Raw genomic sequence first — 576716 nt, 5'->3', positions numbered from 1 at the left:
GAGAAGAAGGCCATAAGAGTGCTTAGAAATGAAGATAATGAAGAAATAACCGAAAAATCTCAAATAAACGGAATTGTACAAAGATTTTACCAGAACCTATATAAAAGACAAGAGATTGCACTTCAGACCCAGGAAGAGTTTATTAGTAAGCTTCGGATCAAGAGTATCTCAGAAGATCATTGTAAGGACCTGGAAAGTAACATTACAATGCATGAAATAACTGAGGCATTGAAAACGCAGAAACCTAATAAAGCTCCCGGACCAGATGGCTTACCCATTGAAGTTTTCAAAGCTTTTGAAGAGAATTTACTCGTTCCTTATAAATACTTGATAGAGGAGATCCAGGAATCTGCCAAACTTCCCTCCTCTTGGAATGAGGCTTTGATATCATTAATTTATAAGAAAGATTTGGACCCTATGGATATACGTAATTATAGGCCGATTTCGCTTTTGAATTCGGACTATAAGATCTTCGCAACAATCCTGGCTAACAGGCTGAAAAAGATTGTCCATACAGTTATTAATGAAGACCAGACGGGGTTCGTCCCTGACAGAGCAATACGGCAAAATACAAGATTTTTTATAGACATATTAGAATATTATCGATTACACCCAGGGAAGCAGTTTGCCGGAATTGCACTCGACGCAGAAAAAGCGTTTGATAACGTCAATTGGAATTTTATCGTAAAGTCCGCCCAGGCCATGGGATGTGGTCCGAATTTTATCAAACTAATCCGAGCTATTTATTCCAAACAAAGTGCTAGAATCAATATCAATGGAAACCTGTCAGAGCCGATCAAAATCGAACGGGGGACAAGGCAGGAGTGCCCACTGTCCCCCTTATTATTTATACTTACTCTGGAATTATTATTAATAAAAATAAGAGAGGAAGATGGAGTGCAAGGGGCCAACATCAAGGGAGAAAAGTACAAGGCACGGGCGTATGCAGATGATTTACTCCTTACACTTGAAGACCCAGTGACTTCAATTGATTATCTGATGAAAATCTTGGAAGAATATGGGAAAATCTCTGGCTTCAAGGTTAATTTTCAGAAATCGAAATTCCTGGCACAGAACATGACCAAAGAAGAGATAGAACTGTTGGAAAAGAAATCAGGATTTGGCTATGAGAAGAAAATTAAATATTTGGGGATCCACTTTTCTAATGACTTAAAAACTCTCCAAAGGGATAATTATGATAAGATCCTTACAGAAATTAGAATGGATTTAAGTAGATGGAAAGACCTACAGATCTCATTGCTTGGCAGAATAGCCACGATTAAAATGAATATCTTGCCAAAAGTCCTTTACCTGTTCCAAACGATACCGATCATTTTATCTCGATCCTTCTTCGTCCAACTGAATAAGCTCATTACCGCATATATATGGCAAAATAAAAAGCCCAGAATAAAATTAAAAATACTGCAAGATAGCGTCTCTAGGGGAGGGTTCGCTCTGCCCGACTGGAATTTATATTATAAGGCATGCTGCCTGATATGGATAGTAGATTGGTTCACATTGGAAAACAAGAGATTATTGATTTTAGAGGGCACCGGACTAAGCAGAGGTTGGCATCATTATTTGTGGTATTCCCCTCCCACCAGAGAGAATATATTTCATAGACACGAAATCAGGAAATCACTATATAAAGTCTGGATAGAGCTTAAAAGTATGATCTACTCTAGGACACCTCTATGGCTATCTCCAGTAGAGGCCTCCTGTCATCCAAACTTATATGATTGGGGCGTCAGTTCCAATTATAGAAATTTATTAGATGTGGACTGTAATTTGATTTTGAATGAAAATGTTAAACTGGACTGGTGGCTGAAAAATCAAATTAAATCGAAATTTGGGCAAGACAAAGAAAAGGGCTTTATTAAAACAAACCTGGAATTTGATAACATAATCGAGGGCAGACGAAAGCTTATCTCCAAATTATACAAATGGCTATTAGAAATTAAATTAATGGGAGAAGTTGTAAAGGAAAGCTGGATCAAGTGGTTACGAGATTTTGGGTATAGTGTTGAATTGGAATATTGGGAGAAAATCTGGACTCAAAATCTAAAGTTGACAAGATCTGCTCTCTTTAAAGAAAATATTTATAAGATGGCATATAGGTGGTATTTAACACCAGAAAGGCTAAGTAAGATATACCCCAATTATTCTAACTCCTGCTGGAAATGTAAAAAGGTGAAGGGATCTCTTTATCACATCTGGTGGAACTGCGAAATAGCCAAAAAATATTGGGCCTTAGTTAACACTTGGACACAGAAAATATTAAAAATTAATATTTGTCATACCCCTGAGATGTACCTACTAAATGTATGTAAAGGGAATCTAACTAAATATGACAAAAAACTTCTACTACATGTAATCACTACCACCAGAATTCTCTACGCCAAATATTGGAAAAACTCCCAAATACCAACCAGAAATGAATTTGTGCAGAGAATGCTAGAGGCTGCAGAAATGGATAACCTTACTGTTAGATTAAGAGGAGGCAATCTGCAAGAATCCAGAAAGACTTGGAATAAGTTATATCAATGGATAAATAAATTAGATAGTTAAAGAAATAAGTGCTGTTTTAGATATTACCTAGATGCTCCTTGGTGGAGGGGGGTGGAGGGGGATGTTGTGGTGGGGACAGGTTTTGTTTTTCGAATTATTTATGGAAAGTTCAATTTATGGAAAGTTCAATTGTAAATGGAATTATGAAATGTTCAATAAAACCTGCTTTTAGAGATAATTACAGTGGGGGAAGTGGCTCTAATTGGTTTTTTCTCACTATTGGGAACAGTGTTCCTTTTGGGGTGCCCACAGATAGGTGCAGTCTTTTGGGGCCAGGGGGGTTTCATGCTGGGGAGTCCCCTGAAGCTGCCCTGCAGTTTTGGGGCCTCTCCCTCAACCCCCCCTCTGGCCAGAGCCACTTTCCCCACAGCAATTATAGTGGAGGAAGTAGCTAATTGGGCTTTTCCCCATCATTGTTGGCAATGGGCCTTTTGGGGAGCCCAAAGACAGGGACCCCCTGGCCCAATCTTTTTGGGACTTGGGGGTTTTGTAGGGGAGAGTTCCCTGCGGGTTTCCTGCAGTTTTAGGGGCTCTTCCTCAAACCCCCTGCCCCCAAGTAGCCTCTGATTATGCCCTATGTTGTCATTGATTTCAATGGCCCATAGGGTATAATGGAGGGATAAGGGGCACCCAAAGAGGGAACCCCTGGAATGGGAACCCCTGGCCCAATCTTTTTGGAACTTGGGGGGTTCATAGGGGAGAGTCCCCTGCAGGTCCCCTGCATATTTTGGGGCTCTCCCTCAAACCCCCTCCCTTCCAGGCGGCTTCCAATATACCCTATTTTGCCATCGATTTCAGTGGCCCATAGGGTATAATGAGGCCGTATATTCGGAAATAGCCGTATAACTCATGTATATACAGCTATTTAGATTACCGGTATTCGGAAATATACGGTATTCTGAATATTTTGACCCTGTATATTTCCGAATCCAATTAATTTCGGAAAAAAATTTTTGCACACCCCTACTTACAACCTCTATTGGACAGTGTCACCTCTCTTTCAAAAGTACTGGAGGTAAACCTTTTTTTGCACACAGACAGCCCCCCAATCTCAAACAACTCCTCACCTCAACAATACAGCATCTCATCTGAACATGGACACCAGTACCAGAGCTTGCAATAAACCCAAGTGCCAACTTTGCTGCCACATACACCCAGACAGCATAATCACTGGACCTAACAGCATGAACTACACCATCTCAGGCTCATTCACTCGTTCATCTTCCAACATTATATATGCCATTAAATGCCAACAATGCCCTTCAGTTCTCTACATAGGGCAAACAGGACAAACCCTGTGCCAAAGGATAAATGGACACAAATCTGACATTAGGAGTTACAGAACTGAGAAATCTGTGGGAGAACACTTTAACCTTCCAAAGCATTCAATGGGCAACTTCAAGGTAGCTGTTTTACTGCAAAGGAACTTCAAGAACAGAATGGAGAGAATTGCTGAATTACAAATTATTATGAAACTTGGAACAAACACCTCCCCAGGACTGAACAAGGATATTGGGTTTTTAAAAATCTCATTACATATGCTAAACCCACTCTCAGTGAGTATAGCTATACATCCACAGTATTCCAATGTATTTCTCTTTTATAATAGTGTATCAGAATAATGTTTTACTGTATATTGACATACTCAAATAAGGGATATTGGCTATTCATCTCATTACATATACCTAACCCATTTTCATTTTATGTATTCTTGTTTTCTAAAGGCAGACTAGAATGATGTTTATAATGTATAGATTGATGCTGATAAGTAAATTAGGTAGCCTACAACTAGGAAATACATGTCCTTCTGTGATTTGCAAAAACACCAATTGGCAGGGAACTTTATTACCTTTTATGGCTATCCAGACCAAATGGCAAAGCCACACTTTTATCATGTGACCACAGCCAGTTTGCACTCTTAAACAACAAACTGCATGTATTTCAGCCCACAATATCTGATATCCTCATCTGATGAAGTGTGCTTAGAGAGCACACGAAAGCTTACGTTCTGAATAAAACTTGGTTGGTCTTAAGGGTGCAACTTGACTCCTGCTTTGTTTAATTGCTTCAGACCAACATGGTTGCCCTCTTGGATCTATTGCACCTTATGGTCTCTACTTAATGACAGCCACACAAAGAGGAATCACAACAGAAAATGATTTAACCAAAAACAAAAAGAACTGTGCTCCGGAGAGGGGGGGAGGGTTTGTAGCAGGAATTCCTTTGCATATGAGGCCACACACCCCTGATGTAGCCAATCCTCAAGAGCTTACAGGGCTCTTAATACAGTAAGCTCCAGGAGGATTGCTACATCAGGGGGTGTGGCCTAATATGCAAAGGAGTTCCTGCTACAAAAAAGCCCTGGTAATGCTTAACAATAATTTAAAAGGTAAAGGTAGTCCCCTGTGCAAGTACCAGTCGTTTTTGACTCATTGCTTTCACAATGTTTTCATGGCAGACTTTTTACGGCGTGGTTTGCCATTGCCTTCCCCAGTCATCTACACTTTCCCCCCAGCAAGCTGGGTACTCATTTTACCAACCTCAGAAGGATGGAAGGCTGAGTCAACCTGGAGCCGGCTACCTGAACCAGCTTTTGCTGGGATCGAACTCAGGTTTTGAGCAGAGGGCTCCAACTGCATTAATGCAGTTTTACCACTCTGTGCCACAGGGCTCCTTAACAATAATTAAGACTTTTAAATATTAAAATGTTTCTATATGGATGTTCCTTTTCTTTAGTTTCTTTAAAACTGAAATGTTCCTTTTCTTTATAACCCCAAGGGGTATTATATAGCATAATATCTTACATATAATATACAGTAAACCACAATTAAGTGTTACAGACCAGGGAGAGAGACAGACAGACAGACAGACACTCTAACATTTAAAAGATCCTACTGGATGTCCAAAAGAAGAAACTTTGGACTCTGGAATGTGATCTTTGTTTTGTATTGTCTCTTTCAATTATAAACTAGTATACAGTAATAGCACAGTCAATTTATAAAAATGAACATGCACATAATTGTTAACTATTTTGATTAATATTATTTCTCCTTAACAGCAACTATAAGAAAAAGTACCAACCTGTTATCAATACATATGAATTAATCTGGTTGATGTCACCTTTGCACACTTAGGTCTTGTTTCTTTCTCGTCTTAAATGCACTTTATTATTTACTGAGAAAATAAATAATATTAATTTTGTACAGCACCTGATTCTATGAATTCCTATTTATATCATTCAGAAATTGGTTTAATAAAACTCACCACATAAATTGTTTTTCCCTCAACTCCTAGTGGACTCAATCCTCATCTTTCAAAAATCAACTACATATCTTGAGAATATCTGACTGATAAAGAAACACTTCCTATTTCAGCTGCATGTTTAAATCCCATTTAAAGGTGCATCAACCCAAGAAGTTATTCTAAAGCAGGGGTGGCCAATCTTGCTTAATGTAAGAGCCACATAGAATAAATGTCGGGTGTTTGAGTGCCACAAGACAGAGGGAGGGAAGAAAGGAGGTGTGGAAAGAAAGCAACTTTAAATGCATTCTCCAAGCCACTGGCTGGTTTAGCTTGGAAAAGAGATGCATTCTCCAAGTCAACCATGGGGCAGTGGGGGCTTCAAGCAGTTTGGCCACCCCTGTTCATACAGGTATCATACAGGTAAAAAGCATGTATTAGAGGCTATTGCTTATTAAAAACAAGTAAACAAGAAAAGTCCTGAGTTTGATCTAAGCCATTAGGACTAAGGGTGTTTAGCTGGTGGATCCAAAATGACTCTTCATAATAAGGCTTTAATTATATCCACCCTATTGTATGATTGAGAGTTCCTGTTGATCTCTGAAGAAGTCCTCGGGTTCTCCACAAGGAAGAACAAGGACTGGTTTGACGAGAACAATCAAGAGATCCAAAGATTACTAGCGAAAAAGAGATCTGCCTACCAAGCACATCTTGCTCAGCCCTCCTGTCCCGGGAAAAAAGCAATCTTTCGCGCTGCATGTAGCAACCTCCAGCGCAAGCTTCGAGACATTCAGAACGAGTGGTGGACCAAGCTTGCAGAGAGAACCCAGCTGTGTGCAGACACTGGTGATTTAAGAGGGTTCTACGAAGCCCTGAAGGCAGTATATGGCCCATCATATCAGGCTCAGAGTCCCTTGCGTAGTGCAGACGGCCAAGTGCTCCTCACAGACAAGGCATCCATACTGAACCGGTGGTCGGAGTATTTTCAGGTTCTCTTCAGTGCCAACCGCGTAGTTCAAGATTCAGCAATCCACCTCACCCCACTTCAACCAGTGAAAACAGAGTTGGATGAGATCCCCACCCGGAAGCATGGGGGCACAGTACTACATAGCACACTTCACAAAGTACTTGTCACCTGCTGGGAACAAGGCAAACTACCACAGAACTTTCGCGATGCAATCATCATCAGTCTACACAAGAACAAAGGAGAAAAGTCAGACTGCTCCAACTACCGGGGGATAACCCTGCTCTCCATCGCAGGCAAAATCCTTGCCAGAATACTCCTGAACAGACTGGTGCCCACCATTGCAGAAGAACTCCTTCCAGAGAGCCAGTGCGGCTTCAGAGCTAACAGGAGCACCACCGACATGGTATTTGTTCTCAGGCAGCTCCAAGAGAAATGCAGGGAACAGAACAAGGGTCTATATGTGACTTTTGTCGACCTTACTAAAGCTTTCGATACCATTAGCAGGAAAGGCCTGTGGCAAATCTTGGAACGTTTAGGATGTCCCCCAAGGTTCCTCAGCATGATCATCCAGCTACATGAAGACCAGCGAGGCCAAGTCAGACACTGCAACGACCTCTCGGAGCCCTTCCCAATAGGCACAGGTGTAAAGCAAGGCTGCATTCTCGCGCCAACTCTCTTTACGATCTTCTTTAGCATGATGCTTCAAAGAGCCGCAGTAGATCTAGATGATGACGATGGTGTCTACATCCGCTATCGCACTGATGGCAGCCTGTTCAACCTGAGGCGACTAAAGGCTCACTCCAAGACAATGGAAAAACTTATCCGAGAGCTACTGTTTGCTGATGATACTGCACTTGTCTCCCACTCAGTATCAGCTCTGCAGCATATGACGTCCTGCTTTGCAGAGGCTGCCAAGCTATTCGGCCTAGAAGTTAGTCTGAAGAAGACAGAAGTTCTCCACCAGCCTGCACCCCAGGAAGATTATCACCCTCCCTGCATCACTGTGGGTGAATCAGTTCTGAAGACAGTCCAGCAGTTCAGCTACCTGGGGTGCATCATCTCCTCAGATGCCAAGATAGACAAGGAGATTGCCAACAGGCTGGCAAAGGCAAACCGTGCATTTGGCCGACTGCACAAAAGAGTGTGGAGCAACAAGCATCTGAAAAAAGGCACAAAGATCAATGTTTACAAAGCGGTTGTGATGACAACCCTCATCTACGGCTCCGAATCGTGGGTTTTATACCATCATCACCTGCGACTCCTTGAGCGCTTTCATCAGCGCTGCCTTCGCACCATCCTCAACATCCACTGGAGTGACTTTGTGACCAACACTGAAGTCCTCAAGAGGGCGGAGGTTACAAGCTTCGAGGCACTGCTGCTGAAGACGCAGCTGCGCTGGGCAGGGCATATTTCTAAGATGGAAAACCACCGCCTTCCCACGATTGCTCTGTATGGCGAACTTTCCACCGGCCATCGAAATAGAGGGGCACCAAAGAAGAGGTACAAGGACTCCTTGAAGAAATCCCTTGGCACCTGTCGCATCAGCCATCACCAGTGGTCTGACCTAGCCTCAGATCGCAAAGCATGGAGGCACACCATCCACCAGGCTGTCTCTTCCTTTGAGAACGCACGCATAGCTGGTCTTGAGGACAAAAGGAGATTGAGGAAGAATTGCACTGCTACAGCACCAACCCCAAATCAGACTTTTCCCTGCAGCCACTGTGGCCGGATCTGCCTGTCCCGCATTGGTCTTGTCAGCCACCAGCGAGCCTGCAGCAGACGTGGACTACTGCACCCTTCTTAAATCTTCGTTCGCGAAGTCAAGCCGAGAGAGAGAGAGATTGTATGATTGACTAGTAAAGGTTTCTAAAATCACAAATGTAAATTCATCGGGTTTACCATTTACCATTAATTTATCATCTAGAACTTTACCTGAAACTGAGACACATTAACAAATTTAGGATTAGGATATGTACCAACCCCAACATGGTGTGTTTTATTAAACCAATTTCTGAATTATACAAATAGGAATTCATAGAATCAGGTGCTGTACAAAATTAGTACTATTTATTTTCTCAGTAAAGACTACAGTAAAGTGCATTTAAATAGAGAAAGGAAGAAGACTTAAATTTGCAAATGTGGCATCAATCAGATTAACTCATATATATTGATTGCAGGTCGGTTCTTTTCCTTAAAGCTGCAGATAAGGAGCTTATAACTTGAATAAAACTTTGTTGATCTTAAAGGTGCTACTGGACTCTAACTGTATGCCATTAATCAAAATAGTTTTGATTGCAGAGGGCTCTGGAATAGAGCAGAGAAGCGTGAGGTTTGTGGCTTAGCAACTGGAGGAGTTGTTGAAAACTTTTGAGTTCCTGTGAAAGGCTGAAGGTGAAGGTGATTGAAGGTGATTGCTGCTGATTTCTGCTGATTGATTAGGAGTGGCTGTGTTCCCCACCCTCTTTGCATTATTAAGCTGCGCCTTGACAGAGAGCTAAAGGGCTCTTGGCTTGTGGCTCTTAGCCTGGGGGCTGAGTAAGGACCAGGAACCCAGATTTCTTGTGTTCCCAATAAGGTAAGTAGACTTTCCAGGTGGGGAGCCACATAAACAAACAGGGCTTAAAAGGGGACTGTATATTGTTAAAAAGCTATCATGAAGGTAGAATGCCAGCAGGGGGGTGGGGGCTTTCCAATGTTTTGCATTGAGTGTCACATGTATGACTATCTGCCCACAGAACAGAAGTCTTGGGTGTGTGCTCGATGCAAGGAGTTCCTGGTCCTCAGGGAACAAGTTCGTACCCTTGAGGCTGAGGTGACTGACCTGGAGAAGCAGAAACAGTCAGTTAGGCACTCGGAGAAGACTCTCAGGGATGTATTAGATGAGCCCCGCTCTGAACGTGGCAGCCCCATTGCTACCAGGGAGCATGAGGGTCGAGAGGGAACAGGGCACCAGGCTGAGGATAAGGGGAATGTGCCCTCAGAAGGGACCTCTTCTTCAGTAGGTGAGCAGAAATCCGTTCGTGCCAAGGAACCATCCCTAGGCAGGGAGAGAGGGGGGGTCTTGGTAGTTGGTGATTCGATCCTTAGGCAAGTAGACAGCTGGGTGGCAAAACCGCGTACTGACCGTATGGTGACTTGCCTGCCTGGTGCGTAGGTAGTGGACATTATGCATGTAGTAGATAGGCTGATAGACAGTGCATGGGGAGGAGCCAGTGGTCGGGGTGCATGTTGGCACCAACGATTGTGGAGAAATGCAGTCATGAGGTACTGGAGGAAAAATTTAGGCTGCTAGGAGAGAGACTTAAGGCCAGGACCTCCAAGGTAGCCTTTTCAGAAGTGCTACCTGTTCCATGTGCAGGGCTGGAGAGACAGGCACAAATTAGAAGTCTCGATGTGTGGATGAGATGATGGTGTAAGCAGGAAGGGTTCAAGTTTGTTAGGCACTGGGATGCTTTCTGGAACAAGCGGGAGCTGTAAAAAAAAGACAGTCTCCACTTGTCCCCAAATGGAACCAGGCTGCTGGCGCTTAAAATCAAAAAGGTGGCAGAGCAGTTTTTAAACTAAATCTTGGGGGAAAGCCGACAGGAGATGAAATGTCTCTGGTTCGGGAGGACTCATCTCAAAGAGATGAAGGGTTAGCTGTTCCTTTTCTACCGGGTAAAGGATCAGAGTTGTCCACTGAGATGGTGACAAACAGAATGGACTGCCTGCCAGAGTCTCGAGGCAGCAGGAGGAAGGTGGCGGGCCTAGCCTGGGAAATTATAGATGTTTGTATGCAAATGCTAGAAATCTTCAAAGTAAAATTGGTGAATTGGAATGTTTAGCGTTGGGAGAAAACATAGACATTGTGGGAATTTCAGAAACTTGGAGGAATGAGAAGAATCAGTGGGACACGGTGATTCCTGGATATAAGCTATATCGGAAGGATAGGGAGGGAAGGGTTGGAGGTGGGGTGGTTCTGTATGTCAGAGAGGGCATATGGTCCAATAAGACTGAGGTCAGAGGATTAGATTCCCTTCTAGAAATGCTTTGGGTTGAAATAGAGGGCCCAAAAGGAAATTTAACTATGGGAGTTTGTTATCGCCCACCAAATCAAAAGACAGAGGACGACTATAATATGATGGAAGGCTTAAAGATAATGGCTAGATGTAAAAACTGTGTCATCATAGGTGATTTTAACTACCCGCAGATTGATTGGGTGAATATGTGTTCTGGTCGAGAGAAAAAGATTGAGTTTCTAGATGCTCTCAATGACTGTGCTATGGAGCAGATGGTCTCTGAACCTAACAGGGGTGGGGCGATCCTGGATTTGGTCCTAAGTAATGCCCAAGACTTGGTGAGAGATGTAAAAGTGATCACACCGCTTGGGAGCAGTGACCATAATGTTATTGATTTCACCATTTGTATAAATAGAGAGTTGCTCCAAAAGACCAGCACAACCATGTTTAACTTTAAAAGGGGTAAATTCTCTGAGATGAGGAGGCATGTGAAGAGGAAACTGAAAGGAAAGGTAAATACGGTCAAAACGCTTGGGGAACCTTGGAGGCTATTTAAAACTACAATCCTAGAAGCTCAGATAAAATATACACCACAAGTTAGGAAAGGTACAAACAGGTATAAGAGAAGGCCTGCATGGTTAACAAGCAAAGTAATGGAGGCTGTAAAAGGTAAGAAGGACTCCTTTAAGTGGTGGAAAGCTAGTCCAAGTGAGATTAATAAAAGGGAACACTGCAGTGGCAAATCCAATGCAAGATTGTGATCAGGCAGGCAAAAAGGGACTATGAGGAGCAAATTGCAAAAAACCTAGAGACCAACAATAAAAATTTCTTCAAATATATTAGAAGCAGGAAACCAGCCAGGGAGGCAGTGGGGCCCTTGGATGAACAAGGGGTAAAAGGATTACTGAAGGAGGATAGAGAAATGGCTGAGAAGCTGAATGCATTTTTTTCCTCCGTCTTCACTGTGGAAGACGAGAAGAGTTTGCCTGCTCCAGAACCACTTATAGTGGAAGGGGTATTGAAAGACCTGAGCCAGATTGAGGTGACAAGAGAGGAGGTCCTACAACTGATAGACGAATTAAAAACTAATGTCACCAGGTCCGGATGGCATACATCCAAAAGTTCTGAAAGAACTCAAAGTTGAACTTGTGGATCTTCTGACAAAAATATGTAATCTTTCATTGAAATCTGCCTCCGTTCCTGAGGACTGGAAGGTAGCAAATGTCACCCCCATCTTTAAAAAGGGTTCCAGAGGATATCCGGGAAACTAAAGGCCAGTCAGTCTGACTTCAGTAAACCGGGAAAGTTGGTAGAAACCATTATCAAGGACAGAAGGAGTAGGCACATTGATGAACACAAGTTATTGAGGAATACTCAGTATGGGTTCTGTAAGGGAAGATCTTGCCTCACTAACCTGTTACATTTCTTTGAGGGGGTGAAGAAACTTGTGGACAAAGGAGACCCGATAGATATTGTTTACCTTGACTTCCAGAAAGCTTTTGATAAAGTTCCTCATTAAAACCTCTTTAGTAAGCTCGAGAATCATGGAGTAAAAGGACAGGTCCTCTTGTGGATCAAAAACTGGCTAATTAATAGGAAGCAGAGAGTGAGTATAAATGGGCAGTCTTCGTAGTGGAGGATGGTAAGCAGTGGAGTATCGCAGGGCTCAGTACTGGGTCCCATGCTCTTTAACTTGTTCATTTATTTATTTATTTATTTTATTCCGTAACTTATATCCCGCCCTTCCCACAAGTGGCTCAGGGCGGTTCATAAATGATTTGGAGTTGAGAGTAAGCAGTGAAGCAGCCAAGTTTACAGTTGACACTAAATTGTTCAAGGTGGGGAGAACCAGAGAGGATTGTGTGGCACTCCAAAGGGATCTGTTGAGGCTGGGTGAGTGGTCGTCAACGTGGCAGATGAGGTTCAATGTGGCCAAGTGCAAAGTAATGCACATTGGGGCCAAGAATCCCAGCTACAAATACAAGTTGATGGGGTGTGAACTAGTAGAGACTGACCAAGAGAGAGATCTTGGGGTCATGGTAGATAACTCACTGAAAATGTCAAGACAATATGCGATTGCAATTAAAAAAGCCAACGTCATGCTGGGAATAATTAGGAAGGGAATTGAAAACAAATCAGCTAGTATCATAATGCCCCTGTATAAATCGATGGTGCGGTCTCATTTGGAATGCTGTGTGCAGTTCTGGTCACCGCACCTCAAAAAGGATATTATAGCATTGAAAAAAGTGCAGAAAAGGGCAACTAGAATGATTAAAGGTTTGGAACACTTTCTGTATGAAGTACAGTACTGCAGTCCAAGCTTTCTGCTCACGACCTGAGTTTGATCCCAGCAGAAGCTGGGTTCAGTTGGCTGACTCAAGGTTGACTCAGCCTTCCATCCTTCCAAAATTGGTAAAATGAATGACTGGGGAAGGCAATGGCGAACCACCCTGTAAAAAGTCTGCCGAGAAAACATCATGATGTGAAGTCACCCCAGAGTCAGAAACGACTGGTGCTTGCAAAGGGGACTACTATATATATGTGGTGTGTATATATATACTACTTACTATATATATGTGTGTGTGTGTGTGTTTGTATGTATGTATGTATATATACATACATGCAACCCTCGGGTTTAGCAGGAGTTCATAGGAGCACAGCTCCTGAACCTTTCTGAGTGTTCCACCACCTCCTTCTGAGAGTTCCACCTAAACAACAGGCCTCGGTGTGGGGTGGAGAGAAGAACGTAAGAGAAGCCATGTTTAATCAGGTCAATGGTCTGTCCAGTCCAGCACTCTGTGTCACACAGTGGCAAAAAAAGGTGCCATCAGGAGGTCCACTAATGGGGCCACAACACTAGAAGCCCTCCCACTGTTGCCCCCCAAGCACCGTCTATGCATGTAGCTTCCACCACCTCCTGTGGCACTGAATTCCATGTGTAGATTACTCTTTGGGTGAAAAAGTACTTCATTTTATCCATTTTAACCCGACTGATTAGCAATTTCATTGAGCGTCCATGAGTTCTTGTATTCTGAGAAAGAGAGAATAGTACTTCTTTCTCTACCTTCTCTATTCCATGCATAATCTTGTAAACCTCTATCATGTCATCCCCTCAGTCGACATTTCTCCAAGCTAAAGAGCCCCAAGCATTTTAACCTTTCTTCGTAGGGAAAGTGTTCCAACCCTTAATCATTCTAGTTGCCCTTTTCTGGATTTTTTTCAATGCTATAATATCTTTTTGAGATGTTGTGACCAGAATTGTGCACAATACTCCAAATAAGGCTGCACCATCGATTTATACAAGGGCATTATAATACTGGCGGATTTGTTTTCAGTTCGCTTCCTAATAACCCCTGGCATAGCATTGGCCTTTTAATTGCAGTCACACACTGTCTCAGCATTTTCAGTGAGTTATCTACCATGACTCCAAGATCTCTCTCTTGGTCAGTCTCTGCCAGTTTGGACCCCAATAACTTGTATTTATAGTTAGGATTTTTGGCCTCAATTACTTTGCACTTCACCACGTTGAACCTCATTTGCCACATTGACGCCCACTCGCCCAGCTTTGACAGATCCCTTTGGAGTGCCTCACAATTCTCCCTGGTTCTCACCATTCTGAACAATTTAGTGTCATCCACAAACTTAGCCACTTTGCTGCTTACTCCCAACTCTAAATCATTAATGAACAAGTTAAAAAGCATCAGATCCAGTACTGAGCCCTGCAGTACACCACTCCTTACCACCCTCCATGTGAAAATTGCCCATTTATACTCAGTCTCTGTTTCCAATTAATTAGCCAGTTTTTGATCAACAAGAGGACTTGTCCTTTTACCCCATGATTCTTGAGCTTATTTAGGAGCTTTTGATGAGGAACTTTATCAAAAGCTTTCTGGAGGTCAAGGTAGACAACATCTATTGGGTCCCTTTTGTCTAAATGTTTGTTCACCCCCTCAAAGAATTCTAACAGATTAGTGAAACAAGATCATCCCTTACAGAAGCCGTGCTGAGTCTTCCTCAATAGCTTTTGTTCATCAATGTGCTACTAATTCTCTCTTTAATAATGGTTTCCACCAATTTGCCTGATATTGACATCAGACTGACCGGCTATAATTTCCTGGATCTCCTTTGGAACTCTTTTTAAAGATGGGGGTGACATTATCTATCTTCCAATCCTCAGGAATGGAGGCAGATTTCAATGAAAGATTACATATTTTTGTCAGGAGATCCACAAGTTCACCTTTGAGATCTTTCAGAACTCTTGGATGTATGCTATCTGGGCCTGGTGATTTATCAGTTTTTAAATTGTCTATTAGTTGTAGAACCTCCTCTTTTGTCACCTCAATCTGATTCAGGTCTTTCAACAACCCTCCCAAAATTAGCATTTTTGGAGTGGGCAAGCACTTTTCATCTTCCACAGTGAAGATGGAGGCGAAAAATGCATTCAGCTTCGCAGCCATTTCCCTATTGTCCTTCAGTAATCCTTTTACCCCTTTGTCATCCAAAGGCCCTACTGCCTCCTTTGCTGGTTTCCTACTTCTAATGTATTTGAAGAAATTTGTATTGTTGGTCTTTATGTTTTTTGCAATATGCTCCTCATAATCCCTTTATGCCTGCCTGATCACAAACTTGCATTTTATTTGTCACAGCCTATGTTCCCTTTTATTAATCTCACTTGGACTAGCTTTCCACCGCTTAAAGGAATCCTTCTTACCTTTTACAGCTTCCATTACTTTGTTTGTTAAACATGCAGGCCTTTTTCTATACCTATTTGTGCCTTTCCTAACCTGCATTATATATTTTATTTGATCTTCTAAGATTATTGCTTTAAATAGTCTCTAAGCTTCCCCAAGGGGTTTGACCCTTTTTACCTTTCCTTTCATTTTCTTCTTCACATGCCTCCTCATCTCAGAGAAGTTACCCCTTTTAAAGTTAAAAGTGGTTCTTTGGTCTTTTTGGCCAAATCAACAACATTATGGTCACTGTTCCCAAGCAGTGCAATCACTTTTACATCTCTCACCAGGTCTTGGGCATTGCTTAGGGGAGGGAAGGCAAGGCATGTTGAGAAGACAACTGTTTGGAACAGAAAGTTGGAAAATGTGGGGTAGGTTATCAGAGAAGGTGGGACAGATTGAGAAAGAAGGGATGGTGGGCAAAAGAGATGGGGTAGAGTGACAGATATGGGAAAAGGGAGAAAGAGAGGGAAGATTGATAGAGGAAGATGGAAGGACATGAAGCAGTGTATGGCAACATCCTTCCCTCTTCCTCTGAACTCTCCTGAACCCTTGACAGTCCACTCCTCCTCCTACCTTCATTGGCTTACCACCCACCCCCAGCTGTAGGTATTCAGTCACCCCCTGACAGTTTAGCAGTCTTTCCACCACCCCCAACCCTTGACTTTTGATCCCTCCATCCTTGCTGTGGTCCTAACCCCCCATGAACTTGTGGCATTTCTCTACCACCCTTGCTGTGTTTCCACCCACTGCCCAACTATTGGCATTCCCCCTCCCCACCCTAGGTATCTTGCCATTCCCCAAAATCTTGGCCTTTAAGACCCCCTATCCTTCTGCCTTTTCACCCCCCTAACCATTGGCATTAACCCCCTTATTGTCTTCCCACCCTCACCAGCTTTGGTATCTTCCAACCCCCAAGCCGTTGCCATTCAACCCCCCCCCCCAAAAAAAAACCCTTGCTGTCTCCTCTCCAGGGCCTAGCATTAACGCCGCCCCACCCTGTCTTTCCACACACCCCCAATCCTTGGCATTCTGTAATCCCCCCCCCCCAAAGTCCTCCTGTCTTCCAACCATCTCAACCCTTGGACTTCAACACCGCTCCACCCTCATTCTCCTCCCATCCATCCCACCCCTTGCAATTCATTCTCACCACACCCTTGGTTACCTGGTAGCCGCCACCACTAGATCCCTACAGTGGCCTCCAAGGCCTGCCAGAGCTCTCCCAAGGCCTCCGCAATGCTCCAGGAAGGGGCAGGAGGGCCCCAGTGGTGGTAGCAGCTCCCAGTGCGTTGGGAAGGCCTTGGGAAGGCCCTGGTAGGGTCCCAGTGGGGGTGGGGGCAGGACAGCAGCTCCTGGTGCTTCATGGAGGTGTCAGTAGGCTGTGGCAGGGTCCCATTGGCAGCTGTAGCTCCCAAAGTCTTGTGGAGGCCTCAGGAGGGCCCCAGTGTTGCCTGTGGCTTCAGGGGCCTTGCAGAGGCCACAGGATGCCCCCAGTAGTGGCTGAGGCTCCTGGGCCCTTGTGGAGATCTGGGGAGATTGTGGCAGGCCCCCCACAGAGGCAGAGGCACCTCTGCCAATTCTCCCAGCCTGGTGGTGAGCGCAGAGGCAGCCTGCCATGGCTCTCACTGCCCTGTCAGCTCTTGCTCTGTTTAACCTTCTGGAGAGAAGCGATTCTAGGCAGCAGTTCACTTCATGAGGGGGTGCAGCCATTGGGACAGGCAAATAGGACACAAAGGTGGGACTTGAATGGTGGTGGACAAGCCAATGGCTGATGCAGTGAGTCATCCCCAGTATGCCTGGGTTTTTTATTATGTAGAGAAACTATACTATACAATAGGCCTTGGGATTATAAAGAAAAGTTTCACTGTTGAATGACCATCAATATAGGAATGTTTTAACTTAAAGTGTCTTAATTATTGTTAAGCATTACAGGAATAGTTCTTGCAGTTTCTGATTTTATTTAATGACAGACATTTTACCAGTTGCTCAAGCACCAGCTACTCAACAGCCTTTCTAACTTTGCCTATGCTTAATTTCTTAAAATAATTCATCGCTTTATTACTCTGATCAATAGAAACATTTTATTGAGGTCAGAAGAAAAGAAGAAAACTAGTAAAAGTGGAACTAGAAATGGATTTGATTAAGACTTTTAAAGCATAAATATAAAGGGAAATGATTAAATTTATTATCTCTGGATTTTAATGTGGAGTTCTTGTGTCCCTTGTGATTAGTACCAGTCTTTACTGAGGCATTTTCCAGATTGCCTTATGTTTGATCTTCATTCCCTGATGTTACTGGTTTTTTCCCTTGTGTCCAGACAACTTTGTTAACATCCCCATGCTGTCCCAGTCTTTCCTCATCTCTTCCCCCCACCCCGTTTTTTCCCCATATTTTTTCCCCATTGCAAAATGGATTTATAAGATATCCTCTTGCTCAGAATCAGAACATTTTTCCCCCCGCCTTGTGGATTGCTGCCCAAAACCCAAAAGAAAGGACAGGTTTGGGTAGTGAAATTTTTTTTAACCTGAACAGCTGTAAGTCTTCACTTCAATACTTCCCTTGACCAGTTTTCCTTTCCTAATGAAAAATTTTTGCTTCATTATCTTACATTGGCTTGAGTAAAAAATAAATAAATCTCAGAGTCAAAATCAGTAGGGTTTTGTTTTGTTTTTGAGTGAGATGTTGTTCCATGCCACAGGTGCTTTTCTCTGCACAGAGAAAATGGTAAGTGGAGAGTGCCTATACTTCTGAGGCATGGTTCACTAATGGGCAGCTGGCAATGTCTTATATAAATATCTTATACAAATATAAAGTGTTCCTTCATACTGCAACTTTACCCCCATTTTTCTCTAGCCATATTTATTTAGCCAGAAGCCAGATTTCAGACAACATTTAAAATAAAGGAGAGAGGAAAAGGGAGTCAACCCTTTAAAGGAATGTACAACAAAAGTTTTCCAACATAGCCTTCAGAGGCAAAACAGCCACTTCACACCATTAATTTGTTGGTAAGAGATGAGGTCAGTAATGAGAGCTCACATTTGCAGAGGCAATGCCATATAAAGGAACAGTCTGAGCGGTCATCCAACAGATATATGGCATCAGAGAGAAATACCAGATCAAAGGTGGTTTGGAAAACCATGGGGGGAGGAGAGAGAGACAGAGAACACACAAAAGGCAAAAGGATTAAACAAGTTGTGTTTGAAAGGTACTAAAAACTCACTGCATTTTGGTATAGAAATCATGGTAAAAAAAGTGCCCTGAGTCAGACCGTTAATCTGTCATTATCAGTGTACTCTGACTGGTAGGAAATCTCTAGAACCTCATATAGAGGTCTTTCACCTAGTATCTGATCTTTTTATTTTTAGATTGCAGATGCCAGGAATTGACTGTGGGCTTCTACATATATCCCCAGAGTTGTTTTTTTTTAAGGATGTAACACTAGAATGGTTTTTCTGTGAAGAGGGTTTTTTTCATTTATATGTTTATTCCAAATTGTAGTTAGTGTATTTGTACAGAATATCAGCTATTTTTAAGAAGCTTTCTTTGTTTGCTTGTTTGTTTAAATACTCTGATGGTACATAGAGTATGCACCAGATGAACAAATTTATATGAATTCCATTGGTGCTGGTGACTTCAGTGAGCCCAATAAACTAGAATCTCAGAAAAGTTCTAAAAGCCACATGCTTAAAAGCATAAGAAAACAAGAGAACCCATGTTGGATGAAGCCATGTTGGATGAAGAGGGTCTGCAAAACTGCCCTCTTCCAGCTAGCTTTTTAAGACGGAACTCCTGATAATATCAATAACACCGAGCCATCTTATACATAATTTGATTGTACCATAATGTTATACTGTTTTATTGGTTTTACTGCTTAAATTATTAATTATATTATATACTGTTTTATTGTATCATGGTTTTACCATGTCTTGTTAGCCGCCCTGAGCCTGCCTAGGCGGGGAGGGCAGGATATAAATAAAAGTTTATTATTATTATGTCAATGGCCCATCAAGTCCAACACTCTGTGTCACACAGTGGCAACCCCCCCCCCCCAAAAAAAAACAGGTGCAATCAGGAGGTCCATCAGTGCGGCCAGGACACTAGAAGTCCTCACACTGTTGTCTTCCCAAGCACCAAGAATACAGAGCATCATTTGCCCCTGACAGAGTTCCAACAATACGCTGTGGCTAATAGCCACTGATGGACCTTTGCTACATATGTTTATCCAATCCCCTCTTGAAGCTTGCTATACTTGTAGCTGCCACCATCTCCTGTGGCAGTGAATTCCATGCAATAATCACCCTGTGGGTGAAGAAGTACTTCCTTTTATCCGTTCTAACCTGACGGCTCAGCGATTTCATTGAATGTCCACACGTTCTTGTATTGTGAGAAAGGGAGAAAAGTACTTATTTCTCTATCGTCTCTATCCTGTGCATAATCTTAAAAAACCTCTATCATGGTAAGGACACTAGAAGCCCTCCTACTATGCCCCCCCCCAAGCACCAAGAATAAAGAGCATCACTGCCCCAGGCAGAGAGTTCCAACAATACACTGTGGCTAATAGCCACTGATGGACCTCTGCTCCATATGTTTATCCAATCCCCTCTTGAAGCTGTCTATGCTGGCAGTCATCACCACCTCCTGTGGCAGTGCATTCCATGTGTTAATCAGCCTTTGAGTGAAGAAGTACTTCCTTTTATCAGTTCTAACCCGACTGCTCAGCAATTTCATTGAATGTGCACAAGTTCTCGTATTGTGAGAAAGGGAGAAAAATACTTCTTTCTTTCTCTTTCTAGGCACTATGTAGATGCAATGCAGTCTTCCAGCTATCTGCATTTTTAATTCCTGTTATGTATCTATTGTTTATTTCATTATTATGAGTGGGATTTACAACTAGTATACTGACATAAATCTACTGGCATCTGCAGAAGCTGTGATATTTCTCCAGCTCATTTTGTTAGCTTAGATGACAGGTTTTTGTCAGAAGGAAATGTTGACACAGATGTGGGCACACACTGGAATTTCCCTAAAAGGTAAGCTGTCAACTGTGATTTCTGACTGGGCTTCCTTATGGATTCTTACAAATTTAGATGCTCTCTCCTTCTTGTCTGAGAAGCCAGCATTCCTGTTAGATGTAACTTCAGACCCCATGGAACATGCAGAGTTAACCTGTGAAATCAAGATTTTCACTGTGCAACACAAGCTGTCACCCAGGAAAGCGGCATACAATACATCTGTGAAATGTATGAAAAGAAGTCCAGGAATCCAGTTAATTAACCACATCAGTTTCTTAACGTGATCAATTTTAATTAAACTGAATTTTAATAGAGATCTGTGTAGTCTGTAGAGAGCAATTGCTAATTCTACAAAGCATGTGCTGCTTTTCACTTCAGATTTGCTCCCATCTAATTAATATGGATAGGGCATTAAGCCTTTTTGGACTCTGGTGGTTTTCATTTCATGACTATTAATGATTTTAATGAACTGAACTAATTCAGTAGTTTTCATCCCAGCGTTTCAGAGCTTTGTTCATCACAAATTTCAAGTTTATAATTGGTTTCCAGGTCTTAACAGTGGTCATTGATCAGCTCCAGCAGTTCCTTTTACAACCCTGTAAGAACACAAGAAAAGCTTTTAACTCTTTGCTGGCACACGACTTCGTTAACACTTATGCAGCAACAGCAGTGTCAAGAACCAAATGAAAGGTTGAGCAGACATGAAAAATTGTCTGGATAATCTGTCTGGGAAAACAGCACTGTTAGAAAATTATTTGGAAAATACTTCAGAGACCTCATGATGTGAATGATCAAATAGTTTTTTTTTAAAAAAGAGACACCTATACAAAACACAAACAGCAAATCATATGTTTGTTTATAAGGAACCATAAAATCTGGATGCAATGTTGAAGCTTTAGTTTTAGCCACAACCAGTGTTCCCTCTAAACTGAGTTAGTGCGAGCTAGTTCACAGATTTTTACTCTCCAGCTCACACATTTTTGTCTTAGCTCAGGAAGGATGACCACAGAACATGCTAATTTATACAGTAGCTCACAGCTTTAATGCCTGTAGCTCACAAAGTAGAATTTTTGTTCACAAGACTCTGCAGTTTAGAGGGGAGATTGGTCACAACAGTATTTGCAGCCAGGTGTAGCCGCCCTGAGCCTGCTTTGGCGGGGAGGGCAGGGTATAAATAAAAACGTATTATTATTATTATTACTGAAGAAACATAGGTCATGACAATGCTTGCTTCTCAAAGTTGCCTTTATACCTGTTTTGTGTAAGACTGACCAGGTCCCTGAAACAGAACAAGGAAAAGGCTGTGAGGTGTCAAGTACATTCAGGATTCTCTAGAAATACTGCATCAGCTGGACTCTACCAGAACCACCAGGCTGCTGGTGAAATATGGGACTGGTCTTGGCAAATTCATCCCTCATAACACACAGTTCAGCTTACATCATGTCTTGGTGTGCCATTCTCTATGGAAAGGGCATGGATGAATAGCTGACATCTTGGCAGTAAGATATGAAGTAAGTTGACTTCCACATTAAGAAGGAGAAAAGAGGAACTTAGCCTCCCATTTTCAGTGTTTATGATAATGAGTTGGATACAGCAGAAGAGGATACAGAAGGAGTTGATGGAATAGATCCTAACCTACCTTTCCCAAGCAGTCTGCTGTTTATCTGGAAAATCCTCTCTGAGGGTTGGAAGAGTCTTGCAAACAAACTGTACTTTGGTATGAAGAGCTACAGTGTTGAGGGGACAAAATTGCCACTGTCTTCCTCCTCCGCTGACATAAGCTGCTAGAAGAGAAGCTGCCTGATCTCCCACCTTGTTGCTACAGGTTTTTTTGTTTGTTAGGCTCCTCCAGTCCTCAGAGAGGATTTGGTAAGAGAGTGGGGAATAAACAGCAAGCTACCTGGGGAAGGGGAAGGTGGGAAAAGATCCACTTCATCAGCTGCTTCTGTGAGCCATTCTGCCAAATCCAACCCAAATATAGCGCATCCACATTGGTCTGCTGTAAAATGGCTGGATTCAAGTCCAGTAGCACCTTAGAGATCAAGAAGATTTTCAAGGCATGAACTTACAAGAGTCATCAGACTTGAGGAGAAATGAAGTTCCTTTTATCTTCATTAGAAGGAGGGAGCCAGGCATTTTCCTGAGAAGGGGGGGGGGGTTTGAGCAGTAGATGGGCTATGCTGGCTGGGAGGGGAAGATTCGGAGTAGGGCTCCTTTATAACAACCACCCATGATGAGGAAGGCAGAGTGGGTGACCCCCCATTTCCTCCTGGATCTATCCCCATTTGATGGTGTAAAGTGCTGTCATAGTGGATCAGGCTCTCAATTGGGCAGTTTTAAGAGTAGGTGGGCTCTACACAACACTGATGTAGAGGCAATGCTGGATTTATGTATAGGCTAAGTAGGCTGAAGCCTAGAGCCTCTAAATCTAGGGAGCCTCCACAGCCCTACCCCCCCCCCCCGTGGGCAGTCTCCCCTCTCCCAAAATTGCAAACCCAACCTAGCAGGGCAACCTAGCAGCTATGAGACTCAGGGCCAGTCAGTGGGGCCCAATTTGAAACTCCGGGGCCCAGCTGAAAAATTTTTGTGGGGCCCCAGTTTACAGCCAAAGTCTGCAGAATCTTAGAGATATAAATAAAATCCATCTAGATTGCCCTAGTGCGGGGGCCTCCTTAGGTGCAGCCCGCAGGGCCCAATTTGGCCAAATTGCTCCAATTGCCTTACGGCCAGCCCTGATGAGACTGTGCAGGGGTTGGACTGACAAGTCCTGCCCTTCTAGGTCGATGGTGCCGCTAGGACTCCAGAGCCAGCAGCCCAGAGTCAACAACAACCAGCTGAACAGTCTTCCCCAGCTCAAGGGTCAGGTCAGTAGTGGTACATGCTGCACTTTAATCAGTGGGATTGTGTGAGTGGGGGGCTGGCTGGGGCAGATAGACCAGGCAGGCAAGCTCTCCCAAGTCTTTTCCATTCCTTCCCTCCTCCTTGGCTTGAACAGAGAAAGCACATGTGACTGGCACTGACCTCGCCCCTCCCAGGCAGGAAAATCTATCTTTCACACTTCACAGAGCCCTGTCAGTGCCTGCAGTGTGCACTTGCAACCCCTTTCTCAGAACTTCTTGGATATGAAAAGAAATATTGATGGTTTCAATTGTCATGCCAATAAATTCAAACAATACTGCTTCATACATTAATAGTAGATTAATTGTTTTAAAGCCATTGCAGAATCTAATCAAAGTTTTACATATTTATTTTATATAACATTTTTTGGCAGTTGGCTCTTTTAAACGGCTAGTATTAATTGTTGGATGGGAGCCTGGTGTTTGCTGCTGCTGGAATTATTAGGTGAAAAATCATAGTTAGTTATTAACCTATGTTTTTTAAAAAACTTACATTTTTATTATTATTATTACTCAAAATTTCAGCTTTGTCAACATACAAATAATATAAAATAGCAAATGAACAGATATTAAGTAATAATTTAGTAATACAGAAGGCATATCAACAAAATCTAAATAAAATAAACATATGAACCCAGATACAGTCTAGCATTAGCCAAAAGGATTAAGTCAATAGCTATACAAATGATGTTAATATAAGATAAAGTCCAAGTATTTTCTTGACATTCTATTCTGTTTTGAAGTTTTTTCATTGACGTGTTCAAAAAAAGTGAACCATTTTTCCAAAAATTTATCCCCTGCAGTCGGGTTTTCACTTAATAAAATTTGTGAAGCAATTTTATCCTGCATCACAATGTCCCATATTTTTGAAACCACAAAGTAAGGAAGGGAATTTTTACCGTTTTCCAGTGTTTAGCTGCTAAAATTAGTAGGGAGGTAAGTTCTGCTTTGAGAGGAGTATATTTGTTGTGTGGCCAAAAGTTTAAAATAATAGATTCTGGGGAGCGAGGGATAGAGTCATTTATTATAATCTCGATCTTGTGTGTTATTGAATTCTAAAAGGTTTAGATCTTCAGACAAGACCACGAACAATGTAAAAACGTTCCTGCTTCCCCACAACCCTTTCAGCAAAGAGGATTTGGACTTAACTTCACCCTATAGAGAGAGAATGGAGTTAAATACCAATGGGAAACAATTTTGTAGTGTTGTAGTTTTAAAATGGTAGATTTTGATTTAAACAGCGGTGAGACCCAAAGTCTAGACCACTGTTCTGTAAGCTGTAATGCGCAATCTTTTTGCCATGAGTTTTGCTGAGAAGTATCGTGTGACCACTCTTTCTGATTCAATAAACAATATATTATAGAAATTACCCCCCTCATGTTTGCATTTTCCTCTTTAATAAGTTTTTCAAACTTATTTATTGATTTGTCGCTGGTATCACAGGAATTGTTTTATTTGGAGTATCGTAAACTTGGTGATATTTGTACCATTGTATCTTAATTTTGAACTTGGATTCCAGTTGTTTATGTGAACATAAACGGCCTAGCGTACTGATGTCTGTAAGCCTGAGAATTTTATTTTGCCTCCATATTTTAAAATTAGAAGAAGGATGCTCAGGAGGAAACTATGGTTGACCTAAAAAGGCCATGGTTGGTGATGAAGGTTGCACCAGATGAGTCCGGAATTTGTCCCATAGTTCTAAAGAAAATTGTAAAAAAGGGTTATGTATAGGAACTTTTTTCCTATCAGATTTAATGTTCCATAGGAATTCATTTAGATGAGTTGGAAGGATGCTAGCTGCTTCTATTTGAACCCACGCTTTATGATTTTCTTTCCTGGCATAAAGAAGGATATTATGAAGCTGGCTGCTATGTAGTATTTTACTAAAATTGGAGCCCCCAGTCCGCCCTGTGAAGTTGGTCTGGAAAACATTTGAAAAGAAATCCTAGGTTTTTTATTTTGCCACAAGAAAGATATCAAGATATATCAAAGATATCAAAGATAACAAGATATATCAAAGATATAATGATTTCACCGTTTGTATAAATAGGGCGTTGTCCAAAAAGACCGCCACAACCACGTTTAACTTTAAAAGGGGTAAATACACTGAGATGAGGAGGCATGTGAGGAGGAAACTGAAAGGAAAGGTACATACGGTCAAAACCCTTGGGGAAGCTTGGATGCTATTTAAAACTATAAACCTAGAAGCTCAGATAAAATACATACCACAAGTTAGGAAAGGCACAAACAGGCATAAGAAAAGGCCTGTTTGGTTAACAAACAAAGTAATGGAAGCTGTAAAAGGTAAGAAGGACTCCTTTAAGCAGTGGAAAACCAGTCCAAGTGAGATTAGTAAAAGGGAACACAGGCTGTGGCAAATCAAATGCAAGACTGTGATCAGGCAGGCAAAAAGGGACTATGAGGAGCATATTGCAAAAAACATAAAGACCAACAATAAAAATTTCTTCAGATATATTAGAAGTAGGAAACCAGCCAGGGAGGCAGTGGGGCCCTTGGATGACCATGGGGTAAAAGGATTACTGAAGGAGGATAGGGAAATGGCTGAGAAGCTAAATGAATTTTGTGCCTCCGTCTTCACTGTGGAAGATGAGAACTTTTTGCCCGCCCCAGAACCACTAATTTTGGAAGGGGTGTTGAAAGACCTGAGTCAGATTGAGGTGAAAAAAGAGGAGGTCCTACAACTGATAGACAAATTAAAAACTAATAAGTCACCGGGTCTGGATGGCATACATCCGAGAGTTCTGAAAGAACTCAAAGTTGAACTTGTGGATCTTCTAACAAAAATCTGTAATCTTTCATTGAAATCTGCCTCCGTTCCTGAGGACTGGAAGGTAGCAAATGTCACCCCCATCTTTAAAAAAGGTTCCAGAGGAGACCCTGGAAATTACAGGCCAGTCAGTCTGACTTCAATACCAGGAAAGTTGGTAGAAACCATTATCAAGGACAGAATGAGTAGGCACATTGATGAACATGGGTTATTGAGGAAGACTCAGCATGGGTTCTGCAAGGGAAGATCTTGCCTCACTAACCTGTTACATTTCTTTGAGGGGGTGAACAAACATGTGGACAAAGGAGACCCATTAGATGTTGTTTACCTTGACTTCCAGAAAGCTTTTGATAAAGTTCCTCATCAAAGGCTCCTTAGAAAGCTTGAGAGTCATGGAGTAAAAGGACAGGTCCTCTTGTGGGTCAAAAACTGGCTGAGTAATAGGAAGCAGAGAGTGAGTATAAATGGGCAGTCTTCGCAGTGGAGGACGGTAAGCAGTGGGGTGCCGCAGGGCTCGGTACTGGGTCCCATGCTCTTTAACTTGTTCATAAATGATTTAGAGTTGGGAGTGAGCAGTGAAGTGGCCAAGTTTGCGGATGACACTAAATTGTTCAGGGTGGTGAGAACCAGAGAGGATTGTGAGGAACTCCAAAGGGATCTGTTGAGGCTGGGTGAGTGGGCGTCAACATGGCAGATGCGGTTCAATGTGGCCAAGTGCAAAGTAATGCACATTGGGGCCAAGAATCCCAGCTACAAATACAAGTTGATGGGGTGTGAACTGGCAGAGACTGACCAAGAGAGAGATCTTGGGGTCGTGGTAGATAACTCACTGAAAATGTCAAGACAGTGTGCGTTTGCAATAAAAAAGGCCAACGCCATGCTGGGAATTATTAGGAAGGGAATTGAAAACAAATCAGCCAGTATCATAATGCCCCTGTATAAATCGATGGTGCGGTCTCATTTGGAGTACTGTGTGCAGTTCTGGTCGCCGCATTGGAGAAAGTCCAGAGAAGGGCAACTAGAATGATTAAAGGGCTGGAGCACTTTCCCTATGAAGAAAGGTTGAAACGCTTGGGACTCTTTAGCTTGGAGAAACGTCGACTGCGGGGTGACATGATAGAGGTTTACAAGATAATGCATGGGATGGAGAAAGTAGAGAAAGAAGTACTTTTCTCCCTTTCTCACAAACAAGAACTCGTGGGCATTCGATGAAATTGCTGAGCAGACAGGTTAAAACGGATAAAAGGAAGTACTTCTTCACCCAAAGGGTGATTAACATGTGGAATTCACTGCCACAGGAGGTGGTGGCGGCCACAAGTATGGCCACCTGCAAGAGGGGTTTAGATAGAAATATGGAGCACAGGTCCATCGGTGGCTATTAGCCACAGTGTATGTATGTATATAAAATTTTTTGCCACTGTGTGACACAGAGTGTTGGACTTGATGGGCCGTTGGCCTGATCCAACATGGCTTCTCTTATGTTCTTAAGTTGCTTTGCCAAAGTTTCATTTCTCTGTCTGGAATTGGGATGAAAGATTTTAAAATAAAAAGAGAAATTTGGGTAGGATAAAAGTTTTTAGTAGATCAATCTTTTCTATCAGATTAAAATTTAATTTGAGCCATGAGGATAAATTGAGTTTGGTTGACTTAAAAATCTGTCTATAGTTAGAATCAAAGAGTGTAGACAGTTTTAGAGGAATTTGGACTCCCAAGTGGTGCCATGAATTTGTTACCCATTTGAATGGAAAGGCATGTTTAAGGTGTTGGTGGACATCAGGGAAAATTTCAATGGGATAAATTTCTGATCTGACCATATTTATTTTAAAACCAGAATATTTGCTGAAATTACTTGTGGTTTGCATTAATTTGCTCAATGAGTTAATGGGGTCGCCTAAATAGAAAACTGTGTCATCAGCAAAAAGGCAGATTTTGTGAATTGATCCAATTACTTTTAGCCCTTCAATTTCCGGATCGGAGCGAACTACATGGGCTAGGGTTTCTAGTGAAAGAGCAAATAATATAGGTGAGAGAGGACATCCCTGGCGAGTGCCTCTTGATAAAATTATGTCATCTGATCTGAAATTGTTGATGCTTAATTGGGCTTTGGGAGATTTATAAATAGCTGTTAAGGAGTTCAAAAAATTCAGACCAAAACTCATATATTTCAGAACTGCTTTAAGGTAGCTTATTTCAAGCATGTCGAATGCTTTTTCAGCATCTAAGGAAAGAATTAAGGATGTAGTGTGGGATGCTGTACCATGCTAAATTAAATTTAGGGTTTAGGGTTTAAATTTAGGGTTCTTCTAATGTTGTCTGTAATAGAGCAGCCAGGTATAAATCCTGCTTGGTCTGTATGAACGTAGGAACTAACAATTCTATTCAATCTCCTAGCCAAAACTGTCGAAAATATTTTAAAATCATGATTCAGGATGGAAATAGGCTATATGATTTGGGGTCTAACTTATCTTTCCCTTCTTTATGCAATACTATCATTCTGGAGTCCTTCCAGGAATCTGGAAGTATGCCATTCTCCATTACAAAGTTGCAGGTTTCTGAAAGGGGACCCAGCAGACTAGCTTTAATTTTTTTGTAAAAGTCAATGGGAAAACCATCTTTCCCCATCGGTTTATTATTTTTTATTGAAGCCAACGCCTCAGCTATTTCTGATTCAGTGAAGGGTTTTTACATAAATTCCATGTCATTTTTTGAAAGAAACTTATCAAATTTAGTTGATTTTAAATATCCCCTGGGGTTTAGGCTACTATCTAATGAAGATTTATATAACGAAGAGTAATAGTCATGAAATACTTCCATTATTTCTTTTGAGGATGTATGAGTATTATCTTGTGCAGAACAGATGGCATGAATCAATGAGTTGGCCTGCTTTTGCTGAATTCTGTATTTGTGTATTCGAAGAGATTTAGCAGTCTTTGTCACAAATTTTTGTCTTAAGTATAACAGGTTTTTTTGTATATCAGAAGTTTCGATAAGTGCTAATTTATTCCTTTCTATGGTAAGTCTTTTTCAGAGTTTTCTTGCCTCCAAATTTAATATGCCTCTGTTCTAATACCAGTATTTTAGCTTTCTGTTCTGAAATAGCTTCCTTTTTATTTTTATGGCAAACTGCTGCCAGTGAAATGAGATGGCGTCTGAGTACCGTCTTAAATGCATCCCATACCATATTCTGAGATACACCGCAGTCACTGTTATGTAGGAAGTAGTCTTGAATGTGCTTATTTATGTCCTCACAAATGAGTTCCTTTGATAGCAATAGTTCGTTAAGAGACCAGTTAGGTCCTTATGTTCTTGAATGACCAATTCACCTACCACCCATGAATGGTCCGAAATTGTTCTGGAGCCTATGGTTACATTCCTTACTGAATTTAGCAAAGCCGGGGAAGTTAGCACATAGTCTGTTCTGGAGCAGGTATTGTGAACATGTGAGAAATAAGTATACTTTCGGATTTAAAGATCTCCAGATGTCCACCAAATAAAAAAATTGCAAAAGATCTTGAAGCCCTGATATTTTGGAAGTTTGAGGTTTTACCTTACTTCGGATTGATTTGTCGTAGATTGGGTTGATTACAGAGTTGAAGTCTCCACCTATTATGACCTCTCCTTGTCTGGATTCCATCAGTGCAGCTAATGTCTCTTTCAAAAATTGCAACTGGCCACTATTAGGAGAGTAAATGGAAGCAATTGTTAGAGGAGAGTTGTTTAACATTCTTTTAATGAAGATATATCGACCCCTGGGGTCGGTTTTTGTGCCCTGTGAAATGAAAGGTGTTGATTTCGAAAAGAGTATTGCCACTCCTCTGGCCTTTGAGGATCCTGTGGCTTGAAAAATTTGATTGAACCAAGTAGTACGTAACAAAGGGAACGCCTTCTTTTGACATGTGTTTCTTGAAGGCATACCACATTGGGCCGTTCCTTTACTAAAACATTGGAAATACGGGTTCGTTTAATGGGTTTTTTAAAAACCCTGCAGTTCTAAGTAAGAACTTTAAGGATTTTGGACATTGTGAGTCAAGGTACTGATTTATATATAAAAAAGAGAAAAAAATTACCTTTGGTATAAGAGGCTAGACTGGACTGAAATATAAATTACAACTTTAATGTTGTTCCTTGAAAAAGAGGGGAAAAAGAGAAAAACAAATATTTAAACCAATTAAGCTAGAAAAAGCCAAAATCCAACACTAAAACCCTTGTTTAGGGTATAGTTTCAACAAGCTTCCTCCCAAGGAAGAAGCTAGGGAGAATACCTATAGGTCTCTATAACTGCATGCCTCGCGGTCTCACTGGATCGCTTCTATATGCAGCTTATGGCTACCCCAGCCCCTCTGCAGCCTCAGTTCTTCCTTTTAAATTTTACCTCACAACTATGAAACTCAAGGGGTGGGTGTAATATGGTTTTCTCAGTACTAGTCTCTTCAGGGTTTTTGTTTTGCTCTCAGATGGATATAGAACTCAATTTGTAGGTAGGGGACCACAGCAGCTTTGATAGCTTTCCCAATATACTGGCACCAGAGAACTTCAAAGTAAACCACAGAAATTTATTAATGTACACACACCGTCTTCAACTGGGGAATGGGAAATATATACATAGGCTATATTGTATCTCAAGCAGTTAACAGTTTCTTCGTAGTTCAGGCTTTATAATATCAAGTTCACTTAGGTCTTTCAGGTTTCACAGATCATACAGCTTTCACTCTCCAACACTATTCTGGGTTGGCCTCTTGGGTATAATGTGACAAGTCCCTTAAGTTGACTGGTGTCTCTTCTCCCAGCCCTTCAGACTTCTAGACCCACATCTTTCCCTCAACCACCTATTTAGCTCTTAAGAGAAATGTCTCTGTGTCTGTGACCTCTCAGGTCTTTTACTGTGACTCTCCTTTAGTCACACACAGCCCCTTGGCTGTCTTTATAGAGTGAACAGTGAGCTTTGCTTCTCTCAAAGACTCTCCTTAGCTCCTGTCTCAGCTCCTTCTCAGACCAACTGCTCTCTTCAGCAGTCTCCCTCAGACTCCGTCTGACACTAACTGCCCTCAGCCGTTAGCTGTCAATCACCTCTGAGAGTTCCGAGCACTCTGGCCCCCACCCTCAGGTCATCTGATGCAGGCTCTATGCGTCCTTAGTTTTCTTGTTAACCCATTCATTACCATCACAGTCTCCCTAACAAGAAACCAGTTCTCTCCACAAGGAGGGCTAAGGGTGAGAATAAACCAAGTGAAAAACTACCAAATCCAATCCCCCTCCCCATTGTAAACAGATTTACAGCAAACTCCAAAATGTGCAATTAAAAATAAAGCTTACAATATCTTTTTAAAACCTTATTTTCTTATATCTATTATTTTTCTTAAAAGTGTTTAAACTAACTGTAACTTGAGATATCTGAACCAGAATAAGAAATCAATTTTTTGACCATCTTTAGTTTAACAAAATAACCGCCATATTAGAATTTAACAAGACAGCTTTCTATAACCTTCACAAGCTTCCTTAAGAATTTCTACAAAATGCATAGCAAACCTTCCTGTTGTTTCTATGTTAACTCTTGGAACCTTGCACAGACTTAAATGGAGAGTTTCCTAGTACAGTTAACCTTATCAAAAATAAGCCTAATTAAAGACTTAAAAGGAGAATAGTTTGATACACATTAGTTAATCATCCATTATATTTATCCAAAATATCCATCTAGATGAATGTTTGGCTACCATCAGGAAAAGAACTCATTTTTCCAATTAGTTAAGAACTAGGCATGCTTGAGCTACTCAGAACTTATTCTAAACAGATGTAAAAAACTTGACAAAGAATATAAAGGTGCATTGAAATGTGGAGAAAAGTGAGCCTATTCTATTAAATTGCTAAATACATCACTAGTTGATATTATCCATAATCAATAGCTATTTATAGAAAAATATGACATGAAGATTTCCCCCTACTTGATCTTCTTTCACTAATTTTCAATTAATAAAAGTGAGACAGTGATGCACTTACAAAGGATGCTAAATATATAGAAATTTATTTATTTATTTAAATTTGGACTTATATCCCGCCCTTCTCACCGAAGTGTCTCAGGGCGGCTTACAACATTATAATTTACATAGATTTGGTTTAAAAACATTTACAAATAAGTTAAAACCATAATTGATAAAACAAAATAGGAATAAAATAGGAATAAAACCAGTGGTCTGTAGATGCATTTTTGTTCCATCCAAAAGACGTTCTCATTGTCAGTTAGATGTTATAGGCCTGCCGGAAGAGGGCTGTCTTACAGGCCCTGCGGAACTGCCCTAGGTTTCACAGGGCCCGCACCTCCTCCGGCAGCTGGTTCCACCAGTAAGGTGCTGTTATTGAGAAGGCCCGGTCCCTGGTGGCCTTTAGACGGGCCTCCTTTGGCCCGGGGATTACCAGCAGGTTTTGTGAACCCGATCGTAGTACTCTCTGGGGAACATGTGGGGAGAGACGGTCCCTAAGGTAGGCAGGTCTAGGCCATATAGGGCTTTAAAGGTAATGACCAACACCTTGTACTGGACTCGGAATATTACTGGCAGCCAGTGCAGGTCCCGGAGCCCCGACCGTATGTGCTCCCATTTTGGGAGCCCTAGTAGCAGCCGGGCAGCGGCGTTCTGCACTAACTGCAGTTTCCGGGTCCGGCACAAGGGTAGCCCCATGTAGAGGGCATTACAGTAGTCCAACCTCGAGGTGACCGTAGCATGAATCACTGTTGCTAGGTCGTCGTGTTCCAGGAAGGGGGCCAACTGCCTCGCCCGCCTAAGATGAAAAAATGCAGACTTGGCAGTGGCTGCTATCTGAGCCTCCATCATCAGCGAGGGCTCCAATAGTACCCCCAAGCTCTTGACCCTGCTCGCCGCTATCAACGGCACGCCGTCAAAAACTGGCAGGGGGATTTCCCTTCCCGGGCTGCAACGACCCAAGCAAAGGACCTCTGTCTTCGCCGGATTCAGCTTCAGCCCGCTCAGCCTAAGCCACCTAGCCACCGCCTGTATTCCTTAAGAGTTGTTATATAAAAAATTAATTAGTACCAGTTAAAAATTGCAGTAAGCTGATTAAAAAATTCATTAATAACTTAGGTAGTAAAAATCCAGAGTTTTTTTTAAAAATTCATTGCTAGTATTTCCAATCAGTTTTCTAAAATGAAGAAAGAAAGACACACACATACACATAAGCATACACTCCTAAATATACACACCCACACGTACTCATACACACTTACTCATACACCCCTCCATGCACCCCCATGTGAACAAAGAGCTACATCCTATACAAGCATACCTAAAGACAAAAAGAAAAAAAGAAAAAAAAGAAAAAAAAGAAAAGTAATGGGAAAACTGGCTTGAACAGTAGTTAACAAAGAGAGATATTGGACCACTAGATTTCAATAAATAAACTAAGAAGTGTTATCTTATGACTAATAGAACATTTTGTGATTTCTGAAGCCTTATCAATGCATTGTATAGCCATCTTCTTTTTTTTTAAATCCCCCCCCCCCCTTTATCTAATTTCACTAACTAATACAACTTGAACAAATGTACCAACTAACTGCCTAATAACTAAGAGTGGTCAATTTCAAAAGTTCTGTATTTGCGAAGCTATGCAGCTTAGACATCAGCCAACTCGTGGTCTTCTTGGGCTGGATTGCACTTTCGCAGCTCTTCCTCTTCGTCTACCGTTAGTTTTAAATTGAGTGTATTCATCAAAGCTATGCCGGAGTTCATATCAGAGGCTTTGTGTAATACACCATTCTTGAAGAGTAAAATGTCTGAAACCGGGCTCCACCGGAAACGCAGATTGGCTGCATGCAGTTTGGACGTGAAGATCTTTAATTTCTTTCACTTTTCCAATGTCTCTGGGGAGAGATCTAACAAGATTAAAATGCATTTCACATTGTAAGATAAATCTTTCTCTCTGCAAGATTTTTAGAGGATCATGTCTCTGATTTTGGCATTAGAAAATTGTATTAAAATGTCTTGTGGTTGGTTACAATGTGCCTGGGTTATTGGACCAAGTCTTAGGGCCCTCACAATGTCGGGTGCCATGTTGTCTTTGAGTGCCAATTTCATTTGTATTCATTTTGAAATAAACAATGGGAGGTCCCCTCTCTCTTCTACCCCCTCTTCAAACCCACAAAATTTAAGATTTAGGGCACGCCATTTGTTTTCCAGAGCAATAAGTCTATTCTGCACTTTGTCTTCTCTTTCATTTATTTGAGTTATTTCCCCTTTAAGAGCTAGTCCCAACCCTGCCGCCCGTTCTGCTATCTTTGCAGTGGTCGCTATGTCCTCTGACATGTCCTTGAGTTGAGAGTTTATAGGTCGGATATACTCTGCTATGGAGTCTTGGAAATATTTATGTATATCCAACCTAAGGAAATCCCGGTCTTTGTGAGTAATCGGGCCATCCTCTGCTTGCAGAGGGGAAGGAGATGTGGCAGGTTGGGAGTTGAAAGAGCTTGCCACCATTTTTGGAGAAGTAGGCAGTGGAGATCACGCAGTAGGGCCACAAACCTTTGAAAGACCGTCCTGAGTAAAAAAAGATTAAACTGAGACTTTTCTTTTCTGATTCTGACGCATTGTTTTTCCTCTTGTTTTGGGTGGCATTGGAGTCCACGAAGTCGAGAACAGAGATTAATGGGGAAGGAGGCTATTGGAGCTCTTTCAATTTGCATGCGCCATCTACATGTGACGCTCCCCCCTCCCTTAACCTATGTTTTTGCATCATTTTAAAGCCTCCTAATTGCATGTGTCCTGGAGAAAATTATTTTGAACCCTTTTGGCAATTTGGGGAGTTTATAAACTTTTGAAAATGTTTAGATTGGAAAATGATGTTGTGCTATAGGGTTGGCTTGTTGGATGTGACAGAATAGACTCCATCTTGTGTTTACTTTAGTTTAGGTTGTTTAGTTTAGTTAAAATGGCCACCCGGCATGGGAAGTAGGGCAAAATTCCAGGGTAGGCCTACAAATCCTGGATGCCTCTATGGTCAAAAAGTGAGGGAAAGCCAAGGGGCAGAGTCAGAAGATATAAATGCTCCAGCCAGCCTGGGAGGGGGGAGTCATCCTGCAACCCTCAGAGAGCCCAGGAGGCTCTTGCTGCAGATTGCCCACAGGCAGAACTCTAGAGGCATTGGGGATCAGGGAAGGCAGTAGTGGGAAGGGATCCTTGGAGGAATCCAAACTACCTGTAGAAGGCAGGAGGCCAGGCTGCAGATTGGTAACTGAACCTCATCCTGAGGGAAAATAAGTAAAGGGATCAGTTCAGGGACAGAGGAACTGTGTTTTGTCTTATTTTATTTGTGCCGGTGGTGTTTTCCTTTCTGTGTTTGATTTAAAGTGCCTTTTTGTATTTAAAATCCTCTTACTTGTAAATAGTCAATAGAATCTTTGTTCTTTGTTCAAAACCCCAGTCTGGTGCTCTGACCACGGAGTCTGCCCCGCTCTGCCCACTACCAGTGCCTTAAGAAGAAGCCTGGGAGGGAAAAAGCCCAAAATTGTGCAGGTGCCAACTCTCCAGGAGAAACCCAAAGTTAGGGGATTTTATCTCCAAACCCCAGGAGTCAGCCAGAGGGGTCTCAGTGCCCCTCAAGATCCATGTGTTTATCCAGTTGAAGATTAATTTTACTTTTTATTTTTAGATTCTAATCTGAGCATGAGTAAAAGATTTGAAAGTGGTGCTAGCAAGTGCAAGAGACGGAGACTTGAAAATACTATGGTAATGACATTAAGACCAATCACAGCTTTTGTGCATCAACCACTCATTGAAGCAACAAGAGCCAGTCATGACGCTATCCAGCCTGAGCCAACTACTAGCATGCAACCAGACAAAACCTTCCCTGAAAGAGAAACAGCGAAGCAGGATGTGGAACAGCAAGCTGATTATGAGGAAGCAGCCATGATGCTGGCTCAAACTGAAAATATAGAACAAATTCAAGAGTCACTTACTGGACAGAGAGAGGCTAAAGATCCACAAGAAAATAATGTAAATAGTCAGATTTTGCAGTTCACACCTGGTAAAATAGGCTAAGTCCAAGGTGTTCCAGATGCAGATAAAGATAATGCCAAGCATAGATCTACTGTAACAGTTGTTGGTTTGTGGTCAGAATTATCACATGAGAAAGTATCCTATTGGGTAGAGAGGGGTCCCTCTCAAGTTCTGCATCATTGTGGACCATTTTCAAATTCCAAGCAAGTGTACAAAAAGCAGTCCAGGTTTTGTGCAAAAGCTCTTTTTTAGTCAACAAAAGCAAATGGGGAAACATATAGCCAAGAGTGGCTTGTATATTCTCCCTCAAAAGGCCAGATTTATTGCTTTGTTTGTCAACTCTTTCCAAACCTTGCATCTTCTTCCACAGCTTTAGCTACTGAAGGGTATGATGACTGGCAAAACTCAGAGAAGCATAGGAATGCCATGTTCGCCTACCTAACAAGGAAGTGAAAGCAAATGTTAACTTCCGAACTAGAGGAACAAATAAAAGCAGAACAGCAGTAATGGCGGCACGTCATGGAGAGAATTATTGCTGTAATATGCGGTCTTGTAGAACGGGGCTTGCCATTCAGAGGAGATGATGAACACTTTGGATCTCCAAATAATGGCAATGATCTTGGTCTTTTAGAGCTGGTGGCAAAATTTGATCCAGTTTTACTTGCTCGTATCAATCGGTATGGACATTTTGGATCAGGCAATCCCTCTTATTTGTCAAAAACTATTTGTGAGAAAATTCAACTCATGGTGAAAAAGTTAAGGATGCAATTCTGGCTGATGTGAGAAAGGCTGGATATTTCAACTTTTCAGTAGATTCCACTCCTGACATTTCACATACTGATCAGTTGACTTTAATTATCAGCTATGTATCACCTGAAGATGGTTTGCCAACTGAGAGATTTTTAACTTTCCTTGAGCTAAAAGACCACTCAGGAGAAAGTATGGCTGATTTAGTGTTCAACTATTTCACTACTGAGCTTGAAATTGAGTTTAGAAAATGCCGCAGGCAGTCTTATGATAACATTGCCAACATGGCTGGTAAGTACAGCGGTATGCACAAAAAAATCATCAAAAAACCCCCCAATTTGCAAGATTTATTCCATGTGCAGGTCACTCTTTAAATCTGGTGGGCCGTTCAGCTGTGGATTGCTGCCTTGATACAATGAACTCTTTTGGCATTATCAATGAAATGTATACCTTCTTTTCATCCTCCATAAAGAGATGGGCAGTTCTAAAATCATTTTTGCCACCTCAGTCTAAAGTGCCTAAATATTTGTCAGACACTAGATGGGATGCACACACAAAAGCCACAGAAGCTGTTTTGGAAACTTACAGTGCTATCACTGATGACCTCAATCATTTGTACTCCGACATTAATAGGAAGGGGGAGACCAGGCTTCAAGCTAACAATCTTTTGCAGAAAATGGAGGAACTGGAATTTGTGTTTATGCTGCATTTTTGGACCCTTGTGATAGGTCATTTTCACAAGGTTAGCAAAGCCCTTCAGAAATCAGACTTGTTATTGAGTTCTTATGCAAATTTGTACAGTTCACTTCTAGATTTTTTAAGGACAATTAGAGAAGATTTTGATGAGCTTGTGAAACAAGCAAAAGCCACCTTGCCAAATGTTAACTACAAAACAAGGAGACAAAGAATAAGGAAATAGCAAAGAAATGACAGAAGTGCACCTGATGCCTTAGATGCACTTTCTTCAAGAGATAAGTTTAGGATAAAATCCTTTATTCCTATATTAGATGCACTTGAAGCCAATTTATAAAGAAGTACTGGATACAGTGATGTTGCACAATTATTTTCCATTCTTGCTAATCTGACAGCATCTAAGCAAGATATTCAGCAAGGTGTTGAACTGTTGATGGAAGCATATCCAGAAGATATTGACCTAAAACTTGTTGATGAACTTCTGCACTTTCACCTGAGCACTCTCTGTCTCATACAGACCTTTATCAAATTATATACAAGGAAAAAATTCAGATGGCCTTTCCTAATGTGAAAGCAATCTTATGGCTATTTCTTAGCTTCATGGTCACTAACTGCTCGGGAGAGAGGAGTTTTTCAAGATTCAAAAGAATTAAAAATGAATTAAGGGCTGCAATGCCTCAAGAGAGGTTGTCTACACTGAGCATTCTGTACATTGAAAGTGACAAACTTAAACAAATTTTGATGAAGTTTTGGATGATTTTCCTATGAGGAAGGCTGGAAAAAAACATTTTTAGCCTTACTGTATTTGATGGTTGCAATTTACTTCTTAATATGTATTTTAAAACTGACTGTTTAATGACAACATAAAGTAGATGCTAAAAGTGACACACTGTCAGGTAATCATGATCATATTATTTACACTTTCCAGGCAATATAATTTGTAAACTCAAGGGGTTTTTTTGTGAAGAATAACATTACAACTTCATTTTCCTAAAAATTAATGCTTATTCCACAAAAGGTTTACAAAGTTCAGTTATTGCAAAAGTTTTTCAGTGTTAATTTTAACATTTATGCATTTTTAATCACTATGGTATTTAACAATAACATCTTACATCCTTTAGAGAAGAAATTGTGAATTGCAGAATTTTAAATACCCATTGTCATCCTTGGCTTTATTCAATTTTGTTTATAACACTCTGTCACGGCTGGGGCCGGGTCAGGCAAAGTCCAGAGGCAGTCCGAGGTCTGTAGCCAGCAAGCAGGAGTGTCCAAGGTGCCAAGTCCAAATCGCTGTGCAAGTATCACAGGTCCGAGGTCCAGAAGCCGAGGTCAGGGAGTCCAGAAGTCAAAAGCCAAAGTCAGGGAGTCAGGAACCAAAGTCAAGCCGGAGTGGATGCTAGACCGTCAGGGAGATGACTAGTTGCTTCCACAAAGCCTCCTCCCAAAGCCCACAGCTATATACCCCTCTGCTGGCTGTTGCCTATTTGGGCTAATTGCTGGCTCTGGGAGGCAGCCAGGATCCTGTTACAACTCAAGCATCCTTTATCTTAGGAGGGCCAGAATCCTCTCAAAACTCAGGACTCAGGGAGCGTCTTGCTTGTGAGCGTGCTGCCCTCCTCCGATCCCTGAGGTCCTGACGGAGGCGGTCACGCACACGAGCCACCCGAGAGGGCGAGGCAGGGGGGCTGGGATCTTCTTCAGCAGGAGGCAGGGGTACTGGTGCAGGTGGCAGGGGTACAGTTTCCTCGGCAGACTCGTCTTCCTCTGCAGGGTCCCCAGCACCCATGACACACTCTTCCATTTTTTTTCTAGTCGTGAGGGTGAAGGACTGGGAGGGGCCTCAGAAGTGGAGTAGCCTAGGGCCTCTCTTCATCTAAATCCAGCCCTGCATAGAGGCCCGTCAGATACAAACATTCCACTAGCAGTAGTGAGAGCATTGCTGCCTGGTTAAGCCTTTCTTATTTGCCAGCCAGCAGAGCCTGTTCCACATTTTCAGTGCTCCTATTTTTCTGTGTGCAGCCTGCACTAAGCCTCTCTGGACTGCAGGTAAGAGAGTGAGAGTGGGGAAGGGGTTGGTCTTGTGGAAGTTGTTGTGGAGGTCACTATAGTTGTTTGGGCTTGTGGTGGGGCTTGCTGCAGTCTGGCCTGGTTCTTATTTGCTTCTGGCAGGCACCATATTGGCACATTTTCTGATGTTATGCTTTCCCCCCCCCTTTTATTGTTGGGGTGGGTGACTGAGGTAGCTTGGTGTTCTGCTGCTGGCTGCTGGCTGCTGCCTACCCCAGGATAGACCTTTCCCAGTCCTACTCCTGGTTTAATGCATTGCCTGGCCTGGTTCCTGTTTCAGCTCTGGGCTATCTGCAAGGACTTGGAAGCAGAAAGGACATTAAGGCCCTGTGTTTCTGGGAGGGATGGAATGATATTTTTTTTACTGATTCACACACCCCCTTCCTTGTTTTTCACTATGGTCTGGTCTGGGCCTTGTGGGGCCTATGTGGCATGGTTCCTGCTTCAGCTCTGGGCCATCTGTAGCAGGACTTGGGAGCAGAAAGAACATTAAGGTCCTATATTTCTGGGAGGGATGGGATGATTTTATTTACTGGCCCCCCTCCCTTGTGTTTCACTGTGGCCTGCTCTGGGTCATCTGTGGCAGAACTTGGAAGCAGAATGAACTCTAAGGCCCTATGTTTCTGGGATGGATGAAATGATTTTTTTACTGATACCCTCCCTCTTCTTTGAGAGCCCAGCCCCACCCACCTCACAGGGTGTGTGTTGTGGGGGAGGAAGGTAAAGGAGATTGTGAGCCGCTCTGAGTCTCTTCAGAGTGGAGGGCGGGATATAAATCCAATATCTTCTTCTGCTGCTGCTTATATGTGGTGGTGGGTATAACTAAAATTATGCATGGACTTTTTTAGCTCATCTTCAGCTATCGTTAGTTTGTGTATTTTATGTGCAGCCCAAGACAATTCTTCTTCTTCCAATGTAGCCCAGGGAAGCCAAAGGGTTGGACACCCCTGTTGTAAAGAATGCTTGTGAAGGATGTGTAAGTACAATGCACACTGTGATCAGCTTGTTCAGGGCTTTTTTTTTGTAGGAAAAGTCCAGCAGGAACTCATTTGCATATTAGACTACACTCCTGACACCAAGCCAGCAGGAACTGTGTTCCTGCTTTTAAAAAAAGTCCTGAGCTTGATTAGATCAGAGAGTGGGAGAAAATAAGCATATGTAGTGAGATACCAATTCTTATGTCCCTATGCATCCCAGGTGGGGAATGGGGGGTGCCATTATTCTGAACATGTTAATCAGCAATCTCGCATTATAATTTCCCTTTGAAATGCCTTTGTTTGAGGACTTCCACTTTTAAGTCAGCAATAGAATGACCTGGAAGATTTAAATATCCTCCTACTGCTTGTGGTTTTTAATGTTGTATTTATGTCCATTTATTCTTTGTGTAGGAACTGATCTGTTTGATGTAGAGAATGGAAGGGCACTGCTGACATTTGATAGCATGCATAATGCTGGAAGATGAACAAGCAAATGAATCGGAAGCAGCATGGTGTGTATTGTTAGGTCCTGTTACTGTGTTGTTAGAGTGGATATGAGGACAGAACTGGCATCTTGGTTTGTTGCAGACCCTGACCCCAGATACTTGTCCATGTTTGGAAGGGTATTGCTGTTGGTGAGAATGGCTGGCTCTGATGGAGCCAGTTCAGTGTAGTGGTTAAGAGCGGTGGACTCTAATCTGGAGAACTGGGGTTGATTCCTCACTCCACCACATGAAGTCAGCTAGGTGACCTTGAGTCAGTCACAGTTCCCTCAGAATTCTCTCAGCCCCACCTACCTGGAAACTGAGTTTGGTGTAGTGGTTAAGTGTGCGGACTCTAATCTGGGAGAAACAGCTTTAGAAGTGGCTCAGCTGCAGTAGAGGAAGGTGCTTGGAGCTAGAACAGAGCTGCTGGTAAGGTGTGTGAGAGTAGTTATGCTTTTCTAAAACTGCTGGGGAGCATTACCTAGGGTTGCTGTGGAAGGGAACTGTGTGAATGCTTGGTGCTTGCTGGAGAGGGGTTTCTGATTGCTTGTATATGTCTTTTGTGTAGCTGTTGCTGAGTGAGGAGAGCTTGTTTACCTGGGAGGTAGTTGCTGACCCCACCCTCTTCTGTTGCTCTGGCTGTTGAGTCAGAGGTGAATGGGGGCTTGAGTCTTTAATTTGCAAGACTCATCCTTGCCAGATGCTTGAGCCTTTGGCGCGAGCCGAAGGGCAAGAGTCAAAGGGCTCTTGCCCTTTGGACTCTTAGCCTGGGGGTCTAGTCTGGGGGTTCTGTAGAAAGGTAGGTAGTTACTCACAAGTAGTTTCAAGTGGCAGTTGGTAGTGGGATTTAAAGAGAAGTGAAGATAAAGAAAATTTTGAAATGGATTGCAGTAGTATGGCTGGTGAGGGAGCAGAGGCAGTGAAGTATAAAGACTGTGGGATGTTTGTATTTCTACTTGAGAGTAGCACGAATTACACTTGCAGCAAGGAGGAGAAGATACAGGGACTGGAGGCACCATTGTCCACACTGCAATGTATAAAGGAAGGTGAAACTTTTCTTGACAAAACACATGAGGCACTCTTGAAGGACAAGAAAAGGGAGAGGAAATGGTATCTCAGCAATTAGAAGAGAATCCCACACAGGAGGAGGGTTCCTGGAAAAATGTAACTCAAAGGAGAAAGAAAATCAGGAGATGTTCTGAGCCTTTGCTGCTCAGCAATAGGTTCCAGGATCTCCCCACAGTAACTGATTCTGTACCATTGGAACAAGGGCTACTTCCCCAGCCTCCATGAAGCTTGAAGAAAGTTTCTCAGGATCCTGTGGATAAGAAGCCTGGAGCTTCTGCACGCCAATATAGAGGAAGGTGGTGATGATTGGAGACTCCTTGCTCAGAGGGGTGGAGCCCAAAGTGTGTCGACCGGACTTGTCATCCCGAGAGGTCTGCTGTCTGCTGGGTGCATACATCCAGCATGTGACAGAAAAGATTGGAAGATTTATCAAGAACACGGATTACTATCCTTTCTTTCTGATCCATGAGGGAACAAATGATACTGTCCGTCATAGCCCTGAACGTATTAGAAAAGACAATGTGGCTCTGGGTCAGAAGGTGAAGGAGCTGGGCGCACAGGTTGTGTTCTCGTCAGTGCTTCCTGTTGAAGGTTGTGGCTTAGGACGAGAATACTTCAGATAAACGACTGAACTACATCAATGGTGTTGTCAGGAAAGATTCAGATTTCTGGACCATGGCTTATGCTTTTGAGATGGTGGTCTTCTATCAGGAGATGGTTTGCACCTTATGGTGGTGGAGGAAAGGGTGTTGGGTAACAGCCTTGCTAACCTAATAAGGAGGGCTTTAAACTAAATTGTATGGGGGAGCAAGACAATAATTCAAAGCCTCATATGATGCCAAAAACTGGGAATAAAAACATTAAAGTTTTGCAGAGAGTGGTGCATATGCTAGGTAATGTTAACTTGCAGGTATGTATGGAAACTAAACCCTCGAGATGCATAAAACATGGATTACAATGTCTCTACACTAATGCACAGAGTATGGGAAACAAACAGGAGGAACTGGAAGTCCTAATACGGGAAGGAGACTATGACATAATAGGCCTTAGTGAAACTTGGTGGGATGACACTCCCAACTGGAATATTAGGATTCAGGGTTACAATTTATTTAAAAGGGACAGGCAAATGAGAAAGAGTGGAGGCACAGCAGTATATGTGAAGGAGGTATATACTTGTGAGGAAATATATGAATCTGAGCATGGCAACTCAGTTGAGAGTCTCTGAGTAAGGAGTAAGAAATAACAGTGATATTGTGGGGGTCTGCTATAGACCACTGAAAGCGTCAGGCTTGGGTTTCCTCCAGAGATACTCAGCTCCAAAGTCCACACACACAAATCCAGCAGGTAAGGCAAATACATTTATTATCATCAATAAGGCAAAATAGTCAGGTTTAGCAACGAATAGGCAGGCTGATGAGCTTCAGCATCCTGTGAAGCATGAATTACAATAAAAACCAAGCAAAACTTACTCAGATTCAAAAGGCAGGGGAGTGCCCTGCCTCAAACAATGCATGCAATGATAAAACTTTTCCCCTCCTGGCTTTTATGAATGCCAAGCAATTAACAGGCTGCCCCCTCCCTCTCATCCAGACCAGCTGTTAATCAAGATGACTCAGCTATGCTGTGCTGGTCTTGGCAGAATGAAGGTCTGTTATCTCTTCCTTACACCCCCTCCACACAGAAAGAGAGTACACATCTATTTCACTTTCTGCGAAAAAAATCAAGGAAGAGATCAATTATCCTTCCCCCCGCTTTTTAGCCTGATTCAGATAATTATTTCATTCTGCCTCAGTGTAGCACCTTGAGAGGGAATCAGCTAGTACATTGTCTTTTCCTTTAATATGTTTGACTTCAAATGACAGATCTTGCGGAGATAATGTCTATCTCAGAATTCTAGCATTGCTTTCTTTCATCTTGTGGATGAAGACCAGTGGGCTATGATCTGTCCTAGCTGAATATGTACACCCCTCAGATATGTCTTGAGCCTATTCAATCCCCATACTACTCCTAGGGCTTCCTGCTCAATAACACTGCATTTCTGCTCTCTGGGCAGTAGTTTTTGACTCAGACATACTACTGGATGCATGTAATTGTCTTGCCCTTTCTGCAGCAAAACTACACCCAAGCCATAATGGCTTGCATCAGTACATACAATGAACTTTTGTGAATAGTCCAGCAGTATAAGGATTGGGACCTTTGCAAGCCTCTTCTTTAACATATCAAAGGCTTTCTGACATTCGGCTGTCCAGGACACTTTCCCCACTACCCTTTTCTCACATAAATTAGTAAGCGGTGCTGCATGATGTGAGAAATTGGGAATAAATCTCCTACAGAACCCGCATGCCCCTAGGAAACTCAGCATCTGTTTCTTGGTGATCGGAGTTGGCCAATTAATGATTGTGTCTACTTTTACCATGTGTGGAGCGATCTCCCCTCTCCCTATCTGATGGCCCAAATACACCACTGAGCTATTGGTGATCTGACACTTTGAAGGTTTAATGGTTAATCCCGCCTCTTTAATTCTCTGCAATACAATCTTCAGATGGTCTAAATGTTGTGACCACGATGAACTGATCACTGCAATGTCATCCTGATAACTCCCTGCAAAATCTAATCTCTGTAGCACCTTGTCCATTAATCTCTGGAACACCTTACTAGCGGAATTGATTCCAGAAGGGAGCACATTGAAATGAAATTGCCCCATAAAGCATGAAAAGGATGTCCTATCCTTAGTTCTTTCCATTAATGGTAACTGCCAAAACCCTGAGGTGAGGTCCAAGGTGGTGATATATTGGGCATTTGCAATCCTTTCCAGGACCTCCTCTATATTTGATGATGGATATTGATCAATTTTACACAGTTGATTAAACTTCCTATAGTCTACACATAGGCGGTATTCTGGGGGGTCTCCATCATGTAACTCCTTTTGGGGAACTATTGCAAGGTTGCTACTCCACTCAGAAGTGCTGGGCTCTATATCTCCCATCTCAAGCATTTTCTGCATCTCCTGCCTTACCACCTCCCTCATTGGCTCTCTGATGGGATATGGATCACACCTGATTGGCAGATGTTCCCCTGTATCTAAATCATGAACAATCAGATCAGTTCTCCCTGGATGATTTGTAAATAGAGCTGCAAAGTCCTGTAACACTTCCTTCAATTGCCTTTGCTGATCCCTTGTCAAAGATTCTTTCATAGAAATCTCTCCTAGTCCCTCCTTCTTCCCGGCCTCTGCCATTAGATTGGGGACATCAAAATCTTCCTCAGTCCAACTTTCTACTGACAATTGCTATACCTCATGCTCGACAAGCAGTTAATGTGAACCAACAAAGTCCCTCTTTCTGGATCCTCCAGTTGGTAGTTTCCATTTCCACAACTTCTTATTACCTTGAATGGTCCACTCCATCTCAGATCTAACTTCCCCACCCCTTCTGGTTTCAGTAACAAAGCCAGATCTCCCTCTTGTAGCTGCCTGGTCCTAGCTGATTTAGCAAAGTAGTATTTCTGCTTCTACCTTGCCTCTGCCATTGCCTCATGGGTACCCTGATCTGACGTCACTACTCTAGGAAACCCATATGCTGTACAAAATCCCAACACAGGTTTAGCAACCTTGAATATCAATTTGGATTTCAGAAAAGGGAGTTTGAACCACAGGAATTTCACCCAAGGGCACCCTTACATGATCAGAGGCATGGCCAACCTTCTGACAGATTTCATAGCTGGTAACATATTTTTTTTTTACATCCCTGTGTATGCCAGGCCAATAAAAGACCGAACTGACTTTAGCCAGTGTCTTTTAAACCCAAGATGACCCATCAATGGTAAGTCATGCCCCACTCTTAGAATGTCTACTCTGAATCTTTTGGGGACCACCAACTATCTCCTAGGCCCCAAATTAGAACTTTTTTCTTTAGGCACGTACTCCCTATACAATAATTAATTTACCCAAACAAACCTGGTGTCTCCTGGCTTGTTCAGTGCAGAATTTTCCTCCCCAACTACTTCTCTGCACTTTCAAAGGGAGGGGCATTCCTTTACTTCCCATTTATATGTTACTGGGTCTGCACTTACAAAAAAAATCTCCTCCCTTTGACTCAACTGCTCATCTTCCTTCTGCCTCTTCCCTTCTTCCTTGTCTCTTAGTTGTTCCACTGAACTCACTATCTGATGTACTTTGAAGTCAGGTTCAACTGCTTGTGTTTGTCTTCAAGTCATTACTGGCAGTTGTGATACTGTCTGTTTTGCTTTCCATACCTTATATCTAATATCCATGCCTACAAGAAACTGTGGATCCCATCCCTTGTGCACCAAAAGGGGAATGACACAACTCCAATCCCCCACTCCTACTTTGATAAATGTAACGGGCTGTTCTTTGGATCTGGAGTCATAAGATCGTATTTCTATTTTACCATTTGCCCTCAGCCCTAGCCCATGAAAAATATCCTCTGACACACTTGACATATCTGCCCCACTGTCCCATACTGCCTGAAGATCAATACAGTCCTGCAACCTTACCTGCATAGCTGTTTTTTGAGAACACCAATGTGCTTGCTCTGGGCTAATGTAGCAGGAAGTAAGTTTTTTGGGCAGGGCAGCCAGCTTAATATAGTTAATGCCTAACCGTTCCCCCTGATGTTGCTTATGGCCCTGAGGCCCTACCTGTCTTTGCTCTTGGATGCCCATTTCAGGCTGCTGTTCTGAAGAAAAGGTCAACGGTTTGGCACACCAGCCTTGGCCTGAATTCATCTATAGAATTAGAGGACAGCCTTTGGACTCTGAGTACTTTTCCCTTATGCAAGATTGCTGATGCGTGCAAAATGCTCTGTACCCTGTACCTTCTTCCTTGTATACGTGATAGTGGTTAAGCTAGACAAACATCGGTTTCCTTGTTCCACATGCTTCTGGTAAATGATTATGTAAGCAAAGACTATAACAATAAATGACCACCGTCTAGCAGACAGACTGGTGCGCAGAACCTCAACCCTGTTTTGTGATTCCTTCAAGTGGTGCCTGAACAGGGACCCCTCTCATCAATGCCTGGTATAGGCCCCTTGAGTGAACTCCGTCGTCTTCAGCGACCCCTTCATTGGTGAGTATGGGAGGACAGTTCTCACAAACCCAGCGTAAGCATTTAGAGGAACTTTGGTTCCTCATCTATAAGTCCGGCTCTATGGGGCAGGCGATTTTTCTGCAACTGACAGTTTTACCTACAGCCACTCTGCAGGTTTCCTCTGAATGTGCTTTTCGAGCTTTCCAACGGGTGCCCTTGTCAGGAAAGTCGATGCAAACCTTTTCCAGTATTCGTCAAAAAGCAACAGAGCCCTATGCGGATTTTATCAACTGTTTACAAGAGGCCCTTAAGTGCCAAATTGATAACCCTGATGCACAGAGTGAACTACTTATGAAACTTGCAAAAAAAAATGCTACTTCTGAATGCTGCAGGGCTATTGTGGGGTTAGGAAAAGACCCAGATTTGGCAGACATGCTTAAAGCTTGCCAAGATATAGGAACCCCTATTCATCAAGCCTCTCTGCTCGCCGCTGCTCTTAGACAAGGGGGAAGGCCATCAGGCGATTGTTTCAATTGCAGGAAACCAGGGCATTTTAGAGCTGAATGTAGAGCCCCAGGTGGAGGGGCCCAAAAAGGCATCAAAACTCAAAATGGTTCATCCAATCAGAACTGAGGAAAACCTCGAACTAAATGTCCAAAATATGGAAAAGGATTTTACTGGGCCAGTGAGTGCCGCTCGGGAAATTCTCGGGAGGGCCCGTCTCTGGCCCCGGTACAAACAGAGACAACCCTTGACCAAACCCCCCTACAACCGTGTTAAACACTCCAAGTGCCACTAAAGGGAGTGCTAGAATAGATTTGATTCTGCAACAGGATGTAGAATTTCAATTTCCTGGAGAAGTTCAAGTCACTCCATCACAAATGACAGGTCCTCTCCCTAAAGGCCATGTGGGGCTAATTTTGCCTCAGTTGTCTAGTGGGAAACAGGGCATATTTGTAGTTCCTGGGGTGATAGATGCCGACTATCAAGGGATCCTGCAATTGCAGCTTTGGACTAATCTTCCTCAAACTTTACTCAAAGGTATGGCCCCTGCTCAGCTGATTTTCATTCCCTACCTGTTACCTGCAGGAGGGGCAGATCGGAAGCGAGGAACTGGTGGCTTCGGATCTACCACTATTTCCAACTCCTTGGTGGGACTGACTTCTAAGGTAACTGAGAAACAGCCAACTCAGACCATTTTTATACAGGGTAAGAGCTTTACAGGTATTATTGACACTGGTGCTGATGTTACAGTGATAAGTCATCTCCAGTGGCCCCCAGAATGGCCTCTTGAAGGTTGTCCTAGTGTGTGGGGGGTGGGGGGGGTAAGCAAGGGGCTTGTCAGAGTAGCACATTTTTGTCTGCCTCTTTGCCAATTAGAATCATTGTGTTCACTTTCGGCCATATATTTTAAACATTGTATCATGGCTTGTACCATGTCTTGTAAGCTGCCCTGAGCCTGCCTCGGCAGGGAGGGTGGGGTATAAATAAAAATGTATTATTATTACTATTATTATTAACATTCATGTGAATGTTTGGGGGCGTGACCTCCTTGGTCAATTTGATACCACTTTTATTATTGAGGAACCATGCCCCTGACTTGGTTAACTGATGATCCAGTCTGGGTTGATCAATGGCCCTTGACTGGGGATAAGCTTCAGGCTTTACATTCTTTGGTACAGGAACAACTTCATGCTGGTCACATTGAACCAACCACGACTTCCAGGCTCCATCATCTTGCCAGCACAGGTGTCTGCAGATCACTCTCCTGTGACGCCTCTGATCCTAGCTGATGGAGGGGGGGTAACTGGAGTGACTCTCCCCCATAGGGAACCTTCAGCATGGGACTTTTGCACTGGAACTAGGAGTCCACCGGCAGTGGCTCCTATGTTCTTTGCACGTCCCGAGGCTCCGTGGCCATGGAAAGCTGGTGAAACACTAGTAGGAAAAGATGGACGCCTGATTGCTTCTTCACTTTCGCTTCTCTCAGTACCTCTTTGAAGAAGCGTCTTTCTACTCCTAATGTGGTAATTCTGCCTGACAAGTAAGTGATTCTTCACATCGCTGGCAATGGGTCATGTTTACATAAGAATGAGAGGCTGGCTCAAGAAGAGAGAGATGGCCTCATAAAGTTTTTGAGCAATCTTAAATGCTGATAATCATCGAAATTGGACTGAATACAAAGAATAAAAATGACCCGGATTATAATTGAACATTTGTTAAAAAGACTGTGATTAGTCTGCAATATGATCTGAACGTAAATGGGATGTATTTTGGAGAGATCTGTCTCCATCACCTATCTGCAATAGAAAGGAATTCATTTGAAATCAGAGCTGGAGCTGTTGTGAAATGTGGATTTAACAGAATCTTGAAGTTATTTTTCAACTGGGATTAAGAGACTGACTGTTTTCAGAGAAAATGGCACAGCTGACTGAAATATTTTACAAAGAAGATATCTTATCTTTCATCAGATCTTTGAAACAGGATTTAGTCTCACTAACACAACTCATTAGAGAACAAATGGGTTCTCTTATACTGGAAGAAGGCGTAATTACGAATCCACAGGAGGTGAGTCCTAAGACTTTGTTGATGTTGGTGGAACCAGAATGTAAAAGTGATATACTCCAAAACAAGCAAAAGAAAATCAAGATAGATCCTGGTGTCACACTAGAAATTCAAGGCCGGAAGTTAAGAGCCAGTGAAGTCAGGTCGAGTAACAAAAAGCGGCATTGAAGTCTTCATCATGATGTTGGGGGGGCGGATCACATTAAGAAGAGAAAGGGCACATCCTGACCAGCTAATTATGATCTGGAAAGCATTTAGGAAGAAGGATTTTGAATTTTCCTTTTTCGTGGAAGGTTGCATATGGAATCCGGATTAAGAAATGACATTTGACTTTAAAAAGCAATGTGTAAGGTCTGGACTGCATCAAGTGACTTGTCCCCAGTGTAATATGTGCACAGACAATGAAGCAATCTAGAAGTGTTTTTAAATTTTGACAAGAAGGATTGATAAATTTTGATTTTACTTTTGTTCAACTTGTGAGTAATTAAATATGTAATTACAAATAATGAATAGATATATGATTTAAAAAGAACAAGGGTGATTTTAAAGAAGGGGCTGGACTATTTGTTGAAAAAGTGGACACTATAATTGTTTGGGAATTTGGTAGAGTTATTTATTTTTTTAAAAAAATGTTATTTTGGAAAAACTGTTTAGGCCGATAGATAAATTACTAAGTGGTATTCTTGGTAATTTGTTTAAAACAAAAATATGAATGTTATGTATTTATTCCTGTACCTTAAATAGGGTTAAGATAAATTAGATAAAAATGGTGTTGAGATGGTTTTGAAATTTCATTTTCTAACTCTATATACTTATGGGTATTGAAGAAAATGTTTAGATTCATATTGCTGGTATCAGTTTACTAAAAAACCCTTTTCTTAGTAATGATAGGAAGGTTGGTGAAATATATGGAGATTTAATATTTGCAGGTAGAAGGATTTGGATTTTTTCTTAATAGGAGGTAGAACTATAATTGATATATATGTACTGTTTGCTGCTTTTTTTTTCTTTCTTCTTCCTCACTCTGTAATTGCCCCTCTCCTCTTTTATGTATTTCTGGCATTACTTTTCTCTTTGTAGTTAAAACCAATAAAAATTATAAAAAATTGAACCAACCACCAGCCCATGGAACACCCCGGTTTTTGTCATTAAAAAGAAAAGCGGGAAGTGGAGAATGCTACATGACCTTAGAGCTGTAAATGGCTGTATTCAACCCATGGGCCCCTCCAATGCGGAACTCCGAATCCAAATTTGGTGCCACATGATTTTCAATTATTTATAGTGGATCTTAAGGATTGTTTTTTCACAATCCCACTTAGTACTGCCGATCGTCAAAGATTTGCTTTTATTGTGCCAGTGATAAATCATCAAGCTCCTACACAGCATTATCACTGGAAGGTTTTACCTCAAGGTATGCTCAACAGCCCGACCCTTTGTCAGCATTTTGTAAATCAGGCCTTGCGGCCAATTATGAATAGACATCCTACAGCCATTGTTTATCATTATATAGATTGATATACCTTGTGGCTGCACCTCGGATTCCCCTGGAATGGCTTGGGAAATTGATTCAGTCTCTCCAGCCTTTCTGGCTTAGAGTAGCTCCTGAGAAGGTGCAAATAATGGAGCACTATCTTTATCTAGGCCATTGAATGCTGCACTCTTTTGCAGCCCCAGTGATCCCTCGCTTGCAGTTTCCCTCCCCGTTAACCTTGGTTGCTTTACACCAGCCCCTTTTCCCACTTAGGTAGAGAGTGAGTTTGCTGCCAGGAAGCCACCTTAAACTCATTTTGTTGTTCCTGTCTATGATGCTCAAAGAGAAGCATAGGTTTTCTCCCTGGCATCGCTCTCTCTCCTTGCTGCTTCAAAGCCAAGTAGTCCACTGCAGCAGTTTCATTCAGGACCATAGCCAACTCCTGGGTAGTGACAGGTTTTTGAGCACGTGCTAACATTGTATGCTCTGGTGGAATAACTTGGTAGATGTGCTCTTGTACCATCAGTTCTAATAAATCATACAATGTATACACTTGTGCTGATTCAGTCCAACACACACATGATCTCCATACTCTGCTGATGAACATGCTGTAAGATTCCTTTGGCTTAAGGGCTGCCTGACTATACATAACAGTTGCACTGTATCCACTGGTTGTCCTTCTAGTGGAGCCACGCCCACCTCTGCTGCCGTGTCTGTTTCTTTATCATACTGTACTTCTGTTAGCCAAACTTTCACATCTGTCTATGGTTGTGGCACCCTCTTCCTCACGGCAGCTTCTTTATCCTTATACTCCTCTAGAGTCAGTCTGGTATCAAATGCCTTCTCAGAGGAGTACTTTTGAAAGGGCTCCTCTCGATGAAAGGCTTCTCCTGATCTTGCAGAGGATAAAACTGAATCCATGTTATATAATGTCTCTTCCAAATGATTCATGGATCAACACTCCTTACTGGCAGCCTCCTCTCACCTTGTTGCCAGTTCGAATCTTGCAGAGCCAAGCCCACCTCCGCCACCATGTAAACTTCAGGCTTGGGTTTCCTCCAGAGATACTTAGTTCCAAAGTCCACACACACAAATCCAGCAGGTAAGGCAAAATACATTTATTATCATCAATAAGGCAAAATAGTCTGGTTTAGCAACAAATAGCCAGGCTGACGAGCTTCAGCATCCTGTGAAGCATGAATACAATAAAAACCAAGCAAAACTTACTCAAATTCAAAAGGCAGGGAAGTGCCCTGCCTCAAACAACATGCGCGATGATAAAACTTTTCCCCTCCTGGCTTTTATCCTTAATGCCAAGCAATTAACAGGCTGCCCCCTCCCTCTCATCCAGACCAGCTGTTAATCAAGATGACTCAGCTATGCTGTGCTGGTCTCAGCAGAATGAAGGTCAGTTATCTCTTCCTTACAATTCCCAAGCCAGGCAGAGGACCTGGATGAGATACTCCTACAACAGATTGCAAAGTTCTCCAAGAGAAGAGATGCAGTGATCATGGGAGATTTCAATTACCTGGACATCTCTTGGAAGTCCAACTCTGCTAAAAATGAAAAGTCAAATGAATTCCTGACTTGTCTTGCTGACAGCTTTCTTTTCCAGAAAGTGAAGAAGGAAACAAAGGGATCTGCTATCTTGGATTTGATTCTCACCAACAAGGAAGAATGGATTGAAGAAGTGGAAATAGTGTGCTCCATAGGCAGTAGTGACCATGTGATTTTGGAATTTACAGTCTTAGGGAAGGAAAAAGCTATACGTAGTCAGACTTATAGGTTGGACTTCATAAAGGCAAACTTTGATAAACTTAGAACTATGCTGGGTAAAATCTCATGGTCTGAAATACTTAGGAAGAAGGGGGTTCAGGAGGGGTGGGAGTTTCTTAAAAGCAAAATACTGAAAGTGCATCACAGACAATTCCTGAGAAGAAAAAATGGGAAAAGCCTAAAGAAGCCGAGTTGGCTCCATAAACAGATCTCTAAAGACTTGAGAAATAAAAAAGACTCCTTTAGGAATTGGAAGGAGGGCCTTATAACCAAGGATGAATATAAACAAATTACCAGTGTTTGTAGAGAAAAAGTTTGGAAAGCCAAAGCTCAGTATGAGCTTAGGCTGGCCAAAGATGCTAAAAACAACAAAAAAGGGTTCTTTTCTTATGTTCAGAGTAAGAAAAAGAGCAAGGACATGGTAGGCCCATTGCGAGGGCAAGAAAGTGAAATTGTAACAGGTAATGAAGAGAGGGCAGAACTGCTCAATTCCTACTTTTCCTCAGTCTCCTCTTCTGAAGAAAATGGTGCTCAACATGGCAAAAACAGAACATATAAGGAGGGTATGAAGTTGCAACCTGGGATCAACATAGGGGTAGTACATAAACACCTAGTTTCTTTAAATGAAACTAAGTCCTCAGGGGCAGATGAATTGTATCCAAGGGTTCTAAAAGAGCTTGCGGATGTAATTTCTGAGCTTCTGGCTATATTTTTGAGAATTCTTGGAGAACAAAAGAGGTGCCAGAAGATTGGAGGCAGGCGAATGTTGTCCCCTTCTTCAAGAAGGAGAAAAAAAACGATCTGGGTAACTACCGAACCATCAGCTTGACGTCTATACCTGGAAAAGTTTTAGAACAAATCATCAAACAGTTGGTTCTGGAACATTTAGAAAGAATGGATGTGATTACTAAGAGCCAGCATGGGTTTCTCAAGAACAAGTCATGTCAGACTAACCTGATCTCTTTTTTTGAGAAAGTGACTAGCTTGCTGGATCAGGGGAATGCTGTGGACATCGTTTATCTTGATTTCAGTAAGGCTTTTGATAAGGTTCCACATACTATCCTTGTTGACAAGTTGGTAAAATGTGGTTTGGATCCTGTTACCTTTAGGTGGATCTGTAACTGGTTGACAGATTGCACCCAAAGAGTGCTTGTGAATGGTTCCTCATCCTCTTGGAGAGGAGTGACAAGTGGAGTGCCTCAGGGATGTGTCCTGGGACTTGTTTTGTTCAACATCTTTACAAACGATTTGGATGAAGGAATAGAGGGAATGCTTATTAAATTTGCTGATGATACTGAACTGGGAGGGGTTGCAAATACAGAAGAAGACAGAAACAGGATACAGGATGATCTTGACAGGCTGGAAAAGTGAGCTAAAATCAATAAAATAAATTTTAACAGGAATAAATGTAAAGTTCTGCATTTAGGTAGGAAAAATCTAATGCATGGTTATAGGATGAGAGAGACTTGTCTTAGCAGTAGTATGTGCAAAAAGGATTTAGGGGTCTTAGTGGATCATAAGCTGAACATGAGTCAACAGTGCGATGCAGTGGCTAAAAAGGCAAATGCAATTTTGGGTTGTATTGACAGAAGTATAGTGTCCAGATCACATGAAGTGATGGTATCGCTTTACTCTGCTCTGGTAAGACCTCACCTGGAGTATTGTGTTCAGTTTTGGGCACCACATTTTAAGAGGATATAGACAAGTTGGAATGGGCCCAGAGGAGGGCGACGAAGATGGTGAGGGGTCTGGAGACCAAGTCCTATGAGGAAAGGTTGAAGGAGCTGGGGATGTTTAGCCTGGAGAGGAGGAGGTAGAGTGGTGATCACCATCTTCAAGTACTTGAAAGGCTGTCATGTAGAAGATGGTGTGGAATTGTTTTCTGTGGCCCCAGAAGGTAGGACCAGAACCAATGGGTTGAAATTAAATCAGAAGAGTTGCCGGCTCAACATTAGAAAGAACTTCCTGACCATTAGAGCAATTCCTCAGTGAAATAGGCTTCCTTGGGAGGTGGTGGGCTCTCCTCCCTTGGAGGTTTTTAAACAGAGGCTAGATGGCCATCTGATAGCAATGAAGATCCTGTGAATTTAGGGGGAGGTGTTTGTGAGTTTCCTGCATTGGTGCAGGGGGTTGGACTAGATGACCCTGGAGGTCCCTTCCAATTCTATGATTGATTCCCCACTCGTCCATCTGCACTTGCTGGTATGACTTTGGGTCAGTTATAACTCTCAGAGCTTTTCCCCTCAAGAGCAGTTATCAGAGAGTTGTCTCAGCTCCACCTATCTCATAGGGTGTCTGTTGTGGGGAGGGAAAGGAGATTGTAAATTACTCTGAATGAAGGGTGGGGTATGAATCCCACCTCCTCCTCCTCCTCACAGGGTGTCTTTTGTGGGAAGAAGAAGGGAAGATGATTGTAAGCCACTGTGAGACTCCTTCAGGTAGTGAAGGACAGGGTATATTTTTTTTGGTCACAGTATGACACAGAGTGTTGGACTGGATGGGCCATTGGCCTGATCCAACATGGCTTCTCTTATGTTCTTATGTTGGTTAGGGGCCCAATTCAGGGGGCCCTGCCTAGCAGTCAGGGGGCTGTGCCCCCACAGGCACTCTCATAGATACGGGCCTGTCCGGTAGAACTCATGTACAGCAGCTAGGGCTACAAGCACATAAAGAAGTATATGAAGTAGGAAACACACCAGTCAGGGATCTCTTTTGTGGGGGGCAGGGGGAAAGAGAGATTGATTCCAGGCTTCTACTACTGAACAGCTGATTGTTGCTTTTTTACAGGGTTTTGATTGGGTAGCCCACCTATTACATATGGTTGATGAATTGTGTGTGCAGCACCTGTCTGTTGATGTGATTCTCCATCATGTTGCAAGAGCCATGCGGAAGTTCTCATTTAGACACCCAAATCACTAGCTGGATATGTATATACATGTGCATGCGTGGGTGCACATGCCTATGAGTTTGGTGTGTATAAGATGGTCTGAGAACAGATGATATTGACTTGTAATGCTGTCATGTGACTCTTAGGCATGCTTACTAGCAAGACTTTCTCATTGCTTTCAGAGGTAATTGCTTCAAATTTGAACTGTGTCAGTTTTGAACTTGGCAAAGGTCAATCAGTCCAGAGGAGAGCTTCTTGTACTTCTCATTGCACTATTTGGGCCAAACTTGAAATGCTGGAAGAAATATCATCCAAAACAGCACAGGACCTCTTACATTTGATCAATGAGGTTGTGCCAGTCAATCCGGCCTTGTTAATTCCATGGTGTGTTGTCAGAACTAGCGAACATCAGCACAGATAAACAGAATTCCTTTGCGATTTCAGGTATCAGAGATGGTAAAACAGTGGTTTTGATACCCAAGAAATCCTGCATTTGGAAACACAGTATTAACTGTTCTTGATTTACAGTGCAATCTATGCCAAATCACTACAATCTGAAATCACTGCATTGCTAAGCAGCTGCTCAAATAATCTGATCTAAATAACCCAGACCTGGCATCAGTGCAGACACATCCTGTCTTTCTTAAAAACAGGCCCACCCCAAAGTGTTGCTGCCTCACTGTTTTTCTACTGCCTTTACTTAGCACCGTCCACACACAGCCTCTGCATTGTTCCAGAAAGAGTAAGGCAGAGCATCTACTTCCAGCATGGTATACCAGGGGCAAGAAACAGTTATACAAACCATGATGGAGACCAGTAAAAAGTGGCTTTGGATATATGGCACAAAGAGGAATGAGAATTTGTTGCGAAGTTCAGGCATAGACAGGTACTTCTGTTATATTGGTAGAGGCCACCATTTGCAATGGTGGAATTTACATAGATTCTATGTAGAATCTACATAGTCCCAAATGCTTATGTTATTTTATGTGATGATTTTAATGCAAGTATAGGGCCAGGTCACTTAGAGGTGAGGGGTGGTATAAACAAACAGATAGCATCTCATGCTTACCTCCTGGATCGTTCTTTGAAGGACCTAACTGTAAATAAGTTTGGTCTGAAATTGCTGGACCTTCTCTTGTTGACCAACCTGCATATTTTGCACGGCACCACATTTGATTTACCTTTACCTATGGGGCAACTTGTAGGGCTAGCACTGTAGATTATATTGTAGTATCTCCAGCTCTAATGAATTTTGTGACTAGGTTTGAGGTCTTAGATCTTAACTTGAGTGACCGCTGTCCTTTATGTTTGCTTCTGATTACTAGTGATAATGTATTATCAAAACCAGCCTAAGACTTTGCAGAGGATGTCATACTTGGTTGTAGGAGACATAAGTGTCAGAGAAGATACATAACACACTATCTCATACCTTGGCAAGTCCAGATATGAACAGCTTGAGGATATTTCTTCTGCAGAACAAACCAGACGTATTTAAAATATTTGATGACATTAATACCCTCCTTAAACCCATACTAACTAACAACAGGCATACAAATAAGATTTGGCATGCCCAGAACAGCTGGTATGACCATGAGTGCAAAGACCTTAAAAAAAACCTGCATTATACTATGAGACAAATTAGGAGACATGGAGAGGAGACGCAGATGTCAAACCTATTACAACTCAAGACAAAGTATAAAAACCTACTTAAACAAAAGAAATTTGAGCATGCCAAATTTCTTTGGAGCGAATTAGATCGGGCAGTTTCAAAGAAAAATGAGTCTTGTTTTTAGGACTTGGTTTCAAATAAAAAAGAGCCCTGTGGCACAGAGTGTTAAAGCTGCAGTACTGCAGTCCTAAGCTCTGCTCATGACCTGAGTTTGATCCCTGGTGGAAGCTGGGTTTTTAGGTAGCCGGCTCAAAGTTGACTCAGCCTTCCATCCTTCCAAGGTCGGTAAAATGAGTATCCAGCTTGCTGGGGGGGAAGTGTAGATGACTGGGGAAGGCAATGGCAAACCACCCCGTAAAAAGTCTGCCATGAAAACATTGTGAAAGCAATGTCACCCCAGAGTCAGAAATGAGTCGCGGGGACCTTTCCTTTTCCTCCTTCAAATAAAAGAGGAAATTCCTACTTTCAGATGGATGCATACATACCTGGTCATGTTTGGTTTTCTCATTTTAACAAGGTTTTTGGGCCTCATCTCTCCTTAATGGGAGAGAACAATAATTCTTCACTGGAGATCCCCCTAGATTGTAAGAATTTACCAACTTGGCCACCAGTTTCTGAATCAGAGGTAAGAGGGCTAATAGCCTCACTGGCCTCCGGAAAATCCCTCAAAGAGGACATGCTACCCCCTGAGTTATATAAGGCCTTTCATGACTGGTGGGCCCCAATTCTGGCCAGAGTCTTTCCCCAGATTAATACTACAGGGGCAATGGTGCCCATTCACAAAAAAAGCAATAAACTAGATCCCCAAAATTACAAACCTATAAGCTTACTTGATATTGCAGCAAAGCGTTATAGCAAACATCTGCTATCAAAACTGGATGACTGGGTACCCGAGGAGCAAATCCTTCATTCCACACAAGCAGGATTTAGAAAAGGCCTCAGAACTATCACCCACTGTGAAACTCTCTCCCAGCTGGCCTATTCAGGCATAAATGGGTCTACAAAGACACTATTTGTAGCATTCGTAGACCTAGCTGCAGAGTTTGATTCCATCAATAGGTCCCGCTTATGGTCTAAGCTTGCTAAATTGAACATCGGTAAGTGTCTATTATTCCTGCTCTGCGAACTTCACAGTAACACCTCTGCACAAATTAGGGTGGGTACTTACAGCTCTCTGACTAACAAAATTCCTATATGTAAGGGAGTCAAGCAGGAATGTGTGATGGCCTCCTTACTATTTAATCTATACATCAGGGGTGGCCAATGGTAGCTCTCCAGATGTTTTTTGCCTACAACTCCCATCAGCCCCAGCCAGCATGGCCAATGGCTGGGGCTGATGGGAGTTGTAGGAGCAGAGGTCCATGGAAGTTATGGAGAAGAAGAAGAAGAAGAAGATATTGGATTTATATCCCGCCCTCCACTCCAAGGAGTCTCAGAGCGGCTCACAATCTCCTTTACCTTCCTCCCCCACAACAGACACCCTGTGATGTGGGTGGGGCTGGAGAGGGCTCTCACTGCAGCTGCCCTTTCAAGGACAACTTCTGCCAGAGCTATGGCTGACCCAAGGCCATGCTAGCAGGTCAAGTGGAAGAGTGGGGAATCAAACCCAGTTCTCCCAGATAAGAGTCCGCACACTTAACCACTACACCAAACTGGAGCAGAGGTCCATCAGTGGCTATTAGCCACTGTGTGTGTGTGTGTGTATATTGGCCACTGTGTGATACAGAGTGTTGGACTGGATGGGCCATTGGCCTGATACAATATGGCTTCTCTTATGTTCTTACGTAGGCAAAAAACATCTGGAGAGCTACTGTTAGCCACCCTTGCTATACATAAATGACATAACAGAGAGCCTGTCAGGTTCCCATTTCACTCCTCCAACTTTAGGACAGCATAAAGTTTCAATCTTACTTTACACAGATGATATGGTCATAATATCCTTAACTGAAATAGCTCTGAGAAAGCTATTACAACATCTAGGGACATACTGTAATGACAAAGCCCTTAAGATCAACCATGCAAAGACTAAAGTCATGGTCTTCAGAAAAAAAGTAGGCAATCCAATCAACCAATGCAGATCCTTTAAATACCTGGGAGACACTGAATTAGAATGCCCACCTGGCATTGGTAAAATCCCCAGCACTGAGGATTGTTGGGTCAATTCTCCACTTTTTTTCATACAAAAGGTGGACGCTTGATAGATCTGGCACTAAAATTATTTAAAAGCAAGGTTCTACCACATCTTTTGTATGGTGTCGAAATATGGGGGTGGATTGAGAATGCTTTATCTAGTCTGGAGGTAATCCAGAATCAATTCCTAAAATGGATTCTTGCTCTTCCTAGGGGCTCTCCTGCTGCCCTGATGAGAGCTGAAACAGGACTCCCTTCCATAAGAGCATGGGTACACCTAGCTATAATAAAACATTGGGAAAAAAGTAAATCCTCTCATCGTACTTCCCTTAATTACCATTCATTTAATTTTTTACTATCAAAAGATCATAGGTGTTCTAGATACCTCAACAACATTATCCAGAGTTATTCTATTCCTGATGATCTCCTATGGGCCCAAAATGACAATTCTCAATTTAGGGATTGGATATATTTTTCAGATGCGTTGCAAGATTGTTCTCTAATCCTAAAATCTAAAGTAGCCCCCTGGTTCAGGCTAATCAAATCTGATCATCTGAGATCCCCATACCTGGTTAATATATCCAGATTTAACATCAGAACATCCTTCACAGCTCTCCACTTTCAGACTATACAAACAACTCTGTTAACTGGTTGATATTCCCACATCCCAACAGAACAATGTTTTTGCATTTGTGGTTCACCTATGATAGAGGGCCTCCCCCATTATATTCTATCCTGTCCACTCTACAATGCCCCCAGAATTAAATTTCTGTCTGGAGTACTAACCTCCTTAAAAGCACGTTAAGAAACTGAAAAGATTATATTTCTGTTATCTGACAATGGTGCTCATATGTCCTGTAGAGTCTCTTTGTTTGCCCTTGCAGCTAAGCAAGAGTAATATCAAATGCTGTAACTTCTTGAGGTTGACCTTTCTGGGGAACTTTTAAGGTGTTTATTGGAAATTGTTGTTCGGGTTCTGTTCTGTTTTGTAATGGCCAATGGCTATACACAATAAATTTTTGACTGATTGACTACATAGTCCACTCTTTTTCAAAAGTGTACGTCAAGTTGGACATTAGAAATTATTGGACAATAGAAATTATTGGAGTGAGACTACTGGAAGTTGGGACTGTATCTTATTGTGCTTTCATACATTGGATTGTGTTATATCTTTTGGTTCTAACCACAAACCAAACAAGACAGAGACTGGATTTTTCTATAGAATAAATTATCTAATGCTTTTAAGCTATGTGAGTTACATCTAGTGGTCATAGTCAGTGGTCCTTTTCATTTTTCATATCTGAACAAATTTACACCATCATCTTCTTTCATTTCCCCTGTTTTAAAACTTTCTCTCAACAATTATCCAACTATTTTGAATGAAGCATCTTGTTTTAGCTCTTATCACCAAGGTTCAGAGAGGGATTCCAAGAGGAAATAGTCAATTGTGTAATCCAGAAGGGTCATAACAGGGCTATTTCCCCTGGGGGAATGTGGTGGAATGGAGTTCCAGAACCACTTAGTACAGGGGTCCCCAACCCTCAGGCTGCGAACCAGTACTGGTCCATGGCCGGTTAGCAACCAGATCAAAGAGCAAAGCAGAGGTGCCACAGTGCCCCTTTCACCCATCCAGGATCCAGGCAGTTCAGAGTGGCAGTGCGGCCTCACTCTGAGGCTGCCTCCCCTTGCAGGGGAGGTAGCCTCGGAATGAGGCAGAGCAGCCCTGCCGCCCCTTCCATCAGCCTGGGACTTGGGCAAATGAAAGAGGCAGTGCAGCCTCTCTCCGAAGCACCACCTCTTTCATCTGCCTGGCTTCTGGGCAGGCGGAAGGGGCAGTGTGGCAATGACCTTCACCTACCCCTCATTTAAAGATCCCCATGGGGGGCAGGGATGGGGTGTGGATGAGGGGGGGCAGCATGGAGCTGCAAAAGCCCCAGCACCCCCTCACACACACACACACACACACACCAGTCCATAGAAAAATTGTCTTCCATGAAACTGGTCCCTGGTGCCAAAAAGGTTGAGAGTCACTGTGGAAACAAAATTCTCAAAAAATGTTTAAAAGTTCATGAGGGGCACCCATGGGTTTCTCCTTCATTTCCCTCTTGAGAGTTCTGGCATCTGTTTTTCAGGGGTGGGGGCCCTGTTCATAAAAATAAACAAAACTTCAAATGTTGCCTTTCAGAATCCAGGAGAGAAATGCTGAAAAGAAAAGGAAGAATGTTAAAGATCTGTCATTACTCAGAGAGGTTTAAAAAATGATGTGTGGATGGCTTTGCCTAGACGAAGATAGAGAAACCAGCTAATTGTATCATTATCATTTTGTCCTCAACAGGACTTTTTTTTTTTTTTGTAGAAAAAGGACATCGAAATTGGGCTTGTTATAAAGGGCAAGTCCTACTCTTTTGAATATGATAGTTGAATTGGAAATTGGTGAGGTCTAAATTTTTGCTGTTTTTTAAATGTCTGAACACAAGCAGCCTCGTACAAGGGCTACTTCATTGGATAAAATGCAGGACCAATTGGAGGCAATGGAGGCCAGAATGATGAAAGGGGTGAGAGAGATGATAAATAAATCAAAAAAAGAAATTATTGCAGAGATTAAAAAAGATATGGAAGATCTCAGAAAGGAAACTGAGGAAACATCTAAGAAAGTGCAGGAGGTAGAAGGCAGAATGAAAGTATATGATTCCACCTTGTTGAAAATGCAAGAAAAAGTGACAATCCATAACTGCAAATTGATGGAGACTCAGATATGTCTGAGAGGAGTACCTGAGAAGGAAAATGGTGATTTAAAAAAATATATAATAAAAATAATTGCAGAATTTTTAGAGGAAGACCCTGAAGAGTCTAAAAACATGTATAACTATATGTATAGAGTGAACTCACTTTATGCCAAGAAAAATAACTTACCAAGAGATGTTGTCATAAGATATATGACAAAGGAAATGGTGGAAAGGATCATGAACTTTGAAAAGACATTGATAGTGGGAGGCAGTAGAGTGAGAATCATGAAGGAGCTGCCAAGGCAAGTAATAAATGATAGAAGAACATATAAAAAATTGACAGAAAAATTGAGAGACAATGGAATGAGGATTAGATGGATAATATCTGAAGGCTTGAGCTTTGAACTCCAGGGGAAAAGAATCACAATTACAAATGCACAGGATATGCATAGATTATTTGAAAAAAATAAAGAATTTGCGCCATGATGGATTACAAATTATTGTCTTGGAATGTAAATGGACTAAATTCTCCACAAAAAAGAAGGGCAACATTTCATTGGATTAAGAAACAAAAATGTAATATAATTTGTTTGCAAGAAGTGCATATCAAACAAAAGGTTTATAAATTTTTATGGAACAAACAATTGGGAGTGGAATTTTTTTCATTGGCTGAACAGAAGAAAAGGGGAGTGGTCTTTAAATTAAACAAGAATTGGAGCCAAAATTAGTGTTTAAAGATAAAGATGGAAGATTTGTAGCAGTAGAGACAATATTAAATGGGAAAAAAAAACATTGTTATTGAATTGTATGCGCCTAATGGTGCAAAGGATGCTTTTTTTAAAAAAAAGACATTATACAACAGCTTGATGAATTGACCTATGACCAAGTTTTGATAATGGGAGATTTTAATGGAACAGTTAAGAACTCATTGGACAGGTCGGGAGGGGGGGGGAAACAATAGTAAAGAAGGAAAATTGCCAAAGTCTTTTTTTGAACAGGTTAAACAAGAAAATCTGGAAGATATATGGAGGAAATTTAACCCTGAAGTTCGGGACTATACTTTCTTTTCTGCAAGACACAAAACTTTTTCTAGAATTGACATGTTGTGGGGAACTAAATATTTAGGTCTTCTAACAAGGAAAATAGAGATTTTACCTAAAATTGGGACTGATCATAACCCAATAATGTGGATTACAAAATTGTCCAAGAAATTGAGAAGATGGAGATTGAATGAAGATTTGCTACAGAATAAAGAAACAGTGACATATCTAGAAAATGAAATTAAAGCTTTTTTCCAAGTGAATGACAAAGAGAATATTGACTTTCAGACGGTCTGGGATGCCTATAAAGCAGTAATGAGAGGAATGTTGATTACTTTGAATAATAAAGTTAAGAGAGTAAAAGAAAAACAGTTGTTGGACATTCAAGATGAAATTAAAAAAAAGGAAGGGGAGTTGAGAAAAAGACCAGGGAAAAAGAACATTTTAAGGGAAATTACAATATTACAAACTCAATTGAGACATTTGTTAAATAAAGAAGTGGAATGGAGTTTGAAAAGACTTCAGCAGAAATCCTTTGAGGGAGCAAATAAACTGGGAAAGTATTTGGCTTGGCAATTGAAGAAAAAGAGAGAAAATAGAATTATTAACAGAATTGTGGTAGATGGAAGAGAAGTGGTTACTCAAGAGGGGAAAAAAAAGAATTTTAAGTACTATGCCAAATTGTTTAAAGGTGTTAAAATAAAGAAAGAGAAGATGGATGAGTATTTACAAAAGATAAAAAGAGCCCTTAACTGAAAATATGCAAAAAGTTTTGAATGATCCAATTGAAAAAATAGAAATTGAAGCAGCAATTAACGCAATGAAGAATGGAAAAGCACCTGGGCCTGATAGATATACAGCTAAATATTTTAAAGCTTTTAAAGATGAGTTAATACCGAAACTACAGAAGTTGATGAATAGGATAATAAAAGGGAAAGTACCAAACACATGGAAAGAAGCTATTATTTCGTTGATACCTAAGGAAGATAGAGATGTCACAAATGGAAAAAATTACAGACCAATTTCGCTATTAAATAATGACTATAAAATATTTACAAGAATCTTGTCAGAACGGTTTAAACAACATTTGATAAACTTTATAAAGGAAGATCAAGCAGGGTTTCTTCCCAAAAGACAAATAAGAGACAATATTAGAATTGTTTTAAATATTGTAGAATATTATGAAAGACATCCAGAAAAAGAAGTAGCATTATTCTTTGCAGATGCAGAGAAAGCATTTGATAATTTAAATTGGGACTTTATGTTTGCAGTAACGGAAAAAATGGAGCTGGGTGAAAACTTTATAAGAATGATAAAATCAATATATTCTGAACAAAGTGCAAGGTTGTGTATAAACACAGATCTTACAGAAGATATGAAAATTAGCAAAGGTACTAGACAAGGCTGTCCGCTTTCACCATTGTTCTTTATAATGACTCTTGAAATATTATTGATGCAGATCCAAGAAGAAAAAGAAATAGAAGGATAAAGAATAAAAGGATTTACTTACAAATATAGAGCTTTTGATGATGATATAATGTTTTTAAATGAAAACCCCATACAAGTTACACCTTTGCTGCTAGCTAAAATACAAGGGTATGGGGAGTTGGTGGGACTTTGTATTAATAGAGAAAAATAAAAAATTCTGTGTAAAAATATGTGGATGAACAAGCAACAAGAATTACAGACTAACGGGCTGTGAAGTCACTTCTAAGGTAAAGTACCTAGGGGTAGAGATTACAATGAAGAATATTGATCTGTTTAAAAATAATTATGAGAAGTTATGGTGTAAAATGGATGAAGACATGTTAAAATGGAAAAAGCTTAATTTGTCATTGTTGAGTAGAATAGCTGCAATCAAAATGAATATCTTACCAAGAATAATGTATTTGTTTCAAACTATTCCGATTGTGAAGGATGGCAAACAATTTGATAAATGGTGAAGGAAAATCTCAGAATTTGTGTGGGCTGGGAAGAAACCAAGGATTAAAATGAAAATTTTGACGGATGCAAAAGAAAGAGGTGGGTTTCAACTGCCGAATTTAAAATTATATCAGGAAGCAGTTTGTTTAGTGTGGATTAAAGAATGGATAACGTTGTTAAACAAAAAAACTTTTAGTGTTAGAAGGTCACGGAAATAAATTTGGCTGGCACGCGTATTTGTATTATGGAAAAAAGAAGATGGATGTTTTTTTCTCTCACTATTATATAAGAAATAATTTGCTAAATACATGGATTAAATACAAGAAATATGGAGATGAGAGAAAACCGTTATGGATAGTGCCAGCTGAAGTAATAAAAATAACAGCTGAGATAGGCGAAGAAAAGTGGTTGTCATATAATCAACTATTAAAAATACAAAGTGGCAAAATAGAACTGAAAACTGCTGAAGAGTTGAATTATAAATATGATTGGTTTCAAATGCAACAAATAAAGAGCTTGGTGGAGAATGATATTAAAACTGAAGCAATAAGGAAAGAGCAAACAGAATTGGAAAAAGTTCTGCTTGGAGACAATGATAAATTAATTTCAAAAGCTTATAAACATGTAAAAGTATTAAAGAAAACTGTTTTAAGAAGATGTATAGACGGTATATGAGTCCTAAAAAAATTGGCAAAGATGAATAACAAGATGCCAGACGGATGTTGGAAATGCAAAAAGCATGAAGGTTCTTTCAACCATATGTGGTGGACTTGTGAAAAAGCTAAAATGTTTTGGCAGATGATTCAGCAAGAGATTTTTAAGAGCTTGGGATATTAGTTTAACAAAGTTGCAGAGAGTTTTCTGTTGGAACTACGAATGGAAAAATTTCCAAAAGAAGATAGAACTTTAATCTGGTACTTGCTCTCAGCCGCTAGTTGCGCAGTTGTGGAAGCAAGAAAAAATACCAGAGAAATGGGATTGGATTATAAAAGTTATGACACGGAGTGAAATGGACAAATTAACAAGAATATTAAGAGACTATGATTTAGAAGTTTTTAAGACGGAATGGAAAAAGTTTAGAAGATATGTAGAAAGAGTGGAAAATAAAAGAACATTGGACAATCTTTGATAATGATTAAGTTTTAAAAAGAAGAATATAAATTTTTGTTTTAATAGTTAAGGGTACCTTTAAATATTTGCATTTTAAGTAAATAACACCGGCGGGGGTCAAGTAACGGGGGGAGGGGTGGGTAGAAAGTAATATATGGGGTAGATAAAATAAGCTTTTTTAAAAGATGTAAGATATAGATTTATTACCATATGTTACCAATAAAATTGTTTTAAAAGCAGAATCAGCAGAGCAGTGACAGAAGTGGATGGCAGTGTTCCATGGATGGTGACTGTGTCCATGGCCTGTAGGTAGCCTTCTGACATGTGAGATCCTTTTTGGTTCCTTCTGCTGTCCTCAGTAGCTTTTATTTCCAGCTGATAGTTTTAGAATTTTAAACGTGAATTTTGTATTTTCCATTTGAGGCATATCTTCTATATGACTTGTTTTTGGGCTGGGGTCCAATTCCTTGGTCTCAACTATGCTTCACCAGATACTGACCCTAGCTCACATTAGTTGAACTTGCTAAATATCTCACACCTCAGGGAGCTTTGAAACAACAACTGGCTTCATAAATGTGTATCTATCTGCAACAATTGTTTTAATAATTGTGTATCTAATTGCCACACATTTATTGTGATGTCCAAGTATATCTTCCCACCATGGAGATGCATGGGCATCTAACCATGGAGAGGATAAGTAAAATCCCCTTTTATCTATTCCAACAGAAACTGTATAAAAGACGAACAAGTTCCTAAAATATCCAAATCTGTAAAAGCCAAACACTCATGCGACCACACAGACTAATAATGCAGTTTCAATTCACTGTCAATGTACTTTCCAACTGGATTTTGCTAATTCACACAGTAGAAAAAGCCCAGCAGGAACTCATTTGCATATTAGGCTACACTCCCTGATGCAGAGCCAGCTGGAACTGTGTTCCTGTGTGTTCCTGCTCAGAAAAAGCCCTGACCACATGTATTGCACTGCTTTAAATTGACTGTGCAAACGTATATGCTTCTGAACATGTATCCAAATCCACAATGTCTGGACTTTTTTTGCGCAGGAACACACAGGAATGCAGTTCTGGCTGGCTTGGTGTCAGCGGGTGTGGCTTAATATGCAAATAGGTTCCTGCTGGGCTTTCTCAACAAAAAAAGCCCTGTGTGAAAGAAGGGTGATGGGGGGGTCTAATATGCAAATGAGTTCCTGCTGGGCTTTTTCTACAATGGGATGCAGATTCCATTGACAGCAATGTCACGCAGATAGGCTTCAGCCACAAACATGTAGGGGCAATGCAATATAGATCCTAATCCCACTGCTTTCCTGCATGGCTCTCTTTATCTGGGTATGTTATCTGGGTGGGGGAAGGCAAATAGGGGAAAAATCATTTTTGGTCTGGCCCCTCTTATTTGGAAATAACAATATGAACAAAAATGCACAAACTGAGGTGTGTTCAAAACCATGAGTCTACCTTGGTATTTTCAGGCAATGTAACTTTTCCTGAAATAAAATGCTTTGCTTAATAGCTGCCATATTGAACTGCTGTTACTAACCATGAGAAAGACCTTGCATATCAAAGTAGAATGTTGTAGATTGTTGCCAGTGCTTGATGTGAACCTCTCACTCCCTAATACTAACAAAGGCAAGAATTCCCCTTTGAAGATAAAGTGCCTCCAGGGACGAGCCTCTTGGCCATCCCAGGAAGACAAACCGTAGGAATAAGATAAGAGAGAGGGACCGTGTGAACCTTCACACCTCAGCTCAGCAATGTTTAGAATTGTGGCTTTTGTTTAGAAATCTTTGATGTAGTCCTCTTAAGTATGCGTTGCACTGTGCGTTGCACTGTTACATGGGATCAGTCCCAATTTCTTCGTTCTAGTGCATATGGATTATCAAATAAAGCCTAACTTTGTATCAATTCAAGGTCTGGTTGCTTTGAAACCTTATTGCCTGACAGGTATAATCCAAATGAAAAACTAATGTCCAACACAGAGACACATTTTGTCTTTTTTAAAGTAGTGTATAGAGCTTCTGTTTTTGCCATAAATTCCTAAGTGTTATAATAGACCAAGGGGATGAAGGAGAATTATTTTAAGCTACATGTGAGCGAGTCAGCAGAGGCCAGGCTAGAGATTCAGATCAGCAACTGTTTTGGAAGCAGTCAATCAGCAACCAATGAGTTATTTGCTAGTGGAAATTGCAAAGTATGCACATCACTGAAAATATTTTTCAGAAAGGCAAGAGAGACATCACATTGTTATATCAAATACTGCATTTGACATTTGCACATCAATAATGTCATATTTATTAGATGCATTACATAAAAGTCGTGGTTCATGCAACATTTGCCTGTGCATACATAAATCATTATGAGTGCCATCTGGAAAGCCCAAGACAGTTCACATTTCACAAACAATTCTGCTTCTCTCCTTTGCATGTTTTTTTTTTTTTTTTTGCAAATTTGCCACTAGGTGGCAATGATGTAGCCAAATGCCCCTACGGAAGATCTTTTAAAGATGCTAATAGACTTGCCTTTTTTCCCAATAAAGAGAATCTCTGATGGTGCCACATGGTAGAAATACGAGCAGTGTTTCCTCTATTGCTGAATGCATTTTTTGCTTCAGCCACAAACATTTTTTGCCTCAGTCTTCACTGTGGAAGATGAGAAGTGTTTGCCCGCTCCAGAACCACTCATTTTGGAAGGGGTGTTGAAAGACCTGAATCAAATTGAGGGGACAAGAGAGGAGGTCCTTCAACTGATTGACGAATTAAAAACTAATAAGTCACCAGGTCTGGATGGCATATATCCAAGAGTTCTGAAAGAACTCAAAGTTGAACTTGTGGATCTCCTGACAAAAATATGAAATCTTTCATTGAAATCTGCCTCCGTTCCTGAGGACTGGAAATGTCATCCCCATCTTTAAAAAGGGTTCCAGAGATCCGGGAAATTACAGGCCAGTCAGTCTGACTTCAATACCGGGAAAGTTGGTAGAAAGCATTATCAAGGACAGAATAAGTAGGCACATTGATGAACACAAGTTATTGAGGAATACTCAGTATGGGTTCTGTAAGGGAAGATCTTGCCTCACTAACCTGTTACAGTTCTTTGAGGGGGTGAACAAACATGTGGACAAAGGGGACCCTATAGATGTTGTTTACCTTGACTTCCAGAAAGCTTTTGATAAAGTTCCTCATCAAAGGCTCCTTAGTAAGCTCGAGAGTCATGGAGTAAAAGGACAGGTCCTCTTGTGGATAAAAAACTGGCTAATTAATAGGAAGCAGAGAGTGAGTATACATGGGCAGTCTTCGCAGTGGAGGACGGTAAGCAGTGGGGTGCCACAGGGCATAGTACTGGGTCCCATGCTCTTTAACTTGTTCATTAATGATCTGGAGTTGGGAGTAAGTAGTGAAGTGGCCAAGTTTGCAGATGACACTAAATTGTTCAGGGTGGTGAGAACCAGAGAGGATTGTGAGGCACTCCAAAGGGATCTGTTGAGGCTGGATGAGTGGGCATCAGCGTGGCAGATGAGGTTCAATGTGGCCAAGTGCAAAGTAATGTACATTGAGGCCAAGAATCCCAGCTACAAATACAAGTTGATGGGTTGTGAATTGGCAGAGATTGACCAAAAGAGAGAGATCTTGGGGTCGTGTTAGATAACTCACTGAAAATGCCAAGACAGTGTGCAATAGCAATAAAAAGGCCAACAACATGCTGACTCACAATACAAGAACTCGTGGGCATTCAATGAAATCGCTGAGCTGTCAGGTTAAAATGGATAAAAGGAAGTACCTCTTCACCCAAAGGATGATTAACATGTGGAATTCACTGCCACAGGAGGTGGCGGCGGCTACAAGCATATCCAGCTTTAAGAGGGGATTGGATAAAAATATGGAGCTGAGGTCCATCAGTGGCTATTAGCCACAGTATATATATATATGTGTGTGTGTGTGTGCGCATATATATGTGTGTGTATATGTATGTATGCATATGTGTGTGTGTGTATTGGCCACTGTGTGACACAGAGTGTTGGACTGGATGGGCCATTGGCCTGATCCAACATGGCTTCTCTTATGTTCTTATTTTTTTTTTCCCTGTCTACTTTGAGTGTGTGTGAGAGAGAGAGAACTGGACCAGGGAATTAGTGCAATTGTATTGCTTTTTGGTTCTCTTGCAATATTGATATTGTTTGTCAATAAACTGGCAGTGGATTTTCTCCACTGAAAATCTACACATAAAACATCGGGCTTTCTAGAACTAATGATCATAATCCAGTTAAAATAGGTCACAATTATGTTCCCTTGAAACCAGTGCAACAAAGATAGCACAATTGTTCTTCCCATTATTTTCAATGAAACTTCATGATGAGTAACTTTATGTTGGATTTGAGCTAGAATGTATAAGACAGCCTTCATAGGCTGCCTAGTATGATGATCCATTGGAAACCGTGGTTTCTCATCTGGGATCCTGACTGCCATATTTCCCACAAAAATCTAGTGCAGAGTAGTGGTCATAACACCAGAGAAGGGATACTAAGTTTCAAATTCCCACTCTGTCATGAAGCTCCCTGAATGACCTTGGGCCTATCAGTCTCAATTTAATTTATCTCACAAGGTCCATTCCCACATGCGTTATTTGCCAGGGTTCAATGCTGTTGGGATGTGGGCTTTTTTCTTGCTTCACCACATTATCACGGTACATCGGTTTGTTCTCCAAAGATTTCACCAGCTTTTCTCTGATCTTCCCCAAATTTCCTTTGCTTTGGAAAGCCTAGGTGACTGCTGTGAGGGTTTTGGATTTTCCTGGTCCCTCATATATGGTAGCTATTCTCCCTGCCCCTGTACCTGCTGTGGCTCTCTCCTCTCCCTGCCACCAGGGTGCTTTCTTGCTTTTTTTTAAATAGGCAGTTGAATATTGTCATGTCATTATAACATTACAACTATGTCAGGTTCTCTGAATTCCCAGCATTCTTTTTAAAAACAAGTACATTTCTATACTCTTTCACTGCAGAGATATAAGGGGAAAGGTACATTATATCACCTCAGTAAAAGAGGCTAGAGACTTTTTTTAAAAGCTGGGAATTCAGAAAACTCTATAAACAGATTGTATATTGTTACAACAAAATAATGATTTTCAATTCCTGATTTAAAAGAACAGGAAAAAGTCAGTCTGTGGGGAGTGGCCACTGCTGGGAATCTGGGCAGCAAAAATCTATGAGAAGCCCAGGCCTTGAATTCAGCAAGAGCTCACAGGATTGCAGCTCTTGAATCTTTCTGAGGGTCCCCCCTCCTCCTACCCACCTACCTTATCCATTAAATAGTAAGTGCAGCTGCATAACAATTCCTGGATTAGGAGAACGGACAGCCAGCCAGCCACAAGGAGCTTTGCCATGCCCCCAGCAGCCCTCATTAACCCTTGGAGAAGCCCACACCACTCTTTCTCCACTTCCTATATGATTTTGGGTGATGGGTGGCTTGCTGACTTTTTGACTGTGGTGGGAGGGCAGCCAAGGAGAGACCCAAGTGAACGAGACCTGCTTGGGCTGGCTGGATCTCTAGACAGCCCAAGCAGGCCTCGCTCACCTGGGGCTCTCTTTTCTTGCATCGGGTTGCTTTTGGCTGGTGGGGGGCATATGATAATGAGTTATGCTAATGAGCTCCACCACCTATTTTTCTACAAAACGACACCTGGGAAGCCCCATTGCAACTGTGTTGTATTGGCAGTGACAGCAATGTCAGAGAAACTACAGAAGCCTATTCCTATTTGAAAAATAACAGGGTTCTTGGGAAGGTAAAATGACCAAAGAAAGTATCATGTAAGTCATTCTGATATTTTTGAATAAAGGGTAAAATAAACCTGGAATAGATAGGGGGGGGGTCTTTGTTATTTCTCATATTAAAGTGATAGTAAATTTAAAACTGATGCCTTTTGAAATTGCATGTTGACTGGCATGAAAACAGAAAAAGTATCAAAAAAGGAAGAGCAGGGCAAGAAGATGCAAGACAAAATTGCCACACTTGAGTGGATTTAAAATGTCTGTTGGTAACCCTAGTTAAAATGTCTAGCCTTGAAAAGACAAAGTAGTCTGACCTTCCTCTGTGTGACTCTGACCTGTATCATTCTGCACTGTCTATCTGTTTGCAGTTGCTTTGTTTGGGTGACCATGCAGACAAACAGAGACATAGATATGGATGAAAGAAGATAGAGAGCTACAGATATACATTTAAATATAGATCAAAGATACAGATACACATTTAAATATAGATCAAAGATGGAGTTGTCTCTCTGAAGTCTCTGTCTGAATTACAATGCACACAGACACAGGTAAAGATACGTATGAAAAAAGCCTATTATTCCATTTTAAAAGAAAAGTGTGTAACAAGCTCTTTTACTTTGTGGAAGAGATAACATAATTTGCTATTTTGCTTTCACGAAGTTTTGATACCAAAAGGTCTGGCCTGCAAATCCATGCAAGGAATGTTTTGCGGGTCTGATCAAAGCATATTGGGTCTTATGATGGAACTGCTAAAGCATCTGAATAGCCTTTAGGACATCACACAACAGACACCGCAGCATGTGACTCTGGCATGCTTTTTATAGACTTACCAAACTATGCAGCTTTAAAAAAAAAGTTTGCAACACAACGACACTAGCCAATGCAAAACACAACAGGCAGTCAGCTTAGAGTGAAACATACATTTTTGAGTGTGTAGGGAGGTGCTTTCTTCAGTGCCATCTGGTGTTAACAGAATATGTACAGTGCTAATATTTGTTGTATCCAGGTCTTTTTTTGAGCAGGAACGCATAGGAATGCAGTTCCGGCTGGCTTGGCACCAGGGGGTGTGGCCTAAAATGCAAATAAGTCCTTGCTGGGCTTTTTCTACAAAAGGCCCTGTGTAAAATCATGGTGATGTCAGGGGGTGTGGCCTAATATGCAAATGAGTTCCTGCTGGGCTTTTCCTACAAAGAAAGTCCTGGTTATATCTAAAGCCCCAAACTTGAAGACAAATGAGAGTTTAGAATTGGACAGTGATATTTTATTTTGTTGTTGATCTCTAGAAAAAGAACATACAGCCTACAATTAACAGTAACCCTCAACTAGGGAACAGTAATTATTAATCTGATTATTTCTTTAACTAATTAGGCTTGAAAAGATAGCTGAATATATAGTTTATGAATCAAAAATACACTGTGAAGTGCATACAGTGGCAAATGATTTAGAGATTATTGTTTCCTGTTTGTTAGTAATCAATACTAAGACCACTTTGTACCAAATGTAAGCCAACAGCTCTGTATACGTACATGTACATGTAACTTGTCTCTCTTGACCAGGGCTTTTTTTGTAAAAACGAGCCCAGCAGGACCTCATTTGTAAATTAGGCCACATCCCCTGACATCACCATTGTTTTACACAGGGCTTTTTTGTAGGAAAAAAACCAGCAGGACTTCATTTGCATATCAGGCCACACCCCTGATGCCAAGGCAACCGGAACTGCGTTCATGTGCATTCCTGCTCAAAAAAAACCCCTGCTCTTGACCATTCCAGAGCAGCGTTCTGCACAAAAGCACATTTTACAACCAATTAATTAATCAGCCATGTTACTAAAGGTACTTTAGCAAGAATATCATTTTAGCAACTTGATACTTCTAGTTTCTATTGAACTTCAGAGGTATTTTTTTTTCTAACTGAAAATGGGTGTAAGATAAATTTCAGACTAAACTGAATGCAACCATGTCGCTAAGTATTTTACTTCTTTGAATTAAAAGAAGTAACCAGCTTCCTTCTCTCCTGGGTGAATTTTTGCTCTTTTAGGTCCTATTTATGTGATGGTTTCAGGCTATGTTTTTCAGGCAAGTAGACTGCCTTACACTGTTGAAACTATTGATCCACCTATCTCTGTACTGTCTGCACTAACTGGCAGAAGACGTCTTCCAGGTCTATTGCTGTTCAGTATTGCTTCTCAGTATTGCTGTTCAAAATAATTTCAACTGGAGATTCCAGGAACTAACACAGAATCATGTTTTGTACCACTGAGCTGGAATTCAGTTTGGGCATTGCTAGCTCACATTTAGGTGGTCTGTGGTAGGGTGCCAAAGGCCAAATTTAGCACATTGAGTTGGCATGCACATAACTATTTTGCTATGTGCCAACAAGTGGGAGGGGCTGCAGCTCAGTGATAAAGCATGTGCTTTGTGAACAGAAAGTCCCACATACATTCCCCAGCATCTGAATTTAAAGAATTTCAGGTAACACTGCTATGAAAGATCGCTATCAGACGTGGGGTGGTAAAAACTAAATTTAGCATAACAAAGTTGGCATGTGTTCAACCATTTTGCTAAGAGCTGATAGAGAGGAGATGCCATCATTCAGTGACAGAAGGCAATGCTTGGCATACAGAAGGTCCCAGCTTCAATCCTTGGTGCCTCTAGTTCTAGGATCTCATGTGGCACTGCTGGGAAAGACCTCTGCCTGAGATGCCAGGCACTGTTGCTGGTCAGAGTAGCCAACGCTGAGTTAATTGGATCAGTTATTTTACTTCATATGAAATGTACCTGAGCTAGCTTTGCTCAAAATGGGGCTTGCAGTTGCCGATCACCCTGCTGAAATTGACTTTTGTCTAGTGCATGGAAAAGGATATTGGGCAGGGAGCTGTATTTATGCATGAGGTGCCCTGGCTCAGCTAAAATTCTTTGAGCTGTTGTGCTAGTTCTGTGGTGCCTCAGGGGATCTGGCCACCAGTAACTTGTGTCGCTTTTGTAGGTAACATTTGGCATGTACCAAAGGTGCTGCAGCTCGCTAGGCAATTACTTTCTAAGTTGTTCCAAAGGGCCATGTAGTTAAACACTTTTAAAATGCAGAGCTTAATTTTTTCCTGCTACATTGTAATTCATTGTTGGCCTTTTCCACAATGAATTGCTGGGATTAGCCAATAAATCAGCAGAAAAGACATGCCAATTTTCTCAACAGTTGACAAATTACAGTGCAAGCAAAGCACTATATATTCTATTTGTATTTTGAATTTACTTCATAGGGAAATTTAAGAGTCAGATGCTTCCCAAATGCTTTCTTGTTCCTTTTATGTGGTCACATCACATTTAGTTATGCACAGTTATCGCATTCCCCAGCAATGTTCAAAACCTTTTTGCTGTCAGCCATCACCAATAGGCAAGTAATATTTTCCTTCCTTTGATAATTTTTTTACTTCTATGAAAAAAATATTACTTTGGTGCAGAAGATTTCTAATTACATTGTCTGCCATGGCATAGCTTCATTTTTTGGTAGATACTGAATGTTACCAGTATAAGTGATTTCTATGATATCTAGAAATTCCACAGAAATCCTTTGTCAGCTTTACAGAAAATTTCCATGGACCGAGAAAAAAGAAGTACTTCTTTGATCAAGGGGTAATTGCCCCCCCCCCCCGGTCGGAATAATGAGACAGACACAGAAATGGATTAAAGGGCCACTTTATTAACTTAACGGCAAGGGCAAAACGTGCAGACAGATCAAGCCAGGGGTCAAGCCAGACCACCTCCTTGACCTGAAAATGGGCAACCCCCCAAAGCCCCGGGTATGAGCCAACCCAACGGCTCAAACCTGGCCGGCCCAGCAACATGATTGCCGCTCACAAAAGCTCCACCATGTCCAAAGCCGTACAGCCTGGGATGTGGACACTCTCCGTGTGACGGGATCCAACAGGCTCCCTGGAGCCAACCTTGGGCCGTACAGCTTAACGGTCCCCCAGGGAGGCCATCCACCAAAAATGGTGCGATGCTACGGGAGCTCACCAATCCCCAAAACATATTTCCAACCACAAACAGCCACTGACAGTGCCAAGCCTCTGCTTAGGCCACTGTACCCAAACCAACCCCTAAAACCTGAACCAGCCCGTGTTACAAGTCAGCCAAAAAGGCCTCGTTGCCCTTTACCAAAAGATGGACCCCATCTTCCCTGTACAATTTCGGAAGGCTAGACTGGATGGAAGGATGAGGCACATAAACTCCAAGCCCCCTGCCAAGGGCTTTTCACAAGGCCCTATTGGCCTTAATCCAAACCCGCTCCAACCCGCTGGGTCCCAAGCTGCCCACCAAACATGGCGCGGCAACATGGCCAACCACAGGATAAGGACGCCCGGCCACCTTTTGCCAATCACGGCAATATCAGCCTGGGCCTGAATCGAAAGAGCCTTCCCCTTCTTCAAGCCCAAGTCATTCTCTCCCAGATGTATCACCACAATCTGCGGAGGAGGGCCCCTCACACCCCCGAACAACAGTGGCAGGAGCCCTGACCACCTCATACCTTGGCGGCCCTGCCACTCAATGATGACTCTGTCATTCAGGCCCAGCTGCGAACCAACCGGCGTTCGTCGGGCCTGATGTGCCACCCAAAAAACAATACTATGGCCACATATAAGGATCCTTTTCCTTTCAACGCAAGCCACAGCATCTAGAAGAAAAAAGCCATTAAAACTATTGAACAACAAAATGAACAATAACCCAACAAACAAACGGTAAAGGGGGGGGCAGCTAACTTGGAGAGGTCCCGGCCTCAAGGCCATAGCAGCCAAATATAAGATTGATAGGCCTCAGACTTCCAACGTCCCACACGGCAAATGTCCTCTCCCCCTTAACCCAGCACTGCGGCTGTGGAAGCAGCCCTAATCCTAAAAGAATGGGTACTGAATCTTATCCCCCGAGACCCAGCAGAGCCAATGCTCGGCTCGTGATGGTCCAAAATTGATACTTAGTCAAAGGTGACATATCCGCGTGGCGGAAAAGAGGACCACCGCGTAATTCTATATAGTGCTTAAGTGTGGCGACAGGGCATAACTCCCTCTCTGAACAAGGCTCAATCGTGACCGTGTAGCCATGCTGCTTCTGGTCTGAACGACGGGCACGAAACGCCACCTGGTCACCGGATGATCTAAAATCCCTGAACTGCAGGGCCCTTGCAGAAGCATCGTTACAGGAGAGTGCTACCAACTCAGACACTCTGAAAGCCCCGAAAAAAGCCCTCAATGCGGCACCACGGAATAGCGCCTCCTCATAAACTGAGCCACAAACTAGAGCCTATGTGGCATGAAGCCCCATGAGGATTGATGGCGAAATAGGCTGTCTACTGTCAACCCGAGGACCTGTCTCTCGTGACCATCCCTCTAGCATTTTTTGTATGCGAAAATCCTTAGTCGTATCCAGATGTCTGTGCGCCTTACTCATGAAAGACAATGCCGCCATCTGACCCCTGATAGATTTTACTGAAAGACCCTGCTCCCTTTGCTGAACACAAAATTGCAACAGCTGGTCGACAGGAACAGGCCACACATCCAGTAACCCGGCCCCCTCCCTGAAGGCTAAAAACTGGCTAACTGCCTGGTCATACGACCTTTTAGTGCTGGGCGCTATGGCGAGGTGTATTGCCCGGCTAACTTCATCCCTTCAATCTGCCATAATTCCGCTGGGATGCGCACGGGAAACAGGTTGGCCTCTGGAGCTAACTGACAAAAACACTCCATCTGTTGGCGAGACAGGGCATCCGCCACACCATTACAAATACCATGCTTTGCCAAAAACAAGATATTTAATTTCAGACAGCGCAAAGCGAAAGCTCTGACCAACCTCATCACCGGAGGGGACTTAGATGTCAAACTGTTAACAACATGAACCACAGCCATGTTGTCGCACCAGAAGTGCACCGTGTGATTAGCAAGAACATCACCCCAAAGAAAAACGGCCAGGAAAAAATCCAAAAACGTTAAATTCCGACATAACTCGGAACCCACCCATTCATGTGGCCATTGCTCGGCGCACCAGTGCCCCCTAAAATAAACCCCGAAACTGGTGGAGCCCACGGTATCCAAGACGATCTGCAGCTCCGCTTCCAGCTGCATATCATTCCGTCAAGAGGAAATGCCATTGAACTCCTTCAAAAATGTCTCCCAAACCCCAAGGTCACTATGCATCTCCATAGTGACCCGGGTAAAATGATGTGGCAAACGCAGGTCGACCATCCCGTCACAAAATTGCCTTTAAAAAGCCCTACTGGGGGCCACGACTTTGCATACAAACTTCAAATGACCCACCAACTGCTGCAACTCAAGGAGGGTGACCTTATGCTTACTTCGTACAGATCTAACCCAGGCTAAGAGGTTCTCACGCTTATCCTCGGGCAACCTGGAAAACTGGCGCACAGTATCAAGCTCGATACCCAAAAAGGTCAAAACCGTAGTTGGGCCCTCTGTTTTTTCACAGGCCAGTGGCACACCTAATTCTTTGGTTAACCTCACAAAAGCCGTTAACAAAGAAAGGCACTGCCCAGAGCCCGCAGGGCCCAGAAAAAGAAAACCATCCAGATAATGCGCCATGTCCCGCACCCCAGCTGTAAAACGTAATGCCCATTCCAGAAATGTGCTAAACCGCTCGAAAGCAGCACATGAAACTGAACACCCCATCGGCAGCGCTCTGTCAACATAATAACTCCCCTCAAATGCAAAACCTAACAATTCAAAATCCCTCGGGTCCACAGGGAGCAAGCGGAATGCTGACTCCTCGAGACTGGATTACTGTAATGCCCTCTACATGGGGCTGCCTCTGTACCGAACCCGGAAGCTGCAGCTGGTGCAGAACGCGGCAGCTAGACTGCTGTTGGGGCTCCCTAAGTGGGAGCACATACAGCCTGGGCTACGCGAACTGCACTGGCTGCCAGTTGTATACCGGGTTCGTTACAAAGTGCTGGTCATTACCTTTAAAGCCCTATATGGTCGAGGACCTGCCTACCTTAGGGACTGTCTCTCCCCATATGAACCCCAGAGAGCACTGAGGTTAGCCGGGAAAAACCTGTTGACCATTCCCGGACCGAAAGAGGTGAAGCTGCAAAGCACCCGTAACCGGGCTTTCTCCTCTATGGCTCCAAGCCTATGGAACCAACTTCCAGAGGAAATGCGGGCCCTGCGGGCCCTTGAACAGTTCCGCAGGGCCTGCAAGACCATCCTCTTCCGATTGGCTTTCGCTGACGAAGAAGGAAATTGTTAAGAAAACCGCCATCATAAAAGTAAACATAGCACTAGCACATTTTATTAATTTTAAAAAATTAATCAGAATTTTAATTAAACTGTTAAATGTAGTTTTATTCAATTTTGTATAATCAATGTATGAATCATGTTGTTAGCCGCCCTGAGCCTGCTCCGGTGGGGAGGGCGGGATACAAATAAAAATTGTTGTTGTTGTTGATTTAATATCACACTTTGCCAACTCCCCACCCACTCCACACCGCCGGACAATCTGCACTGCTAGGTCAAAAGATGTGTATTTTACCAAACAAAGCTTGGCCGGGATCTCATCATTCACTGATCACCCCCTGGGATAAGAGAGGTGATGAATTAACTGAAATTCGCCAGCCGCTTTCTTAGGCACAACCCCCAAAGGGGACACCCACAGATTTGGCAGCGGAGGGGACGTAAAAGGGCCTAACACTCTACCCTCAGCACACTCCTTTCTAATCTTTGCCCTCACGATATGCTCCAAACCCCTAACCGAACACAAATTAGAACAAGAAAACAGGGTCCGTGGACCCTAATATGGGATTCTAAAACCATAGGAAAACCCCTCCAAAAGATAATGTGTGTCATCCAAACAAGGATAATCCCGCAACAAATCCCTAAGAACCCTCAGCTGAATGGGGCTGGGCCCCTTTTGCAGGATGCTGCCTCAGCCCGCCACCTGGTCGCTTGTTAGGTCTCCTTGGTTTAGACCTGTTACAGGCTGTGAAAGCATGAGGCCCTCCACAAAGTGGGCACTTGTGCTTGTACTTACAAGCCTTCCTGGCACATGCACCTTGGAAGGTAAACTCCCAGCAAAGCAGCTGTGGCTGAACCAACTGCCCTGCGATCGCACGGGAGCCAGTAGGAGTTGCTATCTTCTGGACAAGGTGGCCACTATCAGATCTCTCCCCTGCATTTGGCTTTGCGGGCTCCATGAGCTGCAGCCATAGCTGCTGGTTAATCTGGTCCCACGGGAGGCCAGGATTAACTGCCGCCCGCATGTGGAATTGCTCATCATACTGGAGCCAAGCCCCACCAGTAAAGTCATTATACGCCCTGTATATAATGTCACAATACTGGAAAAGGGGGGGCTGCCCACCACGGCTGGGCCCTGGCTATGAGCCCTGCATAAATAAGAAAACTCGGTAACCAATTCGATCATGTTCTATCCACTTTCCTCTGCTTCAGCTTCTCCTTATCTTTCTCATCGAGCTCATCCTTTGACTTCTTTTCCAGTTCCCTATACAAAAGGCTAAATACATCTACATATTCGTCTTTTAAAATCTTATCCCTGGTAGCAACAGTAAGATGATCACCCAGAGGCATGGCAGGGTCTCCAAACGGCAAAGTGTGAAAATCCACCATGCTGTAAGGGACTGGTGGGTGAGAAAGAAACCCCCAAATCCCGCTCTGTTGTGAGGACCAAGGTGACGACGTGGAGGGGGCCTGCTGCCAACCCCATGGTAAAACACCACTCGCTGTCGCATGTCCACTTGGCCCAAGGCCACTAACTTGACCTCCACCCACGGGGGCCAAATACCACAGTGCCCAAGTGCTCTCCAAAGCAGGGGTTATGGCAGAACTACATGCTTGTGGAGACGGGATACCTGAAACTGCTTGCCGCACCACAGGCGGCCCTGCCCCTAAATAGGTAGCCCCTATGACACTGAACTGGAACCCCAAGGACCCCATGGCCATACCGCCCCCTGCTGCCATGCAGGTAACTTACCTTCAACCTCGGGCGGCACTACCACCACTGCATCAGGCTCGTCCCTCTGCTCATCATCTTGTGGCACTACTCCCTTTGTGCCGCCACTGATTCCCTCGGCACCCTGCAAAACCGAAAGTTGAGCAAGCACCTCCTTTTGGAAGGATATGGTGGCCGCTCTCCCAGACCCCAAGAGCCCAGTGGCTCTCTGAGAAGGGCCACCAACCCCTCTTGCCTCCTCCATGGCAGCCAGCTGCTCCATAATGGCCTGCCTGGTCCATGCCTCCTCCCCATCATCCAGCGGGGGCTGGTCAGAGGGGGGCCTCTTAGGAGGCCTCTTTGCAGGCTGCTTACTTTTGGTATTACCCTGTCCCTTCTTAGGCCCCATACTAAAGGCAGCCGCACAACTAACACCCACACAAAATTGAAAGAGTTGTCCAGGAGAGGGCTCTCACACCCTAACTGCCACAAAGGCCCCGCTCCTCCCCTAGTAGGGGCAACAGGACACCTGCAGGGCACAAACAATGTCCCTAAAATCTCCCCGGGACCAAAAGCCCCCACCACCAGGGCCCCCGCCGCGGTACACGCCGCTATCAAACTCCCAAGGGTTCAACGCTCCCTCGGCGTGACTCCAGGAAAACAAACCATGTGGCCCTGATCACGCCGCCGCCTACCCGTCACGGGTGCAGCCACCCGCTTCAGCTAGCCGACTACCCGATGCCGCTTGCTCTTCCCGGGTGCAAAAACACCCGCGTCAACCAGGCAGTTCCCGATGCCGAGGCCCCGATACGCTCCAGAAACAGCAGGGCTACTCTGCTGACAGAGAGCGAATTTGAACTGCACATTCGGCGGCAGGGTCAGCCTTTTAAGGCCACGCCTCGCCCCCAACTGATGTAGGAAGAGTTCACTGCCTCAGATCTGTCCGGGGAGGAAATGGACGGCCCCCAGCCTCAGCGGTCGATAGACCGCTCAACTGGAAGGGGCTGAGTTAATTTGTGAAATTCAGTAGCTTTTGCCATCTGGAAAGGCCCAGATTAAACTATTTTAACTGCTGCCCTGCCACAGAAGTTCTGATTGTCTAATGCTACCACATGAATTGGCATTCTGTATACAGAGTAATTCACTATGAAATTAAGGCAAAGCAAAACATGAGAACCAAAATGACCTTCATTACAGGCAGGAATATCAAATAGGTTCATTTTTGGAGGGTAAAAAAAAATGGTAATGTTGTTTGGTATCCGGAAAAATAAGCATCCCATTTGATACACTAATACAGGAATACTTGAAACACGAACTTCCCTTTTTTCTCTGAATTGTGGCTTGATTAAAAGAAACAACTTTGACAGATGCAGCTGGGCACAATTGTGCTCAGCTTGATTGTGGAGCTGCATTCTTTGCAATTGCCAATGGTGTGGGTTTGCATGCAGATGACTCAGAAAATGACCATTTGGGTTCAGGAGTACTTGATTCATGCCAAGACTGCAAGAGCAGATTACAAGCAACAACATCCCATCCTAAGCATGTGGACCTTTGAGAAAGTTCCATTGATTCTATTAACATTTGCTATGCTAAATACATATGTTTAAGCTCACAGCTTGTATTCATAATTAAGCAAGGCTTCGGTTTTTTCAGAGACAGGCAAGAGTTAAAACAACTAAAGACAGGTGGTATTGCTGGATAGGCTTTGCTCGTTTTCCTGACAAATGTATTGTTGAAGGCAAGCTATTGGTAAGTGCTTTTAAGTGCCAGTTCCTGACCTTGGCTATGTACTTCACTTCCTGAAATTGTATTAGCCTTGTGCTGAATGAATGCATGAACAACCTTTAAGATCTGGGAGTCCTCAACACAATGGAAACTCCCCCGCCCCCACCACCCAATACTGAATAGACTTAATTCAGTGTTTCAGGCTGATGCACTAAAATGGATTGAAGAAGTTGCTGCATTTCACTGTACTTTAAAGCCTGTGGTTTCTTGTTCTGAATCTGATTCAGAACATATCTGACTCAAACAACAGTTTGAATTAGGAGTTACTGGAGCAAGCAAATGACTAAAATTATTATGGTACATATTTTCATAGATATGATCCCCCTCCACACAAATACCAATACCAAATACCAGAGCTTTTCTTAAAATCTTCCTGTATCAACTCCCAGGTACCCTAGGAGAGTGACACATGATATAAACCAGGTAGGTTTTCACGGATGTAATGTTGTTTACCAATGGTGGCTGTCCCATGTCCCTTCTTCCCAGGCTCTCGCCAGTTGCCAGCTACTACTCCCAGACCTGGAAAGGCAAGACACTCAATAAACTGATAGTGGCTAGCTCCTTTGGCAGTGACTATGCCACAACAAGCATTTTAAAGAGGGATCCAGCAATGGGAATACAGGACTTGCTCATAAATTACTTCTTCAGACTGTGGCTAATAAGAAAGGAAGGACAATGTCACTAAGAGGAGGTAGGGTCACCAAAGTCCAGGTAGGGCCTGAAGTTCTTCCAGGATTACAACTATAGAGATCAGTTACCCTGGAGGAAATGGGAGCTTTGGAGGGCAGACTCTATGACATCACATTCCTACTGAGCCTTGCCCCCCAAAAAAACCCCTCCATCCTACCCAGGCACTGCTCTCCACCCATCAGGAATTTCCCAATCCAGAGATAGTAACCCTAAGGCAAAGAGTCTAGTGGGTCAGATGGCAGCAGCATAGCTTGGGTACTTTACCACTTGTCTGTTTGCCCAGCACCATTAATTAACCAAGGTTAGTGGCATATTGCATAAATGATTTAAACTATTTAAAGTTACCAATTAATTGGCATCATGTGTATATGATAAGCTGAGAAAAGAAACAAATAAGAAGCATCATATTCAACAAGCTCAGGCCTCAGATTCAGTGGAAGCTCACAGGAGCACAGCTCCTGAACCTTTCTGAGAGTTCCACCTCCTCCTTCTGAGAGTTCCACCTCCTTGTTCATTGAATAGTATTGCAGCTGCATAACAATACCTGAATGAGCTCCACCACCTATTTTTCTATAAAATAACCCCTGAACAAGCTTATATCACTTAAGGAACAGTTTAATGCAAGTATTATCCAGACTGTGAAAGGAGGAGGGGGAGACACTTGACAAAGTAAAACATTAGATTCTATAATAATTGAGTTATATCTATGTTTATAAATGTAACTGAAGATAAATAATTGTAGGGAAGAGTCATTTATGAGTAATGATAATTTAAACAGGAATTAATTAAGCAGACAGGCTGAGAGCAGCAGACTAATATAATTGATATTATGCATTTTTATTCTCACAGTGTTCCTCTTTGTTTGTTACAGAAAGAGATAGTTTTCTACTGTTAATTCTGATGTAGCTTCTGTTGGCTTTTTTTCCCATCCAAGGAACCCCATCTTCCCCAGTGAAAGATTTCAGCATCAGGAAACTGAAAAGTAAGCCTTAACCAAATAAAAATAACAAATAGTGGTGGGAATTTATAAATTATTTTTAAAGGTATAAATTAGTTTATTGGTTAATAACTGGATTACATGAAATACATATTAAAGCAAAAATACAGCCATATAAATGCCTACTCTATACATAAAGAGAGTGCATTACAAAATAAATAATAAATCAAACTGATTGAGCGGATAAGACCATTTAAGCAATAAGAACAATTTTTTTTTTTACCAGGTTTCATTAGATACATTTTAGTCTAAGAGAGCATAAGACTAAAAATGAGAGGTATTCTTCATGGGTTAATTAGGGTGAGGCACAGGAGGGACTAAATTTCCAATTCAGGAAGAGCTCCCATTTTCTTAGTATCGTATCGATTTTCTTCTCCTGAGTTGCAAGGAAGAACTATGGGAACCCGCTACTTTGTCTAGGAGGAAAAACTCTCACAGTTTTGATGACCAAGTCTGTATGGATGGAAATTCAGTCACTTTCCATTTTAGTGCAATAGCATATTCCATAGCCATGAATATTCGAGAAAGGAGTTCCTACCATGAGGTAGAGACTTTGCATTCATCCCAAATATTTAAGAGGATTAATTAGTGAGAGAATGGTACTACCTGTCCAGCGCACCTTGTATTTTGAGATAGAACAGATTGCCAGAATGCAGCTATAATTGGGCAGAGCCACCAACTGTGGAAGTAAGATCCTACCACACCAGAGCCTTTCCAACAGTCTGTGGCGCCTCCAGAAGATACATGCGACAGGCAGACGGGTTAAATACTATCGTGAGGCTACCTTATATTCTTGAAATATAATATTTAGGGACTTAGGAATTTAGGGACTTAGGAAAACATTACTTTCACAACGTTTTCATGGCAGACTTTTTACAGGGTGGTTTGCCATTGCCTTCGCTAGTCATCTACACTTTCCCCCCAGCAAGTTGGGTACTCATTTGACTGACCTCGGAAGGATGGAAGGTTGAGTCAACCTCGAGCTGGCTACCTGAACCCAGCTTTCGTTGAGATCGAACTCAGGTCGTGAGCAGAGCCTAGGACTGTAGTACTGCAGTTTTACCACTCTGTGCCACAGGGCTCTTTATATATATATATATATATATATATATATATATATATATGAGACTTCTGAGATTCCTAATTATCCTGGAAAAAATAGGTTTTATTGGTATGGTCTAACCTGTTCAAAGGTTAAAAAGGTACTGTGGTCTGAACTCTCTGCTCATGACCTGAGTTCGTTTTTGGCAGAAGCTGGATTCAGGTAGCCGGCCCAAGGTTGACTCAGCCTTCCATCCTTCCAAGTTCAGTAAAATGAGTACCCAGCTTGCTGGGGGGGGGGGGGAAGTGTAAAAGACTGGGGAAGGCAATGGCAAACCACCCCGTAAAAAGTCTGCTGTGAAAACGTTGTGAAAGCAACATCATCCCAGAGTCAGAAACGACTGATGCTTGCACAGGGGACCTTTCCTTTTTCCTAATCTGTTCATGATTTAACTTTCACTCAAAATCCTCTATAAAACCTGATTAAGATTTTTGGGATTCCTTATCAGTTAGAGAGGCTTGGTACATGCAAAGTTCCCTGCTGCAGCTCTATTTTTGTCACTGAATGAATATGGTGGCAGGGAAAGAAACCCTATCATGCCTCAAAAGTGATGTGCATATACATTGTGTGTTCTTGTCCCTCGGACCCTTTCTTTCTTATCTAACAGGCAGACAGAAACGTCATCTTTTATATCTAAATTACACCTTGGGGTAGGCAGTACTCTGCAAATACAATATTAATCATGGAACTTTCTATGCTGAAGGTTCCCCATTTTAACACATTGAAGGGGTTTAAAATGTTCTTTTTTGGGTTTTATGAAAGAGTGATTAATATAGAAAGACTGAAACATCCAAGAAAAAACACTGAAACATCCAAGAAAAATGGGGAAAGAGAGATTATTGATGCAGAGGAGACCATAGAAGTAACCTTAATCTGCTATTTGCATTAATCTGTTTCTCAATATCGAAAGACATCTTCATCAAACTGGAGAGCCAGTTTGGTGTAGTGGTTAAGTGTGTGGACTCTCATCTGAGAGAACTGGGTTTGATTCCCCACTCCTCCACTTGCACCTGCTGGAATTGCCTTGGGTCAGCCATACCTCTGGCAGAGGTTGTCTTTGAATAGGCAGCTGCTGTGAGATCCCTCTCAGTCCCACCCACCTCACAGGGTGTCTGTTGTGGGGGAGGAAGATAAAGGAGATTGTAAACCATTCTGAGACTCTGAGATTTGGAGTGGAGGGTGAGATATAAATCCAATATCATCTTCTTCTTCATAAATGCCATGAATGCATTATGTGATCCCCCTCATACACTGTAAGATGAATTCATGGAACCTGAAAGGATCAAAATGCTATCAAATCCATGAAAAGTAATCTCCAACTGCAACAGGCAGTGAGACTTTGAGCAGGAGCAAGCCCTTGGTTTTCTAAAAAAATTCTGTGTAATCCACCATGAGTCCTAATGAGAAACACAGACTACAAATAAATAAATAAATTCTGGTGTTAATCCATAGCATTCACTCTCTTGCCTCCTTTTATAAGAACTCTGTGTTCAAGAATTGTCAGTTTGGTCTTACAGCCAAATGACACATTATGGAATCATAGAATCATAGAGGTGGAAGGGGCCATACAGACCATCTAGTCCAACCCCCTGCAGGATCAGTCTAAAGCATCTCTGACAAATAAAGCATTTTGAAGACTGCCAGTGAAGGGAAGCTCACCACCTTCCTAGGCAACTGGTTCCACCTCTGAACTACTCTGGCTACAAAATCCCCCCCCCCCCCATATATCCAATTTTTCCTCCTAATATCCAGTTGGTACCTTTCTGCTTGTAATTTGAGCCCATTGCTTCGGGTCCTATTAATATGCAGTGGAGGAACATACTTTGCTTGCTCCTTAGAATGCATGTGAATAAAAAGACCCTGAGAGGGTTACTGCCAATCAGTGTAGACAATAATTACCTTAATAGTCCAATAGTCTGACTAAGTATAAAGCAGCTTCATGTAATCAAGGTATGGGTGCAGCCTAGCAGTACCTGTTAGCATTGTGGGAAATATTGGAAGGTTCCAATTGAGCAAGAATAGCTAAGTAAATATGGTGAAACTTGGTAATGTATAAAAGGAGAATCATAGGGTGGACTTGTTGCTGTCTGATACATGAATGCCTATTATTAGGTGTATAAATTGTGATAATTAATACAGCAGGATATGTATTATTTAGAAATGACTGGATACATGCTTTCCCCCATTCCATGCTATTATCACAAATTATTTTCTTAGAGAATAGAACACTATTATGGTTGCTAACTAAGGAACCCAGGAAACAGTGGCCACACTACACAATATTGCTATTCATTAAATAGGTGAGCTGAAAATGCTTCTTTTTGTATCCTGTCAGTCTCATGAAAAATCTGCCATACAGTACTGGCTTATTTGTAGAAGCGGGTGTATTGGCATACATAGAAAGTTTTTGCTCTGACCTTACTTGGGAGCGACGTCTCTCTTCACTGCGCAGCGTCTGTGTGGATTTCGCACTAATTGCTCCGCAGAACCCGGAAGAGCCGCAAAGTCCCGCGGCTTTTGTGTCGCAAATGTAAACTGGCCAGTTTACATTTGCAACACAAAAGCCGCGGGACTTTGCGGCTCTTCCGGGTTCTGCGGAGCAATTAGTGCGAAATCCACACAGACGCTGCGGAGTGAACATTGCTCCCGAGTAAGGTCAGTGCGAAAACGCTCATAGTTTTCTGTGATACTTGCATCAAGGAGCATTTAAATGTTGTTTCTGACTACTTGTATTAGGAAGGGCTTTTGGGTGGCCTATGCACAGGCACTAGTATGTCTAAACTGGTCCTTAATACTAATTCACATGTATTGGCACCAAAGGGGGGCATTTTCATATAACTTCTTCTAATACCACTTAAAGTTTACATAGAGGAACCACATGGCCATTTCTTTCCATATGAATGTTGTCCATTTGGGACAGTGATATTTCCCAAGGAAAGGAATTATGCTTCTGACTCCATTTGAGTGGTTTCTTCATATGTGAATTACTGGGTTGGTAACATTAGATGCCACAGAGAAGCAATACTCAACATGCAGCCTGCAACTGTGAACTAGGGTTGCAAGGTGAAGTTACCCTGCTGGCAGGGTGGGTGGGAGGCAGCTTTCTAGGAGTGGGGTGAGTACATAAGAGAACATAAGAGAAGCCATGTTAGATCAGGTCAATGGCCCATCCAGTCCAACACTCTGTATCACACAGTGGCAAAAATTTATATACAAACACACACGCACACACACACACTGTGGCTAATAGCCACTGATGGACCTCTGCTCCATATTTTTATCTAAACCCCTCTTGAAGGTGGCTATGCTTGTGGCCGCCACCACCTCCGGTGGCAGTGAATTCCACATGTTAATCACCCTTTGGGTGAAGAAGTACTTCCTTTTATCCGTTTTAACCTGTCTGCTCAGCAATTTCATCAAATGCCCATGAGTTCTTGTATTGTGAGAAAGTGAGAAAAGTACTTCTTTCTCTACTTTCTCCATCCCATGCATTATCTTGTAAAACCTCTATCATGTAACCCCGCAGTCGACGTTTCTCCAAGCTAAAGAGTCCCAAGCGTTTCAACCTTTCTTCATAGGAAAAGTGTTCCAGCCCTTTAATAATTCTAGTTTTCCTTTTCTGGACTTTCTCCAATGCTTTAATATCCTTTTTGAGGTGCAGCGACCAGAACTGCACACAGTACTCCAAATGAGACCGCACCATCGATTTATACAGGGGCATTATGATACTGGCTGATTTGTTTTCAATTCCCTTCCTAATAATTCCCAGCATGGCGTTGGCCGTTTTTATTGCAAATGCACACTGTCTTGACATTTTCAGTGAGTTATCTACCATGACCCCAAGATCTCTCTCTTGGTCAGTCTCTGCCAGTTCACACCCCATCAACTTGTATTTATAGCTGGGATTCTTGGCCCCAATGTGCATTACTTTGCACTTGGCCACATTGAACCGCATCTGCCACGTTGACGCCCACTCACCCAGCCTCAACAGATCCCTTTGGAGTGCCTCACAATCCTCTCTGGTTCTCACCACCCTGAACAATTTAGTGTCATCCGCAAACTTGGCCACTTCACTGCTCACTCCCAACTCTAAATCATTTATGAAGAAGTTAAAGAGCATGGGACCCAGTACCGAGCCCTGCGGCACCCCACTGCTTACCGTCCTCCACTGCGAAGACTGCCCATTTATACTCACTCTCTGCTTCCTATTACTCAGCCAGTTTTTGATCCACAAGAGGACCTGTCCTTTTACTCCATGACTCTCAAGCTTACTAAGGAGCCTTTGATGAGGAACTTTATCAAAAGCTTTCTGGAAGTCAAGGTAAACAACATCTATCGGGTCTCCTTTGTCCACATGTTTTGTTCACCCCCTCAAAGAAATGTAACAGGTTAGTGAGGCAAGGTCTTCCCTTACAGAACCCATGCTGAGTCTTCCTCAATAACCCGTGTTCATCAATGTGCCTACTCATTCTGTTCTTGATAATGCTTTCTACCAACTTTCCCGGTATTGAAGTCAGACTGACTGGCCTGTAATTTCCCGGATCTCCTCTGGAACCCTTTTAAAAGATGGGGGTGACATTTGCTACCTTCCAGTCCTCAGGAACGGAGGCAGATTTCAATGAAAGATTACAGATTTTTGTTAGAAGATCCACAAGTTCAACTTTGAGTTCTTTCAGAACTCTCGGATTTATGCCATCCGGACCCGGTGACTTATTAGTTTTTAATTCATCCATCAGTTGTAGGACCACCTCTTTTGTTACCTCAATCTGACTCAGGTCTTTCAACACCCCTTCCAAAATTAGTGGTTCTGGGGCAGGCAAAAAGTTTTCATCTTCCACAGTGAAGACGGAGACAAAAAATTCATTCAGCTTCTCAGCCATTTCCCTATCCTCCTTCAGTAATCCTTTTACCCCATGGTCATTCAAGGGCCCCACTGCCTCCCTGGCTGAGCAGAGTGATGTCACTGCATGTGATGTCACCAACATGATGGTCTCATCATGCCAAAGATGTCACACTGTAACACTCTAGCATCCAGAGCAAATTTTACCCAAATTTTCCCAAAATGCTAGAGCGTCACCATGCAACATCCCCAGCATGATGACCTCATTTCCATGGGATGTCATTGTGTCAGTGACATTGCTACACAAGGAGGCTGTTCGGGGGTTTGCTGAAGCCCCCAAAACCTGGAACAGGCATCTGGCAACCCTACTGTTAACAGTGACTTCCTTTAGTGTGAGGCCTTCCAAACTCTGCTTTAAGATTTGTAGGATACCCATGAAGAGAACAAATTGCTAGTGATCACAGTGGTTTAATAAGATGTTATAAGCAGGGGGTAGTTATACAGCAATCCAGGACCCAAAAAAGATATGCTTACTATCTCTCTCTCGCTTTCAAAATGGGTGACCCCTGACAATCTCCTTGAGTCATCACTCTGTAGGACAAATTGCTGCTCACACACCTGTTTCGTTCTCCATTGGCCAGAGAGATAATGTCCTTGTAACCAGCTTAGCTTTTTAAAAACTGCTGCAGCCTAATTGTATTAGGGATATGAGGCCTCCTGCTACAGTAGGAGACCTCCTGGCATTCCAGTGCTTTGCCCACCGGCACCTCAGGCACCAGGGGAAGACACAGGGGAAGGTAAATGTAGCACAAGCAAGCATTGCAGCAGCATGCTAGTGGATGCTCAAGAATGTTTAATGACACCACTTCTGGTTTTTTAATGGAAATGATGTTGTGCCAGGCTCCACCCCCTTCAGTTTCTCCTGGGGACTGCTGACAGCAGTGTCGCAACCATAAATAGTATGCAGGCACCAGCAACCTGTTTGTGAGATGCTTTCTCACAGGGAAACTGTTTATCACCTTCAGGATTTTCTCTCATGATGCTCTAATCAGCTGGGAAATGGGCACTGTAGGCATCTAGCCTGGAAAAGAGTGAAATCGAGCAAATACAGGAAATTCATAGGGTTCTATAGAGATTCACTTTGTCTTACAGTTTTCTTCCATGTGTAAACCCATTACAAATAGTACTTCAGTTATGTATCAGTCCAGTTTAAATCAATAGTAGATATGTATCCTTGATCACAGTATAGCGGGCCTCTATTTGCTACCTTTTCTCCTTCATCAGCTGTCTTTTCTACCACTTTTGTCAATTCAATAGTCGATTGGCTGGCAATTCCTGCACACTCTTTATCTTTGAGAATGTTTTGATCACAAACTGTCAGCCATGTTAAATTTAGTGCATTGTTTTTTAGTATAATGTACAAAAAAAGAATGTCGACAAGTTATTTTCAACTCCCAAATTTCCCTATCTGCCAGCGATGGTATTTTTTTTTGTAATAGAGATATGATATTATGCCTCGTGTTACATCGAGCTCTAAAATATTATTGATGACATGGTAGGGAGGAATGAAAAGAAAGATTCCATCTTTTTCAATATCTTTGTTAATCATATTGGTATATTTATGTTTTTAATCTATCAATCACATTTTTATCACATTCTTTCTCCTCTGAACCTAGTCTTCCATTTTATACGTTATGAAGTAGGTTCCATTGAGAGAGTGATTGGCCCAAGGTCACTCAGTAAACTGTGTGTAAGAGTGTTTGAACCAAGGTCTTGTCAGTCAGATACTCTAACCATACTGTTCCTAAAAGCCTAAACAAAGCGATTAGAAATACACATTTGGATAGCACAAATAATTATATGCTATGTTAGAGTTTATGACCTCAAAAATCATGCCAAGCAAGTCATGACTTTTCATAAGGCATGTATTATAAGGACAAGGACAGTAGAGAAGCTAAGCTTCAAAAAGATATAACTGCTCTAACCTAGATATTAGGTTGGACCCTGCAGTTCATCAAACCAAACAATTCACTTTTGCTAATACATAGAATAAGCTTTCCTAGGGCACAGTCCTTGGTTTAACTTACTCAGAGCAAGATAAACAGACAAAAGATTGAATTCTTTAGCTTTAAGAAGGTTAGTAAAGTGGGATGTTATAACAAGAGTTTCTGTTCTGCTTATTTAATCTCATCGTTATTGGATACTTTCTTATCCCTGCAGCTGCTCTGCCAGCTTGGCTTCTCTTCTGAGCCATGCAATCATAATTTTTATGCATGGGTGACTTCTCAAAAAGTGGGATTTTGGTTCAATGAGGAGGAGGCATTCCCTCAGGAAAATATGCATTCCTGCAATAACAAAGCCCAGTATGTTTCTGCAGGTGCCATCTTTTGGCAGTCATCAGCAAGCCATTCCTCATTTTTAATTGCTGGCAATCAGTACAAGAGTTAGAAAGGATATGACCCCTAATGAGCAAGGCATCGGTCAACTTGGGCAGTCAACATCTGCCCTTGAAAAGTTCCACTTGGTTTTCAGAAGATCTTTCATTCCTGCCATACATAATTCAATAAAAAGAATGGCTTTCAGCCAGTTGGTGAAATTTAGAGTCATGTCCTACAAGCTGGAGACAAAAGCACCAGTAAAAATAGAAGAGTTAGTAAAAGGATTGCTTAGTAATGTGTACCAATTTGTGCTGTTATGCTGGCAATGTAAGTAACAGTCCAAGTACACTGCATTAGCAGTACAACCAAAGGGTTATATCAATAGGAGGAGAACAGTAGAATTTGAGATTGAGGGTAGGATGTCAAAGGAGCACCATGTGTGAAGACAAAGGGGTTGAGGGTTGTTGGAGAGGGAATGTATCATAGGATTATGGAATATAAACTGTCAAACCTATTTTAAAGTGCAACCCTAAGACTTAAACATGTAAATGGGGTTTAGAAGGGTGTAATTCTGGTTAGGATTGCATGTTAAACTATCTATTACATTTTTAATCCCACTCTTCTGAATGCATACACAGTTCTTGATTCTTCTTCTCTCTTTTTTTGGAACTCTGAGATAGAGCAAGCCGCCCTGAGCCACCTGGTGGGTAGGGCGGGATATAAATTACAAATAAATAAATAAATAAATAAATAAAAATATCTCCCCATGATGTCCATAGCAGAGCAGGGATATGAATCTGATAGTCTAACCAGTACCCCACTTTGGTTCTTCCCTAAACAAAATCTCCATGTTTGTAGGCAATATCCTTTTGTGTACAAGATGCTGGATAAAGAATCAAAGATGGCTTTAGTTTTCAAGCTCAGGTTGTGAAAATTTAGAGACATCTGAATGGCTGCTATAGGAGACAACATGGTAGGTCATGATCAGGCCCAGCTAGGCTAGATCTTATGTAACATTCTCCAAATGACTTATAAATAAAGCTGCCAGGGCAGGGCTGTCAAACTCATTTGTTATGAGGGCCAGATCTGACATGCATGAGATCTTGTCAGGCCGGGCCATGTGTGTCATAAAAAGTAATGCCTGGTAGCAGAGATATAAACTTTATAAAGGACACAGACAAACACAATTAAAGATTTGTTTAAAACTTAAAATAAAACATGCTTAAAAGATTAGCACTCTTGCAGTATTTTGTTTATTTAACAGTCCTTGATCACTGACACCTTTTGCTCTGAATTATTGCATCAACATCTGGAGACAATGTCTGTGCTGTAGCAATCTTTAGTATGCTATTTAGGTGTGCATCTGTAAGTTGCAAAACTACTTTTGATTTATTGAGATTCATTACAGAAATCTCATGGTCAATGCTTTGAGCCTAAGACCCAGAGGAAAACATGAAATGCCTGGACATTGTGATCTTTTGTACATAAATTGCTTCATGTGCTGGTCAGCCAATAGAGAAAATAGAGACTTTGCTCTGTAGCTTAACTGAGCAAGCCTGGCAAAGCAAGTTGTGACACAGAAAGAAGTAAGAGAGGGAGAAGGAAGCTCGCGGGCCTGATAGGAGCCCTCTGGGGGCCTGATCCGGCCCGCAGGCCACATGTTTGACACTCCTGTGTTAGGGAGTCATCAAAGACAGTGGAGGAACAGGGGCCATGCTGCTATGACAGACCCCCAGCACTCCACTATCTGGCAGATTTCCTGCCAAAAATTATTTCCCAACTGTGGCTGAGCAGCCCCACATGGTGTGGTTTTAGTTATGGTTTTAAAAGTCCATTTGTCTTTTAGCCCAGCCCAGGAATTTGATGGGATATGCAGGAACCCTCTTGTTTTTCTCTTTCAAATGCATTTGAGACAGTGTAACATTCAAACCGAAACAGTTTTATTTAACAGGCAGGGAATGAATAAGTGTAATCAGGGATTGGAAATGCTAGGTAAAATTGTTGTTAATACAGATTATAAGTCTTTTAACAATCAAAATAGTGTTGTTGAAGCTTATGTCCATATATTCTTGGATCTTAACAGTGAGAGGCATTTTACTGAGTATTTTAGTTTCAGTTACAATGTTTCTTCATATAGTTTCCTATGATTCTGCAGGTTTCCTGGAGACAGTCTTTTTATTTGTGTACATAAACTCTCCCCCTTTTGGAAACTACAGTTTATTTCAATATCTTGAGGTGTCTAAATCCTATTCCCTTCACGACACACCAGGGGTCTTTTTAGAGCAAAATGGTTTTGCTCTGAGGAGACTCATGGTCTGTCATGAAGGGAGTTGGATTTAGACACCTCGAGATATTGAAATAAACTGTAGTTTTCAAAAGGGGAAGAAGAATAATTCTTGCCCAGTTGTGCATGGGGTTTTTTGCCAAAAATCCATGTACAACTGGGCAAGAATTATTCTTCTTCTCCTTACAAGATACAATCCTTTTCTTTTGGCCTGAATGGAAATTTCAACATACTACCCAATCACCCTTGCCAAACTCTCAATCCCAGTTCTGGGGTCTATGTAAAACAGACTTCAGTTTAGACTGACTCTTAGACATTCAGTTCTGATACTGGAAATCTGCACTCAGTTGGGTGAATCTTTTCTTTTCACCTTTGCCTTTCACTTTCCTTCTTTCCTCAACTATTTGTAAAGCCTCATCAGACAGCCACTTTGCTTTCTTGTGTTTCTTTTTCTTTGGGATGGTGCTGGTTGCTGCCTTTTGTACAATGTCACGAACCTCTGTCCATAGTTCTTCAGGCACTCTATCTATCAAATCTAGTTCCTTAAACCTATTCTTCACCTCCACTGTATATTCATAAGGGATGTGATCAAGGTCAAACCTGAATGGCCTAATGGCTTCCCCAGTTTTCTTCAGTTTAAGCCTGAATTTTGCGATGAGTAGCTCATGATTTGAGTCTCAGTCAGCTCCAGGTCTTGTTTTTGCTGACTGAAGGAGCTTCTCCATCTTTGACTGCAGAGTATACAATCAATCTGATTTCTGTGTTGCCCATCAGGTGATGTCCATGTGTAGAGTTGCCTTTTAGGTTGTTGGAAGAGGGTGTTTGCTATGACCAGCTTGTTCTCTTGACAAAACTCTATTAGCCTTTGCCCGACTTCATTTTGTTCTTCAAGGCCAAACTTGTCAGTTGTTCCGGTCACCTTTTGACTTCCTGCTTTGGCATTCCAGTCCCCTATGATGAGGAGGACATTTTTTTTTTTATGTTAATTCTAGAAGGTGTTGTAGATCTTCATAGAACTGGTCCACTTCAGCCTCTTCTGCGTCAGGGGTTGGGGCATAGCCTTGGATTACTGTGATATTGCCTTGGATATGGACTGAGATCATTCTGTCATTTTTGAGATTGTATCCCATTACTGCCTTCCTCACTCTCTTGTTAACTATAAAGGCCACACCATTTCTTCAATGAGATTCTTGCCCACAATAATAGATGTAGTGATCCTCTGAGTTAAATTCACCCATTCCCATACATTTTAGTTCACTGATTCTCAAGGTGTCGATGTTCAGTCTTGCCATCTCTTGTTTGACCACATCTAGCTTACCTTGATTAATAGATCTTACATTCCACGTTCTGAAGTCAGCTAGAAGACCTCAGACATGGACATTATCAGAGAGGCTAAGAAAACTATGCCTCCCAGAGAGAAGCAATGGAGAAGACAGCTGTTGACCTTCCTACTGGAGAAAGGACTGGCTTTAAGAGAGGTGCTGGCAGAGGGCCTTCAAGGACTGTGGCATTTGTAAACAGAAAGGTAACTCTGGTGAGAGACTTGGGTGAACAAACAAGTCAAATAGTTTGCACCAGAGTCGCAGCAGAGGCTTATCTGATCCAGAAGAGACACTTTGTGGTGATAACACAGCGGGACTAAATAAAAAAGCACCTGATTTGCAGTGCTTGGGAGTTTTTGGCCTTTGTCACTTTCTGAAGAAGGGTGGGGTCTGTGTGAACTGCTGCAGTGGGCATTTGTATAGCTACATTATACAACTACTTGCTATGTTGATGTTCAAATATTGCCCCAAATCTCAGGCAGCATTGTCCAGAAAAGAGACACATGCAACTATGATCAGATGATGTTTTATTACATAAGCTCTGGAAAGTACTAAGATACTATAGCAGTCTACTTTGATAATAAACATTAGCACGTTACTGAACAATTTCCACAACATAGCCCTAGCACTTCATAGAAAAAAGGTGAACTTCTATTAAATCAACAGAGAAATGACTTTCCTTGCAATGTTTTCAGAGCAACTTGATTACATATTATGACAAAATGTATGTCACAGAGCCCTAGCAGCCTACTTTTTTTTTTTTTCAAGTAAAGCAAATTCTGGAGGGGGATCATTCATAATGGAGAACAAGCAGGTGAGAGATGTTTAATGTTTTCTATATCTAGGTTGGTAGCTGTGTTAGTTTGATGCAACACAATAAAGTTAGAGTCCAGTAGCACTTTAAGACGAACAAAGTTTTATTTAAGGTATGAGCTTTTGTGTGAAGTGTGCTTGCATGCAAAAGCTCATACCTTGAATAAAATGCTGTTGGTCTTAAAGGTGACTCTAACCTTTCTATATCTACAACTTTTCTGTAATAAATTACCCAGGCTGTATTCTTTCTACAAGTCCTAAACACATTAACTCTTGCAAGCATGCATTTGGAAACCAATGAGGGTGAATGACTGGGGAGAAGCAGCAAGAAAAGGCTTAAAACACCCCTCTCATGTCATTCCTCCAACACCCCTTCACATAGCTGCTGTTCTTCAAAAGTATGAATGGATAATCGGCTATGTGTGCAATCAAGAAGGCATCATAATTTTTCCCTTAAAAATTGTACTAATATTTGGCAAAGAGGAGGGAGGGACAGTGAACAGTAATTTCAGATACCCCTAGCAATGTGAAAGACATTGGCTAGCTGGTAATGAAATTGCATTTTGTCCTTTTTCCATGAAATAGAGAAGTCATTTTGCTCAGCAAAGTGCTATAATTATAAAGCCATTTGCCACCCCTAATGGGGGGAACTTTTATTTAATAAAATATTAACAAAATATAATATCAGTGCCATAGGTTAGGAATAGTCTTATTTCCTCCATAAAAAATCAATTTGTAACCACTGCAGAATGTCTTTCTCAAGATGACTGTATCTGGCTAACTGATCCTTTTATGTCAGGATTGCAATACAAGCATTAAATTAATCACAATGGATTTCTTACTTTTAAAGTTGCTATAAGAAAAAGAATTCTGTTGTGTTCATATTCAATTTAAAAGTTCCTATTATGTTACTGAAAGCATCCATCAATCTGACATAGCATTTGACTAGGAAATAAAATGTGTTTAAGAGAAAATTCATGTTCCAAAACAACCTCCTGTTTTCCCAATTTTACCACAAAAGAGCAGCTGTTCTCACTTCTGAAAGAGCTAGTCCCCCCTCATACTCCCACTCCCAATCTGATGGATTGGGAAGTTACAATAATAGTTAAGATTCTATTGGTTCATCTTATCATTCTGATTGAAGGGGGGATCACTTGGATTTAGGAAACACTGACTGCTGTTGGTAAGTTCTCAAGGCAGTGCTAACCATTGTTTCTTTTGCAAGAAAGCGTAATGGAAACATATGGTTTCTTTGTAATATTAGCTTTATTTACAAATATTTTAAGGAGAGCACAGGTGGAGGCAAGATGCACAGCTTCTCCTCATCTAGGTCTCCAAGGAGGCACCCAATGTCCTGAAGTGCTTTCACCTTCAACCAAATCACTGCACTGCCACTATGCATCTGTTTCTTCAACACTTATGTGGTTGTTGTTTTCCCATGTATTCATACATCTGCTCACCCTTCCTTCAGCTGGCAGGAGGAATATCACTTTCTCCAAACCTGATGGGTAAAACATTCAAACTGATCTCCTAACCCTCATATTTAAGTGCATAAGCTGCTTATAAAGCATATACTTGGGGGGAAGGTTCTAGCTCTAGTTATAGGTTATTTCCTTTCCAAGCCTGAAAAGGGAGGTGGCAAGAATTGATTTTAGGTAAGACCTCCATAAAAACTTCAGGCCATCTCTTGACTGGTTGGGGAAACTTTCAAAACTGTAAGAGAAACCCTCCCTTTCAGATTCTCCCAAGACCTTGATCCAGGCTATTTGGGGGCATCTTGGTCTGAGTAGAGGAATTCATCTTTGATGGTTTCAGAGAATAGGTGTGTTGGTCTGCAGTAAAACAGCTAGGTGCTACTGGAATCTAGCTGTTCCATCTTGGATGGTAATTCCAAATACCTTTAATGAGATTAATCCAAAGCAAAAGAGCCTTTTGCTAAGAAATGCTAATATGACAGTTTCTTTATGTGTCTACTAGAGGCATACAGTTGAATGAATGAGAGATCTTGATTAACTATCTGATGGCCAGAGACTGGGTACAGAAGGTTTCTTCCTGAGAAAGTATATTAAATTATAATTAGCATTATTGAATTAGGTACAGTCTTATTTACTCTCTGTCTTTTGTCTGAGATATGGCCAGAAATCATGTTTCTTGGTCTTAAGTGACAGGCAGGAAATTCTGGCATTAGTTGAAGGGAGCAGGGTTGCCAAATGCCCACTATGGGTATGGAAATTCTCGTTCCCACCCACCCGCACTGTGTGGGCTCACTATGATTGATGGTGGAGGGAAATGGAGAGGCTAAAATGGGTCAGTTAAAACTATAGAGTTTGGAGGAATACTAGAGGTAACAGTGTGGTAACATCTCTTCTAGTTATGCAGCTAGAAATAGCACTGTGAATCTTCTGAGAGTTTCCAGCTAAGGGCTGACAACCATATGTGGGGAGGGATGTGAATGAAAATGAAGGCTTATGGCTGCAATCTCACAACCAAAAGAAAAGGTGGAGATCAGGCCTGAAAATGCTTCTGAAGAAACAGAATGATAAGAGCAGCTGAGTATCAGTTACAAGAAAAAGGTGGAGGATAAATCTTTTTTTGTCAAACCCCTGAGAGTGTAGAGTGCTGTTGGGGGGTGGGGAGGGGAGAGAAAGATTTGGGGGATGCAATGATATTTCAAGTTGTTCTTCCCTCTCATGCATTTCAGCTTGGATTCCTAGCAAATTCCTCCTGTTAGTAAAGTGGATGAAAGAAAGTGGACAGGTCTGTTTAGGCTCTCTGGAGCAGGAAGAACCTGCTGAAATATGCAGGAAAATCTTGCCTTATATTTTAAAAAGAAGCCCAGCAATTTAACAGTGGGAACCAATAGCTGCACATGCATGCTGCCCTTGTATGGGCAACATTTTCTGGAATTATGACCTGGAATTCAGTGGGAAGGGAAGCAGCTGGCTGCTTGAGTCTAAAGGAGTGATACATTATGTTTGGAGAATGTGCACCTGCATTGTCTAAGCCTAATTTCCACACACACCCCTTCCTTTATATTGTGAGGAAATGTCCCCTTGTACTTTAAGAGACTATGGACAAACGGATAAGCATCCAAGACTGATACATTCTTAGATGCATTCTATTATATCAAAGTTATCCATAGAGACACCATTTACAGATATATTTGGCTATTAATCCAGTTAAGGCAGATCATTCCTAATCTATCAGCCATGGTATGCTGCTTCTGTGGGGATGTATCCTAGATGAATCTAGCAAGGATGGCCAGTAAAGGAGGGGAAAGGGAGAGAAAATATTTGCTTCTGCTGCTTCTTTGAAGGTGAAATGCAAAAATGAAAAAAAGAACACAGACATTTTGCAGACCTGTTCTTTATGTGTTTTTTAAAAATTACAGTCCACAACTTTCAGCTTGTAGGCTCCAAAGATAACTCCCAACCTTAACAATAAATAATAAAACAGCACAGCCAGCAATAAAACAATAAAAACAGCAGCCCTGATTAAACCTATCTCTTAAAATCCCATCAAAATAAAATCACTTTTAAAATAATACGGAAATTCTAATCAGATCAGTCAAAAAGGAAGAATGACCGGGGGGTGGGGGATCAAACAAATGCATGACACAACAGAAAAGTTGTTTCCTAGCATCTAAAGACAGACCAACTTGGCTCAGACAAATGACTGTGCGGATGGAGGTCCAGGGTGCCACTATAGTCAGTCAGTAAGTTTATTATGATCAAAGATCAGAAAATACATTGAGATATTACATATGAATTAACTACAAAACACAGCCAAGGGTGCCACTATAAAGATCTTAAGAAACAGACATGTTCATATGGGAACACACAGGCCCTTAAATATTCAGGTCTGAGACCATTTAGACTTTAGTGTTAATATCTACTAAAGACTGCTTTTAATGGCACGCAGAAGTCCAGTTAGAAATAATATTGGTGGTGGTATTTCGGCACCACCCAGCCGGGCGTCCAATCGGCCGCCTTAGGATGGGGGCCGTTCTTTGCCTCCCCTGCTGGAGAGGGAGACTTGGTTTGCCCTGACTGACTGGGGGGTGGGGCAGCCTTAAGTAGGCTGGCCTGTCTCCTCCCTGTGCAGTCGTTATTAACAGTGTAATAACTGCCTTCAAAGAGCAATTGTGTATAGAATCTGTTGGCTTTGATAGGGCACATCAGTTGCAATGAACTGTTGTAATGTACATGACATTCTTCTGAAGTGAAGTCCTCTGAATTGGTGGGCAGTGGTCATTATTAGGGTTGTACATAAATGTATTAACATAAGGATGAAAGGAATGAGCCCCTATTAGTAAATCTCATCAGATTTTTCTACTGTTTTCTGTCTTTTCCTCACTTTCTTATTTTTAGCAGCATTCTTGTCTGATCTGACTTTTTGTTATTTTGATTAGCTTCACATTTGGGAAAAAAGAATAGTCTTTCAGAGTTCTATGTTCTATGTAGCAATAAACAAATGAAATAAATTGAATGAACAGAACAAAGATTGTATCTTTTCAAATTCTTACTAGAATTGATAATCTGGAAGGTTTCCTGGTTTCTCTTAAAAATTGTCATTATTTGCACATATATAAGTAAGGTTCATAGGTGTGGGATCCCCTGCCTCCATGTTCTATTGCCTGCCACTGGAAGTGGTGGGGGGAAGAAAAATTAAAAGAAAATAAGGCTTCATCTACTTACAAGATGTTATTACCATAGAATTCCTGGCAATTCCTAGAGTTACCCAAGAATGTCAAAAGGTAGCTCTAGGAATCTCCAGAAACTGTGTTTCTGGCAGTTCCTAGCACTTCTTTTTGTCACTTTCGGGTAGTTCTGGGAACTACCAGGAACACTCTGGTAAGAACTTCCTGTAAGTAGATGAGGCCTTATTTTTCTTTTGATTTTTCTCCTTTGCTGTCCCCACACAACCCTCCTACAAATTGCAAGGCACTGCCTAGCAACCCTACATATGGCATACAAGATAGAGATTAAAAAATTACCATACATTTGCAGTTAGTTTTCAGTCCCACATCCCACTGTAAAAAGTAGCTTGAAAACATAAACTTCCTGATCAGCCAAATGACTTTTTATAGAAGATTAATATCCTCTTTGGCCAAAGTATCACATGACTGAACTGCAGCACCAACACCAGCTCTGCTCCTCTTTGCTACAGAGTAATTTAATTGTGTTAGTATAGTGATTCTTCATACTGGCCCAGCTCTCTGCCCTTACAAGCAGTGTTCTCTCTAAGCTGAGTTAGTGTGAGCTAGCTCACAGTTTTTCCACCTCCAGCTCACATATTTTTTCTTAGCTCAGGAAAAATGGCCCCAAAGCAAACTAATTTATGCAGTAGCTCACAAGTGTAATGCCAGTAGTTCACAAAGTAGAATTTTTGCTCACAAGACTCCACAGCTTAGAGGGAGTATAGTTTACAAGTTGTTGCTTCAGAATAAGGGCTTTTGCCAACATTATCCTGGAATTCTGTCTCAATATATTACCCCTCCTTTTAAGATTTACCCAGTCTAAAACTTACATTGTTTTTCTTGCTGCCCAACACAGACTTTAGAATTATACTTACAGGGAATCGAGGTGGTGAAACTTATTTATGCTGTGGATCATTCCTTTCTGATGAAGGTTATGAACAATATGCTTTCTTTTCTCTGTATAATAAAAGAAACCAATAGTTTGTCTTTGAGACACAGGGTGGCAAGAGGATCAACCATTGCTACATAGACTGGCTTTATCATAAATTAAAAGATGATCATCCATTGTGACTTTTGAAACGTTCTCTCCACAAATCTCTTTAAAAGCCTTGTAAGGGAACACTGAACTCTGAACAGCACTGATCCAATAAAAGGTATCATTTTATCTATTCTGAGCTTCTTTGAAGAGTCACAAAAACAATATTAGTGGAATGTTTTTAAACAATATTGAGAAAAGTAGTGGGGCGGGGGGAAATGAAGCAAACCAAAAGGTACAGATGCTCTGGTTTGTCTGTAAAATAATGAAATTATAATTAAACCACTTTGAAAGGAATGATAATGCCAGGGGTAAAAAATATTTCTCAGTTGTCAAACTGCTCAGAAAGTGTTAACATGGCTCATTCATTTTCAACAGCAATTGCAAGCTGAAAACATACTTTTGCTGGTCTGTGGCTGATTGATGTACATTACTCATATCAGGCTAATAGCGCTTTATTTTCCAACAGGAGCGAGTAATGAGTGACCTTGAGTGTATATTGTTCTGCTGAAAGGTTGTGTTGCTCCGCTTAGTCTATGGGCACCCCCAAGGAAATGAGGGTCCTGTATTGGGTGTTTTTCAGCAAACCTCATTTCTTTCATGGCTCTCTGTAAGAGAATTTGATACAGGGATAGAAGCTAACCTCAGTGAGTAAATGAAATATTGATCTGTGCTACTCTGGCCTTGCCTTCACCTTGTCCCAGGGCTGTGAGTTACTGACTTTTCTGTTTTGGCTGTAATAGGAATTATTACAACAGGCCTGTGCAAGTAATTACTTGGCATGGCAAAAAGGAGGGTCCATCATATATTTCTGTAGAGAGGTTCGTTTCCATCAGCCCAGCAGTCTGATTTTTTTGGTCCTGTCTTTCCGACTCTTGATTCAATTCTTTTAACCATCATTAATCAAGCTCCTTGTCAGTAGAAGTTTATCAAAAGTATTAAGTGAACAAGGTTGCTTGGCCTCCTTAACAGAGAGAGAGAGAGACCAACCCAGCCAGTGCATGGCAGTAAATTTCAAAATATGGAAGGCTGGTTTCGTGATATATAAGAGTGTCTCTTCAGCTAGAATGAGCAGTTTGTTTTAGTGATAGATACTGTAGTTTGAGCCATGATAGAATCCTTCTCAGGTTTCTCAGTTGCAGACTACTGCTTATAAGAGCCTGTGTGTTTCTAAATGGTGAAGGTCACAGCTGATGGCAAAAGTAAAAGCAGGGGTAATTCATTAAAAATGGTTAATAGGGCCTGCAGCTGACAGGGATAAATAGTGACACACTGCTATTCAACCCACAAGCAGTTAGTTGAGATGATGTTTCTTCTGTGGTTTGCACTGCCCTCCAATTGCCAGACAGCTGTGAACATACACACAGACATCAGCAAGATTGCTTCCATCCTCTTAATAATAGATGGAGGATGGGTTTCCCGAGTGAATGACACTGCTACTAGATGCACATTTTGTACCAGCAGCTCAAACAGATTGGCTATGCGCTTGCCTCTCTGTGATTTGTTTGCTAATAATCAGGTCAGTTTGTCATGCCATGTGCTTATGGGCAGGGAATACAGCTTTGAAATGCTCGATCTAGCAATACATTATCAAGGCCCCATCCCATCCTCTTGTTTAGTTTTATTTCCCATACTGTTCAGCCAAAAGTCAGGTGAACTTTTCTGTAGTAACAGTGCAATCAAAATAACACTTTCCTGGGATTAAATTCCATTCAATAGACCTGTTTAAGATTGCCCTCTTAAAACCACAATGATGAACTTTCAACTTTTAGAATGGAAAAAGTTCTAATGAGTCTCTGACCTTGCTCCAGAAAACTAGAAATGTAGCAGAAGGGTGAACAAGAAATGTCTCTTATAGCATTGTGAAGGAAGCTCAGGAAATGGGTTAACTGGACTTTTACTGAGCTAATCACCTCTCAGGAAAGCAAGGGGAACACAGCAACCCTAAGTACTCCCTTTCCCAGTCCCAGCACAGTTAGCAGATCATCGTTGCTGCAGTGCTTAACTAGAAATTCCTCAAAACGTTTTGGTGAGAAAGGGAGCATGATGTACAGGTCAGAATACTGGGCTTGGTGCAGGAGATTCAGGTTCAAATTGTTGCTTTTCCATGAAGCTCATTTGAAGACCTCAGGCCAATCACTCTCTGTTAGCTTAATCAACCTCACAGGGTTTTGGGGAGGATACAGTGGAGAAGGAAAGAATGATCCTTCAAGGAAGACTGGGATAAAAGAAATATTAAAATATAACAAAATTGGGTGATGGGAAGATTTCCAATAAGTGTTGGCTTGCTTTGGATATAGGGTTGCCAAGTCCAATTCAAGAAATATCCGGGAACTTTGGGGGTGGGGCCAGGAGACATTGGGGATGGAGTCATGAGCAAGTTGGAACAAGTACAATTGAACTCCAAAGGGAGTTCTGGCCATCACATTGAAAGGGACTGTACATCTTTTCATCGCCTTTCCTCCATTAGAAATAATGGATAGGGGCATCTTCTTTGGGGGCTCATAGCATTGGCCACCTTGGTCCAATCCTTTTGAAACTTGGAGGGTGTTTGAGGAAAGACATCAGATGCTATGCTGCAAATTTGGTGCCTCTACCTCAAAGAACACCCCTCCCGAACCCCAGATACTCGCGGATCAATTCCCCATTATTCCCTATGGGAATCATTCTCCATAGGGAATAAAAGAGTGTCCAGTAGACATTTCCTCCCCTCCCCACTAAAGCTTTCTAAAGTGGGGGAGGGCCTCTAAACCAGGGAATCCCCTGCCCCCTCCCTCCCTCCCTCTCTCTCTCTCTCTCACTCTCACACATACACACACACACACACTTACTGGGTCTGGTTCCTCCACAACTTTACTTGCTCTGAAAACAAAAGCAAAAGAAATGGAGGATCTGTGCTCTGACAAAACTGCTGCTGACCCTTCCTGATGAAGCACTTCCTGTTTCCTGCTCAACTTTAGAGGCACACATTTTAAAAACTGACCTGTTTACAGGTTTCTAAACCTGCTGGAGCTCTAGAGGTACATGGTGACTGTGGGGGTGGGGCTTCCCCCTGCTGGCCAGCTGGCTGGGGGTGCGGGGAAGCCTGTAAAACCGGGGGATCCCCCTCTGAGACCTGGGGATTGGGAAGCCTATTTGGATAGCTGTGATAGGGGTATAGGATAGGGGTATAGGCCAGATGTTTGACTCAGTGTTTTCCAGCACCAAATTAAAACAAGATCAAAAACAATTAAAACTAAACACATAAACTGGAGGTAGAGTCAATGAGAATGCGTGAGGGAATGCCAGACAAAACAGAAAAGTCTTCACCTACTGGTGAAAGGCAATGATAGACGAGAACAGCTTAATTTCCCTGGAGAGGAAATTCTATAATTTTGGTTCCATGACAAAGAAGGATGTACCTTGAGTTGCCATCTGTCTAGCCTCAGATGGTAGGACACACCAAGAAAAGCCTCTGAAGGTAATTATAGTGGTTAGCTAAGTTCATACAAGGGTATGTGATTCATAGGTTATGCTCAGCCAAAACTGTATAGAGCTTTAAAAATCAATACCAGCACCTTGATCCTCCTCCCCAAACTATCTGTGATTTTTAGGGTTTGTAGAATCTTTCGGGATCAAGTGCCGTGTTCTACTGGAGAAACTGAGGATGTTCTCCGCAGCTGAGAACGAAACATCTGGAAGAAAAACTTTCTCCAGTAGAACACGGCACTTGATCCCGAAAGATTCTACAAACCCTAATGATGTTACCAGCCGTAAAAACCTGAAATCTTTGATATCTGTGATTTCCTTCATTTCTTCACAGTCCAGGTGCATACACATGGCAACTGGTTGCAAGTGGATTTTGCTATTCCTACACATTAAAAATCCAGTTGTGAAGCTTGTTATTTAATGTGTGTGAATGCACCAGCTGTGTGAGGCTTCTTCCCATCTATCTTAATGTCTTTCTCACCTCCAGCTTTCCCTCTCACAGCCCCTCCAGCTTCTTCTTTTGCCATTATTCAGCCCCCATTTCTTCCTTCTTTGCTCCATTTTTCTTTCCTTGTCCCCTCTTTTCTAACTTCACACTCCTTCCTTTATGTCTTTTTTGTCTGGTGACTCCGCCTTTCTTCACTTTATGCATCTTCAGTTTCCAAAGTGTAACTGTGGCAGCCATTTTGGGTCATCTAGCAATCTGAAGTTGCCCAGGCAATCCAAAACAGGTGCAAAGATGTTGTGTGATAATCTCATGAGATCTTGACATTTAATTTTTTTTTTTGTTATAAAAATTCTTTGGCCCATTTCTTTTTCAATTTTTCAATTTTAAGATTTCCCCCCACCCTGGAAAACTGACTTCTCTGTCTGTTGCTGGTCCCATTGTTTGAATTATTTACTCACATTCTGGGGCCAAGTTCAGAATGACATGTAAACTGTATCATGTATTTATATATTATTATGGATATGACTTCTGATAACTATCTAACAAGCAACTGCAAATAAAGCAAATTCCACAAAAAAGTTATAACCACCAGTGTTCTCTCCTCTAAAGGAAACCAACTCATGTACGCACTGGGCATTCAAACTCCTCACCATTTAAGTGAACCTTGTGTAACAATATGAAAATTGTCTATGTAATAATTTTTTTAAAAAAATATTGCAGTTGAAAGCTTCTGTGTTCAATCTTGCAATGGTTTAAGGTGACAAGGTGAGAACACAGAGATTAACCAGCTACATGCCCATCACAAACAAACACTTGTTTGTTTGTGATCTCTGAACTGAGCCTGAGAAAAGAAATACAGTGATTTTAGGGGCTAAACAGGGTTTAAATTCAACCTAGCATGAAGAAGTGGTAAGAGGTTGTGTTTTTCTTCTCATTCTGTTCTTGCTAGGGACAAGGCAACAACTGTTCAGGCTGCTGTTTTCTCTGTGGTGGTAAAAAGCTGGGTATTCATGCTCTCTTCTCCATTTTTGGACAGAGCTCCTTAAGAGCATTGTGGCAGAGAGAAGAGGGAGAAAAAACACATTCAGCTGGTGTAGATTGAACAAGCCTGGAACGACAGCATTCTGGTCACAGCATTCTGTATTAACTGTAGCTTCTGGACAGTCTTCAAGGGCAGTTCCATATAGAGTACATTGCAGTGACCTAATCTAGATGTTACCAGGGCGTGCTTCACAGTAGCATGCCCTGGTAACATCTTGCTCCACAATAGCAAGATCTTTCTCACTAGGAAGGACCATGGCTGGTTCACTAGTTAGAGCTGATGAAAGGCACTCTTGGCCACCTCTGTTACCTGTTTATCCATCAGAAAGCCTTGGCCCAGCTGCATTCTCAGCTTACAAACCTGCTTCTTTAGGAAGAGTGCAACACCAATCAGAACAGATTTCAATTCTGGGTCAGACCTTTTCCTCACCAACAGCTTCTCCATTTTGTTGGGACTAAGTTTCATTTTGCTATTCCTCATCCATACCAAAACTGCCTCCAGGAACCTGTTTTTTTCCCCCAAGTATAACCAATTTTATTAAATCTTTACAATACTTCAATACTTCCAAATTGGCTGTCTGAATGATGATGCAGGATGAATACATCTTTACATCCTCAAACAGATGTAAATGTGCGTGGTACTGTCATATGCTGAGTGTCATCTCCATATTGGTGACTATGACTGAGAGAATCCAAATTCAAATACCTTCTCAGCCAAGAGTTTCATGGGATGACTTTAGGCCAATACTGGGGCTTTTATGAAGTTAAAAGTGGTAAGGATGCACTATGCATGCTGCCTTGAGCTCCTTGGAGGAAGGATGAGATAAAAATGTACAGAGCTGTAAAGGGATAAGACAATCTCTTTACCTTTCCGAGATCACCCAAAAAGCTTCCAAGACAGAGTAGGGTTTTGAACCTGGGTCTCTCATATCCTAATCCAGCACCCTAATCACTATGCCACACTGCCTTTCCATACTTAAGCATTCTCTGTTGTGTCTCCACCTCAGGAAATGGAATGCCTAGTGAGGTTACAGAGGCTCCCACACTTTTATTATTCTGCAGAATATATTAAATAGAATGGTTCCTTATAAAACAGAATTGTTCCTTATAAAGCAGGTGTGAAAATGTGAAAATTTTCAACAATTTTCATTGAACTGTATTGCATTGCTTATTGTATGTAGTAAATGGTTTTACTGCATTGTTTTAAATTTGAGAATCCAAGAATACTACATTGTTTATTGCATGTATTATACCATTATTTTTGCATTGTTCTCTGATTTAGTATTCTAGTTTTAATGCATTGCTTCTATTTATTATATCGTTTTATTGCATTGTTTTAAAAGTGTGTAATCCTCCTTGAGTATTAATGAGAAAAGCAGACTGTAAATGGCAGTAAGTAAATACATGCAGAGAATTGCATGCCAGTTTCCTTTTAGCCTTGTTTTTAATGCCTTGGTATTGATATAAATATTAGTGCACTTTTAAATATTTCTTATGGGGGATTCTACACTTTTAGTATGGAACAGTTTATCCTAGTGGAGCTGCACCACATGATTAAAAAAATAAAGGTAGTCCCCTGTACAAGCACCAGTCGTTTTCGACTCTGGGGTGACGTTGCTTTCACAACGTTTTCACGGCAGACTTTTGGGCTCATGTAATTTAACTCTCGGAGAAGACTTCAGGGTTTCAGATAACAGTACAAACACTGAACAGTCAGTTCCTTGGTTTTTCTTCCTAGAATTCCCCCTTCACTTTTGTCTACTAGAAAACTTGGGTGAACTACCTGTCATTATTATTTAGAATTGTTCTTTGAATCCTGTCAGTGAGCTTGTGTACCTTAATATACTTAAAACCAGAGAGCAAATGTTTGGGCTGGGGAGTCAAGATCTTTGATTCACACTGCACTTAGCTAAATCAAAGATCTAGTATTGGATTAGAATTGATATTGCAAAAATGACAAGGAATATTCTGTCATCCCTGTTATATTTCAAGGGGAACAGGTCATTAATGCTTAAGCAAGCCAATCCCATTAAGAAGCAATTTCTTTAAAAGATCAGAACTGAGGCTACAGTTTGCCTGTGATCCTTCCGACAATAAAAAGAGCATTTGGGAGCCGCCCATGTCTTCAGTGTCATATAACTATGTCTCTAAACAATAAAACCTTTAGTACTGAAATGTATCAGAACAAAGTTTGAGTCCAGAGGCTTCTTTAAGACCAACAAAGTCTTATTCAAGGTATAAGCTTTTGTGTGCTTTGTGCTTGTGCACAAAGGCTTATACCTTGAATAAGACTTTGCTGGTCTTAAAGATGCCGCTGGACTCAGATTTTGGTTACTGCTTCAGACCAGCATAGCTATCCACCTGAATCTACTGAAATGTATGTCATTGACAGAAAGATTTTTTTAAAAAAACACCTAGTACTGAGCTGAAAGAGGCAAGGTTTTGGGGGGAAATCCATGAAAATAATATTTTGTAATAATTTGGCAGGCCTATCAGTCTAATTTGGTGTGATATTTTACATGTGTATACTTACAGTTTACTCATAAGTATTGTGTCTATCTGGTTAGTTGTCTGTTACCATCTATTAGGAAACAAGGGGGCAAAGTGCCATTGCAGTTAGTATTGTCTTGGTGAAGTACATTTTCTTCTGCCACTGCCATCTTCCCTTCATTTACTTCTCCCCTCCCCCCACTACTGTGCTCAGCTTTGTGGGAGTGGGCTTAGTCAAGGAAGGAGGGGGCTGGAGAAAGAGGGAAGGGGAATGGGCTGCTTTTCTTGGCTTCCTCATAATATGGTGGGAGGCAGGAAAGGGAGGAAGACATATGTGCCAGTGATGGATGCACTTGCCAAAGTCATGTCAGTGACTACTGCCATCCTTCCATCGTCATTCTCCCTTTGCTGTGCTATGAAAAGGCCTTAAGGAAGACATACTGGTCACACTGGAGGCTTGGCACAATTTGTGCCTCTGTTTGCAATGGTTTAAATAATGGCAGGAAGTTTTGATCAGACATGCCACCCTGAAGTGGCTTCACTTCACACTTGCCTCATGGTCAATTGTTCAGATTGTTATGGGACTCTCTCTCTCTCTCTCTCTCTCTCAAACATGCACATAAGCATATATCTGAAGCTCTAGCTACTTTTTGAAGGCTCCACAGTCTCTCTGGCAAGTACTCCAGCCCCTCTCAGCCTCCTTTCCTTCACCACTCTTCCATGTAATACATGTAGGGAGAGGATAAAGTGCATATTTATATGAGAGAAGTCCCATTGTTTTCAGTGTATTTATTCTTGGACAGGGCATAGGAGCTTCTCAGAATCTGATGCAGAAACAGAACAGAGGGGGTTTTTTGGGGGGTGGGATTTGTCGCTCAAAAACAAGTCTCCTGAGGATTCCTGATCCAGAATGACTACTTGGACATGCTGACTGGCAATGCCAGAGGCAATTATGTGTTTTTACAAACATCACTAGCCATTAAAAACAAAAAGGAGGCTGAAATGGAAGGGAAGGTCAGACTTCCCAAATGTCTTGACTTCACAAGAGGACTGAGGAATGAGCTGCTTTTCTTGGCTTTTCAGGGAGAAGGAATTTCCAGTTCAGACAGCCGGAAATGCAGAATGCAATTGGTGGCATCCATAAATACCAAACTTTCCCCAGTGCCTGATTACTCTGCTTCCAAAGTAAGGCAAAGTGAGGTGCTGATGACGGGGGTATGGAAGGCAGATGTTGTTGTCTGATCATTCTCTTTAAAACCTCAAGGATAACACAACTATATGGCCATGAACTGCTTGTGTGACCACAGCCAACTCATCCTCCTTCCTTTTCTATTGTAAGTGAAGAACTGTTCAATGTCTCCTTGCCCCAAACACACCAGTTTTTCTGATGGGACACTAGAGCTGATAAGGTGAATAGATCCAATACCTCTGTATATCCTTCCTCTCATTGGCTCTTCTGTTCCTTTTTTACCCAGAATGGTAATCTCAGCAACTTCCTTCCTTCTGGCTGTCTCCTCTTCCTCGCGTTGTACTCTCTCACTCTCTTGCATGCACATACACACAAGATAACATCATGTGCTTTCAAAATCTCTCTTCATCCTATAGTTAGATAGAATGCATATATTGCCTTTTTTGTTAACAGCATGGGTTTGTTAATAATTAGGAACATCCTTTTTTTCCCCAAAAGCAACCGGCTTTTCCCCTAAAGCTGCCTCTCCCCACTTGCATGCTGAAACTCATGCTAACATTCCTTCCCTCTGCTTCCCCCCTCCCCAGCCCTTTCTTTTCTTGATTGATCACAGTCCAGCTGGCAGCAGTGTCCGGGCTGCTCACTCAGGGACAAGGAAGGAAAAAGGATCACAGAAGAATGACCATGGCAGCAGTGGTGGAGGCAGTGCCAGCAGCAGGAGCACTTCACCCATGACTCCTAACTGATGGTATGTTCCATGGCTACAAAAGGTCTAACAAGACTACACTTGTAAAATATCATGTCTAGTTAGGCTAGAAAGACCAGGTTTCCAGCTTCAAAGCCCTCTTCCCAAGCATCTGCTACTGTTCAGGGCTATTAGCCACAACGTATTGTTGGAACAGTTTGGTGGAAGAACAGTTTAGTGTAGTGGTTAAGTGCAAGGACTCCTATCTGGGAGAACTGGGTTTGATTCCCCACTCCTCCACTTGCAACTTCTGGAATGGCCTTGGGTTAGCCATAGCTCTCACAGAGTTGTCCTTGAAAGGGCAGCTTCTGGGAGAGCTCTCTCAGCCCCACCCACCTCACAGGGTGTCTGTTGTGGGGGAAGAAGATTAAGGAGATTGTAAGCCATTCTGAGACTCTCAGAGAGAAGGGCAGGGTATGAATCTGCAGTCTTCTTCTTCTCTGTCTGGGGCAAGTAATGCTCTGTATTCATGGTGCTTGGGAGGGGCAACAGGGTGAGGGCTTCTGGTGTCCTGGCTCCACTGATGGACCTCCTGATGACACCAGGGGTTTTTTGACCACTGTGTGACACAGATTGTTGGACTGGGTGGGCCATTGGCCTAATTCAACATGGCTTCTCTTATGTTGGAGAGCCAGTTTGGTGTAGTGGTTAAGTGTGCAGACTCTTATCTGGGAGAACCGGGTTTGATTCCCCACTCCTCCACTTGCACCTGCTAGCATGGCCTTGGGTCAGCCATAGCCCTGGCAGAGGTTGTCCTTGAAAGGGCAGCTGCTGTGAGAGCCCTCTCCAGCCCCACCCACCTCACAGGGTGTCTGTTGTGGGGGAGGAAGGTAAAGGAGATTGTGAGCCGCTCTGAGACTCTTCGGGGTGGAGGGCGGGATATAAATCCAATATCTTCTTCTTCATCTTCTTCTTCTTAGAGGGGCAGCAGGGGAACATTTTCTGAGGAAATGGGAGGGGGGCAACTGATGTCATGCCTACACCATGGCATCACTTCCAGTATGACAGAAGTGACATAATTGTGTCAGGTGATGCACCACACTTATGCCCTGGCATCACTTCACTCACTTACTTAGAGTGAAGAATTAAGAAAACAGCCAAAGCATATTTATGAATTAGCCAAAATATGGCACTAACAGAAAGCAAGTTTTCCTAATTATAACTGGAAAAAAAACCCCATCTGTTTCTGTGGTATGAGAAACCTGGGAAAAGTGAGCCCCAATGGACACATTAATTTTAAAGTCCATAGACATACAAGTGTCTTTCACTTCTGATAACAATGTTAAAGTTTTAAAGGCATTTGCTCTCAGTAAAACTTTACATTTGCAACAAATCTGAGGGAATTGAATATCTTTTTAGGCACTGTATATCTGGCAGCAGCTGCTGGAATTCCTAGGTTGGGATGATGAATGTTGCTATCATCATTCCCCTCTTTTTCTGCAGTTAAGAGTCACTATGGAGACCAAGAAACAGCAGTGGCCATGGCTAGTTTTGCAATCTTGAAGCACCCCCTCCCTCACTCATAACTGTCATCTACTGCCAGAACTTCTTCATGGCAAGTTCTGGGGTTAGATACTGGCAGTGGAGATGGATACCACCAGTTGGAAAATTCTTGAGTGCTAATAATATTATGGGTTTGATTACTTGTTGTGGGCTGCCTTTAACTATGGGATTCCTACAAACTGGTTCAGCTCTGGGCAGCCACTGCACCTTAAGCAATCAGTCTTTATTTATGAATGAAAAATGGGAAACAATCTTTTAAAAATAAAAAAAAATACCCTAAATACAGGCTGGTTACTAGAATTGCCAGGTCTGCTTGGGAAATACCTGGAGATTTGGAAAGGGTGGAACCTGGGGAGGACGGCGTTGGCTGGGAAGGTCCTCAGCATGGTATAATAATATTAGAGTCCAGCCTTCACAGCAGCGATTTTCTCCAGGGAAATTAATAATGGTCATCTGCAGATCAATTGTAATAGCGGGAGATCTTCTACTGGCAATGCTACTGGTTATACAAGTTGTTTTCAGACTGATTTATAATAATAATAATAATAACGTTATTTTTATATCCCGCCCTCCCCCGCCAAAGGCTTATGTTTATCATGGGCCAATATGGGGTAGAGTTTGAATCTGAATAGAGGAGAGGCTCACACTTTCAAATGCCTGAACCACATAAAGCTTACCAGTTGGTTTTGATTTACACTAGCACTCCTCTTTGTGTTGCTATGGTTCAGGTCTGGAACCTGTGAAGTAAAGACAATGATGATGACTATGTATCTGACCGTGCACAGAGTATATTTTCTTTCATGCTGATTCCACTATGCCGTGATATGTGAGGAAGGGAAGGGGAAGTAGTTTCAGAATGGAGATACTTGTTCTCTTGGATTTGTCAGTGGGAACCCTGACAAATTCACAACAGCGTGAATTTAAACCTACAATTACAAAGCTTTTGGAAAATAAAATTCATTTCCGTTGGCACTCTTCTTTGCAAATAGCAGTCCTCCACCAAGGCCAATGCTTGTTAGACTCAGACTCAGATTCAGGACAACGTCTTCTGACTGCTCTGAAACTTCTTCCACCTGATACTTCAGAAGCCAACCCTGACGACTCTCAGCCCTGACATTCCTCACCTATTTTCAGGTGGTCAAGACCCAAGCAATGTACCTTTCGCTAGTACAGTACTGTTGTTCTGGTTGATCATGTCTACCTTGATGGTTCTGTAATAGTGGCTATTTTAAGTATGTTTCTAATACAGAAGCTAGTTGCACTGTATAGTCTTAAAGTTGTCTAGCATTTTAAGGAGAAAGGATGAGGTTTCCATTTCTGTTTCTCCCCTAAATGGTTCCCTGTTCTTCTTGGTCAAAACAGATTTTCGTTCCCTTTATTGTTGGGAGGGGGTCTAAGGTGTGTTCTAATTGTTGGTTTAGGCTTTTTAGTTTTATAATTTTGTTTTTATTTCTTTACAAATTTCACTATCTAGAGATGCTTTGGTAACTGTTTACCTTGAGACTCTATTAAGAATCTTGGCTCTTGTTCAATATTTGCTTATAGCATGTTCTTAGTTACAGCAAGTAAGAAAACCAGGGGTATGGTTCCTTTTTCAATATCTCTATTCCAAGGTAGGCTCTTTATTTTAGAACATTGATACACGACACTGATACACAGACCATCAGTGCTACTGAGAATTTTTCTATTTTGATGTGCTTTGTTTTATTTTTTCAGGAGGTCTGATATGTTAAGTTTATGCGTTAACAATATTTTTAGCTACTGGAGTTTCTCCCCTGTAATATATATGTGCATTCTGGTATTTCAGCATGGTGAACAAACCATTGTTACTTTTTAAAATGTACTTTCAAGAAGTTCTTCACCAGACAAACTAACATGGAGTCATTGCAGGAATCAATTAGTAGTCACTGCACTTCTTTTCTTTTACCTTTTATTGTGGCATTATTTGATATCTTATCAATTTTTTAGCAACCTGGGTTTCTCCCCTGTAGGGTATATGCAATGTTTAAAAGTTAAACAGATTTGCAAAGGGCACATAAAATCCTTGTTTTATTTTTCATTTTATGGTTGACCTCCTAAAAGTTTTCTCACTCAATTGTAGAGGTCTAAATAACAAAATTAAGGCTAAAAAAGTTACATCAGCACTTCATAAGCTGCCCCCTGATGTACTATTTATGCAAGAAACTCACTTGAAGACTCAGAACCCACCAGTGCTAAAATCAAGAGGGTTTACAAAACAATATTCCACCCCTAGTAGCTATTTTATTTTCAAAAGACATTCAATTCAATCGTATGGTCACAGAAACCAACCCTACTGGTCACTATATATTATTTTAAACGGTACCATGTTTGGGGGAAATTACACTTTTGCATCACTCTACGCACCTGACGACCATCAATTCCAGTTTATTGAAAACACATTACGCAAAAATTACAGTCATTTCAGGAAGGGCACCTTATTATTGGGAGCAATTTTAACCTAATAATAAACCCTCAATGGGACAGATCACATCCACACTTTCTCAACTACATTCTCATAAGAATTCTAACATTCAGGAACTTTAACATCATTTCAATCTTTGCGATATTTGGAGACTCCAAAATGTAGGAGTCAAAGACTACACTTATTATTCCCGCAGGCATGACATCTTCACTCTCATAGACTACATTCTAACTTCCAATTCTCTCATTCCCCAAGTCAAACACACAGACATTGGTCTCTACTCTTTTGGATCATGCTTAGGTTGAATGTTTTTAAAAGTCATTCCACAGTCCACATAACACAGACACTGGTCCTTAAATAAGTCTATTTTATTTAATCCAGAAACCTGCCAAGAAATTGACAAAGAAATTCAAATTTTTTTCACTGATAACTTGTCTTTTGGGGTAGCACCAGAAATCATTTTGGATGCTATGAAAGCACTTATCCGTGGCAAATGCATTTCTCTCTCCTCAGCCTGCAATAAAAGAAAACAAGTAAGTTCAGACATTCTGGGAAAATCCATATGCTTGAAGCTAAGCACAAAGAGACGGGTTCCAATAAAGTTTACCAAAACCTTCTCCTTGAAAAAAAGAAATTGGACCTTCTAGAAACATCCAAAGTTTGAAAAAATCTTTTTATGAAACAAAAATACTGGTTTAACAACCCTAAATCCTTAAAATTAGCTGGAATCTGAGAAAAGAGGCTGCAGGGAGACAAATTAGCCTTATTAAAGATAAATCTGGTATTACCCAAGTAACTACATCTAAAATCATGGATATTTTTTTCCAGTTTTAATCAACTGTACTCTTCTTCCAACCCTGACACAGTTGAGATTCAGAATTACCTTAGGGATAATAACTTTTTGAGGAAGTTAGATCCTGCTCATAAGCAATTACTTGATTCTCCTATAACACCACAGGAAGTTTATGAAGCCGTAGCCCATGCTAAATCTAATAAAACCCCAGGGAGAGATGGTTTTCTGTCTGAATTTTACAAGAAGTTTGCTACAACTTTAACCCCCTACCTAACTGACACGTTTAACCAAGTTCTAGAAAATAAAAAACTTTCTGAATCTTGGACCCAGGCAAAAATAATCTTAGTCCCCAAAAAGGATAAAGATCTTCTAAATGTCAAATCTTATCACCCAATATTGAATGATGATTATAAGTTATTTACTTCAATTTTTACGGCCAGATTAAATCAGTTTATAGATAAATATATCCATATTAATCAATCAGGTTTCATCACGAATAAAGACATAATGGACAACATAAGAAAAACTCTCTATATAATACAATACTGTCATTTTCAACCTTCTGATTCTTGTATATTGGATCTTGACATTGCGAAATCATTCAATAGTGTCGAGTCTATCTTTTTACTCGCAGTCCTACGTGAAATGGCATTTGGCCCCAAATTTATTTGCATTATTAAAACAATGTATTCTTCCCCCTCAGCTATCCCGCATATCAATGATATGGACTCTTCCACATTTACTTTAAGTTGAGGCACCTGCCAAGGTTGCCCTCTCTCCCCATTACTTTTTGCCTTAGTTATAGAACCCCTCACCAATATGATTTGCAGAACCAATAAAATCCAGGGAATTACAATCTCCAAGGTCAATCAAAAATTGAGTTTGTTTACGGACAACATAATGATTTATTTAACCAACCCCTTAGAGTCAATACAAGAATTGACTCACATTCTTACTCTATTTGGAAAGTTATCAGGCCTTTTAATTAACCCCTCAAAAACTATTATACCCTATAAAATTATCTAATACTACAGGAAAGCAACTTAAAACTAACTTTGATTTCCAATGGATTAAATCGCACTGGACTTACCTTGGTATTAGAGTTCCATTGCAATTAAATCATTTGTTTAAATCCAATTACGATCTAACAATGAAGGAAATCAGTAAGTCACTCAAACACCGTGATTTACTCTAGCTTTCATGGATAGACAGAGTTCACACTGTCAAATCTATTGTATCTTTCCCCAAAACTATTGTATCTTTTTAGGGCTCTGCCACTTGATATTCCATAGTTAAGTATTCAGAAATGGTAAAAAAGATTTTGTATGGGCATATAAAAAACCACAGACTAACCAACACATTCTATGTAGACCAAAAAAATTAGGTGGACTTGCTTTGCCTAATCTAACAATGTACTACAATGCCAATATATTATGTGGACTCACCAAAATCCGTCCTAGACCCACACCAGTCCAGCTTTTGCCCGGGCCATGGAGTGGAGACAGTGCTGGTCGCCTTCGTGGATGATCTCCAGCAACAACTGGATCAAGGCGGGTCAGCAGTACTGTTGTTGTTGGACCTGTCAGTGGCGTTCGACATGGTCAACCACCAGTTGCTGGTTCACCACCTCACCAACGCGAGGATTCAGGGGTTGGCCTTGCAATGGCTTTCCTCTTTCCTCTATGGTCAAGGACAAAGGGTGGCGATCGGGGGACAATTGTCCCAAAGGCATCCGCTCAATTGTGGGGTGCCTCAGGGGGCCGTGCTCTCCCTGATGCTGTTTAATATCTATATGTGCCCCCTTGCCCAGATTGTCCAGAGATTTGGACTGGTTTGCCATCAGTACGCTGATGACACCCAGCTCTATCTGCTTATGGATGGCCGGCCCACCTTCCCCCAGAAAACCTGGCCCTAGTGCTACAAGCCATGGCAGGGTGGCTCAGGCTGAGTTGTCTGAAGCTGAATCCAACGAAGACAGAAGTCCTTTGTCTGAGCCACGGTGGCCTGGGAAGGGAAATCCCTCTACCAGCCTTTGATGGGGTGCCACTGATACTGGTGCCCAAAGTCAAAAGCTTGGGGGTGCTACTGGAGTCCACATTGGCTATAGAGGCCCAGAAAGCAGCCACTACGAGATCCGCCTTTTCCCACCTTAGGTGGGCATGACAGTTGGTCCCCTTCCTAGAGCACAGTGACTTAGCAACAGTGATTCATGCAACAGTCACCTCAAGACTAGACTACAGCAATGCCCTCTACATGGGGCTGCCCATGCCCCGAATCCAGAAACTGCAACTGGTGCAAAATGCAGCAGCCAGGCTGCTATTAGGCTTCCCTCTGCGAGACCATATACAGTCGGGGCTGTGGAGACTGCACTGGCTGCCAATAATATTCTGGATTTGCTACCTTTAAAGTCCTATATGGTCGAAGACCTGTCTACCGTAGGGACCGTCTGTCCCCATATATTCCCCAGAGGGTACTCAGATCTGGATCACAAAACCTACTAGCAATCCCCGGGCTGAGGGAGGCGAGATTGAAGGCTACTAGAGAAAGAGCCTTCTCTATTGCTGCCTCCCCACTGGTGGAACCAACTCCCAGAAGATGTGAGAGCCTTGTGTGACCTTGCCCAGTTCTGCAAGGCCTGCAAAACAACATTATTTCGAATAGCCTTCAACCAAAGTACATAGATGCCCAACACCACTGACTGTATGGCATTATTGTATTTATTTATTCTATGATTTGTATCCCGCCCTTCCCACAGATGGCTCAGGGCGGCATGAATTTTAGCACCATAACTACTGTTTTAAAATTTGTATTAATAATTTCAAATTGTTTAAACTGTTTTAACTTTTTAACTGAACTATTATTGTAATTGTTTTTATTGTTTATTGTTGCTATTATAATGTTATTAGCCGCCCTGAGCCTGCCTCAGCGGGGAGGGCAGAATATAAATATGAAAAATAAATAAATAAATAAATTTATAGTCGACTTACTCTGGAATGGGACCCTATTGAAGAGGTGCATTTTCTTCCCTGTAAATAGTATGAATATATTTGGTTAAAAAAGTCAAAAAGACCATGTTGGCAGATTACTAATTCATCTACCAAGGTTTTACTAAGAATTTGGGATACATTTAGGGTGCACCTGGCTTCTGATTTCCCCCCTATTGCTTCCTTTATTGGCCAACCCTGGTTTACCCCATGCAGACTTCCTGGATCTTTTACAACCTGGAGACAATCCTCACTAATTTATTTTTTTTTATATAGCCCCTAAAGATAAAATTCTGTCCAAGCAGGACCTGGAAAAAAAACATTGAAACCTTTACCTTGGTTTGAATTTCTCTAAGTGTCACATATTTTAAACATTCCTGAAATTCAAGCTGGTCTGAAAAGACCTCACACTACTTTTGAAAAGCTAATCTTACAATCCACATTCCCCTAAAAAGGTCTTATATCTATGTTCTACCAGATTATAATTTCATTATCTTTCAATAAATTGCCTTCATATTCTAAAGCCTGGCATAAAGATGGCCTTCAGAATCTTTCACCGGATCAATGGAATGCGATTTGGCTTTCTGAAGCAAATCAAACCAAATCTGTAAATATATTTCTACAGAATTTTAAAGTTCAAGTTAGATGGTACCTAACTCTGGTTAAGCTTCCATATATTGACTCTTCGTTATCCCCTCTGTGCTGGAGGGGTTGTGGTAACTTAGCAACTTACTTTCATTGTTGGTGGGACTGCCCTTACATTAAAGTTTTTTGGAAAAATGTACTGTTTCATATTCAGACTTTGATTGGTATAACCATTCCATTAGACCCACTGTTAATTTTACTTAATCATTGGCACTCTATTAAGATTCTCCACGTCTGGCAAGCTATAATCATTTTGCTCACAGATGCAAAGATAGTAATTGTGCATAGTTGGAAATCTTCAAAACTACTTACTATAGATTCGTGATTTTCTAAGGTTTGGGACCACATGGTCATGGACAAGATATCTTCTATGATAGATTCCTCCAATCCATATGAAGCACATCTGCAATTTGTAGCTAAGTGGTCTCCTATTTTGGGGGAAATAAATTCTGATATCCACTATAGCTGTACACACAACAATTTAGAGCTATACAAGGAGATATTGTATCAATAAGCTATGTTTTTACTATTAAGTTGTTTGTTTATAGTTTTAAACCAACACATCTTGGTAGGATGCTATGTCATGTTTAGTATTTTTAACTCTATGTTTGTTTACTTTGGAAAATTTTATGTATTGTCTACGGATTTTGTAACATAACTTGTATATCATCAATAAAGTTTATTGTTTATGAAAAAAAGAAAAGAATGGAGGGTGTTACTTTGTGTGCTGGGAAGTGCTATAGAATTTATTAATAATGGTGAACGGTTTCTTTCAGCTGACAGAAAATCCAAAGGACAAGCCAGTTTGCGGGTAAGACTTTGGGGGGCGTGGAGCAGAACTGAAGAAAAACCTGCATCCTGCTCCCTTGATATCTTTGCAGACTTCCAACTGAAGTTCCAAACAGAAGTTAATACTACTTAAAACACCTTCATCTCATGCTCTATAGCAAATCCACTTTCTGCACATACTCTCCCCTGGCAAATTCACTCAGAGTAAAAGACTGGGGATCACACACCACTTGAGACTAGGGATGGGCATGAACCAGGAAAATGGTGGTTCATTGGAGGTTCTGGGTTTTGGATGAACAGGTTCATGGTTTGGGAATTCATCCTCATTCCAAGTGAGCCCTGAAGCATTTAAATGCCTTTGGAGCTTACTTCCACGTCAGACCACTAGACTGGAAGTGAGTTCCCAAGGCACTTAAATGGCTTCAGAGCTGACCTCCAGGTCAGCCCAGTCCAACTGAGCTCCCAGAATTAGTTCTGAAGGCTGTTATAGGCCATATTTGCCTATAAAACACTTCAGAGCTCACTCTGAGAGCTCAGTTGAGTCAGGCCACCCAATTTGACTGAGCTCTAAGAGTGAGCTCTGAAGACCTTTGGAGCTCAGTCAGCCTTTGAAGCATTTAAATGCCTTTGGAGCTTGCTTGGGTTGGGCTATGGAGCTGGTGGTGGGCTCTGGTGGCATTTAAATGCTCTTCTGAGCTGATGGCATTTAAATGCTTTTCTGAGGCATTTAAATTCCTTTGAAGCCTGAATGAACCCTCCCTGAACCGAGGGTTTGTGGAAGGTACATTCTCTCAAATGGCTCGGTTTATGCTTGAACTTGGGTTCGTTTGTGGGTTCATGCCCATTCCTACTAGTTGATCTTATGCTACTCAAATAAGCAAGTGATTTTTGCAGAGTGACTGTAATTGCAAATAGCTCATATTTATTGCATAGGACATCAGCCTTTGTGAAATAGATCTTAGTGTGAAAGAATGAGAAGGAAGGGGCTGTTCTGCTCAGAGAACCCTAGCGGCTGGAAAGATTTACAAAAAATTTGGTTTCGGTCAGGTCAGGACTCTGGCTGGTGACTCCTGTTTGGCTTGCATTTTATGTGGGTCCAGCTGATCCAGTATGCAATGCTATTGGGAGTCATGTGTGAAGGCAGCTATACATAAAACTAATTATTGTGAGTTGGATAAGTGAACAAACTCCAGCTTACTTGGGTCATTTCTGCGATACTTAGTGGCAATATGATTGCAATCAACTGCCCCCAACTGGCCTGGAAATAGCAGGACAGTGTCTTTTTACTTCAGTCAGGATGACAGGCTGGGGAACTTTTTTCCTCATGTGATTCTGCCTTACATTATCAGTGGTTCATCTGAGCCCACTGCTATGAAGTTGGATAATAATTCAAAGAATCCTTCCAAGGTCTTGGGCAGGAGTGGGAAAATTGTCACTCAGGAGTCACATGCAACCTTTTCACACATATTGTGAGGCTCCTGGAGATCAAGGAGGAACTTAATGCAGGGATGTCAAACAGGCAGCCTGTGGGCTGAATCTGGTACCCGCAGGGCTCCAATCTGACCCATGAGGAACTGACACCCCCATGCCTCTCTGACTGTCGGAGAGGTGCAGGTCAGCTGGGCTTTCATCATGCTTCTGCAGCCACAGCTGCAAAAGCAGGAGGAAGATCTCTCCCCATGCACCTCCCAGACTGTCTTTTACAGCCTTGGCTGTAAAAGAAGGTGAAGATCCCGCTCCCCGTGCCTCCCAGACTATAAAAAAGGTGCAGGATGACTGGGGTTCCTCCTGTTTTTGCAACCTTCACTGCAAAAGCTGGGCAAAGCTCTCCCCTCCTACACACCTGGGGTGCGGGTCACACATCACATTAAAAGCGGGTGTGTACTGCTCAAATTTGAACCACTGAATATTGATTTGCTGCAGGGTTGTTCAGATGAGCATCCAAGAATGCGACTCATTCTTTTGTTGAGTGATCAGACATCTAATACTATCACGCTCATTTCTTGTAGCATGTGTGATCAGATGGTGATTTCTGGGAGGGGGGGGTCCATTGAACATGCACCCAACTGTTTGGAGGTGGGAAATCAAACGTTGCTTCAGAGGCAGGGGGGAAGGGGGGAAGTTTTCGGAATTAACGTTGCCGATTCAAATCAAGGAACTGCCAGGAATTACTTTCCTAGAAATTGGCAGTGGCAATGATATCTGGAAATCCTCCACATTGAAAAAAAAGATTTTTTTTTTCCTGTTCTGAATAGTGGGATAATGTCCCCCCCCCCCCTCCGATCCTGTGTTGACTGGAGAAGCAGAAACATCACCTCAGATTCCCGGATGATCTGGCAATGCGCATGTCTGCTGGGGCTTTTTTTTTTTTTTAAAAAAAAGTGGGAGGAGCGGTAAACATTCCAAGCGGCAGTATCGCGCGTGAGCTGTCCAAACAGGAAAAAGCCAATCTTGTGCTGCTTTTTTGAAAAAGGGCCAGACTTTCTGAGCTGTTGAATTAATGTGGCACTGATCCGCAGCAAGTCAGAATGACCCTGGATGACGCTCGATTGCCAGATGTGGATGTCTGGGCGAACATATTTAATCCGTCAGTGCGACGGAGCTGTGTTGCCACTAATGGTACGTGTGACGCACCCCTGGCATTACATTTGATGACACAAATGGCCCAGCCCGACAAGATCTCATTTATGTCAGATTCGGCCCCCATTAGAAATGAGTTTGACACCCCTGCTTTGAACTATAGACAATATGTTGTCTCTGGCTATTTATGAACATTTAAGAATATGTATTTTTAAAATTCTGTAATTCATGGGTCAGTCTTCCCCCATGTTCTAAGGCTGTGATCAGATGAGCTGTTTGATCCAGTGTCATTTCTCTTCCCAGCTGGATCTGAAATGCATGATCAGACAGCAACATCTGCTTCCCATACTCCATTGGTTGGCCTCTTGTACTCACCCCTTTTCTGGCAGGAATTCCTCAACTCCAGAAAAAGTCCGGGGTAAATGGATCTACCACACCTTTCCTGATGTCTGATCTTTCTGCTGTACAATCAAGCTGCAATGGAAGGGATGCTTTTCAGTGTCATTTTTTTCTCCTACTAGCAATATGTGCATAACCACATAAATGTCTTTTTTATTTCAATGTATGCCTGTGCCTTTGGGAGAGGATTGTAAACCCCTGAGGGGGCTTCAAGGGGTAAACTCCAAGAAAACTGCATTTTCTCTTGTTTATGTTGGTGGAACAGTTTTGAAAATAGTCCCTAGCCAGGCTTCCCTATTGGGGCCATGTTCCTCATCTGGAACCAGTGTTATGTGACAGTCTTCCTGTGGCAGGAAAATCTTAAAATGGTGGCCATTCATGGATGAAACCCTGGACTAGTGGTATAAGGTGAGAAGAAGGTCTAGGAGTCCCTCAGGCAGAGCCTGGTGAATTGCACACATGTTTATGTACATGCACAAGGGAGAAGGCATTAAAAAACCCTCGCTACAGCACACTCTGTGGATGGCATGTGCAAAATTATGGACAGTACATTACAGGGTGTATGCACAATGAGAAAGGTACTGGGGGATATCTGAACATTCCTCTATGGGACACTACAAGAACAGATCAAATTAGAGGCATGGGCAGAGCGTGGTGTGTATGTCATCTGACTGCAATAAAACAGAACTTCGGTCCACTTGTGCTAATAGTAATTGGAATGTTTTAAAGACTTAAGTATCAAGACTTCAGTCTTCATTAAGAAAATGATAAGGAAAGGTGCATGGTATCTTGAATGAAAAATTTATTCAGATAGCATGCTTAGAAACATTCAGGGTAATCTAGTCCAACCTCCTAAACAATGCAGGAAACTCACAAATACCTCTCCCCACAGTCCCCCACTGACACCTGCTCCACACCCAGAAGATGGCAAAAAACAAACAAACAAAACCCTCCAGATCCCTGACAAAACTAGCCTGGAGAAAAATTGCTGCTTGACCCCAAAGTGGTGAACAGCATATTTCCCTGAGAGTGCAAGAATGGGCCATGAGAACTAAGTACTGATGCAACCCTTCCTGCCACCTCCTCATGAGCTGCCTAAGTTCACAAAATCAGCATTGCTATCAGATGGTCATCTAGCTTCTGTTTTAAAACCTCCAAAGAAGGAGAGCCCACCACCTCCTGAGAAAACCTGTCCCACTGAGGAACCACTCTGTCAGGAAGCTCTTCCTAATGTTTAGTCAAAAACTCTTCTGGTTTAATTTCAACCTATTGGTTCTGGTCCAACCTTCTGGGGCAACATAAAACAACTCTGCACCATCATCTATATGACAGCCCTTCAAGTACTTTAAGATGGTTCTCATATCACCTCTCAGTCATTTTCTCTCCAGGCTAAACATACGCAACTCCTTCAGCCTTTCCTCATAGGACTTGGTCTCCATACCCCTCACCATCTTCGTTGATCTCCCTGGGCATGCTCCAGCTTGTCTACATCCTTCTTAAATTGTGGTGCCTAAAACTGAACACAATACTCTAGGTGAGGTCTGACCTGAGCAGAGTAAAGCGATACCATCACTTCATGTGAACTGGACACTATACTTCTGTTGATACAAAATTTCATTTGCCTTTTTAGCTACTGCATCACACTGCTGACTCATGCTCATTGTATGGCCACTAAGACCCTTAGATCCTTTTTGCACATACTACTGCCAAGACAAGTCTCTTGCATCCTATAATTAGGCATTGGATTTTTCCTACTTAAGTGCAGAACTTTACATTTATCCCCATTCAAATTCATTTAATTGTTTTAGTCCAGTTTTCCAGCCTATCAAGATCATCCTGTTTCCTGACTCCATCTTCTACTGCATTTGCTATCCATAGATTGTGAACTGCTAATGTTTTTTCTTCTGTTGCAGTGCATTGGAACCATGAAACAAATCTCCATGTCTTTCAGAGTTATCAGAACTACTACAAATAATATTAGTTGCTCAGAAGGGGATCCTATAAGCAAGCCTTACAAATTTAAGCATGCTTATTTAGGGATAAGCTTTATTGGACACAAAGAATATGTCTCTGTATATACGCACTGCAATGGGATGCACAGTACTCTAACTATTACACCATACTAGCTCATAAAAAGTTAAAAGCAGAGAAAATACAAACTTGGTTAATGGGGAGGCAATCTTACGCTAACTGTATTTTCTTTCCACAAAAATAGTAACAGCAGCAGCCCTGGCAGTTTCTTAAGGCTTTTCTTGTTCTTCTGTGCCCTTTATTTGATCATCTGCCAAGGCCCTTGAACAGTGCCAAATCAAACAGCAAAGCATCTCTATAAATTGGCTCTTGGGAGCCACAGAATTCAGCTGCTGGAGTGCAATGAAGGATGTAAAAGGTTCAATTATTCTAGCCTTCTTAGACTTTAGATTTATATGTGGAACTCCCAGTTTCAGGTAATTATGACAGAAGATTAAAAGCCAAACAATCTGGTTTGGCTTTTAATCTTCTGTCATAATTACCTGAAACTGGGAGTTCCACATATAAAGTCACCTGAGTACTTCATCAGACATAAATCTTAGGTTATGCAAATACTCAGGTTGGCAAGAACCTGTGGAAACCAGCCTTTCTTTCCTTTAAAATTCCACACGCAGAGGAAACAAAAAGTTCTGTGGAACTCCCAACACCAAGATCCTGTCATCACTTACATCCAATGAAGAGAGCCTATATGGTATTGTAAGCCCAAGCCCCCTCCTCCATCTTTACTCCATCAGTTGTTCACTATGACTTTGGTGCCAGTTGCCCTGGGCTCCTAGTTATTTATGGACTATGTATCCTCCTAAACACTTGTGGCCTGATCTATTGGACTCTCAGCCATACTTGAGTCCAATCAAAATACATGAGCACCAGCCCCTATGGACGTTCTACTCTGAGCTAGGCTGTATTACAAGCACTCCAACTAAGCTGAGGGAGACCTCCCCTGCCTGTTCCTGCCCTTGCTGTGACTGCGTGTTCCCCTTGCCCCCAAAAGGACTCCAGATCATGCTTCTCTAAGCTGTTCAGCCCTGCAGATCCTAACTGCGTTCATGTTCCTGGGAGCCATTAAGCAGTCTAGAAGCCATATGCCTGTGTTGTCCTGAAAACAACAGCGTCAAGCCTCTTTGGACGCCATGAGAGCCAAGTAGGAGCCCCACTAGCAGGATATGTCTTGGAGGTGCAAATGGGGGAAATCTAGGTGAACCATGAACTTGTGAATTCTGTCTTCTCACCTGGACAAAAGACTGTTATTACCAGATAGCCAAAGCAGTTATGTACACAACACAACTCCAGCCACAAAGATTATCCCTATTGCATTTAGCTTTGGTGTCACCATAGGTTGCAATTTGGCTCACTATTATCCCATCAGGTTTTGTTTAAGTAAGTTTCTCAACATTCCTAATTCCTTTTCCAAATATGACTGGGAGCTTCCCTCTATGTGATGTCAGGGACCACATGGAATAGTGTAATGGGTCATCTGACCGCTGTGTCATGCATCACCTGATATAATGGCCTGAGGATATGATTTGGGTTATAAAAAGCCATGTGCTTGACCACTCAGGCGTGTCTCTTACAGTACCCCTACTTTGCTGTCTGAGCCATCCCCAGTTACCTAAATTGGGCCCTATTATGGCTAGTGATGCTGGGAGCTAATGATGCTCCCTCCCCTTATTGTTTTCACTACTGGACCATTCCTTTTGCAATCTTCCAGATAGGTAAAGTATAAGCCCTATATGTCTTTCCCTTATATGTTTCTCTATGTAATTTTCATCTCTATTTTTCTTAGGAACTGTGTGATTGATGAGTGATTTTATTTTCTGGTATGTTTGAATAATTTTCTAATAAAACCAATTGTAGTTTACCAAAATTCTCCTCATTATTTAAAAGGGAAATTCTTGGGAGTCCACCTCCTGTATACACAGGTTTATGACCCCGCTTAAGTTGGCCATCTTTGCCCACCAGACTAATTCCCCAACCTCTTTTGATGGCAATTTGGCTTACAGTATGGTGGTGAGAATTCCCAAAATCAAGTAATGCACAAGTATGGTTGCCAACTCTGAGTTGGGAAATTCCTGGAAAGGGAAGTTAGTAAGGATATATTGTAGAGTCAACCTTCTGGAGCTTCCATTTTTTCCAGAGGAAAAATTAGGAGATCAGTTGTAGTTCTGAGAGATTTCCAAGCCCCCACCCTGGAGGCTGCTAACCCTAGAGGAGATCCAGACTCAAATCCTTACTCAGCCATGATTTTCCTAGGTAAGTTTGGAGCAGTCACTCTTTCTAAGCCTAACCTAACTGATGTGGTTTTTGTGAGGACAAAATGAAGGAGAGGAGACACAGAAATGCCATTCTTCTTGACAGAAACATAAAATAAAAATGTAATACCTTGCCCACCATCCTAGTTAAAGACAGTTCACACTGTTTTGGTTGAATGATGTCAGGCACATATCTGTGGAGTCACTCATATCCCTCTGGTTAACCAGAAAACTGGAAATAGACAGCAAAGTTCCAGAAATGGCATTTTCAATAATTTTGCAATCATTATTATAGACAAAATATTTATATTAAATGTATGATTTATATTTACTTGGCTAGTAATGGCTGGAGGCCTTCCAGTGATGCTCCCTATCCCTGGCCCTTGTTCAATAGAATGGCAGGTAGAAAAACAGCATGTGGAATTTACTTCCTGTTTCAGAACAAGCAATGACATCATGACACTCTAGGAAGCTCAAAATCTTTATGAGCTTTTTGGAGAGATTTTTGAAATTTGTAGAGTGTCATGAGATTTTTTCACATTTAAAAACCTCTTGGGGATTGCCTGCCAAGGATTAGCATCGCTTTTTGGAATAAAGGTTCATAAATGCTCATCCATATTCTTGCCTGTGAAAGCTGATTACACAGAGAGAGAGAGAGAGAGAGAGAGATGTGTATGATTGAGGAGTGATTTATTTTCTTGTATGTTTGAATAATTTTCTAATAAAACCAATTATAGTTTACCAAAATTCTCCTCATTATATATGTGAACTTCTCACATTTTATGCCACTTTTCTTGTAGTATCCCAGTACTTATCTCTGAATAAGAGCCCCATGGAGCAGAGTGGTAAACTGCAGTACTGCAGTCCAAGCTTTGCTCACAACCTGAGTTCAATCCCAGTGGAAGCTGGGTTCAGGTAGTCAGCTCATGGTTGATTCAACCTTCCATCCTTCCGAGGTCAGTAAAATGAGTACCCAGCTTGCTGGGGGTAAAGTTTAAATGACTGGAGAATGCAATGGCAAACTACCCCATAAAAAGTCTGCCATGAAAACGTAAAAGCAATGTTACCTCAGAGTCGGAAATAACTGCTGCTTGCACAGGGGACTACCTTTATCTCTGAATGTTTCCCGCACATACATGCTTCCTTCTCTGGTGACTAAGGGGTTTGGCTTTTAAAATATTTTTCTTACAAAAATGCTGTACTTACAGAATAATGGTCTCCATCAATTGACAAGTCTGCTGTATTAAATTTTGAGACACATATAGGATCCAAGAACTTGGAATGCAATGATGCTCATGGATACAGGCCATTCCCACTCATTCCCTCCTCCCTTAGCTATCTGAGACTCCCAAATGTTTGATGCCATGTAGTCACAGAAATAAAGATTTCTATTGCAACACAGATCCATTCTTTTCTTCCTATATAATATACTCCAAATGTTTCATCAAGCTTTCTGGTATGTACAATCTTGTACAAGGAACTGTGCATTAGAACTCACTGCCTCAAGAAGAACAAAATAATAGAAAAGCAAGCTTCTAATCAAGCTTGGTTTTTCCCCTTTATGGTGTGTTAGTGTTCAGTCTCAAATCATTTCTACAACAGATCAATACTGAGCTTGTTTGCATTTACAGGGCTAATGTTAGATTTGGTTTAGATGCTTCAATATATACAGAGGTCATTTCTGCAGGATATGCTTGGAGAGAAACAAATCTCTTTTACTTGTTTCTATTTGAGTCAAGGAACAAGTTCAATAATACGTATCAAATTCCACTTTTCTTGACTGGGACAGGCTTACTTTTAATTGAAGCAACCCTTTTAGTTAATGCATCCTTTGGGTTTGTAAGGACAGAAAGATAATCTTAGCTTTAATCTTAGTTTCACAAATAAACAGCTCCCTCTTTTTCTCTGGACATTTTATAAATGGTGGCTACATCTGACAGTGACCATGGCAGATATTTCTTACAAATACATCTGTAATTTTTGTCATCAGACAGCTGTATTTTATTCCCATAGGTGTATAAATAGAGAGTTATATCTAGAGGAGTATCATTGCAAAATATGTAACAAAAAATACACCTATATATATGATTTTACCCCAATTTTCTTTCACTTGAACATATATTGATGTGGTATCTAAAAATTAAACAAAAATCTTCACTTTATTTTAATCTTAGTCTATGCATTACATTTTGTAATTAACTGAAGAATCTAAGATCTCAACTGATCAGACACAGCTAAATTCCATGTCTGTTTTTCAGGGTTAGACTGGTTACAGTTTTGAAGGAGTGGCCACATTTGCCTGCTGCAACCAAAATGAATGTGTCTTGTGAAGACTATTTTTCCCCCAGAATAAACTTTTGTGGACTTGAGCTCCCTTCATCAGATGAGTTTTCTTTTGGAGACTTAAGCTGGGTACAAACAATTAATTTTGTAATGCAACTTTCCCTTCCATGTATCAGAGCATGAGTAACAAATCAAGCAAGCGGGGAAGGGAACTTTTGGGCTCATTATTTGAAAACTGTATTGCAACAGTTTGTTCTGATTCCACACCAACTGGTGGAATGACTAGGTCATCTCTTGTTTTATTCAACTTTCTATCTAATGTAAAACTTCGCTTTAAAAAAAAATGTTCTGCTGAATCAGACCAAGGGTCATCTAGTCCAGCATTCTGTTTCCAGCAATAGCCAACCAGATGCTTTCAGAAAGTTCATAGGTAAGGCAGGACAACAGCAGTTTTCCCCTGCTTTCCTCCAGTGGTTTCCTCTGAGCACAAAGGGCCAATATCTTTTTTCAGTTTTAAGAAGTAATAGTCCATCTGCTTCCCTAGCCAGTTTTCTGCTTCTGGTGTCGTTTACACCTGTCTTGTCCATATACATACTTCTATTTTCTTTCACATGGACAAGACTTCTGCTTTCCAAGGGCAGTCTTCATGCCATGCATTCATCTTTTCACACATGCATACTCTGTTCCACATTGCTATAGACTCAGACCGATTTCTCACTAGCCTTATGCCACTCTCACTCTCCTCTGTGGGAAATCTGTCTGATTTCACACTATCTGCCCCAGGGCTACATGGAACATGCAGCAAACAGGATTCTCTAAAAACCAGTTTCTGCTTGCTATGTGAAAAAGGTGAAGCTAGTTGCAGCGCCGGGGCAGAGAGTGTGAAATCCAATGGAAGCTTCGCGGAGAAGAGGAGCGTGAAAGCAGCATAAGGCTAGTGGGAAATCAGTCTCACGGTATTATTTGCCATTAGGCAGCAGGTAACTTCCAGACCCCACCAAAATGTACATCTCACTGATCACAACAGAACAGCTGTGGTCCTGTTTTGGCTTTTCTAAATGTCTGTGGGAACCTTTGAAACCAGTTTGGTCAGAGATTATGGCAGGAGGATATAAAAATGAATTCATATACCAAAATTAACAAGCTATTATTCTAGAAAGCCTAAAACCTCTCAGTTAATTTCGCATCAGAGATTCCAGCTTTGGCTTTGATTTCAAGTGAGTGTTTGCTAAACTTGCTTAGGACTCAGTTCTGCCCAGAGTAAATTATAATTCTGGCTCCCAGTTGCCAGGGCAAAGATACTCTATTGTGTTCAAGAGTTTTTTGCTCCTGTCTCTTTGCTATTTCTGTGGCCAACATTTTGATTAGAACTGGGTTAAGTGAGAAATCACCCAAAGCACAGTCCATGAAGACTGCATACTGCCTTGATGAGCAGCTAATGAGAAGCATATTCATGCCAGTATCCCCAGCAAAAGGCCAAGGCAATCATTACAGTGCAGATTTTCTCCAGCAGTGTTCACTGCAGTGCCATTGCTGTTTTCATTGTTTTCATTTGTGGCTTCTTGTCTCTGTGAAGCCCAAAGCACACAGTGTCTACTTGAATTAATGGGAAAGACAAACCATATATAAAATTGCTTCCCCGTCAGTAGAGTGCACTCTTTTCAAGACTGACATGCACAAACCACTTTAGAGCCTTCAGCAGTATCACATGATGGCTTAGAAAAAGAGCACAAGTGAAACAGCATAACTTTTTTTTCGTAAGGAAGGAGGTAGTAAGGCCCCAGTTCAGCCACTGACAAATGTATGTTTGACTTCACACAGTTGAAGAGACGTCTAGAATAAGGCTGGACAACTTCATTAATTAGTGACTGAGGAACATCAAGGATTTTGATGCACTTTCTCTATAGCAAATATGTTCAGCTGTATCCCCTCCTATGTTAAATGGTCTGTGGAATGGAGTACAGAGCACTCAGCAAATGGAGACACTTGAGCTCTAATTGCTCTGACTGAACTCCAGGCTAGTGGCTGGTCATGCATTGACCAGGGGGTCAGACTAGATGGACTGAATGGCCCCTTCCAACTCTGTGATTCCATGATCTTATGATTTTAGCCTTGTATAGCATCCCCCATTGCCCAGTCTGCTCTCCCATCCTTTTTTATAATGGGACCGACCCAGCTGAGTTTCCCACCTTAGCAGGTTGCATAAGCAAGATGCAAAACAGCTTTTCATTCAACCCTCTCCTTGGTTGATCCAAGGACTGTGGCACTGATGAAGGAGGACATCCTCAGGCTGGACAGTGACTTTGTGTCTACAATCCTCACACAGGTTATGCAAGATCACATATGTGGAAACTGCACTGATGTTCTCCTCTTGGACTGGCACCCTCTTCAGCTAGCTGGACCAGGTGAGCCCTGTCTAGGGAATGCCTGAGCAGATGGTTGTAGACTCTGGCTCTCCAGCTAGTGAAATAGCCTCACAGGAAAGTCACCCATCTTCTCCTGACATGTGTCAGCTCCTGGTGGTGATGCCACAATAGCACTATGCACAGACAAATTATTTTGATGGCTTCTGATAACAGCCATCAACTCAATCTCCATCGCTAGTCTAGATTCAAAAATGAGAGGAAAAAGGGAGTTCAACCTGAACTAATGAAATCAGAGTACTTGGTGGAAGGATTGGTAGCCCATCAAAATGGAGACTTAACTAGAATGCACCTTTTAGCATGTGTACAAGCAATAAAAACAAGAAGAGATTACTGGGCAGAGATTCAATATGCAGTTATGCACATGCACAAAACCCCCCACAAAAAGATTTAGTGCTTGCAGCCTGCAGCAAAGCTGCAGAAGCAGGCTTTGCCTCCCTATGAGGGAAGGGAGGAGAGTCAACCCGTTTAGGCACGCAATCTAGGGGGCAGGGCCAGGCCGTTGTAACGGCCAGACCTCCGCTCCCTGTGCAGTCCTTGTGGAGATCGGGCTCGAGCTTGGGTCTTGTGCGGGGTTTTGTGTGTGGGTCTAGGACTTTAGGTGTGAGTTGGGGGGGTAGTTGTGATTTGGCTGGGGAAATCACTTTGCTTCCCCGTTAGTGGTGTGGGGTGTCGGCCATTTTGGGCTTCCTTTTCTTCCTTGGGGTAGGCGGCCATTTTAGTGGGCTCTTGTTGGGTGGCCATTTTGTGGGTCCAATTTAGCTGACAAGGATGTCAGGTGGAAAAGGGTCCGGCAGGTCAAAAGGAAAAAAGCCAGCGCCCAAGGCCCTTAAGGCGCCTCCACCCCTGCTGTCATCATCTGATGAGGCAGTTAGTGATAATATTATGCAGAGGCTACGGGCGCTGGAACAGGTGTCTGGTATTTCTCCCTCTGAGGGGGGGAAGGGGTATGGCTTCCAAGAAGGAGCTCCATGCGAATGTATTAACCAGGTTGTCTATCCTTGAGGGCAGATCTGGTGCTTTCATTGCCCGCAGTGCCATGGGTCTTGGTGGTCCAGACACAGCATCAGGGTCGTCGTCAGGAGCTGCAGGACTTGGGTCGACGCTGGTGCCTGCTGGAAATGTTGGTAAGGCTGGGGACACTTCACAGGCATATGCTGGGCTGGCCTGGCCTTGGGGGCCTTTGTCACGAGCTGGGGCTGAGTCAGGCAAAGTCCAGGGGCAGTCCAAGGTCGGCAACTTGTGAGCAAGGAGGGTCCAAGGCGCCAAAACAGAATCGTAATCCAGGTATCACAGGTCAGAGGTTCAGAAGCCGAAGTCAGGGGGTCCAGAGGTCCAAGCCAAAGTCAGGAATCCAAAAGCCAAAGTCAAGAACCGGAGTGGATGCTAGGATGTCAGGTATGTGACTAGTTGCTTCCACAAAGCCTCCTCCCAAAGCCCACAGCTATATAGCCCTCTGCTGCCTGTTGCTCATTTGGGCTAATTGCTGTCTCAGAGCAGCAGCCAGGATCCTGCCGAAATTTAAGCATCCTCACACTTAGAAGGGCCAGAATCCTTTCACCACTCAGGGCTCAGGGAGCGTCTTGCTTGTGAGCGTGCCGCCCTCCTCCGATCCCTTAGGTCCTGACGAAGGCGGTCACGCACACGAGCCACCCGAGAGGGCGAGGCAGGGGGGCTTGGATCTTCTTCAGCAGGAGGCAGGGGCACTGGTGCAGGTGGCAGGGGCACAGTTCCTTCTGCAGGCTCTGCAGGCTCGGTTTCTTCTGCAGGGTCCCCAGCACCCATGACAGCCTTGGGGTTCTGCAGCGCCTGCCGAGCAGTGCATCCCTGCTGTGAATACAGGGTTTGCTTCCCCTTTAGTTACGGGCTCGTTATCAAATTGGGCTTGGCTGGTGGGTCAATGTGGCTCTAGTGGAGCTTGGCCAGGTATGGGGCAGCAGGGGGTTGCAGGCCCTTTTATGGGGAATTGGGGCGCCCCCTCTCCTTATGGGATGGTTCCTTTTACTGCATTACCCTTTGGAGATGTAGCATTGCCCTTGGGAGATGTAGCATTGCATTTGTTACCTGCAACCAGGGAGAAAATTTTAAAGGGTGAGTACGTAGATATTTTCTCCCTCCTTTTGTGGGAGTTGGAAAAAAAGGACAAAGAAGAGTTAGATGAAAAAGAGAAAGAAAAGTTGAAGAAGCGCAAAGTGAAGCAGACTTGGGCTAATTGGCTGCCTGGGTTTTTTTATCTACGCTGGGGTGATTGCTCGGGCTCAGCCTTGAAGGGCAGCTGCCCTTATCCAATACATGGACATAATTTACAAAGGGTACACGGCGTTTAGCGGGCCTGCCTGGATGCAGTATGATGAGGAGTTTAGGATGAGGGCGGCCTTGTATTCTTCCCTTCAGTGGGATAGTATTCATCAACAGCTGTGGCTGCAGGTCATGTCCCCAGCTTAACCAAATTTAGGTAATCGCTCTGATAGCGGTCATTTGGTGAACAGGTCATCTGCAAACTCCTCAGCATCGTCAGGCTCTCTCCACAGTTCAGCAGGGCAGGCAGTTCAACCCCACCTGTTCTGTTAGGAATTCGGTTCTCAGGGAGTGTGTAGCAGGAAGGCTTGCCAGTTCAAGCATGAATGCCCCATGTGTGGTGGGTCCCACTCCTTTAATAACTGCCCGAAAGCCCAGGGATGCAAGAATCCAAAGAAGCCTGGTTGGGGGGGAGGAATCTATCAGGCTGGTAAAGGGGCCCAGTCCAATAAAGGCGGATCCTCTTGAGCATTGGCTGTCTAGGTACCCATGAAGGGCGGACAGCTTTTACTTGCTAGAGGGTTTTAAGGTTGGTTTTAGGATCCCTTTTCAGGGGCCTCGGGTCCCATTTATGTCTGGGAATCTTAGTTCCGTTAAGTGCTTAGAGCAGGTTGTTAGAGATAAGATTGCCAAGGAGTTGGCTGAGGGCAAGATTTTGGGCCCTTTTCCCCATCCTCCAGTGCATAACCTTAGGGTTTCCCCATTGGGTGTTGTGCCTAAAAAGGTGCTAGGTGAATTTCGTTTGATTCACCATCTTTCCTTCCCCAGAGGGAAGTCTGTTAATGATGGGATTCCCGAGCATTTATGCTCAGTTAGGTATACCAGCTTCGACCAGGCTGTAGCTGTGGTAAGACACTGCAGGGTGATTTTAGGGGCCTGAAGGGGGTTTGGGGGCACAGTGTGTGCTTCTTCTTTTGAAGCATTTTTGTTTCATGCCGTGTCTTTAGTAGCCTTTTTCAGGGCCCTTAGAGTCAGTGAGCTGGTGGCACGGTCCAGAAATGATGTTTCTGGTAAGGCTCTGCTGCTACAGGATGTGAGGTTATCTGAGGGTCATGCAGTGATTACTGTCCGTTGCTCTAAGACAGACCAGTTTCAAAAAGGTACCACTCTTGAGCTTGGTAAATGTTCAGAGCTTGAACTGTGCCCAGTTTCTGCTTTGGCTATTTATCTGGCAGTCCGGGGGCCCAAGGAGGGTTTTTTGTTTTGCCACAATAATGGTAGCCCATTGACGAAGCATCAGTTTTGGGCTGTGACATCATGGGCTTTAGGTGAGCTGGGGTTACCTGGGGTGCGGATTGGGACCGATTCCTTTAGAATTGGTGCAGCCTCAACTGCTGCCGCTCTGGGGTATCCTTCCTCCTCCATTCAGTGCTTGGGCCATTGGCATTCATCGGCTTACAAGTCTTATGTTCGACCTTTGCTCAGTCCCTAGGTTTGCTTGTTGGTTGAAATGTTATTGGTTATGTTCTTGTTTGACTGTTTTTTCTTTTTAGATGCTATTGTTCCTGGCCAGAGGAGCCGAGTTCTCGTCTGTGGCCATAGCCACGTGTTTTGGGCCACTCATCAGGCATGGAGAACTTCAGTCGGCTCTCAGCTGGGACTCAGCCAATATGTTTGTATTGAGTGGCAGGGGTGCCAGGGCCTTCAGTGGCTGGGCCTGCTGCCTTTGTTATTCCAAGGTAGTGTGGGTCCTCCTCCTCGGGTTTTAATTGTTCACCTAGGAGGTAATGATCTCGGGCTAATTAAAGGCAAGGCCTTAGTCTGGCAGGCCCGGGAGGATTTTCAGTGCATTAGGGAGCGATGGCCTGGGACCACTATAGTTTGGTCAGCCATGCTTCCCTGCCTCGTTTGGCACAGTGCGTGTGACCCTGCAGCTATTGAGAGGGCACGCTACAAAGCTAATAAGGAAATTAGGAAGGCATTGGAAGGGGGTTTGGGCCACTATCTGCCTCATCCAAATATTTCTACAAAATTTCCGGACCTCTACAGAGGGGATGGGGTGCATCTCTCAGAAAAGGGTAATATGCTTTTCTTGAGGGATCTCCAGCAAGGGCTGCGGGTAGCTTTGGGCTTCCCGATGGGTGCTAAGCCCTAAGTAGTAGTGGCAAGTTTTCCTGGGTTTAGGGTTCTATGCAGCTAGGGGAGGACCATGAAGCATCCCCCTGGGTCGGAATTTTTTACTCCCCAGCTGATTGGCAAGTGCTGGGGTATGTTTTTTGCTTACCCTACATAGCCAAGCAGCGGATTGTGGATTTGGCTATCGGGAGGTGCTGTTAAGTAAGCGGTCACTTTAGTTGCCAGGTTTTCCTGGGTTTACGGTACTATGCGGCTAGGGGAGGACCATGAAGCATCCGCCTTTTGGGGAATTAGGGGTCTGGCATGATCAACCTTGGGGTTTGATTATCCGGGGTGGGGAGAATGCAGACTGTCCTGGAGGCTCGACTAGATGGTGCCTTCCATTGAGACGTGCGTCTGGAGTTTGGACCCTCTGGGAATTGCCCGCCCACTGGGCCAGCCTGGTGGGAGCTGTGTCACACATCTCCGGCTGGGGACTGGATCTCTTGCCCATGAATGGCAGGGGAGCGATCTGTTGAGACCCCTAGCCCTGACCAGGCCACAGTTTGGGTGTCCTTGCCATTTATTATGGTGATTAATAAAGTGGCCCATTATTTATACCAATGCATTTGTGTCTGACTCTTCATTCCGACTTTGGGGGGGGGGGCAATTAGTGCTTGCAGCCTGAAGCAAAGCTGCTAGGCTGCAGAAGCAGACTTTGCCTCCCTGGGAGGGAAGGGAGGAGAGTCAGCCCATTTGGATGCGCAATCTAGGGGGCAGGGCCAGGTCATTGTAACGGCCAGACCTCCGCTCCCTGTGCAGTCCTTGCGGAGATTGGCCCTCCCACCTGCCCTGTTTGTTATGTAGGCGATTGCTGGGTAGGAATTTGGGGGGGGGGGAGGGTAGGAATTTTTTACTCCCCAGCTGATTGGCAAGTGCTGGGGTATGTTTTTTGCCTACCTTACATAGCCAAGCAGCGGATTGTGGATTTGGCTATCGGGAGGTGCTGTTAAGTAGGCGGTCACTTTAGTTGCCAGGTTTTCCTGGGTTTAGGGTACTATGCGGCTAGGGGAGGACCATGAAGCATCCCCCTTTTGGGGAATTAGGGGTCTGGCATGATCAACCTTGGGGTTTGATGATCCAGGGTGGGGAGAATGCAGACTGTCCTGGAAACTCAACTAGATGGTGCCTTCCATTGAGACGTGCGTCTGGAGTTTGGACCCTCTGGGGAGTGCCTCTTCGCTGGGCCAGCCTGGTGGGAGCTGTGTCACACAGCTCTGGCTGGGGACTGGATCTCTTGCCCATGAATGGCAGGGGAGCAATCTGTTGAGACCCCTAGTCCTGACCAGGCCACAGTTTGGGTGCCCATGCCATTTATTATGGTGATTAATAAAGTGGCCCATTATTTATACCAATGCATTTGTGTCTGACTCTTCATTCTGACTTGGGAGGCAATACACCAACTGCCCACCCCATCTGATCAATCAACAATGGGGTGAGTTGATTTTGGTGAGTTGTGTGATCAAACCTCTTAGTTTCAAAAAGGACTGGATGAAATGTGAAGCACTTCTAGACCACACTAAGCCTGTTGCCTGATCGCACCCACAGTCTACCTTCAGCAGATACCACTTTCTTCAGGGGAAATTATCTCTGTGGTCTTGAAATCAGTTGTAATTCCAAGAGAACACCAGGTGCAACCTGGAGTTTGAAACAACTCTCAAACTTTGAAATGAAGTCCTGCTATCTAATTAGGAGCATCTAATTAGTTGCATATAGGCAAGAATGCTGTTCACTTTGTTTGAGATAAAAAGGTAAAGTTAGTCCCCTGTGCAAGCACCAGTCATTTCAGATTCTGGGGTGACGTTGCTTTCACAACGTTTTCACGGCAGACTTTTTATGGGGTGGTTTGCCATTGCCTTCTCTGTTTGGAACTTTTGAAAGTTGTGAATCCAGATGTGCAGACTTCAGAAATCTGAAGCATAGACAATATGCTGGTTTCCACAAAGCTTGTTGTTTCCCCTATTGCTCTTTGGCTGCACACACACTGCGGGAGCAACAGAGCTTCCATATGTTCCTGGCCCCCAGTCCCCCAGGGGTGACCATTTGCTCTTATCACATATTGGAGTCTCTTCCCCACCCTCCGATTTTTAAATTGGCAACTGAATATCATAGTGTTTATTGAATATTATTTAACTATGTTTATTGAAGAGCCCCGTGACACAAAGTGGTAAAGCTGCAGTACTGCAGTCTGAGCTCCCTGCTCACGACCTGAGTTCGATCTCAGTGGAAGCTGGGTTCAGCTGGCTGACTCAAGATTGACTCAGCCTTCCATCCTTCCGAGGTTGGTAAAATGAGTACCCAGCTTGCTGGGGGGAAGTGTAGATGACTGGGGAAAGCAATGGCAAACCACCCCATAAAAAGTCTGCCATGAAAACGTTGTGAAAGCAACATCACCCCAGAGTCAGAAAGGACTGGTGCTTGCACAGGGGATTACTGTTATGTTTTTATTGAATATTATATATCGTATAGCTATTAATTTATGTGTTTCATAGACAAAGATTTCCAGTAATGCCTCTTTGAGAAACAATTGTTAAGATGTGGCTACAAAGGTCGACAATATCCATCAGAGGCTATTTTATTGATCCATGCCAATATGAAAATATGTATATATGAAACCATAAATATGGACTTTTGAAAGCACTTTATTCGATTACTAAAGACTGGCACAAGCACTTTCTTCTAAATCTGAAGTGGATGAGAAGACTACTGCACTTTAAAAGACTGTTGAAAATTGCCTTTTGTGGATCATGATTAAAAACATGGACATACAAATTTTATGATTAAAAACATGGACATATGAATTTACTTGAATATTTATTATAGAAATCAATATAAGTATTTACTGAATGTTGTGGCTTTTAATGGATGTTAGTCAATTTATTAATGGATATTCTATTTTCTGGTTTCAACCTTGTTCCATGGATCTCTCTGTTTCAACCTGGAGTTTGGCAACCCTATCTACAATTTCATAAAATGTCTGTGACTGATATCCTTGACTCTGAAAGCTGGAGCTCCTCTTAAGCCTGACTAAAAAATATTTGTTAGTTTTAGTTGGAAAAGCCTGGGTACTTGCTCAAGCTGTAGAATACTGTATTTATTACTTATTTACTTCACTGGTAGAGTTAGCGAATACAGTAGGACAGGGCTTTTTTTGTAGGAAAAGTCCAGCAGGAACTCATTTGCAAGCCCATTGCAGGCTGGAGGTGGCAGAGAGGATGGACCATGTGGTCTGGGAGCGTGTGGCTGCCTAGTACCTTCCCTCTGCTGGAGATCTTTTTTTTGAGCCGGAGTCCTGGCTGAGCCAGCCAGAACTATGTTCCTGTTCATTCCTGCTCAAAAAAGCTCTGCAATAGAAGACAGTTTCCGGATTAGGGCTGTCAATCAAAAAAAATTCTGTAATATCTGGATCCGGAAATATTCAGTAATAAATTTTTTGGTATTCCGGATATTTCCAAATAGTAGTATCCAGATATATCTGAATATACTGAGATATCCGGATATATTCGGCTCCATTCTGCCCTATGGGCCATTGAAGTCAATGGCATAAGAACATAAGAGAAGCCATGTTGGATCAGGCCAATGGCCCATCCACTCCAACACTCTGTGTCACACAGTAGCCAATACACACACACACACACTGTGGCTAATAGCCACTGATGGACCTCTGCTCCATATTTTTTATCTAACCCCCTCTTGAAGCTGTCTATGCATGTAGCCGCTACCACCTCCTGTGGCAGTGAATTCCACACGTTAATCACCCTTTGGGTGAAGAAGTACTTCCTTCTATCCGTTTTAACCTGACTGCTCAGCAATTTCATTGAATGCCCATGAGTTCTTGTATTGTGAAAAGGGGAGAAAAGTACTTCTTTCTCTACTTTCTCCATCCCATGCATAATCTTGTAAACCTCTATCATGTCACCCCGCAGTCAACGTTTCTCAAAGCTAAAGAGCCCAAGTGTTTTAACCTTTCTTCATAGGGAAAGTGCTGCAAACCTTTATTTTTTTATTTTTATTTATTTATTTCGAATTTATATCCCGCCCTTCCCACGGGTGGCTCAGGGCGGCTTCCAACAATAGATCCAACATAAAATTAAGCAATATTTAAACATATAAGGGAATAAACATTTAAAACAGATAAAACCATAAATATTAATAAATATTCGAAATATATATAAAAGAAATCTGGCAAGTTGCATTAAGTTCTCAAGCTAGGTATAGCTTCTAGTTGGCCTTTTTGCACTTTTCCCAATGCTATAATATCCTTTCTGAGGTGCAGTGACCAGAACTGTACACAGTATTCCAAATGAGACCGCACCATCGATTTATACAGGGGCATTATGATACTATGCAACATAGGGTATATTGGAAGCTGCCTGGAGGGGAGGGGATTTGGGGGTGAGCCCCCAAAATTGCAGTAGAGCTTCAGGGGACTCTCCCCCAAGGAACCCGCAAGTCCAAAAAAAATTGGACTAGGGGGTCCCTATCCCTTCATTATACCCTATGGGCCATTGAAGTCAATGGCACAACATAGGGGAGGGGGTTTGGGGGAGATTCCCCAGAATTGTAGCGGAGCTTCAGGGGACTTTCCCCCAAGAAACTTCCCAAGTCCCAAAATGTTTCGACCAGAGGGTCCCATTCCAGGGGCACCCGAAGAGGGTGCCTCTATTCCACCATAATACCTTATGGGCCATTGAAGTCAATGGCACAACATAAGACATAATCAAAGCTGCCATCATCACTCACAGTCTCTCTATGGTAAGTTGGCAACACAGCAGCAGCAACAATATGGAGATTAGCTTCTCCTTTCCCCCTTCCTTGCACACAACAGCTCTGAACCATTTGCAAAATGCATGGTTGTGATTGGATCAGGGGTCTCCTCCTTCCCTCCCCACAGACAGAGGCAGGAAAATCCCTGAGCATTGCATTTTGCAATCTGCAAAATGCATGATTGTGATTGGATCAGCCCCCCCCCCTCACCCCAGCAAGAGGCGGGAAAAGCTAAGGGAGCGGCAGGAAAGGCAATCACAGACTGCCTTTTGCTTTGCCCAATTGCTTTCTATGGACAACAGGGCTTTACCGAAAATTTCTGACTACTATTAGGAATTCCAGAAATAGGCTCAGATGCCTATCCAGAATTCCCTAATTTCAAATTTTACTGAAAAGGCAGTTTTCGGTAAATATTTGATAAATCCTTTACCGAATTGACAGCCCTAGTCCAGATGCAGGATGATCCTGACAGGCTGGAAAACTGGACTAAAACCAATAAAACAAATTTTAATAGAGATAAATGTAGAGTACCGCATTTAGGTAGGTTAAAGTCAATGCATAATTATAGGATGCAAGAGACTTGTCTCGGCAGTAGTATGTGCAAAAAGGATCTAGGGGTCTTAGTGGACCAAGAATGAACATGAGTCAGCAGTAGCGAAAAAGGCAAATGTTATTTTGGGCTGTATCAACAGAAGTATAGTGTCCAGATCACATGAAGTGATGGTATCACTTTACTCTGCTCAGATCAGACCTCACCTAGAGTATTGTGTTCAGTTTTAGGCACCACAATTTAAGAAGGATGTAGACAAGCTGGATCATGTTCAAAGGAGAGCAACAAAGATGGTGAGGGGTCTGGAGACGAAGTCCAATGAGGAAAGGCTGAAGGAGCTGGGTATGTTTAGCCTGGAGAGAAAATGACTGAAAGGTGATATGAGAGCCATCTTAAAGTACTTAAAGGCCTATCATTTAAAGGATGATGCAAAGTTGTTTTCTGCGGTCTCCCAATAGGTTGAAATTAAACCAGAAGAGTTTTTGACTAAAAATTAGGATGAACTTCCTGACAGTTAGAGTGTTCCTCAGTGAAACAGGCTTTCTCAGGAAGTGATAGGCTCTCCTTCTTTGGAGATTTTAAAACAGAAGCTAAAAGGCCATTTGACAGCAATGCTGATTCTGTGAATTTAGGCCGCTCATGAGAAGGAGAAAGGAAGGGTTGCATCAGTGCTTTGATCTCATGGCCATTACATACCTAGGGAAATGCTGTTTGCCACTTGAGGGGTCAGTCAGCAATTTTTCTCCAGGGCAGTTTTGCCAAAGATCCTAGAGGGTTTTGGGTTTGTTTTTGGGTTTGTTTGTTTTTTGCCATCTTCTGGGTGTCACTGGGTGTGTTTGCGGGGAGGTATTTATGAGTTTTCTGCATTGTGTAGGGAATTTGATTAGATGACCTTGGAGGTACCTTCCAAGTCTATGATTCTATTTATACCTTGCCTGGAGAAAATTACTGTTTTGGAGGGTGGACTGTGTGGCATTATACCCTGTTGAGGACCCTTCCCTTTCCAAACCCCACTCTCCTCAAACTCCACCACAAAATCTCCAGGACTTTACCAACCAGGAGCTGGCAACCCTAGTCAGGCCTGGCCCCAATAAATGTTCCATCAAAGGCCAAAGCAGGCCTGGAGAGGGCCCTGCCCACTCCCACAGCCTTTTACTCACAGGAAACCCAGCCTGGAATACTGTGGTTGCCTAGCAACAGCCTGTTCATCTGAGTGAATCCCTTGCTTAAAGCTACAAACAGTCCTTTTATTATTATTGCATTTTTCAAATCCTCCCAGTTTCGGGGGGTTTTAGATTTCACATTTTTCTGTGAACCTGGGGTCCTTTTCAGGTTTATAGAAAGATATGTCTTGCCTGTTCACACCTCCAGTCACTGAAGTATCCAAAGATTTTCTGACTTGGCTACTAGCATATAAGATGTAGACCCTGAATGCAGTTCTTCACAGATGCTCCTGAATTTTCAACAAACTTCTTTATTTGAATTTGTGACTCTAACTTGGAGGTTAGCCCAAACCATTGGGATAAAAAAGTTTATTTGTAATCTAGGCCTTGCAAATAATTTGTGCTAAAGCATTAAGGCAAATACAGTAGAAAAGGATGGGGAAACTTACTCACCAAAGGAACACACTGGAAATGTTTTACATTGCGTTTTCAAAGTTATTAAACTCTGTAATCATATAGAGTTGTGGCAATTGTCTTTAGAGCTTCCTCTTCACAGTTATCTGTCTTGTCTTGTATATATTTATTATGTTTTAGGTTAAAACATTATTATTCTCCCATGCATTTGTGGATGGATCTGAAGGCAATTGGTTGTTTAAATTGGTATTTTTTAAATTAATTTGTGTCTCTGCTTAGATGCTGCTCGGTTTCATGGTTCTGGCTTCTGAAACAGCAGTTTTATATGTGGAAACTTATTTACATTGTAGGGTTTTATTTCCCAGCATTTATGCTGTAGTTTTGGTATTATTTTATACACTATTTAAAACTGTTTTTCTTTTGTGATCTACTACTTTTACCTTTAGCTTTAATTTTTATAAGCCACCTAATAAACTTTTAGCTGATCTTAGAAAAACAAACACACATGAAGACTAGAAGCCTTTTTATTTAATACAAATTAGTATTATCAAGGTTCTAACAAAAGCTTATAGGCTGTCTAAAGCACTGAAGTGGCCCTTGCTGTAATACACATTCATTACACATTAAACTACTTGCAGTGAAGCTTATATTGCCAAGGTAATCATTAAGATACATGAGACAAAAATAAAGTTGAAAATTACTAGAACACCCCCCACCACCACCACCACCACCACCACCGCCAATTGTGGCTTGTGGATTGAAAAAGGCCACACCATTTACTGGAAGAGGAGAAAGCTGCATGATGGTCCAAAAGTCAGTGCTAGCTACCAGCATGAAAATAAGCTCATTCTCAAAAATGTAAATCACAAGCCATAAAGAGAAGATTTCAGAAGGAAGGAACTTAACGGAAACAACTTTCTCTCACAGGATCTGTAGGTGTTGCTACCTCTTTCTCAATCAAGCTCAGGTTAGAAGAAACACAGCCTTCAGTAAGTCAACATTACTGAAGAATAGCAGGTTGTCAGCAAGTAACCTCAGAAGCCTGTCACTATGCTGGAAAATGCCTGCAGTAGCCCTGACAGCTAGACCAGAGCAAAAATTTTGGAAGGGAAGTAATGAAAAGAACATGCAGTGCAGCATCTGCCTAGCAAATAAGCATTCCTGGTTACTGACCAGAGCAATGCAATGAATTCCAGGAATGCATGCTGCAGTCTGAGTGGATCCAGGAGAAAAATAATACTGTATGTTCCTTGGGAAGACAAGACACCAAGCTTTTCAAAAACTGTGTTAGGCAAGGTTGTATTGTGAGGGAAAGACAATTTGCAAGGGCCTGCCTGGGCCACCCTGAAATGTTTGAACATCACAATCCTGTGCAGAATTACTACAGTTTGTCCAGTCAGTTCACTAGGCTCAGATTGGTGTAACTCTGCACATGATTATATTGGGACTTTCTTCCTTGATTTTAAAGTAAGCATTTGGTCCTTTTGATGGTAGAAAGTGCCATCAAGGAGCAGCCACTTACAGCAACTCTGCAGAGTTTTCAAGGCAAGAGGTGGTTTGCTATTGCCAGCCTCTGTGTAGCAACCCTGTCCTTGGAGGTCACCCATCCAAGTAATAACCAGGGCCAACCTGACCCATCTTAAGGTTTCAAATTTTCAGGGTGTAAGCTTTGGAGAGGTAAAGCTCCCTTCATCAGATACAAGTAGGGATGGAGATCCCTGAGTTCTTATTCTTGCTCAAAAAGGGCAAAGAATCCTCATAGAAGGATGAAGGGTAGTTTACTTAAAGGGTACTTGGGAGTGCCTGCCAGACAGACTCATGACTGCACCTGCAAAAGCATAGCAGGGGGCAACCTCATGCCTATCCCCTCCTTTACTCCATACATGGCTTAATGATGATATTATATATATTGCTACTGTAGCATAGTGATTTAGAGAGCACGCGTAAGGACCCTATTCAGCAATCCTAGGTTGACTCAAAAGTAAGTCCCAATGGGTTTTACTCTCAATAATGTGTTCTTAAAATTGCAGCATTAGTCACAGTAATCTTTCCATATCAGAAGCCAGCAAGAGCCATAGCTCTGCCTGCAAAAAGCCACATTTGTTGTGATCAGTTTCAATTAAAAGGTAGTAGGACTGGAAATTGACCTCTTCTTGAGTCCTTGAAATGATTTGCTGCCAGTTGGTGCTGGCAAGTTTGTTCAAATGTCAGAGTATGGCAGTTTCACATGCTCATATCTCACTGGAACATGAATGTAAATCAAACTGCATATTGTGACCCAAGACTGACAAAGAAATGAAGCTCCAAATCATCTGTATTATGCTTACTTCAAGGATGTAGACATAATATCTTATTTTTTGTAAAGTGGGCAAATATGAGGCACAAAAACAGGACTTACAGTGGAACTTGCTTGCAAACAATCTGAATTGGATATTGCCTTCAAAGCAAATCAAGCACAGCTGGAGTGTTTACTAACATATCTGCAAGAGATCTCTTAAAAATAAGGTACCTATCTGCCAGAAGATCGCTCTTTATTTTCCTTTCTTTGAAATTGTCATGAAGCTTTGACTTCAGATAAGAGAACTATAATGAAATAAAGGCAACATTGTTTAGCTGTCAAAATGAATTTGATGTGTGACATATATAGGAAGGAAAAAAACAAGACAAGAATGGATATTGGGTTCCTGAAATTTATTTGAGATGGGAAAAATCTTTCTTTCTTTCTTTCTTTCTTTCTTTCTTTCTTTCTTTCTTTCTTTCTTTCTTTCTTTCTTTCTTTCTTTCTTTCTTAAATTAAATTTAGCCCTTCGGGTTTTATAGAAACCAGTTTAGTGTTTTTTCATTTCTTTCATTGCTACATAAAAGGCAAGGGAATAGCTATTGATTAGAGATGTATAAATAATGCACAAGAGTACTTACTATTTTTGCTACTTAAAAAAAAAACCCTTTATTTTAAGTTTTATGATATTTTACTGGCATATGTTAACAGAATAATACAATATGTACATGGATGAAATGTTTCAATTTCCCTTTCCTGTGAAGATCATCTGTACAAATAAAAGTTAGAATGTGGATAATACCTAATCAGTATTATAACCATTGTCAGGGCCGGCTCACCCACTAGGCAAACTAGGTGGTTGCCTAGGGCACCAGGAGGTAGGGAGCGCCGAATTGGGCTTCCCCCTCCCAGTGCTTATGGCAAACGTCTAGTTTGTCTCTCTCCCTCCTCGTTACTGCCAGCCCTCTGCTGCTGCAAGCCCCCTGCCACCACCGCCCTGCTTCTCTTCGTGGCACTGCCAGGCAGCACTGCACTCTGTCGCTGCCCCCCACACCATGCTGTACCGAGGCTGGTCCTTATTGGCTTCAATGTGGCTGGTGTAGCTTCTACTTCTTTGACGAGCCCATGCCGCGAGAGGAGACTTTGCTCCCCCTCACTTCTGGTTTCGGGAAGGAGGAGCAAAGTCTCCTCTCACATCATGGGCAGTGCCACAAAGGGAGGGGATGGGGACAGCGGGTAGGGAGTCTGCCTGGGGCACCATGTGCCCACAGGCTGCTGCTGACCATTGTAGGATAATGTATGCATAGTTACACAAATAAGTAAATACTGGGATGTGATTGAACTCTTTTTGCCAAGACCAGAAAAATCCTGATCCTTGTACATGGGCTCCCTCTGGAACTGTTATTATGAGAGTCCAAGTACGTTATGGGACTCAAAGGCAGAGATATAAGCCTTAGTGTTAGCTAGACTTCAGGATGTTTCCCAACCCCTATAATCTAATGGTTCTTTCAAGGATTGTTTCACCATGATTGTTAAAGAATACCAAGCTTCAGTGCTTGACTTTGTCAAAGATGTTGTGTCATGGTTGACAAATAGGGCTAGTAGAGATAAGAGAAGCCATATTGGATCAGGCCAATGGAACATCCAGTCCAATGCTCTGAGTCACAAATTGGCCAAAACTCAGGTGCCATTAGGAGGTTCACCTGTGGGGCCAGAATTCCAGAAGCCCTCCTACCATTGCCTCCCAAGCACCAAGAATACGGAGCATCACTGCTCCAGGCATAGTGCTGCATTTATTCTTTGTGGCTAATAGCTACTGATGGACCTCTGCTCCACATGTTTATCTATCTCCTCCTGAAGCTGCCTGTGTTGGTAGCTGCCATGATTTCCTGCGGCAGTGAATTCCATGTGTTAATTACTCTTTTGGGTGAAGTACCTCCCTTTATCTGTTCTAAGCCCACTGATCGCAGGATCTTGTATTGTGAGAAAGGGGAAAAAAGTACTTCTTTCTCTGTCTTCTCTATCCCATGCATAATTTTGTAAAACTCTATCATGTCACCCCTCAATCATCATTTCTCCAATCTATAGAGCCTTAACCTCTTTAACCTTTCTGCATAGGGAAGGTGCTCTACCGCCTTAATAATGTTAGTTGCCCTTTTCTGTACCATTTCCAATGCTATAATATATTTTCTGAGGTGTGGTGACCAGAACTATACACAGTATTCCAAATAATAACTCCCAACATAGCATTTGCCTTTTTAAAAAATTGCATTTGCACACTGAATCAATGTCACGTTCTCAGGGTGCAGATAGGCAGGAGTCCAAAACCAGACCAAGGTCAAAGTCCAGGAAGTCAAGCAGGAGCCAAGACACCAATGCAGAATCACGAACCAGAATCAGAAGTCAATGTCCAAAAGCCAAAAGGTCAGGGTGCCAAGGAAATCAAGCAGGTCAAGATCAGGAATCAGGAAGGAGCGTGGATGCAAGCCAGAAAATAGACTTGCTTCCACAAGGTTACCAGGTCCTAGGTGAGAGCTATATGGAAGTCTCAATCAGCCTGATCCCTGGGTGGAAGTGACTCTGCTAGAACTCAGGGCTGAAAGATCTGAAGCATCGGCGTGCCTCATGTCTTCGCTCTGAAAGTTCCTTCTGGAGCCTGCTTTGAACTCTTGAGATGGGAGGAGGAGAGCTTAGAGGAGATTGATCGTCAACAGCTGACACTGCTGCCTGGCGAATGATTGATGGTCCAGCTGCTGTTTGTTCAGCTGAGGAACTGGCTGGCAACTCTTCCAGGTCTGTTAACCCTTCCAGCTCCTCCTTGTCAGGGCTCATGACAATCAACATTTTCAGTGAGTTACCTACCATGACTCCAAGATTTCACTCCTGGTCATTTACCACCAGTTCAGACCCCATCAATGTATGTTTAAAGTTAGGATATTTTGCTCCAATATGCATTACTTTGCACTTGCCCATATTGAATCTTATTTGCTACATTGACACCCATTTGCCCAGCCACAGCAGATCCCTCTGGAGCACCTCACAGTTCTCTCTGGTTCTCACCACTCTGAACAACTTAGTGTCATCTCAAACTTAGCCACTTCACTGCTTACTCCCAAATCATTAATGAATAAGTTATAAAGCACTGGACCTAGTACCGAGCCCTGTGGTACCCACTGCTTACTACCTTCCACTGCCCAGTTATATTCAATCTCTGCTACCTGTTAATTAATCAGTTTCTAATCCACAAGAGGACTTGTCCTCTTATCACATAACTGCAGAGTTTACTTAGGAACCTTTATGAGGAACTTTATCAAAAACTTTCTGGAAGTCTAGTAAACAACATCTATTGGGCCATCCTTGACCACAAGTTAGTTCATCCACTCAAAGAAATTTAAAAGTTTAGTGAGACAAGATCTTCCCTTGCAGAATCCACACTGATTCTTCCTCAATAGCTTTTGTTCATCAATGTTCTTACTAATTCCATCTTTAATAATGAATTACGTAAATTTACTCAGTATCAACATTAGACTGACTGGCCTGTAATTTCCTGGATGTCCTCTGGAACCTTTTAAAACTACCTTCCAGTCCTCAGGAATGGAGACAGATTTTAGTGATAGATTGCATATTTTTGATCCTAAGAAGGCAAAATCTGCCACCTTCAGACAATCCTAACATGTATCCAGACAACAGGAGATTCTCTGGGCTCTGCTCATCTTTCATTTTTTGAATGGAAAACATATTGATATATTACTGCAGTACTGCAACAATCTTGATTCTATGCTTTTGCAACAATGTTCAGATGAAAGAACTACATGGGGGAAGGGGTGGATCTTCCATTGTAAAGACTGCCTAGCTCAGGGGTCCCCAACCTTTTTGAACATATGAGCACCTTTGGAATTCTGACATGGGGTGCTGGGCACAACCACAAAATGGCTGATGCAGGATGTGGAGCCAACCACAAGATCACTGCTACTAGAGGCAATGATGCACACAGAGAAGAAGCCCACATGCATGGGAGAAGAGGGCAATTAAAAAATACCCCAGGAAATGGAGATGATAACAATCTGGGGCTTGCAGCCTGCAGCATAGCTGCTAGGCTGCGTCAACCCAGTTTGCCTCCCTGGGAGGAAAGAGTTAGGGGTTGCCCATTTGGGCGTGCAATGTAAGGGGCAGGGTCTGGCGGTTTTAACGGCCAGACTCCCACTCCTTCTTTTCACTCCTGGTGAAGATCGGCCCTCCCGCCCGCCCTGTCTATTATGTAGGCTTTTGCTGGTTGCCCTGTTTGGGGGGCCGGGTAGGAATTTTTTGTGCCCCAGCCGATTGGCAGTTGCTGGGGTGTGTTTTTTGCCTACCCTGCATAGCGGTACAGTGGATTGTGGATTTGGCTATCAGGAAGTGCTGTTTAAATAGGTGGTCACTTTAGTTGGCAGGTTTTTGGGGTTTAGGGCACTATGCGGTTAGGGGAGGACTGTGAAGCATCCCCCTTTTGAGGAATTAAGGTTCTGGCATGGTCAGCCTTGGGGTTTGGAAACCCGGGTTTGGAGAATGCATACCATCCTGGAGGCTTGGCTAGAGGGTGCCTTTCCGTCAAGATGTGCGTCTGGGTTTGGGCCCTCTGGTGCATGCCTACCTGCTGGGCCTGCCTGGAGGGAGCTGAGGCACTCAGCTCCAGCCAGGGGCTGGGTCTCTCACCCACTAATGCATTGTGTCTGACTCTTTATTCCGACCTTGGGGGGCAAACACTGTGGCAGCTGATAGTGACACAGTATTATTTTAATCTGCATAGCCAGCCAGATCTTCAATGGCAGATCAGAAACCCTGTTTCATGTGAACCCCATCTAGTTTCTAAAAAGTTTGTGTGCCAAGAAAGGTGTCAGCGGGTTCCATAGTGTCCAAGGCACCATGTTGAAGAACCCTGGTCTAGCTCCCCAGGTGAAGCTGGTGGAGGGAAAACCCAACACCAGTTACCTTGCTAATATTATTCTTCTACCTAGAAATTGCTGGAACTAGGGCTTTTTTGTGACAAAACTCACCTATACTGAGTATCAGCACCTCGAGGGGGGGGGGCGGTTTCTCCCAAGTCGTGATCCTCATGTGCCAGCCCACCCCTCAGCCAGAGAAAGGGAGCGAGGACCCTCAGGAACAACCAAATGGAGATCCGCAGAGGGTGAGGGAATTGGTGGAAACTGGTGCAACCCTATATATGAGTACCGGTGCCATTTGTAAAATAAAAACAAAAAAAAAGAACACTGGCTGGAACCATTTGGTCCTTATGCTGTGATTTAATTGGAGTACACCTTAGGGACACAGCTCCCATCCTACTGCAGCAGGTATGGCTTGGGGCTAAGAAGCTCTTAAGCTGATTGAACAAGTGGAAGGTCTAGTATGCATTCCCTTCTTCTCTGCATTCAGAACATGCTATAAATGAAGTCCAAGGAAAGCTAGTGTTAGAACTCGCTATGAGACTTGAGGGCTGGTTATGGACAGTCACAGTCCTCTATAAAACCTTGACAGTTCTCAGCCTAGATAATGTGCCAATCATTTTAAGAGCTTGGAGATAATACTGGCATTTCCTACCCCACAGTTCCATTAATTCTAGCTGCACCCCTGGCATGCAGCACAGGGAGTATGGGTCTAGTGGGGTAGAAAGCACAGCTGCTGCAAACTCTTCTACAATTTCCACATACTCTTCATCTTGCCTCTTGCCAACAGAGATAATCCCCATGCTCACATGCATGGGCAGCAGAGATGTGTTCCCAAATGCTGCTATGGAACAATTCAGAGTGTTTTTTCTGGAAAAGAAGTGCTAGAACACTCAAGAGGGAAATGAAGAAACACAAAGCTGCCCCTCGTGAACTTTTAAACTTTTTTTTTTTTTTTGAGAATTTTGTTTCCATGAAGAGGTTCCAGAACTCTGTTTTGCCACATTCCCCGGGGGCAAAAAAAAAGCACCACAGAACATAAACATTACATCTGTAGACATACAAGCATAGTCCTTAAATACATTGATTTCAACAGACTTAGAGCACACTTAGCTCCAAAATGGATTATGTTCACACTATATACCATTTTGAAAACAATACAGTTAAAATAAATGTAATCATCAAGTGTTAAGGCACTTGTTTTACTATAATAGTTATGTTATCACTGTAAATTTTATTTTGCTATATTTGCAAAGTGTATAAGATGAAGTGCATTGATTTATTAAATAGGTGAAAAAAATAATTGATAATGAAATCCTAAATTTTATGTTTTGTTTTCCTTCCTTTCTTCTTCAAATGTTAATGTATTTTCAGCTTTTATCATTCTTTTCGAAAACCATAAGACAAATTGCTATTTGAACAGACTCTTGGTAATTTAAATAGGGTGGCCTTTGTAGTCGTCAGCTTTTAAAAAGATGTTATGGCTGTCTGAAGATAAAATCTCTGCTCTTTGTGTTGCATTAACAGAATGCATAAGTATTTTACAGTCTGATTTATATGTTAACTCAGATGTAATTTCAGTGGCGTTACTCCCAGGTAAAGTGTGTATAGGACTTCAGCCTAAATACAGTAAGAACTCTTTACAGATGAAATCCCTCTTGAGACACAAGGTCCAAATCTAAATAAACAAAAGCTCAAGGCCATTTGGATTTGTGAAGTTCACTTTCATTTGCTTATATTTTTAGGAAAACCATTGTCTTCTGTAATTTGTCATTATTTGGGGAAAATCCTGTTAGGAATTTAATTAGAAAGTGAGGAGGAAAAGAAAATTATTCAGTGGTAGCCAAACTCTGAGAATAAGGAAGGAGCGTGTGATATGTAGAAAGGTTAAAATACAGACCTGCATTGTTTGGGGGAAAGCCTGTTGTTTCCTTTATGTCTAACTGATCTGTGTCAGAAGCCCTCTTGAATTTCTACAAGAATAGAGCTTCAGATCATCTGCATTCAGTGCCAGAGTCACGGCCCTGGAACCGATAATTGCCTCTGACAGGATTTAATTACCTTCTCCAGGACCTTTTCTCTGTTTGATTGGAGACCACCCCCTGCCTCCGATCAAATCAGACAGTAATAACACACTGAAGCACAGCAGCCAATCACGAGTCAAGTCTGAACAGTGACCTTGCTGAGTAGAAGCTGATTGGCGGTGTCAGCCTTGTCAACTGTGTCAGTGAACCATCAGACAAGAAAGGGGGAGAGAGGGAGAAAAAGAGAGCAAGAGCAGAAGATAAGAGAACAGCATTAATGCTAATGGAGTCTGTCAGCATGCGTGGCTCGAGGTTGCATTTCAAGTGTGGCGATGCACAAGAACAAAAATTGTGGCAAATCTAATTCAAACCTTATATAGAAGCTTCGGTGTAGCTAAAATAAAAAGAGCCACATGCACACAATAGGAGAATCACCCCCTCCTCCAAAAATACTCCTCCTGCAAAATACTTCGAGTGAATTTCTCAGTTTTCATTACCACCATTTTATTAGGAAGCTAGGGAAAATATTCATAATGGACATATACCTCAAGAGCTTGAATGCTTAATATTTTAACCTGTCACATCCTAGGATTGTCTCAATTATGGTAATGTTAATGTTGAATCTACAGGTACTTTTTAAAAGCAAGGAATACATTCTTTCAGAAGCAATTCTTTAATTTACTGAGGGAATCAATAAGTGCAATTGCTTTCTCAAAGCAATTGCATTGCAGGCATGGAATAGTCTGAAAAGGTGATTGGACTCAGGCTAAAATATAGCTGAGGGCACACCTACATGACAATCATTGATGGCTATTCACCGTGCATTGATGCTGTCATTTGTGCGCTGAAATTTCAGCTCTACACATGTCATGCTTCAGGGGACAGCTGTGTTTTTCAGAGGTGTGCAGATGCTTAGTTTGTATTAGGTTAGTCTTATATGCCACAAGTGCATTACTGTGGTCCACTTAGCCAATGAACTAGGTAGTATGTCTGTACTGTTCCTGACCCCTCTTATCAGTATGCATTTTATAGTCCGGGTAGTGCTGTTCTAGGATCTGGAGGGGAGAGATGGTTTTGACAAGAACACTGGAACTTGCAGATTTTTAAGTATATAATAGAAGTGAAGGAGCTAATGAGACTGATTTACTCTTCCTCTGCCTGAGGCTGACTCATATATAAGGGCATGTGTGATTGCATGGCAAGACTGGATTTGGAGAACAGGCATACTTTAGTGGTCATCCTTACCACATATGACCACGAAGTTGCTGAATTTTAGAAAAATGCATGACAGTACAGTCTGGCAAAATAATCACATACACACAGGCAGAAACAGAATTTTGAGGGATGTGTGTCCTGCATTATGCCAAAAATTGAATCCTTAAACACATGGAAAAGTACATTTTGATCTTCAGCACTGGATGGTAAAAATATGCCACACACTCTTTTTTCCTGATACAGTAAAGACTTGGAAATTGTGATTTTTAGCAAAATACCATGGGAGTGGGGAGTTAGAAAGCCTCTCCTCCCTGCTGGTCTTCTCATAGAATTATGATCCCAATGACATATTTTAAAAACTTGTTTAAAAATGATTAAAGAACTGTATGTAACATCTACCATGTAGTGAAATTAGTTATCTCTAATAAGACAGGTGAACCCTTTAAAGCTGTGAGAATGAAGCTAAGGGGCCATGCATCCACCACAATGAGGGACTGCCATTCTTTCTTAAAATGTGGATAGTGACTTACTGGAACCAGAATTCTAACCTATTTGTCCATCAGATCTACTCCTCACTTTGTAAGCCAAATGTGTGTAAGACATATACTGCTTTCTTCTAGTCACAGATAAATACAATTTTTCTGCTTGGTTGAGTAGCTGAACACTGTTTCAGTTCTGCCTAGATACACCATTTGAAATGAACCATTCCCCTAGGGTTTGGGAGTGGGAGCATCTCAAAACTTTAGTTTACTCCTAACACTGATTTCCTAAACTGATAATAACAATATTTACAATCTAAGAACCTATTTAGGTCTCATTTCCCTCCTTAATTTTTCTGGTCATAGCCATGCACTAAAACACAAAAGAGAGTCAGTGTGACACAGTGCATGGCCAGGGAGTCCTGGGTTCAAATTCCCATTTAGCCCTGAGGTTTACTGGGTGATGCTGGACCAGTAATTCTCTCTCTATCTAACTTATTTCACAGGACTGTTGTGTGGAAACAGATGACCATGTACAGGGCCCTGAGCTCCTTGGACAAAACAAATTAGAAGAAAAGATACCTCTTCCTTCATTTTCCATTTGATATATAACCCAGCTGAAGGTCTGTAATAGCATATGAAAACACATCTTGATAAATAAAATCTAATATCCAATCAAGTTATGAAATAGTATTAATGAAAACAGGCTAAGATCACCCCATTATCTCCTTATCTCCTGACCAAACACAAAATGTTTTACAACATATAACGACACTGTGAATGCAAATGCTAGTTTGATGTAGTGGTTACATATGTGGACTTTTATCTGGGAGAACCAGGTTTGATTCCCCACTCCTCCATTTGCAGCTGCTGGAATGGCTTTGGGTCAACTATAATTCTCGTAGAGTTGTCATTGAAAAGACAGCTTCTGTGGGAGCTCTCTCAGCCTCTCCTACCTCACTGGGTGCTTGTTGTGGGGAAGAGGAAGATCAAGGAGATTGTGAGCCACTCTGAGACTCTGATTCAGAGAGAAGGGCAGGATACAAATCCAATATCATCATCTTCTTCATTACTGTAAATGTACTCTTAGCAAGTTCAGCAAGTGGACACTGTTAATATATTAACATAGATTCTCAAAGTTTGAATCAGGCAGTTTGAGAATAGCCTCTCCAAATATGTGTTCATTTATACTGTTTTATTTATTGTGTACAGTTGGTATATTGCAAAGACACAAATTCCGCACCAAAAAAAATTAGGCATGACTATTTGTGCTGTTAAATCATTGAATAAAAATTTAAAAATTCATTGTCCGTTCCAATGATTAAAAAATTCAAAAGTCCATTCCAATGATTCTGCCTTCTCATTGCCCCCCAAGTCGGAATGAAGAGTCAGACACAAGGTATTGGTAAAACTAAAGGCCACTTTATTATATAAATAAACAAGATGGCAAGGACAATTAAAACTGTGGCCTGGTCAGGGCTAGGGGTCTCAACAGACCACTCCCCTGCCATTAACGGGCGAGAGACCCAGCCCCCCCAGCTGGAGCTGTATGTCACAGCTCCTGCCAGGCCGGCCCAGCAGGGAGGCACACCCCAGAGGACCCAACCACCAGATTCATGTCTCAATGGAAGGCACCTTCTGGTCAAGCCTCCAGGATGGTCTGCATTCACCCACCCTGGGTTACGAACACCCAAAAGCAGATCCTGCAAGACCCCTAACTCCCCAAAAGGGGGAGGCTTTCCATCCTCCTTTAGCCGCATAGCACCAAAAACCCAGTAAAACCTGCCACCCCAAGTGACCAACCTATTTAAAGGCACCTTTCCATGGCCAAATCCACAATCCACTGATATGCTATTCAAGGTAGGCGAAAAACACACCCCAGTCAACAGCCAATCAGCTGGCTAGTAAAAAATTCCTACCCGGCCCCCCAACTATGAGGCGACCAGCACTTGCCTACATAACAAACAAGGCGGGCGGGAGGGCCAAGCTATCCACGAGGGACTGAAAGATGGGGGCAGAGTCCTGGCAGTTACAGCGTCCAAGCCCTGCCCCCTCAAACGCACGCCTCAACAGGCTGACAAGTGCTCCCTTCCCTCCAGGAAGGCAAATAAATTCCCCAGCAGTTGAGCTGCAATGCAGCCGGCTGCCGGAAATTCCTACTGAGGAAACGTCTTATAGTTGCTTTGTGACCTATATCTACGTGTATTCTGGTCTTGTGGATGGCTCTATATGTGCACTATTTTAGGTCTGTACTAACCCACTGTGGATCTTCCACATGGGAGGAGAGACAAAAACTATTGTGCAAAATTTCTTCAACATTTTAGTTCAAACATGCTAGTATTTTCCACACCTTTGCTACTTTTAAAAATTAGGGACATTTTAATAACAAATTCAACAGTGAAATGTAAAGATGATAATGCATTTCTTCCTTTCTGTATGGCTCTAACAGACAACTGAGTTCCACAACAAGCCCTCTTAATTCCCCAAAGAGGCCTGATTTTATACTTAATTAAGCAGTAAAAGTGGATGTAGTATGTTTATTGTCTCTATTACAATGAAATGTCTGGCTCCCCACCCCCAGTATTTGTGTGAATTGCTTTATCTCCCTGGTAACCTCTCCTTGGAAAAACTCTGCATGGTGCTAGCTACAGGTTGGGCCCAGTTGCATGGTGGGAACTGCACAAACTTGCAGAGGGCACCTCAATTTCCCCTGTGTCCCTCTCCCAGCATTCCTTCCTCTTTTCTCCAACCAGGCAGCCCCCATATATTCATCTTTCCCTGTTTCATTTTCTGCTTCCCACCAATAGACCAACCAGCCAGCCAGCCAACCAGCTTCCCTTTTATTTGCCCTTGCATCATAGTTCAGCTATATTATTATTTATACCCCACCTTTGTCCACAATGGGGACCCAAAACATTTTTTCTCCTCCATTTTATTTTCACAATGACCCTGTGAGGTAGGTTAGGCTGAGAGTGCATAACTGGACCAAGGTCACCCAGGAAGCTTCCATGGCAGACTGGAGATTTGAGCCTGAATCTCCTAGATCCTAATCTGAAACTCTAATCACTACATCAGATTGGCTTTTATTTGGTGGCTGTTCTTGAGCAAGTAGCAAGTTCTGAGTGGTTGCTGCTGGGCCTGACCCCAATACGTCCACTCTCAAAGGTCAAAACAGCCCTGTTCCTTCCCCCCCCCCCCCGTGTTTACTGACAAAAAACAAAATCTGAAGGTTGGCAATACAGTTGTGGTTGATTGCCTAGCAACGGCCACAGCAGTAATCCCCCCAACGCAGAGCTTGCTTAAATTTTGGCTCAGCATAGCTTAAGGTTTGAAAACCTTGCTGAACCATGGAAAATGGCCATTCAAGTTAAGTTCTGGCAATAATGATCTCAGTAATATGAAAAGCAGAGGGCTGACATGAACTAGAAGTATGGGGGAGTAGACTTCTAAAAAGACTTGCTATGACCTAGGAACGCTATGATTTGGTTTGATTTGCGATTAACTTACCAATTCTGTTTTGCATCTGCAGATGCTTTTTGGGCAAGTTTTACAAAACAGGGGTTTCAAATGGCAGATTCCCCCCCTCCCCCCGCAAGTGCGTATTCTGATACTGGGAAGTGCCACTTGGAACTTTGGTGCAGGTAATGTGTGGAGAAGGAAGCATATTGCCTAGGCAACTATACAATGCTCCCTTTCCAATTTTTAAATTTGTTGACTTTGCCAATTTTGTAAACCATTTGCTATGTTCATGTATTCAGGAGTCAACATTTATCTTCTCTGACCTGGATTTTAAGGTACCTCTTCCATGAACAATGAGGATCTTTATTTGCTTTTTCAAAGCATCATACTCACTGAATACAGTGATTTGTCCCCGAGGATGCAAGGGTTTTCTGTTGTTGTTGATGGAGGTGGATTGGGGGGTTTTTTTGTGGGGGGGGGGGGGCATAACTTCAGAATTCTAAGACAATCGGGTGCAAATGGGGGGCAAATGGATACTGATTCGTAAACTATATTTCCATTACAAAAAGTTGTTAGTTTCACCAGCCAAGGACAGTTTCCTGGATAGAGGGTTAATGTAATCAACTTCTGAGGATGTGCCAAGAGCACTTTCAATGTTAAGCGTCTAGTGTAGGTAGTCATGTTACAACTGTTGCAGCAAAAATAAACAAGAGGCTTATAGCACCAAGTCTATGGCTCTAGACCATGAAAATGTATGCAAGAATAAAAACTCATTAATCTTTAAGGTGCCATACGACTCCTGTTTATTTTTAGTCTGATGATGAATGCTAACCATGCAGGAACAAAATAGGCACATATGCTCATATATCTCTATTTTAATTACAAACAGACCAAGATTTTAAATTATAATAAGTACTGCAGATTAGAATACAGCATCTGTTTTTATATGTGAACACTGACCCATCAGTAATTATGATGCACCACTGGCCACTGTGATAGATGCTAGGTTTCATTGGTGTGGTTTAGTAAAAGTGTTCTTACATATAGAAAATTCTGGTATTTGTGCATAGGATTTTAGGGTCACCTGGGCCAGAATCCAAGGAAACATGACTTTACTTTTTTCATGGACAATGAGTCTTTTCAAACTCCCCTTTCCAATAGCAATCCCCTATATCTCCTCTGCCCCCCTGCCAAACTATTCATGAATGTTAGAAAAATCTCCAGTGCCACATCTGACACAGCCTGAGGGATTGCAACTAGAAACAAAGTACAGCAAACTGAAGTCCTGTAGGCCAGCACACAAGGCTCTTTGGATTCTGGCCATAGTAAACAAACAAGGTCCTGCTTCATTCACATTGCATACTTACACATTATTGCCCCTTCCCCCCTAGAATGGGAAAAAAAAAACCCTAAAATGTCTATAGCTACGCTTGGCCACATTGTCAATGGATTGGTATCAAAATCCATCCAAGTAAATTTCAGATTGAATAGTTAATAGAGGGAAACTGGCTTTCAGCCTAGAAATCTGCTATTGCTTATTTTCTTTTAGCACGCACAATCCTTACTAAACATTACAAATGTGAGCACAGCCACAGAGAATTAATATAAGAGGGGATGCTTATAAAAGTCCTTGTTTGTATACATGCTAGGCAGTGGGTAATTTTTAAAATGATTCCATCTGCTTAAGTGCACTGCATATTTATCTGAAAATCCTCCTGAGTAAAAAAAAAAAAATTAAAAGAGTTTAAAATGTCACTAAATGGAGAAAACTGCAGCCAATTGATTATTCAGCTGGCAAAATGGAAATTCCAAGTTGCATAGACTGCTAATTGTGGCCTGCCCACAGAATGACAGGTCTATAATTTTTAGTTTTGTGTGCATTCAAAGCCAGTCACCTTGACTCTTAGCAGTCCATTATCTGCTGGCCACCGACCATATGATGATATTCAAGGAGTGACAGATCTTTTCCATTATGGAATGATAAAATGCCCCATGCTTTATTTAGATAAAGCTTTCTTCTGAGACAGAACAACCAGTTGCTCATCTGATGCGCGCATGTTAAAATTACCCTGATGTGCTTTTGACTCCAAAAGTTTACAGGTTTTTTTGTGTGCTCTTGTGAAATTGGCATCTTGCGAACTGCTGCTAAATGATAGGACAAGGGTAGCATTCAGTTTTTGGGCTGGTTTTAATAACAGACTGTGGTGACAGGCCAGCCATCCCTCCCTAAAGTCCCCTCTTTCCTCCACAAATAAGATGAAATTGTTTATCTGAGTTGCCACAGGGTGCTGCTGCTGGCAGGAAGGCTGCACAGGGAGATGGATATCACATCCAAGAAAAATGGGCACAGGTGCCCTGAAGTCTGACAGTTCAGATAGCTGGCCATTCTATCGGAATTGTGAGTGGATAGTTTTTCCCAAACTGACAAGGTGAAGTCATGTACCCCAGGCTCCCACAGAAAATTAAATCAATGAAGTGACATATAAATGTTCAAGTACAAGTGTTCAAACAATGTATAAAAAAAGATGCCAAGACTGTCATTTTTGTTCCATTCCTGGTCATTGCTAGGACAGCAAGGAGGACTAGATCTTGAATCTTGGGGCTTACTGACCCAGCAATTCAGAATTTTAAAAGACAGGCAGTGCCGGATTAAACCCTATGCAGGCCCCTAGGCAGTCAAAATCTTGGGGACTCCCTGGCAAATTATCTCAGAGTTGGAGCATGGCCCCCACTGCAGCCTGCAGTCACCTTCTCAAAAGCCCCTTTAACAAAGCTGTGGGGGAGAAGTAGAGAGAGGCAAACTTGGAGACATTGCCAGCAACCACACTAGGCAAGTGGGACAAAGAGCGCCTCTGTTGCTGGCTGTGTGTGCAGGCTGGGAGGGCTGCAAGCAGGGGGAAAACAGGGGTGGGGGAGCCAGCCTGGGGCTCCTAAAGGCATGGGGGCCCATAGGTCAGTGCCTCCTTTGCTGAATTGTTAATCCAGCCCTGAAGATAGGACTGTGAAGGTAGATGATATGTTCAGACTTTATTTCCTTCCTTTATGAATTCTACCTGAGTCCCTGTATACTTTGTTTGTGGGGAGAGTTGGGTGGGTGGGTGTTGATATCCTACCCCCTCTGCCAGGCTCTTTCATGTTGGTCCTGGCCCAACACTCCCAATGGCCTCAGTTCATGAAGAGAGGAAGTTAGTGGACACCCTTTTCCTCTTGTTGACTCCTCCCATGTGCAGCCTGAAGCAGGTAGCTGGCAGTCTTCTTATTGGAGCTTCCCTGTCTCTTTTGAAGAAGGCGCAGCATTCCATACACACTGTCTCACTGCTCCTAGTCTCTTCTGAGGGTCCCCCCTCTTGCGAGAGGTTTGAAGCTCTTCCAGTGGCCTCTGAAGTATCACCCTATATTGGCCATTTGCCAAGCTGCTCAGAACTGCTTTACACTGGCAATCAGATTCCAGTTAGGAATGGATATTTCCCCATTCCCCATATCTCTCAAATTAGATCTGTACTTATTCCAACCTGTTCCTTTTTATCCTGTCCCCTTTTGTAGCCTATGAACTTTTTGTTTGGAATAAGTGCACTACTTTTTCCTTCTGAGCTCAGAACATACCCAGAGATCTCTCAACTCAGCTACTATAAAACAGAAGGAAGGGATTAACCTTCAGTTCCAGACATTTATCTTGCTGGGGAATATGGGGACCACTGTCCAAGGTCCTGGAGGAGCTGACAGGTGTAGCCAGGAACACCTAGTATAATTAAAATGAATTTCTTAGCTGGTGGCAGTAATACCTCCTTCTCTCCCATTCCCCTCTTTTTTTGGAGTTGTACTGCTCTTGCTAGTGTTTGGTCTGCCATTTGAATGCTGTGGGTCAGAGGCAGCATACAGCAAACTGATCCAGTGCAATAAAAGCAGAACAGAAAGCAGCCGTGCCAGCCATAAGGAAGGAGAACTGACTCCAAATAGCCTGGTATGGTGAGGTAAGGTAGCCCTTCGTGTTTTGCTGTCAGAATAGCAAATACCACTGCTATGTTTCTCCCTTCTCAGGATCTAGAGGAGATAATTATTCCTACCTCTCCATTGTTACAGCTCTCTTTAAAAAGAGTTGAGTCTCCAATCCCGAACACATACAAAAGTACAAGATTAGTTTTTGAGAATGTGGTCACCATTTTACTTTCTGTGACAGTAGGTAACCAGAAATGGTGATTTGTGAGAGTTCAGGAACTGGCCCATGCAGCTTGCCAACTGCTTTTTAAAAGGTCTGGTGGAGCAAGGAGGATTTCATATTGGAATGGTAGGCAGGCAAGTATCTATGAGGCACTTAGCTTTTGGTGGGGAGATCGGAGGTTGCCACACTTCGTAGTTCATACTGAATCACTGGTATTCTATGGAACACCATCCTTGAAGACTCAAGATTGTCCTCATGCCACAGTAATATTATTTTTGCTTTATGCTTTATTGGAGGAACATAACGATTCTATGCAGAAAAGTGCCATGCTAAGCAGAGTTACACCCTTCTAAGTCCACTGAAGTCAATGGGCTCAGAAGGGTGGAACCCTGTTTAGGATGGCACTAATAGTTTGATTTGGTCTGAACCACTTATAAGAAAAGAATATGGAACATTTTTATACTTTCATTTCATCTCTGATTCAAAAAGGCCTATGATTAATGATACTGCATACAGTAACTGACAAGATGGCAGACATCTTTGGAGCACTGCAAGCATGGGAAAGAATGGGAGCATTGCAAGCATGGGGGGCAGGGGGCAGGTTTGAAAGACATCTGATAAAGAACATAATATAAGCGATCTAGATATCAGCAGTTCTTGGAAGATTGCTTTGGATTCTAGACTCAAGGCTTCTCATGAAACAACAATGATTTTGTTCATTTTTTTATTTAAATATATATTTTATTGTTATTATTGATTGTCCATTTCTCTTACACTCTTCTTCTCATTCCATTTAACATATTTCCCCCCATCCCACCCCCCTTAGTCTATACGTCGTCTTCCAGCCAGGGACAAAGGACTCGGAGCTTCCACTGAATGTCTGCCTTCTTTTCTTCTTTTGCCCACTTCAGGTAGATCAGCCACTTTTCCTTAATCCTTGTTCTTCTTTCCTCTCATGACCCTTCCTGAGTCATTATGGCGGCTATGTCTGACTGAACAAAATCAAAAAGATAATCATGCCAAATTATTTCCTTCCATTTACTTTTATCCTTCTATCCTACCGCCATTACCACTTTACCCACTGATATCATTACTTTTAATAGGTCTTGATTATTCTTCCCTATTATCGCATTCCCTAGTATACTCATCTTCATCAATTCAAAGTCTATTCTCAGTTCAACTTGAAAAAAACTTCTTTATCATTTTCACTACCATTTCCCATAATCTATTAGCCTTGGGGCATTCCCACCACATGTGGGTGTACCATCCCTTCTCTTTCTTACAGTGCCAGCATTTAGGGCTCAACCCAGGAAACATGTTTGCTAAGGTAGCCACAGTTCTATACCATTTAGTAAAGAATTTCAATTCCATTTCCCTAACTTTATAAATTTTAACCTTTTTTAAGCTTTCCATTAACTTTTCTACTGTTCGTTTCATTATCTGGCCTTCTGAACTCCATATCCGTTGAAGGAAACCTATTACTCCTTCGATGTCTGAAGTCATACACCTGTATAAAATGCTTACTATTCCTTTTTTTGTTTTACCCATTAATTTATAAATCTTTTCCATAGGTTCCTCTTCATTTAAATTACTTTTTTCCACTTTCTTTTTAACTTTAGTATACAATCCTATGGCTTTAAGCCAATGTTGTACCCCTACTGCTTCTTGCAAGTCTTGTAATGGTTTTAACTTATCCATTATTAACAGATCTTCTACCCTTCTGTATCCTTTAAGATTTATTTTATTTATTTATTTTATTTATGATTTATATCCCACCCTTCCCACAAAGATGGCTCAGGGCGGCTGAGTGATTCCCTCCACCTATAGTCCCTGTCTTCCTCCATTAACGTTTCTAATGGCGTCCATCTAGATACCCGATTTAACCATTTTGGCTGCCACTTCTTCCACACCATTAACCCACTCTTCCTTGGTCCCTCATTTAAATTAAAGTCCCTCTTCTCCATATTCATAAAGATATATTTTCCTGCTCCGTTATTAGCCTCATTCTCAAACCTTACCCATTTCTGAACATCTTCCCTCTCTATCTCTAACAATGCTTTAAGCTGGCAAGCTTCATAGTAATTAGTTATATCCGGAACGCCCCATCCCAAATCCGATTGATGATTCTATACTAGCTTTTTGGCAATTCTAAATTTCTTATTTCCAAATATCCATTCCCTTATTTTAGTGTTCCAGTTACTCATTTTTTGTTTATCAATCTTTAATGGTATCGTTTGAAATAAATATAATAATTTTGGCATCCAAAACATCGATACACTTCTTATTTTAGTAGTCAGATTCATATGTCTTGCCCCCCACTGCTGCATATCCTTCGCTATCTTCTCCCATACTTTTTTTATAATTACCCTCCACTATCTTATTAATGTTTTTATATATTTCTATTCCTAAGTATTTAAATTTCTTACCCATCCCCATATTAGTTAACCTATTAATTCCTTTCCTCCAAATTAACGTTGAAATACATTATTTCTGATTTTCCCATATTAATTCTTAAACCTGACGATGCTTCAAAATTATCCAATATAATTTTTGTTTTCCTAATAGCCTCTTTCGGGTTCGACATTATCATAATTATGTTGTCTGCAAATAAGTTAATTTTCATTTCCTCCTTACCTATCCTACAACCTTCTATTCTACCTGCATTCCTAATTCTTTCTGCCAATTGTTCTATTGCCATTATAAATAAAGTTGGGGATAGCGGGCACCCCTGCCTTACCCCTCTCCCAATTGGGAATTGTTCCGTGTATTCATTATTTACCCTTACTACTGCTGTACCCTCCCTGTAAACCTCCTGTATAGCTTTTAAAAATAATGAACCTATCCCATACTTCGTCATTGTGGACCACAGGAACTCATGGGACAACGTATCAAATGCCTTATATACATCCAATTTAAGCAATCCCAATTGCCCAGAATGTCTATAATGAAGTACATTTAGTATATTCCTTATAGGATGTGCTATACTCCTATTCTTCATGAATCCATATTGATCCTCTTTTATTATGCACGGTAATATATTTCATAGTCTATTTGCTAATATTTTAGCAAATATTTTGTAATCCTGATTAAGTAAACTTATTGGTCTATATGAGCCAACTTCCCGGGGGTCTTTCTGAGGTTTTAACATTATAGTTATCTCGGCCTTCCTCCGAGAGTCGGGAGCCTTCCCTCCTTTCAGTACCATATTGAACACCTGTTGTAGTTCCGGGATCAATATCTCCTTCATTTCTTTGTAAAAATCCGCAGTAAATCCATCTGGCCCCAGGGATTTGCCTAATTTTAAACTGCTCACTACCTCCTCTATTTCCTGAAGTATGATTTCCTTCTCCAAACTCTCTTTATCCCCACTTCTTTCCATAAAATCTGTTATGTCTCTTCTGGCATATAACGTCTTATAAAACTCTTGAAACTCTTGCCTGATTTCTCTTGGATTCTGCGTAATATCTCCTTGCGTTCTAATACTTTTCACCCTTTGCTTTTCTTTCCTAGTCTTAAAATAGTTAGCCAATCTGCTAACAGAATTTATTGATTCCCTTTGAAACTCATTCCTAACCATAGTTTGCTTCTTTCATAGTGTCCTAAAGTCAAGAAAGTCCAATTGCTTCCTAATCTCTTCAATCTTTTTTTTTCCTTTCAGGGCAAAATCTTATACCTTGACTACTCTGTAGTGCACCTAATTCCTGGAGTTTCTGTGTCTTGTTAGCATACCATTCTTTTTAAATTTATTTCTCCATCATACATTGTCCTCTTAGTACTGCCTTTGCTGCCTCCCACAGAATATCCGTGGCCACTGTTCCCCTATTTTCTCTGAAATATTGCTTCACCTGATTTTCCATATAATGTCTATCTTCTTTTTTTGCTAAAACCATACTATTAAATCTCCATATCCTTCTAATTTGCTCATCTCTTGTCTCCAATTCTATAATCAGTGGGGCATGATCCGAAATCCATATTGGATGGGTTGTTATTTTCCTCAGTTCCCAATTATTTGATTTTTTAAGAAATATATAATCAATACAAGAAGCTGTTTTATGTCTACTTGAAAAGTGTGTCGGCTTGGGGACTAAACTCAAAGCTTCATGCGCTTCTATCAAATTCCTTTTCCACTGCCTTACCCTCTCTTTAGTCATATCTATACTGAAGTCTCCTGCTATTATGACTTCTCCCTCTGAGAATCTCTGGACTTTTTGCATTACCTTATTTAAAAATTTCCTCTGTCCTGTATTTGAGGCATATATATTTATCAAGGTTATCACCCTATTTTGAAACTTGCCTTTAATGAACAAAAATCTTCCCTCCTTATCACTAACTAAATCTAGTATCCTGATATCAATCCTTGTATGTGCTAAAATTGCTACTCCTCTCGCTTTAGCCCTCCTTGCTTCAGCTAACACCTTCTACCCTAGGTGCTTGATCAATGGTTTAATATCATCCTTTGCCTTATGTGTTTCCTGTACACATATTATATCTATATTTTGTTGCCTTGCAAATCTTGCTAATCTGTATCTTTTCAAATCTGAACCTAGCCCATTGACATTCAGTGAGAGAATTTTCAAAACTCTAACCATATTCGTAACCCTTCCTTCCCTTCCCTGGCTGAATAGTTACTTCTAATATACTTCTCTCCCTTCTCCCTATCCCCCTCCTTCCCCCTTTCCCCTCCCCTCTTCAGGTATATGGCTCGCATTTGGGGTGATCTCTCTCCCCTCCCTGCACCTTGGGGTGGGCACATCTCCTCCCCCTCCTATATTCTCTATCCTTTCCTTCATTTAAGACCATAAGACCCCCCTCCCTCTAATTCATGGGGCACTTCCCTTTCTTAAAAGCTTCTTCCTCCTCCCTTGAACATCTTATAATCGCATCCTTTGTCGTTTCTCCTGGCGCGTAGAAGGCTCTTCCTCTGGTTCCTCTGTGCTTGACCCTTCCATTGGTTGAGTTCCTATTTCCCCTGGGTCAAGACCCAGCTTCCCCAGAAGTTTCACCGCTTCAGCTGGATTCCTTGCTATAAGTCTTTTGCCTTCTTTATAAATCACAATACTGGCTGGGTAAGCCCATGTAAACAGTATCTTGTTCTGAAAAAGCTTGTCTGCAAATGGCTTCATTTGTCTTTTTTCCTCAAGTGTCTCATTACAAAAGTCTTGTCTTATAAATACTTTTCCCCCTTTAAATTCCAATCCTTTCTTTTTCTTCAAGGCCAGGAACACTTGTTGCTGAACTTTTTCTCTTGCAAATTTAATTATTACCGGTCTGGGCTCCCCTCCAGTCCTCCTATTCCTTATCCTGTGAACTCTTTCTACGTGGTCAGCGTTGATCATTATTCCTGTCTCTTTTTCTGAAATCCATTTTATCATAGCATCTTCCAACTGTCGTGAAGCAACATCTTCTGAAATGCCATGGGTAGTCCAGTTTAAACCAAACTGCCCAAGAAAGCCCCAGCTGAGCCATGGTCCTCCCTGGCTTACCTGTTTCGCAGACTGTCTTCTGCAGTTGCTTTAAAGGGACTGTTTAAAGGGACTGCTGAAGAAAGCTTGAAAGCGGCTGAGCAGCCAGAGCAATCTGCTCCAGCCCCTCAGCTGTTTTGGTGGGGTTGTTGGTTATTCCCAAATATGTCCAGGAACACCACCACCCCAGTTATCTCAAAAAAATCTGGGATGCTGAAATTTACTCAAAAATACTGATACTTTTTTTTCTTGTATATTTTCAGATAGGGTTGATCTGAATGCACATTCCCTACCACCTAATCTCTTATGAAATTGCCCAACCATTATGATCATCTTTGAAGGCCATCACCCAACAATAGGTGAAGACTTTTTGTTCTGTTTGGAATTCCCTTAATGATTCCTCCTTCTTGGAGGGGGGTGGCAACTGAGCTTCTGGTAGGTTGCATCCCTCCTACTCTCCTGCTATCCCTGTGGAAGATTAACTACTATTCCCAGATAACATAGCCAAGTATGGAAAGAACATCAAGTTAAGTATGGGAAGGACCAGAGCAAAAAAAGGTACTAAAAACCCTCCCTATAGACCTCCTAGAAAGGGTAAAACTGACTTAGAAGAATCTGATCATTCTGAATTGGAGACTTCTCTGTTAGAGGAAATGGTGGCGAGAGGGAGTAACCCTCCCCAAAGCGAACAGGCTGAGATACTGCACGCCTTAATGAAATTAAGAATTATATAAGGTCTCTTAGGGGAAAGGTTGGAGATTAACAAGGGAACTTGGACTTCTCAAACAGTCAGTTGAACCAATTAATAAGAAATTGGATGAACTCACTGCAGCATTGAAAATAGCTGATAAGAAAGCTGAAGCTGAATATCAGAGGGCAAAAAAGACAGCAGAGAATTTAAAAGACTTTAAAGATTTTGAGTCTCGGGCCAAAAACAAAATCATACTTCAGGAGTTAAAACTGAGAGAAAGAAAGGCCAAGCTTCGTGGAATATCTGTAAATGTTGGGAAGACAGAAAACCTTACAACAGCTTTAAATAGATGGCTGAGTCAGATACTTCTTACAGAAGAAGAAGCAAAGTCTCCCCAAGAGATTGTTACCTCTGCCTTCCGATTAAACATTTCCAAAAAGGCTCCTGACAACGTTTCCCCGGATATTGTTGTTGAATTTAAACAACTGCAGATGAAGAATAAACTTTTTTAAATTGCCAGGGGAAAACAGAGACTGCGCCTTGAAGACACAATAGTTTTTTTTTATTTATTTATTTCCGGATATCCCAACTGAAGTCATTAACACAAGGAAAAGACCGAGAGACACAACAAAGATTCTATGTGATAAAGGAATTTAGTATAGATGGTTACCGCTAGGCCACCTAGTGGTCAATATGGAAAATCAAACTTTTACTCCATATAATGAGGCATCTGGCAAGGAACTAATTGACAGTGTAATGAAACAAAAGTCTGGAAGAGTTTGAACCAAGAAATTATGTTTTCTTGAGGAGGAGAGTAATTAATAGGAGTATATGTATATAGTTAGTAGATACGATAAATGGGAATGGAAAATAGAATTGAATTGTTAAAGCCAATGGATTAGCAAGGAGGTGGTGGATGTGCCCCCCACCCAGACCTCCAACTGTAGAGATTTTCTGCAGCACCCAGTTCTGGACGTAACCCTGTCCAGCTTTCTTTTGCAGGTATGAGAGAAGATAGCTAAAGTTTTAAAAATTAAGTGTGATAAGATGGAAGTTCGTGAAGCAGTAAAGAAGTGTTGAAAACAAAAGAAAGAATATGATTATGATTAGAATAAGAATTAGGAAAAGTGGTATGAGGATCGGGTGAAATCGAGTAAAGAAAGGAAATAAGATAAAGAGGCAGAAGTTTATTTATTTGTTATTAGTATTCAGTTTAATTTGTAGAAGACAACAAGCAAAAAATGAAAAGTATTTATATGAGATGTATAAATGTATAAATCTGCTGATATATGTACACTTAATAAAATATTAATTTATAAAGTTAAAAAATATGATTCCTCCTTCTTAACCAATGCTTAAGTTGCTGTTTTTATGCTTTGTATTTATTTTAACTATTTTGCTTTAATGATGTGTGTTGGGGGATTATTTTAATGGTTTTAAAATTTGATTTCACCATGTCTGTTTTAAATTGTTAAATGCCTTGGTGGCTCTTGTAAAGGCAGAAAGCTGGGATACAATTTTTGATAATAAATAAATAAATGACCTAGGAACTTTCTGTATGAAAATCAGGTGCTCTACCACTGAGCCATCCTTCGTGGTTCATTCAAGATGCAGTATTTTGTTATGAAAGAGCCTGATGCAATACTTTACTACTCTGAAGAAGTTTTGGATTTCTAACAGATACTGAATTGCCATTTCCCTAGAGCTGTCACTTATATGGTTGTTTGTAGATGATCTTTCATACTGTTGCTGAACTTGGACTTAATTGTGTACCTGTATGTTTGTCTTTGGACATTTCTGCAAAAGAAGAAGAAGAAGATATTGGATTTATATCCCACCCTACACTCCGAAGAGTATCAGAGCGGCTCACAATCTCCTTTACCTTCCTCCCCCACAACAGACACCCTGTGAGGTGGGTGAGGCTGGAGAGGGCTCTCACAGCAGCTGTTCTTTCAAGGACAACCTCTGCCAGAGCTATGGCTGACCCAAGGCCATTCCAGCAGGTGCAAGTGGAGGAGTGGGGAATCAAACCCGGTTCTCCCAGATAAGAGTCTGCACACTTAACCACTACACCAAACTGGCTCTCAGGGGAAAGAAACACCTTTCTTTCCCCTGAGAGCATATTTCACATACAAAATTCTAAACATGTCTGAATCTGGAGATGAATCAAAGTGGAGGGAGAGAAATGCCACAAATGGAGCAATTCTGAGATCCTCATCAGCTCCCTACCAGATACAATAGCATTAACACGCATCTTAGTCCACAGGCTTGTACTCAGGGAATTGTGTGCTTCATCTAATTTTCTTCAAATAATGAACAAGTGCTATCAGGTTTATTGGTACTATCTTGTGCACACTTTTGGGGTGTAAATTATTTATTCTGCTAATTAAACTGCAAACAGTCAAGGACAGTGAGCTTACAGAGGCAATTCCATACATATTGGCTGTAGGTTAATTATTTAAGAATTGCTATATCACTGGTAATACCAAATAAATACTGATCTCATCAGCGCAAGCAACTGGATGCTTCTGAGTTTTCTGTAGTTCAGTTTCATAGCACTGCTATATAATGCCATTATACAATGCAGAAAACAATGCAAAGTTGGCTCTTTTCTGTTATTTTTTGGCAATAGTTTAGGTGTTAATATACATACATGGTGCAAAGTGGTAAAGCTGCAGTACTGCGGTCTGAACTCTCTGCTCATGACCTGAGTTTGATTCCAGCAAAGCTGGATTCAGGTAGCAGGCTCAAGGTTGACTCAGCCTTCCATCTTTCCGAGGTCGGTAAAATGAGTACCCAGCTTGCTGGGGGTAAAGTGTAGATGACTGGGGAAGGCAATGGCAAACCACCCCGTAAAAAGTCTGCTGTGAAAACGTCATGATGCAATGTCACCCCGGATTCGGAAATGACTGGTGCCTGCACAGGGGACCTTTCCTTTCCTAATATTTTCACTCCCCTTTCCTTCCCAGAAAAGTAATGACAAACTTTTCCAAAATCTCCCACCCTTCATTTTGTTTGGACATTTTCACTAGCAATCTCACACCCTCTCCACTGCCCCTTAGCCACCAGTGGTATATTTCATGATTTTCTACACATGAATTATGTAACTTTTATGTTTTCAGTGGTATCTAAAAGTGAAAACAGGCAGATATTCTAAATATGGTGGAATTTGTTTTAATGTATATTCTCTGCCTGGAAAACAAATGTCTCAGGATTCAAGGAATGCCTCACCATTTTTAGCAAAAGCAGAAAAAGAAAGGGGGGAAAAAAGCTTCAACCCAGAAAATCCAGATAATCAGAAAGGTTGACAAAAAGCCTAATAACAAGAGAAATACTAATGGGTTACAATATGTTAAATTAGCAAAGCGCATTAAAATAATAAATAATAATTGTCAAAAAAGTCATCCAACCCAGCCCTGGCTAAATGCCTTTTGCCAAGAGGCAGCATTATAAAAATATTGGGGTGTACCTGCATGTAGCTCAATCTGGTAGGCTCAATCTGTAGCTCAATCTGCCACCAGTCCTTCATTCTATCCCTCTGGCCAGAAGCCAAAGAACTAACTTCTGACCTTCCAGAAATGACTAGGAAGTCCTCCCTGCAAGATAGCCTCACAGTAGGAATTCTCCAAAAGTTGTGTTGCGGTAGGTGGTCTGCCATTCTAGGCACTGGATTCAAATTGCAGGCTGTGAAGACATATGACCAGAGGTTATTTTATTTTAAATATATTTTATTAAGGTGCAAATAATACTTAAAATAAGAACACTTACTGCGAGAAGGAAAACAAGAAATCTATGGTTAAACATTTTAAGACATTGTTTCACAAAGTACATTACCCAACACAACTCTCCCCAGAGTTAGGACAGCCAGTGCTGGTTGGCTTCAGCAAGCAAAGTCCAAAATGAGCCAAGACATGCCAACATGACTGGATAACATGAAGGCACCTTCCAGGCTGAAGAACAAATCTGAAGGTGATTCATTTATTGCTCCCAAGTGTTGCTAGGCCTTTGCACCAATCAGGGCCCTCAGCAATTATGTATAGTGAATGCATGAACTAGTCACTGATCAGATGACCTAATGGTTTTCTGACCATGTGACAAAGGAGAGGGGTCTATCTGGCTTCCCACAGGTACTTAATTGGATGGAATGTTAAATGGGAGCAACTACCAGGAGATGATTCTATCAGTTGTCTTATCTCCCCATTGCAAGGTCAGTGTGTTCCCTTCTCAGAACAGCAAGTTGAGTCTCTAAGAAAAAATACCCTCAAAGCAGGTCATAAGAGCTTGAACCAGATTTTAAAATCAGAACACCATTTTGAATAAACCAAAAATCCATGACAATAATAAATTCCATTAAAACCCAATGTGTTTCAGCTACAAGGCCTTCTTTAGTGGAGCAAATTATTAAAATACACAGTATATTGCATGTAGACACATTGTAACCCATTAGAATTTATCCTGTTATGTTTTTTCAACTTTCTTGGTTATCTGCTCACTCTTTGTACCACATTTATGAATACATGCATATTTTCATCTTAATACATTCTAGGCACTAAATATGTTTTGCTGTTTGTTACCACCCTGAACTCTTGAAGATGGGCAGGACATAAATATAATAAAGAAATGTTAAATGGAAGCATAAAAAAATTATAGAAGCACTCTTTATAGTAGGTTACTGGCATGAATTCTACAACCTACATTACTCTGTTTAAAAGATATTGTACTGGTCATATGCTTAACAAAAAACTGCAATTTTTATGGCAGGTATGCCCAAGACCACAGTCAGGTGAGCATGAGCTGATATGGAATTGCTCTCCTGTTTTGAGTTAGACATGCATAAGGCTTACAGACAGTATGATGAAGTCCTCAGTCCTATGAATACTTACTTTAGAGTAAGCCTTACTGAGCAACATGGGATTTTTTCTGAGTAATCACACAAGGAACATGATCTAGCCAAATTTAAATGTTTTGAGTGCTGTGGGGAAGTTAAACGTGTTCAAAGCAATCGGACTTTAAATGTTGCCTGTATCTTTCCTATATTGAATAGAATTTATATCTGGACAGTTTTTGTAAAATCCTGACTTTTTTTCTTTTTAAAGAAAATCTCCTTGCTCATTTGTCGTGGTCAAAGATCAAACCCATGTGGTGCAATAATGATTTAAAGAGTAATTTAAATTAATGGAAATGTACTATATTAATAATATTAATAATTCTCCATATGTAAATTATAGTCAGATTCAGAAGTGGTTTGTATATCATTTTAAAAACTTGAGTCAGATTCTATAAAATCAGAATGTCACTTTAGGACACCAATCCAATAAATTCGATTTCTGATTCCATTCAATGGGATACATATTTCCAAATGTAACCTGCCAAACTGAGATGTTTCCCAGGAATTGTACCTTTTACTCTCTCTTATAAATTGAACATTATCAAGAATGTGATGCTGTTGTCAGTCTGTTACAGACCTCTAGGCTTGTGTTTCAACATTGAACACAAATAAAGAGAACGTTAGTTCTCAGCAATAAAACAGTTTGGGTACTCCTGGAGGTGTAGAGTTTGAACCTTTCCCACCAAACTGTCACTTAGACTAGAAGAGGAAATGCTGTGTTGGTTTTGATGCTGGCCAGTAGTTGGGCGATGACAAAGAAATAGATTGTAGGAAATAATTCTGAATGAAATTATCATGAGTTAGTCCGGCTTGATTTAATTGGAAGAGTGTTTGGAACTACAAGGGATTTGATTGTTGAGCAGTAGATTTTGAGAAGTTAAGGAGGTTAATTAATGGGATGAGTTGGACTAGAGGTTAGGGAGCGAATGTCGCTGAATGCTAACATTCAGCAATAAAAATGCATAGGAAACCAACAATCTGCATATCAAGTAAGATGGAAAAAACATTGCTGGAAACGACCTAACTGGAATTTGGCAGGCTGAGCCCTTCCTGTTTTAACTGCAGAAGTACAAAGGCTGGTTTTTAGCTGAAGTCTCATCTTACACCTGGCAAATGATGCACAGCTAGCTAGTCCACCTTTTCCTGGTGCAAATACTATTCACCTTGCTAGAAAACATTGGGCTAATAAAATTTTCCCCAACTTAACTGGCTAGTTTGTCAGTCTTCTCCTTAATCAAATCCTGGGCAATGTCAGATTTGTTTATCGCTTACTGCCAAAAAATAGAGCGTTTATAGCCCTCCTACAGAAACAAAGAGTTGTTAGAAACTCTCATAAGGCGTCATAAGTAGCTCTGCCTCTTTCCAACCTTAAATTCTATGGCATAAGAAAAACTTACTGGTATGACAGAGTATTTAAATAATGGTGGGGATTATTTTTCAGATATATAAGGAAGCCAAGGATTAACCTCTCCCCATTCTCTCAGTCCTATGATCATCCAAGTTCCCTCCCCACACCACCAAAAATAAAAGACAGCTGGAGATTGAATCATAGATCTCCAACATTTTGTCTAGTTATGCCTTGGGCCTGGGATCATGCTAATGAATAATAAACTGGCTGTTCTGTTTGTGACTCCAGTGTCAAGGGGAGAGGCCAAGGCAGGCACCCAGGACAAAAGTTCTACTATACCTACAAATTCTAATCTAATTTACAGTTTCCATTGAAATAACACCCACACCCACACACCATTTTTTTCAGAAAGAATCGAATAAAATTGGGCACAACTTTATTGGTTACAGCTGTAGTAAGCCTTGGCACTGCATGGGATAAGAATCCACTCATCGACTGACTCACATGTCAGTCAATGATCTTCTGGTCACCTTGGGATGGTAGGTTCTGGATTGCACTAGGACAGAAGCCCAGAGGTGGTCTCCCCAGCCACCTAAACATGAAGGTAATTCCTGGACTTGCCTGCAGGTTGTGCACCATTCCCTTGGCACGGTTTGGATTTCTTTTTTCCATACATTTTTGGTGGTCATGTGCATATGTGCTCATGTGATCTAGGCATTTAAAAAAAAAAAAAAAGAATACCAGTGAGCATCTAGAGTGGATTGGTGGGTTCACACTCACTAGTGTCTCACTTGTGCACCTGTGTTCAGATGCCCAGAAAGACGGATAGTGTGCGGCAGACTAATTTGTTACCACTTTCTAAGAGACAAATTTGCTGCCACTTCCTCAGAGCCACCTCAGAGACCTCCAGAGGATGGGTGAGTATGGGAGTGGGACAGGTGGCAGATGTGCATGTTTGAACTTGATTTTTTAATCAGTCTGCGAGTCTTCCCTGTGTCAGCTTAAAATGCTGCCATCCAGTAGGAGGCCCAGGACCAGCAGCACCCTCAGACTATGAACCCACTCCAGAACAAGAGAAACCTCATTCCTTGGTCAGTTTTTTTTTCCCCAAACAATTTTTATTAGTAACATATGGCAATATATTCAATTTCTTATATCATTAATAACTACTTTTTTCTCTATACCATATATTACTTTCTACCTCCCCCTCCCCCCATTACTTGATCCCCGCAGGTGTACTATAATCAAAACATCATTATAAAAGGTACCCCTAATTAATAAGAACCAAAATTCATAACCTCCTCCCACTTATACTTAATCATTATCAAAGATTGCCCAATGTCCTTTTATCTTCCATTCTTTATCTACATATCTTCTAAATTTCTTCCATTCCATCTTAAATACTTCTAAATCATAATCTCTCAAAGTTCTTGATAACTTATCCATTTCACTCCATGTCATAACGTTTACAATCCAGTCCCATTTCTCTGGTATTTTTTCTTGCTTCCACAACTGCGCATACAATGTCCTAGCAGCTGAGAGCAAGAACCACATTAAAGTTCTATCTTCTTTTGGAAATTTTTCCATTTGTAATCCCAACAGAAAAGTCTCTGCAACTTTGTTAAATTCATATCCCAAAATCTTAGAAATTTCTTGCTGAATCATCTGCCAAAACATTTTAGCTTTTTCACAAGTCTACCACATATGGTAGAAAGAACCTTCATGCTTTTTGCATTTCCAACACCTGTCCGGCATCTTATTATTCATCTTTGACAGTTTTTTGGGAGTCATATACCATCTATACATCATCTTAAAACAATTTTCTTTAATACTCTGACATGTTGAAAGTTTCATAGAGTTCTTCCACAAATATTCCCAAGTTTCCATCTGTATTTCTTTGTTTGCATTAATTGCCCATTTAACCATTTGAGATTTCACTACTTCATCTTCTGTAGACCATTGTAGAAGTAATTTATATACTTTTGAAATTAATTTATCATTGTCTCCAAGCAGAACTTCTTTTATTTCTGTTTGCTCTTTTCTTATTCCTTCAGTTTTAGTGTCATTCTCCACCAAGCTCTTTATTTGTTGCATTTGAAACCAATCATATTTATGATTCAACTCTTCAGCAGTTTTCAGTTCTATTTTGCCACTTTGAATTTGTAATAGTTGATTGTATGACAACCACTTTTCTTCACCTATCTCAGCTGTTATTTTTATTATTTCAGCTGGCACTATCCATAACGGTCTTCTTTCATCTCCATATTTCTTGTATTTCATCCATATATTTAGCAAATTATTTCTTATATCTCTCTCTCTCTCGGCTTGACTTCGCGAACGAAGATTTAAGAAGGGTGCAGTAGTCCACGTCTGCTGCAGGCTCGCTGGTGGCTGACAAGACCCATGCGGGACAGGCAGATCCGGCCACAGTGGCTGCAGGGAAAAGTCTGATTTGGGGTTGGTGCTGTAGCAGTACGATTCTTCCTCAATCTCCTTTTGTCCTCAAGACCAGCTATGCGTGCGTTCTCAAAGGAAGAAACAGCCTGGTGGATGGTGTGCCTCCATGCTTTGCGATCTGAGGCTAGGTCAGACCACTGGTGATGGTTGATGCGACAGGTGCCAAGGGATTTCTTCAAGGAGTCCTTGTACCTCTTCTTTGGTGCCCCTCTATTTCGATGGCCGGTGGAAAGTTCGCCATACAGAGCAATCTTGGGAAGGCAGTGGTTTTCCATCCTAGAAATATGCCCTGCCCAGCGCAGCTGCGTCTTCAACAGCAGTGCCTCAATGCTTGTAACCTCCGCCCTCTTGAGGACTTCAGTGTTGGTCACAAAGTCACTCCAGTGGATGTTGAGGATGGTGCGAAGGCAGCGCTGATGAAAGCGCTCAAGGAGTTGCAGGTGATGACAGTATAAAACCCACGATTCGGAGCCGTAGATGAGGGTTGTCATCACAACCGCTTTGTAAACATTGATCTTTGTGCCTTTTTTCAGATGCTTCTTGCTGCACACTCTTTTGTGCAGTCGGCCAAATGCACGGTTTGCCTTTGCCAGCCTGTTGTCAATCTCCTTGTCGATCTTGGCATCTGAGGAGATGATGCACCCCAGGTAGCTGAACTGCTGGACTGTCTTCAGAACTGATTCACCCACAGTGATGCAGGGAGGGTGATAATCTTCCTGGGGTGCAGGCTGGTGGAGAACTTCTGTCTTCTTCAGACTAACTTCTAGGCCGAATAGCTTGGCAGCCTCTGCAAAGCAGGACGTCATATGCTGCAGAGCTGATACCGAGTGGGAGACGAGTGCAGCGTCATCAGCAAACAGTAGCTCTCGGATGAGTTTTTCCATTGTCTTGGAGTGAGCCTTTAGTCGCCTCAGGTTGAACAGGCTGCCATCGGTGCGATAGCGGATGTAGACACCATCGTCATCATCTAGATCTACTGCGGCTCTTTGAAGCATCATGCTAAAGAAGATCGTAAAGAGAGTTGGCGCGAGAACGCAGCCTTGCTTTACACCTGTGCCTATTGGGAAGGGCTCCAAGAGGTCGTTGCAGTGTCTGACTTGGCCTCGCTGGTCTTCATGTAGCTGGATGATCATGCTGAGGAACCTTGGGGGACATCCTAAACGTTCCAAGATTTGCCACAGGCCTTTCCTGCTAACGGTATCGAAAGCTTTGGTAAGGTCGATGAAAGTCACATATAGACACTTGTTCTTATATAATAATATATTATTTCTTATATAATGGTGAGAGAAAAAATGTCCATCTTCTTTTTTCCATAATACAAATATGCGTGCCAGCCAAATTTATTTCTGTGACCTTCCAGCACTAAGAGTTTTTTATTTAACAACGTTATCCATTCTTTTATCCACACTAAACAAACTGCTTCCTGATATAATTTTAAATTCGGTAGTTGAAACCCACCTCTCTCCTTTGCATCTGTCAAAATTTTCAGTTTAATCCTTGGTTTCTTCCCAGCCCATACAAATTCTGAGATTTTTCTTCACCACTTATCAAATTGTTTACTATCCTTCAAAATAGGAATAGTTTGAAACAAATATATTATTCTTGGTAAGATATTCATTTTAATTGCAGCTATTCTATCCAACAATGACAAATTAAGCTTGTTCCAAATTAAGCTTGTTCCATTTTAATCTTCCTCCATTTTACGCCATAACTTCTCATAATTGTTTTTAAACAGATCAATATTCTTCATTGTTATCTCCACCCCCAGATATTTTACCTTGGAGGTGACTTCACAGCCCGTTAGTGTCTGTAGTTCTTGTTGCTTGTTCTTCTGCATATTTTTAAACAAATTTTTTTATTTCTCTCTATTAATACAAAGTCCCGCCAACTCCCCATATTCTTGTACTTTAGCTAACAACAAAGGTGTAACTTGTATGGGGTTTTCATTTATAAACATTATATCATCAGCAAAAGCTCTGTATTTGTAAGTAAATCCTTTTATTCTTAATCCTTCAATATCTTTTTCTTTTTGGATCTGCATCAATAATATTTCAAGAGTCATTATAAACAACAATGGTGAAAGCGGACAGCCTTGTCTAGTACCTTTGCTAATTTTCATCTATTCTGTAAGATCTGCATTTATACATAATTTTACACTTTGTTAAGAGTTATTGCTTTTATCATTCTTATAAAACTTTTTCCCAACTCCATTTTTTCCATTACTGCAAACATAAAGTCCCAATTTAAATTGTCAAATGCTTTCTCTGCATCTGCAAAGAATAATGCTACTTCTTGGGGTGTGAACTGGCAGAGACTGACCAAGAGAGAGATCTTGGGGTCGTGGTAGATAACTCACTGAAAATGTCAAGACAGTGTGTGTTTGCAATAAAAAAGGCCAACGCCATGCTTGGAATTATTAGGAAGAGAATTGAAAACAAATCAGCCAGTATCATAATGCCCCTGTATAAATCGATGGTGCGGTCTCATTTGGAGTACTGTGTGCAGTTCTGTTCGCTGCACCTCAAAGAGGATATTATAGCATTGGAGAAAGTCCAGAAAAGGGCAACTAGAATGATTAAAGGGCTGGAACACTTTCCCTACGAAGAAAGGTTGAAACGCTTGGGACTCTTTAGCTTGGAGAAACGTCGACTGCAGGGTGACATGATAGAGGTTTACAAGATAATGCATGGGATGGAGAAAGTAGAGAAAGAAGTACTTTTCTCCCTTTCTCACAATACAAGAACTCGTGGGCATTCGATGAAATTGCTGAGCAGACAGGTTAAAACGGATAAAAGGAAGTACTTCTTCACCCAAAGGGTGATTAACATGTGGAATTCACTGCCACAGGAGGTGGTGGCGGCCACAAGTATAGCCACCTTCAAGAAGGGTTTAGATAAAAATATGGAGCACAGGTCCATCAGTGGCTATTAGCCACAGTGTATTTGTGTATATAAATTTTTTTGCCACTGTGTGACACACAGTGTTGGACTTGATGGGCCATCGGCCTGATCCAACATGGCTTCTCTTATGTTCTTATGTTCTAAATTCTATATCCTCTTTGTCATTCACTTGGAAAAAAGCTTTAGTTTCATTTTCTAGGTATGTCACTGTTTCTTTATTCTGTAGCAAATCTTCATTCAATCTCCATCTTCTCAACTTCTTGGACAATTTTGTAATCCACATTATTGGGTTGTGTTCAGTACCAATTTTAGGTAGAATCTCTATTTTCTTTGTTATAAGACCTAAATCTTTAGTCCCCCACAACATGTCAATTCTAGAAAAAGTTTTGTGTCTTGCTGAAAAAATATTATAGTCCTGAACCTCAGAGTTAAATTCCCTCCATATATCTTCCAAATTTTCTTGTTTAACCAGTTCAAAAAAAGACTTTGGCAATTTTCCTTCCTTGCTATTATTTTTTTTCCCTCCAGACCTATCCAATAAGTTCTTAACTGTTCCATTAAAGTCACCCATTATCAAAACTTGGTCATAAGTCAGTTCATCAAGCTGTTGCATAATGTCTTTTTAAAAAGCATCTTTTGCACCATTAGGCGCATACAGTCCCAATAACAACGTTTTCTTCAATATTGTTTCTACTGCTACAAATCTTGGTCATAAGTTAGTTCATCCAGCTGTTGCATAATGTCTTTTAAAAAAGCATCTTTTGCACCATTAGGCGCATACAGTCCCAATAACAACGTTTTCTTTAATATTGTTTCTACTGCAACAAATCTTCCATCTTTATCTTTAAAAATTAATTTTGGCTCCAATTCTTGTTTAATATAAAAGACCACTCCCCTTTTCTTCTGTTCAGCCAATGAAAAAAATTCCACTTCCAATTGTTTATTCCATAAAAATTTGTAATCCTTTTGTTTAATGTGCACTTCTTGCAGACAAATTATATTACAATTTTGTTTCTTAATCTAATGAAATGTTGCCCTTCTTTTTTGTGGTGAATTTAGTCCATTTACATTCCAAGACAATAATTTGTAATCCATCATGGTGCAAATTCTTTATTTTCTTCAAAAAATCTACGCATTTCCTGCACATTTGTAATTGTGATTCTTTTCCCTTGAAGTTCAAAAGTCAAACCTTCAGGTATTATCCATCTAAACCTCATTCCATTGTCTCTCAATTTTTCTGTCAATTTTTTATATGTTCTTCTGTCATTTATCACTTGCCTTGGCAACTCCTTCATGATTCTCACTCTACTGCCTCCCACTATCAAGGTCTTTTCAAAGTTTTTGTTCATGATCCTTCCCACCATTTCCTTTGTCATATATCTTATAACAACATCCCTCGGTAAATTATTTTTCTTGGCATAAAGTGAGTTCACTCTGTACATATAGCCATACATATTTTTATACTGTTCAGGATTTTTCTCTAAAAATTCTGCAATTATTTTTATTATATATTCTTTTTTTTTTTTAATAAATAGTCTTTATTTGTTGTTCTATTTAGTCTCTTCCCCCCAGCCATGGGCACAAAGCCTTAGTCTTCCACTGAATGTCCGTCCGTCCTTCTATTGCTGTCCATTCTAGGTAGGTCTTCCATCTGGTCATAATTTCCTTGGTTTTCACATCCCATGTTGTCTCCTTGTTAAGTACCACCATGATGTCTGACTGTATAAATTCAAACAAATAATTGTGCCAGATTTCTACTGTCCATTTACTTTTGTCCTTCCAACCCAAAGCGATGACCGCCTTACCCGCCAATACCATAGCCTTGACTAAATTTTGCATACTCCTGTCTATTATCGGACCACCTATTGTGCTTACCAACATAAGATTAAACTCTATGGTTAATGTTATATTGCATACTTTTCTGATTCTTTCGATAATTTTGTTCCAAAAGGTCTTTACTACCGGGCATTCCCACCACATATGAGCATACCAACCTTTAGAAAGTTTACAATGCTAGCATAGCGGACTCAGTCCTGGAATCATATTAGCTAATTGTGCTGGGGTCATATACCATTTTGTAAGAAATTTCTATTCAAGTTCTTTAAATTTAGTTACTTTGATTTCTTCTATTCCTTTCTTAATTTTTTCCACCGTCCTCTCTGATATCCAGCCCTCCTGGCTCCATCTCCTCTATAAATACTCTACTATTTTTTCCTTGTTTTCTATCATCATTCTATATATCTTCCCTACCAAACCCTTTTTTTGCTTTGCCATTTCTTTGTATAGTACTTCCATTGGCGTGTCTATCCAAAAATCTTCATTTTCGCTAATCTTTTTTACTATCTTGTATAGCCCAGCTACCTTTAACCAGTATTGTTTTCCTTTTTCTTCTGTTATTTCCTGTAAGGGTTTAATATTTCCACTTCGAAACATGTCTTCCACTCTGCAATAACCTTTGAGATTTAACCTTTCCCACCAATTAGTTTCTTGCACTTTTTCATTGACAGCTTCCAGGAGTCCCCATCTGGAAACTCTTCCTAATCAATGAGGCTGCCATTTCTTCCAAACCTCTAATGAAGCTCTTCTAGGGCCTATTGTTAATTGTAAGTCTTTATTTGTAACTTTAGAAGAAATGCCTGATCTACCTATATTATTATTTATTTCATTCTCAAAGTTGACCCACTTCTGAGACTTTCCCTCACCTATTTCTAATAATGGTTTTAGTTGGGAGGCTTCGTAATAAATATTTAGGTCCGGAATTCCCCATCCAAATTCTGATTTATGATTATATATTATTCGCTTATGGAATCTGCAATTTTTACTATTGAATATCCATTCTCTTAATGCTCTATTCCATTGTCCAATTTTATTTTTCCTTGTTCCCAGAGGCAACGTTTGAAATAGGTATGTTAACTTTGGTATCCAAAACATTTTAGTGCTTCTTATTCTAGAAGATAACCCTAATGTTTTATTTTTCCATCTTTTCATGTCTCTCTCAATTTTTTCCCATATTTTATCATAGTTTTCCTTTATCATTTTATTATTTTATCAATATTTTTATGCAGAACTATACCTAAATATTTAAATTTCTTAACCCCCAATCCTATTTTCGTAGGATTTTTATATTATTTTAAATCCCCATCCTCCTTTTCAGGTACTCCTCTCAGACATATCTGAGTTTCCAACAATTTGCAGTCATGGATTGTCACTTTTTCTTGCACTTTCAACAAGGTGGAATCATATGCTTTCATTCTCCCTTCTACCTCCTGCACTTTCTTAGAAGTTTCCTCTGTTTTCTTTCTGAGATCTTCCATTTTTTTTTAATCTCTGTAATAATTTCTTTTTTTGATTCATTTATCATCTCTCTCACAGCTTTCATCATTCTGGCCTCTATTGCCTCTAATTGGTCCTGCATTTTTACCAATGAAGTAGCCCTTGTATGGGGCTGCTTGTGTTCAAACATTTAAAAAAACAGCGAAAATTTGGACCTCACCAATTCCAAATTCGACTATCAGATTTAAAAGAATAGGACTTGCCTTTTATAACAAGCCAGTTTCGTTGTCCTCGGAGCCCCCAAAATCAAGTTTATTTTTAAAGTTTTTAAATCTTTCAAAAAGTTTCGTTGCAACTTTTTACTGCTCCTTACAATTTCCCCCCTTTTAAAAACATCTGAGGTCCACACAAATAATAAGTCCAATAATATTTATCGTCTTACCCTCTTCTCAGTTAACTCTAACAATTTTTAATGTCCCAAATTCTTTAAAAACATTATTTTAATTTTGACCTCCCAACAATGGCCACCAATGTTTCTCAACGGTAGTATATTCCTAGAGTAAGTTTTCCTTCCATTACTTCCTGCTTTAGTTGCCACGAAGTCTCATTCACACTAGCAAGGAGATCTCACGATACTTAACGTACTTCCTGTATTCCTTAAATGTGCTGCAGGTCTGTGACGATGGTGCTCTTTTTTCCAAAACCGCAAGTAGACTAAACAATAAATTCCTTTGCACTTTTTAGCACTGTCCTTTATATTTATAAATCCAAATTTCACCTCTTCCTCCCCTCTTCTTCCAGAAAATCTTTTTAGATTTTCCTTTCCCACCTTTTAAATTTATTCCATTAAGCTGTAAATTGTCCCAGAATGAAAAATAGTAAACAGTACCTTCTCTTCCAGTTATCCAAATTCCCACCGGTCTTGTGTAGCTTTAAATGTTTAGCAATGTCCAAGAAGGTTAGGATATATCGAGCTTATGTCAAATAAATGACTCTGAAAACTTCTGCAGATGATGAATATGCAACTCTTCCCGGAGACCCCTCAAAGCCTCAAAGGAGCCCCCCCGGGACTCCCTTTTAGCCAAGGTAAATCTCCTCAAAGTTTCCTGTGCATATCTTGGACTAATCTCTGACTGAGAAAAGTAGGCAGTAGGCATTAATTTGCCTTCCACTACCCTGAACAGAAGTTCCAGCCTGCTCCCGTTATGAGAAGTAGCTCAACTCGACATTTTCCTCCCCCAGAAGTCATTCCTTGGTCATTTCTGCCCTTGAGTAGCACCTCCATTTTGTCATGAAGTTCACATTGCAGCATCATATTGTAATTAGGGCTAAATCTATCTCATCCACAGATAGACATACCTTGTTTGTGAAATCAATGGTACCTTGTTTGTGAAATCAATGGGATTAGGACCCAGTTAATGTGGTGATACACAGATTGTTGCATATCAGTATCATGATGGCATTCTATGAGGAAGGACTGTTTACTATGCTCTGCTTTAATACCAGTTATCACTAAAGCCACATTTATTGGTTGGTTGAAAACAATTTCATCTTTTAAAACATTTGTTTGTTTGTCTGAAGTCTTTGCATACCACCTTTCCTGTAGCTAGGGTTGCCAACTTCCAGGGGGCACCTGGAGATCTCCCACTATTGCAATTGATCTGCAGATGACTGAGAACAGCTCCCCTGGAGAAAATGATTGTTTTAGAGGGTGAAGTTTAAGGAATTATATCCTGCTGAGGTCTGAACTCTCCCCAAGCCCCACCTTCCCCAGAGTCCACCATGAAAAATCTCCAGGTATTTCTCAGCCCAAGGCTCGTAACTCTATCTGTAACTCACTACAGCGTACACAGTAGAAAAACTATCATTAAAGTAGGACTAAATCCATCTTTTCCACAGATAAAATTATTTGACCACATTTAGTTTACCTAAAAAGCTTTAGAATTTTGGACAGTTCTCTGTGAGCTATTTGGCATTGGCAAGCAAGTGCTGTATGTCCTGAAACCTTTTTAAAAATGGGGAAAGTATCTAATGAAGGAATGAATACAAGATATTTCAAGGAAAACTTGAATTGCAGAGATATATCAGCTAATGATTTTAGAATCTGATCTTACAGAAAAGGGGCAATTAAAACAGCATATGAATGCACTGCTGCAATTTCATATGATCTGCTACTCTTGATCGTACAATAGGGTGAGAATGTTCATACCATATCTCATTATCCTGGTTTCCTGGTTAGTGCTCTCTTCTTTGGTTGCTGCAATCTCCTGTTCCTAGTTAAACCAGAAATAACAGAGCATATTGTGTGATCCTTTACAATCTATGCTTCTTTCCATACAAATTCACAATGAAGTGGCTGGACTCCATTCTTTCTTTCTTCTTCTCTTTGGCTCTGGCTGTCCTTTCCCTCCTTTCTTTACTTTTTCCTCCCCTCTTTCCTTCTCTTGTGCTGACAATGTTTATGGACCCATCCTGCTTTCCAAACCCTATCTTTTTTTACATTCTTCTTCCAGCTTTATATTTTCACAGATATAACATTGCAGCCAGGCTGTTGTATTTCATTTCTGAAAAGGCTTTATCAACCACCATTTCCAGCTTGCCCTCTCTCCTAAGGCTACATCGCCTTTTCTGGGTGTCCCTTTCTTGTGATCATTGTCTTCCTGATTTGTTTACAGTCCCACTAATATATCTTTACACTTTTACTCATTTTTGACAACACACACAGGTGAACACACATAAAGTTGCTTTATACTGAATCAGAACATTGGTTCAGGGTCAGTATTGTCTACTTAGAGTGACAGCAGCTCTCTGGGGTATCAGGTGGAGGTCTTTCATAAGACCAGTTTTGGGGATTGAACATGGAACATTCTATATGCAAAGCAGAAGCTCTTCCACGGAGCCTCTCCTCTTTTTGCCTGTTCCCTGGGTGATGTTGCAACATAGGAAAAGGGCTTAAAGGGGTGTTTGAACAAAAAAAGGGTGAATAAAGGGAAGGATAAAAATGGAAATGCAACTAATAAAACTTGCATGCTTTGCTATTCCCAGCAGCTTCCTTTGACCTCCAAAAAGGCATTGCTGGGGTGTCAAGAGATCCTCACAGAAACAGATTTGGGAGCAACAGGAGGAAGAAGAAGACAATGACAACTGCAGATTTATACCCTGCCCTTCTCTCTGAATCAGAGACTCAGAGTGGCTTACAATCTCCTATATCAGTGGTCTCCAAACTTTTTGGCACCAGGGACTGGTTTTGTAGAGGACAATTTTTCCACCGGGGTGTGGGGGGGGGGAGGTGATGGTTTCAGGATGATACAATTGTGCACTTTATTTCTTTTAGTTCGGTGTGGTGGTTAAGGGTGCGGACTCTTATCTGGGAGAACTGAGTTTGATTCCCCACTCCTCTACTTGCAGCTGCTGCAATTGCCTTGGGTCAGCCATAGCTTTCGCAGAGTTGTCCTGGAAAGGGCAGCTTCTGGGGAGAGCTCTCTCATTCCCACCCACTCTCAGGGTGTCTGTTGTGGGGGAGGAAGGAAAAGGAGATTGTGAGCCGCTCTGAGACTCTAAAATTTGTAGTGAAGGGCAGGATATAAATCCAATGTCGTTGTCTTATTGTTATTATTATTATTACATTGTAATATATAATGAAATAATTATACAACTCACGGCCTGGTTGTTAACAGACTATGGACTGGTCCTGGTCCAAGGACCAGGGGTTAGGGACCCCTGTCCTATATCTTCTCCCCCCATAACAGACACCCTGTGAAGTGGGTGGGGCTGAGAGGGCTCTCACAGCAGCTGTCCTTTCAAGGACAACTATGGATAATCCAAGGCTATTCCAGCAGCTGTAAGTGGAGGAGTGGGAATCAAACCTGGTTCTCCCAGATAAGAGTCTGTACACTTAACAGCTACACCAAACTGGCTCTCCAGGGGGATCAGCATAAGATCACTACTTTTCCCTAAAATCAACAATACAATGCATTGTAGACAGTCACAAGTTTTTCCATCAGTGCCTCCCCACCACTTGTGTGTAGTGGTTAAGTGCGTGGACTCTTATCTGGGAGAACCGGCTTTGATTCCCCACTCCTCCACTTGCACTGCTGGAATAGCCTTTGGTTAGCCGTAACTATCACAGAGTTGTCCTTGAAAGGGCAGCTGCTGTGAGAGCCCTCTCAGCCCCACCCACCTGACAGGGTGTCTGTTGTGGGGGGAGAAGATATAGGAGATTGTAAGCTGCTCTGATTCAGAGAGAAGGACAGGGTATAAATCTGCAATTCTTCTTCTTCCTTAGTAGTAGACTACTGTTTTTACTAAAACGAGTGATATCATCTGTAAACTCATCAAGAAAGTAGCAAGATTAAAGGAGAGTTTTGAGAATACTTGGATTATATGGATTTAACATGAAATGTTTTAAGTTTTATCTGATTGTACATAAAGTACATTAACCTTCACATTCAGGTTGGAATTTGAACATGTATGTTGATTGGCTCATACATATTGCATGCTGGATTATTTATTTACAAGAACACATACATAGGTTATGAAGAGAATAAATTTTATTGTCATTTTTTTTGTACTTAGTGACCTTATCATAGTGTTTTTTCTTGCAGTTGACTGTTTTATACACTTGATTCCTCTCAACTGTTTTTTTTTTAAATTCTTCTGTCATAGCATTGTAGCAATCATTTGCACCTGGATTGCCTTATCTACATGGGAGAATCCAGTTGTGGATTATGACTACAGAACAATGAAAGTGCAATAAATAAGGTATGTGGAACATTAATGCTTGAATTTACCCAACCCTCGTTCATGGAACTAAGAATCTTGTGTAAAAACCCATCGCAACATGCTCAGGTCTAGATAATGTGGAAGAAACTTCCAAATTCAAGCACAAAAAGAGACAGAGAGAAAAGAAATAGCATATGAGAGTCAGTGTACATCCTTAAAGATGAAAAGTAGGGTGAAATTGCTAGAAAAGACTCAACAGGACATGAAAAAAGGTAGCTTGCTATAATTAAAGCCAGCTCTTGGCTCTGTTTCAGAGTATGGGTGCATACTATTTATTTACAGTCTTCAAATGATCTCTTGTTTGCATTCCTGGGTTTTACAGCTTGAAGCCCCATAATTACACTGAAATATGGAAATGTATATAGATGAAGGGACTGGAACTATGGCATGATCTAAAACCATATCATAATAGAGACTTGCAGAAAAGCTGAAGCACAGATACAGGCATGCTTGTCAACAGAGAGCGGCTTATTTGGCACCAGTGATCCGAATTCATTCAAATATGTCATGAATTATTATAGAATGCAAAAAAGTATCTCACTGGGAACAAATAGAGTATAAATATAATAGTTTGCTTAAATATTCATCAATTTCACCAGACCCCAACATACGAAGCTCTGCCGTTCTCTCATATTATTTGCTAGCAACAAAACATTTTCTTGGGATTGAGGAAAAAGAAATAGGCGTAGCTGTTCCTGGCCCTTGATAAAGACTTTGTTTTGTTTGTCAAAACAGCTGTTGGGCAAAGGAGTCCCTGGAAAATTCATTCAAACACTTTTGGGCAGTGGAGACTTTGGAGAATATCATACAAGCACTTTTCAGTCTGTTGTGATCTGGTGAAATTGATGAATATTTAAACATACTTTTGCACACCCAAGAACCTCTTTTGGAAGACTTTACAGCCTCTTTGTATAGTTTTAGAGAGAGTGCCTTATTATAGATCATATTGTATATGTTTCCTATAGTTTTGTGAATGAATGTTATGTATCTTTAAGCAAACTATTATATTTATACTCTATTTGTTCCCAGTGATATGCTTTTTTTTGCTTTTTGTAACTTACAGGGCCCTTTTTCTGTACCTTGGTGACTTACAGGGCTCTTTTTCATCAGAAAATTATTGTGGAAGCAGCGGTGCCTCAAATGTGATTTGAGACCCCTTTTCCACCTTTCTCCAATTAATTAAAACCTTAGAGGAACCAGACAAGGTGGGAGGAAAGCCAAAGCTAGGGACTGGATAAGAATGTGGAATATGTCCCCAGGCTCCATACCCAAATCTCTAGGAATTTCCCAACCCAGAGTTGGCATGCCTAACTGGAAATCTGGATGCGTTCCATCACATATCCAAAAATGGACAGAATTATGAACTTGGCAGTTTTAAAAGTTAGCAATAGACATGACACAGAGCTGGCTAGTAATTTACCTGTATTTCTAGATTTCTCTTTAAGTAGACAGATAGATAGATAGATAGATAGATAGATAGATAGATAGATAGATAGATAGATAGATAGATAGATAGATAGATAGATAGATAGATAGATAGATAGATAGATAGACAGACAGACAGACAGACAGACAGACAGACAGACAGACAGACAGACAGACAGACAGACAGACAGACAGACATGTAAGTCATATGTGGAGAGAGAGAGAGAGAGGAGTAGTAATAATAGTAGTTGGTTCACTACCCAATGGAGTCTTGGAGCAGCTTACAATCATTTTCCCTTCCTCTCCCCACAACAGACACCCTGTAAAGTAGGTAGGGTTGAGAGAGTTCTGAGAGAACTGTGACTGACTGAAGGTCACCCAGCTGGCTTTCTGTGGAGGAGCGGAGAATCAAGCCTGATTCTCCAGATTAGAGTCCACTGCTCTTTCACCAAACTGGCTCTCTTCAGTTTCCCCCTTTGATTCTCATGTAATTTCTTCTGTTTGATTTTTACTGTTGTTTCTTTAGTACTGTACTATAAAAAAACTCCTCATTTTAAAAATCACATTAAAAAAGATGAAAAGTTATTTTCTAGTTTATTCAGATTTTTATTTGATCCAAAATTCTCCAGAGCTCAGAAATTACTGGGGCACATTTTACATACAAAGTATGTAAAATGCTTTTGAGTTTTCTTACTCCAGAGCAGGCCTCTCCCTTCAGGGCTCTGAGTACATGAGCAGGCCAGAAGATGTGAGTCATAGACAGGCATGAGCCTCATCACCTCTCATATTCAAAATTAAGGATCAAATTTGCTTTTCAAACATCCCACCAAATCTTGGTCCTACTATATTTTCTTTCAGCAGATCTGAAGCAAGTTTACAGTGCAATCTTAAGCATACTTTCCTGGGCAAAAGCCCCAATGAATAGACCTGAGTAAGATTCTGAGGAGACCTGTTTAGGATTGCTCTCATAGGCTTCATTTAAAGATTCTTACTATGCTTTGATAGACCAAAAGGATCTTATATAAAAGGAGTTAAGAAGGGTGAAATAGTTCTCATGGGATATCAGCGTTGGGTTTTTTTGTAACAAAACAAAAACAACAACAACCATGCCAGTATTCATATAAGGGTGTGCTGATTTCCACCAGTTTTTTTCACTCCCTGTAGCCCTACTAGACTGTTCCTGGTTGAGTGGGATGGACCAGCATATGAGGAGCAGGACTTGATAGAGTAATAAGAACGTAAGAAGAGCCCTGCTGGATCAGATCAATAGGCCATCTAGTCCAGCATCCTCTCTCACAAAGTGGCCAACCCATTTTTCTAGAGATCGAACAATTGAATAGATCCAACAATTGCATAGAGACCAGGGCAGTTCTCTGACATTGCCTCCTGGCACCAGTGTTCAGAGGTTTACTGCCTCTGAATCAGGTCTGTGGGGCATTTGACGGTGGAGCCCCACCCTGGTGTAAGACCACGCCCCCTCCTCCATCTTTAATGGACTATGTTCAGGGCTTTTTTTGAACAGGAACGCATAGGAATGCAGTTCCGGCTGGCTTGGCATCAGGGGGTGTGGCCTAATATGCAAATGAGTTCCTGCTGGGCTTTTTCAGTAAAAAAAGCCCTGACTGTGTTCGACTATGATCATTCTAGCCCTGGTACCAGACTCCCTGAACTTTTAGTTATTATGGACTATGTATTCTCATAAGCACGTATATCCTGCTACACTGGACTCTCAGCCTTGCTTGAGACCAATCAATCACAGGGGTTTCAGCTCAATATAAGTATTTACTCTGTCTGAATCTACATCAACATTCCTTGCCTATTTCCAGTCAGCTTCCTGCTTGAGTCCAATTGTGCATGCTCTACAGAGAATGACTCCAGATCATGCTTCTCTCCTGAACTGCTCAGTCTGCAGATCGTAACTGCGTTCCTGTTTCTGAGAGCCATCAAGCAATCTAGAAGTCATTTTCCTAAAACAACAATGTCAAGCCTCTCTGGACGCCATAAGAGTCAAACAGGAGCCCCGTGTACTCAGGATACATCTTGGAGTTGCAAATGGGAAAGATGTTATCATAGACTTGTTAATTTCATCCTCTCACCTGGACAAAAGACTGTTCCTGCCAGGTGGCTCTTAGCCTGGGAGCTCTGTAAGGACCAAGAACCCAGATCCCTAATTTCCTTGTACTCCCAATAAGGTAAGTTGACCCTCCAGAAGGGGAGCCACATAAACAAACAGGATTTAAAGGGGACTGTATATTTTTGAAAAAAGCTGTCATGAAGGTAGAATGCCAGCAGTGGGGTGGGGGCTTTCCAGTGTTTTGCACGGAGTGTCACATGTATGGCTATCTGCCCACAGGACAGAAGTCTTGAGTGTGTTCTCAGTGCAAGGAGCTCCTGGTCCAAAGGGAACGAGTTCGTACCCTTGAGGTCGAGGTGACTGACCTGGAGAAGCAGAGGCAGTCAGTTAGGCACTCGGGGAAGACTCTCAGGGGCGTACTATATGAGCCCCACTCTGAATGTGGCAGCCCCGTTGCTGCCAGGGAGCACGAGGGTCGAGAGGAAACAGGGCACCATGCTAAGGATAAGGTGAATGTGCCCTCAGAAGGGACCTCTTCTTCAGTTTAAAAATTGTATTTTTAAAATTTAAAAAATTTAAAATTGTATATTTAAAATTGTTTAATTTTTATGTTTGACCAATTTCTGGAAGCCGCCCTGAGCCACTTGTGGGAAGGGCGGGATACAAATCAAATCATGAATAAAATAAATAAATTGGTGAGCGGGAATCCTTTTGTGCCAAGGAACAATCCCTGGGCGGGGAGAGAGGCGGGGTCTTGGTAGTTGGTGAGTCGATCCTTAGGCAAGTAGACAGCTGGGTGGCAAAACCACGTACTGACTGTATGGTGACTTGCCTGCCTGGTGCGAAGGTAGCGGATATTACGCATGTAGTAGATAGGCTGATAGACAGTGCTGGGGAGGAGCCAGTGGTTGTGGTGCATGTTGGCACCAACGATGTGGGGAAATGCAGTCGTGAGGTCCTGGAGGAAAAATTTAGGCTGCTAGGTGGGAGACTTAAGGCCAGGACCTCCAAGGTAGCCTTCTCAGAAGTGCTACCTGTTCCACATGCAGGGCAGGAGAGACAGACAGACACAAATTACAAGTCTCAATGTGTGGATGAGACGATGGTGTAAGGAGGAAGGGTTTAAGTTTGTTAGGCACTGGGATGCTTTCTGGAACAAGCGGGAGCTGTACAAAAGAGACAGTCTCCACTTGTCCCCGGATGGAACCAGGCTGCTGGTGCTTAAAATCAAAAAGGTGGCAGAGCAGTTTTTAAACTAAATCTTGGGGGAAAGCTGACAGGAGATGAAATGTCTCTGGTTCGGAAGGACTCATCTCAAAGAGATGAAGGGTTAGCTGTTACTTTTCTACCGGGTAATGGATCAGAGTTGTCCACTGAGATGGTGACAAACGGTATGGACTGTCTGCCAAAGTCTTGAGGCGGCAGGAGGAAGGTTGCGGTCCTAGCTTGCCTGGGAAATTATAGATGTTTGTATGCAAATACTAGAAGTGTTCAAAGTAAAATTGGTGAGTTGGAATGTTTAGTGTTGGGAGAAAACATAAACATTATGGGAATTTCAGAAACTTGGTGGAATGAGAAGAATCAGTGGGACACGGTGATTCCTGGATATAAGTTATATCAGAAGGATAGGGAGGGAAGGGTTGGAGATGGGGTGGCTCTGTATGTCAGAGAGGGTATATGGTCCAGTAAGACTGAGGTCAGAGAATTAGATTCCCTTCTAGAAATGCTTTGGGTTGAAATAGAGGGCCCAAAAGGAAATTTCACTATGGGAGTTTATTATAACCCACCAAATCAAAAGATAGAGGACGATTATAACATGATGGAAGGATTAAAGATAGTGGCTAAATGTAAAAGCTGTGTCGTTATAGGTGATTTTAACTACCCGCAGATTGATTGGGTCAATATGTGTTCTGGTCGAGAGAAAGAGATTGAGTTTCTTGATGCTCTCAATGACTGTGCTATGGAGCAGATGGTCTCAGAACCTACCAGGGGTGGAGTGATCCTGGATTTGGTCCTAAGTAATGCCCAAGATTTGGTGAGAGATGTAAAAGTGATTGCACCGCTTGGGAGCAGTGACCATAACGTTATTGATTTCACCATTTGTATAAATAGAGAGTTGCCCTAAAAGACCAGCACAACCACGTTTAACTTTAAAAGGGGTAAATTCTCTGAGATGAGGAGGCATGTGAAGAGGAAACTGAAAGGAAAGGTAAATACAGTCAAAACCCATAGAGAACCTTGGAGGCTATTTAAAACTACAATCCTAGAAGCTCAGATAAAATATATACCACAAGTTAGGAAAGGCACAAACAGGTATAAGGAAAGGCCTGCATGGTTAACAAACAAAGTAATGGAAGCTGTAAAAGGTAAGAAGGACTCATTTAAGCAGTGGAAAGCTAGTCCAATTGAGATTAATAAAAGGGAACACAGGCTGTGGCAAATCAAATGCAAGACTGTGATCAGGCAGGCAAAAAGGGACTATGAGGAGCATATTGCAAAAAACATAAAGACCAACAATAAAAATTTCTTCAAATATATTAGAAGCAGGAAACCAGCCATGGAGGCAGTGGGGCCCTTGGATGACCAAGGGGTAAAAGGATTACTGAAGGAGGATAGGGAAATGGCTGAGAAGCTGAATGCATTTTGCCTCCGTTTTCACTGTGGAAGACGAGAAGTGTTTGCCCGCTCCATAACCACTCATTTTGGAAGGGGTGTTGAAAGACCTGAGTCAGATTGAGGTGACAAGAGAGGAGGTCCTACAACTGATAGATGAATTAAAAACAAATAAGTCACCAGATCCGGATGGCATACATCCAAGAGTTCTGAAAAAACTCAAAGTTGAACTTGTGGCTCTCCTGACAAAAATACGTAATCTTTCATTGAAATCTGCCTCCGTTCCTGAGGACTGGAAGGTAGCAAATGTCACCCCCATCTTTAAAAAGCGTTCCAGAGGAGATCCGGGAAATTACAGGCCAGTCAGTCTGACTTCAATACTGGGAAAGTTGGTAGAAACCATTATCAAGAATGAGTAGGCACATTGATGAACACGGGTTATTGAGGAAGACTCAGCATGGATTCTGAAAGGGAAGATCTTGCCTCACTAACCTGTTGCATTTCTTTGAGGGGGTGAACAAACATGTGGACAAAGAAGACCCGATAGATGTTGTTTACCTTCCAGAAAGCTTTTGATAAAGTTCCTCATCAAAGGCTCCTTAGAAAGCTCGAGGGTCATGGAGTAAAAGGAAAGGTCCTCTTGTGGATCAAAAACTGGCTAATTAATAGGAAGCAGAGAGTGAGTATAAATGGGCAGTCTTTGCAGTGGGGTGCCGCAGGGCTCGGTACTGGGTCCCATGCTCTTTAACTTGTTCATAAATGATTTGGAGTTGGGAGGGAGCAGTGAAGTGGCCAAGTTTGCAGATGACACTAAATTGTTCAGGGTGGTGAGAACCAGAGAGGATTGTGAGGCACTCCAAAGGGATCTGTTGAGGCTGGGTGAGTGGGCGTCAACGTGGCAGATGAGGTTCAATGTGGCCAAGTGCAAAGTAATGCACATTGGGGCCAAGAATCCCAGCTACAAATACAAGTTGATGGGGTGTGAACTGGCAGAGTCTGACCAAGAGAGAGATCTTGGGGTTGTGGTAGATAACTCACTGAAAATGTCAAGACAGTGTGCGTTTGCAATAAAAAAGGCCAATGCCATGCTGGGAATTTTTAGGAAGGGAATTGAAAACAAATCAGCCAGTATCATAATGCCCCTGTATAAATCGATGGTACGGTCTCATTTGGAATACTGTGTGTAATTCTGGTCACCGCACCTCAAAAAGGATATTATAGCATTGGGAAAAGTGCAGAAAAGGGCAACTAGAATGATTAAAGGATTGGAACACTTTCCCTATGAAGAAAGGTTAAAATGCTTGAGGCTTTTTAGCTTGGAGAAACGTCGACTGTGGGTTGACATGATAGAGGTTTACAAGATAATGCATGGGATGGAGAAAGTAGAGAAAGAAGTACTTTTCTCCCTTTCTCACAATACAAGAACTCGTGGGCATTCGATGATATTGCTGAGCAGTCAGGTTAAAAAGGAAGTACTTCTTCACCCAAAGGGCGATTAACTTGTGGAATTCACTGCCACAGGAGGTGGTGGCGGCTACAAGCATAGCCAGCTTCAAGAGGGGGGTAGATAAAAATATGGAGCAGAGGTCTATCAGTGGCTATTAGCCACAGTGTGTATATATATATGTGTGTGTGTGTGTATATATATATGATTTTTTTTTTGCCCACGGTGTGACACAGAGTGTTGGGCTGTATGGGCCATTGGCCTGATCCAACATGGCTTCTCTTATGTTCTTACAGCAAAAGCAGTTATGTACACAATACAACTTCAGCCAGGACAAAGACCAGTTCCAGCAATGGATACCATCCCCATTGTGTTTAGCTTTGGCGTCACAATAGGAAGCAATGTGGCCCCAGATTATCCCATCATATTTCTTTGTTTAGGTTAGGTAAACCCATCATGACTCACTAATCTTGTCAACCTCCTAGGAGCCTGCCCCTTTTGGTGACATCAGGGGCCACATGTACTGGTGTTATGTAATGTCATAAGTCACCTGACCTCTGTCATGAGTCACCTGATATCATGGCCCGGGGATATGATTTAGGTTATATAAAGCCATGTGCTTGACCACTCAGGTGTGTCTCTTACAGAAGCCCCACTTTGCTGTCTAAGCCATCCCCAATTACCTACATTAGGCCCTATTATGGTGAGTGACACTGGTTGTCTCTTGCTCCCCCTCCCCTTATTGTTTTCACTACTGGACCATTCCTTTTGCAGTCTTCAAGATAGGTAAAGTATAAGCCCTGTATGTCTTTCCCTTGTAGGTTTCTCTATGTAATTTCCATCTCTATTTTTCTTAGGAACTGTGATTGACGAGTGATTTTATTTTCTTGTATGTTTGAATAATTTTCTAATAAAACCAATTACAGTTTACCAAAATTCTCCTCATTATTTAAAAGAGAAATTCTTGGGAGTCCACTTCCTGTATACACAGGTTTTTGACGCTTCTTAAAAGAGAAAATATTGGGAGTCCACCTCCTGTATACACAGGTTTTTGACCCTGCTTAAAAGAGAAAATATTGGGAGTCCACCTCCTGTATACACAGGTTTTTAACCCTGCTTAAGTTGACCGTCTTTGCTCATCAGACTAATTCCCCAACCTCTTTTGAGGGCAATTTGACTTACACTGGGAGGATGCTAGACCCCCCCAGGGCTTGTGTGAATATGCACAAAGATTTTCCTGTAGGCAAGATTTATTTGTACATGTAAAGCATAACTGGTATTATAGGAAAGAATTTCAGTCAACTTCAGTAATGGATAAACCTGCTTTTGCTGTAGATTTTATTTTGATCCCTGCTTTTTTGTCCGATGAAGTAAAATCCTATCCATACATATGTTGAAATCTCTATGTAAATACTGAGAGGACTCAGGGTATTTAACAATAGGCAGGGGTTTAATTCTCCAGTCTGACATCCAGCTCATTTTCAATGTGGTCCATTACTTCTGGTATGACATTACTGAAAGCCTACTGATTAAAGTCAGCTCTCTTATGCATACTTTACCTCCGTGACCTATGAGTGGCTTGAAACCATTTGAACTCCATCTAAATTGGATCCCCCTGGTTGTAAGTGTTGCTGCATGTCACTTCTGTGTCAGTTGGATGGAAATCTTGCCGCAGAGGATAAAAGTTCACAGCTCAGTATTAATCTACTGGGCAAACTACATCTATTGCTTTCAGGGTTGATTTTTTAAAAAAATGCTTATTGGTGACCTCTGCCAGGTGGAACGTAGAGTAAAATTTCATAATATTAATTCAAAAGGGAGGGGAATATTTTGAACACAGCATTTGTCACACCATTCTGTTGAATAAATATAGCATGATAATAGCATCATGAATATGGAGAAATGGGTTATTAAAAATGAAGTCCTACTTAATTAATAAAACATGATTGTGTCAATGTGACATGATCGTCTTGTTCTCATACACAAAAATATATGAACTGGGAGCAGGGAATAAAGACTTCTAAAGGGCCCAATTGGCTTATCTTCTATTGAGTGATGTCTCCTGTGTCTATGGCAGAAAAGTTATTAGTAGCCATGCTCCTGTGGGCATAGCCAGCTGTATGCTTGCTGGTTGCATGGCCATGTTTTTAATTCTCATCTCTCAGTCACAAATACTTGATAAATGCCATTGGCAATATACCACCAAATCAAGAGCCGAAAGCCAATTTGGCTTAAGGTCCAGGTTGTGAGGTAGGGAGCCCTTCTTAGTGACCTTTGCACTTTGGCAATAAATGGATACAGGATTGTTCCACCCTATCTTATTCATGTTCACAAGTCTGTGTGCATGATCCCCATATGTGTGCAAACCAACTATTCAGTGAGAATGTGGTTTATGAACCTGAAGCAAACTTGTTGTTGTTCAGTTGCACAGTCAAGTCCGACTCTTTGTGACCCCATGGACCAAGTCACGCCAGGCCCTCCTGTCTTCCACCATCCTCCTAAGTCTGCTCAAATTTGTGTTACATCAGTAATGCTGTCCAGCCATCTCATCTTTTGCCGTCCCCTTCTTCTTTTGCCTTCTATCATTCCCAGCATCAAGATCTTCTCCAGTGAGTGCTCCCTTCTCATTTGGTGGCCAAAGTATTTGAGCTTCAGCTTCAACATCTGACCTTCCAGGGAACAGTCTGGATTGATTTCCCTTAGGACTGACTGAGTTGATCTTCTTGCAGTCCAAGGGACTCTCAAGATTCTTCTCCAGCACCACAGCTCAAAAGCATCTATTCTTCTGCTCTCGGCCTTCCTTATGGTCCAACTCTCACAGTCATACATTACTACTGCGAATACCATCGCTTTGACTATACGGACTTTTGTTGGCAGGCTGATGTCTCTACTTTTTATTACACTGCCTAGGTTCACCATAGCTGTTCTCCCAAGGAGCAAACGTCTTTTAATTTCATGGCTGCAGTCACCATCTGCAGTGATCTTGGATCCCAGGAATGTGAAGTCACTACTTCCATGTCTTCCCCTTCTATTTGCCAAGGTGTGATGGGGCCAGATTCCATGATCTTAGTTTTTTTGATGTTGAGTTTCAAATCTACTTTTGTGTTCTCCTCTTTCACCCTCTTTCACTCTCTTTCACCCTCAACAAGATGTTCTTTAGGTCCTCTTCACTTTCTGCCATTAGAGTGGTATCATCAGCATATCTGAGGTTGTTGATGCTTTTCCCAGCAATCTTAATTCCGTCTTGTGCTTCATCCAGGCTGGCATTCCGCATGATGTACTCTGCATATAAATTAAATAAACAGGGTGACAATATACATCCTTGTCGAACTCCTTTTCCTATTCTACACCAATCAGTTGTTCCATATCTGTTCTGACAGTTGCTTCTTGTCCCTTATACAGGTTTCCTCCCTAAATATGGAGGCTCAGATAGCGACCACTGCCAAGTCCGCGTTTTTTCATCTTAGACGGGCAAGGCAGTTGGCCCCCTTCCTGGACCCTGACGACCTAGCAACAGTGATCCATGCTACGGTCACCTCGAGGTTGGATCACTGCAATGCCCTCTACATGGGGCTGCCCCTGTGCTGGACCCGGAAATTGCAGCTGGTGCAGAATGCTGCGGCCCGGCTGTTATTGGGCCTCCCAAGATGGGGGCACATTCGGCCGGGTCTTCGGGCTCTGCACTGGCTTCCAATAATATACCGAGTCCGGTACAAGGTGCTGGTCATTACCTTTAAAGCCCTATATGGCCTGGGACATGCCTACCTGAGGGACCGTCTCTCCCCACACGTTCCCCAGAGAGTACTGAGGTCTGGGACTCAAAATCTTCTCACCATCCCCGGGCCCAAGGAAGTAAGCCTCAAAACAACTAGAGACAGGGTCTTTTCCACAATGGCCCCTATGTGGTGGAACCAGCTACCGGAAGAGGTGAGGGCCCTGCGGGATCTTACTCAGTTCCGCAGGGCCTGTAAGACGACCCTCTTCTGGTTAGCCTACGTCTGACTGGACAAATATAGCTTTCTAGATTCTAGATTTTTGTGATTATACTGTATAGTTTTAATGTACAATGTAAAATTTTAAGGTTTTTAGGTTTTAAATGCTTGATTTTAAATGTATTAATTTGTTCCGATTTTATTGTTTTATTGTTTGTTGTAAGCCGCCCTGACCACTTGTGGGAAGGGCGGGATATAAGTTACGGAATAAATAAATAAATAAGACATGTGAGGTGGTCTGGTACTCCCATCTCTTTAAGAACTTGCCACTGTTTGTTGTGATCCACACAATCAAAGGCTTTAGCGTAGTCAATGAAGCAGAAATAGACATTTTTCTGGTACTCCTGTGCTTTCTCCATAATCCAATGAGGGTTGGCAATCTGATCTCTAGTTCCTCTGCCTCTCCAAAACTCAGCTTGAACTTCTGGTAGTTCCCGATCTACATACTGCTGAAGCCTAGCTTGTACGCTCTTTAACATGACCTTGCTGAAATGTGAAATGAGGACAATGGTGCGATAGTTTGAACATTCCTTGGCATTACCCTTCTTTGAAATTGGAATATAAACTGACCTTTTCCAATCCTGTGGCCACTGTTGTGTTTCCCAAATTTATTGACATTATGTGTGCATCACTTTAACAGCATTGTCTTTTAGAACTTTGAATAGCTCAACTGGGATACCGCCATCTCTGCTCGCTTTGTTGTTTGTAATGCTTTCTAAGGCCCATTTGGCTTCACACTCCAGGATCCTTCTTGTATAATTCTTCTGTGTATTCTTGCCACCTCTTCCTTATCGCTTCTGCTTCTGTTAGGTCCCTACCGTTTTTGTCCTTTATCATGGCCATCTTTGCATGAAATGTTCCCTTGATTTCTCTGATTTTCTTGAAGAGATCTCTTGTCCTTTCCTTTCTGTTATTTTCCTCTAGTGCTTTGCATTGTTCCTTCAGGAAGGCCTCCTTATCTCTCCTTGCTGTTCTCTGGAATCTGCATTCAGTTGGGTGAATCTTTCCTTTTCACCTTTGCCTTTCACTTTCCTTCTTTCCTCGACTATTTGTAAAGCCTCATCAGACAGCCACTTTGCTTTCTTGCATGTCTTTTTCTTTGGGATGGTGCTTATTGCTGCCTTTTGTACAATGTCACGAACCTTCGTCCATAGTTCTTCAGGCACTCTGTCTAACAACTCTAGTTCCTTAAACCTATTCTTCACCTCCACTCTATTTTCATAAGGGATGTGATCAAGGTCAAACCTGTATGGCCTAATGGCTTCCCTAGTTTTCTTCAGTTTAAGTCTGAATTTTGTAATGATGCTAGGTCTATCATGATCTGAGCCGCAGTCAGCTCCAGGTCTTGTTTTTGCTGACTGTAAGGAGCTTCTCCATCTTTGACTGCAGAGTATATAATCAATCTGATTTCTGTGTTGCCCATCAGGTGATGTCCATGTGTAGAGTCATATTTTAGGTTGCTGGAAGAGGGTATTTGCTATGACCAGCTTGTTCTCTTGACAAAACTCTATTAGCCTTTGCCCAGTTTCATTTTGTTCTCCAAGGCCAAACTTGTCAGTTGTTCCGGTTACCTTTTGACTTCCTACTTTGGCATTCCAGTCCCCTATGATGAGGAGGACATCCTTTTTTGGTGTTAGTTCTAGACGGTGTTGTAGATCTTCATAGAACTGGTCCACTTCAGTCTCTTCTGCATCAGTGGTTGAGGCATAGACTTGGATTATTGTGATATTGAATGGTTTGCCTTGGATACGGACTGAGATCATTCTGTCATTTTTGAGATTGTATCCCATTACTGCCTTCCTCACTCTCTTGTTAACTATAAAGGCCATACCATTTCTTCTACAGGACTCTTGCCCACAGTAATAGATGTAGTGATCTTCTGAGTTAAATTCACCCATTCCCATCCACTTTACTTCACTGATTCCCAAGATGTCGATGTTCAGTCATCATCTCTTGTTTGACTACATCCCCCTTACCTTGATTCATAGATCTTACATTCCACGTTTCAATGTAGTATTATTCTTTGCAGCATCAGACTTTCCTTTCACCATCAGACACATCCACAGTTGAGCATCCTTTCAGCTTTGGCACAGCTGCTTCACTCTTTCTGTGGCTACTTCTATTTGCCCTCTGCTCTTCCCCAGTAGCATATTGGGCACCTTCTGATCTGAGGGGCTCATCTTCCAGCACCATATCTTTTAGCCTTTTATTACTGTCCATGGGTTTTTTTTGGCAAGGATACTGGAGGGGGTTGCCATTTCTTTCTCCAGTTGATTGCATTTTGTCTGGGTTCTCAGCTGTGGCCTGTCCATCTTGGGTGGCTCTGCATGGCATAGCCCAGAGCCTCACTGAACCGTGCAAACCCTCTCACCATGTTAAGGCAGTAATCCATGAGAATGTGAAGAGATTTGATTAATTTAATTATTAATTAGACTGAGTTAATCTTATAGATTAAAAGGAGGGGTTTAACTAACTAGTGAAATTGAATTAATTATTAAATCGATGCCATTTAATTGCTACTTAATAGATTGGTTTTAGTTAGCAGATTAATTGAGTTGGGAGGGTGCCTTATATTAATTAGCTAATAAAGGTTTAAATTAGTAGTTGGGGTCAATTTACTTGTAAAATTTAGATTGTGTGACTAGTGGGCCTGAAGTAATTTAAGAAAGTATAATAGATTAAGGAACTGTAAAGTGACATTGTGGTGGACCCAGGCTGGGTGGACCAACTCGGCTCAATAGCACTGTGCAGGGGAAGCCACAACTGGGTCAAGGATTTCAGCCAATTGAGGGCAGGGGAGATATGGTGGTGGGACTAGGTTTCAGAAACCAGGAAGAGGTCAGAGATATGGAAAAGCTCGGACCTCTTCCCTCCTACGCCCCATCCCAAGGTATCCAGATTGTGGGGCTAGGAAGATTCATCCAGCTCCGACATTGGTATTGATTAATGCCAGGTCTATCAATAATAACACCTACACCCTACGTGATTACTTCATGGAGCAACAGATAGACCTGGCATGTGTGACAGAGACCGGGGTATGGGAGGGCGAGTCGGTCACCCTGAATCAGCCTACCCCACCCGGGTTCTCAGTCCTCCACCAATCGCAGACTACCGGCTTGGGAGGGGGGTGGCTTGCGGTGCTCATTTGCGAGTCTTTCTCTTTCAGGGCACTTCCTGCCCCAAACATCACAGGCATTGAATGTGTTGGTCTGGTATGGGAAGCTGAGGAGAGTTTGGCTATCTGGGTTGTGTACCGGGCACCCAACACACCCCCAGAGAGCCTGCCTGCCCTGCTGGAGGCAGTATCGACTTGGGCACTGGCCTTCCCCAGACTACTAGTCCTGGGAAATTTCAATGTCCATGTTGATGATGCATCTTCCATTAGAGCTCAGGACCTGGTGTCATCCATGGAGACACTGGGACTCAGCCAGATTGTTTCAGCTCCCACTCACCAGGCCGGCCATACACTCGATTTGGTCTTTGGGGCTGGGATAACACTGGATCTGATAGCTGTTGATGCAATTCCATGGTCAGTTCACTCTACCCTGAAAATCTGACTGGACCTGCAACCTACCTCCTGTTTGGGCAGCGAGCAGATTTATGCTCACCTGCAGAGCCAACTGGACCTGGAGCAGCTTCGGGAGGCTCTGCAGGATCCGATGCCCCCAGGCAGATTGCTAGATGTGTTAGGACTGGTATTCCTGGCTCTCCACGGCCATCGACGATATCACACCCCGGTGCCCTCTTCACTGCTGCACCAAAGCAGCTCCTTGGTGTACCTTGGAGCTACAGAGGATGAAGCATCAGCTTAGATGGCTAGAGCGAGTGTGGTGGAGATCTTATAACGAGGAGTATAGAACTTCTTATAGAATGTTTATGAAGGTCTATGAGAAGGCAGTGAAATCACTTCCTGGGTTTCAGCGCCTTGAGCTAGGAGGTGGTTGTAGGAGCTTGGCTCCAATGACCCCCCCCCAATCGGGCGGTAGGAGGGGTGCTACAGCTGTATCATCCCGAGGGGGGCCTTGAGGAGGCCCCCTGCTAGCAAGGAACTCAACAGGATCCAGAGAAGCAGCAGAGGTTGTTCCCTGTTTTTCCTGTCTGCTCCAGTGCTCCCACCGCCAAGATTGCCATGACGGCAGCAAGAGGTGATTGCCTGACTGCTCTTCTCTTGTAATAAGCTTCTGATGCATCATTCTTCTACCTTAATCACTGGAATTCTACCATGAAACTAAGTCAGCTTTCTGACAATACCAGTTAATGGATCTTTTAACATAACAACAATTGGAACTGTTGCAAAAGAAAGGTGAAGAGGAGGGAAATCCCCCCCCTTTTTCTGCAAGGAAGGCTTCAGAAAGCAAAGAACAAACTGGAAATTTTCAATTTAAACTGGACTGAGCAAAGATATTTGAATTGATTTGGTTTATAAATAAATGTCAATGAGATCACCTTCTGGTTACAATACGGTCTGAACAAAAATGGGATATGCTTACAAGAGAAATGTATGTGATGCTTAATTAGGACTGAAATGGTTATAACTAAAATGCAGGAGGAGAATTTGAAGTCAAAGGAAACAGGTTAACTGGGTCTTTGAACTATTCTCTAACTTTGATTAACAGACAGGGGTTTTTTTGAGGAAATGGCAGCTCAAATCAAAGTGCGTGATATTATGATTAACATAAACTCCTTAAAGAAGGAATTTGGTCATTTAGCAGAGTTGGTGCAACAACAGATGAAGACTTTTATTTTGAAATACAACGAAAATCTACATGAACAGAGTAATAAAGAGTCCCCATTGATGTCTGTCAAGCTGAGAAAAAAAGCTAAAGATTTGTTGGGAAATGCCTGGAAGAAAAGCAAAATGGAGACATATAACTGCATAGTTATAGAGTTGAAATGGAAATCAACATCGGCTATAGCCTGCACGGGAGGATGTGAAGAAGTGGTGATCGTACCACTTTCAGCAAAACGAAGGGAGATATCAAGAGGAGAAAAGGCAAATTTCAGCAAGATGATCAAATTTTGGAAAGCGTTCAAAAAGACGAGATTTTAAACTGTTTTTGGGTTGTTGTTTTTTGCTCCGCCTTTTTTAAACATTTAGCTGGTTAATACTGAATCAATGAAAGGCGCTATTAAGTGATTCCGTAATGGGAAATGAGGCTTTAAGAATTTGGATGCCTTTCTTTAGTTTGTAATAATTATCTTTGGAAGTTAAATAGAATAATGTAATTAAGAGTGGGCTAAGAAGAAGAAGATATTGGATTTATTTCCCACCCTCCACTCCAAAGAGTCTCAGAGTGGCTCACAATCTCCTTTACCTTCCTCCCCCACAACAGACACCCTGTGAGGTGGGTGGGGCTGGAGAGGGCTCTCTCAGCAGCTGTCCTTTCAAGGACAACCTCTGCCAGAGCTATGGCTGACCCAAGGCCATTCCAGCAGGTGCAAGTGGAGGAGTGGGGAATCAAACCCGGTCCACACACTTAACCACTACACCAAACTGGCTGTTTAAGGAGATTGCATGGGGTTTTATTTACCTAAAAATAATCAGGTATGGGAGATGAGGTAACTATTGAATATTAACGTGTGTTTTTCAGAACATTATGAAAATAGGATTTACAGTCTCCAAAATTTTTGAAGAATTCTAAATGTTTAAAGTAGATAAAAAGCCAATCTGGGTAAATTTGTAATAAGACAGGCTACACAAATATTTTGTAATCTTAAGTTTGCTCTTGATATTTCTGACAAGAGAAACTGTCTATAACGAAACAGATAAACTACTGTGTTTTCTCTCTCTGCTATAAATAAATAAATTAACATTAAGGATTAAGGAACTATATTTACATTTTATGCTTATGTTAACTGCTAATATTGTTAAACCAACTAGTTAGCTTTTATTTTAAATTATGTTAAATTTAACCAGTCAGCTCTGTTTCAGGGTTGGTTCTTCTGCTTTTCTCATTTGTATGTACTGAAGATGAAAAGTTTAGATTTACATTATAAGCTACAGAACAGCTAAAAGTATATAACAAAATAAGAAGACTGTAGAATTAAAGGGTTATAATGGGCAAAACTTTTAAGGCTTTCAGGTAGAAAGAATCTGGTATTTTGTCTTGAGGTAGAAATGTAACAGGTATATATGCTGCTTCTCTTTGTATTTTTGTTTATGTTTTTCTATCTTGTATCCCCTTTCCTTTTTTGCTTCTGTAACCTCACATTTCCTACCCTTTTTATATTCAAACTTAATAAAAATTTTAAAATTGGAGAAGGCAGTGAAGTCCTCTAAGAGAGACTTCTATGTGGCCTCCATTGCATCTGCAAAATTACGCCCAGCCCATTGTTTAGAATAATTCTATCATTGACTACAGTGTTGGCTGGCCATCAAAAGTTTAGGGAATTGGATATCGGCTGTGAGGCCTCCGCGACTTATTTTGCAGATAAAGTCTTGACTCTCCGCCATAATCTCCCAGCAACAATTGACACAGTACGGGAACTGAAAGCCTGTTGTCCGTCTTTGAGTCCCACATTGGACCACTTCAGCTGTCTCTCTCAGGAGGATGTGGACAGGATCTTGGCTGCAGTGAAGTCCACCACCTGTCCTCTGGACCCGTGTCCATCTTGCCTTGTTAAAGCAGGTGGGGATGACATTCAGGGGCCCTTAGCTGAGATTAACCTATCCTTGTCATCAGAGGTATTTCTGGCTAAGCTGGAAGAGGCAGTGGTTTGCCTGCTTCTGAAGAAGCCATCTCTGGACCCACTGGTCCTAGGCAATTATTGCCCAGTCTCGAATTTACCATTTCTGGGCAAGATAATTGAGAAAGCAGTGGCAGAGCAGTTTCAAGTTTTCCTGGAAGATACATCTGTCCTTGATCCCTTCCAGTCTGGCTTCTGTCCTGGTCATGGGATGGAGACTGCTCTGGTCACCCTCACAGATGACCTTAGAAGGCATCTGGATCAAGGCGGGTCAGCGCTGATATTACTTGTAGATCTTTCAGCAGTGTTTGACATGGTCAACTATGATCTAATAACCCATCGCCTTGGTGACATTGGAGTCCAGGGGGCTGCCTTACAGTGGTTTTCCTCCTTCCTCCATGGTCGGAGACAAAGAGTGGCGATCAGCAAGCAGACCTCCCTGCATTACTCACTAGAGTGTGGTGTACCACAGGGAGTCATTCTCTCACCGATGATGTTTAACATCTATATGAGTCCCCTTGCCCAGATTGCCAGAGATTTTGGGCTGGGTTGTCACCAGAATGCAGATGACACCCAGTTCTATCTGTTGATGGATGGCCACCCAGACTCTGCCCCAAACCATCTAACCATGGTGCTGGAAGCAGTGGCCGGTTGGCTGCAACTTTGCTGGCTTAAGCTTAATCCAACTAAGATGGAGGTCCTATACATAGGTTGGGAGGGGGAGCTAAGATCGGGCATCCGGCTTCCCTCTCTGGATGGCACATTTCTTGTGCCAGCTCAGAAGGTGAAGAGCTTGAGTGTGATACTGGATGCCACCCTTTCTATGGAGGTCCAGGTCACAGCTGTTGCACAATCTGCCTTTTACCATCTTTGACAGGCCAAACAACTAGCGCTCTATCTGATTCCCCGGGAGTTAGCTACAGTGATCCATGCAACAGTCACTTCCAGGCTAGACTACGGTAACTCACTCTATGCAGGCTTGCCCTTGAGGCTGATCCAGAAGCTCCAGCTGGTGCAGAATGCGGCAGCATGATTGCTGTCTGAATCGCCTGACCAGTGAGCAGTCAGCTGATGCTGTGCAGTTTGCACTGGCTACCAATCGAGTACCGGATCAGCTTAAAGGTTTTAGTACTGACATTTAAAGCCTTGTGTGGCCTGGGACCCGCATACCTGTGGGACCATCTCTCCCCATATGAGCCCTGGAGGTCATTACAATTGGCCAGCCAACATCTTCTGACCATCCCTGGCCCAAGGGACGTCCGGCTTGCCTCAACCAGGGCCAGGGCTTTTTCTGCCCTGGCTCCAACCTGGTGGAATCAGCTCCCTATGGAGACTTGGGCCCTCCCGGATTTGTTACCATTCCAGAGGCCCTGTAAGATGGAGCTGTTCCACTGGGCCTATGACTGAGGCAGATCCTTATCATCTAAACTGCCCGCCCCTCACACTGATTGCTTAAAATCGATATAGCTGAGATTTTTGAACATCTCGGTTGAGACAAGTATGCCTAATTGATCTGTCCACACCATCCATGCTGCCTTAATTAATGTGAGCTGTGGCTTAATTGTTTTAATTTTAAACTGTTTTAATTGTTTTTAAACTTTTGATTGTTTTATTATGTTGGAAGCTGCCCTGAGCCCACTATGGAAAAGGGCGGCCTATAAATATGCAGAAATAAATAAATAAAATAAACTACACGACTGATAACCTGGTCTTTGTTTTTTGCGGAGTTCACAGTCACATGTATGGGTCCCATGATGGTATTCTTTTTGTGTACACAGTCTGATGAATAAAATGAAGGTTGGGGGTAGGACTTAGCTAGGTAACCCCACTCTCCCCCATTTATATTCACTATGCAAGCTTCATTTTTTTTTTTAACAGGGCTCTTATCATAATTCTTGAGGTGAAATCAGGATTTGCCGTTTATGTATTTCAATAACAATACAATAATTAATTCTATATTACATTCCCTCCTGATACTGCAACTGAAGTTAGTTGTTTATACTGGGGAGAGGAGTATAAGGATTTCAGAAATGCTTGCTATGTGTTTATTTTTCACTGCTATTTGGATATGTCTCTCAGGGTAAGAACAAAGACAATAGCATGCATCTATTTTTTAAAAAAATATAATGACAGAAAACCATTGGTATGTTATACCATGGCTCTGCTTGACTTATAGCTAAAATGCTTAAATGATGTTCATTTGATGGCGCTGTATGCATCTTAGCAAATTCTTCTTTGCTGTTAGTATTTATGATATTCTCCTGATATGCAGATAGTAGAACAATTCTCCCCTAGCATAATAGTATGCCCTTTCCAGTGCAATCAGTGATATTCAAGCTACAGCTGCAAGACAGCCCTGGGTGCTTAAGAAAACTTCTGGCTGATATCTTCCCAATCTGAAAACAAAAGATGTATATCAACCACCTCATTATGCCTTATTTATGTCCTAATGATTTAAGGATCCTCTATTTGGACCATGCTCATTTTCTCTCGCTTTCATTCTACAAATAAATGGTTTACACTAAATGATAGTTTGATAAACTAGGCAAAATGCCACATTTTATTATTCCCTGCCATTGTGCCAGTGTAGGTGTGCCTATGATATGTAGATAGGCTGCACTAACTGAACTTTCCAGCTCCATAACTCTATGATTTGTAATAGAGTAAACAAACAGTTTTCAAGACACAGATAAGTGGAAATATTTCTGATGGTGTGAAGCCTAAGTATCTACTCAAGAATCAATTGTCATGGCTGTTGTGTGCATCCATCAGTCCTTTTAGGAAGGGACAGCAAGGAGAAGATATTGTAAAGCAGAATTCTTTATCAAAAGACTTTTCACTGACCAAGTAGCTTTTCTACTTTCCATGAAGAGAGGACATCCTGTTACAGGATTTTTAAAAACCCTAAGGGCATTCATATGGTATAGTGGTAAGACTGGTCAGCTAGAACCTAAGTCCATCTGTTCTGCCTGTGACGTAGCTGTGTCAGTTTCTTTGAGCCAAAACAAGAGTCTTGTGGTAGTGTAAGGATTAACACATTTATAGTAACAAACTTTTGTGCACTTAGATGTAGGGAAGAGAATTCTCAAGTTTTTAAAATGGGTAGATTGAGGGTTAAAAGGGTTTATGTGATATGTTAGTATGTGATATTTCCACACAAAACTGAAGAGTGTATAGATATGCACAATGGTCACTTGCAGAAACTATATATAAACTTTAATTTATATATAGCTTTAATTTATATAGAGATAAATGGAGACAATTATCAGAGCTGTTGTCTCTAGACTGCCTCTGTGTCCATAGTTCTAGAATCTTCTTACAGGATCTGTATGCATAACGTAAGTCTCATTCAAGCCTTATGCATTCAAACTCAAAAAGACATTCCAGCACCTCAATATTATTCCTTACAATAAACACCCCACTTCTGAAATCTTATTCAACAAATGTACTCACAGCTATGCATTGGAATTATCAACTAAAATGTTTGATCCAAACTACACAATTGTGACAGACCTGCCTGTGGCTTCCAAAGGGCTTTCAAGGCAAGAGATGAACAAAGGAAGTTTGATATTGCTAGCCTCTGTGTAATAACCTTAGACTTCCTTGGTAGTTTCCCATCCTAGTACCAGCTAGTGCTGACCCTGCTTAGATGTCAAGATCTGACAAGATCAGGCTAGCTGGGTCAGCCAGGTAGAGGCATGGATTGTTGGAATTCATTCTCTCTCTCATAATCTAAGGACTTCCTTGAATGCTGATGTGAAATGTTCCAGACGATGGCCAAAATCACAGTGGATACTTTATGTTGACTATTGGAATGTTACAAAGAGACATGGAAGTTCTACTTCTCCATTATTCATACCATTTATGTCATGTGGAAGTTTAAATACAATACAGAAAGTAACCTGAAGTCCAGAAAGATTTGAAGGTAATCGTACAAAACTGTAATTGTAAATAGCTTAGATTTTTCTTGAGTGTTACTGGGTAAGAAGAAGTTATTGCTTAGAATTCTCAGTAATAGCACCAGGGATAAATGTAAAGTTTAACAGGGATAAATGTAAAGTTTTGCATTTAGGTAGGAAAAATCCAATGCATGGTTATAGGATGGGGGAGACTTGTCTTAGCAGCAGTATGTGCAAAAAGGATTTAGGGGTCTTAGTGGACCCTGAACATGAGTCAACAGTGTGATGTGGTGGCTAAAAAGGCAAATGCAATTTTGAGCTGTATCAACAGAAGTATAGTGTCCAGATCATGTGAAGTGATGGTATTGCTTTACTCTGCTCTGTTAAGACCTCACCTGGAGTATTGTGTTCCGTTTTGGGCACCACATTTTAAGAAGGATATAGACAAGCTGGAACAGGTCCAGAGGATGGTGACAAAGATGGTGAAGGGTCTGGAGACTAAGTCCTATGAAGAAAGATTGAAGGAGCAGGGCATGTTTAGCCTGGAGAGGAGGCAGATATGATCACCAAATACTTGAAGGGCTGTCATATAGAAGATGGTGGAATTGTTTTCTGTGGCCCCAGAAGGTAGGACCAGAACCAATGGGTTGAAATTAAATCAAAAGAGTTTCCAGGTCAACATTAGGAAGAACTTCCTGACTGTTAGAGTGGTTCCTCAGTGGAACAGGATTCTTCTGGAGGTGGTCGGCTCTCCTTCCTTGGAGGTTTTTAAACAGAGGCTAGATGGCCATCCGACAGCAGTGAAGATCCTGTGAATTTAGGGGGAGGTATTTGTGAGTTTCCTGCATTATGCAGGGGGTTGGGCTAGATTACCCTGGAAGTCACTTCCAACTCTATGATTCTATGAAGACAAATACAGAACAGAGTCAGATGAGGTTAAGAAATATCTGGGGACATCGAGAGTAGAACCAGGAGCAACATTGTGACAAGCATGACTAAACTTGGAAGGGAGTTCTGGCCATCACATTTAAAGGGACTGCACACCTTTTAAATGCCTTCCCTCCAGTTGAAATAAAAGAGGATAGAGGCACCTTCTTTGGGGGCTCATGGAATCGATCTGCTTGTCCAAACTTTTTGAAACTTGGGAAGTTTTTTGTGCTAATGTCTGATGAATGCGGTCACCAACTCCCTCCATCCTATAAGGCTCCTGTGGTTTCAAAAGCTACTTCCAACTTGGGGAGATGGGGTGAGTTGTCTCTATCACAGCTTGTCTATCAGTGGGGCAGGTGTGCCCAAGACAAGGTGTCCTAGGAGCTGCTCTGGAACTGATGACAGAGCAGAGTAGCAGGAACTATACTGGTTGTTCTTCCAGTTCTCCCTGTTGAATCGCCATCTGTACAGATGCTAAATAGCAACATGTGCAGTCCTGGAAACCTGTGAGACCTTGGCAAGGTCTGTGGTTACACCTCCATGTGAGGGTCCATTTGCCAAGGGACAACTGAAATACATGCTGTATCCAACCAGATAACACTTACTGATCCTGAGGGGAAGTGTTCTGCAACTGCTCCATCCACTGCTGCTGCATAGGGGTTCTGATATGTGAAGGGAATGGGGCCTTATGATTGTTGAAGTGAGTGGACACTGGCGGGGGGTGGGGTGCTACATTACTGTAAGTGTGTACCAGTGTTATCTTCTTGAATGGAATGCCTCTCTTTTGTCTTAATCTGGGAGCTACCCTTTGACCTCTTCTCACTTTTTGTCCTCTCTTGCTTACAAGGCCTTCCATGGAGGCACATGTCTCTGCTGGTCTCTCCTGTAGATACAATGCCCTCATACTCCCACACACATGATGCCAGACAAGCTGGCCTTTTGTAGGCTTCCCAATCCCCAGGTCCCAGCGGGGATCCCCCATTTTTACAGGCTTCTCCCTGCCCCCAGCCAGCTGGCTGGCGGGGGAAGCCCCGCCCCCCATAATCACCATGTAGTTTTAGAGCTCCTGCAGGTCCGTTTTTAAAATATGTGCCTTTAAGGCTGAGCAGGAAGCAGGAAACAGGAAGGGCTTTGGAGAACGGCCCCACCCTTTGTTTTGCTTTTGTTTTCAGATCAAGTAAAGTTCTGCAGGAACAAAACCCAGTAAATATTTGTGTGTGAGAGAGAGGGAGGGGGCAGGGGATTCCCTGGTTTGGAGGCCCTCCCCCCGCTTTAGAAAGTGTGTGTGGGGGGGGGAGGGAAATGTCTACTGGGCACTCTATTATTCCCTATGGAGAACAATTCCCAAAGGGAATAATGGGGAATTGATCTGCGGGTATTGGGGGCTCTGGGGGGGGCTATGTTTTGAGGTAGAGGCACCAAATTTTTAGTATAGCATCTAGTGCCTCTCCCCAAATTATCTTCCAAGTTTCAAAACGATTGGACCAGGAAGTCCAATTCTATGAGCCCCCCAAAATGGTGCCCCTATCCTTCATTATTTCCTATGGAAGAAAGGCATTTTAAAAGGTGTGCTGTCCCTTTAAATGTGATGGCCAGAACTCTCTTGCAGTTCAATTATGCTTGTCACATGCTTATTCCTGGCTCCACCCCTAAAGTCTCCTGGCTCCGCCCCCAAAGTTCCCAAATATTTCTTGAATTGGACTTGGCAACCCTAGCCATTTGTGATAGGTAAAGTATTCTCCAGATTAGGCTTCTTTCTCTTCTTTTGACTGCAACCTGAATGTGAACTAAATCTACTTGAATAAATGTAAATTTACCTTTTTTCCCAATATACTTCTTCGGACAGTTATTTACTTCACTTAGTATCTCACTTCTATGACTAGGCAAAACTCTGCTATATTAACCAAATATCCCAATAATGATTACCTGACCAACGGATCCACAGAACGCAGTGGGACAGCTGCTAGTCACCCCCAAACCACAGTTGTGCCCTGTTCTCCACCTGAGGGGAGGCAGCACCCTGGCAGGGAATGTGTTGAAACCCCATTTGGGCCATCTGGCTTGCCAGCATTCCTGTTCCCCCTAGGGGGTAATCCTGGATATGCTTTCCTGGGATTGTGCCCTATTGCATGATGGGGCATACCACTGGAAAGCCCTGGTCCTGGCTGCCTTCCTCGCATGCACACACATCACTAGCCTCCAGTATGGAAGACTGCATTGCTGAGCTGCATGCTAGGAGGTGGGGGTGCATGCTAGGAGGTGGGGCTGCATGCTAGGAGGTGGGGGTGCATGACAAGGCTGGGGCTGATGGATTCCTGACCCTGCCTAATAGGGTTGCCAATCCCCAGGTGGGGGCAGGAGATCCCCCGATTTGGAGACCCTCCCCTGCTTCAGGGTCGTCAGAAGGCGGGGGGAGGGGAGGGAAATGTCTGCTGGGAACTCTATCATTCCCTAAGGAGATTTATTCCCATAGAAAATCATGGAGAATTGATCCGCGGGTATCTGGGGTTCTGGGGGGGCTGTTTTTTGGAGTAGAGGCACCAGATTTTCAGTATAGCATCTAATGCCTCTCCCAAAAATAACCCTCAAGTTTCAAAAAGATTGGACCAGGGGGTCCATTCTATGAGCCCCCAAAGAAGGTGCCCCTATCCTTCATTATTTTCTATGGAAGGAAGGAATTGAAAAGGTGTGCCGTCCCTTTAAATGTGATGGGCAGAACTCCCTTTGGAGTTCAATTATGCTTGTCACAGCCTTGATCTTGGCTCCACCCCAATTTCTTCTGGCTCCACCCCAAAGTCTCCTGGCTCCACCCCCAAAGTCTCCAGATATTTCTTGAATTGGACTTGGCAGCCCTACTTCCTAACTGTCAGTGTATAGTTCACCCTTCAGTTTATGTTTCCAGAGATGTAGGGTTGGCAACCTCCAGGTGGTGGCTGGAGATTTCCTGGGATTACAACTAATCTCCAGGTGACAGAGATCAGTTCACCTGCAGAAAATGGCCACTTTGGAAGTTGGACTCTATGGCATTATACCCTGAAGTCCCTCCCCTTCCCAAACCCCATTCTCTGCAACCCTAAGTACCTGTAAGCATTCTGGAATGAAACTTGTAAACCACATAGTATGGACTTTGGTCTATTCCTTGGGTGTTAGTGCAAAGTGCTCCCTCTTGTGATGTTCAGTACCCTACCCATGTTTTTGCTACCACTGCAGAGCTCAAAATGGGCACAGCAGAGATATTAGAGATAAAGGCCCATTCTGTGAGCCCTACCTTCTGCACTATGGGGCATTCTGGTTAGGGTTTATGTATTATTGGAGATGGCCTGTGATTAAATGTGAGGAGGGAATTGAGCTGTTGTTGGAGGATGGGGTAGGAATTGGCTGTGGCTTTTGTCAACTTGTGAGCAGTCATGTGCCTGGGGGGGGGGGAGGGTGCACTTGGCTTTTTCTGTTGTATGGGTGCCTATGGCTTATAGTATTTACTGGCATAACTTCCCAATGGTTTGGGTGTGGGTGGAGTGGGGTGGGGTAGCTTAGGAAGCATAGTAACTCCTGTCATGTCCCAGGCCTTCCTGTTCCCCCTCTGCCACAGCAGTTTGTGCTACCAATGCCCTGTGCTGTTGTCATATCATTGCCCATGGGGCACTATGCTGGTGTATCTCCATGATATGGTGGTGTGGACTTGACATCATTCCAGCCTGCCTGGGGCCTAGAAGGAACTGGATTTTTCTCCCTTATGTGCAAGAAAGACCATTCCAATTCAAATGGGAATTGCTGTGTCATTTTAATATTCTAGGGTTACATTGCAATATCACATTCCAGGGGTGCATGGCTTGGGAATCAGTACAGGGGTGTCTTTCTGGATATCAGAGTGGGGTGGGGTGGCTTAGGAAGCATAGAAGCTCCTGTCATGTCCCAGGCCTTCCTGTTCCCCCTCTGCCACAGCAGTTTGTGCTACCAATGCCCTGTGCTGTTGTCATATCTTTGCCCGTGGGGCACTATGCTAGTGCATCTCCATGATATGGTGGTGTGGTGTCTAGTGGACTCCCTGTATGCTTTTGTCTCCCTTTTTCAGGATTCTGCTGAAAATCACTGTTAAAAAAGTAAAATAAAACATAGAATAAATGTATACAATTATTCTCTCACTTGGTTGAAGTTAGAAGGGTGTAGCTTTCCTCAGGATGGTAGTGCATTAAGTGTTTTAAACCTCATGATGTCTAGATTAGTCCCATGACTTCTAGGCTTCCCAACCCTCCCACCCTGGCGGGGGACCCCAGGATTTCCACCCTCTTCCCCTGCTCCCCAAAAAAACGGAAGCAGGGGGAGGGGGGGAAATGGCGCCGGGGAGCATGGCGAGCTGCCCGATCCTGGAGCGGGCGAGGCTGCCACACTGCTGCCGCCCCCTCCCCGCCCACCGCAGCTGCTTCTCCGAGATGGGCCCAGGCTGAGCCCATCTCGGAGGAGCAGCCAAGAGCAGCGCAGGCAAAACCAGAGAAGGGGAGGGCGAGGCAGGCCAGGAGCATGGCGAGCCGCGAATCCGGGCCCTTCTAGGACCTGGATTTGCGGCTCACCACGCCCCCGGCCCGCCTCCACCCCCCCTCCGATTCCACCCCAGAGGCGGAGCCGGCAAGGCCGCCGCGCCGCTGCTGCCTCTTCTCCGCTCGCCGTGGCTGCTCCTTCGAGATGGGCTCAGGCTGAGCCCATCTCGGAGGAGCAGCCACGGCGAGCGGAGAAGAGGCGGCAGCTGCACAGCGGCGTCGCCCGCTTCGAGACGGGGCGGCTCGCCACGCTCCCCGGCACCGTTTCCCCCCTCCCCCCTAGCTTCACCCCCAAAGTCTACTGGCTCCACCCCCAAAGTCTTGGCAACCCTAATGACTTCCTAGATCAGTTCTAGATCAGTTCCTTGATTCCTTGACTAGTTCCTTGATTTTTGTACCCTGGAACTCTGCCAAATGGCTTAAATCTTTGGAAGGCCACATAGGGCTCAGATGGACAACTGTTTGAGATAGTCAGCATGAATCAAATAAGTTTTATGACCAAATGACATTGTTACTCTTGATTTGTTTTGTCTTTGTTGGTAGATAGTCTGTTCACATGAGCAAAAATGTTGATCTGTGATAACAGTTTTCTATGAGTAAGTCACCACACATAAGAACTTAAGGTGCCTGTAGAGCTATTGTTTCTGTACTAGTGATATTGCTTCTAATCTGAAAGTGTAAGTCACTTACATATATGCATGAGCCAAACTGGCCTTTGGGAAGAGACATAAAAAGATCTGTGCATAAACAGAGGAATTGATTTTATGCACATTGTTTGCATCAGGCAGTGAACTAGTTCTCTATGCAGATATGCCCTGAGCCAAAAAAAAAGCCAATACTGCCCATTCTTCTTGACACTGCTACTAAGTGAATTGATCCTAATTCTTCTCTAAGGAAACATATTTATGAAGGCACCACACTTTCCACAATCATTGAGTTTATCTGCTATCTCCTCATCTTCCTTTAGCAATCCCTTTATTCCTTTGTCTTTTTGCGTACCTAATTATTAACTTATATTTCTTTTTCCAGTGCCTGTGGTCCCTCTCATTCAATTCATTTGGACAGACCTTCCACTTTTTAAAAAGAAGCCTCTTAACTTTTTATAGCTTCCTTGACATACTTGTTAACCATGCAGGTCTTTTTTGAGACTTGGCAATGCCTTTCCTAACCTGTGGAATGGATTCTATTTGGGCTTCAATTAGTGTGGTTTTAAATAGCTTCGTTCCAAATATCCTCTTATGTTTCCCCTCTCTCTTGTTTTGCAGTGTGCTACACCAGTGAAAAAAGTAAATTCTAGGAAGGGATTGAGAATAAAATGTCTGATATTGTAATGCCCCTGTATAGGAATATAGTGAAGCCTAATTTGGTCACCAGTATTTCAAAAAGAACATGGTAGAACTGAAAAAGTACAGAGGAGGGTAACCAAGATGATTAGGGGGTTAGAGCACCTATGAGGAGAGGCTGAAGAGTCTAAGACTTTCCAGTTTAGAAAAGTGCTATCTAAAGGGAGGGTGGGGAAACGTGTGATAGAGGTTTATAGAATTATGCATGGGTGGAGAGATATGACAAAGCAATTTTTTTCTCCCTCTCCCAAAATACTCGAACTCAAGGGCATCCAATGAAGCTGATGGGCAGTAGGTTCAGGACAGAAAAAAGGAAATACTACTTTACACAAGGAGTAATTAAACTGTGGAAATTATTGCTAGAAGATGTAATGATGGTCACAGGAATAAAGGGGGATTAGATAGATTAATGGAGGATAAGTCTATCAATGGCTACTAGCCATGGTGACTGAGGGGAACCTACATGAATTGTGGTGTGGCTGCTTTTGATGGTGTTACCTCACATCCAGTGATATTAGATACTCTGCACCAAAAAACCATAAAGATGAATATCCTGATGTGTGGGTGAAGTCTTCAGGACTATCCAGACATGACTTATTTTATATAATTTTAAGTAACCACACCACACATCATATAAGAAGCAACACCTGACTCTATAATTTTATTCCTGGATGTGTGTCTTTGTACATTTTATATATTAACTACTAAGGAAGGCCCTTAAGGGCCGAAACACATATGGTTATTGTGTTGATTGTAAAACCATCATATGGGCACGTGATATTATATATGGTTTGCATATTTTATGCAGTCTGACATTCAGACAATTTTAAAATTCATTTTTGTGTATGTATTTTTACATTAAATGTTATACATTTTATGAATTGTGTATAGGCAGCTTGACCCTCTGTTTCAATGTTTAGATTTGGATTGAGTTTTTTTCCCCCATCCCCCTTTCTTTGTTCTTTGTCTGAGGGGAACCTCCACATTCAGAAATACTAAATCTCTGAATCCTAGAGCCAGGAGGCAACATCAAAGGAAGGCTTCAGCTTCTATGCCCTGTTTCTGGCTCTCCAGAGGAACTGGTTATTGATAAGATGTTCTGCTATATATGTTGTCTTGAGTCTCTGCTGAGAAAGGCAGCTAATAAGTATTTCAATAAACACATAAAACAAAATATTAATGTTATTACTTTACTTAAACTGATGTTGGTAATAATCTCATTATTTTACCAGCACTATGGTTTTTTTCCTCTTCTCTATTATTGGCTTTCTAAAGTACTGAAGTTTTTAAAAACTGCTCTGCAAAACAAACAACAATGAAATAACATACAAAGCTCATAGTTTATTATCTGCATTCTCTTTGAATTAGGTGTGACACTGACGTAAAAATCAAGAGTCTCAGCTCCAGTCCTTCCAGCTGTCTCTGTCTCTCTGTAATCTACTGGTAGACATTTTCTGGCATATTTTTAAAAATACCGGTTTACAGCACTTTCCTGAGGCATGCTGCTGACTAATACTGACAAAGCAGAATCTTTGCCATTCTTGAAAAAAGCTAACTTTGGTAATTTTTATTAACTTGATAAAAGGGAGGGAAAGAAAGAAAGAAAGAAAGAAAGAAAGAAAGAAAGAAAGAAAGAAAGAAAGAAAGAAAGAAAGAAAGAAAGAAAGAAAGAAAGAAAGAAAGACCCATAGTGCCTTTATTTTAATTTTGTGAATTGTTCTGGTTTGACTCCATTTAGCAATAACAACCAAACCTGCCACCTCGACTGCTTACTGTAATCAGTATCAACTTCTAAAGTACTTGCAACAAATATATGGTTTTTTAAACTATAAAAAAGATGACATCTTATTGCTGAGGTTTCACCCTTCTTTGCAGAGTTATTCTTTTAAAATGTAATGAATGGCTTATTTTAATTTCGTTGTGTTGCTTGAATGTCTAGCCAGGATTCAAATTAGCCACCACAAAGTGTTCTCATTAGTTAAAGGGCTATGTGTTTTCTTGCTAATGCCAGGACCAAACATGGAATTCCTTGTAAATAATGGGTGTCAGGCTCCAAAGCTCATCTGTTTAGTCAAGATGTGATGCTGCCACCATCTACAAAAAACAAATTTGGAAAGGAATTTTCTTGTGCACTTTCTGGATGGACTAGTTTTTGTTTGTTTGAACAATCGTTTAAAAATGGATGCTATACATTCCCTTAATTTTTGCATTTGTGATGTTATTTCACAGTCTTTGCCTGGCATTTCTCATATGTGCTGGTAGTATTTCTCTGTCATTATTTTCCAAGCACTGTTTGATGACACTGATTTAGCAGTTTCTCACAGTTCACTGCTTCAGTTTTCATCAAATTATATTTCAAGTTACACTAGACACTTTCATCATCAATTTCCATATGCCTCAAAGACATACAGCGACCAGTTTGCCAACTCTAAATTCAAAGGCTAGACAATAACTAGAGGAGAATGGTTTTCAAGTAGAATGGAGCTGTCTGAAACAACACAGTTAAAACACTACAATTGCTGTTGACTGAGCACTTCCAAGGTATAGTAGTTGCTACAAAACATTCACTTTAATGTCAAGTCAAAGGATGAAAAGAAGCACCATCCAGAGTATAAGCTATGAAAATATGAAGATGTCTTAATTTCTTTGGGCTACCGGGCTAAAAAAAAAAAAAGAGTCAAGTAGAGGCCCAGATATTACATAAGAAGAACCCTGCTGGATCAGAAAAACAGTACATCTAATGCAGGATCCTGTCTCACACAGTGTCCAACCAGTTCCTCTGGAGGACCAGAAACAAGGCATAGAAACTGAGGCCTTCCCTTGATGTTGCCTCCTGGTTCTGGGATTCAGAGATTTAGTGTTTCTGAATGTGAAGGTTCCCCACAGTCACCATGGCTAGTAGCCATGGTTAGACTTATGCTCCGTCACTCTTTTAATCCCAATTTAAAGCTGTTTATTCCCATGGCCATCACTACATTCTCTGACAGCAATTTCCACAGTTTAATCACTCTGTGTAAAGTAGTATTTCTTTTTGACTGGAGGTTTGGGTGTAGAGCTTGAGGAGGGCAAGGTTTAGTGAACAAAGAGACCTCAGCAGGGTATAATGTCATAGAGTCCAAACCAGCCTTACTTCTGTTCAAGGCCTTGTGATAATTTTCTTTATTTTTCTCAAGAAAACATTAGTATATGGAAGGAAAGAGGAATTAGGTGAGATGCCACCAGGGAAAGTGGTATGCCTTCTTTATGAAAGGGGCAGTGCCAGATCATTTGGGTTCATTCTTCTTACTTTCCTTATGTCAGCATAGTTGCTGATAGCAGTTTGTCCAATGGTACCTCTGCATGATTGTTTTAAAAGTAGGACTTCCAACCTTTAGGTGAGACCCAGAGATCTCCTGGAATTTCTTAACGTTGGCAATCCTATTTAGAAGCAGGGGAAGTACAGAAGGAAGAAAACAGATGCAGTGCTCTTCCCCCCCCCCCACTCCCTCAGCTTTTGGTTATTTATGTCATTAGAGATAATTCTGCTAATCTCTGATCTACAATTTCCACTTCCAGGGATCTGAGTGGGGTTGATACAGTACCTTATAAGTGTCTGCATCAGTAATATGCCCAACACCTGAAGAAGTCTCTGTCTAGATGCAACTCAGAAATATGCTGTTTTAGAACCTCCCAGAGTCCTCAGAATCCTCTGACAGTGGTACTTCCATCTCTAAAATTCTCAGCTACATGGAATAGCAGCTTCTGATTATTTCAGAGCATTTTCCAAAGATGTTTACCCATGAATTTCATTATCTGTGAAGCTTGCTGTTAGAACAGAATTCAGGCTAGAAACATATTTAAATATCTGTTAATTTAAAATATTTATCTCCCACCTTAGCTCCTTGGACTCAAGGTGGCAAACAGTGCAGAAACCCATTTACAAATATGTAAATAATCCAATTAACGAAACTGGGGAAAAAATTAAAATAGACAAATTACCAACTTAGAGCACAGGAATTAAAACACAGGATCAGCAAACTCATGGCCAAATCTGCTCAAAAAACTTTCCCTTCATCAAAATGGTCTTTGGAATAAAATGCCTTACATCCCTTCTTTAAACATAGCAAGAAAAGGTGCCCTCCTCATCCACTCTGTTAAGCCATTTCAAAGGACTGGGCCGATAACCAAAAAGGCTGGTGATCTCACTGTGGCCATGCAGACAGACATAAGGGAGGCAGGAATGCACACTTCCAGGTGGGACCTGGGGAATCCTGGAATTACAGCTCATCTCTAGACTCCAGAAATCAGTTCTCCTGGACAAAATGGATGTTTTGGACTGTGGACTATATGCCACTGAGGTCCCTGTCTTTCCCAGGCTCCACCCCCAAACCTGCAGGAGTCTTCCAACTTGGATCTGGCAACCTTACCCCCTCACATCCTGTGGGTAGCCAGGGAGGACCTAGCAATCCCAAAGGGAAGTCCTTAAGTTAAGGAGCAGGACTGTTTGAAGAGCAAAAATGATGCAGGGGAGTAAAATGGCAGACACAGATCCATTAGGATGACAGCTTAGTCTATGAAGAGCTTTCAATTGGTCCCGGAAGCAAATGCGTAGCCAAAATAGGCAGGGGTCATTTTGTAGAAAAATAAGTGGTGAAGCTCATTAGGATAACTCATTAGCATATGCCACCCCCACCAGCCAAAAGCAACCCAATAGAAAAAAGGAGAGCCCCATCCGAGCGAGGCCTGCTTGGGTTGGCTAGATATCCAGCCAGCCCAAGTAGGCCTCACTCATCTGGGGCTCTCCTTGGCCACCACACCCCACAGGCCAGCACCCCAAAGGCCAGCAAGCCACCCACCACTCAAAATCACATAAGAAATGAAGAAAGGGTGGCATAGGCTTCTCCAGGGGTTAATATGTACCATTAAGTGTGTCTCGGGGTGTGGCAAAGCTCCTGGTGGCTGGCTGGCTGCCTGCTCTCCTAATTTGTGGATTGTTATGCAGCTGCACCTACTATTTAATGGACAAGGTAAGTGGGGAGGAAGAGGGGGAACCATCAGAAAGGTTCAGGAGCTGTGCTCTTGTGAGCTCCAGCTGAATTCAAGGCCTGAAAATAGGTAATTGTAATTGATACATCACTGGAGTTCTGAATGAGACAGCAGCCTTGCTGCTGCTTTTTGTACCAACTGGAGCTTCTGAGGTGTCTTCAAAGGTGGCTCCACAGAGTGTGTTACAGTAGGCCACTCCAGAGGTTATAGTAGCATGGATCAGTATAGCCAGGTCAGATATAGATACAAATCCAAAGCAAAGTATCAAGTAATCTTATATTTAAAAGCACATATGATTACACAGCTCTCCATAAATAAAGCAATTTGGATATTGCTGTGATGTTTAGCTTGATAAACAAAGGTTTAATTTGCATTTTTAAAAAGATGCTTTATAGTTCTTCAACAGGGATTTGATTTGAAAGACAAAAAGAAAACAGTTGCACTTACTTTTAACTGTTGTTCATTGATATCTTCTAGTCAGACACACATTGGAACTGTGCCTTCACAGGCTGGCTGCAGACCCTTTTTTATAGCCTAAAACCTCCAAAGGGAATTCCTCACCCAGGAGTCACATGCTCTGGCAGCAGGTGCCACCTTCAGGCCCGGTGCTAAGGGTTCCCCACATTAGTGAGGTGCTCACCTGAGGAGGTGGGGTGGAGCTCTTAGTGGAAAAGGGTTTGAGTGACCACTTTGCCAATATCAACTTCCTTTCTGGCCTGAAGGTCCAAGGTGTAGTGTTTCATAAATGTACTCTCTGAAGCCCATGTTGCAGCTTTGCAGATACCCATCAAGGGAACCTTTCTGTCAAAGGCAGCTGAAGAATCCTGCACCAGTGTTGAGTGTGCAAGCACCTCTAGGGGAAAAGGTCTCCCTGCCATTCTATAACAAGAACAAATGGCAGTGACTATCCATCTGGACAGTGATTGGGATGAGGCAGTGTTTCTCTTCTTAGGACCCCAGTAACAGACAAAAAGCATCCTACCCTTGAGAAAGGATTTAGTCCTCTAAATGTAGAACAGAAGAGCCCTCCTAACACCCAATGTATTTAGAGCCCTCTTCTTACAAGAACTGGGAGAAGGAAAGAAAACTGGAAGGACAATTTTCTTTGCTAAATGGAACTGGAAACTATCTTGGGGAAAAATTCCAAACTGGGGTCAACTGCAGTCCTCTCCTTAGAAACCTTCAAAAAGAGCAGATCCAACCCAAGGGCCACCAACTCTCTCACCCTTCTAGCTGAAGTGACAAGAGACCAATAAGGCCACCTTTCTAGAAAGGAATGCTAAAGGACACATGGCCATAGGGTCAAATGGTGGTTTCATCAGTCCAGCTAGGACCAGTGGTAATGACCGCTTAGGAACAATATGAGAGATGGGGTGAAAATATTTGAAAGCCCCTTAAGGAAGCATTGGGCCAGCTGTGAGAGAAAAGTGAGCTACTCTTTGTTCCCGCATGGAAGGCCAAAATAGCCACAAGGTGCGTCTCTGCAGAAGAAACAGCTAGGCCACCCTAAACTAAGGACAATAAGTATTCCAGAATAGAGGGTAAAGGACAAATAAAGGGCAAAAGACCCTTTGATGTCGCCCAAGGCTCAAAACATGCCCATTTCCTCCCATAGGAATATATAGTTGAAACTTCCCTGGCTGGTACCAAAATATCTCTTACTCCTGGGAAAAAGGTATTTCAGGGACGGATCCTCCCCACTATATGTATGTTCTGTGCAGTTTTTAAAACAAGCTTGGAGTGTTTGTATGGGAAAGACTTGGTCATTGTGTGAAGGTTTCTTTGATTTCAGTGCCATTTAATTTCTACCAAACGTGTTTGGACTCTTTATAGTAACCACTTGCAACCAACAAGATCTATGTTTAATTCTCACGGTAACTATGGTGTCTAGTGAACAACTGAAATTTCCTGTATTATTTTTGTTGTTATTGTTGTTGTTGTTGTTGTTATTAGTTTATTTATATTCCGCCCATTCCCCCATTGGGAGCTCATTGTGTAGTGAACATTGCTTCTGAATTGATGCCTATGCAGTAAGACTTTTCAAAACATGATATGTCAAAGCTGACCTCAGAGATAAAATTTTTAACAACAGAAAGTGATATTAGAATTGGTGCCATTTCATTTTAATACTGTTTTGGATACTGACACCAGGCTGACATTTTCTATTAGGATAACTAAGAAGTTGATGAACTGTAAGTACTATCTGCCTTTGATACATCAGTTTCCAAGACCTTTTCATATGAGATAAAAGTAAAACAGCAAAGATCCAGCATGAACAGATTTCTCTCTAATCATATACAAATCCAGTGAATGTTTATTTCCTCATAGACAGAAATGTGATATCTACTGCTTTATTTTGGCTGCTAAAAGCAGGAAAGTCCTTATAGAGATGGAGAGTAACATGGAACGTCTGTGACCTTGTCTGTGGCATTCCTAAAACCTATGTGACTGATGTTCTTTTGCATGTTTGAGCTGACACTGACCCCTCCTATAACACGGTTTTGGACAGAAGGGACCATAAAAGCAAGTATGTTCAACAAAAATTGCCTTCTGCACCACTAGAAACTGGTCTTTGTGTGTGTGTTGGGGGGGAGAGAAAGGCAAATGCTATTTTAATATTGCTGCTGAACTAATCTTTAGATTATTATGATTAGATTACAGAATATTAATCAATAATATGAGATATAGAGGCCTGGTAAAGGCACAGAGTTACCAAACTCAGGGCGTGGCCTAGATTTATCCCAGAATAACAGCTGATCTCCAGACTGTGGAGATTGGTTCCCTTGGTGGGAACAGCAAGTTTCGAGAGCATACTGGGGAGGGGTTCCAAAGTTTTGCTGCCATGATTGTGAAAGTCCTTTCTTGAGTTTTCACCAATCTAGCCTCAAATGATGGGGGCATCTGAAACAGGTCCTCCAATGAACTGGAGTGAATGGGTAGATTCAAATGGACAGCAGCAGCAGGAGTCAACGAATAGTTTATCCTATAACATTTCCCTGGGAGTAAACCATATTGAACAAAATGGAGTTTATTTATGAGTACTTATAAACTAGTGGTGACAAGGAGAGACAGCAAGAGAGCAAAGCAAGCTAGTTTGGTGTGGAGAGCCAGTTTGGTGTGGAGAGCCAGTTTGGTGTAGTGGTTAAGTGTGCGGACTCTTATCTGGGAGAACCGGGTTTGATTCCCCACTCTTCCACTTGCACCTGCTAGCATGGCCTTGGGTCAGCCATAGCTCTGGCAGAGGTTGTCCTTGAAAGGGCAGCTGCTGTGAGAGCCCTCTCCAGCCCCACCCACCTCACAGGGTGTCTGTTGTGGGGGAGGAAGGTAAAGGAGATTGTGAGCCGCTCTGAGACTCTTCGGAGTGGAGGGCGGGATATAAATCCAACATCTTCTTCTTCATCTTCTTCTTCTATATCTCGGGGAACACACACACCACGCTGAAACCCAGAAAGACACCCCTGGACTGATATCCAGAAAGACACTCCTGGACTGACACCCAAAAAATGCACCCCTGGAATGTGATATTGCAATGTAACACTAGAATATGGATATGACCCAGCAATGTGCATCTGAACTGGGGTGGTCTCTTCCACATAAGAGAGGCAAACCCAGTCCAATCTAGGCCTCTATGCAGGCTGACATGGCACTGAGTCTGGTTCACAGGCTTGGCAGACATCTTGGCTGTGCTGAAAGGCTAGAAACAACCATTTTCTGATCCTGGAAATGGAGAAATCCAGGCCCAGAGAAGGACATATAGTGGGCAAAGCTGTAAAAATTCCTTCACACTTTTTGGCAACCTCTTTCAAGTCCTGTTCTCAAAACATAAAACCTGCCACACATAAACAAATGATCTGTATATATGGCCTGCTATTCCTCAGAAAAGACAGCAGAAACAGAAAGGTTAAAGACCAAGAGCCATATTGTTGTGTGAATGTGTGGTATATCTATAATCTGGTTTCACATTTCTGCCAGGGAATCTGAGTTCTATAGAATCTCTATTTTTCTTTAATTACTGCTAAAGGCTATCAGAGTTAAGCCATCTCCTGAACACATGATTAATTGACGTCCATCCTGACATGCAGAGAGAAATCTATCACCTCTTGTGAGCTTTAAAGGAGCCAGCCTCAGTAATAACAGGGGCATAACCCCATTTGGCCAAACTAATTAAGATTCCTCTTTTGGGGGTTTGCGCATATGACACCCTGCTTTCTCATTGGATATTTGAATATGACACCCTGCTTTCTCATTGGATATTTGGTTTTTGACACTCTGCTTTCTCATTGGACACTTGGACCTCTTGATGTGACATAACTTACCCTAGAAAACAGGCCCCCCTACCTGTTAAGAGTAGCTCCGTGTATCTTTCCATCCTCCCGTCCTTCCTCCAGGTATCTTCCCATCTTTCCTGCCTTCACCCCACCCTCTTCTCAGAGGAGAAAATCTCTCTTCAGAGGTCTGTGGCCTTCTCTGACCAGCCTACTCTTCAAGAACTAGGTATTGTATCACACACACACACCCATCCCTACTTATTCAGCTAACATCTGTAATTCCTCTTGAATGCTTGAAAATTATTTGATTGGGATGTAACCATTTGAAAATCATTTCCTATAATAAAATCCATTAACTTAACCAAAGGATTTTAAGTGGTCTATCTCGGTCAACACTGACAGAGATCCTGCTTTGCCTCACCTCTCACAGCCTACCATTTTGAGCTAAGAAATATTAATATTCCCCAATAAAAAGTTGGTTGAGGTAATAACACCTCTACATCCAGCAACCTCACCAAATCTGCCAGTATAGCAATAACAATGGTTTGGAAATATAATACTGGATTATATGTACCTTTGCCAGTTGTCTAAAGAGCACCTGTGGTTTACAAGTGCAAACAGCAAATATATATATTTCTCATTATGACCCTCAGATCCCCTTCATGAATCTTCTGTTATTCACAACCTCCAGACTCAGTCAATGCTATCCTATGCCTGGTTGATTTCTAAGTCCCCATAAATTTAACTGGAGTTACTCCCAAGGAAGTGTTCATAGGTTTGCAGGCTGTAGTACTTGAGTCTATTAGTGGCTGGATCCCCACTGAAGTCTGGTCTATGCATCAGGGAAGCTAAGTGACAAAATTGTGAGATGGAGAGTATCACTGTGGGCAGTGGATTTCAGTTTGAAACTTCTTTCACTGAGGGAAAACCCTTATTTATATTTCTATAAGTACCTTCTTTATTCTGTACTAATTTTTTATCAGTGTGGAGAAGGTACTGGCAACAGGCCTTTCCTGCTATAATTTTTTTTCAATGTGATTCTTTCAGCCTCAGCCATAAGTGCTAAAGTCTGTTCTACAATCTCCAGATCCCACACAGGGTTCATTTATATGTGCCAGATAATAACATGGGAGGATTCTGAGATGGTAAAATAGACTACACCAGGGGTGGCCAAACTTGCTTAGTGTAAGAGCCACATAGAATAAATGCCAGATGCTTGAGAGTTGCAAGACATGAGCATCAGATGTTTGAGAAAAGGAAGGAAGGAAGGAAAATAGATGGAGGGAAAGAGATGTAGAAAGAAAGCAACAAACTTTAAATGCATTCTCCAAGCTGCCAGCTGGCTTGGCTTGGAGACATTATTTAAAGAGATAAATGCCTTCTCAAAGCCAGCTGACAGAGTGGTGGGGGCTTCAAGAGCCACATAATATGTATGAAAGAACCACATGTGGCTCTTGAGCCACAGTTTGGTCACCCCTGGACTACACCATAACAGACTACAGGTGGAGGCTCAGAGTTTAGAATGTTTTTTAGATTAAAAACTCATTGCAAACAGTCCACCAGAACACTAAGCAAAGACAGGGGGTAGGTAGAGCTTTCCCCCTACTGTGCTAGTTTTCTGCTTCCATTGAGTGTGGTTTGTGTGTGTGTGTGTTTTAATGTGATAGAGCATTCAGAATTGGAATACATCATCTGCAGACTGCAGTGGTGCAGTCCATTCTACCACCTCTTTCTCCCATTTCTGTAAGTCTGGTCTCATTCTCTGCTACACATGAAGAGCAGGCCACAATCTTTGGGTGCTTTCACATGGCAACTGTTTGCAAGCGGATTTTGCTATTCTTACACAGTAAAAAATCCAGTGCAAAGTATTTTTAGTGTGTGTGAATGTGCCCTTAGATAATAAAGAAGGGATGGAAGGAAATAATAGGGCTGTCATGATTTATTGGAAAAGGTTGCTATAATTTTTTTCTAAAGAGAATTCTCACAACATCCAGGTTTATCAAGAAAACATATTAATAACAGTATGATTGACTTTCATTCTATAAAGTATGTATTTAATGTATATAATGTAGTAAAACCTTTGCTTCCCTAACAGAGGTCTTCACCATCCTTTTGCTTCTACTAATTTTTGTAGAGGTACTTTAGAGTCCATAAAGACTTTATACGTATTTATCAAAACATTCAATTTGACTATTATGTTTTCACATTATACAGCACCTAAGTATCTTAACTAGAGGTGGCTTCTTAATTGAGGTACTAGGTTAAATGCTTAAAAATCCCAAATGTTCCCTCATAGCTGCCTCCTTTTGTATCACTTTTTCTTTCTAAAGAGGCCAAATGGGAATGTTCCAATCAGCTATTTAATTTAATTTAATAAGAACAAAACAGCAGATGACCAACATCCTGTGAAAGAGCTCTGATCCAGAGAATAGAACAAGAAAGCCCAGAGGACATCTGGTAAGACTTCTTTCAGTAGCTCTCCTTGCTGCTCCATCAGTATTGTGATGAGATCTCCCTCTTTAACTAGAGAGAATTGTGGCAATGCAAACGTCACATCCTAATGAGGATCTTCCTCACACTTCAGCAGTGCAGGGAAAAATGGATGCTGGATTATTCATCATTTATCTTTCATTGTTAAGTGCTGGAACTAAGATTTTCAAAACAGTAATGTGATCAGGGCAGGGCCCGCCCTAGACTATCTGGTGCCCTAGGCAACGCTGACTTCTGGTGCCCCCCACCACCCACTGATAACCAATGTTCAAAAATAGATAAATGGTGGGGAAAATGCAAAGCACAAAACCTGAACTTGCTTCCTGATAGCCCAGGAAAGCCTGATCTTGCCAGATCTCAAAAGCTGAGCAGGGCCAACTCTGGCAAGTATTTGGATCGAAGACCTCACTGGAATAACAAAATTGGGAGGGCAGGCTCTATTCAGCCCCCTCTCTGAATATCCTTCAGCCCCCTAGTATTTGCAAGGGGTTGACATGAATTCCAGGTGTGCACGCACACGCACATACAAAATAACAAAGAAACCAACTTGAAACTTAAAAAAAAAAACACTGTGAAAGTAATACAACAATCTTTCATTTTCTTTGTCAAACAGAAAACAGTTTTAGCACACGAATCACAAGGTGGTGGTGCTGGTGGACTTGCTATTTCCTGTAACTTGGGATCTTAAACACACTTATGTGGAAGCAAACACTCCAGAAATTAATGTGTCTCCCTCATTAATGGTTATCATCCTGCCATGCCTACCTTGCCACATCACCAGAAGTGGAATCAGCTAGGCCAAACAAGAGTACAAAGATGTCAAGCAGAAACATAACATGCATTTTGCTCTGTCAAGAGGATGTGAATCCCAAGGCCACATTTACATTGCAGGCCTAGACAGGTTCACTCGTCAGGACACACTCTTCCTACCTAAAGCAAAGACCCAGAGTTACCTTTCCACCACCTCACTTGAGCTGGAAGTGCTTTGGAAAAGCCTGAGAGGCATCACTTTTCTATTTGCAGGGGACACCCATTCAAAAGCAGCTGCCTCCCTCATAGGAAGATATTTAGTTTGGAACTAACCAACATTTTGTGATTGGCCCATGGCAGTTATCTTGCAGTGATGTCACACCTAGTTTTCAAAATTCCAATAATGCCTATGTGGTCAACAAGTTCAGGGATCCTTGGTCTAAACTAATGGACTATAATCCTGATTGTCACTCCTTGTAAAACACTAAACTCGTTGGCTAACATTACCAGACATACAGAACTTACACCATAGAGATGTAGAGCCAGAGTGCCAACTCTTATCTACCTCCATGGTGCCTCATGGCTAGTAGAGGCTTTCAGTTTTGAACCAGAAGCTTAGGCTGTGTCATCCTACTTTAAAAAAAAGTATGCGTTATGCCATCAAGTCACAGCTGACACAGCGACTCATAGGGTTTTGAAGGCAAGAGATGTTCAGAGGTGGTTTGTCATTGCTTTCCTTTGCATCATGATCCTGGTATTTCTGGGAGGTTTCCCATTCAAATACAAGCCAGGGTCAGCCTTCTTTGGCTTCCAAGATCTGACAAGATCGGGCTAGCCTGGGCTAAAGCCTGTAGTAGCAAGCAAAACTGAAGTACCATAGTACCCTAGAGGCCAGCAACATGATGGTTTTAAAACATTTTTCAAAGATTGTGTGCCATACTAACATAGACTGGTATTTATGCATGGTAGCTAACTTCACAAATCAAAATGTTGTTGGTTTCTAAGGAGCTACTGGATTTAAATTTTATTCCCAACTGCAGACTAGCATGGTAACCTACCTGAAACTATCTTTTTCAAAGATATGTCCCCCCCCCCCCCCCGAAAAAGTGCATGCAGAACACGGTAGTGGTTAATGGATCCCAAGATTTGGGCGAAAAAGACAACAAAGAGCAGACTTCTCCAAACAGACATGCCCAGGGCTTTTTTGGGTAGGAAAAAAGCACAGCAGGAACTCATTTGCATATTAGGCCACCCCCTGACATCACCATTGTTTCACGCAGTGTTTTTTGTAGAGAAAGGGCAGCAGGAACTCATTTGCATATCTGGCCACACCTCCAATGTCACCATTGTTTCACACAGGGTTTCTTATGGAACAAGCCCAGCAGGAACTCATTTGCATATCAGGCCACACCTCCAATGTCACCATTGTTTCACACAGGGATTCTTGTAGAACAAGCTCAGCAGGAACTCATTTGCATATTAGGCCACACACCCTGACACCAAGCCAGTTGGAACTGCGTTCCTGTGTGTTCCTGCTCAAAAAAAGCCCTGGACATGCCTAACCAAAGTAAAAGAAAGAAGGGCAACCCCAGCTTGAGGAATCTGATCTTTTACCAAAAACCCTTTACCACTGGAATTTGTTCTACATCTCCCCCTCCCGGAGCTCACACTAGGTTGGTGTTTTTGATAATGAAAGTATAGGAGGGAGGGCACACTTTGCCTGGAGCACAGAATTAGCTAGGGAGGGCTCTGGTCTTTCTCGCTCCTTTTTCTTTGCCCAGGGGGTCACACCCTAGCAGTGAGTGGCCCTTTCCACTCTCTTCCTTGCAGCATCCTTGCATCAGGTCCTGTGGGCCAGTGCAGAGCCTCACAAGCCCCCATCCAGCCTGTCATTGAGTGACATGTGGCGAGTGCTGCAAGTAAACTTGAGACCTCGCAATGCTTTACTCCTGGTGGGGAAGGAATTCAGGAGTCAGCAGACTCCTGTCTCGTGGAGCGGGCAGACTTTGAGTGACTCGCACGTGCGGGCTAGGAAGGTAGCTGTGATGGTAGGCAGTTGACACAAATGTGCCCCACCAGTGCTGCTCTGCTCCTAAGATAGTGCAGGTGGCCACTGGGCACGGATTTGAGGCTCAGAATCAGAGCAGCCCGCAGCCTACCTGGAACCCACTTTGGACACTGAAACACTGCTGGTCTGGACTAGGAGAGTGACTGGAGTGAGGCGACATCGGCAGCGCATGAGGCCAGGAGACTCTTGCTGTGCTTGAGCAGAGGACTCAAGTTGGTGGGATGATGAGAGCTGCGCCCTCTCTGGTGACAAAGGGAAAGCAACCAGATCCAGCCTCCATGCTGTCCCAGGCTCCCACGGACTGCTGCAGCATGCCACCTGCAAGACTGCATTTGCAGTCATGTGGGTGGCGGACAATTCAGCACCCTAGGCAATTGCCGAAATTGCCTAGTGGCAGGGCTAACTATGGATCAGGAGGAGCTCCTGCTGAATTCAAGCATTGTTTGTGATAAATTAAAGACTGAACTTTATTATGGCATAAGTTTGCATGGTCTACAGCCCATTTAAAATACATCAGATAAAATGACCTTCATTTAATCTACTTTTGCTTTAAGAGCTTCTATGACTACCCCTCTGGAATATAGGCCTTAACTGAATATATATTTGGTGATTTTTCAGAATGAGAATTTCAGTGAATAATGAAATTCAGGGGTTCTAATAATCATTGTTTCTGCCCATGATTATTTTCTTAATTGAAAGCACTTCTAGGAGCCACAAGAAGTGCTTTCTAATTCTCAAGAATACTCTTCTGAATTCTTTGCTTCTTTGACCTTATCTTTTACGAAGCCAGTAGATTTGCATAGATGACCACGGTATTTTGCTCACATGTGGCTTTTATCTGGGAAAAATATAAGACAGAGAAGTTTCAGACCAGATCTTCTATCTGCCTCTGGCCCACACAGTGGAACACAGATAATTGATTATGGCTACTATATTGGCTTCAGTTGCCTTCTCTTAATAAAATAGGTTATATTTGAACTGCTCAATAAAAAATAGTGGATGTATTCCCAATCCCATGGTGATCAAGCAAAAAGATAATAATTAAGGAGAAACTAACTAGATACTCACAGGCTATTTATGCTCACTAACTATCTTCTATTTTCCCTCCGTCCTTCAGTGCTTTTTGGCTATCTTCTTTATTTGGAGGAATAGCTTTTTTTTAAATTCAAGCTTTCACTAGATTTGATTAGAACTTCTGATTGCTATTCTGATATCAATCAATAAATAAATGTTATAATGACCTTTCCAGGTTAGCGGATCACTTTTTAAATTAGAGGTTTTTAAATGTTTTTTCCTAAATCTATATGTCTATTTCCAGTGACTTACAAAATTACGTCAGCAGTTTGCTCTACCTGTTTCCCAAAAGATTGAGGGTAGTTTACATGGTGCAGGGCAGACTGACTTTTCACACAAGGCCACCCAGTTTGGATACTTGCTGAAGAGGAAACATGCTTTCAGTATGATGCAGGTGGGCAGCCATGTTGGTCTAAAGCAGTAGAATAGATTTTGAATCCAATGCACACAAGCTTAAAGGTGCCACTGGACTCAAAATCTGTTTTAATGTTTTCAGTATTTTTTGTTTTACCATCTACCAGGGCTTTTTTTTCTGGAGAAAGAGGTGCTGGAACTCTCAAGGAGAAACACACAGGATTCTTTGAAATAACATTATTTTCTTTGTTTTTTTTTTAAAGAAATGTATTTTATTAAACAAGACAAACATACAATAAAACAAACACCATATAAACATATAAGCCTAAATACATATACGAAATAAAAAACAATCCATATCCCTCACCCAACCTCCCTTCACCTTGAGCTGGAGGGGCCTATCCAAAGCTCCATTTCAGGTTCCTCATGTCTAATCCCATGCTATTTAACCACGAGTATAACAGGTCCCATGTTTTTTTACAAATCTGTAGGTCTCCCTCTCTTAGTCTAGTCGTTAGCATATCAAGTTCGGCAGCTTCTAAGAGCTTAAATAATAATTCATTCTTATCAGGTATTTTAGGGGATTTCCAATACTTCGCGTATAACATCCTGGCAGCCGTAACAGCATGTAATAATAGTTTTTTCGATGACTTCGATATTTTCTCTTTAACAATACTCAATAGATAGAGCTCAGGAGTATGAGAGAATCTTATCTTAAGAATTTTCTGGCACCAATCATGGATTTGAGCCCAAAATTTTTTTGCGTGCTTACATTGCCACCATATGTGAAAAAGGGTACCCTTTATTCTACCACATTTCCAGCATTTGTTAGAATAATTCGTGTAGATCTTTGCCAATCTAGCTGGAGTCAAGTACCAACGATATGCCATCTTATAAAGGTTTTCTTTAAAGATCGCTCATTTAGTTAATTGAATATTTTGCCGCCAAATTTCCTCCCATTCCTTCAATTCAATGTTAAAACTGAAATCTTTAAGCCATTTAATCCAACACTCTTTAACTACCTCGTCTTGCATTTTTTCCTTCAAGAGCCAATTATAGACCTTTTCATGTGCTCTACTTTAAAGTAGTTTCCGAACTTTAGATGGTGAAGCAGGGCCGGCCCTAGACTGTCTGGCATCCTAGGCAAGGCTAACGACTGGCGCTGCCACCCCCCAGCATTGATAACCAATTTTCAAAAACAGATTAATTGTGGGGGGGGGGAGCCCAATTTGGCACCCCCATAAGGCTGTGCCCTAGGCAATCACCAAGTTTGCCAATTGGCAGGGCCAACCCTGCCAAGCACCATGCAAGGAGTGCCCTGCCAAGGCCATGTGGGCCTTGGTGCAGGAGAGGAGCTGGCTGGGGGGCAAGGCTGAGTAACTGCGATCCAAGCCATGTTTGTCTGGAAGACAGCACATGGAGTAGCAGCTGGGGCACACTACTGCCAGGAGAGAAAAGCTTCTGTCTCTCCTGCCTCCTACCCCAGACTCTCCTCAGGCTCACAGCCCGTGCCTCACCCTCAGCTAGAGCCATAAGTCCCCTGCACTGTCTGGCTGCTTCCTCACTTGCCCACAGCTACTACTGGGTATCCACACATTTAAATCTTATTTTTTTAAAACACACACACATTATTTTAATATTTTTGTGTTGTAACAAGTGATGTCATGCTCTCTCAGTGTCCATCATGAATTTTAAAACATTTTTTGAGAATTTTATTTTCACAAAGAGGTTTTGGAACACAATCTCCCAGAATAAAAGCCCTGCCACCAATGTTCCCTCTAAGTTGTGGAGTCTTGTGAGCAAAACTTCTACTTCATGAACTACTGGCATTAAAGTTCTGAGCTACTGCTCTGGGGTCATCCTTCCTGAACTAAGACAAAAATGTGTGAGCTGGAGGCTAAAAAATTGTGAGCTAGTTCCAGGCCTGGCACAAGTTTTTTTGCTGCCCAAGGCAGAACCCTGCGCTGGCAACCCCCCCCCCTCCCAGTGTCCATTTGTGTCCGCTGGGGGGGGGGAGGCAGAGCGGAAGGGACAGGAGGGGAAGGGAGGGGGCGACTGTGGGGGTTGGAAACTCCAGAAAGAACACTGGGCGCCTTCCCCTGCCCAGCGTGCTCTGAGTTTGGAGCATGCTGGGCAGGGGAAGCCATGTTCTTTCTCGGCTCTGAGGAATTGGGGGAGCTCCTCCAACCCCTCATAGTCGAGAAAGGGTCAGGGACAGCGTGACCAGGGAGCTGGCGCTCCAGGCCATTGCCTAGTTCGCTGACTCCCACGTGCTGGCTCTGGCTAGCTCATGCTAGCTCAGCTTAGAGGAAACACTGCCTGCCACAATGGATTTATGTGGCCTGAAGCCCCACATCACCCCGGCCCTAAAAGTGTTCTGCAAGATCTGTACAGTTTTTGGTCATTTAAAAGTACAGGTCCCAGATTTATTTTTGCATCCTGCTATTTTAAGTCTGAGGTTTTGCCAAGAAGACTCAAAATTATGAATAGAATCAAAGGTTGTTAAAATAATTAGCAGAAACACCATTCAAAAAACAAACAGAGAATGTGATTAAAAAAAATTGTGCATGAAAAACAATCTTATCCGCAGATTTTGCTCACAGATGAAGTTGCTCATGGAACTTGGAGTTTTGCTCCATCCATTATGTAGCATAATTTAAAAAAGAAGCTTTCTTTTGTGAAGTCTGTTATCAGGGACTGTAAAATAATCATCTATGTATTTAATGAAATAAAATTCTTGTAGCAACCACCCTCTCTTTACTTATCATAATTTATGTACATAGTTGTAACTTCACGCAAGTTCCTGAGCAGCAAATGCTTGAGGATTTATATCAGTTTATTTTAAAATAACAATAACTGTGTTTTCATAAGGAGGTACCATAGTTTGATGTTGGCATGACCAACAGGAGATAGACAAGAGTTCTTATGAGAGTTGAACATGGTTTGAGAGTTGGTTCCAACACATTTCTGTTGTTCCACTGTCAAACAAGTTTGCTGACTTTTGAAACAACTTAAAAACCTGGCAAATGGATTTTCCAAAGACAAAAATTGCTTAAATATTTCTACCATAAGCAGTGATCTTTCTTTCCAACCACCTTTAACACTTTAGAAAAAAAATTGTCCTCTTCTAGCCAACAAACAAAGGACAAAATGAGTAGGTAGTTCTATAAGATGAGCAATTATTAAGATCTATTTTGCTTTGGTTCCCTTTATGAATCAATTGAACAGCAAATGAGTGATCACAATAAATGCAGATACTTTTTCTCAGTATTTTTTTCTTTCTGAATATTTTGAGCCACAGAAATGCCCACTAAGCATACAAGATACAAACTGGGGCCTCCCAGTTGGTTCAGAATGAAACTATGGCAAACAATATAGATAATTTATGCTAAAGTAGCAACAGGAAGACTTTATAATCATTCATACAACATGGTGGCATCATGCAAAATTGTCTTGAACACCAACTCACTTGGAAAACAAGCATGGCAAAGACAGTGCAGATGGACTAAGTAGGACTTGGCCAGGGCAGTATCTTAACAGCCATTTGGTCACCAAAATACTATTTTTGTCACAAAACTGCCTCCCCACTATGATGTTTTTTCCCATTCAATTGCATATTTCTTTCTGATGTTCTCCGCCAATAAATTATATTTGCTTGCTAGTCATATGTTAGAGAGCCCCATGGCGCAGAGTGGTAAAACTGCAGTACTGCAGTCTGAACTCTCTGCTGAGTTCGATCCTGGCAGAAGCTAGTTTCAGGTAGCCGGCTCAGGTTGAGTCAGCCTTCCATCCTTCCGAGGTCAGTAAAATGTGTACCCAGCTTGCTGGGGGGGAAATGTAGATGACTGGGGAAGGCAATGGCAAACCACCCGTAAAAAGTCTGCTGTGAAAACGTTGTGAAAGCAATGTCACCCCAGAGTCGGAAACAACTGGTGCTTGCACAGGGGACTACCTTTACCTTTTAGTCATATGTTATGGTGGACAAAATAATTTGAGCTACTTGCAATCATATTGGATCTTTTTGGAAAATCTACACTTGTAAAAAGTTTTAATGGCATGATTATTGTAGGCCACCGAAATTTCCTGCCTTACCCCATTCATTCAATATTAGATGTAGAACTCTAATGTGGTCTTTATTGTCTTCCAGTAATTGCTCTATTTCTTTTCATTGGACAATTGTGGACATTTGTCTTGTCTTCCCAAAGTTGTCTGATTTTGTTTTCCTGACTAACTAGATTAAGTTGTATCGCAGAGCAATTCACAGAGTTTTAATCAGGGCGTTTTTGCACTGACCTTAATCGGCAGCGACGTCCCTCTTCACCGCGCAGGATCTGCGCGGATTTCGCACCAATTGCTGCGGAGCACCCGGAAAAGCCGCAAAGTCCCGCGGCTTTTGCGGCGCAAATGGAAACTGGGTTTTGGCAGTTTCCATTTGCGCCGCAAAAGCCGCGGGACTTTGAGGCTCTTCCGGGTGCTCCGCAGCAATTGGTGCGAAATCCGCGCAGATCCTGTGCGGTGAAGAGGGACGTCGCTGCCGATTAAGGTCAGTGCGAAAACGCCCTCAGTTTCAGCAATGAAAAGGCATATATATTTTGTATGTAAAAAAGAAAGCAATAATGATACAAGTGGGTCCCCACACCAAGGTGCCTGAATTTTCCCACCCAATCCCCACAGTTGATCTTTTGATTATATTCCAGTTTATTTTACAATTTTGTAAAAATACTATAGTTGCCAGGTGTGGCTTTTGTTTATCCTTGAGTATTGTGTTATACTCTTGATTCTGGTGGATGTGCACACCAATCCTGTATGTATTTATATGGGAGTCAATGGAAGGTATCATGCAAAGTATCTTTCACGTCAATGGGAAATAACTTCCAGAATCACACATTTGTTCCTGTTAAATTTCCTTTACTATTTCCTCTCAAATCCCAATATTAACCCTCCCCCAAGCCTGGTTTTAAATACTTTTTATATGCCTTATTGCTTTCTTAAAAGGAAAACCATCACCTACTACTATGTATTATTACCTCAGAATTACCACTAAAACGAGGGGTATTTATTATCCGAGATTTAAAGATTTGCATGGAACCCCTCATTGTGCCTTTGGTCTGGTGACCTAGCATTCCTCTTTGATTTAATGTTCCGAGGAGGGGGGAGGCTTTGCAGCGGTTTGGCAGAGGATGCTCTCCCTCTTTGCCTTTCTTTGGGCTTGGGGAGCGAAGTAAGGAACGGCAGCAGCAAGGAGGAGCTGGCAGCGTGTGTCTGTGTATGAGCGTGCGTGCGTGTGTGTGTGGAGAGCGCCTTGGCCGCCCTGTTTCCTGGTGCTCTGCTCCCTGACCCCAGTGGCAGTCTTCCTCACTGCACTGCTCCGCTCTCTTCCTTCTCTCTCCTCTCTCGCTTTTCCTTTCCGACCGAAGCTGCTCTCCTTCTTTCTTCTCTGTCTTTTTTTCTCCTTCTGCCTGCCTCTCATTTGCACTCCAGAGAACCTTGAGGGTCGAAGGTTCTGCCCTGCCTCGCACCAGCCTGCCACCTTTGCAAAAGCCTTTCCCCACCCCTTGCTCTCTGTAACCAGCTTTTCGCCACCATCCTCATGGATCGGCTCCTTCCCCAGCACTGAAGGCATCCCTAGGAATACACATCAACATCCAAGAAAATAAAAGAGGGAGAGAAGGTAAATGATCACCCCCCCACCCCCACTTCAGAGAGAAGCGAAGAGGAATCAGATGGAAGAAGGAAGAGGGGAGGGAAAAAATATAACCCAACACAAAGCCCTGGGTTAGAGGTGCCTTGTCATGTACAAGTACGAGGGGATCAGAGAGGGCAAAAGCAGCCGCGAAACAATAATCAGACTAAAATGGGCTGCTTATTCGCTGCTCGCCAAGGCGATCGCGTAGAGCTAGCTAGGTTTTAAATGTTTTGTTTGTTTCAAAAGGAAGGCTAATTTGCGGGTCTGAGCGAGTGTCTGTTTCTCTTCCTCCTTCTCTCTTTGCCTCCCCCCCCCTTCCAATGCCCCCATCTCTCCTCCTCCTTCTGCCTCCTCCCTCCCCTCCGTTCCCGCTTTTGCATTAATATTTTCTCTTGTGGGGGGGGGCGGGAAGGGGGGGGAGACTGGGGAATAGATTTGGCAGCGGATATTAATTTTGCTGGTTGTTTACTAGAAAGTCTCGGGTGATCGGGGTTATAATGTTAGAGCACGACCGGAGAAGGTAGGCCAAAGGAGCATTGTGCTGTGCCGTGCTGCTGGAGAGACCAAGGAAACGGCAGATCAAGGGAGTGAAATGCAAAGTACAGTTAGCGTTAAAACTGAAACGGGTGACAGGCGGGAGGAAGGAGGTGTGAGACGCTGCGGGAGGGGGGGGGGGGTACGACCTTCTCGTAATATTCTTTGCATTTGTAACGGGCATTTTCTCACACCCCCCCGCCCCGCCTTATTTCTTTAAGCAAACGAAAGGAGGGAAAGCGGGGAGAGCTGTGCAAAAAAAAAAAAAAAAGTCGCGATTTCAAATGGGTTTCCGAGCTGGAGTTTTCCATATCTCTTTCACATGCAAAAATCTACATTTTTCAAAACATCCTTTGAAATCAATGACCTCTGGAGGCCTAAGGGCACTTGGAAACCTTTCGAGATTTTATTGGGGTGTATGCGTCGGCGGGGGGGAGGTAGAGAGGAGAGAAAGAAAAAGTGCAATTGCCAACGCTGTAATGCATGCAATTGTAATTAATTCCCTTCTTGCTATGTGATTATGTACTTGCTTGCCTGCACCCCGACCCTCTGGAACGTTAGTGCGAAATGTGAACGAGAAGAATGGGGTCTGAGTAGAAAGGAGGGGTTATAGATCTGAGTAGAAAGGAGGAGGATGGAAACTTTATGCACTCACACACAAGAAAATATAGAAAAGAGTTTTAGACAGGAAAAGGGTTTAGAGAAAGAAAGCAGGGGGGGGATCTCCCCCAAATGTGAAGCTTTCAGGAACTGAGCATGCCTGCGTTTGATCTGGGTATAATGCCAGTTTGGGTGGGAAACCGGGAAACCGATTGGGATGAATGACGTTGGGAAAAGGGGATGTTGTAGAAAAGTCAGGATGGTGCCGTGTCGGAGCCATTGGCCGCTAATTGTGATCAATCATTCCGAGCTCTGGAAAAGAGGGGCAGAGAGAGACGCAGAGGAAAGAGCCCAAACGCCCAGTTTGGATTCCGAGGAGTGCAGCCACCACCCTTCCAAGGAGAGTTGTCCAGTGCTCATCACTGCTAAGATGGGCATGGATTGACTGCCACGAGGAGGTAGTGTGCGCAAACTGGTACCTCGCTTGGTTCCTCTTGCTTTCTCCTGTGTGCCTGCCAGAGAACGAAAGGTGCTGTAGATCTTGGGGCACCGTTTCAGCAGAGGGTTGGCTATCTGCTCAGATTTCATCTGGGAGGGGGAGCAGGGGGACCCGAAGAGGGTGTGCGCGTCTGGCAGCGGGTATTTTTGAATGAAAACATGTTTGTGTGTGTGTTTTAAAATTGTGAGGATCAAAATTTGTTTGATAAAACTTTGATGAACATGCACAGACAGACACCCTGCACTAATTTATATGCTCAATAGACTGTTGAGTTGTGGATTTTTTTTAATGCTCCAGTTAGAATCTGGTCCTAATCTGTTGAAGTTGCTGTTTTACATTGTTGCAGCAGTTGTGTGAATTTATTGGAGAAAGGCTGATAGGCAAGTACTAAAATGTACAGTTTTTGCGTTTTTTGGAGGCTTTTACAAGCCTAGAATTCTTACATTGTTAGATTTATTTACTGCATAATTCTAAGAATAGTTTCTTGAGAGTAAGTCCTGTTCAGTAGCCTTCATTACGATTCTGAGTAGACCTTCTTAGGACTGCCTTGTTAGTATTGTTTGTTGTTCTACTAAACCTTGAATAACAGATATTAAACACAAACTTGTTAAGAAATGTTAGTGTCAAAATCATATTTATTTATTTTTCCTAATTCTAAAGGAGCATCTAAAATATTTTTAAAGCTAAAGCCGCTGGACAGTAAAGGAGAACTGATACAGTCCAGCCATGGAGTGAAATCGTGAGCCTTCCCTCATGCTGTTTTCATACCAGGGCAAATGGTGAGTGTGATGTTAATTTTCTTTTATGTACTGTGTAGGTACATAATCACCCCCCCCCCTGAAAATAGTTGCTGAGGTGATAACATCAGAGATTCGTAGCTGCTTTTGTTGTGTAGCACAAGTTGCAATATGAAATACATTAAAAATGTCCTGATTATTTTTTTTGTAGGCTTCAAACAAATCAGTGAATTCATATGCTTTTGTGACACTTCACTTTTGAAACATCCTGACTGCATGCTTGCCATATGTTCGCTGTCATTCTCAGGCGAGCCCCTGAGTTGTACATTCATACATGTTCAGATGGTACTTCATTTTTAAAATTATCATAATTCTAGCTTTAAAATAAGTTGTGATGTGGTTAATACTAGGAGCTCACCCCCACTGCCATTCTGATGTTCCAGTCATGATTGTTGTCAGGGAAAGAGAAGAACAATAGGGCTGAAAGAAACACAAGTCCTCACGGGGAGGCTAATGTAAATTTGTTTATGAAAGTTTTGAAATATTTGGCTTCTGTCTTCCTTTTTCTTCAAAGAGCTCTTCATTAAAGCAGATAATAATCAAGCATTTCTGACAGGGGAGCTGGGTTGCTTAGAAAATATTAAAGAAAAATTAATAAGTTGGAGCTCATGTCACTAAAATAGGACCTTTATTTGCTGATTTAATAATCACTGCTTGACTTTTCAAAGACTATTTCTGTAATTTTGCCACATTTTAATGCAGGACATTACAAAGAATGAGAATGCACATCATAATTCTCTTTAAAAACCTAAGTGAAACTGAACTTCAAAGAATTATGTTCTGCTGCCACTTTGCTGAATGCTTGTTTTTATCATAGTTAAAGTTTTTACTATTATAGACGTATATCAAATTTACATTAGATACTGTATTATTCTTATCAGTGAGCTCAATTTTTGAGTTTCCTGAAAACAGAAATTTGAATTGCTGCCTAAATTAATGAAAAAATAGTCTCCTGTATTTTAAAAGGAAAGTCAAATAATTTGGTTGTTGTGTTCTACCTAGCAGAATCTGGAACAAAAAAAATTCATCATGCCTTTTCAATGCTGCTTCTTCAAGACTAAAAAAAATAACAATAACAAGTGTGTTGTTTTCTCCCCATCCCCTCTAAGCTCTCAGGGCTAACATTCTTTTTAATGACAGTCATTTCTCTTATGGGAGGATGTTTTCATTTGTATTTACTTTTCAGTGCAGTGCAATTATGCAGTTCTGCACTGCACACTGTCTTCATAGTTAGTATCTCAAAAGAGAATTACAGTCTTCACAACAAAACTGCAAATGGAAGCAGGTGTTGTGTTTTACTGTTATGCAAAATAACAGTAAAATATAATTGTGGGGGAAATTAAGGAAACAGCTGCAAAGTTGGGATGGAAGCTCCTACATTACAATTTGTAGGCAGTTATCTTCTACCACAAACTGGGCAAAACATTTTACTTGATGAATCTTCCTATGTAGAGTTTGTCTTCTATGCTATTTTTTAAAATAACTTGTCAGAGGTTGAGACAAAGACTGAAAATATCTTCTCAGAATATATATTAAATGGCAAGAGGTTTTGGTTAAAATCTGCCTGATGGAATCTTATTGTTCTTTTTTCATTTGATGAAGGAAAGTGCTTGACTCCTGTAAAGGAAGCTAGTGGGATTCCTTAACCTGCTTAACATATGGAAGCCTATGTAGGCCTGAGGTTGTAAAATAATAAAATAAATGGCCTATGGCAGGCCATCTGCTAGTTGGAGAGCTCTACTGTAGAATTCTCTGCCAAACTGAAATTTAGAGGATTTTAATGCAAAGTTGAGGTTCTAGATGCTTGAATTTAGACCTATCACATCCTGTTTCTGTTTAGATCCAAGACCGCATTGTCTGTCATAGCAGACCTGCCTTTTCAATTTTTGCTAACAACCAGAGATATTTTCAATTTTAGCCAATGTTGATTATAATGAGAACTAGTGTATAAATGCAACCACCTCTCCTGCTATAATGTGTGTTTATGTCTTTGGATTTTGATCACAGTATAGAAAGCTCAAAGTGGATTGCAACTAGACATCTCTCATCTTGAATGGCCATTTGTTTATTCAGAGTATCATGTAAAACACATTATTATTCTTTTATAATCCTTCTGCTATTTAGATGTATTTTGCCATGGAGATGGATCAAGATGGGTAGCCGTATTAGTCTATCTGTAGCAGTAGACAAGAGTAAAAGTTCAGTAACACCTTAAAGACTAACAAAAAATTATGGTAGGGTATGGAGCTTTTGTGAGTCACTGCTCACCTCTTCAGATGCAGGTGTATTTTGTCACAGTCAGTTTTGCCTTATATGCTTGAGCTAGTTGTCTATATTTGGAGCCCATAAATGGAGGTAGTATAAGTAGATTTATCTAAATGGCAATTGAGGAGGCATTGAAAACATCTGGATAAATCCAAAGAATACTTACAGAGCAATATCAGAGGAGTGGGAGGTGTGCAAAGAATGCATTGGTGTAATAGGTTTCTGAGTGACTGAACTCTATGTACTTCTGACTAGTGGATTAGGTTAAGTAATAAAATGTAAGTAAATAAATTAATGTTTGGATTTAAAATATATAGGATTTTGAATCAATAGAATTTAAAATTCTTTAAAAATAAATTGTTGATGTTTTTTTAAATTCAGGGCAATGGGACAATAGGTGATGCTATTTCAATAGGGGATGCTGCTCGCATGCTGTTTTACAGGGTCTTTTGAATTAAGGGAAAATGATGTGATCTGGGAGGAAATGAAGGGGGGGTACATAACATTAAAAAGACAACAGTTTTCTTTATCCCATTTCCTTTAGATATGGATTGCCTTGATGGATAAATCAGATTAAAGCCCATCTAGTTCAGGATTCAGTTTGCAAGACTTGTAATCTGGATACTTGTGGTGAGCATTCCCTGTGTTTCTGCTCAGAATTTGAGCTATGGAGTTTTCTTTCAGCTATTGTAGCTAATCACCCCTGATGAGACTTATCCTTGTCTAATCATTTTTAAAAGGCATCACTGCTAGTGGGAGTCATCATGTCTCATGATAGTGAGTTCCAGGAGTTAATTATGCTTTGTGTTAAGAATGCATAATCTTTGCTTGCCCTGAACCTTATGCTGGTGAGTGTTATTGGATAACCCTGCTAAAATGAGAAGGTGTAAAATATTCCTAGCCGTTTCTTTCATCTCATTCATAATTTTATAAATGTCTGCCATGTGCCCCTTACTTGTATTTTGTAAAAGCAAAAGTTCTATCATCTGTAGCCTTTCTTTGCAAAGACGCTGCTCCAATGTCTTAAATGTCTTAGTTGTCCTTTCCTATGCCTTTTCTATCTCCACCATCCTTTGAGTGGTAGTGACTGGAACTGGGCATAGTATTCTAAACGTGGCTGAATGGTAGATTTATAAACACAGTCCTTGTCATTTGAACATTGACCTTGTGAAACATGGGACATAGATATGCTGGTAACAGTTACTGAAATCAATTTTGTATTTAAGAGATATTTTGAAATGAATCAGTTGGAATATTTTTTATTTTATAGTAATGTGTAAGATGACCTGACTTTATGGAAATCTTATGAGAGCTGTCAGAATGGAACTATATTTGTCATGTGTAGTTGGAGGAGAAAGACAGCAGAGGGGGAATGGAGGACATGCTGGTCCAAAGTTGCATGACTTTTGTGGATTTAGGGAAAAAATAGATCTTTAACATTCTTATTAACACACATGTGTATCTTTACATTTAAGAAGAATTGTGCTTTATTTTAAATTTCAAGTTAAACTGTATATCTGCTAAATATATTTCAAAACAGGAAACTTGCAGTGCATTCTTAAGTGCAGCTACACCCTTCTAAATAATTTGACTGTAATGAATTTAGAAGAGTGTGACACTGTTTAGGATTGCATTGCTAGTAACATCAGGAAATAATTAACATCAAATGAATACATTCCATGGTATTTGTCAAGCTAAGAATGTATCAATTCATATTTGCATAAGAAACTATCATGACCAATGTTAACCTGAGGTCCCAAATAGAATTTCATACCTTTAAATAAATGTGTTTATATGATTCTTTTGTTTCAGAAGTCTGCAGAGCTCATGAGGAGATTCTTGAGTTCCGACATTGGCTGAAACATAATGCCCACTCCCATACTTCGCTCTGGAAAGTTGTAAATTGCTCATGTCTATAAAGAGGAAGCATGGCTCATGGAATTACTTCACAAGGCAAAGTTACCATCACAGTGGATGAATACAGCTCAAATCCAACCCAGGCATTTACACATTACAATATTAACCAGAGCAGGTTCCAGCCTCCACATGTACACATGTAAGTAGTAGTAAAGGTTTGTTTTTAGTGTTTTATATTATGGCGTTAGTAGTCGGCAACTTTTTAAAGACTGAATGGAATATTAGAATTCTACCAATAACTGAAAGACAATACCAGTTAGCTATATTCAGTTTACAGAATTTGCCTATTGTTTTGCATACTTGCTGGAAGCCAAACTGTAGTACATAGTTTGCACTTTACAGCAGTCTTAGAAAAAAAAATCATTGCCTTTAGTAGTGAAAATATGTTTGCTCTTTATATGGAGATGTAGTGATTGCAAGAGTTACACATATTTTTTTTAAATGAGAATTTTTTCCCCTGGTCTTCTAAAACTGTTTGAACGCGCTTTCATAATAACTTGTGTAACTTTGAGAGCCAAATACCAGTTTGTATAAAATAAAAATGAAGCTCTGAAGCCTGAACTGCATAGATGTGATAAATTTGAAGCCCATTTGGCCCATCCTTCAATTCATGTGAGTTATTAGAATGTATTAATAATAAATGGATGAAGCCAACCAAATGTGATGCATGGTGTATCAGACAAAATAGTGTTCAAAGTGCTCCAGATGTTAGAGACTTGGTAAAGCTCAGCACAATTTTGTATGTGAGCTGCAGGCCTAGAAACAGACTTGTAGCGTTATTGATTTCACTGGAACTTGCCAGAGGGACATATTTCTTGAAAATGAACACCCTTCCCCCACCCTTTGCACTCAGCTGCGAAATAGGCCTAATTGGGACTAATTGTCTCCTGATCACTGAATCCTTTGTCCTCCTTGTTGTAAGGGGAACGTGTGCCGCATGCTGCATTCCTCTTACAACAAGGAAGACAAAGGATTTCAAGACTGCTGAACTATTCATACCAAGAAATACAAATACTGCATCAAAATGATGTTTATGACCTGAATTTAAACCCACAAAGAGAGAATAAATACCCTCTTGCTCACCTTGCTATGTTTTGGTATTGTCTAGATAACAATAAAAGTACTTGCCTAGGCACAGCATATTTGTATGTGGGAGTTCACATTTGTGTGCATGTGTTAACAGAAGCTTAAACTTTAGATTTTCTTCTTATTGTTTCACGATGTCTGATTTTTATCAGTTACTTTTGGTTTAGCTCCTTCCCCCCCCCAGTTGGCTGAAGGATAAATTAAATTATAAAACAAAGGAGGAACCTCTTGACCTCAGGTTGACCCAAAGTGATCATTCATTCAATTGGTAATAGGTTTTGCATACTGATAATTCTAAGGAATTTTGCTACTTGTACTCTTGCTAAGTAATACAAACTGGATACAGTGGTATCTCTTTGACTGGATTAACTTCTCTTGGTCTTTTTTGAGTTAAGCAGACTTTTGAGTTATGCAAAATTCTTTAAGAAACAAAATGAAAAGGTAGCTTGTTTTCAGCTGTAGAGAAAGGCAGAAAAGTTCTTTGCCAATGCAAATATTTTAATCACTTCAGGAAAAACAGTTGGCTGTTCACGGAACATTTTAAAAGTCTTTGGCAGTGATACAAAGAAGCATGTGGCCAGATATTCCTTCTTTTTCTGGAGAGGACTTTTTTAAGCATTGTGAAACCTGGGTGAATTTAAGGAATCTTAAAATATTAAAAGCAGCTTGATGCGGTGAGCTTGTGTTGGGGTGGAACCCAAATATCAAGGAGGCGGGGGAGGGGGAATCCCTAAGCCCTTGTGTAAGTTAGCAAGCCCTTCCATGTGAGTGAATGGGCTTGTGAAAAAATGGACTAACTAAAAGGGATTCCAGGCTGTTACAACAAACCGTTAGCCAACTGTTATATCTGACCATATGTGCATTTCCTTTATCAAGTATTTTCTGTATAGCAATTCAGTATATTTTGTAATGGATTTTGTCTTAAAGACATTTGTTAAATCACAGTCCATTAAAAGGGCATTTTGGGAAAGTGCAGCTTTTTGGGGATCATCATTTCTCAACATGGACAAGTTGAAGCATTAAAACTACAGTTATTATAACAAAGGTAATTTATTTTCAGGAAAGCATTCTTCCTTTTGAGATACAGTGTAAATTCTTAAGTGGTGCAAAGATCTCTGCAGTACACATTGTTCATTGCATATCTTTCAAACATCCATAAGCATTGGCAATATATGCAATTAAGCTGTCCTGATTGATAAAATAGATAGGAAAAGAGAAATTTTAAAGTAATTAAGCCTTGTAGTCCAAATCTACTTTGAATAAATGGAATGCTACCATTTATATTCAGTAGAAGTGAAACCAAACCACTTCTGGCTCTAGCTAGTTCTGACCAAAAATAATTATCACAAAAATAAGTATCTAGAAAAGGTAAACAAATAATATTTATGCATCTTTAAATCCAAAATTTTGAGCAGATTGTTTTATATTTTAGGTCCTTGTTGCTTCAGTTTAAAATCATGTTACCTTGTGAAAAATGTGCAGTTTATATTTTTTCTCTTAAGGTTAAAGTGAGAAGCTAGTAGTATATGTTAACAGCGCTGATTGTGCCCAATCTTGCTTCTTAAGAAGCATCTGTATAGTGAATGGGATTTACACATACCAGCAAAACTGTGGCAGTGAAGCAGATGTGGAAAATCTTGGAACTGAAAGGGTTAGACAAAACTTTAATGGCAGCTCTTTGAGAAACTGATAGATTTTTGAGAAGCTATAGAACAGATTTGGGCAACTTGGTTATTGCAGAATATATCACTGCAAAGGGGCAGTGCTGCTGTAAGTTTTGGAGCTGCTTAAAAATAATTTTTGATCAGAAGAGAGAAGAATTAGATGAAACAGCGCGTGATCTGGAATCCCACTTCTGATTTTGGCAGTAAGGATACCTGCTACTGTTACGTCTTTTCCAGACCAGTGAACACTGGTGTAACTATGTACTGTAACTTGATTACATTTCATTAACAAACATTTTATATAGTTTTCTGTGTAGATTCCTATAACTTTACATACTTAACACCACCTTCCTGTGGCTAAAGGGGGCTACAGTATTATCATTAAGCAGCCTGTGTGCTGTAATATTGAAGCTGTGCTGGTGTCTGTTGTATCCTGCTGCACAGTATGGTGAACAACAATATTATCATCCTGGAAATGTTCCATGGAAGTGGGAATTCAAGCTTTAAAACTGGACAGCAGAACAAATTGTGACATTTGCCATCTTTTTAATTGCCCCATTCGTACTTGCATCATTGTTTCTAGTACTAAGTTATTATATTTTCAAACTTATCTCTGCAATCATGAAAACTAGAAATTTTACTTAAAAGAAACTGAATGCTTTCATTTCAGGAGCTAAACCTTCAGAGTGTTTGAAAATATATTTAAACCTGTATGTGCATATTTTAAAAAAAGGTAAAGGTAGTCCCCTGTGCAAGCACCAGTCGTTTTCGACTCTGGGGTGACGTTGCTTTCACAACGTTTTCACAGCAGACTTTTTACAGGGTGGTTTGCCATTGCCTTCCTCAGTCATCTACACTTCCCCACCCCGCAAGCTGGGTACTCATTTTACCGACCTCAGAAGGATGGAATGCTGAGTCAACCTGGAGCCAGCTACCTGAACCAGCTTCCACTGGGATCAAACTCAGGTCGTGAGCAGAGTTTAGGACTGCAGTACTGCAGCTTAACCACTCTGTGCCACAGGGCTCTCCCTATGTGTATATTTACCACCCCTTTAAAACTGAAACGATGATATGAAACCTGGAAATCTGGATTTATATCCTGTATGCTTTTTAAAAAATGTGAGTTTAGGTTTAGTACTAACCAAGCATCATAAAAAATTGGTATGTAAATAATCTATGCTGATATTGCTCTGGCTTTAAATTTGCCAAACTGGATTGTGGCCCATATGTTTAAACATAATGTAGTTTATCTTCATGTAAGTAGAACCTGTAAGGTAGAATATCTGTGATTCGGATATTTTTCTCATTTTGGTCTTGTCTTTGATGTTATACTGTTGTTTACAATGGATTTGCTTGCCTACAGTCACAGGCAGAGTCTGATTTTATGGCACTTAATTAAATGCTGTTCTAAAAATTCAATGCATTTCCTGTTCTTATTAAACATACCAAATGGCAGGTTCCACATCACTACCTCTAGATTTGTCCTGTAGGTTTCTGGGGAGTTTTTTGTGACAAGCAGAGAGGGTGTACAATGATGTTCTGGTTCAGTCTTCTTTCTGCTCTTGTATATCATATCTACTAAGAGCGAAAACTGGGTTAGCACCTTGGGTGATGTCTGATCAGATTTTAGGCTAAAAAGCAGCTGGTATGTGTGATTGATTATAGTTGTAGCATTGGGGATAGGGTTTAAAATCCCCCTCCTATGTCATTTGCTTGATTAAAACTTTCTTCAGTTCAGCAGGAAGAAGCCCCCTGACACCCCAAGTTCCCTTCCCTTCCCTTATAGTAGCTGTTTTGGAGGTAGTGATGGTGGGATGTGTGTGTGGTGGGATGGGGGAGAAGATCTTTCTCCAGTGTTGCAGCTTCAGTGTAGATCATCTCCCTCCCCCCGCTCACATTGCTACATATAGGAAAGTATATGTAGGCTTGGATTGATCTCAGTTCAGATCGGGTGCTTGCTGGATTTGGGAGCGGGGGGGGGGGGAGGGATTGCTGCTATTCCCGCCTTCCATCTTCCTGTTTCCACTGGAATTTCAGTTGTATGTTTATGAAGCTAAATCTGCAACAGGACTGTGAGGAGGGACTGCAACTTGGCTAGGAGGAGTTGGAGTGGAGATACAGGCAGGGAGAGATCTCTAGGATCTGATCTGCTCTTAGGTGAAATTTTTGTTATAGTTGCCCCTATCTCTTATATTATTTGGGATAGTAATTTGGAAAGTGAAGTGTGCATTTGCAGAAAAATGTTATGTTCCATAGGAGTTTGAATTTTTTTCATATATAGCTTATGTAGTGGAAAAACAAATGGTGCCTCACTTCCCTAAATCCCACTCTCCAGGCTCTACCCTCAGTTCTCCAGGTATTTCTGAACCTGGAGTTGGCAACCATAGTTCAAATCCCCTTTGACCATGAACTATGTGTAGAGTGGTCAGCTTTTGGTTGGGAAATTCCTGGGTGTGGAGTCTGGGAAGGGCAGGATCTCGGGAGAGGATGTACCTCAGTAGGGTGTAATGTCACTAAGTCCACTGTCATCTGGAAGTCAGCTGTAATTCTGTGAGATTTCCAGTCACCACCTGGAGGTTGGCAACCCTAAATATAGCAAGGGTTTCGCTACACATGCACAATTTACAATCCATTAAACCATATATAACCCAGCAGCCATTTACTGTGCCTCACTTTTTGTGCTGCCTGCTTGAAACTACAGAAATAGGAGGGTTGTTAAGGCATCTGGTAGGTTATAAACATTACTAACTGCTGTGGTCAGCTTTCTGGTCTCATTGTTAAGCCCTGGCTTTTTAAAATATCACTTTCCCTTGCCTCCTGTGACCCATAGGATTGCTGTGAAGACAAAATGGGACAATCTCATGTGTGCGTTCCATGTAGAAAGTGTAGCGTAAATAATAAGCATCTTAGGATATTTATGTGTAAGATTTTCTCTACATTAATATTTTAATATGATTTAGGATAAGATATAGTAATAATGACAATATTAAGGTTAAAATTATTGTGTGTTTGATTAGAAGTTCTTGTTATCACTCAGAAAAACAGAGGGGCACAAAAAGCTTTAAGGGTTGGGAATTTTATTTCCATATCTACACTTTTTTTTCTTTTGTGGGGTTGCCTGCATTAGCTCAGTTTCACTTAGGCTTCCCAACCCTCCCGCCCTGGTGGGGGACCCCAGGATTTCCACCCTCTTCCCCCGCTCCCCCAAAAAAACGGAAGCAGGGGGAGGGGGAGGAAACGGCGCCGGGGAGCATGGCGAGCCGCCCGATCCTGGAGCGGGCGAGGCCGCCGCACCGCTGCCGCCCCCTCCCTGCCCACCGCAGCTGCTCCTCCGAGATGGGCCCAGACTGAGCCCATCTTGGAGGAGTAGCCAAGAGGCGGCAGCAGCGCAGGGGAGGGCAAGGCAGAATCCGGGCCCTTCTAGGACCCGGACTTGCGGCTTGTCACGCCCCCGGCCCGCCTCCACCCCCCCTCTGCTTCCACCCCAGAGGCGGAGCGGGCGAGGCTGCAGCGCCGCTGCCGCCTCTTCTCTGCTCGCTGTGGCTGCTCCTCCAAGATGGGCTCAGCCTGAGCCCATCTCGGAGGAGCAGCCACGGCGAGCGGAGAAGAGGTGGCAGCTGCGGGGCGGCTTGCCACGCTCCCCAGCGCCGTTTCCCCCCTCCCCCTAGCTCCACCCCAGTGTCTCCTGGTTCTGCCCCCAAAGTCTCCTGGCTCCACCCCCAAAGTCCCCAGATATTTCTGGGGTTGGACTTGGCAACCCTAGTTTCACTAACAAGATTGTAAAATATCATAATTGTTCCTAGTTTTAAATTGTTTTTGGTTGTTCTTCTATATACACATATCTCTAGTAGTTTTTGTTTTTATGTTTGTTAATGGAAGATTTAGGGTAGGTGGGTGAAACAGTTCTGAAAAGCATACAAATAAATGGAACATTGACCACTAGAAAGAATTGTTGACTTTCTTGTGCAAATGCTTGGTGCAGATCACTAAGTTTTCTTTTCTTGTGGAAGTGCATGCTATTATAGTTAATTTCTGAGATTTTTTGGAATACTTGAGCTTGTTTCTCAAGAAATTACTGTATCTGTTGCACTGAGTAAGGGCTGAAGGATAATGAGAAAATAATTCCTGAAATAGATGGCCTCCAACTTTCCTGGTGGTTGGACCTAGTGTAATTCAAATTGCCAACCGTAGCTAACCATGGGCCTGACCCCCGAACAGGGTTTTGGGGTCCTCATCCCCATCCCAGGGCCACTCCTTTTCTCTCTCTCCTGCACAATTTAAATCATGCTCTTGCAAGCCCCTGCCAGGTGATTTAATCATACAAGAGGTAGAGGGACAGCCATAGACTCTCTAGCTTCCTACTCTCACCCTGTGGCCCCTTTCCTGTGGCACCTCCATGAATCCCACCCGCAGCCCCTAGCTACGGGGCTGAAAGAGCTAACAGTACAGGCTCTCTAGAGTTCATTTAAGCCCAAACTATTGGTTTTCAGCTAGCTAAGTCTCTTTCAATTTAATAGCAGAAGAGCTGTTTTTGTTTAAAATAGCAGGGACAAGATCTACAAATTGTATGTTGTCCAATTGCATTCTGCCCCAGTCTCTTCCCCATCTCCATAGCGAACCGAGAATGCCATTTTGTTCAAAGATGTCATAGTCTCTACTCAGGTAAGAACAGTTTTGGCACAAGAAAGTGTCTAGCATATCAAACATTATTTCCTCATGTGCTTATGCACGAAAGTCACATTAAGTTCAGTGTTAAAATTCGGATTACTATGGTGTGGTAGATAATTAAACTGTTAAGCTTAAGTGAAATAATTCTATTGAAAGAGGGGAGACAACAAAAGCCTCTTTTCTTTAAAACCTGGGAGCCCTTTCTAATTTACGGCTGCATCAAGCAAATCTAGATATGAATGTTTTACTTTGTGATTGAACCTAAGGTTGGGTCCTCCTGAAGAACAGGAGAGTATGTTTAAGTGTTTGTTCTGTTTGTTTTTGGTGTATATACATTTAATAATTTCAATTAAAATATAATATTTTTAAAAATGAGGTACAGATTGAGAGAATAGAGAATGTCTTTGTATGGATCCTAACAGCTCGATCATAACGACACATGTGAAGGCATGCTCCTTTGAAATTAGTGAGACTAATGTCTTTGGTCCAAAATAGACTAAATACATGAACGGCTTTAGGTAACTGTGTTATGAAATAATCTTATTGCTTTTCCCTTACAGTTAGATCAATTCATGCTTTTTATTTTCCTGCTTGCATCATCAGATGCTGAAATGAGACTTGGCCTTGAGACAGAGGTGTCTTGCACTTGTGTAAAAAAGATACAGACCTTTAAAAAGAGATTCTTACTAAATGCGTTTCCCCCATTGTTTCATGCCTGCTGCTCAAACCAAAAGGAATAGAACTACAGGTTTACAGTATAAGGGGCCTCAAACTGATAATTACCGCTGTTTTACTGAAGCGGATCCACCAATAGAACTTGGTCTCTATTCAAGGCCTGCAGTTTCTAATCCTTGAGCTAGAAGTAAAATTTCATGAACCTCCTTTACTACTTTGCCCCAATCCATATCCAAATACTTCTGGAAGCTTGGCAACTCACGAACTTATATGGATCCTACTTCAGTTTTTCTGAATCTCTGTTATGGATTTTGGGTTGAGGCTCTCGGTGATCAGAACTGATGTCCTTAAAATGTTGAAGAAATTATGAAAATATTTTATAATTTTCAGATCTGTTTCAGGAGGCTGTTCCATATGGATGCATAATTGGGATTAAGGATATACACAGTTTGTGGGTACATACAGAACAGTATAGGAGTAGTATCAGTCTGTTTACAGGGGTTTGAAGTTGAATCAGCTGATAGATCATTATATAAGCTATGCTACAAGGGCAATTTATTACTGATGGGAGCAAAGGAACTTTACACTGCAGCCCCAGTAATATTATTCATTGAAACCAATTATACTTACTTCTGAGAAGTATGTTTATATGATTGGGGTATTAGAAATATTGGTAAATTGGGAATAGTATATGTGGCAGGGCTCATGCTTTATTTTGCACAATGAATATGGGTAATCCAGTTTTATTTAACAGTACAATTGACTATAGGTCTTCAGATAGTGGTACAAATTTCATTTTACGTGGGCTAATGAATATATGCATAATTTTTTCCTGATTATCAGTATTTTGCAATTTATAGTTTATACCATACATGCCTGGAAGCAAATTAGAATTTGTTCACCTTCACAGATCTAGCTTTCCTATTCAATTTTCAACCTTCTACCAGTTGTTGCAATTGTGGTTTTATGCAGTGTAACTATGGAGAACAGGATTGTTTGAGAACTGTCAAAAATGTTGATGAATAGGCTAGTTTAGTCTATAATTTTGACAATGACAATCATATTTGTGGTTCAAATTCTTGATCTACCACCATTTATGAAGGTTAAAATAAACAGAGCGTGGCTGAGCCAGCTGTGAAACAGCTATTCAGTGGCTTGCAAAAATACACTTGAATTTAATTCCTTCTGTCCACATGTTTCTTCAAACTTCTTGTGATTCCAGAAATGAAAAGGTTTTTTTAGTGTGATAGAATGTGAAGTGTGAAGGAATATCTTCTAAATAATATTCTCCCCTCTTTTTTGTAAGATTTAATTATTACAAATAAGTACTATATAAGATTGCGCCATGTAGAATGGGCTTCATGTATTTATAAATCCTACCTAAGTAGAAAACATCTTAATGTGGGCTACTCTTTTTGATTTAATTTGTATGTATTATATTTATGAGATAATTTACTCTTTATATGTTTACTTGATACCTTATTTATTGATATATTTTGATATGTTTACTTGATGCCTTATTTATTCTTATGGTAATATTTTAATGTTGTAAGCTGCCCTGAGCCCACTTTGTGGGATAGGGTGGGGTATAAATTGCAAATTAAATTAAATTAAAACTCTTTAAAGGAGCATACAGCATACTTGGTCTAAATTAACAAAGGGATAATATTATTCATTAATTTTGTGCAGTGTTTAAACCAAATATAACGTGGTCCTATGGCTTTCTCCTTCTTCACTCTTCAGTTTTCAAATTTATTTATTTAAATTTCTAGATAGTTTCCATGTTGTGAAGCACATAATGATACTAATCTAGCCATTGAATACAATACCCATTGAAGTTCTAAATTATTATGGATAAACTAATCAAGTGAATCAAATGAATCTGTGTAGCTTAATTAAGTCATTTTTTCACACCTTTTCACACCTTTTTTTGCATCAGGTTCCAGCTACCATGCAGCAAAAACTGTTGAAAGCCACTCTGAACCCGCCTAGCGAGATAGGGTGGGGTAAAAATCACAAATTAAATTAAATTAAAACTGTTCTCACATGAGAACCTTTGGGGTACAATTGTGTCTTGTTACCTTTATTTTTTCTTCAGTGAATCAGTCATCAGTTCTTGTGCCTAATTAACAATTCATTTTTAAACTCAAATGAGTTTAAAATAGTTTGAATGTTTGGGATGGTGCTAGTGGTGATGATAGGGACATAGCAAGTATAATATCAGTGTACTGTACACACTGCTGTGTTCCCATTGAACTAACTACCTGTTGTTATTCTAATGTGTCTGCAGTGATTAGGCACTGTTCTTAAAATGAAATGTGAGATGTAGTTCATTGATCTTCTATGCAGTCCCACATGGGGACTGCACATTAGCAGGCTTGCCATCAGATAGGTCTTTATAGCTAAAAGCCTCCAAAGGGCACTATGTGCCAGAGCCAGAAGCTTGTTCCCACCCAGGGACCTCATGCACCTGCACAGCAGTGTCCCCTTACTTTCAGCTCCTCTTTTGCTGCTGAAGGAGAAGGTCATGTTTTTGGACTCTCCAGCTACAGCTTTGAGGATTTCATCCAGATTTGTTGAAGCTGTATAGGCTTCTGAGTCCCTTCGATGGCTTGGAAGGCCCTATTCAAGAAGTGCTCTCGATGTGGAATGAAGATGACCCAAACTGATGAACACAGCTTTGTTTTTTTTGAGTGAAGGACATAGTGTCTCCATATCTAAGGCCTGCTAAAGCTTCATCCCTAAAGCTTGGGAGGATAGAGGATCAAAACAAGACAGCATTGTGAGAAAAAGCCCTTAAAGACTTGGAGCCCTCATCCAAGTTGGCTCCAAAGAAAGTTCCCAATTCTTCTGAATCGTCTTCTGAATCGATGTGTTCAGCTCCACCTCCTGGAGTTGTGTCTCAGCAGATCTGATCTCTGTCATGTTCCCTTCAGACTCATTGTGCCTCTTCTGAACCTCCAGCTAGAAGGCTAAAGGCAAAACCCCCATAAATTGGCTCTCCTGAGCCAGCACCAGCCTTGCAGGAGAAACCCAGGATTCCATCTCTGGGTCTGAGATTGCCACCTGTTTCTATCTCCAATGAGGATGGGGATACTGGTTTACCACATGGCCAGGTTTTGCATGAGTCTGATCCAGAGCAAGTGGCCCACGGTTCCATGGTCTCAACCCCATTTGCCTATACAGTGGCCTTCAGCTCCCCATGGGATTTCTCCAAGACAAATGAAGGAGTGGGTGACGACTTTGCAAGCCCCAGGGATGCGAGTTGGTAGTATTACCCTCATTGAGCGTCATTGTATCCACCTTTAGTGACCATCTTGTGCAAGCTGCAATCTCTTATTCCTGCAGTGATTCGTATGGCCAGTATTTTGAGATAGAAATCATTACCTCAGAGCACAAATCCAAAGGTAAGATTCTGAGTTGCCTTTATTCAAAATCTCCTAGGATTCTTTCCTGATGTTGGAGGGTCTTGAGAACCTCACACAGGAACAGAGGCAACTCACACAGGAACAGCTGCCTGGAAGTCGAGAATTTTTATACAATTCAAGTAGAGCATTTTTATACAATCAAGAAAGTACCATGTTTAAAATACTTTTGTTTATTATATAATTGAACCTATATGTACAAGGAACATTGTATATCAGGTCCAAATTGTTTCACCTCATATATGTATATGTTGATATGCTTTAGTTAAGTTCTAAATCAGGGGTGTCAGGGGTGTCAAATGTCCGATCTGCGGGCCACACCTATCCCACCCAGGGCTTTAATCAGACCTGCAGGACTCTTTTTTTCTCCTTCCCTCACCCTTTGAAGCTCTGAGGCTGACAAAGTTCCCTGCTCAGGGCCATAACTAGGTGGGTTTTTTTTAGGGTGGGCTTTTAATTTTTTTTTAAAAAAGCCCCCACTCACTAAAAAATCTGTCACCCCTTATGCTGCAGCTTTGCCACAGCTTGAGAGCCACCCCCACCAGTGATTCAAATCATGTGGGAGGGTCAGCAGAAGCAGCTGGCCAGTCTCCCCGCATTTGAAAACCCCGCTGGCCAGCCATGGCCTTCACTCTGCTGCCAAGACCTAAAGGCCCCTGTGATCCAAATTGTGGGAGAGTCAGCAGAAGCAGCAGGTCAGCCTCCCTGCACCATTTAAAGATGGGGACTTTAAATTGCATGGGGAGGCTGCTGCTGCTTACGCTGCCTCTCTCGCGTGATTTGGATTGAGGGCAGCCCTCAAGCTTCGGTGGTAGCAAGGCTTGAGGGCTACTCCCGCCCCTGCCAGCAATCCAAAATGCACGGGAGAGGCGGCAGAAGTAGCTGCATACCCCCCATGCGATTTATAGGCCCCACCAACCAGCTGGTTGGTGCGGCCTATAGATCACATTGGGAGGCTGGCGGCCACTCCTGCCTCTCCTGCACAATCTGATCATGGGGAGGGAGAAGGCGGTGGCAGGGAGTGAAGTCCGCTCGTGGTTGGGGGCCCCAAGTCAGGCCCCCCCTAGAAGTCAGGGGGAGCAGGCCCGTGGCTACAGGCCTATCCCTGCTCTTTCAGTTTCCAGCTCTCTCTGCCTTGTCTTCGCTGGCTGCAGCAAGAAGCAAAGCTGCAAGGAAAACATGGACTTTTCTATTAAGGTTGGGCCCAGAGACCTTAATGGAAAATCCATTCCACATTTTCCTTGCAATTTTGTCTGTGCTGCAGTGTGTTTCAGTGAAGAAGAGATAGTTTCACTTTTGCTGAAACTCATGCTTCCTGGAGTGGTGTCTTGCACATAAAGGGCTGATGCTTTGAGCCAGCTTGTCTCTACTAAATGGACCTGACCTAGTGAGTAGTCTAACTTGGGAACCCAGAGCTAAAGGGGGATATTATACTGGAGAGCCATTGCTAATCTGAGTAGATTCTGAGGTAGTGGAGGGGAGAAGTTTGCAATGCCATTTCAGAGCATTTTATATTTTTAGTTTCTGCTGTAATCCTTGTGCTTTTTCTTTTTTCTGTGTCAAACAATTTCAATATATATTGCTTTAACCATTCTTATAAAATCTTCTCCTAATCCCAATTTCTCCATCACTGCAAACATAAAATCCCAATTCAGATTTATCAAAGGCCTTCTCTGCATCCGCAAAAAATAATGCCACTTCCTTTTCTGGGTGCTTCTCATAATATTCAACAATATCAATAACAGTTCTAATATTGTCTCTAATTTGTCTCCTGGGTAGAAATCCTGCTTGTTCCATTCAACTTCTTTATTTAATAAATATCTCAATTGATTCTGCAGTATTGTAATTTCCCATATTATTTTCTTTTTCCCCGGTCTCTTTTTCAATTTCTTTTCTTTTTTCCCAATCTGTTTTTGAATGTCCAACATTTGTTTCTTCTGGGCCCTTTTATCCTTATTATTCATTGTAATTAAAATGCCTCTCATTACTGCTTTGTACGCGTCCCACACAGTTTGAAATTGAATGTCCTCCTTTTCATTTATTTGGAAGAAAGCTTTAGTTTCTTTTTCAAGAGACACAACTATCTCAGATTTCTGTAGCAAATCTTCATTTATTCTCCATCTCCTGATCTTTTTTCACACTCTTTGCCAACCACACCAATGGATTATCATCAGTTCCAACTTTAGGAAGAATCTCTATTTTTTTTGTCATAAATCCTAGATCTTTTGTTATCCATAACATATCAATTCTTGAGAAAGAGTTATGCCTAGCTGAAAAGAAGGTATAGTCCCGCACCTTAGGATTAAATTTCCTCCATATATCTTCTAAACTTTCTTGTTTTACTAAATTGAAAAATTGGTAACTTCCCCTCCTTATTCTTTTTTCCTAGTCTCCCTGATCTATCCGGATCATTAACAATTGTTCCATTAAAATCTTCCATTACCATTATTTGTTCATAAGTCACTTGATCTAGTTGTTGCACAGTGTCTTTAAAGAAGGAGTCTTTTGCCCAACTAGGGGCGAACAGTCCCAACAACAATGTCTTTTTGTCATTAATTGTCATTTCCACAGCTAAATGTCTTCCTTCATTGTCCTTAAAAATCAATTTTGGATCCAAATCCTGTTTAACATAAAAAATCACTCCCCTTTTTTTCTCCTTAGCCAAGAAAGCTTGGATTGTGTTGAATTTAAGTCAAATTAATGACCACAGAGCCCTCTGTAGACACTGAAGTGCAATCCTTCAATGGGGATTCTTCAAGGCTTCAAAGGAGACCCCCTGGGGTTCCTCTTCAACCAAAGTACATCATGGCCTTTCCCCTGTCTGAGAAAAGTAGGTAGCCGGCGTTGAGATCGCCTTCTCTGCCCAAAACAAAAGGCTCCGGTCCGCTCCTCTTAGAGAAGCGTCTCAAATCTCCATGATCCAACTCCGGAAGTCCATCATTGTGCTTTTTCTTGATGTTTTATTTTAAAAATTGCAAATCCCACTGTTCCCCCACCTTTTCATTTTAAACAAAAAATTGCAAGATTTTTAAGTATGTTTGTATTTTAAGTTAAAAATATCTTTAATTGTGTTTGCCTGTGTCCTTTATAAAGTTTATATCTCTGCTACCTCACATTACATTTTATGACACACAAAGTCCCCACAAAGTCCCATTTGTGTCAGTTTCAGCTCCCCTAATAAATTAGTTTGACACCCCTGTTCTAAATGTATTTGAATACAAAAATAATAAAAATTGTATTTAGAAAAAAAAGAAGGCACAATTTAACTATTTCACAACTCATCCTCTGCCATCCATCTTGGTTATGGAGGAGATGCAGCTGAAGTGTTGTCAGGTGTACCATACTACTCCCACAGATAGGGAAGGGAGAAAACTAAATGATCTGGGTTGAAAATTATATTCTTCAGCAGCATTAAGTTTCAAAATTGCTAACTATGAAACCATTATCACTAGTTATTAACTCTCCATATGGGAAAGAATTCTTCCATTTCTGGAACTCCTGCCAGAAAATCAGCATCTCCTTGCTAAAGTTCTGCATACAGAGGCCATTAAATGTTCGAAGCAGCAAATTAATTCAGGACAGCATCATGCAGATTTGGCTGTGGGACCATGGCGAGCACCATCATACTTAGGTGCCATAGATGGTTAAGATCAACAGCCTTGTGTATGGAGATCAGGCTTAAAGTTAAGGACTTACCTTTCAGATGTTTTACTCTCTTCTCTTTCAAGATGGACGAGATGGTTTCCCTGATAAAGAAGAACAAGCAGACAACTAAGTCCCTACGAGTCTCACATTAGTCCAAATCCCAATTTAAGCAGAGGTTCTTTGTGAGGCAGCCCTGACATCCATATCAAAGGGACTCCAGCTTTTCTGGCCCCATGTGGTCTCAGAATCCTACTCCTAAGGCATTTACCCCACAACAGGGTTACCATAGACCAAGGGTGACCAAACTTGCTTAAAGTAAGAGCCACATAGAATAAAAGTCAGGTGTTTGAGAGCCACAAGACATGAATGTCAGATGTTTGAGAGCTGTAAGACAGGAAGGCAGGCAGACAGGCAAATAGATGGGGGTGGTATAGGTAGAAAGAAAGCAACTTTAAATGCATTATCCAAGCTGCCAGCTGGCTTGGCTTGGAGAAGTTTAAAGAGAGAAATGCCTTCTCCAAGCCAGCTGACAGGGTCATAAGGGTTTCAAGAGCCACACAATATGTGTGAAAGAGCCACATGTGACTCCCGAGCCACAGTTTGGCCACCCCTGCCATAGACATAAGGGTTCTAGTTGACCTAGGTCAAATCAGCAACCACCCTCTTCTAGAGAGGCAACTTAATCCCAGAAGTTATCCTTCTGACTAGGATCATTGCCAGCCCCTGTTAAGTTCGAGAACAGAATAGCTCAATTTGTTATAGTCTGGGAGGGTGATGAGTGGGTTTTGTCCAAAGCTAGATTTGGTTACAGATTACAATTTAAGTCTGTTCTCATTTGCTCTTTGCCTTTAAGGGAATCCAGCCAATCAGCTTTGGGTCTTACCCAAACTTCAGCTTACCTAATGGACGAGGGTGCCATAGATGAGGGTATGGTGTCTCAGGCACTGAAGGATTGCTTTTCTCATATGTTCCTAGTAGATCTATTTATTTGATTTCTAGGCCACCCTTCCTGCAATCGGGCTCAGGGCAGGTTACAACATAATCATAAACAATAAAATTCACATTTAAATGCATTTTAAACTACCCCATTTAAAACTACCAAGCTACAATAAAACAATGGTGTCCAGACTAATTCAGTTATATTTCAGGTGATCCAGCAAATTATAAACTTTCTCAGGAGATTGTCTCCAGCTCTCGAGGGACCAAGTTTTCATGAGTAAGACTTCAAAGAAGTAGTTGTGTGACAGGAGGGGCTCAATAAAAATTGACAGGAGCCCCCCCCCCTCGAAAGTTAAGAAAGATGGGGGAGTTAGATCCATTTTAGACCTCCTTCAATTTTTACAGTTGTTAAAATTTAATTGTTGTTTCATTGTTATTGATTTGAAGGATGCTTATTTTCACATTTTAGTCCACTCTCAACATCACAGGTTCTTACGTTTTTCATGGGCAGAATGGGTTTTTCAATACACTCTCCTACCCTTTGGTTTAGCCACTGGACCCAGGGTATTCTCTAAGCATTTAGCCCCAGTTATTGCTTACTTCTGTATGTGGAGTTGCCATATATTCCCTTACTTAAATTATTGGCAGATCCAAGGACCAATTGTTGAGTCATTGCACTCTTGTCCTGGAGACCTGTCAAGGAATAAGACTCCTGGAAAATTGGGATAAATCATGATTAGTTTTATCTCAGAAGATGCAATTTATAAGAGCTATGCTAGACTCTCTAGTGGGGAAGGCTTTTCTACCTCCCAGAAGGGTACAAGCTATCTTTGCCTTGTTGAGACAGTTTAGATCTCATCAGTTCCAAATGGTTTGGAAAATTCTGTCTTTTGGGATAGATGGCTTCTACCACTGCAGTCTTGCCTATGGCTAAGTTACACACACGACCCTTGTAGCTCTGATATCTACCTTGTTATAGAGCTCAGATTCATGCCTCATGGCACAGATTCTCTGTTCTCAGACCTGTCATACATTCTTTACTGTGGCAGTCTTCTGTGGATAATTTGTTCTGGGAAATCTCCTTTGGAGTTTCTGAACACGAAGGAGTGTTTACTATGGACTTACACTTTGGTTGGGACACCCAATGTGAGGGATTGTTGCCGATGGGTACTTGGTTGGAGATGAGAAGCTGCAGCACATTAACATTTTAGAATTGCAAGCAATTTATTATGCCCTTAATTGTTTCTCAGATATCCTTTGGAACTGATCCATTCTTGTACAGACGGACAATTCAGTTACAATGTTTTATGACAGGAAGCTACCCTTGCATGAGACATGGCACTGAAGCTCAGTGCTCCCATTCAAGCTATCCACATTCCTGGGAGTTTAAACATGGAAGCTGACAGACTGAGCAGGGGTTGGCACATTCCCACAAGTGTTCCATAAGGGCCATTTACCTGGAACCATTTTTTACCCTCAGGCATTCTGGACATCAATCTTTTTGTGACACAAGAAAACAAGAAGCCATTGAACTTCTGTGCATTCCCACATGGGGATTCTAGTAAACCCTCTGTTTTCAGGATGATGTCTTGTTTGGACTGAGGATGAGGAAAACAAAGTTGCATTTACCTGTAACTGTTGTTCATCAGGTATCTTCTGTGTAAGCACACATACCCTCTGTCCTTCCCACTGCATGCTCTGGATTTGGCAACACTAGAAATACTGAGCATAAGGGGTGTCGCTGCGCATGGGGTCCCTTGGCAAGAGCAAGTTCTGGCTCTGGCGTGCAGTGCTGTTAGATTTTAACTGTAAAGACCTATCCAATGGCAGGGCTGCTCATGCGCAGTCCCCATGTGTGCCTACATAGAAGGTACTCGAACAGTAGTTACAGGTAAGTGCAACTTTGTTTTTCTCCTCATAAATGCTTAATTCTCATACTTTCATTGAGACCTGCTGCAGTGGTGCCAGCCATAAGTAGAAAAATGATGTCACTGGTCTGTTCCATATGGACATTTTCAGGAGGAAATAGTGTGTGGCCCTCTGAGAGGCACAGATCTATTACCTTGAATTTTATTTATTACCTTGAATTTGATGATGTAGCAAGCACACCAGAGTCCATAGTGACCCAGCAACAACCACCAGTTAGTTAACAGCACTGAGTGATGGCTTGTCAGTGCTTCTGATCACCACTGGTGCGTCTGATCACAGAACACAGGTGTTTCTGATCACCACTGCTGATCTGGCTACTGCCCCTTGATATTACTCCCCTTCATGGAAAGCCAGCAGACAGGAAGGAAAGACCTGACAACAATGCAGCCCCAATAGAGGCACAAGCCTGAGTGCCCTCCCCAGCCCATAACGGAAGGACATCTCCCCAGACAGTCCCTATCCTGGGCAAGGGCCTAAGTGGCAGCGGAAGTGCTGCCCTCACAACCGTCCTGACTCTGAGCCCCACACCCATTTCCAATTTTTTAAAAAAGAGTGAGAAACACACGCAAAAAAGACAGAGCTAGTTGCAAACCCACACTCAAGACTAGCAACCTAATGACTGGGTGGAAAGGGCTGGTTCATAGGAGCATGCCATCAAGCATCCACTTCAGCCTTGACATTAACATGAGCTCATTTCTGCTACTCGCCATAGTGGAAGCTTGCAGCAGCCTCTATACCCCATCCCCCTGCAGAGGTCCTCATGCATCATAGCAGCTTTATTATTGTATACAGCACCCACTAGCTACATTATTTGAAGTGTTCACCCACATGGAAGGTCTACCAATCCATCTTTCCATTCACTTCTTGTACATGCAACTGACTTACAGTCTGTGAACTTTACTAAACTGAGCAGGAACATAGTAAATAAAGAACAAACAGCAACAACTGTGAATGCTAAGTCCAATAGGTTGCTAGGATGGAGGTATTCTTAAGTAAGTTGCAGATATCTCAGGGAAACCTGTTCAGCAAATAAAGTCACTTTTTTTGACATCAGCCCGTGAGTTGATCAGGACTTTGGATTGCATCAAACAACCTGAACAGCTGCCAAACCAGTTTGTAGCTGCTTGTTAGAAGCTGACTTGCAGCTCATCAGGGGATCAGTTGGGAGTAGGTTCTTTCCTCCCTTCCAGAGCAAAATCGCTACACAGTGAAGTTGCAAAGGGAGTGCTTCCCACCCATCCAGTGGTGGTAAAAGCTGAAGCAATGTGAGTGATGTCTGTGTTGCAAAGGGGAGGATGGAAATAGCTATTTTCTCCCTTGCCCCTCCCTTCTCCCTTGACAGGGACAGATGCAATGCTTTTAATGTCTGTCTTGCAAAAAGGAGAGGAGAAAAAGTTGGTTCTTCTTTTTTTCCGTGCATCCCAGACAATAGCTTGGGGTGGAGAAAAGTGAAGAAGAATCAGCTTCTGATTGCCCTTGTCATGATCCCTGCCTACCACTACCCCCATCCATGCACACCCGTATTGTATTCCATCACCTGTTACTTGTCCTGGACCCCACCCCACCCTTCAGACTCTCACAGTTCAGGCTGGCTTCCACCCATCTAGGTATATGGAGAAGAGGAATATGATGTTGCCCAGATCTTGGGTTCTGAGTTGCATTGAGGCAAAGCATAATGTCTGATAAGTTGGAAAAGCTATGGATTGGAGGAGCACTCTCGGTGAACTGCAACCAGTTTCTGAGTTTTGGCACACCTTGACTGACAAAAGTGTACTATGCCAGCCAGCCCTGTAGCCAGGATGTCTGTGCCTTCTACAAAGCCTGCTACTGCTGCAAAAAGTTCCTTATCAATAAATGCAGTGCTCTATTCAGGCCAACATTGCTCTGTGGAATTATTTTTTTCTCATCTCATCCTTAGCAAACATCCACTGCAGTGCATGGACAAATGTTCCAAGACATCCTTCCAGTCACCATCCATTCTTAGGGCCATCAGTTTTTGTCTCTGGAGTTTTGTGTTGATCCTTGAGTACTGAACCTACAGCAAGCACTTCAGTATACAGACAATGGGGAAATTTGGGGATTAATTTAACATTAATAGGAAATATGTTTCCTCTGGAGTGAACCTGCTGAATTCTCTGGTTTGCAGTATATCCATCCACATTGCTTGGGTTTTGTTGCGACCCTGAGGAGGATTCCTCTTGGGATTGTTATTATGCCTTCATTACTTTGTGTGTGTGTGAGAGAGAGAGCAAGACTCACTACCAGGTTAAATAACTCTCCTAGGAATTAAACTGCGGCTGTAGATGTATTCACTATAGAATAGGTTGGCCTTGAAGAGAAGGACTTAAGCAACTTGACAGAGGCCTTGTTTAAGACTTGATAAGTGAAGGAAGCAGCAATCATGTGAAAGAAGTGACAAAGAGATTTATAGTGTTATCTGTTCAAAATTGAAACAGTTATTGTAGATAACTTCAGAAACAATTCTTCATGAATAGACTCTCTGCTACACATGGCAGGTGTTGCTAGACTTTTATCAGAACAGTTTCTTGGTGATTGTAATGTGGACCTTGGAAAACTGGGGCATGCAAATGCTGAATATTGGGAGAACCTTCTTCTACCCTTTCAGGGGAGAAAGAAAACGTTCTGTTTCTTACCCATTCCCAGGATATCCAGCTACCAGGAGTGTGTTGATCATCCTCCATGTAGGTAGACTGGGACAGTGTCACATAGGGTTGCCAAATCCAATTCAAGAAATATCTAGGGACTTTGCGGGGTGGAGCCAGGAAACATTGGTGGTGGAGCCAGAATCAAGGTTGTGACAAGCATAATTGAACTCCAAAGGGAGTTCTGGCCATCACACTTAAAGGGACCTCAGACCTTTTTAATGCCTTTCTTCCATTAGAAATATTGAAGGATAGGGGCACCTTATTTTGGGCCTCATAGAATTGGACCCCCTGGCCCAATCCTTTTGAAACTTGGAGGGTGTTTGTAGGAGAGGCTGTGGAAGCTATACAGAAAATTTGGTGCATCTACCTCAAAAAACAGCCCCCACAGAGCCCCACAGATCAATTCTCCATTAAACCCTATGGGAATCAGTCTCCATAGGGAATAATGGAGTGCCTAGCAGACATTTTCCTCCCCGCTTTCTGATGACTCTGAAGCAGTGGAAGGGCCTCCAAACCAGGGGATCCTATGACGCCACCTGGGAATTTGGCAAAAAATACAAAAATCCAAGTAGCACACACACAATGTTCTGTTCTTGACACAGAAACATAATTCTTAAAGACACAGTACAAAAAAGTCCCAACATGCAATATTTTTAATGTATTCCTTTGACTCATAAACAAGGTGCAGTCTTCAATAACGTTGAGATGAATCGAAGGAGAAGAATATGTCCAATCAATAACTTGATAAGGAGACCGGTTTCAGCAATGTCTTCTTCAGTCATAAATCTATACACAAATCAATGCGTGCAGCTTCTCCCATAGTTCAAATGATCACTCGCTAGTTGAGACCCCAGTCTTACTCTGTTTTCAGATTAAGCTTCTCACTGAATTCCACTGCTGGTTACGTAATGGAACTTTTTTGTGTCTTTAAGAATTACGTTTCTGTGTCAAGAATAGAACATTGTGTGTGTGCTACTTGGATTTTTGTATTTTTTGCCACATTCCGACTGATTATCCTCTTTGTGTACTAAGCCACCTGATTATCCTCTTTGTGTACTAAGTCCAATTTAAGAAATATCTGGGGCCTTTGGGGGTGCAGCCAGGAGACATTGGGGGGGACACAGGATCAAGGTTGTGACAAGCATAATTGAACTCCAAATGGAGTTCTGGCCATTACACTTAAAGGGACCACACACCTATAAATGCCTTTCCTCCATTAGAAATAATGAAAGATAGGGGCACCTTATTTTGGGGCTCATAGAATTGGATCCCCTGGCCCAATTCTTTTGAAATTTGGAGCATGTTTTGAGGAAAGGCATTGGATGCTATGCTGCAAATTTGGTGCCTCTACGTCAAAAAACACCTCCAGAGCCCCAGATACCCTTGAGTGAATATTCCATTATACCCTTTGGGAATCAGTCTCCATAGGAAATAATGGAGTGCCCAGCAGACATTTCCCCCCCCTCTGCTTTCTGAAGATCTTGAAGTGGGGGGAGGGCCTCCAAACTGGGGAAATTCCCTGCCCCGACCTGAGGATTGAGCAACCAAAGAGAAAACATGGATGAGATAGAGTCAGGAGAACCACCGGTTCTGTGATGCCAGCCTCAAAAAGCCAAACAAGAAAAACATTATATTAGCTTTAAATAATATTCATAGATAAATAATAGCATACAATGGTAACTCAAGCCACATATAATAATAAATCAAGCCACATGTAACTGACAAGAAATAAAGGGACTCCCATGAATGAGACGAAAACCTCCTTCATACACGAAGTCCAATTTACCAGTGAAGTCAATCACAAAAAATAAAAGTCCAAATATTTCAAAGTGCTTTTCCAAATGTGGCTAGGCATAAAACTCAAAGTGCAGCTATGCATGATAAGAACATAAGAGAAGCCATGTTGGATCAGGCCAATGGCCCATCCAGTCCAACACTCTGTATCACACAGTGGCCAAAAATTTATATAAAAATACACACACACACACACACTGTGGTTAATAGCCAATGATGGACCTCTGCTCCATATTTTTATCTAACCCCCTCTTGAAGCTGGCTACGCTTGTAGCCGCCACCACCTCCTGTGGCAGTGAATTCCACATGTTAATCACCCTTTGGGTGAAGAAGTACCTCCTTTTATCTGTTCTAACTCGACTGCTCAGCAATTTCATTGAATGCCCACGAGTTCTTGTATTGTGAGAAAGGGAGAAAAGTACTTCTTTCTCTACCTTCTCCATCCCATGCATAATCTTGTAAACCTCTATCATGTCACCCCGCAGTCGATGTTTCTCCAAGCTAAAGAGCCCCAAGCGTTTTAACCTTTCTTCATAGGGAAAGTGTTCCAAACCAGTTATCATTCTAGCTGCCCTTTCTGCACTTTTTCCATGATGTAGCCTTGCTGGACAGAATAGTACTCTGTTGTCCCTGTTTCACAATTGCTTCTTCCAGCTCAATTCATGACATGGCAAGAAAGCTTCTGGGCACGTACAAATCTCTGGTGCAACATCTAAAGTCTTGAGTTACCATTGTATGCTATTATTTATGTATGAATATTATTTAAAGCTAATATATTGGTTTTCTTGTTTTGTGGGGATTGGCAACCCTAGTGTCACACAGGGTATTTTTTTTTCCTGCTGTCTCCCAGTTTTTATGCTTTTGCAATGGTGATTGCAAAAGGGTAGCTGTGAGGGACATTTTTATGTATGTATGTATGTATGTATGTATTTATTTTTGCTGATTTCTAGTCTGCCATTTCCCAGGTTGGGCTCAGGGTGGATTACAACATAATAAAACAGTTAAAATCACATCATAAGACAGTTAAATTTAAACAGTTAAAACCATTAAAATGAAATAAAAGAAGACAGTGTCAGTGATATGTACATCCTTCACAGATTGAAACACAGGATGCGGTCAGTGCAGTGAGGCCAATTAGCTGGTGTGAGGATGCTCGCCTGCCTCAGCCAAAAGCCTGGCGGAACAGCTCCGTTTTACAGGCTCGCCGGAATAGCAGTAAAGTTGGTAGGGCCTGCATCTCCTTGGGGAGCTGATTCCACCAGGTTGGGGCCAGGACCAAAAAAAGGCCCTGGCCCTGGTTGAGGCAAGCCGGACATCCTTTGGGCCAGGGATGGTCAGAAGATGTTGATTGGCCGATTGTAGAGGCCTCTGGGGCTCGTATGTGGAGAGACCCAGGTTGCATAAGGCTTTAAAAGTTAATACTAAAACCTTGAAACAGATCCGGTACTCAATTGGTAGCCAGTGCAGACTGCGCAGCAGCGGCCGACTGCAGAAGGTAGCAAGAGAGAGAGGGAGAAGGAAGCAGATGACAGTTGCTCGCGGACAGCCAGTTGCTCGCGGATTCTCTAATAGCAGATGACAGCCAGTTAGCTGCTTCCTAATTCGGCCCCCGAACTGCATGTTTGACACCCCTGCTTTAGATGTTGGCAGGCTGAAGTTGTAATATAAAAAACAATCAAACAGTGTTTCCCTCACTCTGGATAACACTCTTAGAGAAAGATTTATAAAGTATGTTCAGACTTTCATACATAAATCCACCCACTATCTCATTCACTCAGAGGACTGATTTAACTTGTGATATAATAACAAATGAACTTCACTCTTGCCCCCGATGAGGGGATTTGGGAGGGCATTCCAGGAGGGGGGTGGCCACCCCTGACCAGCTTGCGCTTGCCCCCGCTTTTTTCCAGCCATTTAAAGAGTGGGTGCCACATGCTCCTGCCCTTCAAGATGTGAATATGGCCTCTTGCAAGGTGAGAGCTGGCAGCCCCCACTTGGAAAAAAAGATTTCATTGAGTTCAGTGTGACTTCTTCCTGAGTAAGTGTGCTTACGATTGTAGTTCTAGAGTATCACCTTTGATATAGCTAACAACTTAAACAAAATTAAACTGAATCCTAATGGGCCTTTGTTCTTGTCCCATTCTCCAATCTTTTGGGCTATTTTTCCTTCATTTGGTTCTGCATAGTAGAGCCAGTGTACTGTAGAGATTAAAGCACTGGCTATAATCTTGGAAACCCAGATTCGAATTCCCACTGCCATGAAAGCTCTCTGGGTGACTGGGGGCCAGTTATATACTCTCTGTTGTGCAGTATTATTGGGCAAAATAGAAGCGAGGAGAATGGTGTAAGCCAATTTGGCTTCTCAACGGGGAGAAAGAGTATAAATGAAATAAATAAATGGGAGGGGCAGTCCAGTAGTGATGCAGCTAGTAGAAACTAATCCTCAGACACTACTTCCTTCCTCCTGCTTGGCAAGGGATAAAAGGAAAGCCGCCTAGTAACAAAGCTTTGTGTTCTATAGTGGCCCCATGAAAATGGACTTGGCTTCTTCAAGTAATGCAGATTCCAGTAATTATGACAGCAAGGACTTCACCCTTAGGCCCTCTTTTAGAAATGTACTACAAAAATGTACAGAAATTAGAATTGCTAATCTCCAGGTGGGGCCTGGAGATCTCCTAGAATTACAACTGATCTACAGACTGCAAGGATCAGTTCACCTGGAGAAAATGGCTGCTTTGGGGCTGTATGGTATTATACCCCACTGAGGTCCCTCCCGTCCTCAAACCTCACCATCCCCAAGCTCCACCTCTAAAATCTCCAGGAATTTCACAACCCTGAATTGGTAACCTTAACAGAAGTGGTATATGACATGGAAAAAGAGGCAAGGGCAACACGGATGAATTAGTGAGTGCAAAAGATATAAGAAATGGACAGAAATTGAAATGGAGCACAACAAAAAAGTTTGCTGTGGATAAAAAGAAGGGAGAACAACAAAACAGGCAGTGTCTAAGCTAATGACAGTTGAAATATTTTTTCTAACCTTAAAAAGGTGGGATTCTCAGGATTCAGAATAATAGAGCACTATTACACCTAGCAGTCAGCATCAGCAATTTGGATGTTTGAACAGAGATGAAACAAACAGATGCCTGGAATTGTTTGCATCTTGTCAGAATTCCAGCAAAAGTTGGGGTGTGTGTGTGGCCTCTTCAGCTGATGAGAATGATTTAAAACTTGAAGAACATTGCCTTTTAATTTTGTAGCATTAAAAAAATTAGAACTATTCTGGGTGTTGCTTGTTTTATAGCAGAACAGCACTTTTATATTGGCTGTGTTTACCTAGCACATAAAATCAAATAACTTGTGGTTGTTCAGAACATGGTAGTTCTCTTCCTTTCCTGATAGGCAGTTGCTTGGGGATAGCTCAAGCAAGCAAATGTGTCTGTGTCTATTTCAGTCGAAGGCACAGTACATTAAGTATTTCTAAAAGAAGATCTTGCTATTGCTACATTTACTGTTTGTGTGGCATAAGGAATTGAAAGCAGTGACTGGGAGCACCAGGGTCAGCACATCAATCCAAAATGTTAACCACTATATCAAGTTTGTGGAGAAGTAATAGCATTATTACTGTACATTGGCTTTCAGTCTGTAATACAGGAAATACAAGGCCAACATTGGTGGCATTAAACCACATTTGAGCAGAATGCAACCTTTCAAACCATGTATTGGGCCTTTTAGGGATTTGATAACTTTGCCCTGGTTTGCAGCTCTAGCCTGGCAGGAAAACTACAGGGGTTTTAGTGAGCTGCTGTGTTTGGCTTGTGAGTCACAAGATGTTGAGACCTTCACTGAACCAAAAAATGATATGAGGAGCCTAGGTATTGGTAGCGGTTTTTGAAATGCGACAAACCTGATGAATGCTTTCTAAATGTTAATTTGTTTTGTCTTTAGCTTTTTGTCTTGAAGAAAAACTGTGTCTAGGTTGGGAGGGGGAAATCCCTGCTTAACAACTGGTATTCCAAATATGTCAATATGATTAGCTGAAAAAAAATCTCAGGTCATTTATTATAATAAGCACTTTTCCAGCACTAAATGAGATTAAATCCCTGTTGCAACTTTTTGTATCCTCTGGGAGATAGTTTTACTTGTTTGTGTGAAGTTTCTAGACTATTTTGTCTGCTAGGAATGTTATCATTATAATAAGGCGTTAGGGCTGAAATACAGTGATACAAGTTTTTAGACACCTAATGTGAATTAAAAGGGAGATAATAATTCTCTAGGGGTAATTTTTTTTGCACTGTAACCTTTGATTGTTTTTTGCCAGGCTACTTTGCATTGCTGCTTCTTGACATTACCACAGAGTTAATGGGAAAAAAACATTCTCTTTGTTTGCCTCTGAACTTGATACATCAGCTTGGCAACAGAACGGAAACCTTTAACTTGTAGAGTTTTTACCATTTGTTGTTAATTATCTGTTACTACAATTTCTGTGCCTTGGGGAAAAGGAACTACTTTGGTACATGTACATCAATGGATTATTCCTTTTCTCTGGATAGAAGGGAAAACCGAATTCTTTTCTCATTCATTTCAAGAAAATATTTTCGGCTATCAGTTAGTTAGACTTCCTGTAATGGTAAGTAGATTTTGCAAGATATATTTTTACCAGTTTCAATATGGTCAAGATTAAAGAAACAGGGCACAGTTTGAATGAAAAATTCGCTTCGTAATGAGGTTGTTGTGCACTGCTCTTCTTTAATGATAATTACATACTGTATGTGCCCAGGCTATTGCCTTGGGCCAATTTATGTCTTAAAAGGGTTAAGACATTTTTCAGTTTTTAACACAACGATTCTAGCTTCGAGATGTTTGTTTTTTGGGGTTAGCTTTAAACAGTTTGAACTGAAGACTTTGAAGTCAATGGAATTTTGCTGCTTGATATGCACTGCAGATTAAGACAAAGATTATGTTTGCAGCAAAAGCAGCTAAGAGCAGTTTGAAGGATAATTTTACATTATGTCAGAAGGAAATAGCGGTGTTTCATTTGGTGCTATGTGGAGGGCAACAGAAGCAACCACACCTCCTGTCTAATAAAACACTAAAGGAATGTAAAATAGCAGGTGCACAGTATCAATGGGAGCATTTGGCAGGAAACAAAACAAATAGAAAATGAATGACGAGCGATTTATTTGAAAGAAGTAGAAAGCAGTGAGTGAGGAAATACTGACTATTAAATATGGCTCTTCAGCAAAATGCTTCTGACTGTCTGGCTTTTATTGTCTGCGTACAAGTTTGAAAGCAAGCCTGCTGAACAGTTGAACAAACTAATGCAGTTTGCTATTACTGGAGTTCTGCTATTAGAGAATGACCAACATTATTGTGTTTATTATCAATATATCTAATTCTCATCATGTCCAAATCTTAGGCTTGCCAATCCCCAGGTCCCAGCGGGGGTTCTCCTTCTTTCCCAGGTTTCTTCCTGCTCCCAGTCAATCCTGCTCTTTGGCTGGCGGGAGGAAGCCCCACCCCCACAGCCACCATGTGCCTTTCCACCTCAAAGGCTTCAGACTCCACTTGGAAAGGCTTCCTCTTGGGATGATGCGTCTGTGTCTTTAAGGCTGAATGAGGGCAGGAGCAGGCAGAACAATATGGCTGTTCCCAGTGGCTTTGAAAGCAGCCCAGGCCCTCCGTTGGTTGCACAATCTTTTCAGAGGCCGTTTGCATAGGAAAGGTAAACTTGAACCTTTGGTTGCTCTGTGTTACCTTGAAGAAGTTGGAAGTTCAGCAGCTCATGAGTAGAGATGCCAATCCCCAGGTGGGAGTCGTCAGAAACGGGGGGTGGGGAGGGAAATGTCTTCTGGGCACTTCATTATTCTCTATGGCAATCGATTCCCATAGGGTATAATGGAGAATTGATCTGGGAGTATCTGGAGCTCTGGAGGGGCTGTCTTTTGAGGTAGAGGCACCTAATTTTCAGCATAGCATCTGATGACTCTCCTCAAAATGCTGTCCATGTTTCAAAAAGATTGGATTAGGGGGTCCAATTCTATGAATCTCAAAAGAAGGTACCCCTATCCTTTATTATTTCTAATGTTGGAAAGGCATTTAAAAGGTGTGCAGTTCCTTTAAATGTGATGGCCAGAACTCCCTTTGGAGTTCAATTGTGCTTGTCACAACTTTGCTTACGGCTCCACCCCCAAAGTCTCCTGGCTCCACATCCAAAGTCCCCAGATATTACTTGAATTGGACTTGGCAACCCTACCAAATCTATGGATACTTACATGTAAAGATTGGAGCCATTAACAAACAAACATCTTTCTGGAATCTTGATAAATGTCCCAGGTTTGCAGAAATGTAACATCTGCAAAATAATAAAAACAGTGCTTGTAGCTTTAAGAAATAAATACTGTCTGTGACTGTTGCTGGGTAATTACAGCAATGTTGTGAGTTGAAGCTAGGGTTGCCAGGTCTGTGTTGGAAAATACCTGGAGACTTTGGGGGTAGAGCTGGGAGAGGCGGGGTTTGGAAGGGGAGGGGTCTCAGCATGGTACAATGCCATAGAGAGTCCACCCTTCAAAGGAGTCATTTTCTCCAGGGGAGCTGATCTTTGCCAACTGGAGATCAGTTGTAAAAGCGGGAGAGCTCCAGGCCCCACCTAGAGGCTGGCAACCCTAGTTGAAGCCTTGGTTTCTGTCAGTAAAAGGTGCAGGAAGGAGCAACTCCATTTCCAGAGCTGCTTTAGTCTTTGAGGGAGGATCAATTGGTGAGTGGGAAGGAAAGAAAGAGCAAGAAAAGATGAGAGGCTTTGGAGGCTTTAGTGCAAGGGAAGGGGAAATAGTGGGGAATAGGAAATGAGATCCCCCTCAAGTCTTTGCTAGTCCCTCACTTGCTAATGCCTAAAAGAAACCCTTGATATTTTTTGCATGGTTAGAATAACATCAGAATAACTAGAAAATCAATGTAGTTAGAATAACATCAGAATAACTAGAACATCAATGTGGTTAGAATAACATCAGAATAACTAGAACATCAATGTGCATCTTGGACTTTTAATGATTATCTAATGGAAATGATTTTATTATATATTTGTTTTTAATATTTGATGTAGTTTGTATTTGTTGTTAGCCGCCCTGAGCCCGTCAGGGGAGGGCGGGATATAAATTTGATGAAAGAAAGAAAGACAGACAGACTAGGATCTGGGGGACTCAGGTTTAAAATCCCCACTCTGCTATGGAAGCCCACTGGGTGACCCTGGGCCAGGTCTTTACTCTGAGGCTGTCAGCTTAAACTACCTCACAGTGTTCTTGGGAGAATAAAGAGGAAAAGGGAAGAATGCCAAAAGCTTCATTGAGTTCTCATTGGAATAAAAAAGCGGTGTATAAACAGCTGAATAAAATGATTGAAATAAGTAAAGACATAAGAAGATCTCAAGATGATGACACAAGGCTTGGAAGATACCATGTGAATTAAAAGTCTTTCAAGCTTCATAATTTTAAGACCCATGCTATAACTTTTATCCTGTCCCATTTCTTCTTTTTGTAGCTTTCAATGAATAAACTGAACTTCTGTACTGGCAAATCAGTGGTAGAGATGGATAGCAGTGGTAGAGGTGGATGGCATTTACCAGTGCCATAGTCTCTGGCATTACATTAGCATCATGAGTTGACCATGATGTTATGCCAATGCAGCAATATCTCACCTGCAGGCTCTCCTGTGTAGCTTGGGTTAAAGGGGCTGCAGGAGGGAGCCCAAGACCTCTGAACCAGCAGGGAGAGGTCTCTGTAACAGGGAGCTTGGAGCTGGGCCAGTGGGGAGAGTTCTCCTTGCTGGCTTTCCTGTCTTGGGTTCCATCCTGCAGCTGCGATGGCAGGGAGAGTTCTCCCCACCTTTCACTGTTGGTTTAAATGGCTCTGAGCGAAAAGCCATGGGAAGCTCAAAGCTAAACCACACAGCTGAGCAGCATAGAACTTCCAGCCCCTCAGCATTTTTCTTGGGAAGAGGGGAAGTTCTCTTCAGGAATGGTCATGAACAACCATGAACTTCTCCGAAATTTTAGGAAAGGAAAGAAGGAGCAGGAAAAGATGTGAGGCTTTCAGCAAAAGGGAAGGGGAAATAGTGGGGAATTGTTCATCAGCTGGTTGGTGCCCATCCCTAATGATAATACACTATTGAAGAGTGTAGTGATATCAGTTCAAGCTTAATTCGATATCCAGATATTCTATGAATCCTACTGTGAATGTATGAGCCTGTTTCAGTCTAGTAATACACTTCTGGGGGGAGGGTTGTTGTAAAATTTCTGTTTCCTATTTTCAACTCTTATTTTTCCCAACATCTCAGATGATAGAAACTAACATATGCAGGGTAGTGTATGGTGCAGAAATTTGCAGCTCTTTCTTTGAAGTACTAGGTATATTCACAATTTGGCTTGAAGTAAACCAAAGGATTTTATACATCTAAATTTTATAAATGTGTCAGAGTATAATGTTATATGTTATATATGATACAATTTATGTTGCTAATACAGTAAAATACATTCAGGTTTCAAAAGAAAGTACTGACCATAACTTTCCCCTCAGAATTCATTTTTGTCCAAGTCCCCATTTTTCCTCCAATGGTTACAAAATGTCCAGAAATTTTTACATTTGTATGTGGGGGAGTTTTTTGTCATTTGAGCTTTGTAGTGTTTAGAATCTAAATTTTCATATTTTACCTTTAAGATATGCCATATGGAAAGAGTTCTGTCATTTTAGCACCTATCCCCATCCTAGTTAAACCTTACGGTTGCCAAGTCCAATTCAAGAAATATCTGGGGACTTTGGGGATGGAGCCAGGAGACTTTGGGGGTGGAGCCTGGAGACATTGGGGGCAGAGCCAGGAACAAGGGTGTGACAAGCATAACTGAACTCCAAGAGAGTTCTGGCCATCACATTTAAAGGGACAGCACACCTTTTTAAATGTCTTCCTTCCATAGAAAATAATGAAGGATAGGGGCACCTTCTTTTGGGGCTCATAGAATTGGACCCCCTAGTCTAATCGTTTTGAAACTTGGGGAGTACTTTGGGGAGAGGCACTAGATACTATACTGAAAATTTGGTGCCTCTACCTCAAAAAACAGCTCCCCCAGAGTCCCCGAAACCTCCAGATCAATTCCCCATTATACCCTATGAGAATCGATCTCCACATAGGGAATAATGAAGTGCTCAGCAGATGTTTCTCTCTCCCCCCCCACCCCGTTTCTGGCGACTCTGAACGGGGATTGGCCTCTCTACTCACAAGTTGCTGCCGACTTCTTCACAGCAACAGAGACACCCCATTCCAAGAGAAAGCCTTTCAATCAGAGACTGAAGCCTCTGGAGGTGCAAAGGCACATGGTCCTCTGGGGGTGGGGCTTCCCCTTCGCCGGCCAGCTGACTGGGGGCGGGAAGGAGTCTGGGAAAGCGGAAGAACCCCCGCTGGGACCTGGGGATTGGCAAGCCTATTAAACCTTGAGATTTCTGTTGTATGTGTGAAAATGAAAACTTTCAGGAAGTCTAAAACAGCGAGTTTCTTGTACAGTTTTTCACAGTTTTATAGTCTTAAAACAAGGCTGACTGTTATATATACTCTGCAAAATATTAAACTCAATGCTTCACAGGAGCTCTTAAGAGTTGGGAATGATTTTCCTTACCTAAAAATTTGGGAGCACCAACCTCTGTCTCTCAGTGCTTTACTAAAAAATAAAATCCCGAAACTGCAAATGAGATGTTGGATGGTTCAAATGGGATGTGGATTGTTCTTTCACTATCTGAGATCCATGTCTGGAGGAATTTATTTTAGCCCCAGGATAAATTGTCCTCACATTTCTGCCTATAACATACTTTAATCAGACGGTACGCAGGCAGAGAAATAATATGAATTATCAGGCATTGTAAACCCTTCTTTGGTGAGGGAATCAGAGTGTTCTGTAATACTATGTAAGCAACCAAACACATGTAATACAGTGCAATTGTTTTGTTACAGATTGCTTTCTTAAGACCTGCATTAGTAGGAAGTCTCATAGCTGCAACCATTCTTCTTAATTCAGTTTTCCCTATAACAGAAGGCAAACTAGCGTAACAATGTTGTCATAAGGACATCATTGCTGAACAAAGAGATCTTCCAGTACATTAATATCTGAATATCTCTGATTGCCCTATGGCGATCATTTGAATAAAGATGTTGGCATGTGGGGGTGCAATCTGAATAGCTTTATATTGAAAACCATCTGTATAACAGTTTCCACAGAAAAAGTAGGTTTCTCAGTTTCCCCCCTAAGGTCAATGTATCTTATGTAAAAGTTAGTATGATTAGTATGTATACTTATATATTTGTATGATTAATATTTTTTGCCATCATGTCACAGCTGACTTGTAGCGACTCTGTAGGGTTTTTCAAGGTGAGAGTGTTTAGACAGTCCATAAACTGATCTGTTATTGGTGTTGCTGTTGTAAAACAAAATCATGAAGGGGAATCAACATACGTTTTGCTCATGTTTACTTCTGTATGCATGATATATTCTCTTATTAGAGGAACATTGTATAGAATTTCACAACATAAACAGGTAATTATGAGTAAGTAACTTACAGAGCAATTTTAAGCAGACTTAGACTATTTTATGTCCATTGAAGCTGATAGGTTTAGACTAGAGGAATGTTACTCTGTTTATGAATGGACTGTTACAGTAACTATATACAACATAGAATCCCAGAGCAAATATTTCACTGTTTCCCAATGCTTTTTTGTATCATCAAAAGCTGTCACCATGTTGTATATCTCACAGTGAGAAAAGTTCCTGCATCACTGTAGAAATGTGAGCTTGCAAGCCCTAATCATTCATTATGGTGAAGGCACTTAAACACCACACAATCAAGACACTACAAGGCCGAATGAAGAATGCAGGTTAAATGTAGACCTAAGAATTATTCAGTATCACATTTCTAGATACTATTGGTCATTTGCAAAAGTGGCAGTGGCAATGAAAAACTTGGTAGGTAAGAATTTGGCTGTTTTCCCTAGTGTAAAATCTGCTCCTTTGTTATGTGGAGGGGAAAGGCACAAATCCACATGCACAATTTAAATGAGGCTGCATTCCACTTGATAAATACGCACTGGATGCAGGAGAGAAAACCCAACACTCTTTCTCGGGATGTTGTTAGGACCAAGCAGAATCTCATTAGGGACAACTTCAAAGATCAGTTCCGCATGTCCATAAAAACAAGTGTAAATTATCTTGTGTGAGCCTGCTGTTAGCAGTTGCACTATTACATTATGCATGATTCTAGGCTGCACATCATATGAGCAAACTGCACTGTTTTCCATTAGTGTTTTTCATTTTTATGCTAAGCCTTGCAGCTTAGCATTTTATTGGTGTTATTTTGGTATTATATATTATTTGACGTTAGTTATTTTGTGTTGTGCTTGCTGTTAATGTTGAAGGCCTATGTAGGACCAGTAAGCTTCCTTAGTGGTTGCATGATTAAAAAGTAATAACTTGAACAGGCCACTTGGCTTTACTAACCGTTTGACCTGCTTTCTTATTCCATTTTTGCAATGGCTGCTATCAGACTGAACCTAGAAAAGCTTTCCCTGGCTCTTCTGTCTTCTTTCTATATTTTAGTACTGATGAGTCTTCTTTCAGATAGGCATCCTGACGTTACTTACCAGGTAGCTAGATTTGGTTGGCTTGCTGCAAGGTTTAGGAAAATTTTAACAGCTCATGTAGTGGAATGCTAAGATTTTAGGGGTTCCCCCCCATCAGGTATTGTAATACCTATTGTATTTTGAATTTGATTATTGTCTTATGGCCCTAACATGACATTTTATGTATTTGTGTTTAAGAGCTGGGTCATAGACTGTCAATAGACATATCCTTCTATTTTTCTATATTTGGTGTAATTAATAAAACAGCAGGCTAGAATTTAGTTCTTCATGCTTTAGGTACTTTATGAACGATTCGCTTTCACTATGTACAGCTTAATAATAGTGGGAATAGATTTAAAACTGGGATGTTTCTGGACAGTTACTAGGGTTCCCAATATCCAGGTGAGGGCTGGAGTTCTCCTGGAATTACAACTGATTTCTAGATTGCAGAAATCAGTTTCCCTGGAGAAAATGACAGCTTCAGAGGGTGGACTTTATGGCGTCACATCTGCTGAACTCTCCCTTCTTCCTAAAGGCCCCCTCCACAGGTTCTGCTTGCAAATATCCAGGAATTTCTCAAGCCGGAGTTAGCAACTCTTAACACATACACACAAACTACACTTGCAAAGCAGTTATTTCCTTGTCTTTTAAATCTGATACTTTCCCCAAAGTTATTAAAATAATTATTGGTCTTCTTGCATTTTGAAAATATAAACTGATGTACACATTTAGAATTCTAAAATGATATTTGGTATTAACCTCAGGAGGGGCCTGGAGTTTCCCTGTATTTCAGACCACAGAGATTAGTTCCCCTTGAGGAAACAGCAGCTTTAGAGGGCATTGTATTCTACTGAAGTCCCTCCCACTCACAAAGTCTGTCCTACCCAACTTCTACCCAGTTTTCCAGGAATTTCCCAATCTGGATTTGGGAACCATAAAAGCCAGTGGGGGCAGTTCTTACTGCACATGGCTGCAGTTTAATAAGCCCAGCATAGACTTTGTAATCTCACCCCCTTCTTTCCATCCTTGTTTCCAAAGTCCAGACCCTGGGCCTGCTTATTGTAACCCTGGCAACTGACAGTGTTAATATTGCATTTTTTAAAGATAGGATTTAATAAAATCCTTGAGAATAAAGTTGTGAGTGAGTATCTGGATTGCTGAGCTCCCAATGGCCCTTCCATTATGAGGGTAACCCAAACAAGTGTGGTGTGGTCAGAAAGTCAGAGAAAGCCAGATTCAAAACCCCACACTGCCTTAGAAACTCACTGGGTGACCTTGGGCCACGTGGAACAAGAAATTCCAAATGTTCAAGTTGAATTCAGAATAGGAATGGTGCTAGAGATCATATTGCAAAATTTACCTTGGTTACTGACATATATGAGAGACTTTCAGAAGAAAATCTGCTTGTGTTTCATAGATTACAGTAACACTTTTGACTGTGTGGATCATGAAAAGTTATGGGTGGTCTTAAAAGAAATTTTATTTATTTGATTGGATTTATATCCTGTCCTCCCCGCAAGCGGACTCAGGGTGGCTAACAACCATTATGGCCACAAAACAGAATAATAAAACAACCAAATTACAAGTACTATGTAATATAAAATATAATATAAAAATAATTTTAAAATACAGCAATCAGTGAAGCATTGTCGCCAGTACTGTCCAGTGATCTCATAATGGTACAGTGTTGATAATATTGGAGCAGCGATGATGTCAAAGATAATCAGTTCTGCGGTGACTTGGCAGCGGTCTCCCAAGTTATTCACTAAACACAAGATGGAATAATTCAGTCTTGCAGGCCCTGCAGAACTGAGAGAGGTTCTACAGGGTTCCTGATGTTATCTGGGAATGCATTCCACCATGTAGGAACTGCCATGGAGAAGGCCCTGATGGTACTCAGTGGGGCCTCTTTCGGCCCGGGAATCCCCAGGCGATTTTGAATTCCTGAACGGAGTACCCCCTGGGGCACATGTGGGGAAAGGAGGATCCGAAAGTAGACAGGCTCCAGGCCATATAGGGCTTTAAAGGTCAACACCAGAACCTTGAAACGAATCTGGAATGCCACAGGCAGCCAGTGCAGTGCTTTCAGCACAGGGTGGATGTGCTTCCATATAGGGAGTTCTAATAACAACCTGGCCGCTGCATTCTGCACAAGCTACAGCTTCCGGGTTTGATAGGTTGCCAAGTCCAATTAAAGAAAAATCTGGGGACTTTGGGGGTGGAGCCAGGAGACATTGGGGGTGGAGCCAGGAACAAGGGTGTGACAAGCATAATTGAACTCCAAGGGAGTTCTGGCCATCACATTTAAAGGGACAGCACACCTTTTTAAATGCCTTTCTTCCATAGGAAATAGTTAAGGATAGGGGCACCATCTTTTGGGGCTCATAGAATTGGACCCTCTGGTCCAATCATTTTGAAACTTGGGGGGTATTTTGGGGAGAGGCACTAGATGCTATACTAAAAATTTGGTGCCTCTACCTAAAAAAATAGCCCCCCAGAGCCCCCAATACCCACGGATCAATTCCCTATTATTCCCTATAGGAATCGTTCTCCATAGGGAAGAATAGAGTACCCAGTAGACATTTTCCTCCCCCCTATGCTTTCTAAAGGGGGGGAGGGCCTCCAAACTAGGGAATCCCCTGCCCCTTCTCTCTCTCTCACACACAAATACTTACTGCATCTTCTTCCTGCAGAACTCTACTTGCTGTGAAAACGAAAGCAAAAGAAAGGGAGGGGCCGTTCTCCATGGAAACTATTACTGACCCTTTCCAATGAAGCCCTTCCTGTTTCCTGCACAGCCTTAAAGGCACACATTTTACAAATGGATCAGGAGCTCTTCTCCCCCCCCCTTGCTTCCGGATTTTTGGAGAGTGGGGGAGGAGGCTGCAAATTCGGGGGTGAGACAAGGACAGCCCCATGTAGAGGGCATTACAGTAATCTAGGTGACTGTAGCATGGTGACTGTAACATGGATCACAGTCACCAAGTCACTGTGATCAAGAAAGGGAACCAACTGCCTCATCTGCCTAAGATGATAAAAGGCTGATCTGGCATGGCCACCACCTAGGCCTCCGTTGTCAAAGAAGGCTCCAGGAGTACCTCCAGGCTCTTGACCTTTGGTGCTAACACCCCATCAAAGGTTGGTAGGGGAATCTCTTCTCCCAGACCTCTGCAACTTAGATACAGGACCTCCGTCTTCATCGGATTCAATTTCAGTTGACTCAGCCTGAGCCACTTTGCCACAGCTTGCAGCGCCGGGTCCAGATTTTCCAAGGCACAGCCAGATCAGCCACCAATCAATAGATAGAGCTGGTTGTCATCCACATTCTGATGGCACCCTAACCCATGTCTCTGGACAATCTGGGCAAGGGAGCCCATATAGATCTTAAACAGCATCGAGGAGAGAACTGCCCCTTAAGTGGGTGCCTCCAGGACATTTGCTCCCCAACCCCACTCTTTGTCCCTGACCTTGGAGAAAAGAGGCAAGCCATTGAAGGGCAGACCCCTGATCCCTACATTGGCAATGCGGTGTGTCAGTAGCTGATGGTCTGTGTCAAATGCAGCTGACAGATCTAACAGCAGCAGCACTGCTGAACTGCCTTGATCCAGGTGCCTCTGGAGATTGTCTATGAGGGCGACCAGCACCATCTCTGTCCCATGACCTGGGCAGAAGCCAGACTGAAATGGATCGGACATGGGGTGTTTCACAATGTCTGATTGCTTTGATACAGAATCTACTCTGAAGAGACTACTGCTGGGACAGAATATGGAGAAACAGAATGGTTTTCAACTGACAAAGGTGTCAGACAAGGATGTATTTTATCTCCCTTTCTTTTCAGTCTCTATGCAGAACATATTACAAAGAAAACTGGATTAGATTTGAATTAAGGTTGTGTTAAAATTGGCAGAAAGAACATTAACAATTTGAGATATGCAGATCACACCATATTACTGGTAGAAAACAGTGAAGACTGGAAATGACTACTGATACAGGTTAAAGTGGAATTACAGCTGAGCATCAGGAAGACAAAAGTAACATCTACTGGCAAATTACACCATTTTAAGGACGATGATGAAGAAACTGAAATTGTTCAAGATTTTCTATTTCTTGGCCCCCTCAATAACCAAAAGGGAGACTAAACCTAAAAAAATCAGGAGGAGAGTGAGACTGGGAAGGGCAGCCATGAAGGAATTAGAAAACATGTAAAGATGTGTCACTGGAGCCAAAGATCAAAATAATTCACAGTGTATTTATTTTCTTTTAGTTTTGGGACTTCTGTCTCGTCCTATCCCATAAGCGAGCTCAGGGCGGATTACAACATGGTGTAGTATTCGCCATTCCTATGTATTGGTGTGAAAGTTGGCTGATGAAAAAAGGTAACAAGATGAAAGTTGATTCATTTGAAAAGTGGTGTTGGGAGAGTTTTATGGATATCATGGACTGTCAAAAAGACAAATCGGCTAGTACTGATCAAATGAAGCCTGAACTCTCCTTAGAAGCTAAAATGACCAAAGTGAGGCTATTATACTTTGGTTACATTATGAGATAGAGGAGCCCCGTGGTGCAGCGTGGTAAAGCTGCAGTACTGCGGTCTGAACTCTGCTCATGACCTGAGTTCAATTCCAGCAGAAGCTGGGTTCAGGTAGCCGGCTCAAGGTTGACTCAGCCTTCCATCCTTCTGAGGTTGGTAAAATGAGTACCCAGCTTGCTGGCGGGAAAGTATAGATGATTGGGGAAGGCAATGGCAAACCACCCCATAAAAAAGTCTGCTGTGAAAATGTCGTGATGCGATGTCACCCCAGAGTCAAAAATGACTGGTGCTTGCACAGGGGACCTTTCTTTTCCTACATTATGAGAAGACATGGATCACTGGAAAGGATAACAATCCTAGGGAAAATTGAAAGCAGCAGGAAAAGAGGAAGATCGAACATGAGATGAATTGACTCTATCAAGGCAGCCACAGTTCTCAGTTTGCAAGACATGAGCAAAGCTGTTAACGATAGGACATTTTGGAGGCCATCATAGGATCCCCATGACAGAAGTCACTTGATGGCACTTCACACACACATGCACTCAGGCTAGTGATGGAATGATCACACAGTGTTCCATTTATATCCTGTGGCTAATAGCCATTGATGGACCCTTCTCCATAGGCTTATCCAATCTCCTCTTGAAGCTATCTATGCTTGTAGCCGCCACCACCACTTCCTGTAGGAGTGAATGTCACGTTTAAAATATTCTTTGGGTGAAGAAATACTTACTTTTATCTATTCCAAGTCTTCCGCTCATTAATTTCATTGAGTGCCCTCAAGTTCTTGTATTGTGAGAAAGGAAGGAAAGTACTTTTCCCCCTACGTTCTCTATCTCATTCATAATTGTGTAAACCTTTGTCATGTCACCCCTCAGCAATCATTTCTCCAGCCTAAAGAGCCCTAACCTCTAACTTTTATTTTCACAGGGAAGGTGTTCCATCCCCTTAATAATTTTAGTTGCCCTTTTCTGCACCTTTTCCAATGCTGTGATTTCTTTTTTGAGATCTGATAATCAGACTTGTACACAGTATTCCAAATACAGGGGCATTATGATACTGACTGATTTGTTTTCAGTCTCCTTCCTAATAATCCCTAGCATAGCATTTGCCTTTTTAAAAAAACTGCTGTAACATACTGAGCCAACATCTTCAGTGAGCTATCTACCATGACTCAAAGATCTATCTCCTGGTCAGTTACCACCAGTTCAGACCCCATCATTGTACGTTTTATACTTTGGATTTTTGGCTCCACTGTGCACTAATCTAAATGTACATTAATTTAAATTTGCCCACATTGCATTTAATTTGCCACATTGACACCCATTGGCTAGCCTCAATCTTCTGAAGCTCCTCACAATCATCCCTTGTTCTCACTGCCCTGAACAACTTATTGTCATCTGGAAATGTATCCACTTTACGTCTTACTCCCAGTTCCAAATCATTAATGAACATGTTAAAAAGCACCAGATTTAGTACCAAACCCTGCAGTACCCCACTGCTTACTGCCTTCAACTGTGAAAACTTGGTTTATACTCACTCTCTGTTTCTTGTGGATTAACCAGTTTTTAATCCACAAGAGGACGTGTCATTTTATTCCATGACTGCTGAGTTTACTTAGGAGCCTTTGATGAGGAACTTTATCAAAAGCTTTTTGGAAGTCTAGGTGAACAACATCTATTGGGTTATCCTTGTCCACATGTTTGTTTACCTCCTAAAGGAACTCTAAAAGTTTAGTGAGACAAGATCTTCCCTTGCAGAAAATCCATGCTGATTCTTCCTCAATAGTTTTTGTTATCAATGTGTCTACTGATTCTATCTTTGATAGTGGATTCTATCAAGTTACCCAGTATCGATGTTAATCTGACTGGTCTGTAATTTCCTGGATAATCTCTGGAACCTTTTTAAAAGATGGGGGTTACATTAGCAACCTTCCAGTTTTGGGGAATTGAAGGAGATTTTAGTGATAGATTGCATATTTTTGTCAAGAGACTCACAAGTTCACATTTGAGTTCTTTCAGAATTCTTGGATGTATGCCATTTGGGCCTGGTGATTTGTTAGTTTTTAATTTGAATACAAGTCACACAACCTCCTCTCATCATCTTAATCCAACTCAGGTATTTTGACATCTTTCCTGAAATCAGCAGTTCTGCAGTGGGTGAGAACCTCCCATCTGCCTGCAGATACTTTGATAATGGATCTGTTCCAGATAGAAACCCAATCTCTTGAGATTAGATAGAAACCGAATCTTTTTCTCTTGACATGAACACATATTGACCCAGTCAATGTATGGTAATTAAAATCACCTACTATGACACAGTTATTTTGTCTAGCGCTTTCTTTAGTTCAGGGGTCCCTAACCCCCGGTCTGTGGGCTGGTCCCAGTCTGTGGCCTGTTAGCAACCAGGCTGTGGAGCGAGGCAGAGGCGCCATACCACCCCTTTAACCCACCCAGGATCTGGGTGAACAAAAGAGGCAGCACGACCTCGCTCTGAAGCACCACCTCTTTCATCCACCCGGATCCCGGGTGGGCGGAAGGGGCAGCATGGCAGCAACTTCTGCCTATCCGTCATTTAAAGACCCCCGTGGGGGGCAGGGATGGGGCATGGGGGCTACAAAAAACCCATCACTCCCCCACCAGTCCGTGGAAAAATTGTCTTCCACAAAATCGGCCCCTGGTGCCAAAAAGGTTGGGAGTCACTGCTTTAGTTCTTTTTCTGTTTTGAAATCATTATCTAACCTTTGATTTGCTTTTGGATCCAATGTTTCCACCCATAGTGTTTCTGTAAGTGAATCTGTTTCTCTTACATTCTCAAATTACTGGACTGCATACCCTTTTTGACATACAGAGCCTCTCCACATCCAAGCCTTCCCCCCACCCTTCTGATAATTTCTATCCAGAAATCACTGTATTGAACTGATTATTCTCATTCCATGAAGTTTCTAAAATCCCCACAGTGTCTATGTTGTCCTCTGACACTAAGCATTCCAGTTCCCTCTTGGACACTTCCTTAGACACTTTCAGGAGTTGCATATAAACATCTGTAATACCCTAGACCAGCGTTTCCCATTAGCAGGGTCACGACCTGGTACAGGGTCATGGAAGCCTCAATACCGGGTCACAAGAAAAGCCAAAGCTAGCCCCACCCCCAGAAAAGCCTGAGCTCTGCTCTGCTTCCTTCCTTTGTTCCCCTGTCTATCTGTTGTACAGAGAAAAGCTAGGCTTGAAGACTGACACAGGCTGCAAAGCCTGAGCTTCGTTTGGCCTCCTTCCTTCCCCCATCTCTGTGTTGTGCAGAGAGGAGCTGGGCTGCCTCTCCTTCCTTCTCTCCCCCCCCCCCACAATGTTTGAGAGAAATGTTTGAGAGTCCACTAGCACTTTAGACCCAAGAAGTGTTCTTCAAGATATGAGCTTTCATATGCCTTGCAGTATGTTCTTTTGGGGAGATTTCCCTGGGAGGCCTGGGTGGCAAAGAAGGGGGGGGGTGTTTTTTCAGCTGGGAGGGGCAGGGAGTGGGCATTCCAGTAGCTATTCTTTTTTACCAAACGACCCCTGGGCAGAATTGTTGCTGGCTGGGGTCATCTGATGGTGAGTAAGGCTTCTTTTATCTTTGTCCCTCTTTCTTTCTTTCTTTCTTTCTTTCTTTCTTTCTTTCTTTCTTTCTTTCTTTCTTTCTTTCTTTCTTTCTTTCTTTCTTTCTTTCTTTCTTTCTTTCTTTCTTTTCCTGCAAATGATGCTCTGTCTCTATTCTTGCTGCTGGGGGGGGGAGGGGAGGAAGCAACAGTGGGAGGGCTTCTAGCGCCCTGGCCCCACTGATGGTCATTCTGGTGCTTTTGGGGCATTGTGTGATAGAATTTTGGACTGGATGGTCCATTGGCGTGATCCAACATGGCTTCTCTTATGTTCTTATGTTCTTTCTTTCAATGGCTTTCTTTCCATGTCTTTCTTTTCTTTTCTTTTCCTTTCCTTCCATTTCATTCTTTCCCTTTCTTTCTTTCCTTCCATTTTTACTGGATGAAACTTTTCTGTTCATCATACTGTTGTTGCAGACATAGGCAGCTCTGCCAATGAAAAGTTGGCATCCCCAATTGTAGCCAGCTGGCCTTTCTATGAGATTTCTGTGTGAGTGAGTGAGACTGAGAGGTGTGGGGCAGAAAGAAAATATTGGAGATTACTGCTGTATATCTCAATAGCAATGGAAGTGATGGTACTATGAACTTGGCACCATTTTACTGCTCCTGCTTTTAACAGCTGACTGACACCAAAATTGAACTCCTCCTGTAGATATTCAAAAGGATGAAAGAAGTTCACTGGCTAAATATCTGCACAGCAGGTTGCTTTTAAAGGCATGGGAAACACAGCCAGTAAAAAGCTGCAAGCCCCTCATAAATATCCTTTTTGGGATAACTGCAGAAAAGCTTATATGAACTTCATATAACTTGAAATCAATTCATTAATTGCAGTGCAATTTTCTGCTACCTTTCACAGCAATTTCCCAGTGTTTTAGCCAAGGAAAAGTATGAAAAATAGCTGTCAAAAGATTTTCTTGAAACCAAGCAAGCTTAGTTGTAGCTTGAGGCAGGGTTCCAGTAGCAGCAGCTGAAGGAAGGGCCTACTAAACGTGTCAGCATATTTTAAGATAGAGCAGCTGCCAGGGCCCAGTGTGGATGGTACACAGTGCTGGCATTCCTGATGGCAATGGCAACAGCACTTCCAACTGCATACATTGGCCAGTGCTGTTGAGGAAGGGGTGTGTAGATGGTGCAGGCAATTAAACATGGGCATGAGGAGTGCTTCCAAGCTGGAGAAGAACACACAAACAGATAGGTGCATGCAGGTGTGGGGGTGGAAAGAGAGGACTCTGAGAATGTATGAAAAAGTTGCAGACCGCCCACTTTCCACCCCCATTTTGGCTCAGCATGAGTTTCAGAGAGATTTTTCTGAAAACGAAGTTACTTCAGAAGAAGAAGCAGGCTTGGGGGAGTGCCCTGGAAGTAACATCACAGGAAAAGGTCGAATTTGGGTTCAGTGTGCCCTGGAAGTGACATCACTTGGCCCTTGACCTGAAAGTGACACCACAGGAAATGACATAATTCCTGTCTCCCGGCTCCACCTCCAAAGTCTCCTGATTCCATCCTCAAACTTTAGTGGGCCATGAAGAAGTGTAAAAATAACCAGGCCACGAGAAATAAAAGTCTGGGAAACCCTGCCCTAGACACATTAGGCCTACAACTTTCTTCCTGTGGCTTCTCAATCTTGTCAGGCAGTCACAGAAAAAAAGAAAATATTCATGTATTGCTTACTTTTTGTTAAGATCAGCTAACAAAGATTTAACCTTGACGTATGGAAACTTGTTTCTTTATCTTGGATTGAATTATGAGTGGCTTTAATTTTTCTTGAGAAAAATTATTTTATTTATTAAGAAAAGGAAATAAATACTATTAAAGCTCACACCTGACCTCATGGATTTATTTTTTTAAAAAGGTCAGATTGTAGAAGTCTTCATACTCCTGATTTGAATTTGTAGGAGGTTCGTTTAATAGTGGGAAAAATTATAAAAGGCACATGAGCAGAAATATGCTGAAATTTGGAATTATTAGGAATTATTTACTCTCTTGACCATGTATCCTTCAGGAATGTTACAGGTGTAGAGAAGTGTACTCTGGGTTGGGTTTAGTAGATAACACAAAATGGTTTCCAGTGCAGTAATTTCATGGTTTCACAACCCCTTGTAGATTGTATGAAAATGTATTCTTTTTTCAGTTACTCCTTGAATTCAAATTCAGTAATATCCTATCTGTCATCTTAGCGAAAGTCTGACTGGAAGTATTTATTTTTCAATCTTAACGATTTATTTGCCCATGGCAGATTATATCTGCAATGATCAGCAGATAAAGAGTAACAGTGATAGTCATGCTTTAGGGTTGTTAACAGGGCATGAAATAACATCTGGCCATCGGACATTGGAGGTCTGATTCGTAGTTGTATTAGTTGATTGAAATGTTCCTTCCCCAGGTCTGGCAGTTCATGCAGCATTCATGTCACACTTTCCCTGCGGAAACAAATCAAACAGTTGTGAAGTGATTCTGCTGAACAGAGACTGCAGAGCTAACAATGGACAACTCCACTTTTCGTTCATAATATAAGCCTGTGCTTTTCAAGTTTTTAAAGCTAAAAATAAAAAATGACTGGGTATTTTTTGTATTTGCTTGAAACGTAAAATAGCATAGTATTCCATTAGTGAAAGTGTAAGAGTTAGGAGATGCATTAGGAAAGGTTGCGGTGTTAGCACCTAATCGCAATAAATAAGCCTGGTTCCAATCACTGTGCATTGTAAACTTCACTGCCCCCCTCCCTTTTCAGTGCTTATAGATACTTGGCCATTATAAACTCTTTCCAGTGCAAGGCTTCCATTTCCTGGGAGCAGCTAAGAAATTGTTGGTGCATTGAAAATGGCAACTTTTACCACATTGGGCAAATGTTCTTGTGTCACTGAATTTTGGAAAGAAATAGTGCCAGGTATTTCATTTGGTACTAGTTTTACATTAAAGCATGTACACTAGAATTGCCATTATTGGACTATGTGACAAATGTCCTTACTGCTTTGCGGTTTTTTAATGCAGTTACAACTGCTCATACTGTATTTGTCAGATACTGGTGGAAAATCCTCATCAGATAAAAAGGAATTAATATGTTTTATAAGGTTAGATTAACAACATATTTTAGAAGGAAATTCTTTAAAATACCAGTGCATGGAAGCACATGGTTCAACAGATGGAAAGTTAATTTAAAAGCAGCACATAATGTTAGTCTGTTCTTCCACTTACAAAATTTGTTACTGGTGTGTTGTATTTAAAATGCTTCATGTTGTATTTTGTAATTAAAAAATTTAAAAGCTTCCATTTCCTGTATCAGAGTTAAATAGAACTTGATATTCCTTAACAAAAATAAAATGGCTAGTAGCTTAAAACTAGTTACTGTTTGATTTTGATAAATAAGACATTTTAAAACATCTTTCCTTTTTTAACGTGATCATTTTCTCTTGAGTGAACATCTCATGCTGTTGCTTTGATTTTTGTGCACAATTTAAAACAAGCAGTACTTCAGATGAAGATAGATCTAGGTGGGCAGCTGTGTTGGTCTGAATCAGTAGAACAAAGTTTGAGTCCAGTGGCACCTTTAAGCCCAGCAAGGTTTTCTTCAAGGTATGAGCTTTCAAAACACAAACGCTCATACCTTGAATAAAACTTCATTGGTTTTAAATGTGCCACTGGACTTAAACTTTTTTCTAGTATTTCAGATAGGTTGCATCTGCATAGTTGGATGTATTCAGCATGACAGCTGGTTGAATAATGGCTTTTACTGCATGCTCCCAATTTATTGGCTTGCTTGGATTACATATGGCCCTGATTCATCCTGTGAAAGTTATGCATCATTTAAAATCACCTACATTTTGAGTATATATATTGCTTTTGTGCCTGTGTAGTTGATGATATTCATAATTCTGCAGCATTCATTATGTTGACATATATTAAGAACTTTACTGAACTACTGTTCCTGTGCACCAGTACAATGATGTACAAATATCTACAATATTTGGCACCAAAAAATAGACTTTTAGACTCAGGCAAACTGAGCAAAACTGGAATACTCATCACAGCCCATGCAGTTCCTCTTGTTCCACTACAGAGACAAAAACATCTGTTTTGTAAATTAACATTTTTTTTTTTTCTGCCCAGTGGAGGGAGCAGGACAGGGACAACTGTAGGAAAGCAGTATGAAGTGTTCATGCACAAAACATTTGCAGTACAGTTTAGGATAATTTTAACTGCTCAATTAATAAGCTCTATTAAGGTGCTAATCAGACTTTGCATGCAAACTTCTGTGTGTAAGAATAAGCATGCATACACCGCTGTTTAAAAGTCATCTTATATTCATTCACTAGCAGACAGAAACAAACAAAATGCTGCCAAAAAGTTCAAAGATAACGGAAGGCTTGGCAGCCAGTCAAAAGGTGGGAAAGATATCTGTGCTCCATGAAGTTTAGCCCAGTTCTGGCTTTGCCGGGTCTGGGTTTGACAGTCTGACTTATAAACGTAGTCCGGATGTGATTTTGGAAGTCTGACATGTATTTTATATCTACAAGAATATTTTCCATTGATGGAATATCAAAACAAAATGAGAAGTAGCACCTGGACCTCATTTGGATTTATTGGACTTTAGGATCCTATTGGATCTTGTTGAAAACTAGTACATATGGAGTCATTATTATAGACTACTGTTACAATAAAGAGTCTCATATATTGGTCCTTTGTGGACTTTTGTTCTGTTGCCAATTGGAAGGAATATGACATAGTGCTCTGGATATTTTGTATATGTTATACGGATATGTATATGAGAGTTTGTAAAATTTTAATAAGCATTGATGATTATATAGCGTGATGCACTATTTTTGAGCTAGCACAGCATTTTTTCTTCATACTGTGATTCTAGGTTATGGATGTCAAACTCATTTGTTATGCGGGCTGGATCTGACATAAATGAGACCTTGTTGGGCCGGGCCATGTTGGGTTGGGCTGAGCCATGTTGGGCTGGGCCATGTGTGTACCTATTTAAGATTAGGTAGCAGAGATATAAACTTTATAAAGGACACAAATATATATTTTTTAAAAACTTAAAACATGCTTAAAACATTAGCACTCGTTGGACTTAAAGGTGCTTTCTTTGTATTTCTCCCACGGGATCCAGGGAACTGGGCAAAGGAAGCTCTGACTCTTTCCTTCCTTCTCCAGGGACTGGGGGTGGAGAGGAGCTTCAGTCAATATAAGGAAGAGAGGCTTGGCTCAATAGGTCTGCTGTGCAATTAAGAGAGCCTGGAAAAACAAGCTCTGCCTCCCCCCCTTCTCCCCAAGGGAGGAGCCTTGACCAATGGAAAAAACAGAGGTTTTGCTCTGTAGCTCCTGTGCAATTGAGCAAGCCTTGCAAAGAAAGCTGTTATGCAGAAGGAAACAAGATAAAGGGAGAAGGAAACAAATGACAGCAAGTTGCTCGGGGCTTGATAGGAGCCCTCCAGGGGCCTGATTCGGCCCTCGGACCACATGTTTGATGCCCCTGTTCTAGGTGCTGTGAGCCTTTGTGGTTGTTGTTTCAAGACCATTGTGCATGCACAAATGGCACTTTGAGGGGAAATTTAACTCCCCTCCCCCCAAAAATGTATTTTTAAATTTTCAGATTTTTCTGCAAACCTATGGAGTGCCCCAAGTTTGCTGAAAGATCTGTTTACCCTCAATGTGTCCTCCATGTGCAGAAATAAGTATCCACAGATAGGGGGCACTGTTGGGAGTTGGATATCTAGATCTGAAATTCCACTGATGTTAAGATTTTTGTCCAATAGGGGATACAAGGTAGGCCATAAACTCTTCTGTACTTGTGGCTTGATATTTCACAGTGGTTATGTATGCTGTGCACACAGACAGCAATAGTAAGGCAAAGCAGACAGTAGGATTAAATGAACATGTCTCAAAATGGAGGGATGTAAGCAGAGGAATCCCACCAGGATCGGTATTGGGACTGGTGCTATTTTTTTTGTCCATAAATAATTTAAAATTGTGATTAAGCAGTGTAGTAGCCAAGTTTGTGTATGAGACGAAATTATCAAGGGTGGTTAAAATCAAGGCAGATTGTGAAAAGCTTCAGAAGAATCTCTTTGAATTGGGTGATTGGGCAACAAGGTAGCAAATGTAATTCAGTGTAGGTAAATGTATTTGGTGCATACTGGAACAAAAATAATCCCAATCTGAATTATATGCTGATGGGGTCTGAACAAGATGAAACTGAAAGGGAAAGAGATCTTGGGGTCATAGTGGACAGTTCAATGAAAGCCTTGACTCAGTTTGTCACATCAATGAAAAAGGAAAACTCCTTGCTGAGAATAATTAGGAAAAGATTTTAAAATAAAATGGCCAATATTGTAATGTATAGATCTGAGGTGCAGCCTCAAAATTGTGGTCACTGTTTCCCCAAAAGAATATTGCAGAGCAGGAAAAAGCACAGAAGAGGGCAACCACGGTGAATAAAGAAATACTGCTAAATAAAATCACTCAATGAATGATTAAACTGTGGAATTCACTAATGGTGAGAAGCATTAATGACTTCAAAAAGGAATTAGTCAGATTAATGAGGGATAGGTCCACCAACGGCTGCTAACCATGGTAAATTAAGGGAACCTCCATAATCAGAGACAGCAAAACTCTTGAATTCCCCAAATAACATCAGTGGAAAGCCTTGGCCTGTAAACCTTATTTGTTGGCCCTCTAGTGCAATTGGTTGGCCACAGGATGCTGGATTGGATAGAAGACTGGTGTGATTGAGTAGGACCTTTTAAAGGATCTTACAAAGCACTTCCATTTCCTGTTACAACCATGTCTCCATAGAATCTGGGAAACGATTTATGTGATGATCTATAAAGCAGTTAGGTCTTTATAAAACAGCATAAGCTTTGAATGGAATACTGCTTGTAATATTTTTGTGTAAACTCCTGGTACAGATATCCACTACAACTTTACTGGAGATTTAAAGTCAGTTTTAAGTCAGCAGGCATGCCAGTAATGAATGCCTAAGGTTTGAGGATGCTTTTTAGCGCACCCATGGCTTGCACTACAAAAAGATCTACTACATTCCTGAATATTCCAGTGTGGCAGGAATGTAAAGAAACTACAGTTGGCTGAATTATTCATTGCCAATTTAGCCCTTTGTTCTGTAAATGGAGCCTTTGAACCAACTCTGATTTCTCTAGTTGCATTTGTTATTCATATGTGCTGATCAAGTAATGTGAAATGCACTGGTCTATGAGTTATTCAGAAAACAGCTTACTGTTTCATTCCAACTGTGTGATAGTCTTTAAAATCACTTCTTATTGTTCTCTGGATGACTAGTGGTTTTATAAAGAAGTTGGCGAATAATCAGTAATATCAGTCATTAAGCGATTAACTTTTTTGTAGCAGATATTCTTGGACCACAGTCCTACACACAGTTAACATGCTTGCAGATCCTGCGGCAATTGGCACTGGGGTAAAGGAAAATAACCTTGATGAGCAAATAAAATTGGTTAGTATTCTTACATAAATATGTCAAAATACATGTCGCATGCACTTCACAGAGCAAAAAGGGCTGGTTTCTGTGTCTGAGTGGATGGAGTTACAGGCAGAGGCTGGCTGTAGGGTCTGGCAGACAGTGGCTCAAATGTGCCAGAAGCAGAAGAGCTACAACTGAATGCAAGCAAATGGCTCCAGATGACAAAAGCAGTAAGGCAAATCAAATACATATAATACTCATATATGTGCTTTTGTCATTCAGAAGATATACTGTGTTTCCGTATTCCTCAGCAGTAAAAGTTGACTAAGTAGCCTCAAATCAGTCTAGCACAGAAATAACAGTTAATAATCTGAATATATGTATAGTATTATTCATGCCTCACCAGGACTTAATCCAGGAGTTTATTTTCAGTACTAGTCAGGGCCAGGGCATCCGCTAGGTGACCTTAGGTGGTCCCCTAGCGCATGGCACTGTGGGGCTGTCCCCTCCCTCCCAGGCGATTTAAATCATGTAGGAGGGTGCCCAGGAGCGGCTGCTGCCCTTGCCTCTGGGAAAGGTCCCGCCAATCAGCTGACTGGTGGGGCCTTTAAATCATCTGGAAGGCTGGCACCTGCTCCTGGATACTCTCCTAATCATGTGTAGTGCTGGCAGAAGCAGCTAGGCTGACCTTCCCCTCCATTAAAACACCCTGCTGACCAGCTGGTTGACAGGGTCTTTAAATCAAGCAGGAAGGGCAGTGGCTGCTCCTGCCACTCTTTCCATGTGATTTGAATCGCCAGTGGGGGCAGGGGCAGCTTTCAAGCACCTCTGCCTTCAAACACCACCTCCTTCAAGCACCTCTACTCTTTAAATGGAGGGGGAGGCTGGCCTGGCTGCTTCTGCCAGTGCTACCTGTGATCGGGAGAGTGCCCAGGAGCAGGCGCCGACCTCCCAGTGATATAAAGGCCCTGCCAATTAGCTGATCAGCAAAAGCTTTCCTGGGGATGGGAAGGGCAGCAGCAGCTCCTGGGCACCCTCCCACATTATTTAAATTGCCTGGGAGGGAGGAGTGGCCCCCACCCTCTCAGCCTAGGGCACCAGCAAGCCTGGCCCTAGCCCTGGTACTAGCACTCAGTTTTGGAATAAGAAAATACAAGTACATTTGAGAATAGTCAGATCCTTCCCTCAGCTTCCTGAGTAGTCAATAGCAATTTCACACAGGTGAAAAATATAGGGTGGGAGAAATGGCTTTCCTTGGTATCAGTGGTACTCTGTGGCTCACAGAGAGGCACATCACTACTGTATGTTCTGTACATCTCCCTGCCAGACACGCACAGACAATACAATATACAACAAATATTAAATACGGTAAATTAAATTAAATATTAATAAATATTAATACAATTTTAAATATATATCCATATCTTGTTTAATTACCTCTGTGTATGAAGCATTATCTCCCCCTCCGCTGGAGACAGCCCTTATTATCTGGAGTGAGGGGAAGGGCTTCCCTTTCTTCCTTCCCACTCTCTCCTGAGCATGAGGCTTAGTAAGTGAAAGAGCTGGACTACCTGGGGGACTAGCGGCTGGCACTCAATAAATGGGAGTTCAGAAGCTATGAAGCAGTGTGTCCATGTGTGTGGAGGGGTTGATGATGATGAGGAGTATCCTTTAGTTTCCTGTGTGACACAAAGGTTTTAGCTTAGGGAGGCTCACAACTTTCCTGTCACAACTTACCAGTCCCTCCAACAGCAGCTGTTTCAAGGTAGGAGCCACCTGCTGGCCACAAGCACTACTAGGTATTGGCCTTGACCACTTTCTAGAAAAATGAGGCGAGTGTCACATTGGAGAACAGTGCTCAGAAGAGCCATAAATGATCCTGAAAAGCTGGGGGATTCCCCACGAGGACCTGGGGGCTGGCAAGCTGAATTCTAAAGGTGATTATAGACCGGCGCTTTGGGCCAACTCAGAGACGCCTCAGAAATTGACTAGAAAAATCTTTCCAAATGGCAACATCTGCTGCCTACCCCCATCCCATACTCACCCCATCATCCAGCCATTGGAGAGTGGCTGAAAAAGCTACCACTTTGAAAGTAGTAGCAAATTTTTGAGCCACACGCCAGTCCTTGCCGTCTGGAAGTGGAAGGGCACAAGCGAGGCGCCTTGGTGGTGTGAAACTGCTAAGCTACTCCAAGCTGCATCTGGCTTTTTTTTTTTTGATAAAAACTACCCAGAGCGTTTGAATGTATGAGTGCATGAGCGCTTGACTTGTTGGGGGAGAAAAAGAGCAGTCTGGCCTCTGAGGCGCCCCCCGTCTGATCATGCCCAGCCACCTCACAAACGGGATGAGGCCGCCTTGCATGGGAACGTGTGGAGGCTTCTGGATGGGTCTTTTTGAGCAAGCCTGATTTGGGATGTCTCCCATCTGCCCCAAAATGCCCATCTGCTAGCAGCCTAACAATGTCATTCTAAGCTTCCAATGGAAAGATATATCCATGCTTAGGATGGCACCATAAAAGCTGCTAGACCACAGCTGTGTTATGGTGACCTTAGCAAGGGGCTTTCAAGGCAAGTGAGAAACAGAAGTGATTTGCTATTGCCTTCCTCTGAGTCTGGAAAGTCTTTCTTTGAGGTATTCCTTTCAAATACCAACCCTCCTTAGCTTCTGTTATCTGACAAAATTGGTTTATACCATACTGCCTTTCCCCCCTGTTAAACTGTTCAATAGAACTTAAAAGTTTGGTCTGAAATCATTCACTAATAATTGTGCCCAGGACTTTTTTGAGCAGGAACGCAGTTCTGGCTGGCTTGGCATCAAGGGGTGTGCCTTAATATGCAAATCAGTTCCTGCTTATCAGTTAGTTCTTGTCATGCATTTACCATGTAGTTTTAGATGATGTTTTAATTAGAATAGTTTACTATCAAAAAATATTCTTTATTGCTAGCTTTCTTCTAATTAAAACAAATCTGTATATGTCTGTTCCCTTTGCCAATGGCATTTGAAAGTTTTGTTCCTTTGCGGGCAAAAGTAAGAATCATAGAATTGGAAGGGACCTCCAGGGTCATCTAGTCCAACCCCCTTAGATCAATTCCGCAGGGCCTGCAAGACCATCCTCTTTAGGCAGGCCTTCTCAGAATGCTTACAGAGGATGGCTGAACGGAGGATCCAACAAAGTGATTCTTTAATGATTCTCGCCACCATTTAAATATGTAATAGCGCCCGGAACACCTCTGCTGCTGTTAAGTTATAGATTATATATGTTATAGATTATATACGTTGGATTAGTTCTTAAAATGTATTAACTATGTATAATTTTAATGCTGTTTTATAATTTTAATGTGTTTTAATTATTGTATTTATATTATGTCTTATTGAATGTTGTTAGCCGCCCTGAGCCTGCCCGGACGGGGAGGGCGGGATACAAGTAAAATTTAATAATAATAATAATAATAACCCCCTGCACAATGCAGGAAGCTCATAAATACCTCCCTCTAAATTCATAGGATCTTCATTGCTGTCAGATGGCTATCTAGCCTCTGTTTAAAAACCACCAAGGAAGGAGATTCACTAAATTAAGTTAAACTTTATTTAATAAAGATTCACTAAATAAAGTAAGGTATTCACTAAATAAAGTTAAACTCATTTTCATTTTTACATTCTGACTGTGAGAATTTGAAATTGCTTCTAAGACATATTTTAAAACATATAATCATTATGTGTTTACTTGTAAAAGTTAACAGCTAGTGTGAGCCTTCAAGCATTGATAGTTATGTGATATTAATGTTTACTGTTTTCTCAGATCATAGCTGTTTAAAAATGCATCACAGATCTGTTTCTGACTATATCCAGTCATGTTAGCACTTTTGGCACAAGCTGGGTTCTTTTCTGGGCTAGCCTGATCTCATTGAATCTCATAAATGAAGCAGGGTCGGCTCTGGTTAGTGCTTGGATGGGAGACCACCAAGGAAATCCAGGGTCGCTGCTCCGAAGCAGGCACTGACAAATCACCTCTGTTCATCTCTATGGGTCTCCATGAGTTGGCTGTAACCTGATGGCACTTTCCATCACCACTCAGGTAATTCTCCATCCCTGCCCAGTTGCACCAAAACCAGCCATGCGCTATGGTTTGAACAGGAGTTGCATTTTTTTCTGAAATGGACCCAAATGGCTCTAATGTTTGAGCTCATTTCCCACATTATTTGACTAGTGCAACATGTCAAATCAACAGCATGACTCCAGCTTCCATGTGAATTTATCTTTACTGTACATCTTCATTAGGTACTATTTGAATTAAACATATGTTGGGACATTTCACCAATTCATAGTGAAGTGATTAAGAGCAGCTCACAGTGGAAGAAAAATAAAAATGCTTTGATTTTTCAACTTTGGAGCTGTGGTTCAATCAGGTAGAACAGTGATTCCATGCAAACCAGGTCTTGCAGATCAGGAACCATCCTCATACATTATGCTCACCCCACCCCACTCCCAAGTAAATTCACCCTTCTTTCTGTTGTGGAGGTTAGGCATATTTTGAGTAGTTCTGCTATCCTTGAATGAAGTGATTTTGCAAACTATGGTTACAAGGGAAACTTACTTGCTCTGATATGTATATAAACTCTAAAACAGCCTGTGCAACTTCTGATGTCTCAAGCAGACAGAAGCTTATCTGCCATATATTTCCTACCTGCAGCCCTTGAAGACTATCTGGAAATTAGTACAGCATGCTTCGGTGTATTGACTGGAGTAGGCCATAGAGACCATGTTGCTGCAGTCCTGTTCCATGTAATTGGCTTTCAGGGTTTTTTTGGGCTCAACCTGCTGGCTCATTTTGGTCATCTTCAGTTACCCCTGCCATCTGAGGCTAGATGGGTGGTGACCTGTGAAACGACTTTCTCAGTCAAGGCATCAAAATGTTGAAATTCCCACCCCAGGGAGATCTCCCTCGATCAGTCTCTTTGGTCAGTTAGTAAAGAGTTTATTTCATTTGGCAGTTCACAATAATGGTTATTGGCCCTCCTCCCTGGTTCTTGTGTTGTTTTTATGGGATCATTTTATAATTTTAGTGTTATTTTTAATTGTTCACATGTTCTTATGTAAGCTGCCTTGGAGGCCCTAACATAAGACAAACCTCATTTCCCCAGCCAAGCAGCAAACCAAGATGTTTACCAGGTCTCTGGTGGGGCATAGTACATGGTTAGTGGTTTGGATTAGACCTGACATATCGCAACATGTGCAGACGTGCACTAAACCTATGGTTAATTTAACATAAGCAGGAAAAGGGAGTACATCCTCCTCCTTCTAGGTTAGTGCTTGCTATGCATTGGACCTAGCATATGAGATCATTAAAATGTTTGACTTGTCATCTTTATTTTTGGCATAAAAGACGTTATGTAAGTTCTTGTCTTCCAACAGGGTATGCTGTGCTTTTTCTATGACTGTGGCATCATTTCAAAATAAGTAGATTCAGTCTGTTGTCTCAAAATGTAATCAGTGAGATTGCACTTGCATTGCTTGTAAGTAAATCACGTAAGCGAAATTACATTGTCTGCATCTCATCCGGCATCATAAAATGTTATGCCATGCAGCTTGTATCTTTCTCAGTCCTCGAGCTGCTTAAGCTGACAGTTTTCTTCCATACTTCAGTGCCAAGAAATATATATTCACTTTATTAGGCAGAGAAACTGATATTCTCTAGTGCATGGCAGCATCTGCTGCACAAACAAATAAACAAAAATGAATTTTGCCAAAGACCAAATTCAGAGAGCAGTCATGTTTCCAAAGATTTCAAATCTCCTGCACTGTTTGCTAATCTGATTTTCTCATTAGGGACAGTTTCTGCTCAATAAGTAGTAAAGCTTTAATTTTGATTTGTGGATGTGTACAATGAGGCATTTCAGTCTATTTGACTTCCAAACTGACTTGTGCTATAATTGCAAGCTTTATTGCCATTCCTTTCTATTCTGTGTTGTATGAGTATGTATCTCACTGATATAAAATTGAAAGTAAAACAGTTTTTAAATTGGGTTTTTGTAAGAGTATCCTAAAGGCATATTTTTTCCTCTTGTCCATAATTCGTTTTTGTAACATATTGAAAAAATAAATGATTTAACTCAGGAAGAATAATTGTCAACGGCGCAAGTCAGTAACACTAGTGATAAATGGGAATGTCCCAGGTATTCCTACTGAGAATTTCTTAATTCATTAATTTTTGAAGATGGAAGTACGAGTACAAATAATAGTTCATAGATAACCTACAGTGTGATTGGCCACAAAAACCTCTCCTTGTTACATTATTAATATAAAGTTTAGTTTTCTTCATGCTGCAGATCTTTGCATAGTATTCTTGGCCTATGCTTGTTGTGTTTCAAATAAAGTTTCAAAGAGAAGTTATAAGGAAGGCACAACATAGTGATATTCATGGGCAGCAATGTCATTATATGCTAATAGAAAATAACTTCTGTGGTGGTGGTAATGCTGAAAAGGGCTGTTAATAGTAGATCTTCTTTGTGGTCTCTGTGCTTCACACTCATGGGATAGTGCGCTTGCGCCGCTCCCCGAATCAGTACCTGAAAAGCCCGGGATTTTTCCGCACTCGGCGCCAATGGGCATGCGCAGGCGTCCCAGTGCGCATGCTCACCAGTGCCGGCGCGGGGATCCCGCCAGTTCCTTTCTGACCGCTGCGCTGAGAGGTTTACCTTTCTGGTTCCCCGGTCGGTGAGAATTCTTGGCTTTGCCTTTTCTTCTCGTTTAGCCCGTTTGCTGTTGTCTTAGATAGTTTGTTAGTTAGTTAGTTAGTTAGTGTTTTTTTTTTTTAAAGTTCTTGTTTGTTTGGCGGACTGCCCTTTGGGGTTTTCCGTTCCCTTTTCCCCCTCATTTTCCCCTCAGACTATTCTGAGCGGTTTTTTTGCGACCACCTTCTATGGAAAGTCGCTGGGGGTTTTTCAAGCGCTGCCGTGCTTGTGGTAAAAAGATCGCCCCCCCGGACGGCCATTCTTTGTGTCTGCTCTGCCTGGGAGAGGTGCATCGAGTGGAAGCTTGCCCACACTGTCTCCAGTTCTCGAAGCAGACGAGAAAGAACCGTGCGGCCCGGTTATTGGCAGCGTTAACTGAATCAGCGCTTCGACCACAGCGACCGATGGCATCATCGGCATCGAGATCGACCGACACCCCGGCTCAGGAGCTTGCATCGGCCGATGCTGGCACGACCCTGACTCTGTCTGAGTTGCCGGAAGAGCGCGGCTCCACAAAACGTTCCCGTGAGGGCTCGGTGGACACGCCCACTAAGAAGCGCCGAGAGGACTCGGGGACCCGAGCTCCTAAGAAGGCGAAATTGAAAGAGAAGCGGAAGCAACCCCGCACTCCTTCGCCGTCGGTCGATGCATCAACATCGGCAACTCCTGTGCTGCTGAAAAAGATTTTGGCCTCCCCGCGCCGCAGCCCATCGACCCAGCCTCGCCAGTCGGCGTCGGAACAGGAGCGTGAGATCTACTTGACCCGACGCTCCTCATCGTCGGGCTCGCATCGACGTACCGCTAGTGAATCGGCCTCAGAGGCGGAGGTTTCGGCACCGATCGTTCCACCGGTCCAGATCGGGTCCCGAGAGCGGCGAGAGATGGAACCTTTTCAGGCACCTCACCGCTTCCCGATACCACCGTGGGAGCAACGCAGGTGGCAGCCTCCATACTCACGGTACCAATCGTACCACTGGTACCCAGAGGACTACCCGGACTGGGAGCAGAAATCAGAGTTCTCGTCCATGTCGAGGGTCTCTCATCGATCCCGAAGGGCGTTGGCATCGGTGTCGGTTCCCCCAGAACGACGAATGGTCCCGGTCGCAGTCCATCGTAGGTCATCGCCACCGGTTCGGTCTCCTCCGCGGGAGTTGACCCCGATGCTCTCGGAGCACTCCGTCCACCAGGAGTCTTCGTCATCGGAGTCAGATAGTGATGCCCAAGACGTGGAACCTTCATCGGTCTCCCAGACGGCAGAGGATCTTCCGATTTCGCCGTCGGAGGATCTGAAATCGTATGGGGACCTTGTGAGGTGGATTGCGGCCACACTCAACCTACCGGTGACTCAACTAGAACCCGTTGTGGACGACAATGTGTTCGATATCATGCAAAAGAACACGTCCACTGCGGTCGCCCTGCCAGTCACCAAGGTGATCCTCCAGGCCGTGAAGGAGCCTTGGAAGAGGCCCTCATCGACACCGGTCTCATCCAAACGCCTGGACCACATGTACAGGGTCCAGGAGACGGGGGCTGAATTTCTTTTCACCCATCCAAGGCCAAACTCTGTAGTCGTCTCCTCCTCCTCGAAGGCTTGGAAGGTTCATTCTTCCCCACCGGATAAGGAAGGGAAGAATATTGATGGAATGGGCCGCAAGGTGTATTCAGCGGGGGCACTCGGCAGCAAGATATCTAACTATGCAGCCTGCATAGCTAGATACCAGTATGCCGTGTGGGAACAACTCTCCCCTTTCCTTTCCTCATTGAGTGAGGATAAAAAGGCTGCGGCAAGAAAGTTACAGAAAGAAGGACTTGCTGTAGCCAGACAGCAATTGGCGGCTGCTAAACATATGGTGGAAGCTTCGGCCAAAGCCATCACATCTGCCGTCTGTATTCGGCGCCACTCTTGGCTTAGATCGACGGCGTTACATTAGGACACTAGAACCTTTATAGAGGACCTGCCTTTTGAGGGCGATGGGCTCTTCAGCACCACAACAGACACGACGCTGCAAGAGTTTGACAAGAGTGTCAAAACCTCTAGGAACCTCGGTGTCCAGACTACTCCCAAGGCCTCCAGGTCTAAACAATGGCCCAAGCCGTGGACCAAGAAGCCTTATCAAAAGTTCTCCCCGGAGCATTGGCGTCCTCGCTCTTCCCAAGCTGAACGACCTCCCTATCCCGGCAACAATAGGAGTCGTTACGGGACCCAGCCACCTAACAAGTCTAAGGGTGCCCGCCCCCAAAAGCAGGGGGTTTGAATTCCTGCAAGCATGCGTCATCGCCCCCACCAGTACTTCATCCATCCGCCTACGCCCTTTCTTGCCTGCCTCGGAGTTGATCTCCACAGACAGGTGGGCTCTGTCCATCGTAAAAGAGGGCTACAAAATAGAGTTTGTTCAGACCCCGAATCAGTCCGTGGTAGTTACCACTCCCCCTTCCCCACCTCTGCTGGCGGAGGTGAACAACCTCCTACAGAAATAAGCCATAGAGGTAGTTCCATTGGAGGCCAGGACAGGAGGCTTCTACTCTCGCTACTTCCTGGTTCCCAAACGGGACGGGGGTTTGAGGCCTATCATGGATCTTCGGAGTCTGAACAAATTTATTCTGTACCAGAAGTTCAGAATGGCCACGCTGCAAACAATCCTCCCTCTCATCAATCAGGGAGACTGGATGGCGACCCTGGACCTCAAGGATGCTTACTTCCACGTCAGCATTCATCCTTCGTTCAGGCGTTTCCTAAGGTTTGCAGTGGGTGCTCGGCACTTCCAGTTCAGAGCCCTGCCGTTCGGCCTGTCTACTGCTCCTCCTGTGTTCACGAAGCTGATGAGCGTGGTGGCTGCCCATCTTCGTCTTCAGGGAGTAGTTGTCTTCCCATACATCGACGACTGGCTTCTTGTGGCGAAGTCGAGGGAGAGTTTAACAACGCACATTGCCATCACTCTGCGTCTCCTAGACACCTTGGGACTGCAGGTCAATCTGGAGAAATCCCATCTCACTCCCTCACGGACTGTGCAGTTCATAGGGGCTCTGCTGGACACAGATCAACACTGAGCATTTCTCCCCTCGCAGAGAGCGGAAGACATTATCACTCTGGTGCAGCTTCTCCGGCGGTGGCAGTGGGGCACAGCCCAGCAGCTCCAGCGGATGCTGGGGTTGATGGCGGCGATGACAAGCGTGCTGCGTTTCGCAAGACTACGAATGAGAGGTCTTCAACTCTGGTTCTTGTGCCATTTTCGTCCTCTCATAGCCTCTCCTCGGAAGAGGTCTACCATCCCGCCTGCAGCTCTTCAATCACTGCAATGGTGGGAGTCAGAGAGCAACATCTGCCAAGGGGCTCCCTTCCATCTTCCGACCCCTACTGTGACTATCACTACCGATGCTTCCCTGTGGGGGTGGGGGGCCCTCCTGGAAGATCTCTGTGTAGGAGGTCAATGGCCTCCGAGACTGAGTCGGTGCCACATAAATTACTTAGAACTGCTGGCGGTTCACTTTGCCCTTCGCTCCTTCCGTCCACTAGTAGCGGGGAGGACTGTAGCACTGCTTACGGACAATACCACTGCCCTGTGTTATATCAACAGGCGGGGGGGACAGTGTCTCACCGGCTATGCGCGCTGGCTATGGAGCTCTGGAAGGAGTGCCTCCAACTAGACATTTTTGTGAAGGCAACACATCTGCCGGGGGTCCTCAACATACAGGCGGACTCTCTCAGCAGGGGTGGAGCCTCTCCACACGAATGGGAACTGCAATGGTGTTTCCTAGAGCCTGTGTTCCAACTATGGGGGTACCCACAGCTGGATGTTTTTGCGACAGCTGAGAACAAAAAGTGCCCTTTGTTCTGTGCCAGGGGAGGGGCAGATCCAGCCTCGTTGGGAGACGGACTCCTACTTCCGTGGGGGGGCTGGTTCCTGTACATGTTCCCACCTTTACCTCTGCTGACGAGGGTGGTCCACAAGTTAGTGCAGGAGAGACCACGCTGCATTTTAGTGACTCCTTGGTGGCCCCGTCAGAGCTGGTTCTCGATCCTTCTTCAACAGTCGAGGGGGGTCTTCTACCAGTTTTCGGCGGAACGGGACCTGTTGTCGGCTCAGGGCCGGCACGTGCTCCACCACAACGTGCCACATCTGAAACTGACAGCGTGGTTCATCAACCACTAGGTTTTTCCACCAGGGTCCAGCAAGTTCTCCTGAGTAGCAGGAAGCCTTCCACCCGTGCTTCCTATGAGAGGAAGTGGAAGAAGTTTAGTAACTTTGTGGCTGACTCTTCCGTGCCGCCTGACAGTGTCGGGCTCTCGGCAATTCTTGAATTTTTATTGGCTTTGGTGGATGAGGGGCTGGTATTCTCTTCCATCAAGGTCTACCTGGCAGCTATTTCTGCTTTCCATGGTTCAGTAGAAGGTTACTCTGTTTTTGCCCATCCCCATTCCAAACGGTTCATGAAGGGGTTGTTCCGGCTCCATCCCCCATCTAGGGCCCCTCCGCAATTATGGAACTTGACTCTGGTTTTGGACAAGTTGACTCGCCGTCCTTTTGAACCCATGGCAACGTGCTCCTTACAACTGTTGTCATGGAAGACCGCATTTTTAGTTGCTATCACCTCAGCACGTCGTGTGGGGGAGCTCACGGCGATGCGTTGTGACTATCCTTACCTTGCTTTTCAGGAAGCTGGAGTTTCCCTAGCTCCAGACATCACTTTTCTTCCCAAGGTGGTTTCTCAGTTCCACCTTAATTTAGAAGTTTGGTTACCTACGTTTTATCCTAGCCCTTCCTCGGATGAGGAACGTAGATTGCATGCGCTGGACATTAAGCGTGCGCTGTTATTTTATTTAAATCGTTCACGGGGGTTTCGTAAAGACAAGCAGCTCTTTGTCTCATACTCTGCCCCCAAGTTAGGGTCCAAGATTTCATCTCAGAGACTTTCGAAGTGGCTGACTGAGACAATTAAACTTTGTTATTTGTTGGCAAAGAGGCCTTTACCTGGACCTGTTCGTGGACACTCCACTAGGGCGATGGCCACGTCAGTGGCATTCCTGAAAGGGGTGTCTCTTTCCGATGTCTGCAAGGCGGCTACCTGGTCTTCTCCGCATGCCTTCATGAAGCATTACGCGCTGGACGTGCATGCTCAGCAGAGGACTCGGTTGGGGACTGCGGTGCTGCAAGCTGTTTCTTCAGGTTGACCGTCTTCCCGCCTCCAGGTATTCTTTGCTTGCTAATCTCCCATGAGTGTGAAGCACAGAGACCACGAAGAAGATAGACAGGTTGCTTACCTGTAACTGTAGATCTTCGAGTGGTCATCTGTGCATTCACACTACCCGCCCTCCTTCCCCACTGCTGACGGTCTCCCTCCAGTAGGAGCTTCCAGCGGTCAGGAAGGAACTGGCGGGATCCCCGCGCCGGCGCTGGTGAGCATGCGCACTGGGATGCCTGCGCATGCCCATTGGCGCCGAGCGTGGAAAAATCCCAGGCTTTTCAGGTACCGATTCGGGGATCGGCGCAAGCGCACTATCCCATGAGTGTGAATGCACAGATGACCACTTGAAGATCTACAGTTACAGGTAAGCAACCTGTCTAAATCATTGCTTAGAGCTGAACTAAATAACATGCGTTTGAAGAAGGTATTGTATAGGTGTATTAAAACAGATTAGAGCAGTGTTTCCCATTTGCAGGGTCATGACCCAGTACCAGGCCACGGAAGCCTCAATACCGAGTCACAAGAAAAGCCAAAGCTAGCCCCGCCCTCAGCAAAGAAAAGCTCTCTGTTGTGCAGAGAAAAGCTAGGCTTGAAGACTGACACAGGCTGCAAAACCTGAGCCCCATTTTGCTTCCTTCCATCCCCCAATGTCTCTGTGTTGTGCAGAGAGGAACTGGGCTGCCTCTCCTTCCTTCTCCCCTCCCCCAGTGTTTGAGAGAAAAGCCAAAATCCACTGGCACTTTAGACCAATGAAGTGTTCTTAAATGTATGAGCTTTCATGTGCTTGTATGAACTTCATATAACTTGAAATGAATTCATTAACTGCAGCACAATTCTCGTCTACCTTTCACAGCAATTTCCCAGTATTTCATCCAAGGAAAAATAGCTGTCAAAAGATTTTCTTGAAACCAGGCAAGCTTGGTTGTAGCTTGAGGCAGGGTTCCAGAAGTAGCAGCTGAAGGAAGGGCCTACTAAATGTGTCAGCATATTTTGAAGTAGAGCAGCTGCCAGGGCCCAGTGTGGGTGGTACACAGTGCTGGCATTCCTGATGGCAATGGCAACAGCACTCCCAACTGCATACACTGGCCAGTGCTTTTGAGGAAGGGGTGTGTAGGTGGTGCAGGCAATTGAACATGGGCATGAGGAGTGCTTGCAAGCTGGAGAAGAACACACAAACAGATAAGTGCATGCAGGTGTGGGGGTGGAAAGAGAGGACCCTGGGAATGCATGAAAAAGTGGCAGACTGTCCACTTTCCACCCCCATTTTGGCTCAGCATGAGTTTCAGAGAGATTTTTCTGAAAACGAAGTTATTTCAGAAGAAAAGGCAGATTTGGGGGAGAGCCCTGGAAGTGACATCACAGGAAGAGGTGGAGTTTTGGTTCAGTGTGCCCTGGAAGTGACATCACTTGGCCCTTGACCTGAAAGTGACACCACAGGAAATGACATAATTCCTGTCTCCTGGCTCCACCCCCAAAGTCTCCTGGTTCCACTCCCAAATTTAAGTGGGCCACGAAGGAGAAGTGTAAAAATAACCATGCCACAGGGGGGGAAAGTTTGGGAAACCCTGGATTAGAGTATTTCAAGGTAGCAAAATTGCTAAAGCTGCATTATTTTTTTTTCCTCCAAAGAAATGCTGCTATGGCTCCAATAATTTGTCTATTAAATTATTTAGTATTAATATTTTTGTTCTTGAGGGGGCAAATGTGAATTTTCCTGAAAATGGAGAACAGAATCTTTAAAAAATATTATCTACAAAATCAGGTATACTCCCACCCTGGCTGTTAAGCCAGGTTTAGTTGGTGTTAGTATTTTAACTGTTATGCTTATCTTGATATAAATTCAAATGGGGCTGTTGGAATAAGATGGCCAGGGTGAAAGTAACTGTGCTGAAGCTGAACAGCCAGATTCCACAGTTGTGTTTCTGTGCTGAAGATGTGTCCTGTCCAGCATCAAATTGTGACTCTAAGACAGGGGTGGTCAAACTGCGACTTGGGAACCACATGCTGCTCGGGAGCCACACAGGCCCATAGCCAGAAAATTTCAGGTGGGGGGGGCATGGAATAAAATTTTGGGTGGAAGGGCCCTCTGCTCTGGCAGCCCCCACTCTCTCCACCGCAACTGCTCTGGCAGCCCAAATCTCCCCGCCACTCTGGCAGCCCCGCCCCCCTCCACAGCGCCTCCCCCTCCCACCCACTCGGTGAAGCGCCAGCTCCTTGGACTCTTCCAAGGTGCCACCCCATTGATCAGATGATCGGTGGGAAAAGCTGTGCCAAGGCCAGTGGCTCTGCTGCCCCCTCCCTACTTCCCTCCTTCTTCTCCCCGATCCACTGGCCTCGGTGCAGCTTTTCCTGCCGATCAGCTGATCAGCGGGGGGGGGGCGCCTTGAAAGAGCCCCAGGAACTGGTGCTTCACTGGGTGGGTGGGAGGGAGGTGCCATGGAGGGGGCGGGGCCACCAGAGCGACGGGGAGATAGGGGCTGCCAGAGCAACGGTGTTGGAGAGAGTGGGGGGCCGCGAGAGTGGCAGGGAGAGCAGGGCTGCCGGGAGGGGCCATACAGGTTGAAGGGGGGGGGTTGGATGTAGAGGTTGGCCCCCTGCCCCCCGTGGCTACAGGCCCAGAGCCATATGGTTACAGGTCTGGAGCCTCTTTCAGAAATATTGCAGGGCTCTTGAAGCCGCCACTACCCAATCTGCTGGCTTGGGGAAGGCATTTCTGTTTTAAATCACTTCTCCAAGCCAAGCCAGCTGGCAGCTTGGAAAATGCATGCAAAGCTAAAGTTGCTTTCTTTATACCTTCTCTCCCCATCTATTTTCCTTCCTTCCTTCCTTCCTTCCTTCCTTCCTTCCTTCCTTCCTTCCTTCCTTCCTTCCTTCCTTCCTTCCTTCCTTCCTTCCTTCCTTCCTTCCTTCCTTCCTTCCTTCCTCTCCCTCCCAGCTCTCAAACATCTGATGTTTATTCTATGTAGCTCTTATGCTAAGCAAGTTTAGCCAGCCCTGCTCTAAGGGATCATCCCAAGTGTAATTGAAGTTGAGGTTGTTTTGTGTAACTATAGAAAATGTGAGGGCTTTGCTAAACATTAACAGCAGATACATTATTCTTTTGGAGGAGGATGATCTATATACATGGCCAGATCTAGACTACTTGTGCCCCCTCCATCGCACTGATAACCAATTTTCAAAAACAGATGAATTGTGGGGAAAATGAAAAGCACAAAACTTGAAATTGCTCCCTGACCTGGATAGTCCAGGCAAGTCTGATCTTGTCATATCTTGGAAGCTGAGCAGGGCAAACTCTGGCAAGTATTTGGATGGGAGACCTCCTTGAAATAAAGTTAGGAGGGCAGGCTCTATTCTTCTGTTTACAAACAAATGAATCTGCTTCCAGCCAGAAGGAGCAGAGAGGAAGTAGCCAATTGGAAAAGCCCAGCAGAGTCATGTTGAGCTACCCCCTCCAACTCTTCTATACATAAGCGCATGAGGCAGCCTCTGCAGTGCTGCCTGCTGGGGACTCTGGAACTGGGAGGGGTGGGGGAATTCATGGGTGGCTCCACATGATCACTACCAGAGGTCATTTTGCAGAAAAAGAGATACCGGAACTCATTAGCATAATTAATTAGCATTGATGATTGTTAATTAATGATAATTATAATTAACAATGATAATTATCATTTGCATATGCCACACCCCCTGACATCACTGGAAGTGATTCAGAAGGCAATGCCCACCACTCAGGCTTTACCCCAAAAATCTTCAGGTATATCCCAACTCAGCTGGCAAGCCTGGGAAAAAATTTCTTCTCTTTTCCTAAAGTACCACTCTTTTTTTCCTGGTGACCTCTGTATACATTTTAAAAATTGTTTTGAAGTAGTTGCACTGGCTTCCAGTTTGCTTATTGTGCTGGTGATTACTTTTAAAGCCCTTTGTGAGCTGGAACCAGGTATCTTAGAGTCTGCTTCTCCTTGCATGGATCTTTCAAACATTTCAGTCAAATAGAAATTTTGTTTCAGTAATGATGCTGAGAGTAATGATGCTGGGAGTTGGACACTGAAAAGTTTCAAATTCCAGTGTTGCAACAAAACCAGAACTTGGGGATGGGGGGAGCAAAATACCAAAATACAGCAATGAAAATACATTGCTAGGAAAGCAGTAAAATATTTTACTGTTTATAGGCAAGAGAAGAAGGAAGAACATTCATGCCTTGTGAGAAATATACCCTGTTGTGCTGGGCATTGGCCTAATATACTTTGATAGTCTGTGTGTTGATGCTGAAATTAAATGATGGCACATGAAATTACTGGTGCAAATATATTCAGAGTCATTTGCTTCTTGTTTGGGCAGCAGTTATCAATTACACAGTCATTTCTTCACTAGAAATATGCTGTATCAGGGAGTAGTTAGCATTTAAGGTAAGAAAACACTCAGACCAGTCATCTGTCTGTCTTGCTGCTGCCGCCACTGCTGGGTGCATGAAGGCCAGATGGCAGCCAGCTCCTGTAGCCCCAGCTTGCCGCTCTCTTCTCAGCACTGCAGGCACCAACATGGGCAGTGACAAGCGGAAGCTGCTGCTGTGTGGCCCTGCCAAGAGAACCACCAGGCAGGGCATGCAGCCTGCCAACCAACTCTCCACCAGCAGGTTCCACCTCTATGCAGACCAGTTGAAGGTTGGCTTCTGCAGCCCTGGCTCACCAGTCTTCTCTCAGTGCTGCAGGTGCCAGTCCTCTGGCAGGGCACACAGTCCACTGCCTGCCTGTCAGCAGCCTCCTGGCCCAGCCAAAGGAAGAGGAAGGGGCATGTACGTGTGCCTCAGCCAACTGTTTAGCTGTCTCACCTCTTCCTGTTGCTGTTGCAGCCATAGGCGTAAACTACGCTTGGGCTCCGGGGCTTGAGCCCCTCCCGAATTTTCTCGGCCGGGGCTAAGCCCCCTGCAGGCAACCAACACAGGACTTCAGGGCTTCCAATTTAAATTTTCAAGGAGGAGAGATCATTATCTTCAAAGGCATGAATGGGGTAGTAGAGTCCATCTGTGATTTTCCCTCTGGGCTGCAAAGCAGTTAGTGGTGTTAATGACTTTACAACCCCAGCTTCTTAGAAATGCTAATTGAGCTAAAACTTTGTTTGTCTTAAAGGTGTTACTGGACTCAAACTTTGTTCAACTAGTTAATGACTGGGGGGAGGAATAACACTGTATTGCTGTGTTGCATACGTATTGTTATAGTATTTGGGGGTTCTTTTGGCAGATAGCTATTTTGTGTCTTCTTCAAGCCTGTGATTGTTTACATTCATTTAAATGGATACTGAACCAGATCCTTTTGAAAATTAATGGCCCCAGCAAGCCTTTTTTCTTCTTCTCAAAATGACTACACTCTAAAAGACTTGGTCACACAACTTCTATTACAAATATTTAAAGGCAAAAACTTAATAACTAAATTACTAGTGCTTAAAGAAATACAACACAAAAATTCACAATATCAAAAATTCATCCTAATTACACACACATAGCAATCATCTACAAATTTCATTATTCCATTAATTAATTTATTCCAGTCCTTTTAATAGTGTCAATTTCCGACTTGTAAAAACTCACGATGATTCACCTGTTCCAACAGGCTGAATTAAAGTGCTGGTGCTCCGATAATTCAACAGGAAAAGTTTCTATATTTTCAACATTCTTTTTCAGTTATGCCGAATTTCTGGCTTCCAATATTCATGCAAGAACTTTCCAAACGTGAAGCTGAAGTGGGTATGTCACAAGCCTCTAAGAGCAATGTGCCTTTACTTCTGTTTCTGGGAAAAACCCTTCCTCAGAGAGGCATATCCCACTGTATAAATTCAATCATCTAACACTTGCGCACAGCACTCAAGCATGCAGAAATGGATTTTGTAGTTAGGATGAATTTTTGATATTGTGATTTTTTTATGTTGTATTTCTTTAAGCACTTGTAGTTTAGTTATTAAGTTTTTGCCTTTAAATATTTGTAATAGAAGTTGTGTATTGAGTTTTTTTCGTTAACTATTTCACAGTTTTTGCTCGGTTTCAATCCCCAGTTGGGGGCAGGGGATCCCCCAGTTTGGAGGCCCTCCCTGTGCTTCAGGGTCATCAGAAAACAGCGGGGGGAAGGGAAATGTCTGCTGGACACTCCATTATTCCCTATGGAGATCGATTCCCATAGGGTATAATGGTGAATTGATCATTGGGTATCTGGAGCTCTGGAGGGGCTGGTTTTTGTGGTAGAGGCACCAAATTTTCAGCATAGCATCCGGTACCTCTCTTCAAAACACCTTCCAAGTTTCAAAAACATTGGACCAGGGGATCCAATTCTGTGACCACATGATATGTATATTTGCAGATCTTAAAGTGACTATTCTAAAAGTGAATTTCAAAAACAGAGACCTCTGAGATACCACTATAACCACTGACCAATTTCCACCTTTTCCTGGGTTTGGCCCAGTTCATGGGCATTGTTGGGGGGGTTCTCCCTAAATTTATGGGGAGGGAGCTTCTCCATAAATTCATAGGTAGTGATAATGGAGGCCCCTCCCTGTGATGTCACTGGCTGCTCCCTATGATGCTACTGGATCAAATGTCTCTGACTGGGCCCCAGCCCCCCCCTCCCCCCCGGGAAATTGAAAAGTTTACACTCCTGGTTGCAGCCGAGTCTGTTCTGGAGATCCCAATTTGTTTTGTCCCTTCTTCACTCTCTGCTTACCAAGGCAAGGGCTGGATGGCTGCATGGCTGCATGTTCTCCCACTCTCTCTTTTCCCGTGATCCCACTTTCTTTTCTCCCTATGGTGGAGGGGAGGAGCTTTCAAGCTTGTATCCTTGCCTATTTGCTCATTCTCCACTTCAAACACAGAGAGACCTCCATGAGATGCACAATATGCCTTGAAGAGCTGCAGGCTCGTTAGAGCTTCCAGAGCATCACCTCCAACTGAGGGCTATCATCCAATTCTGCGCCCCTGAATGGTCAACACCCCTTTCTATATATTTACTTAGATTTGTTTATAGAGCCCTAAGCTACCAGGGCTATTTTAGAGAAGGCTAATTGTCCATGGGGTTACAAAGAGTCGGACTCAACTGTGCAACTGAACAACAACAATTGAAGGCAACTGTCCTGAATTAATAACCTTGCAAAGGGCTAATGCATAAATTTCCCATTACCCAAGCCAAGGGTTTCTGTGGGATTTATTTTTTCTTATCAGCTACCTTTTAATAATGTATTTATTTATCAAGTTTTAGTGCTCCTTCATTTACCATGCATAGATGTTTCCCTACATTCTTGCCGCTGGCCTTAATTCTAGGTAAGGGTTAAGTCAGAAGCCTTACTAATCAAGGCCATTCAAATAAAGGTTAATTATTAACCAGGATTTGAAATTGTGTTTGAAAGAGGTATAGTTTTAGGGAAGTGCTTTTCAAGATTTTATAATTTTTATTGATTTTAACTACAAAAAGAAGCAGCAGGAGCAAAGATACATAGAACAGGAGAAAGGGCATGTACAGAGTGGGAAAAACAGAAACAAAGAAAAGTACAAATGTATCAATTATAATTCTACCTCCAAATAAAATACCCAGTTTGTTCTACCTGCAAGTATGAAGTTCTCCATATATTTTACCATCCTTGTCTTTCATTATAATTTTTTTTTACTAAACTATTACTAGCAATATAAGGCTAAACAATTCTTCTTCAACACAAGTAAGTATAAACAATTCAAAGCCATCTTGACACAAGATTGGCTGATTTAGTTTAACCATGTTAAGAGCACAGACTAATTTGTTAGCTTGACAATACCCTTATTAACATAAGCACATAAAAATCATATCTTTATCCTTAACATATTAAAAATACAACATAATAATTTGTCTATCTCAGTATAAGCAATTTCTCCAGAGGAGCATATTAAAAACAAATCTGCCAGATTACAAAATAAATGTGCTATCTGCCTTTTTAACAATTACCGTATTTTTCGCTCCATAAGACGCACTCCCCCCCCCCCAAAAAAGTAGGGGGGAAGTGTGTGCGTCTTATGGAGCGAATACTGCCTCAAGCCGCCCCGTCGCCCGTCTGGCGAGCGGCAGCAGGAGGAGGAGGAAGGGGAGGCGCCTTCGCTTTCTGCGCCCCGAGGAAGGAGGCCGTGTGGAAGATGGCTGCAGCAGCCGCCCCGCCGGGCGCAACAAGCCCCGCTGGGTGCTGGAGCCCGCCCGGAAGCCACCGCCGCCTTCCCCCACTGCTGCCACCAGGGCCAAGGGCTCGGGCCCAGAGCAGCCCTGGTGCCCGCCATCTGCCCTCCTAGAGCACCTCCACACCGCCCCTGCCCCCGCCTGGGCTTCTTAGCGCTGGGAGGCGAGGGCAGCGGATCCCCCCCCCAGGAAAGAGGCCGTGTGGAAGATGGCTGCAGCAGCAGCCGCGGTGCGCAACAAGCCCCGCTAGGTGCTGGAGCCAACCTGGAAGTCACCGCCGCCTCCCCCCGCAGCTGCTGCCGGGGCCAAGGGCTCGGGCCGGAAGCAGCCATCGGGGGGGCTCGGCCCTGGTGCCCGCCATCTGCCCTCCTGGAGCGCCTCCGCCCCCACCCGGGCTTCTTGGCGCTGGGAGGTGTGGGCAGCGGATCGCCCCCCCCAGGAAGGACGCCGTGCGGACGATGGCTGCAGCAGCAGCTGCCGTGGCAGCAACCCTGCTGTGCGCAACAAGCCCCGCTGGGTGCTGGAGCCGGCCCGGAAGCCACCATCGCCTCCCTCCGCTGCTGCCGCTGGGGCCAAGGGCTAGGGCTTGGAGCAGCCCTGGTGCTCGCCATCTGCCCTCCTGGAGCGTCTCTCCTCTGCTCCCACCCAGGCTTCTTAGCACTGGGAGGCGCGGGCAGCGGATCCCCCCCCCGAGGAAAGAGGCTGTGCGGAAGATGGCTGCAGCAGCAGCTGCGGCAGCAATCCTGCCTCGCGCAACAAGCCCTGCCGGGTGCTGGAGCCGGCTTGGAAGTCCCCACCGCCTCCCCCCGCCGCCACCAAGGCCAAGGGCTTGGGCCGGGAGCAGCCATCGGGGGGCTCAGCCCTGGTGCTCGACATCTGCCCTCCTGGAGCGCCTCCGCCCCTGCCCGGGCTTCTTGGCGCTGGGAGGTGTGGGCAGCGGATCACCCCCCCCAAGGAAGGAGGCCGTGCAGACGATGGCTGCAGTAGCAGCTGCCGCGGCAGCAACCCTGCTGCACGTAACAAGCCCCGCCGGGTGCTGGAGCCGGCCCGGAAGCCACCGCCGCCTCCCTCCACTGCTGCCGCCAGGGCCAAGGGCTCGGGCCCGGAGCAGCTCTGGTGCTCACTATCTGCCCTCCTGGAACGCCTCCCCCCTGCTCCCGCCCGGGCTTCTTAGCACTGGCAGGCGCAGGCAGCGAATCCCCCCCCCCGAGGAAAGAGGCCGTGCGGAAGATGGCTGCAGCAGCAGCTGCTGTGGCAGCAGTCCCACCATGCGCAACAAGCCCTGCTGGGTGCTGGAGCCGGCCTGGAAGTCACCACCCCCTCTCGCCGCTGCCACCGGGGCCAAGGGCTCGGGCCGGGAGCAGCCATCGGGGGGCTCGGCCCTGGTGCCTGCCATCTGCCCTCCTGGAGGCTAACTCCCCCTCCCGTTGTTGTTCTTCAAGGTTACCATAACACTCGCGGCTAGCTCATAAAAGGGAACTAGGAAAAGGAACTGCCTAAAGGCGGGCAAGTGTCACTACTAGGCCTTTCACTCCCTCCTCCCACAAAGAGATATTGACAGGGGGGAGAGGGGGGGGGGAGTCACAGCTTTCCAAAGAATGCACATGCTTTCCCCTTCACGGAAAGTGACACCAGAGGAGCAGTGTGAAAACAAACACACTCCAAAATACCATTCCCAACTTTGGCTGGTTTTTAAAAAGACACAATCCGTAAGTAAACGCAAACAGCAATAACCGGGGGATGGGAGTGTCTCGTTAAATAGAAATGCTTGAGAACGTTTAAGGAGATGGTATACCCTTAAACGGGCAATCGTCTTGCCTCCCTGCAATTCATAAACCCGCGCGTCAGACAAAGTACAGCCGCTCCCCTCTTATGGAGGGGTGTGTGTGTCGAGTTTTGGATTGCTACCTGCCAAGCACAGCCTCTGACACTTATTACACTAGCCTAGCCCCCACATTAAGAGCAGCTGGGAGGGAAAACTTTCTAGCAGCAGAAGCAGCTGAAGGGGGGGGGGGAGTGACAAAGAACGCAAGTTTTACTAGTCAAAATCCAGACTTCAGGACTGGGAGGGGAACAGTTGAGGGAGGAAGAGCTTACCATCAACACATGCAGAGTAGAGCGTCCGAAGGGGACGATACCACGGGGAAAGGCAGAGAGGAAGGCAGTGGGTACTCGTCCGTCATGCGCACGCAGACGCAAATAAAAAAGCATGCTGAAAGGGAGAAAAGTGTTTGCAAGGAGGAGCGCCTTTGCTGTTGCCGGGACGAGGCGGTGGCAGCCGGTGAGTGGGAGGAAGCCGAACGGAAAAACAAAAGGGAGAAGCAACTCTCTCTTTCCTCAGGCTGAGGCCAGTTGGAGTGGAGGCGCCGCTTCTTTGGGATTGTCTTCACCAGGTTTCCACCTCAACCGCCCTCTTTGGCTGGCGCCATGTGAGTCGCCCTGGCCTCGTCGCTAAGCAACGCTGAGGAGGGAGTAGGGCTGCCAATCCCCAGGTGGCGGCAGGGGACCCCCTGGTTTGGAGGCCCTCCCCCCCACTTCAGGGTCATCAGAAAGCGGGGGGAGGGGAGGGAAATGTCTGTTGGGAACTCTATTATTCCCTATGGAGATTTATTCCCATAGAAAATAATAGAGAATTGATCCGCGGGTATCTGGGGCTCTGGGGGGGGGCTGTTTTTTGAGGTAGAGGCACCAAATTTTCAGTATAGCATCTAGTGCCTCTCCCCAAAATACCCCCCAAGTTTCAAAAAGATTGGACCACGGAGTCCAATTCTATGAGCCCCCAAAGAAGGTGCCTGTATCCTTCATTATTTCCTATGGAAGGAAGGCATTGAAAAGGTGTGCCGTCCCTTTAAAGGCGATGGCCAGAACTCCCTTCGGACTTCAATTATGCTTGTCACAGCCTTGATCTTGGCTCCACCCCAGTTTCTCCTGGCTCCACCCCCAAAATCCCCAGATATTTCTTAAATTGGACTTTGCAACTCTAGGAGGGAGGGGGAGAATAAGGGGGCCGCGAGGTTAAACCTTTGCTTCCTGTGATGCATCGCAGGAGGGGGCTTGCCCTCTCTTGGCCTTTTTGCAAGGGTGGCTCTGGAGTCATGCTGATATTTTGGGGAGGGAGGAGGTCAGAATTAGGTTCGCTTCTGGTTCCTCCCTCCATATGTTCTTGATGGGGAAAAGCGTCCTTAAGAGGGTCGCTAAGTCAATCCAAGAAATATTTGGGGGTGGAGCCAGGAGACTTTGGGGGTGGAGCCAGGAGCAAGGTTGTGACAAGCATAATTGGACTCGAAAGGAGTTCTGGCCATCACACTGAAAGGGACCACACAACTTTTAAATGCCTTCCCATCCATTGGAAATAATGAAGGATAGGGGCTGGCTCATCTTCATCAATGCAAATAAGGCAACTCCTTACAATCAAAGCCCTGGTGCCCACCAGCCGGCAGGCTCACTGCACGCAAGTGAGTATTTTGTTTCCCCTGCTTTCCTCCTCTAAAAACTAGGTGCGTCATATGGTCACGTGCGTCTTATGGAGCGAAAAATACGGTAATCCAACTTTTATATCATTATGAGCAATTTCTCCAAACAAACATACTAAAAATAAATCTGCCATATAAGAATAAATGTGTTGTCTGCCCTCTTTACCATTGATCCAAATTAACTGTATATTTATCTAACATTTTAACAACACCCTTCCATCCTTAGGATCTCCCTTGGCCTTTTCAGAATGCATATCAGTTCTTATTAATAATTCCATATTTATTTACCCACAAGGAAAACCAGCACTCAAGAATCCTTTTTCCCAGGAAAATTTTTAAATCTTAATTTTAGCTGCTTAATTTAGCCATATTAAAAATACAAATTCACTTCAGACTTTGCCTTTTAAAATCGCATGTCAGTTCTTAGTGAGAGTTCCATTTCCAACTATCCACAAAGAGGGAAAAAGTTTGTGTCCTTCTTCCTGAAAGATTTCCACATCTTAATTTGTTGGCTGGGATGCACTTTCTCTCTTCTCAATGCAGCCACCCGTCTCGGTAATGAGAATTCTGCGCCATTTGTTCCTCTCAGCAGGACTCCACTCAATCTTGATTTCCAGTCTTGTTTTGTAACTGCACCATAAGGATCCATTTTGGTTTTGTTTTGTTCGTTTCGGAACGGAACGGATCATTTTCCCATTCTAATTCCTCAGACATTGCCAAAATCTCTTTAGCACTCAGCTCATGTAGATTTGAAAGTTCGCTAGCTTTCAGCATAAAAGCTCCCATTTGCTTTCTAATCAATTGCATTAATGAACCAAGATCCTGTTTCAGAGAAGTAATATTCCATTATATCTTTTTTTATAAGACATTTCGCTTGGCATTGCCATTTTTCTCTGTTAGCAAACTCAGTCTCTTAATCCAAGTTGAAAGGTAGCTTAAAGATCCTGTTAGATCATCATTCCAAATCAGCTCCAGCTGAGATTTCAAATGTTATCATTTCAGTTACAGTCAGACGACAGGGACAAATCTCTCTGAAATATATCTCTTTTATGTTCAGACCTTATTGCAGCCAAATAATAGTCTCTTTAACGTACGTCCAATTATAATCTGGGTCGATTTAAGTGTTTGTATTCAGTGCAATTCAAGTTATTACTGATACTTAAAATTGCTCTTTGACTTTTCAAGGCCTCATTCGCAGGGAAAGTTGCGTATAGTCGACCTCTATCCCTTCCTTTGAGCTGCGCACTCATTGTTATGTAAAACGACCCATTAGCCAGTGGTATTGAAAGCTGGGGGGAGGGAGGGGGGAACTCCTATACTTTCCAGCACTTGATTAACCAGAATGCTCAGATTTCTGAAATTTCCTCTATGGCAAACTCCTCACTCTCAGCCACCACACCTCTGGGTCTTTGGATGTGTGCATACCCCACTCCTGCCTCTTCAGCCAGCCAGCTTGATGTCTCCAACTGTTGATGGGCTTCTGACCGCTTGCACTGTCCCTGATGTCATCCTCTTTCTTCCCTCATTCTGCCTTGAGCTGTCAGGAGCCAGCTGTACAGAAGGGCTCCCAGGCAACTGGCTTGTTTTCCTGCCTTCTGCACTGTGGCTCAGGGGGAGAGGTTCTACATAGTATGTTGCCATGGTGTTCTCAATGGGTGGGGCTTAATCATTTGTGTAGGAGCAGGGCAGAGACATAAACTGAGCATCCAGCTGTTGATGGACTTCTGACCGCTTGGACTGCCCCTGATGTCACCCCCTGTTTGCAAAGTTTTTATTATAATAAGTAGAATACTTACTCAAGTCATATTTTAAAATAATATTGTGCTAATGAAAATTGTCTACATCTAATATTTAATATTTAATGGCAATAATGATAGCATCATTATTGAATTTGATGTAATTATTAAACAAGCAACACCCTGACAGCTTTATACTGCAAAAGCACTTCATCTTGAGATATTTGGTGCAGGTGGGCAATCTGGGAATTGCTAAGCATGATGTAACTCAGTGTCTGACTTGCATCTCAGTTGCGTCAGATTTCTCCCACAGCACATAACAGATGAATGGTTGAAAATACACATGCAGACTAAAACACCAATATTTAAAGGTCTTTAAACAATATTTTCTTGATGTTTATATAGCAGTGTGCATAATAATACTGAAGAAAAGGTCTAGGAAAAGGTGGGAGTAGAGGAAAAGGGGAACAAATGGCAGTGAAGGAGGAATGGAACCTGAGGAGGAATATACTGAGGACAAAAAGGCAAAGAAAAAAAAAACAAAGGGAAAAGGAAGGAATTGGCTTCAAATCCTAAGAACATTTTGCTGGGAATTAGCCCTGTTCAATAAAATGCAATGTATTTCTGAACAAACCAGTTTAGGATGTTTTCCTTAGGCTACTTATGCATGGATATGTGTGATTATTTCCAGTTTTTTCCACAATAAGCTTAAGTTATAGAACAATCTAAATTTGGTATTTGCATGTTTTTGTTTCCAGCATAGGTTCAAACACTGAGATTTGATTAGAAAAATAAACTTAAACCGTGCTATAATTTAAATTATATTATTTAAAGGAATGGGGTGTAGTCATGTACTTATAAATAAGGAAGCATGGCTTTTTTGTTCATCTGCATTTACTGTGACACCTATGAGTATGATGCTAGTACACTACTGAAGAGCTCAATATGATTGCAAAGTAAGGAACCAAATCAATTTTCATTCTGCAATTATGTTGTTGAGGGCAATGTTTTTTCCTCTAGGGTTTACATTTAAAAATACAGTTTTCTCCTATGTCTACATGGCTTGCACCCCAGCAAAAATATTATCTAGGACAAATTTGGTGGAATTATTTTAATTCATTCTGTTTTAAAATTGATACTGAAGTTGAGTTGGGAAGGATTTTTTTTTGTTGCCCAGATCAAATTGGCCAGTTCTTCTTTTCTTTGCTGTTCGTTTGTTTCAAAGATGTTTTTAAGTGGTCACCACAAAAAAGAAGGGCAACATTTCATTGGATAAAATAACAAAATTGTAATATAGTTTGTTTACAAGAAGTGCATATTAGACAAAAGGACTATACATTTTTATGGAATAAGCAATTGGGACTAGAATTTTATACATTGGCTGAACAGAAGAAGAGAAGAGTAATTTTTTATATTAAAAAAGAATTAGATCCGAAATTGGCTTTTAAAGATAAAGATGGAAGATATATCACAGTGGAAATGTTATTGAATGCTAAAAAAAACTTTGTTGTTGGGACTTTATGCTCCAAATGGTGCAAAGGACATTTTTTTAAAAAAATATTATGCAACATCTTGATGAAGTGACTTATGACCAAATTTTGTTGATGGGGGACTTTAATGGAACAATCCAGAACACAATAGATAGATCTGGGAAGAAAAAAATTGACAAAGAAGGGGAATTGGCAAAACCTTTTTTTGAACTGGTTAAACAAGAGAGTTTGGAGGATATATGGAGGAAGTTCAATCCTGAGGTACGTGACTACACCTTTTTTCCAGCCAGACATAATTCTTTTTTTAGAATTAACATGTTGTGTGGTACCAAAGATCTGGGGCTTATAACAAAGAAAATAGAGATTTTACCCAAAATAGGAGCTGATCATAACCCAATAATGTGGATTACAAAATTGTTCAAAAAGTCGAGAAGATGGAGAATAAATGAAGATTTACTACAAAATAAAGAAATAGTGACATCTCTAGAAAACGAGACTAAATCTTTCTTCCAAATAAACGACAGAGAAGATATTGAATTCTAGAAGGTGTGGGATGCCTATAAGGCTGTAATGAGAGGAATATTAATAGCATTGAATAATAAAGATAAGAGAGCAAAAGATAAGCATATCTTGGATATTCAAAATGAGATTAAGAAAAAAGGTGAATTAAAAAAAAGGCCAGGGGAAAAAAATTATAAGGGAGATTACAATATTGCAAACACAAATTAGACATTTGTTAAATAAGGAAATGGAATGGAATTTGAAAAAATTACAACAGAAATCTTTTGAGGGAGTAAACAAGCCTGGGAAGTACTTGGCTTGGCAACTGAAGAAAAAGAGAGAAAGTAAAATTATTAACAAAATTGTGGCTGATGGGAAAGAGATGGTGGATCAAGAAGGAATAAAGAGAGAATTTTTTAGGTATTATGCTAATTTATTTAAGGGTGTTAAAGTAAAGAAAGAAAGGATTGAAGCATATTTGCAAAAGATCAAAATAGCACCCTTAACTGAATATATGGAAAAAAATTTGAATGATCCAATTGAAAAAATAGAAATTGAAGCAGCGATTGATGTAATGAAATCTGGAAAGGCACCTGGACCAGATGGTTACACGGCAAAATTTTTTAAAATGTTTAAAGAAGAATTAGTACCGAAACTTCAAAAATTGATGAATGCGATAAGATCAAACGGGAAAATACCTAATACATGGAAAGAAGCTGTAATTTCGTTGATTCCAAAGGAAGATAGAGATGTCACGAATGTAAAGAATTATAGACCAATTTCATTATTAAATAATGATTATAAGATATACACAAGAATGCTGGCAGAACGACTTAAACAATATTTAATAAATTTTATAAAGGAAGATCAGGCAGGTTTTCTTCCCAAAAGGCAAATAAGAGACAATATTAGAACTGTTGTAAATATTGTAGAATATTATGAAAGACATCCAGAGAAGGAAGTTGCATTATTTTTTGTGGATGCAGGGAAAGCATATGATAATCTGAATTGGGACTTTATGTTTGCAGTAATGGAAAAAATAAAGTTTATAAGAATGATAAAGGCAATATATACTGAACAACGGGCAAGGTTATGTATAAATGCAGATCTCACAGAAGAAATGAAAATTAGCAAAGAGACAAGACAAGGTTGTCCGCGTTCGCCATTGTTGTTCATAATGACTCTTGAAATCTTATTGATGCAAATACAAGATGATGAAGAAATGGAAGGAATGAGAATTAAAGGTTTTACTTATAGAGCATTTGCAGATGATATAATGTTTATAAATGAAAATCCTACACAAGTAACACCCTTGTTGTTAGCTAAAATACACAATTTTGGAGAACTGGCGGGACTTTATGTTAATAAGGAAAAATCAAAACTTTTATGTAAAAATATGCAAGTAAATAAACAAAAGGAACTGCAGAGGTTAACGGGATGTGAGGTTATCTTTAAAGTCAAATATTTGGGTGTGTATAGCAGTGCGCCTCATGGTCTCACTGGATCGCTTCTATATGCGGCTTATGGCTACCCCAGCCTCTCTTCAGCCTCAGTTCTTCCTTTAAGATTTTAACCTCACGACTATGAAACACAAGGGGTGGGTGTAATATGGATTTCTCAGTACTAGTCTCTTCGGGGGTTTTGGTTTTGCTTTCAGATGGATATAAATTCAGTTTGTAGGGGACCACAGCAGTTTTGATAGTTTTCCCAATATACTGGCACCAGAGAACTTTAAAGTAAACCACACAAATTTATTAACATACGCACACCGTCTTCAACTGGGGAATGGGAATTATATACATGGGCTATATTGTATCTCAAGCAGTTAACATTTTCTTCGTAGTTCAGGCTTTGTAATATCAAATTCACTTAGGTCTCTCAGGTTTCACAGATCATACAGCTTTCACTCTCCAACACTATTCTGGGTTGGCCTCTTGGGTATAATGTGACAAGTCCCTTAAGTCGACTGGTGTCTCTTCTCCCAGCCCTTCAGACTTCTAGACCCACATCTTTCCCTCAACCACCTCTTTAGCTCTTAAGAGAAGTGTCTCTGTGTCTGTGACCTCGCAGGTCTTTTACTGTGACTCTTCTCTAGTCACACACAAAGCCCCGTGGCTGTCTTTATAGAGTGAACAGTGAGATTTGCTTCTCTCGAAGACTCTCCTCAGTTCCTGTCTCAGCTCCTTCTCAGACCAACTGCTCTCTTCAGCAGTCTCCGTCAGACTCCGTCTGACACTAACTGCCCTCAGCCGTTAGCTGTCAATCACCTCTGAGAGTTCCGAGCACTCTGGCCCCCACCTTCACATCACCTGACGCAGGCTCTATGTGTCCTTAGTTTTCTTGTTAACCCTTTCATTACCGTCACAGTGTGGAAATAACAATGAAGAACATTGATTTGTTTAAAAGTAATTATGAAAAGTTTTGGCGTAAAATGGATGAAGATATGATAAAATGGAACGCTTAATTTGTCATTGCTTGGCAGAATAGCTGCAATTAAGATGAACATTTTGCCAAGAATACTTTATTTATTCCAAATTATCCCGATTGTGAAAGACATTAAACAATTCAATAAATGGCAAAGAAAGATTTCAGAATTTGTATGGGCTGGAAAGAAACCAAGGAGTAAAATGAAAGTTTTAACAGACGCTAAAGAAAGAGGAGGATTCCAGTTACCAGATTTAAGATTATATCATGAAGCAGTTTGTTTGGTGTGGATAAAAGATTGGGTGACGTTATTGAATAAAAAACTTTTAACGTTGGAAGGTCATAGAAATAAATTTGGCTGGCACGCTTATATGTACTATGGGAAGAAAAAGATGGATTTTTTTTTTCCTCACCATTACATAAGAAGTAATTTGCTAAATATTTGGATGAAGTTTAAGAAATATGGCGACGAGAGAAAACCACTATGGGTAGTGCCAGCAGAAGTAATAAAAATAACAGGTGAGCTAGGAGAGGGAAAATGGATGTCATACAATCAATTATTAAAAATACAAAGTGGGAAAATAGAGTTGAAAACTGCTGAGGAGCTGAATTATAAGTATTAATGGTTTCAAATGCAACAAATAAAGAGTTTGGTGGAAAGTGATATCAAAACTGAAGGGATAAGACAAGAACAAACGGAAATGGAAAAAGTTCTGCTTGGAGATAATGAAAAATTAATTTCAAAAAATTATAAGTTACTTTTAAAATGGTCTACGGAAGATGAAGTAGTGAAATCTCAAATGATTAAGTGGGCAATTAATGTAAATAAAGAAATACAGATGGATACATGGGAATATTTGTGGAAGAACTCTATGAAACTCTCAACATGTCAGAGTATCAAAGAAAACTGTTTTAAGATGATGTATAGATGGTATATGACTCCTAAAAAGTTGGCAAAGTTGAATAACAAGATTGCGGACAGATGTTGGAAATGTAAAAAACATGAAGGTTCTTTCTACCATACGTGGTGGACTTGTGATAGAGCAAAAATGTATTGGCAGATGATTCAACAAGAGATTTCTAAGATCTTGGGATACAAATTTAACAAAGTTGCAGAGACTTTTCTGTTGGGATTACAAATGGAAAAATTTCCAAAAGAAGATAGGACTTTGATCTGGTACTTGCTCTCAGCTGCTAGGACATTGTACGCGCAGTTGTGGAAGCAAGAAAAAATACCAGAGAAATGGTATTGGATTGTAAAAGTTATGACATGGAGTGAAATGGACAAGTTAACAAGAACCTTAAAAGACTATGATCTAGAAGTATTCAAGATGGAGTGGAAGAAGTTTAGAAGATACATAGAAAAAGAGTGGAAAATAAAAGGGCATTAGTCAATTTTTGATAATGACTAAGTATAAGAGGGAGGAGGATATGAAATTTGGTTCTTATTAATTAAGGGTACCTTTAATAATAATGTTTTAAGTATAGTACACCGGTGGGGTCAAGTAATGGGGGGGAGGGGTAGGTAGAAAGTAATATATGGGATAGAGGAAAAAGTAGTTATTAAGGATGTAAGAAATTGAATATATTACCATATGTTACTAATAAAAAATGTTTGAAAAACAAAGATGTTTTTAAGTGGTGAATTCTGTTCAATTATTTGCTTATAACAGCTCTGCATCTTTATGTTTATCTTTAGGGAGCTAGCATGTAGCAAACCTTGTTTTAGAAATGAAGCACTAGGGTTTCCAATAGATCTGGAGAAAAATGTCTTTAATAGAGGCTTAATATGTGGAAATAGACAAGTGAAGCTTTTCATGGCACATAAATGACATCACCTGATAAATAACATCCAATTAAGCCTTTGTTAAAAAGTCAGGACACTCCCTCCCCCCCACCCCAGCAATTGAAACACATATAACACATATTAGGAACTACCTGCAAAGATATATCAAAGATATATCAAATAAATGGGCAATACGAGAGATCTGTTCCCCTGAAATTCCTAGTTCTTTACAGTGGATTTTGTTTACGGAAGATCATTCTGATCCCACCTTTCAACCTAAAGTTGTACAATCCAGCAACAGATTTATCTTGTAAGTTTGCTTGCTGCATGTTTCACCCTCTGTGGGAGAGGCACTGAACTTGACAGACTTCTGGTGTCTTTCAGCTGTGTGATTCTTTGATGCTAATTAAGGTCTCAAAGGAAATTAATAGTTTGATTTAGAACTGCCTGGTAAATATGATTTTTCTGCAACAACAAAAAAAATCTGGAATTATATTGGTTAGTTAGAAGGGATAACATAACCTTGCTACTGTATTTCTGATTGATTTCTTATTTTTTTATATTCTTAACAAATTCACATTTGAGAACACAAAATATTGCATAACAATTTAGACCTAGAAAAAAAATTGTATGCTAGGGCAATGTTTCTGTTATTTAATGCATGCCATAGAGCACACACACACACACACAAAGCTTTTGTGTGTAAGTAGAAACATTTTATATAAAATGTACAAGATAAGAAACTTACTCATCAGCCTTATTGCTCAAGAATGAACATATTCAAAGTTTTGAATCAAAAGTGCCTCTTGAGCACTTCTGCTTGTTCAAAGTTTTCTGCTTTCTACAGATTCCCTCCTTCTAAAGCTTCTCTGCTACATCATCCATAGATTTACAAAGAGTGGGGGTATAAGAGGCTGCAGTGGGAAGGAGGAGGTGAAAAGGCTCATTGCACTTGCAGTATTCTGTGTATGATTTTCTGGAAGGAAGTTGTAGTTTTAATTTGGGGATTAAGCCAACAATTCTTATGCAGGACCACAGTAATAACAATTTTCATCACTATCACTGTTACTTTTGAGAAGGAAAAGAAATGATGTAACTAGGACAAAAGGAGACTAGAGATAGGTCGAACTTATTGGAGTCAACCCGACTTTGGATAGGTTTTAACTGAATCAAGCCTTCTGAACTTTGGCAGGACCGATACAGTTCAGAAGTTCAGAAGTGGGGTAGTTTTGGATTTAATCAGTATTACTAGTTGTTATCTTTATTTTACAGACTGGGGAAGTACTTGAAGCTGAGAACCAGCAATTTGCCAGCTATCTGCTTCGGTGACTGAGGTCCAAGCCTACCTGGTCCTGCATAAGAATTGTTGGCTTAATCCCTAACCCTTTTGAGCCTGTAGATACTTTTGAAATTCTGAGAGGGGTAGTGAGTATTACCTTAAAACAGCTATCGCAGGAGTCAAGCCTGAAGGGGAAATTAAACCACAAGCCAACAGGGATGTCACTTCAGGTGATGTCATCACACCAGGGTGTCATGCAGGGATGCTCTGGTATTTGGGCAAACCCTATGGTTTTGAAGATGAAAAACCCCCATAGAATTTCATTCAAATACCAGTGTCCCATGTGATGTCCCTAACATGAAGATGTCACTTCCCGGTAATGTCATTGCATCAAGAAACACCCCCCAAATCCCCCCACTGGACAGGCAAGGGGACCTGGTAACCCTAGTTGTAAGGAAGAGAAACCAGGTACATAGCCTGATCTGAACTGCCTGGAAAAAGGGCAAGATAAAAAACAAAACAAAAAAACAAGATAGCCCATTTCTGGGAGGGTGTTTTCTACTGCATCATTTAAAATGATGACTTGAACAAGCCCTTGGTAACCCATCAAGATTATGAATCCTTTCTGTTGTCCTCCTTTGCTATCTGCGGTTCACTTGATATTGCTGTAATTGTGCCATCTTCAAGTGCCACCCTATAACAAAGTAAATGAAGTTCAATTCATTATCCTGAGGTCTGAACTGATGCCATTTTTTTTTCATTAAGACACTCTTAATACTGTTAGAGTTGCCAAGGAGGTTAGGGTTAAGAGCCTGTCAGCATTACTCCTCTTGGAAACAGATCCTTTACTTGCTGTAACTTGCAGGCACTTAATTCAGATCATTAGAATTGCACCAGGGATGGGAATGTCCTGTTTTATAGGGTTTAAGGTTCTGGTTTAGCAATATGAAGAATTCTGCATGTGTAGGAAATATTCCTGACTTAATGCTTAAAGTATATTAAGAGAGGAAGCGTCTCTACTAGTTACTGCAGGGGGGCAAGGGTCACTTCTGTTGGATTTTGTTTCCAATTGTAGCTACTGATACTGTATAATATTAGGGAAGTCAATTAACCTCTAATCTGCCCCACAATCAAAGGGCTAGCAGATGTTTTGAAATTCAACTAGTTGATGTCAACATGACTGAAATTCATGATTATACCTCTTTGGAATACTGCTTTATTCAAATGTTCTTTTCTTTTGGCTTAAAATTATCCTAGCAAGCATTACTCCATTGGGGCATAGAAAATACTAGTTCACAAAAGCTGGCATATACTTAACATGAGTTACCATACAATATATGGTTTAACATTATCTTGTAAAACTGAAAACCATGCTTATAAGAAATGATAGGTCAAAGGGAATTTTTTTGTTGCTGTCGCCTCCGTCAAATATAATTCATTGCAAGGCATAGCACTGAAGCATATTGTCTTTGTTTAAAGTTTAACAGAGAAAGGAGATTATGAACTATTCAAACAGTCTAAGAAGATTACCTTTACACCATCGGGAACACTATGAAATATAGCACTCTCCATCCCTTATAGATATAAACTACTTACGCAGGGCATAAGAACATAAGAGAAGCCATGTTGGATCAGGCCAACGGCCCATCCAGTCCAACACTCTGTGTCACACAGTGGCAAAAATTTTTATATATACACACACACTGTGGCTAATAGCCACTGATGGACCTCTGCTCCATATTTTGAATATTAGTCCATACCCCCTGATGTAGCCAATCCTCCTGGAGCTTACAGTAGGCCCTGAACTAAGAACCCTGTAAGCTCTTGGAGGATTAGCTACATCAGGGGTGTGTCACCTAATATGCAAAGGAGTTCCTGCTACAACAAAAGCCCTTTCCACCCTGAAACCCTTTTTTAGCAAAACGAGCCTGTCAAAGTGATAATCTGCAGCTTGCAGAGAGCCACCTTCTTTTGACCAAAAGAGCCACATTGCTACTGCGCATCCTATATGTCACCCCATCAAGCACACACATATACTGATGTAAGATATAGTTATCATTATTAATTGCGAAGCTATAACGTTTTCAGTGACTAGATTACTTTAAATATATAACAATAACCTTTAAAATTACCACATTATTTATGAACATGTAGGATTGTCTCTCCCTACCACTGTTGAATTTTATGTCTCTGGAGTGAAAGGAAGGGTTCTTTGCCTTCTCATTTTCTTCAGCTTGAGGCAGAGCAGCTCAAGGAATGGTGCAAAATTGCCAAGAAAGCTGGCTGGCCCTGGAGAAAGGGGAGTAAAACCACACACACACACAAATGTTGACAGTGGGCCCTCTCCCCTGTCCCTGCAGCAGTGGGGAGATACAAGTGGAGGCCCTTTGCTTTTTTTTTTTTAAGTATGAGAACTGTCATAGCAGTACTAGCCTTCTGTACTCTCAACAGTTTTGGATGTTTGGCAGCTTTAACTTTCCAGTCAGATGCCTCTAGCATTGACTTTCCAGTCAGATGCCTCTAGCATCATGCTATGATGCTTCTTGTGGAAAGTGGGCAGGTCTGTATCTTTGACTCTAATATTGCTCATTTTTCTTGATAATGACCGATGGATTTGATATAATCTCACTGAGAAACTTTCCACCCTTTATCTTGTTTGCAGCTCTTGAATTTCTTGGTAGTGATTTCCCTCATCCTTTGGAAAGGGAGGCCTGACTCCAGAGGGATTAGCTGCATTGTTTTTGTTTACTGCTAGATAATTTAAAATTTTGTGATTTCATGCAGCTTTGTGATGTTTTCTCATTAGCTGTCCTAGGTTCCCAGGCTGAAAAAATCCTTTAAATAAATACATTATGGATAATTAAAAATATGCTTAGGTGAACACAGCACAAAATACAAAAATGATGCAATGAAAAAGCACTATAAATGTGTATAGGGTTGCCAGGTCCCCTCACTGTTGTGGCAGGGGGATTTGGGCATCGTTTTGGGGGTGGGCATGATATTACTGACATGATGACATCAGCCAGAAGTGACATCATCGCACTGATGCCATTGAATGCAACACTGGATTTTGGGCAGAAGTCTGGGTTTTTTTGCCTTCAAAACCATAGAGTTTGTCCAAAAACCAAAGTGTTACTGTGCAATGTCCTTGGCATGATGACATCACCCAGAAGTGATGTCATTCTGTCAGGGATGTCCCTATTTGGGGAGGGATTCCCCCCACTGGACAGCAATGGATCGAAGCTCCCCTTGTTTGGACCTGGCGACTGGCAACCCTAAATGTGTAACAGGGGTGTGCATAGTTAATAGTACCTGACCGAGCAGATAAGGCTACATTTGAGAGCTTGTACATTTTTAGCAGGAAAAAAAGGAACAGGTTATAAATATATTGGAAATACATCTCTCTATTTAGGTTGTTTTATGCTTGCTGTGGAAAATAATCTTTATTCATCTATTACCACTAATACTTTACCCCCTGTGTGTGGGATGGGGGAAAGCTTGAAAATTGAAAATAGCAAATGTGCTTGGGAATGAGCTATGAGGAAGCGAAGGAATTATAGTAAGACTATATAAGCATAGGGTTGCCACAGGTCTGATGATTCTATTCATCTCTAATGCATATAGACATACCTGAACAAGGTAGGCTAGAGCACTGAAAACAGGAGTTCATTTTCTGAAGGAAGTGCTCTTGATGGGAATAACAATGTAGCCATAGAAAGCCATTGTGAAAAAAAAAATCATTTTTGCATTGTTATTACAGAAAATGGGAAAAGAAGGCAGAATATATAAACCTGCTATTGTGTATAATCACAATTGTACTGGCAAGCTAGGAACATATTTTGCCTGTGGAAACAGTCTGATTAATTTCTGAACATAATAAGGGAAAATCCATAAGTTGTATGTTGCATTTTATTTTCTTATTTTTAATGACATTTTCCCGAGGAGTATAGGCCACTGTACCTGGTTCTTTCCTACATAATCTTGTAACCTCCCTGTGAGGCAGGTTAGGTTGAGAGAGTGAGTGGTCTAAAGTCTTATGGTGAGTCTGATGTCTATGTAGGGATATGGACCTGTCTTCCCAGTCCTGGTCCTGCATCATATTGACCTAAGCTCTAAATACCCCACTCAGTGACATTTGAAGTCTTTCTCCAGCCTAAGGAGACTTCCTCCAAAGAGGTGGCTTTAATGTTGAAGCAAAAGGAAAGGAAAGGTCCCCTGTGCAAGCACCAGTTGTTTCCGACTTTCGCAACGTTTTCACGGCAGGCTTTTTTACGGGATGGTTTGCCATTGCCTTCCCCAGTCTTTTTACACTTTCCCCCCAGCAAGCTGGGTACTCATTTTACTGACCTCGGAAGTATGGAAGACTGAGTCAACCTTGGGCCGGCTACCTGAATCCAGCTTCCACTGGAATGGAACTCAGGTCGTGAGTAGGGGTGTGCAAAATTGAAAAAAATTGAAAAAGAAAATCTGATTTGGGGGTATTTGGGGCTAAAAAATACGGGAGGACGTATATCTTCTAATAGTAGATTTGGCAGCTGAATCTGATTCAGGAGATATATGGCTATTCCTGAATATACGGCCCCATTATACTCTATGGTCCATTGAAATCAATGACAAAACAGGGTATAATGAAGTGCAGCTGGGGGGCAGGGGGTTTGAGGTAGAGGCTCCAAATCCTCTGAGCAGCTTCAGGGGAGTCTCTCCTACAGAACCCCCAAGGTTCAAAAAGATTGGACCAAGGGGCCTAATTCTGTGGGCACCCAAAGAGGATGCCCCTATCTCTCTATTATTCCCTGTGGGCCATTGAAGTCAATGGCAAAATAGGGTATAACGAAGTATGGCTGGGGGGGCAGGGGTTTGAGGTAGAGGCCCAAGTTTGCAGGGCAGCTGCAAGGGCCTCTCCCCTACATAGCCCCCAAGTTTCAAAAAGATTGGACCAGGGGTTCCCATTCTAGGGGCACCCAAAAAGGCCCATTTCCCCCAATGGTGGGGGAAAAGCAATAATAACAGTGAGAAATAACAACACTATTATTGTTATAACAGTGAGAAAACTGTTATTATCACTAATAACAGTGAGAATTATTAGTTATTAGTTATTCTCACTAATAACAGTGAGAAAACTGATTCTGGGGAGTAGAGGGTTTGAGGGAGAGTCCCCAGATCTGCAGAGCAGCTGCAGGGGCCTCTCCCCCACAGGCAGTGCCATGTCACTGAGCTTAACCAGTGCCACCATGCTACTGCCAAACAGCACATTAGATGAAACCAGAGAATCCCTCTCATTCAAAAATTGGGTTGCAGGCTCTTTGCAAGGACTGCTGCACGGAAACAACAAGTGGAGTGTTGAGGGATTCCACACAGGTATTTCTTCTGTGGGGCTGTGGTTCAGTGGACAGATGTTTGACATGCAGGAAGTTCATGCCCCATCTCTGCTGCATGGCAGTAGTGCATTCAATGTACTGGTTCTGTGCAGCAGTCCTGGCAGAGGGCCTGCACCCCAATTTTTGAATGAGAGATTCTCTAGTTTGATCTAATGTGCTGTTTGTGCCAATGGCAGTAGCATGGTGGCACTAGTTCTGCTCAGGGACTTGGCACTGCCTGTGGGGGAGAGGCCTCTGCAGAGCTGGGGGCTCTCCCTCAAACCCTCTGCTCCCCAGAATCAGTTTTCCCACTGTTATTAGTGGGAAAACTGACTGATTGCTCCCCCCCCCCCATTGGGAGAAATGGGCCTTTTTGGGTCCCCCTAGAATAGGAACCCATGATCCAATCTTTTTGAAACCTGGGGGCTATGTAGGGGAGAGGCCCTTGCAGCTGCCCTGCAAAATTGGGCCTCTACCTCAAACCCTTGTCCCCCCCCCCCCAGCCACACTTCATTATACCCTATTTTGCCATTGACTTCAGTGGCCCATAGGGAATAATGAAGGGATAGGGACACCCTCTTTAGGTGCCCACAGAATTGGACCCCTTGGTCCAACCTTTTTGAAACTTGGGGGTTCTGTAGGAGAGACTCCCCTGAAGCTTCCCAGAAAATTTGGAGCCTCTATCTCAAACCCCTTGCCCCCAGCTGCACTTCATTATACCCTATTTTGCCATTGATTTCAATGGCCCATAGAGTATAGTGGGACTGAATGGCCACCGAATTTTGGCAGCAATTCGCGACTGCAGTATACGGCTCCCGAATCAGATCAGGGAATCTGATTTGGCCCTATACGGCTTTAAAATAGCCGAATCAGTTGTTTTTCGGGGGTCTGTTCGGTTCGACTGAACCGAATGCATACTCCTAGTCGTGAGCAGAGTTCAAACCACAGTACTGCAGTACTGCTGCTTTACCACTCTGTGCCACGGAGCTGCTGTTGGAGAAAGAGCCAGTTAAATTGGGGGCTGGCTCTTAAGATTGGAGTAAAGCTTCAGACATAAGCTGTTGTCTTTCAGGATTCACTATTTACCACTTAAGTATTAATTCTTTATTCTCAGCATATAAGATTTGCTAAATGATTATATGAGAGATTAATCAACCTATTTGTTGTGCTTAGCTTTAGAATACATGCAATCATTCACTAACACATTCCATGTTTGAGTACCAGTTGCAAAGACAGCAAAAGGGAAAGGAAGACAGTCAGGGTTTCTATATACTTTGGGGAGGTTGCCAACTCCAGCCTGGTAACTTTATGGTGAGAGTTTGGGGATGGTGCCTGGGAAGAGGCTTAGCAGGGATATGAACAGATGGAGTTAGGAAAGTTTGTATCTTTTGTATCAGGATGCTGCATGAGTTAACAGTGACTTTGCCATAGCCATGATATTAAAAATGTTAAATTCCATAGATAGTTTGCTAAGTGATGAATATGATCGTGTAACAAGATGTATAACAAAATATGAAGTATCTATTTCTCTTTCTAAAAATGTTATATGTTAGTATATATGAACATAAACATTTATATGTATGAACATAAACATTTATGTGTTGATACTTACCAGCATTTATATTATGAAATAACAGGCACCACTGGTCTAGTATCTGCATGTGGATTCCCATAAGGCTTAGTAGTGCCCTGACTTTCATGTTCTATCTTCCTGCACCTGTGCACAAGCACATATGTAGACAGCATGTTGGAACTTCAGGGGGAACTGGGAATTTGTGTTGTCCACCGCCACCCCCAATCTCCACTCAGCCTTTCTTCTGAACTTGGTACACATTATTTTTGCTTGAGCATGAGTCATTTGTATTGAGAAGATATGAAGGGTTAGCTGGGGACCTGTGAGATATGCACACATCTTCCATTCTTCTTAACATCTTATGAAGCCTATGCACATAGAGGGGAAAGGGGGACTGTTGAGCTTTGTGGGAATCTTGAGCCTGTATGTAAGATTTGCGAAACAATTATATGAGATATGAGTCAACCTACTTGTTGTGCTTAGCTTTAAAATACAGATAATAATTCCCTATGCTAACAGATTAACAGAGGGTAGTCATTTCCTCTGTGCCAAATATGTTGAACATTAGTAGCATGTTTTATTTTAATGAGATCTCTTATGTTTGCTTTAGGGTCGACCCTATTCCATACGACACCCCGAAACCAGCAGGACACACACGATTTGTCTGCATCTCAGACACACACTCCAGAACAGATGGAATCCAGATGCCTTATGGGGACATCTTGCTTCACACAGGCGATTTCACTGAGTTGGGGCTGCCCTCTGAGGTTAAGAAGTTCAATGACTGGTTAGGTAAGGAATTACTGCATTTTGGTGGCCTCAATTAACCTTTGCTGTTTGAGTGTCACAGCCTTCTAATTGTGTTAGAGCTTTGAAGAACATTCACCCTAACACCTTCTTCTTGTTGCATTAGCAGTGTAGTCAAAATATGATTCTGTTAATTAAGCAGGGATTAGATATTTGTACAGTTCATGGTGCTGGGTCATTTGCACTGACAAAGGTTAAATCACCCTGTGTCAACTCCCAGCATCTCTGCAATGAACATTCTTAAGAATATCTGAATTTCTGTCCATGTGCAAAAGTAATATAAACATTTTGTCTTGCTTATGCGCTGTGCAGTATAGCTTGAAAGGGGAAATAATTAAGTGAACCCCTTAATTTGGAAGAATGCTCCCTGAGACCAACTTTATGTGCTTAGGAGCCATTATGAGTTATAAAAGGAAAAGATATAGTAGGAAGAGGAGTAATGCAGAATCCTGTGCAGAGCTACTCCAGTCCAAAATCCATTGCACTAATAGGAATGCACTGTAAAATGACCAGACAACCCTAAAGAGTGAGCTGGCCTTCTAAAAAAGTTTAACTTGTCTAAATGAAGCTACATCATTATATAAAAAGTCTTTTGAAGCATGGCTGTGACACTGTAGTATTATGGCTGGTGTCTACTGACGGGGTCTGTAACAGCCCTAATAGGATCATTAAATTCCATTGGATTTTCGTGGAAGGCCCTGGGGAGATCAGAGAAATAACATTTTGGTACATAAAAGTTTTTTTTTAAGTGAAATACCTGGTCTTTCACATTTTGGCCTTTCTTTACCTTTTTCCTCTCTCTTCTACTGTCCATCCTCTGGCTTCTCCTTTCCTGTTTGATTTCTTATAGTCCTTGTCTTCTGTTGGATATTGTTTTTTTCTCTTTCTTGTACACATTAGGACCATATACTGGCTTCAAGAGGAAATAGACTGTCATATTTGAAAAAAGTACAGGATTATAATAATTCTGGAAACAGCCCATGTTGAATTTGCATTATGTCTTGTATTAGTAGTGTGCAAATCTCCTTGTCATCTTAAAAACAATTAAGGGTGTGGGTGCTTTTTTTTTTTTTTTAGATTTTCTCTTGAACGCTGAAAAACCTCAATACTTCAAGTGTTTTGTAAGATTTAGAAACCCACAATTTGTTCAGTTCTCCCTGACAGTTAATTCCCTCCCCCTAACCAAGAAAAAAAAATCCTAATTTTGAGAAAGGTGAGAGCGTGGCCAGTGATGAGAAGGTTTGCTGTACATAAATCCCATACGCCTGACTTCTGGAAGTTACTGCCTAAGCCAGAATGCAATCATAGGATTTATGACTTCCTTGGCACCTGGGTTGAACTAGTAGGCAGAGAATAGTACAAGCCAGTCAGGGGGTTAAGAAACTACATAACCCATGATCCCAGCAGGATGTGATGATGCTGAATGCACTTAGAGCATCATTCCCATAGCACATTCATTATAGAATTTTTAAGTAGCAAGCCATCACTACTATCTTCCTCCTCAACAGTAAGGGTTTTTTTGGTTTGAAGGGGAGCAGTGGTAACTAGCAACAAAGACTTGCTAGTGAGTCCTGTTTCACACTAGACCCATATTCAAAGCTTTTTTGGGTTGTTGTCAAATTATGAATCTGCATCACTAATCCTTTGGGAGGGAACTATTTTCCCTAGTTTTCATTTAGGAGAACTATCTAAATTAGGTCTGGATGGGGAGTTCAGTGACTGCCAAATATGGTGTCTCCTCTCAATTGTTCCTTTCCAAACCCAGAGATTCAAAAATGCTTAAATCCTCCCATCATCAAGAACCACAGAACAGGGTCACAACCAAGTCATTGACAAAAGAACCATATACTTTTTTGCTAGTGCTCTCTGTCTTGTACACTGCTGGGACCTGCTGTTATTTTTTCTTTCCTTTTTATGGGAAGCAAAGAGACAAAAATCCTCTTTTCATTGTGCTGTACATTCTATTCGTAATTGATTCTTTGTCATATATGCATAGAATCACCTCCTTACCTTAACACTTGGGACTTGAAAGGCCTCCATAAGAGATTTGCTGAACAAAGGTTTTAGTAGCAGGCTTTCAACATAGCTAATGAAAGTTCCCCCCCCCCCTGCTCTTCCCTCCATTTGGTATCTTTTGCCACTTCTGTATCCTATTAAGGAAAGCCCACATCCTGTTTTCTAATCTCTGTTTGTTCAGTAGCCCATCAGTTAACGTTTATTTTACCTTAAGTCCCCCCCCCCTTTCCCTTTGACTGATAAATTTTCATTATTGGTTTTGCATGAAAGTTGTCTGGGCTTGTACACTGCATGACCTTTGTGGTCACTTAGTGATTACACACGCCTGCTGAGGTAATTTATTCACTTTGTTTTGGTGTGAACGTGTCCCATGGGTCTTGTAACTGCTGTAATCACTTAACCTTAGTGACTGTTAAATGCTTTAAACACAGTTATTTTAAATTTATAATTGTTTTCATTAAAAATCCCTTATAGTAATTTAACTGTCCTTGCAGTAAACATAGCATTATGAGTTTGAGGGAAGAATTAAAATTATCATGCTATAAGTAGTGTCTTTTTTCTCCATATATTCTTTATATTACTGTATCTCAATGTACTGTATAATCCTTTGCAATCAATTCCATATAGAGCATGAAATACCTTAACAATGTAATTATTACAGAACTGACATAGTATAGTATTTCTCTTGTGTTGTGTTCTAGGAAAAGCAGAGAAACCTGTGAATATACACAAAATGTGCAATTGGATTGTTTATTCAAATGAATTTAAAGATTTCTTGAGAGTGTAAATGTGTTGCAGTAGACTGGTTCTAGCACTGTATCGATCTGAGTAATCTAGAAGTCTGCTTTGGGTACTTGGTTATATTATGGTCATTACTAATTTTTATAAAACCAGATCCTGTAGTAATGTTCTCAAATAGACCACTGAGTTGGAAGAGGATTACTATTGTTATTACTGTTTAAATGGATGATTCATTAATCTTGTATTGCTGATCTCTCTGGTTTCCCTTTACATTTCATTAAATTTCTGTGGGGCTGGCCAAAGACATTGTGCTGCATTGCACAGTCATAATAGTTGCATGTTGGCATCAGTGTTCCCACTAAATTGTGCTAGTATGTGCTGGCACAGAAATTTTTAGCCCTTAGTGCATATATTTTTGGCTCAGTACAGGGCAACAAAATAATCAGCCGGCTCTTTCTCTGACGACTAGCTCTTCTCTCCCCCCACCCCTGGCCTTAATTGTTCCTAGGGTTGCCAAGTTCAATTCAAGAAATATCTGGGAACCTTGGGGGTGGAGCCAGGAGATATTGGAGGTGGAGCCATAAACAAAGTTGTGACAAGCACAATTGAACTCCAAAGGGAGTTCTGGCCATCACATTTAAACCGCACACCTTTTAAATGCCTTCCCTATATTAGAAATAATGAAGGATAGGGGCACCTTCTTTTGAGGCTCATAGAATTGGACTCCCTTGTCCAATCTTTTTGAAACATGGAGAGCATTTTGAGGACAGTCATCAGATGCTATGCTGAAAATTAGGTGCCCCTACCTCAAAAAATAGCCCCTCCAGAGCCCCAGATACCCCCAGATCAGTTCTCCATTATATACCCTATGAGAATCAATCTCCATAGGGAATAATGAAGTGCCCAGTAGACATTTCCCTCCCCCCATTTTTGACGACTCTGAAGTGGAGGATTGGCATCTCTACTCACGAGTTGCTGAACTTCCAACTTCTTCCAAGTAACACAGAGCAACCAAAGGTTCAAGTTTACCTTTCCTATGCAAACGACCTCTGAAAAGATTGTGCAAGCACGGAGGGTCTGGGCTGCTTTCACAGCCACTGGGAGCAGCCATATTGTTCTGCCTGCTCCTTTGCCTCCATTCAGCCTTAAAGACACAGTCACACCATCCCAAGAGGAAGCCTTTTCACGCAGAGTCTGAAGCCTCCAGAGGTGGAAAGGCACATGGTGACTGTGGGGGCGGGGCTTCCCACTGCCAGCCAGCTGACTGGGAGCGGGAAGGAGCCTGGGAAAGTGGGAGAACCCCCACTGAGACCTGGGGATTGGCAAGCCTAATTAATTGTTCCTGCAGCAGAAAAGCATCACATAATGCAAAAGTTTTTCATCAGTAATCAAGACAGGAGATGCAAAAACAGTGTGACCAGTGTCATGAGCCCTGATGAGGAGGAGCTGGAAGGGTTAACAGACCTGGAAGAGTTGCAGCCAGTTCCTCAGCTGAACAAACAGCAGCTGGCCCATCAATCACTCTCCAGGCACCAGTGTCAGCTGTTGACGATCAATCTCCTCCAAGCTCTCTTCCTCCCATCTCAAAAGTTCGAAGCAGGCTCCAGAAAGAACTTTCAGAGAGAAGACATGAGGCACGCTGATGCTTCAGATCTCTGAGCCCTGAGTTCTAGCAGAGTCACTGCCACCCAGGGAGCAGGCTGATTGAGGCTCCCATATACTCCCACTCAGAACCTGGTAACCTTGTGGAAGCAACAAGTCTATTCTCTGGTTTGCATCCACACTCCTTCCTGATCCTGACCTGCTTGATTTCCTTGGCACCCTGACCTTTTGGCTTTTGGACATTGACTTCTGATTCCAGTTTGTGATTCTGCATTAGTGACTTGGCTCCTGCTTGGTTTCCTGGACTTTGACCTTGGGCTGGCTTTGGACTACTGCCTGCCTGCACCCTGAGAACGTAACAACCAAAGTGCGGCAGCCCTGGGTCTTACAGATTGCTGTCCTCCTATCAAAGCAATTCACTTCCCAGATAGCTCCCGCTTTCCTTCTCAGGGCTAACTGCCTTCCACCATGGCCTCAAGGTGAGGCTTGAGGTCTCAGAATTGGAGGAGGGGCTGGTTAAGTCACCTTTGCTCACCTTTCCTTCTTGCTGGACCACCTCTTCCAATGGCTATGGGTGCCTAGGGTGCCTTGGGACCACCGGACAACCCCCTTTTATCCCCTAGGATCCCTTTTAAGTCCCCCTTTCCCCTTCCTTATCCTTGATCTGGCCCTGCCTATCATGCCTGCTGGACCTCTGTCCATTGGGATTGGCCACAATAGCTCTTCCACGAGCTTCTGAGATTGCTGGTGGGCCTAAGGACTTGCCCTGCTGTTGCTGCTGCTGGCTGTGGCCTTTGGAATGGCTCCTGATGCAATCCAACACCTCTTCCCTGCTCCAGCTCTCAGGCTGGTAAGTAGCCTGTGATGGGGGACAGATTGCTGCTGAGGTCTGGGTACATGGGCGCTGCATGGTTCCCTTTCTGCTTGTCAGATAGGCTGGGTGGCCCCTTGTCTGGACACCAGGAGGTGGTGAAGGCATGAGCAAGCCAGATGCACTCTCACTCACCTGGGCTGGTGAACAGAGTAGACACATGTGGGAATACACAACCTCCAGCTGGTGGGTAAGCAGTGTGGGTGCACACAAAGCTGGCTTTGCTGTAGGCCTTGGGGTGGGGGCAGGCTTTGTGAGTGGAAGCAAAACAAGAAGGGGGGAAAGATAATTTCCAGCTAAAAGCAGAGAGGAGAGTCAGGAATGTATGCAAAATTTGGCCTAGGGCTGTACTACCACCACCCAAAATTTCTATCTCAAATTGGCAACGCTTGTCCTCATTAAAAATATACTAAACTTTGAAAAGTGGGAGGTGGACAACTTCCATTGAAAGACAAACAGGCAGGTGAGGACACCCTGAGAGACTAACACAATCAAGGTTGCCAACTGCAGCTTGCAAAGTTCCTGGCAGTGGAATGAATGTGGGAACAGGGGGAGCTCAATGGGGTTGTGGTACCATACTGCAGCATTGCCACTTTGCGCCACTTAGTGGGGTAGGGCGGGATAAAAGCTGCAAAAATGTTGATGGACCTTAGCAGCTGTTTGGGCAGTTTTTATGGTTTCCTCATGAGATGCCTTTTCAGAAGTTTCTGAATTAAAACTCAGTTGGGATGTTTAGTCAAACCAAAATGATGACTGTAGAAGATGAAGAAAAAGGTGAAATCTTGCTAAATAGTGTTGTGCTCCATTTGCATATACTGGATTGGAGCCAGTGATCCACTGGTACAAGGGTCTGACAGATGCAAATCCTCTTTATCCTTTTTTTCTTCAATGCAGCGGATTTTCTAATCCTGAAAAAGTTGATTTGTAGGGTCATAGGATTAATAAGAAGTAATAGCTATTTTGGTGGAGAACTACAATGAGGAGCGGACAAAAATCAACCCTCCTATTTCTTCTGTCAGTGGAGCTGTGCTCTGACAGAAGAAGGGGTGGAAGGCTATTTCACCACCTTTCCAAGTGCAGCTCCTGATCCACATGGTTTCCCCAAGGTTAGAAAGGACTGCTGGGGAGGAGGCAAACATGGAAAACATCAGCAGTATTTGCTCCTACAATTAGCTGGAAATAACTTGATGTGCATTGTTCAGACTTTTTAGCAAGAAAAATACATCGGAAAATTCTGGCAATCTAGAGGTTTTATTTAAAGTTTCCATGGCAAACACTTACATTGTTGATGGATCAAGGTGTTTTTCATTTAAAATTTCTGACTTGCCTCTTCAGTGGTGCAATCTACACATTTATTTTACCTCAATAGTTTGTATTTTAATGATAGGTGGATCTAATTAAAGTATTATTTAGCATTTTACTGGCCCTGCTGTACTTTATGTTTTTATATTGAGATATTAATGTAGTTAGTGCTCTTCTAAACATACGCGTTTGTATGAAACACCTTGTAGATCTTAATTATATGTGACTTTAGGATGAAAAAAAATAGAAGCATCTGGTTTAGCTATTTTACTAAAACAGAGTAGCCAATAACACTTGGGAGACAAAGATAAGGTAGCAGTTAATTGTGAGGAAATGAATGAATGGTTCATGTTAAACCCAGGGCGGGCTTGCCTGCTAGGCAAATTAAGTGGTTGCCTAGGGTGCCAGCAGGGCAGCGGTGCCAAATTCACCCTCTCCCCTCCCCCTTAGGCAAACACCTAGTTTGCCCACTCCCCAGCCACCTCCTCCCTCCCTTCCCCACCCCATGTCTATTTCAATGCTGGAACGGGGCTCTAGCACCGCATTCCTGGCTATCCAAAGGTGCCCCCCTGCCGATCAGCTGATTGGCGAGTAAAACTGTGCTGCGCGACCTCACTCACTGTCTGTCAGGACCAGTGTCCTGAAAGGGTAGCCCCACTGCTGCTGACTCCTCTCTACTTCCTTCCCATCTAGGACATACCTTTAGATAGCCGGGAACGCAGCGCTGAAGCCCTGTTCTGGCATTGAAATAGACAGAGGATGGGGAAGGGATGGAGGAGGAGGGAGCATGCGGGGAGGGGGGAGTTGCGGGGGGTGCTGTGGAGGGGGTGGCAGGCAGCGAGTCTAGGGCACCATGCGGGGTTGGGCCGGTACTGGTTTAATCATGTTAGTTTTTGTTAGGTCTTCTAAAAATCTTGTTATATTTGTTTATATAAACATTTATCACTGGCTTTTCTCCCATATTTAGATTCAAAATAACTTACAAAATAAATGCAAAAATACAGGTTAAACAGAAGATTGCATGATGTTATAAACTGCTTTGGGTTTTCACTGGGGAGAAGTCGCATATAAATATTTGACTAAATATATAGAAATCTGTAAATCCAGCCTTTGATATCATATTTGCAGTGCCCATTTGTGCCTACTGTTCCTGAACCAGTTAGGGATGCTTCTACCTACCCATTGCATTTGCTGGAATGAGTCATATGCTTTTTGTTCTTTGTAGCATATGATTGGGTTTGAGCATATGTGTGCTTCCCTCTGGAATACTTAATGGGAAATATTGAGTAATTGACTATTACTAGATTAATTGTTCCTTGAATTCACAATGTTCAAATTGTGTTTATATTCATTTAAACAATCTTTAGTATGAATATTTTAAAATTAATTATTTTATTGACAGTTTTATCTTATTTATGCATTAATCTATTTCTTTCCTGCTTTGTCTCATACATAAGCATTAATACAGGCATGTAGGGCTTTTTTTGTAGCAGGAACTCCTTTGTATATCCCCTGATGTAGCCAGTCCTCCCAAGAGCTTACAGTAGGCCTGTAAAAAGAGCCCTGTAAACTCTTGGAGGATTGGCTACATCAGGGGTGTGTGACCTAATATGCAAAGGAGTTCCTGCTACAAAAAAAAGCCTGCAAGCATGTATACTTGACTTTGGACTGGAGGCATAGCATTGCATACATTTGGAACAGTACAAAGATGTATATTCCGAGACCACAGAATGGTGAAATAAGGAGCATTCATAATGACCTTTGGAGCTGCCTAATTTAGAAGAAAAAATATTGAAAGCTGGAATAGCCTTCAACATTTAGCAACTTTTCGCAGTTTTATATATTTGGGTTTTTTTAAGGTTCACATTTTCAAAAATAGAGGAGATTTGTGTAGCCGTTTTTCAACTAATTTAAAGTCAATGGCAGTTTGGGAAATATCTTGCAATAAATAATCACACAGGAAACAAATCTATTTTTTAATAGTCTGATTTATTCTCTCACTAATGCTTACCATCTGTCACTTATTTTAACTCCGTGTTGTTTCATCCATTTTATCCAGAATGAAGAATTACTTTTAAAGAGCCATTTTGCTGTACACAGCTCTCTTCATTGTTGCTGCAATTTTTGCATTTTCAAGACCTGAAATTAAAATAAAATGCTGATTAAGTTTGAATGCCCTGGATAGGGTTGACTTGTAGTGGTTAATTTTACTACCTTTTAGGAGTAAACTTCTCTTCCCTGGATTCCCATTTCACTTCAAGATGGGGGACTTCTCAGTTTCCTTTGTAGATCTTTTGACACTGTGTACTGTGTATTAAATTGAAACAACTAAATGTTGGAAAAATAAATTCACACTGTTTTTCAACTCTACATCTATCTCCCTTTGGAAGATTGCCGAAGTTTGCCAAAAAGTGGTAAAAATTAAGATGATTAAGAGATATCGAAATAATTTCACTCTTCATATTTTGAAAATTTTACATGTGTTTTCTTATTTGTGGTTATCAGTGCACAGCCAAGAATATGGTTGGGTGAATACATTAAGTGTTCAATTTCATATGCTTATGAAATTAACTATTGTTTCTAAATAATAGCAGTTTTTTTATGGTTTTGTTAGATTAGTGGGACAGCTGCTGGCATAAAAATTGGCTGGGCCAGGGATAGGGTTGCCATCCATCAGGTGGGCTCACTTTTACAGCTGATCTCCAGCTGGTAGGAATCAGCAACTCTGGAGAAAATGGCTGATTTGAAGGGTGGACTCTATGGCATTGTACGATACTGATCCCCCTCCCCTCCCCAAACCTGACCCTTTCCTAGATCCCTCCCCCCCAAACTTTCCAGGTATTTTCCAACCAGACTTGGCAACCATAGAAATTAACTTTATTTTGTATTGCCATGTGATCATTTTTGTTCAAAAGTAATGATTGTGCCTCAGATTCTCTTCTCTGAAGATCTTTCCAAAATTCTCTTCTAATTGTAAGTTTGAAATTAAATGTAAGAGAGTCCATTGGAAAACATCACAATTTAAGTTAAGGATTGGATTTTCTTATCACATGAATGTATTAAAGCTATTTGCTGCAGTTGGTTGTTATCAATAGCATAGACCAGGGGTGGCCAACGGTAACTCTCCAGATGTTTTTTGCCTACAACTCCCATCAGCCCCAGCCATTGGCAATGCTGGCTGGGGCTGATGGGAGTTGTAGGCAAAAAACATCTGGAGAATTACCGTTGGCCACCCCTGGCATAGACTGGTTTCAAGAAATTAAGTAGCCAAAGATATGTAATGAAAGTTTTTTAAAATGAAAATTTGGAAAATTAGGCAGTAATAGAAATCAGTAATGAAAAAAAAAACAATATATAATGTTACCCTGAGCATTTCTGCTGGGTCTTTGTCGATTAATGATAAACATATGTCAATATATTCCTGATAATATATTTCATTTTCCCTGATTTACTTTCCACATATTATTTACTTACATGTATATACAATTTCCAAAGTAATCCAGTCAGTTAGTGGAAAAATGCAGTATACAGGGACTTCTCCCCCTCCTCCTTGTAGACAAGGAAATCAGTGGTAGAATCCTTTATATATTTCTGTGCTGAACAATACTTTCAGTGCTTTAGGGGTACAATGAGAAACAGAGAGGGTTGGAACTGGTAGAGAAAGCATTGGAGATTTTATCGTAATGCGTGGTATTCAGAGAAATTTTATCTCATCATAAAGATTAGCAGGCTGTGTAATTCAATTTAAAATTGGTTGGTAGTGCCACATCTATTACAGAGCGCTTTTTATTTTATGTTGTATATGACCATAAGGACCATAAGACTAGGTGACAGAGAGTATTTAGGACTCTTTCGTTGCTCTATTTCTTTTCCTTTGGCTTAGCCATAATTGTTGCTGAATGTGAGCATTATGTTAGAATGAGTTAAGAAAATGCTTACTCAACTGAATGTCTCAAGGGTTGTTCTTTGTGGTAGAAAATGAATTTTCTCTGGTCAAGCAACCACTGAGTGAAGGTCTGCTAAAACCATTTCCTACTAAGAGGACTTGAGCCACAAAACTATACACTTAGCATTTATTCACAGTGTCAGAGGAATTACTGTGTCACTGAAAACCAATATGCAGCAACTTATGTTAATGCAAGGGTGGCAGACCCTCACCTTACTGTAATTACCCATACTAGGGGGTTAATCAAGATTTCTAGAATTACTGTCTTTATTTTCTTTATTACAAGAAAAATAGGCAGCTTTCTGAACCATGCTTCTTACTGGCTATTAATGTTCTGTTTGACTTGCTAATTAATTCTCTGATTCCACTGGGCCACTAGCCAGAGTCTTCTAAACCCTGACATTTTTGCTTCTGTTTATTACATCAAAAATGCCTGATTTTCCCCTGAATGTTGTAGAAAATCAAGGAATACAGCAGTATCTTGTTGGAAAACTGTTGCAGGTCATTGAAAGACTTTATTATGAACAGATTTCGGAAAGCAGTGTGCTTTACAGAATAGACTAAAGGAAACATGGTGAAATTTGTATGTTCTTGTGTGCTGCATGTTCACAAGTTGTTTCCGATGATGTACTTAACTGTTTGATACTAAGGAATTCACTTTGTTGCTGATAGTTTTCCAGCAATTTGTATGATTTGTAATTTTTTTTTAAAGTGGCATTAACTCACAAGCTCCAACTTGGGATGTCAACCTCCAGGTGGGGGGCTTGGATATCTCCCAGAATTACAACTAATCACAGGGCTTCAGAGTTATCAGAAAGGGGTTGAATGTCTGCTAGGCAGTTCATTATACCCTGTGGAGACTGGTCCCCATAGGGTACAATGGACAATTGATCTGTGGTTATCTGGGGCTCTGGGGGAGGGCTGTGTTTTGAAATAGAAGCACCACATTTTCTGCATAGCATCTGGTGCCTCTCCTCAAAAAACCTCCCAAGTTTCAAAAAGATTGGACCAGGGGGTCCAGTTCTTTGAACCCCAGAGGAAGGTGCCTCCATCCTCCACTATTTCCAATGAAGGGAAGGCACTCAAAAAGCACATGTTCCCTTAAAATGTGATGGCAAAAATTCCCTTGGGAGTCAGTCATGCTTGTCACAGCCTTGCTCCTGCCTCCACCCCAAAGTCTCCTGGCTCTTGCAGGAGGGCTGGGAGGGCTGTAAGGTATTTCCTGAGTCAGAACTGGCAAATTTAAAATTCCAAGATTACTGTATGTTTCAAATTCAGATTTTAACATTACTCAGAGGAAATAAATGCTTGAATTGCACTTCTAAATTTGATAAATCCTGAACCTTTTGGCTGTCAAAATTACAAGTGTGTTCTTATGAAGCTGGAGTGGGATTGAAGAAATTACATGTTATAGAAGCAAAAAAACACCAATGATAAACACATTGCATGAATTGGAGGAGAAGGAATTGAGAGGAGTGGGGTGAACTGAAGAGTGGGGAGTAGAAATTGAAGTGGACTGTTGGGAGATGGCAGGGTGTTATTTTGAAAACAAATAAATGAATGATGTAGAAGTATCATATGTACCACCATAAGGTTCTTAGAGAAAGGGCAGGATGAAATGTGATAGCTAAAAACTTTAGTTTATTTTACTGCAAATAATCTTACTAATGCAGTATGAAAAAGTTGTTATCTGAAGTAACCTTGTATAAAAAATGTTACCACAAAATATTATCTTTTATTGGAAGATTAAAAAGTGAATGCAAGTGAAGGCACAGAGGAGATAGGCTGAAACCAGGGAATTCAATTACTTGGTTGTTAACTGTGTTTGAAAAAGTGTGTGTGTGTGTGTGTGTGTGTGTGTGTGTGTGTGATATATATATATATATATATATATATATATATATATATATATATATACACTTTTAAAAACACAGTTAACAACCAAGTAATTGAATTCCCTGGTTTCAGGGAATATATATATATTTGTCAATCAGATTATGTATTTGAAAGTGTTAGAAATCTTTATTTTGTGGGACATATTAAAAATAGTATTCCCTGTATATGGGCTGGTGGAATTGGAGTAAATTTGCTGGAATTTTACTATGGCGGCTTTACCCGATGAGCAATCTTCTTTCTTTCTTTCTTTCTTTCTTTCTTTCTTTCTTTCTTTCTTTCTTTCTTTCTTTCTTTCTTTCTTTCTTTCTTTCTTTCTTTCTTTCTTTCTTTCTTTCTTTCTTTCTTTCTTTCTTTCTTTCTTTCTTTCTTTCTTTCTTTCTTTCTTCAGTAAAGCATACAGAACGCATAGACGTGCAGGGTTTGGGGAACTCTTACTGTGACAAATGGCTTTAGGTATGTTGAAATGATTTCCAGAATATGCTTGCCCAACTGACTAGAGAAGATATGCCACACAATTATAGTGGAAGCAATTGAGCCATTAATAAACAAGTGCTTCAGTAAGGCCAGCTGCAAAAACAGAGATTGCATCCTTTGAGGCAGAAGTACTCAAACCTTTCTGGTATAGAATATACATAAGATGCAAATTGATCTTAATGTGGCGAGTGAGGATTATGTTAACTTTCACTGTTAATTACTAGCTCTGGTGAAGTGTTCTTTTCTTTTTATGCCATAGTGCTTGAGATTTGTAAATAACATAGCTGAAGAGTATTTGCTTTAACAGACTCCTACCAGCCAGAGCTTTAAGAGAGATGGGTTATTGGAAATTTAAAAAATACATGACTAATGAGTTAATCAAAATTACTTGCAAAACTATTAATTTTGGAGTAATTTGAGTTCCCAGAGGATCTTTATGCAGCATAACTTAGTGACCTTTCCTTGTACAAAAATACTCAGAATGTAGAAATTTAGGTGGTAAAAGAAACACTATGTTAGAGAAGAGTTACATTGGCTTCCCAAACCCCCTACCCTGCCAGGGGACCCCCGAATTAGCAGCTTCCTCCCCCACTCTCCAAAAATCCAGAAGCGGGGGCGGGGGGGGAACAGCTCCATGTCTCTTTCCCTGCCCGCCTCTCTCGCAGGCTTCAGTCTCCTCCTTTCCTCTGGGTCTGCTATTCGCTCCAGTCCGGCCTCCCTTCGCGAGGTGCATGCTAGTACTCGTAGTCCTTGTGTCCTCTCCAGCTGCTGGGTGACGTCTCCTCAGGGAGTCTGGCTGGCCAGGGGGGGAAGCTCCGCCCCCAGAGGACCATGTGCGTTTCTACCTCCAGAGGCTTCAGTCGCTGATTGAAAGGCTTCCTCTTGGGATGGTGTGTCTGTGTTACTTTGAAGAAGTTGGCAGCAACTCGTGAGTAGGGAGGCCAATCCCCCTTCAGAGTTGCCAGAAATGGGGGGAGTCTGCTGAGCACTTCATTATTCTCTATGTAGAGATTGATTCTCATAGGGTATAATGGGGAATTGATCTGGAGGTTTCGGGGGCTCTGGGGGAGCTGTTTTTTGAGGTAGAGGCACCAAATTTTCAGTATAGTATCTAGTGACTCTCCCCAAAGTATCCCCCAAGTTTCAAAATGATTGGACCATGGGGTCCAATGAGCCTCAAAAGAAGGTGCCCCCATCCTTCATTATTTCCTATGGAAGGAAGACATTTAAAAAGGTGTGCGGTCCCTTTAAATGTGATGGCCAGAACTCCCTTGGAGTTCAGTTATGCTTGTCACACTCTTGTTCCTGGCTCTGCCCCGATGTCTCCTGGCTCCACCCCCAAAGTCCCCAGATATTTCTTGAATTGGACTTGGCAACCTTAGAGTTACAGCTGTCTAATTTATGCAGTTCAGGCGGCTATTAGAGGCTTAGACCACAGCTGGCAACACTGTGTAATTCCCCATTATTCCCTATGGGAATTGTTCTCCATAGGGAATAATTGCCCAGTAGACATTCCCCCCCCCCCACGGCTTTCTGATGACCCTAAAGCGGGCGGGGGGGGCTCCAAACCTAGGAATTGACAACCCTCTCTCTCTCCCTCACACACACATACTGGGTCTGGTTCCTCCACAACGATGTCAGAAAAAAACAGGGGCCATGCTGCTCCCTCCCCCCCCTTCTCTCTCACACACACTTAGTTGCTCTGAATGAAAGCAAAACAAACGGAGGGACTGTGTTGCTGACCTTTCCTATGAAGTACTTCCTGCTCAATTTTAAAGGCACACACACACACATTTTGAAAGGGACCTGTTTGCAGGTTTCTAAACCTGCCCAAGATCTAGAGCTGCATGCTGGGTGGGGGTGGGGCTTCCCCTGCTGGCCAGCTGACTGGGAGCGGGGGAGAAGCCTGTAAAACAGGAGGTCCCGTGCTGGGACCTGGGGATTGGGAAGCCTAGTCACTTCCAGGTGACGTTATCACACTGCACACACTCTGAGTAGCAACTCTGGTATTAGTGATCTCCCATCCAAATACTAACCCTGGCTCATTCTACTTAGCTTCTGAGTTCTGATGAACCTGGACTATCTTGGGCTATCCAGGTATATTTGGAAGTATTTTGTTATCATGAACAATATAACTTTCTCCTATGAGCACAGTAATTATAACTTCTGTGACTGACAATTAGGCTTCCCAACCCCCCCGCCCTGACGGGGGACCCTCGGATTTGCAGCCTCCTCTCCTGCTCTCCAAAAAGCGGGGGAGGGAGGGGGGGAGAACATGCGTGTAGGCATCATGTAGTTGTAGAGCTCCTGATCCATTTGTAAAATGTGTGCCTTTAAGGCTGCGCAGGAAACAGGAAGGGCTTCATTGGAAAGGGTGAGTTAATAGTTTCCATGGAGAACGGCCCCTCCCTTTCTTTTGGTTTCGTTTTCACAGCAAGTAGAGTTCTGCAGGAAGAAGATGCAGTAAGTATTTGTGTGTGTGAGAGAGGGAGGGGGCAGGGGATTCCCTGGTTTGGAGGCCCTCCCCCCTTTAGAAAGCATGGGGGGAGGGAAATGTCTACTGGGCACTCTATTATTCCCTATGGAGAACAATTCCCATAGGGAATTGATCCGTGGGTATTGGGGGCTCTGGGGGGGCTATTTTTTGAGGTAGAGGCACCAAATTTTTAGTATAGCGTCTAGTGCCTCTCCCCAAAATACCCCCCAAGTTTCAAAATGATTGGACCAGAGGGTCCAATTCTATGAGCCCCAAAAGATGGTGCCCCTATCCTTAATTATTTCCTATGGAAGAAAAGCATTTAAAAAGGTGTGCTGTCCCTTTAAATGTGATGGCCAGAACTCCCTTGGAGTTCAATTATGCTTGTCACACCCTTGTTCCTGGCTCCACCCCCAATGTCTCCTGGCTCCACCCCCAAAGTCTCCTGGCTCCACCCCCAAAGTCCCCAGATTATTCTTTAATTGGACTTGGCAACCCTACTGACAATGCAATTCTAGAAACAAATGGCACTTTCCCTACAATTAGTTCAATTGAATAGACCTGCTTAGGAACGGATTGCAAGTATTGTAGTGTTCAGCTAAGTCTATATTTATGTCTATGTCTATAGACACTCACACAGCTACATATGTACTTAGAAACTAAAAACTAGGTGGTATGCCATCAGAATAATTCTAAATATAAGACATTGGTTGTGTATTTGGGGTAAAAGTTAAGAAGGCCCTGATCTCATCTTCTGCTTTCTGCTTTCAACTCTTACTGCTGAAAGAAGAGGAAAATGTTCAGAGGAAACTACACATCACTGAAAATAATAGTTTGGGCCTCAAGGATACCTTTGTTGTAGGAATTTCTGGAGCTCTCCTTCAGGGCTCTCTTTGAAGAAAAAGGCACGTAGTGAAGAGGGACCCCTGAATAGTTAATGAATACCCCTATAATAAATGAAAATATGATCTTGCCTTTAAAAGCAAAAAGAATGTCTGATGCAACATTTAGAGTGACTGTTGGAGGCCACACAGCCCAAATGGGTGTGGATAGAAGGTTGTAAAAAGTAAATAAGAGAGGCCCTGAGAAGCTTCTGCTAAACTGATAATGAAGGCAGGACATATGGAAAATTACAGGAAGGTGGGACATGTTAAGTAGATTGGGGGGGGGGGGTGGCAGCTTGTTTTGGGGCTGAATAAAAATGGTCTGTTTTAGAAGAACTTTAACTTAGTCATTTTGGGACTTATTCCAACAAAGTTCTGCTTTGATGTCAAAGTAAATCGTTTCATACCAAGCAATGTGTGGGGCTCCGTTATTTACCTGCTACATTAAATGGTGGCATTGGCCTGGAGATAACGGGGTAAGGATTTTTCCTACCCCTTGGATGACTGTATAACCATCTGCCCTTCACCCTCATGGCAGGAAGAACAGACTAGGCCACATTTTTGACTGAGTCCAGTTCTCTCTGCCCTGGTGGGGGAGGGTGCCCAGTCAGCCAACCAAGATCCCGCGCCTGGTTGAACCGATGTGTGCAGGGAATTAAAAGATCTTCAAGATTGTGAGTATGAACTGTCTGGGAATTCTGATTGCCTCTGCTTGGGAGAGAAGAAGGGTCTGATCACCCCTTGAGCTCTGTCTAGTAAGCTCTGTTTTGGAGCTGAAGCACAGAAGCTAGGATCTTGGAGGATTTCTGTGGTATGTGTGAATGAGAGACAAAGCCTCTAAGCAAGAGGGATTTTCTCTTATGTACTTCCCAGTAGGGAGATCTCACTGGGTCACGAGAGAAAGGGAGTGTAAACCCTCAGGGCTCCCTGGCTGCCAGACCCTTTACTGGCAGCTCCTGTTTTTTTCAGTTTGAGAACCAGTTTGGTGTAGTGGTTAAGTGTGCAGACGCTTATCTGGGGGAAAGTGTAGATGACTGGGGAAGGCAATGGCAAACCACCCCGTTAAAAAAAAAAAAGTCTGCTATGAAAACGTTGTGAAGTTGTGAAAGCAATGTCACCCCAGAGTTGGAAACAACTGGTGATCGCACAGGGGACTTTTCCCTTCCTGCCCCTTCCCCCACCAGGAAGGAATGCTAATTCTCTTCTCTTTACTCAATCTGAAATCTTTAACAGAACCAGAAAAGAGAAGTAAATTGCCAGCATCTTTGCAAAGAGTCAAAGTTTTCTCTTTTGCAAGGAATTTATGTCCTAGCAACTTTCACTGGATTTTGGCTAGGAAAACTTTTGCAGACAATCTCTAGCTGTTTTAGGAAAGAAAAGGCACTTAGCCAAATTTAGTCTTAATTGTAGAAATATGAAGTGTAAAACCTGAACCCCCACCAGGCAGATATCTCATCACCTTTCCCATCTTGTGTTTATATATATGCCCCATGGTATCTAAGGGGGGGAGGCATAATTGAGATATTTTTCTTAATTCTCATATTCTCCTGAATTTGGGACTAAAAGATACAAATTCAAACATTTAAATTCTGCAAGAATGTCTCCATAAACAAAATGAATAGTCCTAGATGCCTGGAAGGAAGATGTGTATATGTTAAAATAAGCAAGCAAGTTTGAAAGCTCCTTGGCTTGCTCAAAACACTACTATGTTTTGCAAGGGTGCCAGTCTCCAGGTGGAACCTGGAGATCACTCCCAAAAATATAATGTAATGCCCAGAACATTGGGGCTGATGCCTCTGGGAGAGCGGGTGTCCAGGAGGGTGAACTGTATGCCTTGTAATCTTTGGGTTTGATTCAGATATTCAGAAATCTCCAGCCTGGAGCTGGCATCCCAAAGTTCCACTTGCAGCTAATCTTTCTCTGCTAGAGAAAAGACCCTGCCTATAAACTGCCTTGAGGCAAGAGTTCTTCTAGATTAGAAGCTTTTCCTCTGAAAATTTATTTTTTTTGCTTTACCTTTTGAGTCTGAGAATAGTTTTCTAGTGGCCGTTATCAGTTTTCCTTGTACTTAGATTTTGTAGCTTTAATTTAAAGGGGAATACTTTTAAGATATTTAGCTTGTGATCTCCTTTATTTTAAAGGAGAACACAAGCTAATGGTGCACCTAACAGATCTCTTAAGTTTTTTAATCTGAGATAATGGGTTAAAAGTTTATATTTGCAATCTTGGGTTTATATGGAACATCTATTCTGCTGAAACAATATAGTATCCAACCTTTTGGAAATTTTATTTCTCTTGTGCTTTTTGTTAAGAACATCTCATACCAGAAGCATGTGGTCTTCAGGGGTTGCATCTGGCAGTTTTTCTGTCTTTCTTTGGGCTGCTTCTCAATTTTTCATTCATTTGGATCTGGGGGTTCCTTTTGATGTTGGTACTGAGTTTTTGTTTAGAGCAGTGTTTTGAAGTTCTGCCTCACAAGTTTTGGTTTCTATAAGATCTTCTTCGTGGTCTCTGTGCTTCACAACCATGGGATAGTGCGCCTGCGCTGATCCCCGAATCGGTACCTGAAAAGCCCGGGATTTTTGTGCGCTCGGCGCCAATGGGCATGCGCAGGCGTCCCAGTACGCATGCTCACCGGCGCCGGCGCGGGGATCCCGCCAGTTCCTTTCTGACCGCTGCGCTGAGAGGTTTACCTTTCGTGTTCCCCGGTCGGTGAGAATTTTGGCTTTGCCTTCTCTTTTTGTATTTAGCCCGTTTATTAAAAAAAAAAAAGTTAAAAAAAAGTTTTTTCTGTGTGTGTTTGTCGGATTGCCCTTCGGGGTTCTCCTTCCCTTGTTTTCCCCCAGTTTTTTTCCCCTCAGAGGACTATGAGTGGGTTTTTTGGCGACTACCATCTATGGACAGTCGCTGGGGGTTTTTCAAGCGCTGCTGTGCTTGTGGGAAAAAGATCGCCCCCCCAGACGGCCATTCCTTGTGTTTGCTGTGTTTGGGAGAAGCGCATCGCGTGGAGGCCTGCCCACACTGCCTTCGCTTCTCCAAACAAACGAGAAAAAACCGAGCGGCCCGATTGTCGGCAGCGTTGACCGAATCGGCGCTTCGCCCGCAGGGATCGATGGCGACCTCGTCGGCACCGAAGATGGCGGACACCCCAGCCCAGGAGCGCACATCGGCCGATGTGGCTCCGACTCTAACTCTCACCGAGTTGCCGGAAGAGCGCGGCTCCACAAAGCGTTCCCATGAGGGTTCGGTGGACACGCCCGCTAAAATCACCGAGACAACTCGGGGACCCGAGTACCTAAGAAGGCAAAATCGAAGGAAAAGCGGAAGCGACCCCGCACTCCTTCGCCTTCGGTCGATGCTTCAGCTCCGGTGACCTCAGCACCACCGAAGAAGATCCTGGCCTCCCTGCACCATAGCCCGCTGACTCAGCCACGTCAGTCGACCTCGTAGCATGAGCGTGAGATCGATTTGACTCAGCGATCTTCTTCTTCTGGATCGCGTCGGCTCAGCGCGATCGGATAGGCGTCGGAGGTAGAAGTTTCAACACCGATAGTCCAGGCTATACCGATGAGGTCCCGAGAGAGACAAGAGGTGGAACCCCTCCCTGCACCTCGCCGTTTCCCAATACCACCGTGGGAACAGCGTAGGTGGCAACCTCCGTATTCTTACTACCCGCCATACCAGTGGTACCCAGGAGAATTTCCGGAGTGGGAACGGGAGTCGGAGTTTTCCTGTATGTCTCGGGTCTCGCACCGATCCCGGAAGGCGTCTGCATCGGTATCGATCCCCCCGGAAAGACGCATGGTCCTGCTCGAATCTCATCGACGACCATCGCCGCCAATCCGGTCACCCCCGAGGGAATCGACGCCGATGTTATCGGAGCACTCCGCCCACCAGGAATCCTCGTCATCGGCCTCAGACAGCGAAGCCCAGGACGTGGAGCCCTCACCGGTCTCCCAGACGGCTGAGGATCTTCCGATTTCACCGTCGGAGGATCTGAAGTCATATGGGGACCTTGTGAGGAGAATTGCAGCCACTCTCAACCTGCCTGTGACTCAGCCAGAACCAGTTGTGGACGATAATGTGTTTGATATAATGCAAAGGAACACATCCACATCTATTGCACTACCAGTCACCAAGGTGATCCTCCAGGCAGTCAAGGAGCCCTGGAAGAGACCATCATCCACGCCAGTCTCCTCTAAACGGCTGGACCACATGTATAGGGTCCAGGAGGCGGGAGCTGAGTTCCTCTTTACCCACCTGAGGCCGAACTCAGTGGTCGTCTCCTCCTCCTCTAAAGCACGTAAGGTCCATTCCTCTCCACCGGATAAGGAAGGGAAGAAGATCGACGGCATGGGCTGCAAGGTCTATTCAGCAGGGGCACTCGGAGTGAAGGTATCTTATTATGCAGCTTGCCTGGCTGGATACCAGTACTCCGTGTGGGAACAACTCTCCCCTCTTCTCTCTTCCTTGAGTGAGGATAAAAAGGCTGCCGCCAAGAAGTTACAAAAAGAGGGCCTTGCTGTAGCCAGGCAACAACTGGCTGCAGCAAAGCACATGGTGGAGGCTTCAGCTAAGGCCATCACTTCCGCTGTCTGCATCCGGCGCCACTCCTGGCTTAGATCGACTGCTTTGCACCAAGATACTAAGACCTTTGTGGAGGACTTGCTGTTTGAAGGTGATGGGCTCTTCAGCACCACAACAGACACGGCGTTGCAGGAGTTTGACAAGAGTGTCAAAACTTCGAGGAACCTGGGCGTGCAGGCCACTTCTAAAACTCCCAGGTCAAAACAATGGCATAAACCTTGGGCCAAGAAGCCCTACCAGAAGTTTTCTCCGGAGCAGCAATGGCGTCCTCGCCTCTCGCAAGCTGAGAGACCCTCCTATTCTGGCAACAACAGGAGCCGTTATGAGTCCCAACCAACGGGCAAGTCCAAGGGTGCTCGCCCCCAGAAGCAGGGGCTTTGACTTTCCTCTAGCACGCGTTATCGCCCCCACTGGTGTAACATCCATCCGCTATGCTTTTTCCTGCCTGCCTGGGAGTTGATCTCCACAGACAGGTGGGCTCTGTCCATCGTAAAAGAGGGCTACAAAATAGAGTTTGTTCAGACCCCGACTCAGTCCGTGGTAGTTACCACTCCCCCTTCCCCACCTCTGCTGGCGGAAGTGAGCAACCTCCTACAGAAACAAGCCATAGAGGAAGTTCCGTTGGAAGCCAGGATGGGAGGTTTTTACTCTCGCTACTTCCTGGTCCCCAAAAGGGACGGGGGCTTGAGACCTATCATGGATCTTCGGAATCTGAACAAATTTATTCTGTACCAGAAGTTCAGAATGGCCACGCTGCAAACAATCCTGCCCCTCATCAATCAAGTGGACTGGATGGCGACTCTGGACCTTAGGGATGCCTACTTCCACGTCAGCATCCATCCGGCGTTCAGGCGTTTCCTAAGGTTTGCAGTGGGTGCTCGGCACTTCCAGTTCAGAGCCCTTCCGTTCGGCCTGTCTACTGCTCCTCGGGTGTTTACGAAACTGATGAGCGTTGCGGCTTCCCATCTTCGTCTTCGGGGAGTTGTTGTCTTTCCGTACATCGACGACTGGCTTCTTGTGGCGAAGTCGAGGGAGAGTCTATCGACGCACATTGTCATCACTCTGCGTCTTCTCGACACCCTGGGGTTGCAGATCAATCTGGAGAAATCCCAACTTACTCCATCAAGGACAGTGCAGTTCATAGGGGCTCTGCTGGATACAGACCAACACCGGGCATTTCTGCCTTCGCAGAGGGCAAAAGACATTGTCAGTCTGGTGCAGCTTCTTCAAAGGCGGCAGTGGGGCACAGCGCAACAGCTTCAGCGGATGCTGGGGTTGATGGCGGCGACGACAAGCGTGCTACGTTTTGCAAGACTACGAATGAGAGGTCTTCAATTATGGTTCCTGCGCCATTTTCATTCTCTCAGAGACTCACCTCGAAAGAGGTTCACCATTCCGCCTGCAGCTCTTCAATCACTACAATGGTGGGAGTCGGAGAGCAACATCTGTCAGGGAGCTCCCTTCCATCTTCTGACCCCTACTGTGACTATCACTACTGATGCTTCCCTGTCGGGGTGGGGGGCCCACTTGGAAGATCTCTGTGTGGGAGGTCAGTGGCCACCGAGACTGGCTCGTTGTCATATAAATTATCTAGAACTGCTGGCGGTTCATTTTGCCCTTCGCTCCTTCCGCCCGCTGGTAGCGGGAAAGACTGTGGAGTTGCTGACGGACAATACCACTGCCCTGTGCTATATCAACAGGCGGGGGGGGCAGTGTCTCGTCAGCTCTGTGCGTTGGCGATGGATCTCTGGCTGGAGTGTCTCCAGTTCGGCATTTTTGTAAAGGCGACACATCTTCCGGGGGTCCTCAACATGCAGGCTGACTCTCTCAGCAGAGGTGGGGCCTCTCCACACGAGTGGGAACTGCAGTGGCGTTTCCTAGAGCCTGTGTTCCAGCTTTGGGGGTACCCGCAGCTGGATGCCTTCGCCATAGCCGAGAACAAGAAGTGCCCTCTGTTCTGCACCAGAGGGGGAGCGGATCCAGCCTCTCTGGGAGACGGGCTCCTACTTCCTTGGGGGGGTCGGTTCCTTTACATGTTCCCGCCTCTGCCACTGCTGACGAAGGTGGTCAACAAGCTAGCACAGGAAAGGCCATGCTGCATTCTGGTGACTCCTTGGTGGCCCCGCCAGAGCTGGTTCTCGATCCTGCTCCAGCTGTCGAGGGGGGTCTTCTACCAGTTCCTGGCGGAGCCGGACCTTCTGTTGGCTCAGGGCGGGCACGTGTTCCACCACAACGTGCCGCATCTGAAGCTGACAGCGTGGTTCATCGACCAGTAGGTTTTTCTAACAGGGTCCAGCAAGTCCTCATGAGCAGTAGGAAGCCGTCCACCCGTGCTTCCTATGAAAGGAAGTGGCGGAAGTTTAGTAAGTTTTTGGCTGACTCTCCGGTGCCGCCTGGCAGTGTGGGGCTCTCAGCAATTTTTGAATTTTTATTGGCCTTAGTGGAAGAGGGCCTGGTTTTCTCCTCCATCAAGGTCTATCTGGCAGCGATTTCTGCTTTTCATGATTCGGTGGGGGGGTACTCTTGTTTTTGCCCACCCCCAGTCCAAAAGGTTCTTGAAAGGGTTGTTCAGGCTACATCCACCCTCGAGGTCCCCCCCACAATTGTGGGACTTGACTCTAGTTCTGGACAAGCTGACCCATCGTCCATTTGAGCCTATGGCAACGTGCTTTCTACAACTTCTGTCATGGAAGACTGCATTTTTGGTTGCCATCACATCAGCACGTCGTGTTGGGGAGCTCACGGCGATGCGTTGTGACTATCCTTACCTTGCTTTTCGGGAAGCTGGGGTTTCCCTAGCTCCAGACATTACTTTTCTTCCCAAGGTGGTCTCTCAGTTCCACCTTAATCTAGAAGTTTGGTTACGTACATTTTACCCTAGCCCTTCCTCGGACGAGGAACGCAGATTGCATGCGCTGGACGTTAACCGTGCTTTACTGTTTTATTTAAATCGTTCACGGGGTTTTCATAAAGATGAGCAGCTTTTTGTTTCATATGCTGCTCCCAAGTTAGGGTCCAAGATTTCGTCTCAGAGGCTCTCAAAATGGCTTACGGAGACGATTAAACTTTGTTATTTGCTGGCGAAGAAGCCTTTACCTGGACCTGTTCGTGGACACTCCACAAGGGCGATGGCCACGTCGGTGGCATTCCTGAGAGGTGTGTCCCTTTCCGATGTCTGCAAGGCTGCTACCTGGTCTTCTCCGCATGCCTTCATGAAGCATTACGCGCTGGACGTGCATGCTCAGCAGAGGACTCGGTTGGGAACTGCGGTGCTGCAAGCTGTTTCTTCCGGTTGACCGTTTTCCCTCTTCCAGGTATGCTTTGCTTGCTAATCTCCCATGGATGTGAAGCACAGAGACCACGAAGAAGATAGACCGGTTGCTTACCTGTAACTGTAGATCTTCGAGTGGTCATCTGTGCATTCACACTACCCGCCCTCCTTCCCCACTGCTGACGGTCTCCCTCTGGTAGGAGCTTCCAGCAGTCAGGAAGGAACTGGCGGGATCCCGGCGCCGGTGAGCATGCGTACTGGGACGCCTGCGCATGCCCATTGGCGCCGAGCGCGGAAAAATCCCGGGCTTTTCAGGTACCGATTCGGGGATCGGCGCAGGCGCACTATCCCATGGGTGTGAATGCACAGATGACCACTCGAAGATCTACAGTTACAGGTAAGCAACTTGTCTACCTCTTTCCATTTGAAGTTATAATGTGCTATAGAGGAACATCTATACCCTTCCTTGGGTGGAACTGCCCTCTCACTGTGCAACTTCTCTCTTAAGTCTTGAGAAACTAATATTTTGCTTTTCCAGTGATCCAGTTATTCTCTGTGTCATGTTTCCTCTGGAAATACTCTTTCTAGATTTGTTGGTGATGTAGTAGGCAAGATTCCTGAAAACTCTTGGTCTTCATTGGAAATCTGGACTTTAATAATGTTCTGCATTCCTCAAAATGTATATCTTCATTTGTTCTCTTGATGTCATTTATAGTTATATTCCATCTATGAACTGTGCATATCAATCTTCCTATTCAGCTCCTCCATCTATAGTATCTTGTTAATGACTTTTCTGAGTGTTTTGTTCAGAAAATCCTTTCTATGTTTCATGTTCTTACCACGGTAGGACTCCAATTCTGCTTGATTTTGTGTTTCAATGCAGTCTCCTGTCCTGGCAAGGCTTGCTACTGGATAACACATTTCTATTTACTTGTTTTAAGTTCCTGACTCTCTGTTATTTCAACCTTATTTGTCAAGGTGTATTAACCAGAATTTGCCTTCCAGGATTGTTTTGTTATATATGAAGAAAATCCGGATCTGCAATTCAAGTTTGGTGCATGCTCATTATTATATAGTAATTTTAAGAATTACTGGCATGTCTGCTAAGAATTGTTTGTTAGTTGCTTTTAGGATTTTTGTTGTTAAAAGTTTATTGAAACCCACTCTCACACCTATGTGACACCCACAGAACAAATTTTGGATGAGCTCACATGGAGAAAGATGGGATTCAGTGGGACTTGAACACCCCACTGATGTCCAATGGTTTAAATTCTCTAATCCAGTTCTCTAATCTTTTTGGGTCTGATCCCTCACATACATGTATGTTAAAGCTGGCATTGTTCTATTGTGGCCTCAGTTTGTTTTGTGTTTGTTTTTGAAGTTTTTCTTCCCTTTTTGTGACTATTTTCATATTGTAGGGGTAACTCCAACTCTGGTAATCTCTTTTTGGAGCTCCTAATTTTGTGCACAATGTTATGTTTCTTTTTAGATTCATATATGTTGCAAGAAAAATAAAAAGCCTCTCATGAACCACTAGGTGCTCATTTTCTATATGGATATGCACTAGCCTGAATCATGAGAAGTGATGCATAAGTTTATATTGTGGATTTGTGTTCTGCATAGGGTTGCCAAGTCCAACCCCAGAAATATCTGGGGACTTTGGGGGTGGAGCCAGGAGACACTGGGGTGGAGCTAGGGGGAGAGGGGGAAACGGCGCCGGCGAGTGTGGCGAGCCGCCCCGCAGCTGCCAGCTCTTCTCGGCTCGCCGTGGCTGCTCCTCCGAGATGGGCTCAGGCTGAGCCCATCTCGGAGGAGCAGCCACGGCAAGCGGAGAAGAGGCAGCAGCGGTGGCCTCGCCCGCTCCGCCTCTGGGGTGGAAGCGGGGGGGGGGGTGGAGGTGGGCTGGGGGCATGGCGAGCCACGAGTCTGGGTCCTAGAAGGGCCCGGATTCGCGGCTCGCCATGCTCCTGGCCTGCCTCGCCCTCCCCTGTGCTGCTGCCACCTCTTGGCTTCTCCTCCGAGATGGGCTCAGCCTGGGCCCATCTCGGAGGAGCAGCTGCGGTGGGCAGGGAGGGGGCGGCAGCGGCGCGGTGGCCTCGCCAGCTCCAGGATCGGGTGGCTCGCCATGCTCCCCGGTGCCGTTTCCCCCCCTCCCCCCGCTTCCATTTTTCTGGGGAGCGGGGGAAGAGGGTGGAAATCTTGAGGTCCCCCGCCAGGGTGGGAGGGTTGGGAAGCCTAGTTCTGCATAATGTATGTTGTATGCAATCTGCCCTTTAACATTGGAAGGGTAGAGACCTTGTCAAACTGAAACTCCATCCGAGAAGGAGGAAGTCTCCTGTCCAAAGCAAGTATGGTAATTAGCTAATGTGTGCAACCCTATCTCAACAGGGTTGGACTCAAGTTATGGCAGTTTGTGGACAGCCAAGGAAAGCTTTAAAGGGAAAAAGCATCTATTATTGCTGTTTTATTTGTTTGTTTCTCCAAGTATGTTTTCCAGGCCCATATCTACCTAGAGGTCCTGAAATTTGCCTGGTCATGCCTTATTGATGTTAGAAGAAAGGCCTCCCAGAGAACCCCATCCAAACTGAGTTGTGGAGAAAACGTATTTTCAGGGAAATTCCTCGGCCTAGCAAAAGGCTGGTTGCCTCAGTTGATCATAACAGCAGCCCACTGCCACTTCCAAGTTGTGCTTACAGGAAAAGGAATTCCTTTTGGTTGCAATAGAAACAGATTTCCCTGTGAAAAGATTGTCATGCATAGAGCACGCAAACTCTCCATGAACTCAAGAAAGAAGACCCTTTTTTTGACTAAGGGAAGAAGGAAATAAGGAATTAGTCAGGAAATGGGTTTTGTATTGTAATAATGTGGCCACGTGTGGACTGCCCACGGCTGGCAATGTTTTCAAGTATGTCTGAATGTGTGTATCTTAATCACCTAGGATACAACAAGGTGTCTGCCATAAAGGCACATGAATTGATTTAGTTTATAGCATGTCACTTGCATATGTCCCTTATTTAGAAATTGAGATGAGTTCTTGTATTCTTGCATCATAACTAGTAATGTCTTATTGATAAAGAAATAAGTCCTCTAGGATCCTTCCAAGATCTATGTTCACAAATTTAGATTGGGCATATGTAATTATTCAATGCATATACCATGAATGCATTATTTTATATTTTTAACTCACGCATAGCCTATTTTTGATAGTTGACATTCCTAAACCCTTTCCCTTTGTCCCAACCGTGTCACAACCCTGGTTGTTTGAAGTCTGTTCATCAGTGCACCGTGAAATGTAGCATACACCCTCCAAGGACTGGACAGTGCCAAAGAGGAGGAATTGATACCAGAGTGCTGCCAAATAAAGAGGGTAGCCTTAGAAGACATGGGGGGCCCTCTCAAGCTAGTCTGTGTGCCCAGAAAGGCCCCATGATGGAGACCAGGAAAACTCCATATTGGAAGGCTGGGCTGCATAGCCAAGGCATGCCTCTGAGTGACCTTCTTCCACACACACATCTTCTCTAGATGGAAAATAATGGGATGTGCCTCTCTCTCAGCTTGACTTCGCGAACAAAGATTTAAGAAGGGTGCAATAGTCCACGTCTGCTGCAGGCTCACTGGTGGCTGACAAGACCAATGCTGGACAGGCAGATCCGGCCACAGTGGCTGCAGGGAAAAGTCTGTTTTGGGGTTGGTGCTGTAGCAGTGCGATTCTTCCTCAATCTTTTTTTGTCCTCAAGACCAGCTATGTGTGCGTTCTCAAAGGAAGAAACAGCCTGGTGGATGGTGTGCCTCCATGCTTTGCGATCTGAGGCTAGGTCAGACCACTGGTGATGGTTGATGCGACAGGTACCAAGGGATTTCTTCAAGGAGTCCTTGTACCTCTTCTTTGGTGCCCCTCTATTTCGATGGCCGGTGGAAAGTTCGCCATACAGAGCAATCTTGGGAAGGCGGTGGTTTTCCATCCTAGAAATATGCCCTGCCCAGCGCAGCTGCGTCTTCAACAGCAGTGCCTCGATGCTTGTAACCTCCGCCCTCTTGAGGACTTCAGTGTTGGTCACAGTCACTCCAGTGGATGTTGAGGATGGTGCGAAGGCAGCGCTGATGAAAGCGCTCAAGGAGTCGCAGGTGATGACGGTATAAAACCCACGATTCGGAGCCGTAGATGAGGGTTGTCATCACAACCGCTTTGTAAACATTGATCTTTGTGCCTTTTTTCAGATGCTTGTTGCTCCACACTCTTTTGTGCAGTCAGCCAAATGCACGGTTTGCCTTTGCCAGCCTGTTGTCAATCTCCTTGTCGATCTTGGCATCTGAGGAGATGATGCACCCCAGGTAGCTGAACTGCTGGACTGTCTTCAGAACTGATTCACCCACAGTGATGCAGGGAGGGTGATAATCTTCCTGGGGTGCAGGCTGGTGGAGAACTTCTGTCTTCGAGGCCGAATAGCTTGGCAGCCTCTGCAAAGCAGGACGTCATATGCTGCAGAGCTGATACCGAGTGGGAGACGAGTGCAGCATCGTGGAGTGGGAGACAAGTGCATGCACACTGGATATGCCAGTGTGAATGGATAATCCCATCACTGTCTCTCTCCTCCCGTGACCCAGCTATACCCTATCTCTGTCAATATACTATTTCATTACCCCATTGTAGTGTCATTTCTGTCTTTCTTGGGAATGTTGAAAACCAAATTGTCACCTAGCTGCGATTCTTGAGTGGGCATACAGAATTGATTTGTTTAATGCTGATGATGGTCAGTGTCCTTCAGATTTTAAAATTAAAAAAAGCTTTCAGAAGACTGAAAGGGGGGAATGAAGAGGGACCCCTGAATAGTTAATGAATACCCCTATAATAAATGAAAATATTCTCTTGCCTTTAAAAGCAAAAAGAATGTCTGATGCAACATTTAGAGTGATTGTTGGAGGCCACACAGCCCAAATGAGTGTAGATAGAAGTAGATAAGAGAGGCCCTGAGAAGTTTCTGCTAAGATGACAACGAAGGCAGGACGTATGGTAAATTACAGGTAGGTGGGACATGTTAAGTAGATGGGGGGGGGGTTTGGCTGCTTGTTTTGGGGTTGAATAAAAACTGTCTGTTTAAGATCTTTAACTTAGTCATTTTGGGGCTTATGCCAACTAAGTTCTGCTTTGATGTCAAAGTAAATTTTTTCATACCAAGCAATGTGTGGGGCTCTGTTATTTACCTGCTACAGTAGTACACAGTCTCTTAAGCAACATACCAACTAAAATTATAAGGCATTCCTGGACTGAACTGCCATACAGCTGATGGGGGTGTAGTTCATTTTTGAGCATCTAGATTAAAACAATTGTATTTGGTAACATATGGTAACAAATTATATTTCTTGCATCATTAATAACTTCTTTTATCTATCCCATATATTACTTTCTACCCACCTCTCCCTCCCTTACTTGACCCCCACCGGTGTTATTTACTTAAAGTACTACTGTTTAACTAATACCCTTAACTAATAAAAACAAAAATTAATATTCTTCTTTTTTCTAAGACTTAATCATTATCAAAAAATGTCCAATGTCCTTTTATTTTCCACTCTTTTTCTGCATATCTTCTGAACTTTTTCCACTCCATCTTAAAAACTTCTAAATCATAGTCTCTTAAAATTCTTGTTAATTTGCCCATTTCACTCCATGTCTTAACTTTTACAATCCAATCCCATTTCTCTGGTATGTTTTCTTGCTTCCACAACTGCGCATATAATGTCCTAACTGCTGAAAGCAAGTACCAAATTATAGTTCTATCGTCTTTTGGAAATTTTTCCATTTTTAACCCCAACAGAAAAGTCTCTGCAACTTTCTTAAATTCGTATCCCAAGATCCTAGAAATTTCTTGTTGAATCATCTGCCAATACTTTTTTGCTCTTTCACTAGTCCACCACATATGGTAGAAAGAACCTTCATGTTTTTTACATTTCCAACATCAGTCTGGCATCTTATTATTCATCTTTGCCAATTTCTTAGGAGTCATATACCATCTATACATAATTTTAAAACAGTTCTCTTTAATACTATGACACATCGAAAGCTTCATAGAGTTCTTCCACAAATATTCCCAAGTTTCCATCTGTATTTCTTTATTTACATTAATTGCCCACTTAATCATTTGAGATTTCACTACTTCATCTTCCCTAGACCATTTTAAATGTAATTTATATAATTTTGAAATTAATTTTTCGTTGTCTCCAAGCAGAACTTTTTCCATTTCTGTTTGCTCTTTTCTTATTCCTTCAGTTTTAATGTCATTCTCCACCAAGCTCTTTATTTGTTGCATTTTAAACCAATCATATTTATTATTCAGCTCTTCAGCAGTTTTCAATTCTATTTTGCCACTTGGTATTTTTAATAGTTGATTATATGACAACCACTTTTCTTCACCCGTCTCAGCTATTATTTTTATCACTTTGGCTGGCTCTATCCATAACGGTTTTCTCTCAGCTCCATATTTCTTATATTTCATCCATGTATTTAGCAAGCTGTTTCTTATATAATGGTGAGAGAAAAAGCCGTCTATCTCCCCCCCCCATAATACATATAAGCGTGCCAGCCAAATTTATTTCCATGACCTTCCAACACTAAAAAGTTTTTTGTTTAACAACATTATCCATTCTTTTATCCATACTAAGCAAACTGCTTCATGATATAATTTTAAGTCTGGTAATTGAAATCCGCCTCTCTCTTTTGCATCTGTTAAAATTTTAATTTTAATTCTTGGTTTATTCCCCAGCCACACAAACTCTGAAATTTTTCTTTGCCATCTATTAAATTGTTTACTGTCTTTCACAATCGGAATAGTTTGAAAGAAATACATTATTCTTGGTAGAATATTCATTTTAATTGCGGCTATTCTACCCAACAGTGACAAATTAAGTTTATTCCGCTTTAACATATCTTCAGCCATTTTATGCCATAGCTTCTCATAATTATTTTTGAACAAATCAGTATTCTTCATTGTTATCTCCACACTCAAATATTTTACCTTGGAGATAACTTCACAGCCCGTTAGTCTCTGCAGTTCTTGTTGCTTATTTATTTGCATATTTTTTCATAGAAGTTTTGATTTTTCTTTATTAATACAAAGTCCCGCTAACTCCGCATATTCTTGTATTTTGGCTAACAACAAAGGTGTGACTTGTATGGGGTTTTTATTTATAAACATTATATCATCTGTAAATGCTCTGTATTTGTAAGTAAATCCTTTTACTTTTAATCCTTCTATTTCTTTATCTTCTTGAATATTTAATTTGGTTAGACAGTTTAGAAACAAGACATTTTAACATAAATATTACCAGTAAATTGGTACTCTGAATACCTTTCAAATATGTTGTACTTTTAATGAAACCCCACTCAAAATTCAACTAAGCTCATCCATTGACTTCCTTGTATGACAAATTTGTTAAGCGGGGCAAAAGTTTTCTTCTAAGTTATATGAAGTTGAACTGTTAGCCAAATGTCTTTGAATTGATATTGGTTAGCTAATTTATATGGTTAGTCCAGTTTTTAGACTGTTGTGAGAAGCTTAATTTAAAAGCAAAGAAGAGAATAAAAAGAAATATTTCTAAGTTAGCTTTCCAAATTGTGAACGTGCAAATTAGAAAAGAAATGGCATTAGTATTGCATATATTTTCAGAAAATCTACACGCCTTAAAGATCTTACCTGTATGAAAAAAATTATATAGATTGTAGCTATGGGTCAAAAATAACCTTTTAGTCTGTCCTTCTGTCTCTCTTTCTCTCTCTGATTTTTTTGTAGTAAATATTGGAAACTATTTCGAAAGATTGGGCATATACACTTAGGTATCTGTTTATGCACCTTAAAATTCCATCGAAAGCAAAAGAAAACATAAGTACTTGACCATGTAATTTATATTTGAATTGATCCATTCGCAAAAATTTTCACTGTTTTCAAAGCACATTTTGGCTAAGATCTGCAGGATTTCTGGCATGTTTTTCCTTCTAAACTATACAGTTTTGAAATTGTTAGTAGCAGTATTCACTGTCTTTGAAGAGAAAAGTGTTTATAAATGAAAATCCCTGGACAATCCCCTCCAGTACCAACATAAAGTTGATAATTAACTTAATTACAGACTGAATAATTGTTTCAGAAGATGACCTTATTTTCTCCATATACAGATTTTTAAATTTCCCCTTTTTATTAAGAAAAAGAAACCCTTTAATTACAATTGTTGATTGCAGAAAGAAAGGGAAATTATATTAGAAGTACTTCCAGGGCTGTATACATTAGGTACTTTTTATTGGTTCAGGCACTCTGAAGTTTCAAAGTGCAAATGATTAGAATTGACTGTGTCTTTGTGCAAGGTAATATCCTCTTCTGAAGAATTTGCTCAAAATCTGTAGATTGGGTTATATACCGAATGAAGATTCTACAAAGAAATGGATTTGTGTATTGATGTCTTTAGAAATATTATCTGATGGCAATGGAATGTCCTGTGAAATTCCCTCCTGAGTGGGGAAAATGGAGTTTGTTTGCAGTAATTGCATTTCCAGGCGTTTACTCTCTCACTTTCCAATATGAGTTAAGCCAATTGAAACCTGTGATTTGGTTTTGCTTAGCAGCTCAGGTACCATGTAAATTGATCTATGATGCATTTCTAGAAAATGCTTTGAAAGTTTTGAAATTGAGATGGTGTTTTCTTATTAGATTTATATACTGTGAGAAATCATTTCTATATTTTAGTCTAATGAAATATTAACCAAAAATGTTCTTTTTCAATTTGCCTTGGATCAAGTTCAAGATATCCATTTCTGTTTAGACCCACTGGCAGTATGAAGAGTGAGATTATTTCCATTGTATTCAGTCTCTGGTATTCAGTAGCAAAATCATATAAAAATAGACTGAGGAGAAAATTCTGGTGTTATTTATGGACCCTGGTATTTTTTTTCTTCTCCAAATGTTAACATTATACATAAATACACTGAAATATTCTGTAGAATAAAAATAATGCTTGCACTTCAGACCTGAGCATCATGTATGCTGTGATATACACACAGAGACATTCTCCATTCACTTCAATAGAAGGTACAAATACATACAACCAGGGCTTTTTTGCAGAAAAAGGCCAGCAAGAACTCATTAGCATTTTGGCCACATGCCCTGATGTTACCAGAAGTGGAGCTATATATTTTTTTAAATTATTATTTTTAAAAAAAAAAAAAATCAGTTCACAAGCATACAAAGTAGAATTATTTTTAGCAGCCAATTTCATATTGTAGTTACAGCAACACCACATCTGAATATTTTAAAAGCTTGTGATTCTTTAATTCAATGGCTCCCAACTTTTTTGGCACCAGGGACTAGTTTTGTCCAAGACAATAAATGAGGGGTAGGCTAAGGTCGCAGCAGTGCAAAAGAGGAGTCTGCAAGGGGAGGCAGCTTTGAAGTGAGGCTGCACTGCCTGTTTTGTCCACCCAGGTCCCAGGTGGGTGGGGGCCGTGCAACACCTCTGCCTCGCTCTGCGGCCCCGTTGCTAGCAGGCCATGGACTGGTGGTTTGGAACCCGTGCTTTAATTGGTCAATTAGTTCTAAAACTTCATCTTTTGTCACTTTTACTGACAGCTTTTTCTACGCTTCCTCAAAAAAATGGTTTGGTGTCTTCTTTGAGCAAGAGACTCCCTGGCTTCTTCTGTAGTGTTGTCAGTTAACATTTCCTTCAAAAGAACAACTTTTTAAGCATGGCTTCTCTCTCAGTGCCTTGATCACAAAAAAACTCTGCTAGAGTTTCCCCAGCAGACTAAAGAGGCAGGTGTTTTATCTCAAGCAAGAAATAGGCAGATCAAAACTGAGAAACACATGAAGCAGGCCTCTAAGAAAGTAGAGTTACCCCCCCCCCCCAAGACAGTTGTCTAACTGATCTCCAGAACTGAGAGTCACTACAGACAGTACTTTCCTATTATAAGAAAACAGTAGTAGATCTGGCAACTTCAATGATGGGTTCAGAATGTGATGATAAATCTTCACAGTCCCCAAACCTCAGCAAGTAGGATTAAGGGGGAGGGGTAATCCCCATTTGATAACATTATCTTTACTACATTACATAGTTAAGGACACAGAGTTATCAGTGTTGTCAGCATCTTTTTCTTAAAAAAACCCAAAACAAACAAACGAGCTTCCCGAAAACCTTGCTACCACTGAGGTGTCTTTCAAATACTGAGGATTTCTTGTTCCACTCATGAACAGCAGAAAGTTCCATTACCTGAGCAAGTCTGGAAACAACTATCTGCCACAGGGGTGGCCAACGGTAGCTCTCCAGATGTTTTTTGCCTACAACTCCCATCAGCCCCAGCCATTGGCCATGCTGACTGGGGCTGATGGGAGTTGTAGGCAAAAACATCTGGAGAGCTACTGTTGGCCACCCCTGGTCTACCACATCCATTTGAGAGAGTGCTTCAGATGTGGAGACTCAACCTTACCCCCTGCATGCTTCTTCAGGTGATTCAAACCTTGAGCACAGAGAGTGATGGCCAGGATGCTGTGGAACTCCATGCCCAAGCCCCATGTCCTCAAGCACCTGCCTGCAAAGCCACCAGTAAGAGCAGCTAGCCCTTCTCTTCCCTTTTCTTCAGCAGCCGTGCAGTCTCCTTCCAACACCTTCGCAGTGACTCAACTCTGAAGAGCCTGTCCTCAGGGTCCAGGCAGCTCAGTCTCTCCCTCTCCCCTCAGCACATCTCGGCTCCTCCCCATCTCTTTTGAAGCCACCCACCCACGCTCACCAGACACCAGCCCAACTTCTTGCCACTGGCCAACCTCCACTTTAGAATAGGGTGTGGCCTCCTACAGTGGCAGGGAGGAGGACCCACCAGGTGACCTGAGGATTGAATGGAACTGTCGCGCATGGTCACAACCCGGGAAAGGAAGAGGTGGAGTTGGGTAAGTGACTCCTGGAACAGATAGTGGTGCAAAGGAGAGGGAGGAGGGAAGAAGACATGAAGACTACAGATCCCAGGCCTTGAATTCAGCAGGTGCTCACAGGAGTGTAGCACCTGAACCTTTCTGACAGTTCCCTCTCCTTCTCCCTACCTTGTCCATTGAATAGTAGGTGCAGCTGCATAACAATCCCTGGATGAGCTCCACCACCTATTTTTCTACAAAATGACCCCTGACAGATCCCATAATGCATTTCATGTATGGTGGTTCAATACTGCTCACATAAGGTAGCATGATGACAGCCCCCCCCCCACCTAAAAGCGTTTTAAAAAACTTGCTCTAAATACTTTATTATTCTGTCAGCCTTTCCACTACCGCTTCAGTGAGAGAACTAGTAGATGATTCATTTGCTGAAGGGAGGAACCTATGGCTGCCTTCCAGGGCTATTTTTGAGCCAGAGCACTGGCCAAGCCAGCTGGAACGGTGTTCCATGTGTTCTGGCTCAAAAAAGGTCCTGCATAGAACTGCATCTTTCTTTGTATAGATGACTTCCTTGTTTGAAGTGATTGGAGAAAGTTTTGTGAGCAGGAAAGCTTTGTGTATTAAATATCCTATGACACTGGAGTGAGTGACCGTTATCTTTAAAACTACCTGCTAATGTGGAAACTGACACTGTACTATTTCAGTAACATCTGAGCTTTGTTCTGTGTAGGTAGGCAATTATTGTTGTATAAATATAGAATGACTATAAATTGGACCTGGGATGTCCATTTACTGCCGTAGTAAATTTGTGGGCATCTCATGCTGGACTGTAACCTGTTGCAGATAATTACGTTGCAGTTAATTTTATTTTTGCAAGATTCAGCTTATTGAGATCATAGAGATTGTATCGAAAATAGAAAAGTTATTGTTAAAAATCATAGGAAAATGTGTAATGGCACCACAATGCATACCCAGCACCAGGTTACTAAAATAACAAACAATATTATTATCAGAGAATCTTTGGCGCTTAAGGACTGCATTGGGGAAGTAGTGTTTTTGCAATTAGATACCTATATACAATATAATGTGGATAGATCAGAGTCTAAGCCATTGAAAGGACTGCTCTAGATATTTTTTTCTGGCGCCTTTACCTTGCAGTTTTAGAAGTAAATATAAATCATTCCTCATCAGTAATTCATGTTGTCAACCATTATCAGTAAAAGTCAGTTTTAATATGTTTAGTTTAAAAAATAACAACTGAGAATGCAATATTCGATACTTAGACTATTTGTGTGAAGAAATCATTGGTTATTTCACGCTGTAGTCCTATGCATATGTACACGAGTGTACGTATGCATAGTGGGAAAGTAGACAAAGTGGGAAGTTGCATGTGAGTAAACATGCATAAGTTTGGAATGTAAAAGTTCTGTTAGAACAAGAACATATTGAACACTAGTTGGGAAATTACGGTACTGATAAATTATGTTATCCACCTCAGCAACTGATATATATGATATAAAAAGAAATGATATCAGGGCTGCTGGAACAAAACAAATATTTGTGATGCTTCTTTTTTAGAGTTTGGAATGTAAAAGTTCTGTTAGAACAAGAACATATTGAACACTAGTTGGGAAATTACGGTACTGATAAATTTTGTTATCCACCTCAGCAACTGATATATATGATATAAAAAGAAATGATATCAGGGCTGCTGGAACAAAACAAATATTTGTGATGCTTCTTTTTTAGAGTTTAACAAGGGTATTAATCACAAACAGTTACATTAGAATAATGTTATGGTTGAGACATAAATGCATAGAAGTAAGGAATTCCCTCATTAACAGCTACTGGAGTGTCAGGTGAATCCCCTGCATTGTGTATGTCCCATTTTTGCTCCAGATGGTGATATTTTTTAATGAATGTGTCACTGGACAGTTATGTATAAAATTATAAACTACTGGTTTGAGAGTGGTTTAACACTCTTCTGATTAGTCCCCCACTCAAGGCTTTAGGGTTAGGTGGGGTTCCAGTAGTTCCCCTGTTTTGATGGGTTTATGGCTCAACCTTGACATTATTGTAACGTAGTTTTTTGTGTTTAATGTTTCTTAGACTTGGTTTTCCATTGCCAGCATGGAAGGAACCGTAATGCATGAGTTTCAGAGGAGAAGGTAGCAGTCTGAACCTGCTGTGTGGCTGGATCAGCAAGCGTGAGTATTAACGCTAGAGCTGTCAGGCCTTGTGAAAATTAATGAAGCCTGACGGTTACAGAGTGAAAGGTCAGAGGCAGAGCTTGCTCTTACGTAACATTTGTGTTTTGTTGTGTCTAACAACATTTTCAACAAAGAAGAGCTTTTATGTGTGAGCTTTAGATTTATAGCAGAACTCTGTAGGTCTCGGCCTTTGCTTCTCCCTGTGTGTAGCCTGGTGCTTTTCTTGCATAAAACCTTGCCTGCCTTGATGGATTTTCCGTGTATTTTTTGAGCTTCCCTCCAGCCTCCTTCCCAATCAGGTAGTGTTTAACAGGTATTTCTGTGAGTGATTAAAAACTGTAGTGAGTTCTAAGATTGTTTTTCAGAAGAATTAGCTCACTAGTATTGAGGTATTTCTGACTTCTGGAATTCTAGTTGTATGTGTGTGTGTGTGTGTGTTTGGGTGTGCATAACTGTGTTGTTGATCCCTCTTTTGTGGGTTAGGTACTGTATACAAAAAGCAGGGCTTTTTTTGAGCAGGAATGCAGAGGAATGCCATTCCAGCTGTGTCTTGGTATCAGGGGTGTGACCTAATATGCAAATGAGTTCCTGCTGGGCTTTTTTTACAAAAAAGCCTTGAGAAAAAGTATGATTTTTGACAATTTATGTGATGTATGTTTAATTGTGTTGCAGTGATGAAAAGGATTCTGAATCTTAGATTAGCAAATGGTTTCTCATGCCAGGTGGAAGTTGCTTTGTGTGCAGGCTTCTATTTTATATTTTCACATTTATATTAGCTAATAAAATGCTGTTCCTCAAGATGTACTATATTTACTCAAAAGGAATACAACTTAAATATAAGATGACCCCCTCTAAAAAAGAAAGAAGCCAGTACATAAAAGCAAAATGTCCCTGAATTTAAAACTAAACCCATCCCCAGCCCAAAAGAGACACCAGCCTCTGTCTTCTCTTCCCAATCCTCTCCCAATCCTTCAGTCTCACTCACTGTTACCATCTCCTTCTCTCACTTCTCACAATTCACAGTACAATCATAAGAAAAGTGACGTCACCTGCTGCAATTCCTGTACTAGCTAATGAGTCGGTGTCTGTCTCCTCAGCTCAGTGCCATGCAAAGGCAACTGCGGTAGCTTTTGGGAGGCTTGGTGCTCTTAGGGCCTCTGACTCTTATGGTTTTACTCCAAGAGTAGCTGGGTGGGTATGAGATAAAGCCATTTTTCCATTTCACTTGACCCCTCCCTCTGTGCCTGAAGCCCCCAAAGACCCTTCCATTGTATTAGCTATCCTCAATGCAGTGCAGGCCAGCTTTCTTTCTTCCTCTTTTCTTGTCTTCCTAGTCCAGTGTGGATGAACCTATGGCATGCGTGCCAGAGAGGGCACTCAGAGCCCTCTCTGTGGGCATGCACGCCATTGCCCCAGCATGACCAGATCTTTTTTCCCCTTCAAGTTCAACCCTCCCCCTGTTGGACAAACCTCCGCCCAGCCCGCAAAGTCTCCAGTGGCCACCACGTGAGGAGTTGAAGCTGGCTGCTAATGCGCCTGCATCACCCTGAGCTCACACAAGGAGGATGCCTAGGGGTCAGGGCAGCCACATGCACACATAGGATAGCAGTGACTATGCGGTGAGAGACCACATGCTGATTGCCTGTTTGCCTGCCGCCGCGCCTTCTGCTGCCAGGATCACTTCTTCGTTGGGCCCAGGTAAAGGGGAAGAGAGAAACCCGTGAGGAGGGAGGGCTCAAGCCCGGCACTAGGGGTGGCTGCGCCCCTGGGCTGAACCGTTTACATTGAGGGCTACTCTAGAGGAGCCCTCTATGCAAATGCACTCCCCCTACCTTCCCACAGCGTGGGAAGACTGAGAGCGGCCAGATCCCCCCGTTTGCATTGAGGGCTACCCTAGAGGAGCTCTCTATGCAAACATCCCCCCCAATCTTCCCACAGTGCAGGAAGGCTGAGAGGGGCCAGATCCCCCCGTTTGCATTGAGGGCTACTATAGAGGAGCCCTCTATTCAACCCCCCCACCTAGTTCCGTGTTGGCACTTTGCAATAAATAGGTGGGTTTTGGGTTACAGTTTGGGCACTTGGTCTCTAAATGGTTCACCATCACTGTCCTAGTCCATGGAAGCACTTATGTAGGGCTAGTGGGTCACACAAGCTTCTTCCAGCCTCCTCCACAGCATGACAGACAGGATAGCTTCTCTTCCTCCAAGTTTTCTCACTTGGCTACATAAATCAGCAAGACAGAATACACCTGGCAGCATGGAACTCAGCTAACGGAAGGCACACCCTCTTGTTTCTATCTGCAGACTATGAAAATGACAACCCCTCCCCAGCAGAGCCCACTGGTAATAGAATGGGGGCAACTTTTTATACCAGTAAATTTGTATATGTTGAAGACACCTCTCTTTTACACCTCTCTTTTATTGTTTTCAACTATAGTAAAAAGAGAGAGGAAGGTGGGATGTGTCATCCTTTCAGTTCAGAGGGCAGATACTTCAATTTTGCTTTCAGCTTTGATTATTTGAGAGATGGCCATTTTACAGTAACCAGGAGTTGTTTTGTAGAAAAATAGGTGGTGAAGCTCATCCAGGGATTGTTATGCAGCTGCACCTAGTATTCAATGGACAAGGAGGTGGAACTCTCAGGAAGAGGTGGAACTCTCAGAAAGGTTCAGGAGCTGCACTCCTGTAAGCTCCCACTGAATCTGAGGCCTGACAGTAACATCAGTAATAAAAAGAGTCTTCTGGACCCTTAAAGACGACTAGATTGATTGTGGCATTAGCTTTCAGAAACTAGATCCCTCATCATTAGATGCCTCTGATGATACAGTGCAATCCTAAACGAAGTTGCACCCTTCTAAACTCTTGAAGTCAAGAATCGCACTGCCAGTCCACATAAGCTATCTCATAGGTGTCACAAAAGCTTTGTCACAAAGCCTTCAATGACATATAAAACCTTTTGTTTTTCTCTAAAAGTCTACCCTTCATCAGAAAATGCATTAGGTTTAATAGCTAAGGATATTAAGAAAGAAACGTGTATGACTTACTGGCATAGGATTTGGATTCCAAACCTGGCAGTTTCTCAGATGCGTATATGGAAGTCCTGTAAGAGAAGGGTTTGTCACTTTCATGAAAGGAGTAGCACAGTATTATAAAGGAAGACTTATCTTCTCCACTGAAATAAGTGAGTTGTTTTTTTTTTAATCTATGATTATATCACAGTGTCAGTTTATACAGAAGTATTCTTTCTTGTTGTCCTACCCATTTCCTCTTTTTTGTTCCTCTACCTTTTTGTTTGATCCCAGTCCCCCAGTCCCAGCAGGGGATTCCCCAATTTGGGGAGAGCTTCCTCACCACCAGCCAGCTGGCCAGCGGGGGAAATCCCACCCTAAAATAAGATTTTTCAGGCCATTTCCAGGAAAATCAGGTGGCCTCAAAGCCCTCAAGTACTACCCCAGAGCAGCCATTTCAGTGGAGAAGCAAAAAGGACCACTCAAATGGCTGCAAACTGAGAAGGCTTACAGCTAGTTTAGGCTACACTAAGCTGGCTGCAAGCCTTTCCAGCAATCTTTTTTGCTCCTCTCCCTGTGATTAGAAGTGGTGGTGGGGTGCGGGAATGAAACTGACCATGAAATGGCTGTCAGCCATCTGAGTGGTCCCTTTCTCTTCCCCCTAGGGACCACTCAAATGGCTGACAGCCATTTCCTATTTTGGGCCAGTTCCAGTTTTACTGGAAGTGGTCCAAAATGTCATTTGGGTCCCTGCTCACACCCTGGAACACTCCCAAAGACCCCTGTTGGAAAGTTAAGGGAACATGGCAACCCTAAGTAGTAGCATCTAGTCTAACCATTTGGAAAATCCTTAGCTTATTGTTTATGTGTACTGACCTTTCTGTTTAGTTTCAATGCTAATCTGTGGATGATTTTAAATTTCATACATTTAAAAACGTAATGCAGACAAACATATAATGTTCTTTATGAGGGGTACTTAACATGTCTAGTAGCTTAAGATTGCCACCAATCCCCTTTTTATATCTTTTAAAGTTTATGAGGTGAAGGAAATCTTACTTGTCCCCCCCCCCCCCCCCCAATTTGTATTTGGAAATAAATTCCACTGAAACCAGCTGGATTTGCTTCCAAGTAAACAGGCTTGGGATCAATGAATGAAGCCTTTTCCACTTTTCTTTTCTTTTTTGTGGTGCAGGGGAAAATATTGTTTGTAATTTGTAGTAGCAAAAAAGCCCCCAAAACTTTTTCTGTTTCATTTACCTGAATCCCAGAAAAGGAAAAGGAAATTGAAACTTGAGTGTCCGTTTTCCCACCAGGATTGTGCAACATTATGAAAGCATTTACAGCAAACTCAGCTCCATGAATGATTAAAGATGGAATGAAGTATATCCATCAAGAACCATGCAGGAATTCTCATGATTATAAGGAAGTATAGCCATGGGCATATATTGTTTCAGTTAGCATATCTCAACAAGAATTACAAATAGTTCGGAAGAAATTTTTCAGCCTCTGTATTCTAATATATACACTAAGGAGTTGTGCTGGGTTTAAGCCAGTTTATAATAATATATCTGAGTATGTCTGTGTATGGATTTAATATGAGCCTAAAGATTTCTCAGTACAATCTCTAAGTGGGCATGGGGATATCTTGAGTGGGAACCTGTTATTTTTACCTTGTATTCTTCAAAATCATAAGGGGCAAATGTTGAGAATTACATGACTACAGAAAGTTCTTGTTGGTTGCTTAAAATTAAATTTAAAACAGTAGCTATATGTTGATATTAACAAGGCCATTGCATCTCTGGTTCATTCACTAGTGTGCCTTTCTACATTACTTCATTACAGTAATTGAATTGGATAACATGCAAAATCTATTTGGCATTTGTCTTTTACCCATTTATCCCTTACCAGAGATAATCACTGTCTCATACAGTGATTATTCATGGCAGTGGTGCTCGCTCTGTAGCTTGTGGAGAGCCACATTTAATCACCATCAACCAAAAGAGTCACATGACTACTGTATGCCCTGTATTCTACCCCATCAAACACATGCTTCCAAAAATATAAGATATAAATATTAATATTAGATATATAACTAACCTTTTAAATTATCTGATTGTTTATGATTATGTAGGATTGTCTCTCCCTACCCAGCTGACTTTGTGTATCTGAAGTGGAGGAAAAGGTTCTCTGCCTTCTCATTGTTTCTCAGCTTGAAGCACAGCAGCTCAGGTGACTGTGTTGAGATTCCCATGGCTCACAGAAGAGAGCATTGTGGTCCTGAAAAAGGGGAGTAAAACCATCACTATCACACTGTGGACAGCAGGTTCTCTTCCTGTGTGCCGGCAGTAGTGGCAGTGGTTGTACTTTATTCCATCTGTAGTCAGCTTGTTGCCCTGATACTGGGATGAGAGAGTAGAATCCGCAGAGAAAGATGGGGCACATTGGAGAGGATAAGCCTTTTATTTCCATCACTGGCATGAGGCTGGCAGTTTAAGAAGGCTCACAGCAAATTTGTTATCCAGTCTTAGCAGCAATGGATATCTCAGCCACTTGCTAGCCAAAGGCAATGGCCTTGCTTAATTTTATTGGAATATGGGGCAGGTGCCACATTGGGGAACAATGCCCAGAAGAACCACAGGTGATGTGAGCAAGAGCCACATATGGTTCCTAGGCCAGTTTGGTGTAGTGGTTAAGTGTGCGGACTCTAATCTGGGAGAACCGGGTTTGATTCCCCACTCCTCCACTTGCACCTGCTGGAATGGCCTTGGGTCAGCCATAGCTCTGGCAGAGGTTGTCCTGGAAAGGGCAGCTGCTGTGAGAGCCCTCTCCAGCCCCACCCACCTCACAGGGTGTCTGTTGTGGGGGAGGAAGGTAAAGGAGATTGTGAGCCGCTCTGAGACTCTTCGGAGTGGAGGGCGGGATATAAATCCAATATCTTCTTCTTCTTCTAAATATCACTAATTAAATATTTCATTCTGTTCACTCCAGGCATAAGAAATTTAAAGTAAACTACATTGTCCTGTCAGAAAAAAATAATTTTATTTATTTTTGTTTCCTGTCTTGTCAGATTTTACAACATAATTTTCAGGACTGCTTTCCAATGGATCTTCTTCGTGGTCTCTGTGCTTCACACTCATGGGATAGAGCGCCTGCGCCGATCCCTGAATCGGTACCTAAAAAGCCCGGGATTTTTTCACGCTCAGCACCAATGGGCATGTGCAGGCATCCCAGTGCGCATGCTCGCCAGCGCAAGTATCTCGCCAGTTCCTTTCTGACTGCTGCGCTGAGAGGATCTCCTTTCGTGTCCCCGGTCGGTAAAGAAATCTTACGATTGCTTTTTCTTGTTGTATATAGTCCGTTTATTATTTTCTTAGTGTAGTTAGTTGTTAGATAGTGTTGTTTAAAAAAAATTGTTGGACTTGCCCTTCGGGGTCCAGTTTCCCCCCGTTTTTCCCCTCAGAGACTTTCCTGGATGGGTCTATGGAAAGACGTTGGGGTTTTTTTTAAGAGGTGCCACTCCTGTGGGAAGAAGATTGCCCCCCCCCCCCCCCCCGACGGCCATTCCCTCTGTCTTCTTTGTTTGGGCAAGGGACATCGTGTGGATTCTTGCTCGTACTGCCTGAGTTTTCCCTCTCTCTTCCGGTGACACAACTGCAACTGCAACCCGTGGTAGACGACACTGTATTCGACATCATGCAGCGGGATACGTCTACAGCGTTTGCCCTGCCTGTTATGAAGGTCATCTTACAGGCAAAGGAGCCCTAGACGAAGCCTGCTTCTACACCTGTGTCATCAAGAAGGTTGGACCACATGTACCGCGTCCAAGAGGCCGGTGTCATCAAGAAGGTTGGACCACATGTACCGCGTCCAAGAGGCCGGTGCGGAATTTCTCTTCACACATCCAAAGCCCAATTCGGTGGTCATAGCCTCCTCGTCAAAGGCCCACAAGACGCACTCCTCTCCACCAGACAAGGAAGGAAAGAAGCTGGACAATGTCAGGAGGAAGTTTTACTCTGCTGGGGCGCTGGAAGTAAAGGTATCTAACTATGCTGCTTGCATGGCTAGATACCGATACTCAGTGTGGGAACAACTTACCCCCCTCTTGTCTTCCCTGAGTGAGGAGAAGAGGTCTGCTGCAAAGAAGTTGCAGAAGGAAGGCTTTGCTGTAGCCAAACAACAACTGGCTGCAGCAAAGCATATGGTGGATGTCTCAACAAGAACCATCACTTCTGCTGTCTGCCTCCGCCGCCACTCCTGGCTTAGGTCAACGGCCCTCCAGCAAGACACCAGGGCCTTTGTTGAAGATCTGCCCTTCGAGTGCGAAGGCCTCTTCAGCTCGACCACCGACAATGCTCTTCAGGAAATGGTTAAGAGCATAAAGACCTCCAGGAACCTGGGTGCCCCAGCGTCTTCCAGAGCTGCTAAACCAAAACAGTGGCACAAATTCTGGGCCAAGAAACAATATCAAAAGATTTCCCCAGAACAGCAATGGAGACCTCGCTCTGCCCAACCTTAGAGTAGGTCCCCATGCAGGGGGAACAATCGAAACCGCTATGCTTCTGCACAGACCTCCGGCAAGTCCAAGGGCGCTCGCCCTCAAAAGCAGGGCCTTTGACTTTCTGGTAGCACGCGTCACCGTCCCCACTTCTTCAGCTATCCGCCTCCGCCCATTCCTGTCGGCCTGGGAGTCCATCTCTACGGACAGGTGGGTGCTTTCCATCGTTGCGGAAGGCTACAAAATAGATTTTGCTCAAATTTCGAACCAATCTGTTGTAATCACCACACTCCCTTCCCCACCTCTGCTGGCGGAGGTGAGCAACCTCCTACAGAAACGTGCCATAGAACGGGTCCCGGTGGAGGCCAGGATGGGAGGCTTCTACTCTTGTTACTTCCTGGTTCCCAAGCGGGATGGGGGTTTGAGACCAATCATGGACCTTCGGAATCTGAACAAGTTTATTCTGTACCAGAATTTAAGAATGTCCACTCTGCAAACAATTCTGCCCCTCATCAACCAAGGGGACTGGATGGCAACGCTGGACCTCAAGGATGCCTACTTCCACGTCAGCATCCATCCTGCGTTCAGATGTTTCCTTCAGTTTGCAGTAGGTTCTCAACACTTCCAGTTCAAGGCCCTTCCGTTCGGTCTGTCCACTGCACCTCGGGTGTTCACGAAGATGATGAGCATTGTGGTTGCCCAACTCCAGCTTCAAGGGATAGTCGTCTTTCCATACATCGGTGATTGGCTCCTTGTGGTGGAGTCGAAGGAAAGTTTGTCAAACCATATTGCCACCACTCTTCGTCTTCTTCATACCTTGGGTCTGCAGGTCAATTTGGAGAAATCACACCTTACTCCATCATGGACAGTTCAGTTCATAGGGGCTTTGCTGGATACGAACCTTCATCGCGCTTTCCTGCCTCAGCCGAGAGCGATGGACATTATCGACCTTGTCGAACTTCTGCAGAGGCGAAAGTGGGGCATGGCGCAGCAGCTGCAGCAGATGCTGGGGCTGATGGCGGCAACTACAAGCGTGCTGATCTTTGTGAAGCTGAGGACGAGAGGCCTACAACTTTGGTTTCTTTGTCAGTTTCGACCGTTAAGGGACTCGCCTCGAAAGAGGTTTGTAATTCCACCTGTGACACTTCAAACACTGCAGTGGTGGAAATCAAAGGACAACATTTGTCAGGGAGCTCCCTTCCACCTGCCTGTACCAACAGTGATGATCACAGCAGATGCGTCTTTATGGGGTTGAGGGGCCACATGGACGCTCTGTGTGTGGGGGGCCCTTGGCCTTTGAAATGGACTCATTGCCATATAAATTACCTGGAACTGCTGGCAGTTCATTTTGCTCTTCGATCCTTCCGCCCCATGGTGGCGGGGGAAGGTTGTTGCTCTGCTTACGGACAATACCACTGCCCTGTGTTACATCAACAGACAGGGAGGGACAGTTTCTCGATGGCTCTGTGTGCTGGCACTGGAACTGTGGTCGGAGTGCCTGGACCACGACATCATTGTGAAGGCTGCACATCTCCCAGGGGTGCTCAATCTGCAAGCAGATTCCCTCAGCAGGGGTATGGCTTCCCCGCACAAGTGAGAGATACAGTGGCGCTTCCTTCAACCTGTGTTTCCGCTCTGGGGATATCCTCAGGTGGACGTCTTTGCCACAGTCGAGAACTGGAAGTGTCCTCTGTTCTGCTCCAGAGGGGGCTCAGATCCAGAGTAGTTGGGAGACAGTCTGCTGTTCCTGTGGGAAGGTCGGTTCCTATATCTGTTCTCACCTCTGCAACTATTGACAAGGGTGGTCAACAAGATCGCAAGAGAGAGACCATGCTGCATCCTGGTGACTCCGTGGTGGCCTCGGCAGAGCTGGTTCCCAATCTTGCTCCAACTGGTGAGGGGGGGTCTTCTACCAGTTTCTGGCGGAACCGGATCTTCTGTCAGCTCAGGACGGTCACGTATTCCATCACAACGTGCCCCACCTGAAGCTGACAGCGTGGTTCATCGACCCTGTGAGTTCTCCAGCAAAGTCCAACACGTTTTCCAGAATAGCAGGAAGCTGTCTACCCGCGCCTCTTATGATAGGAAGTGGCGGAAGTTTCTTCAATTTTTAGTTGATTCTACAGTTTCGCCCCAGAGGGTGGGGCTGCTGGTTATTTTTGAGTTTTTGTTGTCTCTGGTGGATGCTGGCCTTGTTTTTTCCTCCATTAAAGTTTATCTGGCGGCAATATCTGCATTCCATGAACCAGTGGAGGGGCATTCAGTTTTTGCACCCCCTCATTCTAAGATTTTTGAAGGGTTTGCTTAGGCTTCATCCTCCTTCGAGATCACCCCCACAGTTGTGGGATTTGACTCTAGTGTTGGACAGGCTGACTCAGCGTCCTTTTGAGCCGATGACCACATGCTCGTTACAACTCCTATTTTGGAAGACTGCCTTTTTGGTAGCCATCACATCAGTACGCCGTGCAGGGGAGCTCACGGCTATGCATTGTGACTACCCATATTTAGCTTTTCAAGAGTCTGGAGTGTCCTTAGCTCCTTATATTTCCTTTCTCCCCAAGGTGGTTTCTCAGTTCCACCTTAACTTAGAAGTTTGGTTGCCCACGTTTTATCCTACGCCTTCCTCGGATGAGGAACGTAGGTTTCATGCTTTAGATGTTAAGCATGCCTTATTGTTTTATATGAGTCGCTCCAAGAGTTTTCATAAGGACCAGCATCTTTTTGTTTCTTATCCTGCTCCTAAGTTAGGTTCTAGAATCTTGTCTCAGCGGCTTTCAAAATGGCTCACTGAGACTATTAAACTGTTATTTGTTGGCTAAGAAGCCGTTACCTGGGCCTATTCGCGGACACTCTACAAGAGGGATGGCAACGTTGGTGGCGTTCCTGAAAGGCATTTCCCTGACGGATGTTTGCAAGGCTGCCACCTGTTGCTCTCCGCATGCCTTCGTGAAGTGCTACATGCTGGACGTGCATGCTCAACAGAGGACTCGTCTGGGAGCTGCAGTGCTGCAAGCTGTTTCTTCTGGTTGACCGTCTTCCTGCCTCCAGGTATGTCTTGCTTGCTAATCTCCCATGAGTGTGAAGCACAGAGACCACGAAGAAGATGGACAGGTTGCTTTCCTGTAACTGTAGATCTTCGAGTGGTCATCTGTGCATTCACACTACCCGCCCTCCTTCCCCACTGCTGACGGTCTTCCTCTAGTAGGGGCTTCCAGCGGTCAGGAAGGAACTGGCGGGATCCTCGTGCTGGCGCCAGCGAGCATGCGCACTGGGACGCCTGCGCATGCCTGTTGGTGCCAAGCGCGAAAAAATCCCGGGCTTTTTAGGTACTGATTCGGGGCTCTGTCCCATGAGTGTGAATGCACAGATGACCACTCGAAGATCTACAGTTACAGGTAAGCAACCTGTCTTTTTCAGCTAGGAGAAAACAAGGACCAGAAATACTTACATAAATAATAAGTGTAGAGATCCTAGTTTGAAAAAGGCCTGGTAAAAGATAGGCTCTGAATTGTGATGTTATAACAATGTTTTGAGGCAGGTGACAAAGAACAATTCTCTTTTTATACTTGGCTGTTTAAAAATGGGTAGGGGCTTCTCAGCAAGTCTAATTGATTTTCCACCAAAGTTTCACTGATGTAAGCCCATACTCATGTATTGTACTGAATCATTCTCTAGGCATGCAGAATTATGCAATCCGAGTACACCCCAACAAATTCTCAAAACATTATGCAAAAGAGTTGTTAAATTTTATCCTAATTTATTAGCAATATATTCATTAGCAGTATACTTGGCAGGGTTACAAACAGGTTAACGAACTTGCATATGATATGTTTTATGTACTTGCCATTCCTCTCATGGATAAGCATCCTCATACTTCTGTTGAGCATGAGGAACACCAGCCCTCTTCCTGAGCCTGATGTTGAGGTAGAATGTGGACTTGCCTTCCAGATGTACTATGTTTTGAAAAGACTCCAGAGATCTTGGAAGTAAAGGGTACCTGGCAGCCTCAGGAGGATGTCTGAGTCTAAACCAGGGGTCCCCAACCCCCAAGTCGTGGACCAGTACCGGTCCATGGCCTGTTAGCAACCAGGCTATGATTTGTATAATTATTTCATTATATATTACAATGTAGTAGTAATAATAATAAGAAGACAATGGATTTATATCCTGCCCTCCACTCCGAAGTTTAGAGTCTCAGAGCAGCTCATAATCTCCTTTACCTTCCTCCCCCACAACAGACACCCTGTGAGGTAGGTGGTGCTGAGAGGACAACTCTGCAAGAGCTGTGGCTGACCCAAGGCCATTCCAGCAACTGCAAGTGGAAGAGTGGGAAATCAAACCGGTTCTCCCAGATAAGAGTCGGCACACTTAACCACCACACCAAACTAATAGAAATAAAGTGCACAATTGTATCATTCTGCAACCATCGCCCCTCCCCCCGGTCCGTACAAAAATTGTCTTCCATAAAACGGATCCCTGGTGCCAAAAAGGTTGGGGACCGCTAGTCTAAAGCATTTTCTGCACTTTTGAAGCACTTCAAAGTGCTTTGGATTGGAATTACAATGACACAGATGAGCTCCAGCCTCTTTGTGAGCTTGGATCTGAGCGGTAGGGAGAGATTGTCTTTGACCTCATGCAGAGCTCTAAGTATGATTGGATATGAGACTCCATCTTTGTGAGTGGAATGCTAACAGCTGCAGATTTTGCCAATGGACAAAATCAACAGCAATACACAGTGTTTACAGAGAAGAACAAAACAACTGTGCGCACAAACTGCAAAGAAACTTGCTTACAAACTTATAAATATCAATTTCATTATTTCATAGAACCATGCAAAACATATCAATAGTTTCAGTAATTCATGAATGCGCTCCCAGGCACAAAGATGCTGTATGATCACAGGTTTGGTAATTTCACAGAAATTTTCTATTATTCACACAGTCACTAAAGATCCATATAAAAGTTCCCAATATATATGTAAGTGAAATTCCAACTTGAATTGATCAAGCTTATTCCAGGAATGATAGTTTCCACAAAGGAAGAATTGCTCACTTGACACTTCTGCCAGCTCAGGATATTGTTTCACAGATGAGTTTCATCAGGAGTCGTTCCTGAGCAAACTTCACAAAATGTTCAAAATCCACATTCCAATGCACACCATAGAATTCTCAACTAAATCTTTCTAGGTATGAAATTGAAATTAAATTGAAATTGAATACAGTGCAAAAGAAGAGGGGAACCCAGTTGCACCCAGGAGAGCTCTGGCATAATGAGCCAACAACTTTCTCTTTCTCTCTCTCGCTCCCCCCTCACTCGTTCTCTCTGTATGTGTATCTTTCTTTCTCTGTAGCAAGGCAAAAAGCTCATACCTTGAATAAAACTTTGTTGGCCTTAAAGGTGCTTTGTATCTCTCCTGTATGATCAAGGGAACTGGGCAAAGTAAGCTCTGGCTCTTTTCTTCCTTCCCCTGGAGACAAGGAGAGGGAGGAGCCTCAGCCAATGAAAGACAGAGGGACTTGGCTCAGTAGCTCTGCTGTGTGATTGAGTGAGCCTGGCAAAGGAAGCTCTCCCTCCCCACCTTCCTCCCCAATGGAGGAGCCTCAGCCAATGGAGAAAATAGATGCTTTGCTCTGTAGGTCCTGTGTGATTGAGCAAGCCTGGCAAAGCAAGTTGTGATGCCCCTTGGAAGAAGCAAGAGAGGGAGAAGGAAGCAGATTACAGTGAATTGCTCATGGACCTGATAGGAGCCCTTCAGGGGGCTGATCTGTCCTGTGGGTTGCATGTTTGATGCCCCTGCCTTAGTCCTTCCTATATGCAGAGCAAAAGAAACCCCAGGTTTATTAGCAGGGAACATGACTAAGGTGTATGCAAAGAAATCCGCAAGCACAGTTTTACATTAAAAAAAATTAATCTATGTACTCTTTCTGGCGGGGATGACCAAATAACTATTATATATGTGACTAAATTCTGTTCTCTGTAATGAAAATACAGATTGGGTTAATATCCTATGTATAATTGGATTCTAACCCTTAAAACTATTAGTTATTTTAAGATGAGTAATGGATACTGAGATTTTATGTAGATAATTTATAAAAATGTTTCATTCTGCTTCGGAATGGCCTGTGGGATGTAATAAAAACTAACCAAATGTATATAAAGTAAAAGAAAAATAGAAATGCTTATGGTATTTTAAAAAGCACAAATTAGAAAATGTTTATTAAGTGACAAAAAATATAAAACAGAAAATTATAAAAATGTGTCTATATTATAGCCTGATACCAGATATGTCCAAGCAAGATTATAAGCACACTTCTAAACAATCCATTGATCTTTAAATAATTTTCAAGTTGGTGTCTAACAAAGGAACCATCTCCCATCTTTTTCTTGTTTAATTAAATCTTCTCTAAGCTCTGCCAGGAGTGCCAAATGAATGCATTTCAGGTGAAGAGAAAATGTTACATTTTGGAGTGACTAGTAAGGGTATCTTGATTTGTGCCAATGCATTAAAGTATAGAAATATATATGATCACAGCAAGAAATATGGGTAGGTTATTCTAAACCATCCACCTGTGGATGGGTGTCCATTCGTTTGACAGAGAGACGTGACTGCTAATTTGAATCTATCAAAGACAGGAAAGAAAGATGTTATGAGCAAAACTGTTAAGCTTCAAGGTACTTCTAGGTTTGCCACTGGAAGTGCCAGACACATACGTATCAGTAAACAGATTTTTCCTCCCAAGGTGGAGGTGGGAAAAAGAAAGGCTTCTGGCATCTTGCAAAAAAGGATTTATATCACCTTAATCAGCTTAAAGTGGAAGGCGATCAAGGCTTGAAGAAGTATCATGTGTCCTTCAACCATATCATGAAAGAAAGAAAAAAAGCCTTAGACTAGAGAAGAAACAAAATAAGTTTGTGTACATTTTGTGGAAACTTCACCTTAAGAAATGCATTTCACTATTTTGGCAAATTTGTAGGGTGGGAGGATATGAAACAGGATGAAAATATTTGGTTATCAAGTGAGGGAAGGAGGAGCTGTGAGGTTCAGTGAAAGAATATGCTTTGCATGCAGGAGGTGCCAGGTCCAGTCCAGAGCTTCTCCAGTTAAATGTAGTAGGTGATGTGAAATACTGCTGCCTGAGATCCTGGAGAGCAGCTAGTAGTCTAAGTTGACAAAACTGACTTTGATGGACCACTGGTCTGATTCAGTACAAGGAGTGAAAACAAAAAAAGGGGAAGAAGGACAATGATTTCAACCCAGAACAGACCAGATGACTGGAAAAAGTTGGGGGAAACAGAGGGAAAACATATAACTACATAGACTCATGGGGGGAATTCCATCTCCCTCCTCCCTTGCTGAGCCCAGTGCAACCATCAGGGTCACTGGCTTCTACTGCCAGGCCCAGCACAGCCTCTGGGTGTTTCGGCAGCTGCCACCAGGCCTGGCACAGCCCCTGGGTTCTCCTTGGGCTGTGTTCCTGGGTGAAGCTGCCAATGGCAGCATGCTCAGTGTGACTTCTGGGCTTGGTGGCCATGCCATTTGCAGTGCAACTCCAAAGGTGTGCTGGCAGCATTGTGCCCAGCATGGTTCTTGGGCTGCACAGCCATCACCAGGTCCAGTGCAGAATCCTAGGCTGTACCACTGCTGGACCTAGTGTGAGCCCTGGGCTGCACAGCCTCTGCTGCTGGATCCAGTGCAACTCCCTGGCACCACTGCCATTGACTGCTGGAGGTAAGTGCATTATCTGCACTTGCACAGAAAATGCTGTTTTTCTTTTCAGGGGATCTACCCTCCCCCCCCTTTTTTTCTTTATTTTTCTAATTTCAGATTTTTCTGCATGCCTGGGAAATCCCCCAAGTGTGCAGAAAATCTTTTTTAGCCTTCATGTGGCTCCAGTCCATGGATTTAGCTATCCACAAATCACAGCCACACTTGGCTAATAGTATATAGATTGCTGTCAATTTTTTAAAAAGCTAAAATTATATTCCAAAATATTTTAGGAAATTATAAATATTTAAACACATGCATCAGAATACATCAATCTTTAGTTACGTATATAGGTACCTTCCCCTATTGTAAAAAAACCCCCCTTTTAAGTACATTGCACTTATACATGTGGGGATGTCACACACTTACAAGCATCTTTCCTATGACCAGGTACAAAGTGTATATAGTCATGCACATACCTTTGGATAATGCTTCTTACCTGACCTGGCTTACAGAGAAATTTGGACCAGTAATATCAACCATGTGGATAATTATCTCTGATGGTCCTCATTAACAACGAAGAAAGATACCTAATCCATGTTTATTGTTTATTGTACAGAATTTAACCACTGAGGAAGGCCTCATGGCTGAAATGCATTTGGTTTAGTTTACATGTATTTTATGTAGCAGAATAAGGCAGCTTTGTGTGTTCACGTGAAGCATTTGTTTCAATCTGATATGGATCCATAACATCACATCACCACATAGCCAAATATGAGTGCCTCCATAGTCGTTGACTATGACTATTTTAAGAATATAAGAACATAAGAGAAGCCTTGTTGGATCTGGCCACCCATTCCAACACTGTGTCACACAGTGGCCAAACCCAGGTGCTATCAGGAGGTCCCCCAGTGGGGCAAAAACTCCAGAAGCTGTCATAGGGCAGTCAGGGCTCAGTGATGGCGGGGTCTTCTCAGGAGGAGAGGACACTTCAGCAGGAAAGGAACTGCTGAGTCAGCAGAAGCTGGCAGGCAGGAAGATGATCTGCAGGTTTGTCAAGGTTAATAGTTGACAGTTAAAGCAGAACCACCAATACCCTCTAACCCTAAGACAACAGATGAAACCCAGTTGATCGTTCTCAGTCCTCTAGAATCACTCACACACTTTGAGTGCTGAAGACCGAGTGAACTGAATTGCAGGAATGAAGACAGAGTGTGCACCTCCTGGCCCAATGCCACCTGCTTGAGTAGTTGCAGAATTACTCCTGAGCAGCTGGCTGCACATTGGACCTGTAGGCACACGGTTATAAAAATCAGCCAAAGGAGGCTGTGAGCTGTGTAAGCAACACATCACCAAACTCTTGACTCAACAACCACATCTCTGGACTCTGCTCTGTTCCTATGAGCTTTGAACTGGCTCTTTACTATTCTTCCTCAATAGCTCTTATTCATCATGTACCTACCAGTTCTATCTTTGATAATGGATTCCATCAATTTACCCAGTATTGACATTAGAATGATTGGCCTATAATTTCCCAGATCCCCTCAGGACCCCTTTTTAAAGATGAGTGTTACATTAGCTACCACTCCTCGGTAATGGAAGAAGATTTGATTTATACCCCACCCTTCACTCAGAGTCTCAGAGTGGCTTACAGTCTCCTTTCCTTCTCTCTCCCCACAACAGACACCCTGTCAGATAGGTGGGCCTGAGAGAGCTCTCAGAACTGCTCTTGCAAGAACAGCTCTACGAGTACTGTGGCTGACCTAAGGCCACCCAGCAGGTGCATGTGGAGGAGCTAGGAATCAAATTTGGTTTTCCCAGATTTTTGCACACATAACCACTATACCAAATTGGCTCTCACATGTAGCCACTATACCAAACTGGAAGTAGATTTTAGTGATAAATTGCATATTTTTGTCAGGAGAGCCACAAGTTCACATTTGAGTCCTTTCAGAACTCTTGGATATATGCATTTGGGCCTGGTGACTTGACAGTTTTTAATTTGTCCATCCATCATAGGACCTCATCACCTCAATCCAACTCAGGTCTTTTGAAACCCCTCCTGAAATTGGCAGTTCTGGAATGGGTAGTACCTCCCATTTTCCACAGTGAAGACAGAGGCAAAAAAATGCATTCAGCTTCTCTGCCATTTCCCTATTATCCTTTAGTAATCCTTTACAAACACAGCCCAATCCTGAGTTCCACCATGGAGTCCCACCTGTGCGTAGAACTATCGGGGGTGGAGCTAGTTGGCTTCCAAAGGGGAGAAGTTACGCCTAGCGGGGAGGGGAAGGGAGCGAGTAGGCACGAGAGAGAACCTGTTGCCATGGTGATCATGCCCGTGTGTGCGCCATTGGCTTGCTGCCAAGGCGGGGGGGACGGGGCAGCACAGGACCACTGGATTGGCCAGTCCATTGCATGTAACCAGGAGGGGAGGCGGAAAGTCTGCTCCTGAGAAACTGGCAACCCCCTCCCACCCAGGCACTGTCAAAGACTCATGTCAGTGGCAGGCAGACGGGCAGAGGTATGCGCCCACCGACCAGCCACAAACAAATAATAATAATAAATTTATTTTTATATCCCGCCCTCCCCCGCCGAAGGCAGGCTCAGGGCGGCTCACAAGACATGGTGTATACCATGATTACAGTAAAATACAATCATTACTATAAAAACAGTTAGAATATAGTTAAGTTACATTCATAAATTAAGTTAAAAGTTAGATAAAACAGTTAAACCATTATAGATTATCAATTAAGGTGCTACAGTTCAAAATATGTATAGGATGGCTAGATGTCATTAACCGGGTTCCATCTTAAAAGCAAGCTGAAAGAGGGTGGTTTTGCAAGCCCTGCGAAACTGATTTAGGTCTCGCAGGGCTCGCACCTCCTCTGGTAGTGGATTCCACCATTGGGGAGCCATTGTTGAGAAGGCTTGCTCCCTCGTTGTTTTCAGTCTGGCCTCCCTTGGTCCAGGGATTTTTAAAAGATTTTGAGAACTAGATCTCAGTGCTCTCTGAGGAACATATGGAGAGAGGTGGTCCCTAAGGTAGGCAGGTCCTCGGCCATATAGGGCTTTAAAGGTAATAACCAGCACCTTATAACGAATTCGGTACACAATTGGCAGCCAGTGCAGCTCCCGCAGCCTAGGCTGTACATGTTCCCACCGAGGTAGTCCCACTAGCAGCCTGGCCGCCACATTCTGCACTAGCTGCAGTTTCCGCGTTCGGTTTAAGGGCAACCCCATGTAGAGGGTGTTACAGTAGTCTAGCCTCGAGGTGACCGTTGCATGGATCACAGTTGCCAGGTTGCTACATTCCAAGAAGGGGGCCAGCTGCCTCGCCCTCCTAAGGTGGAAAAAGGCGGATTTAGCAGTGGCAGCTATCTGGGCCTCCATTGTCAAGGAAGGCTCCAGTAGCACTCCCAAGCTCTTGACCCTGTGCACTGGTATCAATGACGCACCGTCAAATGTTGGTAGGGCGATCTCCCCTCCTGGCCCGCCGCGACCTACACAAAGGACCTCAGTCTTCGCTGGATTCAGCTTTAGCCCACTCAGCCTGAGCCAACCTGCCATGGCTTGCAGCGCCCAGTCCAGATTTATAGGGACATCGTCAGTCCGGCCGTCCATCACTAGATAGAGCTGGGTGTCAGCAGCATACTGGTGGCAACCCAGCCCATACCCCCGGGCAATCTGGGGGCGCATGTAGATGTTAAACAACATCGGGGAGAGAACTGCCCCCTGAGGCACCCCACAATTAAGTAGGTGTCTCTGGGACAGCTCTCCTCCAATCGCCGCCCTTTGTCCCCGACCTTCAAGGAAGGAGGAGAGCCACTGTAAGGCTAGCCCCCGAATTCCTGCATCGGCGAGGCGGCGGTCAGCAGCCGATGGTCGACCATATCGAACACAGCCGATAGGTCTAGCAACAGCAATACCGCCGAGCCGCCTCGATCCAGATGTCGCCAGAGGTCATCCATGAGGGCGACCAAAACTGTCTCCGTCCCATGGCCCGGGCAGAAGCCGGACTGGCATGGATCTAAGGTGGAAGCGTCATCCAGAAAATCCTGTAACTGCAGCACCACAGCCCTCTCTATAATTTTGCCCCAAAAGGGCAAATTTGAGACCGCCGGTAATGAGCCAATTCGGCCGGGTCTGATGTAGCCTTTTTCAGGAGAGGGCGGACCACTGCCTCTTTCAGGGGTGTTGGAAAGGAGGCCTCTGAAAGAGATCTATTTATGATGTCCCGTATAGGACATCTTAGCTGCTCCTGACAAGCCTTAATTAGCCAGGAGGGGCATGGGTCCAGATCACAAGTTGTTGGGCGTGCAGTGACAAGGATTCTGTCGACTTCCTCCAAGCTGAGTGGGTCGAAGCAGTCCAAGATCAAACCAGAAGACACGCATTGGGCCTCGAGTTCACTTACTGTATCTAAGTTGGCAGGGCAGTCGTGGCGGAGCAACTGGATCTTGTCTACAAAAATTTTTGCAAAAGCCTCGCAGCCTACCTCCAATTCCTTAACGTTTGGATTGCCTTGTGGCAATGTAGTAAAATTCCGAATTATCCTAAACAGTTGTGCCGGGTGCGAATTTGCAGACGCAAGAAAGTATGTTTTCTTTGCAGCCTTGACTGCCATCTCATAGGACCTCATAAACTACCTATAAGATGTTCTAGTCGCTTCGTCACGGGTACGCTGCCATTGCCTCTCTAGCTTTCTGAGACCTTGTTTCAGCTGGCGTAACTCTGGGGTATACCACGGGGCCAGCCTAGTCCGAGGTCGTAGAGGGCGTCGAGGTGCAATCTCATCAATGGCCCTAGAGAGCCGGCTATTCCAAGTCTCAACCAGGCCATTGAGCGAGTTGCCAGAGGGCCAGGAATCCTGCAGAGCCATTTGGAACCGTTCCGGGTCCATCTGGCTCCGCGGGCGAGCCATAATAAGCTCGTTGCCTAAACAGGTTTGGGGTGGCATATCTATACGAGCCCTGAGGGCGAGGTGGTCTGACCATGGCACCGCTTCAGTGGTTATATTGTCCACCGTGACCCCGGCCGCAAAGATCAGGTCTAACATGTGCCCGGCCTGGTGAGTGGGGGTTGTAACAAATTGAGAGAGTCCTAGCGTTGCCATGGAAGACACTAGGTCCGTCGCCTGACTGGAGGTCGGGTCATCAGCATGGACGTTGAAGTCACCCAGGATTACCAACCTTGGGTGCTCCAGTGCCCAGCCTGTCGCAGCCTCGAGTAGGGACGGTAAGGTGCTAGCTGGTGCGTTAGGCGTACGGTACACCAGCCAGATCGCCAACCCCTCTCCAGCCTCCCACGCCAGACCGGCACATTCAATACCCTCGATCCTTGGGGCCGGGAGCGCCCTAAAGGAGTAAGCCTCTCGTATAAATAATGCCACTCCTCCCCCCCCACCCCCTAGTCTGCGATTGGTGGAAGACTGAATAGCCCAGGGGAGCTGTTTGTGAGAGGGCTACTGTATCTCCCTCTCGAATCCAGGTTTCAGTCATGCAAGCCAGGTTCATGTCCTGTTCGAGTAGGAACTCTCGAAGGACTGAGGTCTTATTATTAATGGACCTGGTGTTGCATAACACCAATGACGGAGGCGAGTTATTCAGCCTGACCCTACTACCTGTCACCCTTGGGATGGGACACAGATTGGCGGAAGATGGAGCACTATCTTGTCTCAGTCTTCCTCCCTTATAACGTCTGTTCCCACCGCCATACCTCCCCCTCCCCAGGAGCACTGGAATCCCTAGGCCAGCCATTCCCCGCTGGTAGCAAATAGGAAGCACAAAGTGCAGAAGTCTGTTTCCAAAGACAGCAGCTGTAATGTGTGTATGGGAATGAGCAGACAGAGTCCCAGCATACCAGCAAGTCCCGCAGGCAACCTCCTCCCAACACAGACTCTGAGACCCTCTGTAGTACCCTGTCACCCCCTGCTGTGTGCATGGAACTCCTCCCCCGGGGGCCGCAGAACTCAGAGTGTGAGGCATTGGCCATGCATCCACTCCATTAGCCCTGCAGGGTTGGGTAGGCTGTTGGCCCGGCCAGGCTGAGGGGTGGCACCTGGCCCAAGCCCCTCCTTCCATGGGGTGCATGGTGCAAAGACCCCCCCTCCCTTGTCCAGCCTCATGGTGGGCAAGGCGGCTCATAGTTCCCCCGCCCGCTCCCCAAGAAACAAATGAGCCCACCCACCAATACATTCCCTCTGATAGAGTGGCGGGGGTGAGGGAGAAAAGGGGCAGAGAGGAGTGAAGCAGAAGCGAAGCAAGAGAGACAAAGTAGTTGCATATCTAAAGTTTTATTGTGCTGCAATCAAGGAGAATAGAATCCCAGGTGGAAGTTGCAAAGTCTTGCAGGGCAGGCTGCACTCGGGGAGGGGGGGCAGGAACAGCTGGCCGAGTGGAGGGTGAGGTTTGCATTGCCACACATGGAAGCCACTCTGCTGAATCCGCACCTGCAAAACAGAGAAAAAGACCTACAGCAAAACAGCGAAAAAGACCTATTGTACGCGGGGTGGAGTGCCATGCAACTGGCAGCCAGAGAGGTCCCGCCATGACAGGGGCAGCAGCGGTGGGTGGGGAAAATAACCCCACAGCACATGATGGAACCAGTCAACACACACGCACCTGTCCTGGGTTAAAGCGTTCCTGGCTCGCTTGTAATTAGACAGCCATGGCAGTTGCAGCTTGGGGCTGTATCAAAGCCAGGGACCCTCTTAAAGGGACAGTTGCTGACCTGCCTCCCCACAGGCAATGGAGCAGCTTCCAGACCGCCCCCCCCCCCCCCCGGTTGCCCTGTCAGGGGTGGGAACAATGCAAAGGACAGACAAGGGGCCCTCCAGTGGCATGCAGGAGTGGGGCGACTGAGTGTATTGCCCCATGCCCTAGCGCATTGCCTGGTTCCAGTGCCAGAGATGCTAGCAATCGTCTCACCTCGAGTGAGGGGAGGGGGCAACGCGAGGGTGCACAATTGCACTTAGCTGTCCATGTGCAAACACTCGAGAAGCCAGATACCTAGTGGGACTTGGAAACAGGAGAGGTTAGCCATGGGGTAGAGACTTTGCTCTCCTTCTGGAAAATCAAATACCTCACACTTTACTGTCTATGTACCTGCTCTGTGCAGTTCCACCACCAAAGTGCTCCAGCCCTGATGCTAAGTCCACGCGGCTGGGAGCTCTGTGGCAGAGTTCCGTTCTGCGCCCCTTACCCTACCTAAAGAGCTGTGTGAGGCCAGGGCAGAAGCTTTTCTATGAGGCAGGGAGTGGCGATTGGGTGTTGAGGAGGGGGCTTGCCCAGCCTGGGGTGTGAGGGGATTGGTGAGACAATTACACAGCTCCCTAAAGGGTTTGCAAGCTCATGCGGCGGCAGACTTTGCTTTCTGTTTCAACGGCAGTTTTTTTCCATGGGGGTGTGTTAGGGCCTGAAGTTCATGGGGAGCCGACTAAGCCGAGGAACGTCCCTGACTCCCTCCCCCTCAGGCTGGTGTAAGTCTCTCTGCCGGACTTCGCCTGCACCTTGGGCGCAGGGCCCATGCCTGTGTAAGTTGCCTCCGCTCCCACATAAGTGGACTTGCACTGTCGTATCCTTAACTTTCATGGGCATGGGCCTTAGTTTGCTTCCAAAGGACTCCTCCCCCACTTAGGATTGCACTGTCAGTCACTCAAGGGCCACACTGCCTTTTTGGCTGGTTTTCTGCTTGTAATGTTTGTTTGTTTTTTTAATTGCGGTTCGTCTTTATGTTTTTTGCAGTATGTTCCTTATAGTCCCTGTTTGCCTGTCTGAGCAATGACTTGCATTTTATTTGCCAAACGCTGTGCTCCCCTTTATTTACCTCACAGGCTAATACGGGTTCCTTTTTTACCATTTACTGCTTCCATTATTTTGTTTGTTAGCCATGAAGGCTGTTTTTTATTCCTATTTGTATGTTTCTTGGCAGTATACATTGTAACTGAGCTTCCAGTATTGTAGTTTTAAATAGTCTCCAAACTTCCCCAAGGGATTTGACCCTCATTCCCTTTCCTTTCCGTTTCTTCTTCACAAACCCCCTCATTTGAGAGAAGTTACCCCTTCTAAAATTAAAAAGGATTCTGTTGGTCTTTTTCGGCAACTTCCTATTTACAAAAATGCTAATGACATTATGATCACTGTTTCCAACTTGTGCTATTACATTTACATTTCTCACCAGGTCTTGAGCTTTTCTTACGAACAAATCCAAGATAATTTTGTGACCATCTGCTTCAAGGCACAGTCATTGAGAGTGCCTAGAAACCCAATCTCTTTCTCCTTGAACACATATTGACCCAATCAATGTGCAGGTAGTTAAAATCACATATTATGGCACAGTTATTTTGTCTAGCTGCTTTCTAGGGTTGTCAGGTCTGACTCAGGAAATATCTGGGGATAGAGCCAGGAGCAAGATTGTGACAAGCATGATTGAACTCTGAAGAGAGTTCGGGCTATCACATTTAAAGGGACTATGCACCTTTTAAATGCCTTCGCTTTATTGGAAATAATGGAGGATGAGTCACATTCTTTTGGGGCTTATAGAATTGAACCCCCTAGTCCAATCCTTTTGAAACTTGGAGGGTGTTTTGAGGAGAGGCATTGGATGCTATGCTGAAAATTTGGTGCTTCTACCTCAAAATACAGCTCCCCCAGACCCTCAGATACCCAAGGATCGATTCTTCATTATACTCTATGGGGATCAGTCTCTATTGGATATACTAAAGTGCCCAGCAGACATTAAACCCCCACCCCCCAAAAAAACTTTCTGCTAACCCTGAAGTGGGGGAGGGCCTCCAAACCAGGGGATCCCCTGTCCCCAGCTGGGGATTATGGCAACAAAAGTGATAAGTAGACAGAAGAAAAAAGGCACTGCCCTCCAAACACTATCTTATAAGGAATAAACAAGACTTCAAACACTTTGCGCATCAAATTCAAAGATTATACAAAAACCTTACGTTGTAGAAATATTACACGAAACAAGCACACTGTGAAACAGACAGTCCAACCAAAGAATCCAACAGGGGAAGTTCAAAATTGTGATACGATCACACTTTTCTTTTCCAGGATGATGTCTTCCATTCCAGTCACTGCAGAGTAAGATTCCACTAAGGACAAAAGTCCAGCTTGATTCCAAGAAGCAGCTAAAATTTAAACAAGCATCTCCAGAACTCGTTCATCTAAGCTTCATATTCTAGAACTGTATGGAAAAGATTACAGAGTTGGAAGTTTTGGATCTATGAGAAGTTTCTTTCTGAATATGAAGCTTAGATGAAGCTTTCAGCGAAAATCGGGTCCTAATATTCCAGAGATGCTCGATGTGTGAAGTGCTTGAAGTGTTGTTTATTCCTTACAAGATAGTGTTTGGACATACAGTATATACACAAAGGCTTCACCTTTTTCTTCTGCCAAACTGGGGATTGGCAACCCTGCTTTCCTTAATTCTTTTGCTGTTTTTAAATTAGCCTTTGATCTGGTGGGTAATAAACTCCCAGAGTTAAACTTCCTTTAGGGCCCACTATTTCCACCCATAGCTTAAGTGAATCTATTTCTCTTAGGTTCTCAATTTTACTGGACTGTATACCCTCACTGCAGAGCCTGTGGCGCACAGTGGTAAGGTGCAGTACTGTAGTCCAAGCCCTGCACACGACCTGAGTTCGATCCTGGTGGAAGCTGGGTCCAGGTAGCTGGCTCAGATTTTACTCAGCCTTCCATCCTTCCAAGATTGGTAAAATGAATACCCAGCTTGCTCGGGGTAAAGCATAGATGACTGGGAAAGGCAATGGCAAACCACCCCATAGCAAAAGTCTACCAAGAAAACATTGTGATGTGATGTCATCCCTTGGGTCAGTGATGACTCGGTGCTTGCACAGGGGACTACCTTTACCTTTTTTTTATACCCTCGCTGATGTACAGAGCCACTCCACCTTCCCTCTCTATCCTTCTGATATAATTTATATCCATTAATCACTGCATCCCACTGATTATCCTCATCCCATCAAGTTTCAGAATGCCCACAATGTCTATGTTCTCATCTGATACTGCATTCCAGCTCCCCCATTTTACCTCAGACACTTATAGCATTTCTATATAAACATCTATAATTTCTCAGACACATTAGGCCTGAAACTTTCCTCTTGTAGCATTTAGATCTTGCCAGGAAATCAACATTGTTGTCGCCCTCTCAGTGGCCAATCCCAATCCAATTCCCTCTATAACAGTAAATGTTACTGAATTTGTAGATTAATGGAAGAAGCAGCTTCATACAGATGGTGAACGGTGTATGAAAAAAGAAAGGGAAGGACATTGTTACATAGGAGTTCTTACTCCACTGCACTGAAACCACTGAAGGTTGGCAAAAGTACAACCCCATTATTCCACAAATGATCATGAAGAGTATTGTAGAGTGTTTCAGTAAATATTTTTAGTCATCTATGCATACATTTCTTTTGATTGAACAGAGTTAAGCAACTTTTTTTATATTATTCATGTGGGTATCCATGTTGGTCTGAAATAGCAGAACAAAGTTTGAATCCAGTGGAGTCAACTGGATTCAAACTTTATTTTTTTTAGGTTTGTTAGAATTGCTCTGGGAGATGGAAGTGAATTGCTTAGTGACTCCCAGGTTCATACAGAGACTCACTTTTAGCCAGATCCTCTACATTAACACTACAACATACCATACAACAGTAGTTAAAATAATATGCCATGTAAATTAATTTGGAATAATTTAACATTCCCATGACTCCATAGTTGATAATCTCAAATGGATAAATATGCAATGGAGAAAATTGTGTTTAGCCTCTTACCGATCTTTACTCCCTTACTAGGAACATGACAGAACTGTCAAAGGATGTTAAGAAGTAATTCAGCTACATTAAGTGCTCTGGAGGTTCTGCCTGTATTGTTCAGAGATCTTGAGGGTGTTTGAGAACATAGCTGCTTTCTTTAGCATTTTTTTTCCTGAGTGACATAGAGTATCACTAAAGCCTGTTCCTTTACACTAGAATGCTTATATATCCAATATGCTCTTAAATTTGGGATATTTTGATGTAGGATGCAGGTGTACTAATGAATTTTTGTTGTTGTTGTCCTTTCAGGAAACTTGCCATATGAATATAAAATAGTGATTGCTGGAAATCATGAACTGACTTTTGATAAAGAATTCATGGCAGACCTTGTTAAACAGGATTACTATCGGTTTCCCTCTGTATCCAAATTGAAACCAGAGGATTTTGACAATGTTCAGTCACTTCTGACAAACAGTATTTACTTGCAAGATTCTGAAGTAACGGTCAAAGGATTCCAGATATATGGTGCCCCTTGGTAAGTCTCAGTTAAAACTTTCTTGGCTTGTATATCTGATTGGTTCAACTATATGCAAGAGTTCCTGCCACAGATAATTCTGTGAGGTTTGTTGAGAATGTATGTAACTAATAGATATATAATTAAACTTATAGTGTGGTCAGTATCTTAAATGTGCGTGAATTCTGGAATAACTTATATTTGACTTGGGAAGTATTGTTAATTAGTTTGTCAAGTATTACATTTGGATACTTGACACTGGATTTGACAGTTTCAAAATTTTGGAGTCAAAAATTCTGATTAGTCTTGACAGAGAAAATTTTTTAATCCTAGTATTTGCCTTGAGCATGAGAGTGAGATGTATACATTGATATTATTATAAGACAAGTGGAGACCAAAAGGGAATGTATAAGGAAGGTGCATTCCATTCCCACTGTCCTTCCTTTCTTCCCTCTCTCCCATCCCTTTTCTGTCACTCATGCCCTTTTCATTCTGTCTCCCCCATTCCTCCCTCCCTCATCATACTCACTTTGTTTTCTGTCTCTTCTATCCCTTCTTCGTATCATTTACCCCCTCGCTTTCTGACCCCCCACCCCATCTTCCCTCACCCTCATGACATCATCCCATTCCCCCCTTCTAGCCCAGACTCAGACCAGTCACTTGTCCTGTGTTGCCTTTTCCCTCCCCTTTTTGCCTCCAGCCAGTGGAGAAATGTTGTTTGTGGGAACCTGTGGAGGCTGGAGGCAGGAGCAGCTCTTCCTTCTCCTACACTTGCCTGAAGTTTGCAGTTGGGGGAGTGCAGCTGCTGTGGCTTCTGCCCACAGTTGCCTTGTTTTTGCCTGATGAACAGCATACCACAACACCTGCTCCCCTCACCTCCCGAGGTGGAGGCAAGCCAATACTCTTCTTCCCTGCCTGCCTGAAAGTAGGGGGAGTGGCATCAACAGTAGCTGCTGGTGCTCTTGTCATCATCATCTTGTTGTCTGCTGCAGCCTGTCAGCACGCATTCATCATCCATCCACTCCCACATTCCTCTTGATGTACTGCCTGCATTCAGAGAACAGTTCTCTGCACTTGCACAATCAACTGTTCTCCATATGGTGTCGGCAGGGGTTCTGTAACCCCCCCCCCCCCTTTTAGTAGGTTTTAGGTTTTCTGAAAACCTTGAGATTCTCCCAAGTGTAGGATAAAACCTCTGTCTGCTGGTGTGACCCTGTGACTATCATTTCCCCTGCCCATTGCCAGCCACAGGACAGACAAGAATTGGGCCACTGGGGAAACTGCTTGGCAGATATCCTTCTGTCAGTAAAACGCAACCAACCTTGGCTCTCTCACTAAAAGGCATGGGGGGAGGAGGCCCTTTCTAGGCCTCTTTTTGGCTTTTAAGGGAGAACTCATTGGAGCTAGTCCTCACTAGGGCTGCCAGTTCCAGGTTGGTGGGAAATTCCTGGAGATTTTGTGAAGTTTGAGGAGGGCAGGGTTTGGGGAGGGGAGAGGCCTCAGCTAAATATAATGCCAAACTTTCGCAATCAGTTATTTTATCCAGGGGGAGACGGATCTGTTGTCTGGAGTTCAGTTGTGATACCAGGAGATATTCAGGTCCCACCTGGATGCTGGCTATCCTCAGCCTGGCTGCTTGGTAATGTTCAGCAGCAATCCCCCATAACAGCCAATGTGACATAGGAGTTAGGGCTTCAGAGAGGGGTCTGCCAGACCCAGGTTCTTGCTGTGGAAGCTGACTGGGTGATTTCAGACCAGTCACAGATTTTTAGCCTAACCTACCTCACAGGATTGTTGTGCAGATCAAAGGGGAGATAGAACAATGATGTAAATTGCTTTGGTCCCCTTCCCCCCCCCCCCCCAAAATGGAGAAAGACTGTGCTTTTCCTAGAAAGAGACTGCAGGGAGGGAGGAGGAGATATACAACATTTTGAGAACTGACCCCACAGAGCAGGTGTAGAGACTTGTAAGAATTGCAGCCATGGAAGCAAATAATTTGGGCCATATTGTTGATGCATTATTTAAATTTCTTATCAAAGAACATGTCATGATGAAAGCATGTGTAGACCCATGTTGAAAAAACTGAGCTGAGGGTGAGTTTGCATCAACAATTCTGTATTAAGGGAGATTAGATTTGGATATATATTTATGTTATGTTATTAATAACAGCTCCGTGTAAAATCGGGAGAAGGAGGCTGATGGAGTGATCAAAACCATGAGGAGTCCTTTCATAAGCGGTTCCTTCCTTACTCTCTCTGCATCGTTAGGAGTCGGGCACTGAGAAAAAAGCGTTCACCCACAACTGAGTCTATTCAAAGAAAGTCGATTTACAGGGCTACTGAAAGACTGTGTAGGAAAATTCATATGTTGAAAGCTCAGTGTTCCTTAGTTTTGTTTTGTTTAAGTTTCATTTAAGCTTGCACTGAAACGTATTTATACACGTTTCCATGTAAATTTCATTGTTTCCGGAGGTTTTTCTGTTATTCCCCTGGAAAAAATGACTACTTTGAAGGATGGACTCCATGGCATTGTACCATGCTGAGGCCCCTCCGCAAACCCTAACCTCTCCTGGATCCACCTATAAAGTCTCCAGTTATTTTCCAACAAAGACCTGGCAACCCTATGAGAGTTTCTCTTTATTTAACTCTTTATTTGCAAGAAAAAAAATGATAGATGACTGCTGTCTACAGTTTCTGCTAGGAATATTTGAAGTGAACATTTTAAAATGGTTTTTCATCCTTTGTTTTCACATCTCATTATCTTGCAATTTAAGGTGAGTTTTTGCCTTTAATTTAAAGCATCAGCAAAACAAACAAATCACTGTCTCCCCCGAATATTATTCAGCTCAGCCACAAGAATATTTGTCCATAAAAATAGTGACCTGCTATTTTTCTTGAACTGCTGTTCTAGCATTTGCCTGCACAGCCAATATTTCAGGATATTGCATAGTTCTGCTATGAATAAATCAGCAGAAATATGTGAAATCTTTCATCTTTATGTGTGAGTGGTTGAATGCAGAGCTGCCTCACACAGGAATAGTTTCTGCAACTGTGGAGACCATACTGACAGTCATGGCCCTGAAATTATAGTGGGATCTGACTGTAGTGTATCTGAGTGTGTGTCAGGAATGGAATATAGCATAGATTACACTGATAAGATGCCTATCAGAGTGCATCCCAGTGGGATGCTGTCTGGAGACTGGCAGCAGTTCAGATATACCATAATGTTATACTGTGTACTGCTTTTATTGATATTTCTAGTAGGACTTCCTGTTGCCAGGTACTGTGATGAGCCTATGTCATTTTTCTTTGATCAGTTATTTGTGCATATGTGGTGAGAGGGATGTCCCTTACACTAAATGAAAGTGTTTTCCAATTTGAAAATAAAACTTGGATAAGATAATTTTTATTTGTTTTCTTCAGTTCACATATCTTCCTTGAAGGAGAGGCATATGGAACTTTAGCCTTGTACTTTGGCTGTGGTTAGCTGTAAAAAGATATGTGGTAGGAAAGGATGAGGCCATTGGTGAGGCAGATGGTAATCTCCCCTGACCTGAGATCCTTGAGGGTGCTAGTTGCCAACAATGCATATAAACAGGGGTGGAATTCTAACAGGAGCTCTTTTGCATTTTAGGTCCCACCCCCGTTATAGCCAATCCTTCAAGAGTTTACAAGGCTCTTTTTTGTAAGCTCTTGGAGGATTGGCTACATCAGGGGTGTGTGGCCTAATATGCAAAGGAGTTCCTGCTAGAATTCCACCCTGCATATAAATATTTAGGTAGTATCTTTTTAAAATATGATATGGGAGTTGTATGATTTGTTTTCCAATATAAACCCTTCAATGCCTTGAGAGGTTTGGAAGCGAAGTATCTATGGGGCCGTCTTCTCCATTATGTCGCTGATAGGGTACTGCTCTCTGCTGGTGATTCCCAGCACTTAAAAGGTCTGGCTGTACTCAGCTAGAGCTGGTGCTTTTTCAGTCCTGGCCCCTATCTGGACGGTCGACCATCGGTTACTGACTTGCCGCCTCGCCAACGCGGGGATTCAGGGGCTGGCCTTACAGTGGCTTTCCTCTTTCCTTGAAGGTCGGGGACAAAGGGTTGCGATTGGGGGGGAACTATCCCGGAGGCGCACACTTAATTGTGGAGTGCCCCAGGGAGCGGTTCTCTCCCCTATGTTATTTAACATCTATATGTGACCTCTTGCCCAGATTGCCCGAAGGTACGGGCTGGGGTGTCACCAGTATGCTGATGACACCCAGCTCTATCTACTTATGGACGGCCGACCAGTCTGCGCCCCAGAAAATCTGGATCGGGCACTACAGGCCGTGGCTGAGTGGCTCAGACTGAGTGGACTGAGATTGAATCCTGCGAAGACAGAGGTCCTTTGCCTGGGTTGTCGGGGACCAGGGGGGGAAATCCCCTTGCTAGCTTTTGACGGTGCGCCGCTGATGGCGGCGGATAGGGTCAAGAGCCTGGGGGTGCTATTGGAGCCTTCCCTAAAGATGGAGGCTCAGATAGCAGCCACTGCCAAGTGGCCTGCAAGACAACCCTCTTCCGGCTAGCCTACACCTGACTGGAAATAAATGTAGCTTATTAGACTTCTGTGAACCATACTGTATAGATTTGATGTTAAAATTTTAAGGTTTTTAGGTTTTTAAATGTTCTGACTTTTTAAAATGTTTATATATGTAATAATAATCTAAACTCTGTTTTATTGTTTGCTATGAGCCGCCCTGAGCCATTTTTATGGGAAGGGCGGGATACAAGTCATTGAATGAATGAATGAATAAATAAATAAATAAACCCTCTACCACAGGACATCAGATTTTTCTGCAAACCTGGGTCTTTCCTCAGATTTGTAGAAAAATCTTTCTTATGTGTTCATGACCCCAACACTATATTTAAATATCCACAGATGGGACCATGTTGAGAATTAGATTGATTTTCATAACAAATCTTAATTTTAATTATGACCAGAGTATTTCATAGCAAGGATATTTGACTCACAAGGCAAACAAATATAATGTACTCAGGAGATTGTTGGACTTGATAAGTTCCAACTCTAGTGACTTTGCTAATTATAAATGAGCCAAAATAATTTTTAATGTGCTTCTGGGTTGTATGTATGCACATTCAACATGAATCATATCTTCATACTCTTGTTTAGATTAATTTGACCTTGCTTAGTTGTTCAAAAATCTTTTTAATGCCTATGGTGTTTTCTAATGAGCCAACATAGCTTAATATCTCTTGAAGACATTTCAGAATCTCTTTACCCAAGTATCTACATTGAAGAAGGGCATCTAAGGGCCTTAAGAGCACAGTGCAGTTGAAGCTGGAGGACAAAATACTTTGTGAGATCTCTGGAGTGACTGTAGGCAGGATCATAATGATGAACAGTTTCAGTAAGCTTTGGACAGAGGAAGTTGTAGACATTATTTGCTGTTAAAGGTGGAATGAAATTCTGTGAAAAGAAATTTAAGGTTCTTCTCAACAGCAGAAAGAATTATGATATGTTTGAAATATTTGAAAAAAAGCAATTCTGCATATTTTTCTAATACAATTTAATCTAATCCATATTAGTTGAATGGAAGCCTCTGAGAACAATTCAGCTGCATTAAAGTCAGTGGAAATTTTTCCATTGATTTTAACGGGAGGTGGATTCTACCTTTTCATTGGAATTAAGTGCTAATGAAATCCTAGTAATGCATTTTCATGTCAAGTCAAGCTAGGGTTGCCAATCCTCAGTTGGGGGCATGGGATCCCCCAGTTTGAAGGCTGTCCCCCCACTTCACGGTTATCAAAAAGCCAGGGGGTGGGGGGGAGGGAAATGTTTGCTGGGCATTTCATTATTCCTGATAGGGTATAATGGAGAATCAATCTGTGGGTATCTGGGGCTCTGGAGGGGCTGTTTTTTGAGGTAGAGGCCTCAAATTTTCAGCATAGCATCTGGTGCTTCTCCTAAAAAAAAAAATCCCTAAGTTTCAAAAAGTTTGGATCAGAGGGTTTGATTCTATGAATCCCTAGAGAAGGTGCACCTATCCTCCATTATTTCCAATGGAAGGAAGGCATTTAAAAGGAATGCAGTCCCTTTAAAATGTGATGGCCAGAACTCCCTTCAGAGTTCAGTCGTGCTTGTCACAACCTTGCTCCTGGCTCCACTGCCAAAGTCCCCAGGTATTTCCTGAGCTGGACCTGGCAACCCTAAGTCAAGCTTGTATATTACTGATAGCCAATCTTAACATAGAAGATACAGAAATTTTGGTATCAGGATGAACATAATCTAGGCACTGTGAGTCAGGTTGATAAAATTTAGATTTAAAAAAGAGTATTGGGTCTTGTTTATCTTTGTCTCTCTGTGGCAGACTTCCTGTAATATTATACAGTGAGAACTGCTACTGAACAGGTGCATAAGCAGCAAATATTATTTTTAAAATATGGCTGTGGACTTTGGGTGCTATGTGTGTCAAAACCTGTTGCAAGATATTTGAAGTTTTGGTTTTTATGCCTCATGGTTTGATTGTACTGAGACATATATTGTCGCCTTTGTTCTCTGAACCCTTCAGCCTGGATCCAACTTTCTCTAGCTGTATCAGATGTTATTACATTTTGCATGCTGCATGTATGAAAGTGGGCTCTTTGCTATGAAATATTAAATGAAAACAAATCAGGAAAAGATGTTCCCTTAACCAGAGTCTCTGAGCACTAGAGGTAACTGCAGCATGGTCCTTTTCCTGCAGCAAAAAACAGTGAACTCTTAACCGCTCCTTATTCCTTCTCTTTACCTTTCTGTGAATTTATACTGGGATTTTTAGAGCAGAATACGAACACAGTAGGGATGTAGTATACTAACAAAGAAAACTTGAGAAGCATCTCAATGCAGTTTTCTAATCTGAGTTCAATTAAGTCTGTAATTTGTGTCAAACTATGTTAAATATGTGTGTAGATTGTTGGCTGGTGGGAGAACTGAAAAGAGGTGAACATTTTAAGACTCATGGTTAGACACTCGTCCCTTGTTTGTGCAAGTTATTGCTGATTCTAAAGTAGCAGTTTTAATATCTTTGTCAGCTGTAGTGAAAATACAAAATATAGTTAACTGCTTTTGTAATTTTTAGGGCTGCATTGGAATGTGGAAAAGAAATGTAAAATACAGGAAAAAAAAAAGTGGGTTTTTAAAAATTTAATTTAATGATGCTTTGCACTGTACTTCTCATAAGAACATAAGAACTCTGCTGGCCCAGACCCAATGGTCCATCTAGTCAAATGCTCAAATGATAACCCTTCAGGTTTACCGTATTTTTCAGACCATAAGACGCACTCCCCCCCCAAAAAAAAAGTGGGGGGGAAGTGTGTGCGTCTTATGGAGTGAAGGGACGATAGGATGTACCTTCCTCCGGGTGGGGCGATCCGCTGCCTCCGCCTCCGATCCCGGCGCTTCCCTCGCGCCTGCCTGCCTGGCTCCAGCTCTGCTTCCAGCAAGCACTGGGATCGCTCCACGCTGCCCCCACCGCAAACCCAGCGCTTCGCGAACGCCGGCTGCGGAGGGGGCAGCGTGCTTCCTCCATGCCTGTCTGCCTGGCTCCAGCTCTGATGCTTAAAGCAAGCGCCAGGATCGCTCCCTCCGCCCTCCGATCCCAGCGCTTGCTTTAAGCATCAGAGTGGAGCCAGGCAGACAGGCACGGAAGAAGCACCCGCCCCCTCTGCAAACCCAGCGCTTGGCGAGCGCCGGCTGCGGAGGGGGCGGGTGCTTCCTCCGTGCCTGTCTGCCTGGCTCCACTCTGATGCTTAAAGCAAGTGCTGGGATCGGAGGGAGCGATCCTGGCGCTTGCTTTAAGCATCAGAGCTGGAGCCAGGCAGACAGGCACGGAGGAAGCACGCTGCCCCCTCCGCAGCCGGCGCTCGCAAAGCGCTGGGTTTGCGGTGGGGGCAGCGTGGAGCGATCCTCGTGCTTGCTGGAAGCATCCTATGGTCCGGAGCGCCTTATGGACTGAAAAATACGGTATATATCTTAAATGGGGATTGGCTCAAATGAAGTTGTTCTTATTCATTATCTCCTAACTATGATACAGTGTCCTTGAACACACCTCTAATGAATGACCCATTGTGTATTTGGAGGCACATAACACATCTTGATGTTGATTTCTGCAACAGCTAGGTGAGAGTACTCTTGTTGTTTGAATGAAAATATTACATGTTTATTTGTTAATGTTTGCCAAACAAAAATGTCTTTTCCCATCAGCTTGTCATTTGCAGTGTTGTGTAGCTACAATCTAGGAAAGCAGCTAGTTCTATGTAAACCCACGTGTATGTAGAACTAGTGTGAAACTCATGTTTGCTATAGTATTTAACTAATTTTAATCCAAATATAATACTTCCAGGTGTCAAAATCACACACCCAGGTCCAGGGGGTTTGGGCCACACCCCTTCAGACCTCCAAGGAGGAGGGGAGAAAAATAACTGAAAATAACTTATGAACTACAAAACAGTTTCCTTTTAGGTTCTTATGGTCTAGTGGAATCCCTGGTCACAGGTCTACAAAGTACAAAGCCAAATTATAGAAAAAATATATACAAGGCTTCATTTACAAAAGGGGAAAGGGAAACATAAAAGGGACATAAAAACCAAACAAAGATACTACAGTGTACACAGAGGAACACACTAAAGTAAAAGACTATGGCAATCAGCCAGCTTGCTCCTACACTAGATAGTGCAGCATTCCTTGCAGCTACTTGCCCTAAGCCTTACTTTCTCGACGCTCTCTAGGTCAGGCACACAACACAGGTAGACATCACTGCTTCTCGTCGTCTATCTTGCTGTCCTGTCATACCTTCCTGGTATCAGGTCCTGTGATAATCTTCATGTGATCTGTTGTGGTGTGGCCCCTAGCCAGAATATATCCTAGCTGTTACATAACTGGCTGATTGACTAGCCAATCCCAAGCATGATCTAATTAAGAGCTGTCATCCAACTCTGATTCTTGATGACATTCTGTCAAAGTTAGATCTGTTTCAAACAATTTTTATTAGTAACATATGGTAAAATATTCAATTACTTACATCCTTAATAACTACTTTTTCCTCTATCCCATATATTACTTTCTACCTACCCCTACCCCCGTTACTTGACCCCCATTGGTGTACTATACTTAAAACATTATTAAAGGTACCCTTAATTAACAAGAACCAAATTTCATATCCTCCTCCCTCTTATACTTAGTCATTATCAAAAATTGTCCAATGGCCTTTTATTTTCCACTCTTTTTCTACATATCTTCTAAACTTCTTCCACTCCATCTTGAATACTTCTAGATCATAGTCTCTTAAGGTTCTTATTAACTTGTCCATTTCACTCCATGTCATAACTTTTACAATCCAATCCCATTTCTCTGGTATTTTTTCTTGCTTCCCCAACTGCGCATACAATGTCCTAGCAGCTGAGAGCAAGTACCAGATTAAAGTCCTATCTTCTTTTGGAAATTTTTCCATTTGTAATCCCAACAGAAAAGTCTCTGCAACTTTGTTAAATTCGTATCCCAAGATCTTAGAAATCTCTTGTTGAATCATCTGCCAATACAATCTGGTGAGAGAAAAAAACACCTATCTTTTTCTTCCCATAGTACATATAAGTGTGCCAGCCGAATTTATTTCCATGACCTTCCAACGTTAAAAGTTTTTTTATTTAATAACGTCACCCAATCTTTTATCCACACCAAACAAACGGCTTCATGATATAGTCTTAAATCTGGTAATTGGAATCCTCCTCTTTCTTTAGCGTCTGTTAAAACTTTCATTTGGTTTCTTTCCAGCACATACAAATTCTGAAATCTTTCTTTGCCATTTATTGAATTGTTTACTGTCTTTCGCAATTGGGATACTTTGGAATAAATACAGTATTCTCCCAAGCAATGACAAATTAAGCTTGTTCCATTTTATCATATCTTCATCCATTTTACACCATAACTTTTCATAATTATTTTTAAACAAATCAATGTTCCTCATTGTTATTTCCACACCCAAATATTTTACTTTAGAGGTAACCTCACATCCCGTTAACCTCTGCAGTTCCTTTTGTTTGTTTACTTGCATATTTTTACATAAAAGTTTTGATTTTTCCTTATTAACATAAAGTCCCGCCAGTTCTCCAAAATTTTGTATTTTAGCTAACAACAAGGGTGTTACTTGTGTAGGATTTTCATTTATAAACATTATATCATCTGCAGATGCTCTATATGTATAAGTAAAACTTTTAATTCTCATTCCTTCTATTTCTTCATCATCTTGTATTTGCATCTGTGACGGTAATTAATGGGTTAACAAGAAAACTAAGGATGCATAGAGCCTGCGTCAGGTGATCTGAGGGTGGGGGCCGGAGTGCTCGGAACTCTCAGAGGTGATTGACAGCTAACGGCTGAGGGCAGTTAGTGTCAGAGAGAGTCTGAGGGAGACTCCTGAAGAGAGCGGTTGGTCTGAGAAGGAGCTGAGACAGGAGCTGAGGAGAGTCTTCGAGAGAAGCAAAGCTCACTGTTCACTCTATAAAGACAGCCACGGGGCTGTGTGTGACTAGAGAAGAGTCACAGTAAAAGACCTGAGAGGTCACAGACACAGAGACACTTCTCTTAAGAGCTAAAGAGATGGTTGAGGGAAAGATGTGGGTCTAGAAGTCTGCAGGGCTGGGAGAAGAGACACCAGTCGACTTAAGGGACTTGGCACATTATACCCAAGAGGCCAACCCAGAATAGTGTTGGAGAATGAAAGCTGTATGATTTGTGAAACCTGAGAGACCTAAGTGAATTTGATATTACAAAGCCTGAACTACGAAGAAACTGTTAACTGCTTGAGATACAATATAGCCCATGTACATATTTCCCATTCCCCAGTTGAAGACAGTGTGTGTATGTTAATAAATTTCTGTGGTTTACTTTAAAGTTCTCTGGTGCCAGTATATTGGGAAAACTATCAAAATTGCTGTGGTCCCCTGCCAACTAAGTTTATATCCATCTGAAAGCAAAACAAAACCCCCAAAGAGACTAGTAGTGAGAAATCCATATTACACCCACCCCTTGCGTTTCATAGTCGTGAGGTAAAATTCAAAAGGAAGAACTGAGGCAGAAGAGTGGCTGGGGTAGCCATAAGCCGCATATAGAAGCGATCCAGTGAGACCGCGAGGCGTGCTGTTATAAGTGGTTGCCAGCGTCGGGATTTTGAAAAAAAAACAAAAATAAGTGTCACTAGGACACACAGAAGGTAGAGGGACACTGCAGTAAAGGAATTAAGACAGTTTTTTGAAAAATTCCTGTCAGAAATGGCTCATCCTAAGAGAACTACCACAGCCACTGGTGATGGGCAGACACAAGAAGAAATTCCTGAGGAGAATCCTAGTCAAAACATAGAGGCTATGAAAATACAGTTAGAATTGGCCAGAATAGAATCAGAAAAAGAAATACTAATGGCTAGACTAGAAAAAGAAAGAGAACACAGAGAACACAGAGAAAGGGAATCAGAGAGAGTACAAAGAGAAAGGGAAAAAGAGAGAGAACATGAGGAAAAAAATGTACAGTTTGAAACTCCAGGAGATTCAGGCAAGGCCAGAGTTTCAACGTGACACTAGAAGTGAAAGGCGCCTCACAGTAGAACAAAAGAAATTCCCTAAGTATCAAAAAGGGGATGATGTAGAAGTTTTTTATTTAATTTTGAAAGGACCTGTAAAGATTTAAAAGTAGCTGATGAGGACAGAATGATTTATTTGAGACCTCAGATTTGTGGAGAGTTAAGTGAAATATACTCTGAACTGAGGGATGAGGAGACATCTGATTATCAATTATACAAGGAAAGAGTCAGAGTCCGCTTTGGCTTAACAGCAGAGCAAAGTAGGAAAAAATTCAGAGAAATCAGAAGAAAGCCTGGAGAAACATACTCTCAACCAGGTTGTCGGTTAGACAGAGCCCTGAACAGATGGGTAGAAGGGAGTAAAGTTTCCACCTTAGAAGACTTAAAAAACTTAGTGGGCTTGGAACAGTTTTATAACCAAGTCCCCTCTCAGTATAGGTGGGTTCTGAGATATAAGAAGTTGAAAAAAGTAGAAGCAGCAGCTGTGATTCTAGATGAGATTGAATCAGATCTAGGGAGATCAATGTGGACTGCTTCAAATTAAAAAATCCCGAGTCTGGAACTCTCCAGAAAAGTCTGGGGCGGGTAACAACAACCCTGCAAGGCGGTACAGCCCACCCCCTATAAAAAGACGGAGGCTGCTTGTTTCCAATGCGGAGAAATAGGGCATTATGCTAGATCCTGTCCAAGGAAGGACAAAGGGAAAAAGACACCACCAAATAAAACAGTTAAAGTGGTGCAATACCTAAAGCAAGAGGCAGATACAAAACCCTCACTTCCAGAGAACACACCACCAGAAAAACCCACTAGTGTTCTGAAGGTATGGAAGGTGCAGGAAGGCTTGAGTGAGGAGTATACTGAGACTGTGACAGTAAATGACCAGGAAGTCAAGGCGTATAGAGACACAGGGGCGCAGGTTTCCCTGATACAGCCAAGCTTAGTACAAAGTCATCAGTATTTACCAGGGGAATCATACACCATAAAAGGCATTAGAGGACCTGCATTTGAAGTGGCCCTAGCAGCAGTTCCAATCAAGTACAGAGTTCCAAGGCGATTGGATAGTAGGAGTCCTAAATGATATAGGAACCTCGCTTTTAGTAGGCAATGACTTAGCTTCTGAATTAAAGAGACAGCAAGCTAATCCAGTCAACATTGTTACGAGAAGCAAGCCAGAACCAGCAGCTGATGTGTTGGTACAGCAACCAGAAGAAGAGGAAACAGTGTTGCAGATCATCCCTGCTGCAGAATTCCTCGGAGAACAGCAACATGATGACAGCCTGAAAGAACTATGGCAGAGAACTGGGGTGAGTGATACTGAGATCACAATTGAACATCCATGCCAATTTAAAGTGATTGACCAAAAGCTATACCGAGTAGCATTAAAAAGAAAACATAGTGTAGTATGGGAAAGAAAGAAGCAATTAGTCCTGCCAAGAAAGTATAGGATGCAAGTGTTGGATTTGGCTCATGCATCACCCATGGCCTCTCACCTTGGCATCAATAAGACAAGGGACCGAGTGCAAGAATGGTTCTTTTGGCCAAATATGGGCAAGAACATAAGGGCTTTTTGTAAATCGTGTCAAGCCTGCCAGTTGGTGGGGAAAGCCCTAGATAAAACCAAAGGTCTATTACAGACAGTCCCTATAGTCACGGAAGCCTTTGGGAAGATAGGAGTAGATATCGTTGGTCCTATCTCCAGAGTGACCAGAAGGGGAAACAAGTACATCCTTACCATTGTAGACTATGCCACTAAGTTTGCAGAAGCGGTTCCACTTAAGGACATTGAGGCTAAAACCGTGGCGGAAGCCCTGCTGAATGTGTTTGCAAGATTGGGTTTTCCGAAAGAGATGGTGACTGATTTAGGCACCACATTCATGTCAAATGTGATGCAAGAATCACATTTGAGAGCTTGTGGGATCCGGCATGTGACCACAACGGCATACCATCCACAAGCAAATGGACTAAATGAAAGGTTTAATGGCACTCTAAACCATATGCTGAAAACTTATGCATACAAACATCCCAACGATTGGGACCAGCGGTTGCAACACCTGCTCTTCGGGTACAGGGAGGTACCCTAAGAAAGTTCCGGTTTCAGCCCATTTGAACTATTGTATGGAAGACAAGCCAGAGGACCCCTTGATGTTCTGAAAGAGGCGTGGTCCGGGAACTAGGACATCCAGAAGGGAGATGTCATCTCTTACCTATACGAACTACAACAGCATCTGCAGGAGGTAAGGACGGCTGCTGCAGACAACATGAGAAGATCGCAACGATGGCAGAAACAGTGGTATGACTCAAAGTCCAGAGACAGAGAGTTCAAGCCAGGAGACAGAGTACTGGTTTTGAAGCCCAGGAAGAAGAACAAGTTAGATGTGGCCTAGGAGGGACCTTATACCATCGCCCATAAGGTCTCCAACATGAACTATGTAGTAAATCTAAGTGAGAATGGTGAACAATGTAAAGTATTCCATGTAAACATGTTAAAGCCTTATTTTGATAGAGGTAATTTGGTTTTAATAGCTAAAAAGGGAATGTGTGTGGGAACTGAATTGTCGAGTTGGGGGAAAATATCCCAAGAAGTTACCATCAATGAGGTTCAGTTCGCCCCTTCTCTTACTGGAGAACAAAGAGGCCAATTACAAGCCATATTGGGGAAGTACAGAACAATTTTTTCAAACGTACCAGGTAAAACAAACCTAGCATGTCACAAGATTGACACAGGGGATTCGAGGCCTGTAGCACTCCAACTGAATAGAGTGACCGGCGCGAATGCCAAGTATGTACAGCAGGAGGTAGAAGAAATGTTGAATTTGGGTTTGATTGTACCATTGGAAAGTCCGTGGGCCTCACCTGTAGTCCTAGTGCCCAAACCAGACAAAACCATAAGGTTTTGCATGGACTACAGAAGGTTAAATAAGATTACAGTACCTGATGTATATCCAAAGCCTCAAATAGATGAGTTGGTCGAGACAATTGGAGCTGCCAATTTTATTACCACCTTAGACTTAACAAAAGGTTATTGGCAGGTAGCTATGGATCCTAAAGATCAGCAGAAAACAGCTTTTGTAACCAAAGAGGGACTCTTTGAGTTTACAGTATTACCATTTGGGTTAAGGAACGCTCCCTCCACGTTCCAAAGACTGATCGATAAGATGTTGGTGGGACTTAAGGAATTTGCTCTAGCATATATTGATGATATTGCTGTTTACAGTGCTACATGGAAAGAACATTTGCAGCATGTGGCCATTGTGTTACAACGAATAAAAGATGCGGGTCTCACCATCAAAGCATCTAAGTGTCAGCTAGCCATGGCACAGGTTAAGTATTTAGGGCATGTGCTAGGAGGAGGTAAGATAAAAGCAGATTGGGGAAAGGTGCAAGCCATACACGAGTGGCCCAAACCCCAAACAAAGAAACAAATTAGAGCATTTTTGGGCGTAGTAGGATACTACAGAAGATTTATACCATAGCAGCACTGCTATGTGAGTGCACAAAGAAGAAGAACCCTGATCCAGTAAACTGGAATGCAGAATGTCACCAAGCTTATGAGCAACTGAAAGTGGTTCTGACCACTGAACCAGTGTTAAGAACTCCAGAGTTTTCCAAGGAGTTTATCCTCTTTACTGACACATCTAATGTTGGGATAGGTGCAACATTAAGTCAGCAGGGAGAGGAAGGACAATACTATCCAATTCTTTATTTAAGTAGAAAATTGTTAGACCGAGAGCAACACCTTTCAGTGGTTGAAAAGGAATGTTTACCAATTGTATGGGCAATAGGAAAGTTAAAACCATACCTATGGGGAAGAAAGTTTACACTATGTACAGATCATTCTCACCTGAAATGTTTAAACCAGGTGAAGGATACAAACAGTAAACTAATAAGATGGAGTTTACAGCTCCAGGATTACAATTTTGACATACAGCATATCCCTGGAAAGAAAAATGTAATTGCGGATGCACTGTCGAGACAAATGTAAATTATGAAAAGTTTGTTTGTATTGTAACTTTATTGAAGATATTAGTACGTATACATGAATAAGAATGTATATAGTTAAGAATTTGATGTTATAACATAAGGTGTGACGTTATAACAGAGTGTAACCCAAGTAAGTGCGCCCATGTACCCACTGCTCAGCAAAAGGCTGAGACCTTTTGCCTTGCGCAATGATTCAGAAGGGAAGGGACATGTGACGGTAATGAACGGGTTAACAAGAAAACTAAGGACGCATAGAGCCTGCGTCAGGTGATCTGAGGGTGGGGGCCAGAGTGCTCGGAACTCTCAGAGGTGATTGACAGCTAACGGCTGAGGGCAGTTAGTGTCAGAGAGAGTCTGAGGGAAACTCCTGAAGAGAGCGGTTGGTCTGAGAAGGAGCTGAGACAGGAGCTGAGGAGAGTCTTTGAGAGAAGCAAAACTCACTGTTCACTCTATAAAGACAGCCACTGGGCTGTGTGTGACTAGAGAAGAGTCACAGTAAAAGACCTGAGAGGTCACAGACACAGAGACACTTCTCTTAAGAGCTAAAGAGGTGGTTGAGGGAAAGATGTGGGTCTAGAAGTCTGCAAGGCTAGGAGAAGAGACACCAGTCGACTTAAGGGACTTGGCACATTATACCCAAGAGGCCAACCCAGAATAGTGTTGGAGAGTGAAAGCTGTATGATTTGTGAATCCTGAGAGACCTAAGTGAATTTGATATTACAAAGCCTGAACTACGAAGAAACTGTTAACTGCTTGAGATACAATATAGCCCATGTACATATTTCCCATTCCCCAGTTGAAGACAGTGTGTGTATGTTAATAAATTTCTGTGGTTTACTTTAAAGTTCTCTGGTGCCAGTATATTGGGAAAACTATCAAAATTGCTGTGGTCCCCTGCCAACTAAGTTTATATGCATCTGAAAGCAAAACAAAACCCCCGAAGAGACTAGTAGTGAGAAATCCATATTACACCCACCCCTTGCGTTTCATAGTCATGAGGTAAAATTCAAAAGGAAGAACTGAGGCAGAAGAGTGACTGGGGTAGCCATAAGCCGCATATAGAAGCGATCCAGTGAGACCGTGAGGCGTGCTGTTATAAGTGGTTGCCAGCGTCGGGATTTCGAAGAAAAACCCAAAAATAAGTGTCACTAGGACACACAGAAGGTAGAGGGACACTGCAGTAAAGGAATTAAGCCACATATAGAAGTGATCCAGTGAGACCGCGAGGCGCTCTGTTATAGCATCAATAAGATTTCAAGAGTCAGTGTGAACAACAATGGCGAAAGCGGACAACCCTATCTTGTACCTTTGCTAATTTTCATTTCTTCTGTGAGATCTGCATTTATACATAACCTTGTACGTAGTTCAGTATATATTGCTTTTATCATTCTTATAAAGTTTTCCCCAAACTTTATTTTTTCCATTACTGTGAACATAAAGTCCCAATTCAGATTATCAAACGCTTTCTGTGCATCCACAAAAAATAATGCAACTTCCTTCTCTGGATGTCTTTCATAATATTCTACAATATTTACAACAGTTCTAATATTGCCTCTTATTTGCCTTTTGGGAAGAAAACCCGCCTGATCTTCCTTTATAAAATTTATTAAATATTGTTTAAGTCGTTCTGCCAGGATTCTTGTGTATATCTTATAATCATTATTTAATAATGAAATTGGTCTATAATTCTTTACATTCGTGACATATCTATCTTCCTTTGGAATCAACGAAATTACAGCTTCTTTCCATGTATTAGGTATTTTCTCGTTTAATCTTATCGCATTCATCAGTTTTTGAAGTTTCGGTACTAATTCTTCTTTAAACATTTTAAAAATTTTTGCCGTGTAACCATCTGGTCCAGGTGCCTTTCCAGATTTCATTACATTAATTGCTGCTTCAATTTCTATTTTTGAGGTGCGGCGACCAGAACTGCACACAGTACTCCAAATGAGACCGCACCATCGATTTATACAGGGGCATTATGATACTGGCTGATTTGTTTTCAATTCCCTTCCTAATAATTCCCAGCATGGCGTTGGCCTTTTTTATTGCAAACGCACACTGTCTTGACATTTTCAGTGAGTTATCTACCACGACCCCAAGATCTCTCTCTTGGTCAGTCTCTGCCAGTTCACACCCCATCAAGTTGTATTTGTAGCTGGGATTCTTGGCCCCAATGTGCATTACTTTGCACTTGGCCACATTGAACCGCATCTGCCACGTTGACGCCCACTCACCCAGCCTCAACAGATCCCTTTGGAGTTCCTCACAATCCTCTCTGGTTCTCACCACCCTGAACAATTTAGTATCATCCGCAAACTTGGCCACTTCACTGCTCACTCCCAACTCTAAATCATTTATGAACAAGTTAAAGAGCATGGGACCCAGTACCGAGCCCTGCGGCACCCCACTGCTTACCGTCCTCCACTGCGAAGACTGCCCATTTATACTCACTCTCTGCTTCTTATTACTCAGCCAGTTTTTGATCCACAAGAGGACCTGTCCTTTTACTCCATGACTCTCAAGCTTTCTAAGGAGCCTTTGATGAGGAACTTTATCAAAAGCTTTCTGGAAGTCAAGGTAAACAACATCTATTGGGTCTCCTTTGTCCACATGTTTGTTCACCCCCTCAAAGAAATGTAACAGGTTAGTGAGGCAAGATATTCCCTTGCAGAACCCATGCTGAGTCTTCCTCAATAACCCGTGTTCATCAATGTGCCTACTCATTCTGTCCTTGATAATGGTTTCTACCAACTTTCCCGGTATTGAAGTCAGACTGACTGGCCTGTAATTTCCCGGGTCTCCTCTAGAACCTTTTTTAAAGATGGGGGTGACATTTGCTACCTTCCAGTCCTCAGGAACGGAGGCAGATTTCAATGAAAGATTACAGATTTTTGTTAGAAGATCCACAAGTTCAACTTTGAGTTCTTTCAGAACTCTCGGATGTATGCCATCCGGACCCGGTGACTTATTAGTTTTTAATTTGTCTATCAGTTGTAGGACCTCCTCTTTTGTCACCTCAATCTGACTCAGGTCTTTCAATACCCCTTCCAAAATTAGTGGTTCTGGGGCGGGCAAAAAATTCTCATCTTCCACAGTGAAGACGGAGGCAAAAAATTCATTTAGCTTCTCAGCCATTTCCCTATCCTCCTTCAGTAATCCTTTTACCCCATGGTCATCCAAGGGCCCCACTGCCTCCCTGGCTGGTTTCCTACTTCTAATATATTTGAAGAAAGTTTTATTGTTGGTCTTTATGTTTTTTGCAATATGCTCCTCATAGTCCCTTTTTGCCTGCCTGATCACAGTCTTGCATTTGATTTGCCACAGCCTGTGTTCCCTTTTACTAATCTCACTTGGACTGGTTTTCCACCGCTTAAAGGAGTCCTTACCTTTTACAGCTTCCATTACTTTGTTTGTTAGCCACGCAGGCCTTTTCTTATGCCTGTTTGTGCCTTTCCTAACTTGTGGTATGTATTTTATCTGAGCTTCTAGGATTATAGTTTTAAATAGCATCCAAGGTTCCCCAAGGGTTTTGACCGTATATACTTTTCCTTTCAGTTTCCTCCTCACATGCCTCCTCATCTCAATGTATTTACCCCTTTTAAAGTTAAACGTGGTTGTGGCTGTCTTTTTGGACAACTCCCTATTTATACAAACGGTGAAATCAATAATATTATGGTCACTGCTCCCAAGTGGCGCAATCACTTTTACATCTCTCACCAAGTCTTGGGCATTACTTAGGACCAAATCCAGGATCGCCCCACCCCTGGTAGGTTCTGAGACCATCTGCTCCATAGCACAGTCATTGAGAGCATCTAGAAACTCAATCTCTTTCTCTCGACCAGAACACATATTGACCCAATCAATCTGCGGGTAGTTAAAATCACCTATTACGACACAGTTTTTACGTTTAGCTGCTATCTTTAAGCCTTCCATCATATTGTAATCATCCTCTCTCTTTTGATTTGGTGGGCGATAACAAACTCCCATAGTTAAATTTCCTTTTGGGCCCTCTATTTCAACCCAAAGCATTTCTAAAAGTGAATCTAATTCTCTGATCTCAGTCTTACTGGACCGTATATCCTCTCTGACATACAGAGCCACCCCACCTCCAACCCTTCCCTCCCTATCCTTCCGATATAGCTTATATCCAGGAACCACCGTGTCCCACTGATTCTCCTCATTCCACCAAGTTTCTGAAATTCCCACAATGTCTATGTTTTCTCCCAACACTAAACATTCCAATTCACCAATTTTACTTCGAACACTTCTAGCATTTGCATATTGTAATCTTATCCTACTACCTTCCACTATCAATGTCTTTTCAAAATTTTTGTTCATGATTTTTCCCACCATTTCTATTGTCATAAATCTTATGACCTTGGCAGATTGTTCTTTTTTGCATAGAGTGAATTCACTCTACATATAATCATACATATTTCTATTCCCTTTAGGATCTTCACAAATTCTGCAATTATTTTTATTATGTATTCTTTCAAGTCAGATTCTTCATCTTCTGGTACACTTCTCAGACGAATCTGTGTCTCCATCAACTTGCAGTCATGTATTATCACCTTTTATTGTAATTTTAATAAGGTGGAGTCATGTGTTTTCACTCTCTCTTCCACCTCCTGTACTTTTTTTGTTATTACAACAGTCTCATTTCTGAGATTCTCTATCTCTTTTTTAAATTCTTTTTTTGAGTCCTCAATATCCTTTCTTATTTCTTTTTTAGAGGCAGTTATCATTTCTTTCACCCCCTTCATTATCCTGGCTTCCATTGCATCTAGTTGGGCTTGCATTTTCGCCATTGAAGCAGACCTAGTACGAACTTGCTTCGGGTCTGACATGTAAAAAAGATCAAAAATTTTTATTTCACCAAATTAAATTTGGACCATCAGATTTAATAGAGTGAAGCTTGCCCTTTCCAATGAACCCAATTTCAGTATCCTCTAAGCCTCCCAGGTTCAGATATTAATGTTTAAAGTTTTTATTTCCCCCAAAATGGCAGACACAACTTTTGCTTCACTTTAAAACATTTTCCTTCTTTTCCCTTTATCCAATTCAGATCTTCTTCCCCACTGTCCAATAGTCCTTTTTTAAAATTACCAACTCAATTAACTCCCCCTATTTTTAATGTCCCAGTCACTTTAAAAATGCTGTTAAAACTTTGTCCTCCCAACAATTGCCGCCGATGTTTCTCTCTGATATTATAATCCTAGAGTAGGCTGTTTACTTCTTTTACTTCCTTCTTCTTCCTCTGGTACTTCCTGCTTTTCCTGCCACCAAGTCTCGTTTTGCTGGTAGAGAAATCTCGCGATGTCTGACGTACTTCCTGTGTTGACTGTGAGTGCTGCAGATCTATGACGATGGGGCTATTTCCTCAACCGCAGATAGACAAAACAATAAATTCCTTTCTTCTTTTAGCACTTTCTTTAAAATTTACAAAGTTCAAATTTAGCCCCTTTTCTTCTCCTTTCAGGCTTCCATTATACCCAACTCCCACCTTTTAATTTTGCTTTGTTTAGCTTTAGTTAGTCCCGGAGTAAAAAGATAGCAATCAATACCTTTTTTTTGTAGTTTATCCAAATCGACACCAGTCTTTTGTAGATTAGATGTTTAAAGTTGTAAAAGAAGACTCGGATCCTGTCGAGCTTAAGTCAAATAGATGACTCTGGAAACTTCTGTAGATGATGAGTATGCAACTTCTCTACGGAGATCCCTCAAAGCCTCAAAAGAGCCCCCTCCGGGACTCAGCCAAGGTAAGTCTCCTCAAAGTATCTGTGCATATCTTGGACAATTCTCTAGCTGAGAAAAGTAGTTTGCCTTTTACTACCCCGAACAGAAGTGCCAGCCTGCCCCCATTAAGGAAAGCAGCTCAGCTCACCATTTTCTGATCCTGGAAGTCCCTGTCAAAGTTAGATCCAGAAGATCTACCTGTCAAATGGATCTGAATATACAGGTGTGACTAATTACACAGGTTTCAAATTGGTAATTGCTTGCTAACATAGCCTGAGCATTAGTACAAATCCTGATACAACTTACAATAAAAATTACATTGATCAATACAAACACTTAGATACACAAAATGGAAGGTCAGTTTCTTGACACTGGGAATATAAATCTTTTTGTGTGTTTTAGGAAAGGTGTTTTGGTTTTGGAATTGGTTTTATAATATAATTGCAGTAGGAATAAGGCCCATTGTGAAGGGAAATGGGCTCTAGAAAGAGGCTCTGGGTAATTGCCCCCCTTGCTGTCTTCCTACCCACTCCAGAATTGAAAGTATTCACTCCCTCCCCCTCCGATGTTAGTATCTTCCCACCCACCCAAGTTGGCTGTTTTCTGTGGGGGAATTGATCTGACTTCAGCTTTTCACCTCCCCCCCTGCAACCTCTACCTAGGAAAAGCCCATCCTCTCCATGCTTCACGTCTCAAATTTCCAGGAAGTTCCCAACGTGAAGTTTGCAACCCTATCTGCTTCCCAGCAACAGTAACAATGTTCTGGAGAGCAGTTGTAATTCTAAGTGATCTCTAGCCCTCACCTGGAGAGTGACAACAATGGTTCCCCAGAAGGAAGTGACTGGAGGGTGGAGTCTATGGCATTGTAATTATCTGAGGCCCCACCCCTCATCAAACCCTACTATCTCCATGCTTAGCACCTCAAATCTCCAGAATTTTTCCAACCTGGTGTTGGCAACCCTGTCTCCTTCCCAGTCAATCATGGAAGAAGTCCACTCCCCAAATTTTGGGTTTCTAAGTCCACGAGTTTGGACTGGACATTGATGTGTCAGTCAGGACACCTGTTCAATTAATTTTTATTTATATCCCACCCTATCCTGCAAGTGGGCTCAGGGTGGCTTACAACAATAAAACAATAACGATAAAATAATATCATAGAAACACACATTACAAAATAGGAGCAGCACAGTAAACAGTCTTAGAGACATAGACGGTAAGCAGCATGTGGCTGATAGCTAACAGTATAACATAACACCATAATGGTGAAATGCTGGGGGAAGTGGTGACTTTCAAAGGATGCCCGCTGGATTAATTAAAAGCCTGGATAAGTCCCACATGGCCTGGATCTCCAGTGGGAGCTCATTCCACCAGGTAGGGGCCCGGACCAAAAAGGCCCTGGCCCTTGTTGAAGCCAGCCAGGCATCCTTGGGACCAGGGACTATGAGAAGATGTTGAGCAGCAGACCTCAGAGCCTGGGGGGGGGGGGGGTTCATATGGGGAGAGGCAGTTCCAAAGATATGCAGGCCCCTGGCCGTAAAGGGCCTTAAAGGTAAGGACCAACACCTTGAACTGGATCTGGTACTCAAGAGGTAGCCAGTGCAGTTTACGCAGCACCAGATGCATCCATGCCCATGTAGCCCTCAATGCCAACAACCGGGCTGATGCGTTCTGCACCTGCTGGAGTTTCTGGAGCAGGGTCAAGGGAAGCCCCATGTAGACAGAGTTGCAATAGTCTAATCTGGACGTGACCGTTGCATGAATCACTGTGGCTAGATCATAGGAGGTAAGGTAGGGGACCAACTGCTGGGCTCACCTCAGATGGAAAAAGGTGGCCCTTGCAGTGGTGGTGATGTGCCTCCATAGATAAAGAGGCATCCAGGAACACCCTCAGGCTCTTCACCTCTGTCAATGGCATCAATTGGGTGCCATCGAAGGGGGGGAGCCTGATCCCACTCTCCACCCCCTTCTGACCCAGACACCGGACTTCTGTCTTTGATGGATTCAGTTTTAGCCAGCTTTGACGCAACCAACAAGCCTCAGCCTGCAATACCTCACCCAGTTCTTCAGGGGCAGAGTCCAGGCGGCTGTCCATAAGCAGATAGAACTGGATGTCATCAGCATATTGGTAACAACCCAGCCCATGTCTTTGGACCATCTAGGCGATGGGGCGCATATAGATATTAAATAGCATTGGAGAAAGGACTGCCCCCTGTGGCACTCCACATTGCTAGTGGGTGCCTCTCGGACAATTTCCTCCCGAGAGCCACCCTCTGTCCCCGACTATGGAGAAAGGAGGTAATCCACTGTAAGGCTAATCCCCGAATCCCTGCGTCGGCAAGGCGGTGGGCCAACACCTCATGGTCGACCATATTGAATGCTGCTGACAGATCTAACAGTATCAGTAGCACTGAACCGCCACGATCCAGATGCCTCCGGAGGTCATCTACTAAGTTGACCAGCACTGTCTCTGTCCCATGGGCATGGCGAAGGCTGGACTGGAAGGGGGCCAGGGCATCAGTTTCCTCCAAAAAAGCCTGGAGCTGCATTGCAACCGCTTTCTCCACTACCTTGTCCAGGAATGGTAAATTCAATACTGGGCGGTAGCTAGTAAGGTCTGTAGGGTCCAAAGATGGACTGTCTGCAGTCTCAGTTAACTGATTTTCACCTCAGAACACAGAGCTTCACAGCTGACCATTCAGAGAGAGGTGTGTGCAACAGGCAGCAGCCTGCTAGGCACACAGCAAAGCTTTACCCCTTTGCAAAACCACATTATACCCCTTTTCAGCCCCTTAGGGGTGGAATTTCTAAAAATCCCTTCGGAGTGAGTATTTACATCATGGAAGGAATGCACCCCCCCAAATTTTGGGTTTCTAGATTCAGGGGTTTGGGCTGGTCATTAATGAGGCAGTCAGGACACTTGTTTAGATAGATGATAGATAGATCAGAGACAGAGAGAGAGACAGACAAACCTATCAATCATAAATTTATCTTACCTTCTATTAAAGCTACTGAAGATAGCAAACATCACCAACCTTGTGACAGAGAACTCCATACACTTTATGAAGTAGCAGGGGGGTTTCATTCTTTCTGCTTTGTATTTTTTCTATGGTGATGCATTTTTAAAATAAATAAAAAATGATGGCACCACTATAAAATTCAAAGCCCTGGTCCAGTCACGGACAACCAGTCAGCGCTTGGATAAGTTAATTATGATGCAGATATGGATATGGGTGACACATGGTGAAGTCTGCCAGTGCGCATGGAAGGGAGATACTCATTGTTGCTGGATCAGGGCAAGTGTGGAGACCCAATGTATGTGAGCAGTCATGTTAAATATTATTCATAAAAATTGGTTTATGTTTTTTACTTTATTGAACATGTTTCTGTTCTGCTTTTTGGTCACAAGCTGCTTACAACAACAAGAACAAATTTAAGATAAATCATAAATAGTCAACAACATAAAGCATAGAGAATCAGTAGAATGTTAAAAACATGTGTGCTTTTAAGAGTACCACTTTTCTGAATAACAAGAGTATTTTTCCCTCTGACTCTGTCTGGGGGATTGGATGCAGGTGCTCTAGCATAGAAAACATAGGCCCTAAAGTGAGAGATGCTGGCAAGTTTGATTTATATGCAGTTCATCTGGAATTTGTGGAAGAAAAAAATTCTCATTCTCTGATTCAGCTAGTGGTTTTAATTTAAGAAGAGGGATCAAACCAAGAATAACAGCTGCAGTTCTTAGAGTTTCAGCCTGTCAGAGGTTTCTAAAGAGTAATTGCCATCAAATTGGGAAAACTGACTATAACCCGTATATTTAGAAAATGTAAATTGCTGCTCAGTATGTCTATAGGAAAGAAATATCAGTCCATTTTTATTACAGGTGATTTCTCCTGATACATCTGAGAGCTTTTTAAAGACCTAAGAGAATTCAGGTAGTTCCTACTAACTTTCAATTTAGTAGAATTTGTATGTAGAAAATAACTTACAACACACAGGAGCATTCATGTGTGTTTACAATTGAAGTGTGCAGTGGTGCATACCGTGTTTCCCCGAAAATAAGACACTGTCTTATATTTGTTTTTTCTCAAGAAGACACACTAGGGCTTATTTTCAGGGGATGTCTTATTTTTTATTAAGTATGATACAACAATCTACATTTATTCAAATACAGTTAAGTCATCTTCTGGAACATTGTCATAACTCTCCAGGTATTTCAGTCTTCCTTATCACTCCGTGCCGAAATGCATGGCGTGGCTATGCAGATATGCTGCATAGCCACGCCCATCACTAGGTCTTATTATCGGGGTAGGACTTATATTTAACAAATGCATAGAAATCCTGCTAGGGCTTATTTTTTGGGTAGGTCTTATTTTCAGGGAAACAGGGGTATCTACAGTCTCTCTAAGGTGTAGAAAATTTGAGTTTCATCTGATGGATCTGGCAGTATTAATGCCATTAGTGGCAGAGTTGTTGAAAGTAGAAAGACAGTGTTTGGAGAGAAAGAGAATCTCTGCAGAATTAGCATGGAGCCTGATAGGATTGTCTCTTAAATTATATGGAGTCAGAGGTGACTTTTTAACATGACTGTATCTACTTCTCAACATGGTTTATTATGGCATAACCTGGATGTAAATTTGAAGATATGTCTCCACAGTGCATAGACTATATCTAGTTTCATGTTGGCTTACTATATTATAATACACTAAGGGGTCTTGTGGTATTAGACAATTTGATTGTAATTAACTGAGCTATCTAATATCACAGAAGGAAATGGGGAGAGAGGCCCCTAGGTCTGCTGTTTGTTAAGCAGCTCAGGTCCTAGATAGGGACAGAGCAACTAGAAGTTTTTTGAAAATGAAATAACATCTCTGTGTTGAAGTCATTCTTATTGTGTTGCTGTATGGCGAAGTTGTCTGGATTCTTGGCATGCCGCTGGGCTCCTGAGTTGCTTTCTCTCTCCCCTTCCTCTCTCCCTCTTTGGCCATCAAGTCACAGGTATTTTTTGCCAACTCCATGGGATTTTCAAGGCAAGAGACACTGAGAGGTGGTTCTCATTGCCTGCCTCTGCATTGTATCTTTGGATTCCCTTGGAAGTCCCTCATCCAAATATTAACCAGGGCTGATCCTGCTTAGCTTCTAACAAAATTGAACTTCTGATGAAATCTAATGAAATCAAGCTGGTTAGGTCACTACTCGGGTTCTGTTCTGGTCTCTCTTTCTGTCTGTCTGAAATGTTTAGTTACAGACAAATCTGCTTATTAATCTGCTGTTCTAGACAAGGAGAGATGCCCTAGCAATGATTAACATGTAAGGAAGCAATGATATGCTGCTTTGTTTCCCTTTTGCTTTTACTAACCAAAAAGAGAGAATAAAGTTCACAATTTCTAGACTTTCACAATTTCTAGACTTTTAGACTTCAGTCAGCACAATGCTGTATTCTTCTGATAATCTTAGCTGATGAGAAGGAGCTGCATAATACTCTGCCCAGGATTTTCTGCTGGGCTCAGCTGATCTAGCCATAGTGATCCACACATGAGGCTGTCCTGTACTGTTGCAGGCAATGCTTTTAAGTCTCTTAATTTTGATGGGGAAATTAGCTAAGAGACTAGGTAGAGCGAATTTAGGAGCAAGGATCTTTTCTTTCAACGATGTGGAGTTCGGGTTTTCAGCCAAGAATAGTCCAAGCAATTATAATTTTATAGTGTTTACTTAGGATATGTAGCAAGAGGATTTACACACACACTCACAGATCTATGTACAAGCAGTCAAGACACTAAGAAAATAGAGGTTATCAATAGAGGAATTCAAGGGTTGTTGAAGCGGGTAATATTCACTTGATCCAGAAGAGGAGACATCCGTTAAAGGGAAAAGTACATTGAGAGGAACGTGAATGACCAGTGTAACGCACTCTATAGACCTGATTACAAGAGTAACGGGTGGTACAGACTGCAAATAGCGCCCTACAGAATGCACACCAAGATGAGTTTTTGACCCACACTATATAGGGGTTTGACGGATGGGGGTCGTAGTTACCAAGGGACTTTGATGTTCCATTGATGGCTATCTTGAATTGCGATGTTGGGAAACTTCGCACATTTTGCTAGGATGATAAGCTCAAAGCGATTGAACAATTTGTTACTGGTATTTGACTGACACTTGGAAAGGGATCAAAGACCTTTAAGGGTAGAATCAATCAAATTATGCATCTGATTGGAGTTAGCAAGGTAGAGGTGATAGGATGGAGGAAGAGACAATTGTCAAGTAGCAGAAAATCAGAGTGAGAGTAGTACTTACCCGCAGTTCCCATGTTATTATGCATCCCATTTGGGCGGAGGCGCTGGAGGGGGGGGGATGGGTGAGATTGTGCTGAGAGACAGATTTCAGGAGCCAATCAAAACAAGCTCTCTACTGGGTCTACTCCACCTGTTTAGTGTTTTCTTGGCCTGTCTTTGGTCGGACTCCACTTTGTTTAACAGAAGTAGGAGACCCTCTCTCTTTATTTGCACAGGAGTACTCCATTTTTATCAGGCAGCACCTCTCAGTACCAACCTTTAGTTGGCACTAAATACAGCTGTTCAGCTGTTGACTAGAACAAGGAAGTGTGAACCTATCACCTCCATCTTAATTAAACTTCACTGGTTACCAGTATGTTTCCAAGTTCAATTCAGACTATGAAGTTATGACCTGGAACCCAGACAACTAAAAAGACAATCTATCATAGTGTAGCAGGGAATGGCTGCTCTTTTACTTAATGGCCAGCTCAACCAGATGTAAGCACAGCCAGGCTGGAAGTGAGGGATTATTACAGGGGAGAAATCTAGATTACCCCTGGGCCAGAAGAAAATGGAGGGGGGGGCATGAGGAGGAGCAAAGGAACCAGCAACTTGGAGTATGTGAAGGAAGCAGACTGACAGACTATGCAGTGGTGGCTGCCTCATATTCTTGAATGATACAAGTCTGAAAGTGATAGTCCCATACATACCTGCAAGAGAACATAAGAGAAGCCATGTTGGATCAGGCCAATGGCCTATCCAGTCCAACACTCTGTGTCACACAGAGAGGCTGTGGGTGACCCTAGTATCCTGAGCTCTTTATATGGTGTTTCCCTTGTAGACAGTTATTACCTGGCATAGTGCACCCACTTGGTAAAGGCACTGCAAAGCTACTCTGTTTAAAAGTACCTTGGAGGGCAACTGATGTTTTTGTGGCTGGGTGCCTATAGTTGAGTTATATAAGGAGTTGATTTTTTACACCATGGTGATAATATTTAACTGTAGTTTTAAGTGTTTGTTCATACTTGCTTTTGTAAGCCACTTTAAGCTACCATGGATAGCGGAAAAGCAGAGCATCAGTATTTTTACAAGTAAATAAAATTATACTAATTCTAATTATACTAATTCTCTTTCCCCCCAACTCCTATTAATCCCACATCTAGATTCTAAATGCTTCAGGATGGAAAAAAAAATCCATTGAATTGCACAAAATTTACTCCTAAATAATTTAGGATTTGACCCTCAAATTTGCATTTCTATCCATTGAAGCAACAAAAACACAGAAATCAAGGGGAAGTAAGTGAGTGTATTCACAGGATTGCAACATAAATGTTACTAAAGCCGGCTATGAGAACTTTTCATTTTCATCTAACAAAGGTAAACTGTAAAATTCCAAGATATGGGAGAAGACAAGGGATCCATTTCAATATGTAGATTTTTTTATTGCACATTAACTGAGTGAATACAGTGGGTTGCTGAACCAACAGAAGCAGACTCTACAGGATACTATAGTAGTTTTTAAATTAGAGGGGAAAGATGCTTGATTTGTTTCCCCAATTTTTTGGGGTAGTTTCCAAGAACAGACACAAAGAAATTGCAACTGGGAAGTAACAATGAATGTTCTTAATTGGAGAACTGGAGTCTGACAAGTCAGCGCTCTCTCTTCTACAAAGTGTTGAATCTTCTCTGTAATGTTGTGATACATTCATTAGAATTGTTATAATGTTCTGAGGCTCTCCTGTCTTGCTTGATTTCATTGGAGCTGGACTTCATGCTAGCCCCTGGGTAGCTGAATTTGTACCACGCTAGATCTAAGAGATAAATGCAGTTGATGGCTTCGGGGTAAGTAATAAACAAGGTTTGAGGCTTGTCTGATTTCTCTGGTCAAATCACATAGTGCTGAGCTGTTCTATGGCCTTAGGGTACTGACTGCTATCTGTTCCCCCCCCCCCACTTTAATCTGTCATAAGAAAATATACTGATTTTTAAATATTCAATTAAATCCATATATTAAACAGTTATTTTTATTATATCTTCAGTCACTTCATTTGTCCCTTGTTCAGCTGGCCATCAAAATGCCATTGATGTCAACAACAAACATAATAATTTTATAGTATGAGTGTGCCATTTAACTCAATATCTTCCTAATAAGAGATATTATAAAAGCTTTCTATGGCTTTCATAACTGAGTGGGAAAGCCCTTTTTCTTCTCAACAGGAAAATCGTTCAGCAACATTCTGTAGCACTTTTGTCAAGTGTACCTTTTTCAGTCCTTGAAAATGGAAACAAAAAGATAACTTTCTTATTGCTTTTAATGAATACTACTGGGTATCCACTGCTCCTTTATTTCTGAGAATTTAATCTGTTGGGTGATCAAAAAATCATGCATAACTAACTAATTGCAGCACATCTCTGAGAAGTCCAAGGTCTCTATAAAGGTAAAGGTAGTCTCCTGTGCAAGCACCAGTCGTTTCCGACTCTGGGGTGACATTGCTTTCACCATGTTTTCACGGCAGACTTTTTATGGGGTGGTTTGCCATTGCCTTCCCTGGTCATCTACACTTTCCCCCCAGCAAGCTGGGTACTCATTTTACCGACCTCGGAAGGATGGAAGGCTGAGTCAACCTGAGCCGGCTACCTGAAACCAGCTTCCGCCGGGATCGAACTCAGGTCGTGAGCAGAGAGTTCAGACTGCAGTACTGCAGCTTTACCACTCTGCGCCACGAGGCTCTTAAGGTCTCTATAAAGTGCATTAATTTTCTTTCTCTTTTAAAAATACAAATATTATGTGGTATAGACAACGTGACGACTGTTTAAAAAGCTTTCAAGAAGCAATTCTTTTCGTTTCCCTATCTTTCTCACTTTGAGACTAAGTTATAAAGTGAGAAAGAGAGAAGGGAGTGGTTGATTTCACTTAATCATTTGTCATAATTCTGCTCATTTTTCTTGCATTTGGAGTTGAAACAGAGGGTACTGTTTTTTTCACTTCAATTTACAATTATAGTTTAGTACAAATAGCCATAAAGTTGTTACTGCTTTCCATTGCTTTCGTACTTTGTCTTTACACTGTCAGAAAAGCATCAGATGGGATTTTTTTTCCAATTATAAGTTGTGTAATGCATCATGGATTTTGCTGACAGTCTTCATGTTCTTGAAATAGCAAGCAAATTAACAGCAGATACTAAGTTGGTATATTAGAAAAACCAATTGGCAACTTACATGATAGACTTCAGATATACTGATGGGTAGAATGGGTCTCATTTCTTTTATTTTCATAGTTTTCTTGGTAATTAACTGAGGCCTTTAAAAAGCACCATGTTCAGCAATAAAGTTCCTCATCCCTGTTAATATTGAACAGACAGGGGAATGAGAGAGAATAATACCAGATCTGTACAACTTTGTCAGGAAATCTGACATTCTTTTGCAAAAATCAGCCACTCGGAAAAAGTATTGGGGAAGAATAAGGACTTGTGTGTCTGTGTTAAACAAATACACGTACACTATATAACATAGTTATGCTTAAAGGCAAAGGATCTTGTTTCATTTTTCTTGGCATTTGTCCTTCAGCCATCTCATTATAAAACTGAAGAATATATTCCCTCTGTTCTAAAATTACAGGGATTTGTTGACATTTTTTGCCTCTTTCGGAATGCCACTGACTCCCTTTAAATCTTGCTGAGATCAGTTGACTTCTAATTTAACAGTCATTCTGTTTATGTGAAAATGAAAAGAAAATAGAAATTATAAAGATATCTTTTTAAAAGGCATTCACTTTTGTCTAGAGTTATGTGTGCTCTTTGGTACACATATAGACATGTGCATGGATGGTGTGCTCTATTTATTTCACTAGAGGGATCAGATTTGTGTGAAAAAGGAAATCTGCTTTCTCCATTGGATATAATTGTGGGAGTGTGGGGCATTGTGGGAATTTCAGAAACTTGGTGGAATGAGGAGAATCAGTGGGACATGGTGATTCCTGGATATAAGTTATACCGGAGGGATAGGGAGGGAAGGTTTGGAGGTGGGGTGGCTCTGTATGTCAGAGAGGGCATTCCAGTAAGACTGAGGTCAGAGAATTAGACTCCCTTATAGAAATGCTTTGGGTTGAAATAGAGGGCCCAAAAGGCAATTTAACTATGGGAGTTTGTTATTGCCCACCAAATCAAAAGACAGAGGACGACTATAATATGATGGAAGGCTTAAAGATGGTGGCTAGATGAAAAAACTGTATCGTCATAGGTGATTTTAACTCACCGCAGATTGATTGGGTCAATATGTGTTCTGGTCGAGAGAAAGAGACTGAGTTTCTAGATGCTCTCAATGACTGTGCTATGGAGCAGATGGTCACAGAACCTACCAGGGGTGGGGTGATCCTGGATATGGTCCTAAGTAATGCCCTAGACCTGGTAAGAGATGTAAAAGTGATCGCATCGCTTGGGAGCAGTGACCATAACGTTATTGATTTCACTATTTGTATAAATAGGGAGTTGTCCAAAATGTCCGCCACAACCACATTTAACTTTAAGAGGGGTAAATACACTGAGATGAGGAGGCATGTGAGGAGGAAACTGAAAGGAAAGGTACATACTGTCAAAAACCTTGGGGAAGCTTGGACGCTATTTAAAACTATAATCCTAGAAGCTCAGATAAAATACATACCACAACTTAGGAAAGGCACAAAAAGGCATAAGAAAAGGCCTGCGTGGTTAACAAACAAAGTAATGGAAGCTGTAAAAGGTAAGAAGGACTCCTTTAAGCGGTGGAAAACCAGTCCAAGTGAGATTAGTAAAAGGGAACACAGGCTGTGGCAAATCAAATGCAAGACTGTGATCAGGCAGGCAAAAAGGGACTATGAGGAGCATATTGCAAAAAAACATAAAGACCAACAATAAAACTTTCTTCAAATATATTAGAAGTAGGAAACCAGCCAGGGAGGCAGTGGGGCCCTTGGATGACCATGGGGTAAAAAGGATTACTGAAGGAGGATAGGGAAATGGCTGAGAAGCTAAATGAATTTTTTGCCTCCGTCTTCACTGTGGAAGACGAGAACTTTTTGCCCGCCCCAGAACCACTAATTTTGGAAGGGGTGTTGAAAGACCTGAGTCAGATTGAGGTGACAAAAGAGGAGGTCCTACAACTGATAGACAAATTAAAAACTAATAAGTCACCGGGTCCGGATGGCATACATCCGAGAGTTCTGAAAGAACTCAAAGTTGAACTTGTGGATCTTCTAACAAAAATCTGTAATCTTTCATTGAAATCTGCCTCCGTTCCTGAGGACTGGAAGGTAGCAAATGTCACCCCCATCTTTAAAAAGGGTTCCAGAGGAGATCCTGGAAATTTCAGGCCAGTCAGTCTGACTTCAATACTGGGAAAGTTGGTAGAAACCATTATCAAGGACAGAATGAGTAGGCACATTGATGAACACGGGTTATTGAGGAAGACTCAGCATGGGTTCTGCAAGGGAAGATCTTGCCTCACTAACCTGTTACATTTTTTTGAGGGGGTGAACAAACATGTGGACAAAGGCGACCCGATAGATGTTGTTTACCTTGACTTCTAGAAAGCTTTTGATAAAGTTCCTCATCAAAGGCTCCTTAGAAAGCTTGAGAGTCATGGAGTAAAAGGACAGGTCATCTTGTGGATCAAAAACTGGCTTAGTAATAGGAAGCAGAGAGTCAGTATAAATGGGCAATCTTCGCAGTGGAGGACGGTAAGCAGTGGGGTGCCGCAGGGCTCGGTACTGGGTCCCATGCTCTTTAACTTGTTCATAAATGATTTAGAGTTGGAAGTGAGCAGTGAAGTGGCCAAGTTTGCGGATGACACTAAATTGTTCAGGGTGGTGAGAACCAGAGAGGATTGTGAGGAACTCCAAAGGGATCTGTTGAGGCTGGGTGAGTGGGCGTCAACGTGGCAGATGCGGTTCAATGTGGCCGAGTGCAAAGTAATGCACATTGGGGCCAAGAATCCCAGCTACAAATACAAGTTGATGGGGTGTGAACTGGCAGAGACTGACCAAGAGAGAGATCTTGGGGTCGTGGTAGATAACTCACTGAAAATGTCAAGACAGTGTGCGTCTGCAATAAAAAAGGCCAACGCCATGCTGGGAATTATTAGGAAGGGAATTGAAAACAAATCAGCCAGTATCATAATGCCCCTGTATAAATCGATGGTGCGGTCTCATTTGGAGTACTGTGTGCAGTTCTGGTCGCCGCACCTCAAAAAGGATATTATAGCATTGGAGAAAGTCCAGAGAAGGGCAACTAGAATTATAAAGGGCTGGAGCACTTTCCCTATGAAGAAAGGTTGAAACGCTTGGGACTCTTTAGCTTGGAGAAACGTCGACTGCGGGGTGACATGATAGAGGTTTACAAGATAATGCATGGGATGGAGAAAGTAGAGAAAGAAGTACTTTTCTCCCTTTCTCACAATACAAGAACTCGAGGGCATTCGATGAAATTGCTGAGCAGAAAGGTCAAAACGGATAAAAGGAAGTACTTCTTCACCCAAAGGGTGATTAACATGTGGAATTCACTGCCACAGGAGGTGGTGGCGGCCACAAGTATAGCCACCTGCAAGAGGGGTTTAGATAAAAATATGGAGCACAGGTCCATCAGTGGCTATTAGCCACAGTGTATGTGTGTATATAAAATTTTTTGCCACTGTGTGACACAGAGTGTTGGACTTGATGGGCCGTTGGCCTGATCCAACATGGCTTCTCTTATGTTCTCATCAGTCCCCTTTAGTGGATGTCTTCACTTTCCGTCTGTCCCTAGCAGATAAGGGACTGTCGTATTCCTCCCTCAAAGTTTACCCGGCTGCTATCTCTGCACACCATGATCCCATTAACAGGATCTCTGTCTTCTCCCACTCAGCCTCGAAACTCTTCCTCAGGGTCTGTTTCACTTGTACCCTCCTGTCCATCTCCCCACCCAGTATGGAGCCTACCTCTGCTACTGAATGTGCTCACCAGAAAACACTTCGAACTGATGGCCACGTGTCCTCTTCATCTTCTATCCTGGAAAACAGCATTTTTAGTGGCCGTCACATCCATTAAATGAGTAGGGGAACTTCAGGCTCTGCAGGCTGATCCCTCCCTATATACGCTTTACACCTGAGAGTGGGCTATGCTATTCTTCAGTCCAGCTGTACCTAGTTCCTGACAGCTCCCACCTCCAGTTGGATTTAGCTTGCTATTCTCCCAACAGTGTGATGCACAGAGACTACGAAGAAGATAAACAGGTTGCTTACCTGTAACTGATGATCTTCGAGTGGTCATCTGTGCAGTCACACTACTTGCCCTTCCTTCCCCTCTGCTGCCAACCTAGTTGCAGTTTTTTCTCTCTGGGTCCTTGGCAGTCAGAAGGAACTGACGGGATTCTAACACCATCCCAGGAGCATGTGTGGTGGAGTTCCTGGGCATGCTCAGTGGCTGAGTGCGAAAATCTTCGATTGGAGCTTTAGAATCACCATTGGAGTTGGTGCAGGTGCTGTCTATCCCAAAAGTGTTACTGCACAGATGACCACTTGAAGATCATAACTTACAGGTAAGTAACCTGTTTTTCCTACTTTTCCTCAGTCTTTTCTTGTGAGGAAAAAGGTGCTCAACCTGGCAAAAACAGAACACATGGTGAGGGAAGGGAGTTGCAGCCTAAGATCAGCATAGAATGATTATATCAACACCTAGTTTCTTTAAGTTAAACAAAGTCCTCAGGGCTAGATGAACTGCATCCAAGAGTACTAAAAGAACTTGCAGATGAAATTTCTGAGCCTTATTTTTGAGAATTCTTGGAAAACAGGTTAGATCCCAGAAAGCTGGAGGCAGGCAAATGTCCCCTTCTTCAAGAAGGAGAAAAAGGAGGATCCGGGTAACTTCTTGACATCTGTCCCTGGAAAAGTATAATCAAACAGGTCCTTAAGCGTTTAGAAAAGATGGATGTGATTACTAAGAACATGTCAGACTAACTTCATCTCTCTTTTTAAGAAAGTTACTCCCTTACTGGATTAGGGGAATGCTGTAGACATGGTTTATCTTGATTTCAGTAAGGCCTTTGAAGAAGAAGAATTGCAGATTTATACTCTACCCTTCTCTCTGAATCAGAGACTCAACGCAATTTACTCCTATATCTTCTCCCCCCACAAGAGACACCCTGTGAGGTGGGTGGGGCTGAGAAGACTCTCACAGCTGCTGCCCTTTCAAGGGCAACCTTTGCCAGCCAGAGGTATGGCTAACCCAAGGCCACTCCAGCAGGTGCAAGTGGAGAAGTGGGGAATCAAATCCGGTTCTCCCAGATAAGAGTCCACGCACTTAACCACTACACCAAACTGGCTTAACCACTACACCAAATTGATATGGTTCAACATACTGTTCTTGTTGACAAGGTAAAATGTTGTTTGGATCCTGTTACTGTTAGGTGGATCTGTAATTGACTGACAGATCGCACACACAGAGTGCTTATGAATGGTTCCTCGTCCTCTTGGAGAGGAATGACAAGTGGAGTGCCTCAAGGATCTGTCCTGGGACCTGTTTTGTTTAACATCTTTATAAATTATTTGGATGAAGGAACAGGGGGGAATGCTCATTAACTTTGCAAATGATATTAAACTGGCTATAGTTTGTGTGAAAAGGATCCAAGGGTCTTAGTGGAACATGAGTCAGCAGTGTAGAATCATAGAGTTGGAAGGGACCTCCAGGGTCATCTACTCCAACCCCCTGCACAATGCAGGAAACTCACAAATACCTCCCCCTAAATCCACAGGATCTTCATTGCTGTCAGATGGCCATCTAGCCTCTGTTTAAAAACCTCCAAGGAAGGAGAGCCCACCACTTCCCTAGGAAGCCTGTTTCACTGAGGAATCACTCTGTCAGGAAGTTATTCCTAATGTTGAGCCAGAAACTCTTTTGATTTAATTTGAAGCCAGTGGTTCTGGTCCTACCTTCTGGGGCTACAGAAAACAATTCCACACTATCCTCTATATGACAGCCCTTCAAGTACTTGAAGATGGTGATCATATCACCTCTCAGCTGCCTCCTTTCCAGGCTAAATATCCCCAGCTCCTTCAACATTTTCTCACAGGACTTGGTCTCCAGACCCCTCACCATCTTCATCGCCCACCTCTGGACCCATTCGAGCTTGTCTATATCCTTCTAAAAATGTGGTGCCCAAAACTGAACACAGTACTCCAGGTGAGGTCTTACCAGAGCAGAGTAAAGTGATACCATCATATCACATGATCTGGACACTATACTTTTTTGATTTTTAGATTTTATTGGTAACATACAGGTCAAAGAAAAAAGACATACAAAAAAAAGAAAAAAAGGGAACACATACAATATATATTGGAGAGTAAGGATCAATCTAGTTTACATACACTATATTCCATCCTTATCTACTTTTAAATTCTTACTTTTTCATAGATCTACTTTATTTTATTTCCATCTCTTTCTTATTATCAATCAGCACTATTTTACAAGTCATCTATTTTGTAAATTAACCTACCAACTTCAACCAATCGTATAATGGTTTCCAGGTTTCTTTACATCCTGGGTATTCCTTCAGTTTAACTGACAGGAAGGGAATATGCAAGAATGTAAAGAAAACTGGAAACCATTATACGATTGGTTGAACCATTATACGATTGGTAGGTTAATTTCAGCTGTTTCAAGCAATTCTTGGACAAATTCCTCTTTTCTTGGTATCTGTTGTGTTTTCCAATGTCTAGCATAAGTTATTCCTGCCGCTGTTACAGCATGCAGTAAAAATCTCTTTATTACTTTAGGCAGAGAGCTCTGACATATATTCAATAAATACATCTCGGGAAGATGTTGAATATTTATTTTCAATATTTTTTGGAGCTAGCTATGAATTTGATCCCAATATTTCTTAGCCTTATCACATTGCCACCAAATATGATAAAAGGTACCATTTACCCTCTGGCACTTCCAACATTTATTGGAAGTATTTGAATACATCATGGATAATTTCTCTGGAGTAATGTACCATCTATACACCATTTTATAGATCGTCCTTAAAAGTGGACGATCTTGTGAGTTTCATAGTCTGTCTCTACAGCCACTTCCATTCTGATAGTTCTATGGCATGCCAATATTTTGCATCCATTTTATCATACTTTCCTTAATAATTTCATCCTGCATTTTCATCTCTAATAATAAATTATAATTTTTATGAGTTTCTCATTGGTCCCAGACATTATAACATCAAATTCATTCATCTTTTTGGCAAATCCTAATTCCTTATCCCTCTTGTACCTGGATTTCACTTGCATTTTTGTCCACCAATCTAATTGTACATTTTCCTCAATCTTCAGATTTCCTATGTCATCTAGTAAAGTCTCATAGGTATGAGTTTCCTCCCATTTGAATAGATTTGGGTGTACTGAAGCTTCCACCAGTGATAACCACTTTGGAATATTCTTGTAAATTTGTGATTTAATTCCCGCCCAAGTTCTATAAATAGATTTTCTGATTTCATGTCTAAGGAACAGACTATCTTTTGAGGGTGTTTGGTACCAAATGTCAGAGTCCCAGCCTCCAGGGAGATTGGCTCCCTGATCTAGGGTGGCCATAATATCTGCTGGCCAGCCAGGGACACCTTGAGGGGGGAATGAATGTGTGTGGAAGTGAACAGGAAGTGACGTCACTTCTGGTGATGTCATGCCACCGCTGGAAACAGAGCAAGCGGGCAGGTGGGTCTCCCGCCAGGTGGCGGGACCCGAGAGAGCGGGGGTGAGGACTCCTCTGGGTGCCCGCACAGAGGCTTGGGGGGCAAGACCACCGTGGCGTGGAAGAGAGGGAGCTCTCCGTCCGAAGGGTGTCCTCCCAGACCGTGGCCCCTCGGATGGGTGTGTCGGGTCTGCGGGCTGCACAGGTGGGCGGAACCGGCCGGTCGGGGTGGCCTCAAGGCCGGCTGGAGCTCCCCGGCCGAGCGCAGGCCACCCTGGGCAGGCATCATCCCCGCAAGTCCTGGGGGGTCCCACGCGCCTCTGCGCCACTGACCGTGCTCGAGGACAGGGCTGTACTTACTCGCCAGCAAAGGCCGTTGAAATGCCGACTCAGGCTTTGAAATGTTCTTATACCACGATAATCAGCTCCGAGCGTGCGCCCGGCTGCCTTCCCTCGCGCAAGCCTAGGATCTCTGCCTGAGCGGGATTTTGGCGAACCCGGGATTTGATTGGTCCCGGGTTAGCCAACCCGTGAGGCGGGAATTTGGGGGCAGGGGCGGGACTTTCCCGGGTGGGCGAGACGATCTGGCCACCCTACTGGACACTATACTTCTGTTGATACAGCCCAAAATTGCATTTGCCTTTTTAGCCTCCGCATCACACTGTTAACTCATGTTCAGCATATGATCCACTAAGACCCCTAGATCCTTTTTGCACATACTACTGCTAAGACAAGTCTCCCCCATCCTATAACCATGCATTGGATTTTTCCTACCTAAATGCTGAACTTTACATTTATCCCTGTTAAAATTCATTTTATTGATTTTAGCCCAGTTTTCCAGCCTGTTAAGGTAATCCTGTATCCTGTTTCTGTCTTCTACTGTATTTGAAACCCCTCCCAATTTAGTATCATCAGCAAATTTAATAAGCATTCCTTCTATTCCTTCATCCAAATCATTGATAAAGACGTTGAACAAAACAAGTCCCAGGACAGATCCTTGAGGCAATGTAATGCAGTAGCTTAAAAGGCAAATGCTATTTTGAGCTGTATCAGCAGAAGTATAGTGTCCAGATCATATGAAGGGATGGTATTGCATTACTCTGCTCTGGTTAGACCTCACCTAGAATATGCTACTAAATATAATACTGTCTAATGTATCAAAAATTCATAACAAACTTTTTAAATATATGGTGACAGCAACAACTGGTATTTGCATCTAAATGGAAAGTTCAAATATGCCCAGAATTCACTGACTGGAAAAATAAATTGACTGATTATATGACAATGGCAAAGCTAACATCTTACTTGCACAACAGACCAGAATCTAAATGTCAAGAAAAAATGAAATCTATGCATATATTGATCAAAATTAGGTTGGAAAGTTTTACAGATTAAGATAAAAATAAAATGACAAAGTCCAGAAGTATTAAGAAACAGAATTGAGCAACATATGTTTATAATGTTTATACTTACAATGACTCAACGACAGAAATGTTATGAATGAATATATAATTGTACGTAGACCAGACCAAAACAAAAGTATATAAGTAACTTGTACATAAAGTAAAATCTGTTCAACAACTTTCTAAATAGAAAAAAATGCTATTCGTTACAATTCATTAGACCATGTTGATGATTATAAATGATGGTTTATCTCTGATTTTATACTTTTGTCAGCCAAAATATGAAACGCTGTGGTATTTCTATCTTATTTTACCTTTCTCAATGTTTGTATTGTCTATATAAAATAAAAACTATCTCCCCCCAAAAAACTGGAGAAAATGTGGGTGCTGTAGCAATCTTGAGTATGCTGTTCAGGTGTTGTTCAGGTATGTATCTGTAAGTTGCAAACATACTTTTGATTTATTGACATTCATTACAGAAATCTCATGGTCAATACTTTGAGCCTAAGCCCAGAGGAAAACATGAAATGGCTGAGCATTGTGAGCTTCTGTACATAAGTTGCTTCTTGTGCTGTTCAAGAATATGTGAAGGCACCATGGCACAACCTTAGGGCTATATGTTTGTCTATAAACTGTAGTGTTCCCCAAGAGAAATAACTATCACTCCTATGTGTCAGTTCACAAATAGAGACAGCAAAGTATAGTGGTCCGTATCAGCCTACAATCTGGGAAATCTTAAATTCAAAATCCCCAGTCTTCATAGGAAATGTGTTGGGTGAACTTGGTCTGGACACACACTCTCAGCTTAATCCACCTCACTGGCTTGTTATCCCTCATCTAAATTGTTCACATAGCTTTCCTACTGAGAAAAACTGGATCATGAAGGTGTGGATGAGGGACCTAGTTGCACCCAGAAGAGCTCTGGGATAACAGCCCAACAACTAACTAAGCCTCTCTCTCTCAAAAAAAAAAAAAAAAAAAAACCAAAAAACTCCCCCTTACACCTTGGATAAAACTTTGTTGATCTTAAAGGTGCTTTCTTTGTACCTTTCCCAAGTGATTGAAAGAACTAAGCAAAGTAAGTTCTCGCTCTTTCCCTCCCTCACTAGGGGATGAGAAAGGGGAAGAGCCTCAGCCAATGGAGGGCAGTGAGGCTTGGCTCAGTAGTTCTGCTATGTGATTGAGAGAGCCTGGCAAAGCAAGCTTTCTTGCTCCGTAGCTCCTGTGTGATTGAGAGGGCCTGGCAAAGCAAGCTGCAATGCAGAAGAAAGCAAGAGAGAGGGAGAAGGAAGCAGACAACAGGCAGTTGTTTGCAGGCCACATACTAGCCCTGTGGGGGCAGATATGGCCTGTGGGTCGTACGTTTGACATTCCTGCTCTAGAACTTTGATTGGAACTCTAAGGTCGTTTTCGCACTTAGCGTTTGCTCCCCATATTCCGCGGAGCAATTATGTCCGGATCATTTTCCTCGTTTTCGCACATTGACTCTTTTGCGGAGTCGCTTTCCATGAAGCCCCGGCTCAAATCGTTTTCCCACTGGCATCGAATTGACTTCGATGCCATGTCAATCATTTTTTTTAAGCGCAATTCCAGTTGCGTAATTGCGTAACAACGTGACAGCGTAATAGAGAATCCCCTTTTTCGCGGGCAAACCATCACGTGACGCTTCTGGTTGAGTATTGGCTGCAGCAGCAGCATCCTCCACACTGCCTTGTATCGTCAGAAGCATTCACAATGGAGAATCCTGATGACGAGACTAAGGCGTTGCTTTATTCAGCATTGGAGGTTGTTTTTCTGTGCCTCTGCGTCGGACGCCAAGTCCTCTGCACCGGAGAAAAACTCCTCAATCATTATGCATTTAGATCCTGGAATCCTCTGATCTCCTCTAGAAAGGCTGACCATAATGTATCAACCATAATGTATAATGCAACAGCGAAATAACGCAACAGCGAAAAAGCAACCCAAAAAGGCGTCCCCCAAATAGAAAATAAATTGACCCGCCGCTTCAGCGAAATAACGCAACTAAAGTTAATAATAAAAAAAAATTCTAACGAAACCGCCTTAAAAATGGTTTTGGTTTACTCAGCGTAACACTACAGGAACAGCGTAAAACTACAGGAACAGTGAAGTGGCAATTGAGGCTATTCCAGGAGGGTTTTTTTTTTATTTGTTTATTTCGAAATATCGCTATTACGCAAGAAATATGAAGTTTAAAAAAAAATGGCCGTGCAGGCACTTTTGGGAAGCGCCGTGAACGGCTGATGATTGGCCAAGGGGGTGGATGGGGTGGGAGGACGGAAAGGCAGAGGGTGCCGCCCACAAAGCAGTCGATGCGGGGTGGATCCGCAGGTGGATGGATTTCCCACAGGAAACTCCGTGGAGTGGATCCGGTGTGGATCCGCAGGTTTTCAGAAACTCCGGAAGCCTGTGGATCAAGATACTCCGGCGTGAAACCCCTGAAGCCCCGGAGCAAACCGCAGCGCCGGAGCAACATGTGCGAAATCCAGGAAAAGATCCGGAGGTAAATGGGATGCCACCCCGGAGTAAACGCTAGTGCGAAAACGACCTAAGAGTGTGGGGGGAGGGAGTGCCCAGAAGAATGTCCTCCACCTCTTCTCCTTTTCTTGCTCTCCATAGACTGGAGCTCTTTTCTTTCTAAAACACATTGCTAGTTTGTAACCTAATTTCCATTCAGAGAAATACATTTGAATTCTTTCCCAGTATATGGAAAATGAAATCAATGAAGGCTTTCAGCTGATAAGAAAATGTTGCTCAAGTTCATTAACAGTACACAAGTAGAGCATTCCAGAACCTCACTACATGGTATATTGTTTCCAGACTGACCTTGAGGACTGTCAAGTAGACACATGCTGGGTGTTCCCAGATAAGACTTGATTCCCAGGCATGCAGAGGCCCAATTTACATTAGGAGCATAGTGCATGGTATGGGGTTTTAAGTCTTCTCCTTGTGCCATCTTCCCAACCTGAAACAGCCACAAGTAACTCCTTGGTTTACTGGGGAAAGTTATGTGTAACCTGTGTACAAGTGTACCCCCTGTGTGGCAAATATGGGTTCTCTGGGCCATTTCAAGCTTCCTCTTTCCCACATGCCATGGTGTCCTTCTGAAATTTCTCTCATAGAAAATGCATAATTTTATGGACAGTTGTATTGATCAGAAACTGAACTAGGTCCACAGGTGTTCATTCTAGCAGCCAGTGAAGCTGGGTTTTCTCACTTTCTGCTCCATAGGCACAAAATAAATATGTCCTTTTTTGTACCTAGGGATGAGCATAGGGTTTCTTGCGTGTGTAGAAAAATTTCTCTCCAGTCCATGACACTGATGCTACATCCCTAAATTATTCAAGAGGGCTTTTCTATGCAGGCAGTAGAGTTGCACTGTACTAAATGATTCACAAAGTTACTTGGATGAATCATTAGGGACTGTAGCTATACTTCTGTGATTGCTGAAACTAGGATCTTACTAGGTAAATTTTGAATCATTTACTGTGTAATGTTAATATTTATGCTTTGCTTGAGTTCTGGTTTTTTAATTTCTGATTGATTCTATAATCCTAATCCTACTTATCGAATGTCCCATCCTTTTGATTGTATGGATCTACTTTGGGTAATTAGCCTTGAGTTCAGATGAGAAAGGCAGACCATAAATAATGTAAACATTTAAAAAAAAACAGCATAAGATTTTGGAAAAAAGCAATGCCCTATGTCTCTGATAGCTTTTTAAAAATTGTTATTTGTGTGTCAGAGGAATTTTGAGCTAGTAGCCAGAATAGAATTTCTGGTTACAATCTTGTATCTGCAACTAAGGAACCTGGGTTGATTTGATGCCATCCATGTGGATTTTACACAGGGATGGGGCAGTTATTATTTCTTAACATTGTGACTCCTCTGCACATATGAAAGAGACTCCTTGAGACATCTCAATCTTTATATTGGGATAGATCCTATGGAGGATTTACATGGGATGGAAGAATTCCATCCAAGGAGCAAGACATCTCCCTCCTCCCATTTTTGCCCCAAATGCCCCACTTTGGCTGCTTTATTGGATTGTGTTTTCTCCGTGCTGAACTTTTATGTCCTGTAGAGCTTAAAGTACCAGTCTTATACTAACACTGCTGTATTTGACATAGTACAGACCTAATTCATGGCAGGTGTGTTTTAAGATTAACAGATCCTATTAGTAACACAAAGGTATTCCATAACTTCAGTATATCAAATGATCTGATTTGGGGTGTTGGAGGGAAGAAATACAGCAGACACTAGTTTAAATATGTGTTTTGCCTAAAATATTTTTGTCTAAACCAGGGTTTCCCAAACTTTTCTTTCCCATGGCTCCTTCGTGGCCCACTAAGATTTGGGGGGTGGAGCCAGGAGACTTTGGGGGTGGAGCTGAGAGACAGGAATTACAACATTTCCAGTGGTGTCACTTCCAGGTCAAGGGCCACGTGATGTCACTTCTGGGGCACACTGGTCTAAACTATTGTTTTTGCTGAACATCCTCAGAAAAAGTCACTGAGTATCTCTGTGAGCCTTTTTATTGTTTCTGGAAATCTGAAGCTGCTTTGCATGCTTGATATGTTAATGATATGAGCCGTATGAGAGAGCTGCCTTTGCAGGTTTTGAAAATTTTGTGCTTCTATATACTGTATATGTGTAAGAGAGAGGGAGGGAGGGAGAGAGGAAGGGACAAAATTTATAGTAAGAATTAGTTTTGGCTGAGATGTAGTCCTCTCACAATTATGCAGCTTAACTATGCAGCCTTTTTATTGGGACAATAGCAACAGCATATTTGCCCAATGTATTGCTCATATTCACAATTTTATTTTTGTCTCAATCATTACTTTTTCACTTGATTTATTCAGAGACCCTTATTTCTGTTCTTTACCTCAGTTATCAGAGAAATCACTCTCCCTCTATTGATTCATTTCGACCTGTGTCTGGAAGGCAAAGAGAATTGATATTTTACTTTTGCATGAGATTAATGCTAATACTTACAAAGAAGGAAGTACATTCTTGTGATTTAATTTTCATTCTCTGGTTGATTCTCAGTGATTTAATTTTGCAAAGGGTTGCCTCTGTTTTTATTGTCTTCTGAGCTCATACTGGGGAATTAGAGATGTAAAACTCTTACTATGCTGTCTTGCAAATGCCAAATTGTTCTTAGTACTATTGTTTTGAGTGCTTGTCCATTCTAATTTTAAATAACTCAAGCAATGAGGCTCTGTAATTTCCTCCTGGAGACTGTTGCTCTGGGTAATCAATGTTACTGACAGGAATTTTTCCATGATATACAGCCTACAATTTCTGGTCTTCAATGGGAGCCAGCCTTGGCCAGGATATGGTCTTCATATTGCTGCTTATGTTGGACTCTCTTATAAAGCGGGTTGTCCATTCAAATTCAATAGTAACATTTCTACAGTGTTTCCATTCAGAGTTCCTCACAGTGATTTGTGAATACCTATAGGATTTGCTTCCTGACTTTTGAGTTGTTGAGCTCGCATTGTTGTTTATGCCTCTTTTGTCATTCTGTGACTACTTGCTATAGCCTTTGTATCTCCTTTTCTTACACAGTGCCTTAATGCTTTCTTTGTATTTCTCCCATGGGATCCAGGGAGCTGGGCAAAGGAAGCTCTGGCTCTTTCCTTCCTTCCCCAGGGGACCAGGATGGGGAAGGAAGAGAAGCTTGGCTCAGTAGCTCTGCTGTGCAATCGAGACAAGCCCTCCCTTCCCCCTCCTCCCTAAGAGAGGAACCTCAGCCAATGGAGAAAATAGAGTCTTCGCTCTGTAGCTCCTATCCAACTGAGCAAGCCTTACAAAGCGAGCTGTTATGCAGAAGGAAGCAAAAGAGAGGGAGAAGGAAGCAACCAGTTGCTCAGGAGCCTGATAGGAGCCATCCGAGGGCTTGATAGGGTTGCCAAGTCCAATTCAAGAAAAATCTGGGGACTTTGGGGGCGGAGCCAGGAGACTTTGGGGGTGGAGCCAGGAGACATTGGGGTGGAGCCAGGAACAAGGGTATGACAAGCATAATTGAACTCCAAGGGAGTTCTGGCCATCACATTTAAAGGGACAGCACACCTTTTTAAATGCCTTTCTTCCATAGAAAATAATGAAGGATAGGGGCACCATCTTTTGGGGCTCATAGAATTGGACCCTCTGGTCCAATCGTTTTGAAACTTCGGGGGTATTTTGGGGAGAGGCACTAGATGCTATACTAAAACTTTGGTGCCTCTACCTCAAAAAATAGCCCCCCCAGAGCCCCCAATACCCACAGATCAATTCCCCATTATTCCCTATGGGAATCGTTCTCCATAGGGAATAATAGAGTGCCCAGTAGACATTTTGCTCCCCCCCCTTGCTTTCTAAAGCAAAACACTCCCTCTCTTCATGGGGGCTGGAATGACAATCACAGGTCTAGGCTGTCCCAGGAAGGCAGCTGAGGCAAGGAACATAGCAGTGGCAAGGGACCTGAGAGCATCCTTATCCCCCCAGCTCCAAATGGAAGGTAAAGCCCAGGCATTTAACACACACACCAGCATGGATGCAGATGGCTCCACTCTCACCCAATCAAGCTGCCTAGTGGCAGCAAACTGAGATCATCCTTCCCCCCTCCCTTCTCAAATGAGAGGCAAAAGGAAAGGAAAGGTCCCCTGTGCAAACACCAGTCATTTCCGACTCTAGAGTGACGTTGCTTTAACAAGGTTTTTCTTTTTACGGGGTGGTTTGCCATTGCCTTCCCTAGAGAGGCGAAAGCCAGGACATTTGTCCCCCCTCCTCCACCCTGAGAGCGTGGATTAAGAGGGCAAGGCAGCAGCCTGAGAGCATCCTTCCTCCCCCACCCCCAAACAGGTGAAGCCAGGGCATTTAGCGTGCCCCCGGCCCTCCCCCGCCGCCGATCATTGATCCGCCCCAGGAGGCAAAGCCAGTTAAAAAATTTTTTAAAGAGCCAGAGAGAGCTTGAATGCAGACGGCTCCACTTTCCCCCAAGTAAGCTGGGCGACTGCAGCAGCCTAAGAGCATTCCCCCCCAGTCCTGAATGGGAGGCAAAGTCAATTTAAAAAGAAAAAAAGAAAAGCCCGGAGAGCAAGCTGGCAGCCCCGACCAGAATGAAGCAAAGGCTGGCCCACACACACACACACACAACCAACACCCCTTCCAGAAAGCACATAGCTGTTGAACTACTGGGAGGGGGCCAGAGCCCACAGCCCTCACCCCCCAGAGTATTTTAATCCTTGCTGAGTGCAGGCTTCCCTCAACCACCCCCCTCCGCCTCCCCCCAAGCAAATGGACATTTAAACCCCGAGTCGCCAAACCTGCCCAGCAGCCGCAAGAGCCTGCCGCCGCCCTCAACCCACACCCCCCGGGGAGGGTGGGAAAAGGGGGTTGCAAAGCTCGGCCCTGTTGCGAGGAGGAGGAGGCGCGTTTGGCTGAGAAATAAACTCGCCTGCTGTTCAGCACCTTTTTTATTTCAGGGGTCTCTCCCGCGGTGGGCTTTTGCGAATGCCCCTTTCGGTGTTCGCAAGGGAGAGGGGGAGGCTTTAAAGAGAGAAATTTTCCAGGAGTTCAGCTAAAGTTAAAATAAAAGTGAGTAACATGAAACTCGATCCCAGAGCAGAGTGGAAAGCCTGTGTTGGCTCTCGGCATGTGTGACCTGCCCCTAACACAGGGAAGGCCCCACAGCAAGAGCAGCCCATAAAACTCGGGGCTTCAGTGGGCTCCCCTCCCTTCACCGGCCAGCTGACTGGGGGCGGGAAGCAGCCTGAGAAAACAGAAGAGCTCTGGCTGCTGCGATCGGGGCTGGGTGCGAAGGGCTGCCGTTCTCCTCCTCCCCTCCCCCCGCTTTCCCTTTTATGGCCAGCGGGGGGAGGAGGCTCCAAATCGGGGGTCTCCAGGCCTACCGGGGGATTTGGGACCCCTAGGGCCTGATTCAGTCCCCAGGCCAGAAGTTTGACACCCCTGGTTTATAGGGATAATTCCATCTGTCTTTCTCTTGTATATTTCTTCACCTTCAAACTTGCTGTCCTTTTTAATAGCCAAAGGGATCTATGAGGTATGTATGAGCTTGTAGCTGCTTGGTTGGTGCCTTTTGGAATAACTCTGAGCCTATAATGGAATTTTCACTGTCTCACATTTCCATAAATTATTGTTTGTATCTCATAATACTCATACAGCTTCCTGAAACAAGGTGTTATGTTTGCATTTCTTGACCGCTTATTCCTGTAAAACTGGACACACGATTGGGTTATTTATAGAAAGTCTTATTAAACAAATAGCTCTTCACTGTAGAACAGGACATAATATCTGAATATCTCAGTGCTAGATAGATTCTGTCTGCCTTGGTTAGGTAACTGTGACGGAAAGCTAGGGGTTAACCAGAAACTGAAGACGCACAGGGCCTGCGTCAGGTGACCTGAGGGTGGGGGCAAAGTGCTCGGAGCTCTCAGGGAGGGAAAGTGGTTGAGTGACAGAAACTGCTGAGGCAGTCATTCAGTCAGTTGGTGTCTGACAGAGTTGGTGCCTGTCAGAAGTCTGTCAGTGTTGGGGCCTGACAGAGACTGAGTGGGTCAGTTCGTGCCTGACCGAGGCTGAGGGGGCAGCTGATCCTGTGAAGGAGCTTGAGACAGTGACGGGAAACTCTTCCAGAGGCTGCAAGCTCGACAAAACCAGCCAAGAGGGCTGTGTGTGTGAGGAACAAGTGTGAGTCAGTCAAGACCTGAACGGTCACAGACACCTATAGACAACTCTGAAGATCTAGTGAGGTGGTTGAGGGAGTGGATGTGGGTCTGAGACACCAGAAGGGCTGAGAGGAGAGACTCCAGTCGAGGGGTGAGACTTGGCACATCATACCCAAGAGGCCAGCCTTTGCTAGAGGTGGAGAGAGCAAGATATAGGGAAACTGCGAACTGTGTAACTGAGAGACTCAAAGAAGGAAGAAAAAGTGATTGTAAAGCCTGAAACAACTGAGCAACGTGTTAGCCTGTGTAAATATCTCCCATATCCCCAAGTTAAGACTTTGTGTTATAATAAATCTGTGGTTTGAGTTAAAGTTCTTGAGAGCCTATATTTTTGGGAAAAACTACAAAGCTGCTGTGGTCCCCTACGAAGAGAATTCTATTTCCATCAAATAATTAAGTAAAATACCCCGAAGAGACTGAGTTAAAGAGATCCAGTGAGGCCGTGAGGCGGGCGCTGCTATAGTAACCCTAGCACCTCATGAAGGATTGTGTGTTTAAAAGCTTATAGGACTACACTTGTTATCTTTCTTACACATGGGCTTCTGAAACAAGGTTGTTGAAAGATGTTCTCTAAGATGGTGTACCACTTTCAGGTTTCAAAATCTCCCTCTTAAGGGATAAACTTGCTTGCTACATCATTGTTGGCAATACTATGCAAAATTTACTGGCATTGTTTCAGTTAACTGTGTTACATTACTGCGGGGGGGGGGGGGGGGTACTGCCAGCTTTTAACCTGTCTTTCACTAAATATCTATCTGCTTGACCTTCATATACTGTATGACACAGCAGTATTCCTTTTCATTTTACCAGGAAGAATTCTATTTCTATTCTGTTATATGCAAGTGTGTGCATGTGTGTACAAACACAAACTCCTTACTGTTGATATCAGGTCATTTGGCAGAATTTCTCTATATTGTGTTCACACCATTAAACTTATTAGTCTATTAAAGTAATCAAGACTTTCTTCCAGGTCATTAATATGAACCCTAAGGGGCAATTTAGTGAGATGCTAGGTACAGAAAAAAATTACTCTATTATGATATTTATTTTTATTCTACCTTTCCTCTAATGGTGGCAAAAATCACTCCTATCTTCACAATAGCCTTGTGAATTAGCAGAATAAAGTTTGAGTCCAGTGGCACCATTAAGACCAACCAAGTTTTATTCAAGGTATAAACTTTCGTGTGCATGCACATTTCATTGAAGTTGAAATTGAAGTTAACAGTCCATACATATAGGTAGAGAGTGAGCAGCAAATTAACAGAAGTATAATTATTATGCTTTTGCTGATTTGCTGCTCTCCCTCTACCTAAACATATGGAATGGTAACTTTTATTTCAATGTATCTGAAGAAATGTCTTGTATAAAACTTGTTAGATTTAAGGTGCTGCTGGACTCAAACTTTGTTCTCCTGCTTCAGACCAACACAACTACCCACCTAAATTTATTCTTATGAATTAGGTTAGGTTGGGAGCTAGTGACCATTTAGTTTCATAAACAAGCTGGGCTTTGAATCTGGGTGTCTCTACCTTAAGTATAGCACTCTAGCCTGGTTTCAGTCTGAGTCTTCTTGTCCCAGTGCTGAATTCTGTCCCATGCTGAATCAGTGGAAAGCAAACAGAGACTCAACAACAAATTGACAGTTTACTAATACTTAACAGTGTATATGAATGACTGATAAATATAAGTATTAATAGCAAAACAAGTACATATGAAAAGATGATACTGAAACAGTGGAGAAACCATAAAAGACAAAGGCAACTGGTTACTAGGCAATAAGATGTTTAATAGTCAAATGGCATAATTACCACTGGCCTATCTAACTGAAAGCTAAGTTTAAGATTGTACTCTAAGTTAGTCTGCATATTTCAAGAAATCTGTAACTACATGTCCAGGAGTAAAATTGCCTTGGATTAAAAAGTGGATATAGCATTAAATGTGATCAAAGCATAGCTGTCCACCTTGAATCTCAGTGAGAATGACAGGCTAAGAACTAAATGAAATAAATAGTTAAAGAAGAATGTGGGATAAAAAAGAGAGGAAACAGTTGTTAAGAAGACACAAGGGGCTGCTGATAAGGAAGAGAGACTTTTTAAAAATATTTTTATTTTAATTCATTTATATCCTGCTTTCTTCCTAATGGAAACACAAAGCTTCTTATATTGTTTACCTGCCTTCCATTTTAGATCCTAGAGAGATCCTGTGTCTTGCTCTGAACTTTTACTAACATTTTCCTCAGTTATGGTGGAATTCTAGATGCAACAGAGGTTGAAATAAAATTCTTTCACAGTGATATCCACCCAAGTTACCCAGTAATTCTTTCCAGGAATAACATTACCAGTGTATTTCATTCTCCCTTCCCAATTTTTCATGAACACTAGAACACCCAAGGTGATTTCAATGTCCGTGCTGATGACCCAACCTCCGTGACACTGGGACTCTCCCAGGTTGTTACAACACCCACTCACCAGGTGGGGCACATGCTAGATCTGATCTTTGTAACGGGGGTTGTAGTGGATCGGGTTGCTGCTGATGCAATGCCATGGTCAGACCACTATGCCCTAAAGGCCCGTGTGGATGTCCCACCTCAAGCCCATTTAGGTGGTGAGCGTATTTTGGCTTGCCCGCAGAGCCTGATGGACCTGGAGCGGTTCCAAATGGCTCTTCAGGGTTTCTGGCCCCCTGGCAACTCTCTTCCGTAAAAGGGAAAAAAGAAATTTTTTTTAAAGTGAAGCAAAAGTTGTGACCACCATTTTGGGAGAAATAAAAACTTTAAACATTAATATCTGAGCCTGGGAGGCTCAGAGGACAGCGAAATTGGGTGCATTGGAAAGGGCAAGCTTCACTTTATCCAACCTGATGGTTCAAATTTAATCTGGTGAGATTAAAATTTTTGATTTTTTTTTACATGTCAGACCTGAAACAAACTCGTGCTAGGTCTGCTTCAATAGAGAAAATGCAAGCCCAATTAGATGCAATGGAAGCTAGAATTATGAAGGGGGTGAAAGAAATGATAACTGCCTCTAAAAAAGAAAAAAAGGATATTGAGGACTCAAAGAAAGAATTAAAAAAAGAAATACAGAATCTCAGAAATGACACTGTGGTAATAACAAAGAAAGTACAAGAACTGGAAGAGAGAATGAAAACACATGACTCCACCTTGTCAAAATTACAAGAAAAAGTGACAATTCATGACTGCAAATTGATGGAAACCCAGATCTGTCTGAGAGGTGTACTTGAAGATGAAGAATCAGACCTGAAAGAATACATAATAAAAATAATTGCAGAATTTTTGGAGGAAGATCCTGAAGGGAATAGAAATATGTATGACTATATGTATAGAGTAAATTCACTCTATGCAAAAAAGAACAATCTGCCAAGAGATGCGGTCATAAGATTTATGACAAAAGAAATGGTGGGAAAGATCATGAATAAAAACTTTGAAAAGTCATTGAAAGTCGGAGGCAGTAGAGTAAGAATTATGAAAGAACTGCCACGACAAGTGCTAACTGACAGAAAGGCATATAAAAAATTGACAGAAAAACTACGTGACAATAGAATGAGGTATAGATGGATAATACCTGAAGGTTTGAGCTTTGAACTTCAAGGGAAAAGGATTACAACCACAAATACACAAAGAAATTGTATAGATTTTATGAAGAAAATAAAGAATTTGCACCATGATGGATTACAAATTGATATCTTGGAATATAAATAGACTAAATTCACCACAAAAAAGAAAGGCAACATTTCACTGGATAAAAAAACAAAATTGTAATATAGTATGTTTACAAGAAGTGCATATTAGACAAAAGGATTATAAATTTCTATGGGATAAACAATTGGGACTAGAATTTTTTACATTGGCTGAACAGAAGAAGAGAGGAGTAGTATTTTATATTAAACAAGAATTAGACCCGAAATTGGTATTTAAAGACAAAGATGGAAGATATATAGCAGTAGAAATTACTTTGAATGCCAAAAAAAAGTTGTTGTTGGGACTTTATGCTCTAAATGATGCTAAAGACATTTTCTTTAAAAATATTACACAACATCTTGATGAAGTCACCTATGAGCAAATTTTATTGATGGGGGACTTTAACGGAACAATTCAGAATATGACAGATAGATCTGGGAAGAAAAAAAATGATAAAGAAGGGAAATTGCCAAAGTCTTTTTTTGAATTGGTTAAACAGGAGAGTTTGGAAGATATATGGAGGAAGTATAATCCTGAAGTACGGGACTATACCTTCTTTTTGGCTAGACATAGCTCTTTCTCTAGAATTGATATGTTGTGGGGCACTAAAGATTTGGGACTTACAACAAAAAAAATAGAGATATTACCTAAAATAGGAGCTGATCATAACCCAATAATGTGGATTACAAAACTGTCGAAAAAGTCAAGAAGATGGAGATTAAATGAAGATTTACTACAAAATAAAGAAATAGTGACATCTCTAGAAAATGAAACCAAAGCGTACTTCCAAGTAAATGAGAGAGGATATAGAATTTCAGACGGTATGGGATGCCTACAAGGCAGTAATGAGAGGATTACTAATAACATTGAATAATAAAGACAAGAGAGCAAAAGATAAACAGATGTTGGACATTCAAAATGAAATTAAGAAAAAAGAAGGTGAATTAAGGAAAAGGCCAGGAAAAAAGAAAATTATAAAGGAGATTACAATATTGCAAGCACAAATGAGACATCTGTTAAATAAAGAATTAGAATGGAATTTGAAAAAATTAAAACAGAAATCTTTCGAGGGAGCGAATAAACCTGGAAAATATTTGGCCTGGCAATTGAAGAAAAAGAGAGAAAGTAAAATTATTAATAAAATTGTGGCTGATGGAAGAGATATGTTAGATCAAGAAGGAATAAAGAGAGAATTTTTTAAATATTATGCTAAACTATTTAAAGGTGTTAAAGTAAAGAAGGAAAAGATGGAAGCGTATTTGCAGAAGATTAAAATAGCACCCTTAACTGATTATATGGAAAAAGTTTTGAGTGATCCAATTGAAAAAATAGAAATTGAAGTAGTGATTAATGCAATAAAAATTGGAAAGGCACCTGGACCAGATGGATTTAAGGCAAATTTTTAAAAAAATGTTTAAAGAAGAATTAATACTGCCCCCCTGGCAACTCTCTAGATGACTTGGTAGAGTCATGGGATGACCGACTCTCCAGGGCCATCGACGAGATTGCACCCCAGTGCCCTCTGGACCCCCATTCTAAGCTTGCACCATGGTATACCCCAGAATTGTAGCTGATGAAACGGGGGCTCAGATGGCTAGAGAGGCAGTGGCGGCAGACTTGAGACGAAGCAATCAGAACATCTTATAGAGAGTGTAAGAGATCCTGTGAGATGGCAGTCAAAGCCACAAAGAAGGCTTGCCAGGATGATATCAGGGTTTTTCTGGGTGATATTGTTAACCTGTCCCTTACAAGCCGGACATTCCCAGAAAAACTGAAGGAGGCAGTAATTCGGCCACTGTTGAAGAAACCCTCACTAGACCCTATGGTTCTAGCTAACTGCCACCCAGTTTCGAACTTATCGTTCCTGGGAAAGTTTTCCTGGATGAAACATCCGCCCTGGACCCATTCTAATCCAGTTTCTGCCTGGGCCATGGGACAGAGACGGTCTGTGCCCGCACAGATGACCTAAGAAGACATCTGGACCAAGGTGAGTCGGTACTGCTGATTCTTCTTGACCTGTCAGCAGCTTTTGACACAGTCGACTATGATATATTGACCCACCACCTCGCAGTCACTGGAATACAGGGGGTAGCCTTGCAGTGGCTTTCCTCCTTTTGATGGGGACAAAGGGTGATCCTGGGCAAGCAGACCTCAATGCGACAGCCACTTATATGCAGAGTGCCGCAGGGAGCTATTCTCTCAACAATATTATTTAACATCTATATGCGCCCCCTTACCCAGATTGCCTGAGGTTTTGTACTGGGTTGTCACCAGTAGTCTGATGACACCCACTCTGTTGATGGGCGGTAGACTGTCTTCCAGCCTGGGACTAACATACCTGCCGGACTGTCTCTTCCCATATATGCCCTGGAGGTCGCTTTGTTTGGCCTCCCAAGATCTGTTGACCGTCCTTGGTCAAGAAAGGTGTCAACGGTGACCGTCCCCATCTTGCCTCTACCAGGTGACCGTCCCTGTCTTGCCTCTAGCAGGGCCTGACCCCGACCTGGTGGAATCAGCTCCCTATGGAGATCCAGGCCCTACCTGGCTTGTTAGCCTTTCGTAGGGCCTGTAAAATGGAGCTGTTCCACAAGGCTTTTGGTTGAGGAGGCGATTATCTGTTTATTAGATTGGTTGGCCTCCCCTACTGTACCACTCTGCTGTACCATCCTGCTGGATCATCCTGCTATACTATAATATGCTATACTATTAACTAAATATTGTAACTGGTTTTTATTGTGATTCTGTCTGTTCATACACACAAACCCTGTGCCGCACAACTTCATGCAGATGTTTTGATAAGTTTTGATAAGTTGTCCTAAATAGCTTGGGATTGTCTGACAGGGAAAGCACCAGGGATCAGTTTACATTTTGATTAGTCTGCCATTTTATTCAGGTAATGCAACACCATGAACGTGCCTCCTGTGTTTGCCACACTGGATTTTGCAACCTGAAACATTTTGAAAACTTCATAGTACTACGTTCATATAAAATTATTCACTGGCTGTCTCCATACAAACAGCTGCTCTGCAGGCAGATTTTTTTTTTAAGTTACTCCTGTTCCTTTGGTGAATGAATGTTAACAAAATATGGATACGGCAGGTTTACATACACACACATCAGTTGATGTCCCATCAGTTGTGTGAACTGATTCTATTTAAATGTTTTGCTATAGAGATGATGAGAGATGAACTTGTACCTTGAAGTAGAAGTAGAATTCTATGTGTGCTATTCTTTCACAATGAAAAAAGGTTAATTCTCCTATGCTTTGCAGTGTTTGTCAAAGGCATAAACAGGCAAACACACACATGTCCTCTTTGCTGGTTTAGGGCCTGAAGGACTATGTGATTTATGCCCTGCTATATCTTGAACTTCTGTAAGAGCTAACTTTAGCGTGATGGTTTCGCATTACACTAAAAGCATCCTCATAAAAACTGGTTTGTCTAGACAACATCAGGATGAGCTGAATAAAAGCTGCCTTGGGATGCTTCAGTTTCGAAATAAACCATTTAGTTTGATTTTCTCATGCACAAACCCTGTTTGCTATAAATAGGCTGTAAAGTATTGGATGTAATCTATGATGGCCACATTGTTCAACCAACAGCAACACTAGGAATGCAGTGCAAAACCAGAGAGCCCTGGTTCATTTTATTTATGTATAATATACATGATTTGCATATGGGGCCAGAACATGGCAGAGGACAAATTACAGTTAGTGACCATATTGCCTGAATTGCTTCCCCACTTTAGACTGTTTTCTACCACATTTTAACGGGTTGCTTTACCCTAAGATTAGCTCCATTTAAATTTGGGATTCTGGTTCATTTGAAGAAAAATGGTTCTATTCATTCTTTTGGATTCACAGTTACCATATGGAATGGTATAAATAGCAAGGTTGTAGAATTTGTTTCTGTGGTTTACTTCTAATGAAAGAAACAAACCAGAAACCCCTTCTGGGGATTTCATAGTGAATTGCTTCTTTCCCAAATGTTTCATTGAGGAAAGAACACAACAGTCTAGGCAGTGAAATCCTACACTCTTTTTCTGCTTCTATCAAAGCCTTGTTGAGATGTATGGCCTGCCATTGTATGTTTATTCAAGCATCAATCACAATCAAGTCTCTGGCTAGTTCATCTGTAAGGGCATTGTAATCCTATTTTTATCAGTTCCTTCCTGTTCACCAGACAGTTAAAGTAGCGTGAGCAGGGGTCAGAAATATCTTAATGGATTTGGTTCCCAGAGATATCAGTGACCAGGGGAAGAATTTTGTTGAAATTTCTTCCCAAATTGATAAGATAGACAAGTAATGGAAAGGTGTAGAAAGAGGGCATGCAGAGTAAGCCAGAGCATTGGGTGGCATACACTATTGATTAAATGGCCAAGCTGTGTGGAGGACAGCAAAGAAAAAGGTGTAAATGTTAAGATCTGCAGATTAATTATGAAAGCAAAATAAAACTGTTTGCTTATGGCAGCTCCAGATGTGCATATTCAGTTTTGCTTTTTATATTTCCATTTTTAAAATATGTATCAGGTACATTAATTGGCGTGTGTGCTGCTGTTTTCCTTCATCAGTTCCTCATTTTATGCAGTCTTTCCTGATGTTATGGAAAGCAGATGCTTATGTAATTGGGTTCAGTGGTTGATCTAGTCATCAGGGGGAGGGAAGCGCTTTTCTGCTTCACAGTCACATTTGGTACCCTGCAATAGAACCTGCTTCATGGAATTTATTTATATCCTACGATTCCCACCATCCAGCTCAAAGCTCCACATGTTTATTACAAAGTGTATTTCTTGCTGGGAATTTCAGAACTTGTACCTAAAATTACACCTCATTTTTACAGCAGTACTTAGTTATATAGAACTATATAATACTATCCTTACAATCTAATCCTATGTAGAGTTGGACAAGTCAAAGACCATTGGTTTTGGTGGGGTTAAGAATAACTGTGCCAAACTGTGCACAGGAATAGGTTCATCCACTTATAAAATTTCTATTCTTTCCCCTCTGCCATGGTGACGTAAGTGGCATCAATAACTATATAAAAAGCCAAATACATATTAAAGAATGATAAAAAGCAGCAGCAAGCAGAAGTAGAATTGTCTGTATCACACTCAAGTAGTAGGGAGAAGTAGAATGGACTGCATCTCACCCCAGATCACTGGGTGACCTCTCCTGAAATCTCTCCTGGGGGGTTCATGTAGCTGTTAAATAACTTGGGGAACAAAATAAAGCCTTGTGGAATGCCATAAAAGACCTTGACCTAAGTGACATGGTAAAGTGCTGTTGTCATCCCTTACCCAGTAACTTCTGGAATTGATAGGCCAGATGGGACCAGAATCACAGGACCACAGTGCCTTCCAATCTTGCTAGAGTTGCTCCTCAGAAATCTGTACTGGATATTACAGGAATTTTAAAAACTTAAAAATAATTTCAGTTTGTGTGCTGCTATTCCCCATGATAGTATCTGGTATGTTTGGCTTGCTTAATGCTTGCACTACAAACTCCTTATTCACTTGAAATAAATACAACTATTTTACTGTGACAAACATCAATGTGATGTTACATTTATACATTTGCAAAATTTTGCCATAGTAAAATTGAAATTGAGAGTCACTGAAAAAAATGCGCTCAGAAGTTTGCCAAAAGTTCATTGGCTGCAATTCAGTTTAATTGAAAATTGGGAATTTTTCCTTTGATTTCTAGTGGTGTTTCTGTTAGTTGGATTTCATGCTTTCTTTGGGATCCAAGCAGCTGCAAAGGGTCCTTGTGCTACTAGGCTTGCCAATCCCCAGGTCCCAGCGGTTCTCCCACTTTCCCAGCCTCCTTCCCGCTCCCAGTCAGCTGGCCAGCGGGGAGAAGCCCCGCCCCATAGCCCCCATGTGCCTTTTCACCTCTGGAGGCTTCAAACTCCACTGTAAAGGCTTCCTCTTGGGATGGTGCATCTGCATCTTTAAGGCTGAAGGGGGGCGGGGAAGCAGGCAGAATAACATGGCTGTGAAAGCAGCCCAGACCCTCCGTTGGTTGCACAATCTTTGCAGAGGTCGTTTATAGTACAGACCCTTCGTTGGTCGCATAATCTTTTCAGAGGTCAGTTGCTCTGTGTTACTTTGAAGAAGTTGGAAGTTCAGCAACTCATGAGTAGAGATGCCAACCCAATTCTATGAGCCCCAAAAGAAGGTGCCCCTATCCTTCATTATTTCTAATGTAGGGAAGGCATTTAAAAGGTGTGCAGTTCCTTTAAATGTGATCACCAGAACTCCCTTTGGAGTTCAGTTGTGCTTGTCACAACTTTGCTTATGGCTTCACCCCCATTGTCTCCTGGCTCCACCCCCATTGTCTCCTGGCTCCACCCCCAAAGTCTCCAGATATTTCTTGAATTGGACTTGGCAACCCTATGTGCTACCCTAGTAGAATATCTGATTGAACATCTCCAGGCCTGCCTTATCATGTGTTTGAAATTCCCCTTTGTGCCAGTACTGCATGAGCCAATCACTCTCAGCCTAACCTACCTCAGAGGATCGTTGATACCTTGATGATACCCTGAGCTCTTTAAAGGCAAGGTTGAGTAAACATAAGCAAAACATGAATCTGATGTTGTACAGCACTGTAGGCCCCTCTAGCCCACCTCCCAGCTCCCTGCAAGGAGACCAGTCTTGGGCACCTATTAACAGGGCCCTTTAGAGTTTATTCCAAAGAGGAAGGCAGACTGGGTATTTAAATTCCATGGCCCAGTCCACCCTGTTCTCTTAGTAGGGCCAATAATCCCCAAGTGAGCAAGGAGATACTTAAGGCATTCATGCACACCCTCATGAGCACTCTTGGATAAGGCCAAAATGCAACTGGTCCCTTCTGCAAGCCACTGACACTAACACCAGAACAAAAATTCAAACAAGATTTATTCTTGGAACACAGGCATCCCACAACACATAGTTCAAAGAAAAATAAAACAGCTTTTAAAGCTAACTAGATTACCTTGGCAACAAGCCAATTGTAGATAGTTAAAAGTCCAGAGCTTCACAGGGCAACTCCCCTCAGGGACTGACAGGCAGAGTCAGGGTTCTAAAAGATTCACTTCACTGACCCTAAGGTCACAGCAGCCCCTTTCTTCAGGAAGCAAGTAAGCTCCTATTCAAATAAGCAAGCCCCTTACCTCAGCAAGCAAGCTCAACAAGGAAGAAAAATCTCCTTTTACAATCTGGAAGAACCACTAATTAGCAGCCAAGGTCTAATGCTGTTCAGCTGGCTGTTATCACTCCTTGATTGTAAGCAGAACTCCTGCACGGACTCAGGCAAACAAATAAAACATATGCCCTGGCACTACAGATGTCCCCTCACTAAGCTAATGGCATGATTCTTTGGATCCAAATTCATTGACCTTGTACAAATAATTCTGTTTTAAATTAGAGCTCCCAAATGGGGGAGTGAGCGTAATATAAATAAAGTAATAATAATAAAAACATAAAACAGTGACCATTATATTTGTCTTGACCATTATATTTATTCTAGGACAAAACTGTAAAAGCAGCCGTATTTTTTAAGTGTGAATACTATGTTGATTTCAATCCATTGCATGCCTGGTAAACTAGAGTGCACCCAAGTTTCTACACATATGATAAGTCTTTATCAAGCTCTGAACCCTACATTGATAGTATTGTGACTTTTTTCTTCTTTGAGGCAGCATTTTAAAGATATTAGATTTGTAGCTTAACCGTGAGTTTACACTAAGTATCGTGTGTTTTTAAAGATCACTTGCATTAAATATTCTCCATCATTTCCCAGTAGTACACATAAATGTACAAATGTGAACGGTAGGGCAAAAAGGCATAAACACTTTAAGTGCTTATTTGGATCTACCTTGTTACAGTACACAGATGTAATTATAGAAATAGTTCCTCTTCAGTAGACAACATTTCATCTGAATAATTTCTAATTTATTACTGAACGTACTAGTTGAAGAGAGGAAGCCTGGTAATTTATGGAAACTGTCGATTTCCTGCTTTGCATTCCCAGGACTGTGTTCTTTGGCTATCATGGCAATTCTTCAAAACAACCCTGAGGGTAGCTGAGAATCGTAGCTTCAAGCACTAAATCTAATTTTACTATTCTGCGACTCCCACTGGATACACTCGGCTGTTAACTATTCAGTATAGAAGAGCTTCTATTCAGACTTGCATCGTTTCATGGAAATTACATTTCCAGGCCCATGGTTCCCTAACTTGGGATCCCAATAAGCAGTGAAATTGCTGTCAGTTTGCTGAGCTCAGTTATACAGATTTGAAGTCAGCATTGCCTGTGGTATTGTAATAAAGACTCTCCTGTGGAAAGGGGGGGGGAGCTTCCAAATTGCGATCTTTAGTTTCTTTGCAGTTGCATCCATATTATTGCTATAACAGAGCAGAATAGAATTTCATGTGCTTTTGTTAGCTCTACCTTCTTTGAAATACATTGCTGTAATACATGCGGTAATCAGAACAGACTAGAAATCAAGAAGAATTCTGTTGGATTTACATGTCAAATAGTAAATGTCTTATGCTGTTAAAGTATTTTAAAATATTCTCCTGTGTATTCTTCCTCATATATTTATGTAGGGCTAGTTGCAAATAACCACGTGCCCGATCCCTTAACCATGGGCATGCACTCCTTTGTCCCAGTTTCTCTCCCTTCCACTTCTTTAAAGTTAAGGATAACTCTGATTTCAAATCTTTGTTTAGTGTTGACAATGGTTAAGGTTTCCACTGACATAACTCTTATCCATCAGCCCTGTTCACATGTCATAGTGAACTCATGCACAGCTTGCATCAACATGTGTACACCTGTTTGTTAGAAAGAGCCAACACACATTCTTTTTAAAAATGAAACCAGGGACAAGTACCTGGATCAATGTGGGGTTTCAGTCACACATTCTATAGTATCTGTGTTGAATGTAACATGAGAATTACACAAGAAATATAAAAATCATTTGTACCCTGTATGCAGGTTATATGTGTAATTTATGAAGAGGGCTCAGGTTAATACTTGTAGGGGAAGAAGGATTATAAATTGGAAAGTCTTTGGGGGGACAGTAACTGCTTTGCAGTGAGCTGTACGAGTTCCTTAATTTTTGTGCCTTCAACAGTTTTGCTTTTTGCTTAAATTAATGCTGCATGTAGTCATAATATTGGGCCAGATATATCACAAAGAGTTGGATTTACTTCATTTGGCTTTGAGAGAAAGATGACTCTTATTATGAAGCAACAATGCAGTGTTATTAAATTAATCAGATCATACAGTTCAAAAAATGGATGTAATTTTTAGCCTATTTGGCTAATATTTCTCCCCCTCCCCACCCCAGTAAAGAATAATTATAGTCTGAATTTTAAAGTTGATGTGTTTAAAATGAACCCTTGCATCTTCCATAAAACAGAGTCCTTCCCCAATCTTATATTCTAATAGGCACCTGTGACCTCCATCTGTGGATAGCTAAACCCATGGATTGAGGCCACATGGAGGCTCAAGAGATTTTTCTGCACACTTGGGGACTTCCCTAAGTATGTAGAAGAATCTAAAAAACAGAGGAGTTAAATCCCCTGAAAAGTAAAATTGCTACCTGTTTGGGAGCACATTCAACCTGTGCTGAAAGCGTTACATTGGTTGCCTGTGGCATTCCAGATTCGCTTCAAGGTGCTGGTTATAGCCTTTAAAGCCCTATATGGCCTGGGACCTGTCTACCTTCAGGACTGCCTTTCCCCATACGTACCCCAGAGCGCACTACGTTCAGGGTCTCAAAATCTCATGGTCCCTGGACCGAGAGAAGCTCAATTGACCAGCACTAGAGCCAGAACGTTTCCAGTAACAGCCCCCACGATGTGGAATGCCCTCCCCGAAAACATCAGGGCCCTGTGGGACTTGCCACAGTTCCGCAGGGCCTGTAAGACCGAACTTTTCAAACTCGCCTTTAATGGTTAGGGGGAGGTGGCTATTACCTTCAGCATCGACAATCTCACTGAATTAATATAATGGGGAACAGAAACTTGCCATCTCAGATTTTTAATATATATGGAAATGTTTTTATAGATCTAATTTTAATATGTTTTTAAACTGTTGTTAGCTGCCCTGAGCCTGTCAGGGGAGGGCGGGATGGATGGATGGATGGATAGATAGATAGATAGATAGATAGATAGATAGATAGATAGATAGATAGATAGATAGATAGATAATCTGTGCTTGCTCAGAGAATGCACCTACCCCCAGTGGTCTTCTTTAGAGTCTAGAAACCATGCTGGACCCAACAGCAGGGGCACAGCCCCAGAGCAAAGTTTCCTCTAAGCTGCACTGGGGGCACTGGCACACAAACCTTTAGCCAGCAGTGGAAGGATTTTTGCTTCAGCCCACAAGTGAGTTGCATAGTTTCATGGAAATTATATTTCCAGGCCCATGGTTCCCTAACTTGGGATCCCAATAAGCAGTGAAATTGCAGTCAGTTTGCTGAGCTCAGTTATACAGGTTTGAAGTCAGCATTGCCTGTGGTATTGTAATAAAGACTCTCCTGTGGAAAAGGGAGGGGGGAGCTTCCAAATTGCAGTCTTTAGTTTCTTTGCAGTTACATCCATATTATTGCTGTAGCAGAACAGAATTTCATGTGCTTTGACACTACAGTGATACTTGTATCCAACCAGTTTCTCGCTGCTTCCTGGAAAGCAATTTTGTACTGCAGGTGGCAAAGTATAACTTCAGAAATGAGGAAGGTGAATGTTCAAGGATTATATAAAACTATTTACTATGTTCTTCTTATGTGCAGTATTTTCAGTCCTTGTAAGCCTTTCCAAGGGTTCACATGATTCATTTGTGATCAGATTTACATGTGCATCCCCAAAGAGTTGTTCAGACCTCGGCTTCTGTAATATATGAAGATTAGATGGTAGTGTGTAAACTACCTGGCATATACAATGGCTGGCCTTCAGAACTTCTAACCAAGCCAGACACAGCTGCCATTCATGGCTGATGCCTGCTAGGCCTCAGGTTATGCATACCTTTACTTCTGTGCATCACATGGCAATGAGCCCATTAGCAGCAGATCTTTGCACAGAGCTGACCCATATTGACCTCAGCATGTACCCCCCCTCCTTTTTTCCTTTATAGTATGCTGTGGTATTGCTGAACCCTTGTTTTAACTGTGTGAACTGGAACCATAAGAACAGGGGATTCCCAAATCCAAGACCTTGGTGGAGCATAATGCTAAATGTTTTTCCACATTTTTCCAAATTACACAAGTACAGAGGTTGCTTTCTTGTGCTTTTCCTCATCTGTCAGTGGCAATATGCAGTGACATTTCGAACTGCCAGCATTGAAACAAGATAAAAAGTGTTTGGGACAACTGGGAAATTTCATTTAGACAGAATGTCAGACTTTAGTCTCTAGCGTAAATACTGTAGCTTTACCATGTCCAGCTTAATGATATCATTTTATGTAAAATTCAATCAGAGTCTGGCTATGAGAAGGAAAAGCATTGAGCTTGTTAAATAAACTTCCATTTAGCCTTCAGTTTAGGCATCTGTGCATTCTTTCACAACTGCTGTGATTTGTAATGTGTAACCAATTGTAAAAGGTGCCCAGAGTAGTGAAGGCTCAAGCACTCAAAAGAAACTGAAGTTCTGAAAGTACCTTTAAGCCTCTTTAGCAAAACCTTCCTCTTGCCCTTCATTTTTCTTGCAGATCAAGTTCATGCTAGCTAACAGTTATTTAGATTTACAAAGTAACATAAAACTGATATTTCAGGTCAAATAGGCACCAGCATGGCTCCTGAATGAATGCGATGCATGTATTCATAAGCCAATCCACTCATTTCTGCCACATGTGTTTTTTTAAGAGAGTAGGGCAGCTTTCATCCCACTGCCAACTTTTATCTTTAAAGCATCAGATTTCAGGAAATCTTCATGCCTAGGCCACAATTTCAAAGACTTCTTAGGACTGTTCAGAAACTTTCAATTCTAATAATTTTCAGTATATGTTTCTCACAAAAAAAGAAAATAGGTTAGTGAAAATGTTTGTGTTCTGAGTTACTTCACTTCCTGCAATTGAGGGTTGTGCATTGTTTAAAAATATTCAGTGTTTATATACATTATAGCTAGGGCTATAGGCCTAGCTATTTTTGAAAGATATTATGCAGCCATTTATCACAGTATGTCAGCAAACCCATTGTAAAAGTGTCCTACTAGTTAAATGAGGCTTAGATTTAATGGAGTTGTAAGAAAGGAATAGTTTTTTTTTTTAATCGTACTGTAAATAAAGTTCCGATAAGAAAGCGTCATTAGGTTAAGATGCAGATTCCCTTCTGAATTGAGATGGCAAAACTATTCCTGCAGAGGTAAGGAAATAATTCCAAGACATACTGTACAGAAAAATTTAAAGAAAGCATTACTTGTTGGTTGCACTGAGACTGAACAATAGACAGATGTGTATTATTGTAAAACAAGATGGTGGATGCATTTGCTGAGAATAGTCGGTGACATGTGTTTCAAGACTTATAGGTGTGATTACTAAGGAATACAGCCAGGCCTCAGATTCAGCAGGAGCTCACAAGAGCGCAGCTTCTAAACCTTTCTGATGCCCCTTCCTCCCCACCTATTTTGTCCATTGAATAGTAGGTGCAGCTGCATAACAATCCCTGGATTAGGAGAGCAGCCAGTCACCAGGAGCGTTGCCACACCCTCAGCAGCCCTCATTAACCCCTGGAGAAGCCTGCACCACCCTTTCTCCACTTCTTATGTGATTCTGGGCAGCAGGGTGGCTTGCTGGCCTTTTGGCTATGGGGGGGGGAGTTCAGGAGAGCAAGGCCTGCTTGGGTTGGCTGGATCTCTAGCCTTTCTCACATCAGGATGCATTTGGCTGGGGGGGAGGTGGCATATGCTATTGAGTTATGCTAAGGAGTTCCACCACCTATTTTTCTACAAAATGACCCGTGAATAGCCTAGGCCAGGGATGGGCAAACTTGCTTAATGTAAGAGCCACATAGAATAAACATCAGATATTTGAGAGCTACAAGACATGAACAAATATTACATACATGTTTTTATTAAAATATTAATACATTCTTTGCACAGAAAACTAAAATACATATGTATGTACTTTATAACATAACCATGGTAGAAGGAGACTTTAAAAAAAAGGGGGAATACCAGTCCCCATAAAATCGACATAGGGAAATGTTAGAGAATTATTTTTGACACCAGTGGGAGAAAGAAACACACATCTACCATATAAATCACTGACAACTGTTTGCATCATTATGCATGTCTCTTTGTCTGGACACCAAGGTTAGAAAAGGCAGCTCCTACAAGAACTAAGGGGAACCCTGAACCATTTTCTTTAATTCCATCCTTCCTTCCAGTGGGACAGCCTAATAGTGGGAGGCGCTTGAGAAAAGGTTCAAAGTGCTATCATAGGTGAACCAAAGGACACCGTGACTTCACTGCCACTTCTGCAGCTGCCCAGAGCCTGGCTGCTCAGACATTAGCTAACCTTCTTACTTCTAAAGCCCAGTGCAGGAGGGGGATGCAGTAGTTCTCTCACACTCAGCAGACCTGCAAACCTGTCAGGGAGCAATGTGCACAGCTGGCCACAGCACTAAGCCACCTGACCTACCCCGGCTGGGGGGAGGGAGGGAGGCCCCTTTTGTCAGTGCCACAGCCTGCTCTGCTAGGTCACAGTGCCTGCCATTGACCATCCCAGTGCACCTCACAGAGGAAGTCTGAGGACGGCTGTCGTCCTCCCTCCAGTCCCACCACCATTGTAGCTCACCAAGTCAAGGGAAAATGTGGCAGACTTGGAAAATATTGTGCAGTGCAATTGAAAAGGTTAGTGCTGTAGGAATGCACCCACACAACCCCCCCCCCAAGAGGTAGATAGGAAACATGTAATATTTCCATGACGTGTTACGCTTCCTTTCAGAGAAATAGCAGCTTTAACTGCAAAAGTCAGAAAATAGGAAGTATGTGTGTGTGTATAACCCTCTGAGGGGACTCAGTTCTTCAGTCACTAGACCATTGAGTCCTTAGCACTAGTAAATCTGCTTCAAGCTTCACCTGTGTTGTTCCTGCCTGGCCTTTTTCATCGCCTTTTCTGCTACATTTTTGGTGCCTTGGCTGACAAGGCGGGAGAAATCCCAGGCAGGAGGGTACTTGAGACCCCTTGGCCCTTGGGTCCGCTGGCTCATGCCGTGGGGCTCTTGGACCTCAACTGGCGCCGAGTCTTGCTCCTTGAGTTCCCCGTGACACGTGCCACTGCCCTGATCTTTGTGCACCCATAATTTCCTATGCCAGTTAGTTGTAGGCCAGCCAGAAGAGGGTTGTCTTACAAGCCCTGTGGAATTGAGCAAGGTCCCGCAAGGCCCTCACCTCCTCCAGCAGCTGGTTCCACCAGGAAGGTGCCATTACAAAGAAAGCCCTATCCCTGGTAGATTTCAGGCGGGCTTCCTTTGGCCCAGGGATAACAAGAAGATTTTGGGTTCCTGATCTCAGCACTCTCTGGGGAACATGTGGGGAGAGACGGTCCCTCAGGTAGGCAGGTCCTAGGCCATATAGGGCTTTAAAGGTAATGACCAGCACCTTGTACCAGACTCGGTATGTTATTGGCAGCCAGTGCAGAGCCCGGAGCCCTGGCCGAATGTGCTCCCATCTTGGGAGCCCCAATAACAGCCGGGCCGCAGCATTCTGCACTAACTGCAACTTCCGGGTTCGGCACAAGGGCAGCCTCATGTAGAGGGCATTGCAGTAGTCCAACCTCGAGGTGACCGTGACATGGATCACTGATGCTAGATCGTCGTGCTCCAGGAAGGGAGCTAGCTGCCTTAAGATGAAAAAATGCTGACTTGGCAGTGGCTGCTATTTGAGCCTCCATCTTTAAGGAAGGCTCCAATAGTACCCCCAGGCTCTTGACCCTGTCCGCCGCTATCAACGGCGCACCGTCAAAAACCAGTAGGGGGATTTCTTCCCCCCCCCCGCGACGACCCAAGCAGAGGACCTCTGTCTTCGCCGGGTTTAGTCTCAGCCCACTCAGTCTGAGCCACTCAGCCACAGCCTGTAACGCCCGGTCCAGATTTTCTGGGGCGCTGGCCGGCCGTCCATAAGCAGATAGAGTTGGGTGTCATCAGCATACTGGTGACAACCCAGCCCATACCTTTGGGCAATCTGGGCAAGGGGATGCATATAGATGTTAAATAACATTAGGGAGAGAACCGCCCCCTGGGGCACTCCGCAATCAAGCGTGCGCCTCCAGGATAGCTCACCCCCAATCGCGACCCTTTGTCCCCGACCTTCAAGGAAAGAGGAAAGCCATTGTAAGGCCAACCCCTGAATCCCCGCGTCGGCGAGGCGGCAGGTCAGTAGCCGATGGTCGACCGTATCGAATGCGGCCGACAGGTCCAACAACATCAGCACCGCCAAGCCACCCCGATCCAGATGCCGTTGAAGGTCATCTACCAGGGCAATATTAAATGACTTAAATATTAAATATTTTATCTGTTTTTTCTATAATGTTATATATTACAATATGATAAAATATATTTTAACCAATCTTAACCAAAGACTATCATATCTGGGCAAAGAATCTTTTTGAAACAAATGTTACCAGGACTTCCATAGATGGTGGGTGAATGAACTGTGCAAGAATTTAAAATTCACATCCTCTCCAACTGAAAAAAATAATTTATTTGGAGTTCATGAGGACATCAGATTCAACTGAGTTGTGACATTATGTGGATACTTATGTAAGGGAAGAAGGACTACATGATTACAGTTTTAGTAAAAATGCTTTAATAGTTGCTTACAATAATGTTATTACTTTTGTACTTTGTTGGCACTTTGTTCTAGAATAATGCAGAAATATATTTTATGGTTATTATTTGTTGGATTTTTTGGCACAATGTATTTGTTTCTATTTGATGGTCTAACCTGTCATGTAGGAGAAACTGACCCTAGAATATGCATGCAGCAGAGAGACCTCTTGTCACAGCATGCAGACCTGGCTGAGAGCCTTTCCTGCCTGGCAATTTAAACCACTGGGCAGGGGAAGCTGGCTCCAGGATATGCATGTGGGGAGGTCTCTTCCCCTCACATGCAGACCTGGCTTGGGGAGCCCAGCCAAGGCAACATGGAGCTCTCTGCTCCCACCACCCCAGCTGAACCTCTCCTTGGTATAGCTAACTTGATTAAATGGTGGGTGGGGAGCTTTTATTCAGGCTCAGCTATATCAGTAATAGAATCAAATCCTTTGATCTGTATTTGACTGAATTACTGTCCCCTTATTGGTATTTATGTGGGGGGAGGGGTTTGGCTCAGTTTATATTGAGCACACACCCCTGTTTCCTACAATGACAAGAGAGTCAAAATATTCAGGGTCTCAAGTAATTGTAATTGTGGGGAATATTCCTTCCAATACCCAGATATGGCCGCAATGGTAGTGAGGGAAAGTTTGAGGAAGGTAGGAAACCAAGCTTATGAGTGGTAATGGTCAGGAGACTTTCTGGACCAAATAGAAAACAACTAGAAATCACAACATATCTTTGTAAAGTTCTCTGACTCATTTTAGAACTGTGAGGTTGTTTGTGCCCACAACTCTTCCAGGAAACTGTCCCAGAGTTTTCTGTATCAAATTCAAAATACTGCTTTTTAGTTTCTATGTCTGATTGCACAGTACCTTCCGTTGCCTCCATATCAGATTCAAAACTTAGTTCTGGGGTGACTGGACCATGTTCAAGGGTTATGATTTATTTTTATTTTTAAAATGCCTGGAATTGTTAGTATTTGGATGGGAGACCTCCAAGGTATACCAGGGTTGTGATGTAGAGGCAAGCAATTGCAAACCACCTCTGAACATCTCTTGCATTGAAAACTCTACAGTTCTGGAGTGTGGCAGGCAATTATCTTTGGATCTTCATAGGCACTTGGAAGCACTGCATCATCTCACTAATTTCAGATTTCAAAATGCAGCATGAGACAGAAATCCACCTGTCTTTCAGATGATTAAAAGATACCCCTACCACTGGCTAGCGGCCCCCTGGATCTGACAGCATCCAGGCAAGTTTATAGCTGCTAATAACTAGTCGTTATTGTTTTCATTACCTGAGTTCAATCCTGGTGGAAACTAGGTTCAGGTAGCTGGCTCGAGGTTGACTCAGCCTTCCATCCTTCTGAGGTCAGTAAAATGAGTACCCAGCTTGCTGGGGGGAAGTGTAGATGACTGGGGATATAGGGTGGCCATAATGTCTGAAGGCCAGCCAGGGACACCTTTTTTGGGGGGAAGGTAGGGGTGCGCGCGCGCAGCGTGCGCCCCCAGAAACAGGAAGTGACATCACTTCCGGTGACGTCATGCCACCGCCGGAAACAGGAAGTGACATCACTTCCGGTGACATCATGCCACCGCCGGAAACAGGAAGTGACATCACTTCCTGTGACATCATTTCCCCCACACACACACCACCTGCCAGAAACAGGAAGTGACATCACTCCCTGTGACATCATTTCCCCCGCGCCACCTGCCGGAAGCAGGAAGTGACATCACTTCCTATGACATCATTTCCCCCAAATGCCACTGCCGGAAACAGGAAGTGACTTCACAGCACTTCCTGTGACGTCCCCAAAAATCCCCCAAATATCACCGTATTGTCAGTATTGTCTAGTCCAGTCACAAACACAAAGCTCCCTTACACTGAATCAGTGCTTGGGTCCACGAAAGTCAGTATTGTCTAGTCCAGTCACAAACACAAAGCTCCCTTACACTGAATCAGTGCTTGGGTCCACGAAAGTCAGTATTGTCTAGTCCAGTCACAAACACAAAGCTCCCTTACACTGAATCAGTGCTTGGGTCCACCAAAGTCAGTATTGTCTAGTCCAGTCACAAACACAAAGCTCCCTTACACTGAATCAGTGCTTGGGTCCACCAAAGTCAGTATTGTCTAGTCCAGTCACAAACACAAAGCTCCCTTACACTGAATCAGTGCTTGGGTCCACCAAAGTCAGTATTGTCTAGTCCAGTCACAAACACAAAGCTCCCTTACACTGAATCAGTGCTTGGGTCCACCAAAGTCAGTATTGTCTACTCCAGGGGTGGCCAGAGGGAGGGAGGGAGGGAAGGAAGGAAGGAAGGAAGGAAGGAAGGAAGGAAGGAAGGAAGGAAGGAAGGAAGGAAGGAAGGAGGGAGGGAGGGAGGAAGGGAGGAGGGAGGGGAGGAAGGGAGGGAAGGAAGGGAGGAGGGAGGGAAGGAAGGAAGAAAGGAAGGAGGGAGGGAAGGAAGGAGGGAAGGAAGGAAGGAAGGGAGGAGGGAGGGAAGGAAGAAAGGGAGGAAGGGAAGGAAGAAAGGAAGGAGGGAAGGGAGGAGGGAGGGAAGGAAGGGAGGAGGGAAGGAAGGAGGGAGGGAAGGAGGGAAGGAAGAAAGGAGGGAGGGAAGGAGGGAGGGAGGGAAGGGAGGAGGGAGGGAGGGAAGGAGGGAGGGAAGGAAGAAAGGAAGGAGGGAGGGAGGAAGGAGGGAAGGAAGAAAGGAGGGAGGGAGGGAAGGAGGGGAGGGAAGGAAGGGAGGAGGGAGGGAGGGAAGGAGGGGAGGGAAGGAAGGGGGGAGGGAGGGAAGGAAGGAAGGGAGGAGGGAGGAAGGGAAGAAAGGAGGGAGGGAAGGAAGGCCGGCCGCACCCCCCCCCCGCTAGCAGCCCCCCCTCCCTGCTTACTTACCTTGTTCCAGGGCGGGTGTCGGCCTCTCCTCCGGCCTGCTGGTGCTGCTGGCGGGGCTGGCGGCGGCTGCGGAGGCCGGGGAGGCGGCGGAGAGGCCGGCGCTGGTCTCTGGAGGGCCTCCAGGGACCAGCGCCGGCCTCTCCGCGGCCTCCGCTGTTCTCTGGAGGCCCTCCAGAGTCTCTGGAGGGCCTCCCGGGACCAGCGCCTGCGCCTCCGCGGCCTCCGCTGGTCGCCGGAGGCCCTCCAGAGTCTCTGGAGGGCCTCCCGGGACCAGCGCCTGCGCCTCCGCGGCCTCCGCTGGTCGCCGGAGGCCCTCCAGAGTCTCTGGAGGGCCTCCCGGGACCAGCGCCTGCGCCTCCGCGGTCTCCGCTGGTCGCTGGAGGCCCTCCAGAGTCTCTGGAGGGCCTCCAGCTACCAGCGGAGGCCGCGGAGAGGCCTCCGCTGGTCGGCGCTGGTCGCCGGAGGCCCTCCAGAGTCTCTGGAGGGCCTCCCGGGACCAGCGCCGGCGCCTCCGCGGCCTCTCCGCAGCCTCCGCTGGTCGCTGGAGGCCCTCCAGAGTCTCTGGAGGGCCTCTAGCGACCAGCGGAGGCCGCGGAGAGGCCTCCGCTGGTCGGCGCTGGTCGCCGGAGTCTCTGGAGGGCCTCCCGGAACCAGCACCAGCGCCTCCGCGGCCTCTCCGCGGCCTCCGCTGGTCGCCGGAGGCCCTCCAGAGTCTCTGGAGGGCCTCCCGGGACCAGCGCTGTCGCCTCCGCGGCCTCTCCGCGGCCTCCGCTGGTCGCTGGAGGCCGCGGAGAGGCCTCCACCACCGCCGCCGGGCCCCGCACGCGGGCGGGGAAGGCAGCGAGTGAGTGAGGGAGCGTCCCTGCGCGTGCGCAGGGACGCTCGCTCCCTCACTCGCCGCCTTCCCCGCCGGCGCCCGCGGCCCACCGCCTCCGGGGCTGGCTAAACCGGGACCTCTAATGGTCCCGGTTTAGCCAGCCCGGGAGGCGGGAATAGGGGGCCAGAACCGGGACATTCCCGGGTGCCCGGGACGGTCTGGCCACCCTACTGGGGAAGGCAATGGCAAACCACTCTGTAAAAGGTCTGCTGTGAAAATGTTGAGAAAACAGCATCACCTCATAATCGAAAACAACTGGTGCTTGCACCTTTACCTTACCTTTTATTGATTTCTAATCCACTTTCACATAATGGTTCTTTGACTGTGTCTGAAGATCTTACCTAGATCATCATAGTTTACACTCGCACACACACATATATATTTCATTTGTAGAACTTTTAAAATCCAGATCTTTATAATTTAGCCAAATGGAAGAAATAAATGACACAGAACGTGAACAAAACTAAAATAATAAGACTCTTAAGAATAGCTATCATAAAGTTGAGAGTAACAGCCATAAACCTTTAAAAGACCCTCCTTCACTGCCTGGACCTTTTTCAGTCATTTCAAAGACTCCTTTCATATGCCAACAATGCAGCACATACCTTTTCTGTAACAAGGGTCTAGCATAGTCCTATTTTTCTGAATATCTCTGCTCCTTTGGACAGAGGTCTTTTCTCTCTCCCAGCTTTCTGAATTCTTTAATCTGTTTTTCTGCTAGTTCCTCCTCCACCATCTCTCTTCTTAAATGAGTTCCTCAACCTCTAATCAGGCACTTCATTTATTTCCTTTCTTTACCTTAATTCTCAGTTAACTGCTATAATCTTTAATGCTATCAGTGTTTACAAACACTTCAGCACACCTGACCTTTTTCATTCTATTCCTGAAATTTCTTCATGCATTTTCATCTTCTTTTCTCTGTACATAAGAACATAAGAGAAGCCATGTTGGATCAGGCCAATGGCCCATCCAGTCCAATGCTCTGTGTCACAAAGTGGCCAAAAAAAATTATTTGTATACACACACACACACACTGTGGCTAATAGCCACTGATGGACCTCTGCTCCATATTTTTATCCAATCCCCTCTTGAAGCTGGCTATACTTGTAGCTGCCACCACCTCTTGTGGCAGTGAATTCCACATGTTAATCACGCTTTGGGTGACGAAGTACTTCCTTTTATCCGTTTTAACCTGAGGCTCAGCAGTTTCATTGAATGCCCACGAGTTCTTGTATTGTGAGAAAGGGAGAAAAGGACTTCTTTCTCTACTTTCTCCATCCCATGCATTATCTTGTAAACCTCTATCATGTCACCCCGCAATCGATGTTTCTCCACGCTAAAGAGCCCCAAGCGTTTCAACCTTTCTTCATAGGGAAAGTGTTCCAAACCTTTAATCATTCTAGTTGCCCTTTTCTGGACTTTCTCCAATTTATAATATCCTTTTGAGGTGTGGCAACCAGAACATTATGATACTGACTGATTTGTTATCAATTCCTTCCTAATAATTCCCAGCATGGCGTTGGCCTTTTTTATTGCAATCGCACACTGCCTTGACATTTTCAGTGAGTTATCTACTGCAACCCCAAGATCTCTCTCTTGGTCAGTCTCTGCCAGTTCACACCCCGTCAACTTGTATTTATAGCTGGGATTCTTGGCCCCAACGTGGATTACTTTGCACTTGGCCACATTGAACCTCATCTGCCACATTGATGCCCACTCACCCAGCCTCAACAGATCCCTTTGGAGTGCCTCACAATCCTCTCTGGTTCTCACCACCCTGAACAATTTAGTGTCATCTGCAAACTTGGCCACTTCACTGCTCACTCCCAACTCCAGATCATTTATGAACAAGTTAAAGAGCATGGGACCCAGTATTGAGCCCTGCAGCACCCCATTGCTTACCGTCCTTCACTGCGAAGACTGCCCATTTATACTCACTCTCTGCTTCCTATTAATCAGCCAGTTTTTGATACACAAGAGGACTTGTCCTTTTACTCCATGACTCTCGAGCTTTCTAAGGAGCCTTTGATGAGGAACTTTATCAAAAGCTTTCTGGAAGTCTTCCATTTCCTTTTTGAACAAATGGAAAAGGGCTGGTGAGGCCTGGTGTGATGTAGTAGTTAGAGTGCAGGGTTACAGGTCCAACTCAGGAAATATTTGGGAACTTTGGGATGGAGTGGAGCCAGGAGCAAGGTTGTGACAAGCACGATTGAACTCTAGAGGGAATTCTGGTCATCACACGTAAAGGGACCACATTCCTTTTAAATGCCTTCCCTTCACTGGAAATAATGGAGGATGGGGGCACCTTCTTTTGGGGCTCATAGAATTGGACCCCCTGGTTCAGTCTTTAACTTGAGGGTTTTTTGAGGAGAGGCACTAGATGCTATGCTGAAAATCTGGTGTCTCTATCTCAAAACACACACACACACACCCCAGATACCCATAGATCAATTCTCCATAGGGAAAGTCTCCTTAGGGTATATTAGAGTGCCCAGTGGACATTTCCTTCCCCTATCCTGCTTTCTGATAGCCCTGAAGTGGGGGAAGGACCTCCAAACTAGGGGATCCCCTGCCCCCAACTGAGGACTGGCAACCCTAAGCCAGGGACAATCAGATCTGAATCCCTTTCTCCCCATGGAAGCCTACCAGGTGATTTTGGGTTTGTCACAATCTCTTATCTTAATCTATCATCACAAGGTTGTTGTTTTGAGGATTAAGTGGAAGAGAAGAAAAGTTGGGTTCTATACGCCACTTTTCTCTACTCTAAGGAGTCTCTAAGAAGTTTACAATCTCCTTCCCTTCCTCTCCCCACAACAGGCACCTTGTGAGATAGGTGGTGCTGAGAGAATTCTGAAAGAAAGTGTGAGTGTCCAAAAGTCAGCAGGCTTCATGTGGAGGAGTGAGGAATCAAGCCTGATTCTCCAGATTATAGTCTGCTGCTCTTAACCACTACACCATGCTGACTGTCAGAAAGCAATGATGTGAAAAGCCACTGCAAGTCCCCACTCAAAGAGAAAAGCTGGGTATAAATAAAATAATAAATAAAATACAATCAATTATCATGTAATGTAAACATATACTCTTAGAACTCATGTATTATTTCCTATCTTTACTTCCTGTATTCATTTTGTTCCTTTTGTTCTTCCCCCTTTCTCTTCCTTATATTTCTGAAATATCCCCTTTATGTTCTGCTTCTACAGCCATACTCCCCGTTCATGCTTTTGTTAGTTCTCATTATAATTACTGTAATCTACTTCCCTCTGGCTTTTCTTGCTATATCTTGACCTTTGTCGTCTTCTCTGATGTTCTGCTACTAAGTCCATTTATCATGTCCATCACAGTGATGACAAAACAAGTGTATTTGCAAAGGCTTTCTGTTCCTTTTATTATTACTATTATTATTCTGTGAATACATTGGTGTTTTCTACAGTCTTGTTCCAATATCAGTTTCTGATTTCATTTCCTGTTTTCAGGGGATCTTTTTCATGGAGTTCTTTCTCTTGCTCTCATTGGCCAACGATTTCCACATTTCTTGTGACTGGGTTTACACAGACATTTCCCCAACTCTTTGATGACATCCATAGGTATATATGAGTGCTGATTTGCAATTTCCTAGGAGAATATTCTGAGTTCCACCACCAGTCTTTTGGGGTATATGATGTACTGAGTCCTGATCAGATGCTGTTCCTTTCATCCATGTTTTTTATTTTATTTCTTTACTTTTCTTTGTCTTCTTCTATTATTCCTTCAGCAGTGATCTGTTTTATTTAGCCTTGCAAAACATAATGTAATTGATAGACTATATACATAATAACAGAAGTGGCATAAGGAATTCTGTTCAAAGTGGCCCATGCAAAATGGAAAAAATATGTGCTTCCCAGAATCAGAATAAATCATAATGATTCTATGTTTTGAAACAAGTAAATAGAAAACATCTCACTGCCTTCATCTTGAAATTTATGGCTTAATAAACACAATAAACAGAAAATAGTTTAGAAAACAAGTGTGGACTTCAGTATAAATACACCATGGACTGAAGAAACACAGGCCTGTGCAATATTAAAATACTCAGTTTCAGTTTTATCATCCTTTCATCAGACATTATTGCCATAAAAGCAATACATTTAGTAGCTAGAGAAATTAATTTTGTTCAACATCTAGAACATTTGAAGTACTAAATTTACAAAGAGAAAAGCAGAAAGTTAAAAATTACTGCAGATTAATCCTTAATCAAGTGAAAGATTGCTTTAAAAAAAGTTCTAGATATATAACACTAAAGTAGCTTTATTCATTTAAAACATTTTTATCCACCTTTCTTCCCAGTTAATGCTCATGTGGCAGCAAATAGTTAAAAGACTTTAAAGTCAACTTTATGTATACATAAAATAGCAATTAAAACAAACAGGAATAAGAGTCAATTGAGAATACTAAACAAAAGAGAAAAACCTTCCCATTGAAAGAACATAGTGACAGCATGGGACAGAGAATTCAACCTGGTGATGTCCCTGTCTTATTTAGGTACAAACACACACACACAGTTCTGGTTCTGTGGCCCAGAAGGCTCATTCTCAAGTGGCCATGTGCCTAGCCTCACATGATGGGGCATCTGAAGCAGGACCCTTGAACATGACCATAATGGTTGGATAGGAGTTGGTGGGCCCTAAGGTATTCTGGTCGGACCCAGCTGTTATAGGGCTTTGAAAGTCAAGATCTTGAATTGGGCTTCAGAGCAGATTGGAAGCCAGTGTACATGGAGCATGACTAGGGTGCTGTGATCCACTCCAGCTAGGATTACGAAGTGACTCCTGACCACTGGCAGGGGATGAGGTATAGGATTTCCAGATCCAGTCAGGGGAACTCTTAATGATTTGGAGGTGACGCCTAGGTAGGACAGGGATCTCAGTAGGGTACAGTGCCATAGAGTCCATCCTCCAGAGCATCCATTTTCTCCACAAGAACTGATCTCTGTAGTCTGGAGATGAGCATTAATTCCGAGGGCTCCCCAGGTCACAGCTGGAGGCTGGCAACCCTAACTTCCAGTTCTGGATTAAACCCTGTGGAGGCCCCTAGGCAGTTGACATCTTGGGGGCCCTCTCGCATATTATCTCAAGAGTTGGAGCACCCAGCCTGCTGCCTGTGGCCCCCGCTGCAGCCTGCAGGCACCGGTGGCTAAAAAGGCAAATACAATATTGGGCTGTGTTAACAGAAGTATAGTGACCAGATCGCATGAAGTGATGGTATTGCTTTACTCTGCTCTGGTAAGACCTCACCTGGAGTATTGTGTTCAGTTTTGGGCACCACATTTTAAGATAGGCAAGCTGGAATGGGTCCAGAGAAGGGCAAGTGAGATGGTGAGGGGTCTGGAGACCAAGTCCTATGAAGAATGGTTGAAGGAGCTGGGCATGTTTAGCCTGGAAAGGAGGTGGCTGAGAGGTGATATGATCACCATCTTCAAGTACTTGAAGGGCTGTCATATAGAGGATGATGTGGAATTTTTTTCTGTGGCCCCAGAAGGTAGGACCAAAACCAATGGGTTGAAATTAAATCAAAAGTGTTTCTGACTCAACGTTAAGAAGAACTTCCTGACAGAGTGATTCCTCAGTGGAACAGGCTTCCTCAGGAGGTGGTGGGCTCTCCTTCCTTGGAGGTTTTTAAACGGAGGCTAGATGGCCATCTGACAGCAATGAAGATCCTGTGAATTTAGGGGGAGGTATTTGTGAGTTTCCTGCATTGTGCAGGGGATTGGACTAGATGACTTTGGAGGTCCCTGCCAATTCTGTGACTCTGTGACTGGTGAGGACTGGAAAAGTTATTTTAAAATTTACTGTATGTCACATATATGAGAATATCCTTACATTTCATGTTGAAGATGAATAGTTAGCACATAGTGACTAACACAAAACAGAATTCACAATATCTAGCATGCACTGGAAAATAAGTGTGGATGAGTGAGCAGCATCAACCATTTTGAGACTCTTTAACTACCCTGATTGCAACTGCAAGTTGAAATAACCAACAAATATGCATCCTATTTAAAGGTAAGCATGCATACACATTCTATAGGAAGGAGGTATTCTAAAACTGCACTGAACATTGGTTCTCACATTGGTATGGGTCACATGTGCCCCATTTCTTGTAAAAGGTGTCTCATATTCAGGTGAGAGTATTCTATGGACTACAGAGTACTTTCTATTTGTATTTTTAAACATTTATATCCTACCTTTCCTCCTAAGGCAATCAGTAACATATTTCTAAAGACATCTTACATAAAACCTGTCAGGTGTCAAAACACACACACAAAAACTTCCTTTAAAATGTCCACAGAAACAAAACAATTTTGTCCGGAAGACCAACAGCATTGTGATCTTTATTAGCTTCACAGGGAGCCTATTGCACAGAAGTGGAGCCAGTACAGAAAAAGTTCATGAGTATCTGGTTGCCAGCTCTGTCACTCTCAGGGAAGGCAACACTAACCAATATTGATCTTAGAAGCACACTGATGGCATATGGATTCACAGAGACTGATGTCTTTCAAATATTCACCATCACAATGCTAACTATGACTCCTAGCCTTTTAACATGGTCTACTAATGACTATAAAACAGGGGTGGCCAAACTTGCTTAACATAAGAGCCACATAGAATAAATGTCAGATGTTTGGGAGCCACAAGAAGACTGCAGATTTATACCCCACCCATCTCTCCGAATCAGAGACTCAGAGCAGCTTACAATCTCCTATATCTTCTCCCTTCACAACAGACACCCTGTGAAGTGGGTGGGGCTGAGAGGGCTCTCACTGTAACTGCCCTTTCACGATAGCTATGGCTAACCCAAGGCCATTCCAGCAGCTGTAAGTGGAGGAGTGGGGAATCAAACCCAGTTCTTCCAGATAAGAGTCTGCACACTGAACCACTACACCAAACTGACATGAATGTCAGATGTTTGAGGGCTGCAAGACGGAAGGAAGGAAGGAAGGAAATCAATCCACTATGGAAGGAGGGAATCTTTGAACTAGGTGACAATCCTCATCTAGGATGCAGAAACAATAGCAACATTATACTTTTTATTAGGTTCAACCCAAATGACTCCCAATATTGCTCAAGCTTTCTCCAGAAATCTTCATCAGTGAACCTCAAAAGCTCACACATTTTTGTATCATCTATTTACTTAAGTTATATCCCATCTTTCTCCCCAGTAGAGACCCGAAGCAGTTTATATCATTCTTCTCTTCTTCATTTTATCCTTACAACAATCTTGTGAATTAGTTTAGGCTGAGAATGTGTGTGTAACTGGGCCAAACCAAGGTCACCCAGCAAGCTTCCATGGCAGAGCGGAGATTTGAACCCGGGCCTCCCAGAACCTAGCCTGACACTCTTAACCACTACTCCACGTTTGCAGTAAATAAAAATAAAGGAAGGAAGAATGCACAAAGGCAGTGCTTTCAGCTGTCATGGAGAATATGTGCATTAATGGTGCCAGCCTTGTTAGGAGTAAGTCCCATTGAATAGACCAGAGCAGAATTCTGAGTAGACCTGCTTAAGACCCAGAGTCACTGTCAGCTTAACCTAACTTAACAAGTTGTGAAGGTAAAAATGAAGGAGGGGAGAACAACGTTGTGAGCCAGTTTGAATCCCCACTGGGGAGAAAGGCAGCAGGGTATATATATTACAGTAAGTAATGATTGGGGGGAAAGTCATAGAGCTGAATTAGAGCCACTGTCAGGGTCCTGGAGTTCTCTGGAAAAGACAACTGATCTCCAGAATTTACCCAGAGTAAATGGCCACTTTCAAGGGTGGATCTAGGGATCCAGTCAGCTCCCCCCTGCCCAAGGCACAGCCCCCAGTATCCAGGAATTCCCTAAACTAGACTGGCAAACCTACTAGGGCTTACTTCCAAATGAATTGGGGGATGGGAATAGGATTGCTTCCTGCTGAACTCCAGACTGAGCATTTGAAGTCCTGGGCCTCCCACTTTTTATTTTGCAATGTCAGCCTTTCCTGCCTAATTTTGGCATCTTTTTTCCCCTGTTACCCCATCGGTTGCTAATGAAATATTCTCGAGCAGGCTAGACTGGTCAATGAGCCACAGGAGCAGAAAAGTCCAACTCGGCCATCCTTGCACTCCAATGAGGCTCAAAAAAGAGCGCTGAACCCAAGAGACAGGTGCATTCCAAGGACCCCCCTAAGTTTCCCTTTCACACTGCGAGGGAGCCATCAGCTGCCGAAGGAAGCGGAGGGAGGGATCCAGGATGGAGAAAGCAGCCGGCTTTTCCTCCCCACAACGCATGAAAGGAACCTGCAGCTGGTGAGCTCATGCGTCCCTTCACCCGCGCCATGCCAGGCGCTTGGTCCTAGTGCTCCTCCAACATCTTTCCGTCTCTCCACGCTTTTCCAAACAAGCGCCCAGTCCTCACAAGCACATATTTTAAAGGTGTGGCAAACAATCTTAGAGGCTTCAGATCAACAACATGGCTACCCAACCTGGATCAACCTTTGAGGTGATTCCTCCCCTTGGAGGCGCTTATAAATGCCTATACGTACTTCAGGATTCAGGGCAGGTTGGCTGGGGCAGGTCACAGTGAGCTGCCTTCTAGAAAGGCGGCAGCAGTGGGCTGGGCTGGGCTCTGCGCCCCCTTGGCTGCTCTCTTCTCCTTGCTTACCCTCCACCTCCCCCTGCCCTTACACACACACACAAAGCAAGCAACGCACGCAGGGAAGGAGGCCACTGGGCGCTGTTGCAGGGGCGGCAAGGAGCTCTGTTCGGCTGGAGGAAGAGGCATGAGGAACAACCCAGCTATGAAAACTTGTGGGGAGGGGGGAACTGACCCAGGGCCCCTAAAGACCTGGGGCCCATAGGCAAATGCCTAACTTGCCTAATGGTTAATCCAGCTCTGCTAACTCCAGCCAGCGTTCTCACAGCAGCTTGTAGCTTCAGGACAATTTTCCTGGACACCTAGTCCTACATAAAGTGTATTGCAGTGATCTAATCTAGATGTTACCACTGCACTTTACCCAGGAAACACTGCAGTTTTCCCACCAGTCAAAACTTTCAAGGAATTCTTGACCACTACTGCCACCTGCTTATCCAACAGGAGGCCCAAGTATAGCAGCTCCCCCAGGCTATAAACCAGCTCCTAAAGTGGGAGTGCAGCCCCTTCTAGAACAAATGACACCTCAATTCCTGGATCAGTCCTTCCGGCCACCAGTAGCACCATGGTCTTGAAGTTTCTTTGTGAAAAGAATGGAACTCAAACCTATATTGTAGAGGGTATTCTGCCTACCTAACCAGGTCTGTAGCTGTGTCACAACTGTCTATTTCATGCCTCCACCTTCTGCTATGCTTATGTAGGAAAAGCTTGATACAAATGTTCTCCAGCCTGTTCTCAGCATATGAGATCCACAGATGACCTACATACCTCCCAGGAATCAGAACTTAGAATAGTTTAGTGCCAGGTCTTTCATCCTTACAACAAATAGAATAAATATTTTTAAAGGAAGAAATTCAGATACAAACTGAAATGGGGTGGGGGGGGCAATGTTCTTGTACTCTCTGTCTGTTTAGAATGTGTACTCATGTTTTGATTGTTAGGACCTTGTGTTATTTATCAGCTTTCAATATTAAAAGAATCTTGCTTCTTGTCAGTCTAATTTCTGGTTGCTGCTGGCTCCTGACACCCAGCACTTTATCAAGCACAAGCTGCTTGGCTCCTATTACTACCGATCTCAGCCCTGCTAATAAACAGCAACACTGAGGCTATATTTTCTGATTCCTGTCAGGCGGCTGCTTTCCTGGGTGAAATAAAAGTCCTATTAACATGCTCCTCCTCATTGACACTGACAGCATGATTAATTAGCCCCTCTCTTTAGATGACCTCTGCACTGACATGACAGGGAGGTGAATATAAAATGAATAGTTTGTCCATATAATGGGCTACTGTTAAGTTTCAGAGTTTTATCAGATCAGACTGTCTGGGGCTGGAAACCTGGAGTATAAAATCTGTACTCTACAACTTTACAGGACTGCGACACTTCACGAAAAACAAAACAATATTAAAGAAAAATAAATATCCAGTATCTCCGCTATTTCTGCCAAAGAAAGCATTGTAGTGTTATGACCTCAAATACAAAAGTAATTCCCTTTTGTATTGTAAAATAAAATGGCCTTTCGTTTTCAGTAGTTTTTTTAACTTGAAAAAAATGTACGTTAACTCTGTAGTCATGCAGGCTCCCATAAACAGTAATGTAAATTCCTTATTATATTGTTCCTTCAGCTAAATGTTATTTGACCTTTCTGATAGAGATCTGTGGTTCAAGGAATTATGTCTGTAAAATTTACAGTAGACTCAAAGTTGCTATAGAAGGACTTACATATTAACACATGTGACTATTTTAAGAGCTACCTTGAACATATAGCTGGGATATATTATGTGCTGAGTAAAGGAAAAATGTGTCACAAAAGCAGAGTTCCTTCCTTCCCTTTCTTGTAGTTTATTAAAAAAAATTACCTTTTGCTTCATAAAATTGGGTGCTCCAGACTCTATTTACATATATAAGTCATAGTGATTGCCCTTTGACTAGTAGTGTGAATAATGTTTTGGTTATGTTTTGTAAATAAATAATAGCGATGAATCTTTTGGAATGTTTTTACTTACATTGCAAGAGGTCAAAAGTCATTAAATATAAGAATCAGTGAATCATCTCTTTAAGTATATGAAATTTATTATGCAAACTGTAACACTTCTCACAAGTTGACAGTAAACACACATACCATCCATGTAATAGTGTACACCAGGAATGAGCACAAACCAAACCACTAACTCAGTTCAAGCATGAGCCAAGGCAGTTTGTGGTTCTTGAACAAGGGTTTGGGAGAATGTGTCTCTCACAAACCTTCCCCGAACCTCCATGGAGGTTTGTGAGGTTCAGGAGGGTTAATGCAGGCTCTGAAGGCCTTTAAATACCTGTGAACCCAACCGGAAGTGAGCTCCAGAAAGCATTTAAATGCCCTTGGAGTCCAACACTGGGCCCTATGGTCCAACCTGAGTGAGCTCCAAAGGTATTTGAATGCCTTTGGAGCCCACCTCCAGGTCAGGTCAGCCTTACTGAGCTCAGAGAGTGAGCTCTTAAGGATCTGTTGGAATGCAAGTTGTTCACATTTCAGACATTATAGGGTTAACAGATGTTGCTTACTAGAAAACAGGATATGATGTATTGTAACTTATATCCAATTAGAAACTGTCTCTTGTAAGCCCGGGAAAATCTAGAAGGAAATTGCCTGAGATGTAAACACTGTATTGGTCAGCTAGCACCTTGTGTGTCAAATTGCTTTGATCTTATATGCAAGGTGAATTGCCTTCCTTCCTGTCCCTATGCCGTCTGGGAAGAAGAAGAACAAAAGACAAAGGATTGTAAAATAATCATGTAGCTGTGAGGACATAGATAGCAATGTGGAATGCAATGTTTTATTTTCTTTTAAACCCAAGTACCTTTCCTGATGTTTTATACTAGTAAACTTTATTTCTTTTATAAGCAATAGTCTTGTTTCCTTTATGCAAACACCTCATCTCTAAATTTAAATGAATATCCCAAAAAGGCCTTTAAAGGCCTCCAGAGCTCACTCTTGGAGCTCAGCCTAGTCAGCTGTCCCAACACAACTGAACTTTCAGAGTGAGCTCTGGGTGGAGCCTGCCCATATAAGGCCTATAAAAGCCTTCAGAGCTCACTCTTGGAGTTCATATGGGCCAGCCTGACACCGAGGTGGACTCTGGAAGCATTTAAATGCCTTCAGAGTTCACTGAGGATGGGCCAAACTCCCAAACCGGATGAACCATGAACCAATATGTCCAGTTTTGGAGGATCATGATTCATGAAAACCCTGAACCTCGATTTTCCTAGTGTACACTTATTCTTTGTATGTGTGGTGAGTAATTCTCATATTAAATTCAATGCATATAACAGTTGGACATGTGATACAAACCCCCCACATTTATCCAGGTGTTGATCTCCAGTTTCATTCATAAACTGAACACACATTGGCTCTTTCTTAGAAACAGATGTATGCATGTACAGGCAGGATGTACATGCATTTACTGTAAAATGAAACTTCATGTGAAGTCTGCATAGATTAAGCTGTTGGTTATTCATACAAGATAACTTGGAAGGACTGCAGAAAAATAGTAGGATTGTAAAAGGAGAAGTATTATAGGTTTTTTGGGTGAGTTTGCAGTAAAGAACATGCTTTCCTAAGAAGCCGGAAGCATAATTGCATGTGTTAGTTCCAGAGTATGGATTTGGATGCAAAGGTAACCATTTTGCTGAGGTGTCCTCCTGAGCAGGAGGAGTCTTTCACTCATAGAAGGACATTTTTCAATACCACTCCGTTGTATTCAATCAAATCTTGTGTTAGTAATTACTATTGTCAACTGCATGGGACAAAAAGTTATATTTACATTTTACAAGTTTGTTTTCATAGATCTCCTTTGGAACATTTTTGTTGAAAAGTAATCTAGAAATAACATAATGCATGGGGAATTATTTGCTAAATAAGGACTTATTAATTAGATTTTTAAAAACATAGGGAAGTTGATCCAAATTTAGCCTGATAAAAGGAAAAATAAAAATATCTGACATTTGGCACAAAGGAAATGATTCCCTTTGACCCAGGCATTCTATATAGTTACAGCCAATATAGCCAATAGAGTCAATATACAAATCTAGCCAATACAGCCAATATACAAATACATAGTTACAGCCAACAATACATATATTATGTTGACTCAATTCAGGTGGCTAGTCATGATTAGAAATGACACTTGATTCACAAGAATTTGAAAAGGGAGTCAGACAGAGGAAGATTGACAAATCAGTGTAAGAAAGCGTTTCTAACATTATCAAAGTATCAGCTTGCTTCATTGACATATACATATAAATGGGAAATCCTATTTTGTAAATTTGAAGAATAATAGGATTTTTGAACATTTTAACGCTTTGGAGTTGTTCTGAAGAGAGAGTTAGTGACAGCAGAAACACCCTTTATTTCTTTTTTGCTTGAGATTGTGATAGCCTCATTGCCCACCCATCCTTAAAAATGTGAAAGTCTGTGCAGAAAATAAGCAGTGGAACCCAGGGTTCTTTAAAATTCATTTTCCCCAACTTTTCTAGTGGAGAAAACTGGGGATTTGATGGGGGGTGGTGATAGGTTTGCCAGGTCTTTCTGGCCTTCCAGCAGGGGGGCCCTGGGTCTATCCCAGGATCTTCTTGTGCATGTACTTTGCATTGTCATTGTTGCAATGACATCGCCTGGTAGTGACATCATTGCGTTGGGCGCATCAACTCTCTACCATTCGGCGTAGATGCCAGAGCATCAACATTTGGATAAAGAAAAAAGCTAACTTGCAAAATGAATGCCAAACTTCGTTTCCGTATTCTGAAATACATAAGGATAAAAATGAAACTGCAGAAGTTGAAGCTGTTGAGCTTTCATAAACTGATCATGACTGGAGAAAGAAATGTCATGCCAGTATTTTGAAAGCATAAACAAATACGAAAAGTATCTTGGAATGCAGCCTTTTATTCATTGTTGAATTAAACTGATTTTTTTAAATTTCACAAATTTATTTATTTACTTTATTTATATCCTGCCCTACCCCGCTAGCAGGCTCAGGGCTTATCACAACATGTAGATATACAGTTTAAATATTAAAACATGTCAAACAGTGGATTGAATCCTGTAGCTGCTTTCCATTGACAGAGAAATATGTCTTCTAATAAAGCAATGCTCTTTTTGTTAGATTAAGGTGCCTCAGGACCAAACTAGATGTTACAGTATCCCCAGGTCTGACCTGCAGACACTGCTGCTGGTTTACAGTTGAACTGAAGCCATTTAAAAATGTTGCAAGGTCCCAATTCTGATTGGGCCTGTAGTATGGTAGAAACAGGAGCTCTTCTCTCCCCCCCCCCCCGCCCCATGCATCTTGTCAAGTGCCAAAACAGCCAAAGGGGACCCACAGGATCAGGCACTCACAACATTTGTAAATGGTCCAAGTTCATTTCTAAAATGGTGTCTGCAGCCCTGGATCAGACCTCATTGAGTGAAAAAGAGATGTTGTGTGTGTGGGGGGGGGGGGGCAGCTGTGTTCCTAACAACTCACCTTGTTTTCCATTGGCTGATTCCTGGCCCATAGCTACTGTGGGGTCCACAGGGTCCCAGCCCCTTGTTGCCAGGAGGCGCTGCCTGCCTGTAGGAGTACCCCACTTGAGCTAAGTGGACCTCACGTTAAACAAAGTGGAGTCTGACCAGAAACAAGTCAAGAAATACTTCATACAAAATGGAGTAAAGCAGAGAGCTTGTTCTAGTCCTACCTAAAGGTTCCCGCTGCAAATGGCCCTCTCCCCCGCCCAAACAGAATGTATAATAACAATGGGGACTGCTGGTAATTATTGTTCACACCCTAATCCTCAGCTACTGATTAATCAGCCACCTCCCTGGCTCTTTGCTGCAACTCAGCTTCTCTTTGTCTAATGCTATGGTAATATCTGATACCTATACAAATTCTTTGTTCTCTATGCTTGCCTCTCCCCGGGGGGTATCTTTGCTAAACCACCCAAGCTATTAACACATATCCTAACCTATTGTAACCTATCGGGTGGATGTCACTAAATCATCCCCACTATTGTTTCTTGTAGATCCATCAAGGTGACCAGAGTCAGTTCTGCTCATTGGCCTGAGGTGAGCACCCAATCAGGTACCCAGAATAGACTAAATACTGCCCACCAACAAGCCTGCCCCTTTTTGGGAGGACCTCTTCCCTTCCAAAAGACTATAACAGCAGAGAAAGCTTCATCTCTCTCTCACTCTCGCTCTCTGCCTGAGCAACATGTAACCAGATTGTATTCCCCCCCATTACTCTAAGTAAGAAGGCCCTCAGACATGGCACATGGTAGTGCATATTTCCATCCTCAAGTTTGTAACTGGACCTCAGCACATCTGGACCAGGTGAATATTGCCTTCTTCAAGACCCCCCAATTCCTCTATTGATAACCTCTACTCTTCCTAGCTTCTTGAATGCCTGTATTGTGTATTTGTGTGTGTATGAATGTATTCGTTCACCCTTAGAGGTGGAGGACATCTTGGGTGTTTCCCACCATCCAGTCAGAAAGGCATGACTCAAAACTTCCTCTTACTGTGCGGTGTGGAAACTCCCTTTCCCAGTTCGTTTCCTGCCTCGACAGGGAGAGCAGTGTTTAGGATAGGCTGCTATCCTTATTAGTTTTTATTCTACTTTTTCCTCTTCCATTCCATTCCCTTTTCTTTTTCTTCTAACATCTAAAATTTTCCTTACCTTCATTTCTTCTCCCTTTTCCCCCCCCTCCCGAGGGGGATATTTGTCGCGGCGGCTTACTGGCCTCTGGAAATAGCTGCGGTGAGAAGAGGGGCAGCGATGACTTGGGATGACTTTATGGATGATCCAAGCCCCAGCGCTCGGTCAGGGGCCGTGGGAGAGAACTCTCCCGGAGCCGACATGACCACCAGGCTTGTCCCAGCTGCCGGGAACCTGCCTTTTATGGGCGACCCGCACAAGCGTGGGAGGAAGAGAGGGTGGAACATGTCAAAGAGATTTCCAGTGTCAAAGCGGACTGACTCAGTCGCCAGAACATACAGTCGGGCGAATGGTCTCTACACCAGTCACTATTTCTACACATGAAGCAACACTTTGGTCCTCTCGACATGGATCTGTTTGCCTCACATCTCAATAATCAATTACCACAGTTCTACACCGGGTATTTTCACCACCAGGCGGAGGGAACAGATGCCCTGACGTTCAGATGGCCACCAGGTCTGATGTATGCATTTCCTCCGATCCCTATTCTGCCCAAGGTCCTCAGAAAGATTATACAACAGAGGGCAGAGGTTTTGCTGGTAGCGCCGTGGTGGCCTCGTCATCCCTGGTTTTCCTTGATTCCACAACTAGCACTATTGGATCCCTTCCATCTCCCGATGCTTCCAGACATGCTGATCCAGGGCCCGATCTGGCATCTGCATCCAGAATGGCTACGACTGACCATAAAGAGGTTGAGCGGAGTTCATTTTTAAAGTCTGGGTACTCTGAGGATGTGACAGAGACGCTTACGGCTTCTAGGAAAGCTTCCACCAACAGGATTTATAACGGTTCGTGGACAGCCTTTCATAGATGGTATAGTGAAAAAGGGTTGATCCATTGCAAGTCACCATTTGAGCTGTTACATTCAGTACCTCTGAAGTGGCTCCGTATGAAAACAATTTTTTTGGTTGCCATGACCTCCGCAAAAAGTGTATCGGAAATAGGTGCCTTCTCTTCTAAAAAGGCCTTTGTATATTTCACAGAGACAAAGTGGTCTTGCGTACAGACCCTACCTTCCAGTCAAAGATGACTTCAAGGTTATAGGGCTCAGGAAGTCTTCTCGCCCTTCTTCTGTCCTGTCCCTAAGCATCCCAAAGAGTGGGCCTCGCATACTGTAGATCAGGGGTGGCCAACGGCAGCTCTCCAGTTGTTTTTTGCCTACAACTCCCATCAGCCTCAGCTGGCTGGCTGGGGCTGTTGTAGGCAAAAAACATCTGGAGAGCTACCATTGGCCACTCCTGCTCTAGATGTGCGGAGAGCTCTCAAGTTCTATTTGCATCGGACATTCGGAGAGCAGAAGCATTATTCATCAACATCTCTAATCGTGTTTCGCATATAATGCTTTATCCAAGCTACAGTTTGAACCTGTAAAACATAGACATGCAGGCAGCCCTCCCTTGTCTGGTTTCACCCTGTTCCCTCTCCTGCTCAGTGACATGATCCAGAAGTTATAACATGATTCATGTTGCCGTCCCTGTATTTCAAGATACACCACTACACAGAGTTCAGAGTGTGATCCTGTATGGTTCACCTGCATTAGTTATACATAAGACAGTGGTGTCCTATCAAGAAGGAAGATTGTGTCGGGAATGAGATACCAGACACACCAAAATGGCCATTATTGGGATTGTTCCTTTAAAAATTTAGAACAGTTTAGTTGAGAGATATGTGTATGGATGTTTTTGATTGATAAGGAAATAAGTATACGTGATGTTATAGAAGATATTGTTCTGATGAGTAAATTGAATAAAATATATGATTAATAAAGAATTGGAAGTGACTAAATAATTTACACAGTTTTTTATGCATTTAAACCCACCTGGGGATTGGCAACCCTAGACTGGTACGGCTTGTTGTACACTTACAACTTGTTGTAGATCTGTTTGGTACTTTCAAGGGGGGGATTAAGTGTAAAGGAAAGTTGCATTTTTATCTGTCATTTAAAATTAGGGGGCATAGAGTTTACTAAGAACACTAACACAGTGTCTCTTAATAACTACAGAATGCTTCCAGTCAAGTTTAATCTTAACCACTATCTCAGATTAGTTTTTACTGAATGAATGTGTGGTGATCAGAATCTCCTTGAAAGGTTAAAGGGGTCAACTTTCAGGAAACAGAACAAAGAGAGGAGGGCTTAAAATTAGATGTTGTATAAGTCAACCCTTATGTGAGCTGACCTCTTTATTTAACAATATTGAAGCTGAAAGAAATGAGTGACCCACATTTACACTGATCTTTTTTCAATTGCAATATGAATCTCCCCTTAACACAGCGGCTGCTGCGTGCATCGCCCCCAGAACTGTTATTTCCAAACTCCATGATAGTCTCTTTTTAATCTGATATATTATTGCCTCACCCTTCTTTTAATTAGTTCTGTTCTGGTGTTGCTGACAGAATTGCTTCTCTTTGATCCCTACATTTTTTTTCATATTTAACCAAAATCCAATGCCTACTCCAAAAATGCTAAAATACATTTTATATAATACATATATATGTATTATAATTTCCTTTGGTTTAAGGGAGACAAAATGGTACATCCCCAAAAATATGAGCTACTGGGCTTTCTACTAAACTCACACAGAAAGGGACAATATCTATTAAAAAGTTCAGATATATCGTAAATGGTATCAGATTTATATGATGCCCGTTTCTAATGTTTTCCAATAACTCTTTCTTGTCTATCAAATTAAACATAACCATACACTTCTCAAAGTTCTTACAGATATATATTCAACAATACCTTTTGAATGAATATGCAAAATTTGAGAATTTTGTTCCCAAAGCCCAGTTTTATCAATTCACTTATAATACATAATTCATCTGATCTCTATGGTCTGTGGCAGCCAGGAGTCATTTTGTGGGAAAAGAAGTGCTAGTACTCATTAGCATAATATGCAAATGAGATGGCTGCTGCAACCTTCCCTTCACCCTCCATACCCCTCCAACTCAATCACACACACACCACCACCACTCCCGACAGCGCTGGCCATAGCAGGCCTGTGGAAGACGTGCAAGCCGAGGGGAAGTCAGGTGCCCACAGCCTTCTGTCTACCCATCTTGAAAGGCTTCTCTTGCCAGGTGTTTTAAACTGCCAAGCAAGAGACACTGGTGCCTGGATCTCCATGCAGTGGGGAGCTCTCTCCCCATTGCATAGAGACTAGGGGTGTGCAAAAAAAAAAAAAATCGGAATTAATCGGATTCGGAAATATATGGGGCCAAAAAATTCAGAATACCATATATTTCCGAATACAGGTAATCGGAATAGCCGCATATATGGTAGATGTGTGGCTATTTCCGAATATACGGCTCCATTATACCCTATGGCCATTGAAATCAATGGCAAAATAGGGTATATTGGAAGCCACCAGGAGGGAAGGGGGGTTGGGGGAGAGCCCCCAAATTTGCAGGGGACCTTCAGGGGACTTTCCCCTACAAACCCCCCAAGTCCCAAAAAGATTGGGCCAGGGGGTCCCTATCCCACCATTATGCATGCTGGTTCTGGGTCTCTCACCCAGGTGCCAGCTTCCCTGCCTCAGAACACACAATCTACAGATGCTAGCTCTCCAGCCCTGCCCCAAACAACGCGGGGAGAGCTGGCCAAGCACAACAAGCATGCTGGTTCTGGGTCCCTTGCCCAGATGCCAGCTTCCCTGCCACAGAACGTGCAATCTACAGATGCCAGCTCTCTAGCCCTGCCCCAAACAACACAACTCTCAAGCAAGAGAAGCGGTGGACCACACCTAGTTCCACATCATTCTGTATCTGACACAAAGCAAGAAGCATTTAGACTTACCTTGAGTGATGGATGGTTGACTGGTCCAGGCTCTTTTGTGCTGGATGGTTGACTGGTCCGGGCCTTCTCCCTCACACTCCAGCCAGAGGTCGGAGTTCTGGAAGGCGGCTGTGGAGTGGCCCTACGCACAGGTGGGGGGGGGAAACCTGGGTCCTCCCCTCCCCTCCACCCCTCTAGTCTTCTCCTTGGTCTTGCCCCCAGGGCCCCTCTTCTGCTGCCTGTCACTCATGTCACCCTTGGCCAGTCTCACACAACCTGAACTGAAAGTGGGTTTTTTTACAAACCTAGCTCACTGCACTGTACCCTGAACCAACAGGTGCCCTGACTTCTTTTTAAAAACCCTCCCACCAAAACTTTTTTTTTTGTCCCTAACCTGTCCTTCTTTGGGTTGGGGTAGTAGTAATCTGGTGAAGTTTAGGACACTAGGTGATGCTGCCTCTACCTGGCTACAGTTTTTAAAAGTCTACCTTGAGATGAAGGCAATCCTTGTTATGTCCTCCTAGTTAAACTTCTCCTAACTAGATCCTGGGACAAACCTGATTTCCTTGCAAACTAGAATTAAGGTGTCCCCTATAACTTGAGAGAAGCTGTGGTTTACCCTATGGAAATCTAAGGATGCACCAGTTTTCAGTGGCTGAAAGCAAGATGCACTGCAACCTTAGTCTCTTTAAAAGGTAGCCTGATGTGGCCTAGTAGTCACGCTGCCTTTTATGAGAAACCTAAAATCTTTTAAAATCACCCCTATCTGGCCTATCTGACACAAAGCAAGAAGCATTTAGACTTACCTTGAATGATGGATGGTTGGCTGGTCCAGGCTCTTTTGTGTTACACAGGGTGCACCACAAAAGAAGATAAAGCCCTAAACTGGATTATTATTTTTTTAATTTTAAAAAACACAATCCCTAAAAACACCCTTATTAGTGGGGCAGCCTATTTAGTGGCCCTATCCAAACCGAAAACAGCCTCAGACTCCAAAAATAATTCTATAAAAACATGAAAGTGATCCACCCCACACAGCCCACACACCAACCCCCACACCAACCAGAGGTAATTTAAAAAAAGCAAAATGTGACAGAAAGAAACATTTAACCCCGCCCTCCCAAAACCAGAACCAGGAAAAGGGACTATCAGCAGCAGAGAATAGATCCAAACAGATCACTGAGAAAAGGCCAACAAACTCAACTGTTAAAAAAGTGACCTTTTCAACAAAAACGTCAGGCCAAATCAGTCAACACCCCCCCCCCCCAAAAAAAAACCAGAACCAGGAAAAGGGGCCAGCAGCAACATAGAATAGATCCAAACAGATCACTGAGAAAAGGCCAACAAACTCAACTGTTAAGAAAGTGACTTTTTCAACAAAAAGCTCAGGCCAAATCAGTCAACAATACCCCCCCCCCAAAAAAAAAAACAGAACCAGGAAAAGGGTCCAGCAGCAACAGAGAATAGATCGAAACAGATCACTGAGAAAAGGCCAACAAACTCAACTGTTAAAAAAGTGACCTTTTTAACAATGAAAATTAGGCCAAACAGCTCCCCCCAAGAACCAGAACCAGAAGAGAAAAGGAACAACAGCAGCACAACACAGCAGCAGCAAATCAAACACAGAATCCTTTTAAAACAGTGAAAAACTTGACTTTTAACAATACAGGAACTTTACCATCCCCTTCCTCCAAAAAAAGCCTTCACCCTAACCCCAAGAAATCCAAACCACCCAAATCAGGAAAAGTAAAAGGATACTACACTTTTAAAAGTCCTCTCACTAAAGTAAGATATGGGCAAACTGGCAAACCCCCCCCACCCCAGGCCCCCACCCCCTGCAGAACTCCCTAACCCCAAATAAGCTACCCAGTACTCACCCACTCAAATCTGGATAAGTAAAGGGACTCTGAGTCTTAAAAAGTCCTTTTACTAACTAAAATAAAAACAAGAACCCCAAGACTGTTTTACCTTAGACATCTTCTCTTCTCCAGGCAGGTGAGGCAAGGCTGAGAGAGAGCAGCAGCAGCTGAGGCCAAGGTCCAGCGCAGCACAATCTCTCTCTCACACCAACACAGCAGCAATGGAATGGAGTCCAGCCAGGCAGATTCCTTAAAAAGGTTTTCTGGTCCTACACAGAGCAGTTTCAAAAAATACCACTGCTATGTGATTGGCCAGAGAACACTGTTTACTTGGATACCCAAGTGAACAAAAGATCAAAAGAACAACAATGTTGCTGATGGCTGGGGGATTAGCCCAGCCATCAGCTACACAACAGCCCTGCAAAGCATGCATTTGCAATGCATTTTGCAAATGCATGTTTTGGATTGGCTGCTGGGGCTCCTCTCCCCCTCCCTCCCTGATTCCAGGGAAACTATGGGAGAGGCGGGAAAGGAGGCAAGCAGTTCCCCTGAGGCTGCAGAAGCTCCTTTCCCGCTTTTTCTATGGACTTCCATATACTTTCGAATATCTATTCAGAAGTATACGGCTCCCATATAGTGGGTCCCAATTGGATTTGGAGGTATACAGTGCCGTATACTTCCGAATCAGGGGTGATTTGGCGGCTTCTTTGATTCGGCCGAACCGAATGCAGACCCCTAATAGAGACCCCACAAGAGATTCTGACACAGGACCAGTTGCTTTGCCAGATCTGCTGAGTTGGCAGGTTTCAACCAAGCAGCACAGGAGAGCTATCAAAGCAGCCAATCCTGTGGGGAGAGTTGCACACTGGCTTTTCTACAGGCTCTGCTGGGCTGCCCCTTTGAAACTGGGCAGCCCAGCAGAGCCCGCAGGGAAAGGTCTCCCCAATTTTTATTAACTTCTCCAGCAGGGCTGGCTGGGGAAGGGAAGAAAGGTCAGGGAGAGATCTCTCCATTCTGTCCTGTGGGCCCATAGGATAGAATGGAGAGATCAGGCTGCCACTGTGGTGTGATGTTAGAGAAGGGGTTTTAAACTTTAAACCCCTTCTCTGAGGTTGCGCCACAGAAGCCGCCCGATCACTCCATTCTATTCTATGTAGGCACATAGGATGGAATGGAGAGATCAGGCCAGCTGTTAGAGTTTCCAGAGTGGTGCTCAGGAGAACTACAGCCCCAAATTCGGTCAGCGTGGAGGTTCTGTGCTGGGATTGCCAACTGATAACTGGCACCCAGCAGGAGATAAGAGGATATGGAGGTGCCAATGTCATGTGCAATGTGATGTCACTTCAGGGAAAAACTGCAGGTGATGTCACATCACTCTAGGAGTAACTGGAAATGTTATGGTAAAAGTGGAAGTGATGTCATGTCACGAACAAAGCAAATAGTTTTTTTTTTTTTAAATGTCCTACTGACTGAAGGAGTGGTGGTAGGAAAAGCAAGTTGCAGGCAGTAGATAGCAAGAGACCTGGCAACCTCTTTTGTGCTGGGGTTCAAATCACTATGTAAATGTTTGTGGCTGCTAGGTGAATGAAGAATTCAGACTAGATCAGCCATATGCACTTGATATCAACCAGTTTTTAACACCTCACTTAAGTTTCTCATAGGATCACTTTCAAATCTTTTCCAGGGTACAGTTGTAGGAGCTACCAACTCTGTGGCATGAGAACTCTGTATCCTTATTAAACATTAACAGTTAATAAGAAAATAAGAAAATCCTACAACTTTAAAAATACCATCAAGCCCTTGTTTTGGCTTCTGATAATGTGCTCCATCTTTTAATTGAAGATTATGGATTTCAAACATCCTGATGGGCTTTTGTTGTTCAGTCGCACAGTCGAGTCCGACTCTTTGCAAACCCATGGACAAAGTCACGCCAGGCCCTCCTGTCTTCCACCATCCTCTGAAATCTGCTCAAATTCGTGTTTGTTACATCAGTAACACTGTCCAGCCATCTCATCTTTTGCTGTCCCCTTCTTCTTTTGCCTTCTGTCTTTCCTAGCATCAGGATCTTCTCCAGGGAGTGCTCCCTTCTCATTTGGTGGCCAAAGTATTTGAGCTTCAGCATCTGACCTTCCAGTGACCAGTCTGAATTGATTTCCCTTAGGACTGATTGATTTGATTTCCTTGCAGTCCAAGGGACTCTCAAGAGTCTTCTCCAGCACCACATCTCAAAAGCATCTATTCTTCTGCGCTTGGCCTTCCTTATGGTCCAGCTCTCACAGCCATACATTACTACTGGGAATACCATCACTTTAACTATACAGACTTTTGTTGGCAGGGTGATGTCTCTACTTTTTATTATACTGCGCAGGTTCACCATAGCTGTCCTTCCAAGGAGCAAACGTCTTTTAATTTCATGGCTACAGTCACCATCTGCAGTGATCTTGGATCCCAGAAATGTGAAGTCCATCACTACTTCCATGTCTTCCCCTTCTATTTACCAAGGTTTGATGGGGCCAGATTCCATGATCTTAGTTTTTTTGATGTTGAGTTTCAAACCTACTTTTGTGCTCTTCTCTTTCACTCTCAACGAGAGGTTCTTTAGGTCCTCCTCATTTTCTGCCATTAGAATAGTGTCATCTGCATATCTGAGGTTGTTGATGTTTTCCCCAGCAATCTTAATTCCGGCTTGTGCTTCTTCCAGGCCAACATTCCGCATGATGTACTCTGCATATAAATTAAATAAGCAGGGTGACAATATACATCCTTCTCGAATTCCTTTGCCTATTCTAAACCAATCAGTTGTTCCATATCCCGTTCTGACAGTTGCTTCTTGACCCTTATACAGGTTTCTCAGGAGACATGTGAGGTGGTCTGGTACTCCATCTCTTTAAGGACTTGCCACAGTTCGTTGTGATCCACACAATCAAAGGCTTTAGCATAGTCAATGAAGCAGAAATAGATGTTTTTCTGATACTCCTGTGCTTTCTCCATAATCCATCGAATGTTGGCAATTTGATCTCTAGTTCCTCTACCTCTCTGAAACCCAGCTTGAACTTCTGGTAGTTCCCGATCTACATACTGCTGAAGCCTAGCTTGTAGGATCTTTAACATGACCTTGCTGGCATGTGAAATGAGGACAATGGTGCGATAGTTTTAACACTCCTTGGCATTACCCTTCTTTGGGATTGGAATATAAACCAATCTTTTCCAATCCTGTGGCCACTGTTGTGTTTTCCAAATTTATTGACATAATGTGTGCATCACTTTAACAGCATCATCTTTTAGGACTTTGAATAGCTTAACTGGGATACCATCTCACCCGCTCGCTTTGTTGTTAGTAATGCTTTCTAAAGCCCATTTGACTTCACTCTCCAGGATGTCTAGCTCAAGGTCATCGATTTCACTGTCATGGTTGTCTGGGACATTGAGATCTTTCTTGTATAATTCTTCTGTGTGTTCTTGCCACTTCTTCCTGATCTCTTCTGCTTCTGTTAGGTCCCTACCATTTTTGTCCTTGTCATGGCCATCTTTGCACGAAACGTTCCCTTGATTTCTCTAATTTTCCTGAAGAGATCTCTTGTCCTTCCCATTCTATTATTTTCCTCTATTGCTTTGCATTGTTCCTTCAGGAAGGCCTCCTTATCTCTCCTTGCTGTTCTCTGGAAATCCGCATTCTGTTGGGCGAATCTTTCCTTTTCACCTTTGCCTTTCGCTTTCCTTCTTTCCTCAGGTATTTGTAAAGCCTCATCAGACAGCCACTTTGCTTTCTTGCATTTCTTTTTCTTTGGGATGGTGCTGATTGTTGCCTTCTGTACAATGTCACGAACCTTCGTCCATAGTTCTTCAGGCACTCTGTCTATCAACCCTAGTTCCTTAAACCTATTCTTCACCTCCACTCTATATTCATAAGGAATGTGATCAAGGTCAAACCTATATGGCCTAATGGCTTCTCCAGTTTTCTTCAGTTTAAGCCTGAATTTTGCAACGGTGCTAGGTCTGTCATGATCTGAGCCACAGTCAGCTCCAGGTCTTGTTTTTGCTGACTGTAAGGAGCTTCTCCATCTTTGACTGCAGAGTATATAATCAATCTGATTTCTGTGTTGCCCATCAGGTGATGTCCATGTGTAGAGTTATATTTTAGGTTGTTGGAAGAGGTGTTCGCTATGACCAGCTTGACAAAACTCTCTTAGCCTTTGCCCGGCTTCATTTTGTTCTCCAAGGCCAAACTTGTCAGTTGTTCCGGTCACCTTTTGACTTCCTACTTTGGCATTCCAGTCCCCTATGATGAGGAGGACATTTTTTTTTGGTGTTAATTCTAGAAGGTGTTGTAGATCTTCATAGAACTGGTCCACTTCAGTCTTCTGCATCAGTGGTTGGGGCATAGACTTGGATTACTGTGATACTGAATAGTTTGCCTTGGATACGGACCGAGATCATTCTGTCATTTTTGAGATTGTATCCCATCACTGCCTTCCTCACTCTCTTATTAACTATAAAGGCCACACCATTTCTTCTATGGGAATCTTGCCCACAATAATAGATGTAGTGATCCTCTGAGTTAAATTCACCCATTCCTGTCCATTCACCCATTCCTGTCCATTTCACTGATTCCCAAGATGTCGATGTTCAGTCTTGCCATCTCTTGTTTGACCATATCTAGCTTACCTTGATTCATAAATCTTACATTCCATGTTCCGATGCAGTATTGTTCTTTGCAGCATCGGACTGTTTTTTCACCATCAGACACATCCACAGCTGAGCGTCCTTTTGGCTTTGGCCCAGCTGCTTTAGCTGTAGCATTGCAAACAGTAACTTTCCACCACTCTTCTCCCCCCCCCCCCATTTTTGAGGCTGTTCTGATGGGGTTGCTGGACATTTTCATGAGTTGCCCATTTTCTCAGATAACTTAAACATTCATGGCACCCCAGTTCTGAACTTAATGAAAATATGCTGCTAATCTAGTTGCTCTAAATTTTTAAATGTTAATATGACAATACTAGCATTTAGTCACACTATAAAAATTCAGTTAAGTACTGCACAATATCAAAATCTCATACTTCATAAAATGTTACTTCATAAAATCATTTGTTATTTATAAAGTTTATCAGTTGACTTTCTACCTAGAATAGTGCCAAAGGCAATATATCTATTATAATACAGTTCTTGTTTTTTCTCACTTTGTGATGCTTGAAAACACTCATAAGTCCCAAAAGGCAAAACAAACAGAGGCAAATGCATCTTTGTTGTCATTCAGTTGACTGCAGTCAGTTTAAATCAAGGATGACTTTTTCAAGGGTTCAGCACAAAAATAACTTTAGAACTTGTAGTGAGAGAGAGGCACATTACTAACAGAGTTAATTAAAACAAAATACTTTGACAGTTACATTTAAATTTTAAATTGTACATTCATTTTAATCATTAATGGGTTTGCCTCAAGGCACTTATTTTTCATACTGTATTGAAGCTGTTTTTGTAAAAAGCTTTTTCCTCCCCTTCTAGGCTTTTTTCCTCCCACCCACTTTTACAGTAGAAGATTAAAAAACTTGCCGATTGCTTTTACTACCAAGATTTCTGGAAGTGCTTTTGCACATAGAGTGCAGAATAATTATAAGTGAATCTTGATGACTGTAAATAAAGCAACAGAAGTGGCATTTTTAGTCTTCTGATTATGATCATTAGACTAGCATCAAGTTGTCACAGATCACTGTCTTTAACTCCACTACTGCAGGCCTCCACCAGATCCTGCAAACTCTGCCTTCTGAGGACTTACAGAGACATTCTGATTCAAAAGTATATAATGAAGATAGCTCTAATGTTAATAACAGTTCCTTTAAAAAGGTAAAGGTAGTCCCCTGTACAAGCACCAGTCATATTCGACCCTGGGATGATGTTACTTTCACATTTTCACGGCAACATGTGCAGAAACCAACTTCCACACAATTATGGTTCAAAAGTCAATTGAGGCTTTCACCTACAGCATTTTGAAATCTGCAAAGTTTCACAAAGGTTAGAAATTAACATTGCGCCACCATGAAATATATAATGGTTGTTGTAAAATAAGCATTTTGCCGTTAAAAAATGGCTGCTTAATTTTCTAGGGGTATTTTGATAATACAGCATCTTACTGAATCCTGTAAAAGTTAGGTATGCTGTATTAATTGGAACACCACCTGTTTCCATCAGAAAATATTCATATTGACGGAGGAGACGTATGACTTTTAAATGGATATGCCAAAGATAGAACTTTACAAACAACAAATCTGAGAAAAGTTTTGCTTGAAGCTATGAAGAGTGACTGCAAATCAGAATAGACAGTCCTGGGCTAGATGAACCAATGGTCTTATTTGAAAAATCTGTAGAGAAAGAGGTAATGGGGAGGAGAGATGGGTGGGCAGCTGAGTAAATGGAAACAAGATGGCAAAACAAGCATTCAAACATCTTGATTTGATGAAACCCCAATTCATTGTTATGTCTGATAGTCCTGGAAACGGGTTTGTTGAATGGCATCAAAACATGATTTTGACTGTGGTATTACTTCTTCATCACATTTTGTATGGTTTGTGGCTTGTTGAAGTGTCTGAATTCACAAACCAGTAAGTCACCCTTCAAGACTTCACAGGTAGCAGTATAGGGAGAATGGCCTCCTTAGTAGGAAGCAAGAAACAATAGCTATTTGTTCCTTATGTTTTCTAGACTAGAAGAGAAGAATAGGTTTTATACCCCACTTTTCTCTATGATAAGGAGACTCAAAGTGGCTTACAATCCTTCCCCTTCCTATCCCCACCAAAGTTACTTTGTGAGATGGATGAGGCTGAGAGAGTTCTGAAAGAACTATGACTGGCCCAAGGAGCAGCAGGCTCCATGTGGAGGACTGAGAAATCAAACCTGTTTCTCGAGATAAGAGTCCATTGCTATGCCACACTACACCAGCATTTGCTGCACCATGCTACACCACACTAGGTAACCAGCACTTGCTGCACAAACCACAATTTATCATGATGCTTGATGGCAGCCATACTCTGTTACTAAGCTATGGACCATAGTCTTGCCCTAAGTATCCTGATGGTCATAATCAAAAATTATTTGAAAATGAATTTTTCAAACCTTTATAGGTTTCAACAATTGCTACTGAAGACTTCCCTCAATGCCTGTTATAAATGAACAATAAAGGGGTATTCACAAGAGCATAGCACTTAAACAGATAAAGCTGAAGCTTTGCAGTAAACATATTAGAAGCATTTCTCAGTTTTCTTTCAAGTAACAGAAAGCATTTTTTTTAAAAAAAAATTAAAGGTCTCCATTCAGTGAATCTTAGGCTTTCACCGGTTTTGTTTTCATGTGCTCAACCTTTACAACAGTTTTCTGTCTTTCTTACTTGCTCTTTTCATTCACTTCATTAAATGGAGAAAGGGCACAGATGCATGCAAATATTTGCGCACTCTATGTTCTATTGAAAGGCTCTTCTTTATTTTGCAAAAAGGTCACCTGTTCTCTTTTCAGTTCATTCAGTTCAGGACATTCCCTGTTATTACATCCCAAATGTAAAACTGAAATAGATACTCTCAGGCCATATTTACAGGGCAGTCCTATAATCGAACAATTCTGAGAATGCATATTTAATGCCCTGTCCTGTAATTTTGTTCTGCAAATGGATGATTGCTCTCCCTAGTAATCATGGGTGTTCGTGTGTTTTAGTGCTGACCAAAATAAAAAAGGCTTTCATTACTGTTATTACTTGAGAATATTTCTTTTGGAGATGGATTTGAGGTACATACAGGCAACAGAAAGAATACCTTTTAAAAAATTGGTCCCCAAGCTTTTGTTCATTTTATTAAGGGAAAAGAACTGCTTCTCTTTAGAAGTCTAAATATATTATTTGTTTATTGTTCGATTTTAAGAAAAAATAGAATATTTTACAAAAGAAACAAACAGGCTTCATGTTACTGACTTCATCACCATAAAAATGGTGAATGTGAGTAGAGTTTCATAACCCAAAGGGATCATTCTCAGTGAGCTAATATTGTGATGTAGTTTCTACTGAGTTTATCATCCTCATTAGTAAGTATACAGTATATAAAACAGCATTTCTTTTTTTTTTTTTGTATTTTAGAAGTATGTCTGTCTGTACTTGGAAGTCATGGTAACTTCTGGTGACTGACCCCTACTGGGGGCCTGAAGGATATTCAGAGAGGTAGCTGAATAAACCTGCCCCTGTCGTCCCAACTTCTGGTATTTCAAGGAGGTCTCCCATCTCTGCCAGGGTCAACCCTGCATAGGTCATGGCACAATGTCTCATTCTTGTATGGCTTTTGAGCTGTCATTGATGCTGAAATGCTGAATTGCATAGGTCTTGGATGGGTCAGAGACACCACAGACACTGCTGCTAACACAGTTCAAGCTCCATTCAGTTGGATATCTCAATAATATTCAGACCTCAGAGTTCATAAGAGAATTTAGATGCCGATAAATTCATTCAACAAATCATGCTTAGTAGGCTTCAAATGATGAAACATTTGCTCAAAGTAGAGTATAGAAGCTCTTCTTGAGGCCATTATCAAAAAGCACATCTGTATAGCACTATATTTTGTTGTTATCTTGTAATTTTCCGTCCTCTCTATTTCTGCCACCCATGGCAGATAGGAACAACAAGGACAACCGGTAGTAGGAAGGAATATTAAGGTATGCTATTGCCTAGCAATGGTGGTATGCTCTTTAAGTACTTCAAAAGAGCTTAAAAGGTTGGTGAGTAATAGGTCCAGCTCCTCGTCACCCTTCCCACACATAGCCTACCAGCCATATGGACCTTTTAAGCTCAACAGACTTTTAGATTGCAACAGAAGGGCTACAGCCAAGTGTTGGAGCAAATGGTTAGTTCTCAGAAAAGAGCTCTGGTAACAAATCTGAGAAATGTTTGCTATGAAGAGCTACTCAGAATCAGAATGGACAGTCCTGGGCTAGATGAACCAGTGGGCTTATTTGGTATATGACAGTTTCTGAGAAATCAGAACTGTAGAGAAAGACAGGGGTGGGGAGGTGGAAACAAGATGCCAAACAAACAGAAGAGGGAAGAACCTTTGATTAAAAACTAGCAGGCCAGATGGCACCTCCTCCCTCTCTAAGATTTACTCTGAGCACTACTAGTTGTTGTTGCTACTTTATGGCAGCAGCTAGACTGGATTAAGTTTATAATCTTACTAAGTATGCTGTAGCAGGTTAGTTTCTAAGTGTGAAGCATGAAATAAACTGAGAATCTTCTTCGTGGTCTCTGTGCATCACACCGATGGGAGAAGGCGCCTGCGCCGATCACGATCGGTAAACTTCAAAGCTGCGGATTTCCGCGCCTCCGTCCCAGCGCGCATGCCCAGACGCCCCACTGCGCATGCCCACCGGGACGGGGAGCGGACATCCCGCCAGTTCTCTTCTGACCACCGCGCTGATTAGTCGATCCATAGGCTACGGTCGGTGAACTTCGTTCTGTTTTTTCAATAGCTGTAGATATTAGTGTAGTTAGTGTTAGTATAGTGTAGTTAGTAATAGAATAGTTAGGATTGTTTTTTTCGGGGGTGTGGGGCGTGTGTTTTTTCCTCCACCCGCCGGGTGGCCCCCCCCCCCGTTTTTTTTCCTTCCCTTTCCCGCCTTTGGCCTCGCATGGAAAGGCGGTGGGGGTTTTTCCGCCGGTGTTCCAAGTGCGGTAGTAAAATCGCACCACCCAACGGACATTCGTTGTGTTTATGGTGTTTAGGGGAGCACCACAAGCCAGACTCTTGCGGACATTGCGCCCGTTTTTCTAAACAGACGAGGAGAAATAGGGCTGCAAGACTGGCTGCAGCGCTGATGGAGCAGGCGCTTACCCCTAAGAAAATGGCGGAGGAGCAGGCCGCCGCGCCCGTCGAACCATCGACATCGAAAATGGTCGACCCCGATCGAGCTCCAACCGACGCCGATCGCCCACCAAAGCGCTCGGGCTCGGCTTCCGCAGCGGATCCCTCTGTGCCTGCAAAACGGCTCAAGGATGACGCTGGAGAGCACACGGAAAAGACTAAGAAGGCTAAGAAGGCCGATAAGGCCAAACATTCTAAGCCTCCGATAAGGAGGGTCGGAAGCTGGATGCTATGGGCCGACGGCTTTATTCAACGGGCTCCCTTGGCGTAAAAATAGCCAACTATTCGGCGTGCATGGGCAGGTACCAGTATGCCCTATGGGACCAGGTCTCTACAATTCTCCATACCCTTCCGGATCAGAGTAGAAGTGCTCTGAAGAAGCTTCAGAAGGAGGGAATGCTATTGGCGAAGCAACAACTAAACACGGCCAAACATTCTGGGGACACTTGTGCCAAGGCATTGACGGCGGCCATTTCACTGCGGCGCCACTCCTGGTTACGGTCCACTGCGCTCCAGCCGGACACACAGGCTTTTATTGAGGACCTCCCTTTTGATGGGTCGGGTCTCTTCAGCTCCACCACTGACTCTGTACTCCAAGAGTTGGATAAGAGCATGAAGACATCCAGGAACTTGGGGGTGTCCACCTCTCGTCCTCAAAAACGCCAATGGAAACCGTGGCCCAAGAAGCCATATTCCAAGTCACCGGAACAGTCCTGGCGTACGAAGCCGTTCCCCACTTTTCCTCGCCAGCAGTATCAGGCTAAACCCAAGTACTCACCGTCCTCGACCCAGTCGACCAGACAGAAGGGATCTAAACAACAGAAGCAGGGCCTTTGACTGCCTTCCGGCCCCATGCCTATCCACGGCTGTGGATCCTACCCGCCTTTTCCCTTTTTTGCCAGCATGGTCCCGCATTACTTCGGACCTCTGGGTCCTATCAGTTATCCAACACGGGTACGGGATAGAGTTCATTCGCCTTCCCCGGACCCCGCATTTTGTTTATACCCCACCTTCCCCGTCCCTCCAGGAAGAGGTGCAATCTCTCCTCTGCAAACGGGCTATCGAAGTGGTCCCTCTGGGCCAGCGGGGCCGTGGTTTTTACTCCCGTTACTTTACTGTTCCCAAGAAGGACAGGGGGTTACGGCCGATCATGGACCTCCGGGCCCTAAACCTCTTCGTTTGATGCGACAGGTTCCGCATGGTGTCCCTGCAGCACATCCTGCCGCTTCTCAGTTGTGGCGACTGGATGGCGACATTGGATCTGAAAGATGCATATTTCCACGTTTCCATCCTTCCGAGTCACCGGCAGTTCCTGCGCTTCGCCATAAGGGAGGACCATTTCCAATATCGGGCCCTACCCTTTGGCCTGTGTACAGCCCCGAGAGTCTTCACCAAGACTATGGTGGTCGTGGCAGCCTACCTGCGGCTGCAGGGGGTAACGGTGTTTCCGTACATCGACGATTGGCTGCTGGTGGCGGACTCCAGGGAGCTCCTTCTGCAGCACATCGACGTCACTGTGACTCTCTTGGCGAACCTGGGCCTGCAGGTCAATTGGGGAAAGTCTCACCTCTGCCCTTCCCAGAAGGTGCAATTCATAGGGGCGATCCTGGACACTACGATCTGCAGAGCTTTTCTCCCTCCGAATCGGGCGGATGCCATTGTGCAAATGGTCCACGCAGTACGTCAGCACCCTACCTTGTCAGCTCGGCAGGTCCAGCGACTGCTGGGACTCATGGCGGCCACTACGTCTGTCATCGCTTTAGCGAGGCTCCGCATGCGCCCGCTACAACTATGGTTCCTGAGAGCCTTCCGGTGCAACGTCGATCCTCTCTCTCAACTACTGCACGTCCCCCCGGAGGTGGTAGCCTCCCTGGACTGCTGGGGACTGAAGTGCTGGCTGACAGAGGGCATCCCCATCCAGAGGCGGGCCCCGACGGTAATGATTACGACGGACGCATCCCTCTGGGGGTGGGGGGCACACACTCAGGGTCTTTGCGTTGGGGCCCCCTGGACGGACCATCATCTTCACCGGCACATCAACTTCTTGGAGTTGCTGGCCATATACCACGCTCTCCAGTCCTTTCAGACGCTGATTCGGGGCAACTCGGTGGCCATTCTAACAGACAATACAACGGCCATGGCATATGTCAACAGACAGGGGGGCACGGTCTCCCGCAGCCTCTGTTTTCTTGCCGCGACCATCTGGGAGTTCTGCGAGACCATGGGGGTTTCGATTGCCGCGACCCATCTTCCCGGGGAGCTGAATGTGCGGGCGGACTTCCTCAGCCGAGGGGGGGCCTCCCTGCACGAATGGGAGCTCAACTGGGAGTTCTTGAGTCCAGTGTTCCGGCATTGGGGGACTCCCCAATTGGACGTGTTTGCAACGCAAGACAACAAAAAGTGCGATCTGTTTTGCAGCAGGGTGGGAGCGGATCCCGGGTCTCTGGGGGACGGACTCCTGGTTCCATGGAGCCACCTCAGTGTTTACCTTTTCCCCCCGATTCCTCTGATAACCAGGGTGGTGCACAAAATTCTGCGGGACAGACCGGTGGGAATCCTGGTCACCCCTTGGTGGCCGAGGCAGCAGTGGTTCCCGATAGTTCTGCGCCTCGCCAATGGGGAGCTTCATCACTTTCCGCAGGCCCCGGACCTCCTGCTTTCCCATCAGGGCCAGGTCCTGCACCACGATATGCCGCACTTGAAATTGACGGCGTGGCGCCTCAGCGCTCGCAGTTATCGGACCGGGCGCGCTTCGTCCTGTTGAACTGCAGAAAGTCTTCTACTAGGCAGTCCTATGCCTATAAGTGGGCGAGGTTTGTCCGGTTCGCTGAGGACGCTGGGACTGAGCCTCGCGGGGCAGGCTTGCCTGTCATCTTTGACTTTATCTTGTCCTTGTTGGACAGGGGCCTGACGGTGTCTTCCGTCCGAGTCTACTTGGCGGCTGTTTCCTCGGAGCATTCTGCGGGACAGACCGGTGGGAATCCTGGTCACCCCTTGGTGGCCGAGGCAGCAGTGGTTCCCGATAGTTCTGCGCCTCGCCAATGGGGAGCTTCATCACTTTCCGCAGGCCCCGGACCTCCTGCTTTCCCATCAGGGCCAGGTCCTGCACCACGATATGCCGCACTTGAAATTGACGGCGTGGCGCCTCAGCGCTCGCAGTTATCGGACCGGGCGCGCTTCGTCCTGTTGAACTGCAGAAAGTCTTCTACTAGGCAGTCCTATGCCTATAAGTGGGCGAGGTTTGTCCGGTTCGCTGAGGACGCTGGGACTGAGCCTCGCGGGGCAGGCTTGCCTGTCATCTTTGACTTTATCTTGTCCTTGTTGGACGGGGGCCTGACGGTGTCTTCCGTCCGAGTCTACTTGGCGGCTGTTTCCTCGGAGCATTCCCGGGTGGAGGGGTATTCCGTCTTTGCTCATCCGGACACGAAAAAGTTCCTTAAAGGGATTACCCGGCTGTACCCTACCATCAAGGTTCCGGCGCCGGCTTGGGACCTTATTTTGGTGTTAAAAGCCTTAACGGCGAAGCCATTTGAACCGATGGCCACATGCTCTCCTCATCTTTTAGCCTGGAAGACAGCCTTTCTGGTGGCGATCACGTCCGCCAGGAGGGTGGGCGAGCTGGCGGCTCTCCGGTGTGATGACCCTTATTTGCGCTTTACCCCGGAGGGGGTGGTGCTTCGGCCTGATATAACTTTTCTGCCAAAGGTGCTCTCGCCTTTTCATTTGAATGCTGATCTGTGCCTGCCGGTGTTTTTTCCTAACCCGGCGTCGGACTCTGAGCGTCGGTTACATGCTCTGGACGTCAAGCGGGCGCTGTCCTTCTACCTTCATCGCACGAAGGGTTCCCGGAAGGACCCTCGACTATTTGTGTCCTACGCGTCCGCGTCGCGAGGACGGAGGATTTCGTCTCAACGGCTGTCGGGATGGATTACTGGGACCATTCGTCTCTGTTACCTCCTCCGCAAGACGCCGCTTCCAGGACCAGTCCGGGCCCATTCCACGCGGGCTGTGGCGACCTCGACGGCCTTTATGAGAGGGGTCCCTCTTCCAGACATCTGCAAGGCCGCCACGTGGGCCTCGGCGCATACCTTTGTTTCGCATTATGCGCTGGACCTGAGGAGGCGTCAGGATTCTTCGGTGGGCCGCGCTGTGTTGCAGTCTGTCTCTTCCTGATGGACCGCCGCTCCCTCCTCCAGGTAGGACCTTGGCTTGCTAGTCTCCCATCGGTGTGATGCACAGAGACCACGAAGAAGATAAACAGGTTTCCTACCTGTAACTGATGATCTTCGAGTGGTCATCTGTGCAGTCACACTACCCGCCCTCCTTCCCCTCTGCTGTCGGTCCATCTGTGGGCTAACGCAGCGGTCAGAAGGAACTGGCGGGATGTCCGCTCCCCGTCCCGGTGGGCATGCGCAGTGGGGCGTCTGGGCATGCGCGCTGGGACGGAGGCGCGGAAATCCGCAGCTTTGAAGTTTACCGATCGTGATCGGCGCAGGCGCCTTCTCCCATCGGTGTGACTGCACAGATGACCACTCGAAGATCATCAGTTACAGGTAGGAAACCTGTTTTTCTCCATAGCTTAGATCATGGACACAGTTTTTATCAGCCAATGGCATTTCCAGCTGTAGGAAAATTTAAAATGCTAGAAATATGGTAAGTGGACATACAAGGAGGAATTAGTAGGACAGATGGAAAGGGCTTTTTTGTACTCTCATTTTTATTGTCCTACCAGCTCAAAGGGGCTTGCAAAAAAGAACTGGGTTTTTTAATTAACAAAATAAATTGACCTATACAAATCCAACCAGCAGAAGAAAGCTAAATGCCAACTTGGCAGCAGGGAGTATTTCACACATCTTCTGAAAGCCAGAATAGAGTTAGCCAGAAAGGCCTTTTTGTCTACAGTTGTGTCTGCATCAGTGGCATACCAAGGGGGGTGAGTGGGAGGTGCTCTGCTCTGGGTGAAGCTTGAGGAAGCTTCTTGAAGGAGGGTCCTTGAACCAGCATTAGGCTGCATTCAGCACAATGTCTTTCCTTTTATTTTTAAAATGCAGTTCTGGCTGCAGCTACTAGGGGCTCAGGGAAATGTGAGTATAGCAAAAAGCACTATGAACCTATGAAGCTGCCTTATACTGAATCAGACCCTCGGTCCATCAAAGTCAGTATTGTCTACTCAGACTGGCAGCAGCTCTCCAGGGTCCCAAGCTGAGGTTTTTTGCACCTATTTGCCTGGACCCTTTTTAGTTGGAGATGCCAGGGATTGAACCTGGGACCTTCTGCTTACCAAGCAGATGCTCGATCACTGAGCCACTGTCCCTCCCCAAATCCCTTTAGGATTGGCTAGGTTTCCCTTTCTCCAAGACTGAAGCAAACTTGCTTAACAGATCATACAACCAAGCCAGCATGCTGACAGCTGCTACATTTATTGCCATCCTACAGATAATTTGAATATAAGTGTCAAACATATCCGTGGGATACATCTGGCCCACCCAGGGCTTTAATCAGGCCCACAGCTTTTTTCGGCCCTTCCTGCTCCTGTCCTTATCCTTTGAAGCTCCAAGACTGCTGAAGTACCCAGCTCCTTCTGCCTTGTCTTTGCCTGCTTCAGCAGGAAGTTCTTCTGGACTTTCAAAGCTGCAAAGAAAATCCAGAATGGATTTTCCATTAAAGTATCTGCCCAGATAGACTACTCTGGGAGTAGTCGATCTGGGCCCAGAGATCTTAATGGAAAATCTATTCCACATTTTCCTTGCTACCCTGTCTGTGCTGTAATATATTTCAATGGAATGGAGCTCAAGTAGTTTCACTTTCCAGCATTTTTATGGCTAGCTGAAGCTGTTGCTTGTTGGAAAATATAGGGTTGATACTCTGGGCCTGCTTGTTTCTGCTGAACGCACCTGAGAACTGGTGCCTAGTGAATACTCTAACCTGGGAACCCACAACCAAAGGGCGATATTACACTGGTGAACCATTGCCAATCTGAGCAGATGGGGGGTGGGGTTCAGTGCCTAGCCATTTCGTGTTTTCCTATGCTCAGAACATTTTATATTTCTAGTTTATATTTTTAGTTTCTGCTGTGATCCTTGTGTTTTTTCTTGATGTTTTATTTTAAAAATGGCATTGCCAAATCTCACAGTTCCCCCATCTTTCCATTTTAAACAAAATATAGCAAGAGTTTTAAGCATCTTTTAAAGTTAAAGTTGTATAAAATTTATATCTCCATTACCTGACATATTGTGACATATGTTGCCCAGCCCCACAAAGTCCCATTTATGTCATATCTGACCCTCGTAACAAATTAGTTTGACACCTCTGGTCTAGCTGTTCTCTATTCCTTTCCTTGTACCCAGCTCAGCCAGATCTTGCAAGGCAGTAGTTAGGGTGTTGCAGCAAGATAAAGCAATCTTTTCCTCTCTTAATTTTTTTCTCTCTTTTCCACGTTTCTCATTATTTCTGTCTCCCTTCACCTAATTTTTCCATGCCCCCTCTCTCATTTTCACTTCTTGGTCTCAAGACCTTCTCACTCCTGTCTTGCTTGTTAATGGAATGTATTTTAGAGAAGTACAGTAGTAAACCTTTGTTAATATTATGAACAGAAGGCACTGGGTTTGCTGGGTACTGTATATTGCACTGGTTCTGCTGAGCTTCCACCCCCCCCCCCCCAAGCTTGTAATGTTTTTCTGCGTTTGACATCAGCTGGTATTGTCACAATGGCACTAAGTTTGCTGGGCACTCTGATTCCACTGGTTCTGCTGGGCATGCAAAAAGGCTTTAAATTTGGAAAGTATTTATCTGAGTTGGCTTCTGTGTGTTCTGTGGATTACAAGCAAAACATCAAACAATTTTTGTTGACTTGGCTGGTCTCATATGGGCCGATGTTTCTTCTTAAAACTGTATATTCATTTGCATATCAAGATGGACTGTAAAATGATTCAAAGAATGCAACCGCATAGCAGGTTAAGCACCACCATGTTCAGTCAAGGTTTGTGAATATGATAGTTGTCTCACCCTAAACACAAAAATCTGGACTGAGAAAAATTATTCTTTCAAACAGCAAGCAGCAGATTATGTGTTCCACAACCATGTGAATCTGCTTCATGTATTTGTTAAAAACAGGATAACTGGAATGTCTAATCATTCATCCTTCCCCCATGCCCCCACATTCACATCTGAGATTGCTTTGTGCATTTCGGACCTGTTGGTTGCTGTAACCAGGACTTTTTTTTTATCAGGAACACAGTTCCAGCTGGCTTGGCCAGTGTTCAAGGTCAAAAAAAGCTCTCTGGTAGAGGTAAGGCATTGGGCAGCCACGTGCTCTCAGATCATGTGTTTCATTCTCTGCCACCTCGTCTTTAATAGGCTTGCAAAGAGAGCAAGAGATGCAGAGCCGCTCACAAGCACTCCCTCCCTGGAGAAGCTGGGCCTGCTGCTGTCCTCTCCATCGTACATGGCTTTCTCTCTCCAGCTGTGTTGGGGGGGCATGAAACAAGGTCTCTCATTGAGTTTGTGAGAACACATATCCATGAAATGCAGCTGATGGCACAGTACTGTTTTGTGTCAATATGCAGAAAGTAAACTACTGAATGGGTGATGTTACTTTTGGTGACATCAGGGGGTGTGACTTAATATGCAAATGAGTCCCTGCTGGGCTTTTTCTACAAAAAAAAGCCTTGGCTGTAACTATCTTTTTACAAAAAAGTGAACTGTCATTAATAGAGACATCAGCTGTCATGTGTCCATTATAACAAAATTATTTGGTTACTTAGGTGAAACTAGAGTTAGATTATTAATCTGCAGTTTGAACCCTTCAACTGCAAATGTCACAGTCTGGAAGCCTGATCTTCTGAGAAAAGTTATGCTAGTGGAGGACAGCTTGTGAGGCCAAAACAGCTTGCTTGATAGGGTTACCAAGTCCAACCCCAGAAATATCTGGGGACTTTGGGGGTGGAGCCAGGAGACATGGGTGGAGCTGGGGGGGAACGGCGCCGGGGAGCGTGGCAAGCCACCCCGCAGCTGCCGCCTCTTCTCCGCTCGCCGTGGCTGCTCCTCCGAGATGGGCTCAGGCTGAGCCCATCTCGGAGGAGCAGCCACGGCGAGCAGAGAAGAGGCGGCGGCAGCGCGGCGGCCTCGCCTGCTCCGCCTCTGGGGTGGAAGCGGAGGCGGGGTGGAGGTGGGCCAGGGGCATGGCAAGCCACAAGTCCGGGTCCTAGAAGGGCCCGTATTCGTGGCTCGCCATGCTCCTGGCCTGCCTCGCCCTCCCCTTCTCTGGTTTTGCCTGCTCCTCCGAGATGGGCTCAGCCTGGGCCCATCTCGGAGGAGCAGCTGCGGTGGGTGGGGAGGGGACGGCAGCAGCACGGCGGCCTCGCCCGCTCCATGCTCCCCGGTGCCGTTTCCCCCCCTCCCCCCGCTTCCATTTTTTTGGGATGCGGGGGAAGAGGGTGGAAATCCTGGGGTCCACTGCCAGGGCGGGAGGGTTGGGAAGCCTATTGCTTGATACAATTTCCAAATTGACTAGCACTGACTAGAGCAGGGGTGTCAAACATGTGACCTGGGAGCTGAATCAGGCCGCCGGAGGGCTCCTATCAGGCCCCAGAGCAACTGGCTATCATCTGCTTCCTTCTCCCTATCTCTTGCTTCTTTCTGCATCGCAGCTTGCCTTTCAATGCTTGCTCAATCACACAGGAGCTACAGAGCAAAAGCATGGGGGAAGAAGGGGAAAAAGGCAGAGCTTGTTTTTCCAGGCTCTCTCAATCGCACAGCAGAGCTACTGAGCCAAGTCTCTCTCCCTTCTATTGACTGAAGCTCCTCCCCCTCCTGGTCCCCTGGGGAAGGAAGGAAAGAGCCAGAGCTTCCTTTGCTCAGTTCCCTGGATCTCATGGGAGAGATACAAAGAAAGCAGTTTGTTGGGGAATTTAGAGGTCTAGAGGACCTCAACACACTTTTAAGACCAATGAGTGTTAACATTTTAAGCATGTTTTAAGTTTTTTCTTTTTTTAAATTGTATTTGTCTGTGTCCTTTATAAAGTTCATATCTCTGCTACCTAATCTTAAATAGGTATACACATGGCCTGGCCCGTCATGACCCGGCCCATCCTGACATGGCGCAGCCCAACAAGGTCTCATGTATGTCAGATCCAGCCTTCATAACAAATGAGTTCGACACCCCTGGACTAGAGGTTGCAGCATCACATTAAAGAGCCATCTTTGAAAAGGAGGAATATAAATCTTTTAAATAAACACTGGCATAATGTTGCCTCCTCTTTAGCGCTACTTATACTGATGCTTGCAGAGGGGACTACTGTTACCTTTTTAAAAGTACTTAATAGGAGTGTGTGTTTTCATATATATTCCTTCTGTCCTGGTAAAATTCAAGTGTTAGATTAAAACCATTTCCATTAGCATGAGAAGAGGCATTTCAGAAGATTTTTTGCCCAGCTCAGTTTCAGTCTTTGAAGCATAACCTTTGCCAACAGCATGTGCCCTATGGAGTAGTAATTATTCACAAGAATCAATCCTGTAATTATCATTTGTGTAATTATTATAGCAAATAATAGCTTTTCTGTGTCTTAAATCTATGCTCTATGACAAAAACCTTGTTTAACATTCCGTCTGTCTGTCTCTTGAGGACCGCAGCCAATTGTGGAGGATCTATGTGACAGTGGGTTAAACCTATTTCAATATAGGTTTCTTTGCTGCTTTGTCTGTACATGATCTTGAAAAAGCACTAGCTACCGAGAATTTGCATTGCCGTGAAAAGTAATTTCTTGTAATGACAGTTTATCTTATACTTTCTCCAAAGGACACCATGGTTTAATGGATGGGGCTTTAATTTGCCTAGAGGTCAATCTTTACTGGACAAATGGAACCTTATTCCTGAAGGCATTGATATATTAATGACTCATGGACCTCCTCTTGGTAAGTGACACAAAAGCTGATAGGGTCCAGATACCTTGAACATATGAACATATGAAGCTGCCTTATACTGAATCAGACTCTTGGTCCATCAAAGTCAGTATTGTCTACTCAGACTGGGAGTGGCTATCCAGGTTCTCAAGCTGAGGTTTTTCACACCTACTTGCTTGGACTCTTTTTTAGTTGGAGATGCCAGGGATTGAACCTGGGACCTCCTGCTTCCCAAGCAGATGCTCTACCACTGAGCCACTATCCCTCCCTTAAGCATTTTTGTTTGGTCATTAAGAGGCATTTTGTGTAAGTATAATCATCAATATATATTTGTAAGAGGGAAAATATGGTTGCCTTTCAGTTCTATAGAGTGGAGTCAGTCCACTGGACTCATTTAAATACTAGCCATTACAACGTGTTTCCAGCATCCATTAATTTCCCATTACTAACAGTACTGGACATTTTTGTGAGGAGCTATTTCTACTCTTCTGGTGGTACAAAAATGCATATCATGTTTTGCTTGATTCTGAAGCCCAGAATTTATTGAGGAGATGGCCACCTATGTGCTCAATGTGTCACATAGATTCCATTGCTGGAAGATCCCATTGCCAGTAGTATATTATGCTTGGGATCTGGCTCTCCATTAATTTATCCCCTAATGCTGCTATATGGAGCCAGCACCATATAGGGATGCTGTTCTGCCATTCATTCATCACCCAGTTTGGAATAGGAGTGACTCCCACCCAATTTCACCCAGCCGTGTGGTAATGGGCCATTAAATGCTAGAACTGCTGTTGGATTAAATGCTAAGAAACAGGTACCCACACAATGGTGCCATAATTTATAAATAGTACATGTCACAGGTTATTTTAGTAGTTGGAAAATTCAGACTTGCAGGATATTGTTGCTTCTGTGACAAATTTCTTTATCATCATGCATCTAATGCTAAACCAGAACCTCAGGGTACCAGTCAAAAATGAGCAAACAATTGTCTGCCTGTGGGAGACAATTATTTTTTAAAAAAATTCCCTAGGTTTTCAGAAAAATCTGAAAACTTTCTTTAAAAGGCAAGGGAGTATGTCATGAGATCTCAGGTGCCAATAGAGAAGGGACCAGTGACTGTTGGCATAGAAATAGCTGGTAGTGACTGCCAGGAGGTAGCACCAGCAATGGCTACTGTTACACCTGCCAGAAGGGCAAGAAGAAACTGGTTGCTGGTAACCAAGAAATGTAGGTGCTGAAAACCAGTAGTATTTCGACATAGAGAGTGGACAGGCAGCCTTGGAAGGGAAAGAAAGCAGCAAAAGGGCAAGGAAGGAAGCAAGGAGGAGGAGGAGATGGTGGCAGGAAGGCAAAAGGGACAACAAAAGGGAGAGAGGGAGAAATGCAGCTATGATGCCCCCATCCACTTCCCTCCATCAGAGGCAAGATTTTCCCTCCATTTTTCTTTTGTGACTGAGTCACCCTAGTTGTCTGTTGTTTTTTCTTTCCTGAAGAATTCTGGCTGTCCTACCCTGTCACAGTATAATATTTTGTCTGTTTGCTCAGCCAAGGAACCTGAGGAAAGGAATGGGAATTCTTTTTAAATTATACAAATTAAATGGCACTCGAGAAGTTCTTATATTCCAAATTAACAAAATATTTTATTCAGCATAGAGGGGAAATGTCAGGTGATATCAGGGGTAAAATTTCTGCTGGCCTATGACTAGCTGGTATAAGAAACTGCGCGCAGTTATATTGGATGTTCGCTGCCTCTAAATGTTTTAAATGTTTTAACTGTTTAAATGTTTTAAATGCTTTAATGTTTTAAATGGTCTAATGTTTGAATTTAAATGTTTTACACTTAATTCCTATTTATGTTAGACTCCTATGTTGTAACCCGCCCTGAGCCACTTGTTGGGAAGGGCGGGATAGAAATCACAAAATAAATAAATAAATAAATATACAGACTTTAGTTTTTACATTTCAGGCTAATTAGAGTTTCTTAAACTATTCACAATTATGTAAATGTTTATGTTTTGATGGAAAGTCACAGAGTTAAGTGATTCTTAAGAAACAGTACCTTAAATTGCATAGCTGAAAATAATCCCAGCATTTGTTTCCCCTCCCCCAATTACAGTCTGTATTTACAGACTAGATGAATGTATGTTTCCATGTTCAAATAACAGTAGCCAAATTTATTCCTAGTGAAAGCCTTTGAAGTTTGTTTATTATTAACAATGATGAATGTGCAGCTTCCATTCAGATTTGGTTGGGTTCTTGTGCCTCTCAGGTCTTTTTACCCTTGATTTTTATTTTAATGCAAGAAACCAGGCCATGGACTTATGAAATAACAGGTCTCTGTTTTTTATTTATTTATTTATTTGGTTCTCTTATATTCTGCCCTTTTCCAGATGGGCTCAGGGCGGATCACATTCAGAAAAAACCAGTCACATATAATAAAATCAATAAAACAAATAAATACAATTTAAAACAACAGCATTACATCAACATTAAATAGCAGAGGCAGGCGGCACATGGTGCAACTTTAGGTGTAATCATTCAGTGGCCCGAATATAACGATTCAGATGATAGATCACTGTGGGGGAGGCAGCTGATGGTATAGGCAACAGAGTAGAGGACACCTGCCTGCCTCAGCTAAACGCCTGGTGGAACAGCTCCGTCTTGCAGGCCCTGCGGAAGGGTAACAAATCCGGCGGGGCCCGCACCTCCACCGGGAGCTGATTCCACCAGGTTAGGGCCAGGGATGAAAAGGCCCTAGTTGAGGCAAGTCGGACGTCCTTAGAGCCAGGGATGACCAAAAGGTGTTGATTAGCCGATCGCAACATCCTTCAGGGCTCATAGGGGTTTTATGGGATTTCTGCATTATCTATAGAAATAAGTGGTGTTTTCTTTAATAGAAGTTAATTAATGCTAACTTGCTAAATGTCCTTTCATTGGATTCCTTTTTTAAAAAGCAGTCAGGAGTGGGTATAAGCAGAATACTTTGCTTTGAAAATAAAGGGTTGTTATTGTTCTGAGCTAGTAATTTCACTGAACATGTGAGGTTTAATATAGGCCCTTTTATTGCATTTCCTGAACATTTGTTAATGTTGAAGGCCACCTCCTCCCCTCCAGATATTCAAAACAAAAGGGTCACTGTATGAAGCTTTGCAAGATGCACACAGAGCACTGTATGAGCTGTGACTACTCCATTCTCTTCAGTACCTATTGCTCATTTTATATATCTTACATTCTCATCAGGATGGAAGAGAATATGGCAGGCCGCAGTACACATGCTGTTTCATGTATGCATTTACATTATCCTGTTTGGTATTTTGAATCTCTAGCACACATGAAGTGCCAAGGCTGAAACTGGTTATGTGTGGTGGCATAACTATGATAAGCAATCAAGACCACCTTGGCAGATTCCACTATGGGGAAAAAACAGGGAGGTGATGCTACTGCTAGGAATAAATGTCACAGAACCTCAAGTAATACAGAAGACTCTAAACCTGTAGCTTAATAGATCAAATGGAGAAAAGTTAATTGGGAAGGAGGGGGGCAGACTTCAAAGAAAGAAAATCTCCAGGAACCAAGAAGAGACAAAATGACAAAAGTTTCTTAAAAGCCACTGTATGCATTAATGGAGATGTTAGGATTACAGATAATGCAATAAACCTTCGGTGAGTAATGGCTTCCTGAAAATCTACGTGAAACTTTACCTGAATAGAAAAAATTAAGAGTATTGATTACATTTTGCTTTTAGGTTTTCGAGACTGGGTTCCAAAGGAGCTGCAGAGAGTTGGCTGTGTGGAACTGTTAAACACAGTACAGAGACGAGTAAGACCCAAGCTCCATGTCTTCGGAGGAATCCATGAAGGTAAGAAATAAACTTGATGCATTCTTTAAGAAAATACAAGAATATAAAATTGTACTAGAAGACTTTCAAATAAATGCCAAGCACAGTTACAAAACTTACTCTGTTTAAATGCAGGAGATGTTTAATCAAACGATTTTAGTACTTGGATACCAGTAAAAATCTCCACTGACAGAGGGATTTCCATCAGCAAAAAATCCTTCCCCCATTAGCAGAAATTATAAGTGTGGTCATTCAGTAATGTCATAACATACTAATGCATACACAACACAAAATCAGCACCATATTTCAGACATTTTAAGTTCCTCTGTATGGTTTTAAAGTTGTACTCTAAGGTTAATAGTTATTATGGTATTTGTATTTAATATTATTGTAAACCACTTTGATTTGGAAGGGAAAGTATGTGACTTTAATAAATACATACACAGAGTAGGGATGGTCACAGAACACAAAAATGGTGGTTTGTTTCATTTCATGGTTCGTTGGGTTGCCCAAGTCAGTGGTTCGTTTCATTTTTTTAAATTTCCCAAATGATTTGTGGTTCATTGGGTTTGGGAAGGTGTAGACCAGCCCCCAAGTGGGCTAGAGATGCCAGACTTTCAGCAAACACTTCAGTGGACTCTCCTCTACCTGCTCTCCAAATTTGGTATGAATTGGATTTCAGGAGGGCTGAGTCTCAGCCCTCCAAAGCAGGTGCCCCCAGTAATCTGCTCTCCTAGGAAATGGTTACTATTGCATCATGAAATGTCAAGCTGAGGAAAGAAAGAGAAGCCATCCTGCAGCTTCTGGTCTGTTTCACCGCCAGGAAGCTTGGAGGGGGTGAAATAGACTAGAAGCAGCAGCTCTGCTCTCCCCAGGCCCCTTGCCTTCTAGTCAGTTTCACTGGAAACTGACCAGAAGTACAGGGGGCTAGGGAATCATGCCAGCACCAGGCTATCTAGAAAAATGAACCAAATGACACACCAACGAAAAGCCCAGTTTCTTTTCATGTTCGGGTGTGGCAGGATCAGACAAACGAGTTCAGAACGAACCACAAATTGGCCATTTTTAGCACAAATTGCAATTCATTGTTTGGTTCGTGCCCATTCCTAATACTGAGAGACCCGTAACCATGTGGCAAATCTGTGGACAGCTATTAAAACCGTAGTTCAGTTCTGTACCTTTATTGGGATAAATATTAAAACCATAGAATTCGGAGGGACTCAACGGCTCTAGCTTCCTGCCATTTACCTAGTACTCAGATATCCATCTCTACAGTCCAGAACATTCCAAAAGGGTCCCTTTCATAAATGGATTTCATGTATATTAGAGTAGGAGAAATTCTTGGGGAAGGCTGAAGCAATGTGGCATGAGGAGGATCATGCACCAGTTTCACTGCTCAGGTGAAGCAGAGCAGTAGGTTGCTAGATATCCCACTGTGGTGGGACACATCTTGCTGCAGCCCATGCTTTCCGATGTTGCTACTTTGGGCACTGGGAGATTTTAAAATTGCCTCTTTTTTTGCATGACATGAGATTATTTCCAAGGAAAACTACAAAGTGACAACATCATCTTTATAGGAATCCATAGAGTTTCTAGTGACCTCTAGAGCAGTGTGATGTCACTTCTGGGTTTTCCCAGAAAACCACCCATTTAAAAAGGTAAAGGTAGTCCCCTGTGCAAGCACCAGTCATTTCCAACTCTGTGGTGACGTCGCATCATGACGTTTTCATGGCAGACTTTTTACGGGGTGGTTTGCCCTTGCTTTCCCCTGTCATCTACACTTTTCCCCCAGCAAGCTGGGTATTCATTTTACCGACCTCAGAAGGATGGAAGGCTGAGTCAACCTCGAGCCGGCTGCCTGAACCCAGCTTCTACCGGGATCAAACTCAGGTCATGAGCAGAGAGCTTGCACTGCAGTACTGCAGCTTTACTACTCTGCGCCACGGAACTCCACACTGGGGGTTGTACATTTAACTCACCATTCCAATTTACCACCCATTTACTCATCCCCTTTTCCTACTGGGTGCCAGCCATCAATTCCACAAAGCCCTGACAATTCCACAAAGCCCTAACACCTGGCCCTGGATCACCTCCGTTTGCTCTTTAGATTGGTGAAACCGATATAGTCAGCAGAACAAAATTTGGGTCCAGTGGCACCTGCCATACCAATAAAGCTTTATTCAAGGTATGAGCTTTTGTGTGCATGCACACTTTCTCAGATACTTTGAAATGGAAGTTAACAGTCCATACATATCGACAGAGGGTGAAGAGTAAATTAGCATACAGCATAATAAAGATGTTTTAACAGATGCAAAAACCAAACAGGAATAACAAGCTAAATTTTTGTGGTCATCATAGAGTTTGGATTTAATTGTGGTTTGCATTTAATTACAGGGCCCATCTCAAAGAAAAGGATCCTGTTAGTTACCTTTATGCTTGAGAAGACATGAGTGGAGCATAACACCAGGGTCTCAGTTAATTACTCTCAGCATTCCACAATTAAGAAGGATACATTTACACATCAGTCTATTTTGACATATTTATTTGCTCCACTGTGTTCCCCTTCCCCAATTAAATCCAAACAAATGGTGACCATGAGGGTCTTTAAATGAGGAGTGGACAAAGGTCTCTGCCTCACTCTGTGGCCCCAGGGCCGGCAGGGTGGGGGCACCGAATTAGGACCCCGTCCCCTAGGCAAATCCCTGTTTGCCTCTCCAGCTTCCTCCTCCCTCCATTCTTCATAGTTTTAAGGCCTGGGAAGGGGTGGTGAAGTGCCACATTCCCACGCTCTTTAGAGGCTGACCCTCCGAGCTGATCTGCGGGGAAAACCATGCAGAAGACTGGGCTCCTATGCCCCTCTGGCGTCCTCACAATCAGCGCTGCAAGCAGCAGCGGTGAGCGACCTGCTGAAAAAGTGGCGGTGCCCTTGCCTCCTCCTCACTTTCTTCCTGGGCATAGGAAGGAAATGGGGAGGAGGCAAGGGTGGCGGCGCTTTTTCAGCAGGTCACTCACCACTGCTGCCCCCAGTGTTGATCGTGAGTGCACCAGAGGGGCATAGGAGCCCAGCCTTCGGCACAGTTTTCCCTGTCAATCAGCTGATCAGCAGGGGAGTCGGCCTTTAAAAAGCCCAAGAATGCAGCGTTTCACCATCCCTTCCCAGGCCTTAAAATTGTGAAGAATGGAGGGAGGAGGATGCGCTGAGGTTACTAACAGGCCACAGACTGGTATCAGTCCGCGGCCCAGGAGTTGGGAACCCCTGAATTACAGGACTCAGGGACTCTGGCTGAGTGTCTATAGAAACTCCAATATCGTCAAAAGCACCATCCCAATGAAATTTAGATAGTAACAGGATCAGTTGCCTTTTCTTTTTCCTTTTCCTCTAGCTACTGAAGACAGTCCAAGGAGCAGGGCTTTTTTAAACAGGAACGCAGTTCTGGCTGGCTTGGCATCAGGGGGCGTGTCCTAATATGCAAATGAGCTCCTGCTGGGCTTTTTCTACAAAAAGCCCTGTGGAACAATGGTGATGTCAGGGGGTGTGGCCTAATATGCAAATAAGTTCCTGCTGGGCTTTTGCTACAAAAAAAGCCCTGCCAAGGAACCTGCGTGATATGAAAATGTAAAGAACATCTTTAAACCATTTTGAGTCAGTCAAATTAAATGAAAGAACCCATCAGTTGTGACTTTGCTTCAGTGAGAGGCTTCATTCTGCATATGTGACTTTTGGAAAGTCAAGGAATGAACACCATAACTATAAAAGTCAGGCAGATGGTGAAATAAAACCATATTGAAAGAGAATTTTAAAAACACTCTGGTTTAAGATCTGTATACTGGTTGTTTTTTTTGCAGGGGGAGGGGGTGAAATCCTATAAGATGTTTCAGAGAAGCTATCCAAAACATCCAGCTCTTCTTGTTAATTTTTGGTCAGGGAAAATTTCTAGCTCCATAAGCTGCGGCAGAAAGCGAAGAGGGATTACTTAAAATACATTGTGGAAGACTTTTTTAAATATTTAATGAACTTTAGAGGCTTTTATATCCTAGTGAGATAAATACTAGCAGAGAGAGAGCAAGACTTTGTGACCCTAGGACTAAAAATTACACATTTAAATGCTTTATATTTCACCCCCTCTGGAGATTTCTGTGCTGACTCTAATTAAGCTCTCCATAGGCTCACAGGGTTGGAGAACTTCACAGAAGAGAAGATGGCTCATGAGTTTGGCATTGTTGATTTTTTTCCAAAGTCCACATAGCTTTAATGCAAATGAATTTTTATGTCTGGGTTATAAAGTCCTGTAAATAAGGAATTTATGATGAAAGCGCTGGCATAGTCTTAACCACGGCAGTATCCAGACAAGTACTCTTATGTGTCTAGGAAAAGATTGAACTGTTTTGTATAAATATTAATGCTCAGATATCCATGCTAAGTGAATACAAGGGAAAAAAACCCCTAACAGCAACATGCAAATTGCCTGCCTCTTTAGTAGTAGCTGTGTAAGTTGAAAGTAATCAAACTTCCAGTGGCATTAGTGTTAAACTAATGGAAAGCAAAGAGCTCTTAGCATGGGAGATCATTATGAAAAATGAGGCACAGCACTATACAGCTTAAGTATACAAATGGGGTAAACATGCATCCTGTAAAAGTAGAAGGAATTTACTGAGTTTTCAGTACCATTCAGATCTTGCTCAGTCCCACCCTAAGAGAAAGAAGTGGCTCATAAAAATAAGAGGGATAAGATTTTCCTAAATTTTCTTACTTCTTCAGTGTCAGACATCCCAATCCAGCTAGTCATGATACACATACAAAATCAAGCTTAATGGGGAATCACATCTACGCAATGGGGGTTGTACATTTAACTCACCACTCCAATTCAACTGTCTGGCTGCCTAATTTTTTAAATATATATATATATATATAGTCTGCTTTTCTCCCAATAAATGGAACTCAAAGCAGCTTACATCATTAAAACCAGGTAGATCTCGATTCACAGAAATATAGTTCATATCAGAAGAGAGCAAACCATTGCTTATCACATTAACTAATCTCCCCTCACAAGCCACCAGAAACACACTGGAAAAGCTCCACTTTGGAGAGGCAGCATGCTATAGTTGTTAGAGTGTCAGAATAAGATCCTGTGAGACCTGAGTTCACCTCCTCTATCATGGAAGCTCACAACAGTGATCGTGGCCCTCATCCTACGTTAATGGCATCCCGATTGGTATCTGCAAGAGTTAAATGTGACAGGTTAGAGGAAGTTCATCTGGTGTTAAGAGTTACAGTATTCCAAAAATCAGTGTAGTTAGTTTAGATACACATTGGGGAAAGGTGCTACAGCAAATGCAATTAAATGTCAGAAGGACTGAAAATTCTGAATAATTTTGTAAATAATCTGTCGGCCATGATCATTGAAATTATGGGTGCAGATAGAGATTTGCTTACTTACTGTATAAAGCTGATAAATCTAAAATAAAATAGTAGGAGCAGATACAGCTGAATGCTGCCCATGTTGAAAGCCAAAACAAACGTTGCAAAGATGATGAATCTCTGATTTGTAAAGAGCACACATTAACCTGCGATCCAGATTGGGGCCATGCAGGAAAGAAAGAGATTTAACTCTTCTATCCCTGCTCTGTTTTGCAAATCAAAATCAGGTCCCCATACCTAGGAGTGTTTGAGAGAAACAAAGACATACACTTTAAAAAACCTTCATATGAAATGCTAATAAAAGCATGAGAAAGCCATGAAATTAAAAAGGAGTTGCAGGGGTAAATGTCCTGTCTCCTTCTCACATGGCTTAAATCCAAACTGTAGCTGCATTTGTGCACAATTTTGCTTTTATAGTCTGACAGAGATCCGTGATCTTTGTTCCATATATTTTGACCCTGCGTGACAGGAAAATAAGGCTGGTAATGTGTAATTATTTGGGAAGAAGTTCCATTTTACTTCTAAGCAAATGTACACATAGGATGACTCAATAAGGAGTGCATGAAAGGAGTGGATTGGTGGTAAATGCTTTGTCCCCAACTCATACTATTAGGCCTGAAACATTTCAGGTCGCTAAAGAGCCAAGGAACTCTAGACGTGGGAGGGAAGCCTTCTCTCACATTCAGTTCTGTTACAAAACTGTGGCTCCAAAACTAAGTTAAAACAAAAACAAAACAGGTGGTTCTTATTTAAGCAAAAGTGTTGCATATTTGAATCTGGAAATAATGTTGAAAGGTTTTGCTGAACTTGATCCCAAAGCCTTGCTTACAAGAAGCCTTTTTTCTTTCATCAACCACCCCCAGGCTCTGTGCTAGGTCAGTGTTCTTTGTTTACATAACAGTAAGTGTGACACATTTTCCCTACAGGTTACGGCATTATGACAGACGGTTACACAACGTACATTAATGCTTCAACATGTACAGTCAGCTTTCAACCAACCAACCCGCCAATTATATTTGACCTTCCAACCCCGCAAGGATCATGAAGCACTACAGCAGTGGGGGAAGGTCCATAAACTGCCATTTTTCTAATTAAAAAAATCCATTCTCTTAATATGTTTCTTTACAAATGATGTGGGGCTTTTTTGTAAATTGTTGGTACAAAAAAGAACAGATAGAGGTTGTGCTTTTTTTTTCTTTTTTTTAAATGCAGCATCCATTTCAAATTGATAAAGCATTGTGAATTTGTAAAATGAAGTTTTATGCTTTCTTAATGAACTTGCCATTGTAAATCATTAGTGTTCTCAAAAGGACAGCCAAGCTTTCTTTTAATGAGTGAGACACCTTATTTTAATATTATTAAATAAGCTTAAAAAGGCAGTGTTTGAGAAAAAACACCCAACTTTGCACAACTATTGTTTGATGTTTTAAAAGAAATAATAAAATAATATTTCTAGTGTTAAATGCCACCTTCTTCCCTTCTATGTTTTTAGTTTCATAAGTATGCTCCCCAGTCCAGAGTTTTATACGTTCTTATGCATACAACAGGGCATACATCCAATGGGGTTAAATGCACGTATGCCCATTGAAATCAGTGGACTTAAATGCACCTAACTCTCTTAGAATAGTGGTCATAGAGCTGTTTTGCAGGAGGTGGGATCCCCATTTGTCTCCATGGATGCTGATCTGCACACTTCAACATATGCATCAGTTATCTTCATGGAAAAGAAGGAAGAGTCCCTTCTTGGTCAGAAAGACTCAAGTTCCTATCAGAGCTTCTGCACTCACAACAGATGGCTGGATCAGGACAATGGCCCATTTTCCTCTGATACATGTACTGCCTATTAATGGTAAGGAAAGAGTGGGTAGAAAACAGATTTCTAGGTTTAGTTTGTCTCCGCATACTTTAATGGTCAATTAGATAGCAGTATCTTATATGTGATGATCTAAATTGTCACTGTATTGGTGAGTTTCTTAAATTATTTTAGCTTTAAAAATACGGGGATGAAAGCTGCAATGAGCAGGTGTTCCATGCAGTAAAAACATGTAAATGCAGACTCCTTTTAAATATGGATTTTATATATATGTATTTTTTGTGCATTATAACTAAGTCAGGCATTTAATAGTGCCAGTGTAGCATCTGCAAAATTATGCTGTACAGCACATCTAAATTATGAAGGATGTGACACTTTTTTCCCAAGCGCTCAAGGCCTTCAAAAGCTTGAGTTAAAATCTTGGTGCAGTTTCAGGCATGTATAGAATCAAATGAATACAATCAAGCCTAACTAAAATAAGGCTTTGTTGTCCTTTATATTTAAAATATTCTTGAATTGTCTTTCCATTTCTTTTTTTTCCCTTATTTTGCACTGTGTGTAAATGCAATCTTGCTAGCACAAAATATTGTTGCAAATAGTTATTTCTGTTCTATCACTGTAAATGCTATTGAGCTTTATTCTGTTTTATGTTACCTTAATGGAATTTAGGAAAGCAGTTGTTTCTTTAAAGTTATTGCGATATTATATATCTAGCGGCCTTTATATGCAAATAAAATTGCAAGATTTTTAAATATTTCTCATTTAGAAACTCTTTTTCTGTTTTGCATAGCTTGCCTTCTAAAAGTTGCCAACTATATAATCAATAGTTTTACCAATTTTGTAAAATTATGCGCTGCTTCTAAATTTAGTAGATCTTCGAAATCATGGATTGTTTGATCCAGCTAGGGGCTATATGAGCATGGGCAGAAACCTCCAGCAGGATGTGAATCTTCCCATTACCCTTTAAGCAGCTGATAAGCTGGGTTCCAAAGGTTTTTTTTTTCTAAAGCTGCACATCTGCATGCTGGCTGCACCCTGCATCCTGTGGATTGGAGCCACTGTGGATAGTCACATGGTCCAACTATCTATGGGATGCCCTCACTGTGGATGCTCTTATTTTCAGAAGCCTGTTATTTTAAAATTTAACTCTCTGGTTTTAAATGGTTTAAATATGATACTGTCTACTTTCACAATCTCTATGTGACCATGTAACCTTCCCTGAGTCTGCTTGCAGGGAAGGCAGGATATAGAAGAAAATAAATAAATAATATTTCTGCAGTTTTCTTGTTATAAAAGGCTTCTGAAGCAGTGATTTTAATAGGTTGCAGTAGGAACATATTTTGTGGTGGGTCATATTTTATTGTTGATTCGTGTTTTTTATTTGGATTGGTAACGTTTCTTGAGTCCACAATATTTGCAAAATCAAGAAGTTGCATGCATGAATATTCTACAGCCAGAAGAAATTCCTCTTGCAGTCTCATAAAAATCATCTCTTTCAATGATCTCAGTTGAGCTCTAACCAGCTTCAGGGAGGAAACATCAGAAGAACCTGAAAGTTCCACTTTTACAAGCAAAAGTGCCTCCTGTTCAAGGTAGGGCTTTGTTGGATCTGAGCTTTTGTTTCTTCTTCTTTTTTGTGAGATACAGACATTATACTCAGGTATTTAGTTATTTATTTAATTTCTATGCCACCCTCACCATGAACTGGCTCAGGGTGGGTTACAGTATAAAAATTATAACAGTAGTTCCATTAAAAGTTTTGAAAGATATTCATTCTAAGCAGAAAAACAATACAGACAGCAATTTAAGATGACCATTTAGAGATCATGCCATGCTGGTTCTATTTCTGAGTTTGTTGATATCAGGGATACAGCCAGAACTTTAAAAGTTGGGGGGGGGCATTTAAAAAGTCAGTGGGCACTGTTTTCCACCCACTGTAAAGCTTCCGGCTTCTCAGAAGCTTTCTGGGGTGGGGGCAACAGCTGGAGTATCTGAAAGTGGCTATGTCAAGGCAGCCAACCCTAAATCTTTGGAGTCAAGAAGAAACTACCTTGCATGCAAGGGGCGGGGGTGTTTTTCTCTCTCTGCTCCACTCTTGCACATTGTAGCCAGTAGCTCCATCCATCCCCCCTCCCCAGCGCATTCCATGTGGCTTCCTCTGCTTCCTGCTCCTCTGCCTCCCTCCTCTCCATCTGCTGCTTTTGCTGCTGCAGTGCACTATGCCGTCCTCAGCTCTCCTGGCTCCGGCTGCTGCTGATACTTTGGTGGCTCAGCCATGACAAAAAAAGAGAGAAAAGCAAGCTGCCCCCTGCCTAGAAGTCAAGAGGCAGTGCCCCCCCTGTGGCTAAAGGCCTGGTTGATATTCTGGTATGGCCAACTCCAGAGGTTCCAGGTTTACCAACTCCCCACCCACAACAGTTAGAGAACAGTTGGCAGGGAGTTTGAGCAAGAGGGGCTAGATAGTATTAGATATCTGCTGCATCAACTAAAAGCCTGACAGAATAGCTCCATTTTACAAGCTCTGCAGAACTGATCTCTATCATTTCACCAGGTCAGGGCTGGGGATTACCAGAAGATGTCTATTGGCCAAAAGTAAGGCCCTCTGAGGGACATGTGAAGAGAGGCGGTCCTGCCGGTATGTTGGTCCCTGGCTTCTCAGGCCCTTAAAAGTCAAACCAACATCTTAAAATGGAACTATTGGCAGCCAGTGCAGCTTCCAGATCAGGTACAAGGGTATGCCCTCATAGAGCGAGTTACAATAGCCCAATCTGGAAGTGACCATTGCATGGATCACTGTTGCCAAGTAATGAGCAGAAAGGTAAGGGACTAGTTTTCAAACCTGCCGAAGATGAAAAAAGGCTGATTTGGCAACCACTGTGACCTGGGCCTCCATTGATAGGGAGGCATCCAGTATCATTCCTAGGCTCCAAACCCTGGGCAAGAGGGTCAGTGATGTCCCACTCAGCGCCAGAAGCCAGATTTCTATATCCAGCCTCCTGCGGCTCAGGTACAAGACCACCATAGTTTATGGATTCACCTTCAGCCAACTCTGCTGCAATCAACCAGCCACAGCACTCAGCACTCAGTCCAAGATATCTGGGGCTGAGTCCGGCTAGCCATCCATTAACATATACAGCTGGGTATCATCAGCATATTGGTGACATCCAAGCCCAAACCCATGGGTGAGAGGGTGCATATAGACATTAAATAACTTCAGGAAATGGATCGCTCCCTGAAGGATCCTACAGTCCCGTGGGAACCACTGGGAGACCCTCTGCATACTGCCATTCTCTGTCACCAACCCTGGAGAAAGGAGGAGAGCTATTGCAAGGTAATCCCATGAATGATTTGATTGATTGATTTGATTTGATTTTTAGCCCATCCTTCCCACGAACAGGCTCAGGGTGGAGTACAACATAGTCATAACAATACAATACATATAAGCAAGATTAAAACTATCCACATTAAAACCACAATCTAATATACAAAGATGGTGACCAAAATATATTTCTTATATTCAATTCAATGAAGCATAACTTCATTGAGGAACCAAGTCTACATCAGCTCAATTGCAGAGAGAGTGACAGGAGGGGCCTGATGAATAGATGGAAAGATGATGCCTGCTGCCTGGTGGAAGAACTCCATCTTGCAGGTCCTGCAGAGCTGTAAAAGGGCCGTAACCTCTAGAAGAAGCTAGTCAAGGCTAGTCGGATGTCTTTTGGGCCAGGAGTCAGCAGAAGATGTTGATCTGCTGAGTGCAGTGTTCAACAGGGCACATATGGCAGTCCCAAACTTATATTGGTCTCTGGCCACTCATGGCCTTTAAGGTTATTACCAGAACCTTGAAACAGATTCAGAATTGGATTGGCAGCCAGTGTAGTTCACAGAGCACCAGCTGTATATGAGCCTGCACAGCTGTCATTGTCAGTGCACGTGCTGCCATGTTTTGTGCTTTCTGCAGTTTCTGGATGAAGTGAAAGGGTAGGCCAGCATAGAGTGAGTTACAGTAGTCCAATCTGGAAGTGACTATTGCATGGATCACTGTAGCCAAGTTCTGGGTGGAGAGGTATGGGGCCAGTTGTTGCACCTGCCAGAGATGAAAAGAAGCTGATTTGCCAACCACCACAACCTGGGCCCCATAGATAGGGAAACATCCAGTATCACACCCAGGTTCCTCACCCTTGGTGCAGGTGTCAGTGGCACCTTACCTAAGGCCAAGAATCATATCTCCAAGCCCTATAGTTCAGGTACAGGACCTCCATTTTTGTTGGTGAAGTGGTGGGTCAAAAGATCATGGCCAACCGTGTCAAATGTTGCTGTCAGAAGCAACAGCAGTGCAGACCTGCCTCGATCTAGCTGTCTCCAGATGTCATCTTTAAGGCAACCATCTTGGTCCCATGACCGGGGTGAAAGCCAGACTGGAAGGAATCCAGGATAGAGGCATCATCCAGAAAAACCTGAGGCTGTTTGGTCACCTCTCTCTGAACTACCTTATACACGAATGGAAAGTTCGATACTGGGCGGTAGTTGGCCAGGACTGTTGAGTCCAAAGATGGTTTATTTAACAATGGACACATCACTGCCTCCTTCAATCCCCCCCACCCGGGAAAACTGCTGAAATAATGGATGTTAAAAATCTCACATGGGGATTGTACTTCATCTCCATAGGTCTTAACCAACCAAGATGGGCACGGATCAAGGAGACAAGTGGTGGCTTCACAGCTGCAAGAATCCTGTCAATCTCCTCCTGGGAGAGACGGTTGAATTCATCCATGACAGGACCAGAAGATGGCCAAGGGGCTTCCAGTTCTGCTATCGTATCAACCATTGCTAGGAGGTTGTGTCAAATCAGCAAAATAGCTTGCAAAAGCCTCACCCTATATCCAATTCAATACTATTTTTCTTACCCTGAGGCAAGGTATTCAAGGATCATATTGTTCAAAATAATTGGGCTGGATGTGAGCTCACCAACACAGTGGCAACCTAGCAGAATTCCTTGTAAGTGGCCTTGACTGCCGTCTCATAGGTTTAAATGACCTATATAAATGATCTATAAGATACTCTTGTAGCTTCATCATGCGTACACTGCCATCCTCACTCAAGCTGCCTCAATTCCGGTTCCATATTCTATAGCTCTGGGGTATACCACAGGGCTAGTTTGGCATGGGGACAGAGAGGGAGCCAGGGAGCAATTACATCAATAGCATTGGAAAAACAGCTATGCCAATCTTCCACCATTTCATCTAGCGAATCACCAAGGGGTATTGGCTTCCACAGATCATTCTGGAATCCATTAGGATCCGCAGGTGAGCATAAATCAGCTTGCCACCTAAACAAGCTGATTTGGAGTATTCACCCAGGCCTTAAGGGTGAAGTTTTTTGACCATAGCACCTCATCAAAATGCATCATGGGACCGAGATGGCATTGGTTGACTTAAAGATGACATCTGCAGACAGCTAGATCGAGGCAGGTCTGCATTGCTGTTGCTTCTTGATCTGACAGCAACATTTGACACGGTTGGCCATGATCTTTTGACCCACCACTTCACCAACAAAGATGGAGGTCCTGTACCTGAGCTATAGGGCTTGGAGATATTGTGTCGTAATAGGTGATTTTAACTACCCGCAGATTGATTGGGTCAATATGTGTTCAGGTTGAGAGAAAGAGATTGAGTTTCTAGATGCTCTCAATGACTGTGCTATGGAGCAGATGGTCACAGAACCTACCAGGGGTGGGGCGATCCTGGATTTGGTCCTAAGTAATGCCCAAGACTTGGTGAGAGATGTAAAAGTGATCGCACTGCTTGGGAGCAGTGACCATAACGTTATTGATTTCACCATTTGTATAAATAGGGAGTTGCCCCAAAAGACCAGCACAGCCATGTTTAACTTTTAAAAAGTTAAATTCTGAGATGAGGAGGCATGTGAAGAGGAAACTGAAAGGAAAGGTAAATACAGTCAAAACTCTTGGGGAAGTTTGGAGGCTATTTAAAACTACAATCCTAGAAGCTCAGATAAAATATATACTACAAGTTAGGAAAGGCACAAACAGGTATAGGAGAAGGCCTGCATGGTTAACAAACAAAGTAATGGAAGCTGTAAAAGGTAAGAAGGATTCCTTTAAGTGGTGGAAAGCTAGTCCAAGTGAGATTAATAAAAGGGAACACATATGTAATCTTTCATTGAAATCAAATGCAAGACTGTGATCAGGCAAGCAAAAAAGGGACTATAAGGAGCATATGGCAAAAAGCATAAAGACCAACAATAAAAATTTCTTCAAATATATTAGAAGCAGGAAACCAGCCAGGGAGGCAATGGGGCCCTTGGATGACCAAGGGGTCAAAGGATTACTGAAGGAGGATAGGGAAATGGCTGAGAAGCTGAATGCATTTTTTGCCTCCGTCTTCACTGTGGAAGATGAGAAGTGTTTGCCTGCTCCAGAACCACTAATTTTGGAAGGGGTGTTGAAAGACCTGAGTCAGATTGAGGTGACAAGAGAGGAGGTCTTACAACTGATAGACGAATTAACAACTAATAAGTCACTAGGTCTGGATGGCATACATCCAAGAGTTCTGAAAGAACTCAAAGCTGAACTTGTGGATCTCCTGACAAAAATATGTAATCTTTCATTGAAATCTGCCTCCATTCCTGAGGACTGGAAGGTAGCAAATTTCACCCTCATCTTTAAAAAGGGTTCCAGAAATTACAGGCCAGTCAGTCTGACTTCAATATCGGGAAAGTTGGTAGAAACCATTATCAAGGACAGAATGAGTAGGCACAGTGATGAACACAAGTTATTGAGGAAGACTCAGCATGGGTTCTGTAAGGGAAGATCTTGCCTCACTAACCTGAACAGTTCTTTGAGGGTGTGAATGAATATGTGGACAAAGAGGACCCAATAGATGTTGCTAACCTTGACTTCCAGAAAGCTTTTGATAAAGTTCCACGTCAAAGGCTCTTTAGTAAGCTCGAGAGTCATGGAGTAAAAGGACAGGTCCTCTTGTGGATCAAAAACTGGCTAATTAATAGGAAGCAGAGAGTGAATATAAATGGGCAGTCTTCGCAGTGGAAGACGGTAAGCAGTGGGGTGCCGAAGGGCTCAGTACTGGGTCCCATGCTCTTGTTCATTAGTGATCTGGAGTTGGGAGTAAGCAGTGAAGTGGCCAAGTTTGCAGATGACACTAAATTGTTCAGGGTGGTGAGAACCAGAGAGGATTGTGAGGCACTCCAAAGGGATCTGTTGAGGCTGGGTGAGTGGGCGTCAACGTGGCAGATGAGGTTCAGTGTGGCCAAGTGCAAAGTAATGCACATTGGGGCAAGAATCCCAGCTACAAATACAAGTTGATGGGGTGTGAACTGGCAGAGACTGACCAAGAGAGAGGTCTTGGGGTCGTGGTAGATAACTCACTGAAAATGTCAAGACAGTGCGATTGCAATAAAAAAGGCCAGCACCATGCTGGGAATTATTAGGAAGGGAATTGAAAACAAATCAGCCAGTATCATAATGCCCCTGTAAAAATCGATGGTGCGGTCTCATTTGGAGTACTGTGTGCAATTCTGGATATTATAGCATTGGAAAAAGTGCAGAAAAGGGCAACTAGAATGATTAAAGGTTTGGAACACTTTCCTTATGAAGAAAGGTTAAAACACTTGGGGCTCTTTAGCTTGGAGAAACGTCGACTGCAGGGTGACATAGAGGTTTACAAGACTATGCATGGGATGGAAAAAGTAGAGAAAGAAGTCCTTTTCTCCCTTTCTCACAATACAAGAACTCGTGGGCATTCAATGAAATTGCTGAGCAGTCAGGTTAAAACGGATAAAAGGAAGTACTTCTTCACCCAAAGGGAGATTAACATGTGGAATTCACTGCCACAGGAGGTGGTGGCAGCTACAAGCATAGCCAGCTTCAAGAGGGGATTGGATAAAAATATGGAGCAGAGGTCCATCAGTGGCTATCCGGCATGGCTTCTCTTATGTTCTTATCAGATCCACCTTCATTCCCATCCCAAAAATCAGATCCAGCATGTGGGCTGCTCTGTGCGTGGAGGCTACTACAAATTGGGAGAGCCTTAGTGCTGCCATGGATGACATTAGCTCCTTTGTCTGAGAGAAGTCCATCTCATCAGCAAGGACACTGAAGTCCCCCAGGGCTAATAGCTTGGGATATTCCAATGCCCAGCGGGCAGCAGCCTCCAATACACCAGGCAGAATATCTGCTGGTGGTTGGTACACTAGCCAGATAATCAAGTTATCCTTCACTTCCTACTTGTAAGCCCACACATTCTGTGCTGGTGATTTTTGGGGTGGGGAGCACTCTAAAGGAGAAAGATTCCAAGGTAAGTATCAACCTGTAGTCCAGGACTAGGGGAGCAAGCCATCCTTCACCCAGGTTTAGGTAATGCAAAGCAGGGTCCGTATCCTGTTCCAAAAGATAATCCCACAGAACAGTGATTTTATGGATCTGGCATTGCACAACACCAGCATCCGAGCAGGGTACAGCTTTTTAACCTCGCAACCAACATTCCTTGGGATGGGAAAAGACAGTAAGGGCACTGAGCAATACCATGTCTCCGTCTCCTTCCCAAGTTCCTTCTTGTCCCACTGCTATATCTTCCCCCGTCCCCCCTAATTGAATGTAATTGAATGAAAGATATTAGAAACAGTCATTAGACATTTTCTTCCCTCTGATTTAAACAAGTTTGCATAAAATTTTCTTGTTTCCAAATAATGGGAATGAGCAAAGCAGCGTTAAGTAGTTTTGCAGTGCAATCCTAACCAGAGCCACACCACTATGAGCCAATTAACTACAATGGATTTAGTAGAGCTGTATTTAGGATTCCACTTTAAATGCCATATATTTCCCTAGGGGAGATTTCATTACATGTATATTGTACATTCTTCACTTATTGAAATCAGTAGAATTTAGGGACAAACTAGACATTGGAGCTCTATGATTGAATCCTCCATTTATTTAAACTACTGTAGCTACTAATAGTAATAATAATAATAATAAATTTTTATTTATACCCCGCCCTCCCCACCGAAGCAGGCTCAGGGTGGCTTACAGGACATGGTGGGTCACACCATGATGTAACAATAAATACAACATAACCATTAAAATATATTTCTTAAACCAGCGATTAGATTAAAATTTAAAATTTAAATTACAGTATAAATAATGGTGCTACATTCTTAATATACATGTAAACAAGTAGCTGCTTAGAGGAACAATTTGAATCAGTGCCCTAGATAAGGATGGGTTAAACCCTCCCCCTGCTTATTTCTAATATTAATCTACCCCCAAAAGTGCTCTTTGCCCAGATAGAAAAACAATGAATAGTCTTCCAGCAGAACAAATAGTCCTTCTCAGGGCTTTTTTTGTAGAAAAAGCCCAGCAAGAACTAATTTGCATGTCTCAATGTCACCATTGTTTTCTACAACCCCCCCCCCCCAGCAGGAACTCATTTGCAAATTAGGCTACACCCTCTTATGCCATGCCAGCCAGAACTTGTGTTCCTGTTCAAAAAAAGCCCTGGTCCTTCTGAGAAAGGTACAGAGTACAGGTTTATATCGGGTACAGGGTGTCAGTAAAATTTTAACTTGTCCATTTCAATCCAAATTCAGAGAGCATATGGGGATGGGAGGACTGTTACATAAGTTTCAGGAGATAGGACATCTAATTATGGTGTTTCATATAGTTTGGTTCTTAAAAGTTCATAATTTTACCCCAGTTCATACATTCAAACACTGTAGTGCTGCAATAACAAGGAAAAGGGATACTGTTAAGTTCTTTCCTTTTATACCTAACAATGTGAATTGAGCCTCTGCTCGATCAAATATGCATGGGGAGCAGTTTGTGTGATTTTCCACTGTTTTGAATGAACCACTCAAACCTACTTATGCACAATCAGTCATTTATGCAGAAGGATTACTTCCTCTGGAGGTGCTTTGTATAGACTAGAGGAAAAGGGGTGGCTTCTAGGTCTGTACTGCTTCCATACCCTGCTATTTAACCCAGTTTTGAATGAACTGGATTGCTAGATAGATAGAAGATCCTGTCTTTTAGTTTGTTAGGGCCACATGTCAAAATATTGCTTAGAACAGAATGGGTGAAATTATATTTTAATCAAATACATGATAATTTCTAATATTTCCATTCCCCTTTATAATTGGCATGTACCTCTTTAAAGCTATCACAGTTCTAGGAGCACAACTATATTATGTAATTTTTTATTATTCTCACTTTTGGAATCTTATACAAACTCACTTGTAATTGTCAAAACCACTTAGGGCTCCAATAGACTTTGTTTTTGTCTCTTCCTCCTTTAAAAGTTACAAGGGAAGGTCCCGTATGACTATACAAGAACCTTCTGGGTGGAAGAGGGGCCTACCAGTGCTCAGTCTTTTCAAGTGATTGATTAACAACACTGTAGTCGATTAACCTTTCCACTCAGTGGGAGCAGCTTTCATCTAGTCATGTTGAAAAGGTTGAAAGCAGTCAAGGCCTTTATCAAATGAGGGCTGCAGAAAAGGATGTTCCACCAAGGTGATTGGTTCCTCACTTCTCTGTGTCTAGTGAATTCAGCAGACCTTGAGGTCAAGCATTATTAGACTCAGAGACTTTCAGATCAATCTGATCTACTCCAGGCAAATTCTAGAAGCATTATGCCAAAACAGATTCTAAAAGGCAGATTGATGAAATAACTTAACTCCTATCCATAGCTAATGACACTTAATTGAAACTTGCTAAGCTTTAAGCAAGATTGTTAAAATTATGTTATTCAGTTAAATATTTTAATAGATAACATTTTTATTATTCATGTGACCTAAATTTTGAAAAAAGTATCTGATACACTGTTTTGGTGTCTACAGATCCTAAAACCCTTTCTAGACTTATTCTGCTTTTCAACCCATTTTGAATTTGTAAGTATTGCAATACGATAGGCAGACAACTAACACCCTTGGCACTAGCATGGAGGGAGTTACATTATCCATAACTCTATAATCCATTTGTGTGATTTACGTTTAAGTGAACAATTCTACATTCAGCTATTAAAGCCAATGTGGACATTTGGGACAAATTTCTATTCTGTTCTTTTACAGAGGTTCTCATAAGTTCTTTTATTTCTGAACATCCACTTGTTTAGGTGAGCCTGGCATTATGTTTGCTTTTAACTATGGAAAAATAGCCCTTAGCAATTCATTAATAGCAAAGACAACCCCCCCTCCCATTTGAAGTTTTGGTCTTCAATTTCATAAAGACTCTTCACCCTTTACAACAATTCTCCTGTACACTATCCTTGCTTCTTATTTATGTTTACCCATGAGTCAGTTAAAAACCTATTAAGCATTATATTGTGATTCACTCTCAATGACCTCTGGAGACATTAACCATTTATCGATTCTGCAGTCACTGTTACTCCATCCCTGGGCTTCTGCTTTCGTCGGATCAAGTGATAGATTCCCCACCAGTTGCTGTGTGGGCGCATTTTGACCTGCAGCTCCCTCCGCTTCTCCCCACATCTTCTCAATCTTTTTTTTTTTTTAGAAATTGGGAATGCATGGGGAGAATTGGAGGGAGCTGTGGGTCAAAATGCACCCATGCAGCAACTGGTGGGGAATAGATTGCTTGTTCTGATGAAATCAGAAGCCCGGGGGCAGAGCAATAGTGACTGCAGAATCGGTATTTATCTTTAACCAGCCCACAGGTTGGTCATTTCTTCTGTCAGCAGCTGAAAACACTGGGATTCACAGAATGTTTTCCACCACATTTTGAATACAGTGTTTTTTTTCTCACATTCCTTGGAAGTCCAATGGTGGTATGGAATAGGTGTAGTTAATGATTCACTGGCTCCATTGTCATGAAATACATGGTTACTGCAGTCTGCAGAGCCAGGGTGATGTAGTAATTACGAGTGGCAGGGAGAGTAAGGGAAGGTGATTGTAAGGTGCTCTGAGATTCCTTTGGGTGATAAAGAGCAGGGTATAAAACCAACTTCTCCTCCTCCTTCTGTTACTGCACAAATGACATGAGGTGGGCTACTGGAAATCACTAGAGACAAAGGAAGAGGCTAGTATCCTGTGGAAGTGCCGAAGAAACTTGCCACAAACGGTTACTGCTGAGGGATATTCCTACTAGAGTTGCTTAGCAGGCTGGGGCAGTGCCTTCCTACTTGCTTCCTATTTTAGGTTGAACTAAAATCTTTACCTTTACTCTTCCAGATCTTCACCTTTACTCTTTACTTTGAACTCTCAGCCTGTTCTTCAGTTGGACTGATTCCCTGACTAAGGCCAGTTTGGTGTAGTTGTTAAGTGTGTGGACTGTTATCTGGGAGAACGGGGTTTGATTCCCCACTCCTCCTCTTGCAGCTGCTGGAATGGCCTTGGGTTAGCCATAACTTGAAAGAGCAGCTTCTGTGAGAGCTCTCACAGCCCCACCTACCTTTGTTGTGGGGGAGGAAGGTAAAGGAGATTGTAAGCCTCTCTGAGACTGAGTGAAGGGCAGGGTATAAATCCAATATCATCTTCTTCTTCCTCTTAAAAACCAGTGAAACAACAAAATTCTCCAGCAACCCATCCACCTCTCTAACTTACTCAGGTACCCACCTGACTTTTACCTGCCTTCCTTTTTACAGCTTTTTCTACTGAAGATATTCTAATAAGAAAGGTCAAGATCTTCATCGTGGTCTCTGTGCAGTCCCACACATGAGTTTTCCGCCTGGAAACAAACTCGACCTCAGAGAATTCAAAGCTAGCCTAGGCATTTTATTTTGGCGCGCATTTCTTCTCGGTCTGGGGAGCAGGCATCCACTGAGCATGCCTGGAATGAAGGGAAGGTGCTCCACCCATCCAGTTTCTTCTTAACTGCCGCTCGGAATAGACCTACCTTGTTGCGTCTCCTCAATTCTCCAACGACCTCTTCTGTCTTTATTCTTCGATTGGTATCGTTAATCTTCATTCTTCGTACTATCATTACTCCCTAAAAGAGAGAGAGAGAGAGAGAGAGACTTTCCCTTCTGCTTTACTACTATCCCTCCCTTCCCCCTCCCCCCCCCCCGGGCATATGGAAGGGAAGGACAGCAAAACAACTTTTAAAAAGTACATTCAATGTGGGACCAAAATTCCCTCTACCGACAGATACTCTTTATGCTTATTTTGTTTGAGAAAGGCCCACAGAGTTGACATTTGTGTTCACTGCAGCCAATTTGGAAAACAGGCCAAAAAGAATCGAGCTGCTCGACTCAAAAGCCACCTTTTGGAATCTTCTCTGAGGCCTGTGATGCCCCATGATTCTGGGTCTCATACTTCACCACCTTCTCTAACTACACAAAGGGACATGGTTTGATCGGCAGCTTCTGTTGCATCGGTTCCCAGCAAGCATAAGTCCGAAAAGCACTCCAAGAAATCTGACGACGCCAAGAAAAAACACCGACTGGAATCATCTTCCAAACATCGATTGGATTCAAAAAACATCGAAGTCCAAGCCGAAGACCGACCATAAGTCTTCAGATTCGAGACCCTCCGACCATATCATGGCATCGACTTCCGCATCGATTTCGCATTCGGCGGTGGCCATGGCTGCGGTATCATCGGCACCTAATGTTCCAGCGGAATTCTCGGCTCCCACCGATGTAATAACAGACGAAGTCATTCGCATCCAATCGTGATCCCCTTCTGTCCACGAATCACTACCAGATGAGATTCTTGCCGCTGAATCTCTCAACCTACCACTTTGATCTCGAGGACAGCGAACTAATCTTCTTGGACTCCATTCATTCCAATAAGTGTTGGCACCCAGCACCTTTAAGGACTCAGCCATCTCTCCGCGATATCGAGAGTCTTCAACCCAAGCTCATGATTGACGTCGTTCACGATCCCCACTGCACCGGTCACCAACGTACAGAGATTTCTCCAAACAAGTCTATGCTGACCCACAGTCTCCAAGCCGATGCACGAAGCACTACTATAGTCCATCGCAGTCCGAATCTCGTTCACCTCCATGTTGGTACCAGCAGCATTATAGGATTTCTCGATCACCTTCCTATGAGTCCCATCGACCTCAGTACTGTGAGGAAACCTACCAGCCTTGGTACCGTGAGGAAATTTACCTGCCTTGGTACCATGAAGAAACCCTCCAGCCTTGGTACCGTGAGGAAATCTACTACCCCCGATACCATGAGGGTTTATCTCCACATTGACAAAGGCATTACAACCAGGATTCAAAACCACGATCACCGGTGGCTTCAACTTCAGCTGCCCAGTCCGCTCCATCTAAACAGATAGAACAACTTGGCCAACTTAACCATCCAGAAAAGGCCATATCGATATCGACCAAACCTTCACATGACCATCCAGCTACACCTTTGGACGCAGCTGAAGATTCTGACTCTGAACACTCGGGCTCCTCTCAATCTGCAGGATCTGCATCTGTATCGCCTATTTCTGACATCAATAAACCAGCAGAACTTTCACCATCAGAGGGCTCCAAGGCCTATTTAGACCTGCTAACCAACATGACTAACACTCTAAATATCAAGCTCACTACCGATTTGCCTAGAGTATCAGATGTGGTCCATGACCTAGTCCACGCTGACTTACCTGCTGGATCTTTCCTCCCAATGCTCCCTGTTCACCTCGAGGGCCTCAAAGAGGCTTGGGATAATCTTGCATCGGTTCCTCCTGCATCTAAGAGGGTCGAATCATTATATAAAATTCATGCACCGGATTCTAAATTCTTGTTCAATCATCCTGCACCCAACTCCATGATTGTCCAATCTTCATCGAAGTCCAAACAGACACGACATCCGGTTCCACCTGAGAAAGAGGGGGGAAAACTCGACACCCTAGGAAGAAAGATTTATTCCCTCACTACTGCTACCGCTAAAATTCATAATAATAATAGATTTTATTTATATCCCGCCCTCCCCGCCTAGGCGGCTCAGGGCGGCTAACAACAATTCAACATTAACATAAATAGGTAAAACATTGAATTTAACAATTAAAATTAAACATATAAAAACCAGTTAATTAAATTAAAATACATAGTTTAAATTACATTATATATATCTGGCAGCAATAAAGCTGTTCTGGCGCTGGTTCTGCCAGTTTAGATAATATTATAGATGGCGGTTCTTTGTTCCTAGCAACTCAGCAGTCGATATCGTTATAAGCTTGTCTAAAAAGGGCGGTTTTGCAGGCCCTGCGGAACTGGTCGAGGTTCCGCAGGGCCCGCACGTCCTCCGGAAGCTGGTTCCACAGTGCAGGAGCCGCAACTGAAAAGGCCCGTGCTCTGGTGTTTTGGAGTTTGGCCTCTCTCGGCCCAGGGATGGTCATTTTGTTTTTTACCCACTGACCTCAGTGCCCTCTGGGGTTCATATGGGGAGAGACGGTCCTCATAATTATCTAGCATACTTTTAATTTAACTTCACAGCTAACTACGCTGGTTCCTTCTCTACCTGATTCTGCACAGAAGCAAGCGTTGCAACTCCTACAAGAAATTTCCTGGGTTAGCAAACAACAGATTAACATGGTCCGTCATGCTGTCGCTTGCTCGTCCAGGACCATGGCCACATCTATCACCTTGCATCGCCATCCCTGGCTTCAAACCTCCTCACTGCAACCAGAAATTAAATTTAAAATCGAGGACCTAGAATTGACATTCTCTAGAATTGACATGTTGTGGGTACTAAAGATTTGGGACTTATAACAAAGAAAATAGAGATGTTACCTAAAATAGGAGCTGATCATAACCCAATAATGTGGATTACAAAACTGTCGAAAAAGTCAAGAAGATGGAGATTAAATGAAGATTTACTACAAAATAAAGAAATAGTGACATCTCTAGAAAATGAAACCAAAGCGTACTTCCAAGTAAATGACAGAGAGAATATAGAATTTCAGACAGTATGGGATGCCTACAAGGCAGTAATGAGAGGATTACTAATAACATTGAATAATAAAGACAAGAGAGAAAAAGATAAACAGATATTGGACATTCAAAATGAAATTAAGAAAAAAGAAGGTGAATTAAGGAAAAGGCCAGGGGAAAAGAAAATTAAAAGGGAGATTACAATATTGCAAGCACAAATGAGACATCTGTTAAATAAAGAATTGGAATGGAATTTGAAGAAATTAAAACAGAAATCTTTCGAGGCAGCGAATAAACCTGGAAAATATTTGGCCTGGCAATTGAAGAAAAAGAGAGAAAGTAAGATTATTAATAAAATTGTGGCTGATGGAGGAGAGATGGTAGATCAAGAAGGAATAAAGAGATAATTTTTTAAATATTATGCTAAACTATTTAAAGGTGTTAAAGTAAAGAAGGAAAAGATGGAAGCGTATTTGCAGAAGATTAAAATAGCACCCTTAACTGATTATATGGAAAAAAAATTGAATGATCCAATTGAAAAAATAGAAATTGAAGTAGCGATTAATGCAATGAAAATTGGAAAGGCACCTGGACCAGATGGATTTACGGCAATTTTTTTTAAACATTTAAAGAAGAATTAATACTGAAACTTCAAAAATTAATGAATGTGATAAGAATAAATGGGAAAATACCAAATACATGGAAGGAAGCAGTAATTTCGTTGATTCCAAAGGAAGATAGAGATTTCACTAATGTAAAGAACTATAGACCAATCTCATTATTAAACAATGATTATAAGATATACACAAGAATCTTAGCAGAACGGCTTAAACAATATCTAATAAACTTTATAAAGGAAGACCAAGCGGATTTTCTCCCTAAAAGGCAAATAAGAGACAATATTAGAACTGTTGTAAATATTGTAGAATACTATAAAAGACATCCAGAGAAGGAAGTTGCATTATTCTTTGCAGACGCAGAGAAAGCTTTTGATAATTTGAATTGGGACTTTATGTTTGCAGTAATGGAGAAAATAAAGTTGGAGGAAATCTTTATAAGAATGATAAAAGCAATTTATACTGAACAACGTATAAGGTTATGTATAAATGCAGATCTTACAGAAGAAATGACTATCAGCAAAGGTACAAGGCAAGGTTGTCCGCTTTCACCATTGTTGTTTATAATGACTCTTGAAATCTTATTGCTGCAAATACAAGATGATGAAGAAATTGAAGGAACGAGAATTAAAGGATTTTCCTATAAATATAGAGCATTTGCAGATGATATAATGTTTTATAAATGAAATGTTTATAAATAAAAATATGCAAGTAAGTAAACAAAAGGAATTGCAGAGATTAAAGGGATGTGAAGTTACCCCTAAAGTAAAATATTTGGGCGTGGAAATAACAATGAAGAATATTGATCTGTAGCGACCTGGCAACAGTGATCCATGCAATGGTCACCTCGAGATTAGACTACTATAATGCCCTCTACATGAAGCTGCCCCTGTGCCAAACTCGGAAACTGCAGCTAGTGCAGAATGCGGTGGCCAGGCTGTTAGTAGGACTACCTCGGTGGGAACACGTGTAGCCTGGGCTGAGGGAGCTGCACTGGCTTCCAATTGTGTTCAGAGTTCACTACAAGGTGCTGGTTATCACCTTTAAAGCCCTATATGGCTGAGGACCTGCCTACCTTAGGGACCGTCTCTCTCCATATGTTCCCCAGAGAGCACTGAGATCTAGTTCCCAAAATCTCCTAAAAATCCCTGGACCAAGGAAGGCCAAACTGAAAGCAATGAGGGAGCAGGCCTTCTCAATAATGGCTCCCCACTGGTAGAATCAGCTACCGGAGGAAGTGCGAGCCCTGCGGGACTATAACCAGTTCCGCAGGGCTTGTAAAACTGTCCTCTTTCAACAAGCCTATAAGGTGGAACCTTGAAAGTGACATCTGGCCATCTGGATATATATATTACTGTAATGTAGCACCTCTAATTTATTGTGATTTTTTAAATATTTATGTAACTGTCTTTTAACTGTATTTTATTAACTGCATTTTATTATATGAATTGTATTATTATAATCATGGTACACACCATGTCTTGTGAGCCGCTCTGAGCCTGCCTCGGCAGGGAGGGCAGGATATAAATAAAAGCTGCTTATTATTATTATTATTATTATTATTATTATTATTATTATTATTATTATTATTATTATTATGAAAAGTAATGGCGTAAAATGGACGAAGATATGATAAAATGGATCAAGCTTAATTTGTCATTGCTTGGTAGAATAGCTGCAATTAAGATGAACATTTTGCCGAGAATAATGTATTTGTTTCAAACTATTCTGATTGTGAAAGACAGTAAACAATTTAATAAATGGCAAAGAAAGATTTCAGAATTTGTATGGGCTGGGAAAAACCCAAGGATTAAAATGGAAGTTTTAACAGATGCTAAAGAAAGAGGAGGATTTCAACTACCAGATTTAAGATTATATCATGAAGCAGTTTGTCTAGTGTGAATAAAAGATTGGGTGATGCTGTTAAATAAAAAACCTTTAACATTGGAAGGTCATGGAAATAAATTCGGCTGACACACTTATATGTACTATGGAAAGAAAAAGTTGGATGGTTTTTTTTCTCACCAATATATAAGAAATAATCTACTAAATATTTGGATGAAGTACAAGAAATATGGCAATGAGAGAAAACCACTATGGATAGTGCCAGCAGAAGTAATAAGAATAACAGCTGAGACAGGAGAGGATAAAGGGACATCATATAATCAATTACTAAAAATACAAAGCAGTAAAATAGAATTGAAAACTGCTGAAGAGTTGAATAATAAATATGATTGGTTTCAAATGGAACGAATAAAAAGTTTGGTGGAAAGCGATGTTAAAACTGAAGGAATAAGACGAGAACAAACAGAAATGGAAAAAGTTCTGCTTGGAGATAATGAAAAATTAATTTCGAAAATCTATAAGTAACTTTTAAAATGGTCTACGGAAGATGAAGTAGCGAAATCTCAAATGATTAAGTGGGCAATTAATATAAATAAAGAACTACAGATGGACACATGGAATATTTGTGGAAGAACTCTATGAAACTCTCAACATGTCAGAGTATTAAAGAAAATTGTTTTAAGATGATGTACAGATGGTATATGACTCCTAAAAAGTTGGCAAAGATGAACAATAAGATGCCAGAAAGATGTTGGAAATGTAAAGAACGTGATGGTTCTTTCTACCATATGTGGTGGACTTGTGAAAGAGCGAAAAAGTATTGCCAGATGATTCAACAAGAGATTTCTAAGATCTTGGGATACGAATTTAACAAAGTTGCAGAGACTTTTCTGTTGGGATTACAAATGGAAAAATTTCCAATAGAAGATAGAACTTTAATCTGGTACTTGCTCTCAGCTTCTAGGACATTGTACGCGCAGTTGTGGAAGCAAGAAAAAATACCAGAGAAATGGGATTGGATTGTAAAAGTTATGACATGGAGTGAAATGGACAAGTTAACAAGAATCTTAAGAGACTATGATTTAGAAGTATTTAAGATGGAGTGGAAAAAGTTCAGAAGATACGTAGAAAAAGAGTGGAAAATAAAAAGACATTGGACAATTTTTGATAATGACTAAGTATAAGAGGAAGGAGGATATTAAGTTTGGTTCTTATTAATTAAGGGTACCTTTAATATTAATATTAAGTATATAACACCAGCGGGGGTCAAGTAACGGGGGGAGGGGTGGGTAGAAAGTAATATATGGGATAGATAAAAAAAGTAATTATTAATGATGTAAGAAATTGAAATTTATTACCATATGTTACTAATAAAATTGTTTGAAACAAAAAAAGATTGAGGACCTGCCCTTCGATGGTCAGGGTTTCTTCAATGCAACAACCAACGACATCCTGACTACTGTCAATGATAGCAGAAAAAGGGCTAGGAGATTGGGAGTCAGTCAACAACAATCTCAACCCAATCAGCAGAGAGTTTGAAAACCATCCTACTATAAACGGCCCCGCTCACCGAAACAGGCCGACTACTGGAAGCGCAAAGCTCCACCAAGCAAACAACCTTTCCATCAACGGCCTCGTGCACAGGCCACAAAGAAGACGACTCCCGCCTCAAAGCAGTCCCTTTGACTTCCTAGCACTATCTCCAACCCCACCACAACATCCGACTACAAGACTGCTTCCATTTTACTCCGTATGGGAATCCATAACTTTAGACTCCTGGGTCCTGGCGATAATCCGCAGAGGTTACACCATAGCGTTCGATTCTCCGCCAGAGTTCCGTTTCGTACATACCCCTCCATCTCTTCCACTTCAATTGGAGATCTGCACCTTGCTCGACAAGGCAGCCATAGAACCAGTTCCACCACAGTTCCATCGCACAGGGTTCTACTCCTGGTACTTCCTGGTACCAAAGAGAGATGGAGGGCAACGTCAAATACTGGCCCTTCACAAACTCAATTGTCAAGTACAGTACAAAAAATTCTGCATGATTACCCTACAGTCTATCCTTCCGTTGATTCCAAAAAATGCTTGGATGGTGTTGATAGACCTTCAAGATGCCTACTTCCATCTCACCATCAACCATCATCACAGAAAATTCCTGAGGTTTGCTGTCGGGGATCAACACTACCAGTTTTGCTCCCCCCCCCCCCTTCGATCTCTCTACTGCACCAAAAGTTTTCACAAAGTGCATGGCGGTGGTGGGAGCGACACTTCGGCAACAAAAAGATTCCATATATCCTTACATAGACGACTGGCTCATTGTGGCACAATCCAGAGAGCAACTCCAACAAGACATCTCTACCACTCTGATTCTCCTGTCCTCATTGGGCTTTCAAGTCAACTTGACAAAGTCCAATCTGATTCCAACGCAGGACATTCAATTCATAGGCACACGCCTATCCACAATATCTCACAAGGCTTACCTTCCTGTAGACAGAGCCCGTTGCATTCAGTCTCTGGCCTCTACCATCATATCACACCCTACCCAAACAGCATTCATTTTCCAGTGCATGCTGGGACTTATGGCTGCTACGGCCTCTGTCCTGTGTTTTGCGAGACTCCACATGAGACCTCTGCAACTATGGTTTGTGTGGACTTTCCGCCCTCATTCACAACACCAAATGACTTTACTCACCATTCCACACCACATTCTCACATCCCTTGAGTGGTGGAAAACAGAACATCATCTTCTGGCAGGAATGCCATTCATACGGACACCTCTGTTGGCCATTGTCACGACTGATGCTTCGAGGTGGGGTTGGGGATCCCACTTCGGAGCACTGATGGTGTAAGGGCATTGGACAGACTACGAGAAGTCTCTACATATCAACTGTCTAGAACTCTTGGCGGTCCACAGAGAAGTCATTTCTACCGTCCCTTCGTGATCTGCATATTCAGGTCACCTCAGACAACGTGAACACTGTATTTTACGTCAACTGACGGGGGGGGGGGGCACTGCTTCCATCTGCCTTTGCAGACAGGCCTTATCCCTCTGGCATTGGAGCATTGCTCACAACATATTCCTGACAGCTGTACATCTGCCGGGAATCCAATATGTTCAAGCGGACGCGCTAAGCCAGCACCTTGTGAATGATCATGAATGGGCCCTCAACCACACCTACCTTCAGAGAGTCTTCAGGGCCTTCGGGTTTCCGGCCATAGACGTCTTTGCCTGTCCAGCCAACACACAAAGCCCACGCTTTTACACTCAAGGCCCTCCGTCTTCGCAATCCGCAGGAGATGCTTTTCTCCACTTGTGGTCGGGACCACTCCACTACTTATTCCCTCCGATCCCAATGATAACCAGAACTCTTCAGAAAATCCATATGGATCGGACCAACTGTATCCTCATCACTCCCTGGTGGCACCGGCAGCCATGGTTCACCACCCTCCTACTCCTCTCACACAATGTGTTCCATCGTTTCCCTCCAGTTCGAGACTTAATCTCCCAACACGAAGGGAAAGTCCTGCACCACGACCCAACTCTTCTGCGACTGACTGCCTGGAAAATCAATTTCTAGATCCGCCCCCCCCCCCCCCGAAGTCCGACAAGTCCTCCTCAATGCCAGAAAGCCGTCCACTAGGAAATCCTACTCACAAAAGTGGAAGTGTTTCTCAGCATACGCTGCTCAACACAACTTCCTCCCTGAGTTGTCCTCTATAGCCCAAATTCTGTCGTACACTTTGTTTCTATCAGACTCTGGTCTCATCTACTCCTCCCTGAAGGTTCACTTGGCTGCTATTTCAGCTCTTCATCCACATATTGAAGGACACACTGTCTTCTCTCATTCCGTGACAAAAGCTTTCCTAAAGGGCATTCTGCATCTTCACCCTCCAATCCGTCAACTTCAACTGACGTGGAGTCTCTCTCTTGTCCCGAGCCAGTTGATGAAACCTCTCTTTGAACCAGTAGCATCCATCTCACTGCATCTCTTGTCATGGAAGACAGCATTACTGGTGGCACTTACATCCGGCAGGAGAGCCAGTGACATTTGTGCCTTCCAGACAGACCCCCCCCCCCCATACACTGTCTTTCACCATAACAGTGTGGTGCTATGTCCAGACCCTACTTTTCTCCCAAAGGTGGTTTCACCTTACCACCTAGGGAAGTTTACTACACTTCCTTCCTTCTTTCAGAACCCCAGTGATGCTGGACAAAAAAACTACATAATCTCGACATAGAGCCCTCGCATTCTACATTGATAGGACATGTCCCTTCCGGAAAGACTCTAGACTTTTTGTAGCCTATGGGACACATAAGCAGGGCTACAAGATCTCAACTCAGAGATTTTCGAAGTGGGTTGTGTCTGCAATTGCCTCATGTTACCAGCTGGCTAAACAACCCTTACCTGAACGTTTACGAGCTCATTCCACTCGAGCCGTTTCCACATCATCAGCCTTCTGCAGAGGCATACCGATGGAGAACATCTGTGCCGCTGTGGTCTGGTCTTCTCCATCTATGTTTGCCACGCACTATGCCCTAGACGTTCGTGCACGGCATGATGTATCCTTCGGGCAGGCTGTACTTCACTCCATTTTTGACTGACGCCTTCAGCTGCATGCCCTGTAAGTACAATATTTCATGCCATTTATATGCAAGCTTAACATGCATGTTCTTTCATCCCTGAACCAGCACCCACCAACTGTGCACTCCAGCTTACCAGTCACCCATGTGTGGGACTGCACAGAGATCACAATGAAGATAAACAGGTTGCTTACCTGTAACTGATGAAGTTTGAGTGATCATCTGGGCAGTCACACACACCCGTCCAGTATTCCCTGCTGCTGGTTTATTCTTCTCTCTAATATAAATTCTTCTCTATACAGCGGCTAGAAGAAACTGGGTGGGCGGAGCACCTTCCCCTCGTTCCAGGCATGTCCAGTGGATGCCCGCTCCCCAGATCGAGAGGGAATGCACGTCAAAATAAAATGTCTAGGCTAGCTTTGAATTCTCTGAGGTTTGTTTCCAGGTGGAAAACCCATGTGTGTGACTGCACAGATTACCATTTGAAGATCATCAGTTACAGGTAAGCAACCTGTTTTTTCTCTGTCTATAACCAGAATATGGGGGTGCTGTTGGAGCCTTCATTGACGATGGAGGCTCAGATAGCAGCCACTGCCAAGTCCGCTTTTTTTCATCTTAGGCGGGCGAGACAGTTGGCCCCCTTCCTGGAACGTGACGACCTGGCAACAGTGATTCATGCTACGGTCACCTCGAGGCTGGACTACTGTAATGCCCTCTACATGGGGCTACCCTTGTGCCAGACCCGGAAACTGCAGTTAGTGCAGAACGCTGCTGCCCGGCTGTTATTAGGGCTCCCAAGACGGGAGCACATTCGGCCGGGGCTCCAGGGTCTGCACTGGCTGCCAGTAATATTCCGAGTCCGGTACAAGGTGTTGGTCATTACCTTTAAAGCCCTATATGGCCTAGGACCTGCCTACCTTAGGGACCGTCTCTCCCCACACGTTCCCCAGAGAGTACTACGCTCAGGTTCACAAAACCTGTTGGTAGTCCCCGGGCCAAAGGAGGCCCGTCTAAAATCCACCAGGGATCGGGCCTTCTCAATAACGGCACCTTATTGGTGGAACCAGCTGCCGGAAGAGGTGCGGGCCCTGCGGGATCTAGGGCAATTCCGCAGGGCCTGTAAGACAGTCCTCTTCCGGCAGGCCTATGACATTAACTGACAATGAAAAATATCTTGGATGGAACAAAATGTATCTATAGGCCACCGGTTTTATTCTATCTTGTTTTTATTAATTTATGGTTTAATTGTATTTTTAAATGTTTTAAACTGAAGTTGTTTGAATTATTATGTTGTAAGCCGCCCTGAGACACTTAGGTGAGAAGGGCGGGGTATAAATCTTAATATAAATAAATAAATAAATAAATAAATATGATATGATGCCAACATCAACATTCACACTAATATAAATGTATAGTAATTTATTATTATCTTAAGAGAGTATTAAATCTGACCATATGGAATGCTCATTCAGGAAAGACTCTTATAAATGATGTGTAGCTAATGCATACTATCCAGAGATCTTTTGATTTCAGAGGTCTCATATTGTCCTCAAATTGCACAGTAAAATCACTGTCAATCACTTGGAAGCCTCCAAGCTCATCATGTTGTTCTCTTTTTTTCCTTCTGCAGAAAATGTGAAGAATGATTTAGCTTAGTTCAGCACGACTGCAGACCATCACTCATGGAGATTCCTTAAAAGTTCTAAAGTGAGCCACATAGCCTTTTCGTAAGATTGCAGAGCCCATTACAGAGAGGTTCTCCATCATGCTTGTGCCACATTTCAAAGTCATTATTGACTTTGTGTTACTCAGAGCAAATTAGGTATGCAAGAAGACGAGTGTTCTCACATTACATCTCTACAATTCAACATTTAGTAGCATTTCACTCAGTTCACCTGCACCAAATGGATTATACAGGACTCAATTTACTCCTGTTGTTTCAAGGATAATCTGGCTCTGGAAAAAGTGGAAAGAAATGGGGGTGAACAAGAATTCTAGTTTACTAGAGAGGGCCACAGTGAGTCATCATCTTTTAGGCACAAACCTGTACAGTGTTTGGCATTAAATTTAATAATAAGTTTATTGTTACAGTCAGTGACCAGCTTGTACAATCGAATCACATAAAACTTTTTGCATCAAAAACAGAATAAAACCAACAGTAGCATTCATAAAATTGGGTGTCTATGACTATTACAAAGAAATCGGATAAAAACATCCATAAAATTCATTTAAAATTTGGATGAAAGGTTAACAGTCAAATCAAGTTTAAAACAGTCATAGACCAGTCAAATTAGATACAAATAACTTAATAAAATACAATCAAGTAAAACAATAATCAGAATAAAACATACACAGTATGATATAATTTCCCTCCAGAACAGTAGTTAGGTTCCATAGCCAAGGCATTCAGTTGGATATTTCCCTTAGGAATTGCTTCCGGAGACTCATAGTTCGCGAAGCAAATTTTGCCACACATAAAGTGGTTCTTTTATTCCTATCCGCCAATAATTTGTCTAGCTGATGTCTAACATTTCTCCCAGGGACACTGGAACAGATCGGGAGTATATAGTTGGCCCTAATACACTGATATAATTTACATTGGAATAATACATGTTCCCTGTCTTCCGGTTTCTTGTCCCCACAAATACACAATCTCTCCTCATATGGTTGTCCTGTGTATCTGCCTTCCATAATAGCTGACGGTAACATATCAAGTCTGAGAAGGGTAAATGCTCTCCTATACTCAACTTTATCAAGATTAAGCAAGTATGGCATTAGTGTTATTTTATGTAGTTCCTCTATTCCTGGTAAATAACCTTTAAGCTGATTCAAATCATGCTGTCTTTCGACATCCAAGATTCTCTGTTTAAGAAAGGGTTTAACCAGATTGTACTCCATGTTGAGCAAATATTGTTTAGATAGTCCATAATAACCCAACTTGGACTCCGTTTCTCTAATCCACGGTGGCACAAACGAGTCTCTTGCTATCAGCCCCGCCAAACTGGTGGGCTAAGTCATTAGTTTATACCAGTAAAGAATAGCAGCAATCCACAGTCTTGCTTTCACAGTGACCATACCTGTTTCTACTCTGATAAATGAGTTGGGAGCACATGGAGGAACTTGTAGTATGTGCCTAAGGAACTTTGATTGCACTTTCTCCGCTAAATACCAGAGATGCTGATATGGTGTTATACTCAAGGGTGCCCCATATAGAATTTGAGCGAGGGCCTTGGCCTTAAAGACCTTAACTGCAGCCGCCACGTTCTGCCCCCCGGAGGTCCAATAGAATTTCTCTATGGCTCCTGAACTTTTTGCTGCATTTGTTGTAACATATTCCACATGTGCCTTCCTGGCCCCTGAGGCCTGAAAGACTACCCCTAGGTACTTAAAGCAGCGTGTCTGTTCAATAGCCCTATCGTTTATCTTCCAATGATGTACCTTGGGTCTATTTGCAAAGGCTAAAATTTTAGATTTTGAATAATTTATTTCAACCTGATTAGCTTGGCAGTAAAGCGCAAGAATTTTCATTGCTCTCTTTAGCCCAATTGGGGTCCTAGAGACCAGCACTGCATCATCTGCATATAGCAGGAGCGGGATATGCCTATCTGCAATCTTTGGAGCATGCACCTCTGGACCACTTAAATGTTCCCCCAGATCGTTTATAAAGAGGTTGAACAAAAGTGGCGCCAAGATGCAACCTTGCTTAACTCCCTTCCCTACTTTGATGGCTTTCGTGAGATGTCCCTTCGGATTTATCCTTGTCCTGATCTTGGTATTCCTATACAATGCTTTTATCAATGACAGTAGCCTCTGATCAATTCCCATCCCTCTCAATTTTTCCCACAGTATGTCCCTCTGAACCATATCAAAGGCAGATTTAAAGTCTATAAAGGCAGCGTATAGGGCAGAGGTGCTGTTAGAGGAATATTTGGAAATAAGATGGTCCAATACTACACAATGATCCAGAGTGGAACAACCCGGTCTAAACCCAGCCTGTTCTTCTCTCAGGATGTGTTTGGCATTATAGAAGAACTGGATGTGATTGTGCTGGGTTAGGATTCCTCAGGTCCACTTTTTTTCCTGAAGGGAGTATATTTGGTATAGCAAGTATAACTGCACAGCTCTCTAGCAGACCATTCTTTTTTCAGGCTTACGTTATATTTTCTGTAACTCACACAATATCGCTTTGAAATGTAATATCTATAACAGGGTTGTCAAATGTGCAACCCAAGGGATGGATCAGGCCCCTGGAGGGCTGCTATCAGGCCTGCAAGCTACTCATGGTCATCTGCTTTCTTCTCTCTCTCTCTTGCTTCCTTTTGCACAACAGCTTGCTCAATCACACTGGAGCTACAGAGCAAAATCTCTTGTTTTCTCAACTGGCTGACCAGCACATGAAGCAACTTACATACAAATGCTCAAAATGCTCAGTCATTTCATATTTTCCCCCGGGTCCTAGGCTCAAAGCATTGGCCATGAGATTTCTGTAATGAATGTCAATAAATCAAAAGTAGGTTTGCAACTTACAGATACACACCTGAACATCATACTTAAGACTGCTGCAGCACAGACATTGTGTCCAGATTTTGATGAAATAATTCAGAGCAAGAGGTGTCAGTTATCAGAGACAGTTAAGTAAAACAAAATATTGCAAGAATGCTAATGTTTTAAGCCACTTTTATTTTAAGTTTTTAAAAATCTTTGATTGTGTTTGTCTTTTTCCTTTATAAAGTTTATATCTCTGCTACCTGGTATTACATTTTATGACACACATGGCCCAGACTGACAAGGTCTCATTTTTGTCAGATCAGGCCCTCATAACAAATGGGTTTGACCCCCCTGATCTATGACGTGCGATGGGGCCTTTTTAGAGCAGGCAGTAGACAATGATGTTGATTGTCGTTTTGGCTATATGTGAATATTGTAGCACAACCATATTCCTAATACATTCAGTTTGATCAAGCTGGTATCAACTCCCAGGATATGGGTTTGTGTTTTTACAAATGGAGGATGCCATCTGCAACTCACTGGAGATAGCAGTGAAAAGGTAGAGATTTTGATCCATCAGGATTGTACTGTGTTTTTTCATTACTCAAATGCATTTGAGAGTTGGATGCAACTTGTTCTAATGGAGCAAATGTGCTGTTTTTGACTGTGCACATAAAATGTAGTAAGGGTATAAATATTTTTCATGTTTTTTATGTTATTAAAAAGCAAAGTTATTTATTCTGCAATATTTCCTGGTAATGTAGACACTTTGCATTGAAAGCCTAATCCTACTTTTAATTTTTCAGACCCTCTCTGAAGCACTTTTAGACATCATGTAATAAATTTCTTGCTTAAACTGTGTCATGATAGATTTAGTCCCTGATGTAAAGACATGCTTGAATGATGAGGGCAAGCAAGCACCATGGCTTCACTGATGATTGAGGATTTGCAAGCTTTTATATGGAACAAGAGGGAAAGCTGGCCTGGTGTCAGCAGTCATTATGATCTGTCTGGGATGTCCGTTCCCACCACAGTGGCACCTGAGATATTGCTTAGTAACTACATTACTATGAAAACAGGCTTTTTCAGAAGAGTGAGTGATGTATCTCAACAGCCATAACAATATGCAGACAACCCTAACTGGAGATGTGGATTCAGCAATATTATATTTTTACTGGTATGGATATTTACACAAGTTCAAGACCAGCCAGGGAAAGATTACTTTCAGTAGAGAAATGAGAATAGGTCATGAAGGACATCTGCCACCAATCTACAAGTACTGGTTTCATTCTAGTACTTACTTTGATATTGCTGATTACCACTGCATACGTAACTCCAAATTAAGAGTGCCTTTGCGCTATATAGTTTGGACATCTACAGTATTTTGAATTCAAAACCTGGAAACCTGTGTCCAGCTACTATTCCTACCTCTGTTTCTTTTGTCTTGGACAAGTCACTACCTTTCAGTCTCAGTTTTCTAGCTATAAAATGATATATTAATATAATATTAGTGGAATTATTATATATTATCAAGATCACATCTCTACACTTCAGACCTTCCATACAACAGACCAGATCATTATTTGTTAACATTTAGGATTCAAATTATGCATGTTCAGAGAACTCTTTCCAGATTGACTGATCAGTTGTAAAATGCTTATGGATTCCAGATAGTTGCCAGGACCCTTCAGCAGCCAGTGGGGGGTGGGGAGTGGGCTTATCGAAGACAGGGAGTCTCTCCCAATGTTTCAGCAACATCCCTGATGTGACTTCTAGCGTGACCCAAAAGTGACATAGATACGTGGGGGTGACACTCTTTTGAATTTTCATCTACCATAGAGTTTTTGTCCAAAATCCAGAGCATCTCCCTGATGTGCCTATGTCTCTTCTGGGTCATACTGAAGTTATGTCAGGGACATTGCTAAAATGTTGAGTGTTCCTCCCCTTTTTTGCAGTAAGTCCCCCCTGCCAGCCAGGTGATCAGTGGCAGAGAGGTGGGGCCTGGGAGTGGGGGACCCCTGCCTCCACGGGGGGGGGGGGGCGGTCTGGCATCCCTAATTCTAGACATTTCTGAGGCTTGTTTCAGATGTATATTCCCTTCATGTGAGATACTAGTCAGGCTTTGGGGGCCTCTTCATTACTCTGCATGAACTGAGAATAAACCTTGGAACACAGTTAATTCTTTCCTACAACTCTGTTGAAAGGTAAACAGGAGGGATCATGATGTATTGCAGGGAAGTTTCCTTTTGTTTATTTATTTTGAAGATTTATATTTTACCGTTCTGAAGCTGGAACATCACATTCAAAATCTAAAAGGGTTAGTCCTAGAAAGGAGCAAAAGAGAGAAATCAAAAAGTGGCAGTCATAAAATCTTCAGGAAAAAAACAGAATATGCAGAATAAAACAGAGTAATGAAATAATAATACACCAGGGGGGGTTGGTAGCAGTAACTCCTTTGCATATTAGACCACACACCCCTAATGTAGCCAATCCTCCCAGAGCTTACAGGATTCTTTTTACAGGGCCTACTGTAAGCTGTTAGAGGATTGGCTACATCAGGAGTGTATGGCCTAATATGCAAAGGAGTTCCTGCTACAAAAAAAGCCCTGAAAACACCAAATACTCTCTGAAATAAAATTATTCCCTTGTTTCGAAGAGGGCAAAAGAGAGAGGGGTTCAGTGAAGTAACTGAGGTAGGTAGCTCCGCAATTTCATTCTTTATTGCAGTAACTGGAGTACTGGAGTGTAAATTTGAACCTCAAACCCATGATTTATGAACTACCAGTCCAACCATGATGGAAGAAGACTGTGAGCATATGATATTATTGGAATTTTCCAGATCTTCATAAGATTTGATTCTGCATTATACTATTGAGATACTTCCAAACATATCCTACCTACAGTGAAGACAAATAAATATCAGTGTTCCTCTGCCAAATCAGAATGATTAAATGATCTAGCAAGCACTCAACTCCTTTTTGGGAGAGGGTCTTTTAGAAACTTTCTCTGATCACATACCATAATTACTCAATATCCTTTCTACTGGCGCACATGATTCAGCCAAGACTTACTGCTCATGCCTATAACAGTAGGTCACCATATGGCTCACAACTGTCCTCATGGAAATATGCCATTATATTTTCCCATTCATGGAGGCGGATATTTTAGGAAAAATTCTCAAGACTGCTATAAACAGAACTAATAATGCCAATAGTTTTGTAATCCCTATTAATCACTAGCACAGGAACCTTACTCTGTTTATTAGGTTGACCCCATCCATGTGGATAAAAGGGGAAAACAGAATAATGTTTTCCTCACCATCCCAAAGGTATAACTTATAGCTTGGCAAGTTTTGAAGTAGGAAAAGTTAATTTCTTTGATTATGCTGCTCATCTAAAGATGGAAAGATTTGAAACAATAACAACAGCAGGACTATTTCATAAATGTTGAGATGCTTTTAATCAGAAAAGCTAAAGAATCTTGTAGACTTTACAGTCTATATTTAGAATTCATCGCCTTCAGCTCCTGACTGGAGCTGGAGGAAATGCTGTTCTATAATAGCATGTTATGTCTGACAACGCTGCCAAGCCAGCATTCATTCTGGATTTCTAAACAGCTTTTATCCAATCGGAAAAAGTTAATTTCCTCTCTAATAAGTGAACATACCTCCTCATCTTTAATATTTAAAAAGGAGGGCTATTTTGGATACTTAGAGGAGCTCCATTCCCTTCTATTTTCAGAAGAGCCACTTACTTAAACAAATTGTGCAAAATAAAAAAAAAAATAGTACATATTAGTGCCTGAATTTATGAACTGAAGCTTCAGCTACATAGTTTTTGGGAGGGTGTTACATTGCATGTAGCATCTTGGAGTCTGATGCATAATTTTTTTTTGTACTATTGTTGTGCCTCTGAACTCAGGCATATGTGTTAACTGCCCTAGTCAACTCTACTGAGTTCAGGTTTGCTGAGGAATTTCTAAGCCACTTAGTACTCTAGGTTTTCTGGCTATGATGGTGCCTTTCAATAACTGTGTGTTTTTCATGGTTGAGATGACTGTATGGGCTGTGGTACCTGTTGGCACGGGGAGGAGTACTCTGATAATATTGCTGGATGCTTGGCTGGGAAGCTGGAACTCGCAGACTTCTCAACCTGCTATTTCAGATATAGTCAACCACACTGAGAGCCGCTTTATTTATTATTATTTATTTATTACTTCACATTTATATCATGCCCTTCCAGATGTGTTCAGGGCAGGTCACATCAATAATAAAACAAATTACATAATTTCTAAAACAACTAACTCAAACCTAAAAAAACAACAACAGCTCAGTGTAGTAGTTAAGAGCAGCGGACTCTAATCTGGAGAACCAGCTTTGATTTTTCACATGCAGCCTGCAGGGTGGCCTTGGGTCAGTCATAACTCTCTCAGCTATTCTCTCAAGAGCAGTTCTCTCAGACCTTTCTCAGCCCCACCTGCCTCACATGGGGTGTGGTCAGACATTGCACTAAAAGCGAATGCATCACGCTCCAATTTGAACTGCCAAATTTTGTATTGGCACATTTCTGATCAAACGACCACTCCCGAAAGAGAGCGGTCCTGCACTGGTCCCGTATTTAAATGATCAGACATCACAGACCTGTATCACTTATTCCTTGTGCTTGAAATAAGTTCTGGCAAAACCTGGAGTGGAGAGAGAAGCAAACACGCGCACACACTTGGGGGGGAGGGGGAATGAAGAGATCCCAATTGCCTCTTTCCCTAGGAACCATTGCATTGCACCCTCAGCTAAAAGCAGCATCCCTGAATTCCCTTTTTCTTCGCCCCCTCCCAACATGTGCAAACACATACACCTCCGGGGGGGGGGGGGCGGTGGAATTTGCAATCTCTTTGTCGATATAGTTGCTCTAGAACTCAAGACATTTGTAGATGGATGGCGAGGGAAAAGGACTTGGGTTCAGACCTCAGGCAGTGGGGAGAGCTTTCTTGCTTTCTACGCCTCCTGCAACCCTTCCCCCCCTACCGTTATTAGTGTTATTGTTGATGACGGATGACTTTCCAAGAAAGAAAAGCAGCCCTTTCCAAAACCTTTTTAAAAAGAGAAAGAGTTGAATCTGGATGATGTTCTTTTATTACAGGGTGAGCTGAAGGATTCAGTTAAACTTTTGGAAGAGAGTGTGTGGGGAAGCCGGAGCGTTTCCTGGAGAATGACAATTTCAGCGCATGTGTTTGGGGGGAAAAAGCCCAAGGTAGTTGCAATGCATTTTGTGCAGTTGAAAAACAGCTGTTGTGGGAAGGGATCCTCGTGAGGGGAGGGGGGAGAGAAGCCTAGCCAAACGTAAACTGCCGATCAGCAGAGAACTACTTTCAGGGAGAAGTGGGACTTTGACACATGGAGATCCCACATAATGAGGATATTATATTCCAGTTACTCTAAAAAAGAAACATTCTGCTCCCATGTGGCCTGTATTGACAGGGAAAATGCAGAACTCTGCTAAACGGTTATGTGGTCATGCGCACGCATGAATTCATCTGTTAATAATGGTGCCAGAAGCGTTCGCAGTTTGAGGGAAGTGCAAACCAGCTGCATCACAGATGAGCCATTCAGGCAGAAATAACCCGATTGTATGACGCACCAAGCAGGAAGGACCGGACTTTCTCTGGGGTCAAATTGCAGCGAGATCAATCTGGGGCAAATCGAGATGACTACAAGTTGCTACCAAGTAACAGATGTGGAAGTCTGAACGTGCTCAGGAAATCCGAATGGGAAACGTGCCTATGTCAGAATTAAAGAAGTGTCCGAACGCACCCATGGTGTCTGTTGTGGGGAGACGAAAGGAAGGAGATTGTAAGCTACTCTGAGACTCCAAGTGAACGGCAGAGTATAAATCCAACTCTTCTTCTTTACTACCAAAGTGTAATCATGTCTGCAATGAACACAGTGAAACCCCCAGAGCTATTAAGAAATATATGAGGCTGTAGTCTCAGAGTTGCATTCCACACCCACTCGGGATCCAGGCCATCCTGACAAGTGTGTTCTCAGCAAACTGGCTCTAAGACAGTCTAGGTAAATCTCATAGCTTTAAGCAGGAGTAGAATTCTAGCAGGAGCTCCTTTGCATATTAGGCTCCACCCCCCTGATGTAGCCAATCCTCCAAGAGCTTACCAAAAAGAGCCTTGTAAACTCTTGGAGGATTGGCTACATCAGGGGCATGTGGTCTAATATGCAAAGGAGCTCCTGCTAGAATTCCACCCCTGGCTTTAAGTGGGTTGGAGAGGCAATGGTTATAATCCCACAGCTAACCCAAAATCTGACTCCACTGGACCATTTCAACCAGTATGTTCTCTTGCACATTGACATAAGAGCTATTTTACAGCAAAGTAATTGTGCCACTCCTATTAATTTCAGCAGTTCTTGCCCAAGAGAATTTCCTGATAGGAAGTGGCCATAATGGAGTGCAGCATAACTGCTAACACATTCTCAGTAAATAGATCCAAATGGGCAGTTGTGTTGGTCTGAAGCAGTAGAACAAAGTAGGAATCAAGTTGCACCATTAAGACCAATGAAGTTTCATTCAGAACGTAAGCTTTCGTATGCAGGCATACTTCTTCAAACGAGGGAATACGGTATAGTGGGCTGAAATACATGTAGTTGGTGAGTTAAGAGTGCAAACTGATATAAAGCTAGGATCACATGGCAAAACAGTGTAACAAATTAGAAAGCCATTTGGTCTGGATAGCCAAAAAAGATAATAAAAGTTGCCTGCCAATTGGTGTTGCTGCAAAACTAGGGCTGATTCTGCACTCATCTTGCTCCAGGGCAGGTTTCTGTTTCTGTGTGGAGCAAGCTGGGGATTTTGCATCAGTTGCTCCGCTCTGCCATTTTGTGTGGGGCTTAATATTTTTCCATATATCTGATTACTGTATATATGATTTGCCACACCACAGTGTAAACCTGTTTTTTCAAGTTTACACTGCGCCTCGGCAAATTACAGGTTTGCCCCGTGCAAAATGGCGACATGAAGCAACTGGTGTGAAATCACCAGCTTGCTCCGTACAAAAACGGAAGCCTGCCCTGGAGGAAGGTGAATGCGGAATCAGCCTAAGTAAACCAAAAGGACATGTATTTCCTTGTTCTTGTCCACCTAATTTACTTCTCAATGATTCAATAGAATGATGTTGAGAAGTAAAGTAGGTGGACAAGAACAAGGAAATACATGTCCTTTTGGTTTACCTAGACTTGCAGCAACACCAATTGACAGGCAACTTTTATTACCTTTTATGGCTATCCAGACCAAGTAGTCTTCTACTTTGTTACAGTTTTGCCATGTGATTCTAGCTTTGTATTAGTTTGCACTCTTAACCCACCAGCTACATGTATTTCAGCCCCACTGTACCTTATCCCTTCGTATGAAGAAGTATGCCTGCATATGGAAGCTTACATTCTGAATAAAACTTCATTGGTCTTAACGGTGCAACTTGACTCCTACTAGATTCTCAGAAAGAGACTATCTACTTACAATGGCAGTCTGGCTCCTTGCCAATTTACAGATTAGAACATGAGACATTTAAAAATCTTTTTGGGGAAAAATCTGGTTTTCCTTGCAGTTGTCCCAATGTATATGGATCAACAAGAAACAATGGATTCTTTACATGCATAGGCCTCCATGGTTATAATGTATTTTAGTGTTGTGCTTATTTTTAGAGAGTTATGTTGCTGTTAATGTCAATCCTATGCTAAAACAATTATTGTCTGTGAGGGTCACCAAGAGTTCAGTATTACTGGAAACTTACAGAACTTGATATTAATGACATGAACTGCTGAGCAGTTAAGACAAAGCAGACACTTTGTCTTAAAGGGTCCAAGCACAAAAATTGTTTTTTTCCACCAAAGGCTTTCAATCCTGGTTATCAGTTCAATTCTGTACAGCCATTAACAGTAACTTACCTTGCTGCTAGGAAACATTTATAATATTTCTGTACTGCAGGCAATTTCTCCTGCCCCTCTTTCCCACTGGGTCTCTCATAAACTTAAATTACAATCATCTCATCACCCCACTGAGGGTGGCTAGCTTTATTGTTATATTCATCTTAAGCATGGTAACTTAAATGCTGGTCTGTGTACTAGTTTCAAGCCCAGTAAGAGAATGCATCAAGTCCAAATCCCTTTGTTATAAGCAGTCACCTCACACTTCAACCATTTAAGCTTTGATGCCCCTCTTTAACCAATGTGTCCAACGTATATATTTATATTTTATAAAAATAAAAATATAAACATATATTTATATATATGTTTATATTTTTCCATATATCTGATTACTGTATATATCTGACTACTCAATTTTATTATCTAATTTTTCTCCTTTTGCTCACTTTTCCTTTCCTCACACTTCACTTGTCTTTTCCCCTTAAAAATACACTTAAAATAAACAAGCAAAATGAAATGAAAAGAGAAAAGAAAAGAAAAGAAAAGAAAATGCTGGTAATGCCTTCATGTATGTTATTCACCTGGGGGGCCCTGACCCCATTGTGGGTTGAAGTTTATTAACTAAAAGCCAGTGCATTACCATGCCAAGCATACATTCCAGAATAACTGCCTCTGTTTTATGCTACCTTTGCTATTTTATCGTATACCTTCATTTGTAGAGGTGGGAATTTAAATACAAATAGTCATTTAATGGTAATGAAGCAGTTTTCCAATGTGATCAAAGTAGCTAGACCAATCTCATCAGATCATGCAAGCTAAGTAGGGTTGGCCCTGGCTAGTATTTGGAAGGGTGACCTCCAAGGAATACTAAGGTCATGACAGAGAGTTAGACAATGACAAGCCACCTTTGAAATGCATCTTGGCTTAAAACGAATCTAGCTTGCCACCTAGTGGTACATAATACTAAAAGAGCTAGAACTGGCTATACTACACACACTGCCATATGATAATTATTATTAATTACTTCACATAGATATCCTTGGAGGCAGGCCTTGGATTCAGTGGGAGCTCACAGGAGCACAGCTCCTGAACTTTTCTGAGAGTTCCACCTCCTCCTGAGAGTTCCACCTCCTTGTCCATTGAATAGTATTGCAGCTGCATAACAATCCCTGGATGAGCTCCACCATCTATTTCTCTGTAAAATGACCCCTGCTTAGAGGGATAGTACAATTTCCCTCACTCTACATGTAGGCATCTGAGAGTGACATCCAATGCCTACCTGATCGGACCTGACAGTTGAAAGGGCACTGCATGTAGGGATGTGCACTCATATTTCTGGTCTGAATATTCATCTGAAAAATACATTACCATTTTCTTTCAGGTATAATGTGGTAGCTCGATGATATTTAGGATTTTTTTGCGGTATCAGCAAAGGGGGACCCAAAACCCCCCAAAATATCAAGGAATATTTGGCACCATTTTAAGGTTCCCAGGCGAGTTTTTCTTCAGTTTAACAGAATTCCTGGGCAATGGGAGGGAAAGGGGAGGCAGGAACCTCTCCTAGGCAATGGTATCAGACATTAGGGTGCACACTTAAAATTGTCTGCCAAATCATGATGATTCCCTCATTGTTCCGTGGCTCTCTAGGCATGGGCAAAGAGGGCAGAAGGCCTGCAACTGAACTCCATTTCATGGCTAGATCTTTTGGAGTGCTGCTGTTGCTTTTGCTGGGACTGCTCTGGTCACTGCTTTGGCTGCTGCTTTCCTGGGAAGGTCTTGTTCTGTGCTTGCAAAATGGACATTTTCAGGACTGGTTTTCTAATTTCTTTATTTTAAAGTATTATTTCAAGTTTTTCGGGGGGGGGTTGCCAAGGGGTTCCAGTTGGAGGGATTTATTGCCTTTCTGGATCTTTAAAAATAGTTTTCCTTGGTTTGGCTTTGTGCTGTTGTTAAAAGAGTTGGCTTCCTTCTCTTGGTTGGTTTTAATTGCTTTCCATTTTCTCTGTTTCTAAGACCTTTTCAGTTTTTAAAGGGTTTGTGCTTTGGGAGAGATTTACCAAGTTGTTACTGGGTTTTTTTAAAAATAAGTTTATCTTTTTTTTAAGTTTATCTGATTTTACAGTTGCTCTTTCATACTTTTTTTTTTAATTCAGTGGTGTAGTTTCTGGGGGGGGGAGGTGACATTAGTGTGTGTGTCTGTGTCAGTGTCTTGCTAGGTCTAGCTGCCTTCCCTGATACGAGATTACTAGGTTGGTTTGAATTCTCTGGTTTTGACATTGGTCTGCTTCGTTTCTGTGGCTTTCTTGGACTTACAGCAATGTTCCTAGTTTAAGCTGGTTTGGCTTTGATTCTCTGGTTGTGCTTGCTGACTTGACTCTGAACCATGCTTGTTGTTTGACATTCAGTCTGTTGGGCTTGCAACAGCGTTGCTTAAGGTGGATTCTCTGGTTTGATGTTGGTTGTATTGAGCTTGCCACATTGACCTGTGGTTCTGCTGAGAGTATCTTATTTGATGTTGGTTCTGTTGGGCTTTTTGGCTCTGTTTGCATTTGGAGGCTTTGGCCAGTGGTTGTTTTTGTATGTTTGGCTGTTTGATTCTTTGCCCTGAAGAAAGTCATACAAAACAGTGGAGACAAGTAGGTTGGCTGGGGGTACTTTGTTTAGCAGCCCATAGAATTGGAGCCCTTGATCCAATCTACTTGAAACTTGAAGGAATCTTTGGTTGGCAGGCAGGAGTAAACTTCTTGCAATTTTTGGCATAATTTGCTTAAAAATGGCCACTCAAGCCCCCTGGAAAGAGTCCTCCAAGGGAAATAATGGGTCCCCAGAAATTCAGAGTTCGGGGGGAGGAGAGACAAAATGCACACTTGAAAGACCATCCCTTCCTGCAAAAGATTATTGGTGCTACCACCCTTTGTCTAAGTACATACTGCCAGAAGCTGGGCTGGAGCTTTTTCAAAAGCTGTCACTTGCCTCTGAAATAGCTACCCAGAACAGGTGTGTGTGTGTGTGGGGAGGGGGTCTTTTTTCTGACTTTCTGGAAATGCTTTTTTCTGTATTTTTTTTTCAAAAAAAATAGGGGGTACAGAAGAAAAGGAAATGGGGAACTGAAAAAAAAATCAATGTTTACAGTTTCATGGATTTACTTCCAAGGATATAGATAATATATAATCATAAAACATATGCATCAGATGTAAACTTGTTCAAAAATATTTCCACTTTACTTTTTTCTATTATTATTGTAGTGCCAATGAAAATAGGAAGTGATTTGATTCTGTTTCCATACACTATATCTCTATTTAATAGACTGCATTGAAACAAAACTTTAAAAATCCATACTCTTCAAATATAAAATAGCATTACATTCATACTACGTTCTTCTAAGTTAAACCATATTAATATTGGTTTTCCCATTATTGTTACCCACCTTGGATCCTGAGACACCTGGGAGAAAGGAGGGAGTGAAGGATTGCACATGAAAAGCAGGTTTTAAAATGCTGCTAGTTCAGAGAGCCTGGGAGGTAAGGAATTAATCTTCCCTGGAGTGGAGTGTTTGTTTGATATGCTGTTCTACATATTCTCTGATTGGCCAATATCAGCTGAGAGTAAGTATATGATCAGCTTTTCGTCTGGAGTCAGCAAGTCCAGGAGTTAGCTTCTAACAGAGAAAGAGATAGTTGAAGTCAGTGGTTCTGATAGTATTACTCTGAAGGAGAATTGTGATTCTAAGTCTAGAGAGCAAAAACCTGCTTTACACAGACATCAGTACTGGAAGAGAAATTCAGTGAAGATGAATGAGTTGTTAGGCAGTAATCAAGCCAAAACAGAAAAAGGAAAGGAATAATTCCTGCCAGGGCTTTTTTTTTTTTTTTGGCAGAAATGCACAGGAATGCAGTTCCAATTGGCTTGGCATCAGGGGTGTGGCCTAATATGCAAATGAGTTCCTGCTGAGCTTTTTCTACCAAAAAAGCCTTGATTCCTGCCAGTTAAATAAGGCTGAACTCTGAAGAGAACCCTGGTCTGTGGTGAAGGGAATAAGTTTTAGACCAGGGGTGTCAAACTCATTTATTATGAGGGCCAGATCTGACATAAATAGGATTTTGTGGGGCTGAGCCATGTGTTTCCTAAAATGTAATGTCAGATAGCAGAGATACAGACTTTATAATGGACACCGGCAAACACGATTAAAGATATTATTCTTTAACTAAATAACAAACACACTTCATACTCTTGCAATATTTTGTTTAAAATGGAAGGGTGGGGAATAGTGGAATTTTGAAATGCAATTTTAAAAATAAAACATCAAGATAAAGCACAAGGATCACAGCAGAAAGCTAAAAATATAAAATGCTCTCAGCCTGGGAAAACATGAAATGGCAGGGCATTAAAAGTTTCTGTCCCCACTCTGGGTCTTCTCAATTTAGCAATAGCTCTCCAGTGTAACACCCCCCCTTTGCCTGTGGGTTCCCAAATTAGAGTACTCACTATTTATTGTCTTTGTTTATTTTAGTAAATTTCTATTCTACCCATTCCCCGTAGGGCTTAGGGCAGAGTACAACACTTGGCACTAGTTCTCATGTCCATTGAGAAGAGATAAAGCTGGCACAAAGCATCAATGCTTGATTTACAATGACACAACTCCAGGAAGCTTCAGCTGGCCATAGGAACTCTAGGAAGTTAAACTGAGCTACACTCCATTGAAACACAGACAAAGTTGCAAGGAAAACATGGTGTGGATTTTCCATTCAGGTCTGCTGTGCCCAAAGGCCTAAATGAAAAATCCATGCAGCATTTTCTTTGCAGCTTTGCTTTCTGCTTTATCCTTTGCAAAGAGCTGGGAATATTGGCAGCCTTGGGGCTTCAAAGGATGAGGACAGGAGGGGGGAGAGAGAGAAGAGAGCCCCATGGGCCTGATTGAAGCAGAGGGCGGGGTGGTTTGGCCCATGGGCCAGATGTTTGACACCCATGCTTTAGACACCTTGGGAGTTAGTGAGAAACTGTGATTTCAAATTGGATACTTAGGTACTCTAAGAAAGAGCAAATCTCCAGGAAACTCTGAAGTAATATTGAAACTGCTGAAATATATTAAGCAAAATACTCCCATGAAAAAGATCTAGAAATCTCTGAAAACAAACTACAACATACTCTAGTTGGTTTTAAGAATTCATTCCTGCATAGTATATATATTTTTACCTCAGCATTTCTAAATCTTAACTTCTGTATATTCCCTGCCTGCTAAATAAAAATCTTTTATTCTATTTTGAAAGTTATACAGTCTCAAGTGCCATTTCAAAGGGTTTTAGACAAAAGTCTCCTGGTTTTCTTTCAAGTTCCTGTACTGGATCAAAAGCCAAATTAAAGCTCTGATAAAAGGTGGGACAGTAATCTTTTTATGACAAAAAAAGAAATATATCCTACTGAGGGGTGGCTCAGAAACAGAAGAGAACTTTTTGTGAGAAGAATCTGCCTGGGAGCTGGGAAGCAACAGGAGCCTGTCATAGTGGACATATAAATATTTTAAACTAGGAGTAAGGTCCATTGTGAAGAAAAATACAGTGGGCTCTAGAAGGAGGCTCTGGCCAAGTGCCTGCCACCCTTGCTGTCTTCCCACCCACCCAAGTGAAGGCATTGACCCCCTCCCCCACCTCAAGGGGAGCTAATGTCTGCCATCTAGAGAACAGTTGTAAATCTGAATGATCTCTAGTGCCTCCCCAGAAGGAAATGGCATTGTACCTGTCTGAGGTCCTATCCCTTCTCAAACCCGACCCTCTCCAGGCCTCACCTCTAACCTGGAGTTGGCAACCCTATCTCCTTTCCTTTATCTGCCCCTCTGACTTCAGCTTTCCATTGCCTTCCCCCTCCCTGCATCTTCTACAGTGGAGGGGCCAAAGCAGTTTGCACCATTCTCTCCCCCCATGTGATCTGAACAACAACCCTGAGAGACAGGTTAGGCTGGAAGTCTATGCCTGGTCCAAAACCACCCAGTCAGCTTTCACAGCAAGAATCTGTGTCTGGCAGATCCCACTCTGAAGCCCTAACTTGTATGACCTCCTCAATTTCCACCACAGAATCTCCAGGAATTTCCCACCAACTTGGATCTCCCCTCCCACATCAAGGGGAGTTGATCTCTGCCATGTATCCAGAGAGCAGTTGTAATTCTGAAATATTTCCAGCTCTCACCTGGAGATTGGGAACAGAGGTTCCCCAGGAGGAAAGGTCTTTCCCTCAGAGGCCTGTAGTGATCCCTTAGGAATTTCCCACCAACTTGGAAAGGTACCACTAAAGGCCTCTGGGTGAGTGCCCCCCCAGCCTTGCTGTCTTCCGACCCACCCAAGTGAAGGCATTAATTCCCCCCCACACCTCAAGGGGAGCTTATTTCTGCCATCTGGAAGTTCCTAACTCTGCATCCTCTAAAGAAAAAGACAGTCTTTCTTCACAGTGTGTGTGTGGTGGGGGGGGGGGCAAAGCAGCTGACATCCTTTCTCATTTCTCTCCCCCTCTTTGATCTGAACAACCCTGTGAAGGCTTCCCTGTCTCCTTCTCAGGCAACCATCTTGGGGTGAGGCTGAGGAGAGGATGGAGAGAGGGAGTGAAAGACATTAAAGGTGGGACAGCCATGCCCTCTGAGGCGGTGCCAGGCTCCCTGGCTATTTCAGTGGCCTTCTGAGGCTGTGCGTGCTGGGAGGCCATCTGTGTGGGCTGTTGATAGGGCCTTTTGTGAGGCCGCAGGAGCTCTGCATCCCTTTCTGAAGCCAGTTGATAGAGAAGAGCTATGGCTGTCTCTGAGGCAAGATTGCTTCTGGCAGTTTGTTCAGCATTCCAGAGTCTTAGTAGGCGGGAGCAGGGGAGTCAGCCAATGGGAGGACAGAGACTGTGATGGGTCAATCGTTTCTGGAGTGCATGGAATGCCCACAAGAGAATTAGGATATGTGATAAATTTATTTACCTATACTCAGAATAATTTCCCTTATATTTAATGAAGCTTTCCCAGGTAAGTGAGCACAGGATTGCAGTTTACTTAACTGATTCACTCCCTGGGCTACCTGGCCACACTCCACTGCACATTCATAAGTGTGTTCCCATTTTCATCTGTGAAATGTTAAAAGATACACCATTGCTTAGTTCTCAGCACTAGTTCTTAACCATCACACTATCCCACCCATGGTTCAAGTATAAAATGGAACAGGTATGCAACACCTGTTCAACCATTGGCTTAAATTTCCACTTCTGTGTATGGACAGGCTACCTAAGGTTTGTTGCTATAACTGCTCTGCATCAATCCCCTCATGGATTTGATCAGTGGTGAAAATAAGTCAATAGATATGACTTTTTTTTAGTTACTATTTTTGTGAAAAGATGCTTGATGCTTCCAAAAGTGAACTTAATAATAGATCATGTGATGATTTTATTCAACATAATCACTCATTCATAACTAATTCTAAACTTCATGGTATTATATGATAAAAGTTTAATTACAGGTATGAATCCAGTTTAATTGACCTTTGTAAATTTTTCCAGAGGAAAGCCTTTTCTTTACTAGAGACTCCACCAATGTCAAACATAGTATTTCCATAATATTAACTTCTGACAAACTGTCTGTGGAATGGTGAAATTTAGACTATTCCATCATTACTCTGTTTCTCTGTTTCTTCTCCTTTCTCTTTGATACTGATAAGACAAGTCCGTTGGTCAAATCAACAAAAATTGGAATGCCTATTTTTAAATGGTAATAAGTACATATTGACCATCTTGCTCTAATAGCAGCAAAGTATCACCAAAAATATTTTGGTGCACATATTGCAGATTGTAAAACTGAATCACTGATATTGTCATGTGACAAGTTTGTTTTGACAGTTTGCCTTTTTTTTTTCTTACTGTATCTTCTTAAAAATGGGCTGGATCCGAAGCAGCAAAGTGGAGAGAAGATTTTTTTGTCTCTCTCTCTCCTGTTACAGCCCATTGAGCTTCCCCACCACGCCCAAATTCTTCTATGCATCAAGGCACCATTAAGAATAGTGTGGGAGGTGCAAAATAGAAAGGAGGAATAAGAAAAGTTCACCCCTGCTGCTTATGTTTACTATATTTTGCCCTGTTTCTTAGAAATAATTGCTAAAAGATACACAATTTGAATTGTACCTGCTCTCCACATCTCACATATTGCAAAGCTGCACAGGTAAGATAGACTGAATTGTCGAAATGCCCTGTTCTGTACTAACGTTTGAAGGGACAGGAGCTGAGTTTTCTATTATGTCATCTTGACCTGATTTCAGTCCTTTTGGACTTTTAAGGTTGTTGTCCCACCAACCTATCATATTCCACACCGTGAAACATAGTAATTCTCCTACCTTCATTTGATTCAGTTGGCAAGTCCCCCTTTTATATTATGACAGTCTTCTTTCTCAGTTTTTTTATTGAGCTGTGGGTCTCACAAACCTGCCTGCACTCAAAAACTAAGAACAGAGAAAGCAATATGCCAGTTGGAAGAAGGACCTGTTGGGAACATTAGCAAAATGAGCAAACTGCTGTTCTTTAGTTCTCAATACAAGCTGTGGTCATTTCTAGCCAGCAGGAAAATGTGCTCAATGAAAAGAGAGAGGGTTTGTTTGGTTGCTGGGCAGAACTTCTACACACATGCTCAGTAGGAAGGAAGTTTCCCAGTGTTAATTTCTAACAGATGACATGTGCATATTTTGGATGGTGCCAAGTCATAAATATGTCAGACTTGTAATTGAGGGTCTGAAGTGTTAATCCAGCTCCAATGTCACACTTAAGGAACTAGGATTCTCATCAATGGCTGCAATAAAAGCAAAGCAATGAAACAAACTGTCTGTGGAGAATGACCTGCTGCATAGCTTTTCTTCAATTCAGCCTACCATAAAGAAATTAACAGATGCCAAACAAATGCAAGTGTCTCATTAAATGGTTCCATAAAAGTGAACTTTGTTTTATTAACATATATTTGTAGCTTGCCCCTTTGTCAGAATAAATTTCAGTCTGGAACACAATATTTGTGACTCCTTCTTTCCAAACTCATATGGCATCTTATATGACATCAAAGGAGAAGGAAGAGAGGAGATTGGATTTATACCTGCCCTTCACTCAGAGTCTCAGAACAGTTTACAATCTCCTTTTCCTTCCCCTCCCCACAACAGACGTGCTGTGAGGTAGATGGGGCTGAGAGAGCTCATTCAAGGCCTGCTCTCGAGAGGAACAACTCTGAGAGAGTTATGACTGACCCAAGGTCATACCAGCAGGTGCAGGTGGAAGAGTGGGTAGTCAAACCCAGTTCTCCAAGATTAGAGTCCACATATTTCACCACTACACCAAACTAGCTCTCCCAGGCTGAATATTATTTCCTTAAGACATACTCCCCTGTTCAAACAAACACACAATGCACATCTGCTCACATACATGTGCTTTTTTCAAGCACTTCCACTGCTTTCACTATTAGGAAGAAATTGGTGTAGTCTACTGGAGAGCTGGGTTTCACTTGGTGAGAAATGGGTCCAAATCCCTGTTCAACATTGTGGTAATAGTCATGTTCCTGCTTTCAGTCTGACATGATTAATGGATTGTTGCAATTCCAGCACAAGCAAAAGAGGAACTGTAAAGCATTTTGTAGTGTTGGAGATACTGGAGAAATAATAAATAACATTACTGGTATTCCTTCACATTTATTTCATGACAAGCCTACTAAGTTCAAGGCCTACAAATGGTATGCCTTTGCAGAGCTTTTAGAGATTGTCTCAACCAATGATTGTCAGAAAAATATTTATAACGGAAAATAAATAAATATGAACTACTACCAATCCAACTATGTCAGAGAATATAAAGTTCCAGTGTTCCCTCTGTTGGCTGAATATTCCTGCACATCTACATCTTCTACACCTTAATGTCCAGAATAATTTCATGCAGCATTATTTTCCATATAAAGTTCTTCCAACTGATGAGGATTCTTAGAAGGGCTGTTTTTTAAAGTAACTTCATCTTAATTTTATTCTTTACCCCAAATATTGAGATATTATAATAGGGAGTATTAAGTGAAGGTAATACAGAGCAGCTGTTTTTGTGAATGCAATCTAGTAACATACAGGGATATTCAAGACTAAAAGGAATAAAGTAGTACAAAGCAGACATGGAAAAATTGTTAGTTACCACAAAATTCCTTAGAGAATGTGGAAGCAAGGTTGGATAAACAGCCAAGCTAGGAAGCAGCATCTAAATAAAAACTCGGCTAGATTCATAATTTCTTTTCATACACTGTAAGGTGATTTAAAAAAAAACACACACATAGAGAGATCCACAGAACTGAGGGCATGCATAACATCTTCTCTGGTACTGGCTGAAAATGCTGAAAATAGTTGCTAATTTTTAAAATATCCAAGGTGGCAAGGGATTGGAACAATTGCCAGGGTGTGTTCTGGATCAGACACACTGATTTCATGGTACTAAGGGTATGTTCATACTACACGGAATAATGCATTATCCCATGTAGTGTGAGTGCACCCTAAGACAGGAGGGATGTGAATGAGTCCATTTCCAAACTAATGAAAATGTGAACCAAAACAGCAGCATTTGCTAAAGGGTTACCAATGTCCTCTTTTTAGAGAACATATCCTCTTTTTTATTGTCCATCCACCTTGAAGCTCTTGTTAAAAAACTTATGAACATGTCCTCTTTTGGGGTTGGAAGGTTAGGAATATTTCTAGTTAGTAGCAGTTATCATAGTTTAAATAGCAGGAGTATTTAAAATGAGATTTGTCATAGCGATCACTTGTTTGATGTAGTCAGTTGGGAAATATGTTCTCTTTTGCTTTTCAAAATATCTAGGGTATCATTGGGAATACCAACAAATGAATGAATGCCATTCATTTTTCTGTGTTTGCCTCTAATTGGCATAATTTTTGCTTTCCATTGCCTAGAAAACTATATTACTTCTCACACATAACTGAAAATTAGATGAGATGATCTTCTGCATGAGAAGTACAATGCTTGAGAATTTCATGCAATTTTGATTGAAAACAAGAAATTATAGTCAGAAATTATATTTGGTCTTTCATTGTCTCTAAAATTTCCTATCTCTCTGAATTTGGCAGGGAGGATCCCTTGGGTAAAGTGTACAATCCCTGAAAGTTTCATCCAAATCAAACTGAAGGAATAGAAGTTACAACTATATTTTCCAGTGAAAATAATGAATATGAAAATGAATGCAGTAATGGAAAAGAAGTGACATCATAATAAGTATAACATAAATGACACTTTTTAAATGAAAACAGACACCCCCCCCCCCCCCCACATACACACCCTTACAATATAGTGGACACACCGTCAGTCTGATAAAGAAGTGCAAAATAGATTTGTATTTCTCAGTCACAACATCTAAAAATTTCTGTGATTCCCTGTTTGCACAATGGGCATAGGAAAATGTACCCAGCAACACGACAGCCCTTCTTCCCCTGTATAGAGTACTAACAAAGCTTTTGCCTCATTCCGTAAAGGTGCCAGGCATATGGGAGGAAAGTTCCTGGCAGGGAAAAATCAGGCTTAGACTCCAACATCTTTGTCTTTATTCACCCACGGCTTCCCCAGCCTTCTTCAGCCATATTTTTATTGGCTGCAAGCAAGGCATGTTTCTGCTCCTACTAGCAAGCTCACACAAGAATAGCTCTCCTTGAATGTAGCCCCCAAGTATACAAGGTCAAGTTTTGGGTTAGTTGGCATGCTTGCCAAACAAATATCACCCAGATCATCCACACCCCGTCCCTGTGCTTCTCCTTGCTGCTCCAAAGAAACAGAATATTTCAAGGCAACAGGAAGTAATAGAAACTGAAAACAGAGGGCAGTCACAGATATCATGGTGCCACCTGAACAAGAGCCAGAACTAGTCTAATCAGTTCAGGTCTGAAGTTCAGTGGAAATTTAAATTGAATTAGGTTTGCTTGTAGGGACTAATGAGCACAGGGTTTGGCTAATGTTTTGACTCCCAAATTTAGAGGAAAATCTTTATTTTAATGTGGTCCCAGTCCATGGATTCAGATATCCATGAATCTACCCTCAGTTGATAAATAGATATATAGATACTGTGCAGGTCATAAAAGTTCACCAGTGAGTGATCCCACAGTCTTAGGAGGCCTACTGTGGAACTACAACAAGATCTTGTTGGAGATGATGGTGGTCCAGTGAAGGGTTGTCCATTAACTTCAAAGTGAGCAGGATCAGACTAAACATTAGACTAATGCTTTCCAGGCGGTGGCTAACTTCTTTTTAAAAGTCTTCAGCAGTAAGTCTCCAATCTAACTGCTTTAGTGAAGCAATCTTCACTAATTTGAACAGCATTTACAGTTCTGCAGTACTGGAAAGAGCAGCTCTATGTTATGAAAGCTATGTCTGTCTCTGAGTTTAAAAGTGATATCCCCATGCAGACAATAAAGAATGATTTTTGAAAATACAAATACCTTTTCATGCAAAATTAAACTCACTTAAAACACTTTTAAAGGCTATCTTTTAGCCTGATCATGGCTATTTAGGTGAAGCAATAATAGTCAAGGGGGAAAAAACCACTGTAGAGTTGGCTTGGTTTTTTAATTGCTTTTTCTCCTGCAATACACATACATACCCATACTAGCTTAAGTGGAAGCCCTTAAGAAGGCTTCACATGGGGAAGGCCTAACATTGAATGTATAAAAACCTATGAATTCTTGAGATATTTCACATTATGGTGATGCCAAAAAAAATATAATTGGTTGTCATATAATTGTAAATTCTCACTGAGGCTCAAATTAAAAAAGCAGGGGAAAATGTGTTCATTTAAATGCAAATGATGAGTTCTTTTCCTCTCTACTTTCTGCCCCTCAGTACTAAATGCAAATTAGATAGTTTCACTGTTGGCTAGGGTTTTCCTCTCCTTGCCCTGGATGACAAAGAAGGAGAAGGAACAAGACAGATTGGCTGCCAGGTGAAAGAGAGGAAACCTCTAGATGTGAAATTTCAAATAAAATTTGCACACAAGAGGAACCATTTGAAATTTTAGTGTGATTTTTCAATGGCAGTTACTTCTGTCGTTTCTTAGTTCTAGACACTGGTTATATGAAGCCACACATTCCCCTTGCCTCTGTGCCTCCAGTCAGCTGACTTAAGAGTATTTATATAAGCAAAAAGGCAGGATATAAATGATAGATTATCAAGGCTTAAGCTAAGAAAGTATACTTCAGGACAACTTTGTCTTATGATCAAGCATCTTTGTAAAGGTGCCATGTACCTTGGAGCTTACAACTCCACTTGTACATCTATCTATCTATCTATCTATCTATCTATCTATCTATCTATCTATCTATCTATCTATCTATCTATCTATCTATCTATCTATCTATCTACTCGTTAGCCATCGTTATACCTTGCAGAAATCAAGGTTGCTTCCAAAGTAAATGTAACAACAATTGCCCCCACAGACGGAAGGAAGAGACAGACACAAGGGTTTGGGTAACTAAGGGCCACTTTCTTTATTATTAAATTAATAACAAGGGCTATAAACATAACAGGCAGCACGGCATGACCAGGGGATGAAATACCCCTCCCCTGCTGCATGACGGGCGAGCCACCCTGCGCCTAGGTATAGCCAAAATGCATGGCTCATACCCAGCTGGCCTAGCAAAGGTTATGCCCTGGAGTTCCAGCCCCCATCTGCATGGCTGAAGGGCGGATCAATCCATGCAAACTCGAGGCAGTTCGCTTCATCACTCAACTAGTCCGCATGGACCAGGAATGATTTAGCTAGACCCTGTGCCCCAAAACTGGGATTCTATTGGTGCTCACCGAGCTGCATAACAGAAGTTAGGCAAAAAAACCCAGCCACCGCAAGCCACCGCAAGGCAAAAAAACCCAGCTTAGGCAGCTGCACCCACTAAGTGCCTAGTACTTCCCGAAGCCCAAGTTTTAAGTCATCCAAAAAAGCGTCATTTCCCTTATCGGAAAGATGGATGCCATCAATCCTGTATAAATCCATGCAATCAGCACAGATCTCAGGATGAGGGAGATGTGGCCCAACCCCCCCCCCCCTCCCAAGAGCTTTTAAATTTCTAAATTGGCTTTGCGGCGAGCTCTCTCAATCGCCAGTGGATTCCATGCCCCACGCCATACTTGGTGTGGGATCATGGCTGACTACATAATCAAAACCTGAGGCCAACAACTCCTAATGACTTGAAAGTTATCCTTGGCCTGCAGCACAAGGGCTTTACCCTTGAGCAAGCCTAGATCGTTTCCTCCCAAATGTATCACCACAACATGTGGTGGCAAAACATGAATGTTTTCAAAAAGCAAGGGCAACAGGCCCAACCAATGGAGATCCCAACGTCCATGCCACTCTATGGTAGCCCACTTGCTGAGCCCCAGCTGTGACACGGCCAAAGTCCTCCTGACCCTATGGGCAGCCCAGAACATGAAGCTGTGCCCACACATGAGGACGTGTCGTCTCTTCCCACAGGCAACAGCACCTGAGAAAAGAAGAAAACAGTGAATAACCACACCCTCAATAACCTGATGCCAGTTACTGCAGCGCCAGAGGGTGGACATAGCCTTTATAGGCCGAGGAACACCACCTACCAAGCTTCTGAATGGATGGTGGGGTGTACCCCAGAGCTGCCGCTGTAGAAGCTGCCCCTATGCAGAAAGAATAAGTGCCAAACTTAACCTCCACCAGGCCAAGCCTGGCGAGAGCTTTGACAGTCAGAGTGTCAAGCATGCGGGTTCAATGATGAGTCGAAGTTGATACAAAGACTACGTTTATTGATAGACCGATACTTTGGTAACAGGTTCTTGAGAGTAATACTGAACACACATTGATACAATACTTTAAAGGCCTACTTCAAAGGGATTCCAAGGGATGGGGTTGCAGGGTAGACATAAACTATCATAAATGTCTACATTCCCATAGTGTTATCAGGACTGTGTCCTTGCTTTCCCCAGATGTCTCTTACTTCCTTACAGGAATGTATGGGAAGGTGCTGATTACTTCATTTCAGTTCTCACTACTTCTAATTATAAGCCATAAAGCAAGATGGGGGAAGGGAAAGAATAACAAGCTAGCAAAGTTGGATCCTCCATGATACTTCACAGACCAGGTTAGGCAGGACCCTGAAACAATCATTTATCAATGGAATTTCACCATGCTTGACACAGAGACCAAAACTGATGCTTTGTCAGGGGACTACCATCCCCATGCCGGAACAACAGACCAGCCCCAGAACTGTGGGCAGTTAGATAGCACGTTAAAGCCGCTACAGGACACAGTTCCCCTTCGGAACAGGTGCCCAAACTAATAGTGTTCCCCCGCTGCAACTGGTCAGTCTTAGAATTACGCACTGTGATATATGCCGCTCCATCAGCAATGTGAATGTCTTGAGCCAATAAGGCCCTTCCAGAAACATCCGCTCTGGACTGAGCTACCAGCTCACTCACCCAGAGAGCCCCCCAAAAATGCCATCAGGGAAAGAGAAGTGTTTCATACTTTCATGCATGAAAGAGAAGTGTTTCATACTCCGACCGACACATCTGGCCCCGGACTGACCGTAAGCCCCTAAGAATTACGGGTGAAATTGGCTGCCTTGCATCTGACCTAACCCCGGCCTCTCTGGCCCACCCTTCGAGCATCTTCCGAATGTGGAAATCACTAGTTAGTTCCTGTAACCCCATGGCTTTACTGGCAAAACCCAAAGCAGACAACCGGCCCCGAATGGATTGAACTGCCAGGCCCCTGCGCTGCAATGATACGCAATAGTGGAGTAAATGCTCCACTGGAAGAGGCCATTCCATGCTTTAACCTATGGTGCTCCTAAACTTCTCAAACTGGCTCACTGTGCTTGTGTATGATTTTCTAGTGCTAGGAGCAATAGTGATACTTATTGCTCTGTCGGCCTCGACCCGCCAATCGTCCAAATCTTCAGGGGCATCCTTGTAGGAAGAAGATCTGCATCTGGGGCTAGCTGACAAAACCTCTGCATCTGTTTGCGAGAGAGAGCATCAGCCACTCCATTATCCACCCCAGGCACATGCCTGGCAAAAAATAAAATATTCTGCCGCAGGCAGTACAGTGTGAAGGCCTGAACTAACCTCATAACCCTGGGTGATTTAGAAGTGAGGGAATTGATGACATGCACCACAGCTAAATTGTCACACCAAAAGTGGACTGTGTGGTCCACCAACTCATTTCCCCACAACCAAACGGCCACCAAAATCGGGAAAAACTCTTAAGAAGGTCAAGTCCCTGGTCCACCCGGCATCTACCCATTCCATAGGCCAGTCCTCTGTGCACCAGTGTCCGTGAAAATAGACACCAAATCCCAAGGACCCTGCAGTATTGGATGTAATTTGAAGCTCAGCTTCCAGCCTCAAATCCTCCCTCCAAAAGGAGACACCATTAAATGAGGTCAAAAACTCCTGCCACAAGAAGAGGTACTCCCGTATGCATCCGGAAATCCTAATTTTGTGATGCGGCTGGCATAGACCAGCCATTGCAGCACACAGCCTCCTCAAGAAAGGACAACCAGGAGTGACCACCTTACAAGCAAAGTTTAGGTATCCCACTAACTGCTGCAACTCCTTCAAGGTTGCATTCCGCTGCAACAAAAACTGGGCAACCAGCCCCTGGAGCCTCAAAATGTTTTCCCCTGGGAGGCGAGAGGTTTGCTGCAAGGAATCTAGTTCGACACCTAAGAATGTCAATTGTTGGGTAGGGCCCTCAGTCTTCTTATGGGCTAGGGGGATGCCCAACTCCTCAGACTGCACTGTAAAGGCCGCCAGCAAGCGGGCACACTGGCTGGAGCCCAAGGGGCCGGCAAACAAAAAGTCATCAAGGTAATGCACCACATTGCTTAAACCAGCCCTACAGCACTCACCCCATTCTAAAAAAGAGCTAAAGCACTCGAACGCAGCACAAGAAACAGAGCACCCCATGGGCAAGGCCCTATCCATGTAAAACTGCCCATCAAACTGGAAACCCAGCAATTCAAAATCCAAAAGATGAACAGGGAGAAGGCGAAAGGCAGACTTTATATCACATTTCGCCAACTCAGCACCCACCCCACAGTGCCTCACCATGTGAACCGCTGCATCAAAAGATGTGTACCACACGGCACACAATATCTCAGGTATGGCATCATTCACCAACTCCACACAAGGGTAAGATAAATGGTGGATCAATCTAAACTCC

The 576716-nt window shown here is 42.6% G+C and overlaps 1 protein-coding gene across 4 annotated transcripts; it reads left to right on the top strand.

The window, feature by feature from the left end:
• The first annotated feature begins 239620 nt into the window (after positions 1 to 239620).
• On the top strand, positions 239621 to 524937 carry MPPED2 (metallophosphoesterase domain containing 2). Of its 4 annotated transcripts, none has more exons than XM_060262036.1 (7): positions 239621 to 240040; positions 246563 to 246806; positions 336736 to 336917; positions 400412 to 400637; positions 513007 to 513122; positions 516859 to 516972; positions 523297 to 524937. In XM_060262036.1, the coding sequence occupies exons 2-7, from the start codon at positions 246679 to 246681 to the stop codon at positions 523413 to 523415; spliced, it is 885 nt and encodes a 294-aa protein (XP_060118019.1). In that variant the 5' UTR covers positions 239621 to 240040; positions 246563 to 246678; the 3' UTR covers positions 523416 to 524937. The 4 variants fall into 4 exon arrangements, with proteins under 4 accessions (XP_060118019.1, XP_060118021.1, XP_060118023.1 ...); XM_060262038.1 differs by lacking the exon at positions 239621 to 240040 and adding an exon at positions 240520 to 240654; XM_060262040.1 differs by lacking the exon at positions 239621 to 240040 and adding an exon at positions 241628 to 241647.
• Positions 524938 to 576716: the final 51779 nt, after the last annotated feature.

The sequence above is a fragment of the Heteronotia binoei genome, chromosome 21 (assembly GCF_032191835.1).
Source record: "Heteronotia binoei isolate CCM8104 ecotype False Entrance Well chromosome 21, APGP_CSIRO_Hbin_v1, whole genome shotgun sequence".
NCBI lineage: Eukaryota > Metazoa > Chordata > Lepidosauria > Squamata > Gekkonidae > Heteronotia > Heteronotia binoei.
Note: the sequence above shows the minus strand (reverse complement) of the source record. Positions and strands in the feature narration are given on the sequence as shown.

Excerpts from the sequence above, each read along its gene's own strand:
- MPPED2 (XM_060262036.1), top strand. The coding sequence starts at position 246,679 with ATGGCTCATGGAATTACTTCACAAGGCAAAGTTACCATCACAGTGGAT. Across the intron at positions 513,123-516,858 it reads GACTCATGGACCTCCTCTTG|GTTTTCGAGACTGGGTTCCA; the intron begins GTAAGTGACACA and ends TTTTGCTTTTAG. Across the intron at positions 516,973-523,296 it reads CTTCGGAGGAATCCATGAAG|GTTACGGCATTATGACAGAC; the intron begins GTAAGAAATAAA and ends TTTTCCCTACAG.